General features: G+C 35.1%; 2 long non-coding RNA genes across 2 annotated transcripts; one reads left to right on the top strand and one right to left on the bottom strand.

Annotated features, from left to right (window-relative positions):
• Positions 1-244,029: 244,029 nt before the first annotated feature.
• On the top strand, positions 244,030-479,372 carry LOC117203929 (uncharacterized). The gene is made up of 5 exons (XR_007469990.1): positions 244,030-244,140; positions 287,791-287,883; positions 349,570-349,722; positions 441,742-441,826; positions 479,206-479,372. It is a non-coding gene; the product is annotated as an uncharacterized LOC117203929 (long non-coding RNA).
• Positions 479,373-501,030: 21,658 nt separating this feature from the next.
• Positions 501,031-534,196, bottom strand: LOC125960398 (uncharacterized). The gene is made up of 3 exons (XR_007469993.1): positions 534,178-534,196; positions 509,379-509,458; positions 501,031-501,087 (listed from the first exon to the last, which is right to left on the bottom strand). It is a non-coding gene; the product is annotated as an uncharacterized LOC125960398 (long non-coding RNA).
• Between the last annotated feature and the right edge of the window lie 42,520 nt (positions 534,197-576,716).

Here is a 576,716-nt window from a genome sequence, read left to right as displayed (position 1 = left end):
ACCCTAGAAAGATGCTTTAGAAGTAGGACATCTCTAACTCTTAAGTGAGGAATAGTCTGGATCCTGCCTGATACCTGAAACTAACGTTTGACAGGATCAAGCTGATTTGCTTGTTTGCCAGAATAAAACTCAATAAGATTTAGATGGATGCAACAAAATAAAAATACAGAATCTAACTTGCTCAGAATAGAATTAAAATGACCAGACACTGCACCTTATGAAAATAGATGCCAAAATAGACACTCAAGGATACCCAACGGAAGTTTCTGTGGCAAACAGAGAAGATGTATGAAGAATGTATCAAGCACCTATAGGAGGATCACAGTACAGACCTGTCTCTCCAGCTGCTCGCTCTCCCTGTCTCTCTCTTTCTAGATAAACAGATAGATAAAAATAGATAAGTTAGACAGATATAGGTATACAAATTGTTGGAATATTTCTTGTCAATTACCCTGACGGTTTTGTAGTGATTTTTTTCTTAACATCTTTATTGGAGTGTAATTGCTTTACAATGGTGTGTTAGTTTCTGCTTTATAACAAAGTGAATTAGTTATACATATACATATGTTCCCATATCTCCTCCCTCTTGCATCTCCCTCCCTCCAACCCTCCCTATCCCACCCCTCTTGGTGGTCACAAAGCACCGAGCTGATCTCCCTGTGCTATGCGGCTGCTTCCCACTACCTATCTATTTTACGTTTGGTAGTGTATATATGTCCATGCCACTCTCTCACTTTGTCACAGCTTACCCTTCCCCCTCTCCATATCCTCAAGCCCATTTCTAGTAGGTCTGTGTCTTTATTCCCGTCATACCCCTAGGTTCTTCATGACCTTTTTTTTTTTCCTTAGAATCCATATATATGTGTTAGCATACGGTATTTGTTTTTCTCTTTCTGACTTACTTCACTCTGTATGACACATTCTAGGTTCATCCACCTCACTACAAATAACTCAATTTAGTTTCTTTTTATGGCTGAGTAATATTCCATTGTATATATGTGCCACATCTTCTTTATCCATTCATCCGACGATGGACACTTAGGTTGCTTCCATGTCCTGGCTATTGTAAATAGAGCTGCAATGAACATTTTGGTACATGACTCTTTTTGAATTATGGTTTTCTCAGAGTATATGCCCAGTAGTGGGATTTCTGGGTTGTATGGTAGTTCTATTTTTAGTTTTTTAAGGAACCTCCGTATTGCTCTCCATAGTGGCTGTACCAATTTACATTCCCACCAGCAGTGCAAGAGTGTTCCCTTTTCTCCACACCCTCTCCAGCATTTGTTTCTAGATTTTTTGATGATGGCCATTCTGAGAGGTGTGAGATGATATTGTATTTTTGAATTGCATTTCTCTAATGATTAGTGATGTTGAGCATCCTTTCATGTGTTTGTTGGCAATCTGTATATCTTCTTTGGAGAAATGTCTATTTAGGTTTTCTGCCCATTTTGGATTGGGTTGTTTGTTTTTTTTGATATTGAGCTGCATGAGCTGCTTGTAAATTTTGGAGATTAATTCATTGTCAGTTGCTTCATTTGCAAATATTTTCTCCCATTCTGAGGGTTGTCTTTTGGTATTGTTTATGGTTTCCTTTGCTGTGCAAAAGTTTTGAAGTTTCATTAGGTCCCATTTGTTTATTTTTGTTTTTATTTCCATTTCTCTGGGAGATGGGTCAAAAAGGATCTTGCTGTGATTTATGTCATAGAGTGTTCTGCCTATGTTTTCCTCTAAGAGTTTGATAGTTTCTGGCCTTACATTTAGATCATTAATCCATTCTGAGCTTATTTTTATGTATGGTGTTAGGGAGTGATCTAATCTCATATTTTTACATGTAGCTGTCCAGTTTTCCCAGCACCACTTATTGAAGAGGCTGTCTTTGCTCCACTATATATGCTTGCCTCCTGTATCAAAGCTAAGATTACCATATGTGTGTGGGATTATCTCTGGGCTTTCTATCGTGTTCCATTGATCTTTATTTTTGTTTTTGTGCCAGTACCATACTGTCTTGATTACTGTAGCTTTGTAGTATAGTCTAAAGTCAGGGAGCCTGATTCCTCTAGATCCATTTTTTGTTCTCAAGATTGCTTTGGCTATTCGGGGTGTTTTGTGTTTCCATACAAATTGTGAAAGTTTTTGTTCTAGGTCAGTGAAAAATGCCAGTGGTAGCCTGATAGGGATTGCATTGAATTTGTAGATTGCTTTGGGTAGTAGAGTCATTTTCACAATATTGATTCTTCCAATCCAAGAACATGGTATATCTCTCCATCTATTTGTATCATCTTTAATTTCTTTCATCAGTGTCTTATAATTTTCTGCATACAGATCTTTTGTCACCTTAGGCAGGTTTATTCCTGGATATTTTATTCTTTTTTTTGCAGTGGTAAATGGGAGTGTTTTCTTAATTTCACTTTCAGATTTTTCATCACTAATGTATAAGAATGCCAGATATTTCTGTGCATTAATTTTGTATCCTGCTACTTTACCAAATTCATTGATCAGCTCTAGTAGTTTTCTGGTAGCATCTTTGGGATTGTCTGTGTATAGTAATGTACCATCTGCAAACAGTGACAGCTTTACTTCTTTTCCGATTTGGATTCCTTTTATTTTTTCTTCTTCTCTGATTGCTGTGGCTAAAACTTTCAAAACTATGTTGAATAAGAGTGGTGAGAGTGGGCAACCTTGTCTTGTTCCTGATCATAGTGGAAATGCTTTAAGTTTTTCACCATTGAGGACAATGTTGACTGTGGGTTTGTCATATATGGCCTTTATTATGTTGAGGAAAGTTCCCTCTATGCCTACTTTCTGCAGGGTTTTTATCATAAATGGGTGTAGAATTTTGTCAAAAGCTTCCTCTGCATCTACTGAGATGATCATATGGTTTTTCTCCTTCAGTTTGTTAATATGGTGTATCATGTTGATTGATTTGCGTATATTGAAGAATCCTTGCATTCCTGGAATAAACCCCACTTGATCATGCTGTAAGATCTGTATAATGTGCTGTTGGATTCTGTTTGCTAGTATTTTGTTGAGGATTTTTGCATCTATGTTCATCAGTGATATTGTCCTGTAGTTTTCTTTCTTTCTGACATCTTTGTCTGGTTTTGGTATCGGGGTGATGGTGGCCTCATAGAATGAGTTTGGGAGTGTTCCTCTCTCTGCTATATTTTGGAAGAGTTTGAGAAGGATAGGTGTTAGCTCTTCTCTAAATGTTTGATAGAATTTTCCTGTGAAGCCATCTGGTCCTGGGCTTTTGTTTGTTGGAAGATTTTTAATCACAGTCTCAATTTCAGTGCTTGTGATTGGTCTGTTCATATTTTCTATTTCTCCTGATTCAGTCTTGGCAGGTTGTGCATTTCTAAGTATTTGTCCATTTCTTCCAGGTTGTCCATTTTATTGGCATAGAGTTGCTTGTAGTAATCTCTTATGATCTTTGTATTTCTGCAGTGTCAGTTGTTACTTCTTTTTCCTTTCTAATTCTATTGATATGAGTCTTCTCCCTTTTTTTCTTGATGAGTTTGGCTAATGGTTTATCAATTTTTTTATCATCTCAAAGAACCAGCTTTTAGTTTTATTGATCTTTGCAATCGTTTCCTTCATTTCTTTTTCATTTATTTCTGATCTAATCTTTATGATTTCTTTCCTTCTGCTACCTTTGGGGTTTTTTTGTTCTTTGTCTAAAAGGTTAGGTTGTTTCTTTGAGATGTTTCCTGTTACTCTTTTTTTTTTTTTTTTTTTTGCAGTAGGCATGCCTCCCACTGTTGTGGCCTCTTCCGTTGAGGAGCACAGGCTCCGGACTCACAGGCTCAGTGGCCATAGATCACGGGCCCAGCCGCTCCGCAGCATGTGGGATCTTCCTGGACCGGGGTACAAACCCATGTCCCCTGCATCGGCTGGCAAATTCTCAACCACTGCACCACCAGGTAAGCCCGAGATGTTTCCTGTTTATTAAGGTAGGATTGTATTACTTTTAAACGTCCATCTTAGAACTGCTTTTGCTGTATCCCGTAGATTTTGGGTCGTCGTGTCTCCATTGTCATTTGTTTCTAGGTATTTTTTGATTTCCTCTTTGATTTCTTCAGTGATCACTTCGTTATTAAGTAGTGTATTATTTAGCCTCCATGTGTTTGTATTTTTTACAGATCTTTTCCTGTAATTGATATCTAGTCTCATAGCATTGTGGTCGGAAAAGATACTTGATACAATTTCAATTTTCTTAAATTTAGCAAGGCTTGATTTGTGACCCAAGATATGATCTATCCTGCAGAATGTTCTGTGAGCACTTGACAAAATGTGTATTCTGTTGTTTTTGGATGGAATGTCCTACAAATATCAATTAAGTCCATCTTATTTAATGTATCATTTAAAGCTTTTGTTTCCTTATTTATTTTCATTTTGGAGGATCTGTCCATTGGTGAAAGTGGGGTGTTAAAGTCCCCTACTATGAATGTGTTACTGTTGATTTCCCCTTTTATGGCTGTTAGTATTTGCCTTATGTATTCAGGTGCTCCTATGTTGGGTGCATAAATATTTACAATTGTTATATCTTCTTCTTGGATCGATCCCTTAATCATTATGTAGTGTCCTTCTTTGTCTCTTGTAATACTCTTTATTTTAAAGTCTATTTTGTCTGATATGAGAATTGCTACTCCAGCTTTCTTTTGATTTCCATTTGCATGGAATATGTTTTTCAATCCCCTCATTTTCAGTCTGTATGTGTCCCTAGGTCTGAAGTGGGTCTCTTGTAGACAGCATATATATGGGTCTTGTTTTTGTATCCATTCAGCCAGTCTATGTCTTTTGGTGGGAGCATTTAATCCATTTACATTTAAGGTAAATATCGATATGTATGTTCCTATTCCCATTTTCTAAATTGTTTTCAGTTCATTATTGTAGGTCTTTTCCTTCTCTTGTGTTTCTTGTCTAGAGAAGATCCTTTAGCATTTTTTGTAAAGCTGGTTTGGTGGTGCTGAACTCTCTCAGCTTTTGCTTGTCTGTAAAGTTTTTAATTTCTTCATCAAATCTGAATGAGATCCTTTCTGGGTAGAGTAATCTTGGTTGTAGGTTTTTCTCCTTCATCACTTTAAATATATCCTGCCACTCCCTTCTGGCTTGCAGAGTTTCTGCTGGAAGATCAGCTTTATCCCCTTATGGGGACTCCCTTGTGTGTTATTTGTTGTTTTTCCCTTGCTGCTTTTAATATGTTTTCTTTGTATTTAATTTTTGACAGTTTGATTAATATGTGTCTTGGCGTGTTTCTCTTTGGATTTATCCTGTATGGGACTCTCTGTGCTTCCTGGACTTGATTAACTATTTCCTTTTCCATATTAGGGAAGTTTTCAACTATCATCTCTTCAAATATTTTCTCAGTTCCTTTCTTTTTCTCTTCTTCTTCTGGGACCCCTATAATTCGAATGTTGGTGCGTTTAATGTTGTCCCAGAGGTCTCTGAGACTGTCCTCAGTTCTTTTCATTCTTTTTTCTTTATTCTGCTCTGTAGTAGTTATTTCCACTATTTTGTCCACCAGGTCACTTATCCGTTCTTCTGCCTCAGTTATTCTTCTATTGATCCCATCTGGAGTATTGTTCATTTCATTTATTGTGTTGTTCATCATTGCTTGTTTCATCTTTAGTTCCTCTAGGTCCTTGTTAAATGTTTCTTACATTTTGTCTATTCTATTTCCAAGATTTTGGATCATCTTTACTATCATTATTCTGAATTGTTTTTCAGGTAGACTGCCTATTTCCTCTTCATTTGTTAGGTCTGGTGGGTTTTTATCTTGCTCCTTCATCTGCTGTGTATTTTTCTGTCTTCTCATTTTGCTTATCTTACTGTGTTTGGGGTCTCCTTTTTCAGGCTGCAGGTTCGTAGTTCCCGTTGTTTTTGGTGTCTGTCCCAGTGGCTAAAGTTGGTTCAGTGGGTTGTGTAGGCTTCCTGGTGGAGGGGACTAGTGCCTGTGTTCTGGTGGATGAGGCTGGATCTTGTCTTTCTGGTGGGCAGGTCCACGTCTGGTGGTGTGTTTTGGTGTGTCTGTGGCCTTATTATGATTTTAGGCAGCCTCTCTGCTAATGGGTGGGGTTGTGTTTTTGCCTTGCTAGTTGTTTGGCATAGGATGTCCAGCACTGTATCTTGCTGGTTGTTGAGTGAAGCTGGGTCTTGGTGTTGAGATGTAGATCTTTGGGAGATTTTTGCTGTTTGATATTATGTGGAGCTGGGAGGTCTCTTGTGGACCAGTGTCCTGAATTTGGCTCTCCCACCTCAGAGGCACAGCACTGACTCCTGGCTGGAGCACCAAGAGCCTTTCATCTGCACAGCTCAGAATAAAAGGGAGAAAGAGTAGAATGAAAGAAAGAGGATAAAATAAAATAAAGTAATATAAAATAAAATAAAAAGTAATTATTAAGGAAAAAAAATTTAATTAAAAAAAAAAACGGACAGCACCCTAGGACAAATGGTGTAAGCAAAGCTATACAGACAAAATGTCACACAGAAGCATACACATACACAACCACAAAAAGAGGAAAAGGGAAAAATAATATATCTTGGTCTCAAAGTCCACCTCCTCAATTTGGGATGATTCGTTGTCTATTCATGTATTCCACCAGTGCAGGGTACATCAAGGTGACTGTGGAGATTTAATCCACTTCTCCTGAGGCTGCTAGGGGAGATTTCCCTTTCTCTTCTTTGTTTGCACAACTCCCGGGGTTCAGTTTTGGATTTGGCCCCGCCTCTGTGTGTAGGTCGCCGGAGGGCGTCTGTTCTTCGCTCAGACAGGACGGGGTTAAAGGAGCAGCTGATTCGGGGGCTCTGGGTCACTCAGGCCGGGGGGAGGGAGGGGCACGGAGTGCAGGGCGAGCCTGCGGCGGCAGAGGCCAGCATGACATTGCACCAACCAGGGCGTGCCGTGCGTTCTCCCGGGGAAGTTGTCCCTGGATCCCTGGACCCTGCCAGTGGCGGGCTGCAGAAGCTCCCGGGAGGGGAGGTGGGGATAGTGACCTGTGCTCGCACACAGGCTTCTTGGTGGCGGCAGCAGCAGCCTTAGCGTCTCATGCCCGTCTCTGGGATCCGCGCTGTTAGCCGCAGCTCGCGCCCACCTCTGGAGCTCCTTTAAGCAGCGCTCTTAATCCCCTCTCCTCGCGCACCAGGAAACAAAGAGGGAAGAAAAAGTCTCTTGCCTCTTCGGCAGGTCCAGACTTTTTCCAGGAGTCCCTCCCGGCTAGCCGTGGCACACTAACCCCTTCAGGCTGTGTTCACGCCACCAACCCCAGTCCTCTCCCTACACTCCGACCAAAGCCCGAGCCTCAGCTCCCAGCCCCACCCGCCCCGGCGGGTGAGCAGACGAGCCTCTCAGGCTGGTTAGTGCTGGTCGGTACTGATCCTCTGTTCGGGAATCTCTCTGCTTTGCCCTCCGCACCCGTGTGTCTGCGCTCTCCTCCACGGATCCGAAGCTACCCCCCTCCGCCGCCCGCAGTCTTCACCCGCGAAGGGGCTTCTAGTTTGTGGAAACCTTTCCCCCTTCACGGCTCCCTCCCACTGGTGCAGGTTCCGTCCCTATCCTTTTGTCTCTGTTTTTTCTTTTTTCTTTTGCCCTACCCAGATACGTGGGGAGTTTCTTGCCTTTTGGGAGGTCTGAGGTCTTCTGCCAGCGTTCAGTAGGTGTTCTGTAGGAGCTGTTCCACGTGTACTTGTATTTCTGATGTATCTGTGGGGAGGAAGGTGATCTCCACCTCTTACTCTTCCACCATCTTCCCCCTCTCCTCTGTAGTGATTTTTATAACTGGCTATTCAAAATAAACAAACAACATCTGTCTTTGTTGTTCTAAGACCTAAATTCATAAATGACCTCCGATATAGAAGACTCTTGACTTTTCTTATTTAAATCATTCCCTTTTTGAAATACTTAGAGAGCTGCACAATAAATAGCAATTTACCAAAAACCTAATAGTACTTTTTTTTTTAATTGGTCCTTTTTGGGTCTGTCTGCTTCTCTTGCCATAATATTTTGTGATAAAATTTAAAGCCACCTTATTATGTATTTTTATTTTCTCAGGTTATAGTCCACATTGACAATTAAATATAAATATGCAATTATACAGATTTATCTAATATAGATATGTTTCCTGGGAACTTTGACATATAGATGAGAGGTACTGTGGAGAAAGAATATATGGCCCTGTCTGATTATGAAATGACTGGACTCGCACCTGTGCTCCTTAACTGATCATTTTGAAGATCAGAGGAAAGCAACATTTTTAAATAAAGATATGGATTTAAATATATCTGTCAGAAGATAAATATTGAAATTTATTCTATATAGTACCTTATTTGTTTTTGTGGGATGTGTGCTATATATGCTAATGGACTGATTGGGTTAGACACTGAAGAAAGAATCAACATATATGTGGTAGCCCCTTGAATACATCATTGTAAATGTTCTTTCTTTGAGCTGAACCTGAGATGATGAGGTTTAAATAGAATTGTCAAAGTTACTGTGAACCAAACTTTTCTTTATCTGTACTCTACCGCTCCTGAAACCTAGGGAGGATAAAATGATGCATGAATATGTGTGAGTGTTGAGTCTGTATATGTATGTGTGCATATATGTATTTGTAGTCAAAAGGTTAGGGAAACAAAGGAAGACTGTAAATTAGTACTGGGAAGCACTATTCAATATATGAAACAGGCAAACATTTCTTACCAAGATATCAGATTATTCTCTTTGTTTAAAATAGAAGGGGTTAAACATTCAGAGGATTCATTAACTGAAGAATCCTAGTGAAGTCTGATTACTTGTTACACGTGCTTTGTTTAAACACATTTAGAAATCCATCAAGTGCAAAAAAGACATATCTTGAAGTATTGTGGGCTTGTGACCATAAAATATATTCTGAAGGTCAAAGACTTTATTTCCTGTGGGGTTCATTTGGGAAGTGCATGTCTCCTTCCCTACTCTTGCCAATAACTCTCCTGCAGGGATGTCCCCAAGTAAAAACAACAAGGAAGGGAGCAAATGCAGGAAGAATTGGAAGAGTAAAATCTTCACTGAGGCCTCCATTGTGCATTTGAAATAAAAACAGCAGCTCGGTGACTCCTTCATACTTGTATTAAACCTAAATTACTTTGGACTTAGTAAACAGGGCATTCCACCAGGTTAGGTGAAATAAAAAGGCTTTCTGCTTTTATTTTCAACTTCGAAATAAATGCTTTCACTTGTTAACACAGATTTGTATTCCCTTAAGTTCTATGTGGGTTTGAGTACTGAACATTTTTTATTTCACTGTAGTTGGAAATAAAATATGCAATATCTAACACTGCTGAACTACCATGGAAAATACATCCAACAACAATATAACTGAAAATTTTTATAGCTGTAAGTAAATCATCTTTAAAATACACCAAATTGCCTTTCCAATATTTTATGATTTAAAATTTATTCAACTATATAAATACATATATAGTATAAATATAGCGCTTTTCATGCAGAGGACTAAAGACATTTGAATTGAAGAATATTAATATATTTTAATTCATTGCTAACTTTAGCTTATAATGTTTTAAAGTGGCAGGTAAAAGTACAACATACTTATTTTTGAGACCTGAGAAGTGATAAATAGATATAGAGTGTTTTTACTATACTGTCTTACTAATACGAGATAGAATTATTTGATGGCTACCCATACCTTTAGAAAGATGGACTTTGACCTAATTTTTTAGCCAATGGTTCATTTAAACATTGCTCTTTTTCTGACTTTGTCCTAATTAAAGCTGCTTCTTCTAGTTCTGTCCTAATTAGTTAGAGGCAATATCATTTTCCAAACAAACAAATGGGTAGATTAGAAGTATAGACCAACCATGGGGGAATAAAGGAGAAAATATAGGCTAGGTAAATCTATGAAAATTTAGTAAATTGAGTTACTTTGATATTAATCATTCATACTTAACCTAACTTGCTTGTTTGCCACATGCCAGAAGTAACTCAGAAGTGCCCCAAATTACCTTTGATCAATAGTTTGAAATTACAGCATTTGAACTTTAACCTTTAAGTCTGCTGTGTTATCCTCTGTGTTCCATCATTAGATTTTGTGGAAGTATTCATTCGAGAAGTAGACCAATATTGTTCAGACTCTTGGAACTTTTAAAAGTGAACCGTTTTTATTTACAGGGATCTTAAAAACGGAAGGAAATTGTATTTTGGGTTGCAGTAAGCAGACGCCCCTTTATATGCAGTGAGGGGCACTGAGGGAACTGGCAAAATTATAGAGTGTGGAATATTCGTATCCTTGGATATTTAATACTTCATTATGATGAAATAGGACAGAAGCCAAACTAAGACTCTGCAGCAGCTACACATCATTGGGGGCAGTCCTCTATAGTGGAAAGAGCACTGAATGTCCCATGTCAAGATTAGTGACAGTTGTGAGAGCTCCTTCACCAATTTTTTGTTTCATTTTGGTGAATCACTTAACTGATTCATACTTTAGTTTGCTTAATTATAAATTAAGAGTATTGGCCTTTCTTTAAGACACCTTTTAACTCTGAAATTCTAGACCCCTTGCTAGCAATTTATCATAGAGACATGAAACTACTGACTTGAATTATTTTTTTACCTGTATAAATAATCTTTCAAGTGCATATTACTTTGACAATTCAGTGCAAATGCATATAAGCTTCCTCTTAGTCATCCCAACAATAGCCATGTATAACCAAGTGGTAAAATAGTCCTCCTCTGCTCCTGTAGTAACACGTAGGATGTTGTATGAACATGGAATAGTTGTTTTTCTCTGTAATTTACAATGTAGAACTTGCAGTCAAATTTTTGGAACCATGTTGGGAATTCTTAAAGGGCTTATCCTTACAGTGCATGGATTATGATAAAAAATAGTTTACAGAAATATAAGATCCCTGGTGTAGTGTACTTCATAGAGACTCCAGAGATAGGCATCTTTTTAAGTAGGATGATCATAGGCTCTGGTTTACCCTGGTATGCCTCTTGCCCCAGTGTAATTCTTAATAGTGCCCCTTTTCATTCTCAAAAGTGTCCTTTTTGGTTGATAAAAATATTTCCAGTCTATCTCTGTGTAATTTGAGGGAAGCTATTTCCATCATATCTTTAATAAGCCATTTCATAATATGCAAGATAACACATATGAAAGGTATTCTCTTTTACATCATACTTATATCTCAAAGACTTCATTGAAACTCCTTCCCAGTTGCCATGTTTCTTTCTTTAGTTTTCATGTTAATTCTTTATAATTGTATTGTTACAGCATTGGTGTTTCTTTGCATTTTCCTCTCATTTTCTTTTTTTTGGCAGTAACAAAAGAAATGAAATGTTTAATCTATTCCTTGAACAGTGTTAAATCTACAAACTTGATCACAACCTACAAGATATATGAAATCAAGTTTGAGAATTTTATTAATACTTGAAACATAGCTTGCAAAAGAGATGTGTTTCTGCCTAAATTATGTTTATTGAATTTTCAATTTTTTAAAAAACTAGATGGAAAGGCCATTAACTTCATTCTGTAGGTTGTTCTCCCAACACTGTCAATTCAATATATTTTAAACAAATAAAACATATTTAGAAAAACAACTAGATAGAAAGGTCCTGAAAGGTACTTTACTTAAATATAACCTCACAGTATTTGGCAAATATATGAATTGTTAGCTAGAGTGGGTTAGAAATATTCTATGAAAAATTAAAATGACAGGCTTTCATGAAGATAGGGTGCTCCTGATAGGTTAAAAGCTATTAATTATCAAATACCCTGTGTCTTCTAACTTTGAATGCTATGACAACTGCTGTGACATCAGATTTGTCCCCCACTACCTTGACAAAATAAATGTCTCTAGTGTGATTTGGCATAGAAGTAGGTATAGTGGCTAAAAGCTTAATACTGGAGTAGAGATAATTAATTCACATCTTGCCTCAGTCATTTTTAAGCTATTTGGTTTTGTGCATGTTATAAAAAAAATCTTCATATGGCTTGGTTTACTCATTTTTAAAATTTAAGTGATAAAGATGACGATAATAGTAATTAGCCTCACAGAGATATAGTAAAAAAAATGAGATACTACATGTAATTCACTGAGCATATTACCTGAGACAAATTATTAGCTAATAAATAACAGTCATATTGTTAATAACTAGGACATTCTGGGCTCGGGGGGGGGAAAAAACATTTTAAAAGGCAGACCCTTGGGGAGTGGGGATGAATAGGTAGAGCACAGAGGATTTTGGGGGCAGAGAAATACTCTGTATGATACCATAATGATGGATACATGACACTATACATTTGTCCATACCCACAGAATGTCAATACCAAGAGTGAACCCTAATGTAAACTATGGATTTTGGGTGATTATGTTGGGTCTATGTAGGTTCATTAAAGTTACCACTTTCGTGGGGGGATGTTGATAATGGGAAGGCAATGCATGTGTAGGGGCAGGGGTTATATGGGAAATCTCTACCTCTCTCTCAGTTTGGTTTTAAACCTAAAAGCTCTTAAAAAGTAAAGTCTTGATTTTAAAAAAAGGCAGGCATTAAATAAAAAATACATATTAATATGTTTTAGTCAAGTAGCAAGCAAAGTGCAGTTGGAAAGTGAATTTATGGGGTGGTTTTATAAAGAAAGAAGGTACATAAATTTTATTTTTTAAAAGTACCTTTTAAAATAATTGTGGCTATTTATATAAATCTAATGATACTTCTTTTACTATATTGGAAAGAATGTGATCCATATGAATGGCCACCCAACAAAATATTTAGAACATAATTGTGTATCTTTAACTTTTTTGTTTCTGTTGCTGAATGAATAATTTAGGTATGTGTATCATGTTTACATTTAAATTTTAAGTATTTTTACAGACATGCATTTAAACATGTATGAGTATATTTATTATATATTTAGTATATTGAATTGGTATACATTTAATACTATTCCTACTAATGTAGACATTTTTATAAATATTGGCCTTGAGGTTTACAGTCTGTTGGAAGTAGGTAATGTGACATTGCTTGAAATATCAAAGTTTTAAAAAATAGAAATAATATAATTTTCTGTGTATATTCACCCAAAGTATGTATATGAAAATCAACTATATCAATATATACTTTGATATGTCAGGTAGTAGATATACTATTTACCTTCCTTAACATATTTGGTTATTTTATAAAAATCTACTTTATATTGAAAGCCTCTACACATCTCTCTATATATCTATCTGTTTGTAAAATTTGAAATAGATTTATTATTGGACTTCTTCACATGAGACTTGAAACCCTATTTGAAAATGTAATATTGAATTTCTAGCCAACAAATGCTATAGGGAAACTATTCTGATTAGTACTGCGCTTTTGAACTCAACTGATTTCTTCTGTATAGGGCACTGTAAAGGAAGAAAAATATGCAGTACAAAGTAGTGTCATGGTAGTCTGAATGAAAATCAGAGTGGAAGTTATTAATGGTGCCAATCACATGAGCCATTAGTTTAGTTCTTCCTGGCCTGCAGCCTCAAAGTATCCATATTTCATATAAGTTAACATGCTTCTGAAATAACATGATTGAGAAAATGTTTACCCCTGAAGAGAAGATATTTCCTTTTATTCTACAAAATTTTATTTATCAAATATTATGGTGGAAGCAAAAATAGGTAGACCTAGCTGGTTTAAAAGTGAAATTGTCCAAACATATTCAACAACATATAATAAATAAAAAACTAGGGCTATGTCAAGCAAATTAGAAAACTCAAAAATTCTATGTGTATTTGCATTACAGTATTTACATTATTGAAATAAAATACCAGTTCTAAGCATGTTAAATCTTGGTTACATTTGCTAGGCAATCATAGATGTCTAGAAACACCCTGGTGAGAGTAGGTATAACAATTACCTTATAGTATTGTTGTAAGAATTAGGTGACAAACACAGGGTTAATATATAGTGACATAATATTTTTATTTGATTTTAAATATCATTTATTTTATATTATAGTCTCATGTTCTGAGATATGAGCTATTCCTATTCCTCAGTACACAGTAATTGTTGTGTTTAGTCCTCTTTCTTATTTTATTTTATGCTTCTGTTTTATTTATTTATTTACTTTTTACTTCTTTCCATGCTCTTTTACATAAGGGCTTACTTGAATAGATTTGGTATATGTCCCTGAAAAAGTAAATATATTTGTAACATATATGTGCTGCTTATCTCTGTGTTTTCCATTTAACTATTATCAAGGTATAGAGTACCTTTGGTTTCTAAATTTGATTCACTCAACACTGTCTTTAGCATCGCTCCAGGCTTTGGTGTGCATATTTAATTATTCTCCTCTAACTACTTCTTAAGTACATGCCTTCTACATTCTATCTACTCTTCCTCATGGTAGATGGGTGATTTTCAGCTTCCCACTACCATCCTCTTATACACTTCATCACCCTTACATAAGAATTATTCTGGGTTACATACTGAGGGATGGAATGCTAAATCAGAGGGTATAAACATGTTTAACATCACTGAGAACAAATGGATTGTTTGACAGGCAGATGGCAAGTTTAAACGTTTATCAGTATTATATGAGGGTTTAATCCAGCTGTGTTCCCATCAGTACATCGTATTGGGTATACTGCTTCATTTTCTAAGTTGTCTATTTCTCTGATTTTGTTTCTACCAAACCTACTGATATTTCTTGACAAGTCAAGAAGTTTGTGCACTGATTCTGATATAGTTAGTATTAGATGACCTACTAATAGTAAATATTGACAATTTATCTCTTCTCTTGCAGTATTTGAATTTCTTATTTTCCTAATTATCATTTGTGTAGACTCTCAAATAGTCCCTATAATAGTGACACAACTTGCTTTATTTCCAATTTTAAAGAACATATATCTTAGTTAAGTATGATTTTGATCTTGTGGTTTGTTTTCATTGTAGAGGAACAGTCTATTAAGTTATGAAAGTGCTCACAGATTGTAATTAATTTGAGGTTTTTATCATGGAAAAACATTTAACATTCAACATTTAACTTAATTTTTATTCATTTCATTGAGCTAATTTCATCCTTCATATTCTTTTATTTTTTATATGTTGTTATATAAATTATACTGATGGATTATTTGAAGTTAAGCAATTCTTTTATTCTTGGGATGAAAGTCTGCTTAAATTCCCCATTTGGTGCAGTGTACTCCTGCTTTATTTAAGATATCTGTAACTATCTTTATGAGAGAAATAGTTCTGTAACTTTTCCTTTTTATACTATTCTTATTAGATTTTGGAATAAATATTGTTAATCATATTAAATTGGGAATCATTCTTCTGTTTCTCATTTTTATACATAAAAGTGCATAAAATTGGGTAGTATGGCAAAATTTACTTGAAATTCATCTAGATCTAAGTTTCTTTTGAGCTAATAGATTATCAAGTTTTCTTTTTCTTTTATTTATTAAATATATTTTATGGTGAAGGAAAGAAAGTACAGGGTTTATTGTGAGGCCAAACAAGGAGAGTGGGTGGCTACTGCTCAAAAAAGTCCCCATAGGGCTTCCCTGGTGGCCCAGTGGTTGAGAGTCCGCCTGCCGATGCAGGGGACACGGGTTCGTGCCCCAGTCCGGGAAGATCCCACATGCCGCGGAGCGGCTGGGCCCGTAAGCCATGGCCGCTGAGCCTGCGCATCCGGAGCCTGTGCTCCTCAAAGGCGGAGGCCACAACAGTGAGAGGCCTGCATACCGCAAAAAAAAAAAAAAAAAAAAAAAAAAAAAGTCCCCATGGCTCTCAGGGGATGGTTTTTAAAGGCAAGATCAAGGAGAGGGTTGCAGGGTGCCTGCTCACCTCATGGACGTTCATTTTTTTAAATTGAAGTATAGTTGATTTACAATGTTGTGTTAGTTTCTGTTGTACAGGAAAGTAATTTGGTTTTATATATATATTTTTTTCTTTTTCACATTCTTTTCCATTATAGGTTATTACAAGATATTGAATATAGTTCCCTTTGCTATACACTAGGACCTTGTTGTTTATCTATTTTATATATAGTAGTTTGTAGCTGGTAATCCCAAACCCCTAAATTTATCCCCCCCTCCCCTTTGCTAACCATAAGAGTCTGCTTGTGAGTCTGTTTCTGTTCTGTAAATAAGTTCATTTGTACCATATTTTAGATTCCACATATAAGTAATATCATATGAAATTTTTTTAAGGAACCTCAATACTGTTTTCCATAGGGGTTGTACCAATTTACATTCCCATCAACAGTGTAGGAAAGTTCCCACTTCTCCACATCCTCTCCAGCATTTATTGTTTGTGGACTTTTTGATTATGGCCATTCTGACTGGAGTGCAGTGATACCTCATTGTAGTTTTGATTTGCATTTCTCTGATGATTAACAATGTTGAGCATATTTTCATGTGCCTGTTGGCCATCTGTGTACCTTCTTTGGAGAAATGTCTACTTAGGTCTTCTGCCTATTTTTTAATTGGGTTGTTTTTTAGATATTGAGCTGTATAAGCTGTTTATATATTTTGGACATTAATTCCTTTCTGGTCACATCATTTGCAAGTATTTTCTCCCATTTTGTAGGTTTTCTTTTTGTTTTGTTTATGGTTTCATTTGCTGTGAAAAAGCTTATACGTTTGATTAGGTCCCATTTGTTTATTTTTGTTTTTATTTCTATTGTCTTGGGAGATTTACCTAAGAAAACATCACTGTGATTTATGTCAGAGAATGTTTTGCCTATGTTCTCTTCTGGGAGTTTTATGGTGTCCTATCTTATATTTAAGTTTTTAAGCCATTTTGAGTTTATTTTTTGTGTATAGTGTGAGGGAGTGTTCTAACTTCATTGATTTATATGTGGCTGTCCGGCTTTCCCAGCACCACTTGCCAAAGAGACTGTCTTTTCTCCATTGTATATTCTTGCCTCATTTGTCGAAGATTGACTGTAGGTGTTCAAGTTTTCTGAATGGATTTCAAGTTATATTTTCTCATATCAATTATGATGCTTTATATTTTTCTAGAATATATGTTTCATAAAGGTTTCAAGGTACCCCTTTTCATTCTGTATTTTTGTTCTGTGCTGTATTCATCACTCTCACAAAAAACGTTGCCAAACTTCTTCATCTTCTCAAAGTCCCAATCCCCTCCATTTTTACTTTATCATTATTGATTACTGATCATAATTATTCATATTTTGTAACTGACTCTATTATTCTACTGAATACTAGATCATTTGTGTTGAAATAAATCCAAACTTTGTGCTCAAATAAAATTTAAAGCTATAGGGTTTCCCTGGTGGCACAGTGGTTAAGAATCCGCCTGCCAATGCAGGAGACATGGGTTCAAGCCCTGCTCTGGGAAGATTCCCACATGTCGTGGAGCAACTAAGCCCACGCGCCACAACTACTAAGTCTGTGCTCTAGAGCCCACGAGCCACAACTACTGAAGCCCATGCACCTAGAGCCGGTGCTCCGCAACAAGAGAGGCCACTGCAATGAGAAGCCCGTGCACTGCAACAAAGAGTAGCCCCTGCTCTCTGCAACTAAAGAAAGCCCACGGGCAACAACAAAGACCCAGTACAGCCAAAAATAAATAAATTAATTAATTTAAAAAAATTTAAAGCTATAAACTTTCTTCTAAGTTCTGCTTTAAGTTTCACAAAATTTAACATGCATTGACTTGTTACTTATGATTTCTCTTATGAATTCCTCTTTAAATCACTATTTTATTTCGAGACTAATAGGATTTTTAAGATAGAGTTTTGTTAGGCTTTCTAATTTTATTATATTGTGATTAGAAAATGTATTCTGTTAACATTGCAGACCTCAAAGTCATTTAAGAAATTTAATTTTGGAAACTTCAGTTTACAATATACTACTACAAGAGAATTTAAATATATAATGACAAAATATACACACACTCATATATGCTTGGAAAATTAATACTAAAATATACTGCAATATATTAATGACTACATTTCTAAATAACTTTTTAGTACCTTAAACATTATAACATATTTTAGTATATTTAGTAAATTTCAACTATCCATCATAACTCTAAAACTTGTTCAGTCCGTGTCTTTATTACACTGAAAAGACCATAATGCTCTTCAGTAAGCCATGTTTTTTTTGTTTGTTTTGTTTTGGCTTAAGATGATGTATCTAATATAGAAAAAGTGAATTAATTTATATACAGTTTTGAGAACAGTTATGAGGTGGAGCAATTATGAGATGGAGCAATTATGAAACTCACAAATAAGTCACACTCTACTTTTTTTCCTAGTAGTTTTTTGGTTGGAGAAGTTAGTATTAATGCTTTTTGTTTTTCTTTTTCTATATTCTTTTTAAACATCAAAACTTCGTGCAGCCTCAGAGAGTTTTAATCTCTGAAAATTTCAAAGACATTATGTTCATTAAATATTTAGTTCTTCATTTTACTTCTTATATTAATATCTAAAACAGCATGTCAAATAAAACTAAGAAATAAATGTAAAACTGGATACTTTTAAAGTATATAGTTTGTGTTCTAGATTCCATATCTTTAATCATTTCACCACCAATGTATCTTTTGAAATGCATACTTCCCCTAGTCATATTATTAACTACAACATAGCATCGACTCTTTTTTTCTTTTTATGCTTTTTTTAAAAAAAATTCATTTATTTATTTATTTTTGGCTGTACTGGGTCTTCTTTTCTGTGCGTGGGCTTTCTCTAGTTGCGGCGAGCGGGGGCCACTCTTCATCGCGGTGCGCAGGCCTCTCACTGTCGCGCCCTCTTGTTGTGGAGCACAAGCTCCAGACGTGCAGGCTCAGTAGTTGTGGCTCACGGGCCTAGTTGCTCCGCGGCATGTGGGATCTTCCCAGACCAGGGCTCGAACCCGTGTCCCCTGCATTAGCAGGCAGATTCTCAACCACTGTACCACCAGGGAAGCTCTTTTATTTATTTTTTTTGCGGTACGCGGGCCTCTCACTGTTGTGGCCTCTCCCGTTGCAAAGCACAGGCTCCGGACGCGCAGGCTCAGCGGCCATGGCTCACGGGCCCAGCCGCTCCGCGGCATGTGGGATCTTCCCGGACCGGGGCACGAACCCGTGTCCCCTGCATCGGCAGGCGGACTCTCAACCACTGTGCCACCAGGGAAGCCCCATCTTCTTTTTTTTTAAGATTTTTTTTTTTTGATGTGGACCATTTTTTTTTTTTTTAAGTCTTTATTGAATTTGTCACAATATTGCTTCTGTTTATATTTTGGTTTTTTGGCCACAAGGCATGTGGGATCTTAGCTCCCTGACCAGGGATTGAACCTACACCCCCTGCATTGGAAGGCAAAGTCTTAACCACTGGACTGCCAGGAAGTCCCTACTCATCTTTTGATTTAGATGTTTTTAAGACTATTATGATACAATAATGTTTGTTTTGCATGGATATATGAGTTACTGTATACTGATCATGTATTTATAGTGGCCATGGAGCATAAAATACTGTGCATTCATTAATAGCAATGTGTTATACTTCCTTCTTTGTATCTATCTATCTATCTATATCTATCTATTTTCAGTAGCCTTAATAAAGCTTTGCATCTGTTAGAACCCCAGAGAAGCAATCTTTACATAATTCCAATTTTCATAAACATTTCTTCAGTTACTTCAGAAACTTTTTGTTGGACATTTGCATAACTGTGCTTTCTGCAGCTATAGCACCAGTACACAGTCAGGAAATTTGTTCCAACATTGCCCTTTTTAATAATGATATAGAATGTATAGTTTGTGTGATATGCAAATGACTCAACTAGTTTTACAAACAGTTGAACCATTTCAGAAAAATTCACGATATTTCTTTTTTTAAAACCATTTTACTGAGGTATGATTAACTTGTAAAAATCTCTTAATATTTAATGTATACAACTTGAGTTTGGAGACACAATGCTTCTTTAAACCAGGATTTTTACTTCATTCAGGTTATCTAACTTCTTCTGTAAATAGTAAGAAGTCAAATTCATTACAGTCCATAGATAGTCACACTGGAGTTTTTTTCTAGTCCATTTGTTTAGACCATTGTGCAAATAAAGTCAAGGACGTGGGCTTTTACTCACTGTGTATAAAGTGCTATTATTCTGTTATATTTCCTTTGACAACACTTCTGAGCAAACTTCTCACAAATACATGCCGGAGTTCCATAATAGTAATAAAATAGATTAATTCATTATTAATTTTTTCTTTCAAACAATATTGCTTCTCTTCTGTATATCTAGAAGCAGTTAAGACACCTGGTGTAGTACAAATATGAATGAGATTGAATCCCTGACTCGCCTTCAAAAAATTATTTCAAGTAAAGACAGACTTTCTTATACATAACTGCAATTCAATTATAAGCTTTCTATAATGAGTATAAATGTACCTCATAGTTTGACTAAGTAAATAACATTTGTGTATACTGGACTTCTAATTTTTAAACAAGTATTTTTAGTAAATTAAAATAGGTTGAACTTGGTAGACATCTACTACATTTATAGCTTCAACTAGAGTCATATTCAGTAATATGATACACAGAGAATTTTCCTTTTCACATTTGTTTAAAACTGAAAGTTGACTGACACGCTTTTTTCCTTTTCACAAATCTTTCCAAATAAGACATCACTGAAACCTTCCTTTTCAAGGACAGCATGCAGAATATTCACAGATTAAAAAAAAAAAAACAATAAAAACCCTGGAAAACTGGGCACAAGAAACTTTAGGCATCTCTTTTTTATTAAGAAAAATTGAAGTATAGTTTATTTACAATACTGTGTTAGTTTCAGGTGTAAAGAGAAGTGATCCAGTGGGACCTTGTTGTTTATCTGTTTTATATATGATAGTGTGTATCTGTTATTCCCATATTCATAGTTTATCCCTCCCTCCCCCTTCCCCTTTGGTTACCACAAATTTATTTTCTATGTCTATGAGTCTTTCTGCTTTGTGAATACAATAATTTGTATTATGTTTTAGATTCCACATATAAGTGATATCATATTTGTCTTTCTCTGACTTAAGTCCCTTAGTATGATAACCTCTAGGTCCATCCATATTGTTGCAAATGGCAGTATTTCATTCTTTTTTATGGCTGTGTAGTATTAATATATATTAAATATATATACCATGTCTTCTTTAGTCATTCGTCAGTGGACATTTAGGTTGCTTCCATGTCATGAGTATTGCAAATAGTGCTATGAACAGTGGGGTGCATGTATCTTTTCAAATTATTATTTTTGTCTTTTCCAGATATATGCCCAGGAGTGGGATTGCTGGATCATACGGTAACTCTATTTTTAGTTTTTTAAGGAACCTCCATACTGTTTTCCATAATGGCAGAACCAATTTACATTCTCACCAACAGTGTAGGAGGGTTCCCTTTTCACCACACCCTCTCCAGTATTTATTATTTGTAGACTTTTTAATGATGGCCATTCTGACCAGTGTGAGGTGGTACGTCATTGTAGTTTTGATTTGCATTATCTAATAATTAGTGATGTTGAGCATCTTTTCATGTGTGTGTTGGCCATCTGTATGTCTTCTCTGGAGAAATGTCTATTTAGGTTTTCTGCTCATTTTCTGATTGGCTTTTTTTTCTTTTTGATATTGAGTTGTATGAGCTGTTTGTGTATTTTAGAAATTAGCCCCTTGTCAGTCCCATCTTTGCAAATATTTTCTCCCATTCTGTAAGTTGTCTTTTTGATTTGTTGATGGTTTCCTTTGCTGTGCAAAAGCTTGTAAGGTTATGTTCCTTTTTTTACTTTTGCTTTTATTTCTTTTGCCTTGGGAGACTGACCTAAGAAAATATTGCTACAATTTATGTCAGAGAATGTTTTGCCTGTGTTCTCTTAGAACTAGGAGTTTTATGGCCCCATGTTTTATATGTAAGTCTTTAACCCATTTTGAGTTTATTTTTGTGTGTGGTGTGAGGGAGTGTTCTAACTTCATTGATTTATATGTGGCTGTTCAGCTTTCCCAATGCCACTTGCTGAAGAGATTGTCTTTGTGCCATTCTGTATTCTTGCCCCCTTTGTCGAAGATTAATTGACCATAGAGTGTGGGTTTATTTCTGTCCTTGCTATTCTGTTCCATTAATCTGTATGTCTGTTTTTGCATCCCCTCCCTCTTGCACCTGCCTCCCCACCATCCCACCCAGTGAGGCCATCACAGAGCACTGAGCTGAGCTCCATGTGCTATACAGCAGGTTCCCACTAGCTATCCATTTTACACATGGTAGTGTATTTATGTCAAATCTAATCTCCCAGTTCATCCCATCCTCCCCTTCAGCCTGTGTCCACACGTCCATTCTCTATATTTGCCTTCCTATTCCTGCCATGAAAATAGGTTCATCTGTACGATTTTTCTAGATTCCACATACATGTGTTAATATACAATATTTTTTTTTCTCTTTCTGACTTACTTCACTCTGTATGACAGATTCTAGGTCCATCCACATCTCTACAAATGATGCAATTTCATTTCTTTTAATGGCTGAGTAATATTCCATTATATGTGGAATGTACCACATCTTCTATATCCATTCATCTGTTGTACAATATTTAAAGTAATTATTGAAAAGTATGTATTTATTGCCATTTTAAAACTTTTTCTCCAGTTGATTTTGTATTCTTTTTTTGTTGCTGTTGTTTTTGGGGTTTTTTTTGGTTTTGTTTTGTATTTCTTCTTAATTCATTTCTTCTTTTTGTTTCTCCTTTTCTGGTTTGATTGCTTTCTTTTGTGTTATGTTTAAGTTTCTTTGTTTTTTTTTTTTGGTAAATCTGTATGTTTGGGGTGTTTTTAATAAATTTATATATTATTTTTGGCTGCTTTGGGTCTTCATTGCCGCGCATGGGCTTTCTCTAGTTGCAGCACGTGGGGACTACTCTTCATTGAAGTGCACAGGCTTCTCATTGCGGTGGCTTCTCTTATCACGGAGCATGGGCTCTAGGCGTGCAGGCTTCAGTAGTTGTGGCATGAGTGCTTCAGTAGTTGTGGCTTGCAGGCTCTAGAGCACAGGCTCAGTAGTTGTGGTGCATGGGCTTAGCAGCTCCGCGGCATGTGGGATCTTCCTGGACCAGGGCTCGAACCTGTGTCTCCTTCATTGGCAGGCGGATTCTTTTTTTTTTTTTTTTTTTTTTTGTGGTATGCAAGCCTCTCACTGTTGTGGCCTCTCACTGTTGTGGCCTCCGGACCGGGGCACGAACCTGCGTCCCCTGCATCAGCAGGTGGGCTCTCAACCACTGCGCCACCAGGGAAGCCCTGGCAGGCAGATTCTTAACCACTGCATCAACAGGGAAATCCCTGTATGTTTTGATTTGTGGTTAATCTGGTTTTCAAGTATTTTATCCCAAAACTATGTGTACTTACTTTAGTCATGTAAGCTCAAACACATTCTAAAAGATCTACATTTTCTTACTCCCCTTCCCCCACATTTCGTGATTTTGATGTCCTATTTTACATCTTCATGTTTATCTTTTGTTGTTCATTGTAGTTACAATTGCTTTCACAGAATTTTTTTTTATTTTGTATTTTTTTTTTTGTACTGGCTTAAGTGATCATCAATTTATATATATATTTGCCTTTCCTATTGTGATTTTCCTTTTCCTATAGATTCTTGCTTCTCTTTTCTTTAGAGAAGACATTTCAATATTTCTTATAGTACAGGTTTAGTATTGTTGTATTCTTTCAGTTTGTACTTGTCTGAGAAATATTTTTCTCTCTCCTTCTACTCTAAATGATAATCTTACTGGATAAGAGTACAAGTTTTTCCCTTTGGGAACTTTGGATACATCTTGCCACTCCCTTCTGACCTGCAAAGTTTCTGTAGTGAAAGTAGCTGATAGCCTATCAGTGACAGACTTATGAGGATTCCCTTGTAACTGACTCTGCTTTTCTCCTGCTGCCTTTAGAATCCATTTTTTTAAATTAATTAATTAATTTATTATTTATTTTTGGTTGCATTGCGTCTTTGTTGCTGTGTGTAGGCTTTCTCTAGTTGCGGCGAGTGGGGGCTACTCTTCATTGTGGTGTGCAGGCTTCTCATTGCGGTGGCTCCTCTTGTTGTGGAACACAGGCTTTAGGTGCGCAGGTTTCAGTAGTTGTGGTACATCGGCTTAGTTGCTCCACAGCATGTGTGATCTTCCTGGACCAGGGCTCGAACCCGTATCCCCTGCATTGGCAGGCAGGTTCTTAACCACCATGCCACCAGGGAAGCCCTAGAATACTTTTTTTTTTGGCGGTACACGGGCCTCTCACTGCCGTGGCCTCCCCCGTTGCGGAGCACAGGCTCCGGACGCGCAGGCCCAGCGGCCACCGCCCACGGGCCCAGCCGCTCCGCGGCATGTGGGATCCTCCTGGACCGGGGCACGAACCCATGTCCCCCGCATCAGCAGGCCGACTCCCAACCACTGCGCCACCAAGGAAGCCCGAATACTCTTTAACTTTTGTCATTTTGATTATGTCTTGGAGTAGCTATTTTTGTGGGGTTCATCTTGTTTGGAACCCTCTGTGCTTTCTGTAGCTGGATATCTGTTTCCTTTTTTAGGTTTGGGGATTTTACAGCCATAATTTATCCAAATACATTTTCAATCCCCCTTTTCTCTTTCATCTCCTGGGATTCCTATTGTGCATAGATTGTCACACTTTATATTATCCTGTAGATCTCATATGTTGCTTTCTTTTTTCTTTCATTTGTCTTTCTGTCTGCTGTTCTGATTGGGTGATTTCTGTTATTATATTTTCTAGAAAAATTATTTGTTGTTCTGCATTATTTAGTTTGCTATTTATTTCCTTTAGCTCAGTTTCCATATCAGCAATTGAGTTGTCTAATTTTGATTGGTTTCTCTTTATAGTTTCTAGTTCCTTGTTAGTGATCTGCATTTATATCAATAGTCTTTCTTTCTCAAATCCTTCAGCATTTTTATTATCTCCTTTTTGAACTCAGGGTCTAGCTGACCAGAGAGGTTTGTTTAATTGTTTGTTCTTCCAGGGGAGTTCTCTTATTCTTTTAATTGGCAGTGGTTTCTCTGCTTTCTTATTTTCCTTATATTTCTCTGACTCTGTGAATTTAGGATAAACAGTTATCTGCTGTGGTCTTGAAGGGCTGTTTTCATGTGGGAGCAACCCTCTGTAGACTGTGAGAGTTCAGTATTTTTGGTGTGTGGGGTTTTTTTTTGGTATGGATGCTTGCCATGTCTTTCCTCATAGTGTGCTGGCCCTGTTCCCTTGATAAGGGATGTGTTGGTGTTGTGGTGACCAGAGCCTTCACTGCATGTTTGGCATGGCCTCCTTTTTGCTCTGTAGTTGTCACAGCCTGGTGACAGGCAGACAGTTTATTTCAGGTCAACCAAGTATTGGGTCAGCCAAAAAGTTCGTTCAGGTTTTCCTGTAAGATGTTACGGAAAAACGCAAATGAACTTTTTGGCCAACTCAATATTTCATAATATGCTTTCCTTCTGGTTGTATGGGGTACAGCTCATGCTACAATCTGTGAGAGACATGGAGCAGCTTTAGCCATCTGTCAGTGGGGTCAGTGGAAAAAATGTGGAAGTATATGTATGGTAAAATATGCCCCATATTTTGTATTCTGCAAAAATAAACTCACAAAGAAGCAAGCAAACAAAGAAGCCAAAATAAGAGAAAATGTAAAATACATTAGGAAGCTATTTCCCAACCTCCAGTTAATCAACTCAGAAAACTCACAAATTCACTCCTCTATTGAAAATAGGGAGAAAATATAAACTTCATATCTTGTAGGTTATTTCCTCTACGCCCACAAACTGAGGAGTATGCTTACAAAGAGTCAGTTTTATCCGTACTCAAACCAATTTATGGTAGTAGTACTTACTTATGAAAAATTATTAAAGTTATTAAGAAATATGGATTTAATAATAGCAGTTCTTTATGTCAACAATGAATGAAATAACTGTAAAGAGTAATGACATGTTATGAAAAAAATGTTAATAAATGTATCACACCAAGAAAAATTTAAAAACCAGAGAAAATGATCATAAAAATATAAAGTTCATGAGTCTAAATTTTCACTCCATTAAAAAAATGAAAAGAAAAATAATAACCAATATGTTATGTGAGTAGTATATGCAAGAAAGAATACAAAATTATAGGTACCTAAAACATTTTCAAGGAAGGGCCTTCAGTCAAAAGTCTTCAAATGTAGGTACAGTGCTTAATTACATCATTTATTCTTCCAGCACTTTAAAGACAATGTCCCAAAGGCTACATCAAACTAAAAAGCTCTGCACATCATAAGAAGAAATCAACAAAATGAAAAGGCAGCCTGTGCTTATCAAAAAGCAATAAATTAATCATACACATTTGAATGTATTCACATTTCAAAAATTCAGTTATAAAAACATTAGTATTTTTTGTTTCCATTCCCTCCTGTAGCCATCCATCCTCATTGCATGCTATTTTCCATATTACTAGACAGAATAAGCCTAATCACCAGTTTATAGGATTTTTTACTCAATAGTCTATTATAATGATATTTACTGCAAGAAAACAATAATTTTAAAAATTATAATAGAAGAAAAAGAAATCTGTGTTGCTTTACTCTAATCTATACCTGAATTTTCATAAGATTTCTATTACAATTTTAGAATAGTGTTTTTCACACTTCAGTGTATATATAATAAGAGATCTTGCTCACGTGCAGATTCTAATACACTAAGTCTGAGGTGAGTCTGAGATTCTGCATTTCTCATAAAAGCTCCCAAGGAGATGCTGATGCTATTGATCTGAGAACTACATCTCAAGTAGCAAGGTACAGGTCCTAAAATGGCCATGTATTTTTCATTTTAACATATGATATTTTGAATTGTTTTTACAACTGTATATGTCAAATAGAAGCTATCAGAAGAGTAATGTGCCAATATAAATAATCAATAATAAGCAAACATGAGAAAAATGCATACTTGGAATATGAAAAGCCACTATTTTATGATAAAATGAACATGTCATATAGAGGGAATTTTTACAGATGTTATTGTCAGGTATTTTAGTTTCCTAAATTTCCTTGGCTTAGGGAGGGCATCAAAGTAAGGGCATAGATGAAGCTTGAAGAAAATACTTAATAACTAGGCAGTCTTCCTGGATTTTTTAGGCCACATTCTCACAATGTCTTGAAAATCATAGCTATATGAGTTATCCTATTCTTTGCTGATAGAGACCTCTGTGGAAAATTAAAATAAATCAGAAATTGTAATAAAAACTCTAAAAAGGCCTGAGTACAAGGGGATTATCTGTATGGAGAGAAGAATTCATTCTAGGTGTGACTTCAGCGCTAGAGCCTTGATAGTTTGAGTAATATTTCTCAAATACTGGTGACAGGTGATATATACTAGGAGATGATGTAAGTTTCAAAGAGCAGCCTCTTCCACAGAAATGCAAGACTATGAAGGATGAGAGAACTATTAGCACATTCAATGTGTGAAGTTTTCTGCCTGAAGCTTTAGGTAGGTTACTTCATACAATGTCACCAGTATTTATACCTAACTTAAAATGATACATAATCTCTTATTATGTTGTGTTTCCTAGAAAAAACACCATGGATATAATTTATGCTGCCTGTAGTGGAATATTTCTTCAGAAAATAATAATATCATTTAAGTAGCCAGTAAATTCATCACCAGATGCAAAAAAGGAATGCAGTTCGCTTTTTTTTTTTTTTTAACATCTTTATTGGGGTATAATTGCTTTACAATGGTGTGTTACTTTCTACTTTATAACAAAGTGAATCAGTTACACATATACATATGTTCCCATATCTCTTCCCTCTTGTGTCTCCCTCCCTCCCACCCTCCCTATCCCACCCATCCAGGCAGTCACAAAGCACCGAGCTGATATCCCTGTGCTATGCGGCTGCTTCCCACTAGCTATCTACTTTACGTTTGGTGGTGTATATCTGTCCATGCCTCTCTCTCGCTTTGTCACAGCTCACCCTTCCCCCTCCCCATATCCTCAAGTCCGTACTCTAGTAGGTTTGTGTCTTTATTCCTGTCTTACCCCTAGGTTCTTAATGATATTCTTTTTTCTTAAATTCTATATGTATGTGTTAACATACGGTATTTGTCTTTCTCTTTCTAACTTACTTCACTCTGTATGACAGATTCTAGGTCTATCCACCTCATTACAAATAGCTCAATTTCATTTCTTTTTATGGCTGAGTAATATTCCATTGTATATATGTGCCACATCTTCTTTATCCATTCATCTGATGATGGGCACTTAGGTTGTTTCCATGTCATGGCTATTGTAAATAGAGCTGCAATGAACATTTTGGTACATGACTCTTTTTGAATTATGGTTTTCTCAGGGTATATGCCCAGTAGTGGGATTGCTGGGTCATATAGTAGTTCTATTTGTAGTTTTTTTTTTTTTTTTTTTTTGGTGTACGCGGGCTTCTCACTGCTGGGGCCTCTCCCGTTGTGGAGCACAGGCTCCAGACACACAGGCCCAGCGGCCATGGCTCACGGGCCAGCTGCTCCGTGGCATGTGGGATCTTCCAAGACCGAGGAACGAACCTGTGTCCCCCGCATCGGCAGGCGGACTCTCAACCACTGTGCTACCAGGGAAGCCCTATTTGTAGTTTTTAAAGAAACCTCCATACTGGTCTCCATAGTGGCTGTACCAATTCACATTCCCACCAGCAGTGCAAGAGTGTTCCCTTTTCTCCACACCCTCTCCAGCATTTATTGTTTCTAGATTTTTTGATGATAGCCATTCTGACTGGCGTGAGATGATATCTCATTGTAGTTTTTTTTTATTTTTTTTATTTTTTTTATTTTTTTTCTCATTGTAGTTTTGATTTGCATTTCTCTAATGATTAATGACGTTGAACATTCTTCCATGTGTTTGTTGGCAGTCTGTATATCTTATTTGGAGAAATGTCTATTTAGCTCTTCTGCCCATTTTTGGATTGGGTTCTTTGTTTTTCTGTTATTGAGCTGCATGAGCTGCTTGTAAATTTTGGAAATTAATCCTTTGTCAGTTGCTTCACTTGCAAATATTTTCTCCCATTCTGAGGGTTGTCTTTCGGTCTTGTTTATGGTTTCCTTTGCTGCGCAAAAGCTTTGACATTTCATTAGGTCCCATTTGTTTATTTCTGTTTTTATTTCCATTTCTCTAGGAGGTGGGTCAAAAAGGATCTTGCTGTGATTGATGTCATAGAGTGTTCTGCCTATGTTTTCCTCTAAGAGTTTGATAGTTTCTGGCCTTACATTTAGGTCTTTAATCCATTTTGAGCTTATTTTTGTGTATGGTGTTAGGGAGTGATCTAATCTCACAGTTTTACATGTACCTGTCCAGTTTTCCCAGCACCACTTATTGCAGAGGCTGTCCTTTCTCCACTGTACATTCCGGCCTCCTTTATCAAAGATAAGGTGACCATATGTGCGTGGGTTTATCTCTGGGCTTTCTATCCTGTTCCATTGATCTTTCTGTTTTGTGCCAGTACCATACTGTCTTGATGACTGTAGCTTTGTAGTATAGTTTGAAGTTAGGGAGCCTGATTCCTCCAGCTCTGTTTTTCGTTCTCAAGATTGCTTTGGCTATTCAGGGTCTTTTGTGTTTCCATACAAATTGTGAAATTTTTTGTTCTACTTCTGTGAAAAATGCCTGTGGTAGTTTGATAGGGATTGCATTGAATCTGTAGATTGCTTTGGGTAGTAGAGTCATTTTCACAATATTGATTCTTCCAATCCAAGAACGTGGTATATCTCTCCATCTATTTGTATCATCTTTAATTTCTTTGATCAGTGTCTTATAATTTTCTGCATACAGGTCTTTTGTCTCCTTAGGTAGGTTTATTCCTAGATATTTTTTTCTTTTTGTTGCAATGGTAAATGGGAGGGCTTTCTTGATTTCACTTTCAGATTTTTCATTAGTGTATAGGAATGCCAGAGATTTCTGTGCATTTTGTATCCTGCAACTTTACCAAATTCATTGATTAGCTCTAGTAGTTTTCTGGTAGCATCTTTAGGGTTCTCTATGTATAGTATCATGTCATCTGCAAACAGTGACAGCTTTACTTCTTCTTTTCTAATTTGGATTCCTTTTATTTCCTTTTCTTCTTTGATTGCTGTGGCCAAAACTTCCAAAACTATGTTGAATAAGAGTGGTGAGAGTGGGCAACCTTGTTTTGTTCCTGATCTTAGTAGAAATGCTTTCAGTTTTTCACCATTGAGGATGATGTTGGCTGTGGGTTTGTCATATATGCCCTTCATTATGTTGAGGAAAATTCCCTCTATGCCTACTTTCTGCAGGGTTTTTATCATAAATGGGTGTTGAATTTTGTCAAAAGCTTTCTGTGCATCTATTGAGATGATCATATGTTTTTTCTCCTTCAATTTGTTAATATGGTGTATCACATTGATTGATTTGCGTATATTGAAGAATCCTTGCATTCCTGGAATAAACCCCATTTCATCATAAACCCCACTTGATCATGGTGTATGATCCTTTTAATGTGCTGTTGGATTTTGTTGAGGATTTTTGCATCTATGTTCATCAGTGATATTGGCCTGTAGTTTTCTTTCTTTGTGACTTCCTTGTCTGGTTTTGGTATCAAGGTGATGGTGGCCTCGTAGAATGAATTAGGGAGTGTTCCTCCCTTGCTATATTTTGGAAGAGTTTGAGAAGGATAGGTGTTAGATCTTCTCTAAATGTTTGGTAGAATTCGCCTGTGAAGCCATCTGGTCCTGAGCTTTTCTTTGTTGGAAGACTTGTAATCACAGTTTCAATTTCAGTGCTTGTGATTGTTCTGCTCATATTTTCTATTTCTTCCTGATTCAGTCTTGGCAGGTTGTGCATTTCTAAGAATTTGTCCATTTCTTCCAGGTTGTCCATTTTATTGGCATAGAGTTGCTTGTAGTAATCTCTCATGATCTTTGTATTTCTGCAGTGTCAGTTGTTACTTCTTTTTCCTTTCTAATTCTATTGAGTCTTCTCCCTTTTTTTCTTGATGAGTCTGGCTAATGGTTTATCAATTTTGTTTATCTTCTCAAAGAACCAGCTTTTAGTTTTATTGATCTTTGCTATCGTTTTCTTCATCTTTTTCCCACTTATTTCTGATCTGATATTTATGATTTCTTTCCTTCTACTAACTTTGGGGATTTTTGTTCTTCTTTCTCTAATTGCTTTAGGTGCAAGGTTAGGTTCTTTATTCGAGATGCTTCCTGTTTCTTAAGCTGGGCTTGTATTGCTATAAACTTCCCTCTTAGAACTGCTTTTGCTTCATCCCATAGGTTTTGGGTTGTCATGTCTCCATTGTCATTTGTTTCTAGGTATTTTTTTTATTTCCTCTTTGATTTCTTCAGTGATAACTTCTTTATTAAGTAGTGTATTGTTTAGCCTCCATGTGTTTGTATGTTTTACACATCTTTTCCTGTAATTGATACCTAGTCTCATAGCGTTGTGGTCGGAAAAGATACTTGATAAGATTTCAATTTTCTTAAGTTTACCAAGGCTTGATTTGTGACCCAAGATATGATCTATCCTGGAGAATGTTCCAGAAGCACTTGAGAAAAATGTGTATTTTTTTTTTTTGGATGGAGTGTCCTATAAATATCAATTAAGTCCATCTTGTTTAATGTATCATTTAAAGCTTGTGTTTCCTTAGTTATTTTCATTTTGGAGGATCTGTCCATTGGTGAAAGTGGGGTGTTAAAGTCCCCTACTATGAATGTGTTACTGTCGATTTCCCCTTTTACGGCTGTTACTATTTCCCTTATGTATTGAGGTGCTCCTATGTTAGGTGCATAAATATTTACAATTGTTATATCTTCTTCTTGGATTGATCCCTTGATCATTATGTAGTGTCCTTCTCTGTCTCTTCTAATAGTCTTTATTTTAAAGTCTATTTTGTCTGATATGAGAATTGCTACTCCAGTTTTCTTTTGGTTTCCAATTTGCATGGAATATCTTTTTCCATCCCCTTACTTTCAGTGTGTATGTGTCTCTAGGTCTGAAGTGAGTCTCTTGTAGACAGCATATATATGGGTCTTGTTTTTGTATCCATTCAGCCAATCTGTGTCTTTTGGTGGGAGCATTTAGTCCATTTACATTTAAGGTAATTATCGATATGTATGTTCCTATTCCCATTTTCTAAATAGTTTTCGGTTCATTATTGTAGGTCTTTTCCTCCTCTTGTGTTTCTTGCCTAAAGAAGTTACTTTAGCATTTGTTGTAAAGCTGCTTTGGTGGTGCTGAACTCTCTCAACTTTGCTTGTCTGTAAAGGTTTTAATTTCTCCGTCAAATCTGAATGAGATCCTTGCTGGGTAGAGTAATCTTGGTTGCAGGTTTCTCTCCATCATCACTTTAAATATGTCCTGCCACTCACTTCTAGCTTGCAGAGTTTTTGCTGAAAGATCAGCCGTTAACCTTATGGGGATTCCCTTGTGTGTTATTTGTTGTTTTTCCCTTGCTGCTTTTAATATGCTTTCTTTGTATTTAATGTTTGACAGTTTGATTAATATGTTTCTTGGCGTATTTCTCCTTGGATTTATCCGTATGGGACTCTCTGTGCTTCCTGGACTTGATTAACTATTTCCTTTTCCATATTAGGGAAGTTTTCAACTATCATCGCTTCAAATATTTTCTCAGTCCCTTTCTTTTTCTCTTCTTCTTCTGGAACCCGTATAATTCGAATGTTGGTGCGTTTAATGTTGTCCCAGAGGTCTCTGAGACTGTCCTCAGTTCTTTTCATTCTTTTTTCTTTATTCTGCTCTGCAGTAGTTATTTCTGCTATTTTATCTTCCAGGTCACTTATCCGTTCTTCTGCCTCAGTTATTCTTCTATTGATCCCATCTGGAGTATTGTTCATTTCATTTATTGTGTTGTTCATCGTTATTTGTTTCATCTTTAGTTCTTCTAGGTTCTTGTTAAATGTTTCTTGCATTTTGTCTATTCTGTTTCCAAGATTTTGGATCATCTTTACTATCATTATTCTGAATCCTTTTTCAGGTAGACTGCATATTTCCTCTTCATTTGTTAGGTCTGGTGGGTTTTTATCTTGCTCCATCTGCGGTGTGTTTTTCTGTCTCCTCATTTTGCTTATCTTACTGTATTTGGGGTCTCCTTTTTGCAGGCTGCAGGTTCGTAGTTCCCGTTGTTTTTGGTGTCTGTCCCCAGTGGCTAAAGTTGGTTCAGTGGGTTGTGTAGGCTTCCTGGTGGAGGGGACTAGTGCCTGTGTTCTGGTGGATGAGGCTGGATCTTGTCTTTCTGGTGGGCAGGTCCACGTCTGTTGGTGTGTTTTGGGGTGTCTGTTCACTTATTATGATTTTAGGCAGCCTCTCTGCTAATGGGTGGGGTTGTGTTCCTGTTTTTCTAGTTGTTTGGCATAGGGTGTCCAGCACTGTAGGTTGCTGGTCGTTGAGTGAACCAGACGAAAATGTCACAAAGAAAGAAAACTCCAGGCCAATATCATTGATGAACATAGATCAAAAATCCTCAACAAAATAATAGCAAACAGAAGCCAACAGTACATTAAAAGGATCATACACCATGAACAAGTGGGGTTTATCCCAGGAATGCAAGGATTCTTCAATATATGCAAATCAATTAACGTGATACACCATATTAACAAATTGAAGGAGAAAAACCATATGATCATCTCAATAGATGCAGAGAAAGCTTTTGACAAAATTGAACACCCATTTATGATAAAAACCTTCCAGAAAGTAGGCATAGAGGGAACTTACCTCAACATAATAAAGGCCATACAGGACAAACCCTCAGCCAGCATTGTTCTCAATGGTGAAAAACTGAAAACATTTCCACTAAGATAAGGAAGAAGACAAGGTGTCACACTCTCACCACTACTATTCAACATAGTTTTGGAAGTTTTAGCCCAGCAATCAGAGAAGAAAAAAATAAAAGGAATCCAAATCGGAAAAGAAGAAGTAAAGTTGTTACTGTGCAGATGGCATGATACTATACATAGAGAACCCTAAAGAAGCTACCAGAAAACTACTAGAGCTAATCAATGAATTTGGTAAAGTATCAGGATACAAAATTAATGCACAGGAGTCTCTTGCATTCCTATACACTAATGATGAGAAATCTGAGAGAGAAATTAAGGAAACACTGCCATATACCATTGCAATAAGAAGAATAAAATACCTAGGAATATCCTACATAAGGAGACAAATGACCTGTATGCAGAAAACTATAAGACACTGATGAAAGAAATTAAAGATGATACAAACAGATGGAGATATATACCATATTCTTGGATTGGAAGAATCAACATTGTGAAAATGACTATACTACCCAAAGCAATCTATGGATTCAATGCAATTTCTATCAAACTACGAATGGAATTTTTCACAGAAGTAGAACAAAAAAATGTTATAATTTGTACGGAAACACAAAAGACCCTGAATAGCCAAAGCAATCTTTAGGAAGAAAAACGGAGCTGGAGGAATCAGGCTCCCTGACTTCAAACTATCCTACAAAACTACAGTAATCAAGACAGTCTTGTACTGGCACAGAAACAGAAATACAGATCAATGGAACAGGAGAGAAAGCCCAGAGATAATCCCATGCACATATGGTCACCTTATTTTTGATAAAGGAGGCAAGAATATACAATGGAGAAAAGACAGCCTCTTCAATAAGTGGTGCTGGGAATACTGGACAGCTACATGTAAAAGAATGAAATTAGAACACTCCCTAACACCAAACACAAAAATAAACTCAAAATGGATTAAAGACTTAAATGTAAGCCCAGACACTGTAAAACTCTTAGAGGAAAACACAGAACACTCTATGACATAAATCACATCAAGATCCTTTTTGACCCACCTCCTAGAGAAATGGAAATAAAAACAAAAGTAAACAAATGGAACCTAATGAAACTTCAAAGCTTTTGCACAGCAAAGGAAACCATAAGCAAAACCAAAAGACAACCCTCAGAATGGGAGAAAATATTTGCAAATGAAGCAACTGACAAAGGATTAATCTCCAAAATATACAAGCAGCTCATGCAGCTCAATATCAAAAAACCAAACAACCCAATCCAAAAATGGGCAGAAGACCTAAATAGACATTTTTCCAAAGAAGATATACAGATTGCCAAGAAACACATGAAAGGATGTTCAACATCACTAATCATTAGACAAATGCAAATCAAAACTACAATGAGGTATCACCTCACAACAGTCAGAATGGCCATCATGAAAAAATCTACAAACAATAAATGCCTCAGAGGGTGTGGAGAAAAGGGAACCCTCTTGCACTGTTGGTGGGAGTGTAAACTGATACAGCCACTATGGAGAGCAATACGGGGAGGTTCCTTAAAAAACTAAAAATAGAACTACCATACAACCCAGCAATCCCACTATTGGGCAAATACCCTGAGCACACCATAATTCAAAAAGAGTCATGTACCACAATGTTCATTGCAGCTCTATTTACAATAGCTAGGACATGGAAGCAACCTAAGTGTCCATCGACAGTTGAATGGATAAAGAAGATGTGGCACATATATACAATGGAATATTACTCAGCCATAAAAAGAAACAAAATTGAGTTATTTGTAGTGAGGTGGATGGATCTAGAGTCTGTCACATAGAGTGAAGTAACTTAGAAAAAGAAAAAGAAATACCATATTCTAACACATATATATGGAATCTAAAAAAGAAAAAAAAATCATTCTGAAGAACCTAGGGGCAGGGCAGGAATAAAGATACAGACGTAGAGAATGGACTTGAGCACACCGGGAGGGAGAAGGATAAGCTGGGATGAAGTGAGAGAGTGGCATAGACATATACACTACCAAATGTAAAATACATAGCTAGTGGAAAGCAGCTGCATAGCACAGGGAGATCAGCTCGGTGCTTTGTGACCACCTGGAGGCATGGGATAGGGAGAGTGGGAGGGAGACGCAAGAGGGAGGGGATATCAGGAGATATGTATACATATAGCTGATTCACTTCGTTATCCAGCAGAAAGTAACACAACATTGTAAAGCAATTATACTCCAATAAAGATGTTAAAAAAGAAAAATTATGGCCAAACATATGCCTCCCCCCCAAAAAAAGGAAAAAAAAATCAAATATTTGTTTCTACCAGAGTAGTAAAAATAACTTAGATTTCAAAATAAACGTACAGAATGAATAAGAATTGGTATAAGAATTGAAAAAGGCACTCGGTTACTAGTTCCCCTCTGCTTTCCAATTTTTTCTTCTTTTCTTTACCTCAGTGATTGGAGGACACCAGGCTAGACTCTTTTAATCAGTCTGCACCTTAGCACTGATCCACCACCAACCTTGATATAATGCCTAAGTGTCTTTTTCAACTTTTACTCAACATACATCGAATGACAGAAATGTCCATTGTGTCTGGCAATCCCACAGTGCAAAATATTGAGTTTATTGCTGCTTTCCATTTATTGCTGTTCACCCATTCTAGGTGGCCCATTGCCCTAAGTACTAACTATAAAAACTGAGAAGCATAATGCTTTTATACATGGAACAACTAATGAATACAATTATTTTTATGAATATATGGTGCTTTATCACAGATTTCCTTGTATGTAAGATTGTTCCATTTTTTCTTTCCTTGTCTACTTCTCAAATGAGATTCTGAAACCTGAAGAGATCACACATAGCCTTACCAAATCCAACTGGAATATGAATACAAAATATGAGACATATTTTGTACCTGGAAATGACAGAGCAGGGAGAAAACAGTTCTAAGTAACATAAAAATTGCTACTTATTTTATAGTTCATTATTCTTAAGGACAAATTCATATTAGGAATTATAATTCACTTTTAATTTGATAGTTTTGTGAAAGCAGTATAAGGAAGATCTATAAAACAAAAAGAGTGTAAGATTTATGGGGACAATAGTGTACAAAAAGTTTAGTAAATGCCAATAAGAGAGAAAGGCATATATTTTGATGAGAAACAAAACTTAATTTCAAGTAAATAATACAAGAAATGCTTAGTTTCTTTAAATATATTCTGAAATAGAGATTTTACTTAATAAAAAAGCTGTATTTGCTTCTGCTAATAATGATTATACAACATAGAGAAATGTAAAGTAACTCATAATAATAAAAAAGGAAATAGATTTGATTAACATAGGATCAAAAGAAGATATACACAAGATAAGTGAATCAGAGAAATAGATCACATAGCAAATAAAATTAAATAATGGCATGCTTTGAAAATATAGACCCATAATCTCCATTCAGTCACAGTTCATACATTATTCTTTAATTTGCAATACTGTCAAACTAAGAATAAAAATACTAATTTGTAAAAGAATCTACAGCATCCCATTTACCTTGCTTCAGCTGCTTGAAAACACAAATATGTAAGAGATGGAAATTGAATGATAATACAGAAGTTTAATCTATAAACACTATCAAGGAGTCAGAGAAAAGCTATGAAGTTATCAGATTAAAATTAAAATTAATGAAAAGAAACAGCAGGTTAAAAAAAAAAAACACAGCAACACAGAATCCAAGTGGCATGTAATTCAAATCAAGTCATAAGAAACATTTAAAAATTCTTATATGTACATAAAAAGGAAGCTTAGCTAGAATTAAAAATCAAACAATTTTAGTGAACTTTGTCAATATAGACATATATATATAACCCTACAGACTGAAATAGTGAAATTTATTTGTTCTTATTTATTTCACTCTTTTTTTACCCCAAAAGATGAAATTGACCTTGCCATGAGCCAAACATTAAAAATACTAAAAAGTACTCACTGTTTGCTAAGTAGGGAAGAAACATTACTAGCACTTTCAATGACATTTTGAATATTGTTTTATTATGTTTAATCATATTATTACAAGACACTGAATATAATTATCTGTGCTATACAGTAAATCTTTATTGCTTACCTATTTTATGTATAGTAGTTTGTATCTGTTAATCCCATACTCCTAGTTTATCCCTCCCTCCCCTTCCCCCTTTGGTAAGCATAAGTTTGTTTTCTATGTCTGTGAGTCTGTTTATCTTTTGTATATAGATTCATTTGTACTACTTTTAGATTCCACATATAAGGGACAACATATAGTATTTGACTTTTCTCTGACTTACTTCACTAAGTATAATAATCTCTAGGTCCATCCATGTTGCTGCAAATAGCAATATTTCATTCTTTTTTATAGTTGAGTAATATTCCATTGTATATGTCTGTATATATATAGGTGTATGTATATATACCACATCTTCTTAAGCCAACTGTCTGTTGATGGGCACTTGGGTTGTTTTCATATCTGGGCTGTTGTAAAAAGTGCTGTGAACATTGGGGTGGATGTATCTTTTCAAATTAGAGTTTTCATTTTTTTCCAGATATATACCCAGGAGTGGGATTGCTGGATCATATGGTAACCCTATTTATAGTTTTTCAAGGAACCTCCATATTGCTTTCCATAGGGCTACACCAATTTACTTTCCACCAACAGTGTATAATTGTTCCCTTTTCTCCACATGCTCTCTAGAATTTATTATTTGTAGACTTTTTTGATGATAGCCATTCTGACCAGTGTGAGGTGATACCTCACTGTAGTTCTTAATTGCATTTGTCTAATAATCAGCAGTGTTGAGCATCTTTTCATTTGCTCATTGGCCATCTGTATGTCTTCTTTGGTGAAATGCCCATTTAGGCAATCTTCCCATTTTTTGATTGGGTTCTTTGTTTATTTCTTATTGAGTTGTGTGAGCTATTTTTATATTTTGGAAATTAAGCCCTTGTCTGTTGCAGTGTTTGCAAATATTTTCTCCCATTCTGTAGGTTGTCTTTTCATTTGGTTGATGGTTTCCTTTGCTATGCAAAAGCTTATAAGTTTCATTAGTTTCCATTTGTTTATTTTTGCTTGGGACAATGCCTTGGGATACTGACCTAAGAAAACATTGCTATAATTTATGTCAGAGAATGTTTTGCAACCTGGTCACTGGTGGAGAAACATATTTAAAGAAGAGTGCTTGATGTCTCTGAAATCAGAAACAGTCTAATGAATTGGAAAATCACATTTGAGAACTGTGTAGCACTGGAGCAGGTGATTTTGTTGTTTAATTCTCAACATTTTTGCAGCAGTATTTTTACAATGCCCTTGTTTTTTTTGTTGACTCCTCTATTTTCTATTTCTAAAAAAACTCCTATTTTTTCTATTAATAAGAATACTAAAAATTCAGTAAAAGATTTAATTACTGTTTGAAAATCTTCCTTACTAGATCTCACAAGTAAACATTTTCAGTATAGTCTGTTCTTATACTGTTTTTGAAAGAAAACAGAGTGTGTTTGGTTACCTTGAAAAATAGTCTTTGGACTTTCCTGGTGGCACAGTGGCTAAGAATCCACCCACTAGTGTAAGGGACATTGGTTTGATCCCTGGTTCAGGAAGATCCCACATGCCATGAAGCAGCTAAGCCCATGTGTTACAACTACTGAGCCTGTGCTCTAGAGCCTGTGAGCCACAACTACTGAGCCCATGCACCACAACTACTGAAGCCCACGCACCTAGGGCCTGTACTCCGCAACAAGAAGCCACCGCATTGAGAAGCCCGTGCACCACAACGAAGAGTAGCCCCTGCTCATCGCAACTAGAGAAAGCCCACGCACAGCAACAAAGACCCAATGCAACCAAAAATAAAAAAAATAAAGAAAAATAGTCCTTCATACATAGGAAATGGGATAATAGCTAATTGTAGACTAATGTAGTATCATGTGGAATAAATTGTCAGTGTTTAATGTATATGATCCTTAATGGTTAGAGATTTGTTCAATATTTTTTATTGAATATACATAGTCACACACACAAGGCAAAATGCATTTCCTTGGACCTAAATATTAATACATTTTACATACAAACTACTGCAGGGTAGTTATGCCCCTCAGATTCATTTGCAACCATAAAAATATTTTTTAAACAGTAATTACTGCCTGAGAATGTTGCTGTTTACATTGTTAACTAAAATTTTAAATACTCCAGTCAAAGCTGTGAATAAAGCATATTCACATTCAATCTGATGACTTGGAGCCATTTTTTTTTTTAAACATGATGCAGTTTGAAGCAAATTTAATACAGCAGGATTTTCTTCCAAGTACAGAACATTAGAAAATTGCTCACAGTGCCCATAAAACAGCTGGCAAGCCTGTCAAATGAATTTGTTTTTTTTAAGTAGTTCAATATATTTCTAAAGACAAAACAAAACAGAGGGAAGCAACAGCCACACCATAATACAAGTCATTGATTCAATTTATCAAAATATTTACTAGCACACCAAAAACACAATAATGAATCTAAGCCATGAATATTTAATGTAGGTTCCAAATTATGAACTGAGTTTTCACATTCATTTTGTATGATACCTTTTACTCTATTTTGTGTGAACATTCTGCTCTATTCTCTTACCTCACTGGCCTACTTCTTATCACATGACTAATTAACATGTCATAAGTGTACTTTTAATTTTTTATCTTATACCCTGTTACTCTCTGTAACTCAGCATTGGTTGAATGGGCCTAGCAATCAGAAATCATGATTTTACAGTCTAAAATCTTCTTAAAAAGTATTATTTCATGTGTAAATTCTCATTCAAAAAGTTTGCTACATAAGCCTTGTTCTCATTCTTGAGTTTTTGTATTAAAAACTCTGACTTATTAGATGCTCTGAATGACATGTCATGAATAATTGATTTATTTAATGCTAAACATGAAAATTCCAGTATAAATTGAAATACTGTTCCAAGAACCACCATTTGACACCCCTTCTAACTAAAGGTAGACCTTATGAATTCTATCTGTCAAGTGTTATAAGAAGTGATTTGCTGAACCATTACATTTGTATATTATTTTCTTAACTGCCTCAATCAGTATTTTCTGAGCATAGTATTACTATAAGCTACAAATCTGAAATACTGTTATTTTCATTCAATAGTTATCCTTTTTTTTTTTTCAGTACGCGGGTCTCTCACTGTTGTGGCCTCTCCCGTTGCGGAGCACAGGCTCCGGATGCGCAGGCTCAGTGGCCATGGCTCATGGGCCCAGCTGCTCCGCGGCCTGTGGGATCCTCCCGGACCGGGGCATGAACCCGTGTCCCCTGCATCGGCAGGCGGACTCTCAACCACTGCACCACCGGGGAAGCCCAATAATTATCCTTCTTAATAATCTTATTAAAATTTTATTTCAAAGGAATTCATTTTAGAATTTTTTTAGAAAATACTTTAAAAATATGTGTATACAGTAATCAAGAATCTTTAAAAATGGGGCCAAAGAACGTATAGATGACTTGCACAGCCTGTCTTGGTCACTGATATATGTGTGTATAGCAAATGTAGTAAAAGTAAATGTGATATTCCACTAGTAATTAAGAAAGAAAAGCATACTGATCATTTGTATGGGGAATAGATTATATTGCCTGAGAAATCTTACCAAAGTTTCTGATTTCAGAGACCTGGGGAACAGTGTATGATGGTGTGAGATTTGATGCACATTTGATACTACAACACGATTACCAAATATTCACAGATTGAATAAAGTTCTCCCATAGGTACATTCTTTCGGAAGTAAAACATCTCTGAAGAGTGCAAGACTGTTTCAAAGCTAGTTTGTTTCAGAAAAGTGACCAAATTTTTCAACAGCAAAGAATATCTAAAGCAAAAGTCTGCTAATTTTAAAGCAAGTTCCATCACCATAAAAACTTTAGAAAAAGACTTGTAGGGGTGCAAATCATATATGTAAACAACAGTACATTTTAAAGGTATACAAGGCAAAAGGAAAAGTTTTGCTTCATATATACAAAAGTAAATTTATTAATTTTAACCAATAAGGAAATAGTGCAGTGCAGTACTAATTTGAAATTCTAAATTTTCCTGCAGAAAAATGAATTAGTTTTTACAGCTGTTGAAGGAAAAGAACTTTTTAAGTTCCAACTTCAGGTCAGTATTTTTAGTCAATCTATTTTGAGTTTAGTTTTCAAAATCTATTTTGATATTTTTCGAATCAAAACCACAATGAGCTATCACCTCACATCTATTAGGATGGGATGACTGTTAAAAGATAATAGTTGCTGGAGATGATGTAGAGAAATTGAGCATGTGTACACTGTGAGAATGTAAAATAGTACAGCCACTATGGAAAATAATATGAAAGTTCCTCAAAAAATTAAAAACAGAACTGTCATATGATCCAGCAATTCCACTTCTGGGTATATCCAGAAGGACTGAAATAAGGATCTTGATGAGATATCTGCATTATATTCACTGCAGTGTTATTTATAATTGAAGACATGGAAGCAACATAAATGTCTATCAACAGATGAATGGATAAAGAAGGAAATCCTGTCATCTGCAACAACATAGAGGACATTATGCTAAGTAAAATAAGCCAGTCACAAAAGGACATATATTACATGATTCCACTTGTATGAGATATCTAAAATAATTAAACTCATAAAATCAAAGATTGGAATGGTGGTTGGCAAGGGCTGGGGGAAGGGGAAATGGGAAGTTATTGACCAATAGGTATAAAGTTCCAGTTATGAAAGATAAGTTCTGCAGATTTGCTGTACAGCATACTGCCTATGTTTAAAGATACTGAATTGTACACTTAAAAATTTAACAGAATAGATCTCATTTTAGTGTTCTTACAAGAATAAAAAAAACACCATATCTGAAAAACATATTTACCACAAATCCCCGAAGGTTTTCTAGAAATAGTTTGATTACTAAATACAATATTGTAATTTTCAGAGTTGTCATTCTTTTCAATTTCTTGACCCATTTAAATCCCAAGAGTTATAGGAGAACACTGACATGAGCTAGGACATCATAGAAATTTTACTGGAACTTGTAATTTTTATTAGGGGAGCACTTTTGGAGTAAAAGTTGCCTCAGCACTTTCATTTACATCTTCATTTTAAAAATTAAGACCTCTACTTTGCCATTTGAAGTCTTAAGCCTGAAACAAATTTCATGTCATATCTTACCTCTGGTTTTATATTACCTACAGTAGGAAGAAAAAAGTGGCCCCTGAATAGGCCTTTGATTTTTTATATAAATCACTATGTATCTGTATTAAATCATGTAATACAGCATGCAGCTAATCATTGCTTTTTTCCTAATACCTTTGCAAATGTTTATTTTCTATGCAGTTGAGAAATTCACATTAAAAAGTTGACTGACATGATGTATAATATAGCTTGACACTTCACATTCTAAAAACATAATAGTTCAAAATTGTTCCATCTTTCACTACATACACTGTAATTTGTAAAAGTCTGAGAAATTGGATTCTGTATGGATAGAGTACAGACATGCAAGTCCAGTTTAAAATAATGTGCAAAGAGATAATAATTCTCATGAAAATTCAAAAAAACTTTGCAGTTAAAAATATAATACCAATACCAACAACTTTTTTTTTTTCTATTTAGAGTAGTAAATGTTGCAAAAATATTGCTTTCCTAGGGTGAGGTGTTGTGTATACAAGTCTGTGCATACTGTTTTATGTTCAGGGCTGCCTACTACAGGAAAAAATGTTTTCCCCTTTGAAATTATATAATTTTGCATGGTAGATAAATTATCTACCACAGCTAAATGGTAGATAATTATAAATACATTAAATGAATGTTGGAAAGCACACTAAAGCAAAAGGTTCAATATAGTTTTACACTCTTAAAAAAATACAAACGAGAATGTTAATTTTACCAATGTTAAAATTTCACTGGTAGTTCTACCTAGTTAATTGCCTCCCACTGATCTGAGTTTTTTACAGACTGTGTGACTATCAAAGCTTCACCCTCTGGGATTACAGAAAATGTCTGGATTATCCTACTTAGTCTCTCCAGTTCTTCCTATTCCAATTACGATTGTTATAATTTGGTATCATGTCTAGTTAGAATTTCTTCAAGAGAAGAAACAAGAAAAGAGATTAGAGAAAAGCAAGCAAAGCTCAGGAATGCTAAATTCACTACTATAGGCCAAAAGGAAGATTAGAAGTCATGTGCTATTTAGTGTTACTATTGAAATATTTTGAGAGCAGAGATTAGAACAGCTATATTACCTTGATATAAGAAGATAAAATGTATTCAATTAGAGAGGAAAATGATTTATACAAGTAATTCAAATTAAAAAAAAATACTGACTAGAAACATGTTATTTCCCAACATTATTAAAAATACCCTTTACATCAATAAATCTGGAATTCAAAAACATCTGGTTGACATATTTTGCATTGAAATTACTTAGGAAATTATTTGCTCTGTGAAGATCACCACCTGCCTTCATGAAGGAATATGATTATGATGATCATACAGCCATCATTATCCTTATTATCTTCATTTTTATAACTGTTATTATGGTTATTATATCTTTAGATAACATTACATTGTTTTCAAAGTGCAATTACAGGTATTATGTTACATATATTATTAATTATACTAAAATTGAGTTTTGAATGGGATATATAAGATATAGATAAATGGATAAATCATATTTATCATTAGAAAAGGCAAAAAATATGTAACCTAATTTTTAAATTTAAACCTAAGAGTTGATCTGGTTACATTATTCATCGAAACTTCATACCAGTGAGGACAAGATGGGGGAGTAGAAGAACCTTGACCTCACCTCCTCTCACTAGCACACCAAATCACAACTAAACTCTGAACAACCATTGATAAAAAAGACTGGAACCCACCAAAAAGGAGATTCCACATCCAAACACATAAAGAAGAAACCCAATGAGATGGTAAGAGGGGTGCACTTGCGATATAATCAAATCCCATACCCCCTGGGTGGGTGACCCACAAACTGGGGAACAATTACATCACAGAAGTTCTCCCACAGGAGTGAGAGTTCTGAGCCTCATGTAAGGTCCCCAGCCTGGGGGTCTGGCATTGGGAGGACGAACCCCCAGGGCATTTGGCTTTGAAGGCCAGGAAGGCTTGACTGTGGGAATTCCACAGGACTGTGGGAAACAGAGACTCCACTCTAGCAGGGTACACACAACTTGTGCACACCAGGACCCACGGCAAAATTAGTGACTTCACTGGAGCCTGGGCCAGACCTACCTGCTAGTCTAGGAGGCTCTCCTGAGGAGGCAAGGGGACAGCTGTGGCTCACTGTGGGGACAAGAACACTGGTGGCAGAGGCACCAGGGAATATTTATCAGCATGAACTCTCCTGGAGGCTGCCATTTTGGCACCAAGTCTTGGCCCTACACAAGAGCCTATAGGATTCTGTGCTGGGATGCCTCAGTCCAAACCATCAACAGGGTGAGAACACAGCCCAACACGTCAGCAGACAGGCTGCCCACGGCCACCTTTAGACATACCCCATGACATGGCCCCACACACCAGAGGGCCAAGACCCAGCTCCACCCACAGTGGGCAGGCACCAGAAGCAAGACAACTACATTCCAGCAGCCTGTGGAATCAAGTCCAAAATTGCAGATCAGAACCTACCCTGGGACCAGCTGGTCCCTGACCGTTAGGTGATAAGAGGGGATTGTTCTGCTGGGACACAGAGGAGATCTCTACAAAAAGCCACTTCTCCAAAGTCGAGAAACATAACCTTCCACATACATTAAAAAAAAAGGAAATCTAGAGAAAATGAGACAGCAAAAGGAATATGTTCCAGATGAAGGAACAAGATAAAACCCAGAAGAAAAACTAAGTGACGTGGAGATAGGCAATCTACATGAGAAAGAGTTCAGAGTAATGATTGTAAAGATGATGCAAGAACTCAGGGAAAAAAATGCGGATATGGATCGAGAAAATACAACAAATGTTTAACAAAGACCTAGAACTAAAGACTAAACAAACAGACATGAACAGTATTTGAAATAAATACACTAGAAGGAATCAATAGCAGAAAAAGTGAGGCAGAAGAACGGATAAGTGAGCTGGAAGACAGAATGGTGGAAATCACTGCCATGAAACAGAGTAAAGAAAAAAGAATGAAAATAAATAAAGATGGTATATGAGACCTCTGGGACAATGTCAAATACACCAACATTTGCATTATAGGGTTCCCAGAAGGAGAAGAGAGAGACAGGACCTGAGAAAATATTGGAAGAGATAACAGCTGGAAACTTCCCTAACATGGAAAAGGAAATAGTCACCCAGGTCCAGGAAGCACAGAGAGTCCCAGGCAGGATAAACCCAAGGAGGAACATGCCAAGACACATAGTAATCAAAGTGACAAAATTAAAGACAAAAAATATTAAAAGCAGCAAGGGAAAAGCAAGAAATAACATACAAGGGAATCCCCATAAGGTTATCAGCTAATTTTTTCAGCAGAAACTCTTCAGGCCAAAAGGGAGTGGCACAATATATTTAAAGTCATGAAAGGGAAAAACCTACAACCAAGAATACTCTACCCAGCAAGGCTCTCATTCAGATTCGAAGGAGAAATCAAAAGCTTTGCAGACAAGCAAAAGCTAAGAGAATTCAGCACCACCAAACCAGCTTTACAACAAATGCTAAAGAACTTCTCTATGCAGAAAAGAGATCAGCAACTTAAAACAACCTTGTATGTATATAGACTGCTAAATCAAAACCTCACAGGAACAGCAAACCTAAAACCCAAACACAAGAAAAAGCAACCCAAACACAACACTAAAGATGGTCATCAAACCACAAGAGAAGAGAACAAAAGAGGAAGGGAAGAAAAAGGACCTACAAAAACAAACCCCCCAAAATTAAGAAAATGGCAATAGGAACATATATATCTGAAAAATTACCTTAAATGTAAATGGATTAAATGCTCCAACCCAAAAGACACAGACTGGCTGAATGGATACAAAAACAAGACCCATATATATATGCTGTCTACAAGAGACCCAATTCAGACCTAGCGACACATACAGACTGAAAGTGAGGGGATGGAAAAAGATATTCCATGCAAATGAAAATCAGAAGAAAGCTGGAGTAGCAATACTCATATGAGACAAAATAGACTTTAAAATAAAAACTGTTAAAAGAGACAAGGAAGGACACTACATAATGATCAAGGGATCAATCCAAGAAGAACATATAACAGTAGTAAGTATATAAGCACCCAACACAGGAGCACCTCAATATATAAGGCAAATGTTAACAGACATAAAAGGAGAAATCAATAGTAATGTAATTGTAGTGGGGGACTTTAACACCCCACTTAAATCAATGGGCAGATAATCCATACAGAAAACCAAGAAGGAAACACAGTCGTTAAATGACACATAAGATCAGATGGACTTACTTAATTGATATTTATAGAGCATTCCATCTGATAACAGCAGAATACACATTCTTTTCAAGTGCACATGAACATTCTCCAGGATAGATCACATGCTGGGCCAGAAAGCAAGCCTCAGTGAATTTAAGGAAATTTAAATCATATCAAGCATCTTTTCCGACCACAATGCTATGAGATTAGAAATCAACTACAAGAGAAAAACTTCAAAAACCAAAAACATGTGGAGGCTAAACAATATGCTACTAAACAACCAATGGATCATTGATGAAATCAAAGAGAAATCAAAAAATATCTAGAGACAAATGAAAACAAAAATGCAACAATCTAGACCATATGGGATGCAGCACAAGCAGTTCTAAGAGGGAAGTTTACAGCGATGCAAGCTTACCTCACGAAACAAGAAAAAATGTCAAATAAACAAACTAACCTTACACCTTAAGCAACTAGAGAAAGAACAAACAAAACCCAAAGTTAGTAGTAAGAAAGAAAGAAAAAATATCAGAGCAGAAATAAATAGAACAGAGACTAAGAAAACAGTAGAAAATATCAATGAAACTAAAAGCTGGTTCTTTGAAATGATCAACAAAATTGATAACCCTTTATCCAGACTCACCAAGAAAAAAAGGGAGAGGACCCAAATGAATAAAATTAGAAATGAAAAAGGAGAAATTACAATGGACACCACAAAAATATAAATGATCATGAGAGACTACTGCAAGCAACTATATGCCAACAAAATGGACAACCTAGAAGAAACGGACAAATTCTTAGAAAGGTACACTCACCCAAGACTGAACCAGGAAGAGAGAGAAAATATGACCAGACCAATTACAAATGCTTAAATTGAATCTGTGATTTAAAAACTCCCAACAAACAAAAGTCCAGGACCAGACGGCTTCACAGGCGAATTCTACCAAACATTTAGAGAAGAGTTAACACCTATCCTTCTGAAACTCTTCTAAAAAAGTGCAGAGGAAGGAACGCTTGTGAACCCATTCTATGAGGTCACCATTACCCTGATACCATACCCAGACAAAGATACCACAAAAAAAGAAAATTACAGGCCAATATCAATGATGAACATGGAGGCAAAAACCCTCAACAAAACCAAATCCAAAAATACATTAAAAGGATCATACACCATGAAAAAGTGGGATTTATCCAAGGAATGCAAGTGTTTTTCAATATCCACAAATCAATCGATGTGATACACTATATTAACAAACTGAAGGAGAAGAACCACATGATCATCTTAACAGATTCAGAAAAAGATTTCAACAAAATTCAACATCTATTTATGATTAAAAAAAAAACCTCTAGAAAGTGAACATACAGAGAATATACCTCAACATAATAAAGGCTATATATGACAAACCCACAGCTAGCATCATACTCAATGGTGAAAAGCTGTAAGCATTTCCTTTAAGATCAGGAACAAGACAAGAATGCCCACTCTCACCACTTTTATTCAACATAGTTTTGGAAGTCCTAGCCACAACAATCAAAGAAAAATAAACAAAAGGAATCCCAATTGGAAAACAAGAAGTAAAACTGTCACTGTTTGTAGATGACATGATACTATAGATAGAAATCCTAAAGATGCTACCAGAAAACTACTAGAGCTCATCAGTGAATTCGGTAAAGTCATAGAATTCAAAATTAATACACAGAAATCTCTTCTATTCCTATATACTAACAATGAAAGATCAGAAAGAGAGAAATTAAGGAAACAATCCCATTTACCATCACATCAAACAGAATAAAATACCTAGGTATAAACCTACCTAAGTAGGCAAAAGACCTGTACTCTGAAAACTGTAAAATGCTGATGAAAGAAACTGAAGATGACGCAAACAGATGGAAAGATATACCATGTTCTTGAAATGGAAGAATCCATCTTGTCAAAATGACTATGCTGCCCAAAGCAATCTACAGATTCAATGCAATCCCTATCAAATTACCGATGGTATTTTTACAGAACTAGAAAAAAAAAGTTTAAATCTGTATAGAAACACAAAAGACTCTGAATAGCCAAAGAGCAATCTTGAGAAATAAAAACAGAGCTGTAGAAATTATGACTGACTTCAGACTATGCTACAACGCTACAGTAATCAAAACTGTATGGTACTGGCACAAAAACAAATACAGATCAATGGAACAGGATAGTAAGCCCAGAAATAAACCGACACACCTATGGTCAATTAATCTATGACAAAGGAGGCAATATACAATGGAGAAAAGACAGTTTCTTCAATAAGTGGTGCTGGGAAAACTGGACAGGTACATGTAAAATAATGAAATTAGAACATTCTTTAACCCTATACACAAAAATAAACTCAAAATGGATTAATGACCTAAATGTAAGACTGGATACCAAAAAACTCCTAGATGAAAACATAGGCAGTACACTCTGACATAAATCGCAGCAATACCTTTTAGGATCCCTATCCTAGAGTAATGGAAATAAAAACGAAAATAAACAAATGGGACCTAATTAAACTTCAAAGCTTTTGCACAGCAAAGGAAACCAAAAACAAAATGAAAAGACAACCTACAGAATGGGAAAAATATTTTCAAATGTTGCAACTGACAAGCAATTAATCTCCAAAATATACAAGGAGCTCATACAACTCAATATCAAAAAAAATTCTTTTTAATGGACAGAATATCAAAATAGACAGTTTTCCAAAGAAGACACACAGATGGGCAAAAGGCACATGAAAAGGTGTTCGGCATTGCTAATTATAAAAGAAATGCAAATCAAAACTACAATGAGTTATGACCCCACACCAGTCAGAATGGCCATCATCAAAAAGTCTACAAATAATAAATGTTGGCTACAAATGTTCACAGCAGCTTTATTTGTAATAACCAAAATCTGGAAACAACTAAAATGTTCTATGTTAATGATTAAATAAACTGCCATACATCCATACCATGGAATATTATGCAATAAAAGGAACTAACTGTTGATATATGCAGTGATCTCAAAATTCATATACTAAATGATTCCATTTATATAAACATTCTCAAAACGACAAAATTAGAAAGATGGAGAACAAATTGTTTGTTGTTTGTTGCCAGGGGTCAGGGATGCTAAGGAAGTAGGGGGTTGAGTGTTACTATAAAGGGCAGCACAAGGAATATCTTTGTGGTGATTGAATAGTTTTGTATATTGATTGCTTACACTAATAAACACCTGTGAAAAAATGACACTGAATATTCATATATACTGTACCAATGTCAGTTTTCTTGTTTTGATACTGTATACTACAGTTATTCAAAATGTAACATTTGGGAAAACTGTGTAAAGTGTACACAGAATTTCTTTACTATTTTTGCAACTTCCTGTTAATCTATAATAATTCCAAAATGAAAAGTTAATAAAATTTTAAAAATGCTGGAGAGGGTGTGGAGAAGAAGGAACCTTCCTCCACTATTGGTGAGAATATAAATTGGTACAGCCACTATGGAGAACAGTATGGAGGTTCCTTAAATAAGTAAAAATAGCGCTACCATATGATCCTGCAATCCCACTCCTGGGCATATATCCAGAGAAAACATAGAAAGAAAAAATATCAAAGGTCCATGATTTAAAAAAAAGCACTCCTGGGCATATATCTGGAGAAAAGTATAATTTGGAAAGGCAGATGCACCCCAGTGTTTGTGGCATCACTACTGACAATAGCCAAGACATTGTACCTAATGTACATTGACAGATGAATGGATAAAGATGTGGTATATATATACAATGGAATATTACTCAGCCATACGAGAGAATGAAATAATGACATTTGCAGCAATATGGATAGGACCGAGAGATAATCATACTAAGTAAAGTAAGCCAGACAGAGAAAAGACAAATCATATGATATCACTTATATGGAATCTAAAAAAAAAAAATGATACAAATGAACATATATACAAATCAGTAATAGACTGATATAGAAAACAAACGTATGGTTACCAAAGGAGAAAGGGGGCAGAGAGGGATAAATTAGGATTTGGGGATTGACATATACACATTACTACATACACAAAAGATAAGCAACAAGGACCTACTGTATAGCACAGGGAACTACACTCAATATTTTGTAATAACCTATAATGGAAAAGAATCTGAAAAAATAAATATATATGTATGTATAACTGAATCACTTTGCTGTACACCTGAAACTAACACAACATTATAAATCAACTACACTTCAATAAAATAAATATAAAAAAAAACCGAAAAAACTTCATACCAGTCTCCTTAATTCTTGATAAGCCACATATAGTTGAAGACTTCAGAAAAAATTATTCAACTAATCAAAGATATTCACTAGTTAAACTCAGTTGAAACTGAGATGCTCCAAAAGGGCTGTGGAAATCAAGTAAAGAATTCATGCACCTATAGAAATGACTTTCATGAAGATTATCTGGCACAATTAAATAACTAGTTGGGCTGTTTTAGTCTCGAAAACTGACTTTAAATCTACATTCAAGACTCATTTCTAACTCCTGGTTACTCCTTGAGAAATGAAGCATATTGCTTGCCATATGTTTAAATATTCTGAGGAGAAAATAGAAAAATTTTTTATGAGTTACTTGACTTACTCTAGTGAACTTCTAAGCAAGTATGCATCAGAAAGAGCAAGTATTTCTCATCTTTCACTTGAATATCCCCTACTCCCATTTTTACTTCTCCAGTCTGGTTCATAAGGGAATGAATTTTCCACTTTACTAACCTAACTACAAGCTTTTGCTTTCCTTCATTTTTAAATATAAAAATAAAATAAAAGTAAATCATCATCTTTGTCTATATATACCCTACAATGAAATTTGATTTCCTCAAACATTTCCTACAGTTTCAGGTCGATATTTTTCCACATTGAGTGGGATATTTCTCTCTGTTTCTCCAACTGGCATAAAAGTATGAATCTTTTAGATATCAACCCAAGATATTTCTTCCTACAAAGTCCTTACCCCTAGTAATGCTACCCCTGCTAATGCTAGCATAAGTACAGCACTGTTGAAAAGTCTTTGGTACTTAGAACATTATACAAGGAGTCACCCATGACTCTCTTGTTTCATATCTATCATATTCAGGCAATAGGAAAATCTTTGTGGCCTGGTCTCTGAAATATGTATAGATTGTGACAACTCATGACTATTTCCAAGCTCGCCAATCTAATGCAAGCAGCCATAATTTCACATGAACATTGCAGTAGTTTGCTTTCACCTGTGTTCTTCAAGCCACACCTATCAATTTTGAAACCAGTAGCCAAGGTGACCTTTTAAAAACATAAATTGGATTATATCACTCCTCTGCTCAAAACACTCCAATAATTCCCACCTCCATATGAAACTACAGAGTTTGGTGCTCGTTGTATTTCTGAACTTGTCTATTCGTTCTCATTCCATTCCAGTCACACTGGATCCCTTGCTGTTTTTCAAATATGTCAAGATATATATATATATATATATATATATATATATATATAAAGTTTGTATCTATTAATCCCAAACTCCTAATTTATCCCTCCCCCACCCCCTTTCCCCTTTGGTAACCATAAGTTTGTTTTCTATGTCCGTGAATCTGTTTCTGTTTCATAAATAAGTTCATTTGTGTCATATTTTGGATTCTACATATAAGTGATATATGGTTAAAAAAAAAAAAAGAATGCTACCTTTTCAAGATCCTTGCATTTGCTGGTTCCTTTTACTGGAACATTCCTTAATTAAACCAGGTGTCAGCAAATAATAGACCATAGGCCAAAGTCAGCCCACTGCCTGATTTTGTGAATAAGGTTTGGGGAACACAGCTACACTCATTTCCTTATGTATTATCTATGGCTAGTTTTGCACTACATTGGCAGAGTTGAGTGGCTGTGGCAGAATATATGGCCCACTAATCCTAAAATATTTACTATCTGGCTTAGTATTGAAAAATTTACCAAACTCTGCTGTAGATAAAGGCATGGTTCGTGACCAGTTGCCACCCTGTAAACCATACCCCGAGTACAAACACATACACACTCCTTCATGACTTTGCTTAATGTTATTTATCCAAGAAGCTTTTCCTGACCACTCTCAATCAAATACTAGTCACTTTCACCTGCATCGTCATTTACTGTCTCCTTACCAAGTCCAACTTTTAAAAATAGATTATATTTATCATCAGCCTAAATATCAAATATTTGTTAGAGTTTATTTCTTTCCACTAAGTAGTAAAATGAAGAAAGCAGGAACTTGTCCTGTTTTGTTCAATGCTGTATCTGTAGGGTCTAGAACAGAGTAAATGACTATATCTGTTACATCACATTCAAAGTCACGATTGAACACAACACTTTAAGTCAGGCAGATTCACAGAGACTGTGCAGGTGGATAAACTATAGCCCATATAATTCAATTACACACTACTGGGAACTATGAAAAATAATCCCATACATGAATAATTACACCATGACTTAACTAGGAATCAAATAATTATCAATGTATGTAACAAATATTAAATAGCATTGTTTGTGTACCCTGTGATAAATTCTGAACAATACAGACATGAGTCCTTCTTACATGCTTATAGATTATAAATGGAGGTAAGCAAAAATCTAAATCAATCAATGCAGTCAGGGAAGCAGATACTGAAAATAGAGAATAAAGGGGTGGTGTCTACTATAGCAATAGTAGTTGCAGTTGGCTCTTTTTTTAAAGGAGATTGTTAATAACTAGAATAGTTTAAAGGGGAAAATATTAGTAACTAGAGATCAAAATTATGTGAAGAACCCAGCCATGTTGGGGAAAGAGCATTGTAAGCATATAAAATAGCACATAAAAAGGTCCTAATGTGGCAGAAAACTTGGAATATTCAAAAGTCTTTATAGGGCTTCCCTGGTGGCGCAGTGGTTGAGAGTCCGCCTGCCGACGCAGGGGACATGGGTTCGTGCCCTGGTTCGGGAACATCCCACATGCTGCGGAGCGGCTGGGCCCGTGAGCCATGGCCGCTGGGCCTGCACATCCGGAGCCTGTGCTCCGCAACGGGAGAGGCCGCAGCAGTAACGGGAGAGGCTGCAGCAGTGAGAGGCCCACATACCGCAAAAAAAAAAAAAAAAAAAAAAAAAAAAAGTCTTTATAAAGGCATTGCAACTGGAAAGTAAGAAGCAAGAGACAAAGAGGGAAAGTAGATTTGGGAAGTGTATAGTGTCAGCTCATATAGGGGCCTTCTATGATATAGTAGGGTGATTGATTTTATTTTATATACAGTTGAAGCCCACCAAAAGTTTATAAAAAAATATATGAAGGGCTTCCCTGGTGGTGCAGTGGTTCAGAGTCTGCCTGCCGATGCAGGGGACACGGGTTCGTGCCCTGGTCCAGGAAGATCCCACATGCCGCGGAGTGGCTGGGCCCGTGAGCCATGGCCGCTGAGCCTGCGCATCCGGAGCCTGTGCTCCGCAATGGGAGAGGCCACAATAGTGAGAGGCCCGCGTACCGCAAAAAAAAAAAAAAAAAAAAAAAAATGAAGCCATGTTTTAAAAAGTTGATGGTAGTTTCCATATATAAAAAGGACTGAATGGGAAAGATGGATGTAGAGATAATTTACGATGCTGTTAGGAAAGTCCAAGAGAAAAATAATGGTGGCCTGGCCCAGGATGGTGACCAGATAGTAAAAAGTGGATAGACTTGTTGGGATACAGTTCTCCATGGATCTCTCACATTTCTATGCATTTTGAGTTGTCTTTTGTTCTGCATTTTCTTTTCAAATATGTTGCAGGATAGACTTACAAAGAAAGAAGTGTGCAAAGAGAAAAATCCAGAGATCTTCAAAGAGTCCATTTCAAGTATTCAGTTGAATACTGTTCAGGTTCATGGATTTGAAGAAAATATTAGAGGTCAGAGAAAAGAACTTCATGAAAAAATTGGAAAAAACAGTATCTGGAGCTCACAGTATCTGGAATATTACCAATTTCCATCAGTCAGACTGGAAAACTTCATAATTCCATAATGAGGAGAAACAACAATCAATTGAAACTAACCATGAAATGAAACAGATGACAGAATTTGTGGACAGAGACACTATACAACAGTTTGATAACTAGTCTACATTTTTAAGAAGTTAGAGTACATTTTGAACATGTAAAGACATAGAAGATAGCTTAAAAAATCCAAATCTAATTTCTATAATTTAAAACTACAATGTGTAATGAAAATATACTGTATAAAGTTGAGAGATTAGACATCACAGAATAAAAGGTTAGCAGTGATTCTGAATACATAGTGATAAACACTACCCAAAATGATACAGAGAGAAAGAGAACTTTTTAGAAAAAAATGCAAAGAGCTTCAGTGGTGTGTGGGATAACAGTAAGTGGCCAATTCCCAAAATGAGGAGACAGTGAAAAAAATTAAAGAAATAATGACCATTTTTTTCCAGAATTGATGGAAACCTACAGATGCAAGAAGCCCATCAAACCAAAGAAAGGAAATCATGAAGAAAACTATAGGCACTGAATAGCAACTTCCCATTTCCTCCTCTCCCCAGCACCTGGAAACCACCATTCTATTCTCTGCTTCTATGAGTTTGACTGTTGCAAATACCTGATGTAAGTGGAATCATGCAGTATTTGTCCTTCTGTGCCTGGCTTATTTTGCTTAGCATAATGTCCTCCAGGTTCATCCATGTTGTTGCAAATGACAGAATTCTCTTCTTTTTTAAAGCTGAGTAATATTCCATTGTATGTATATACCACATTCTCTTTATCCATTCATCTATCAATAGACATTTAGATTATTTTCATATCTTTGCTATTGTGAACACTGCTGCAATGAACACCAAAATGCAAACATCTCTTCAAGATTCTGATTTCTCTTATTTTGGATATACCCAGAAGTGGTATTTCTGGGTCATATGGTAGTTCTATTTTTAATATTTTGAGGAACCTCTGCTGTTTTCCATTTTATATTCCCATAAATTGTGTATATGTGTTCCAATTTCTCCATGTCTTCACCAACACTTGTTATCTGTTTTTTTAATAGCCATTCTAACAGAGGTGAGGTAATATATTATTGTGGTTTTGATTTGCATTTCCCTGATGAATAGCGAGGTTAAGCATCTTTTCATATACTTTTTGACTATTTGTATATTTTTTTTGGAGAAATGTCTATTCAAGTTTATTTAGTCTATTTCTTTTCTCAAATACCATAAGACTCTGACTCCAGCACTTTTAGAGCATGTATCATATTAAATCACAGGAATGTGATGACATGTATCTTTTTCCTTCCATGAGTTCCTCAAGATTAGATGCCATATCATAGGAAACTTTGTATTTCTGGTCCCTCACTCATTGCCTGACACAAAGCAATTGGTTAATAAAAACTTACTAAATGAATGAATAAAACTGCTTATGGGTGTGATTTATATTTACCTAAGAGTAACTTGATATTATGTATTAGCTTAACAATATCATTCCCTGAATACTCAGTAACACCTTAAAAATTACCAGTAAAAACTTTATTTCCTCACATGCTGCACAAAATAACACACTATCTGACATTATTTGTTATTGTGCTTAAAAATATTTTTTTATTTGACAGTATTATTTTAAATATTCATATAAGTTGCCTTCAGGGTTAGTTTTATTTAACCAGCAGCATTAACTTTGATGCCAGTTATCCTAAATTATGTAATAAGTTAATTTTAAACACAGGACTGCCAATCTTTCTAAATTAAGTTTAGGATCAAGGAGTGTGGTAAGGGTCAATCCAGTGGATTTATCTTGAGGTAGAGGAACTGCCTGTGGGGAACTAATTAAACAAGAGATTTCCAATCTATTTCCCCCATTCTCCGCCCCACCCTGTGTTAGGCCTAGGACATCCTCATGTCTTTTATGGATAGTGTAATGAGCAGGGCTTTCAGATATATGCCCTGTTCCAGCATTTACTTATGTGTGAACTTAAATAAAGTACTGAGCCCTTCCAAACTGCAGATATCCACTTTTAAAAAGAAATAACTTTCTCATATTATTTTTGAGATAAAGAAATCAAATAGTGCATATAACATACATAGCATAAAGTGGCATTTAAAAAACAGAAATGTAGTTTCTTAATTTTGTTTGACTTCATTTTAAAATAGTTAAATATTCCTGAAGTGGATAAATCATTGATAAAAGATAAGAGCTATAAAAATCTGTAACTAAAATATTGATATAAAAGGCAAATTATTCAAATCTACCATAGAGAGCTAGAGAAAGTCTTTGGTTTAAATTAACTCAAAATTTTTTCAAAAAATATAATGTACATCTTGAGAATCATTTCATCAAGCATTTCTTGAAAAGGTTAAAAAAAGAACTTTCTCTGAGGATAATTCAGATACTGTATTAAAAATCTTAAAGTCAGAAAACTCAAGTTCTCACCTTTAGTTCTCACTGCAATCTATGTGTTTGAATGAGGCAGTTTCCTATTTTTACCATCTTTGTGCAGGTTAGAACTAGAAAATCAAAAGGAAAATAACTGCTTGTCTTTTCCTCAGAGAAATCTTTAACAATCTACCCTAGAGCCTTCAAATAGCTGCCTGGAAGATGTCCCAGATGATATGCATATATGTGTATCTGTATGTAATTATATACACATGAATACATGTGTGCATGCATATATTTATGTAAATATTATATATACACTATTTCATATACAATATTTTAATCATTTACTTATGTTTACTTTAGAACACTAATAGAATGAGCTGGGCATAACAAATCATATCATATGTTTAAAATGTCTTTCATGGTAGATACAGAAATAGTTGATAAAATATCATTTTTGACTTTGCTGGGGAATTCTGGCTTTAAAAACTTCCAGGCAAAATTAAAAGCCTAGGTTTTCTTTAATGCACACAACCCGGCTAATTGTTTAAGAATGAGTTTTCTTAGTCAATGCTAACTGACTTCCTATCAAGTAATAATATTTGAAAACCTTGCAAATGATTACTAGAGCTCAACGTTTTTCCCAGTGATTTTAATGTGTGGAAAACTGGTTGGTAATCAGTCTGATAGAGCTTTCAATTAAGGTTGGTGGTATAGGCTGCCCTGATTAGTATTATGCTATTCTTGTTGTTTAAAAATAGTTTATGCTCAAACATTCATTTTTGAATGAGGACTATGACAATTTAATTAAAGTTTAAACTCTAGTAGCTGTTGAAGATCATACATAATCCAATTACTTTTTATTCAGTTAATTTAATAGCAAACCACTTTGCCATAATCCCCTGATTTTTTTCTTCTCAGCTGTTTATCAATGGCCTGTGAAATATCTTAGAGGAAATCATATTGCAGCATAATTATCAGCAGTCCCAGCTGGAATTAATGACTAAATAATATTTAATTACCACATATTCTCTATCTCTACAATAGTTTAAAAAAGAGATAGTAGTGATATACTTGCATTTAGTCTAAAGATTTGGAATTCCTTGATTTAACACCACTAGCTCGACTTCAAAACCAGTGAAAATAGAATTAAAATCGCATGTCAAGGTGTTGATTCATTTCTTTCCAGTTTCTGTGTACATGTTTATTATCATTTAAAATAATTAGGGTAATGCATTATTTACAGTTCTGTTTTGCTTTTGCTCTTTATCAAAAACCTTTATGTCATTAAATATTCCTCCATAATATTATTTTAATGGCTGCATAATATTTCAGTTTACAGGTGATGATTTTACCAATCTTCTACTTTTGAATATTAGATTGTTTCAAAACGTTTTATTCTTATTAAAAATGACTATTCCTCTGCTTATATTTTGCATATTTTTTTTCTGAAGTAGGATTACTTATCAGATTGTATTTTAATATTTTAAACATATATTGAAAATTACCCTTTAGAAATATTGTACCAATTTATACTCCCATAGCACTGTATGAAAGGGCCAAATCTCTAAATACTAGTCATTAATTTTATGTATAACAGTTAAGTTCTGTTACTATACTACATGACATTAGAAGTAACACAAGATTTTTGTATTTGCTGTATCCATCACACCTTTGTGCTTGTATAACAGAAACAACTGAATTACATCTTTGTATTATATTATTTTGAGAAACATTTCTCTATAAATCTTAGGCTAAGTTATGCTATGGTGGAAAAAACATTAAGCCCTGAATCTTGATGGCTTATACAATAATAGATGTTTACCTCTGCTAAGTTTCTGTTCAATATCCACTTTACTCCAGAACTAGGCTGAAAGAGCAGCCCTTATCTGGAATATTTCCAGGCCCATAACTGAGGGAAAAGGGAGATGGTGGTATCATGCAATGACTCCTAAAATTTCTGCCTTGAATTTCTACATGACACTTGTCCACACATTCATGCCCAAAGCTAATAAGGTGTCTATGCCTGATATCCATGAGATAGTAAATATAATTCTCCCATAGTGAGGGCCAAAAAAGAAAGAACAGTAAATATTTTGACAGTACTATAATCTAGCACATATAGTTCATGAAAGTTAATAAAAAATTAATTTAACATTATTTACTTCAATGCCTAGACCATTTAAATAGGTGGAGTTTTGATCCAGAGGTTGACAGCTTATCATACAGGTCAACTGAATAGAACTGGTAATTAAGAGAATCCAGCTACAGTTTATTCTCTGATTTGCGGATCTAAATTAGGAATTTTCACAACAATATACTGTAATTATATTTCAATGGAAAAAGAAATGAAAATCAAATTAACTATGTTATCATATGGAATGCCTGCTTCAATTAAATAAATTATTTTTTAAGTAATTAACCAAACCTAGACCCACACGTACATTCTCAGACACCCCATAGATGTATGTATATAATTATATATTTTATACACTTAAATTTCCTAATACTAGTACATCTCGCTTCCAAAGTCAGTCATTTGAACCAATGACTCCTTTAATCTTAAGTCTTAGTAGAAAGTGAATATCAAGGAGTAAGTACCTCTCTCTTCTGATGGAAGAAACTTAGGAGAGGAAGAAAGTAAGAGATAGCCCTACTTCCGATGCACAGAGGCAAGGCTATTGAAAAAAGAATTACAAGAGGATTAAGCACCATAAACTGAGTCTAAGGTGTACTGAGTCTCAGTACATTCTACTTATTCAGAGGATGTCCTGATACCGAATACAACTTCCTCAGTTCTCCCTAAACAGAAGCCTTGACGAAACTTCTTCCCAGCTAAATCAGAATCCATGACCACTATTATCAGTTTTCAGCTCTCACTACCCTAAACAAATCTAATAAGGTTAGTATTCAGCACCCTGGTGTAGCAGTGATTTTTCCCCACACGGGGTTCTGAGCCACACATTTTCACATGACAATCATGTTCCTGACAAGAAAAGTCTATGTCTGATTGAGCTGACAAATTCTAATGCATGATAAACCACCTAAGAGAAAGAAGCTGACAACTGGAAGATTCAGAAGCTGTATCATATTAGAATAAAGAAACATATAATCTGGACATTATAGCAAACTAGTCAGTGTATCTGTTATTCCACTGATAAAATAATTTGACTGATCTGCTTAGGTAATGTGCCATGGTTACCTTTCCTAAGCTTTCTAGGAAGATAAATACCATATTTAGGCACGGATATGTGAATTTCTTTTATGTATGACCCAAGACTTGGACTAGCTGCTCAGTACCAGGTTTGGGCTAACTGGTTGATCAATGATCTAATTTAGATTCTATTTTGCTAGTCACTGTTCTCTTATGACATTCAGTCCTAATATCTGTATTTTTTTTCCTAGACTACCAAATTTCTATCTTCAGAATTCTCTATGTCCACATCTTGATAACCTTAGAAACTTCATAGGGGGAGAAGAATATACCACACCAGAATGTACCACTTTGGCATATGGATTATTTCAAGATTGAAGACAACTGGGGCCCAACAGAACCAAGAAGACCTTTTTACCTCCAACTTAACTGCTTAAAAGGATTTAGGTAGGGAGTCTGTACCAGGAAGCCCTACTTTGATGGACAGAAGTAAGGCTGTTAGAAAAAAGGAATTACAAGAGGATTAAGCACCATGTATTGGGTCTAAGGAGTTGTCTCACTGCTTTCTGCTAATTCAGAGGATATTTACTTATTCAGAGTTCACTACATTCTGCTTATACAGAGGATATCTATTTATTCAGAGCTCTTACCAGAGATACTTTTTATATCAAAAAGACTTACCTGCATGGCATGGCAAACATCTGTCTACCAAACATTTGCTTTTCTCACCTTCCTGTGAATTGTCTTTTGCCCTATTTGAAGCCCCATACTCCTAACCCCCTCTTAGCTCAGAATGGTATATAAGCCTCAGTATCCTGACTGCCAGGGAGTCTCATACACAGTTTTTCTCCTGTTAATCTGTCTTCTGTCAATTTAACTATTAGACTAGCCAAAGAACCTAGAAGGAAAGAAGGGAAGTTTTCTGGCCCTACACCTTGGAAACTTTGGAAACTTTGGGGGAAATTTCCTGAACTTACTATTGTTCTTTGAAGGATTATTTCAATCCATATTAATGTCACCACTGTAGATGAATGAATTCATGGCCCCTCATCTACGTCATTATTTATGAAACCTACATCTTCAAATTTTATACTAAGTCTAACCAGAAACCTTTACCTGCAATATTATCATGTATCATTATTCTTAATTTTTAACAGCAATGTTATTCGGGGAAATATGCATGCAACACTAACCTTAATCACCATATGACTCTTGATAGAATTAGCATCATCACCCTTCTTCCTAGGTGGTTTCTAATGTCCGATGGTCAGGTAAAAATCAGTATAAAATAATAGTGCCTACAGGTCATTTTCTGTATTACTAAAGCTAAGGTTCTAGCAATGAAATACTATTGTTTACTTTTTATTATATCAGTTCCAAAGACTCAGATTTGGGAATGGTGGATGTCACAGTATGTTCAGGCTGCTATAACAATATACCACAGAACAGGTGGCTTATAAACAACCAAAATTTTTCACAGTTCTTGAGGCTGGAAATCCAAGATTAGGGTACGAGCGTGATCTGATGAGGACCCTCTTCTGGTTTTGCAGACTTCTAGCTGTAGCCTCACATGGTGGAAGGGGCAAGGGATCTCTCTACGGCATGTTTTATAAGTGTACTGATCCATTCATGAGAGCTTGCCCTCTTGACCTAATCACTTACGTCCCACCTCCTAACACCATCACATTGGGCATTAGAATTTCAACACATGAATTTGGGGGAAAACAGTCAGACAATAGCAGTCGGTGTAAGAGATATATTATATATATATTATATATAAGTATATAATATATAAGTATATATTATATAAGTATATATTATATACACACACACACATATATATATATATAGTCATCATATTATATGGTCAGTTGAGATTTCAGAATTATCTTAGAAAGAGGGGTGATGGACATTCCAAGAAGAGAAAACCAAACTGCTATTCTCAGAAAGCTAAAGTGAAACAAAACAATTACATAGTAATCATGCCAGGGAAATGAGTTGTGAAAAATGTCATAAATGTATTATTGTCCCCTAATTTCAGTGCCACTTCCTCAGGGAAAATTATTTGTATTTGTCCCAATGACTTCAGACTTCACAAAATGACTTTCTTCGTCCACTGAAATAGGAATGGAAGTGACATGTATCTTGAGCAGAAGATTTAAAAGCCAGATCATATTTCATCACATTTTAGATATTCTCTGCAATGACAACCAATAAAGTTCCAGAAAGAGGCTATTCATTTAATCTAAGTCCTGCAGTAAAGATGATGTGGAACAGAGCCTAAGCCAACCAATGACAGACATGTGGCTGGAAATAAGTATTTGTTGTTGTAGTCCTTTAATATTGTAGGTTGCTGCTTAATACAGAACAATCTAGCCTATTATAACTGATACAGGGATGTGATAATTAATATAAAATATGAAATTTGTATAAAACATGAAATAGTTTTAAAGAACTGAAATTTAGATACTATTAAATATTTATCAGAGATGTCTACTAAAGTAGATCAAGTTGTATAGTAGAGGACCTTGAAAGTATCTGTTTAAATAAATAAATAATACTATATATTTAGGTTGTGAATTTTTAATAATAAGTATTTCTAAAGTACTTGAGGCTAACTGAAACCTACTATTCCAAGTAGTATAAATGCAACTGTTAGAATCATGCACTACTTAATTAATTAACCATTTACTATCGGATAATTCAATGACTGGTTCCTCAACATTTGGTATGAATTACCAAAACTGAATAAATGAAGGCTACATGTATTACAGATAAAATATGTATGTTTGTTGATTTCTCCCAAATATCTGGAGCTTTACAAACAACAGATACACTTGAATAGGAGTCTTAGTTCTGCACTTGGTTATCAGTTGTATAATACTGTGGAATTTATTTCATTATCTACCTCAATTTCCTTAACAAAACCTATTTATCCAATAGAATTTGTGATACTTTTAAGCTTTTGGCATCGTGTCTGCTAGGTTCTTGATAATCAATAGTAAATAAGTAAAACTCATGTGTTGACCTCACAGGATTTAGATTGTAGTAGAATAGACAGATAAAAAACAATTAAATAAATAGATAATTAAAACTGTATAAAATGATAGTAAGAGATAAAACAGAGACTGACAGAGAGATCCTATTTAGATAAGGTGTCAGGACGGACGTTTCTGAGAAGATGACTTTTTAAGTTAAGACATGAAGGGTGAGGGGCATGGAAAGAAAAGGGTGGAATATCCTTTCAGGAAGACACAATAACATTTGAGAAGGGCCTAAGAAGGAAAAGTCCTTGGCATGTTCTAGGAAAAGGAAAAAGGCCCAGATGATCTGTGTACAGAAAAATATGATATCTGAGAGGTAGTTAAAATCCTCATAAGCTATGACCAGGAACTTGATTTTAGTCTAATTGTGATGGCGCCTTTGAAAGGTGCTAAGCGGGGGAAATGATAGTATTACATGTATGTTTTTTAAAAACTACTTTGAGTAATACACAGAAGAGCCTGATGAGGGGAAGTCTTTACCACATTATAAGGCACACGTGCAATCTCAGTGGCAAACGGTATGCATTGATTACTCACTAACACATCTGTGTGTCGGCTGGACAGCTCCAGTGGCTCTGCTTCTTCCTACATATTAAGTTCATACCTACTCTACCTCACATCCTTGAGGCCTGTATGTAGGGCCATCAGGTATATGGGGCATGTACTTCCCAGGGTGGAGACAGGAATCTCCCAGAGAGGTAATGGAAACAAGTGATTTTACTTAAGGTGGAGGCTTGCAACTTACACCAGATCATTTCATACTATATTCCATTAGCCAAAGAACATCACATGGACAAGGCCATGTGTGTGGAAAAACACACATGGTATGGGGAAATACAGTCTTTCCATAGAGAAAATGGGTAGGAAAGGAGAGAGTCCATATGCTGGGCTTACCTAGGTGAGGCTAAGGTTTGTTCCTTATGAATATTTACTGAACAAAAAAACCAAACTCCACAAAAGAGCAAAAAATGAACAGTAATAAATCTACCTGTTCCAGTTAGAGGTAATAATGGTAAAAATGGGTATATTTGAAAACAAAGCCATCGTATATTTAATAACTTACTATACTCCAGGCAATATTTATGTACTTTACTTTCATTAATTCATCTAAGACTCATAACTACCTATGAGTAGATTTGAAAACTGAGATTCAGACAGGCTAAGTGGTTTTTCCATTATAGCTTGTAAGTGGAAGAGCTAAATTTTAAAGTCAAGCAGTCTCTGCAGAACTTGAAATCTTAACAAGTGGCTAGGAATATTACAAAAATTAAATGAGTGAAGTATGTAAAGTGGTTAATAGAGTGCCTACCATACAGTAAACACTAAATAAATGTTATCATTACTAATATTTAGGAAAGAAAAACGATGATTTGAAAAGCATAATCCCTGATCTCAGTAAATGTTCAGATTTAAATGAGGCAAGGTGGTATCATATGGAGCATATTTAAAACAAATGGAAAACTAAAAGACTCATCTAATCTTGATCAAACAGGTTGTATTAACTCTATGTTAGGAATGAAAACTTGAGGTTTATAAAGCTTATGTAATATGCTAGGATCACACAGTTTATAAATATGACCTCTAGTATAACCTAAATTCAAGTCCAGGGTTCTTTCTCTAAGAACACTGCTGGGCAATGTTGTTTCACCACCAGCAGACAGTCACAAAAGAAGATAGAATAGACATACATACACAGAGACAAATGCACACCCACACAAACTTAATTATTCAAGCTTATCTATCTCTCTATCATACTAAGAAACTTTGAAGATTCAATATACCGTAAAAGCATCTATATGGGATATAACAGGGTGGGGTTTCTTTTGATTACTTAGCAAGTAAGCAAGGAAGCTACACTAGAAATGCATGAGTGGTCTGTGTGATGAGAATGTTCCCCGTAGTAATACTCTAACATGAAAGATACCTTCTCATCCTCCATCCCCAAATGCCTTTCCTTAGATGATGAGCCTTGGGGATCTTTGAACTCGCCAGGTAGAAAGTCCCGGTGCATTTCCAAGGTAGGTGATTTACAACCCTTGCTTCTTTAGGACAGATCTTCTCAGTTGACATGGTAGGGACTATCATGGCACCAGAGTTCTGCCAGATTTTAAGTTCTTTAAAAGTGGCACTTGCATTTGTCTTGCTCCATCTCTAGAAGAATGCCAGGCCCAGAAACGTGCTCAATAAATATTTCTTAAATGAATGAATTCAGGAATGAATGAATCCATAGGTTCTCAATCTACAGATGTAAGATCAGTTGATGTGAGTACAGGCTACGGATATATATGCTTTAGATAGAAAGATGTGGTGTGTACAGGTAGAAAGCAGAGTGGTGTAGCTGAATGTGAGCAGCTTTGATGCCTCAAAGGGTCTGAAGAAGGTGTTTTCCTGCTTTTAACTCAGATAAGACATTTCTGATTTTTTGAGTTGACTTACATACTGCAGATCAGTTCTCACCTTGTATACATTCTTGAGATACCAGAGCATCATGCACTATAGATGATTCTGTTTAGAATTTTTTTTTCTTTTTTTTTTTTTTTTGCGGTACGCGGGCCTCTCACTGTTGTGGCCTCTCCCGTTGCGGAGCACAGGCTCCGGATGCGCAGGCTCAGCGGCCATGGCTCACGGGCCCAGCTGCTCCACGGCATGCGGGGTCCTCCCGGACTGGGGCACGAACCCGTGTCCCCTGCATCGGCAGGCGGACTCTCAACCACCGCGCCACCAGGGAAGCCCCTTTGTTTAGAATTTACCTCTCATAGATAATGATCAACTGCGAAAGTTTTGGTATCATTGTGTTTATGGGTGGGTGTGAGAAACAGTGGAGTGGAAGCTATGATTGCGAGAAATAATGATGTCATTTTTTCGAGCGTAAAGAAAGTTATTAAAATAAAATTCTACTAGGATGAGTTAAAAATATATGTTGTGGGCTTCCCTGGTGGTGCAGTGGTTGAGAATCTGCCTGCTAATGCAGGGGACATGGGTTCGAGCCCTGGTCTGGGAAGATCCCACATGCCACGGAGCAACTAGGCCTGTGAGCCACAACTACTGAGCCTGCGCGTCTGGAGCCTGTGCTCCACAACAAGAGAGGCCATGACACTGAGAGGCCCGCGCACCGCGATGAAGAGTGGCCCCCGCTTGCCACAACTAGAGAAAGCCCTCGCACAGAAACAAAGACCCAACACAGCCAAAAATAAAAATAAATAAAAGAAGGCTCAACATTAAAAATATATATATATATATATGTTGTGCTCTTGCTAAAAGACATAACACTGAAATATTGTTTTCATACACGGCTGATCCTTTTCAGTTGGCACTTGGTCACTCAGGGCTTACAGAATATGAACACCCTGAATGATAGGACACATTGACCAAGGACACATCATTGACATTACGATCAGGTATCAGGCACTCCCACACTCACACAGTCAACTTGGATAATTTTATGGGTCTTGTCAATAGCTCGGGCAGACCCTGGATTTGTGGGGTCACAAGCTAATATGGTTTTGGACTCCTCTTTCAAAAAAATAAAACAAAATAATGAATATAACAGTATTTGCATCATTTAGGTTAGAAAAGCAATTGTAGAAAATTATAAATATCTTACCATTTTACAAACATATTTGAATATATGTACACATCGCTAGGGTCCTTTCCAGGGCCACGCAAAGTATCCTTCCCAGGAGAGTATGAAGTTTAAACTTCATTTGTTCATGGTAAATCCATCTCTCCCAGTAAAGGATGCCCATCAACAATGTCCAGCCACACTCTCCTATTCCTGGGATCAGAGGAGAAGTGAGACTAGATAGAGCAGAGCTTGAATCCTACAAATCTGACCAATATTCGTGAGGTCGAAAAGAATTTTCAAGTGGATATGACATGTTGACTATATAGGCTGTCCAACTAAGAGCTTGGGAAGATGTAAGAAAAGGTGAATATGTAAGCCCTGCCCAGAATATGTTTTATAAACCATGTGCTTAAACAAGCAAGAGGTATGGCATTTGAGCAGTTTTGTAAAGCTACGTTCCTGCTACTAATACAAGATTTATTCTTTCAAAACACTCTTTTTGCAGAAGTTATTGATTTGTCTATTTTATTGTCAATAAACCATACGGCTCCAGAATTCAGAGTCATGTAGAGTCATTTGCATTTGAGAGTTAGTAAAGATGTAATTGCTTTTACTTCTGATGTCACATTATTAAATATTGCTCTTCATACTTGGCATCCCCCCCATACCCTGGATGTCTAAGGAGGATAAATGTATATTTTACATTGATTTTGATCAAATGGCTTTTGCCCTGGGTAGTATTAGATGGCTAAGTCATTGCAGCAGTCATACAGCAGTATTCCCCAAGTGGACCTTTCATCTACTTGTAATATAAAATCAATAATGTCTAAACAAAGACTGAGATGGCATTTTAATGTTTTCCAGAGACCATTTAGACATCTGAGCTGCCTCAGAAGCGGTTTCAAGATCCATTTTGAAAGTGGGGACAAATAATGTTCTCTATGCCTTGTTTGTATCCTGAAAATATACCTTTCCAAGTAAAGAAACAAATTTATCTAATTGTAGGGATTATAGTCTATGCTAATAAACTTCAGGCAAACTATTGTTTGTTTTTGCTATTATACAGGAAGACATGACACTAATTTTACAAAACAGTATGCTATACACAGAGAATACATAATTAAAAATGCAGATTTTTCCGCCACTAATTTTGAAATCTATTTCACTGAGATACAGTAAACTAATAGCATATTTATTTGTTTTGCATCACACATTCAAAGTTTAAAAAATGTGGGTTTTATTCAAAATTCAGCGACAGCTTTTATAACATCCTTTCTACAAGGTTATTTATAAACCTGAATTACTCTCTGCTATGAATTGCATAAAATCAGGTTATATACGAAGTAAAAAGCTTTATTTTTTCACATAACAAAATCCTGAAGAAATCATTTGCTTTGCTATCTCTATTCCTAATTACTTAAAGAGTAATATTTTTAACAGAAACCTCTGGAAACTATTTTCTTTCATTTCATCAGAACTACAGAACATTAGACCTTAGTGATTAATGTAGGTACCATTTTCATCACTGGTGAGCAAATGTCTTGTATTGTGCACAGGAACCTAGAATGATGCCTAGGAAGTGAAGTCAAAATAAGCTCAGAATATATTTCAAGCCAGTGACCTTTCATTAGGTAGGGTGAAACTGACAAATGCTGGAAAAGGTACAAAACTGCTAGAAGCCCTTCATTTCGGCCTGTGCAATCAAATGACCCAATTAATGCTATGACTCATGCAATATTTACAGATGCTATGTAAGCAGGTCAACTTGTTAAACTAACTTACTTCTGTCAAGCACTTCATTACATCACAAACCAGTGAATAGATATGTCAGCCACCTATTGCTCTAAGGAATTAGTGAATCAACTAAATCCCTGGCATATCCCAAAGGAATCACTTCTCTCTTTTCATAAAGAAATACTATATGAAGTTTATTATAATCCTTTATCATTGCCATACTACTCTTATTTATGAGACTTTCAATGAATTACCTAAGTCCCAAATAATTTAAATTCCTAAAGCTGCTCAAAATCACCATACAGTTGGTTCTTTCATACTATAAAGGTCATCATATTTTTAAATGTTTATTCACATTTGATTTTCCTGTCTATGCAGAGATCAATGATTAAGATTCTCCCATACCTACAGGTTAGAAAATTTTGAAAATGATGTGATAATGCTAAAGATGTCACTTTTAAGCATTTAGCATTTCTAAAATGCCTTATTATAATCTCAGCCAAGAATTGTAGTAGTGAGAATATTTGTATCAGCACTATATTGGGTAAATTGAATTAATACTTTCATTATAAGCCATCAAGTTGGTTAGCATGTATCTACTATAACTCTTATTTTGTAACCATCAAACTCTGATTAAGTGATTTGACTAAGGCTATACAATGAATATGGTCTCTGAGGCCTTAATTTTCCTGCCCAAACCAAAACATGACAACTTTTGTAATCGAAAATTGCTGGAACTATTTTTTAATTGCCTTAAGAAACAGTTACCAATATATCCCTTAATATAGGGGTCCCCTATCCCTGGGCCGCGGACCGGTACCAGTCCGTGGCCTGTTAGGAAATGGGCCGCACAGCAGGAGGTGAGCGACTGGCGAGCGAGCGAAGCTTCATCTGCCGCCCCCCATCGCTCCCCATCGCTCGCGTTACCGCCTGACCCATCCCCCCACCCCCACCCCGTCTGTGAAAAAACTACCTTTCACGAAACAGGTCCCTGGTGCCAAAAAGGTTGGGGACCCCTGCCTTAATCCATCTATCCTTCGACAGGTATCTATTTACCACGTATTGATCATGCATTGTAACTGTCATATGCTGGAATAAATCAATATCTGTTTATCTTGTGGTTTTTCTCCCTGTAATCCATTATTGCCTCTTTGTACACAGCAGTCTCTTGTTCTTTGCAGGGTTCTCTTGGTTAATGAGAACTATATCTGCAATACTGTGCTTGATATAGGTACCCCAATATTTGAGAGACTTTGAAAAAATAGTCTAGAACATATAATAAAGTTCACATGTTGGAATTCACCTAATAAGCATATAATGAAATATTTCTAGGGAAGCTAAGGGTAAGAGGAGACAAAAGTTAATTTAAAAGACAGTAATTGAAAGGTTGTCATGTTAGAATGAACTTCAGTGTGGCTCAAAAACTTAATCAGAAGCTCTCCGAGTATTACAAAAAGGAAGAATGTGACTCAGTAAAAGATTAAAGGTTCAAAACTGTAACTATATAGCAATTTTTAAAGTTTCATAAGTATGTTTGAATCAGTAAGTTATTTCAAATAAGATTCAAATTTAATAATATTTAGCAGGGAGCCAAAATGCCCCAAACTCGAAAGAGATTGATCAAACTCGAAAGAGATTGATAAAACTCTGCTTAGGAACCTACAGAGAGTAAATGTTCCTTGCTTATGAAATTATTCTATGCATACCAACATTTCTACACCATAAAATGGTGTTATACCATAAGTACTCGCAATGTATTTAAAGGATCCATGGTTTTCAAGCAATACGTTTTTCACTTTCTATACTCTTTTAATTGTTGAGTATAACCGGCAAACTTCCAAAGTGTTAGCAATGCACTTGTTCACTTGCAGGTGGGTGACCAGTTACTCTCCACTTCAGGGTTCTACTATATGTCATCAATTACTATGCTATACATGGTACTCTGAAAGCTAGAAACATCAAAGCATGAAGTACATATCAAAATACACTGGAATAAAAAAAAAAACCTGGAGTAACACCGCATAATGCATAGAATTTAATCTAGACTTTAATGAATTCTTATTGCCATTAAATTTGCCCCTGTTGAAGACATGTCCTAGCTAGAAGAGATTTTAAGTAATAAGGTAGCACAAAACTGCTGGGAGAGGAGAGGTGGATCACATAAGTCAGACAAAATCCGTGCCAGTTTTCTCATGTATAAGATGAGGATGCTCATAAAATCATCCTCACACATGTGCATCACAAAGGGGCTGGGTCCACATGTTGTCCTTGAATGGAAGGATGCACATAACTGGTATAAATAATTTTCTTTCTGGAGAAATGCATGAATGAGTTGAACCAAAGACCAGTTCTAGTTGACCACTGGACTGCAGAGTTTCCTAAGCATTTCATTATGATCCAGGAGCTGCAGTTCTTGGCCAACCTAAGCACTAACTCAGAAAAGAAACAGGCAGAAACTGTTGACTTTTTTTACATTTCTGTCAAGGTATTATAATCTTTTGCCTTCTGAGTATGATCCAGGAATAAATTAAGTATTTAGGATAAAATAAATTTCTGCATCTGATTTATAAAGATGCATATGGCTGGAGTCCCATCACAACACTAGATTATATCAAGGTTTTATTTTGGGATGAAATATGCTAATGGTCTTGCAAGTATTAGAGTACCATGAAATGCTTTCTAAAGAGTCCACAGAGAGTTTTCAGATTATAAAATTATGATTTTTGACTACTTTGAGCAGGAAACTTTTCTTCCTTGTGCAGTGTTCGATTGGGATGTCAAACAGGAAAATATAATAATGTGACACCATGTAGCTACAGAATACTGACAAGATTTTTTGATACTGACAAGATATTTCATACAGTGCAAATTTTTAAGGAAACAGTGCACTGTAAATAGCCTTCCCCATGTGGTACTATTTGTTCTATCCTTGTTAAATTTGGCCTTTACACATCTTACAGTTTGGGGGATATAGAACAAAATGAGAAAGTTTGTGTTTTTGCTACATCAGGGAGCAAAGACTGAGATCTGACCTGGCTATATTCTTCCTGGATATCTGATATATCATTTCTACACTGATAGATGACTATGATATACTTTGCTTCTTGGATATAAATATATTTATGTTCCTGGCTAGCAGTTTGTGGATGCATTCTTTAGAATTTATCAGCTCCAGCTACAAGTATATGTATAGAAATATGAGCTAACAGTCATAAAAGCTCTTGTATATATCTAATGACATTTTCTCTAAAAATTTTTCTTCATAGCCTTCTCTTTTGTCCACTCTCTAAGAATATTACTATCTATTTTATTTTCACTCAGTTCATGTGAATTATGATTATGGTGCTTAACTATTGTCAGGTGTAATCTTTCCTGTCTCTCTTAGTACTTGAAATCCCTTGGGTGTGGGTGACAAGCAACATATCTTTCTCTGATGTGTACTTTGAAGTGCTTGGTGATGTTCTGTGGACATACTGCACACTGACTGAAAAATGTGAAGGTGAACAGTTGTGAAACCTGGTATTATCTAAATAGTTACCTAAATGCTGCATGGAATGTATTATGTGACAAGATAACCATAAATCCAAGTATATAAATACAGTACAAACATTTTGATAAAAAACAGAGATATTTAGCTATATACAGCTAGGAAGGCAAATTTTAGAAATTCTAGCTGTTTGATATCTTATATTCAGTTTTGAAATTCCTGTCCCATCTGGTGAGACTGACATTAAAAAAGAAAAAGGTGGAATCCTGTGATATTACTAAACTCACTGGATATGCAGGAAGCAGATCATGAAAGTGGTAAAGAGAGGCAGAAGAGTGATGTGCTATGAGAAGGACTCAGCTCACCTCTGCTAACTTTGAAGATGAAGAAGCAGGGGTATGACCCAAAGAACAGGCATATCCTTTAGATGCAGGAAAGGATGAGGAAACAAATCCTACTCAGATCCCACAGACAGGAAGCAGCCCTGGCAACACTTTGATTTAGCCCAGTAAGATCTTTGTTAGACTTCTACCTACAGAAATGCAAAAATGATAGACTGTGTTGTTTAAGCCACTAAGGTGTGGTAATTTGTAATAGCAGCCATGAAAAACTAATATACAAGTCAAAGAACTAACCTGGAATCTAAGTAGTGATAGCTAAGTACCTGCAGGGAGCAAGAGTACCCAAGCATTAGTTGACCAGGACAGATGCTACTGGAGGCCATATAAGCAAGTAAACGATCCAGCTATATATATATATATATATATATATATATATATATATATTTTTTTTTTTTATTTTTTATTTTTTTTTTTTGCGGTATGCGGGCCTCTCACTGCTGTGGCCTCTCCCTTTGCGGAGCATAGGCTCCAGACACGCAGGCTCAGTGGCCATGGCTCACGGGCCCAGCCGCTCCGTGGCATGTGGGATCTTCCCGGACCGGGGCATGAACTCGCGTCCCCTGCATCGGCAGGCGGACTCTCAACTACTGCGCCACCAGGGAAGCCCCAGCTATATTTTTAAAAAACAAATTATTAAAGACAATGTGTGATAACATGAAAATCTGAAGCCCCAGGGTACTACAAACATAGAGGGACTTGTACCATTTTGCAGGCTTTTTCCTCCACAAACTTCACCGGCAGTCATATGGAAGATGAAGAAATATACAGAGAGGGCTTCCCTGGTGGCGCAATGGTTGAGAGTCAGCCTGCCGATGCAGGGGACACGGGTTCGTGCCCCGGTCCGGGAAGATCCCACATGCCGTGGAGCGGCTGGGCCCGTGAGCCATGGCCGCTGAGCCTGCGCATCCGGAGCCTGTGCTCCGCAACGGGAGAGGCCACAACAGTGAGAGGCCCGCGTACTGCAAAAAAAAAAAAAAAAAAAAAAAATAGAGAAACTTGGTTTTGTAGTACTGGCTAAGGGAGGGGAAAAGAAACCATTCCCCCAAATTCTGCCAAAAGCCAACTCCCCTATTCTCCAATGAAAGGAAAGTTTTAATCTGCAGGAGGAAGAGCGACAAAACCTGCCACCTTCGAACACTGGTGGAAACCCCTTGGAACTATATGCTGTTTTAAAAAAATATATTTTAAATATAAAGATATATCTGAATGAAAAGTAAATAATAAGATATGGCAGACAAAACAAAAGCAGTATATATAAAACTAAGATGGAGTAGATGTCATAACAAGGAATATAATCAGAGATAAAAAGGGATGTTACATAATGATAAATAGGTAAATTCTCCAAGCAGACATGGCAACCATAAATGTGTATGTACCTTACAATAGCCACAAAATAAATGAGGCAAATTTGATAGCTCTGAAAGGAAAAAATAGACACATTCATAACTATAGTTGTAGGATTCAACACTCTCAATAATTGACAGAACTAGTAGAAAGAAAATCAGTAAGAATAGAGGTGACCTAAACAACACGATTCCCAATTTAACCTAATTTACAGTCATAGAAGACTCAACTCAGGAACATCAGAAAACATGTTGTCCACCAGGGCAAATGAAAATTCACCAAAATGGAACAAAAAAAAATCTTAACAGATTTAAAAGAATAAAACATGTCAGTTATGCTCTCAGATCGCAACAGAATTAAACTAGGAATCCATTTCAGAAGTAAGTTTGGGCAGTCAGCACAAACACTGGAAATCCAGAGATACTCTTTTTAAATAACATTCGAGTAAATGAGGGAGCTATAAGGAAACTTAAAAATATTTTTAACTAAACACAATGAAAATAAAACATTTCAAAATTGTTTGATGCAGCTGACAGAGAGAAATTTATAGCATTGAATGTCTATATTAGGAAAAAAAGAGATTATTACATTGATTACTTTAGGGTTTGCCTTTAAAAACCAGACAAAGAAGAACAATAAACCAAAGAAAACAAAAATAAAATAATGAAGAATAATATAGAAATTAATGAAATTTAGAACGAAAAACAGTAAAGAAAACCAATGAAAACAAAAGATTATTTTTGAAAGTCAAAAAATATTCATCTTTGAAAAGATGCATAAAATGGATATAACCATAGTTACACTGACCAAGAAAAAAACAAGAAGACACAAATTGGCAATATAGGAATAAAAACGGGGATATCACTACAGTCCCCACAGATATTAAAAAGAAAAGGAATATCACCACCAATTCTACATCCATAAGTTGGAGAAATTAGATGAAATGTTGTAATTCTTTGAAGTACATGAGTTACCTAAAACTAACTCAAGAAGAAGTAAATAACCAGAAAATAAATTAAAAGTGATTTAACTTTAATGTAAATTGTATGAGGGCCATACAAACTCTGTTGCAACTACTCATCTGTGACACTGCAGCAAGAAACCAGCCACAGAAAAGTAATAAATGAAAATCCAATGTAATCTATAAAAAGTTCCTTTAAGTAATAAGTGAGTTTAGCAAGGCCACAGTATACAAAGTAAACATACAAAAGTCAGTGAAACAGGTACAGTGACCAAGATGGCAGAGCAGGAAGTTCCTAAGTTCACCTCCTCCCACAGACACACCAAAATGACAACTGTTTACAGAGTAACTATCAATGAGAATGACCGAAAGACTAGCAGAAAAGATATTCTACAACTAAAGATGTAAAGAAGGAACCACAATAAGATGGGTAAGAGGAGTGGAAATGCATCATTCTGATACCAAAACCTTCAAAGATATCACACACACAAAAAAAATTACAGGCTAGTATCACAATGAACATAGATCAAAAATCCTCAACAAAATATTAGCAAACCACATTCAATAATATATTGAAAGGATCATACACCACGATCAAGTGGGATTTATTCCAAGGATGTAAGAATGGCTCGATATCCATAACAATATGGATACATTTTAAATGTACTTTCCTAAGAGAAAGAAACCAGCCTAAAATGCTCCATATTGCATGATTCCATTTATATGGTATCCTAATAAGACACAAATATAAGGATGGAAAACATATCAGTTATTACCAAGAGTTGTGGAGGAGAGAGTGGGTTACTACAAAGGGGCCATATATAAATGAATATCTGAGTGGCTGAAATTGTTCTGTATGATACATAGTAGTTGATCCATGACTATGTATTCATTAAGGCCCATAAAACCTTATACTAGGACTTGCCTGGTGGTACAGTGGTTACGAATCCTCCTGCCAATGCAGAGGACATGGGTTCGAGCCCTGGTCCAGGAAGATCCCATATGCCACCGAGCAACTGAGCCCGTGCACCACAACTACTGAAGCCTGCGTGCTCTAGGGCCTGTGTGCCGTGACTACTGAGCCCGCATGCTGCATCTACTGAAGCCCGCGTGCCTAGAGCCCGTACTCTGTGACAAGAGAAGCCACTGCAATGAGAAGCCCGTGCACCACAATGAAGGGTGGCCCCCACTCACCGCAACTAGAGGAAGCCTGCGCACAGCAACGAGGACCCAACGCAGCCAAAAATAAATTTAAAAAAATAATAATAAAAATAAATTTTAAAAAAACTGGCATTAAAAAAAAAAACCTTATACTACACTAGGTGACTTTTCCTATCACACAATAAAAATCAACCAGGATATGAGGGGAAATCAAGATGTGATCGAGATTATGAAAAATGAATTAATGTGTTACAAATGTACGACAACTTCACTGAAGGAAATGGGTAAGAAAGTAACTGACCAAAATCACTTTAAAACAGTGTTTTGTCTGGATACCATAAGATTAAAGACAAACAGTATATCCTAGTTGGTAATTTTGTTTCTCACAAGGCTGTAATTTAGCAATTCTGAAAGTAACTTACATGTATATTATGATTGAACAAATGAGTAAATAGATGGTAGACAATGAGAGCACAGTTTCTCACTCTCAGAGAAAGAAGTTACTGTATAAGTAAGTAAGGAAGAATACTAGAATGCACCCTGTAGTGTTGGGTTAGAGGTGGCGAGATCAACATGAACTAATGTTTAGTCATAGATAAAGAAATGCATATAGATATGTGTTTAGAAATGAGTTAACATACTTACTGTTTCCTTTAATACATGTCCACAAAAATCTCTGATATACTTCCTTCTAAGAATTTAATTTGCCTCCCTTTGTATACAGGCTGGACTTAGTAACTCACTTCCAAATAATAGAGAATGGAAAGGGAAAAGAGTAACCTTTCACTGGAGAAACTGGACAGACACTACCTTAACCAAATGATCAACTTTAACATCAGGTGTAATAACTCATGTTGATATCATGCACATCCTATGATGTGATGAGAAGGGCACTTCTATTATATTGTTCCCCCAAATCCATAGCCTTAGTCCAAACATGTGAAAATACTAGACAAGCTTAAATTGAGGGACATTCTACAAAATTCCTTAACACTATTCTTTAAAAGTATCATGAAATACAAGGAAAGACTGAGCTGTCACAAATTGGAAAAGATGTTACAAATAAAGAAAATACCTCCTGAAACAGAAAAAAAAAATCCAAACTTCTGAACCATCTTTACAAGTCTACTGTATATCTTGTATTATTTCAGAATAAAATTTTCAAAAAAAAGGAAAAATGGTTTCAGATAGTCTATAATGAAATACATATGTAAAGAGAAAGAGGAGCATCAAAGTAAGAAAACCAAAACAATAAATGCTTGTCCCAGGCAATTACAAGTACAATCTTATCACAATACTAGACTACCTGTTGCCACAGTAATAGCAAACATGCAGAGGATTTTAATTTAGTATAGTAAGGAAACTAATATTGTATTTTAAAAATACATGTTTCTTCAGTGTTATCAGACTATTTGGTGTAATAGATTTGACATGGTCAATTCATTTATATTCATGTGATCATCACCTCTTTAAACACACAAAAAGTAAGATTAGGTCACTGACACACAAAAAACGTGTTGGCCTGTTTTCACAGCCAAATGCTAAACTTATTAAAGTAGAATACATGGAAAGTATATTATGATATGAGATGCTCATTTTGATTTTATATGGTACTCAAAAGATAATTTTAAAACTAAAACACTATTCCTTATAAAATATTTTACTGAATAGTTTAAAACTGAGGCACAATTACTAGTATTGAAACAATGGAAAAATGTCAAATGCTTTATGTGAATGGGTTTTTAAAGGATTAGAAATATAGTTTAAAGCTTAGACATACTTTAAAACATCATAGTATATAAATACCTGTGGGATAATAATTTTTATTAAATTTTCACTGAAAATATATAAATTATATGTATAATCTAATTTTCTTTAGTAATTAATGACCTGTTTTTATTAATCAACTTGATTTTTTTATTGAAGTATAGTTGATTTACAATGTTGTATTAGTTTCGTGTGTACAGCACAGTGATTCAATTATATACATATATATATAATATATATTCTTTTTCAGATTCTTTTCCCTTATAGGTTACTATAAAATATTAAGCATAGTTCCCTGTGCTATATAGTAGGTCCTTGTTGGTTATCTATTTTATATATAGTAGTGTGTATATGTTAATCCCAAACTCCTAATTTATCCCTCACCCCCTTCCCCTTTAGTAAACATAAGTTTGTTTTCTATGTCCCCTTTAGTAACCATAAGTTTGTTTTCTATGTCTATGGGTCTGTTTTTGTTTTGTAAGTAAGTTCATTTGTATCTTTTTGTTTTTAGATTCCACATATAAGCAATATCATATAATATTTGTCTTTCTCTGTTTGGCTTACTTCACTTAATATGATAATCTCTAGGTCTACCCATGTTGCTGCAAATGGCATTGTTCTTTTTATGGCTGAGTAATATTCCACTATATATATGTGTGTGTGTGTGTGTATATATATATATATATATACACACACACACATACACACACACCCCACATCTTCTTTATCCATCTGTAGGCAGGCATTTAGGTTGTGTCCATGTCTTAGTGCTGCAATGAACATTGGGATGCATGTATCTTTTCGAATTATAGTTTTCTCTGGGTATGTGCCCAGGAGTGCTTTTTTTTTTAAATCATGTACCTTTAATATTTTTTTTCTTTCTTTGTAACTAAATTATATGTGAAAGGATTACATATTAATTTTTTAAATATTTCCAGATACCTCTGGTTGACTGTTTTAAGTAGTTCTTAAATATTTCATATTAAAGATAAACTTAAAATATTTCTATAATGTTATATTTAAGATTAAAGTAAGTGTTGAATAGAAATTGGAAAACTATGAATACACACCCAAGATTTACTTAGTGGCAAAAAACAGATCAGTTTGTCTCACAGAATGTAATCTTTCTTAACACTAGAACTGAATCAGTATTATTGACTTGAAACTCCATCATGAATATTGTTATGGGTTGAATTGTGTCTCCTCAAATTACATATGTTGAAATCCTAATTCACAGTACCTCAGAATGTGACCTTATTTGCAGATGGAGTCACTGCAGATGTATTTAGTTAAGATGAGGTCATACTGGAGCAGGGTCGGCCCCTAATGCATTATGAATGATGTCCTTATAAACGAGAAATTTGGACACAGAGATGCATATAGGAAGAATGCCATGTGATCGGGGTGATACTTCTACAAGTCAAGGAATGACAAAGACTGCCAGCAAACCACCAAAATTCTAGGAGAGAGGCATGGAAAAGATTCTCACAGCCCTCAGAAGGCAGCAACCCTGCTGACACTTGATCTCTTCCAGCCTCCAGAGCTCAAAGATAATACATTTCTGTCATTTAAGCCACTCGATTTGTGGCAGTTTATTACAGCAGCCCTAGTAAACTAATACAGACATTTTCAGCCTTGCTCTGTTCCTGTGCCAAGGCTGAACAGGGCCCAAAATAGATTAGGAGACAACATTATCAGAAAGCTTGTTTTCAAAGAACAGTTGTTCAGTAGTCCCAGTATCCCAAATACCTTGAGCATCAATATTACCACAAAATTAACCCCACCACTACACTGAAAAGTCTATATGATAGGGCTTTTTTTTTTTTTTTTAACAAGATTCTCAATAGTCATTCTGAATTTCCAAAGAAATGACATTCCCAATGGAACTCAATAATCTTAACAGAATACCAGACAGAACTCTTAGGGATATTCTTATCTCATCAAAAGGAGGGAAACACACCTCCTGAATTCTCATTTATTAGCAGAAATCTTAATGTGAAAAAATATATAAGCTTGAAACTCAAACTGTGTAATCCCATTGCTGTTTGTTTACAGTGCCTAATTCAATGTGACTACATTTGGATATAGATACTAATTATGTACTCATCTTGGAATGTAGCCCTTAGAATCAACAATACCCATCATGTAAGTAAGCGGAACTGAAAATTTGAAGAAAGGCTTCCAAAACAATCAGTGGTAGCTAATTATGACATCGGTCTGTGACTGTCTGTATAAAATAGACTTTTATGATGCTAGAAATGTATGTTGAATGAAGGAATGGTATCAAGAGGCAAGGAAAATACTCACATAGGATCTTCAATGTTACTCTTTCAATTATTTATCAAAGGCCTTGTGTATGTGTTACACAGATGCATTATGTATCAGCATTTGGGACCTGTAACCTTAGTTGTGTTAAAAAACATATTTCTGTGATGTAGAGTATAAACTCTACTGTATTTTTTTTTAAATAGAATATTTTTCTTTGTTTTCTCTTGGCAAAATAAAGCAATAACCAGCTGGGGCCATATATCAGGGATTGGCAATCTATGGACCACCACATGCTAAATTTGGGCCACTGTCTGTATGGTAATTAAAGGTTTGTTAGAATACAGCCACACCCATTTGCTTGTGTATTGTCTGTTTTCATGATACAACCACAGAGTTGCATAGTTACCACAGAGACTGTATGGCTTGAAAAGCCTAAAATATTTACTATCTGGTTCTTTACAGATAAAGTTTGCCAACCCCACTGTATGTTATAGCATCAATATTGATTCTCTTACTACACAGAGCCCATTTCTACCTCTGCTTTAAAGTCTGTGGTTAATAGAGCAGGATTTAAGTTCCATTAACTGATAAATTCTGACTAAGCAACATGTGTTGCTGTGTGACCCTGGTCAAATTACTTTTTTAAAATGTTCTTATCATTTGAAAATTGAGAAAAAAATATTTATGTATTACTTACACGGTCCTTATGAAAATTAAAATATTCATGCAAAACCATTTTGCAAGGAGTTGACACAGTAAATATTCATTAAATATTAGTTTTTATTAATCAAATATTAACTCAAATTCAATCTCCTTCATGAAGACTTCACTACCTATTTTTACCTTCTAGAGCAGTTCTGTAATCCTTTTTTTAAAATTAATTAGGTTATTTATTTTTTTTTTTTGGCTGCATTGGGTCTTTGTTGCTGCGCGTGGGCTTTCTCTAGTTGTGGCGAGCAGGGGCTACTCATCGTTGCGGTGTGCGGGCTTCTCATTGCGGTGGCTTCTCTTGCTGCGGAGCATGGGCTCTAGGCGCGCAAGCTTCCGTCATTGCGGTACGTGGGTGCTAGGCTCAGTAGTTGTGGTGCATGGGCTTAGCTGCGCTTCGGCATGTGGGATCTTCCCAGACCAGGGCTCAACCCATGTCCCCTGCATTGGCAGGGGGACTCCCAACCACTGTGCCACCAGGGAAGTCCCTGTAATCCTAACTTTTAAGCACGTAGTTTCTTTCTGATTGTTTCATTGCATTAATAATGACTTACTATGAAATTTTCTTTAAGGCATGATCCATGTTCACAAAAAATAAAAATAAAAATCCAAACTATCAAAAATAATTAATGGAAAGAAGGTCAACCAGTGGAGTTTTAACCAGGAAAAATGTAAGAGGAAGATCTATTAGTTACCTTAGCAATTAAAAAATGGTTGGTGTTATGTAACTGAAGTGACATATTTACTAACTTCTGTGATAGAACTTCCAAGGAGATTTTTTAAAAAGGCTGATAAAAAGTTAGGTTTATATGAAAAGAGAAGTTTACTGTGAAAAGTTTAGGCTATTGGTATAATTTGCATTGCAAAAATCTCCTATTTAAAAAATTCAATATTAAAAACACGCTGTGATAAAATAATATATATTTTCTAATTAAGCAGCTCAAAAAACCAAACAGGAATCTGTATGTTAAGCTAGCTTAAAAATTGGCTACTCCACAACTATTTTTTAGCCTAATATTATGATCAAATGTTGAATACAGTAATAACGATGCAGTAATTATGTAGATTCTATAATTTTAATCAAAAACTGAAATGTCAGCGATGAAAACTAATGATACATGTAAACACTGATATAATACTGAATTTCCTGATTAAAATGTTAATATATCTGAAATATAAAATGTATCATTTAGACAAAAAAGTCAGTAAGGATGAAGATTTGAAAAACACTATCAATCATCTCAATTAATTGAAATTCGTAGGCAATCTACCAATGCTTGCCAGCATATACTTTTTTTTCCAAGAACACATTAACCATTAACCAAGATAGAATATATGCTTGATTATAAAATGAGTCTCAATAAAGTTAATGTTATTTCATTATACAGAGTATGTTCTTTTACAGTGGCTGAACTAAAATTAAAATCAGTAATGTAATGTCTTCAGGTAAATCCCTGAATATCTGAAAATTAAGTAATACATTTCTAGATAAAATGTACAAATTCTTTGAAATAAAAACTTACAAAATGTATAAAGGAAGAAATAAGAAATCTAAATAGTACTATGTCTACTAAATAAATTTATTTTTCATTTAAAAAGCTTCTCACAAAGAAAACTTCAGGTCTAATGGCTTCACTGGTGAACTGTATTCAATTTGCAAAAGAGATACAATACTAAACTTATAAAACTCTTTAATATGCATAAGAAAATAAAACTTTCCTCAATTTAATTTTTTTCAAGCCAGCACAATTCTGATAATGATAACAGAGACAAGAACATTTCCAGATGAGAAAATCAGACTAAAATCTCCCATGAACATATGAAAAATATTTATCAAAATATTAGCATGAATCCATCAATATAAAAATGAATAGTAAATCATGAACAAGAAATATTTATTCCAGGAAAGCAAATTTGGTTCTATATTTGAAAATAAAGCAATATATTTCATAACATTAGCAGCATAAAGGAGAAAAATCATAAGTCATATGATTATTTCAGCAGATATAGAAATGACATTAATAATTTTAACAATCATTCAGATAAAAACAAAATCTCTCAGCAAACAGCATGAGAAGGAAACCTCCTCAATCTGGAAAACAGTATCTATAAAAAAAAAAAAAATCTATAACTATCATTGTGGTAGGCAGGACACTGCCCACTGAGATGCTCATCCTAATCCTTGGACCTTGTGAATGTTACCTAATATGGCAAAAGAGACCTTGCAAATGTAATTAAGACCAATTAAGACTTTGAGAGTCAAAGATTATCTTTGAGGGGACTTCCTTGGTGGTGCAGTGGTGAATCCGCCTGCCAGTGCAGGGGACACGGGTTCGAGCCCTGGTCCGGAAAGATCCCACATACCACGGAGCAACTAAGCCCATGTGCCACAACAACTGAGCCTGTGCTCTAGAGCCCTTGAGCCATAACTACTGAGCCTGCGTGCCACAACTACTGAAGCCCGTGCGCCTACAGCTGATGCTCCGCAACAAGAGAAGCCACCACAATGAGAAGCCTTGAGAAGACTGCACCCCACAATGATGAGTAGCTCCCACTCACCGCAACTAGAGGAAGCCTGTGTGCAGCAATGAAGACTCAATGAAGCCAAAGAGTAAAAAAAAAAGAAAGATTATCTTGGATAAACTGAGACCAATCTAGAAACATGAATCCTTAAATGTAGAATGCTTTTCCTAGCTATAGTCAGAAAAAGAACCAGAGAAATGATGGCTTGTAAAGGACTTGAGCTGCCATTGCTGACTGTGAAGATGAAGGAAAGGGGCCAACAGTCAAGGAATGTGAGTTGCCTCCAAGCAAAAAATACAGCCTGTTGACACTTTGATTTTAACCCAGTGAGATCTGTGCTAGGCTTCCAACCCTCAAAACTGCAAGATAATAAGTTTGTGTAGTTATAAGCAACAAGAGTTTGTGATCACTTGTTCTGGCAGCAATAGAAAACAACTACAATCATCATCCATAAATGTAAACTACTGCATGCTTCTTCCCTATGTTCTGAAAAAAAGCAAGGATTTGTGCTCTCACCACTTCTATGCAATATTTTACTTAGATGCCATATTCACTGCCTAAAAGCAAGGGAAAGAAGTAAAATGCCTAATGTTTGAAAAGGAAGAGGAAAAATTATCATTATTTTCCTATGACACAATTGTGTACGTAGACATTCCTCATGAATGCCCCTCAAACTACCAGGCACTATTGGAGGTAGTAAGTAAATTTAGAAAAGGTCAATATACAAACTCAATTTTATTTATATATAAACCAAACAACTGGGTAATGAACTTAAAGTAACATTCATTAACAATAGTATCACACAACTTGAAATAATTATGGATATATTTAATGAAACATATTCAAGACCTATATATTAAAAGGACAAGTTATTGTTGAGAGATATTTAAAAAGACCAAAGTAAATGGAAAGCTATAGCATATTCTCTGACTCAAAGCCTCAATATTTTTAAGATATCAATTCTTCACAAAATAATTGATAGATTCAACAAAATCCCAATCAAAACTTTAACAGGGTTTTAAAATAAATATTACCAGAAACTTTTAAAGTCTATATGGAAATGCAAAGGGCCTAACACGACATCTGATGTCTTACACTGCCTCTTTTCAAGAATTATTGTGATGCTAGAGTAATCAGATAGTGTGGCATTGATGTCAGAATTGAAAATAGGTTAATGGAACTGAATAGACAATCCAGAGATGGATCAGCATTTGTACAGTCAGTTGTGAGACAGAGCACAAAAAGCACTAACCTTAATACAAAACAGCAAAAAAATTTCAAATCAGACTATATCAAATTTTAAAACTTCTCATCATTACAGATACTGTTAAAAAAAGGCACACCTTGGGAAAATATTTGCTGTACCTCTATCAGACTATATATAGCAAAGGATGTGAATAGATACTTCCCAGAAGCAGATATATGAATACCAAGTAGGCACATGAAACAGTGCTCAATAGCATTCATCATCAGGGAAGTGTAAGTTAAAACGCAATGAGATATAATTATATACATTGTAGAATGGCTAAAATTATTTTAGAAAACAACTGACAACACTAAATGTCAGTGAGGATGTGGGGCACCCAGAACTCTCATACACTGCTGGTGAGAATGCAAAATGTTTGCATATTTTCCCACTTGGGAAAAGGTTTGGAAGATTTTTTTGTAAGTTTTAAAAATATACATAACCTAGGGCTTCCCTGGTGGCGCAGTGGTTGAGAGTCCGCCTGCCCATGCAGGGGACACGGGTTCGTGGCCCGGTCCGAGAAGATCCCACATGCCGCGGAGCGGCTGGGCCCGTGAGCCATGGCTGCTGAGCCTGCGCATCCGGAGCCTGTGCTCCGCAACGGGAGAGGCCACAACAGTGAGAGGCCCGTGTACCGCAAAAAAACAAAACAAAACAAAAAACAAACCTAAAACATAGCCATTAACTCGTAGGTATTTACCCAATAAAAATGAAAATATATGTTCCCAACATGTACAAAAGAATAAATACCATCTCTATACCTAATAGTCACAATCTGGCAACAATACAATTATCTATCAAGAGGCATGGATAAGTAGTTTTTTTTAATAAATGAAAAGGAATGAACGATGGATATATAAAGCATCATGAATGAGTCTCAAAGACACTATGTACAGAGAAAGAACACAGACACACACACACGCCCGTGCACGTAAATCTACTTTGAGAAGAATGAGAAAAATGGTTTCCTTTGGGTGAAAGGAGGTGAGAATCATCACCCGGTATCATCACGGATCTTTCTTTGTTGATAGAAATATTTGTTGATGAGGGTATGGATTATACTGGTATGTGCATTTTTCCAAACTCTGAGCTATGTATTTAAGATCTGTGCATTCCATTATTTGTAATTATACTTCATTTTTTAAATATGGAAAATTATATCACTGGAAATGATATTAATTCCTGTGGCTGACTGGAACTTCTAGGAAAGCAGTAATTTCCATTTCTCATCCAGGTTTGGTGACACTTGACAGAATACTGGGGAGGACCCATCCTATGCCTCCTTGTTTCTTGGGGTAGGCTTGGATGCTGCTCCCTGTTTGATATTTTCCTCCTTTAGGCCCCTCCGTTGATGAAGATAAGAAGGGAACCAGTAAGTAATTGATATACTTAATGTTGTTGTACCCTTTTCCCCAGTATTAATTGGGCCAATATTACTTTCACTTCTGTATCATCATACTGACATCTCTTCCAGTTGCCTTCCTGTTGTCCCTCTGCTCATATCTTTTTGACAAGAAAAAGTTAATGTTCAATTTCCATGAAAGTTCTTTATACTTTTACGATCTGCTAAGATTCCACCTCCAGCACTTTCCCTACCCCACGGTGCCACACAGACCCATTATACTTCTAGAGACATTAATCCACGGATCGTGATATACAAATATCAGGATGCTTTATAATTTACAAAGACATGTTCATACTTTACTATCTTATTTTACTTCTATAGCAACATAGGCATTGCTTTAATGAATTAAGACATAGTTTCTCACAAGTTTGTGCCAAATTCAGAAAAGTAGTAAGCACAAGATCCCAGGTTTGAATGAATCTGGGGACAATGGGAAAAGGTAAAAGATAAACCTTTACTTCTGATAGAAAAAGTGTCCTCCTCAGCAAAAAGTCAAAGAACTAGGCTTCCCTGGTGGCGCAGTGGTTGAGAGTCCGCCTGCCGATGCAGGGGACACGGGCTCGTGCCCCGGTCCGGGAAGATCCCACATGCCGCGGAGCGGCTGGGCCCGTGAGCCATGGCCGCTGAGCCTGCGCGTCCGGAGCCTGTGCTCCGCAACGGGAGAGGCCACAACAGTGAGAGGCCCGCATACCGCAAAAAAAAAAAAAAAAAAAAAAAAAAAAAGCCAAAAAACGCTCTATGCTGGCAAATACAATGAGTATTTGTGGTTATCCCCGAAGTCAGTCAATTACAAAGGATGATTAAATCCAGTTATGTAATCCCATAGCACAGGCAAATTACATTTTGATCCTAATCTCAGAGCAGACTTTAAACCTGTGTTTTCCCCTCGATCTCCTGAAATTATTCAATTTGGCTCAACAACCCGACCTTTATACCCAAAATCACATCTCATATACTCTCTCTGCCTCATCATTTATTTCTCCATTTTAAAATATTTTTTTTCACATAATACCTTTAGCTTTGGACAACAAACACCCTTACTCAAGTCAGCCCTGTCACAGTGACTTTGCAGCAAGTACATAAAACCCTCTTTCTTTCTGATGACTAGATTACTTGAAAAGTGTACTAACTTGAATTTTTAAAACAATCAGTTCCAGCTTACCAATTAAAAAATTTGTCTCATTTATTCATCATATTCTGTGATACGGAATTAAAGTTTCGTTCAGAATATTATCTCTATCTCAACTTGGGGAGTCAAGGATTGTATAGTTTTCTGTAAATTTTCATACAGAAAGCTAGGGTATGCCAAAAGATGAAATGTAGTACTGGGGTAAGAGAAGCCTAAATGTGACAAATAGGATTTGTGTTAGTTCTTAACAACAGAAAGAAGAATACAGGAAGAGTACTTTACCTGACCAATTACATTCTATGACTGATTTTATTCTTAATTTCCCTATCTGAAAAATTAGGAAGCTGAATATTTAGATGACCTGTAAAGACCATTTCAATTTAAAAAATACATATAATTCAATTTCATGTAATTCTTTACTTTCGCTCTATTGATAAGCACATGAACAAGCTACTACCCTTACTCATCTGTTACTTGGAGTTGATCTTCCTTTTCTTAGTTAAGCTAACAACTCTATTGAGAAGATGAAAGCTTGGTACAGTTATATAAATTCATGCATAAAAATGGGATTATGGGTAATACACACTCTGGGGAACCCTGAAATTATAAAATCTGTATATGTAATGTATCATGAGAGTGCATCAAATGAGACTTTAAACTTTTTCTTGAAATTGAAAATTATTAATAAGTTCCATAGTGGTTTACAGAAAAATCTATTAGAATTTCCTTTTCATTTCTATAAATTATATTTATGGCAGGTCAGTATTCTTGTCTGTTAGTTTGTCTTGGTTATTGTTGTTTTTGCTGTTTAAACATTATGTTCTTGGAGATCCAATCATGATTTGGCTATATAGTCATGTTTGTGTAATTTTGTTACTAGTGTTAAGTACAGGTTCCCCTATGAAAACTTTCATAAGCCAAATGGTGTAAAGTGAAGAAGCAGTACCTTAGCACAGACATATGTTGCTAACAGATGCACAAGATAAATCAAGATAAGGCACAGATGCTCACAAACACAGTTCAAAACTGTGGAGGCTTGATTCTGAGATGCTGAGTGTATATAACGAATATTCTCTTACTTGCCACTTGATGACATAGCTGTTTTTGAGATTTCCCATCATTTCTGCTTCATAAGCATATTTAAATTTGATACATTGTTTTCTTTCATTTCCTTTACTTCATATATATCATGTGAATTATTAAATTTCCTTTAAAAAGTTTCAAAATTTATTATGTGTGTAGCTTCTGAGTATAATGTAGGAGGCTACAATTAATGATTAATGTGTTAAATAGGAAACACAGAGTCAAAATAGGTGAAAGACAATTTCAACCGAGAACTAGATTCTATTTTTTAAAAATTAAATGAGTGAGAGTGACAAGACGGTGGAGTAGGAGACCCCTAGTCTCCATCCCTCCACAGAGAACAATAACTAGACAGCTATCCATGAACAAAACTAGCTCTGGGAAAGCTGAGTCCACTTTAAAAGTTTCAGCAATAAAATGAGCAAAAAACCTGGAAAGGACTGTACAAAATGAGTAGAAAGAACAGTTTAATTTTGCCTGCCCCAGACCAGCACTCTTGCATCAGACAAGCACTGTTCCTCATCAAGAGCTCCCCAGCCTGAAAGAGTTCCCCTCACGAAGAAAAGGAGAGCAGGATAAGTGACTAGCTTCCCAGCTTTTCGGTGCTCTACACAAAGGATCGTCTTTGGTTTTAATTCTCCCAGAGAGATTAGCAGAGCTGAGACATCTAGAGAGAGCTGGGAACAGGGAAGAAGCACAGGAGCAACCAGTGTCAGCCAGGTGGCAGGATTAACCTTGTGCCCAGTGTCCTGCTCTGCAGAGGATCCCAGCAATCTTCACCACTAAGCGCTCAACAGCCCTTGCAGACACTACATACGTCCCCAGCTTTCATCACATGACCTCTTCATGGACCCCAAACTGCTCTGCAGAGGATGCTTGCAGCTTTCTCCACTGAGGAAAGCTGTGGCCTACCCAGCCACCATGAACCCCTTGCAGATTTTTGCCACTGAAGTTTTGCCCCACAGGCTTTCCCCTTCACTAACACCAGCTGTCTGAGACCCTCCTCTTCATGTAAGTACATGCCAACATCTAGAAACCCACAGCTGCTTTTGTGCCCACAGTTGACCCTAGCCCTTGCTGCTGGTCCCAACATTTGACACTACATGTATATCTGCAGTCAGTCCCTGCCACCACAAAGGCACCTTCAATCAGCCCATGGCAGCATCCAACAGCAGCCTAATACACATTCTCCTCAAGGGCACATGGAACATTCTCCAGCATAGATCACAGGTTAGACCACAAAACAAGTCTCAGCAAATTTTAAAAGGTTGAAATCATACCAAGTACCTTTTCTGACCACAATGGTATGAAAGTAGAAATCAACAGAAGGAAAACTACAAAATTTACAAATATGTGGAAATTAAAGAACACACTCCTGAACAACCAATGGGTTAAAGATGAGATTAAAAAAAAAATCTTGAAACAAACAAAAATGGAAGCACAGCATATCAAAACTCATGGGATGCTGCAAAAGCAGTGCTAAGAAGGAATTTTATAGCAATAAACACCTACGTTAAGAAAAAAAGATCTCAAACAATGTAACTTTACACCTCAAAGAACTAGAAAAGGAGAACTAACCCCAAAGTTAGCAGAAGGAAGGAGATAACAAAGATCAGAGCAGAAATAAAGAGAGACTAGAAAATCAATGGAAAAGATCAAAGAAACTATGAGCCATAAATCAAATCAGATTAGTTGCTTTAAGCCTACTCTTTAAAACTATCTGGAAGATTTGTTACCTTAACATCAAATACTTTATATTAATTTCTATAGTCCTCAATACTTCCTTTTAAATTGGGAAACTCTAAATAGTAGTCTATAAGCTAATAATAGGTATTGAAGATTCACTTTTAATAATACATCTCTCTTTACATTATTTTAAAGTCAAGAATCAACTGGAATCATCCTTAATCAATGGGCTCACTACTTTCTGTTGCACCTGTTTCCTCAGGTTTCCCTTCTGTGTACCATACATCACACTGACTCTTAACAAGCAATTGTCTTTCAGAATCCAATTAAAGTTAGTTTTAAGCACAACTTGTTTTGTAGTTCTTCAGTAGAAAAGGCTATCAGATCAGACTCACATTTAGTTGGATAGTTCAGTATCTAAATTATACTAATACTCCGACCTCCCCTTGAAGTATTAACTTTGACAATAATTAGCAAATGTGTTAATAATGACTTCCTGAGAAGTACACACAAATCTCATTAAAACTGGATGATGAAGTAGACAAAAGAACTCTAAGTCATCCATAGCTTTGCAATGCTGATTGAAAATCTTCAATTGGAAAATATTCTGTTCAGTGACAGCAAACCATGCCATTTTTTAAAAGTACTGATAAGATTATAATTCTGAAATGAATTATTTTATGGTTCACATTTGTAATGTAGTTTTTAAAAATATCACAAGACAACAATTCTTTCTGGAAATGTATTAGAAAGATGTCAATTCCGGGATAATTTATAACAACCATCCTTCTTTCATAAACGGCCTGATGTCAAAATTCTGTCAATATATCTTTAATAGAAATATTTTTTCTGGGTTTTAGTCTCTACACTGGTAACTGAGAGAGCATGTGGACTTGAGGTACTGTTTAAGTAACAGGTAGTTTCTAATTCACAAACCACACGATGTAATAAGTCAAGATAATTTACCTTAACCTTTTGATTTTACTATTGAAGAAACTGAGACTAAGAGGGTGCATATGATTGCTCACTGTGGTTTATAATAACGTTGTTTCTAGAAAACAAGGTTTCTCATTCCAGTTCACTGTTCCTTTCCTTTGCATCATTTCCCCCACATTGAAAACTGTTTTTGTAAGTACAATTAGAAAACAGAGCTAAAAGTATTTTTCTAGAAATTTCAAGCCCAACTTAGCGTTTCAGAATCCTTATACCCTGCATTTTGACACATACGAGCATTCATCTTACATTCACATTACTGTAAAGCCACCTGTACCTGCATGTCTGTGGCTATTGTTTAGCTCTATTATACTGTTTCCAAACCATATACTGAGATTTGTTCTGCTTGTACTATCTAAATTGTCTATTAAGAAAACTTGAATTCAATGAATGATTGTAAAACTCTCTGCTTCCTTTATTTGTCTAGAAATGATTTTAACACATTCTCATTTCTATTTAGACAAGTGGAAATGTTACAACATACTGATATCTGCTTTTCTCAGATTACTTTGTCTTAGTTATCATAGGATCTTTGTTTCTATACAGGATTTCAAATGCAATTTCCACAGTATTTGTACTTAACAACTGAAAGGATGAATTCGATCATATCCTGGTTGATATTCTACTGGATTATAACCCAAGATAAAGTAATAGCTGTGCTCACTTAAAAACTGGTGGACATATATTGGGAACATTATTTTAAAAACTCAATTGGTGACTAAAGTATACAGTAATGCTTCTCATTTTATTTTTTGGAGATTCAAATCATTGCTTGAAAAGTATAAATTGATTATTTTTATTTCCTTTTCCAAGTGCCTACCACATATTAAATGTTTCTTTTTGCAAGTCCCATTTTTTCTTACATCCAAGATAGGAATAGAGAAGTTCTGAGTTAATTGGATAAGGAATTTAGTTTTATATTTTTATATAAAAAAATAATTCAGCAAAAGCTGAATCCATCTAAAAGTTAAACATCTGAAGAACATGAAGAAGGCTTAACTCTATGTTATTTTTGGACAGATAGGCCAAGGAGCATATTCAATCATCCTTTCAGTATTTACTGGATGCCTACAATGTAAAGTACCCTATGAGCTGGTAAAGAGTGTACAAAAATGAATTACAAAGAATCATTGCCTTCAAGGAAATAAGTATATATTTTAAAAAAAATGATGTATAAAAATGTCATTAACTTTATTGAGGTTCATTCTGGAGAATGAATGAGTAGGAAATAAGAACTTGTGTGATCTAGAAACTCATATTATACAACTGATTAGCTAATATGAACTGAGCACTTACGAAGTGCATCTTTAACACAAAACTTTAAAGCAAATGTTTATATCATTGTATACCTGATGAGGATGAAACTCAGAGAAGTCAAATGGTTTGTCAAAACCATAAAATCACCAGTAGGACAATTTGGGATTTAGTCTATATCTGATACACTCTAGAGATTGTTCACTTTTTACCAGAAATTACTTAATTTTATGAAATCTTCTGTAGAAACAGAATTTGTCCTAGGACTATTTTGTAGACTTAATAAATTAGCATACTTTAATGTACTGTATAGGTAATATGGGTTCAAAAAATGATGCTGCCTCATTCTTCTTCATCCTCTCTCTCTTACTGTGTTTTCCTCCTTTTTATACCCTCCTTTAAATATTTTTATAGCCAATACTTAATAAAATTTAAAAATATTTAATGTTTGTCTAAAACCAAGATGTGATGAAAACTAAGGGTACACATGATTAGAGCTGTTTAATTGTCAGTGTCCAAAACCATAAAATATACAAATATAGAAAATCTGATCTCTGGTATTTCCAGTATTATAATATTAATAATAACCATATACACATATATTCATTCAAAAAGAACACTTTTTATTCTCATTTTACTTTTTCCAAAAAGTTTATTTTTGGCTGCGTTGGGTCTTCATTGCTGCATGCAGGCTTTCTCTAGTTGCAGCGAGTTGGGGCTACTCTTCGTTGAGGTACACGGGCTTCTTGTTCTGGTGGTTTCTCTTGTTGCAGAGCACAGACTCTAGGTGTGCGGGCTTCAGTAGTTGTGGTATGTGGGCTCATCAGTTGTGGCTCGCAGGATCTAGAGCACAGGCTCAGTAGTTGTGGCGCACGGGCTTAGTCGCTCCGTGGCATCTGGGATCTTCCCGGACCAGGGAGCGAACCCGTGTTCCCTGCATTGGCAGGAGGATTCTTAACCACTGCGCCACCAGGGAAGTCCTCATTTTACTTTATTGATTGACAAAGAAACTGTGAGAATGACCCATTTCCCACTGCCAACTAAATTTTGGAGTTATAGAGTATGGACTTTATAAAACATATATTTTTAGATGCATGAACTAAACATAAAAAATATATGAACAGACTTAAGAATAGAAAAGAATATTCCATTTTGTGAAATATGATTACTGGTGCCTTCTTCCTTACTTCCCTGCTTTAAATGTTAGTTTCTCAAGTTAAAATCACTACTATAATCAAGTTTAGTAGAATTCTATTCCACTTTCTATAAAATAGCGCTTTAGAGTTAATTTTGGAAGGGTTTTTCATCTATTAAGGAGTGTTATATATATTTTTACACTATTACACAGCAAAAAAGGTTTGCACAGTAGCAAGATTTAAGACAAATATTGGTGATCTGTTTGGTTTGTCAGAATTTATTTTGCTCAAGCAATTTCTGAAATTGCTCTTGTGGATTTATATTTCATTTTAATTGGGACAAAATGGGCAGTGTCAGGTGAGATATTGATTGCTTTTTAAATATGCTGACAGGGTAATATATCTCATTAGATAGCTGCTGGGTTTACTTTTTAAATGGACTTGTGTCTTAAATAGAGCTTTTAAAATATATTGACTAAGTATTAAATATCTATCAAGAACTTTTAAAATGTGTATTTATAACATCTCATTCTAGTTAAAGTGTTTCTAATTAACTTGAGAGAACCAAAAATTTAATTGGTTTCTCTCAATATTTTTGTTTGTGTTTCATTTTTCTGTAATTGCAATAAGATGCAGCTGTTCTCATTCAATCAATCTACTCCTTGGAAAACATAAATGACTCACATAGGCAACTAAATAAGAATAAACATCTGAAATTTGCATTTTGGGCACTCTATTAAAAATGACTTCTATATTTTAACATATAACTTAGTTACCAAAAACTGATCTCTACTCATGTACTCAAGGAACTGTTTTGTTGCACTGTATAAACTATTATTTCTTTTAATTAGTTAAAACCTAGTAACAACTATGGTAACAGGATTCAAATTTCTTAAAATTTTACTTCTAAAAGAGATCATATTTACTCGATAAAGTAACTCCCTGACCAATTACTGCTGAGGGCTGCCTTTGTTCAGAAAGACTCTGAAGTAATAACTGTATCCTAATGTGCCTTCCATATCACGGATGAGATTAAAAACCAGCAATATAAAAGTTAATGTCAACAAAGATCCAGATTTTAAGTTTCACACATGATTTTACATTATTTTATTTAAAATATTTTTTAAAAAATTAACAATGAGGAATGCCTAAGACTGTCCCTCAGAAGACATTTACAGTGGTCTCCAGAAGCAGCGCCATCGGGTCTGTTGGTAGGGTGGGGAAAAGGCAGCTGCCTTTAGTTAATGATATGTTAGCTCAATTCTAACTCTATATTCATTTTGTTTGTTTGTTTTACTAGATAATTTCTTAATGATTAAGAAGGCTCTCAGCCATTCTGTTCTTGTTGATTTTCAGAGACTGACCTCCAGGAGACAAGACTGTCTTCACTGTGTTTCTGATAAGAGAATTGAAGTATTACCACCAAGGAGCTAAAGTTTTAAAGACATTATTTTGGTCAAAAAATCTTTTTCCCCCTAAAAATGCTATGCATATTAAGAAATATTGCTGAGGCCTCTACTTAACTACTGTTTATATTTTTCATCTTTCTTCTCCACCTGCATAAAATTAAAACTTCTAGCACATGTACTTTCACCCAGAAAGCAGTGGTATAACTATATAACTTTGGGGCCTACCTATACACATATAGAAGGTCATGCATGGAAAATAAAAAACTGATAACCACAAAATAGGGACAAGGTATGTCTTACTATACTTATAACTACTTCATACCTACATCCACGGTTATATTAATACCTCATAAGGAATACAGTTATGTTCAAACTCTTGTGGAGGTGGAATTATGAATTAAATGGTGCAGTTCCTTTTTTGTTTCTCATTGTATGCAATATTTATCTTCTATGACTCAACAATTGCCTAACATACTTTCCTCATTCAGGTGCCTGACTCCTTTCTACAAATGGCTTTATTTTCACAGACAGTTATTTTAAAATATGGATCACTGACTGTTTATAATGCCAGCAAGTACTGTGTCTTGGCCTGGTTGCATGCTCCTAATGAATTGCCAAACTCTCTCTGAAGTCACTAAAAGTGCCAAACTTGAAGTAGCTTAGAAAAGGTACTGAAAGAGATGATAAATTGATGCAGGGAGAATGGTTTCCTTTTGCATGTTTCAGCAGGTTGGATAATCTCTCTTTTCTAGGCACACATGGACCTCAGGAATCGTCTCTCTGTGTAAGTGAAGTATATCAGCTATAGTATTGATGCCATTAATAAATCGTAGATAACTGAGGTACCTATATCATTAAGTAGCTGAAATAAGATTTGTCCTTCTGGAGATTCAGCATATGTAAAATTGGTTGTGACTCAGACAAACTTAACTACCTAGAAAATATCTTATGCTCTCTAATTGTGTTCATCTAATTATTATTATTTTAGACCAATTCATTTTCTGAGGACTGCCTTATTCCAAAACCTCTAAACTAACTATGACTCACCTTGAGTAAAGGCATCCCCAAAATATAATATATTGTAGGTCGTTGTAGATTTGAGGACTTACAAGTATCTTGAAAAATATTCCAGATAAATCAGCAACCACCCTCCCCTTATTTGCAAAGTAAAGAAATTCTGAAATATCTTAGATTGAATAGTATTTTATGAAAAATAAATAACAGATATGTTTAATAAAGTATTGATCTATTTACCTTCTATTAACATACAAGTGCATTTACTATTTTCCTTTATTGAAGTATAGTTGATTTATATTAGTTCAGGTGTAAAACATAGTGATTCAAAATTTTTACAGATTATACTCCATTTATTTTTTATGAATTTATTTATTTATTTATTTGGCTGCATTAGGTCTTCGTTGCTTTTCTCTAGTTGCGGTGAGCGGGGGCTACTCTTCACTGCAGTGCGTGTCCCTCTCATTGTGGTGGCTTCTCTTGTTGCGAAGCATAGGCTCTAGATGCGCGGGCTTCATTAGTTGTGGCATGCAGGCTCAGTAGTCGTGGTTCGAGGGCTCTAGAGAGCAGGCTCAGGAGTTGTGGCACAGGGGTTTAGTTGCTCCGCGGCATGTGGGATCTTCCCAGACCAGGGCTTGAACCCATGTCCCCTACACTGGCAGATGGATTCTTAACCACTGAGCCACCAGGGAAGTCCCATAGATGATACTCTGTTTAAAGTTATTATAAAATATTACATTCCCTGTGCTGTAAAATATAACCTTGTAGCTTCTTTATTTTATACATAGTAGTTCATACCTCTTAATCACCTATCTCTATCTTGCCCATCCCCCTTCCCTTGCCCCAATGGTAACTGGTATCTGTGAGTCTGTTTCTGTTTTATAATATTCATTCGTTTTATTTTTTAGATTCCACATATAAGTGATAACATAGAGTATCTGTCTTTCTCTGTCTGACTTATTTCACAAGCGTAATGTCCTCCAGGTCCATCCATGTTTTTGCAAATGGCAAAATTTCATTCTTTTTTATGGCTAAGTAGCATTCCTGTGTGTGTGTGTGTGTGTGTGTGTGTGTATGTGTATAATCTTCTTAATCCATTCATCTTTTGATGGATACTTAGGTTGCTTCCATATCTTGGCTACTGTGAGTAATGCTGCTATGAACATTGGGGTATATGTATCTTTTCACATTAGTGTTTTTGTTTTCTTTGGACATATACCCAGGAGTGAAATTGCCGGATCATATGGTAGTTCTATTTTTAATTTTTTGAGGACCCTCCATACTGTTTTCTATAGTGGCTGCACAAATTACATTCCCACCAAAAGAGTACAGGGTTTTCTCTTTCTCCACATTCTTCCCTACATTTGTTATTTGTTAATTTTTTTTTTGGTGATGGCCATTCTGACAGGTGTGAGGTGATATCTCATTGTGGTTTTGATTTGTGTTTCTCTGATTATTAGTGATGCTGAACATCTTTCTATGTTCCTGCTGGCCATCTATATGTAGTCTTTGTAAAAATATCTATCCAGGTCTTCTGCTGATTTTTTAATCAGGTTGTTTGTTTTTTTCATATTGAATAAGCTGTTTACTTATTTTGAAATTAACCCCATATCAGTCATATCATTTTGCAAATATTTTCCCCAATTCACTAGGTTGTTTTTCATTTTATCAATGGTTTCCTTTTCTGTGCAAAAGCTTTTAGGTTAATTAGGTCCCATTTGTTTACTTTTGCTTCCTTTACTTTAGGAGACAGATACAAAAAAAATATTACAATGATTTATGTCAAAGAGTTTACTGCCTATGTTTTCTTCTAGGAGTTTTATGGTTTCCAGTCTTACATTTAGGTATTTAATCCATTTTGAGTTTATTTTTGTTTATGGCGTGACAAAATATTCTAATTTCATTCTTTTACATATATTGATTTTCTGTCTGGATGATCTGTCCATTGATGTAAGTGGGGTGTTAAAGATCTATCTATCTATCTATCTATCTTCCTTCCTATCTACCTACCTACCTACCTACCTATCACCCACCATCTGTGTGCTTATCTCTCCAAACTCTAGCAGAGTGCTTTGCATATTATATTTCCTGAATAAATATTTATTGAATAGAGTTGAATGAGATGTCATTGCTTTCAACTATAGGAAGCAACAGTTGATTGGGATAGAAGTTTTTAGTAACGTCCTAATCTAATAGAGGAAGTTCTTTGAGAGCAAACAGGGCATATGTATGTCCCATAAATTGCCCATTGTCAGTGGCTGCTACCTAATTCTCCTTTCAGAAAATCATAAATCTGAACATTCAGCTGGTTGCAATATAATATCAGAGTTACGAGGCTTATTTTTAAAGATGTTAAAGAGATAAACAAAAACCGTTTTTTCTGTATTTAAACAGAAACTAAACCTTAAAATGAATTTAAATATTTAGATGATACAAAAAGCGATTTCCTAATCTGCTAATTTAATCTTATTAAGGCAAAGTTTTTAGGGTGAAGTTTTATTTCATTGCAATGTGGATTTTTTAGTAGAGTTTCCTTAATTAGTTTCAGATTTACAAAATTTGTACTATTCTTCAGGAGTTTTCTTAGACTTTTAGGCTAATTTTTATCTCTATGACTGTTGGAACATATTTCTAGTATAGAGAAAGTTCTTCAATAAATTATACGTTTTGAAGAAATAATCACTGAGTCATTTTTAGAAAAAAAAACGTTATTAATTGAGTTACAACTTCATTAAATATGAATAATTCCCTGTATAGATTTTATGGTACTTAACAAAAAAGAATGCAAATAATAATGTTATACTTAAAATGTGCCAGACACTTTTAACATTTTTTTTATAATATCTTATTTAATCTTCTTAACATTTCTCTTAGACAGAATTACTCTTATTATCTCCATTTTATTGCAAGGAAACTGAGAAACAGATAAAAGGTATCTTTTTTAAAAAATTGCACAGCTAGACAGGAGTCCTTAGCCATCACAATGCAAAGAAATAAGCTTATCCTCGCCCCAAGAAATAAGTATAATACTGCACAGTATGGTTAAAACAATCATCTTAGGGCTCTTTAAATCAGAATAAGTATAGACAAGTTTGTTTTTTTTCAGGAAACAAAAGTGAATATAAAACTGCTGCAACATATTACTTAAAACCTCCATATTTCAACATTTATGAGACATACAAAGAAAGGAAGTATGACTCATGCTCAGTTTAAAAAAATGTCATTAAAAGCAATCATAAGTGGGCCCAGATGTTAAATCTGTCATGCAAAGACCTCAAAGCAGCTATTATAAATATGTTCAAGGAATTAAAGGAAACCACATTTAAATAACTGAAGAAAAATAAGATTACAATGACATTAAAAGGGGACTCAATAGAGATAGAAACTTTTAAAAAGAAACAAGTGAAAACTACGAAGTTGAAAGGACAATAAATGTAGACAGATTTGGAATGGCAGAAAAAAGGATCAATGAATTTGAGAGATTAATAGAAATTATGCCACCTTAAAATCACAGAGAAAAGGGAGTGAAGAAAAATAACAGAACCTCAAAGACTAATGGAACAACATCTAGAACACAGAGTAGAAAGGAACTTTTCCCAACTCATTTTATGAGGCCAATATTACTCTGATACCAAAGCAAGATAAAGATATCACAAGACAGAAAACTATAGATCAATAGCACTTATGAACATAAATCTGAAAATCTTTAACAAAATGTTAGCTAACCAAAATCCAGTCACATAGAAAAAAGAATTATAAATCACCAACATGTGCTATCTTATTTAAGGCTGGTTTAACAACCAGAAACCAATTAATGTAATACATTACATTAAAAGAATGAAGGACACATACCCCTTGAACATTTCAATAGATGCCCCAAAAAAAGAAAACCCCCATTTAACAAAATCCACCATCTATTCTTAATAAAAGCTCTCAACATACTAGAAATAGAAGAAAATTTTTTCAACTAGATAACAGGCAGCAATGAAATTCCAGGCCAACACCATAGGTAATGGTGAAAGACAGGATGCTTTTACTCTAATATCAGGAACAAGGCAAGTAGTACTGTGAAGGGGAAATTTCTATTCCACCTTACAGATCAGAAAACTGAGGCTTAGAGAGTTTAAGCACATTTCTCGGCTTGCAAAACTTGCAAGTATCAGAGTCATGATTCAAACTCAAATCTGATTCTAATGTTCCTGAGGTTAATCACTATGAGACACTGCTTTTCCCTTGCACCTCTGTAGTTTAGTTGTTGCACAGTTCAGTGGAATTTGAAAAGCAGTTCCATACTAAAACGTAACATCTATAATCATGTATAACTTCTGAAACCTGCAAAACACATTTCCATGAAAATGTGTATTATTATAAACTTTGGGCCTTCCATTTTAGTTTGGTCTTCAGCTGTCCCCATCTTTTCAATGACATTTCCTTTAACACTGATTTTAGACATAACAGTCTTTAAATCTCCTCCAATATCATTTCTTATTTTCAGTAGATCACTTTTATACGTGAAAGCTTTTACCTCCTTCACCACATCTATCACTTCATCTAAACCAATTCGTACTGCTCCTCTTCAAGTATTATAACACGGAATACCTTATAGATAGCCAGTTCATAAATATGTACACATAATGTCCTACCTTCTTGGCTTTTCCGGGGCTTTGCTCATTAGTCACTTCCTCTCTATCATTCTTCCTATCACATGTAGCTCCTTTCCTTCAGTCTTTAAACACAATCAAGTCTTGCCCAGTCTTAAAATCCCTCCTTTATCCCCACGTCTCTCTCTACTACTCAGTCCTTTCTATACAAAGTAAAATGGATCCTTTGCTTCCAACAGATTGATCCAAGCTCACCAGAGTGATGAAGAACAGAAGGTTTGAAAGCATCTTGTATCACTCCTCTCACCCCCTTCACAAGCCAGCTCCTTCCCTAGTTTGTCCTCATCTCATCACAGAACAGCATTATCTACCTTCCATTGCTCAGACCAAAACTCCAGGTGTCATTCTTGATCGATTTGTGTCCCTCTAGTTCAATATTCAGTTATTAGCACTCCTGCTGGTCTTACCTCCAAATAAATTTGTAATTTAGTCACATCTCACGGTTTCCTCTGTTTCATTCCTAGACCAATTACCATCATTTCTTACTCGATCTACAGTAGCCCCCATTATCCATAGGGGTTGTGTGCCAAGACCCCCAGTGGATGCCTGAAACTATGAATAGTCCAAACCCTATACTTTTTTCCATACATTCATACCTATGATAAAGTTTAATTTATATGCACAGTAAGAGATTGACAACAATAACTAATAATAAAATAGAACAGTTATAACAATATACTGTAATAAAATTTATGTGAATGTGCTCTCTTTCTCTCTCAAAATCTCTGTACAAATGTAATGTCTTTTCCATCTTAACTAAGCACTTAGCACAAACTGCAGCCATAACTTTTTCAGTTTGAGGTACAATAGCAAAAGTAGTATGAATTCCCTTCTCCTTCTTTACAATTTCATGGATAGATTTGTGCTTACCATAGAGCTTAACAACCTCAACATACGATATTTTTCTTTCCTTATTAAGTTGAGAGCTTTCACATCTTCATTTAAAGGAAGCACTTTTTGGCTTCTCTTTGTCATATCCAAATTGCTAGCATCGCTACTCTTGCACTTTGGGGCCACTATTAAGTAAAATAAGGGTTATTTGAACGTAAGCATTGCAGTACCCTGACAGCTGATCTGATAACCCAGGTGGCTACTATGTGACTAATGGGCTAGATAGGCTGGACAAAGGGATGATTCAGATCCCAGGCAGGATGGAACAGTATGGTGCGAGAACTCAGAACGACACACAATTTAACACTTATGAATTATTTACTTGTGGAACTTTCCATTTAATATTTTCAGATCTGTTGACAGTGGGTAACTAAAATTGCAGAAAGTGAAACTGCAGATGGCGGGGGGGGGGGTGGCTACTGTAGTTTCACAGTCTCCTCTCTAGCTTTCTTTGTTTTACTTTTTCTCACAACAGTTTATTTTCCACAAAAAGGCCACATTCTTTTTTCTAGAGTATGTATTAGATCATCATTTTCCTGCTTAAATCCTTTCCATGGCTTTCCATAGTATATGGAGGACAACATAAACCCCTTACTAAGGCCAACAAACATAATAATATCATACTCTGTAGTCCTAATATAATAATAAATTGTTATATCATCTTGCCTGTTTCTAAAATCAACCACTACAGTGTACCCCATATTAATTTACCTCTGGCCATTCTGTCTCCCTTACTAACTTTTCAGTAAGTCAAGTTTGATCTTTACACTTGCATTTCCTGTTGCCTATAACCGAGTCCCAAATATAAATAGGTCATGCATTCGCATCATCCACCTTCTATGCCAAATGTTAGCCATTCAAAAAAGCCTTTTCTGATTGTGCTAGATAAATTAGGATCCACTCACTTACCTACCACAACTCCCTATTGCATTTCTCTTTATTTTTTTAGAGAACTTCTCAATATCTGAAATTCTATTTCATTCGTTATTTACATCAGTGTCAATATCTTGACTCAACAGAACATGAGACACATGGAAAAAGGAAGAAATTATCTTCTACATGCTGATAAATCCTCCAACACTTAAAACAATACCTAACATTTAATAGGTTCTTTATATTTGTTGAATGAACAAATGAATACATTAAATTGTAATGATTCCTGTGTACCTATAACTATACAAGTGAAGTGAGACAACTTCATGGTAGAAGGTTCAACGTGTTTAAAATATATTTGCATTAAAAATATATACAGTGAACGATCTTTTTTTGATAATTCCGTAATTTTTTTATAATAAAATAGTAATGGGTAAATATCACATTTCTTATTCTGATTTATTTAACCTAGAAATTGTATTTAACAATGAAAATAAAACTGAAAATATATGACAATTTGTTCACTTTAAATATAGCTATTAAAGTATACTCTTCATCTTAATCGTGTTTCTGTCTTGTAGGAGACTTTATCTGGTCTTAATGACTCTGCTACTCACCCTCTACGTTATTTAATTTGAACTGCAGTGATGCATTCCCCCTAGCCTTAATTTATATTCTTTTTTGGACCCTTCATCCTTTCCCTTGATATTTGATGAGTTCCAAATTTATATCTCCAAAATTTAACTCTCTCCTGAACTCCAGGCAGTTCTGTGTTTCCAGCACCGCACTGTGCATCTTTACATGGACATCATTAAGATACTTTAAATGAAACCCATGTTACTCTTAAGGACTCTTAAGAGTCCTAAATTCAAATTTCAACTCCTCTGAATTCAAGTTTCCTTATCTGTAAAATCAAGATAACAATAGTACCAACCTCTTAGGCAGGATTAACCCTACAGTTTCATTGAGCTAAACCATGTAAATCATTAGGCAAATGGTAAGCGGTATATAACTGTTTAGTAATTGCCCATGTACGCTGGCATTGGAATTTGTATTAATTACTAATTTACTATCACATTAGTATATTTTATGAAAATATGGAAAATAAGTGACATTTAAACATCTGTTTTTTAAAAATATGTTCCTTCTTAAGTGAGTAAAGTGTAACTATGAAATGTTTGTGATGGTATTATCTCTTTTATTCTAATATTTATTTAATACTTATAATGTACCAAACATGATATAAAATTAATATCTTATTCAAAAAATTAACCAATTATTACATCTATTCTTAAAAGACTTAGTTTATAAATGGGAATTCAGAGAAGAAAATACTAATTTGCATTAGAATATGACAGTTATCTTGTAGATATATTCAAGGTAGTGGGTTTGAGTCGAAGATTGATAGATTTCCCACAAATATTTGAATTCCCAGCCTCAATTTCCGCATTTTGTAAAATGAGTGCTTGGTTATATCTAGTAACCATCCCAGTTCTAAATATTATATATTACAAATAAATGGCCCATAAATTAGTATCGTATACTTAACTGAAACAAAGAGAATAGGCTATTTACATCCACTTCCTTTAATTCTTTAAAAAATGTGGAAGGATTATTGTTTTGTTTGTTTGTGTGTTATTTTTGTCATAAAGCTGCAGGTGGAACAGATTATCCATCATGTCTTTTATTTTCACCGTAGGTCAAAATATATCAATTTTCAGTACAGCAGAGATTGTACTTATGCTTTGGTCTCTTTTCCAGGTCAAAGTATCTACCTCTTGTGAATATTTCTGCTTTGCTATGCAGGATTACAATAAGATGTCAATCTGTGAAATTTGGCAGTACACGGAATCACTATGGGGAATCTCCTAGATTAAAGAGCAGGCTTTGTTTAATATCTTTGTTCCCTTAACAGAGCTGTAGGACTAATTGGCAAGTTGAATCACACACAAAAGCCAAGAATTTTCAATATAATAACAGGAAGTAACAGATAAATTATAACCTATATCTGAAATTTTCAAGTCAGTAGCCAAGAAAACTCTGACAGCTACAGCTATTTAATTTTGGTGTCCATTCTCAATTACAATCCTAGTAGCTGGAAAAAGGCTTTGCTATTTTGAATCGATTTTTATCTGATTGCAGATTTTAGAAAGCAAAATGTTTACTAAGATTTTTTCAAGATAATAATTTTCATTTTTTTCCTGACAGAAGTGCCCTTAAAAACAGTAAATTCAATTAATGGTTTAAACTACGACTTCTTAAGAAGGTTCACAGCACTAATTGGTTATTAGATTATCTTTTAACATTGATGACTTCCTTAGACATTTAAAAAATACCTTTAGTAATTAGGTGTGGAAAAAATCCTGAAGCATATACCATTAATAGCTTTACAACTATTATTCCTTATCTTTAAGACCAAAATATAAAGTGTAAACATTTAAATGTAAAATTACCTAAATGAGAAATTTATAACACTTCCAGAATGAGTAATACTATAAAGATATTAGGCAATCAAAGCCAAATATATTTTGCCATTGCTATGGATACAGTAAGACAAATTGGTATCCAGCATGAAAGTGTCATCAGCAAAGTAACTGCTATGTTTATCATTTATATTTCCTACAGCCTGAAACCAGTTTCATGGGTAAAGCAACTAATCAATTAAATCTCATGAGTCTCAGGTCTTAAGTGTTTATACTGGTTACCAAAATGTAGTCCTAGTGACAGTTTCATAGGCTGAAAAGACTGTGAATCAGAACAACATATTTATGTACTGGCATAATAGTTCGTGGAATAGATTAATTCTGGAAGGTATACCAAGAGAATTTATGATCTCTTCCTGTTAGATTAACCTTTTTTATTACTATAAAGTATTCCTCTTTAGCTGCATTTAAGATCCCTTACTTAAAATCAACATTGTATAAGTATAGCAGTTTCTTTTGATTAATGTTTGCATGCACATTGCTTTAAATCATTCTGAGTTGTCTTACAGAAGTGTTTTGTAAGATACATGAAATTGGGTTAACTTTTCATCTGCTTTGACTTTTTAAACTTTTAGTGAATTTTCCTTTTTGATTTAATGTAATTAATAATGTTTCTGTTTAGAGCCACAATCTTACTATTTATTTTCTATTTGTCTCAGATTTTTAGTTATATTATCTTTTTTTCTGTCTTGATGATTTTTAGATGGTACAAATAGTATCATTTTCTTCTTTTCCACCTCCACCTTGTAAGTTACACATTTTAAACCATGTTTTAGTAATTACTCTAGAGATTACAATTGGCATTCTTGCCTCATTGCAGATTAATACAAATCATTTTGCTTCCATCTTACTCAACTCTGATAGAAATTTTGATAGAAATACAGTAAACTGTATTTAATTTCTCCTATGTTCTATTCTTTTGTTTTTTCATTATTTCATATATTTCTGTTTGGTTCTTTTTTATGTCTTCTCTTTGTTGAACTTCTTTTGTTCTTGTACTGTTTTCCTGATTTTGTTAAATTATTTATCTGTGTTCTACTGTAGCTCTCTGAGCATATTTGGAACAATTATTTTGAATTCTCTATTGGGCATTTCCTGTATCTCCACTTCCTTTTGATCAGTTACTAGAAGTTTACTGTGTTCCTTTGGTGAAGTCATGTTTCCCTGATTCTTCCTGATTCCTGTAGCCTTGTGCAGGTGCCTGCATATTCATAGATGCAATCACCTCTTCCATACTTTATGGAGTGACTTTCGTAAGAACAACCTTCACCTGTGGGTGTGGGCACCCTGGAGCATGCCGTGACCCTGGGTCTAGTGGTGCAGAATGCCAAGCGTGGGGCATGTGGCACCTCTGGGCCTGGCGGGTTGGGGGGGAAGGCACTGTGACTCTTTGTAGACACTGTGGTCCACAGCATCAACAACTGTGTGGTCCTTGGTGAGCACTGCAAGGGAGTGGCGGTGTCTCCAGAGGCTGCAAGGGCTACTGGGGTCCTCAGCAGCACCTACAGCACCTACTGCCAGAGACCTGACAGATGACTGTGTTTGCTAGAGCTGGTGGTATACATACACTTGTCTCCAGGGGCCAGCTGAATGTGCCTATGTAACGGCAGAGGCCGGCTGCAAACACACATGTAGTGATGGGGGCCAGGGCAAGCAGCAAAGGCCAGGGCCAACTGTGGGCTAACCGGCAGCTGTGGGAGTGGAGCTGTTCACGTGCACCACTGTGACTGCTGGTTCTCACCACAGGCATATGGTGGTGAAGGCTGGTGTTGGGAGTCAGGCCAGGGGTGTACAAGTGCACAGTTGAAGGGGCTAGATGTTGGTGAGCCCAGTGGTGTAGGCCGGTGACAGAAGAAAGGGCCAAATCTGGGCCCACAAGCAGCTGTGGAGTCCTAGCTGTGCACATGTACTCTTGTGGCTGCTGCACAGTTTCCCCACGAGCATGGGCACTGCAGCGGAGGCTGGTGATGGGCCACTGGGCACAGGGCATGCAGGGTGACAGCGGGGAGCACGGGTTGGGGGGCTAGCCTCTGGAGTGCATATGTTGGTGGGGGTCAGCTGTGGGGCTCTAGACTGGTGTTCTGCACTTGCACAGCCACAGAGGCCTGGGCTGGCTGCCAGTGTGGGTCCCAGATGTTGAATGAGGTAAGTGTGGCTGAAGTACAGGTAGTGACTATTGATAGCATCTACCTTTGGTATGTGACCTTCCTATTAAATGCTGGCTGACAACCTCTGGAATCAGAATTTCTGACTAGCACAACGCACTACTCCTAAAGTGTAGCTTAAACTAACATACATACATATGTGTTACTGTCTCTACAGGAATATTTTAAGTAATTTATAGATAATGTAACTCCTACAGCCCCACTTAAAACACTGGGATTTACTGTGACCAGTACTAGCAATAAATCTATTGCATATGTTTTATAACTATTTATCCAATATGAAGCGTTACCTAAATGTACCAGTATACACAACAGTGGAACCAGATGGCATAAAACAATTTTTCCTGCATACTTCTCTTTGGAAGAGACTTAAAACAAAGATGTCGTGATACTAATAAGTATACTTATATTCTTGTGATTGCTTCAACTGTGCCAGACATAAGTATGTAAATACATTTATTTGTTATATGATACACCTGAGTGACTTTACTTTTAATTTCTGTATTACTTTTATGACAGATGATATAGCAACAAAACTTCATGTGCAAATATTATAAAAGAAGTTTACAAAATAGTCAAAAATACATCCACTGATTCTGGGTTTGTTAGGCTTCCCATATTTTTCCCCATTACTAAATATGTCATCTTTTATTTCTCTGCCATTTTTTTCTTTAAAATTATGATTTAAAAAGCCCATTTTGATGAACTCCATTTTAGAATACTTACAGATTTACAAAATCTTGCAAAAATAGTACGGAGAGTTCCTATATATCCTACAGTTTTTCCTAATATTAGTATTGTACATCAGTTATAATTAATGACCAATAATATATCATCATTAACTAAAGTCCACACTTTCTTCAGATTTCATTATTTTTTACCTAATATCCTATTTTATGGTCCCAAATCCCATCCAGGATAGATACCACATTACATTTAGTCATCATGTCTCCTTAGGTTTTTCTTGGCTGGGACAGTTTCTCAGAATTTCACACAACAAAACTGAATTAAACCCTAGGTAAAGTAAGTAGTACCATGTAACAATTAACCAGATAACTACTATAATTAAATGGCTGTCTACCTCCAAAATCATTTGCTTTGATAGTCAGGAGAAAAAAAGAAAAATTTAAAAAATAAAAAAAAACAAAAAACAGCAGCACTTTATTTAATCTTTTATTGGACACCGATCTTTACAGATCAGATGTTCATTTCTCTTGGCCTTGTGCAGATCTCCCCTGCATTAAAGATTCTCAATGATTTCAAAGGAACTTAACTGCAAAGTAGGGAGTGAAATGAAAAACTGAACCTGTCTGATTTTTCTGCTTTTGTCAGATATTTACTTTCTACATTTGTTTTTCTCTTTCTCAGCACATCTCCAAAGGAAACACATTATGTCAAAAGGGCCCTTTCTTGCTTCACCTCTCAAATGCCTGATTTTCCAAAGGGAGTAATTTGTGCTGGGAGTAACTTAAGACAGATCTCAAGAATCTTAAGTTTCAAATAATATTTGATATTTCACGCTCATCTACAGAGTGGTAAATGGCCAGATCAGCTTGAAGAGATAAAGGAAGTGCCATCTACTTGCCCCCACTCTATTCAATCCATTCAGAACTCATGTATTCCAGTCCAGAGTTATCACTCGTCAGATTTCTTCACTGGTACACATGTGCTAGGAAAATATTTTACAGTTGTAATAGAAGTGTCTATGTGTATCTGCCATTCTGTTATTTATAGTGTCTTAGCTCCCTCCTTCTTCCACAGATATTTTAAATACAGACCTTAGCTATCCCTGCCTCAGAGGAGAAGACCCTCAGCTAAAACTCAAAGAGCAAAGAGTTTAATTATTGGTGATTTTTAAAATATATATTTGAAGAATGTCTGAATAGCAACTAACACAGCAACCTATGGGAGGAGAACTAATCATAAACATTTCTCGGATGAGTTTCTTTGTCCAAATCAGGGATCACCAAACCATGGCCACAGGAGAAATGTGGCCTAACACCTGCTTTTGTACAGCTTGTGTGCTGAGAATGGTTCTTTTATGTTTTTAGATGGTTGACAAAAAAATTCAATAATTTTTTTCTGACACATAAAAATTATGTGAAATTCAAATTTCACTATCTAAAAACAAAGTTTTTTTGGAACATAGCCAGGTGAATTCATTTATATATTATCTGTGGCTGCCTTTGTGCTTCAAGAACAGTGTTTGGCAGTTGTGACAAAGACTGTATGGCTTGCAAAGCCTAAAATATTTACTACCTGGCCCTTTACAGAAGAAGTTGGCCAGTCCCTAGCATAAACTCTTCAATCCACTCTCTCTTTTAACTCTGCCAAATATTTTCTTAATCCACTATCATGTATCATGAAAATGTGCTTGGTAGACCCCAGAGCTCCTCTCTGCCTGTATACTCAAATAAAGGTATAATAAAATACTTATATTTATTGTTCATGGGTCACTGTATATCCAGGAAGGAATGCCAGTGAAGCAACTGGGTATAAAGAGATGAAAATTCTGAAATCATAAGGAGTGGGAATAAAGGAAGACAAAACAGGTCAAAGAATTCTGGGAGATGTTAAAAATAAGTTTATCATTCTTACTCCACAGTAAATGCTATTCTAAATACGTCTTATAACTGTTGATTTGTTGAACACTTACAACAACTTATGAGTTATTTACTAGTATTGGCCCATTTTATAGATGGGGAAACTGAGACAGAGAAAACATATAGCTTGTCAATGTCACCAATAGGTGACAAATCTAGGAGTCAAATCCAGGAAGTCTGTCACTTTGCCTGATTAAGGAGAAAATCTAGAACCACATTTACTAGTTGTGTGGTCTTAAAGAAGTTAGATATGCTCTCTGAATATCATCATTATGGTTGGTATGTAAAATAAGCTATCTTGTAAGGCTGAAAGAAAGTAAGTAAGTTCTAAGAAATTAAAGTAATTAATGTACATACAGCACTTGTCCCAGGGTTTGTCAAATAGTAGATATTCAATATAATTACCATTTTCTTCATAGGTATCATCAACATCAACGACATCACATTTTAAAGACAAATATGCATGGAAGTTAAAAGGAACAAATATCAGACCTTGGGAATTATAAACAGAGACAGAAGATCAAAGACATAGGAGGATAACTATGTCTATTTGATGAGACAGATATGTACTCAATTAACTACGATAGCACACTGACAACACAGACATTTACAAAGTGCTGTGGAATGGAATAAAAAAGGTCTTATTTTTGCCTTCAAAGTGTAGAGAAACTTCTCAAAGAACTTGAAACTGAAGTGTACTGAAGTTTCAATAAATGTTTGCCAAGAGACAAGCTTGGGAAGAAAAATCTAGGTAGAAGAAATAGAATTTTCTAATTTTCCTAATTTACAAACGGAAGAGGGCAAGAGTATGTGTTTAAAAATGTGGAGCAGTCTGATATCTGCATCATAGGACTGGTGTTCAGACAAAGGAAGAAAAGCTGAGATGTTTCTTAGAATATAGGTAGGTACAGGTTTTGAAGAATCGATGCTACGCTAAATGACTTGGAATTTATGTGAGCTTTGGCAAGTTATTAAAGAAGTTTTGTCAGGAGAGTAGTATTATCAAATTTGTCATATAAGGAGCATTTTGTTGGTGGTAAGGAGGATGAATTACAGGGTGGTGGTTCTTTAAGAAAGAGATGTCAGTTAAGATGTCATTGGAATATTCCGAAGAAAGCAATGACAAACCTTACATGGTGTGTGTTAGAAAGAAGGACGTGGTGATGTCTCAAAAGATACTTAGAATCTATTTTGACTAGATGTAGTATTGCTATCACTTTCTCTTTTATGGTAAAGCCAGGGAGAGATGCTTTTCTGGTTTCAGGAATACCCAGACAGTTTGGAAAGAACTTGGGGCATGAGTACATTATGGAAAATATTCCTGATTTTAATGTCAGACCTAGGTAAGCAATTGGAAATTGTACCAGAAGTAGAAGCCAAGTTAAAAAAGGACAGACGAGTAAGAGAGGGAAGTAAATGTGAAATATCTGAATTTATCAACATTTTATAAAAATATGTGAAATACTTAACAAATGTGAATATAAGAGAAACAATTTCTAGTGGAATGCAAACTCCTTGTTATCAAAATGTATTTTATTTACCTTTGTAATTTTTCTCTTTGATAAGTACTAGGCAGGAGCGTTGGGACACTGAATAATTATGAGTGGCTTCAATATAATAGAACTAAACGTTATTTAAACTTGGAATGGGTATAGCTTTTCATTTCATTATACCTTTATTTCATTTCTCTTATTTTAGGAGAGTACCTGAGAGTTGGTATTGGCCTTTCCACTGTGGAAGACTGGATTCAAAGGGTAAGTTAAAGAAGTGATCCTGATAATCACACACCTGATATCACCAAAGGACAACTCTTTTAAAACACTGTACCACAAAAAAAATGGGTCACTATTTAAGGGAGTAAGAGCAAGGTTGTTGATCAAGGCTGTTAATCTTTTTCACCTGCTCTTTTAAACATCTTTGTTTCATGAATTCCTAACAACTATGATGCCAAATGTATATATCTATAAATAAAATAGAATATATAACTGGGTTTGACTGCCTTTATAAGCATATACTATAATTCCATATATCAAGGAAGAGAGCAGACTATTATACATGGGTTTAGGCTGCCTTTCATAAATAATATAAATTGTATCTCATTGTAGGAAACTGAAAATAATTACTGAACATGCTCATGTTAAACATTTTTTCAAGATGAACAGTAATGGTCACAAGTTACCACAGGGTGCAGTAAAGTTTAAATAATTCTATTTTGAAGGATATATTGTATGTGAGCAATGCCTGTTCACATATAATAGGATGGCAAGACAAAAGATAATAATTTAGGTGAATACACTATATTGGTCAATTGCTTGTTCAGTGGTGAATTCTAACAGGGCTTGAAAGCATATTGCGAGATTATATGTAGAAAGAACCCCTATAAAATATTTCATTCTCAATTGTATTTTCTCTGTATATGTAATAGCTTTTCATATTATAGTAAAATCATATAATGTAAAATTCATCATTTTAAAAAGTAACATTCAGTGGCATTTAGTACATTCACTATGTTGTGCAACTTTCACACCATCTTATTAAAAAACGTATCTTCCCTCCAAAAAGAAACCTATACCTATTAAGCAGTCACGCCCCATTCCTCCCTCTCCCAACACCGGGCAACCACTAATTTGTTTTCTGTCTTATGGATTTGCCTATTCTAGATATTTCATACAAGTGAAATTATAAAACATGTGACCTTTTGTGTCTGGCTTATTTTACTTGCTTCAATGTTTTCAAGGTTCATCCATGTTGTAGCGTGTATCAGTATTTCATTCATTATTTATGGATATACCATATATTGTGTTTTATTATATTATAATATATGGATTTTATTATATAGATATACCACATTTTATTATATGGTATTTTATTATATGGATATACCATATATTTTATGCTATATTTTATTATATGGAATACCATAAATTGTGGTTTTTTTAATTTTTAAAAAATTTTTATTGAAGTATAGTTGATTTACAATGTTGTGATAATTTCTGCTGTACAGCAAAGTGATTCAGTTATATATATATATATATATATATATATATATATACACACACACACACATATACGTTCTTTATTTATATGTATTCTTTTCCATTATGGTTTATCATAGAACATTGAATATAGTTGCCTGTGCTATATCGTAGGACCTTGTTTATCCATTCTATATATAATATCTTACATCTGCTAACCTCAATCCCTCACTACATCCCTCCCCCAACCCCCTTCCCCTTGGCAATCCCAAGTCTGTTCTTTATATCCATGAGTCTTTTTCTATTTCATAGATAGGTTCATTTGTATCACATTTTAGATTTCACATATAAGTGACATCATATGGTATTTGTCTTTCTCAGACTTACTTCACTTAGTATGATAATCTCTAGCTGCATCCATGTTGCTGCAAATGGCATTATTTTGTTCTTTTTTATGGCTGAGTAGTATTCCACTATATATTTGTACCATATCTTCTTTCTCCATTCATCAGTCCATGAACATTTATGTTGCTTCCATGTCTTAACTATTGTGAATAGTGCTACTATGAACATAGGGGTGCATGTATCTTTTTGTATTATGGTTTTGTCTGGATATATGCCCAGGAGTGGGATTGCTGGATCATATAGTAATTCTACTTTTAGTTTTCTGAGGAACCTTCATACTGTTTTCCATAGTGGCTGAACCAACTTACATTCCATTTTTTGCCAATTCTATGATATTTTGATTACTATAGCTTTACAATATTGTCTGAAGTCTGAGAGGGTTAGGCCTCCTGCTTTGTTATTTTTCTTCAGGACTGCTTTGGCAATTCTGAGTCTTTTATGGTTCCATATAAATTTTAGGATTATTTGTTCTAGTTCTGTGAAAAAATGTCATGGGTAATTTGATAGGGATTGCATTGAATCTGTAGAGTGCTTTGGGTTGTATGACCCTTTTAACAATAGTAATTCTTCCAACCCAAGAGCATGGGATATCTTTACATTTCCTTTGAATCATCTTCAGTTTCCTTCATTAATGTTCTATAGTTCTCAGTGTATAAGTCGTTCACCTCTTAGGTCAGGTTTATTCCTAAGTATTTTATTTTTGGAGGTGTGATTTTAAAAGGTATTGTCTTATTGTCTTTTTACATTCCCTTTCTGATTATTTCACATACAGTTCACCAAAAACTGAATCAAGAGGAAACAGATAATTTGAACAGACCAATCAACAGAAGTGAAATAGAATGTGTAATTAAAAAACTCCCTACAAACAAAAGCCCAGGACCAGATGGCTTCACAGGCAAATTCTACCAAACAGACAAAGAAGAACTTATAGGAACCTTCAATCTTTTGGAAGAGAGAAGGAGGAGGGAACACTTCCAAAGACATTCTATGAAGCCACCATCACCTTGATACCAAAACCAAACAAAGACACCACCAAAAAAAAAAAAAAAAAAAAATTACAGGCCAATATTTTTGATGAATATAGATGCAAAAATTCTCAACAAATATTAGCAAACCAAATCCAACAACACACAAAAAAGATCATACACCACAACCAAGTGGGATTCATCCCAAGTTCACAAGGATAGTTCAACATATACAAATCAATCAATGTGATACACCACATAAAGAAAACACAAAAAACACATGATCATCTCAGTAGATGCAGAAAAAGCATTTGACAAAATTCAACACCCATTCATGGTAAAAACTCTTACCAAAGTAGGTATAGAGGGAACACATCTCTGTGTAATAAAAGCTATTTATGACAAACCCACAGCCAATATAATACTCAATGGTGAAAAGCTGAAAGCCTTCCTGCTAAAATCTGGAATAAGACAAGGACGCCCACTCTCACCTCTTCTATTCAAAATAGTATCGGAAGTCCTAGCCACAGCAATCAGACAAGAAAAAGAAATAAAAGGTATCCAAATTGGAAGGAAAGAGGTAAAATTGTCATTATATGCAGATGACATGATACTATATATAGAAAACCCTAAACACGCCACACAAAAACTACTAGAATTGATAAATGAATTAGGAAAGGTAGCAGGATACAAAACTAACATACAGAAATTTGGATATACCATATATTGTGTATCCAATTATCAATTAATGAACACTTGGGTTGATTCCATCTTTTGCTATTGAAAATTGTGCTTCTACAAACATTCTTGTACAAGTTTTTGTTAAACACCTGTTTTCATGTCTTTGGGATATATACCTGGGAACAGAATTGATGGATCATATGGAAAGCCTATATTTAAGTTATACAGGAACTGCCAAACTATTTTTCAAAGTGGCTACACTATTCTACATTCCCACCAAAAATGTATAAGGTTCTAATTTCTCCAAATTCTCAACAACACTTGATATTTTCCTTTTATTTATTTATTTATTCTCATAATTATAGCCATCGGATTGGATCGGAAGTGGTTTCTCATTGTGGTTTTGATTTGCATTTCTCTAATGACTAATGATGTTGAACATATTTTCATGTACTCTTAACCATTTGTATATCTTCTTTGGAGAAATGTCTATTCAAGACCTTTGCTGATTTTTTAATTGGGTTGTCTTTTTGTTGTTGACTTGTGAAAGTTATATATTTTGGACAATAGACTCATAAAATATATGATTTGTAAATTTTTTCCCCTTCAGTGCATTGTCTTTTCATTTTATTGTCCGATGATTCACAAATATTTTAAAATTTTATGAACTCCAATTTATTTTTATTTTTTTAAGTTTTTGGTGTTGCAGCTAAGAAAACATTGCTAAATCCAAAGTCATGAAGATTTACTCCTAATTTTTTTTCTAAGTGTTATATACCTGTGGTCTTATATTTAAGTATTTGATCCATATAGAATTAAAATTTTACGTGGCGTAAGAATCCAATTGCTTTCTTCTGTTGGTGTATATCCAATTGTCCTGGTGCCATTTGTTAAAGAGACTATACTATCTCCACTGAATGACTGAATGGTCTTAACATCCTGGTCAAGAATCAATTGGCCATAGATAGTATGGGTTTATTTTTGGACTCTCAATTCTATCCCACTGATCTATATGCAAATCTTTATGCCAAAATTACACTGTTTTGATTACTGTAGTTTAGTAATAAGTTTTAAAATTGAGATGTGTGTGTCCTACAACTACGTTCTTTTTCAAAACTCTTTTGACTATTCAGGTTTCCCAGCAATTCCATATGAATATTAGGATTGGCTTTTTTTTTTTTAGTTGAGGTATAGTTGATTCACAATATTATATAAATTTCAACTATATAACAGTGATTCACAATTTTTAAAGGTTATACTCCATTTATAGTTATTATAAAATATTGGCTATATTCCCTGTGCTGTACAATATATCCATGTAGCTTATTTATTTTATACATAGTAGTTTGTACTTATGAATCCTCTACCCCTATCTTGTCCTTCCCTCTCCCCGCTGGTAAACACAAGTTTGTTCTCTGTATCTGTGAGGCTGTTTCTTTTTTTTTATATTCACCAGCTTGTTTTATTTTTTAGATTCCACATATAAGTGATAACATAAAGCATTTGTCCTTCTCTGCAGACTTATTTCACTAAGCATAATACCCTCCATGTCCATCCATGTTGTTGCAAATTCCATTCCATTTCATGGCTGAGTAGTATTCCATTGTATACATATACCACACCTTCTTTATCCATTCATTTGTTAATGGACACTTAGGTTGCTTCCATATCTTGGCAACTGTACATAATGCTGCTATGAACATTGGGGTGCATATATCTTTTCAAATTAATGTTTCTGTTTTCTTTGGATATATACCCAGGAGCTGCACCAACTGTTTTCCCCAGTGGCTGCACCGATTTATATTTCCACCAACAGTGTATAAGGGTTCCCTTTTCTCTACATCCTCAACAACATTTGTTATTTGTGGTCTTTTGATGATAGTCATTCTGGCAGTTGTGAGGTGATATCTCATTGTAGTTTTGATTTGCATTTCTCTGATGACTAGCAATGTTGATCATCTTTTCATGTACCTGTTGGCCATCTGTAAGTCTTCTTTGGAGGAATGTTTATTTAAGTCCTCTGCCCATTTTTCAATTGGGTTTTTTTTTTTGATGTTGAGTTGTATGATGTTGAGTTGTATGTATTTTTTTTTTGATGTTTATATATTTTGGATATTAATCCCTTATCAGTCATGTCATTTGCAAATATTTTCTCCCATTCAGTAGACTGTCTTTTATTGATAGTTTCCTTTGTTGAGCAAAAACTTTTAAGCCTAACTGGTCCCATTTGTTTATTTTTGCTTTTGTAAAATCAGAAATGAAAAATCAGAAGTTACAACTGACACCACAGAAATACAAAAAATTGTAAGAGACAACAATAAACAAGTATATGCCAATAAAATAGACAACCTAGGAGGAAAAAAATTTTCCTAGAAAAGTACAATCTCCTAAGACTGAACCAGAAAGGAATAAAAAGAAAAATTGAACAGACTAATTAATTACCAGTAATGAAACTGAATCAGTAATAAAAAACTCCCAACAAACAAAAGTCCAGGACCAGATGGCTTCACAGGTGAATTCTGCCAAACATTTAGAGAAGAGTTAGCACCTATACTTCCCAAACTATTCCAAAAAACTGCAGAGGAAGAATTGCTTTCAAATACATTCTAAGAGGCCAGCATCACCCTGACAGCAAAACCAGACAAAGATATTACCCCCCCCACAAAATTGCAGGCCAATATCGCTGAGGAACATATATGTAAAAATCCTCAAGAAAATATTGGCAGACCAAATTCAACAATACATTAAACTAACTACATGCCATGACTAAGTGGGATTTAACTCAGAGATGCAAAGATGGTTCAATATCAGCAATCAGTGTGATACACCACATTAACAAATCAAAGAATTAAAAACCACGTGATCATCTCAATAGAGGCAGAAAAGGCTTTTGACAAAATTCAACATCCATCTATGATAAAAACTCTCCAAAAGTGGGTATAGAGGGAACATACCTCAACATAATAAAGGCCATATATGATAAGCCCACAGCTAACATCATACTCAATGCTGAAAAGCTGAAAGCATTTCCTCTATGATCAGGAACAAGGATGCCCACAGTCACAACTTTTATTTAACATAGTATTGGAAGTCCTAGCTACAGCAATTGGACAAGTAGAAGAAATAAAATGATTAGCTTTTCATTCTGTGTAAGAAAATCGTATTTTTATAGGGATTCTATGGAATCTGTACCTCACTTTATGGAGTATTGCCATCTTTACAAAATTAACTGTTTTAATATATGTTCTTGGGATACATTATACTTTATGTAGATCTTCTATAATTTTTTTTAGGAATGTTTTGTAGTTTTCAGGGTATAAGTCTGCAAATCCATGATTAATTTATTCCCAAGTGCTATACTCTTTTTGCTTGTAAATAAAAATTTTTTCTTGATTTTCATTGAGTTTATTCATTGCCATGGTATAGAAATACAACTGGATTTTGTTTGTTGATCTTTGTATACTGCAACATGACTGAATTCATTAATTACCTCTGATACTTTTTTCCAATGACTATTTAGGATTTCCATTATACAATGTCATCCGGGAAAAGAGAGAGTTTTCTTTCTTTCTTTTTTTTTTTTTCTTTTAATTTGGATACTTTTTATTTCTTTTCCTTGCCTACTTATCTGGCTAGAACTTTTAGTACAATGCTTACTACAAGTGGCTAAAATGGGGATCCTTATCTTACTTCTGGTCTTAGGGAGAACACTTTCCCTAACACTGAGTATGATGTTATTAGATATGCGTTTTCATAAATTCCCTTTATCATTTTGAGAAAGTTCCCTTCTATTCCTAGTTTGATGAGTCATTTATCACAAAATGTTGTTGGTTTTTTCCGAATGCTTTGTCTGTATCAATTGACATGCTCATATGTGTTTTTTTTCCCCTTCATTCTATTAATATGATGTATTACACAGATTGAGTTCCATATGTAGAAACACCCTTCATTGCTGAGATAATCCCACCTGATAGTGGTATGTAATACTTTTCATGCTGTTGATTTTGGGGGTGTTTTAGTATTTTGTTGAGGTAGTAGTAGCATTACCATTGTAGTAAGATAAATTATTATTTACAATATTAAATTTTTTTTTATTCATTGTATTTCTTGCTTATTTCCCTCTTTTTCTGGTTTTAATTGCACATTTTATATAATTTCATTTTAACTCTCCTTTTAGGATAACACATAAAATTCTCTGAACTTTATTTTTTTTTACTGGTTGGCCTAAAATTTGCAACATACATGTTTAATCTAACTTCACCTTCAAATAACACTAACTGCCTCACTGGTAGTACAGTTACCTTATAAAAATATTCTCAACTCTTCCCTGATATTCCTGTGACACCACTCTCATTTCAGTTGTCCATATGTAATAGTCACCAAGATATTGTTATTACCACTGTTACTCTTATTGCTTTAAACAGTTATCTTCTAGACCTGTTAAGAATAATATTTTTATGTTACTTTCATTTGTTCCTTCTGTAATGCTCTTCCTTTCTTTATGAAGATCTGTTTTTTGCCTATATCATTTTCCTTTCTCCTGAAGAAATACTTTTAATATTTCCTGCATGGCATGTCTACCAACAATGAATTTGTTCAGTGTTTGTGTGTCTGAGAAAATCTGTATTTCCCCCTCACTTCTGAAGAATAATTTCTCTGGATGTATAATTCCAGGTGGTGGGCTTGTTCTTTGAATACTTATTTAACTCTATTCTCTTCTTGCTTGTATTGTTTCTGATGAGAAGTTCTCTATGATTCTTACCCTATTTTGCTGTCGGTAAGACATTTTGTTAATCATCTGACTTCTTTAAACATTTCCTCTTTGTCATGATTTTCTGCTGTTTGAATATAAAATGCCTAATATATATCACAGTTATTTGTAGATATATATCCTGCTTGACATTCTTTGAATTTCCCGGATCCATGGCTTTGGGTCTGCCATTAATTTTGGAAAATACCTGGCCATTATTGCTTCAAGTATGTCTTTTGGTCCATCTTCCCTTTCTTCCCCTTCTGATGTTCCAATTATGTCTATATTATACCTTATGAAATTGGCCCACAGATCTTAGATGTTCTGTTGCAGTTTTTTTTTTTTTACTCTTGGTATTTCAGTTTGGTAAGCTTTTATTGATGTCTTCAAGTTAATCAATTATTTACTTGGATGTACCCAATCTGCGAATCTCATTAAAGTTATTTCTCTTATATTACAGTGTTTTTTCTATTTGTAGAATTTCTTTTTGATTATTTCTTAGAGATTCCATCTCCTCACTTACGTTACCCATCTATTCTTGCATGTTGTGTGCTTTCTTTGAGAGCCTTAAATATATTGTCACTAATATTTTAAATTCTCTGATAATTCCAACATCTCTGTCTTTATCTGAGTATGGTTCTGATCCTTGTTGTGTCTCTTTGGGCTGCCTTTTGTTATTGTTTACATGCTTGTTTGTTTTTGCCTTTTAGTATGTTTATAAGATTTTTTTGGAACCTGGATATGATGAAGCAGGTAGTAGGAAGTAAGGTAAAAAGCCTTTATTGTGAGGTTTTATGTTAATCAGGCCATGATTTGGGCTGTGTTTAATTTCTGTGATTTTTGTAGCTGCCAGAGGCTTAAAATTCCTCTAATGTCTTTGTTTTTCTCTTCCCTTTTGACCTTGGGGTTTCCTAAGAACTCATCTGCAGATATAGTCTTGAAGCCTATTAGCTGTAACTCACTCTTTTTTAAAATTTATTTATTTATTTATTTATTTTTGGCTGTGTTGGGTCTTTGCTGCTGCGCATGGGCTTTCTCTAGTTGCGGCGAGCGGGGACTACTCTTTGTTGCGGTGTGCGGGCTCTCATTGCAGTGGCTTCTCTTTGTTGCAGAGCACAGGCTCTAGGCACACAGGCTGCAGTAGCTGTGGCACACGGGCTCAGTAGTTGTGGCTTGTGGGCTCTAGAGCACAGGGTCAGTAGTTGTGGTGCACAGGCTTAGTTGCTCCATGGCATGTGGGATCTTCCCAGGCCAGGGCTCGAACCCGTGTCCCCCTGCAATGGCAGGCAGATTCTTAACCACTGAGCCACCAGGGAAGTCCCTGTAACCCACTCTTTATACTGGAAATCTGTTGGTATGGTGATAAAGCGTAGGTAAGGAGAAGTATTCTACAATCTTCTGACTGAATATCAATTGTTTAGTGGTCCTCAGTGTATGGGCTGTGCCCTCTGCAAATGTTTCTTAGCTTTCTTTCTCTCCATTCCTTAGGTGAGATAAAAAAGCAGGAGGGTCTAGAATAGGAGAAATATCCTTCCCCAAATGGGTAATACTCTGGTAAATTATTTCCCCGAAGAGTAACCCTTGTTATGAAGGACACTCTGGGTATACTTCATAATGTCTACTTTTCCTCTTCCCTTGCCAGAGCTGTGAAGGGATCTTTATTGGCTTTCACTATGAAACCTGGTAAAATGACTACTAATTACGTGAGGAGTAAAAATGTAACCAAGCAGGACCCTATGGGGCCTTCCCAGGACAGACCCCCTCCCCCTATCCTCTGCTGTAGCTCCTCTCTGAAGTACCTAGATAATAGTATCTGATGCACACTTCCTGAGTTGTTTTACAGATGCTAAAACCATCATCAAATGGAAGAGATTACGTGATGACCAGGAGCCCCCAGAACTACTGGCACCTAAGGATTGATAACGTTAACCTCCCTGTTACCTCAACATCAACCAATGAGAATTGTGCATGAGCTGATCGCATATACTGGAACTCCCCCTCCTTCACCTTGCCTTTAAAATTGCTTTGCTGAAACCCTTTGGGAAGTTCGGGGTTTTAGAGTACGAGCCATTGTCCCGCTTGTATTGGCACCTTTACAATAAACACTGCATTTTCCTTCACCACAACCCGGTGTCAGTAGAGTGGTTTTACTGCGCATGGGCAAGCACACCCAAGTTTGGTTCGATGACAAAAATTCATGGGGCACCAATTTAAAACCCTTAAAACCAGCACTTTAGTTTAAACTTTTGCAAATGGGTAACTTCTCCCTTTATACTTGATACTGTCAGGAAGGAAGAAATTTTCCTCTACCCTTCAAAGTTCATTGGCTGGTCTAAGAATTAAGTTGACATGAGACAGTGAAACCGAGCAGGACCCTGTGGGGCTCCTGGGCACAGAAGCCTGTCTGTTCAGCCTCCATGACCTTCCCTGAGTCCCAAAGGTCAGGTTCAAACAGTTGCTAATCAGGGAAGGGAGGAGCTGCAGAGACAAGGGAGGAGCAGCCAAGAAACAATAGCACAGCCTTGGGGCAGGTCCTGGTCACACCTCAAGGGATACATATAACAGTATCTTTTGAGCTCTTTATAAAACTAAAACCCCCAATAAATAGAAGATGAAGCAATTGTCATTCCAGAGAGAAGGTCATGGTTTGACAGCCTGAAGAACCAGAGAAGCTTATCCAGAGACCACCTGAGGACAGATTAAAGGAGTACAGGGCCCTGCACACACCCTGATCTTACCAGCAACCCCACCCTTGAACCATTGCTGTAAAACTCCTCATCAAATCCTCCTGGGTTGGGACATGGTTTTTCCATGCAGGAAACCCCTGTGTCCCCCTTTGCCTGGCAAAGCAATAAAACTCTGTCTCTGAGATTCGATTTGGCACCGGTGCACAGCTTTTGGCAACAAAAGATTAACAGGAGAAAATCAAACAAATTTAAATAACATATATATACACGGGAGAGACCCCGGAACACTAACTTTACAAAATGGATGAAACCCTCACTTTAAATACCTTCTTCAGCTAATGACAAAAGAGAATGCTGGGGGTAGTGGTTTGGGACTTCAAAGAGGAGAAAAGCAATTCACATGGAAATGGAAAATCAAGTGTTTGGTAAACAAATGTTTGCTGGGCCAAGCAGAAACAATGGGACACAGTGGACTGTGATCTCCAGGCTCTGCTGAGTTTCCCCACCATACCTAGCCAATATTCTTTGCAGGTATCTCTGGTAATAGCTCTATTCTGGGAACAGGCCCTCTATCTAAATTCTTTTAGGCAGTTAAGGGGGAGGTAACACACAAAAAACTTCCTGAGTCTTCTGTTTCTTAAAAATAATCAGCATAATTTAAAGAGAAAAAAAATTAAATAAAAATGGAAAAATCCTGAGTACCAGGCACCTCACATACAGGAGAAAATGAAATTTCACCCTCATGTTAAGAAAAATAAAGAAATTTATGAATAGAATCTGACAAGTATTCTTTATGTGAATTTGAACCTGTTCTTCATAAATTGGGTAGTGTTTCCTTTCAAAATCTTTTAAAAACCATCTTTCATTAATTTTTGAAATCCTAACAACTGGATACAAAAAGCATCAAACACAAACAGTTTTTATAATGAAGACTGAAAAGACCTAAAATTTATATTTGAACATATATATATATATATATATATATAAAATCTTATATATATCTATTGTTATTACTGTGCCAATTTACTCTTTTCTATTTTGAAGGTGGGGCAGTGGCGAGGCAATATGAAAGTGGAATAGGGTAAAAAAGGGGAGACAGAATTCTACAGTCTTCATTTAATCCTTAGTCATAATAGGTGCTGGACAAAACATATCTGGAAACAGCACCCTCAAACAGTACAGATAATTTTTATCTGACTTTGCTATGGTTTAGTCAGATAAATACTTAGGTGCTATTGTGTTTCCTGTGTTCAGAGTGTTTAAACTATTTCTTCATTGTTAAATAAACTAAACTGCATAAACAAAGTGAGAAACTGATAAGGAAAAAAATCATCTCAAAGCTCTTTGGCAAGATAAGGTACATTATGACCATATCATGGCTTTAATATCTGACAGATAGCAGTACAAATCCAAGTGCCATTAAACACTGAATTTTTAAGAAATATCCATGCTGTAGCTTTTGGTGCTAATGCACTGTATAAATTCACAATCCTCCTTAATGGTCTCTGCATTTCTCATTTCCTTTACACAGTGGGGAAGCATTATTTTTGCAATTCTATTCTGAAATAGAACTTTGGATACAAGGAAAAATATGCACTTGTAATTTGCATTTTTGCTGTTATTTAAAATAGACATATAATAGTTAAACCATTTTCTTGATGTGAGGAAAAAAAAAAAACTGCTCTCCTGTTTCTATATTCTCTTCAAATGTAAGTCATGTCCCACCCAAATACAGCAGATGAAATTCTATTTTACTTGGTAGGTACCAATTCAAGTGTTCTACTTTTTTTACTCCTAACTTAAAACTTACTAAATTCTTTCATAAGTATAAATAAAATTGTCTAGACTTTTATCCAGATTCTCATGATATAGGTCCTAAATTTGAGCTAGCATTGTACTCTATCAATATCAAAATGTTATTATCCAAATAAATCAAAAAGTTATGAGTTTTCTGTGTATGAGGCTAGTGAGCCTGTGTGATTCAGTCAATAGAGGTCAGCGTCTTTGGGTAAAGCCAGACAGAGAAGGGTAGGGAGACAGTCTGTAGAAGCAAATGGAGAATATCCTTCAAGCAATGTTTGCTGATGTTGCCACAGAGATGCACAGAGCCAACTGATCAGGCTACTGACTTCCGTGCTGCAGTCAGAAAGCTTCATGTCACTCATAGATCAAAAAATATTTCTTTGTGCTTTCAAGATTTGAGAGATCTTAGTGAAATTTTCTTTTTACATATTTGTTATGACCTCTTGTTTATTGGGATCTGTCACAATCTCTAAATGAGAACAGCATTAGAGCTAGAGCATATTGTCAACAAAGTGTATCTACCAAATCTTCTTTATCTCTGACATGTAGACAGATCTGATGTGCTTTCTAGATAACCCAATAATGATCTTAAATTCTTATGCTGATATCCTGCTCCATATAGTTTTAAGAGAAAGATTTTAATTCACATAAATGTGAAGGAAGTGAACATGTCAGCTACCTTTCCACTAATACACACACACACATGCATGTACACTACACAACAGTTTAGTTTGGGCTTGAAATCTATTTTACTTTCAAATAATTTCTCAAATATTGTAATATTTAAAAATGAAATTAGGCTCATTGCACTATACTCTATATTGCGCTTGCTCTGAAACATAACATTAAAGGATTGTCATTGGATCAACTGTGATGTTCAGATTTAAGTACCTGTAAATCTGATTAGGAAACAGCTATATTCACTTCCTCCAGTGTACTGGGGAAAATATCTCTTTTTGTCTTTATTCCCTTCTGCTAGCTCTGAAAAACAAAAATTTCCAAACAAATCTGTAGCAGATGCTTTTCCTCACTTCTAATTGGTGGGGTAGGCCAATCTTGGAAATAGCATAGTTTCATACATTTTTTTTCTCCATTGGCCAAAGGTCATTTTTCTCCATTGGCCAAAGGCCATTCTCTTTCTATTGTTGAACTGGAATCCACTCTTTCCTTGAGGGCCTATTCATATCTCTAATGCCAAAGTGTGAATGGTCTATAATAAGCAAGGGCAGGGTAGTTATTCTACAGCTGTTCTCATTTATTTAGGAATACCATGCATGTAAGAAAAGGTGCCAACCTTGGACAATATCCTTGCCTCCCCCCACAGCCCCTAATCCATTATTACCAATGGATTACTGGGCAGATTCTGCTACTGTGAGCTATCTGCCCTAGTCGTAATCATGGGCATTCTTTTCAATAACAGGAATGCTATGTCCATTCCCTCCAGCAACTAGTTGTGCTATTCAGTCTAGTTATTTTTTATAATGCAATCTCCTGAAAATATTGCTTGGTTGAAACAAGAAAATAAACAGATATTTAACTTGTAGATGCTTGTTTGCAGCTGCATCGTGGATTAGAAATAAAATCAATATGCTATTATATAGAAGCATCTAGCAAAAGATATCAGAAGTGTATAAACAAATGTGAATCAACTACCAAAAGATTGCTTGAGACATGGGGAACATTACCTCATGATTATAGGATAGTTTGTTTGGATCATGATAAAATGGAAATAGAACAAAAAACTTTGTACCTTTTCAGAGGGGAGACAAAATTCCATTTTTTTTTGTTTTTAATTCAGAAGGAAGGAGCTGTAGGGGGAAAGGAAATAAAACAAACTGTTAACCATGTGCATAAAAATTGTTTTAACTTCAACAGAAGAACATTTTTAAATTATGGTTTCCCAGAGACACCAGAAAACATGCTGCTCGATAGACTGCTTTGTATTTATGCCCTGATGTACAAATGCAGTATTAAAACTGTTGTAATTATTGAAGAAGTTAAAAAGTCAGACAAGGTTCAAGGACTGGGTCAGTCTCCATGGGTCTCCTGGGTTTCTGCCTGTCTTGTGAGCAAGACATTTTGTCCTTTGTCATCTCTTTAAGAATGATGAGATAGCAAACACCTTTGGAAGACAGCGTCTCCCTCCAGAGCTGAGGACGGGCTACTTACTGCACAGTATAATAAAGACGTCTTCCTATGGAGCAAAGGGCAGGCTAGCTTACTGCCCGCTGTAAAATATTTAGGTTCCTTAAGCTTAGTGTTGCTCTGTACTGTAACACATTATAGTGTACAGGTGTCATATGGGCCTTTCTATGTCATACTGTGAGAACTGGAACTTAGGGAATCAATGCAAAATTGCTGATATTCTGGCTACTGTTATTTCTGTGAGTAATAAAGTTGACTTTATTTTTGATACAAGAGTCTTGTGTTTTCCACCAGCATCCATGAAAATGTGGTATGCTGACTTGTTAGCTTGTCAATAGGGTAACATCTCAGAACCTTCACAGTTCTTGACAGTTAATGCCCAGAAGGAGGGAAGGTTTAGGATTAGGGTTATAAAGAGGAGGTACAGTAGTGTCATATTTCGGATTTGGGAGGGGGGGGCACCATGAAGATGTTGTTGGTTTCCTTAGGGTGAGCAAGGTATGTCCAACTAAATCACATTTTTTTCACAGGAAAAGACATGTATGCTAATGATTCTTACAAACATATTTTATTACATTTTTCGTTTTTCTATGCTACCCTCTAAACAGAGTTGCTTCATACTATCTAGCCAACATGTAACCAATACAAGTTCACTTTTGCTTTAGCCCTTGAGCCTTTTAGAATTAGGGAAAAATAATTCTTAAAAATCAGAAAAAGGTTATGAAAGACAATGCTGAAGATGTATAAGGAAAGCCGGTGGTGAAGGCAGTAATAAGTTGTCTACATTTATCCAGTTTATTTACTGAGATACTACACAATACATGCACCTGACCTAAAGGAAAACTTAGCTCCCTGTAATCCTGGAGTTTAGAAAATATACAATTAAATATTTGCAGCCATATATATATATAAATCATACTGAGTCTGCATACTAATTCCACAAAGTAGACATTTCTATTTTACAGACAATCAAGTTGAGGTTCAGAAAGATTAAAGAAACAGAGTGAAGGCTTTGTTTATTTTTTTTGCAGGAAGAAGGGCAAGATGTGGTCTCAGGTTAGTCATATTTAAATTCTCATGAATTTGTCACTATTGAACACTCTTTACTATAAGAGTAAGAGAAGAGGGCAGCATTGGCTGACTCAGAAGCCCTTCTGCCAGATTCACAGCAGTGTTGCAGTGGCATAGCAGCTGTACCACAGCCTCACTGGTATATTCAACATCAATATATGCAATGTCCTGCATGTGGACATCTGGCTCCTTCAGAAACAATGGATAAGGAATAAAATGTCCCTTCAGTGTTATAACCTAAAGAACTGAGCTTGGGAGCACACATTAGCAGCCCTTGACAATTCCCTAAAATACTTCCATAAGAAACTAGCCTTTCTATAATTGTTGGAGAGATAGTGCCTTGCTACCGTCGTTATGACCCTAGTTTTATGCACAATCCTGAAGGCTGGGGAAACAATGACTTCATCTGTTTTTTCCTGTCTTCTCTAATTGATTATAAGCTTTTAAAGACAGGGTCCATGTCTTATTCATCTCTATCTTCCCAGATCTTATTTCAGTGATTGTCATATAGCAGCTGTTAAATAAATATTTAATGAACTAATGAATGAGTTAGTGAATAATGATAAATGGAGTATATAAAAATCAAAAGAAAAAGTAAACTCTGTGAGAGAACATAAGCAATTTCCTATTGAAAGTGTTTACTGACAGTAAAAGTGTGAAGTAGAAAGAACTAGGAAGCCGTTGTTTTCTAACCCCAAAGCTTAATATGCTTAATATAACCCCACAGCTAGAGTTAAAAACTCACTTCAAATAATTTAAAACTATTCAGCTTTTGGTTGAGAGAAAATACCAAGAAGATAAGGGCCAAGACAGAAAAGGAATATTAAGTTACTATATTTTCTTGCTTAATGAGTCACTGATCAGGTTTTGCACTACAAGAGATATTCTTAATGATGTGATTACATTAAGTACATGATTTAGTTTTTTCAATTAGCAAGTCTTTCAACAAGCATACATTGGGCTATGAGCTGTCTTATGAGCTGCTTTGAAGAGGCTGTGCTATGTGATTATATAAATAAAATAGTTCAAGTCATGAATTATCACATAGTCTAGTGAAGAAGAAAGGCACTCAAATAGTGATAATACCACGTCTAGGGCAATGAGCGAGATGAGCATAGAGGAAAGAAGTGGCGCCAGTACCTCCTCGTGGATCAGAAATGGTTCCCAGATGAGATGAAGCTGGGGATGAGTCACTGTCCTCACAACAGATAAGGTGACTTTTAAGCTGACCTGATTTTGTCCACCTAATGCACGTTCATACCTAAATATCTTTAGTTCTCCACTAGGGACCCTATTCACAAAAGATTACAACCCCTTTAGCCCCTCCTTATCCTTCTGTCAGAGCATGTTCAAATCTACTTTATTTTTGTAATTCTCACAACAACTTTACAAATGTGTATGTGCCGGGAGGGGGACAAGGATATAGTAGGGATTAGTACTTGAAAGAAAAGAAAGAAAAACACAGTAAGGTTAAATGACTTGTTTAAATTTGAACATGTACTAAATCCAAAAGAATTCACTTCTCTCAAAAACTGGTGCATATAAATTCTAATATGATACTTTTATGCCAGTACCATCACCAATGTATACTCTTACTATTAATGTCATGAGGGTACTTTTTTCTTTCCAGACACACCAACAGAGTGACTTGTTAAACTTCTGGATTTTTGCTAGACTTCTAGGCAATGATGTCTCAGTAGAGTTTAAATTTGCATATCTTATTACTGGTAAAGTTAAGCATGTTTTCATATAAGTAAAGGCTATTACTTTTCTGTGAACAGTCTATTTATATTCTTTGCCTATTTTCCTATTGAACTTTTGACTCCTAGGAGCTTTTTACTGTTTAGGGAAATTAATTCTTGCCTGTGGTGTGAGTTGCTAATATTTTTTTCTCAGTGTACCATTGTAATAAAGTTCTTTGACTTAATAAGCCACATTTTCCTAATCTAGAAAATGTGGAGATAATAGTACCTTTCTCTTAGGATTGTAAATTATCTAGTAGAGCTATGATTTAAAAAGAGGGAAGTAAAATATATATATATACTTCAATTGCTGCACAGTGTCTTCTGTTTACAATAGCCAGGACATGGAAGCAAACTAAGAGTCTATTGACAGATGAATGGATAAAACAGATGTGGCACAGATATACAATGGAATATTACTCAGTCGTAAAGAGAAACGAAATTGAGTTATTTGTAGTGAGGTGGATGGACCTAGAGTCTGTCATACAGAGTGAAGTAAGTCAGAAAAAGAAAAACAAATACCGTATGCTAACACATATATATGGAATCTAAAAAAAAAAATGGTTCTGATGAACCTAGGGCAGGACAGGAATAAAGACACAGACGTAGAGAATGGACTTGAGGACACAGGGAGGCTGAAGGGTAAGCTGGGACGAAGTGAGAGAGTAACACTGACATATATACACTACCAAATGTAAAATAGATAGCTAGTGGGAAGCAGCCACATAGCACAGGAAGATCAGCTCAGTGCTTTGCGACCACCTAGAGGGGTGGGATAGGGAGAGTGGGAGGGAGATGCAAGAGGGAGGGGATATGGTGATATATATGTATACACATAGCTGATTCACCTTGTTATACAGCAGAAACTAACACAACATTGTAAAGGAATTATACTCCAATAAAGATGTTTAAAAAAAAAATTCTATATGATAGGTTAGGCCACTGTTTTTCAAACTAGTCTTTGGAAGTCAAGACGGTTTATGTGTTTGCAAAGTCAGTGCTGATGGGTTTTCCCTGGTGGTCCAGCAACTAAGACCCGGTGCAGCCAAAATAAATAAATAAAATAAATAATTAATAAATATATATTTTTTTAAAGTCAGTGCTGAGAATAACAGGTGGGGAGAGCCAATAAAAACCCTGGCCTCCTCATCTTCTGTGACCTGAGCTGTCCTTCCTTTTATCTGTTCTCTGCATTGGCTTACTTTTTAAGATTCCATAAAAATACATATCAATGATACCCACAGCATAAAATCTGCTTTAGTCTACGAAACTTCCTCCATTATCACACATTCCTGAAAAATTTTCTCACCCTAACATTTTCCTGTCCTGAGCAAGGAATATGGATTTCCGATAAATTTTGTTAAGTAACTTTGAGTAATTAAGTAGTAACCACAATAAGACTTCAAATATGTGTATGTGTGTATATGATGCTATGATACCTCCAGGTTTGTTTCTGTCATATTCAAATTCTTCCAGAATATGTTGCCGCTTTATCCCTCCACATAATACACACCAGTTCTAGATCAAGTTCAATTCAATTAATTCAATTCTGACCATGTGGTACAAACTGACACTTGGTTTAGGAAGAATGAAATGCATGACAACACGAATATTTAACCTGGAAAATTTTAGAGCAACAGCAAGTCATATTAACTTGTAGGAAAAAAGTATTGTTTCCTCATTTCTGATCAATGTTATATAATTAGTATCTATTTTTTTTATTTAATAAAACTGATTATCAAAAATGTGTAACAAAAGAGGCAAAAAACCCTGCACCATTTAGTTTCCAGTGTAGTTTATTCACAGGTAAAAGAACTAGATACAATAAAGTATAAAAGTAAAATTATTTTTATTTCATGAAACATTGTTTAGGTTGAAATTTTAACTTTTCTATTCCTAGTTGGCATGCAGTATGACACTTCTAAGAATCCCAAGATTTCATCTCAAGGCAATGGATTAAAATTTTCCTTTTAATATGAAAGAAAAAATTTTGTTAAATGAAGGAATGTGTATTGGATAAACTGAGAAAATGTATCTTTTCTAAGGGGTGCTCACTGAAAATATCTGAAAGGTTATGTGTAATTTTTATTTGGGGGAGAATAGTAAAATAATTTATATTTATTCACGCACATCTCTCTTACTACTCATGTACATCCTGCTTCATAACAGAAGCTGAATATTTTATTTTATTTTTTATAAATTTATTTATTTATTTTTGGCCGCATAGGGTCTTTGTTACTGCATGGGCTCTCTCTAGTTGCAGTGAACGGGGGCTACTCTTCATTGTGGTGTGCGGGCTTCTCATTGTGGTGGCTTCTCTTGTTGCAGAGCACAGGCTTTGGCGCACAGGCTTCAATAGTTGTGGCACGCAGGCTCAGTAGTTCTGGTTCCGGGCTCTAGAGCACAGGGTCAGTAGTTGTGATGCACGGGCTTAGTTGCTTCGCGGCATGTGGGATCTTCCTGGACCAGGGAGCAAACCCGTGTCCCCTGCATGGCAGGCAGATTCTTAACCACTGTGCCACCAGGGAAGTCCCTGAATATGTTAAATTTCAGCAGGTTTATATTTCAGAGACAATATCATAGTAAGTGTTACTATTCTTCGAAACACAATATATAACTCTAACATCTTAATGATTCCTCACAGAGTCAGTCTAAGAAGACCACCAAATCTCTTCCACTTCCCTCCAAAACTGCTACATTAAAAACAAGAGAATACTGTTTATACAGATATTAAAAAGAAATAGTAAATAAAATTAGGCTTTTAACCACTCATCACTCTTTCACAATAAAAAAATTTCCAAATTACTAAATCTATAATTTTTTTATACAGCAGGTTTTTATTAGTCATCAGTTTTATACACATCAGTGTATACATGTCAATCCCAATCTCCCAGTTCATCACACCACCACAACCACCACCCCCCACCACTTTCCCCGCTTGGTGTCCATACGTTTGTTCTCTGCATCTGTGTCTCAATTTCTGCCCTGAAAACCTGTTCATCTGTACCATTTTTCTAGGTTGCACATATATGCATTAATATACGATATTTGTTTTTCTCTTTCTGACTTACTTCACTCTGTATGACAGTCTCTAGATCCATCCACGTCTCTACAAATGACCCAATTTCGTTCCTTATTATGGCTAAGTAATATTCCATTGTATATATGTACCACATCTTTATCCATTCATCTGTCGATGGGCATTTAGGTTACTTCCATGTCCTGGCTATTGTAAATACTGCTGCAATGAACACTGGGATGCATGTGTCTTTTTGAATTATGGTTTTCTCTGGCTATATGCCCAGTAGTGGGATTGCTGGGTCATATGGTAATTCTATTTTTAGTTTTTTAAGGAGCCTCCATACTGTTCTCCATAGTGGCTGTATCAATTTACACCCCCACCAACAGTGCAAGAGGGTTCCCTTTTCTCTACACCCTCTCCAGCATTTGTTGTTTGTAGATTTTCTGATGCTGCACATTCTAACTGGTGTGAGGTGATGCCTCATTGTAGTTTTGATTTGCATTTCTCTAATAATTAGTGATGCTGAGCAGCTTTTCATGTGCTTCATCTGCATGTCTTCTTTGGAGAAATGTCTATTTAGGTCTTCTGCCCATTTTTGGATTGGGTTTTTTTTTAATATTGAGCTGCAAGATCTGTTCACATATTTTGGAGAGTAATCCTTTGTCCGTTGATTTATTTGCAAATATTTTCTCCCATTCTGAGGGCTGTCTTTTCATCTTGTTTGTAGCTTCCTTTGCTGTGCAAAACCTTTTAAGTTTCATTACGTCCCATTTGTTTATTTTTGTTTTTATTTCCATTATTTTAGGAGGTGGATCAAAAAAGATCTTGCTATCATTTATGTCAAGAGTGTTCTTACTATGCCTTTCTCTAAGAGTTTTACAGTGTCCGGTCTTACATTTAGGTGTCTAATCCATTTTGAGTTTATTTTTGTGTATGGTGTTAGGGAGTGTTATAATTTCATTCTTTTGCGTGTAGTTGTCCAGTTCTCCCAGGACTGCTTATTGAAGAGACTGTCTTTTCTCCACTGTATATCCTTGCCTCCTTTGTCATAGATTAGTTGACCATAGGTGCATGGGTTTATCTCTGGGCTTTCTATCCTGTTCTATTGATCTATATTTAAGTTTTTGTGCCAGTAGCATATTGCCTTCATTACTGTAGCTTTGCACTACAGTCTGAAGTCCAGGAGCCTGATTCCTCCAGCTCCGCTTTTTTCCCTCAAGACTGCTTTGACTATTGAGGGTCTTTTGTGTCTCCATACAAATTTTAAGATATTTTGTTCTACTTCCCTAAAAAATGCCATTGGTAATTTGATAGGGATTGCATTGAATCTGTAGTTTGCTTTGGGTAGTATAGTCATTTTCACAATATTGATTATTCCAATCCAAGAACATGGTACATCTCTCCATCTGTTTGTATCATCTTTAATTTCTTTCATCAGTGTCTTATAGTTTTCTTCATACAGGTCTTTTGTCTCCCTAGGTAGGTTTATTCCTAGGTATTTTATTCTTTTTGTTGCAGTGGTAAATGGGAGTGTTTCCTTAATTTCTCTTTCAGATTTTTCATCATTAGTGTATAGGAATGCAAGCGATTTCTGTGCATTAATTTTGTATCCTGCAACTTTACCAAATTCATTGATTAGCTCTACTAGTTTTTTGATGGCATCTTTAGGATTCTCTATGTATAGTATCATGTCATCTGCAAACAGTAACAGTTTTACTTCTTCTTTTCCAATTTGTATTCCTTTTATTGCTTTTTCTTCTCTAACTGCCGTGGCTAGGACTTCCAAAACTATGTTGAATAATAGTGGTGAGAGTGGACATCCTTGTCTTGTTCTTGATTTTAGAGGAAATGCTTTCAGTTTTTCACCATTGAGAATGATGTTTGCTGTGGGTTTGTCGTATATAGCCTCTATTATGTTGAGGTAGGTTCCCTGTATGCCCACTTTCTGGAGAGCTTTTATCATAAATGGGTGTTGGATTTTGTCAAAAGCTTTTTCTGCATCTATGGAGATGATCATATGGTTTTTCTTCTTCAATTTGTTAACACAATGTATCACATTGATTGGTGTATACTGAAGAATCCTTGCATCCCTGGGATAAATCCCACTTGATCATGGTGTATGATCCTTTTAATGTTGCTGGATTCTGTTTGCTAGTATTTTGTTGAGGATTTTTGCATCTATATTCATCAGTGATATTGGTCTGTAATTTTTTTTTTTGTAGTGTCTTTATCGGGTTTTGGTATCAGGGTGATGGTGGCCTCATAGAATCAGTTTGGCAGTGTTCCTTCCTCTGCAATTTTTTGGAAGAGTTTGAGAAGAATGGGTATTAGCTCTTCTCTAAATGTTTGATAGAATTCACCTGCGAAGACTTCTGGTCCCAAACTTTTGTTTGTTGGAAGATTTTTAATCACAGTTTCAATTTCATTACTTGTGATTGTTCTGTTCATATTTTCCATTTCTTCCAGGTTCAGTCTTGGAAGATTATTCCTTTTTACAAATTTGTCCATTTCGTCCAGGTTGTCCATTTTATTGGCATAGAGTTGCTTGTAGTAGTCTCTTAGGATGCTTTGTATTTCTGCGGTGTCTGTTTAACTTCTCCTTTTTCATTTCTAGTTTTAATGATTTGAGTCCTCTCCCTCTTTTTCTTGATGAGTCTAGCTAATGGGTTATCAATTTTGTTTATCTTCTCAAAGAACGAGCTTTTAGTTTTATTGATCTTTGCTATTGTTTTCTTTGTTTCTATTTCATTTATTTCTGCTCTGATCTTTATGATTTCTTTCCTTCTACTAACTCTCGGTTTTGTTTGTTCTTCTTTCTCTAGTTCTTTTAGGTGTAAGGTTAGATTGTTTATTTGAGATGTTTGTTGTTTCTTGAGGTAGGATTGTATTGCTGTAAACTTCCCTCTTAGAACTGCTTTTGCTGCATCCCATAGGTTTTGGTTCGTCGTGTTTTCATTGTCATTTGTTTCTAGGTATTTTTTGATTTCCTCTTTAATTTCTTCAGTGATCTCTTGGTTATTTAGTAACATATTGTTTATCCTTCATGTGTTTGTGTTTTTTATGTTTTTTCCCTGTAATTGATTTCTAATCTCATAGCGGTGTGGTCAGAAAAGATGTTTGATATGATTTCAATTTTCTTAAATTTACTGAGGCTTGATTTGTGTCCCAAGATGTGATCTATCCTGGAGAATGTTCTGTGTGCACTTGAGAAGAAAGTGTAATCTGCTGTTTTTGGATGGAATGTCCTATAAATATCAATTAAATCTATCTGGTCTATTGTGTCATTTAACGCTTGTGTTTCCTTATTAATTTTCTGTTTGGATGATCTGTCCATTGGTGTAAGTGAGGTGTTATAGTCCCCCACTATTATTGTGTTACTGTCAATTTCCTCTTTTATCGCTGTTAGCAGTTGCCTTATGCATTGAGGTGGTCCTATGTTTGGTGCACATATAGTTATAATTGTTATATCTTCTTCTTGGATTGATCCCTTGATCATTATGTAGTGTCCTTCCTTGTCTCCTGTAACATTCTTTATTTTAAAGTCTATTTTATCAGATATGAGTATAGCTACTCCAGCTTTCTTTTGATTTCCATTTGCATGGAATATCTTTTTCCATTCCTTCACATTCAGTCTGTATGTGTCCCTAGGTCTGAAGTGGGTCTCTTGTAGACAGCATATATATGGGTCTTGTTTTTGTATCCATTCAGCAAGCCTGTGTCTTTTGGTTGGAGCATTTAATCCATTCATGTTTAACGTAATTATCGATATGTATTTTCCTATGACATATCCTATTTGTTTTGGGTTTGTTTTTGTAGGGCCTTTTCTTCTCTTGTGCTTCAAGAGAAGTTGAAGTTCCTTTAGCATTTGTTGTAAAGCTAGTTTGGTGGTGCTGAATTCTCTTAGCTTTTGCTTGTCTGTAAAGCTTTTGATTTCTCCATCAAATCTGAATGAGATCCTTGCCTGATAGAGTAATCTTGGTTGTAGGTTCTTCCCTTTCATAACTTCAAATATGTCATGCCACTCTCTTCTGGCTTGTTGAGTTTCTGCTGAGAAATCAGTTGTTAACCTTATGGGAGTTCCCTTGTATGTTATTTGTCATTTTTCCCTTGCTGCTTTCAATAAGTTTTCTTTGTCTTTAATTTTTGCCAATTTGATTACTATGTGTCTCAGCATTCTTCTCCTTGGGTTTATCCTGTATGGGACTCTCTGCGCTTCCTGGACTTGGGTGGCTATTTCCTTTCCCATGTTAGGGAAGTTTTCGACTCCAATCTCTTCAAATATTTTCTCAGGTCCTTTCTCTGTCTCTTCTCCTTCTGGGACCCCTATAATGCAAAAGTTGTTGTGTTTAATGTTGTCCCAGAGGTCTCTTAGGCTGTCTTCATTTCTTTTCATTCTTTTTTCTTTATTCTGTTCCTCAGCAGTGAATTCCACCATTCTGTCTTCCAGGTCACTTATCTGTTCTTCTGCCTCAGTTATTCTGCTATTGATTCTTTCTAGTGTAGTTTTCATTTCAGTTATTGTATTGTTCATCTCTTTTTGTTTGTTCTTTAATTCTTCTAGGTCTTTGTTAAACATTTCTTTCATGTCCTCGATCTTTGCCTCCATTCTTTTTCTGAGGTCCTGAATCATCTTCACTATCATTATTCTGAATTCTTTTTCTGGAAGGTTGCCTATCTCCACTTCATTTAGTTGTTTTTCTGGTGTTTTATCTTGTTCCTTCATCTGGTATATAGCCCTCTGCCTTTTCATCTTGTTCCTTCATCTGGTACATAGCCCTCTGCCTTTTCATCTAGTCTATCTTTCTGTGAATGTCATTTTTGTTCCACAGGCTGCAGGATTGCAGGTCTTCTTGCTTCTGCTGTCTGTCCTCTAAATCTATAAATTTTGAACATGGTATTACATCTTACCTGAGTTAAAGTTGTTTTTGCATTTTAATTTTGGATTTCTAGCTGTTCAGCTTTAGGATAACATTCAAAAGCTCTTCAAAGCCAATGTCTTCCATTTCTTTACTTCTTTCTAGGCAAATTGATCAGTGGTGTTTTGAAGATTGGCTGTGTGCCCAGTTTCCACAAATGCCAAAGACTTCTGTGCACCAAGTTAATTAAAAGTGACTGCTTGTTTTAGGCAGATGAAACAGGCAGAATGCCAGATGGTTCTAAAGAGTGATTGAACAACTTAAGCAAACAGAATAACCTGCCTTCAGGTAAAGAATAAAAATAGTTTATTATGTTGCCTTTGCTCAAAAAAAGAGGCTTTAGAAATGTTGGTTTTAATTGAAAAGTGTGAAATATATACCCAAATCAAACAGAAAATTCTATACTGGTCATAGAAAAACAAAAAAAATGCAAACCATCACTTCTCACAAAATCTATAAATTAGACTTTAGATGACCAATGTTTTAAGCAAAGGTTTGTTTAGATTCCAAGTATATACTAAATTTCTTTAACTACTGTCTATAGCTAGGGTATATTTTCCAATATTCATAATATTTGAAAATACATGTCATCAATTAAATCCAATTCTGGAGCTCAGGAAATCTAGAGCAAAAAATTTTAATACAGTAAATTGATATTTGAAGCTGGACTTGACTTTTAAATAACACTCTGTCTAAATGCTTATGGCAACCCTCTAGATTCTATTGTATTGAAGAAAGTTACCAGCTTAAATATTTAATGTGTGAATGTAAACATGGCTTAATGAGCTGAGACTTGACTCCATAACCACAGTTTGGTCAATTTTTAGGCAGGAAATAGAAAGCTCCTAACATGTACTGAGAGTCTACTAACTGGCAGTAACACCATCAGATATAGCTTATTTAATGTATATTGTTTTTAATTCTCACTATAACACTATGAAATAGATATGTATATACTTATTATATAGACACACAAACTGAGAAACAGAGAGAAGAAACTTTCTTAATGTAAGAAGACCATTAGGATTAATTAATTTGAATTAATTAATTTAATTATTTCATTTATTGTGAGTTTTGATGAGCCCCTGTGCCTTTCAAATTGTTTAACTGTTAGATATCTAGAATGAATTCTTATTTGGAACTCTGTCAAGATCCAAGGTGTTTAAAAATGAGCTTGAATCAAAACTGCAAAATCACACATTGATACTCATGCATTTTTCACAGAGAAAGTTACCTCAGCAAACACTCAGCTTATGTACATGTCGACCAAACCTGATTTGGTTGACAAACCTGATTTGATTCCCAAGAGAAGATAAATTTAAACCCTACATATTATGAAAGGAAGACTCAAAATAATTGGGTTCCTAAAAGTGATAGTATCACAGGAAAGTCTTATATCAATAGAAGAAAAATAATATTTGAAAAAGAAGTCAATAATCTCAAAAGGCATGTGAGGTTCAGGTCCTTCTGACTGAAAGTTAACTGTCTAACACATCTCAACAGGGCATACCTCAATTAGCAATCTCTAATCTCTATATTATATTCTTACTCCACACAACCAGATTTTTGAGATGGAGTGGGTGCAGTTAGCATATGGACAGTTGTGGGCCTGGATCCAATCTTGATTATCTTTCCCTCTTTTCTCCTCTGGTTGCATTTCAGCCCACTGCAGTTTGATTTGCCTTTCCACTAATGAAATTGGCCTATTTGAAGCCAAGTGCTTCCTAACTGACCATTGCTTTTTTCACTTATTCATCAAATATTTTTGAGCATTTTCTGATGCAAAGTGTTATGTTAGGTAAAGGGCATATATTGTTGAATAATAATGATAGTAATTATGATAATATTGATGTTCACTAGCCAAAATCTTTAGAAACACACTTGTAGTGCAATAAATTCAGTTTTAATTAACTTGCTGCAATAAGACAGAACTTAATCCAAGGAAATGTGGGGGTTTCTCAACAAGGCAGAGTTTGGAGCAACTTCTTACAGGGTTTGAAATTTTCTAGGATGGTTGTAAATAGAAATTAAGGAATTGGAGGCCTGGATTAGATCTGTTAAGAAGTGGGGTCAATTTGGATTTTTAATATCTCCATTATTATCTAGGAGGTGGGAGAACTAAAAAGGGACTAGAGTTATCTGTAGTAAACAAGAAGTAATCACCCATTTTGGTCAGAGGAAGACTTGTTATTCAATATTTTTATAGACATTGAGGGCCTTGTCCTTGTCTTTTTCCTATCAAGGTCACAGAGTGACCTTGTCTATGTCTTATTCTGAGAAGGGTTTATGTTCTGAAGTTATCACTTGACAATTTCACAATAACAATTAATGCATTTTTTCAACTGTTTACTATATGCCTAGCATTGTTCTGAGCACTTTACCTGTGTTAAGTAATTTTGATTTTCATAAAAACTTAAAAGATTAATATAGCTATTTTTTAATTTTGAAAATAGGGAAAGTGAGATAAAGAAAGAATAAGCAGTTTGCCCAAGGTCACACAGCAAGTAAGTGACAGAGCTAGACCTGAAGTTTTAATTTTTGAATGCTACAAACACCAAGACTACCATTGTGAAAACATCATGACCTGTGGCACATCGCATTATACTCTTTAAAGAAGTTGACTTTGCTTACTACTTCTTGAAATTCCTTTCCTTGGCTTTTGTGACATCATTCTCTTTTGGTTCTTCCCTCATATAACACTCCTGTTTACTCTCCTTGGCTGGCTTTTCTTTTACAGACTTTTATTTTTTTTTTAATACATATCCTACTATGACCAATTTCTTGGTTTTTGTCTCTCTTACTCTATTATTCTCCACAAACAAAAGTATACACACAGAATTTCAACTACTCTGTGAATGCCAATGATATCCAAAGCTATATATTCACTTATGTTGTCTCTGCTAATTCCAAACCATAATTTTAATTATCTAGATATTTCATAAGCATTTCAACATGCTGACACTAAAATCAATTTAACTCTACTTCTATTACTACAAGTGTAACAGAGGCCATAATAATCTCTCACTTAGAATATTACAAGATTCTTATTATTGTTCTTCCCACTTCTAGTTTTCCTCATTCCCTTCCTGTCCTTTTCCTTATGTCTTCTTTACACTGTATACAATAGAAACTATCTAAAATGTAAAGTCAAAAATATCCTTTCACATAACATCATTTATAATAACTTAAAGGAAATGAAATATGTGATATAAATCCACCAAAACATGTACAGAATCTGTATGCTAGAAGCTATAAAATACTATGAAAGAAATTCAAGAAGATTAAGAGACATATCCTGTACATATATTGGAAATGCAATGCACTAAAGATATCAACTCTCCCCAAGTTGATTTATTGGTTTAATGCAACTCCCATAAAAGTCTTCAGCAAGGTTTTTTGGTAGAGATAGCAAAGTTTATTCTAAAATTTATATGGAAAAGCAAAGGACTTAGAACAGCTAAAACAATTTTGAAAAAGAAGAGTAAAGTGGGAGGAATCATTCTTACTGATGTTAAGGCTTATTATATAGCTAATCAAGAAGGTGTGATATTGGCAGAGGGATAGACATAGATCAATGAAACTGATTAGAGAACCTAGAAATAGACCCACAGACATAAGCCCAACTTATTTTTGATAAAGTTGCAAAAGCAATTCAGTGAAGGAAGGAGAGCCTTTTCAACAAATGATGATGCCGGAGCAATTAGACACATATAAATTTAAAAAAAAAAAAATCTCAGGCTAAATGTCACATTTTATAAAATAAGTAATTCAACATGTATTGTAGACTTTAATGTAAAACATAAAGCTATAAGATTTTAGAAACAAAAAGAGAAGATAATCTTTGGGACCTGGAGCTAAGTGAAGAGTCCTTAGACTTGGCATCCAAAACATTATTCCATAGAAGGAAAAAAACTTATAACTTGAAATTCACCAAAAATTAAAAACTGTTTTTTCTGTCAAAGCTTATATAAAGAGGATTAGCAGAAAAGTTATAGCTGAAGAAAATATTTGCAAACCATGTATCTGACAAAAGACTAGAATCTCAAATATATAAAAGACTCTCAAAGATCAATAGTGAATATATAACATATCAATTAGAAAATGGGCAAAACACATAAACAACAGATATTTCACCAAAAAAGTATACAAATAGAATACAAGCACATTTAAAGATATTCAACATCATTAGCCATTAGAATAATGCTAATTAAACTCACACTGATATATCAGTACACAACTATCAGAAACTTTTAAATCTTCTCAGTTTATGAGCAAATATAGTTCTAGTTTTAGGATTGAGAATAACATAGAATATGTGGTCAACATTCTATGTTAATATCTCATTGTTCAAATGAAGACTGTCTCAGTATTATGTTTTTGAGGGAAATATTTTGCCAAAACACTGAAAAAAAAAAAGTGGATATATCTTACAAAGTCTATGAAATGGACTGGAACTTTGAAATCTTCAAATACAGACTTTATTCTAACATGAGAATATGAGGTTGGAGACAAGACGGCAGAGATGGACTTAAGCTCACCTCCTCTCACAAAAACACCAAAGCCACAATTAAGTGCTGAACAACAATCTACAAAAAAAGACGGGAACCTACCAAAAAGATAGTCTACATCCAAAGACAAAGAGGAAGCCACAGCGAGATGGTAGGAGGGGTGTATTTGTGATAAAATCAAATCCCATACCCGCTAGGTAGGCGATCCACAAACTGGAAAATAATTACACAGCAGAGGCTCTCCCACAGGAGTGAGAGTTCTGAGCTGCAACGTGTCCCCTAGAACTCAACACACGGTCAATCATCTAAGTCCTTAACATCTTTTTGAATATTTCTTTTACTTCCTCATTTTTATTGAAATTTTGGCTTTGATGGCATCGCATCTCTTGCAACCCTCTCTGGAGTGGCTCTCCCAACTCAAGTCCCAACTACTTTGAATCACATTCCCTCTTATTTTATCATCTTCTATTTCTCCTTGTTTTAGTCATCTATACGTCTTTATGGAACATATTTATGATCACTGCTTTAAAATACTTTGCTACTAGTTCCATAATTCTCCTGATTATGGATTATAATTTCCTGTTTTGTATACCTGGTGTGTGTGTGTGTGTGTGTGTGTGTGTTTTAATTAGAAGCAGACCTTTGTGAATTTTACTTTTTGGGGTACTGGATTCTGTTCTGGCATGCTGCTAAGTTCCATGAAGTCTGATTTTTTTGATACTTGCTTTTTAAAATTTGTTATGGTGAGTCCAGAGCAGTCATTAGTCTAGAGCTAATTTAAACCACTACCAACATAACACTCTCCTGAGAATTCTCTCTCATGCCCCAATTATTACAGTAGTTTTCCTTCTGGTTCACTGGAATAAAATCTATTCCTAGATTCCTGTGAATTCCTGGAATTATTCTACTTCTACTTACAGGTGAGTTTATGTTCCTTCACCAGCTTTGTGTAGTTTCCTCACATGCATGTGGATATCAGTGCTCAGCCAAAGACTAAAAAGGCTTTGTTTATGAATTCTCATGAGAATTTTTTGGGAGAGGCTATCTTCCTATGCTTATATTCTGATTTCATATTTTATTTTTACAGAGGCTGTCACTCTTTAAGAGTCACATCATTATACAGCAGTCCCAGTTCTGACTCCCCAATCTATGTAGTTCCAAACCCGATTTTCTAAAAAAGTAAAAACAAATCACTAGTTCCAACACTCCAACAAAAATAAAGTAGAGGGGCTTCCCTGGTGGCTCAGTGGTTGAGAGTCCGCCTGCCGACGCAGGGGACACGGGTTCGTGCCCTGGTCCGGGAAGATCCCACATGCCGCGGAGCGGCTGGGCCCGTGAGCCATGGCTGCTGAGCCTGCGCGTCCGGAGCCTGTGCTCCACAATGGGAGAGGCCACAACAGTGAGAGGCCCACGTGCCGCAAAAATGAAATAAAATAGTAGAAACAAACATTTAGTGCTAGCTAAAGCTGAATATATGATTGCTTTGGGGGCATTTACTGATCTTTATAATCTGAGAATCTAGGGCTTTTAATAACAGTGTTGGAAACACTTATGTAGGTTCAAACCTGAGATTCTGTTGTAAACAGAGACTTCAATTTCTTTCATTGGTGGTTTGCTTTTTAGTGTCATGTGGGGCCTGATGTGCTGAAAGCTTTTCTGCTCCACTCTAGGCTTTCAGCTATCCCTGACCATCGACACCAAGGAGGCAGTCTCTCTCCATGCTCTTGCAGACCCCCCCACCCAACCCCAGTGACTGCTATTGCTAGTTTCTCGGTGGTAGGCTCATGGCAGGGCAATGGGATTATTTAGTTCTAATCCAGTTTCAGTTTTAGGCAGGCTCTGTGTGCCTGAGCCTTTTAAACTTTCTCTTATATCAGAGACTCTTGGACAAAAGAGTTTCCTGCTCCCTCCCAGCAGTAACAAACCTTTTCTTGCAGGATCCTGGGCTCAAGTGGATTATCTGGTTATCTCCTAGGGGCAGCTGATTACTGCTTCTGTTTCTTCCTCAGATGGTTTGGAGCAAGAATGGGCCTGAGAGGTGGAAGTCTCTTTGTCCCTCTTCTAACAGTTCAAGAATTTTTTTGTTTGTACGAAAGAAGGGTCCAGGGAAGTGGGCCAGGTTTTTCTTTGTCGCTAGCAACCATTCCTCATCTGCATGCCTCCTCCACTCTGGGGAACTCTCTCTGGTCTCCTGCCCTGACTCCAATCTTTCTCAGGACTACCTGGTGCTGGTCTGTGGAAATGAATTAGAAAGTGAATGAACCCTCTCTCTTTCATTTGGACTAAATGAGGTTTTAACATTTGGGGTAAGATCCTCTTCTATTGAACTTGCTCATTTAAAAAAATGCTTATTTTTAATGGATAAGGAATTCTAGATAGGTTTCCTCTCAACAAATAAAAATAATCTGTGACACATAAACATTAATTATTAAGAAACATTAAAGAACATATTTCTTTGAAAAAAAAGTCTCTTCATAATATTCAATGGAAATAAAAATCTTCCTGGGGCAAAGGTAATTTTAAATTTAATTTGTGAAATATTTCTTATCCATCTGTTTCTGCAGGATGTTCATCAGAGATGAGCCACAAGTCTACCAGCAACTGCACTTAAAAACAGGCATACCTCAGATATCATGGGCTCAGTTCCAGACCATCAATATTGCAATAAAGTGAGTCACATGAAATTTTATATTGCCAGTGCATATAAAAGTTATGTTTACACTATACTGTAGTCTATTAAATGTGCAATAGCATTATGTCTAAAAAATGTACATATATTAATTTAAAAAACACTTTAGTGCTAAAAAATACTAAGTGTCATCTGAGCCTTCAGTGAGTCATAATCTTTTTGCTGGTGGAGGGTCTTGCATTGATGTTGATGGCTGCTGACTGATCAAGGTGGTGGTTGATGAAGGTTAGGCTGGCTGTGGCAATTCATTAAAATAAGATAAGATAAATAAGATTGCTGCATTGATTCACTCTTCTTTCACAAAAATCTTCTCTGTACCATGCAATACCATATGATAGCCTTTTACCCACAGAACTTCTTTCAGAATTGAAGTCAATCCTCTCAAACTCTGCTGCTGCTTTATCAACTAAGTTTATGTCATATTCTAAATCCTTTGTTGTCACTTCAACAATCTTCACAGCATCTTCACCAGCAGTAGATTCATTCTCAAGAAACAACTTTCTTTGCTCATCCATAAGAAGCAGCTCCTCATCCATTCATGTGTTATCATGAAACTGCAGAAATTCAGTCCCATCTTCAGGCTCTACTTCTAATTCTAGTTTTTCTGCTAGTTCCACCACATGTGCCATTACTTTCTCCTTCAGTTCCACTGAAGTCCTGGACCCCTCAAATTCATCCATGAGGGTTGCAATCAACTTCTTCCAAACTCCTGTTAATGTTGATATTTTGACCTCTTCCCATGAATCATGAATGTTCTTAATGGCCTCTAAAATGATAAATCCTTTCCCGAAGTTTTTCAGTTGACTTTGTCCAGATCCATCAGAGGAATCACTATGGCAGCTATACCCTTAAAATGTATTTCTTCAATAATAAGACTTGAAACGTTGAAATTATTCCTTGATCCATGGACTGCAGAATGGATGTTGTGTTAGCAGGCATGAAGACAAGCTTAAAATACTCAGAAAACTATGTCATAAACAGGTGTACTTCATCCAGGCTTTGTTCTTCTATTTAGTGAGCACAGGCAGAGTAGATCAAGGATAATTCTTAAGGGCCCTAGGATTTTCATAATGGTAAATGAGCAATGAGTTCAACTTAAAGTCACCAGCTGCATTAACCCCAAACAAGAGAGTCATCCCATCCTTTGACACTTTGAAGTCAAGCATTGACTTCTCCTCTTTAGCTATGAGAGTCCTAGATGGCATCTTGTTCCAATATAATGCTGTTTTGGCTACACTGAAAATCTGTTGTTTAGTGTAGCCACCTTCATTATCTTAGCTAGATCTTCTGGATAACTTGCTGCAGCTTCTACATGAGCATTTGCTGCTTCACCTTGCAGTTTTATGTTATGGAGATGGCTTCTTTCCTTAAACCTCATGAACCAACCTCTGCTATGTTTAAACTATTCTTCTGCAGCTTTCTCACCTCTCTCAGCCTTCAAAGAATTGAAGAGAATTAGAGCCTTACTCTGGATAAGGCTTTTGCTTAAGGGAATATTGTGGCTGGTTTGATCTTCCATCCAGACCACTAAAACCTTCTCCTTATCAGCCATAAGGCTGTTTTGCTTTCTTATCATTCATGTGTTCACTGGAGTAGCACTTTCAATTTCCTTCAATAACTTTTCCTTTGCATTCACGACTTGGCTAACTGGTGCAAGAGGCAAGCTTTTGTCCTATCGGTTTTCAACATGCCTTCCTCCCTAAACTTAATCATGTATAGCTTTTGATTTAAAGTGAGAAATGTGAGACTCTTCCTTTCACTTGAACAGAGGCCACTGGAGGGTTATTAATTGGCCTAATTTTAATGCTGTTGTGTCTCAGGAAATAAGGAGACCCAAGGAGCAGGAGAACAAGAGACAGGGTCAGTGGAGCAATCAGAACACACACATTAAATAAGTCCGCCATCTTACATGCACGTGGTTTGTGGCACCCCAAAACAACGCCAATCGTGACATCAAAGATCAGAGATTACAAAACCAAAACTCTTAGAAGGATGAGATTGCATTTAGGATAAGAAATAATAAAACCAACTACTCTCTATATTTTCTCTAGGAATATTCTCTTATAGTGTTCTGTTTTCCTCCCTCAGAATGCATGAAGAGGTTTGCAGATGAAATGTCCTTTCCTCACTTAGACTAAGACTTAACTCTGTCCTGGACAAGTCAGAGAAATGTCTTTGCAATTCAGGATATCATTTTAAGAGGAAACATTCTTCAAGGAATGCGATACTGGCTTTTTATAGAGCACCACTGCTTTCTGTCCACAGTAGTAAGTAGAACTCTATATTTCCCAAGCCTATGATATCAGAAGGAGGGGGAGGAATGAATTAGGGATGATATTTACTTATACCTAATTACCTTATTTCCTCATGTGGCCCATTCAGAGAAGGAAGAAACTTGTTCTTCGCCTGATTGCACTGTTTTCCTTCTGGTAAAAAATTTTGTAATGCTAAGAAATAAAGATGATGCTTTATCAAGGTGTCTTTGGTATTAGCAAGCTGTCTATTGTTCACATTCTTTTCTAGTACTAGCTTTTATCTATTTTTTAACACACTTTTATTTTTATTTTTTATCGCAAGTGTTTTTTTAATTGAGTTATATTTGACATACAATATTGTGTAAGTTTAAGGTGTACAACATATCTATTTGATACATTTATATTGCAATATGATTGCCATAAGAGTGTTAGCTAACACCTCTATCACACCACGTGATTATCATTTCTTTTAGTGCTGGGAACACTTAAAATCTAGCCTCTTAGCAAGTTTAATGTTTCTAATACAGTGTTGTTGCTTATAATCACTGTACTGTGTATTAGATCTCCAGAACTTATTTATCTAGTAGTGGCAAGTATCTACCCTTAAACACCATCTCTCCCATTTCCCTCAGCCCCCAGCTTTTATGATTTCAGTTTTTGTAGCATCTGTCTTTTAAAGAATTCTTCTATCATCACTGAAATCAAGCTAAATAAAAATTATTTTGGGAATCAAAGGTTTAAGTTCTAACCTCGTTGACTCCTTTAGGAATATTTTTTCATGCTATCATGTTACACAATGTCTACTGTGTAGTATAATGAGTTTACAGTTCTTTACCAAAAAAAATCAATCCTGGCACAAGGCTGGCCTGCTTATTTAGTGCTATCCTAAATATACCCATTCTGTTACTAAATCTAAGATTATTTGTTTAATATAACACTGACTAATGTAAGGTTTATAAAATCAACACAGCGGTAGAGTACAAGAGCATTTTAAATTTGAAATAACTTCTAAGTTAACTAATCAGAAAACAGAACAAAACAAAATTAGTCAACGCAGGCAGATAAAAGCCACTGTTATATATGAACATATGCTAATGAAGGCCTCCGTTAGCCTAAATTCTTTACTGAAATATGTTTCTAGTATGCTGAATTATCACCACCCTAGGGCATAAATGAGGCCACCCTTACATTAAGATTCTGAACCCCCATCCAAATTATTAGCAAGAAGACTCTTCTCAGAACTACCTCCTTTGACATTTCCCTAAATCCCAAAGTGTGCTTGCTGATATTGCAGTTACCAGCCCTGGTTTCCCTCAGTGTTTGACAGTAGAGCAGGAACACAGATATACCTTCAGAGCTGAAAGACTGTTGAGCTTGATGACAGTTGCCCTGAAAGTTTCATGACATACATTGCCACGATTACCATTCCCACTTTCAATACTGCTGTTGCAGTCAATGTAGACAAAAATTATGAAATGATGGGAGACTATGAATACTGCTAGCGCACATGGGTACATGATGCATGCCACTGTCACAGAGAGGAAAGACCTTCCTCTGTGATACTCCTTTAAAAAGAAGAGGATAAATTATTTGAAGAAGTTGGTGGTCCCAAGGTACCTGGGGCTTAAAGAGTACGTTCTTATATACAGTGCTTACGCTCACTATTGTGGTATCCTTGGCCAAACACCTGGGCTTCCCAGAGCATTTGAGGCTCTGACAAAGTCACTTATTCTTGATGCTTTTGGCACCTCTATCATGGAAGTTGGAGGCACAAGGGTCACTCTTTGCTGAAGGCTGGTGAATTCACTTGATTAAGATGACTGGCCCACAGCCATCATCTGGTGCGTATCTCTGGTGGAACCACCAGGAAGGATATCAACAGTATAATAAATATACGGTGAATGAATGAATTCCCTGTGATACAAGTTAAAATGGTGCTTTCCTCAGAGGTATATATGCTCAATCAACAATATTACATGTGTGTGGGCCACAAAATTTACCAGGCTTTAGATTCATTCTTACTGCCAGTTGTATATGGCACAAGTTGCCACAAGGATAGCTGGATCCAAAATTTTTCCAGAATCAGCCACTGTGGACCCTGAACTAATTCTCCATCTTGACTACGTCATAGCAACTAGCCTATAAGCTCTCTACCTTCATGGTGAACAGACTTTAGAAACAATCTAGCTTTTGTCAGTGTCAATATTATTAAACCAAGAAGTTTATAGAGAAAAGACCAGTGGTTACCAAGGGTTAGAAATGGTAGAGGGAAAGGCAGTGTGGAAGGGAAGTATAGTTTTAGGAAAGGGCCGTGCAAGGGATCCTTGTGGTGACAGAGATATTCAGTATCTTAACTGTGATGGTGGGTACAAATCTACACATGAAACTGTAGAGAATTAAATACACAAACACACACACATGCACAAACAGGGAACTCTAACTAAGACTGGTGCATTGTATCAATGTCAATATCCTGGTCGCCACATTATATTGTAGTTTTTGCAAATGTTCCATTGGAGGAACCTGGGTAAAGTGTACATACGTGCTCTGTATTATTTATTAAAGCTACATAAGAATTTATAATTATATCACAAACAATATTAATTAAAAATTAATCCTCAAATAAATGTGACCCAGATCCTACCACCTTTATTTAGTGCTTTCCTCCCCCATACCTCTAGGTAAATTCTTGTATGCAAACATATAAAACACATAGCCAAATCTGTTAGCAACATCAAAACTCTAAAGGTTAAAGGTATATGTTGGAAAAGGAGTATAATCTCATTACTATATATGAGCCCAGCTCTTGGCTCAGATAAAATATTCTATTGTATATACTGAAGAAAACTATACTATAAATATCTCTAGAAAACTTAAGAGAGGGAGGTAGGGAGAGGGAGGGAAGGAGGGAGGGAGGTAGGGGGAGGGGGGAGAGAGAGAGGACACATAAGAATAGAGTGGAATAATTATAAAAGATGGAACAAATCATATTGCTTTGTACTTATATTACCTCTGTAATTTTAATCACCTTCTGACTTTGAAATTCATTAATCTTCCTGCTAATATGTCATCATATGCAAAAAAATATCTTCTTTTATAAATTTGTTGTGAAGATTAAATAAAATGTTGCATGAGAAAGCACCATGCACAATTCCTGACACACAGCAAGAAACCAATGTATGTTAGTTGGATCGGAATTGTATTGATTAAGAAAAAAAGAATCAAACAGAAAGGTAATGGAAAGAAACAGAAAGAAGGCCAATGTTAATAAATAATACAAATCAGAATCATACTGAATGCTGTTAGATAATTAAACTGGAAAGCAACCTCTAAGTAAAGCTAAAGCTAAAGAACACTTCGTGAGATTTAAAGTTTAGACATGATATATAGATTCTTGAGTGGTACTTATCTTTGTAGTTTAGGTCTGATAAATCCTGAAATAATATAGTATTAATATATCCAGTTATTATTATATTGCATGACACATAGCGGGAGTACAATAAGTTTTTTTGAGCAATTACATTACGCGTACTTACTTCATAGCAGGCTAGTGAGAAAAAAAAATGATGGGCATTAGTCACTACAAAAATGTAAAGTAAATTCAAGTAATGGAATTTCACTTTATTCCTGGAAAATATAGAGAAAATTAGAATAATCTGATATGCGTTACTTGACAAAAAGAAATTCTGGGTTGTATGAGGTAAAGAAACAATGGAGCAAAATATTACAAATCTTATAAATATTTATAAAATGTGGACCCTTAATTTTAAAAAAACACAAAAACTTTTGTTTAGTCTTTGTCATTTGACAATATGTAACATTCTTTTATATTCCTACTTCCAGAAAAGTGAAGAGGAGCATCCATCACTCTCCAGGAGAGAGAATCTAGGTTTCTAGTTATGTGGTTCCATTCATCAGGTGCTCCTTGTAGTGAAATCAAAGATCATACTTGGTCTGAGCACAGAAGATAAAAGTTCTTTTATGTTTTGAGATTTGGAGTAAGATTTTGTAGAAGTGATATTTGAGCTGGATTTAAATTCCAAATACTATGAAAGGAGAACTGTGAACAAATATAAAGGGTTTATGATATTTTTAGAGAAATCATTAGTAGTACTCTGTGGGAGCAGCCTAGTTTACATAAGCAGAAGATAAGGCTAAAAAATATTTTGGCTCCAGATAATGGAGAACGTTAAAAATCATTAAAGAAATTTAAAGCAGTAGAGTGACAACAGATCTGTGCTTCACAAACATAATTTTTTATTTGCTATGTGGAATAAAGACTGGGGAAGGGAGACACAAAAGTTAGAGATACCAGTTAATAGGGTATGGTATTACAAGGGTACAAAATAATAGGAAAGGGCAATTACAGAGGTAATTAGGAAAGAAAGTCATTCAGGAAATTGTGTTTCTTTCTGACAAACTTCCAAGAATTGTTAATTAATTAAAAAGAGAGAATAAGGGAAATGAGGGAGACAGAGAAATCTTTAACATTTGTTTTTTAAAGGTAGATAGTAATATCATTAATGAAGATAACAGTAATAATAAAAGTAGCAGTTGGTATCAGTAATGGTAATAGTAATTAAATACTATATCACGAAGACTAAACTAAATGTCACCACCATCTACAAAGTGACACTGAATAAGTTACTTAACTTCTGTGAGGTTTAATTTCTTTATCTTCAATCAGGATAAGACTACTTGCATATAAGTTAAATGAAATGAAATATCTCCATTTTAGAAGTTAAGTTCAAGATCACTTATCTGGCAAATAGAGAGTCAGGGTACAATTTCTAATTATCATATAATTATCCCATCTATCAAGTGGAACAGAAGAGCAGTGAGTGGGGAATCAGAAAGATAGCTAGAGAGAACAGTAACCATCATGATGTGATGGTGGTGGTGGCGGTGGCGGTGATGATGATGATAACAGCAACAACAAACACTTTTTGAGTACTTGTTATGAACAAGACATTGTTCTAAGTATTTTAAATAATTAATTTATTATCATTAAGAAGGTTGTAAGTCAAACACTGTTATCATAATCCCCAACAGAGAGGGCTAAATGGTGGCCCCCCAAATAGATGTCAATGTCCTAACACCAGGAACCTGCACAGAAACATGATTTTATTTGTAAAGAGATCTTTTCATATGTAGATAAGTTAAATAGTTTGAGATGAAATCATCCTGAATTACACAGGTTATCCCTAAGCATGTCCATATGAGAGCTATCAGAAGACAAAGCATATTGTAAAGCAATTACACTCCAATAAAGATGTTAAAAAATAAAAAGCAAAGAAAAAGAAAAAGGAAGCAAAAACTTGCCAACCAAAAAAAAAAAGAAGACAAAGCAATGGGAAAGCAGAGGTAGAGACTGGAGTGATGCAGTCACAGGGATGTTGACAGCCACCAGAAGCTGGAAGAGGATTCTCTCCTAGAGATTCTGGAGGGAGTACAGCCCTGCCAACATATTGATTTCATACTTCTGGTCCCAGAACTATAAAAGAATAATTTTGGCTGTTTCAAGCCACACAGTTTGTGGTAATTTGTTGCGAAATCCCTTGGAAACTAATGAACCAATTATCAATTTATTGCTCTTTACCTCCACATCCAACCATTTTTGTCTGTTTTCAGAAAATTGAGTGAGAAATATTTAAATATTTCTCTGAGTCAAATATTCAAATATTTAAATATTTGTCCTTTGCAGTTGGCTCCATGCTAAGCTTTGACAGTAGATAGCACCGGAGAGCCATTTTAGGAAGAAGGGACATCTCTTCCCAGTCCTGGTGTTTTCTTTTAAATTTTGTTTTGTTTTCTTCTTCTTCTTGCTTTGATTGCACACCCACCATGGTTTCTGTGAACATTCAGTGGAGCTCTCCCAAACTGAGTTTCAGCTGTACTCATGGGACTATTCCCAATGAGACTCCAAGGTACCTCCCAGGGCAGATTTCCCAGTCTCAAGCTGCCAGCACACCAGAGTTACTTCCTTTTTGCTGCATCTGGCTGTTGTTCTCCATCCACCAGCCTCTGCCCAGAGAATATGAATCAGTTCTGACCTGGAACCACCCAGAGAACTTCTCCATAATCTATTTAGTTATAACTAATAACTATAGCTAATGAGATCTGAATTACAACCTTGGGGAAGGGAGACACTTTCCAAGTTTATTCATTTCTCAAGTACACTCCTCAGCCCTACGGTATTTTTTGAGAGCTCTCTTTACCCTTTATAGGTAATCCACATTATAGTTCATAATTGTTTATATTAAAGGTCTCTTTTTCAAATTACCATGTGGTTCCTGTCTCCTGACTGGACTCTGACTGGAACGTCCATTTTACATATGAAGCATTGATGCACAGGAATGTTAGTTGACTTGTTCAAGTGCACATAGCTAGTAACTGGTAGAATCACTATTCAAAGTCAAGCAGTATGGTTCTAGCATCTGTAGCCACTGGATTGTAAAAAAAAAAAAAAAAATGACAGGAATGAACTAGATATTTAGTGTATTAGAGATATCTACAAAGTATCTAGATGAAAGGAAAAAACTCATGATTTTTCTATTTCCTCTACTCACCACTCTACACTCAATACTTCACTCCTGGTCACCAAATGAAAGGAAAACACTTGCTTTTCTACTTAATATTCATAGAATACTTTTTACAACAGATATGTATTTTTTTCTACATCAAGCAATTCTGCAGTTCTCTATGGATACCAACTGGGTCTTAAACTTAATTCTGACAATATCTACCTGGAGTTAGCATCAGATCTCACAAGGGCTCATTCTCACAAGACGGCAAGTTTCAAGCCCAGGTTGTTACCTGTGCTTCTGACCAACCAAGTGTAAATCAGGAGTTCCCTCCTCAGGCTCAATAATTTGCTAGAACAGCTCACAGAACTCAGGAAAAACAGTTTATTTACTCGATCTTCAGTTTATTAACAGCCAAATAAAAGAGATCCATGGGGTCAGGTATGGGGAACGTGCAAGAGAAGCATCCACATCCTTTCCAGGCTCACCCCCATCTTAGCACTTCCATGTATTCACCAAGCTAGAAGCTCTCAAAACCCCACATTTTAGGGATTTTTAGGGAAGCATGATTGATTAAATCACTCACCATTGGTGATTATTTCAACCTCCAGCACCTTGCCTCTCTCCAGGGGTCGAGGGTGGTACTGAAAGTTCCAACCCTCTAATCATATAGTTGGTTCCACTGACAACCAGCCCACATCCTATGGTTATCTAGAAGCTTTCCAAAATTCATTTCATTAACATAAACTCAGATGAGGTTGAAAGGGGCTTGTTATGAATAACAAAAGACACTCCTTTTTCTTTTATGGCTTTGGAGATATTTCAGGAACTGAGGACAAAAGACCAAATATTATAATTAAAGATACTCCTATTGCTTTTATCATTTAGGAAATTACAAGGATTTTAGGAGCTGTATGGCAGGAACAGGGACAAAGACCAAATATATATTTCTTATTATAAATCATAATATCACTCTAGGCCATATTCATATTAATCATTTGACAATTATAATGTGCAGATTAAAGAGGTAGAAAGAAACACTGTACATCTAGATAATACAAAGAAATAAATATATCATTCCAAACGAGAGTCTGGAGCAGTGGGTACAATCCAGAAAGAGACCCACAGGTCGGAGATGTTCATAGATACACTATAAACAGATAGGGTGAGGGTCCCCAGAGAAAGAGAACCAGGCTTTCTTGACATAAGAGAAGCCATTTTCGGCCTAAGCCATTTTGTGATCTAAGCCTGGCCACATTGCTTTGCCCTTGAACAGTTCTCAGGAGTTAATTATCTTAAGGGGAAAAAAAAGAATGCAGGAACAAACTTATCAGGCAAGAGAAGTCACAACAGCAAAGATAATAAATCAGTTGTAAAGACTCCGGGTTCTATCTTAATGATAAAGATTAGCACTTTCTTGAGCTGTTCTGCAGAATTCAAAGCCCTCTCTAGCCTCAACCATCAGACCAACTGGAATGTAAGGAATGATGATGTTGACCTTTTCTGACTCTCATGACTTCACTCAACTAAAGCTTGGGCTGTGTCAACTTCTGTCCCAGTTCTGTGCTGAATTCTCCTCTGCTCAAGCCCCTTCATGAATCTGCATACAACACCCAAATCCTTTCATGAATATGCATGTACCCGTAGCCTAAAACCTCCCCAATTTTGCTGTTCAGGGATACACTGCTATGGGAAACATCCCTGATGTTCTCCTTACTTGTTGCAAGTAAGAAATCCTTCCTTCTCCCAATCACTGGCTTGGTTGTGTCTTTTGGCTGGATACCCAACAACAGGCGAACTCAGCTTTCGGGTAACAATACTCCATTTAGTCTATAAAGTAGTAGCCTGTATGGTGTTTTGGAAACTGTCTAATTAGCTCCCAACATTTAAAAATCAGGATGTTTCACATAATACGCAGTTTTTTTTTTTTTAAGCTTCTCCGAAAAAAATTAGAATATCACAACTTCAGAGAGGTCTGCTCAAATACTCAATAAAATTAACATTGGTTACTCCACATCATTTAGTTAGTTCTAGGCATTTTCTGTGCTTATTTATTCATTACCTACTTCTCTCTATTGAAATGAAAATATTGTGAAAATGTATCTTCTCTATATTTGTTCCTAGTACCTAGAGCTATTCTGGATAATATCACCTCTCTCTCTCTCTCCCCCCCACCCCCATATACATATATATATACACACACACACACACACACACACACACACACACACACACACACACATAGAGAGAGAGAATTAAGGATGAGGAGGCAAAAGCCAATTTGTTGGGTTAAAACCAAGGCAGTAAAGGTAGTAAGTGTAGATTACTAAAAACAATTTAAAATGCTTTTACTTTAAAGGAAAAATAACCAAAAAATGTGTTACAAATTTATTTATGTATGAATTCTGATATATAAGGTATTTTAATATTTTAAAAGGTTAATTCACATTAACAAGTACGGAAAGATAAGTAATGAACATGGACTCGACTTTTAATAAATGTTTTGAAAGAGTATCTGAGATTTGAAGGAAATATCAGATTCTGATCATGATTATTGATATATTAGCAAAAAAACTTTGGAAAAATACAAATAATTTTAAACACTCCATTTTCGGTCAATGTTCTACCCAAATTTAATTACACACGCATACACACACATACACCCCCCAACAACAACAAAGCACATTCTTTTTTAGTTCCCGGACCAGGGCCCTTAGCAGTGAAAGCACGAAGTCCTAACTACTGGACCGCCAGGGAATTCCAGACAAAGCACATTCTAAAGTCATTACACTCATTCTCAGAATGTAAGTTGAACTTTAAGTCTTGAAAAAAAAAAAAAAAAGAAAAGAAAAGGAAAAAAAATCAAATGTTCCTTAGTGCTAAAGAACTTTTTAAAAAAGTTTCAACTCTGTTTCACTCTTGGAAAATGCTACATGACCAAGTCCTAATAATTTTCTAAGCCTGTATAATATATTAGGATACTTCCAACTCTACCATTTTAATATGCTTTTTACACTGTGGATCATATCATTCATTTAAATCTTGTAATTCCTCACCATTAAAACCTTTCTGCCCTACTCCAAAAACTTGCAACTCAATGCTTTCAAGGTAATATCTTCAAAATGAAAGAGTATGTCATATGCCTATTCTAAAAAAATTATTTGTTTTGAAAATTCAAGTTTTTTATTTAATCCCCTCTTAGTCTGTACTGCCCTGCCCATATTTATTCCCCATGGCTCATTTATTTTATATACTTCACTTTATCCTCCAATCCTTACTTAGATTTTCAACCTACATTGACCTCTTTAAAATCTAGACTCATCTAACATCAACTTGTTTGGGAACAAATATCTCCTGTGTTGTAACTAAATCAACTCTTCCTTTTATTTCACTTTTTTCACCTTCAGCATAAAGGCTGTGTTACCCTATGTTTGGGAGGAAAATACACAGTTGTGATCAACAAATGCAAAAGGCCTTAACTTCAAATAGTTTCTCAAATTTTTAATGCATTTTGAATACCTTCTGTGTGCTTTAATAATGGAATTTAATAATTCAATAACAATTATCTTTCAGCCTAAATCCATCATAAGTATAGAGATGCTGAGTGTGCTCCCAGCTCTTATTCATTAGTAAAGACAGATTTAGAAATACTATATCTAATCTTTCTCATATCATACAAACACATAAAAGTATAGACTATTGGTAATGTGTAGCTAGACATACACAAATGTCTATAATATATAATTGAATGTGTATAAATGCTTATGATGTATAGCAATATATATATCACACAGTAAAACGTGTATAATTATGGAATTATTATTAGAAAACTTCTAGAGCATTTACTTTAAACCTAGTCTTGTTTTAAGTGCTTTACATGTGTCTAGAAATTTAATTCTAGTAAAAATTCTATGAGGTAGGTACCCTTACTATTATACTTAAGTGAAAATTGAGGAAATCTAAGAATAGGGCAACTAAGTATATTGACCAAGGTCCGTCAGCAAATAACATATGGTGCTGAGATTCAAATTCAGGCAATTTGACTCCAGTATTTGTCCTCTTAAACACTATACTATACCGTGACACAATTCAGAAAACATAATTTCATTTCACTGACCAATGGAGGAAGAATCTCAGGTATGAATAACAACTATGAAAATACTAATATGTACACTGAGGAGTTACATAAAGTTTCATAAAAGTTCTATGTTCATCATCCCTAATGAACTTCAAATTCAGGGTAAATAAAGATTATTGAATAAAGTTGAACTTATGATATCAAAAACATATTACAACTTATATGGTACTTCACTATTGCTGAATAACTCAGAAAAAGTAAGAGTATATTGCCATGCAGAGAGTATTGAATGTAATTCCAAATTTGGGGAAAATTTTGCCATGGGAAAGGCCACTGCTGAGTTTTCACGCAGCTTCTATTTTGTGTTCTTGCAAAAAGATGAATGAGATGCAAGTCAATGCTACTTTCATTCATAGTTGCAAGGCAGAGATCAGTTGACCTATTTGCTCTATCATCATACAGCAGAGATGAGAATTGTGATAGAATACATGTCTTGGAGAGAGGATTATGAGCCTTCAAAGAAGGTTATTCTTTAAAATAGACAGCACTGTAGAATATGAGACAAGGTAATATTCAACCTATTCCAATTCACTGCAAATATATCTTATTCTTTTACATTGGGCTCTGTTGTAAAGTATGGTATCCAGACTATATGTGAGGTGATAGAAAACAAATGGAGAGCAGAGTACTTAGTAAACTTTCATTCTTTAGTTTTATACCTTTGTTCTTTGCCTTCCATAGGAAACAGATTTTAAATATATTTCGTTGACTCTTTAATTTCCTAGCCTTGGCTTCAAATTTATTTTATAAGCTTCGAAATTATTGTAGTTTGAACCATAAAAGTATATGTCATAGATACTTAAAGATCTCTTTAAATCACTTATGAAATCAGACAGGGTAGGTTAGGTACTGATACCTTTTCAGTACTTGTGTAAATACACATTTAAGTGATTATATATAACATTTTCCATAGTAGACCTCTCTCCCATCCTGCCATCCTCATGTTCCAGTACAACAGTTATAAGCCCTTTTTGCTATGTCTTTCATAGATCTGTAGTAGTATCCATGTATTTTTTTAAAAAATATGCAATATATTTAAAGTTAAAAGTCATATAAGCACTGACAAAAGTATTTTCCCTAAATCAAAAGAATGGTGAATGCATTATAAAGTAAATATTTACTCAACGTTTAAGAGAAGCTGTGTTTTCATTCTTGCACCATTCATTAAAAGCAAGGTAACAATCTCCTTGAGCTTGATGGAAAGAAGCCTGTGTCTAATTCTGAGATTCTCTCTGTATTTAGGATTTACGTTTTTCCTCGTAATAACCTTCACTTATTTGTACTGTAATTATAAATGTAACACGCATTGTATCTGAGTCAAAATTCCTGCTCTACCATTTACAAGTCATGATAACACTGAGAAAATTATTTAACTTTTCTGAGGATTTATTTCCCCTTCTTTTAATAAAGTTTATACTACTGACTTCACAGAATTGTTGTGAAAATAAAACAAGTTAGAATACTTAAAATATTTAGTAGAGGACTCGGCATAGATTGTGCTCACTGCACATGACAATAGGTGCTACTGTTGGTTTTGATATTATAATATCTCAAATGACTTTAATCAATAGCTAGCCCAATCTTAGGCAAAAAACCACACAAAAACACACGCACACAATTCTTAATTTATTACAACCATACTTGTTTTGAATTGGTTAGCTAAGGTCTTGAGAGGTAAAATCAGGAAGATATTTCCTTTTCAAAATAAGACAATCAAAGGAGTCATTTATAAATATGAAACCAATGATAGTTATAAAATTTAAAGCTAATCTAGAATAGTTTTTCTTATTTTTAATAACAATTGGGGGAGGGAGTTATTAATTGTAAAGAAAAAAGGTATATTCTAAAATAAATGTCATTCACATAAGTAGTACTATAATTCTTTAATGGCTGGACATATTATTGAAGGTTAGGACAATAATTGACCTATCCACACAGATAAAATGTGACTAAGCACAGAAATTACTTTGAGATTCTAAAAATGCAATTTCCACATTAAAATATATATTTTTAAAGTTTGGTATTATGGGACCATACCTTCTTATTTATGTACTTATCAACATGTTCACTAGGTATTATCAAATATTGAATGACACCCCCCCCAAAAAAAAAAAGACAATCAGAATTTGGTATCCTGTCATTTTGCCTAGAGGAAGCTACAATAACACAGTTGAAAATCCATTTAACACAGATATCAATTACCAGAAGGAAAAAACAAACACACACACCAAGTGTAAGTAAACGATCAAGCTTAACAGAAGTGCTTAAAGAGCCATAAGCCAGGAAGAGTTTGAAAGTGAGGCAATTATTAAGGTTAACTGTTGTAAGATAAGAAGGTGAGAAGACTTGACAGAACAGCAAGATAGTTATCACTGTTTTAAGGTAAAAATCATTACTTTAGAAGGGCAATTTAATTTGTTCCTTAATAAAAGAAGATTGATTTTCGTTTTCATTTTGTAGGTTTTATTTTCCCATTGAAATTCCAAGCTGTGGATGGAGGGTGGTGGAAAGGATAGAAATACTGATGCATTAAAAAAAACTTACGATAAATTCATAAGTGTATGTTTCTTTTTGTGACTATTAAGAATTGAAAAATAAAAGTCCCCAAACAATTGGCAACCTATTTTCATTTAATCTAGCTCACTATTATGTTTTGCAACACTAGAAATTTTCATGAAATGAAGAAAATTTATAGAAGAGATATAAGCCTAGGGAATTGCCAACCTTTTGCATACAAGTTTACGTTAACTCAGTAATTTTACTAATGTAAGTAATTACTGATAATAGCAAAATGATAGAATAAGATCTTCAGATATGTTTTACATCTATCACTAAAAGAAACTGTGAGATGATTTTCAAGGTGGGGATCAGGATTCAAATAGCTCTTTCCTAATTAAGTGAGAATGGTTCTAAATTGCCTTTGGTAGACTCTAATCTTCAAAGCGTAATGAAGCTAAATTGACAGAAAAACACATATATAGAAAAATATAAATACAATGGATAAATACTGAGTCAGCAAAGTCTATGGTATAAATAGCTTTTTCTCTCTCTCTCCCTCTTTACCTTTTAAAGTGATGACTGTAACCTTGGGCAAGTTTTAGTTAAATATTTTGTTTCTTAAATTGTGCAATAAAAATAATATCCCTTCTGCACCTACTATGGGCTATATTAGGCACTGAAAGTTCAAATACAAATTAAATGTATTTTCTGCACTCAAGAAAATCAAAGTTTAAAAACATGTCAAATAACGAAGAACATTCTATAGATTGGGTGTTATAATTGAGATCGAATACTTGAATTATCCTTTAAAAATGGACATAAATAGGCAATTTCTTTTCTTCATTTCTCTACTACCACCACCACTGTCAAAGAGCTTACTACTGCAGCAGACAGTAAGAAAGTAAGCTCAATGGAAGTTAGTAGCTTTACAAAACTTCTGCAACTGTTTCCAAGTTGCATATGGAAGAGTCAATAAATCTTCCACCTTTCATAGTTGGATTATCACTTCTTTCTTATGTTAGTGCCCCCCACGCAACAACTGTTGTGTAGAGAATATTATTCTACTAAGCTTCATATTCATTTCAAAAAGTATCGTGACACACTAGAGGCTCATGCACTGTTGCTGCAGAAATGCTAGTCACTTCAACCGTTAAACATTATATGGTATTTTCATTTAAATCATGAACTATCAGGGCTTTTGCATTCATTACCAGGTTGAACTTCTTCAGAAGAATACTCCACCCAGGGTTGTAGCGAAACCCAGAAAGGGTTACCACAGAGCCTACCCTCAGTGGACTGGTGCAATTAATTTTCTTGTTTAATTTATAGCCAGTTAAATCTGATTTATCTCACATACTTGTAATCTTTAAACATTCTCCAATATGAGAGCCCTTACCGCATCATCGTATTCTACCTTGCTCCTCTCCTCTAACGTTGTTCCTCTTTTTACCCAATCCTACAATTCATGTTATCTGAGAACTCCATTCTATGGATAACAATTTTACATAAATCCTCAGGTCTTCATTCTTGTTTTTCTGTTTTTTTTTTTTTTTCCGGTACGCGGGCCTCTCACTGTTGTGGCCTCTCCCATTGCGGAGCACAGGCTCCGGATGCGCAGGCTCAGCGGCCATGGCTCACGGGCCCAGCCGCTCCGCGGCATGTGGGATCTTCCCGGACCGAGGCATGAACCCATGTCCCCTGCATCGGCAGGCGGACTCTCAACCACTGCGCCACCAGGGAAGCCCTTCATTCTTGTTTTTAATTAAAGAATTTCTTGTTGATGAGGGAACGACTTTACATGAACTCTTTTCAAGTCATATATCTAGTGAACACTAAAATTGTAACCTAGAGTCTCTCTACTTTGACTGCTTTCCAGGACGTTTCTCTTCTTTGCTCATGAGTAGGTAGTGGTTAAGTGTTGTTTCTTTGACGCTTCGTCCGCTTGACTAAAAATATTCTTTCCTCATCTTTGTCTTGAACTCTGTCACTTCTTCTAATACAATAAAGTTTTCAGAGCTTAACTTGTGGTCTTTCTTTCCACACCACGTCAACTGCCATCCTGACTTAACAGTTCCTTTTCAATAATCTCCAAATATTATTCAAATAATAATTTGAAATTATAATTTCAAACTCCTATCCTTTTAATTATCCAACTGTATTATTATCCCACTCCAATATTCCTATACTTCTTTCCTACCTAACAGATCCTTCACTTTCTTTCATTTATATATCAAATTTCATATCCTAACAGCTTACCTAATCTCTTGTCAATGTTCTTAACTCACCTTTCCAATAGCCTGCCCGTCTATCCATTTGCCAAAATCACCCATCTGTGAATTTGACTACATTCTCTTTTCCTGCCTCTAGGTTACTGTGGTAGTCAGCCTCAAATTGGCCTCCAGTGATCCATGGCTCTTGATGTGCAGCCTCCTCCTACACTGTACCAAGATTGTTTAGTGTGGAAAACAGAATATGGCAAAAGTGATAGTATGGAACTTCCAGGATTAGGTCCCAAAAGGCACTGTAACTTCTGACTCTCTCTGTCTCTGTCTCTCTCTTATCACTTACTCTAGGAAAGCCATGTTGTGACCAACTATATGAACCTCTTTTAACAGCCATGTGAGTGAGCTTGGAAGTGATCCTTCAGCCCTCATCAAGTCTTTAGAAACTATAGCTCATACAATCAATACCAAAAAAACAAACAACCTGATTAAAAAATGGACAGAAGACCTGATTAGGTAAAAAATGGACTGAAGACCTGATTAGGGCATTAACTTCAGAACACCTGCAATTGTAAATTCTTTCTCTGCCCCTTTGAGTTGTAAGTCTCCCAGCTTTTTGCCAGTTTTATAACCCAGGAATGTCTTTCTCAAGTACCTGGGAGCCATCCCTTTGAAATGTAACCATCAAGAAAGATAATGCCACTATCTTCCAGTCTCTGTTGGGGGATATGAGACTAACATCAATATGTACTTTTTATGTTTTTTAAATTAGAAAACATATATGGCCTAATTATTCTGACCAACTCAGACCCTAATGTCCTTCAGCAGTTTTCCACTAGCTTATCCCAACATTTAAAAACTCCTGCCTTTTGGTTCAGCAGAGTTTACTTCAGTGTCTCTTCTGTGTTGCAATAGTATTGAAAAAAATCATCCTTGCCTGTTTAACTTATTGGGTACAATGTTTCTGACAGCACCCCTGTGTATTTGCTGTGGTGCTCTGGGGGGCACCTCAGTACACCTTTGGGAAACTATCATGCTATGCTTACTTTAATTCCATGGATCTAAGACATAAGAAGGAGGAATAGTAAAATAAACAAAAACAAAACAACAAAAGACTATTATGTATAGAACACTTCTCCCGCCCTTTTCCTGTCTCTCATCCCAATTTCTACCCCATTTAACCTCATTTTTAAAGCAAACAGCTGTAGAGAAAAGTTAGAGAATATGATTGGGACTTTGTAATTCTAATAAAAACAAAGGAAATTTTTTCTTCTACTCATTTCTTAAATTGTACTGTGCCTCAGGATTCTCCTTGGCTCCTTTCTAATCCAACAAAGTATCTAAACAATTTCATCTATGGCCATACCTTCAATTACTATCAATCAGTTATTTTAACTGGGGTAGGAAGATGAAACTTGCACTGGGAAGGGGAAAGCTAATATCAAATCCATCAAGGGGAATTTCATAATTACATATTCCTTTCCACCACCCATTACCCAATATAATCCCCTATAGGGAATTCTTGCCTTCTGTTTGGGTATCATTTTTAATGTGAGTTACTGCCATAAAAAGAATGGTTGTAGAAAGAGTATTGGTAACTGCTGAATTCTGGCGACCCTCATCAGAATTCAATGTATTTTTATGCCTAAAACTTTTTTCCTGAGATCTGAACATGTATTTCCAATGGTGTATGGATAGCTAATGTACACTACAAAAGCAACATATCAGAAGTGAAATTATTCTTTCCTTACCCAAATTAATTCTGCAGCTTATTTCCCTAGAACAATAAATAACATGGGTCAAATTGATTCTGCCCTCTTAAATAATTGAAAATTGAATATAATTACCCTTCTTTATGTACATGATTGCCATTCAAGGTCAGGTCACCAGGCTTCCTCACTTGGATTTTTATAAGTCTGATCACTGCTATATCAGCTTTTAATATTAGATTATATTCATTGTGGTTAAAAAAAGGTAACATTCCACACAAAATCCTGCACACAGAAGTGTATAGCAGCTTTAGTCACAATTTCCAAAACTTGGAAGCACCCAAGATGCCGTTCAGTAGGTGAATGGGAAAATAAACTGTAGTGCATCCAAACCATGGAATTCCTTTCAGCACAGATATCAATGGGTTATCAAGCAATGACAAGACACGGAAGAACCTTAAATGCATATTAGTAAGTGAAAAAAGCCAATCTGAAAAGGCTACATTTTGTATGATTCCAACTATATGACACTCTTGAAAAGGCAAAACTATGATGAAAACAAAAAGATCAGTGGTTGCCAGGGTTGAGGGGGTAGGGGTAAATAAGCAGAACACAGAGGATTTTTAGGATAGTGAAAATACTTCACATGATATTATAATGATGGATACATGTCCTTACACATTTGTCCAAATTCATAAAATGTACAACACTAAGAGAGAACTGTAATGTAAACTATGGACTTTGGGTAATATGATGTGTCAGTATAGGTTCATCAACTGTATCAAGTACTCCTCTCTGGTGGGGATGCTGATAATGAAGAAGGCTATGCATGTGTGGGGACAGGGAGTATATGGGAAATCTCTCTCGCTCTCAGTTTTGCTGTAAAACTGAAAATGCTCAAAAAATAAAGTCTTAAACCACATAACATAAACTTTACCATCTTAACCATTTTTAAGTGTACAGTTCAGGGGTGTTAAGTAAAGTCACATTGTTTTGCAACAGAGCTCCAGAACTTTTTCATCTTGCAAAACTGAAGCTACTGTCTACCCATTAAACAGCTCCCTATTTCTCCCTCACCTAGGCCCTAGTAACCACCATTCTACTTCCTGTTTCTATGAAATTGACTACTTTAGATATTTCACACAATTGAAATCATACAGTATTTGTCTTTTGTGCCTTCTTTCACTTAGCATAATGTCCTCAAGGTTCATCTTATTGTTGCATGTAACTGAATTTCCTTCCTTTCTATGGTCAAACAATGTTCCATTGTATGTATATAGTACATTTCGCTTATCCTTTTATTTTATTTTCAACACAGACATGTGAATCAATTTTTTAAAATGTAAATGTAATGATATCATTCACTTCCTTAAATACTTTTCATAGCATCATTTGACATTTGGATAATCTTCAAGATAATTGGTATGCAGTTAGTTAGTAATCTGATATTTGTTTTTGTTTTAATCCATACAGTCTCATCTCTCACCATTCTCCCTGCCTTGCCTTCTTCTTGGTAACCTATAATTTATTTATGGGGAACTTATTTTAGATTCTCAAACTCCTCAGGATTATTCTCATTTCTGGGCTTTGGTTTATACTGTCCACTCTATCATGAATATTCCATTTTTGTTTGCAAATTTCAACTCATCTTTCATATTGTACATTAAATGCTAATATCTTTGTGAGAATAGTAATAGTACCTATGTTTTTCATTATCTTATTCCAAAAAGCTAACAAAATAACTACTTATTGAATGATTAATGAATAAATTAAATATAATGAATGAGAATTCAGCCCAGTCAGTAATTTTTTACAAACTGTATTTTTAAAATAATGAAAACTGCCTTGTACTAATCTATTAAGATGTGAGATATTAGAATGAATCTTTGTGATATAATCTAGGACATTGTTCAACAATGTTAGAGGCAAGTGTTTGCAATTAAACAGGAGCAGAACTCTCCAGTCCATAAGCACTGAATTTGATTAAGAATTCATCAGTAATGCAAGGTTGAGATGATGCAATAACAAATTACTGATGTCTAGTTCTAATTCCCTGGCTCCTTAGGCTATCAGAACAAATATTTCCCCAACAGGTGAATACAAGGAGTACCGGAACTCAGAAACAAGTACAAATTCATGTTTATCTGATTCTGGCTTGATGACTCATTTCACAACTGAATCCTTGATAGTTTTCATTAAGTCCAAATATACCTTCATATACTTTCAGCTACTTTACGTTACTTCTGAATTTCAGTCACTCTTACTGATCTCCTGGAAAATAAAATTCTATCCTAAATTCCAGATCCATTGCTGAAATGGCATCGTATTTTACCCAATCTCACTTATACTCACTTACTCCTTATGTACTGGAATCTTTATATATTCTCTATCTTTGACAACCCATTACAATGAGAAGCCCACTTGCCTTAAATACCACCTGCCACTATATTCTCCTGCATCCTTGCATCCACTCACCTATATAAATGCTTGCCTGCTTTGTTTATTTAACAAATCTTTCTTGAGTGCTTACCATAAACAAGGAACAAATGTAAAATTGCAACTGTGACAAGTGACATTAAAGAGTATCAGTATGAAGAATAATGAATCTCAAAGAGTACAGATTCTGGAAATGTATGGCCTACATTTGAATCCCAGATTTGCCATTTATAAGCTGTGTGCATTTGGGCACTTTACTCAAGTCTTCTCTTCTAATTCCTTATTTGATGTGGTCAGGCCACAAAGGAAAACGGCTATGTAAGCCTAAAACACCTTACAGCTAACCAGGATACTTCCCTGCAAGTTTGTAAACATCTCCATCCAAGGATCTTAAGAAACAGCAGCATGCCTGAAGATGGATTTCCCTAATATGAAAAACTTATCTATTTCTTAAGAGCAACAGATGGAGGACACAATGGGCATCCTATGTGAGTTCCAGAGAAAAAGAAGAGCTCAGGGGCCATGCAGCTTCATGAAAAAGGAGATTAGGGTAAGGTTAACATCAAAGCCTCCACATGGTTTCTGAGCTGTTTTAGTCCACCCCTCTGGTTATGCCTGGGGAAGAGGGAAGGGACTCCAACATGCCTTCTATACATACTCTGTTCATAGAATTTTCAGTGTATTCACCCCAAGCATGTGCTCTTATGTGATTGCAGCATGAAGACTCAAGAGCCTTCCAAAACGGCAGCAGCAGGTACTAGAGTAGCAACTGACACGACAGCAAACTTAAATTACCATTTCTTCAGTCCTTAGCCAAATATGGAACTAGTAAAGTTAATGAAAAAGAAATAAAAGCAAGAGCAGCTGAAGAGGTAGCAGATATAAGTCTTCCACTTAAAAATATACTGGCCACATTCCCCTGTATAGGAATCTAGGGCATCTTAATAATTGAGTAGAAACACATCTACAACTAGTTCAAGTTCTGCAAGTAACAGATTAAAAAAACAAACAAACCAGAATTGGCTTTTTTTGAAGAACTTCAACACCTGTCTCACTACAAAAACAGTGGTCCACTACATGAAAGAGATGGGCATTGTGTCTAAGACTATGGAGTCATAGCAATAGGGAGGAACATCATGGAGACAGCAGAAAGTGGAGAGCTAAAGATCACTTGCAATATCTGAGACCAATGGGACAATAACTTTGGAAGTTTATTAAACAGAAGGCAAAGCAGAAAGCTCCAATAAAGATCAAGATCATGAAAGTATCTTTATATGGCTAATTTCAGCTTGCTTTACTGCAGTTAAACAAATAGTAGAAAACTGTGCATTCTCAGAATGAAATGATGTCTTCTGATTTAATTCATGTGTTCACAGTCTTGTAGTGACCTCAAAGTGGATTCAGTGATGTAAACTACGCAGCAGCTTAAGACATGAGTCTCCAGTCATGTGGAGCACCATCTCACACCTTTGCTCATGAAGCCATTATAAGTTCTCCCCTTTGCCTTAACACCTTTATGGCTTTAATTCCTCAAGATTGTGGGTCGGGGGAAAAAAGGACACCTGACCCTTCAGGAGACATTCAAGAGAAGGAGAAAGAGTAGATCATACGGCATCAATAAAGTCGATCATCTAGACCTGCATGGTCCAATATTATAACCACTAGCCACATGTGGCTATTTAAATATCCATTAACTAAAATTATATATGGACCTTGAGGGTATTATACTTAGTGAAATATATTGGACAGAGACAAATACTGTATGTTTTCACTTATATGTGGAATCTAAAAATAAAACAAACAAATGTAACAAAACAGAAACAGACTCACAGATACAGAGAACAAACTAGTGGTTACCAGAGGGGAGATGGGTGAGGGGAGGGCCAAAATAGGTGAGGGGGATTAAGAGGTACAAACTACTACGTATAAAGTAAACAAGTTATAAGGGTGTCATGCACAGCACAGGGAATATAGCCCATAATTTATAACAGCTTTATAAAGAGCATAATCTATAAAAATATTGAATCACTATGTTATATATCTGAAATTAATATAATATTCTAAGTCAAATATACTTCAATTTAAAAAATTATATAGAATTAAATATCCAAGTCTTCATTATGAATTAGGTATATTTCAAGTACTTAAAAGCACATGCAGCTAGTGGCTACCTATTAGACATCCCAGATGTTTACAATATTATATCATGGCAGAAGGTTCTATTGCACAGCATCAATCTAGATGTAGCAATTTCATTCCTATGTATCTACCCTGGAGAAACCCTCAAACATGCTTTCTAGGAGACAACTAATAAGAATGTTTATAGCAGATGCATGTGTAATATAAAAACACTGAAAACAGCCCAAATGTCCATCAAGAAGAGAATTTATAAACTGAATCATATGCATATAGTGGGATACTATACAATATGGAAAATGAATAATAGATATACACGGTAGTGTGGATGAATATCACATAATGCTAAATTTTAAAAAAAGGTCACATAAGAATACAGGTAATACAGTTATTATATCAGCTAAAAAACAAAATCATCTTGTTATATCAGCTAAAAAACAAAATCAAACAATAAGTTGTTTAGGATAAATATTTGGTAAAACTGTAGAGAAAAAACAAGGGAATAAGAAATACAAATTTCACAGCATTGGTTTCTTCTAGGAAGGATAGTAGGAAGATACTTTTTCAGGGAAGTATGCAACAGCAACAGCAACATTGTTGGGAATTAGTCTATTTCTTAAGCAAGGTTGTGAGTAGGATTTTTTTTTTTTTTTTCACATTTCGATATTTGTAAAGTCAGGATGGTCTTTCAATCACCGTTAGCCACATAGCAGTTGTGATGTAGTTGTTGTGTTTGCCTTAGAAATAAGTTACCCAAAATGATTTCTCAATTTATGCGTAAAAATATGTCAAGAATCTGTGTAAATCTAAAGATCTCTTTTAATACATATTTAATAACCCTAAATCGCAAGAAGATAAAAATCAGAGAACAAAAAAACGACTGGATTTTAAAGATCAACACTATCTCTTGCAAAACAGAAATATTGCTCCTATGCATAGAGAAAAGTGTTAATATTTCAATGTATGAAAATGATCATTTATATCTGAACCCACTATATTGCCTAAATTTAATATAGTCTTGGGTCTTTTTTATATTTTCTAGCTCCCTGTCAAAATTCTCACTGTGCTCATCTATTCTTTTCCCTAATTCAGTTAAAATTTTTATTATCAGTGTTCTGAATTCTTATCTGGTAAATTGTTTATTTCTTTCATTTTTTCAGGGTTTTTTTCATGCTCTTTCGATAGAGAGCAGTTCCTCTGCCTTTTCATTTTGCTTAATTTTCTCTGCCTCTATGAATTTAGGTGAAACTGTTAACTATTGTGGTCTTGAAGGGGTGTTCTTATGTGGGAGCATCCCTATACAGACTGCCTGTGCCCAATGCCTTTGGTGGGAGAGCTGGATTTGGTGTGGATGCAAGTCATATCTTTCCCCAGGGTGTGCTGGCAGCTATCACCTTGGCAGGAGGTGAGGCTGTAGATAGAGGGGCTAGAGCTGAAGATAGGTGTGAGGCAGGACTTCCCCTCTGCTCAGTGGCCAATACTGCCCTTTCAGGGGTAAGGTCTAATCCCAAGTTGCTGGAGCAGAAGCCCTGAGGGTCCAGCCCAAGCTGGCTCTGTTATCTTTAAGTGTGTGTTTTCCCCTATCTGAGTACCAAGACCCTTGCCCCAGAGGAGGTAGTGCTGAAGCAAGGGGGACCCATGTGGGCTCTAAGCACATGTTGGCCACATACAGAGGTCCGAGCTGTCTATGATGCACTACCTATACAGGCACTTGCTACTGCTTCCCTCACTCTGCACAGATGCAGCCTTGAGTGAAAGTCCCCTTGGTCCCTTGTAGCTGATCATTGCCCCAGCCTCCACCACCCCTGCCCTGTTGTGGAGCCACACACAGGGCAGGTGGGACCCATACATGTATCAGGGCAAGTTGCAGTGGATCTTCTGACATGCTGCTTAAGTGCCAACAAGGGCCACCACCACCCCACCCAGGCTCCACGGGGTCACCTCTGCATCCCAAGGCCAAGTCTTCTCCTTGGCCCTGGCCACCCCAGATGCGGTGCTAAACTGTAACGGGGAGTGAGCAGGACTGGAGCTTTTGCTCAGCTCGGGTGACAAGCATGCCAAGGTGGTGGTGGGAAACCTGGCAGCTGCTAGAGCAGACCTCTCTCTGCCCTGCCTCAGGGGCTAGCCAGTGCACACACGCTCCTCACAAGCATAGTATGGGCTTCCCACAGCCCTCCCGTTAGTCCCAGGGGTCCTTCAACCAGCCAAGGGGGCTCACCTCCCCTGCGTCAGACCTCAGGTCTAGGGCATCCAACCTGTGGCTCTCCCCAGGGCAGGTCTCCACTCGTGTATTCTCCCTTTTCCTCTGAATTGCCTTCCAGGGGCACAGGTCCCAACCTGATCACTTTTCTTTCCTTTCTACTCAATTATGTGTAGATCTTTTTTATAGCTTTGGTTGTACAAGAGTCTTTCTGCCAGTTTCTAACTAGTTTTTGGTGAGAACTGTTCCACGCGTAGATGTATTTTTGATGTGTTCATGGGGAGAGGTGAGCTCCACATCTACTACATCATCTTTCTTTTTTTCTTTCTTTTTTTCTTTTTTTCTACATCATCTTGATTGATCTCCCTCCAAAATAGTCTTTAAATTGGTAGATGAGGTAAGGTGAGCATTAGCATAATGGAATGAAAGTGATCTTTTAATAATCACCTATGGACTGTCAGAAAATTGTTCTAAAACAGCAGGAAAACAAAATAGAGTATTTACACTATCTTCCTATGGGTTAAAATATCCTAGAAGTTATCAAATAAACACATGACAGTGTATCGAAAGAAAGCTGTATTTTTCTCATTCTTACAAAAAGAGATCAGTAAGTTTCATGACATATAAGTTATAGGTCTCAGGTACTCATTACAATTGTAGCTGATCTATCTCATGATTACATTTCTTTTAGAAAAATGCATGTTCCTAGTCTTTGTTAGACATCCAAATAGAGAAAATTTATTTTTTCCTTGGAGGTTTGCTTTGCACAATGCACCATTACAAAAGCTTAGAGAGATTTCTTGGAGTAAGTGAAAGTACCTAGCCCTAGTAAATGTTCATGAAGGGCAATTCATAGAATATTCCTGAGAGTGGGTGACATGAGTGTTATATCACCACAAAAGAGACAGTTTGGGGACAGAAATTTTCAAATCCCATGTCTTTAGACAAACATGATGCAATATTCAATGTACTTTTTTCAGAAACGGGGTGGGGCTTCACTAAACTAATTTAAAGGAATGAACAAAATTCAGGTTCGGCACTCTAGAAAATCAAGTGTTAAAAAAAAAGCAATTTATTCTCTATTATTTTTGTTTGAAAATAAGAACATTTTAGAGTGGGAGAACTACTCATTAATTTGTTACAAGGACCAGAAAGGGGGAAAAAGCTTGCCTTTGATTCAGCACTGGTTATCAACTAAAATCGTATTTTAGGTCCTCAGTAGTTTTATTACTACTAGTGTTTCTCCTGACACATTTTTCCCCAAATTATCTTGCTTATTTCTCCTTCCTTAAAACCCTAAAGGCTGCTTCTGGCTGGCTTTCACATGCCAAAAAGGTTAATATACTAATTAACATTAGAGATTCACACTTGGTAAGACTGAAAATACATCCCCCACCCCCAAAGGTAAATATCTCCATTCTCATTGCTAACTAAGATTTTTTTTGTTTTTGGATTGTAGACAGTTTGAAGAACCCAGCAACACAGAAACTTTCACAGCTTTCACAGAAGAGTCCCTTTAGCCACAATTCTTCAATAGTAGTTCAATAAAAGTAGTGATAAGTTCTAGGCCATCTGATACTCTGGAATCGACAGCCTCACAGAGGGTAATAAATGGTCAGGAGCAAAGAGTTCCTCCTTAAGATGACTCTGAATTTCCCTTGAGATTTAAAGATTTATTAGGGTCTAACCTTCCCTATTCCTCCAGACAGGGCACAGAAGTAGTTAAAAGTAGCTGAAAGAAAGAAGCCATGGAATGAAGGCAATAGGGTTTGCTCACAAAAATGACCTGGGACAGAATTGGACACGATTTACTAGATTTTGCGATCAGAAGCCAGCAGGATGTTTAGAGACACTAGGGGAGGAAATCCTGAAAATCAAACCAATAGTCTATGTCTCAGAGAACAGAACTGATCTAATACCTTCACAATACCTCCCACAATATCATAGAACTATATAAAGCCAGGCACTCAGAAATAAACCCAGGGAGAAGAAGAGCGAGTGGACTGGGAAGTTTTAAACCTAAAAGATCTGAAAAGAATCTTCAATTTGATTTTGTTTTCCTGGAAATGATTAAATTTTTGGCAGCAGGTTGAAATGGAAATGTAAGATAAAACATGAAGTCCACTATAAATCAAAACAGACAGTTCTGCTTTCTGAACATCAGAATGTGTGCCTTATGAAAATCATAGCCACTGAGACTTGCATGTGAGTTAGCTAGTTACCATATGACGAATCTTTTTGAACTAGAAGTTATTCTACTGAGGTACTCTCGGAGTGCATATGAAATTTCTGGTAATCTTACTGCATTTGGCTTACAGGGTTCTTAAACTAAGACCCCTTAAACTTTCTTAAAATGATTTTTAACACAAAATACTACATGCACTTGTGCATTTTTTAAAACATAATTGTGTGAGCTTAGACTTCCCTCCACTAAAATGAACAAACAAAAAATTCCTACGTGGTATGTAGTGGAAAGCACATGAGAATTACAATTCAACAAATACGATTTATATGCCAGTTGGTTACGTAAAGGAGGAAATGTATGTAAACTGTCTTGGACAAGTACGTATGAAACAAATGTTTTACTTTCTCCTTTTCATTCTTCATGCCATATTAAATTTGATTAATTATTCCCACCTATAACATATTTGAACATGCTGATTCTGCTTGAGTTCAGTCTCTGAAATCTATACATGTAATAAGGGCAGATGATCAGTGTTTTAACTGTCTACTCATTATTCATTTCCTCAGTTTTCCCTGAAAAAAGAATGCATTGTTTCAGGACAACCTCATCTTAACACTCACATTCATAGTCTCCCTTACAGCAATGAATGGCCATATGACACTGGGTAGCCTAATTAATGGAACATTAGTGTGGGTTATTTTTTTAACTTTTTATTTTACATTGGAGTACAGTTGATTAACAATGTTGTGTTAGTTTCAGGTGTACAGCAAAGTGATTCAGTTAAACATATATATGATCTATTCTTTTTCAAATTCTTTTCCCATTTAGGTTGTTACATAATATTGAGCAGAGTTCCCTGTGTTATTCAGTAGGTCCTTGTTGGTTATCTATTTTAAATATAGCAGTGTGTACATGTCAATCTAGTGTGGGGTTTTGATAAAGCTTTTGCTTTCCTGATTAAGGAAGACAAGTGGCTGTTATTACTGCTGGCTCCATTTTCACTCCTACTTCCTCTACTGAACAAAGATTTTGCATCTGAAGCTGCAGTAGCCACATTTTGACCATGACATAGGTGACAAGATAACATTTTAAGGAAATGGAGTATAAAGATAGGTAGGATCCTGGGTTCTTAGTAACACAGCTGAACAATTAAAACAACTCTAGTGCATTTTTTGTAGAAATAGAAAACTAATCCTGAAATCTGCATGGAACCACAGAAGACTCCAAATAGTCAAAGCAATCTTGAGAAAGAATAACAAAGCTCAAGCATCTCATGTCTTGATTTCAAAACATATTACAAAGTTATAGTAATCAAAACAGTATGGTCTGACATTAAAAACAGACATATAGATCAATGGAAGAGAATAAACATCCCAGAAATAAACCTGTACATATGTGGTCAATTAATTTTCAACAAAGAAGCCAAGAATATACAACAGAGAAAGGATAGCCTCTTCAATAAATGGTGTTAGGAAAACTGGATAATTACATGCAAAAGCATGAAACTGGACCCCATCTTATATCATACAGAAAAAAATAATTTTAACTGTATTAAAGATTTTCATGTAAGATCTAAAACCATAAAACTCCTAGATGAAAACAGAGGGGATAAGCTCGTGAACACTGATCTTGGAAATAATTTTTTGGATTTGACACCAAAAGCAAAGGCAACAAGAGCAAAAGTAAAACAGTGGGACTACATCAAACTAAAAAGCTTCTCCTCAGCAAAAAAACCCATCAGTATGCTCATACAGCTCAACATCAAAAATAAACAAACAGATTAAAAATGGGCAGAAGAACTGAACATTTTTTCCAATGAGGACAAGCAGATGACCAACAGGCACATGAAAAGATGCTCAACGTCACTAATCATCAGAGAAATACAAATCAAAACCACAATGAGATAGAACCTCACATCTGTCAGAATGGCTATCATCAAAAAGAACACAAATAACAAATGTTGGCGATGATATGGATTAAAGGAAACCCTAATACACTGTTGGTGGGAATGTAAATTTGTGCAGCCACTCTGGAAAACAGTATGGAGGTGTCTCACAAAACTAAAAATAGAAATACCTTGTGACCCAGCAATTCCACTCCTGGGTATATATCCAAAAAAACAAAAACACTAATTCAAAAAGACACATGCACCCCAATGTTCATAGAAGCATTGTTTGTAATCGCCAAGTTATGGAAGCAACCTACATGTCCATCAAGAAGTGAATGGATAAAGAAGATTTGGTATATATATACAATAGGATACTACTCAGCCATAAAAAAGAATGGAATTTTGACATTTGCAGCAACATAAATGGATTTGGAGGGCATTATGCTAAGTGAAATAAGTCAGAGAAAGACAAATACTGTATGATATCACTTATATGTGGCATCTTAAAAGATCCAACAAACTAGTGAATATAACAAAAAAGAAGCAGACTCATAGAGAACAAATTAGTGGCTACCAGTGGGGAGAGGGAAGGGGGGAGGGGTAGTATAGGGGTAGGGGATTAAGATATACAAACTATTAGGTATAAAATACAGCAAATATTTTATAATAACTATAAATGAAACATAACCTTTAAAAACTATGAATTAGTATATTATACACCTGTAACTTATATATTGTATATCAACTATACTTCAATAAAAAATAAAATGAAAAGACAACGTACAAAATGGCAGAAAATATTTGCAAACCGCCTAGGATTAATGTTCAAAATATATAAGGAGCTCATATAACTCAATAGTAAAAAACCAAATAACCCAATTAAAAACTGGGCAAAATACCTGAATAGATATTTTTCCAAAGAAGATATACAATGGCTAATAAATATATGAAAGAGACTCAACATCAATAATCATCAGGGAAATGCAAATCAAAACCACAATGAGATATCACATCATGTCCATTAGAATGGCTATTATAAAAAAGAAAAATAGAAAAGTGATTGCCAGGGTATTGGGGAAGTCAGGAGAGGTTGGTAAAAGGGTACATACTTTCGATTATAAGATGAGTAAGGTCTGAGTATCTTATGTATAACATGCTGACTAAAATTGAGAACACTGTATTGTACAATTGAAATTTGCTCGGAAAGTAGAACTTAAATAAGGTAAATATGTGATGGGGAATAATTCAATGGGGAATCCTTTCACAATGTAGACATATATTAAATCATGCTGTATACTTGAAATGTCTTACAATTTTATTTGTCAATTATATCTCAATAAAGCTGGAAAAAAGCCATTTCACTCCTGGGTATATATCTGAAAAAAATAAAAACACCAATTTGAAAAGACACATGCACCCCAATGTTGCATCAGTTTAATGGCAATTAGTGTTAGCGTATTATTTCAAAGACTAAAATTGCCATCCGTTTAATGGCAATTAGTATTATCATATTATTATTATTATTTTTTTTGTGTGTGTGTGTGTGGTACGCTGGCCTCTCACTGTGTGGCCTCTCCCGTTGGGGAGCACAGGCTCTGGACGCGCAGGCTCAGCGGCCATGGCTCACAGGCCCAGCCGCTCCACGGCATGTGGGATCTTCCCGGACCAGGGCACGAACCCGTGTCCCCTGCATCGACAGGCGTACTCTCAACCACTGCGCCACCAGGGAAGCCCTATTATCATATTATTTTAAAGACTAAAATTCCAAGGTTCATCCAGATTGTGTGGGGAATTAGTGACAAAAAGCACTAGAATTATGAAAATATATATTGGTCTGTGACAAAGACAGGCAGAGCTGTCAGTTTCTTCATTATATATTGCAATGTAGTTTTAAATTATACATAGAGAAGTGGATAGGGTATAGACCTGACTTTCTATGCCTATACATGGAAATGTAACTCTCCAGCTTTAGAATGAGAATAAATAGGGCATACTTTATGTCTGACAGAATGTTCAGTTGACTGAACTATGTTCTGTATAATCTCTGATTTAATATTGTTTTACCTCTGTAGGCTTAATTAGAGAATTTTTCTTTCATTGGTATGGGAATAAAGATCAATAGTTTAAACAAGAAAAAAAAACTTTACCAAATTCTTAACTCCAAATTTTTCACTACACAAGAAAAGTAAACTATTTGTTTAAGCCACACTAAAGTATGTTTTATTGCAGCTGAGCACAATCCAGACTAAGCAGTTATATGCCATCTGTGCTTTAATCCAAGTAACTATGTTATATATTAAACCACATATGAATAATAGAGCTCTATGACATGCTTGCAAAGAAAGATATTTTTAGATTGATGGGAATTTATTATTCAACACATCTTATGTACAATTGTTAAATAATTTATAAATGTATGTAACTCAAACCCACAATTTTATCATAAGGTAGTGTCACATGAAACTATTACTTATAAAAAGATTATTTGAAAATATTTAATCAAATAATAATGAAAGAATATAAAATTAAAGTTTTGAAAGAAATAAGTAGGTCCTTACACCCATTTGGTGCCTACTGTCAAAAAAACCAAAAAGTAACAAGTGTTGTTGAAGATGCGGAGAAACTGGAATGCTTGCACACTGGTAATCAGAATGTAAAATGATGCAGCTACTATGAAAAACAGTATGGAGGCCATCACATTTTTTTAAAGAATTATTATAAGATCCAGCCATTCCACTCTGGAGTATATTCCCAAAGGAATTGAAAGCAGGATCTAGAAGAAATATTTATAAAGCAATGTTCATATTAGCACTATTCACAATGGCCAAAAGGTAGGAACAATCTACATGTCCACTGGCAGCTGAATGAATAAGCAAAATGTGGTATGCACATTCAATTATTAAGCCTTAAAAAGGAAGGGAAATCTGAAGCATACCACAACATGTATAAACCTCGAGGACATAGTGTTAAGTAAAATAATCCAGTCACAAAAAGACAAATTCTTTATGATTTGACTTATATGATCTAGAGTAATCAAATTCAGAGAGAGACAATGTTTTTGTACTTCTTGGGGTTAATAACTAACTTGATTGGCACATTTTTAATTTTCTATGTCTCTATCACTAATTATTTCCAATGAAATTATAACCCTAAGTAGTTGTCTCCACTTTATGTTACACGTTAGGTACTCAGTCATTCCTTCCTTTTCACTCCGTCATGGTAAAGCCCTCATGAAACCCTATTTTCCTTCTTCAATCTGTACTGTTTACTGTCTAAATTTGACAAACAGCTATTTTCCTGAGACTCTTCTTTGCCTCAGTGTGGTTAAACCCTGGTTCCAAGATTTCTTGCTAATTTCTTTTCTGGCTGATTCTATCATTCAATGCCTCAGATTATTCAGTTTCTTAAAAAGGGAAATTACACGTTTTTGAAAAATCTATGTTTATAAATAACGTCTTTTTGCGCTCATTATTTTTCAGAGGGGGAGGGCCAGGTATAGATTTTTAGATAACATTTTTGCTCAGAATTTTAAACAGAGTTTTATGTTGTTTTCTAGTATGCAGTGTTGTTAATAAGAAATCCTTTCCAATTTGAATTCCTGATCTTTGGTAAGTAACCTATTTTCTCTCTTTGTTTTGGTTTTGGACTCTGTGACCTTTTGTGTTGAATACTTTCTCATGTCTGGCAATCTTCATTGTCCTGTCATATAATGTTTGAAAGTAGTGTGCATGGGGAAAGCCACTCACCTGCTGTGCTTCACTGTGTGGTGACTATCTGAAGACTCAATTACATTGTCAGAGAATCCCAAATATTGGAATCTACAGTTTTTAAATTTTGTTTCAGCTGAGCCTGCTCAGTTTCTCCAAAGAAAGATCCTCTCATCTCCTTCCAAAGGGATAAACACTTGGCTGGACTTCAGTATTTTTTTTTAAAAGTTTTTAAAAAAATTATTTTATTTTATTTATTTTTGGCTGCGTTGGGTGTTTGTTGCTGCATGCGGGCTTTCTCTAGTTGCAGCGAGCAGGACCTACTCTTCATTGTGGTGCACAGGCTTCTCATTGTGCAGAGCATGGGCTCTAGGCACATGGGCTTCAGTAGCTGCAGCACTCCTGGCTCAGTAGTTGTGGCTCGCGGGCTGTACAGCACAGGCTCAGTAGTTGTGGCACACGGGCTTAGTTGCTCCACAGCATGCAGGAGCAACTAAGGGCTCAAACCTGTGTCCCCTGCTTTGGCAGGTGGATTCTTAACCACTGCACCACTAGGGAAGCTGCTGGACTTAAGTATTCTTAAAGCTTAATATTGCAAGAGGGTTGGAGGAATGAGTACTTTCACTTATTCCCCTGTTTCTATGCACTGCCTTTCCCCAGCTGTTCACTCTGTCTTAATTCCCTAGGACTGCAGTCTCTTTATTCCAATTTATGAATAGAAAATATATCAATATTTGTGGGAGGGGAGGTTCTTGTGCAGGAAGGGGACCTCAGGATATCACTACTTTTATGCAAGCCCTCACCTGTTTCCCATCTTTAGCCGTTGACTCACCTTGCCTTCATCATCATGCCTGCTGGCTCCAATCCCTGAGGCTTTCTGGGAATATGTGGCTTGAACTATCTTTTTTTATCACAAGTACCCCCGTGTGCAGGCTCTTGGTGTTTATTTTTTTCAGGAATGCTAAATCCCTTTATTTATTTCCACTACTTGTTGACAGTATTTATTCACTGTTGCCTCCTTTTTTACCGCATTAATCTCTTTGCTTTTACAGGTTTATACATACACTTTTTGTTGTTCTCACGTTAACAAAGTTTCAGTATGGGAGCAAAGGTAAATACTTTTGTCTAAACTGCCACGTGACAAACATTCTTTACATCGTATACAGGGCTAGTTAGGAAGGTCTAATGAGAAAAGAATACAAAAATATTATGTAAACTTCAAAATATTATAAAATCTAATGTTATTCCTACAAATATCATGCTCACCAGTTTAAAGCTTTATTTTCCTCTTTTACAAAAACCTAAAACCGTTGTTGAAATCCTGACACAGATCTGCCAGCACCTTGATCTTACACTTCCTAGCCTTCAGAACTGTAAGAAATAGTTATTTGTTGTAAGCCACCTGGTCTGTGGTACTTTTGTTATAGTAGTCAGAAATAAGATATCTGAAAACACATATTTTATAACTTACACTAAATACAGATATATATTAAAACTACAGATTTTACATTATGAATAAGTGAACAGTATAATATTTTAAACCTCAGCCAAAAAGAAAAAAAAAAAAAAAAACTAGAATAAGCTCAGGGGTCAGTGACAGGAGATCAGGATTCTATTCCTAACTTTGCCATTTCTCTGTATAGTTTTGATGAAAAATATTTCATCATTTGTGTTTAGTTTATTAATTTTTATAATAAGAGGACTGGAGTGTATGTGTGTGTGTATATATGTATCTGTGTATATACATATATATATATGTCTGTGTATATATATGCCCTCTTAGTTTCCTTATAGGACCAACATTCCATTTATCTATCATGTCTTGAAATTTTCAGATGATTAAGGTGAGTATACATGAGGATGATAACAGTATTGAGAATACTGGATTCATCTAGAGATTTGCCTAAATTATCCAATCATAATGCTTTTATTAAATGGTAGGTAATACAACTCAGCCCAGAAATAAATTTAGCTTTATGTGCTTTATACTCATACTATAATACTGATTTCCTCCCAAAGTTCATCTCTTGAGTCTCCTGAATCCCTTGGCTTCCTCCTGTCATTTTCCTACAGCTTCTTAAGCCCTTTTATTCTAATAGATGCTCTTTGCCTTAGAGAGAAACTTGGACTGCATATTAAGGTTAGAGTAAATCTCCCACTGCTGTGCGTGAGTTAATAACTAGAATAGGAAAAAAGACATTTCAACTGAATATACTCTAGGCAACACTAAAAACCTGGATAGAGGCCTTTTACATATTAGCCCTTTTTGAGAAAGTTGAGTGGTTTTTTGGTTTGTTTGCTTGTTTGTTTTATGAAAAAGGAAAATGACATATCTACCTATCATGATGTTTCTTTAGGACGTGGATAGAGACAATCATTGGACCCATTAGTTCTCTACACTTACCTAAAATTAAGTAATGCTGAACACTTTACAGAAAATGTGAGCCATTAACTAAATGTAAAAGTAAATTTAAAATTTTCTTACCAGGTAGGAGACAGCTAAATATGCAAGTATCTCAATGGCTTCTTAAGTGATGGGGAAGATGGGATGTATGAAGGACACCAACTCAAGTCTCACAGCTCTAAAAAGGATGAAGAATCAACCAGAGTTAGAATATTTAACTCTAATTTCCAATTTTTTTTCTAAAATATTTAATGCAAACTAATACTATGTGAGTTGTCTGTTAGGGAAGAAATTAAATAAAAGTCCTGACTTTCACTAAGGTATAAGCAGGACAACAAAAATGAAATACAATATGATTCCTAAATTTAATTAATTTAGCAAAGCAGGAGCTCAGAGCCAGCAGAAACCATGAAAATGCTAGAGTCAGAGAATATGAAGCACAATCTTTGAGAGGACACTGCTCTGTAGGGATGCAAAAACACATCTTAAATATTAAGGGCCAAAGAGACCCTACCTGGCATCTGGTTATAAGTGCAAGACTTCTGTTGTAAAAGCATTTTCCAAGGTGTTTTAAGGAACTGAGAATCCTGAGATAAAGTTAAGTGTTGGATATTAGTCTGACTGTCATTTTGCTTCCAAAGGGATGCTAAAATTTAGTTATTTTTTGGTGAAAGTATTCATCTTTTCTCTAATCCAAAATACTTTTATTTGTTCAGACTCAGATGTACTTTTAGAAACAGTGGGAAAAATAGTAATGCTGAATATTTTAGAAAAATGTGAGTCATTAAAAGTGAAAAGATATTAAAATTTTATTTCAGTGGTAAGATTGTAATCTTATTAGAGGAGAATGGTAAGACTGCAGTTGATGCTGGGAATGAGGCTCATAAGTCCAAGCTATCGAGTTTGGAAATACCAGCCTGGGACAGTGCAGTCTTGGAATATTTGAAAGTAAATTGTTCCAAACATTCAAATATTTGAAAGTCATCATGAATTTTAGTGATCTGTTCTTCCTGAAAGGAAAACTCCTACTATTGGTAGAATAAAGAAACTGGTTGAAGAATAGCTCATTGCTTAGTTATACAAGTATTATCAGTTTGTTGACTATATTTCTTAAATCTGAACTTGTTTTGCATTTAATAATTATGGTCGATATAATATTAAATGTTCTCTCAGCTATATACTTACATTTTGGTAACTTGGTTTACACGGATTCACTGGAGATAATTTCGTTATGTTATCATTGTTTTATTTAGACTGAGACTGTTTATAGGTCATACCTATATTTTCCACACAACCATGTTCCTTAAATGCACTGCATAAGCAGAAGTCCATTCAAGGAAACGGAGTCTCCCTTTCCTTTAGGCACAAACAACCTCGAGGAGCTAATCTCTTGAACATCTTCACTCTCACTGAAAGGACTGCACAGTCAAAATTCCCTCCTGGTTAGGAAAAGGGAAACAAAACCACGGTGTCTCTTCCTTCCTGATCCAAAAAACCCTCTTCTTCCCCTCTCCTAGATTTATAGTAGTACGATAGAGGAGAGGGCTAGAGTGATAATTAGAGGTCACAGAACCAGCTCGTTCACCTATTAATATGCTCTCTTTTCTCAAGATTCCTTTATAATGAAGCTTTCTTGACTCCTCTCAATCTTTAACTTGCATTTCCAGGTGCCAATGCTGGGTAAACCGTAAAAGTCCACTCAACATCTTATCCCTCCTTCACAGAGGAATTGTAACTTTTTGATAGAATATGCTGCTAGTTCATTAACATTTATTTTAAATATTGCTCATAAATAGACAATATGTGAAATTCAATTACTATCATATATTAATTAAACATATGATATAGTAGATATTCCAGCGTTTTGGAAACTACAACCGTTTTAAAAGATAAAAATAGCCAAAATGTTAGGGAAACCACTGACCCAAACTGCCCACCCTGGCGAGGCACCATAGTAACCACCTGCATGAGTTACCTTACAACAGGAGGTCCTGGTAAGGAATGCGGAACTAACAAGCTGCTACAAACCAAAGAATTCGGGAATGGTCAAAAGGAGAGAGGAGACACCAGTCCATATGTCCTACCAACCTCCCAGAATTCTTCTCACTGGAATCCATCTTGGCTGAGTGATGCGCATGCCACCAGGAAGGACCCTGACTCAGAGTGACTGGCCAGAGACAACCCGGAAACTAACCCCATCACCATAAAACCCGAGACTGCGAGCCACGTGGCAGAGCAGTCCTCCTGGGTTCCCTTACCCTGGTGCTCTCCACCCAGGTGCCCCTTCCCAATAAAGTCTCTTGTTTGTCAGCATGTGTCTCCTCAGATAATTCATTTACAAGTGTTAGACGAAAGCCCCCTCTCAGGCCCTGGAATGGGTCCCCCTTCCTGCAATACAAATTCCCTTAGAGAATTCTCTTTTCTTCCTTTTTCTCCTTCTGTGCTAGCTACCCTTAATTCTTCTCACACACACAGACATACACACTTTAACCCAAATACAGGACTCCACACTGTTTTCTACTTTTTTGTTAGAAAAAAAGAAACTACTGCCAAAGGACACAAAGTAAAATATATTGTCAAAGAACTATTTCTGTAAAGACTGATTCCTCCAGAGATGTATTTTAGCAGCAGTTATACTAGGAAGAAGGCATTAGTATAAAAAAGTCACTTTTAAATTTGGAGATGTTAAAAAGAGAATATATATTCAGAAGATATTAAACTTACGTAGGTTGATTCGGGTTTCTATAAGATCTAAAACTGATGCTTTTTTGATTGGGGTCTCCATGTTTCATTAGTGTGGAGACCAATCTTATGAAGATTAACCTTAAATATTAAAGCATATTTCTTTTACTCTATTATTATATATATATTCAGGAAATTCTGACTGGAACTTCAGATTTTATGTTAAAATATTTTCTCCAATTATCTAGAGGTACTAAATCAGAACCAGCTGAAATTCACAATTTCACAAGTTTAACTCAAATTTTACTGGCTCTAAATATGATTTAAAAGTAACTATAGGGTTTCAGCTCTTTTTTATTTTGTGTAAAGAGATGCCATAAACATAACTGACACTTTTTATCTAGCAATCAAAACAACATACTTCAAACTATCCTCATGAAGAAGGACTGAGTTGAATAAGTTTTCAGGACAAAGTAATATTAAAAAATCCCATTTACCCATCTCACAATCTGTACGAGGAACTAAACAATTTACCTGCTAGATGACTCATTTTATTGATAAGTATCTCCCTACAATAGAGCATTATTATTGTAGTATTTGCTATGGAGGAAGATACTGAATATATACTTTGTTTTTTTCTCAGACATCACTAATGGAAAGAATTAAAAATTTTACATACCTAAGTATGTATAGATGTATATTTATACATATGTACATGCATGTGTATTTACACATACCTGTGTATGTGTTTACATATATATATAAATATGTATGTTTGTGTATATATATGTGTGTGTATGTATATAATCAGAAACATTCACTGATAAGCTTGCCCAATTCTGACCATATAGAGTAATACCTCTATGGATTTTATTATTATTATTTTTTTACCTCTATGTATTTTAAACCAGATGTCAGTGAACTTTTCATCCAAAGGCCCATATCATAAATATTCTAAGCTTTGCAGGCCATTTGGTTTCTGCGGCAACTATTGAACTCTGCCATTGTAGCATAAAAGCAGCCATAGACAGTACATAAATGAATGAATTAGCTGCACTGCAATAAAATGTTATTTACAAAAACCGGTGGTGGGCTGGATTTGGCCTTGTACTAGTATCCTAGAGCTACCAAAAAAATTTCCATTTGGTGGCTTAAAACAATGGGTTATGTTCTCACAGTTCTGGAGCCTAGAGGTCTGAAATCAAGGTGTCAGTCATTAGGGTTGACTCCTTCTGGGCACTCTGAAACAGAATTGGTTCCACGCCTCTCTCCTAGCTTCTAGTGATTGCTGGCAATCCTCTGGGTTTCCTTGTAGATTTCTCTCTCCAATCTCAATCTCCACTGTCACATGGTGTTCTCCCTGTGTCTCTTCTCTTCTTATAAAGATACCACTCACATTATTAGATTAGGGCCCACTCTAGTAGAAACCCTATTTCCAAACAGGATCACATTCACAAGTACCACGGGTTAGGACTCCAACACATCTTTCTGGGGAACATAATTCAACCCATAACAATTCCCTGGGCTATAGTTTCCTAACCCGTGGTTTAAATAATATATAGTTTAGGATGACTGTTAAGAGATAGATAATAGCAGAGGAAGATAAATGTATAAGATGACCTTCCAAATACATTTTCCATGAAAATATTTCATTGCACCTTTTTTTTAATCCAGAGCTAATAACTTCATGATTTGTCTGGTTACCTACTGTTGTATAAAAAATCACCCCAAAATGTAGCAGCTCAAAAAAATGACCATTTATTTATTCTTACGATTCTATGGGTTGACAAGGTAGTTCTTAAACTTCTCTTGGTTTCAGGCACTGGATATTTAAAAATGGACTCACTCACCTAGTTGGCACTTGGTGCTAGTTGCTAATTAAAAGTTCAACTTAGATAGCCAGAAGCTTCAGTTCTCTAACATGTCAGCCTCTTCATGAGGCTGCTTGGGTTTACTCAGAGGGAGATATATAGGTTCCAAGAAGGAGTGTTCCAAGATGCAAAGGCAGAACCTGTGGTTGTCTTAAAATTCAGCCTTGAAAGTTACACAGCATCCCTTCCACAATATACTATCTGTCAAAATATGTCAAAAGGTCAGCTCATAAACAAGGAAAGAAGAAACATTCTCCTTCATTTGATGGGCTATGTTATACCTCAAAATAGAATGTGGGGTGGAAAATATGCTGACCAATCTGTAGTAGATATTCCTCATATTCAGTGTTGATATATTTTGTATAAATAGAAGTACTGTTATAATCTTCCTGCAACTAGACATCTTGTGTTTGGAAGTGGTTTACTTATTTTTGATAGAATAAATTAATAAATATATATATTGTGAGCACTCTGCATATTGTTTGTATATGTACAATATTTTTAGATGCATAAGCAAAAATGTGTATTCTTCTATTATTTCCCACTACCTGCCAATCTGTCTTCTTCCACATGCAGACTTCTTTGCATATATTACAATGTTAGACTATTTAATACTTATTACATAATGAAAGAAATGCTACCATAGAAAATAGACAAAATTGACTTTTAAGTTTCAAAAGTCTTTGTCCTTAAAGGGAACTTGGAAACTTGGAGTATGAGGACATAGAACAAATTATCCCTTCAAAAAACCAATTATAACTCAGAGGAAGGTTTCCAGCTGTCAAAGCTACAAAGAGATTTCTAAGGCTGAGAGTTTAGCTTAGATGATTAAGTTATTTAATACTTTAATATTACATGGTACCCAGGGTTATATCACACACTCAATAAACATGTGATAAATTAATTAACTTTCCTCCAGGAAATTTGGAGAAATAAGAAATCTATAGTAAAATTTGCAAAGTGTAGACTCAAAGAGAGAAATGTAAAAATTAACCCAAAACACCATATGTGCCCATACTGATCTGGAAATTTTAGGCAAAAGTACAATGCATTGATTTGAATTGCATGGAACAGTGTTTCTTATATCTGTTTTTTCTTACCTCCACAAAATCCTTGAGCCTTTATATTTGTTTAATTTTTTATATTGTAATATTAATCTAAAAATTAATATAAGCACATTCTGAATCATCTGGATAATCACCCTAAAACTGAATACTCAATTTTATTTTATTGACCAAAATTTTGTGTTTTCAACTGTCATTTGACATCATTTTACTGCGCAGTGTATGAATAAAAAATTGCAGTATTTTAATAGAGATATATAAAGGAACGATTGAGAAATCATACTGCAAGTTAGTAAAGATGTGTCAAATTCAAAAGAACTTGTGTTACTGTACTCTAGACTATACTATATATATCTTCCAAGCAAACGTAGTGTATGAGCACAATGTTTCTTTGAAGTAAGTTTATTAATAAGTACAGTTGTAAATCAACAGAGAAAATTTTTCCAATTTTTTTTCAGAATTATATTTCTGGCATGTGTTAGTAAACAGATTGAAGATAATGGACCTCAATTTAAAATTATCTTTTAAAATCGAAGTAATAATTTTCTGAATTATGTATGATCCATGTCCTAAGAACAAAAGCAGCAAGTCTATAAGGGAAACACAAAATATAAAATTCATACTTTACTACTAAACTGATATAATTCTTAAGCATCTATACAATTTTAAATTATTTTAAATCTATTAAATTGATGTTTTAATTTAAACTGTATTGGTTTGTTAAAGTTTTATGTATGTTGCAAATATTATGGTTTGTATTAATATATTAAAAATCGAGGTAGAATATCTCATTCCATATTGTAAATGTTTCTATAGTATAAATTTTTTTTAACTATTTAATTCAGTACTGGTAGTCCTCATGATTTTTTTTCTTGAGAACATTTCAAGTTTGAGATAAAACCATTCTAGACGATTTCAACTATTGACATTATTTAGCCTTTGTAATTCGTTTTCTCCTCTTAATTTCAGGTACACATATTGCTACGCTCATCTCCCAAATTTGTGTAAGTAATTAGACAAGAATTGAGCTATTTGTTAAACATCTTATTACAATTATGCCAATAACTAAATTGCCACTCAAAGTTGGCAAGCTATATGCACTCGTATGTTGGGATGTTAGTATTCTGTTCTATTTGGGAAACCATATTAACAAAGAAGATACTGTTATGTGGAGACTATTAATTGCCTTGATCACATGAATGATGGATGGTTACTTTTGGATGTGTTAAAATATTGATACCTTTGTAAAAAGACCAAAGTCATTCATTTTATTTAATTGCTTATTAATTTTTATTCTCAGTAATGTTAGTCATGTAGTAAGTAAAATGTCAGATTTTCCGGAATCTTTGACTAGATACTTGACCTTTATTCATTAATGGCTTTCAAGCTTACTGGTTCAAATTACTATCATATTAAGAATCCAAAGAGCTTCACTAACTATCATTACATTGAAATTAAATGCTGTATGATTTATGTAAAGACATTCAAAAGGAGAAAATATTATATATTTTTTTCTCCTAAAAGCAATTTCTGTGAAATAGTTAATAGCATTCCAGTTGGTTTGCTGACAATACAGATACAATTACTGCTTTAAAAAAGAAAAAAAAAAAAGAATGGAATCTACATGTTCTTAAATATTTAACAAAAGCCTGTCATATTAGTGATGTTTGCTATTCAAAAATGATTGATAATTGCATACTGGCTTTAAATTGTGTTTTGGAACACCATGAAACCGTGCTCACTGCTATGTATTTGTTCCACAGAAAAATAAATCTTTCAACAAAAGAGCAGAAAAAAAGACTACTATGTGACATGATTTTTCTAAAGTCACATAAATTTTAACTATAATATTATATTCAAATTTGTGTGATAAGACATATACTTAACACCTTTTTGAAATAATCTGTACCATCTATTTGTGTATCTGGTACTATTACAATATATGATCAATGGCATATAGCAGTAAGACTCCACAGTTCCTTATGCTAGCAGTTCTAAAACATTTCGTTTTCAGGACCACTTTATACTCTTAAAAGTTGAGGGCCCCAACAAACTTTAGTTATTTAGGTATGTGTGTATCTTTTTCACATATATTCACATACATATTTTTCATATTAAAAATAAAAACAGAAATTTAAATGTATTAATATGTATTGAGTTTATTAATTACTAATTGAATAATGATAGTAAATACACTGCTGTTAATCAATTTTTAAATTTAAGAAAAATAAATGTATATGTGCAAACTACTTTTTCTATATGTCCACTATGACTGATATACAAAAGTCTTATGTATTTATCGTATGCAACTTGATGAGTTTATAGATAATATACATTTGTGAAGCCATCACCACGAAAACATATATTTCATCTCCAAAATTTTCCTCCTATCTACTTTATTTACTATTATTATCCAATGATAATTTAACAAAAGATTTACCCTCTTAGCAATTTTTAATGTGTACAATATTAACTGTAAGCACTATGTTGTACAGTAGATTTCTAAGATGTATTTTTCTTGCATAACCAAAACTTTGCACCATTTGACTAATACCTTCTCATTTCCCCTGTCCCATCCCAGCCCCTAGCAACCACCATTCCATTTTTTGCTTTTATGAGTTTGACATTTTTAGATCCTTCACATATGTGGTATCAAGCACTGTCATTCTGTTCCTGGTTTATATTACTTAGTATAATATTCTCCAGTTTCATCCATGGTGTTGCAAATGGCAGGATTTCTTTCTTTTTTAAGGCTGAATAATATTCCATTACATATATGCATATTTATGTACATTTTCTTTAACCATTCATTCACCAGTGGGCATTTAGGTTACTTCCATATCTTGACCATTGTGAATAACGCTGCAATGAGTAGGAGAGTGCAGGTGTCTCTTTGAGATCCTGATTTCAATTTCTTTGGATATATACTCAGGAGATTGCTGGATCATATAGTAGTTATCTTTTTAATATTTGGAGGATTCACCATACTGCTTCCCATAGCTGCACCGATTAACATTCCCACCAACAATGCTTGAGGGTTCCCTTTACTTCCACATCCTTGCCAACAGTTATATTTCATTTTTTTTAGGACATCCATCCTAACTGGTGTAAGATGATATCTCATTGTAATTTTGATTTGCATTTCCTTGATAATTGATGATTTTGAGCATCTTTTCATATACCTGTTGGCCATCTGTATGTCTTCTTTGTAGAAATATCTATTCAGGCCCTTGCCCATTTTTAAAGTAGGTATTTGGTTTTTGGCTGTTGGGTTGTAGAAGTTCCCTATATATTTTGGATAACTCTTTATCAGATATAAGTTTGCAAACATTTTCTACCATTCCACAGGTTGGCGTTCATTGTGGTTTCCTCTGCTATACAGAAGTTTTTTAATTTGATGTAGTCCTACTTATCTATTTTTGTTTTTGATGCCTATGTTTTTGGTTTCATATCATTACTAAAACCAATGTCAAGAACCTTTCCCATGTTTTCATCTAAAAGGTTTATGGTTTCAGGTCTTGCTTTTAAGTATTTTGAGTTGATTTTTGTGTATGGTGACCAGATAAAGGTCTAAGTTCATTTTTTTGCATGGATATGCATTCTTTTGTTGATATCCAGTTTTCTCAACACCATTTATTGAAGAGATTATTCTTTCCCTATTGTGTATTCTTGTATCAACTTTTAAAAATCTTTGTGGAACATCTGTTGACTGTATATGCATGGGTTTATTTCTGGGCTCTCTATTCTGTTCCATTGGTCTCTGTCGGTTTTTATGCCAATACCACAGTATTTTGATTACTATAGCTTTGTAATATATTTTGAAACCAGGAAGTGCGATGCCTCTAACTTTGTTCTTGCTTAAAATTATTTTGGCTCTTATGGGTCTTTTGTGGTTCCTATTAAATTTTAGAATTGTTATTTCTATGTCTGTAAAAAATGCCATTGGAATTTGATAGAAATTGCACTGAATCTGGAGATCACTTTTGTTAATATGGACATCTAGTTTTCCATGAACTAAGCAGCTAATATAGCTCACAACTCAAACAAACACACAAGTGCTTTACTAGATCCAACCATCATTTTGGGGCATGAATAATAAGTGCATTATGTGTACTTCTCATTTCATCACTCACTCAGAACATTCTTTCGTGAAGCTAGCAATTATCCTTTTGTTTTATTCTGTGTGGGTTTGGCACTGAAGAATGCAACTACTACTAAGTTGGATGCCATCTTTAAGACAGTCAGCTTTCTAATTCAAGAGCAATAATTATACTTTAATATATTTAATTATTCTTCAACAATATTTCTCTCAGCAATATATTATACTTTTGAATGTACAGATTAAGAAGATATTTTCTAAAATTTATTCCTAAGTAGTTTATGGCTTCTAGTGATGTTTAATTGGTATTTCTATGACATTTCATTTTTTACATACACAATCATTTTATCTGTAAAATATTAAAAAACTTGTTTTTAAATTTTATGTTTTTCACCTATCTTTAGCACTTTATTACAGTATCTGGGAACTCTAGCACATGATTTGATACAATTGCTGATATCAGATATATTTTTATTCCTGATTCAGGAAAAACTATCAATAAATCATATTAATATATATTCTCAAGGTTTTTGTTATAATTTAAAACATTAAGAAAATTATCCTCCATCCTTATTTTTCCATTTCTGTAAAACTTCAAATCAGTGTTAAAATTTGTCAAAAATATTTTCTGGATCTATTAAGATGTCAACTTTAATTTTTATTTTTTTCCTGTGTTAATGCAGTGAATGAGTATACTAGGTATGATTTTTGAATGCTATTCACTTCACAAAAACACTCGTCAAAGACCTATTGTTTTATACCTCTAATTTGTTTTGATAATATTTTGATTAGAAGTTTTGCATCTATGTTCATGAAAAAAATGGATTTTTAATAATTCTCTGTGGTAAAATCATTGTAAAATTTTTAAAGTTATAGTTGCTTCATATAACTAGTTGGAAAGTGTTCAGTTTCTATTCTTTGGAAAAATTATTTTAAATTGATATAAAATGTGCCTTAAATACTTAGAAGTATTCACTATTGATGGTATCTAGGCCAGTATATAGTTATTTTCAGTGAATTTTATATGTGCAGTCAAGAATGTATTCTGTCATTTTTTTTCCTAAAGTGCAATGTTCTTTGTATTTCCATTAGGTCACTTTGATCAAATGTTTTTTTCAATTCTTTTATACCTTGACTGAGGTATCATCTGCTTGCTTTGTTAACTACTGAGAGATGTTAAAGCTTCCCAATATGATTATAGATTTTTTTATTTCTCTTTTAGTTCTGTCAATTTTGCTATATATTTTTCTAGCTTCACTGAGATATGAGTTATATACAATAAACTGTACCAATTTAAAGTGTACAATTTGATATTATTTGACATGTGTATACGGCTACAAAACCATCACCAAAATCAAGATCATGAACACATAGCTCACCCCCCATATCTTCTCTTGTTCCTTTGTGATCTCTATCTCTCACCTCTCCTCATCTCCCCAGTCCAATTCTGCAAGCAACCACCCAACTGCTTTCTGTCACTATAGATTTCTTTGCAATTTACTAGAGATTTATATAAAATAAATCATATCATGATATATACTCTTTTATATAAAAGAGGTATAAACAGTTTATAATTCATTTAGTCATACAAACTTAAAATTATGCCACTGATTTTAGTTATTTGCTAGAATTCTTTTACTAATATCTTAAATATACATTTTTTTATTTTATAACTTCAAATTTAATTTAACTTGTCATAAATCATCCTACCAAAAGCTGAAAGAACTCTCCAAAATATGTGTATGTACACTTTACAGAAAATATTTTCTTTATACATGATATTCTTAGGAAATTATTACATATGGGCATAATTCATCATATCACTTATCATCGTGAGATTTAAAGACAAATTAAAACTGAAATATAAGAAAACTATGAGGGTTATTTTCCTTTAACTTTAAGCACTTTTCTAAAGAATTATTTTCTTCTCAGTAAGAAAACATTTTTTTTAAGTTCTTAATTCTTTGTGAATAAAGAATTTGTGAAGAAAAACTGGAAACAGTGATGATAACAGTACTGGAAATATAAACCCCTGTACTCTATTTTCAGCATAGATTAGACTGCAAATCCACTACTTTAGTTGCAATTTTACCTTTTATAATTGGGACTTGGAGAACACTTCACTTATCTTTAAATTAAATGCACAACAAAGGATTTTTTTCTTTTTCCAGAATTTCTTACATGGAGTGTACTTTATTATGCTTTTTAATGTCCTATCTGTCCTCTAAAGTTTTTATATCAAGGTTAAGTTGAATACTTTTGTAAAAATGTTGGTTTATGTGGTGAAACTGAATCCACACTAGTAAACAATAAAGCCAAAATAAATTTCATAAAATGAACTGGTTCAAGATATGAACATATGAGTAAAACTCTTCATCAGTAAAGAAAAGAAAATTTAAACTAACATAAAATACAAATGGTTTTTGGAAGCAGAATTTAAAGCAAACTAAGGTAATGTTTATTCAAATAATGAGTTTTTTAAATGGGTCAACTGAATACTATTGTAAATTGTACAGAAAGTTTCTAAAGTTTCACAGGAAATGTCAACTTATTGACAATCACTAAATTAATTTGTCTACTTTATGCCTGGACTTGAATTGTTCAATTAAGTAATTTGAATGAATGAGCCAGCATCTGGTCAATGAGGAACTGAAGGTTAGACGTGATGTTTAGAGGAGTGGCTTTACTTGAGCATCCTTTCCAATAACCACTGAAAATGCAGCTTTGTTTAAGTACTAGAAACTGTTCTCTGAAATCAATGGCCTAGTGATGAAACTGTCACAAGATTTAAGGGATCCATAATCATATCAGAAGTAATTATTCCACCTTAATGACTCTTCCCAACCAACTTCTCCTTCTAGTGACTGCATTTTAGGGTCATGGAAGAAAAATTATGTTCATACATGCATATTTTGCATGGGTTAATTTGTTTTATACTATATGAGGAGTAAAGTGAAGAGAAGACATTATTATTTTTTAGACATTTAGGCAATTCATAGAATGAGAAAAAATGCAACACAGGTGCTAAGACAAAACAATCACAAGTGTGTAAATGAAAATGCATTCTTTGAAACTACTAATATTCCGGCCTGTAAAACTCTTAAAAAGTTGCTTTACAAACTGTTTCTCTCTTAAATAATTTCACTGTTACCTCTCTCCAAAGGGTATTTACATTTTAAGTACCTTCTATAATTATGTAAGAATGTGTTTGCATCCTATAATCATCAAGGGGGATATGTAGAAACATAGCTATTGAGTTGCAAGAGTTTCTTAATGTAAATCTGAGCAACACAAATTGTAATAGGAGTGAGGGGAGCTTCCATGGCTCACAATAAAAGCTCATGTGTATGTAGAAAATGAATAAAATGTCCATGATGTTTTAAATATGAACTATTTCAAAACACAATGATTTCTGTTAAATATGAACTATATGACTACATCCCCAATCCTCCATTCCATCTGGGAAATCCAACAGAGATTTAAATATCATTAACACAAATTTTAATTAGGAGAAAAGTCATAAGGCTTAAGAGGTGCCCATCATATTCTGGTGTCTAACTTTGTTTCTTAATAGTTATTGACTCTTTCTATCATTATTTAGTAATGAGTTAATTTGACCTTAAAATAAATATTCTAATAAATAATTTTCAACTACTAGATCCTAGGAAAATAAATTTTAAAAATATGACAAAATCCCTGACTTCACTGAGATTTCATAAATAAGAAAACAAATATATAGTACCATTTTAAATAGTTTTATATTCAGTAGGAGAATCACAGCAGGATAAGGGGTATGGAACTGTAGATGACAAAGTATAGTACTTCAGTGATGGTAGGGACTGAATATTTGTGTTTTCCTAAATCCATATGTTGAAGTCCTAACCTCCAGTGTAGCTGTATTTGGAGATGGGGCCTCAAAGGATGTAATCAAGGTTAAATGAAGTCATTAGGGTGGGGTCTTGATTCAAAAGAATTACTGTCATTATGAGACACCAGACAATTTGTGAGTTCTCTCTCTCTCTCTCTCTCTCTCTCTCTCTGTGCAGGCACTGAGGAAAGGCCCTGTGAGGACACAGAAGGAAGGCAATGATCTACAAGTCATGAAGAGATTCCACACTAGAAATTGGATTTGCCGGTATCTTTAATCTGGACTTTCCAGACTCCAGGACTGTGAGAAAATATGTTGTTTAAATATGTTGTTCTGTTGTTTAAGCCATCCAGTCTTGTGGTATTCTGTTTTTGCAGCCTGGGCAGACTAAGACAAGTGGTAAGAAGACCTCTCTCTGAGATAAACATTATGTATATTTCTTATATGAATAAAGATATAATAATGTGAAGAAATGATCCAGTTAGGAGATGAGGAAGTTGGGCAGAATTTCATGTAAAGGAGACAATAATGGTAAGGTTTTAAAGCATGAATCAGATTGGTAGGTTTGACAGAGATTAAGAAGTGCCATGCAGCTCATCTGGAATGTACCAGGGAAACAAGGGCGGAAATTAGAAAAACTGGCAGGGATCAAATCATATAAGATCTACCTTCTAAAAACATTACAAGGATTTAGTATTTGATTCCAAGGATGATGTGAAGCTCTTGGAATGATCTGAACACAGTAGAGACATGATGAGTTTGTTTTTGGAAGATCACTATAGCAGTTGTAATTATGAATAGGCTTGTGTGGATTCAAGGAGACTGAATTCTGAAATATCAGGTTGGCCAAAAAGTTTGTTTGGGTTTTTTGTCACATCTTATGCAAAAATCCGAATGAACTTTTTGGCCAATCCAAAACTTCACATCATCTTAAATATTCCATTAGGCCAAGTGGCAGAAGAAATAATTGAAACTCATTTGAGCAGAATGTTGAGATTTATGGAGAAAGAGCAGTGGTGTCTTAAGTTAATAAGAAGTCTTTCTAGCATATTTTAAAGATAAAAACCTAATGTATCAACTTTAATGAATAATTTGTTCTGAATTCAGTGCTGTATCCAGTGTTAAGGCAGAGAACAAAGATACATATAGAGATATTTAATACATATCTATATATCTCTATAAACATATATATGTAATTTTATAATAAAATATATATGTAGTGGAGAGAGATAAATAAATCACATAATTATGTATTTATTTTATGGATACATCCATAAAAATGGTATTATGACTTGGATAACATGACTTTAGGAGATATAAGATCTTAGATTTCTGCAGTATAATGAAAGGTTTATTCCACAGAAATAGGAGAGAGAGAGAAATCCTCAATTCTAAACTTTTTAGAAATAGCATCAGGACATAAGAAAGCTATTAGCAGATAAAAAAGAAAAAGTGGATGAAAACTCTGAGTAACGAAAACTTAAAGTGAATTACTTTCTTTAATACAATGTGATTTTTAAAAATATTAATTTATCAATGAAGGGAAAAGGATAACCACCAGCTTTCTGAAATTCATTTGAACATGATGAGCTCACCACAGACCTAAGAAGATCTATATTCATTTTCAAGTGTATAAGTAATAGGAAATAGGTAATGACACAGTTAAACAATGAAAAATATCTTGTCTAATTGAATATAGATTTAATTCTTCAACGGAAAAGGAAGACAGATGGCATTATTAAAACAGATGAGGATGTATTTTAGACACAGAAATCAAAACAGAAAGTCCTTCGCAAAAGGAGGCTAGATAAACTTGTTCAGACACTACAAACAGGAATGTGTTGCAAAAACTCTTTACGTATTACAAATTCTTCAGTGTCTTATGAAGAAGACTGCTTGCACCAGTAACCTTTCTTCATACCCATTTAAGAGTTGATGACAATTTGTCCTTGAAATGTTCATATCTTTCAGAAGAGCCTAGGATATACCACAGTAACAAATTCACACTCTCATCTCAATAGCTTACATGAAAAATAATCTCACTCAGGGTTCACGCCAGTGCAAGGACTCTACATAAGCACCCAGGGATCCAGACTCATAGAATCTCCACAAACACTAACTGTACAATTTTAAATGTATGCTATTCTCCACTTAAAGTTTATCTCAGTGTTAAATAAGTAGGAATTTATAAATATTCATAGAAATGACAAATTATATGAGAGATCAGTAAATTATCCAGCTATATGATGCTCTCTGACTGCTTATTGTGTACAGTTTACTCAAGGCCTGGTCATAGACCTTTTAGACTGATGGAAGCACCAACTTGATTTTGCCTGTCTTCTTCCTTTTAGGCTGGTAATTGGCTGATAACTTAGTTTTGATTTTTCAAAAGGCATTTTTGGTACATAGGTCTTTTTACAGAGATGAATAAAAACTTGATTAATCTGAAGAATAAAAGAGGATAACTTCTATCAAAATATTTATAAATTGTTAGGAAGACTAGAGTTGTTACCCTATCATTATAAATGGCATAATGCAATAATTTCACCACACTGACCAAAAGCAAGGTTCGTATGACTCACACAGTTGGTATGGAGTAATCAAAACTACCTCGGATACAAAAAGAAAATTTATAAGTGAATCAATTATAGTATCCAATATTAAGTCAACCCCATATCATTTGCAGGATTGTTCTGAGAAAACATTTCATAAAGGAAGTGAGTGTGATGTTTTCTGACCTTGAAGGAGTTAAAAAAGAGAAACTATCCTGATGGCCTTAAGCCAACTCATCCTCAGCCCTATACTTTGGTTACAGGTAGTCCTATTTAGGGGGTACAATTATTTATTCAAGAGAGTTTAAATCCATCTATTTCTTGGGCTGATAGAAGGAATAGCTATAATTCAGGGAAAAAAAAAATCCAACCATTTTTTCTAAAAAAATTATATATATTAAGTAAATATGTTTAAAAGAAACAAATATGCATACATAGAGAAAAAAGTAATACATATATTGATTAACCATAACTTCCTTCTCAATGCTTTAAAAATACAAATTCTTAATTTATAATGTAAATCTTACACAAATATTTGAGCTGCACATTACTTGAAATATATGGGCTATAGGTTATAAGTGTTATGTATTGCTCAGAATCCTTTATAATTCTTATCACTTTGTGTATGTAAGTAAAACTTATTTATTGGAAGTTAACCCTCTTCGAGAATTGTTTCTCAGTTGTTCCTTATCTGAAAACGAATAAGTTTCTCTCAATATACTTGGAGACGGCTGGATTCAGAAAGAATCACTCACGTTAGCCAAACTTACGTAAGATGAATGAATTATTCAGAATATCAACTTCCTGAATGTAAATGAGAAACAGAACTATTAAAAAGATTGGATCATTCATACCTTTCTTAGGAGATAAGGTAGTAATGTCATATTTTGCTTTTCAGTATTCCCTAGACATAGTATATGATAGCATGTTCATATTCTAGATTCTAATAAAGGCCATTTAGCATATTTTCCTAAATTTTAGTTGATAAAAATATATTTGGGATTTTAATGTCAATTTGGAAATATAATTTAAAAATAAATTATATATATACATATAATCAATTAGACAAACGGATATTAAATTATAAATTACAATTTTTGTTTGCTTATTTGAAAATAAATATGAATATGGGTATTAAGACTGACATGTAATTGTGTCATTTCTCTTGATTATTCATCACTTAAAATTACCTTCCAACTTGCATATTTTCTCATAATATTTTAAAATATATTTAGTGTTCATCAGATTTTTTTAAGCATAAAGTAAGCTGAAGGATGTTCATTAACAAGGAATTCTATTACATCGTTACACCCACAAAACTACCAGGTATTAGTCATAATTACTGGCATGGGGTTACAATTTTGAATAAAACCAAATGTTTAATTTCAAGTAGTGCACATTCTATTGGAGAAGATGGACAATAAGCAAGAAAGTATATAAAATATCTCGACATGTAATGTTAAGTTCCATTCTCTTTACAAAGAAAATAAAGTGGGATAAGGTCACTAGAGAATGACTGATGACTGTGAAAAGGGTTGTTTTTTATCCCAGCAGTGGTCAAGAAATGTCATTCTATTAACATGACATTCAGTGGAGACAAGAAGAAAGTAAAAAAAATTAGACATGCAGCTATCTAGGGGAAAAGGTAAAAGACAATGATAATAAATGGTCTCCAATGATAGAAAAAGCACACTGTTAAATGGATGTATAATAAATTATTTGACAGTTCTGTTACACAAAAATATGGATATTTAAAGTGCTTCCATTTTCCCAGTAGGAAAGAATGGATAATGACCATCTTTGAAAAACTTATCTATGATTATTTCCTCAAACTAGATTTTGAGATGTGGAATATGAAAAGTTATTATTACCTCACCAATGGGGAATTTTTTTTTACTTTTTAAAAGGTTGTAAAGAAAAATTTTAAAATTTACCCTCCCACTATCATTGTTTGGCTCTTCATTTCACTGAATTTTAGTCAGTGTTGATTATTACTGAATGCTACTTTTTTCTGCTTTAAGTGGCATTGTTATGAAAAGCAAAAAATGGAGAACTCTACAATTTTTCTGATTTCTAATAACATTAATTAGTTTACCTCTGTGAGTTATCTGTGTTTCAAAAACTTTCAGAGTTATTATTAATATAGTAAAAAAATCAGTTAGCTCTTGCAGGAAAGTGGCCAAGATGGCAGAGTAGGAAAATCCTGAACTCACCTCCTACCACGGATACACTAAAATTAAAACTACTTTTAAAGCAACTATCTATGAGAATAACCTGAAGAGTGACAGGAAAGATTTTCCATAATTAAATACAGAAAGAAGGAACCACACCAAGATAGGTAGGAGGGGTAGAGACACAGTACATTCAGGACTAACAACTCCAGGTCAGCAACTCACAAACAGGAGGAATACTACAACTTTAGAAGTCCTCCCCAAGAAGCGAGGATTCCAAGCCACATATTGGGCTCCCCAACCTGGAAGTCTGACACCAGGAAGATGAGCAGATAGCATGCCTGGCTTTGAAAATCAGCAGGGCTTACATTCGGGAGATCCAGAGGGCTATAGGAAACACAGACCCTCTTCTTAAAGGGTGCATGCAAACTCTCATATGCTCCAAGATTCAGAACAGAGGCACTAGTTTGAAAAGAGTCTGAGTCAGATCCACTTGCTGATCTTGGAGAACCTTTCAGAGAGGCAGGAGGCAACTGGAACTCCCCCTAGCTGTAGAGATGCTGGCAGCAGCTGTTACCAGAAACTTGTTCTACAGCAATAACACTGGTGCTGGCAAGTGCCATTTTGGAATCTTCTGTTGGCCAATTAGCACCAGAGACCTGGCCCTTCCCACCCACCCAGGACCAGCTCTGAGCCCCTCGAGGCTGTACAGACAGTGCACAGGGCCCCAGCCCCAGTCTCCAGTGGGCTGACACCAACCCTGAGACTCCCAGGCTGTGAACGCAACCAGCCACATGGGGAACCAGCCTTGCCCACCCACCAGCTGAATGGTAGCAACTCCACATCTCCTGGGCCATACAGACAGCCATGTGGGGACCCAGCTCCTACCCACCAGCAGGCCAGCACCAGCCTTAGGGCCACCTGGGCCATGAGCCAACTGTGTAGGAAGCCGACCATACCCTCCAACGACCCCACAGCCACCATACAAGGCACAGCCTTACAGCCAACAGGACCAGGAGCCAGCCCTGCCTACCAGCCCAAAGTAGTCAGCCTGGCCACAACAGAAGGGTACACTCAGTCCACATAGGAGGCATCCTAGGAATACAGCTCTGGTGACCAGAGGGGAGTGTGCTACTGGGCCCCACTGGACATCAACGTAAGGCCACTTCTCCAAGACTGGGAAATGTAACTGACCTACTTAATATATAGAAATAAACACAGAATTAGGAAAAATGAGGAGATAGAGGAATATGTTCTAAATGACAACAACAAAAAAAGACAAACCTTGGAAAAAGAACTAGATGAAGTAGAGATAAGCAATATACCTCATAAGCGTTCAAAGTAATGATGATCAAGATGCTCAACAAACTCAAGGACACATGGATCAACCCAGTGAGAATATCAACAAAGACAGAATATATAAAGAAGAAACAAACAGAGCTGAAGAATACACTAACTGAAATAAAAAAAAAAAAACTAAAAGGAATCAATAGTACATCATATAATACAGAGGAACAGATCAGTAATCTGGAACACAGAGTAAATCACCCAAGCTGAACAGAAAAAAGAAAAAAGAATTTTAAAAAAATGAGGAGAGTTTAAGAACCCTCTTAGACAACATCAAGTGTAGTAACATTCATATTATAGAGGTTCCAGAAGGAGTAGAGAAAGAGAAAGGAATAGAGAACTTATTTAAAGAGATAATAGCTGAAAACTTCCCTAATCTGGGGAAGGAAACAGACATCCAAGTCCAGGAAGCCATTACATGGATAAGCAATAACATGGATGGACCTAGAGTATATTATCCTTAGTGAAGAGAGTCAGAGAAAGACAAATACTGTATAGTCCACTTATATATAGAATCTAAAAAACAAAGCAAATGAACAAACAAAAGAAAACAACAGAATCAGATACAGAGAACAAGCAGGTGGTTGCCAGAAGAGAGGGGGTTGGAAGGAGGAGAGAAGTAGTTGAGGAATTTCCAGTTACAAAATAAGTGAATCATGGGTATAAAATGTACAGTGTGGAGGATACAGTAAATAATTATGTAATATCTGTCTATAGAGACAAATGTTAACTAGACTTATGGTGGTGATAATTCTGAAATATGTAGATATAGTGAATCACTATGTTGTGCACCAAGAACTAAAATAGTGTTGTAAGTCAATTATATTTCAAAAACAAACAAACAAACTCACAGAAAAAGAGATCAGATTTGTGGTTACTAGAGGGTGGAGGAAGGGGTGATTGAATGAAGGTAGTCAAAAGGTACAAACTTCCAGTTTTAAGATAAATAAGTACCAGGGATATAATGTACATGATAAATATAATTAATCCTGCTGTATGTTATATATGAAAGTTGTTAAAAGATTAAATCCTAAGAGTTCTCACCACAAGGAAAATAAATTTTCTATTTCTTTTATTTTGTATCTTTATGAGATGTTGGATACTTACTAAACGTATTGTGGTAATCATATCATGATGTATGTAAATCAAATCATTATGCTGCACACCTTAAAGTTATACAGTGCTTTATGTCAATTATATCTCAACAAAACTGGAAGAAAAACGGAACAATTGTAATATGGGAGAAGACTAGGTGATTCTCTGATTACATAATAGTGATGATGATATTATGAAAATATCTTCCATCTGTTCATGCTACCCAAGCCTGTGTCAAGTTAAACTTGGGATTTCATCCTTAGTAAGTAAAAATACTACATAGGTAAAGAGATTTCTTTTAGTCTCCCAGGAATGAGAACAATAGTGTCAACTGATCTATCTGTTCACAGGAACTAAAAATGTTTTCAAATAACTAATACACATATTGATTTGTAACATCAGCTACCTTGGGTGGTAACAGATAAACACTTTTTGAGATGTTCACACCTTTCATTTTCTTCTGATGCTTAAATAAATACACACCTTTAATATTTACTTTTTCCAATACATTTCAATATCTTAATTCAGATTGTGTTTTTCCACTCAAAGAGCTTTAGAACTTGATCTACTTGTATCCTTTATTAATCATACCTGGAGGCACTGTCAAAAGTTACCTTGGTACTCCTCAAACTCTGCTGAACACTTTCTGGTTACTTAGCATTAGATTTAATATGATTATTTCAGTTTGATTAGAAGACTGCCTTAGGAATCATCCATATCTTTTTGCTGCTCACCATAATTAAAATTAATCAGATCCTTCCTTTTCATGGTCTTGAGATTTAACATGAAATATGTTGGAGGCTTGGGATTCTCTATGAGGAAAACTCTCATTATTACATTTTGTCCCCTTTGGGAAGATGAAATATATTTTTTGGAACAACTCAAACTTTTCAATTAATAGAAAGTATAATAGTAAACATTACGTAGTTTTGGTGTCAATCCTGGGCTTAAGTTCAGGATCCTTAGGCAAATATTAGAGAAAGAAATGTCTTACATGCTGGTAATCTATATAACAATGTAACATATATTCAAATTTACTATATAAAAATATAAATTCTTATTTATCTAAATTAGACTGCTTCAATGGATTTTTGGAATTGGAAGCCCTTGTTAGATAATATGCAATTTAAGATACAGAAACACTTTAAATCTAGTGCTAATCCTTTAAGGTAACTGAAAAGATTCTGGTCTTTGTGAAGACAACAAACTATTTATTTTTAAAAAATTAAGCTCATGCTAGGGAATGCACAACAAATTTAGCAACCAGAGAATGTTTATATATTATCATATAAAGTAGTATCGAAAACTATGCAGTACTCACCTTGGCGTGCCTCCAGCTAGTCATTTCTTATCACTGGAACACTGAAGAAACCCTTATAAATTGGATACTAAGTTTATCTTCTATTCCAATCCCTATAGCAGACTCTTTTTTTCTTGTATTATAGCTAAAATTCTTTACTCCTAAACCCAACTTTTCCCATTTTTGCTATTTGGCTTTGCTCCAGGATTGTCTATGGTATATGGAAAAAAAGCAACAAATCTAGAGTATTAGTTTGTTCACCATTTGCTAATGAGAGTAATATTGAAATCTTTCTGAAGTTATCATATCTCTAATTGTTCAAATTGAAGGTCATTAGAAAGGTCCTGAATTTGAGATCTTAAAATAAGTACCAAGAGGGTTTACTTCATTGTATAGAAATCTTTTCCTTTCAGAATGTCTGCTATATGAACTGAACTCATTCAGAGAAATAACAATGCTAAAAATAATAACTGATATTTACTGAGAGCTTCATTAGCGCTGAGCAAAGGTATCAGCTTTTTCACTTCTCACTCTTACCCTCTTAGTTGTTATTTATGACCCAATTTTACTGATGGGAAAAGTTAGATACAGAGAGATTAAGTGGCTGACCCATGTCTCTCAGATCCATGCTACTGACTTTAAAATAAAACCTGTCCAAGTGGTCATTATGCCATGATGGTAACTTTAAACAAAACCTTAAAATTAGGGACAGAAATTATACAATATATCCCCTAATTGTTTTGGTTGTTACATTTGGAAATGTCATCTCAGTACCTTGACCTTTCCTGCCGCCCATGGCTCTTGTTCTCTACTCTGCTTCAACCATTTACTAGATGCATAAACTAGAGAGGTCTGTATCCATAACTCCACCATCTTCATTGCAAGCATTCCAGTCTCCAACCAACACTTCTTAACTTTACAGATTACTCCTGCTAGTATCCTGTCTCCAAAAATCTTCTGACCTTCTAGGACTAAAAGTACATTTATTATACTAACTTGTCACTATTGCTTAAGTAATTCATATCATTACTTCCCTTCCTTCCAAGTGAAATCTCATAGTCCACTGTTAAATTATTCCCTTCACTATATCCTCAACTCCTTTGCCAGTGTCTACTTTCATCACACCTACCTGGCCTAACCTCAAAACCACTGAATTTCCACCCTCTTCCTACTCTTCACCTGCATGTATATTGCATTGGATAATGTGCCTGAATTGAGGTAACAAAACCGAAGCCCTACACTAAACAAAAAGGAACTCACAAACATGTCAACTACCCTCACTGAAAACTGATAAACACTTCAGGTTGTTCTAAGTGCTGCCCAGTAACCATTCTATATCTTCCCAGCCTACTAATTCACATGAATGTTTCACACCTTCTCATACATATCCAAACTTCAAGCATCTTTCTACTTTAAGCTGTGAACCTTGTAATTCCATGTTCACAGCACTGCCTTTGTTCTCAGTTGCATCTGTGACAATATTTTCTTCCTTCTTTCTTGTTACTGCTCCATAAAGTATGTTCACTTTTGCAATAAACATGATCCTTTCCCATTTACCAAGGAATCTCTCCTGCCCATCTATTATGTATGTGTAATTTTGCTCACTTTAATTCTTTTCTCTGGACCCACATCACTTTTTCTGCTCCCCTTCCAATTCCTCTCTTCCCACTCTTGCATCAGCTATTTGAAGCATACGCTTAACTCACAACTTCACCTAAACTGTTCCTGTCAAGGTTACCAGTGATCTCAATATTGTTAAATCTAATTGTCTATTCTCAGTCATCTTACTTGGTCAGCAGCAATTAACACAATTGATTACCTGATTTTTTTTTTTCAATTTGGCCAAGGGACATTCCACTCTGATTATATTCCTGCTTCATTAATCATTTCTCTCAGTGACTTTTTCTACTTCCTTCTTATCTCTTGATCTTTAAATGTTGGAATTCCCTGGGGCTTTAAATTTTAGACCTGTTGTCTTCTCTGACTTCACTCAATTCAGTCTTCCATAATGATATCTAGACTTATGGCTTTAAAAATCATTTAAACACAGATGACTCCCCCAAAGTAGGTCTCCAGCTGTACCTCTTCCCTATATTTTAGATAAATACATCTATGCTTTCAATATCTCCACTTGTATATCTAATTGGCATCTTAAACCCAACATACAAAAATCCAAACTCACTCTTTTTAGCCAAAATTACTCTTCTAGTCTCTTCCTTTGCAGGTAATTGAAATTCTTTGCAGTGGCATAGGCAAAAAATGTTGAGGTCTCTCTTGACTTTTCCTATCTCACATTCTACAGCCAAAAATAAAGACAAATGCAGTGAGATATTATGTCCTACATAAGCAGGACACTGGCTACCTGTCACATATTAACTACTACCACTCTCTTCCTGGCATACACTTCCCTCTCCAAACTTCCTTATAATACCAGTATAGTTAAGGCTGTTCCTACCACAGGGTCTTTGCACTTGCTGTCCTCTCAGCCTTAAGTGTTCTTTCTTCGTATATCCATGACCTCATCTTTTCTAGGTTTCTGCTTAAATGTGAGCATATTAGCAAAGCCTTTAGTACTACCTATACTCTTCATTGTTTATTTTTTCTTCACAGGACTCATTACCACCTAACATAATGTATATTTTAGTTTTCATTAGTTTTCTGTCTCCCTCATGAACATGTGTACTATAAGGGCATGGGATTTTGAAAGATTTTTATGTTATATCCTGTCACTATACAAATGCTGCCAAAATAGAAAGGCACAATATGCTTTGTTGAATTAATTAAGAACAAAATAGACAAGTGTCTTGTTAAATATCCAGATGAAACAATGCAGTATGGTAATTCCAGAGAATCATCAATAAACAAAACAAAAATGAACAAAACACCAATAAGTACAGGGAAAACCTGCACACATGAAGTGGAATAAAGAGTAAAAAAAAAAGATGGTTTAACACCACCAACTCTCAAATACACACACAAACTTGGGAGCTACTTAAGGAAAAAAGAAAACAAAAAACCCAACCAAATAAACAAACAAAAAGTAGCTATGTATTAGAAGACATGGTAGGCTATGTTCCTTAAAGATTAAATACTCATCTAGGATATAAAATATGGAAATTCTGTGAAAATAGTTCAACTCAATGTGCTATAGCTTTTCAGTTAATTGCAATTAACATTTATAAGATTCCAAGATGGGCCTGGTAGATTTCTTCTGATGTATCTTTAGAAGACAAAAATAAATAAAACTTACAATGGGAAAGTATCAAGAAGCTTTTCACAATGTGGTAGCCAATTATGCTGCTGTTAAGTACTTCCAGTTGTAATCCATTCCTGGTTTATGGTAAGATTATAAATCCTGTCCACCTTTTGGTTGAATGCAGTTACTACTGTTGCTTCTGACCAGTGAGTTGTTATCAGATACATGCCACTTCAGGGCCAAAATATTTCATTCCTAGTAAAAGACCCTCCTGAGCTGTGTTTTCTTTCTGGCATGCCAATCAGCAACATTTGAGACTGGTGGGTGCTTCATTAATAACCTTGGTTTCTTACTGAATATGACGAAAAGATATCCAATCCCCAATCTGCACTAACCTGCAGTGCAGGTAGCATGATAGAGTGAAAAAAATACATGTCTATACCTATGTCTCTTTATTTCTATATCTCTGCCTCTATCTCTACCTTTATCTCGACCTCTATACCTAGCCTATTCTGAATGATGCAAAGAGGAAGCCAAGGAAACAGCTGTGTCTTAGTATAGGTATAGCTACACTTTTTAAAATTATTGCAGGTGAAATCATTCTTTAATTATATTTATTTTTTGACAACCATTCAAAATATATTTTGAAATCAACTTGGCTTTTTCTATTGTAACATTTATATATTGCTGCATAACAAAAGGTAGCAGCTTAAAACAGCAAAATATGTTATCTTAGAGTGTCTGTGGGTCCGGAATTCAGGATTGGCTTAATTGGGTCCTCTGTCTCTAGGCTGCAATCAAGGACTGTGGTCATCTAAAGGTTTGACTTGGGGAATATCCACTTCTACTGATTATTTCTGCAGGCCTCAGATTCTTGCTGACTCTTGGCAAGAGTCATCTGTTCCTTGCCTCATGGGTCTCTCTACATGGCAGCTTACAACATGGCAACTGGCTTCCCTTCAGAGCAAGCAAAAGAGATAGTGAAAGAGGGTGAGACAAGAGACACAGACTTTATAACCTAATCTCCAATGTGACATATTTTTTCTGTATTGTATTTGTATCAATCATTAGGTCTAGTCCACACTCAAGAAGAGGAGACTCACACAAAGGGGTAAATATCAGTCAGTGAAAATCACTGGGGGCCATTTCAGAGGCTGCCCACCACATCATTACTAGATCCTTCCGTGCCTCTGACCCATTTCTTTGGTCAATCGGCGCTTAACTGGTTTTAAGAAGGTAACTTAAACCATAATATATTATACATTACCTTTGTTTTTAACCCCACTGGTTTTTAAAAAATTAAATCCAATATATTTTTTTAACATCTTTATTGGAGTATAATTGCTTTGCAATGGTGTGTCAGTTTCTGCTTTATAACAAAGTGAATCAGCTATACATACACATATATCCCCATATCTCTTCCCTCTTGCGTCTCCCTCCCTCCCACCCTCTCTATCCCACCCCTCTAGGTGGTCACAAAGCACCAAGGTGATCTCCCTGTGCTATGCAGCTGCTTCCCACTAGCTATCTATTTTACATTTGGTAGTGTATATATGTCCATGCCACTCTCTAAGTGTCCATTGACAGATGAATGGATAAAGAAGATGTGGCACATATATACAATGGAATATTACTTAGGCATAAAAAGAAATGAAACTGAGTTATCTGTAGTGAGGTGGATGGACCTAGAGTCTGTCATACAGAGTGAAGTAAGTCAGAAAAACAAATACCATATGCTAACACATATATATGGAATCTAAACCCAATATTCACATTAAAAAATGTACTCTCTTGATCTTAAGAAATTTAAGGAAATAAATGTAAACTGCCTATACCTTGAACATTCCTGATCTATAAGAATTTGCACGGTTGATGGTATTCCTCAGAGACTAACACCTGCCAATCAACCTGTGTAATTACTTATTTTTTCCCTTAAATCAAGTTATCTAACTTACAAAAGTTGAAACACTTGTTATAGGTCTACGGTTAGAAGCTCTATCACATTTGACTCAGCATTCCTTTTCTTTTACAAGCTCTGTTTTTCTATCATAATTTTAGTATAAAATCCCTCCATGTAAATTTCAATTATTTAGGGGAAAAAACTGAGGAAATTATATAAACTAAACAGAGACACAGGGAAGAGTGCAAAGAGACTGCTTTATGGCAATTAGAACTCTGAGACATAGAGCAATTATTTAAAAATTGAAAGATACACATGTATCTTTAACAATTCTAATGGTGAATTAAAAATAAAAACCTATGTCTAACTCAGTTGAGGGGTATTGCTACTACTTATACTACCCCTTGGCATCATTAATTACTCCCAGGACTCCAGATAATATTATCTCTGACTGAGTCATCCCTTCTGAGCATTGTGCCTTCATATTCAGTTTCCTATTAAATATGATTACACAGAAAATCCTTCAAAGTCTATCCTATTAAATATCATTACACAGAAAATCCTTCAAAGTCTAAGCATCAAAAATTTCAAAAAACTTTAGCTTTTTCAATTATATTTAAAAAACAAAAATCCCTAACTCTTAGACAACCTAGAAAGTTCTGCCAATCTCTCCATTCACATTTTGTAACACTGCACTCCCTATTTCTTTCTATGATAGATACACACTTGATAGGAATATAGTAGGATAATTAAATAGTTAGTTTAGAAATCCCATTAGGGGATTAAAGACAGAAAGGGAATTTTAAGGGAGTTTGGGAGACTGTTGTAAGCTAATGACCACTCAGGAAAAGAATCCATTAACCTAGCAACAATCTAATCTACCTTGAAGGAAGACCAGGTACATTCAAGTGCCAGGCACACTCAAGCCACAAATCCTGATAGTTAAAACAAAAGACAATAGATATGGGATCTGAATCTTATTACATGAAGTCAGGGAGTTAATGGTACTTGAAGAGTTGCATTTCTGCACACATAGCCAAGACAGGATATAGGTGAAAGGGGAAAGAAACTAAGTGAAAGGGGACATTATACCAAAATCTGATTTGAATTACCATATTTTAATATATGTTACCACCCTTCTGCTAATATACATATAATTTAAACAGTGCCATGACAGTCTCGGTTAGACCACATAGGGTCAAAGGAGGAACTAATAACGTAAGCCTTGACGTCTGCCCAAGAATGAGAAAGAAGGTGGTCTTCTCCCATCCCCACTTTCTCTTTGATTATAAAAATGTAGCCCTCTTTGTTCTCAGGGCTGCGCTCCCTTGCCTGTCCACTTGTACTTCTCACAAGTGTCCTATGCTAACAAACTCACTCTTTGCCTGCCACTTTGCCTCACTCTGAATTTTTTTTTTTGAAAATGCTTTTTTACTTTACCTTCAATTATTTTTCTTATTTATTCTATTTATTTATTTTTGGCTGCATTGGGTCTCCGTTGCTGCACACGGGCTTTCTCTAGCTGCAGAGAGTGGGGTCTACTCTTTGTTGCAGTGCGCAGGCTTCTCATCGTGGTGGCTTCTCTTGCTGCAGAGCATGGGCTCTAGGTGCGCGGGCTTCAGTAGTTATAACACACAGGCTCAGTAGTTGTGGCTCATGGGCTCTAGAGCACAGGCTCAGTAGTTGTGGCACACGGGCTTAGCTGCTCTGTGGCATGTGGGATCTTCCCAGACCAGGGCTCAAATCTGTGTCCCCTGCATTGGCAAGCGGATTCTTAACCACTGCGCCAGCGGGGAAGCCCTAAATTCTTTCTTCAACAAGAAAAAAAGAACCTGAGCTTCAGTAAGTCCTGGCTCCAGGTGAGCGGTTTCAATTAAAAGACAGTGTGTTTGTGCTTCCCTGGTAGTGCAGTGGTTGAGAGTCCACCTGCCGATGCAGGGGACATGGGTTCGTGCCCCGGTCCTGGAGGATCCCACACGTCATGGAGCAGCTGGGCCCGTGAGCCATGGCCACTGAGCCTGCGCATCCGGAGCCTGTGCTCCGCAATGGGTGAGGCCACAACAGTGAGAGGACTGTGTACCGCAAACAAACAAACAAACAAACAAAGACAGTGGGTTCTAGTCCCTTTCTAAGTCAGGGATCATGGGGTCAAGTCCCAGTTTGAGTTTGTGCTGGGTTCGAGTCCCATGAGAGCAGGAGTGCTGTTTCACACTGACCTTCGCCTCTGTTCTCATAGTCACTTAAGAACCCTCACAAGCACAATTATAATTATCTTGAGAAAAGAGTGAGCAAATAATTTATACTTTACATATCCACAAGACAGATGCTACAGACTGCCTTGTGATAAGGAATCTCTTAGCCATATAGTATATATTTCTAAATTAAAAGGGGTTTATAAACACATAAATACACACAAACAGGATACAAGAAAGTGTCTTTCCCTGATATAAAGCTTGAATTTTTTTAATATATACACATGTGTGTGTGTATGTACATATACATATATATATATGATGGGTATTAAAAAAATTCAAGCATAATCACGGAAAGAAGCTTTCATGTATCCTAAAAATATCAACTTGTAGTTGAAGTGAATAGAAAAGTTTTTCACTTTTTGGAGATAAGTATAGAAAATCCTCTTGGAAATTATAAGATTTATTAAAATTATTCTCTTATGAAAGTTTTTCTGCTAATTGGCATTGGATACTTCACAAGCCAGCTGTCACCTAATTACAGGACCTGAAAATATTTTAGGTTTTACTCTGAATTGAAAACTCCACATAAAAATAAATGAAATTGCTAACATTTTTAAAATCATAAAGCCTGCAGTCTCATTTCTTACTTGCTTTCATATATAACAGGGTCTAAAAATAAGAAAATACAGCGTGACACACGAGAATGAAAAAAAATTTCAATTTTGGGAGGGAGAAAAATGACCCTGAAGTTTTGAGTGAATAAACAACATTCTTAATGTTAATTTCCCACATGGTGATTACTAGTTTCGTTTAACCATGTGTAACTCTTGAATCTGGCAAGTGAAACAAAATGCTGTAGACTGCTTGAAAATAAACCACCTGTATTTGTTTATCTTTAAATGAGTTATCTCTGGAATAACAAGAATATTTCATTAAATTCTCAGTTTTGCATTTGTTTAATAAAAGTAGATTTAGAGTTTCCTCCATAATAAAAAACAGAAATATTGTATGTTGGACTAGACTAACTTGCACATTGCATCAAAACTTAGCTGTGTGCAGCCTTTACAAAGGCAAGCCATCTTATGTAAAAAATAAAAAAGAAAAGCTATTACTTAAAAAATGTTAAACTTGTAATATTGAAAATTTTAATTGTCATATCAGATATTTCAATATCCATAAAGCAATTACAGACCAAAATAGTTTCTCTTCAGTGTTGGTGCATTAAATGGGATACCACTAATTTCTCATAACAGAAAAACTAAACTATGGACTAAAATAGATAAATAACTACCAGTATAGCTTAGATATTGGCTGTATTTTTGTCTTTAAATTTGGCTGAAAATTGGAGGGATGGAAAGTGGTTCTTTACAACACCAGGAAGCAAATAATTTAACCATCTCTGCTTTTATGGTTCTTGTATCTACTGGAAACTCTGCAAATCTCTCACCCCAATACTTCTCCACAGGCCCTCTTCATCCTCAACTGTCATCTTACAGATTCACCCATGTGTTTATCTTACTCTCTCAAAATCACCCATATTGTTTTCCGTTATATTCCAAATTCTTTTATTTTCTTAAACAGAACATTTTAACCATCTCTTTGTTACCCTGCTCCCTTAGAAGTTGTGCCCTATGAGCCTTAGATTTTATAGTCAAAAACAACTACTAAGCTATTTTCAAAAATCAAATGCCATGAATTCTCAAAATAAATTACAACACTCTCTTAAGACAGATGTGGTTACATTCAAATAAATTATTTAGCAAATCCTCATATTTCTATATTTTTATAATAAACTTTATATTTTAGTATATTTTTAGATTTATAGAATTGACCAGATAGAAAATAAAATTCCACATATCCACCTCCCACTTCTGCAGTTTCCTTTATTATTAACATCTTGCATTAGTGTGGTATACTTTTTCCAAATAAAGAATCGATGTTGATACATTGTTATTAAATATAATCCATAATTTACATTAGGGCTCACTCTTTGTCTTGTATAGTTCTATAAATTTTGACAAATGCATATTGCCATGTATCCACCATTATAGTTTCATACAGGATCGTTTTACCACCCTAAAAATTCCATGTTTCACCTATTCATCCTTTCGAAGGGGAGCAAAATATACCACCCCAAAATATGGCTTTAGTATATTGATTATTTTGAGCTGGTTATTTTTAAGAAACAGCAGACATAGGAGAAGCTCTGAAAACTGAGTAGAAGTTACCCTTTTGTATGAGATATTTACATTGTAAGAGAACGCTCCATTTGTAAGAGTTTCTCCCTTTCTGTACCAGGAAGAGAAGGATGACTATAAATCTCTAGAAACTCTTATCAAGGGAGAAGGCAACAAGTTAAATTTGTATAATAACCTTACTCTTGTTTACTGTGCTTTTCCTGGTAACCTCCTATAACTGGCCACCCCTCACCCCCAACCTCTTCTTTTGTCTTTAGCTGGAAATGGTATTTAAAATGGTTGCTTGGGCCATTTAGGGGAGTTAGTTTTCCTGGGTAAATCCCATGTATACAGGAGGTATACATGTTATTAAACTTGTTTGTTTTTCTCCTATTAATCTGTCTTTTATCACAGAGAGTATCTTATCCAAGAACCTAGAAAGGTGGAGGGCAAATTATTTTTCCTCCCCTACACTTCTCTCCTTTCCAGAGAACATCTGGCAATTACTCATCTTTTTATTGTCTCTGTAGTTTTGCCTTTTCCATAATGTTATATAATTAAACCCATTCATTACTCATACTCATTCTTTCACTCCAGAATATGCATTTATATGCATTTAATGTTCCTCAGGTCTTATCATGACTTGATAGCTCATTCTTTTTTATTCCTGAATGATATTTCACTATGAACGTACACAGTTTATCCTTGCACCTACTGAAAGACACCTTGGTTGTTTCCAGTTTTGAGTAATTATGAATAAAACTGTGATAAACATCATGTACAGATTACTGTGTGGATATACGTTTTCATCTCACTTGGGTAAGTATCTTAAGCGGCCTGTTACTGTGGTAGCAAAGTTCGGTGTGTGGTGGAGGAGAGCATTTCCATAATCCTATGATTGAGTCTCAGTCTTATAGGGGAACTGTGGCCCTGGCTCATGACTTTTCAAGAGCTTCTCAACATTTCTGGTCCCTTAGTTGAGGAGGAAGTCCAGAGGGGGCTGGAGTTGGGTAATTTCCTCTCCCCCAAGTCAGATAAAGCTTTAGTGAAGTCTTTTCCTCTAATTGATGGGCATTTATTGTGGAGGTCATTGGAGGCTATTTTCAAAATACGTTTTCTCTTGGTGTTTGTCAAAATGGTGACTTTTCCCTTCCCCTTGACAAGCACAGGGGGATTCTTCTCTCATCTGCACTATGGTGGGGTTCCTAGAGGTAAACCCCACAAAACTGTGGGGGGGGTGCCTAGACTGGGTCCCCAGGAGTTTTTAACCCTCAAGCTGATCCACACTCAGCTTCCAGCAATTTACTAAAGTTACTCTGTAAGTATTCTGGCTCCAGCCACTTCTGCTTCAGGTAAACTGATCTATGTTCTCTGTATCCACATTTCTTGCCAGTTTTCGGGGTGGTGGTTTACACCGTGACCTCAGTTCTCTGAAAGATCTAAGAAATTTTGATTTTCAGTTCCTTCAGCTTTTTTCCTGCTGTGACGTTGAAAGCGATGACTTACAAGTTCTTTACATGTTGGAGTGGAAATCAGAAATCCTTCAAATGTAGTTTTAACAACAGTTCCTTACCATCTCCGCATCTCTCTCTCTCTCTCTCTCTCTCTCTCTCTCTCTCTCTGTCTCTCTCTCTCCCCTCTCCCCCGCACCCCCAGAGGAAAGAAAAGAAAAAAAAAAGCATGGGGAGAAGGAAGAGGCAGATCAATACTGTCTGCAAAATTCATGTTTGGAATACAGGTCTAGTATACTATAAGCAGTTTATGTGTTTTTTTTTTTTTTTAAAAAAAACTAGTAACCAATGGGACTTCATGTTCCCCTCAGCTTGACTAAGCTTTTGACAAGCTTCTTCCTGACTCTAGATCCCTGACCTCCCATTTCTTAGAGCTTTTACTTTAGAAAACAGATCATTGTAAATTCTTCCTCTATCCTGTGAATCTTTTTATAAACAACAACTCAGGAATATCTTTCTTAAGGACCGCGGAATATTCCCTTGAAATGTAATCTTCAAGGGAGAGAGCACCCCATCTCCCAGTTTTTGTGGGAGGGTAGGAGCCTAACTTCACTAGTGCTTTGCTCCAAGTTGCAAAACTACCTCTTGCCACAAAAATAAATTTGACTTTTCCTTTGGGTAAAGCCAGTTAGCAAACACAACCTGTGTTGTTCTTCTCACTTCTTTGCTTAAAAATCTTCCTGTCTTTTTTTTTTTTTTAATTTTTTTTTTAAGACTTTAATTAAGTTATTTATTTTTGCTGTGTTGCGTCTTCGTTTCTGTGCGAGGGCTTTCTCTAGTTGTGGCAAGTGGGGGCCTCTCTTCATCGCGGTGCGTGGGCCTCTCACAATCGCGGCCTCTCTTGTTGCAGAGCACAGGCTCCAGACGCGCAGGCTCAGTAGTTGTGGCTTACGGGCCTAGTTGCTCCGCAGCATGTGGGATCCTCCCAGACCAGGGCTTGAACCCGTGTCCCCTGCATTAGCAGGCAGATTCTCAACCACTGCACCACCAGGGAAGCCCAAAATCTTCCTATCTTTTGTTTCAGCCAAGTCAAGGTCAGACTGAGTTCTGATCTCTTTGCTATTGGCAAGCACATGCTCACATGTATGTGTGTGTGCGTGTATGAGAGAGGGAGAGGGAGAAGATGGTGACTCACTCGCAGTAAAACTTGAGAATGTAATATAATTCCCATGATTCTCTGTTTATATAAAAGGGAGACAGTAGGACTGTAAGTAGAAGATTATGTAGTATATATAAAAGACCAGTGGAATTCTACATATCTTTACAGAATCAAGTTTTCCAGGAGTTATTCAACATCTAAAAATCTAAGTGAATATTAAACTACCATGAATAAATTATATAATTACCCCCAATTGTTTTATCATCTAATGTAAAAGGTCAATTTGTTAAATTTGAGACTGCCTCAATTTCCTTATAATTAACAGACTGAACTATAAGAAATTGGTTTTTATGCAGGAAATAAAAAGGTTCAATATTGGAAATTTCATTTGGATCAACCTAAATACAATATGATTAAAATAATGGACTTTCTTGAAGAGTAATTTTGACAACCTCGTCATGATGGAGCACTGTAAAATGTAACAATAATTATTGTAAATAATAATTATGTATTATTAATTGGGCCCCGATTTCATTAGCGTTACAACTTTGTAAAGGGAATCACTTTAAAAATAATTCCTACTTATGGCCCAGCAATTCCACTCCTGGGTAGATATCCAAGAAAAATGAAAACACTAATTCGAAAATCACACCCCAATGTTCATAGCTGCATTATTTACAATAGCTACGATGGAAGCAAGTGTCCATCAACAGATGAATGGATAAAGACGATGTGGAATATATATACAACAGAATGCTACTCAACCATAAAAAAGAATGAAATTTTGCCATTTGCAACAACATGAATGGACTTGGAGGGTGTTATGCTAAGTGAAATAAGTCAAAGAAAGAAATACTACATGATATCACTTATATGTGGGATCTAAACAATAAAACTAGTGAATATAACAAAAAGGAAACAGACCCGTAGATATAGACAACAAACTGGTGGTTACCAGTGGGGAGAGGGAAGGGGGAGGGAAAAGATGGGGTAGGGGATTAAGAGGTACAAACTATTATGTATAAAGTAAATAAACTACAAGGATATATTGTACAACCCAGGGAATATAGTCAATATTTTATAACAACTATAAATGGAGTATAACCTTTAAAAATTGTGAATAACTATTCAATATGTTGTACACCTATAATTTATATAATACTGTACATCATCTTAAAATTTTTTTAAATAGTACTAAAAAAATATAATCCCTACTTTTACCCCTCCCCAAATCTATCCTCATATGTGGAGAGGAGCTTGTCTCCCAATTAGCATCTACTATTCCAGAAACAAACATATGTATGTTCAGCTGAATACTGCATATAAATATGCACTTTAAGCATTTGTCTCTTACCTACTTTTGCAGTTGTAAATTATGGTCTTTTTAAAGTAGAGTACACAACAGATGGTATAGAGTTAGTTTAAAGTGATGTTTCCTTTAATATAAACTACTGTGCCAAGTGATCTCACACTACAACAGTTTATTCATTCACTACACCAATTTATATACTGCATTAAAATATACTGGTTTAAATGGGCATTTCAGCCACATTTGCCATATCGTGAGTCTGGCTTTAAACACAACGTCACTGTAGTGTACTCACCCTATCTAAAGGAAAGAAAAAAATGACGGATGCAGAGAACCTAGTAAGAAATCACACTCTGTGAAATGACAAGATTCAGTATGATAAGAAATTCAATTTCTATCCCCACTTTCCTTTATGGGAAAAGAAATCTTACAAATCCATGATTATAATAATAATATGATTTTAACTAAAATGAGTTTCACAGAAAGCAAACTAATAGCCTGCTGAAGTGCTTTAGCTTCTTCTTGTGTATGTCATTATATTTGTAAATAATAAAAAAGACATATCATACATACAGTAGGGGATGATTATTCAGTGGGGTTTTGACCATGGATGCCAATGTATTTAAAACAGGTCATGTAGTACTTATACATACATATATATACGTGTATAATGTATGTACATGTGTACTATCTTGTTGGTGCAAGAGTGTTTGGACATTTTCTGATTATATTATTACACTTTAGGACACACTCAATAAAATCCCCCCAACTTAAAAATGTTTTGAGTTCATAAATTATGCATCCATACAAAGGACCCCAAATATTTAACAGGATGGTAGTGTTTTTTATGGTCATAAACATAATGAAGTCAATTTTATAGGAAATAAACACTAAAACACATTACAACAGCCAAAGTAATTTGATCTTTCTACACTTTTACAGATCTAGATTTCAATTACATTAACATATAGAGGCAAAAAAGGTCTGATGTGTGCAACTGGAGAGAGAATTTAAATTCAATTATTTACCTAGTCTTAGTCATTTAAGTATAACCACCCTGGATTATTTTCCAGACCATGAAAATTGTCCCAAGTCAATGGAGGTGTGTGAGGAAGCACTGAATGCATCTTACAGAAGTATCACTGTAGATATATTTATTTCCACTGAAAATATCTTTATGAGTCCTTTAGATCACTGGCTGCTGTAGCCTTTTTGAGTGAGCTGTATTCAGTGAGGGTACACACAGGAAAAAGAAATATTTAATGGGACCATCAGTTCTTTACCAAGTAGCTCTCTTCGTATTTTTCCATAGTCATATGCTCTCTAGCATCAGATGTCCCCCTTTAGGTGATGTGTGGGGAGCTGATGTGTGGATCATTCATTGGTCCTGCAGGACCCTCTGAACTGTTCGGCTTTCAGATTCTGTGATGCACTTCCTAGCTAACCTCTTTAAACCTCCTCAGCTCTTGCCTACCCCTACCCAGTGATGCACTCTGTAAACTTACTGCTGCAGTTACTCTGTTCCAACAGACCATGTTGGTTGGGTCCCCATCAAGATGGAGAACATCCAGCTCCTATTCTGGATGTACACATTGCCCATTAGAAACTCTGGATTTATTGGCATGAAAATTACAGGTAGTACAGACTTCTCTAATGCCTTCATTTCTTCATTCCAGCTTTGACAGAAAGTTCCAGCTGGCCACTACCCTCAAAATTCTCCAGTCTATTCTTTAATTTTTTTAAATACATGACATCCAATTTCAGAAAACAGATGGTGACCTTTCCAAAGAACTCTCTCACTACTTCTCTGATACACTGAAGTGGTTATACAATTTTCTATTGCTCACTCAGCAAATATCTAGCCAGGAAGAGAGACATTAGTTTTCTCTTTGTGAAAATACCTCCTTCTCTCAAGCAACTTTGTTTAAAGTGGGGCAGAAACAACTCTGGAGAGAACAATCACTCTCCAGAGATTATAGTTGATAATCCTCTAGGCTAACACACCACAGATTGATTCTATACTCGTCCTTTTCTATTTTCTTATGTAGGCTGGAAGTGGGCAATCAGGAAGTTATTATTAGGACCTTTTTTATTTCTTTACATTTTGTACATCTTTCATGAACTAGTCTAGCACTTCTCTTTAGAAAATGGAATATTTATCACACATTGTTCCAATATAACAAAGACAAAATTTAAAACCATTATCCTGGGACTTCCCTGATGGCACAGTGGTTAAAAATCCGCCCCCTATGCAGGGGACATGGGTTCGAGCCCTGGTCTGGGAAGATCCCACATGCTGCAGAGCAACTAAGCCCGTGTGCCACAACTATTGAGCCTGTGCTCTAGAGCCCACGAGCCACAACTACAGAAGCTAGCGTGCCTAGAGCCCATGCTCCGCAACAAGAGAAGCCACCACAATGAGAAGCCTGCACACCACAACAAAGACCCAACGCAGCCAAAAATAAATTAATTAATTAATTTAAAAAAATAAATAAAATAAAACCACCATCCTGTTGCACAGGTTTTTGCTGTGAATATTTTGGATACTAAGGTATGCCACTTTTTGAGCATACTGTTAGGTTGATTTTTAACATTAACCAAATGTGTTAAATTATGTTTATGAAACTTAAGACAGTAATATTTTATGTTAATCATTCCAAATCTAAAAGATGAAACTTTTATCTTTTTTTCATAATTATTACTTCTTAATGTTTTAAATGTTGATATACTTGATACTTCTAAGCCTCTGCCAGGTGAAATCAATTAAGTGGATCACGTTTTAAAATCTGAATAGAATTTATGGTAAATGTACAGTAGTTCATAACTATTAGGCCACAATGCATATCCGTACACATAAGCATTTAAATTTACCTTCCTGTCATTTTTACATCTAATCAAGTAAAAATTACATCATTAGAACTTTATGTTCTAATGAACTTAATGTAAGTTTTTTTCCACAAATGAGTTACATTTGTTACATTACATCATTAGAACTTTATGTTCTAATGAACTTTATGTAATTTTTTCCACAAATGAGTTATTTTTAAAGAAATTATAGATTAGAATACTTTGATTTTTTTTTTAAACACCTGAAAGAGGCTTAAATTATCTGTATGCCTTAGTCCATTCAGGCTGCTGTAATAAAAAAACATAGGATGGGTGGCTTATAAACACTACCTAAACTTACACCTAAACCATTTAGAGAAAGAAGAACAAACAAAACCCAAAGTTAGTAAAAGGAAAGAAATCATAAAGATGAGAGCAGAAATAAATAAGAGGAAAAGAAAACAACAGAAAAGATCAATGAAACTAAAAGCTGATTCTTGGAAAACATAAAATTGATAAACCTTTAGCCAGACTCATCAAGAAAAAAAAAAAGGAGAGGGCTCAAATAAATAAAATTAGAAATGAAAAAGGAGAAGTTACAACTGACACCACAGAAATACAAAGGATCATAAGAGACTACTATCAGAAACTCTATGCCAATAAAATGGACAACCTAGAAGAAATAGACAAATTCCTAGAAAGGTATAACCTTCCAAGACTGAACCAGGAAGAAATAGAAAATATAAACAGACCAATCACAAGTACTGAAATTGAAACTGTGATTTAAAAACTTCCAACAAACAGAAGGCCAGGACCAGATGGCTTCACAAGCAAATTCAATCATTTAGAGAAGAGTTAACACCTACCCTTCTGAAACTCTTCCCAAAAATTGCAGAGGAAGGAACACTTCTGAACTCATCTATGAAGCCAGCATCATCCTGACACTTAAACCAGACAAAGATACCACAAAAAAAGAAAATTACAGACCAATATCACTGATGAACATAGATGCAAAAATCCTTAACAAAACCGAATCCAACAACACATTAAAAAGATCATACACCATGATCAAGTGGGATTTATCCCAGGGATGCAAGGATTTTTCAATATCCACAAATCAATCAGTTTGATACACCACATCAACAAATTGAAGAATAAAAACCATATGATTATCTCAATAGATGCAGAAAAAGATTTTGACAAAATTCAACACCCATTTATGATAAAAACTCTCCAGAAAGTGAGCACAGAGGAAACCTACCTCAACATAATAAAGGTCATATTTGACAAATCCACAGCTAACATCACACTCAATGATGAAAAGGTGAAAGCATTTCCCCTAAGATCAGGAATCAGACAAGAATGTCCACTCTCGCCACTTTTACTCAGCATACTTTAGGAAGTCCTAGCCACAGTGATCAGAGAAGAAAAAAATAAATAAATGTAATCCAACTTGGAAAAGAAGAAGTAAAAATGTCATTGTTTGCAGATGACTTGATACTATACATAGAAAATCCTAGAGATGCTACCAGAAAACTGCTAGAGCTCATCAATGAATCTGGTAAAGTCACAGAATACAAAATTAATACACAGAAATTTCTTGCATTCCTATATACTTACAACAAGACATCAGAAAGAGAAATTAAGGAAAAAAATCCCATTTACCATTGCATCAAAAGGAATAAAAAACCTAGGAATAAACTTACCTAATGAGACAAAAGACCTGTACTCTGAAAACTATGACACTGATGAAAGAAATCAAAGGTGACACAAACAGATGGAAAGATATACCATGTTCTTGGATTGGAAGAACCAATATTGTCAAAATGACTATATTACCCAAAGTAATCTACAGATTCAATGCAATTTCTATCAAATTACCAATGGCATTTTTCACAGAACTAGAACAAAAAAATTTTTAATTTGTATGGAAACACAAAAGACATCAAATAGCCAAAGCAATACTGAGAAAGAAGGGACTTCTCTGGCAGTCCAGTGGTTAAAACTCCATGCTTCCAATACAGGGGGCAAGGGTTCAATCCCTGGTCAGGGAACTAAGATCCCACATGCCACGTGGCACTGCCAAAAAATAAAAATAAAATACAATAAAACAAGAACTCAAGTGTCTCAAAAATGAGGAAATCTGTTTCTGTACATCCTTACTGGAATTCATTAAAAGAGGAAAACCATCTTAAAAAAATATATATTGAGAAAGAAAAATGGGGCTGGAGGAGTCAGGCTCCCTGACTTCAGACTGTACTACAAAGCTACGGTCACCAAAACAGTATGATAATGGCACAAAAACAGAAATATAGATCAATGGAACAGGATAGAAAGCCCAGAAATAAACCTATGCACCCATGGTCAATCTACAACAAAAAAGGCCACATATACAATGGAGAAAAGACAGTCTCTTCAATAAGTGGTGCTGGGAAAACTGGACAGCTACATGTAAAAGAATGAAATTAGAACACTCCCTAATACCCTACACAAAAACAAACTCAAAATGGATTAAAGACCTAAATGTAAGACTGGATACTATAAAACTCTTAGGGGAAAACATAGGCAGAACACTCTCTGACTTAAATTGCAGCAATATCTTTTTTGATCCACCTCCTAGAGTAATGAAAATAAAAACAAAAATAAACAAATGAGACCTAATGAAACTTAAAAGCTTTTGCACAGCAAAGGAAACCGTAAACAAAAGACAACTCTTAGAATGGAAGAAAATATTTGCAAACAAAGCGACAGAAAAGCGATTAATCTCCAAAATATACAAACAGCTCATGCAGCTCTGTATCAAAAAAAAAACCAATCAAAAAATGGGCAGAAGACCTACAGACATTTCTCCAAAGAAGGCATACAGATGGCCAAAGAGCACATGAAAAGGTGGTCAACATTGCTAATTATTAAAGAAATGCAAATTAAAACAACAATGAGGTATCACCTCACACCAGTCAGAATGGCCATCATCAAAAAGTCTACAAATTATAAAGGCTGGAGAGGGTGTGGAGAAAAGGGAACCCTCCTACACTGTTGGTGGGAATGTAAATTGGTACAGCCACTATGGAGAACAGTATGGAGGTTCCTTACAAAACTAAAAATAAAGCTACATATGATCCAGCAATCCCGCTCCTGGGCATATTTCTAAAGAAAACGATAATTCGAAAAAATACACGCACCCCAATGTTCACTGCAGCATTATTTACAATAGCCAGGACATGGAAGCAACCTAAAGGTCCACTGACGGATGAATGGATAAAGAAGATGTAGTACATATATACAATGGACTATTACTCAGCCATAAAAAAGAATCAAATAATGCCATCTGCAGCAAAATGGATGGACCTAGAGATTATCATACTGAGTGAAGTAAGTCAGACAAAGACAAATATTATATGATATCACTTACATGTGGAATCTAATAAAAATGATACAAATGAACTTATTTACAAAATAGAAACAGACTCACAGACTTCGAAAACAAAGTTATGGGTACCAAAGGGGAAAGGTGGTAGGGAGGGATAAATTAGGAGGTTGGGATCAACATATACACACTACTATATATAAAACCGATAATCAACAAGGACCTATGGTATAGCACAGGGAACTCTACTCAAATATTCTGTAATAACCTATATGGGAAAAGAATCTGAAAAAGAATGAATATATGTATACGTACAACTGAATCACTTTCCTGTATACCTGAAACAAACACAACATTGTGAATCAACTATACTCCAATATAAAATAAAAATTAAATTAAATATTAAAAAATAAAAATAACAATAAACACTTATTTCTGATAGTTCTGGAGGCTGGGAAGTCCAAGATCAATGGACCAACAGATTCATTGTCTGGTGAAAGCCTGCTTCCTGGTTCTCACCTGGTGGAAGGGGTTAGGGATCTCTCTGGGGCCACTTTTACAAAAGCACAAAATTCACCCATGAGGACTCCACCCTCAAGACCTAATAACCTACTAAAGACACACCTTCTAATCCTATTACCTTGATGGTTAGGATTTCAACGTATGATTTTGTGGGGACAAAAACAATTCAGTCTAAAGCAGTCTAAAGCAGTATAGTTGTTTCACCTCTCCAGTTTACTCTAGTTTTCTTAGTTTTCTCTAGGAAAGAAAAATATAAAATGAAACATTTGACATACATAAATTTGTCAAGGTTTGAATTTGTGTGAGTTAATGTATAATATTTATGCAATTTGCATGTGTGGGTGTGTATGTGTGTGAAAATCACTGGCAAAGGGAATATGCTCTGTATGTTGCCTAAAAGTTATTGAATATTGTACGTTATTTCACCTCTTGATACTGATGTTCACTCAAGTTTATGACTCCTGTGCACTAAACACAGCTTTGAAAAAGTGTTTCTTTGTTACAGACCTCTTCAAGATCACACTACATATGATAAAAAGCCCCTTTGCTACCAATGCCATCAAAATTAAATAGAGAAGTCCAAATTTAGAATACTTTACCTTGGAAAGTAAAAGAAAGACATTAAATACGCTTTATTCCTTGTAATCAATATAAGAATAAAAAATGTGGAATAAAACAAATGGCTTTCTGAAAAAGATTTACATATATAATGTATAATATATTATATGATAGAATAGAATAAGAAAAAAGGTTTAATTAAAATGTAAATCATAAAAATAATATCTACAAAACAGCATATTTTGTTAGTATAATATTATTAACAGTAAAGTATATATCATACGTTATTAATCAATATTTATTTATTTATTTATTTGGCCATGCCACACGGCATGCGGAATCCTATTGATAGTTCCCCTACCAGGGATTGAACCAACACCCCCTGCAGTGGAAGCGCAGAGTCTTAACCACTGAACCGCCAAGGAAGTCTCAGTCAATATTTCTTTATAACCATTTTTAGGATGACCATTTATAATTTATATTTGAAAATAAATACTCTCACAATGCACAGTTTTCCCTCTAATGAAAAACACTAGAGCTTCCATAATTACTTGGAGTGTTGTTGATTTATATCATGGAGTATATAACCACATAAAAGGTATCTGCAATGTACTTAATCATGTATTATAAGAGTTAAACCAATTTTAGTTAACAGCTAACAGTTTAGCAAAAGTTGAAAATTTTAATGGTACATCACTTTCAAAACAAGCAATAAAAAAGTGATGAGAAAACAAAAATCTCTAATAGGAAATAAGTAACATTTCTCAGATTATTTCATTACTGCAGAGTGATTATAAATAAGAGTAACTGGATATACAAATATTTATTCTATGACACCATTCTCATACCTATAGTCCAATGATGGCACAGCTTTATTATAATTTCTCATTCTTATTTTCTGTGCCTCTAATGAAAATCACTAATTGTGTCATTCTCAGGCAAAGCTAACAGAAATAAAGGTTTGATGAGAATGTTATGCTCTGGAAAGAGAAACTAAACTTGAACAACACACAGGAGTAGGCTAAAATTAGGACTGTGAGTCAGAATGATAAAGACAATCCAGGCTCTTGGAACAAGAAAATGAGAAGAGGTCAGGATGAATACGAATAATGTGTCAGAAATAAGTTAGATATTCAAGAATCAGACATACACAAAACTAGAGGAAAGAGGAAGCTGAAACACTTTACGTTCAATATCAAAGCAAAACTTAGTATGATTCAAGCAAATAATTGATTTAATGCATTGCAATCAATAAAATTGCATATATATCTAAGAAAATGAGACATCATTATGACATAGACTATAAGAAGTGAAATGATTAGAGATACGACTTAAGTAGCAGTTAAAGCATATATATAAAAGGTTTTGAGGACCATGCTAAAGAAGGTGAAGTTTTATGGTAAGCACTGGGAAGCTACTTGGAGTTTGAAGAGAGTTAGGAAATTGGAAGGTAATATGGTCCATAATATGGGATCTACTGTTAAAGTACTTAGGTTGAATCCCTGTTTTGTCACTTACTAGTTCTGTGACCTTGGACCAGGCAGTTAACTTCTCTGTGCCTCAGATTTCCTTTCTGTAAATAGGGATAATAATTGTAACTACTTCATAATGTTATAAAAATTAAACAAACTAAATAATTTAATATTTGTAAAGCTTTGAAAATAGGACTTCTAGCACAGCAAGTGCTAATTGCATTTGGATAAATAAAACATAAAAGTAAATAAAATGAGCAAAGAAAATTTTATTGGCTCTTAGAAAATGGTGAACAGTTACCAACAAAGTACTAACTGAAATCTTTTATCTAAGAGACGGTGATGGCTGGATTGCTAAAGCTTCTTGTGCAATCCCTCTGGCACCTCCTGAGTCAAATGATCATACATTAGCGGTTTCTATCATACAAATTTATTTTAGTAAAAAGACAGCCTCTCATTCTCAATTTTGGGTTTGGCACAGCTACTCAAATATCAGGTAACCTCTGGTGGATTATAAATCTGTACAGATTTCTGGCAACTTACCTGATGCTAGTCAAAATTTCTGATCATTGATGGGAGGGACTCAGTGATAATCAACTGTCCTAACATTATACAGAGATGAGTGTAGGTGGAAGGGGATGCCATGCTAGACATTGAAATAAAACTGTCAGACTTCAGTGATAACACACATCTCTCTCCCTCTCCCCCAACCCCACATACACACACACACATATCACACCACGTTGCTGCTCTTATTTGCTGACACAACAAAGTAAGTCACAAATATATTACACACTAAATGTTTCAGTTGTTTTGGCATAAAGACAGACAAACAGACCAATGGAACAGAATAGAGACATACATGGTCAACTGATCTTCAACAAGGGTGCTGAGATTACACAATAAGAAAAGGATAGTCTCTTCAACAAGTAGCACTGGGAAAATTAGATATCTACAAGCAAAAGAGTGAAATTGGACCCTTATCCTGTACCATACACAAAAGCAAACTCAAAAAGGAGTAACGACTTACATGTAAGAACTGAAACCATAAAACTTCTAGAAGAAAACACAGAGGAAAACCTTGAGCACCAAAAGCACAGACAACAAAAGCAGAAATAAACACGTGGGGCTGTATCAAACTAAAAAGCTTCTGTACAGTAAAAAAAATAATCCACAGAATGAAAAGGAATAGGAGAAAATATTTGCAAACCATATATCTGATAAGGGGTTGATTTCCAAAATATCAATATATAAGGAACTGCTACAACTCAGTAGCCAAAAAACAAACAAAAAACCTAAAAGCCCAATTAAAACACGGGCTAATGATTTGGATATATTTCTAAAGAATACATACAAATGGCCAACAGGTATGATGCTCAACATCTCTAATCATCAGGAAACACAAATCAAAACCATAAAGAGACATCACCTCACACCTCTTAGGATGGCTATTATCAAAAAACAAAAGACACTTGCCAGCAAGGTTGTAGAGAGATTAAAACTCTTGTACACTACTGGTGGGAATGCAAAATGATACAGCTGCTATGGAAAACAGTATGGAGGTTCCTATAATAGAACTACGATATGGTCCAGGAATTCCACTTCTGAGTATTTATTCAAAAGAATTGAAATTAGAATCTCAAAGAGATATTATCACTACTATGTTCAGTGCAAATATTCATAATAGCCATATCAGATATCAAGGGAGATCAGATATTGAGGATGGAGGGTTCTTGCTAAACTGACAGCAAGATTCTTTCTAAAACTAGATGTTATAAGGAAGAACACAGATGGGCCTAGAAGGAGGTTCAGGAGTCTCATCAAGAAAAGAATTCTTTGCTTGAAATCTGGACTTTAAATAGTTAATGATGTCTGGTACTAGCTGTTTCTACAATTTTGACAATTGGAAGCAAGCTAAAGATAAAGCATCAATGAAGCAGTCTGGCTTTAGGTCTGAGTAAAAAAGTTGCTGCAAAATAAGATTATGCAATAGATGTAATTACTTATCTAAATAAAAATCTTGAAAAAAAACAAAAAGCCTTCCTGTACCCATAATACAGGAAATGTAAATTAATTTCCCTACGAACAAAACTCACTACAATGGAAAATCTAGTATGTGTGTTTCTTTCTGTGAGAAGAGTTAGAGCAAATGTATTTGGTCTGTGACCTCTTTCTCTCATATTACTGAACAATTGGCCTTTTTTTTTTTAATGAATGTTATTATTTCTTGGCTTCAGGACCGTTTACTGACTTCATAAAGTGAATTAGAAAGAGGTCCTTTCTTTGTTTGCTTTTGGTGGAAATGAAAGTTTGCTTTATTTTGGAGGCTGGCAAACCAGGAGGAAGGTGGGGGGTACTGATGTCGAAAGGCTGACACTGACACACACACACGGATGACCAGTGGCTAAGAGCTTTTAAAAGGCGGGTTTCAGGGGTGTATAAGTGAAGCAGGGGGCTACGTGTAGAAACAGCACAGTCAGCTCTGACAGTCATCCTGAAATTGGTCATGTGGTGGTCTGATCAACATCATCTTGATTGTTTTAAGTACACTTAGTTTTCAGTTCCAGGGTCGGTTTGTTCCCATTTCTTTGAGGCCAGTTCTCAGAATTGTGGCAGCTTACGTCATGGCCACAGTCTGGTCATCATGTTAGTCAACTTCTTCCACCTGGTGGCGGTTTCAGTATCTTCCTTTTGCTGTGGAAGGGGAAGACGAACTCGTTGGGAGTGAGGGGGGCGGGCGCGGAGGGGACTAGCACATGGCTCGGCTGGCAGGGCCGCAGCGGCCTCGTAGTCCCTCCCGGAAGGGGTTGGGGAACGCACGCTCTTCCATATCCGCGTCCCCGCCCAGCTGCAACTTCTAGAAAGAGGTCCTTTGTAAGCTTGCTTTGACTCTCTGGAAGATCTCATTTAAAATTGATGATATTATTACTTAAGTATTTCAAATAATTTACCACTGAACATACTTTTCTTTCTAGAAAAGTTTTTATTTAAATTTTAAATTTCTTTAATAATTAGAGGACCACACAGTTTTTACTCTTTTCTGCATTTGTCAAGTTATATTTCTCAAGAAATATGCTCATTCATCCAAATGTTTAAATTTATTTTCTTAGACTTGTGCAAGCTGTACATAATATATTTTATTATTTTTAATATTAAAAAATCCATAGTGGTAATCACATTTTTTTATTCCCAGAATTGGCAATTTGTATTCCTTTCTTTTATTCATAAGATGTCCTAGAGGACTAACAATTTTATTTCATTTTCAAAGAATTTAAGCTTTAGTTTGATTTTCTCTTTGTATACATTTAAATTTTTATTTCTGATTTTCTCTCAATTATTTCTTTCCTTCTACTTGTATTTATGCTTAATTTAATGTCTTTTTCCTAGATTATTAAGAAAAAAGAAAGCTCCCTCACAATCTTTATTTTTCATATTTTTTCATATTTCCATTTCTCAGTTTGGAATACTTGCAAATTTTGTTTTATTTTTCCTTTAACCTATGGGTTATTTAGAAGTATACTGCTTGCTTGCTTAATGGATTTTTTATTATTTAATTCTATCTTAATCCCACCATTGTCAAAGAATATTTTTTTCTAATTTTAGTCTGGTTTTTGAAATTTGTGGAGCCTTGCTTTTACTGACCAGTATATGATACATTTTGGTAAGTGTTTCAAATGCATTTGAAAATATCTTTCATTGTGTAGGTGTTAGTTGATGTGCTTTATATACATCATTTTGTTCAAGTTTCTTTTTCATGTTGTTCAATTAGTCTTTGTTTTGGGGTTTTTTTGGGGGTGGGGTGTCTACATGGACTATCAGTTACTAAGTTTCCTTTAAGCTTCCAAATATGGGAGTTCCCTGGCTGTCCAGTGGTTAAGATTCTGCACTTCCACTGCAGGGGGATCGGGTTCCATCCCTGGTTGGGGAACTAAGATCCCACATGCTGTGTGGCTGTGTGCCACGGATGATTTTTTTTTTTAAAAAAACTTCCAAATATGATTCTGAATTTTTTTATTTCTCCTTTTATTTCTGTCAGTTTTGCCTTATATATTTTAAACCATGTCAATGCATATAAACTCAGTGTTATTAAATATGGAAGTTTAACTTAGTGCTTTAATATTATGAAATGTCCCTCTTTAACTTCAGCAATGATTTTTTGCCTGAAACTCTACTTGTAGGATGTTGGTATTACTAAATTGGCTTTATTATTTTTACAGTTTTCCTATCCTTTTACGTTTAACATTTCTGTTTTCTAATACTGAAGATAGATCAGGAGGAAATGATGCTCCTGGATGAAATCTGACTTTTTCCCTAATCCTCCACCTCACCCATGCACTATAATATTTATATTATGGTAAGTAATACAGAAAAATAACATTTGTTTAATAATATATTTTTAGAAGGAGACTGAAAATATTATTGGCTTTTTATGTAACATTAAAAATTTACTTTACCCACATCATTGTTTCATAAACTAAACTCTGTTTCATAATATTGTCAAGAGAAATTTAATCACCCTTTCAAATAACACAAAGCTTAATACACCTGGCCATTTAAAGAATTTAAAATAGGTATATTATTTTTATTTTTTATTTTTAATTCACGTTTGAGAAGGAATGCCAATGATGAACTGGGGAAAAAAATTCATGAGGGAAGTAATATAAATTTGACAGACTCAGGAAAATAACATAATTCAGCAGTTCAGTGAATATTAAAGCTTTTAAGGGGGAATGTTTATAATTTAGACAACTTGAATACGAATGAAGTTGACAAGCATGACCTTTAAAGTTTCCTCTTTGATGCTAAGAATAAAACACTTTGCAGAAGCATGCCATGACTGACCTTACTACCTACAATATGATATGCAATATTTTGTTTGAAAAGCTGAAATAAACCAGAAGGTGTTTACTTTGTGAAAAAGAATATGAAAAATATGCTCTTCAATCCTTTTTATAAAGCAAAACACCTTTTTGTCATCTCATTATGTCTTAGATGACCTTTAGCAGCTTAAAATGCAATTGGCAGCTTAAAATGCAACTGGCACTAAATATTAAGAATTAATCAAAAAATGTATATTTCATACTTTAAAGGAAAGAAACATTAATAACACTAAACCAGTGATTTCAATTACCAAAGGAAATGCAGGATTGTTGGACTTAGAATGTTTAAGACAACCTTTATATTTTCATCCAAAATCATTTCCTCTACCTGCTTTATGACCAGAAGAGTAAGTTCTTCATAGTGGAATTCTGACTGTGTCCAGCTATTTGTTATTCAATCTCTCACACATGTGGGAAAAGGGAGACAAATGTAAATCGGAAGAAATACTGATTTGTTTCAAATATAGTTCTTAAAATATTTTTCTGTTCTTGGTTTTATAATACACTGGTTAAAACTTTGAATTTGACAGACTCCTAGAATGAAAATCTTAGCCACAAACAAGTTTAGTGAAAATAAAGATATTATATAAAATCAGTGATTCTCAGTTTTCGCATGTGTAAATGGGAATAATACCTACTTTATGAATTGCTCTACTGCAATGACTACTTTTTTTTTTTTTTGCAGTACGCAGGCCTCTCACTGTTGTGGCCTCTCCCGTTGCGGAGCACAGGCTCCGGATGCGCAGGCTCAGTGGCCATGGCTCACGGGCGCAGCCGCTACGCGGCATGTGGGATCTTCCTGGGCTGGGGCACGAACCGTGTCCCCTGCATCGGCAGGCGGACTCTCAACCACTGCGCCACCAGGGAAGCCCATGCAACGGCTACTTTTAAGTGTAAATTTGATTAGACTATTGTCCCAGAAATTTAATCAAACACTAATCTCAGTGTTCCTGTGAAGGTATTTTGTAGATATGGTTAACATTTACAATCAGTTGACTTTAAATAAAAAAGACTATTTTTGAGGTAGTGTCTTTGTCTGGTTTTGATAACAGGGTAATGATGATCTGGTAGAATGAATTTGGGAGTGTTCCCTCCTCTTCAATGTTTTGGAATAGTTTGAGAAGGATAGGTATTAGCTCTTTTTTATATGTTTGGTAGAATTCCCCCTGTGAAGTTGCCCAGTCCTAGACTTGTTTGCTGGGAGATTTTTTATTAAAAATTCAATTTCATTATTGATGACCAGTCTGTTCAGACTCTACTTCTTCCTGATTCAGACTTGAAAAATTGCATAGTTCTAGAAATTTACCCATTTCTCCTAGGTTATCTAATTTGTTGCCATATAAATGTAGTATTCTCTTATGATTATTTTTATCTCTGTGGTATCCTTTGTTATTTCTCCTCTTTCATTTCTTACGTTGTATATTTGGGTACTCTATTTTCTTCTTGATGAGTCTGGTTAAGGCTTACCTATTTGTTTCTCTTCAAAAAACTAGCTTTTGGTTTCATTAATCTTTTCCACTTTTTTTGTGTGTGTGGTTTCTATTTTATTTATTTACTCTCTGATCTTTATTATTTCCTTTCTTCTGACTTGGACTTTGTTCTTTTTTCTTTTCCCTAATTCTTTTAGATGGTACATTTATTTCTGATATAAGTTAGTTGTTCTTTCTCTTGTTTTCCTGAGGAAACTTATCAGAGATTTATCAATTTTACTAGAACTTCCAAAAAAAAACTTGAGGGTTTTATTTTTACTCATCATTGTATTTTATTTCTTCATTAATTTCTGTTTCTTCTCTTATCTCATTCTTTCTACTTTCTTTGGGTAGAATGTGCTTTTCTTCTATAGTCTTTATATTTTTAAATTAATTTTTATTGGCATATAGTTGTTTTACAATGTTGTATTAGTTTCTACTGTATAGCAAAATGAATCAGCTATACATATACATATACCCTTCCTTTTTGGTTTTCTTTCCCATTCAGGTCACCACAGTGCATTAAGTAGAGTTCCCTGTGTCTTCTATATTTTTTAGGTATAGACTTTCTCTTGCAACTACTCTCTCCCTCCCTCTTTCTCTCTCTTCCTGTTCATCATTATCTCTTTGATTGTGGGTAACAGGGTATTAAATCCATCCACTGAACTTTTTTTTTTTTTTTTTTTTTTTTTTTGTGGTACGCGGGCCTCTCACTGTTGTGGCCTTTCCCATTGCGGAGCACAGGCTCCGGATGCGCAGGCTCAGCGGCCATGGCTCACAGGCCCAGCCGCTCCGCGGCATGTGGGATCTTCCCGGACCAGGGCATGAACCTGTGTCCCCTGCATCGGCAGGCAGACTCTCAACCATTGCGCCACCAGGGAAGCCCCATCCACTGAACTTTTAACTTTGATTACTATGCATTTCAGCTGTGGAAGTTCCTAGTTCTCTAACATATGCTTAATTTTTTATATTTCTAAAATAAAAAACATAGTTATTTTATATCTAAGTCTGATGACTCTTATCTAGAGCTTCTATGAATCTATTTTATTTTCTGTAACTTTCATTGCTTTTGGTCATGTTGCTCTTTCTTCTCTTCTGGCTGGTTACTTTTTATTGTGTACCACACATCCATGAAAATTGTAGAAATAATTTAAAGTACAACATATTAATCTTTGAGGAACTTATCTTTGCCTCTGCCCTGTGTTTGGGGCACATTCAGTCTGCAATTACTTAATCCAATTTCAGGAATTGAGATTATTTGAGCAAATGGGTTCATCAGAGTTCCCTCTTGTGTTCTTGACACAATAGCCCAACAACAATGTTAAAACTTTAGCTCAGCTTCTTAACCTACTCATTCTCAAGAAAAAAAAAAAAAAAAAAAAAGATTTAGAAAACAGGGCAAAGGGGCATCAACTGCTAGTCTCATGTAATTGGAATTTCATCCTGTCCAGATCTGCTCTATATTTCTCCACTAAATTGTCAGGTATCTTTGCCCTCAAACATGTCTGTCACATACTCTTTCAAGTGAATGGTTGGCCAAAATTATGTGGTCTACCATTACCCAAAGCCTGTATATTGCCTTTGACTCTCTGAAGAGATATTTAATTATTTGAGAACATTTTTGGAAAAAGATAAGCATAAAATTTAGCATTCCATTTAAGTAACTATGGATAGTTTATCACTATCTTCTCTTTGAAACATTTTCTTCACATGCCTATCAGTTCATTTTATTTCTCTCTTGATTATCCTCCTACTTCAATGCCTTCTCCACAGGCTCCTTTGATAAGTTCTCTTTATTTCATTAACATTGCAGTTCCCCAGGGTTCTGCCTCTTGAATTCTCTTTTACATTTATAACCACTTACTTGATGAGCTCAGTCATATGCTTTTATTTACATGCTATGTTTATGTATATTTTGGCATATTTCAAATTTATATCTCCAGTCAGAATTCTCCTCTGAGTTCTGAGCAGATTAATCTATCCAATTACCTACTAGATATTTCCAAACTTACCCAATTTCCTACTTGACAGAAACTCAACATGCCCTGAACTGAACTACTGTTCTTGTTCATCCTTAAACCTGCCTTTTGCACAACTTTTTCCTTCTCAGTTAATAAAAACTCCATCTCCAAGTGAAAACCTTAGCAACATGTTCAACTCCAGTCTCTCTCTTACAGCTTACATGTGCTGTTTGAACACATCCTTTTGCCTTTGTTTTGGAAAAATTAAAACATCCAGTCTCTTACCATGTCCACTGCTATTTGCCTGGTGCAAGCCACCATTATTTCTAACCTGGATTAATTAATTAGAAGGTTTCAATGCTTCAATCTATTCTTAGCACAAAAGCCAAAGCCAAAGTAGTCTTGTCAAAACATAAACAAGATGATATCACTCCTCAATATATTCCAAAGGCTTCCTCTGACACTTAGGGTAAATGTCAAAGTCCTTTCAATCATTTACCTCTCTAATATCTTCAAGTGCTATTTTTCCTCTTTTTTCAAAGCCCCAGCTTCTTTTACTTCATCAAATATTCAAATGGTTTCTAATTCAAAAACAATAACTAATGAATGAAATTCATAAGGATTAAGTAAAACAATGCATATATAAATATCTGACACAACTGCTAGCAAGTAATGGATAATCGTTTTTTGTTGTTGCTGAACTTTTATTTTTATTATATTTAAAAGGACCATATTTAGGTCACGGAAGCACACACTATTTTAAGGATATATGTCTCCATATCCTTGAATCTGCCTTCCTAAATGCCTTATCTTCAGTGACTCCACAAAATATTGATTAACTTTCTAAAACTATGATTTTTATATGATACTATCTTTTTACCCAAATTAGTTTACAGCAAAAACAAAAAACAAAAAACTTCCTGTGATTTACAGAATAATAAGCACTTAAACTTGTTAAGCTCTTCACTGTGTCTGTTTTGGCCTCTTTCAATGTACCTATTAAAAAACTAGTAAACTAGTACAGAGATTATTGTTATAGAATTTGTAACTTCCACTAACCATCATTTTTTAAAAATCCATCTGTAAATATTAAGAGACAGTTATTCATTGATTTTTTCCTTGTACAAAGTCAATTACCTGACCATGTTTTGATCCTTAAAGAGGTTTTCTCCAAAGAACACTAGGTGCCAATTATGATTATCTCAGCAATATAACAAATAACTACCTCTGTGAACTTTTAGTCATTGACAGTGGCCTTCCATATTTTGTTCCATATTTACAAGAATTTTACAAGATTATTTGGGCATGAGTTTTACAAAAGAAACCATTGAGAGGTTTTAGGTTAAATTTCATCTAATATCTGATTATTGTGTCGTCGTATTACACAAACAACAGTAGATGAAGTACTTTCTTAGAGTAAACCTCAACTGTATCTCAGGACTATTTCTATCTGTTCTTTATAATTTATTAGTAAATGTTTTACTACCCAGAGTATTTGAAAAGCATATTAGTAAAATGCATTTTATCCTATGAATAATATATCGAAGACCTCAAAGGAAAAAATGTTTAGTATATTTTTTACTATACAGAGTCCAAAAGAATATAAAATGAAACAACTATATATTCTAAATTAGTCACATATCAATGGTAACTTTAGATAAATAATAGTCATACAACAGTAGTTTCATAGAAAAATATTAAGGACCATTTGTAAAATAAAATTCAAAAGCAAAATAGATATGAATCTTTACTTAAAATAATGAGTATTTTCTTACCTTTCTCAAGTCCCGATATCATAGAATAAATCAGAATCTGTTTCTCCTGTAATTTTTTAAACATTCTTAGCTATTCCCAGTTCTGAACTTTTTAACAAGACAATATTGAGTTCTTTTGTATTTTCCCTGACCTTTCTTGGGATATATGGACTTGGATATACTGCTGCCATTTCTTTGGGACAAAAATGATCATATTCTTGAAGATTAGGTAAACACTAAACCTGACCATATTTCTTCAAATTTAATTATTCCACAGAAGAAGGTATAGAAGAATGTAGTCTACTATTTTTATGTGCTTCAATATTTCTTGTCCACTCACTAATTATGAGTTATCCATTTATTCCTTTTTAAGGAGCTACTAGATGCTATACACCCAAGGGTAAATCAGTTGTTCTTATCTTTAACATCCCCTACAGTCTAATGGGACAACTACCACTATTGCTACTGCTCCTTCTCTGTCTGCTACTACTACAAATTATTCCTTGCATAACACTTAGCATATGCCAGACACAGTTTTAAGTTCTTTACATGTACAATTTTATATGCCATATCTCATGTTATTTATTTGTAACAACAATTGTTCTAGTTGAGGTGTCTTCCCTGTAATGGTTAAAAGTGCTCTTCATGAGTGACTGTTACGACTTTTATTTCCAGTGAATAGGAATTAGAATGCATTGATAAAGTGGATAATCTTACATAAAAATGCCCTACCGCAAATATTTTAGTAATCATTTGGTAGAGAAAATAACTGAAAAACTGAATATTCATATTTTAAAATAATTTATTTCTCACCCTAAACAAAGATGCAAAAATGGCTACTTAATTCTAGGGGAAATAATAATGCAAGGAAGAGAGTAGAAATTATTTTTTATGGTTTCTCCTATTTACTTACCCGTGACAAAGTTAAGCAGTAACCCCCTCCCCTCTGCCCAACTCAACTAACAATAATCTAATTACCTTGTTTCGTGATGTGTATAAATCTTGTGATATTGCTATTATTGCTATTTCAACTACTGCAAAGAAAAAAGTTTTGAAAGGTTGTATGTCTCATCTAGTGTTACTGAATTAGTATGTAGTTGAGTGAAAACAAACATTAGAAAGTCTAGCTCAAGATCTTGTGTGCTTAACATTGCACTATCTTGCCTTCATATCAACAGATTAATCGTGGATTTAAGATAGAAATTTCAGAGAAGCAAAGTTATCCATTCGGAATGACCGAGACAAGTAAATGAATCTACTTAAGAGTATTAGAGACATACAATCACAACAACAATTAAAAAAACAAAAAAAAAAACTGTTGCACTACTAAATTATGACAAAGAAGAAAAGTTGAGGCAATATAGTACAGATAAGTAGTGGCCTTTGAATTCTCTCTCTGCCACTTAAAAAACTGTGTGACCTTAGGCAAATCACTCAACCTCTCTGTGCATCAGTTTCTTCATTTTTAAAAGAGACAATAATAGTAACTACCTGATAATATGGTTGTAAATAAGTGAATTAATATATGTAAATTATATAATAGTGCCTGATATGTAGCATTATCTGAATTTTAATTACTGACATTACTTCACATTATTGCTCAGTAGACATTATTACTCAATGTACAAAGATTGTCTTTGTAAAAAGAAAAATATATACATAAGCCTTATATACTTAAAAACCTGTCATTTTATTTATTATAAAAGTTTGCTTGGGTTGTGGTCACTAAGTTGTACTCTGTCCTTAATAAGAGAGCCCTAAAATATTCTATTTGGTCACAGAAAAAAAAAACAATCGGGGCTTCCCTGGTGGAGCAGTGGTTGAGAGTCCGCCTGCCGATGCAGGGGACACGGGTTCATGCTCCGGTCCGGGAGGATCCCACATGCCGCGGAGCGGCTGGGCCCGTGAGCCACGGCCGCTGGGCCTCTGCGTCCGGAGCCTGTGCTCCGCCACGGGAGAGGCCACAACAGTGAGAGGACCACGTACCGCAAAAAAGAAAAAAAAACAAACAATCGTGCCTTTCATTAATGTCTTTATCTGTTCTAAAAAATGTTTTTAAATGGTATGGATATTGATAAACATGTGATGATAATGCATATTTACTTTTTAGTATCAATTGCTGGGAAACTCAGAGCCAGTTTTTATTTATCACTCAGGTAATTTTTTTAAACTAACATTTAAACTGACACAATATTTCAGTCCTCATATTTATTTTTCTGCTCATTAATTCTTTCTCTTTTTCAATTTTCAATTGCACTGTATTGTCATTTTCAAGTTTTGCTGATAATATGCATGGCAAAAAGCATTAGCTAACAGTTGCAGATTACCTCCTCTGGAACAGACTCTATGATAAATGCCATATGTATATTAATGTATTCAAACACATCAATCATTATAACCTTTGAAGTAGATTCTATTATTATTAGGATAAAACAAGAGAATTGCTCTTTGGAGAGTCTAAGCATGTCAAATAGTAACTTTTCTATAGATTCTTTAATATTTAGAAAATCAGATTGCCTGCAAATAATTTTTTTACTTCGTCCTTTTCAATTTGTATTTCTTTTATTTCATTTTTTTACATATTGCACTGTCTAAGACCTTCAGTGCAATGTTGAATAGAAGTGGTTAGAGTGGACAACCATGCTTCATCCTCCAAGTCAGATAGAAGACATTCAGTCTTGGACTATTAATTATGCTGTTAGCTGTGGGTTTTACATAGCTACCCTTCATTATGTTGAGAGTTTTTATCATAAAAGGAGATCGAATTTTGCCAAATTTTTTTAATGTTCCTACCAAGGCAATTATATGGCTTTTCTTCTTTAATCTGTGAATATAGTGAATTACATTGATTTTTGTGTTAACAGAATAATCCCTACTTGGTTATGATGTATTAATCCTTTAATATATTACTAGATTTGATATGCTAACTTTGTGTTAAGGACTTCTGTGTCTAGGTTCATAGATTTTGTTCTTTCATAGTTTTGGGTTTGTTTGGTTTTTTTGGTAACGTCTTCATCTGAATCAGTTATCAGAGTAACACCAGTCTCAAAAATACATTTTGGAGTATTCTTCCCTTTTCGATTTTCTAGAAGTATCTACATAGAATTGTTATTATTTCTTAAATATTTGGTATAATCATCCAGGCAGCAATCTAGGGGTAGTTATTTTTATGCAATTTTTTTGCTATGAAATCAATTTCTTTAATAGATATAGGACTAGTCAGTATATCTATTTCTTCTTGAGTGAGCTTTGGTAATTTTCGTCTTTCAAGGAATTTTTCCATTTTATTTAATTAACCAGACTTCTTGATGGATGTTAATAACATTCTCTTATTATTCTCATTGTGTATGTAGGATGTGCAGTAATGTCACCTCTGTCATTCCTGATATTGAAGATTTATATCTTCTCTCTTTCTTTCCTAAGCTTATTGGTCATTTCAAAGAAACTATTTGCTTCATTGTTTTTCTCTACTGTTTTCTGTATGCAAATGTTTACAGCAAATATATAAATCACCTAAACATCTAAATATATACAATCACCTAAAACAGAAAACAACTGAAACGTCCACCAACAGATAAACGAATAAACAAATTGTGGAATACCCATACAAGGAAATACTAGCCAGCAACTACTTTTGATACCTGCAAAACCATGAATGAGTCTCAAAATAATTATGCTGAATGAAAGAAGTCAAACCAAAAAGGTACATATAGCAATGATCCCACTCATTAAAAAAAATCTAGAAAAGGCAAACTATCCAGAGAGCTAGAGAGCTAAAAGGTACATATAGCAATGATCCCACTCATTAAAAAAAATCTAGAAAAGGCAAACTATCCAAATCAGTGCTTTCCAGGAGAGAGAGGTAAGGAAAAATGAATTTAAAAGGGGTATAAGGGCTTCCCTGGTGGCGCAGTGGTTGGGAGTCCACCTGCCGATGCAGGGGACACGGGTTCGTGCCCCGGTCCAGGAAGATCCCACATGCCGCAGAGCAGCTAGGCCTGTGGGCCATGGCCGCTGAGCCTGCGCTCTGCAACGGGAGAGGCCAAAACAGTGAGAGGCCCACGTACCGCAAAAAAAAAAAGGGGGTACAAGAAAACTTTTTGGAGTGACTACTATGTTTACATCTGAATTATGGCAATGGTTTCTTAGGTATATATGTATTTATGAAAACTCATCAAATTGCGTACTTTAAATGTGTGTAGTTTGTTGTAAATCAGTTACACCTAAATAAACTATAAAAGAAAACAGCCAAATGCAACAATCTATATGGTTTAGCCTAATATCTTCTCCATTTCATATAAAAATAACCAGAAAGACAGAAATATAATTTCCTAAAGTCACAAAGCTAGTAAGTTATAGAGATAGGATTCAAAGTCATAGAATATGTCTCCAGAGCCTGAACACTTACACCCTACTTAATAGTGCCTCTTTATGTGTTGAGGCACTTTAACAATAAACTTATTGAAACCATATCACACTATTTTCATTCTGCTGAATGTACATGATGGATCAAATAATTTTTCTTTATGAGTTTATTTAAGGGCATATATCTTTAAGTAAGCTCACAAATCAACATATGTATCTATGGAACAAAACTGAATTGTTATTTACAGGGAACATATCTGAGGGGAAACTGTCCTCAGATTGGTCAACACCTATTATTGTGTACTCTTTCTCACATACGTTGTTCATGAATAACAATAATGGAGATTCCGCACTGCTCCCAAGTGCTTTGCCAAGAGTTGGGGCCTATCCCTATTATAATATTTATCGTACTTTACTATAATTAGTGATGCATTAGACAATTTCTTTTACTGATTAGACAAAAGTTCTTTAAGAGTTATTATATTGACGCTTGTTTACCCAGAGTAAGAACATAAACGTTCAGTAAGAATTTGTACAATTAATTAATGTAAAAGATGCATATTTTAGAGAGAAATCATTAAGATTAAACATTACTAAGTAGATAATCCGCTACAGTTGAAACATGAAAACTATCAAAAACTGAGTTTAATTTTAGTAGATGAAAAGATCAGGTTAAGTAGCATGAGCTGCATACTGGAGAGATATCTGTCTAGTCTCTCAAGAGCAATTACAAAAAATTGAAATATTTTCAAAGAATAATCTTGTGTTGAGTTCACTATGCCACACATATATGACTATGCATATAGTGGTTCTAGAAAATGTACCTTTAAAAATCACACAGAATTTACAGGCAATAATTTGAAGGTTCCCACACATGTTCACAGCACAACTTTTACATATAAATGTAACGTGGGAAATACTGCATAACAATATTATATTTAAATTTTTTCTCTAATACAAAACAATTGATACAGAAATGATGATGATTCTGTATTTCAGAATTCCTCAGGCTAATATATACTCATATAGCATAAGATTTACCAATCTTAAATGACAGTATCATATGAAAAGAGAGAATTAAAAATCTTGAATATTATATCACTTTTATTCAAAAACAAAAGTATTATTCCAAGATACAGGAATTCGATGTTATCATGATTAACAATCTGCAATCATCCTCACCCTCTTATTTAACTATCCTTTCCTTTAAATCAACTTAATCTTATTTTCCCCTCATTTTGTCTTTCCTCTTAATTAATACCCAATCTCTATTGGGACACAACCCCCCAATACTCTACTTATAAAGCTCCCAAATTATTACATGTAATTTTAATTATGATTAACTAGCATGGGTAAAATATTCATTGCAAAGGGAATAATCCAATTACATCTAAAAAACTCTACTTGACTCTGGTATTTACCTGTCACCCTGCATTTTATTTCTAAAGCCTAGTTACCCAGCAAAATACTCCTAAGTACTTTTAGTAATTTTCTGTGAACATGAGAGAAGTAAGAAACTCCAAATACCATGTCTCCAATCTGCTGCTTATCCTTAAACTCCAAGTGAGTTTTAATCATATACAAGTAATGTAATGATGTATTTATTGTAAATGTATATAAAGAACTATGAACACAATGAATGATAAATTTGAAGATGAGAGGAAAAACCATCTCTTGGAAATTTTCAAAGGAATTATTTCAAAACTATTTTCACAACTATTAGACCCCTGAGTGTAATGCAGGTAGAAAATACGCAGATGTAGGAGAAAGATTTATTGATGAGAACTCTTGGATAAGAGCTCTTGCAATCTGTAAGCACTTCAGAGGTAGAGTCCACTTATCCCCAGAAGGGTGATGAAGTGATGTCCCTGGAGCCCTCTGAAGAGGAAAGCAAAGAGAATCTGGCCCTGTCTCAGGCTATCATCAAGCTCAAGTGTGCTGTACCAGCCTGGCAGAGATGGCTGCATGGGGGTAGGCCTGCATTCCTGGTATTCATCACACAAGGTATATGCCAGGATTTCCTATAAACTGTTTTATATATTTCTGGCAAGAAAGAAACAGTGTGTGTACAGACTGGAGGTTCCCACCACTTCCTCCTTAGGTTCGATTAATTTGCAGAGCGACTCACAGAACTCAGAGAAATATTTTACTCACTAGATCACTGGTTTATTATAAAAGGATATAACTCAAGAACAGCCAGATGCAAGACATGCACAGGGCAAGGCATGTGGGAAGGAGCACATGTGGGAAAAGCTTCCATGCTCTCTGGTAGCACCATTCCCCCAGCATCCCCTCGTGTTCACCAACCCAGAAAGTTTCTGAACCCCACCCTTTTAGTTTTTATGGGGACTTTATTACATAGGCATGATTGATTAAATCATTGACCCTTAGTGACTGATTCAAACTGCAGTCCTTCCCCCGTCCCCAGAGGGCAGGGGGTGAACTGAAAGTTCCAACCCCCTAATCACATGGTTGGTTCCCCTGGCAACCAGCCCCCTTCCTTTGGATGCCCTTTACCATCCTCAGGTGTTTTCCAAAAGTCTCCTCATTAACATGAACTCAGGTGTAGTTGAAAAGGGTTTGTTGTGAATATCAAGACTCTTTTGTTACTCTTATCTCTTAGGAAACTAATGGTTTTAGGAGCTGTGTCAGAAATGAGGATGCAGACCAGATACATATTTCTTATTATAAATCGCATTACTACAGTGTGTATCTATCAAAGGATGAAGGAATTCCAGCAGAAAAGAACTGGGGTGATGCAAGATTCCTAAAGACTGGTATAAATTGCCTCTGCCTAAGTCAAAGGAATTGTAGAACCTTTGTCGTCAGAAAAGACCTCCTTCACAAGATTAGCTTCAAGCATCCTCAGTCCCAGAGAGCGAGAAGCTAGCTGCCAGTGTAAAATCCTTTCCTGTTCCTTTCCTATTCTCTTCCATTTCTTTTTCCACATCCCCTGGATAGTAACTGACTAATGAGATTGGAGACTGGGAGAAGGAGGGAGGAAGAGAAGCAGAAAGGGGAGAAAGAGACAAAGTTCAAGCCTTAGCCCTTATTCCAATAAAGGCTTCTATTGACAGCAGGCTTGAGCTAGTTAAGAGGAGGTTTGCCATTAAAACAAGTTCAGAGTTTGGACTAATAATTTGTACTCAAAATTCCAATTCCTTAACTGAGATTATGCTTATAATTTTTGGAAAAGTCATTATGTTAGTTTGTGTACTTAAAGAAGATGATAGATATATATTTGGGCAAATCCCTATGAAGAAAAAGTACTGGGAGACAGAGAAGGGTGAGAGAGCCTTCAGACTTGAAAGCAGGCCTTATGCCTGTCTCCCTGAAGGAGACTGGGTGGAAAGCATCTCAGACAGCAGAACATCTCTAAGAAAGTTTTCTCCAGTCAGACGGGGAATCTTTGAGTCAAAGTTGCCCATTAGAGGACTTCAATATCTTGCATAAATATCCCTTTCTCATACACCTGCTGTGTATAACCATTGACTATTAGCAGTCCATGGGATCCAGTGTTAGATCCAAAAAGGCTACAGCTGGTGGCCATCAGTAAATTAAGTTGCTTGCCACAGTAAGATAACTGAACGACACATTTTTATGACCAACAAAGCCATATATTTGCTTGAATTTTCACCCAGGGCACAGGAAATGACTCACACTAAACAGATGTTAAAAAACTCTTGGGAGATAAAACAATACAGTATTTTCAGTATATCAGGATACACGTGTAATTCACATACCTGTGGCTTAGCCCATGGGCCCCTAGCACCCTGTCATCACTATTTTACTTAACAGAAAAATGAACTGACTCAAGACCCATTCCACATAATAGCTACGTTCTATTAGTTCTAATGTGTTGTCAACACCAGGGCCCCTGGCCCTCCAGTAAAGCAGTAAAGGTCAATTTCCTTGGTTAATTTGGTGAAAATGGGTTTGCTGCATGTGTGTTCCTGAGTCTTAATATCCTATATACTGCTTGATGGGGGTCTCCTGGCTTCCATTTATGGTTCTTCCTTCCTAGAGTTCCTAGGACATGATAATATACGATAATCTACTAGAGCAATTTATTTTCAAAAGTTTGAAAGAATATTTCTGGGAGTTGCTGCTTAATAAGTCAATGCATCTGCAGAAACTTCCAGTATTTCTAAATTGGTAAATTTGTTTGTAAGACATAGTCACGGCTGGATAAGCAAACACTTGTTTGCCTCAGCACAGCTGTATCTGATGGAGGAGAATGCAATATTTGCTCTTCCCTACTTCATGTCATACCATAAAATCACTAAACCTAGTCTGCAGGTTATAGGACAAAGTAGAAGAAACCAATTTTTTTTTTTTTTTTGCCTCGTGCTCCCTTTCCTTTGCTTTCCTTCTTCACTAACCTTCTTGTTTTCTTTCTCCAATCTACCATCTTCCTTTTAACTAAGAGTCAGAATGAACCTTTGATCTATGAAAATCTAACAGGCTTTGCAATTCTGACTCGTTTATTTCCAGACATCAGGGGAAAAAAAATTAAAGGATGTCATTTTCTCTAGTTTGAATTAACCTTCTGGGCTAACACCTGGGGCCTGGGCTGGATGGGTGGAATGTGGAGTTTCCCAAGGAGTCAAATAGGGCACAGCTGGAGCCCACAGGGTAAGCTTGTGGGAAGTAAGGGCAGGTCCTGTTGAAGGGACAGGAAAAGGACAGGTTCGGATGTGCTGAGCTTCAAAGGCGGCACCCCAACCACTCCTCCCAAAAGAAGCTCACGGGATATCAGGAGGGAACTCCTGGGATGAGAAAACACCTGGGTGCCCTTGGTGCCGGGATCCCCTCCTATCTCGCAAACACCAATCCTCTAGGAGGACTTCCTCCCCTTCTCCCCCCAAAATCTCATATTCAGACTCACCGTGCAGCACCTCCTCGCCCCAGAGGCCCAGTCAGGTGCGAGGGAAAGGCTGTCGCTTTCATGCCGCGCACGGAAGAAGCCCGCGAGGCTGGCGCAGAACGCTCGCGCATGACGCTCGCGCCGGACCGAACTGCGCATGCGCGGCCTGGAAATCGCGAGACTTTTAGAAGCCAGAAGTACCCCAAAGGCTTCCGGTGCGGATCAAGTCGGCCGCCAAGGGCCAAGGCCGCAGCAATCACGAGGCGCTCCATTGCTCATAGTTGGGGCCAGTTGTTCCTACTAGCAGCTGCGAGGTGAGACTGTCGCTGCCTGTTCCTTGAGCCTTTCCCCTGAAGAGCAGCCTCAGGGAATTAGTCTTTCTCTCTAACCCACCTCATCTTGCAACACCTAGACATGAGGGAACTAGCTCCTTCACCTTTTATTTATTTTTATTTTTTAGCTTTTAAAACTTTATTTCACTTCAAAACCTTTATCAGAGACATGGTTCTATTCTGGGGTAGGAGGTGGCCTTGAGCTCCAAAGCGGCTCTGATCTTGCCTCTTCCCCAGGCAGGACAAACCAGACATCTCCCTCCCCAGCAAAGGGATGCAGCCTGGAGGTCATGGCCAGTCTGTGGAGGGGGTGTCGGGTTTCCGAGTGCTCACCCGAGATGGAAAGATTTGAGTCACTCCAATGGAGGACCAAAGTTTGGTGCTAGCTTCCCCTCACCCTGGAAAAGGGGTGGGGAAGTCTCAGGGGTTTGGGTGGGGGGAGCAGAAAACAAGCACCCACCTCTCCATCTGGCTGCAGGAAGCTGGGACAGGGGCCAAGAGGGGCCCATCTGTCACCCTCCAGTCCTGCCAGGTTGCTGGGCTGGGACAGGGGGTGGGGGACAGCCATCTGGCCTGGGTCCTCTCAGGCCAGGGTGGGAATGGGGCCACTTTAAGAGGGTGGGAAGTTTGGGTGTTTTGTTTTAAAGTTTTTTAATTTTTTCTAATGCCTAAGTAAATAAAGTAACATAGATACATCTTTATAGATATGTATATACATAAATTCTTGTGGAGTGGGCGTAAGGTGGGGGCTGTGGGTGCCTGCCCTCCCAGTTTCATTCCTCATCAAAGTTCTGGGTCAGGAGAAAATTGCAGCCAAGTTCTCCAGTTTTGTTCGTAAGAAAAGTGGTTCTGGATCACCAGGTTCTCTGGGAAGCCCAGGGTTTTCAAGAATAGCTTCTTTCTCCTGCATTTTCACTTGGATGTAGTTCATCTGCCAGGCCTCCTCTCTTATGGACCCACCTCACACTCCACATCCGAGATATCCACCAGCTCCCCAGGGTGCTCATTTCAGAATCTGGATGAATTGCTCCTGTTGCTGGCTAATTTGCAGCAAAAGCTGAGAGTTCTCCTGGCCCACAATTAAATAAAGGGACGTGCATGGATTTTAACTCACTTTAAACATCCCACAGCAAAAATCAATTTCATAGGGTAGAGAGGTATAAATGAGCAATGTGCATTTCTCAGGCAGGAATGTTTTTATTTGCTCACCTACATTGGCAGATATAGGATTATCTTTATGGGTAATATTTTATTTATACATTATAAAAATATTCTGGCTGAGACTTTATGTGTAAGGGATAGGTCTGAGCACTGGAGAGGCAGCAATGAACAACAGCAAAAAAAGAAAAAAAATTCCTGCCCACTCCTTATGCTTAAATTTGTTTGGGAGTAAAAAACAAAAATTAGAATTATGAAAAACTTACTTTGCTTTAATTAAATATATATATATTCATATAATTTACACACACACCTAAATATACATATATATGTAAAATATTGACAGTTTGGGCTTTGGGAAACGAACTTCAATGTCATTGGATAGATAGATAGGTATTGGAAAAATACGAAACATTTACACAATAATTAATTAGGGAAGTAGATTTTACTATAGCTTAGGGTAGATAAAATTATTTTAATTGAGGTATAATTGACCTTCAACACTATATTCGTTCTAGGTGTACCACATAGTGATTTGATATTTCTACACATTACAAAGTGATCACTACCATAACTCTAGTAACCATTTGCACCATACAAATATGTTACAATATTATTGACTGTATTCCGCATGCTGTACATTTCATGCCTATGACTCACTTATTTTGTAACTGGAAGCTTCTACTTCTTAATCCCCCTCACCTATTTCATTCACTCCCTCACTCACCCTCTGGCAACCACCAATTCTATGAGTATCTATGAGTCTGTTTCTGTTATGTTTGTTCCTTTGTTTAGTTTTTCACTTCTCACATGTAAATGAAATCATACGGATTTGTCTTTGTCTGACTTATTTCACTTAGTATAATACCCTCCATCCATATCATCATAATTGTCAAAATTTCATTCTTTTTTATGGGTAATATCCCACTGTGTGTGTGTGTGTGTGTGTGTGTGTGTGTGTGTGTGTGTGTGTGTGTATACACACATATACATATTATATATATATATATATATATCACATCTTTACCCATTTGTCTGTTGATGGGCAGTTGAGTAGCTTCCATATCTTGGCTATTGTTAATAATGCTGCAGTGGACATAGGGGTGCATATATCTTTTCTAATTAATGTTCTTTTTTTTCTTCAGGTAAATACCTAGGAGTGGAATTAGCAGATTATATGACAGTTCTAGTTTTAATTTTTTTTAGGAATCTCCACACTGTTTTCCATAGTGGCTGCACCAATTTACATTCCCACCAACAGTACATGAGAGTTCCCTCTTCTCTACAACCAAGACAACACTTGTTATTTGTTGTCTTTTTGATAATAGCCATTCTGAGGCTTTTATCAAATAGGTCTGAGGTGATAGCTCATTTTGGTTTGATTTGCATTTACCTGCTGGTTAGTGATGCTGAGCATCTTTTCATGTTCCTGTTGGCTATCTGTATGTCTTCTTTGGAAAAATATCCTCTGCCCGTTTTTTAATCAGGTTGTTTTTTTTTCATTTGTCTGAACGATTTGTTTGTATATTTCAGATATTTTACTCCTTATCTGGTATATCATTTGCAAATATCTTGTCCCATTCAGTAGACAGCCTTTTCATTTTGTAGATAGTTTTTTTTCTTCTGTGCAAAAGCTTTTTAGTTTGATTTATTCTCATTTGTTTATTTTTGCTTTTGTTTTGCTTGCCTGAGGATAAAAAAAAAATGTTGTGAAGGCCAATGTAAAGAACTTACTATGATTTTTTCTAGAACTTTTACGGTTTCAGGTCTTACATTTAACTCTTCAATCTATTTTGAGTTTATTTTTGTATATGGTGTGAGAAACTAGTCCAGTATGATGCTTTTTTATGTAACTGTCCAGTCTTCCCAACTCCATTTATTAAAGAGGCTGTCTTTTCCCCATGATAATATACTTGCCTCCTATGTCATAGATTAATTGACCATATGAGGGTGGTTTTATTTCTGGGCTCTCTTTTCTGTCCCATTGATTTGTGTGTCTGTGTGCTAGCACCATACTGCTTTGATTACTGTAGCTTCATAGTATAGTTTGAAATCAAAGAACATGATACCTACCTCCAGCTTTGTTTTTCTTTCTCAAGAATGTTTTGGTTTTTGAGCTATTTTGTGTTTCCATACAGATTTTAGAATTATTTGTTTTAGTTCTGTGAAAAATTCCATTGTATTTTGATAGGAATTGCATTGAATCTGTAGATTACCTTCAGTAGTATGGTCATTTTAACAATATTAATTGTTCCAATCCATGAACAGGGTACGTCTTTCCATTTGTGTCATCTTCAATTTATTTCATCGGTGTCTTATAGTTTTCTGAGTACAGGTTTATCTTCTTAGATTTATTATTTTTGTTGCAGTTGTAAACGAGATTCTTTTCTTAATTTCTCTTTCTGATAATTCATTATTAGTGTATAGGAATGCAACTGATTTCTGGGTATCAATTTTGTGTCCTACAACTTTATTGAATTCATGTCTTACTTCTAATAACTTTCTGGTAGCATTTTTAGCTTTTTTATATGTAGTATCATGTCATTGGCAAATAATGACAGTTTTACTTCTTTCTTTCCAATTTGAATGCTTTTTCTTTTCTTTTTTTTTTTTTATTCTGTCTGATTGCTGTGGCTAGGATGTCTCATACTATGTTGAATAAAAGTGGTGAAGATGGGCATCCTTGTCTTTTTCCTGATCTTAGAAGAAAAGCTTTCATATATGTCTTTTATTATATTGGGATGTGTTCCCTCTATAGCCACTTTGTTGAGAGTTTTATCATTAATGGATGTTGAATTTTGTCAGAAGCTTTTTCTGCACCTTTGAGATCATCATAAGGTTTTTATTCTTCAATTTGTTAATGGGATGTATCACATTGACTGATTTTCAAATACTGAACCATCCTTGAATCCCTGGGATAAATCCCACTTGTTCATGGTGTATGATCTTCTTAATGTACTATTCAATTTGGTTCCCTAATTTTTTTTGAGGATTTTGCATCTGTATTCATCAGTGATGGCCTGTAAATTTCTTTTTTTGTGGTGTCTTTGTCTGGTTTGGTGATAAGGGTGAGGCTGGCCTTATAGAATGAGTTCACAAGCATTCCTTCCTCTTCATATTTTTGGAATAGTTTCAGAAGGCTGCATGTTAACTCTTCTTTACGTTTTTGGTAGATTTACCTGTGATGGTATCTGGTCCTGGACTTTTGTTTGTTGGGAGTTTTTAAAATTAGTGATTCAATTTCATTATTGTTAATTGGTCTGTTTATATTTTCTATTTCTTCCCGATTCAGTCTTGGGAGATTGAATGTTTCTAGGAATCTATCCATTTCTTCTAGGTTGTTCATTTTATTGACATAATTGTAGTACTCTCTTATAATCCTTTGTATTTCATTTCTGATTTTATTTCTTTGGGCCCTTTCTCCTTTGTTCTTGATGAGTCTGCTAAAGGTTTATCAATTTTGCTTATTTTTTCAAAAAAACCAGCTCTTAGTTTCATTGATGTCTTCTACTGTTTTTCTTAGTCTCTATTTAATTTATTTCTGTTCTGATCTTTATTATTTCTTTCCTTCTACTAATTTTTGGTTTTGTTTATTCTTCTATTTCTAGTTCCATCAGTTGTAAAGTTAGGTCATTTAAGATTTTTTTCTTGTTTCCTGAGGTAGGCTTGTATCTCTATACACTAACCTCTCAAAACTGCTTTTGTTGTGTCCCATAGATTTGGAATCATTGTGTTTCCATTTTCATTTGTCTCCAAGTATTTTTTTGTTTCCTCTTTGATTTTTTCAGTGATTCATTGGTTGTTTAGTAGCATATTGTTTAGCCTCCACATGTTTATGCTTTTTGCATGTTTTTTGTTTGTTTATTTGGTTTGTTTTGTCTTTCTTTCTTTTTTTTTTTCCTTGTAGTTGATTTCTGGTCTCATACTGTTGTGGTCTGAAAAGATACTTGATATGATTTCAGCCTTCTGCTTGGGTGATTTCCACTACTCTATATTCTAGTTTGCTGATCCATTCTTCTGTATCATCTAATCTACTGCTGATTCTTTCTAGTGTATTTTTTATTTTAGTTATTGTAGTTTTCAGCTCTATTTGGTTCTGTTTTATATTTTCTCTTTGTTAAACTTCTGTGTTCATCCATTTTTCTCCTGAGCTCATTGAGCATCTTTATGGTCATTAACTTGGATTCTTTTTTGGAGAGATTTCTTATCTCCACTTCAGTTAGTTCTTCTTCTGACATTTTATCTTGTTCCTTCCTTTTGAAAATATTCTTCTGTCATCTCATTCTCCGGATATCTGTTTTTATTTCTACATATTAGGCAGGTCAGTTACATTTCTTGTTTTGGAGAAGTGGCCTTATGTAGGAGACATCCTGTGTGCCCCAGCAACACTCTCCCCTCTGGTCACAGAGCTATATGCTCAAGGGGTGCTCCAAAGGTGGGCTGCATGGGCCCTTCTGTTGTTGCTGGGCTGACTATTGTGAGTACGTTGATAGGTGGAACTGTCCTTTGATCCAGTTGGCTGCCAGGCTTTACCTCATGCAGGCTTCAGGCTGCTGGTGGGTGGGGCTGTATCATGGGGCACTGCTTGTAGGGTTCAGGGGTCCTGGTGCTGGTGCCCAGCCTGCTGGTGGACAGGGCTGGGTCCTCACATGACTGGCTGCTTGGCCTGAGATGTCTCAGCGCTGGAGCTGACCAGCTGGTGGGTGGGTAAGACCTCAGTGCTGACTCCAGAATGGCACTTGCCAGCACCAGTGTCCTCATGGTAGAACAAGCTCCCAAAAATGTCTTCTGCCAGTATCTGTGTCCCCAGAGGGTTCTCAGTTTCATCCTGTTTCTTTTGGAGGCTCTCCAACATCAGCAAGTGGGTCTGGCCCAGTCTCCTTTCAAATGATTGCCTCCACACTGGATCTTGGAGCATGAGAGATTTTTCCTGAGCCCCTTAAGCATGAAGTCTCTGTTTTCTTCAGCCCTCTGGCTCTCCCATACATAAGCCCCACTGGCCTTCGAAACCAGATGTTCTGGTGGCTCGTCTTCCTAGTTCAAGTCCCTAGGACAGGGAGCCTAAAGTGGTTCTCAGACCCCTCACTCCTTGGGGAGAACCTCTTCAGTTGTAATTATCCTCCCATTTGTGGGTGTCCTACTCAGCAATGTGGGGCTTGACTATACCACTTCTCCACCCGTCCTACTGTCTCACTGTGGTTCTTTATTTATATCTTTAGTTGTGGAAAATCTTTTCCATTAGTCTTCAGTCATTCTCATCAATAGTTGCTCTGCGGATAGGTGTCATATTGGTGTGCCTATGGGAGGAATTGAGCTCTGGGTCTTCCTACTTTGCCCTCTTGGCCACATCCTTGTTCCAAAGCCTTTTTGAATTAATCAACTTCTTAACATTGTTTGAAAACATTGCATATTTTTCTTCCATGTGAAATAAGTCTTATTAAAGCAAAATTAATTGTTACTAACTATATTGCTTGATATAAAATGTAAAGGCCCTTTTAAGGTTGTTGAACATGGACATTGCTTGTATGCTGAAAAGCATTAGTCTGGATTAATGCCAGAGGAACTCACTGATTAGTGAATCAAAAGAAGTTTATATCTTAAGTTTTGAACTTGCAGAGGCTGTTTGCTCTATTTTTTAAATTAAGTCAGTTTCAACTCAGTTCTCAGAAAACAAAGAGTAGATAAAAAGTTGACTACTTCATAAGTCAGGGATAATACCTAAACTATAAGTTGCACATTTTATTTGTAGCCTTCAGGAGTTCTTAATTTGAAACTAAAATTTTTGATTCTGTTTTACTTAATATAAAATTGTATTCAAATGTATCTGTTCTAAAGTCATGAGTAATTTTTATAACATAAAAATGAGATAAATTTTATCCCTTTAGGCATTTCCTTCAAGTGTGTTCAAATTTAACTTTGGTTACCTCAGAATTAATTGAATAACAAGGTAAAGAAATTTAGATTTTCCTCACTCACCACAGATGGCTGCAACTAGAGAAAGCACATGTACAGCAACTAAGACCAATGCAGCCAAAAATAAATAAATATTTTTTTTTAAAAAAGTTACCTTTAAATTGCTCCAAAAATTAGCAATGTAATATGTGGAAGGTTTATATTTTGAAAAGTACACAAAGCTGTTAAAAGAAAGAAAAGGCATAAATAAGTGAGAGATACACCATGTTCATGGATTTGAAGACTCAGTATAAAGATGTTAATTCTCTCAAATTGTTCTATGGATTAAAGAAATCCCAATCAAATTCCAGCAGGACTTTTTGTGATATTTACATGCGGGATCGAAATTGTTTATGGAACACAAAATTATTGGGATAGCCAAAATGATTTTGAAAAGAACAAAGCTGGAAGTCTCAATATCTGGTTCTATCTATAACTGTATTAAGCTACATTAATCAAACTAGTGTTATCTTTGTGAGAGGATAGACATATAGATGTGTAAAATAGAATAGAGTGCAGAAATAGAGTCACATAAACATATTCAATTGATTTTGACAAAGATAAAAAGGTAATTTAATGGAAAAAGGATAGACTTTGCAATAAATTGTGCTATAACAACTGAATATCAATATACAAAAAAAAATTAAACATTGATCTTTGCCTTTGCAAGGGAGGAAAAACCTTTTCCTCTATCCATCTTAGGTTATCATTAGGGGCCCTGTGAAGGAGACTGGCCAAAAACACGTTAATGAGAGAAAAACAAGTTTAGTATCATGTGCATAGCACTTACAACTGGGAGTACTCAGAGATGAGTAACTCGAATTGGTAAAAACTTTGGTTTATATATCATCTTAGGCTAAAAAAAAAGGAAAAGGGATTTTGGGGTTCTGGGCAGGGGGAGCAAGTTATGGGAAGGTGACCAGGAAAAAAAATTGGTAAACAAGTGTTGTTTAGTAAGGTTTGTGTTGCAACTTTAGGTCAGTGCCTGCTCCATTAGTAAGAATTGTTAAGAGACCTCCTCTTCCTGGTAGACATTTCTAAGGAAATGGAAATTTCCTTTATAAATGTAAATTTCCTTAAAAAGGAAAATTTGTGCCCTGATTTTAGAGCTTTCCCTGTGTCTCTTGGTTCTCAGTGCCCTTTGGCTCCAAATGATTCATATGCCACAGAGGCATATTTTGGGGTTGCATAGTCTGGTACCTTTTACCTTATACTTTATATAAAAATTAATTTAAAATGAATGATGTGTCTAAATATAAGTGTAAAACTAATATTTTTAGAAGAAAAGAGAAAATTTTCAGGACCACAGATTAACTCAACTGTTCTTTGTTAAAACATCAAAAGCATGATTCATAAAAGAAAAATTTGATAATTGGGCTTCATCAAAATTAAAAGGTTTTGCTCTGAGAAAAATACTGTTAATAGAATAAAGAGGCAAGCTAAAGATGGAAGAATATATTTTCTCCATAGCTGTTGACAGATGATGTTAAAATATTTGAATAAATTTGAATATTTGAATGATAATTTACTACTGAAGATATACTGATGGCAAATATGCACAGTAAAAGATGCTCAACATCATTAGACAATGGAAAATGTAAAATAAAACCCCAATGAGATACCACTGCACACCTATTAAAGTGAATACATATTTTTAAAATGACAATAGTAAGTGTTGAGGATCTGAGCAAATGTAACTCATGCATTGCCAGAGGGAATGCAAAAGTGCATTTCTTATAAATTAAACATACTTTTACAATATGACTGAGCAATTCCATTCTTAGTTATATATTCAGAGAAATAGAAACTTGTTGACAACCTTTATATGAATGTTTATAGCAGTATAATTTATAATTATTGAAATCTAGAAACAGATGTCCTATGGATGTACATTCATACAGTGGTACACTACTCAGCAGTAAAAAGAACATGCAGCAACGTAGATGAGTCTCAAATGCTTCCTGAAAGAATCCAAAATCAAGGTTACTACCGTACTGTATGGTTTAATTTACATGACATTCTGGAAAAGTCAAAACAGTTAGCAGTAGCCATGGGTTGATATGTGAGGAGAATGTGAGTAAAACAGGAGATATTTTTATAGTAAGGAAATTCTTCTGTATTCCAATCATCATTGTGATTACATGACTATATGAATTTCTCAAAATTCACTGAATATACATATATATATTCTGTTCAGTTTTCCAATATACATATAGTCCATTCAGTGAATTTTCTTTGTGAATGCATGTACATATATATGTATGTGTTTATGCATATATATATGTGTATTCAATTATTACACATAAGTAAACCAAATTTAAACAAAATTCCAATTAGACATATTTTAGGATTTCTATTTCTCTTCTCAGTGTCTCCATCATACTCTGTATCCCTCTGTGTATTTTTGCTAATTCAACAGAATTTCATTAGAGCTATCTTTCTTTTATAATTTCTCTTTTTAGCTGCATCTGCTATACTGTGATCTATCCTCTGAGTTTTCATCACAATTATACTATTTTTCTTAGAAGTTCTGGTTGGTTATTTTTCCTATCTGTTCTGTGTTCTAGGGGTAATACCTTCTTTCTTATTCTCTTGTACTATCTTTTATTTACTAAAATATTTTACATGTCTTTTATATTCTATACAAATTCATATTATGTGTTTTGTTATTTTTTGTTTTTTTAATTGGAGTATAGTTGATTTACAATATTATATTAGTTTCAGGTACAGCATAATAATTCAGTATTTTTATAGATTATGCTTCAGTAAAAGTTATAAGATAATAGGTATAATTCCCTGTGCTATATAATATATCCTTGTTGCTCATCTATTTTATGCATAGTAATTTGTATCCCATACCCCTAACTTGTCCCACCCCCTTTCTTCTCCCCTCTGGTAACCACTAGTTTGTTTTTTTTTTTAATCTATGAGTCTGTTTCTGTTTTGCTATAAACATTTGTTATTTTTTAGATTCCACATATAAGTGATAACATGTGGTATTTGTCTTTGTCTGACTTATTTCATGAAGCATAATATTCCTTAAGTCTATCCATGTTGCTGCAAATGGCAGAATTTCATTTCTTTTTATGACTGGGTGGTAGTCCATTATGTGTGTGTGTGTGTCTGTGTGTGTGTGTGTGTGTGTGTGTCACATCTTCTATATCTCTTCCTCTGTTAATGGACCCTTAGGTTGCTTCTGTTTCTTGGCTATTGTAAGTGATGCTGCTATGAACATTGGAGTACATGTATCTTATTGAAATAGTGTTTTGTTTTTTCTGGATGTATAGCCAGGAGTGGTATTGCTGGATCATATGGTAGTTCTAGTTTTAGTTTTTTGAAGAACTTCTATACTCTTTCCATAGTGACTGCACCAATTCACATTCTCACCAACAGTATACAAAGGTTCCCTTTTCTCCACATCCTCTCCAACATTTGTTATTTGTAGACTTTTTGATGATAACCATTCTGACAAGTGAGTGATATTTCATTGTTGTTTTGCCATTTCTCTAATAACTAGTGTGTTGAGCATCTTTTCCTATGCCTGTTAGATAACTGTATGTACTCTTTGGGAAAATGTCTATTCAGGTCCTCTGCCCATTTTTTGATTGGGTTGTTTGGTTTTCAACATTGAGTTATATGAGCTGTTTATATATTTCGGATATTAACCCTTTGTCGGTGATATCATTTGCAAATATTTTCTTTCATCTGTAGGTTGTCTTTTTGTTTTGTTGATGGTTTCTTTTTTCTGTGCAAAAGGTTTTAAGCTTAAATAGGTACCATTTGGTTATTTTTGCTTTTGTTTCTTTTGCCTTAGGAGATATATCCAGAAAAATACTGCTGTGATTTATGTCAAAAAGTGTTCAGCCTATGTTCTTTTCTAGGAATTTTATGGTTTCAGATTTTACATTTAGGTCTTTAATCCATTTTGATTTTATTTTTGTGTATAGTGTGAGGAAATATTTTAATCTCATTGTTTTACATGTAGCTGCTTATTTCCTAGAACCACTTATTGAAAAGACTGTCCTTTCTCCATTGTATATTCCTGCCTCTTTTGTTTTAGATTAATTGACCAAAAGTGTGTGGGTTTGTTTCTGGGCTGTCCACTCTGTTCCATTGATCTGTGTGTCTGTTCTTGTGCCAGTACTATGTTGTTTTGATTACTGTAGCTTTGTAGTATAGTTTGAAGTCCAGAAGGTGATACTTCTAGCTTTGTTCTTTTTTCTCAAGACTGCTTTGGCAGTTCGGGGTCTTTTATGATTCCATATGAGTTTTAGAATTATTTGTTCTACTTCTGTGAAAAAATGTCATGGGTATTTTGGTAGGGATTGCATTAAATCTGTAGATTATTTTGGGTAGTATGGCCATTTTAACAACATTAATTCTTCCAATTAAATCTTTCCACTTCATTTTGTCATCTTCAATTTCCTTCATCAGTGCTTTCTAGTTTTTTAGAGTATAGGTCTTTCATCTCCTTGGTTAAGTTTATTTCTAGGTATTTTATTCCTCCTCTACAAAGCAGATATCCTTCTGCTTAGACTGGAAATATCATTTAATTTGTGTACTTTATATTGTAGCTGATGTAACTAAATGTATCCCTAGTTATTCCAAAAACTGATAATTACACTGATCAGAGTCTCGGCCAATGAGCCAGATTGGATATGTAGAGAGGGAATGAATGATCTAGAAGCATGTCCAGAAGCAAAAAAGTTATGCTTCAAGTAGGTCACACACAGATTTGGCAAACATTAAGTGATAGGTTCATCAACCTGGAACTGGCTGGTTAATGGGAGTCAATCCAGAATGGGTAAACAAACACATGGGCTTGGATTTAAATGTGAACACAGTTGACTAAAATGTTTCAAGTTGAAGAAGCCACAGAGGAGATTCCAAGAGTGAAGAATTTGGGATGACCAATGCGTAAGAAAAAGCAACATAGTAGAAAAAGAGAGGAGCAAGAGTATATTCATACGCTTCTATACAAAATTTGTTCGGGTGTGTCATTTGTGCAATTGTCTTGTATCTATAGATGCTTCACCTGTGAATCCTGAAGATTATCATCAGATCTCTAATACTCAGTATTTCTGTGCTTTCCTTATCTGGAATGTGTTGGTAGAGTGGCACTAAGAGTCTATCTTATCAACAGGAGCAATCTTAATCCTTTCCCCCATGTGCTACAAAAGTAAAATTTCAAAATGTGTAACTCTATTTCAGTTAGCACGGAAAGCAATGTCTTTGCAGATTTGTACTTCTTTTGTTTTTGTTGTTTACATAATTTGAAAACCTACGAAAAAATGGTTATGAAAGAACACTTTAAGTGTTTTTAAGTAGGATAAAATTTTTAAGCAAGATAGTGACTTGAATTTATATATTTACCTGTTTTTAACTTACCTTCTGAGATATTAAATAGTTCTCTCAGTTTAATATAATAATATTTCTTAAATATATTTAAAAATCAAACCAGGTTACAGAGGTTTTCATAAAATGTGCAATGGCAATTCTACTAAATGATGGCATGACAAAGGATACTGAATGTTTATAAAAGCATTAATTTCAAAGATATGTGTTCCCAGATTCATTAATATCAATTGATATTAATATCATTGATATCAATTTATTTAACGTATTTCTAATCTTTAAGCCAATCATTTTTCAATCACATTTAGAGTTAAAGGAAGCCATCACAAAATATAGACATATGTGAATATACTGTAGTTGATCAAGAAAAATCATTTAACTATTTACATAAATGATTAGTTTTAAATATTAAAGCATAGACTTGCAATTATCTCATTTGGTGATAAACCACATCTGGTTGTTTTCTATCTGCTTCCCACTTACTAGAGTGCTGATGATAGTGATTTTAATTAAACAGACCATTTCAAAATTTTATGTGTACAGTTATAACTCCTCTAACAAAAGTCATAAACATATGACTAAATAGTTCATACTTATGAAAAGATTTTTTAAATGTTATAATAATTTAAAAACACATACAATCTACCACTGAAAACAATAACATTTTTCTCAAGCATTTTGCAATCTACCTGATAGCACAAAGCTAGGTCTTTACTAATTTGAACAATACTGGAATGAAAACACATTTATTCAAATGAGAATAAATAAAAGAAATTCAGCATGATTATTTTAGGATGTACAGTTGCTAAGTAATAATTTACAATAGAGATATAATGCTTATGAAGCTGTTGGCTCATTATTCTTTCAGGGAATGAAAGGATAATGGCTATTGAAATTCCTTCTACATGTCATTATATTCTAACTTCAAATATTTCAAACCCTTTACAGACTATTGAATACATTGGTTCATTCATTAAATTCTCTAGCTTTTCAGCTCACAGAAGTAATTCCTTTGTATTTGCCCATGCCAACATTCTAAGTCCTTTTATGTGTTGTTCTCTTTTGTGTTTTATTGGCATTGAGCCCCACCCTTCTATTGCTAAATTCATTATTAGAGTAAGTAAGTTCTAAATAGGAAGAATAAATAGGGAACACTTTGTGGATCTTTAGAGTAGTAAAGCAAATGTCTAGAATAAAAGTAGAGAAGAGTGGGATTGAAAAGGTAAGTGTCAGTGTTATGAGGAAACTGAAGTTTACACCAGTGTGATTTTGCTGGTTTGTAGACAACCACAGTTTTAAATCAAAATATGTATTAAAGAAACACACTTTGAGAATAACTCTGTAAACTACATGTAAAACTAGTCATCTTTAAGCCAGACTTTTCTGTAGTCATGTTCCAATACAAATGAAAGTAAATGCCTTTCTAGATTACTCTTCATTAGCAGAGCCCCATTGCTCTCTATAATCTTATATCCTTTCACTTCACACATTTTATGTTAGTGTCTATTCTCTGTAAGGATATGAATTTGAAACCCCTGCCAAATATACCAGTTGATTGAAAAGAACAAGACCATGCATGTGCTGTGAGAAAAGTAATTTTCTTCCTTTATCTTAGAGCTTGTTCATAGTTACAATGACAAATAATTTTACTTACCTTGTAATTAATATTTGGCATTACTTAATCCTCTCATTTATTTTTTCTAACAGCATTGTACATAAGGTGTTATAAATGCTCCTTTTCCAGATTAAGTGGAAAAGGATCAGAGGGGTTACATGGCATTTCCAAGGTCACACAGCTATATTTCAGGGACTCTGGCTTTCTAAGACTGAACAATAGAGTGAAGAATCTATATTCAAAATGATAAACACTAGATAAAATATGATCTCTCTATAGCTGTGTTAAAAATTATTCTTTTCTATGACTATATAATATATAATTCACCCTTTATGGGACAGTTTTAATCATTGTCAAGACCCTGTCTTTGTGGCATAAGATATAAGCATTATATCATCAAAGTGCTGAGGAAAACTAACTGAAAATCTAGAATTCTATATTCTGCTAAAGTATCTTTTAAGAATTAGAGCAAAATTAGGTCATTTTCAGACATTAAAGAAAGCAAATACATTAAGTCCCCTACATACAAACCTTCAAGTTGCAAACTTTCAAACATGTGAACATGTGTACAGAGTAGTACAGTATTTATTTCAAGCCCAGGATATCCAGAAGCAAGTGTAAAAGCAGCTGTGATGTAGCTGGTACTGCTAAGAAGTGCCAAGAGATAACAATGGAAACAAAAGTGAAAATAATTGAGAGAGTGGAGTGACAAGAGGAAGAAGAAGTAACTGAAGAACCGAAGAGATTCGTGACACAGGAAATGGCCAGGGGATTTTCTTTATTTGTGGCGGCACTGTTAGTTTTTGAGGCACGGGACCCAAACGTAGAACGGTACACGAAGGTTGCAGCAGCCGTTCAGGATGCAATCCAGTGCTACCGTGTCATCTATGATGAGAAAAACAGCTACTACCCAGACATCACTGGATAGTTTTTTCAAAGGGGTAGATAGAATTGAATCCAGCGAGGAACCAGAACCTGTGCCATCAATGTCAGGCGCAGTGAAATTGCAGCTTGACCTCCATCTCCTATTGCTGACGATCCTTCAGCTCTGCTATCTCCCACCTCCTCTCCCTCCTCCAGTCAGTAACTCTTCTTGCCTGTTCACTCAGTGCCAGCCCCTGTATGCCGGCTGTTGTACTGTACTACTGTACTTTTCAAGGTACTGTGCTGTAAGATTTAAAATGTTTTCTTTATTTTTTACATTTGTTTTTTTTTTATGTATTATTTGTGTGAAAAGTATTATAAACCTATGACAGTACAGTACTATGTAGCTGATTGTGTTAGTTGGGTACCTAACTTTGTTAGACTTAATGAACAGATTGGACTTACAAATGCGCTCTCGGGACAGGACTTGTTGATATGTAGGGGACTTACTGTACTTTTTATACCCAGAAACTTCCAGTGGCACTTCTGAAATTGTAATATGTATGTGATAACACATTGAGAGAGTTTCAGTGTTGTGCTCATTAGTTTATTCATTTTCAATTATTTCATTTAGAATATAGCTACAACTTCCAAAATAACTCAAAAATGCATTACTCTTCATTTTTCATTCGTTCCCTAAACTTTGAATAATGAATATTGGGTAAAAATATATTTTCTTCATACATATTCTCTTTATTATTCTTTCTCTTTTTCTCTGATATATATATATATATACATATATATATACACACACATATACATGTGTATATATATATATACAAATATATATAATTGTTCATATATTGGCTTTATATACATTTATTTTAATATATATTTCCCCTGAGCTATCCAAATTTCTTTATTCCTTCTTAAGTAAATTCTTCAATGCCATCATTTGTTCTGTTAGTAGTAAATAATTGTAAAATGCACAAATGCAAACAATTCAGGACACATAGCATTTATGAGTGCAGTTGTTGAAATAGTTCTTGTGAAGCTCTATTAAAAGGTCAAAACTCTTTCCTCTACTAAATCATTTTTCTCTGGTCTGGCGTGTCTTCTCTCTTGATCCATTATTCTCACTATTTTTTCGACAAGGATTCACCAGTGCCTCTAGATATATTTCCTAGGTATTAAATTCATTTTCATTAGATCAGTAGATTTAAGAATATAACAGAAATGGAATTTAAAAGATAACCATCACATTCTGTAGCATATGACTGAAATCTGTTTGTGGTATTAAAGTTCTTCCTTGCAATGGACATTGGGGAACGTCAGGTTGTATTTACTTCACCAACAGCACTTGCTTTTCAAAGATCCAGTAATTATAAATGTCACTGCTGGTACTTTTAAAATAATTCCTCCTAGGTGTACTCAAGCAACACAACAATTTTCTGAGTTTCTTGAAACAGCTAACAGTAAAATGTTAAATACAATTAACTGGCCAACTAAGCTGACAAGATTAATTTTAATGCTAAATAAACCTCATCCTTTGGGAGAACAATAGAGCAAGCAAACTTTTTTTTTTCTGACCCCAAAATAAATGCATAATACAGTAAATTTATATAGAAAAGCCCCAAGTAAATAAAATTTGGTAAAACTAACTGAAATATACAAACATGCATTTATGTTTAAGCTGATTATAAATTAAGCAATTAAATTTAATAAATTAAAATGAATGAGAGGAGCCACCTTTACTTCATTAGGCAAATGCTCACAATATATTACCATAATCTAAAGAAACCCATTGAGTGACAGAGAAAGTTAGATCATGGGTAGAATAAACCAGAGAAATTTCTAGAACATCCACACACTAGAGTCTCCTCCACTATAAACTCTAACAGGTATAGAAAGCCAATTCACACAGTGTCCAAAGATGAATACAGATTGAGTTTCAGAAGGAATTAATCTCCATGGAGATCTAACTTGGTGTGAGGAGACATGATAAAAAGAATCCTAGGGGAAAGTAATAGTTAAACCCAGATGGATTGGTAATCTGTTTAAAGCCCATTTGTATAAGTTAAAATTGCTTAGCAGGAAGTTAAATTGTTTCTGGACACATAGCTATCTATGTTTCCCTATAGTCTAGTAGAAAAAAATTTCAGATACTCCAGATAAAATGAATCTCAGTGTTAAGATAAATCTAGGACTCACTAATTTTGAGGGTGATGCAAGACTAAACTCAGATTGGCTGAGCTTCATATCAGGAACAAAGTTTCTAGGTGGGAAGCACTAGAGAAGTGAAACACTGAAATAATATATGTATAATTTCATGATATCATTTATAAATCTCACTTTCCACTTTCATTGATTTTGTATCACGATTTTCATGCTATTAATAAAATATTTCATCTGATGTATCTTTCCATGAAATTATAAATTGACTGCAGTGAAATAATATGTTCCTACATTTCTATATAGTTATCACATTCTTAGGTAAAGTAATCAATGAACTGATGATTAAATACCACCTAGTGATGATTATAATCAGGATGATGATGGTGATGGTGACAATCATTCAGGAAGCAATGAAAAATATAATAAAGTAACAAACTTCTTTTTAACATCTTTATTGGAGTATAATTGCTTTACAGTGGTGTGTTAGTTTCTGCTTTATAACAAAGTGAATCAGCTATACATAAACATATATCCCCATATCCCCTCCCTCTTGCATCTACCGCCCACCCTCCCTATCCCACCCCTCTAGGTGGTCACAAAGCACAGAGCTGATCTCCCAGTGCTATGCGGCTGCTTCCCACTAGCTATTTTACGTTTGGTAGTGTATATATGTCCATGCGACTCCCTCACTTCGTCCCAGCTTACCCTTCCCCCTCCCCGTGTCCTCAAGTCCATTCTCTACATCTGTGTCTTTATTCCTCACCTGCCCCTAGGTTCTTCAGAACCTTTGTTTTTAAATTCCATATATATGTGTCAGCATAGGGTATTTGTTTTTCTCTTTCTGACTTACTTCACTCTGTATGACAGTCTCTAGGTCCATCGACCTCAATACAAGTAACTCAACTTTATTTCTTTTTATGGCTGAGTAATATTGCATTTTATGTATGTGCCACATCTTCTTTATCCATTCATCTGTCGATGGATACATAGGTTGCTTCCATGTCCTGCCTATTGTAAATAGAGCTGCAATGAACATTGTGGTACATGAGTCTTTGAATTGTGGTTTTCTCAGGGTATATGCCCAGTAGGGTGATTACTGGGTCATATGTTAGTTCTATTTTTAGTTTTTTAAGGGACCTTGATACTGTTCTCCATAGTGGCTGTATCAATTTACATTTCCACCAACAGTGCAAGAGTGTTCCCTTTTCTCCACACACTCTCCAACATTTATTGTTTGTAGATATTTTGATGATGGCCCTTCTGACCAGTGTGAGCTGATACCTCATTGTACTTTTGACTTGCATTTCTCTAATGATGAGTGATGTTGAACATCCTTTCATATGTTTCCTGGCAATCTGTATACCTTCTTTGGAGAAATGCCTATTTAGATCTTCTGCCCATTTTTGGATTGGGTTGTTTATTTTTTTGATATTGAGCTGCATGAGCTGCTTGTAAATTTTGGAGATTAATCCTTTGTCAGTTGCTTCATTTGCAAATATTTTCTCCCATTCTGAGGGTTGTCTTTTCATCTTGTTTATGGTTTCCTTTGCTGTGCAAAAGCTTTTAAGTTTCATTAGGTCCCATTTGTTTATTTTTGTTTTTATTTCCATTTCTCTAGGAGGTGGGTCAAAAAGGATCTTGCTGTGATTTATGTCATAGAGTGTTCTGCCTATGTTTGCTTCTAAGAGTTTTATAGTGTCTGGCCTTATGTTTAGGACTTTAATCCATTTTGAGTTTATTTTTGTGTATGGTGTTAGGGAGTGTTCTAATTTTATTCTTTTACATGTAGCTGTCCAGTTTTCCCAGCACCACTTATTGGAGAGGCTGTCTTTTCTCCACTGTATATTCTTGCCTCCCTTATCAAAGATAAGGGGACCATAGGTGAGTGGGTTTATCTTTAGGCTTTCTATCCTATTCCATTGATCTGTATTTCTGTTTTTGTGCCAGTACCATACTGTCTTGATTATTGTAGCTTTGTAGTATAGTCTGAAGTCTGGGAGCCTGTTTCCTCCAGCTCTTGTTTTTCTTTCCCAAGATTGCTTTGGCTATTCAGGGTCTTCTGTGTTTACGTACAAATGGTGAAACTTTTTGTTCTAGTTATGTGAAAAATGCCATTGGTAGTTTGATAGGGATAGCATTGAATCTGTACATTGCTTTGGGTAGTATAGTCATTTTCACAATGTTGATTCTTCCAATCCAAGAACATGGTATATCTCTCCATCTGTTTGTATCATCTTTAATTTCTTTCATCACTGTCTTACAGTTTTCTTCATACAGGTCTTTTGTCTCCTTAGGTAGGTTTATTCCTAGGTATTTTATTCTTTTTGTTGCAATGGTGAAGGGGAGTGTTGCCTTAATTGCTCTTTCAGAATTTTCAACATTAGTATATAGGAATGTAAGAGATTTCTGTGCATTAATTTTGTATCCTGCTACTTTACCAAATTAATTGATTAGCTGTAGTAGTTTTCTGGTAGCATCTTTGGGATTCTCTATGTATAGTATCATGTCATCTGCAAACAGTGAGTTTTACTTCTTCTTTTCCGATTTGCATTCCTTTTATTTCTTTTTCTTCTCTGATTGCTGTGGCTAAAACTTGCAAAACTATGTTTAAAAATAGTGGTGAATGTGGGACACCTTGTCTTGTTCCTGATCTTAGTAGAAATGTTTTCAGTTTTTCACCGTTGAGAACGATGTTGGCTGTGGGTTTTTCATATATGGCCTTTATTATGTTGAGGTAAGTTACCTCTAAGCCTACTTTCTGGAGGGTTTTTATCATAAATGGGTGTTGAATTATGATGAAAGCTTTTTCTGCATCTACTGAGATGATCATATGGTTTTTCTTCTTCAACTTGTTAATATGGTTGATCACATTGATTGATTTGCATATATTGAAGAATCCTTGCATTCCTGGAATAAACCCCACTTGATCATGGTGTATGATCCTTTTAATGTGCTGTTGGATTCTCTTTGCTAGTATTTTGTTGAGGAGTTTTGCATCTATGTTGATCAGTGATATTGGCCTGTAGTTTTCTTTCTTTGTGACATCTTTGTCTGGTTTTGGAATCAGGGTGATGGTGACCTCATAGAATGAGTTTGGGAGTGTTCCTCCCTCTGCTATATTTTGGAAGAATTTGAGAAGGATGTGTGTTAGCTCTTCTCTAAATGTTTGATAGAATTCTCCTGTGAAGCCATCTGGTCCTGGCCTTTTGTTTGTTGGAAGATATATATATATATTTTTTTAAACATTGTAGCAACTGTAATTTTTTTTTAAGTAGTTATGTATTCAGTACTTCATTTATTTATTTTTGGCTGTGTTGTGTCTTTGTTTCCGTGCGAGGGCTCTCTCCAGTTGCGGCGAGCGGGGGCCACTCCTCATCGCCTTGTGTGGGCCTCTCACCGTTGTGGCCTCTCTTGCTGCGGAGCGCAGGCTCCAGACACACAGGCTCAGCACTTGTGGCCCATGGGCCCAGCTGCTCCACGGCACGTGCGATCCTCCCAGACCAGGGCTCAAACCTGTGCCCCCTGCATTATCAGGCAGACTCCCAACTACTGCACCACCAGGGAAGCCCTGTTGGAAGATTTTTAATCACAGTCTCACTTTCAGTGCTTGTGATTGGTCTGTTTATATTTCTATTTATTACTGGTTCAGTCTCGGAAGGTTGTGCCTTTCTAAGTATTTGTCCATTTCTTCCAGGTTGTCTATTTTATTGGCATATAGTTGCTTACAGTAATCTCTCATGATCGTTTGTATTTCTGCAGTGTCAGTTGTTACTTCTCCTTTTTCATTTCTAATTCTGTTGATTTCAATTGTTTCCCTTTTTCTTGATGAGTCTGGCTAATGGTTTATCAATTTTGTTTATCTTCTCAAAAAACTAGCTTTTAGTTTTATTGACCTTTGCTATCATTTCCTTCATTTCTTTTTCATTTATTTCTGATCTGATCTTTATGATTTCTTGTGCTAACGTTGGGGTTTTTTTGTTCTTTCTCTAATTGCTTTAGGTGTAAGGTTAGGTTGTTTATTTGAGATATTTTTTTGTTTTTTTGAGGTAGGATTGTATTGCTATAAACTTCCCTCTTAGAATTGCTTTTGCTGCATCCCATAGGTTTTGGGTTGTCATGTTTTCATTGTCTCTTGTTTCTAGGTATTTTTTGATTTCCCCTTTGATTTCTTCAGTGATCTCTTGGTTATTTAGTAGAGTACTCTTTAGCCTCCAACAATTGTTTTGTAGATTTTTTCCTGTAATTGATATCTAGTCTTATAGCATTGTGGTCAGAAAAGATACTTGATATGATTTCAATTTTCTTAAATTTACCAAGGCTTGATTTGTGACCCAAGATATGATGTATCCTGGAGAATGTTCCATGAGCACTTGAGAAGAAAGTGTGTTCTGTTGTTTGGGGATGGAATGTCTTATAAATATCAATTAAGTGCATCTTGTTTAATGTATCATTTAAAGCTTGTGTTTCCTTACTTATTTTCATTTTGGATGATCTGTCCATTGGTGAAAGCGGGGTGTTAAAGTCCCCTTATATTATTGTGTTACTGTCAATTTCCCCTTTTATGGCTGTTAGCATTTGCCTTATGTATTGAGGTGCTCCTATGTTGGGTGCATAAATATTTACAATTGTTATATCTTCTTCTTGGATTAATCCCTTGATCATTATGCATTGTCCTTCTTTGTCTCTTGTAATAGTCTTTCTTTTAAACATTATTTTGTCTGATATGAGAATTGTTATTCCAGCTTTCTTTTGGTTTCCATTTTCATGGAATCTCTTTTTCCATCCCCTCACTTTCAGTCTGTATGTGTCCGAAGGTCTGAAGTGGGTCTCTTGTAGACAGCATATATACAGGTCATGTTTTTATATCCATTTAGCCAGCTTATGTCTTTTGGTTGGAGCATTTAATCCATTTACATTTAAGGTAGTTATTGATATGTATGTTCCTACTGCCATTTCCTTAATTGTTTGGGGTTTGTTATTGTAAGCGTTCTCTTGTGTTTCCTGCCTAGAGAAGTTCCTTTAGCGTTTGTTGTAAAGCTGGTTTGGTGGTGCTGAATTCTCTTAGCTTTCGTTTGTCTGTAAGGTTTTAATTTCTCCGTCGAATCTGAATGAGATCCTTGCTGGGCAGAGTAATCTTGGTTATTCCAAGATTACTAAAAAAATCTAGGTTTTTCCCTTTCATCACTTTAAATATGTCCTGCCACTCCCTTCTGCCTTGCTGAGTTTCTGCTGAAAGATCAGCTGTTAACCTTATGAAGATTCTCTTGTATGTTATTTGTTGCTTTTCCCTTGCTATTTTAATATTTTTTCTTTATATTTAATTTTTGATAGTTTGATCAATATGTGTCTTGGCATGTTCCTCCTTAGATTTATCCTGTATGGGGCTCTGCTCTTCCTGGACTTGATTGACTATTTCCTTTCCTATATTAGGGAAGTTTTCAACTATAATCTCTTCAAATACTTTCTCAGTCCCTTTCTTTTTCTCTTCTTCTTCTGGGACCCTTATAATTCGAATGTTGGTGCATTTAATGTTGTCCCAGAAGTCTCTGAGACTGTCCTCAATTCTTTTCATTCTTTTTTCTCTATTCTGCTTTGCGGTGGTTATTTCTACTATTTTATCTTTCAAGTCGCTTACCCGTTCTTCTGCCTCAGTTATTCTGCTATTGATTCCTTCTAGAGAATTTTTAATTTCATTTATTGTGTTGTTCATCATTGTTTGTTTGTTCTTTAGTTCTTCTAGGTCCTTGTTAAACGTTTCTTGTATTTTCTCCATTCTGTTTCCAAGATTTTGGATCATCTTTACTGTCATTACTCTGAATTCTTTTTCAGGTAGACTTCCTATTTCCTCTTCATTTGTTTGGTCTCGTGGGTTTTTACCTCGTTCCTTCATCTGCTGTGTATTTCTCTGTCTTCTCATTTTGTTTAACTTACTGTTTTGGGGTCTCCTTTTTGCAGGCTGCAGGTTCATAGTTCCCATTGTTTTTGGTGTTGCCCCCAGTGGGTAAAGTGGGTTGTGTAGGCTTTCTGGTTGAGGGGACTAGTGCCTGTGTTCTTGTGGATGAGGCTGGATCTTGTCTTTCTGCTGGGCAGGACTGCATCTGGTGGTGTGTTTCGGGTTGTCTGAGAACATATTATGATTTTAGGCAGCCTCTCTGTTAATGGGTGGTGTTGTGTTCCTGTCTTGGTAGTTGTTTGGCATACGGTATCCAGCAGTGTAGCTTGCTGGTTGTTGAGTGGTGCTGGGTCTTAGAGTTGAGATGGAGATCTCTGGGAGAGCTTTCGCCATTTGATATTACATGGAGCTTGGAGGTCTCTGGGGGACAAATGTCCTATACTTGGTTCTCCCACCTCAGAGGCTTAGGCCTGACCTCTGGCTGGAGCACCAAGACCCTGTCAGCCACATGGCTCAGAAGAAAAGGGAGAAAAAAAGAAAGAAAGAAAGAAAACAAGTAATAAAATACAATAAATAAAGGTATTAAAATAAAAAAAATTATTAAGATTATAAAAGTAATAAAAAAAAGAAAGAAGAGAGCAACTAAACCAAAAAACAAACCCACCAGTGATAACAAGTGCTAAAAACTATACAAACAACAACAACAAAAAAAGACAGACAGAACCCTAGGACAAATGATAAAAGCAAAGCTATACAGACAGAATGACACAAAGAAGCATACACATACACACTGACAAAAAGAGAAAAAGGAAAGAAAAAGTGTATATATATATTCTTTTTTTTTAAAAAAGGGAGAGCAACTAAATCAAACAAATCTACCAATACCAATGATAATAAGCTGTAAATACCAAACTAAGATAAGCATAAAAGCAGAAACAAATTAGCTTCAGAAAGTAAACCCCAAGTCCACAGTTGTTCCCAAAGTCCTCTGCCTCAATTTTGGGATGATTCGTTGTCTATTCAGGTATTCCACAGATGGCAGGGTACATCAGGTTGATTGTAGAGATTTAATCCGCTGCTCCTGAGGCTGCTTGGAGAGATTTCCCTTTCTCTTCTTTGTTCGCACAGCTCCCAGGGGCTCAGCTTTGGATTTGGCACCACCTCTTTGTGTACGTCACCTGAGGTCTCACCCAGACAGGAGGGGGTTAAAGGAGCAGCTGATTAGGGGGCTCTGGCTCACTCAGGCTGGTGGGAGGGAGGGGTATGGAATGCAGGGTGAGCCTGTGGCGGCAGAGGACAGCGTGACGTTGCAACAGCCTGAGGCGTGGCGTGTGTTCTCCCAGGGAAGTTGCCCCTGGATCACGAGACCCTGGCAGTGGCGGGCTGAACAGGCTCCCGGGAGGGAAGGTGTGGATAGTGACCCATGCTTTCACACAGGCTTCTTGGTGGCTGCAGTAGCAGCCTTAGTTTTTCACGTCTCTTGTGTCTGTGCTGATAGCCACGGCTTGCGCCTGTCTCTGGAGCTTGTTGAGTTGATGCTCTGAATCCCCTCTCCTCGAGCACCCTGAAACAATGGTCTCCTGCCTCTTAGGCAGGTCCAGACTTTTTCCGGGACTCCCTCCCGGCTAGCTGTGGTGCACTAACCCCCTGCAGGCTGTGTTCACGCAGCCAACCCCAGTCCTCTCCCTGCTCTCCGACCAAAGCCTGAGCCTCAGCTCCCAGCCCCGCCCGCCCCGGCGGGTAAGCAAACAAGCCTCTCAGGCTGGTCAGTGCTGGTCGGCACCCATCCTCTGTGCGGGAATCTCTCCACTTTGCCCTCTGCACCCCTGTTGCTGTGCTCTCCTCTGTGGCCCCGAAGCTTCCCCCCTCTGCCACCCGCAGTCTCCGCCCGCGAAGGGACTTCCTAGTGTGTGGAAACTTTTCCTCCCACAGGTCCCTCGCAGAGGTGCAGGTCCCGTCCCTGTTCTTTTGTCTCTGTTTTTTCCTTTTGCCTTACCCAGGTACATGGGGATTTTCTTGCCTTTTGGGAAGTCTGAGGTCTTCTGCCAGCATTCAGTAGGTGTTCTGTAGGAGTTGTTACACATGTAGATGTATTTTTGATGTATTTATGGGGAGGAGGGTGATTGCCACGTCTTACTCTGCCATCTTGAAGGTCCTAAAATACATTTTTTTTAAGAGGTGTAAGCACAAATAGATTTGATATTTATATATCTTTGCAAGAACCATATACACTTTGTTTTCTAAAAAGTAGTAATGCATTGCAAATAAACATATTCTGTGATCTTTGTAGTGCGTGAATAACTTTTAAAGAAAATTTAAATATATATATAAATATACAATATATATAGATAAAAACATGTTCATAACTTCCTCCATATTCCCCTTTATAGGTGTGTGAAAAGCATTATTTTCCTTACAGAGATTTAATCAAACCACAATTATCTGCCTTAAATTGAAGACAGAAGTAGCACAGATAGCCCCTTAACAAAAGAAGTGTAAAAACCACAGACACTGACTTTTGAATATATTATGAGTTATGTTTACAACATTTATAGGTTGCTATTAATGCTACTTTTAAGGCAGTGTTAAAATTAAAATCAGTTTATATACCTGAAGCACACAGTTAAGTAATGGTGAGGAAAGATGAATAAGCATCTTGGTTTGTGTTGACAGAAGCCTTCCTGACATTAAACATATGGCATAAATCATGTCCTTACTAGATAATCAATGAGAAAAATTGACTGATATTATACTGTAGTTTAGTAATTAAGACCAGACTTGGAGACAATTATTTGATCCCTAGTGTACCTACAATATAGTTGAATTCTTAGAATATTCTATGATAAAAGTGATACCATTATAGTACATTTTTCACAAAGCAATGGTAGGCATGGTGGAAAGTTGTTTCAATGTCATTATGAGACCAGTTCTTTATACTGTCAAAATTCCCATTCTTTTATGACAACTGATCTCATCCAGGCATAAAATAAACAAGATCCTTATTCAACAAATTCATATTAACACCTAAATGACTGAATATTAATGTGTCTTAAATTTGCATTTACAAGAAAAAATAAGGTAACATATATTTTATAATTAGTAGAGTTTTAATCATAGAACAAAACCGAAGTGAAGAATTTTACCCCGTGAGTAATGTTTAGAGTATGATGTGGTTAGGACATCCTTACATGGCCTCTTAAATCTGTTATTATATAAGACAACTACTCTCTCTGCACATAAAGCAAGAGTTGAAGTCATCATATTCCATTTCCATTTCACTAAAATTACACTGTAGTTTGCTATTTCTTTTTTCTTTCTTTTTTTACCCCCCTTTAAAAAAATTTTCCACACTTCAAATGCTATTTATAGGATTAACACTATCTCATTATATAGCTTTCATACTTAGGGTCTAGTGTGAATTCTATCCACTGCACATACCTGAAAGAATGCCAAGTTGCAACCACTTAATGATTAAGCAGAATTTATAAGAAAAGCAAACCTAAGGTTTTACTTCATCCAGAGGGTTTTTGAAATTTTTATTGACCTGTTTCTGAACAAGGCTAAGAAGGTTGTATTATTTATCTAGCAGTGATGTCAGCATCCCAGATAAGCAAAAGGCCTATCCATTTTTAGCTTTTACAATGAATTCACCTTGGATTTGAATACATTAAACGGCCACTACTAATGTTACATCACTGCATATATAATAAAATGCTATTGAGAGAGGAAGAATATATGCAGTTGATGTGTGAAGAATTACAGAACAGAACTAAAAGACTCTCAGGGATATTTAAACACTACAGAATCCACCAACTTTCATTTAAATGGCAAGAAAAAACACAAACACACACAGGTAAACATTTTTGTAAAGGTATCTTACACAAATTGAGAAGTTCTTTCCCTCTAATTAAAGTTCATACATTGCATCCCACCTTAGCACAGCAAGAGGGATACTGGTGATAGAAGGAGAAAGTGATCTCTTGAGATGACCTTCTCATGTGAATAGGGACTTCTGATTGGTATTCAGTGCTTTCTTTGTCAACAGTGTTTCTAGGTGACTTCCACTCTGAGTGATTTCTTACCTTAAGCAGAAAAATAGAACTTTTGAAAAAAAAGGCAGAGGTTTAGAGCAATGACTACTAGTGGATGAGATTTATTGAGGGTAAAAACTTATTCTAAACCCTTTATTTTATAGAAAAGGAAATAAAACAGAGATTGAAGTGATTTTTCTCAAGTTTGCACACAGATATTTCCTGTCAGATCTTGGAAGAGAATCATTTCTCTGTCCACTGATGAAGGCTCCAGATCTACACTGTGATTAGAACTAAAAGATGGGAGAGGTGCATAGAATTAGTGGTTTGGATACTAATTACTGACAACAAATAGCCTTCCAGGGTCCATAGTGAGTACTATTATTCAATAGAATAAGGCTACACCCTCATTCTTCCAAACCTCTTTTAAGTGATAGCACTAAGGAATAGAGGGTATTGACTAGATCCAATAATTTAAATGTGGATACTGTGAAACAGAATCTTTATGCTTTCTCTCTTAAAATTGTTGTATTTCCTAGACAATTTTTTGCCTTTTTTATTTTGCACTTTTCTTTTTATATTTTACTTTTTTTTTTTTAAAGAAGATGTTGGGGGTAGGAGTTTATTAATTTATTTTATTTTATTTTTGCTGTGTTGGGTCTTCGTTTCTGTGTGAGGGCTTTCTCTAGTTGTGGCAAGCGGGGGCCACTCTTCATCGCGGTGCATGGGCCTCTCACTATCACGGCCTCTCTTGTTGCGGAGCACAGGCTCCAGACGCGCAGGCTCAGTAGTTGTGGCTCACGGGCCTAGTTGCTCCGCGTCATGTGGGATCCTCCCAGACCAGGGCTCAAACCCGTGTCCCCTGCATTAGCAGGCAGATTCTCAACCACTGCGCCACCAGGGAAGCCCTTATATTTTACTTTTGATGACTACCGGAAAATAAGAAATGCCACTTTGTTTAAGAAATTCCCATCTTACTTGGGAGCAAAACAGTAAACAGATAAATAACAGTACAAAGCAGTAAAGAGCTCTTAGTACAGTAAGACAACTTTCTTTTAGAATACAGACAATAGCAACTCAGTTCTTCAGGGAACTGAGAAGGCTTCACAAAGGAAATGACTTGTGAGTCAGTACTTGACTGTTGAGTAGAATCTTGCCAGCGATGGAGAGCAAAATGGGCAGCAAGAGTTATGCTGTTGGTGAAGCTCAATGCTAGAACCTAATAAACCCAGCTGGTACAATAGGGGGCTATTCTTCGTTCACGTGCCTTTTGCTATCATTAGATCATAAATCACTAACAGTCAGTGTTACTCCCTGTCCTTCAAGAACAAGTAAGTAGCAAGGAAAGAGCCTTGAAGCAGAACAGAGGAAAGCATACTCTCTTTTACGTATGATGAGGCATGTTTCTTTCTTTGACGGATAGAACTTACGTCAGCAATAGAGGTCCCAAGAGGAAATGACTTCCATTCTCCACACTGAAAAGGAACATGTCTTTATTGTCCTCTGCAGCACTTAGCACACTTTGGATGTTTAATTAATGAAGGCCTCTCTCGCTGCAGTGAGTAATGTTGAATTCTAATATCCAGGCTTACGTTTCACTGTTCCTACATGGAAATTTAGAGCCTCTTCTCAAGTGCAGAGTCAAGTGACAAGTTGGTAATTTTTTTTCCTTCAAATGCAGAGTCAATAACACTTAACAAAGAGTTGTTACTTTTAAATCAGCTTGTTCAGTGGCTCCTAACCTGTTGAGTGTTTCTCCTAGTTATAAATTAAAACCTGATTGATTTATACTAGGCCAACTACAATCTATGGCTAAGTGTGGGTTTTCGGAATATTAAACACTCAATATGTTTCTTGAATGATGCAATATATTTGTCACAAGAACGTTCATGATTTGGCATTTGCTTTTAGTCAACATAGAAACATTTTCTACATTTAATAGACTTCCAAAGTTTTAACCTCAAAAGAAAACAAAGGAGTGACTGGCACCTTTACAAGTGTGTTTCTAGCATTAAATGAGGTTGGTTCTACCCCAATAATGAGTGATATTAGTGTTGAGAAGTTAAATGAGAATAATTTTTTTAAATTAATTCTATACTAGAGTACTTTTCTTATCATACTGTTGGTGTAGATATGTATGAGGTGAATCCAAGTAGCAAGTCACAGTAATCCTGGACTATAAAAAGGCCCATCAATTCCCATATAGATTTGGAAGTTTCACATATCTGACCTAGAAGTAAATGAAATTAGATTTTAGTGACCAGTAAAGAGTCATTATAAGGTAGTTATCATTAATAACTGCCAACCTAGTAAAACATATATGAACACATACCAATGAACATACACTATATTCTTCTTAGAAATGGCATGCATTATTACCAATCATAAGGTATTTAAAACATAAACGTGTTTCATCTTTGAATTCAGTTGTGGGATATTTCATAAAGAGAAAAAGGGAACAAATAAAGCAGCAAAAAACAACAAAGAAAACCAAAATAGAAATTTCCAAAGTAATATTAATATTGACCTAACATTTCTTAATATTTTTAGCAATACAGAAGCTAGTTATACTAATTGAACAAAATGAAGCCCAAGTTTCAGTTACATTGGATATTTTCAAAACTTGTGGCTGCAATAAGTTACAGTCTCTAGGAGTATTGTGAGTCTTACTTTTTTTTTTTTTTTGTGAGTCTTACTTTTTAACCCTTGATCTGATCAATGATGAGGGGGTTATTTGGAAATACCCTGTTGTAAGAACCTTACACTACTGGTAAAGTAAGACAAGATTATTTGAAAGTAGAGTCTGATTAATTAAAGATGCATAATCTGAATCCTGAAGCAGCCAATCAAAAAAAAAAATCAAGGAAAAAAAATCAAATCATAGAAAAAAGCTCAGTTAAAACCAGATAAGTCCAATAATTCACCATGAATTGTATGTTTTTCCAGCTTGGCTGGTGTGAATGCCTAGAACTGGTCTATAATTAGCACTCTACCAAATTCTCTGGGGATACCCTTTTCAGATTTCTGAAAAAGTTGTAAGAGTTTTCCAATATTTACCATATTTTTCCATTTACTTCGTTAATGGTGAGCATATGGTGTAAACTATGGAAATGTGATTTTCAAAATACTTTTTGAATCTTAGATTGGGAAAAAACATTATAAATTTTTAATTCACCTATTGCTATATATTATAGTATGCAGTGTTGAAATATTTTTGAGAAAATAATTTTCAAAACTTTAATGGGCACTGTTCTGGGAGAGAATAGATTTCTTAAGGGGACAACTTTGTTTGCAGTTTTCGATATCCATTTTTTTTTTTTTTAATTCCCAATAGCAACTGGCAGGCCTTTGCTCCTACAGTGATACATGTTTGTTGAATAAAGGAAAGAATGAATGTGTGAGTGAATGACTGACATGGAATAAGATGAGTCAATAGATGGCTACAGATATTGTTATTATTTATCTGCTTGCTTTACTTTCTCTTTGCAACATACCTTTAGAAAGGCTATATAAGTCAGGTTTGTTGTGGCAAGAAAATAATCCCCAAATCAGTGTATTTCAACAATAAAAAGTTATTTCAGACTCACAGTTCTGCAGGTCAGTTCTGTTCTGCTCTGTTCAGCTTAGCTCTATTGTGTTCAGCTCTGCTCCTCAAGTCGCCTTCCTCCATGACCTATGACCTAGGATAGCACGTAACTGGAGCAAGCTGTTCTCATGGAAGAAGAGGGGAGCAAGAAACCTAACTGAACTGTGCAAATACGCTTACATCTTCTATTCATACATGGTGTACCCATCCGTTTTCTTGGTCAAAGTAAGTCACATGACTAAGCCTCAAAATAAGAGGGAATATGTTGCAACTAAAAGGAGACTTGGCAAGAATGAGGACGTATGATACTCCTACAGGAGAGAGTGGATTATTGAGGACAATAATACAAAGACCTTGATGCATTTTTACGTTATCTGAACCTAGAGATTCTCTTGGGTCTATTTACATGAATTTCACAATCTTCTGTCATGGTGGACATGAACACCAGAATACTATTTTCCAAAAATTTTTAGAACTATCCTAGTATTGTGTGAACAAATATTTGCTGGATTTACGTATTGTTTGAATTCTAAGGATGTGTTTTAAAAACATATTTGTCTATTAAATAAGAATGCTCCTTTCACATATGTCCAATCTTCTTGGGCTATAAATATTTATCATTATTTATCCAGGTCATATTCAATTGAAGCTCAAAAGCACAAAGTTTTAGGAACATAAATATAAACATGTAAAAACTTCCTAAAATGAAATAAAAAGAGAAAACTTTCAAAATATAAAAAAGAGGTTTAATAAATAATGTCCTACTGTTAAAATAAATATGTATATTAAGTGAAATTAATAATAATAAGATATACTGGAAAGTATACCTTAAAGGCAGAAGTCAAATACCTTTAAATGTGAATGTCCTTCTTTGACTGTCCCTGGGATACCCAAGCTCATACGTTTCTATGTATCTTGCAAAATTTAAAGTATAAAATACAGTAGATAATTTACATCAGGTTGATTAAGAGAAAAGTGAGGATTCGTTACACACACCCCTGAAAATGACAGAAGTAAGAGGTAAACACCTTTATATGGCAGTATAAAATTAATTTTTAAATGAACATAGCAGTTTACCTAAATTGATTGGAGATGGAAACACCCAATCTTCTTTAATGAATGGCAGTTTAAACTCCGAATAATAATGTTAGAACCACTCAAAACCACCTTTAAGATAGAGACAGTTTCTATTTAAATAATCCTAATATTTCTGCTTAATCAAAAATTATTCATGTCAAGTTGTATCAGACTATCTGTAGAGTTCATTAGAATAATTGGCAAGAGCAGAATAAACACTGATGACTTTTTTTCCCACATAACAATATCTTTATTTAGGAAGTAGGCTGTTTAACTGGGAGCACACTTATTTAAAATCATCTGCTGCATCTTAGTTATGTGAACCCTCGTAAGTGATGACTACAAGAGCCGTGCTTTATAAATTGCAATATATATGATTTTTGCGGGGAGAACTGGAGTAAAACTAATACTGTATGTTAAGAGTATGGGAGGGCTTCCCTGGTGGCGCAGTGGTTGAGGGTCCGCCTGCCGATGCAGGGGATGCGTGTTCGTGCCCCGGTCCGGGAAGATCCCACATGCCACGGAGTGGCTGGGCCCGTGAGCCATGGCCGCTGAGCCTGCGCGTCTGGAGCCTGTGCTCCGCGATGGGAGAGGCCGCAACAGTGAGAGGCCCGCGTGCCGCAAAAAAAAAAAAAAAAAAGAGTATGGGAAAGTTGGGCAGAAGCAGGAGGGATCTAGGAGCTAGCAGGGAAAACAAGAGACTGAGAGGCAGAAGACTGATCAAGGGCAATGTTAACACCCAACCTCAACCACCACTCCTAGTTAGCAGTTAGATTTGGGAACAGAGGCATTTACAAAGTTGTATGCTCTGAGATAAGTGTATTATGTAAGATAGTGTTTAAGATATTAATAGTGTTTCCATACACTATTAATTGATTACTCACTTGATTACTATGTAATGGTTAGTTTTGGATGTCAGCAGAACCAGCGTATGAAAAAGCCCGATATCTGTTAGATGTGGATTCTAACATTCATCCATTCATCCACTTGTTTATGTAGAAATTGGTATGTGTGTTTATTCACATAGAAAATAAACATACACAATACCTATAATGAAAATAACTAATGTTCATATGCACTTTAAAATTGCAAGATATTTTCATATATTTAGTCCTCATAATAGTCTTATGGAGTAAACATTTATATTATCTCATTTTGCCAGAGTGTGATGTATTATATTCAGGAGACTGAAAAATCAGGATTGAAACACAGGTCTCTGAAAAACCAGATTCTTACAAATCACTTAATATAAAGAGCAGTATTTGAAAAATACGTAAGTGTTGATCACTGTATAAATATTTCCAATAGAGAATATTATACCGAGACATCTGTCATTCTTACCTTTAAAGAGCTGCTGGAAATGTCATGTCTAGCCTAAATAGCATACCCAATATATGCTGAAGTGTTCAACAAAATCTAAGCTGGGAACAAACAAGGACAATCTGTCAAGCCAGCTGTTCCCAGAATTTGATAACACACTCTCCTTCAGAAAAAGAAGCTTGTCTCTGATACTGTTCTCTACTCAGTGGTGATAAATGCCATTGTATCAATTCTTCACATATTAAAAGGTTTCTATGTACCAAATTTGACAACAACATGTGGGGTCTCCACTCAACAGGGCAAACACAGCACTGCTAAGACATTTGTGCTTATAATGTAATTAGAGTCTGAATTTGTAGATTACTTGATATTTTTGCTAATGGGTCAAGCAGAAAGAAAGAAGTAGGGTGAAATGCCATTAGAACTATTTCATGTTTTTTCTTTTCCCCAACTCCAAATCATTTATTAGTTCTTGAAACATTGTTCTTTCAATTTAAGCTGAACGCTCAAAATGCCAACATTACACGTAACAGGAAAATACTATTAAGTTAATCTTTATTAAGGTACCTCAAGCCACTTTCTGCCTTTTTTGTTAGAGAAAAACACTTTAAAAAATGAAAATATGAAGAAGAGTATAACTTTTTAATTATTGACTAAAAATTTAGGAGGTAATTAAATTAGAACTTCAGTTAAAATTGACTCTGGAAAATGTGTTTCATCAGATATTAATATAAAATTAGCCTAAAGAGAAAAGAAAAAGTAGTGATCAAGAATGGGGCAGCATTTAACATCTTTAAAAATCTTAATGTTCTTTAAAGCAATCGTTACAACCTGGTACTGTTCACTTTCCGACATTTCTGGATTTAATATATAAAAACTAGCAAAACAGAGGGGGAAGAGAATGGAGTTCTGTTGAATCAAAGTTGCTGTATTCCCTGGCTTGAAAAATATAGTACATTTTGGTGCCCTTTCCTGAGATAAAGAAAGCTGAGGCAAAAATAGGTTATATACAATATCTGAATCGAGTCCAAAGCATATTAAGATGCATGTGAGATATACTAAGTTGGCAGTAAAAAGGCAGGAGATTTAAATTTGAGTATTTTTAGCATGAAGATATGATTGATAGCTAAGGGGAAAAATAAAAAGATGATGCTATCAGTTAAAGTCACAGGGTAGAAAGAGAAGGGGTCTAGGTCTAAAGTAGACAACAGAAATATTTGGGAATCTTGCACGCAAAAGAATCAAAGTAAGAAAATATTTTAGTGACAAATGAATAATAAACAGTCTCTATCCTAAAGGCATTTAAAATCTAGATTGGAATCAGACCAGAAACATGATAATTTAAATAGTAAATGATGTGTTAGCACAGGGTTAGGATGTTTGTCAAGCGCTCCGGAGACCTAAAGGACAAGCAGCAAGCAAAGCAAGTTGAGACTTATCAGGCAGCAGGCGTAGGTATGGGGTCCCCAGAGCTGGAAGGAAGTGTAAGAGACAAAGAGAGAGAGTGAACATAAGCTGGGCGTGAAAGGCCCACTTTATCCTGAGGTGGAGGAGAGCCACTGAAGGGGGTTAAACCTGCAAGGGAGGGTGGGGTGGGAGGGGGTGGTAGAAGGTGATATATAATGTATTATATTGATGTGTATATATCATAGTAGAGAGAAGAATGCATCAGGTCATTAACAGTCATTAACATATATGAAGAATTTGTTCCAGGAAACAAAAGAGGGAGAGGAATTAATGTCAGAATTATATTCTTGCCCTAAAACTGTGGGAAAATAGGGCTTTAAAATCTAACCAAAATTTGTAATCTAGTTGGAAGGTCAAAATCTTTGCATACAAAAATATTAGAGAATACGTATGTTAGCTTACAGGGTGGAGATTTCAATGCAGTAGTAGTTCAGGGAAAGGCCTGCTTCAGAGAAGACGGAAGCAGCCTCAAGAGACCTTACGGGGCTTCCCTGGTGGCGCAGTGGTTAAGAATCCGCCTGTTTATAATCTGGTGGGGATGAACCACTAGAGGAGGAAGTTTGATGATGCATAATGGGGAGCAGAAAAGGAAAGGGGTGCATTTGAAAAGATAAGGGCATGGGTAGAGGGATTGGCCTTTGATAGTGAACTGTCAAGTCTTCCATTAATAAGGTGGTAAGATAGATGCATATTTAAGTAGATTTGTAGGTTTTACAGTATTCACATATGCCGATGTGTATTTTTCAAAGAGTTATGAGGCAACATATTGAACTGGAAAATCCTACTAAAAAAGTTGATATTTACACATAGTTTTCATACATATAATGAAGTACTTTCAAAGAATGAAAACTTGATAAGTAGAAACAGGGACAAAATGCACTTCAGGCATCAAGGACATTTCTGAATCATTTGTATAGGAAGATATTTTAATGCACCATTTGGTTGTATGAAGTTAATCCCAAAATCCTAATCAGAAATAGAGAGGTAATGAGACAAAGAGGAGCTAAATGCTCCGTATAATGATGTAAAAAATCATCTTTCTGAACTGCAGCCCTGAGTGTATCACTCAAGCTAGAGGCAGCTCTGAGAGAAGGGAGAACCTATTTTTGTAATCTATTTGAACCCTGGAAGAGGTTGAATACCTGATTTGGGGGTGATGAAAATAGTCATTGGGGGTGGCTAGGGAGTGAGAGAACTGGGAATTGGAGGATTGGATCCTTTCAACATTTTAGCAGACCAGGAGAGAGATTGACAAGAAACCAGCCAAGGAAAAGCAAGACCTAGAGAGTTACTCCAGAGAAAGCAGTATCAGTTGTCTCATTTTAGGAATATTTCATTGTACTTTTCATATGCTATGTCTAAGCTTTCAGACATGTTATTTACAACTTTAATAACAGATTTAAAAAGTTATTTATGACAATAAAAGTTGACCAAAGTTCACCTTAACAATGATTGGCTGAGGTACGGAAGAACAATGGATTTGTAGACCATGTAAGCTCTCCCTTAGAATTCTTAAAAATAAAATAAACCAAAACAAAAAAAGAAAGAAAAATTAAAAAAAAATACTTTGGATGGAAAGCCCAATGAAAGAATTGAAGTGCTGCAGTGTTGCTGGAGAAGACTTTGAACTTTCATCTGGCTGTTAGAGGAATGGATTACATTCTGCAAGATGGAAGATTTGAGAAGATTTGAGAAGATTTGTTTCATTATGGGATCCTCTCTACAGTTGTTTTAAACTCTGGTACCCCATTGAACTGTAGAGAGAATTCGCTTTTTTAACCAGTGGAATTATCCCTAAAAATCAATCAGTATTCCCATTTATCAGCAAAAGTGGTAGATGTCTGAAATGAAAAAAGTAAAAGGCAAAACCAGAATTATTTCTCCTATTATTTGGTTTATTAACATTATCCTTGGACTCCATTTCTATAGATTCTATAAATAGGCTTTCTAGAAGAAACTCTAATCTTTAGAGTTATCTGCTTAAAAGATTCCCAATAGATCAAATCCCAACCAAAAAAAAGATTTTAGCAGAAGCGATGACATATGAATGAGAATTATGTTGGCTCATAACTGACCACACATTATATATATAGGAGTCATACCAGTGAATGGTCCCAATGAATTAAGGAGATCAACTCAAAGACACTTTCTTCTATCAGATGTAATATTCTGTTACCTGTAAATAAAATAGTTATCCTCTACAAAATGGATATCTTGGTGGTGGCTTTCAGAATTGTTCTACTGAAATCTAGGGAGAAATAAGAAAATTGAAAGGGGGAGGACAGTTGGAGAAGGGAATATAGAGTAGTAGAACTAAACAAGGAATAGTGAATATAGTTGTATGTGTGTTTTCTAAGTAAACTTTTGATTGAAGTATGTCATATACACATAAAAGTGCACAAATCATAACTGTATAACAATAATTCTTCACAAAGTTAACACATAGACAGCATTCAAATGAAAAAAACATGACATGCACTCTAGAGGCTACATTTAAACTCTCTTTCTAGTCACCACATTCCTAGAAAGTTAACACTAAGATGATATATTATTTTTGCCTAATTTAAAATTTTACATAATGTAAATATACATTAACTACTCTTTTAGCCTGGATTTTTCTCAATGCTATGTTTGTGAGATCCATTTATGTTGATGTGTGTAGCTATAGTTTGTTCATTCTCATTATGGCACAGAACTGCACTGACTAAATATACCATAATTTATATATTCATTTTACAGTTAATGGCCATTGGGTTGTTTCTAGTTTGGGGCAATTATGAACAGTGCTGGAATCAACATTTTTGTTAAGCATCTTTTGGTACACATTTTTACACATTTTTCTTGGTTATAGACTTAGAAGTAGAACTGTTGGGTCATCAGCATGAGGATGTTCTTTGTTGGTAGATAATGACAAAAGGTTTTTCAAAGTAGTTACTCAGTTTGTACTCACAATATATGAAAGCTTCAGTTGTTCCACATACTAAATAATGTATAATATTATCCATCTTTTAAAATGTAGTCATGAGGGTAAGAGACATAAGTAATAGTAGTTCATTATAATGTTGTGCATTTTTCAGATGAAAAATGATGTTGAATATTTTTCATGGTTATTGGTCAATTTGATATCCACATTTGTAAAGTGTCTTTTTCTGTTCCTTTTGTTCATTTTTAATTGTGTTTCTTTTTTAATAAATTTGTTGAAATTTATTATATATTTTGAATAATTTTCTGATTTTTGTTTTGCCCTTTCTTTATATGTTTAAAATATTTAATTAAAACATTTTTATGGATATAAATATTAACCTTCAGTTAATTCAGAACAGAAGATGTGAATCTATGATGTGTGTTTTTCTGCCTAGCTAGCGATCTGTCTATCCAGAGAATGACCAGAATACATTAACAGCATACTTAGAAGTTTTTTGAATGCATATACATATGCATAGACATACAGATAATACTAACTGTGCACCACTGTCAGTTTCTATTTCAAATATGACCACTAGTTAGGCTATTTCATGGGTGATACAAGTACAAGGATGACAGAAAATACTCACAAAATCTTCCTCCGTGTCACACACATAAAACAGATTCAATAAACTATATCTCACTTTTATAATTAATCCCTAGATCACCTAAAACTGATTATTACATGGCAGGTGGCCAATACACATTTGCTAGTTTCATTTAATCGATAGGCCACAATTTGATTGACATATGGTTTGGAACTGAGACAAATTTTCCTTCTTCCCCTTTTAAGACTGGGTATAACTAGCAGTCTCTTGGATGTGAGAAGAGCATAGAATCTAATATGCATCTATTCCAGTTAAAATATGGAAGAAGTTTGTAAAATGATTTGTGGTTGAAACCAAAGCTTTGAGTAAGAATACATTTGATTGCTTTTCTTTTTTTCCATTAATTAATTAATTAATTTATTTATTTTTGGCTGCATTGGGTCTTTGTTGCTGCGCATGGGCTTTCTCTAGTTTTGGCAAGCAGTTGCAGTGTGTGGGCTTCTCTTGTGGAGCATGGGCTCTAGGCACATGGGCTCAGTAGTTGTGGCTCGCGGGTTCTAGAGCACAGGCTCAGCAGCTGCAGCACACAGGCTTAGTTCTCCGTGGTATGTGGGATCTTCCTGAACCAAGGCTCGAACCCATGTGCCCTGCATTGGCAGGCAGATTCTTAACCACTGCGCCACCAAGGAAGCCCTGATTGCTTTTCTTGAGAAATATATGATGTTTGTATTAATAAGCTTGTTCATAATTTGAATCTAAGGCATTCAGGTCCCTTCCAATACTGAAAACATTTAGAGAGAAGATTTATAAATGACATGTGCAGGAATTCATATCAAGGTGAAAATTATAATATTGCAAAAGTGTTTTATTCCTTACTTTCTATAACTCAGCATGAGTTACATACTTGCTTTCATATTTGATCTCTTATGAGAGTCCATTGCTAATAAAAGCCAAGGAATTTACTTCCATGTTAAATAGATTTAGTAGCCATGAGCTCACAAATTAATGAGTACTTTTTTCTAATATCTTTACTGTACTGTGTAAATTCACAAGGGTTTCTTAGAAGTTAAGTATTAAGTGAATTCGTTACAATGTAAATTCATTACAGCTGAATTTAGACATTAAATACAATTAGGTTTATTATAAGATATTAGTTACCTCATACTTATCTTCTTGATGTTTTAAAATCATTTTTATAATCTATTTTATTCATTATTTTTACTACTTTATTCATATTAAATTTAAATGCTTTTTATATCTTCCTTATGTTTTTAAATAATGTAATTTTTACTTTTTCTTTGACATTTCATAATCAACTTGTGGTTTATAATGACAAAATTGGGCCAAATTTAATACAAGGATATATATTTTGTAAAACATTTAAATGTTAAAGTTTAGGATATAATCCATCAGATGCATTTGGAATAAGGTTTGCCATTTATCTTATTTACATGAGATATAGTGATTGTTGTAAACACATTTGATTCAGGGATATGAAGATGGTGGCCTTATTATTCATGAATTGTGAATTATTTTCTTCAGCTGTATCATTACAGTAGTCATTTACATGTGCATTGGGAAGCTACTGTATTATCAATGAAATTATATGCTACTGGTTTCTATAGTTGCTTTAAGAATAATTTTTAGACTATCACTAGCATATTGTTAACAATTGTGTTAAATTCCAAAGAATATATATGACATATATATGACAACATCTATATTAAGAAAATTTAATAGCCATTTGTGATCTCTGGGATATCACTTTACATATATACGTACACATATACCTATATATACTTATGTACCTATAAATAATATACATGTATATAATATATATAAATTAAATGTATAGTGTATTTTAAAAGCATGCTAAGTATGCCATAAATTTAAATAATGAAATGTATATGTACATTGTAGCATAAAACACACTACCAATTCTCTATCAGTTCCTCATTGACATTAACCACAAAAATATGATTTTTCACAACACTATCTCAGATTTTCCAAGAGGGTTTTGTAATTTCTTTTCTGTTTTTTTTTTTTAAATCATCCTGTCCATATTCAATCTGAAATTTACTTGCTTACATAGGACAGTTTTGATTGTCTACTCGAATCTAATTATTTGTACTTTGAGGATTCAGGTTTGTCTTTGAGTTGCTGGCACTTGTTTGGGGAGATGATTTAAATCTTTGGAAATGTCAAGTTCCTTGCACTTCTGGCTTAACTAGGTGGAGATACTGAGTAGCTTATTGGAAACATGAGTTGTGGAGCTCAATAGAAATAGAGGTATTTGTTGTGTATGTAGTTACATGTGGTGGTGTGTGTGATAGAAACATTGTAATTTAATATGGAGCCATACTGAGTAAATTAGTCATTGTAATTTAATATGGAACCATACTGAGTAAATTAGTAGGGTGAAAGTAGAAAAATAGCAATATAATAAAAGTAACAAGGAATCACCAACTAGGGAAAGATTGACTAGAAAGATTGGTGATAGAAGTAGAATTTGAGAAGCATTATTCATCTACTAACAGAACAAAGAGAGGACTTCATTGTAGAAGCCATGACCCATGAGATTTCCAAAAGGAGGAGAATGTAAGAATTTCCAACTTCCCCCTTGAGGTCAAAAATATATTATCTAAGAAGAAGGTCATTAGATTTAGTAATTGGAAGATAATTAGTGATTTTAGTTACCATAGAACAAATTGGAAGCAAGATTTTGGTTGATATTAGAATGAAAGGGATTTGAAGAACTTCAGATAGTAAATTTAATCTATTATTTTTACTTGATCTGCATTGTGTCACAATTCTGTAATAATAGTCAAACTGTAAATAACTTAATATCTTTGTGCTATAAATTATATGAATTTTAATTATAATAATACGAATTTTAATGTGCTATCCCACCTTCACAAATACCTCATAAGTTAGACACTATAAATTTCATTTTATCTATATGAAAACTAAGAGGGGTTTGGGAACTTACCCAAGAATTCATAATGAGAAATGAGGGAGATAGGCTATGAATTCATGTACATAGTCCAACTCCAGTGTTTTTGCCTGTGAACGCTAAATTCAGCCTTCCTTAGTATTCTGACTCTCCTCCACTGGGCTCTCTAATATACCAGAATTCTGAGTTGTAACTGACTCCACCTTGTTATCTTTTTTTTATGAAAATAGCTCTTTATTGTGTATTTTTTCCAACAAGTCAATATCAGTGGCTTCTCTAGTTAATGGTACTTACATCCACTGAGTAGGAAGGGCTAAAAGAATAATTTTGAAAATACTTAGCTTTTCCTCAGCCACTCCACTCCCCCAAAATACAAAAATACTTGACTTTACATTATTCTGGTTCTTGCCAGCCCTCAGATGATCCGTTATCTGCCTAGAACCTTCTCAATCTGTGATTTCCATCCTTTTTCTAAATGCTCTTTGTTGTGAAAACAAAGAAAAAATATGTGTTTATTTTCTTAGTTCTGACACTGGAGCCTTTTGAATGTAACTCATTGTTTCAAGCGTCCAAACTCCTTAAATATGATGCATTGCCTTGAGATTTTGATGATCATCTATCGTTACTTTTCAAAACAGAAATATCTGTTGAGGCAGTAATTCTGAGCAATGATTGGTCTCTCCTCACTGTATATTCTAACATGAACGGAGAAAAAGCATGTGGATGCCTGTCAATGATATTTCTTGTACTTGTCTTCAGTTATTCTGAAGCTTTTGCTCATCTTTCTCCACACAAAGATACTGAGATTATTAATTTACAGAAGCAAAATCAAATTGTGTCTTTGCTAATGTTGTTCAGCCTGCTAAACAAGCCACATACCAACTGCTTCACCCAAGACTGAAAAAGAAAAATAGAATTAAAGTGTATGTAGGCATATTCCTTACATAATTATTTTATCGTATTTTAAATTATTCTTTTGCATCTTATTGGGCTATCAAGGCATAGAAGTAAGGGCAACATGGGACTTCATGAATGATGTCCAGTTGGACCTCCCATTGAGATGATAGTTTCCTGAAGTGGCCTCTACATATCATGAGATGATTGGCCTTGGACCCCAGGTCTTCAAAACAGAAAGACAACCCTGACAAGCTTTATGAGCTAAAGTTCAAAGCTCAACAAATTATAAACCATTATAAACCAATTTGCCTCCTCAGTTCTAATCAGCCTCTCTAACTTCTCATCCATAAAATCAGAGCCAACTGACACCTTCCCACAAGGCCCCCTGACCAAACAGACAGTTGTGGTATTGACACAATTAATATATCAAGCGTTCCTAAGACAGTGGGATATCTTAGTGGTGAAAGCCTACACATTTTTTACATAAAGGAATTACAGGAATTAGGAAGAAAAGTGAATTCTAATGAACATCTAGAAAAATACAGAAAGGAAATACTTCTACATATTGTTAATGACTCTCAAGAGCTTGGTGACAGCAGCCTGTCAGCTTGTTCAGAATTGCAAGTTCAACATCCTGAACACGGAAGTATCCAGCTGATTCTAGGGTGCCAGTGGAAAATGTACACCCCAGAATTTGGATCTAAAGAAACCCAACCCTTCAGAAGGCTTGCCTCATGCAGGATCATAAGAAAGAGAATGACAATGAATGAGAAATAGTCAAGAGCTAAGTATGGAAGGTGCAGGGAATGAACATCAGTATGTTGCAGACATGTGGTGTAAGGCCGAGCAACGTCATTCATAGAATTTGTGTGTGTCTGCAGGAGAGGGAAGCATTTAAAGGGAAGCATTGATTTCAACTAACTACAAAGAACTATGTACAATGGACAAAAAGATCTGCAAAACAACAACAACAACAACAACCACCAAAAAAAAAGCAAAAAACAAAACAAACCATCCGTCTTCAGGATTTTTTCCAAGCTCTCTTAAAGAGCTATACACTTTACAGAGGAAATTGTATTTGTAATTGATCATGTCAGAGTGATAGTTTTGATGGTTTTTACTGTAAAAAAAACTCTATGATCCTGTTTGATGACCCTGAATTAATGGAATTTGTAGAAGGTTTTGTTGTTTCTCACATACTCTTTTCTTATATATAGTACCGTGATTATTTATATAAATTTGTATATAAATATGAATATATTTATGTCAAAATGGAAATAGATTCCATTTGTTTTTCCAGAAGAAGAAAATGTTAATTTGATATTTTAAAAGCAAGTAATAAGGGCCTATTATTTGCATGGTGATTTTCTCAATTGAGGAAACAAAAGCCTTTGAAAAAAACTATGTAAACCATTTACCCACCTAGCATACTACATTCTAATGGGAAGATACTAATGAATACAGAAATACATATACATATAAATGTATGAGTTTAACAAAAACTATTCACAAAGGGCTTAGGAAAAGGAAGGTACAGTATCTCAAGGGTAGTGACAACAGAAAGCTGTTGACACCCCTCAGCCTAAAATTAGAAGGAGAAGCAGACTCTGAACCCAGAGACATAGCTGCAGGGATAGGGCAGCCTGTACATAGAGCTGTTGTTTACACTGGAAAGGTGAAACCTATGCACAGGAACTCAGTGAAAGGGCTCTGGGTAACAAATACCCTAATCTTATTTTCTTCCCATTTTCTTAACTTCTGTTACTTCCTTTAACAGGGAAACTAAATTGGAAGACAGAGGGCAAGAAAGCCACCCAGGACACAGATCAAAGCTGAGAAGTATGAGGAGTGGCGTTGGGAGAAAAGAAAGGTATCTAGTACATACGTAGAATGCATTTTCAATGAAAGTTGACTCTTCCATACATCACACAAGTGAGAGTGTATTAAAAAGTCTGAAAAGAACCTGTTCTAAACTATTGATAGTCCTTACTTCTTGGAAGTGAAATTGGGTAGGGAGAAGAAAGGACTTTATGTAACTTTGAGGCAAGGGAGGAGTGAAGCAGGGGGATAAAGGTAATTTTTAACTTATTTTTGATATTTTCAGTGTCTACCAAATTTCCCTCATAAACAAGCATTTAGTTTGAAATAAACGTTGAGATCTAATAAAATGTTAAAACTGTACCTAAATTGATGTTTTATAAGTTCAGTTTAGTTCCAACATAGTGGAATAAACCATCACTACATTTATCATATGGCAAATTCAATTTTTTTAACCAAGGCTTTTAAAAACCAATCATACACAAATATTTCACAGCATACATCACATTCATAGATTGAAAAGATTTAAGAGAAAAGAAGAGGAAGTCACATTAAGATCTTCTTATATGCTAAGAAACTTGTTAAATGCTATTACGTAAATTATCTTAATGTGTAAATCAATCTAGGAAGGTAGATATTTAACTTTTCCATTCATATAGATGAAAAAATTAGCTTAGAAATTAAAAAAAAATACTAACAAGGGAAATAATTAGAATTCTTTAGCTAAGTTCTATTTAATGTATATTTTTGGGAACTTACTATTTATCAAGTATGGTTCTAAACAGAGAATAATAATTCCAAAAGGAATAAGACCACATACACTGATTTTCATCCATTGTGTGCATTTTTATCTTTAATAAGCAAAATATTTGAATTGAAAAAATGCACAAAGAGTAAAATACCAGAACGTTATCATTGATGTGATATAAATAGATTTTTGGAGAAACAACATTTTGGAAAATCATCATGTTAGTCAATTGAATAATTGACAAGTTATTTTGGAAAGTAGATGCAAGAATTATGTTTTCAGGAATTTATAGATACAATGACTATAGGAGAAAAAAGTTATTTTGAAAAATTTATATGACTTTTTCATAACTTTTCTGCATAGACATCCTATAGATCATTGTATTAAAAAAGGGGGAGGAGCATTTGATCTTAAAGAATCTGTTATTTTAATATTCATTATATCTTTTTTGTTTTATTTGTGTGATTCATAGGCAACATAGAATTGAGTATATTTTATACAAAATTTTTGCAGCAGTTCTTAAGATCAGAGAATCATTATTTAAGGATGAATTTTAGGAAGACCATGAATAGTTTTAAAAAGTACAAAAACGATGTGTGTAAATATGTGTGTAGGTGTGTGTCTATGTGTAAGATTATATGCATTTTTCTAAGATGGTGATTCATAGTTTTCATGACATATTTTAGTGTGACAGTTGGTTTTTCTTTTTTGTAATGCAAGTGCTGACTTAACCTTTGATTGCCAAGGCATCCGCTTTAAGACAGCTATAGTGAATAATAACATTGCCAGTCACAGGACTAGGTAAAGAGGTAGGCTTTCCACCACCCCAGGCTCCTTAGCTAACTGACCATTTAGGCCTCTTGTTTTCTCTCTTTCTGCACTTTAAATTTCCGCTCTTAGTTTTAAATTCACTAATAAAGAATGAGCCCGTCAAACCCTAGGCCATCAATCCATGACCCCAATAAAAGGAGAACCCCAGGCCCATATGCTCTCAGTCTCTCTCTACCTGTGACCTTGATATGTGGCTCCAGGTATGTCATGTAATTTCCAGGACATGTAAGTAATAAACCTTGTCTCTTTCAAAGTTTCCTGATGGTTATTGCTGAGGATGTCTTGCAATCACGATAAGAACCACAAGGGCTAGTCCAGCCACACCATTGGATAGCAGTAGGCTAAGATTGGCACAAAACACATATTCAAATGCTTACGATGTACAAAAAATGTTTTAAAGCATGAGCTCTGAATTCTGGGAATGTTTCTTAACAACAAATAACTGATTCTGCCATATTTATATTTTAAAATATTTAGAAACAAAAGAATAAATTGGAGCAATATATCATGCTGAAGCTTGAGTCATTAAATATCATTAGATTACTGGAAGTTTGAAGCTAGAACAATCTAGGCAAACTGGGACCAAATCAACAGTATGAGACACCTCTGGGTGTACTACTTAAGCAAAGAGAATATCTGGTAAATGAATAATGCCCTAGAACAGAATTAGTTTCCTGTTATCCATAACTGATCTGCTATGTGAATTGCAAAGAGCTGGTGACAGGTTGCAGTTTGAGTTTTAAATCAGTTCATAGTGTACAGTTTCTTATAAAAATTTCAAACTTTGATTAATCAAATGTAGCCAAAAGAAATCTGGTCGTGTATTGTTTTGGGTTTCTTCCTTCTCTAATATCATAAAATACGTCATTTATTTTCTTCAATTTTTTTCCTTTTTTTGTTTCTATAGCTCTTTAAATCAGTTGGTATTTATTTTAGTGTACAGGAGGTAGGAAAACTTTGTCATCAAATTGTTCTGTAATCCATGACAACACATACAGAATCATCGCAGGTGAAGATTTTCCATGTTATTTTTGTTGTAATTTTATTCTGCTTGGCTAACGTCTTTTTTTTTTTTTGAAGGGGGAGGGAGGCAGCCTAATATCTCAAGATAATATTGGGAGGGTTAACACACATCAGAGCATCTTGCCTATACCAAGGATTAGCACAGATTTCTTTTATCAAAGAATCATACATAGAAAAATTGGGCCCAGCTTCCTTGATAACTTTTCACTTTTGCAAATTATGCACTGTGCTATTCTTTAACTAATGCATTAGTTTCCTAAGGCTGCCATAACAAATTACTGCAAAACTGGTGACTTTAATCAACAGGAATTTATTATCTGACAGTGCTGGAGGCTAAGTCTGAAATCAAGGTATCAGCAAAACTGGTTCATTCTGGAAGTTCTGAAGGAGACTATTCCGTGACCCTCTTCTAGCGTCTGGTGGTTGCCAAAAAGCTTTGGCATTCCTTTGCTTGTAGCTGGGTCACTCTAATCTCTGCTTCCATCATCACATGACCTTCTTTCCTGTGTGCATCTTTCCTCTTCTTATAAGGACATTAGTGATTGGATTTACAGCCCAGCATCCAGTCTGACCTCATGCTAACTAATTGCTTCTGCAGAGACTCTAAAAAGAAGTCAAAATCTGAGGTTTCAGGTGGACATGAGTTCTCTGAGGACACTATTCAACCCGTTATAACTGGGAATCATTTAATTTGGTCAATAATTGAATATTTATTTCTATCACTTGTGCAATTTATAGAATAAGGAACAAAAGCCCACTTATCATTTCCTTCCATTATCTAACTTTCTAATGGGATTTCAGCATGTGTATTTAAGTTGATGCCATTTTTAATTCCCTTTCAAATGTAAGAACTGTTTTCTAAACAAGCCAGTTATTGCTATCAAACTCATGCTTCAGATAAACCCTGAAGCAACATAACTGAAATATCCATGTTTCTCTTACTGAGTGAATTGAAAAAACACAGAAACTCTGAAGTCATTTGGGGGAGAGTAAGGCAATAGATTTAGATATAAATTTGTAAGGAGTATTTGAACCTGGATTATCTTTGTCATCCGTTAAAACAGCAGCAGTGTTTTGCCTAGGTCTATGCTTATTACGTGTGAATTCTTTTCGAGTGATTTCTTCAGTGATGTTACACACATAAATGAGAGTACCAGCAACATGCCTGATTCCTCATCTGTTCTCACTCTGGCTCCATGTGTCAATCTAGATGATGTTAATTTGAATATCAACACACATAAAATATAAACTAATGTGCAGTTAATTTGGGAATTTGCCGTTCATGGTGGCTGAAATTTCACTTCAGAAGGTATATCAGTGCTTTTTAATTTGAGATGAAATTCAATATGCAGGTTGCAAAATCTCCTCACTTCTCCAAAGAATTTCCACTTCGTTTAGGAATAGATGATTATTCACAAATTCTGAACATATAACTGGGAAAATATGGCTATGGTTCCAAAAGGGAAAGGAGACAGTGAATGTTTTCCCAGCTACAGAGTTTCTCATGCTCTTCTTTCCCAATGTGAAGGAGTAGCATAATGTAGTAACACCTCCAGCTGCTCTAGTTCCTCAGGACATCAGTTAAGCCGTGTACTTCTGAATCTGTCTCTGTTTGTCAATTATGTGCATTTTTTGGATATGCATTTATTGCCCTCTAAATCACATTCCAGTTATGCTGAGGAAAATGGTGAAAGCATGAAATCTAAGCCTAAGCCCCTTTGTTGGTTGGAAAATAAATGACTCTCGTACTATTCATATTGATACTTCTATAAATATTGTACTAATTTAACATTGCTCTGGACCTTCAATTTTGGCAATGACACTTGTCATGTTTCCACTTAAGTGCATTATATTCAAGAGTCCTAATATGTATTGTACCTAGAGCAAAGGCTTCCATAACATATTTATAATATAAAATATAAAGGAAGATCAAATATTAAAATGGTAATTAATTCTACACTTCAAATCTCATGAAATTATAATTGCATATTAATAAGTACAAGAGGCTTTGGGTCTGATGAAATGATTTAACTTTTATGATGGAGAAAGATTTTTTCCAGAAATAATGTTTCTTTTCACTGAGGTCAAACTAGCATAAGTACCTTAATAGTCATGGTGTTTAACCTGTCATTCTAGGCAAGTCTAATAGTTAGTTATGGCAGAGCTTATATCTTCAAATAAAGATTGCATATAAAGTCTCATGAGAACATAGGAGTTTATAATTCCAGAAAGTATTCCTTTGACAGTAGATAGCTCTTGTACAAAATATAGCTGGTGGGAATTCCCTGGCGGTCCAGTGGTTAGGACTCCACGCTTTCACTGCCAAGGGCCTGGGTTCAATCCCTGTTTGGGGAACTAAGATTCTACAAGCCATGCAGTGCGGCCTGTATATATATATATATATATATATATATATATATATATATATGTTTTTTTTCCATATACATATAGGAAAAAAGTATTAGCCTAACTTTTATCTACCACAACGACTTGATCTTTACTACTGCAATGACCTATTAAATCCAAAGGGAAACATATAAGTTCCTTTAAAAAAAAAAAAGACAGAGAGAGAGAGAGAAGAGAGAAAGGGGGAGGGGTTGGTTTAAATAAACCAAGAAGTACAATTGATAAGCTTGATTCAGACCCATTCAGATAGTTCAAAGATTGAAGCTAGGCCAAAAGAGTAAAGTTACAATGATAATGGCTTGTTTCAAGTTTCTTACAATCAAATCCCTTTGTATCTCTTCAGTGAGAGTCACTATACTACAGCATACTTGTACTCTTCCCTGGGCTCTTGGATCTACTTGGCACCTAGGAAGGCAAGCAAATTCCAGAGCTTAGGATCTTAACTTTAACTGAGGCTTATTGTCATGTAATTAATACAGACATTATCAGATCAAATAATGAAAATTTTTAATTGAGGTAGAGTGGATTCACAGTATTATGTTTTAGGTGTACAACATAGTGATTTAAAATTTTTATAAATTATATTCCATTTATGATTTTTATACAGTATTGGCTATATTCCCTGTACAGTACAATATATCTAATGTAGCTTATTTATTTTATACATAGTAGTTTGTTCTTAATACCCTACCCATATCTTGCCCCTCTCCACTGGTAACTACTCATTCTCTATATCTGTGAATCTGTTTCTTTTTTGTTATATTCACTAGTTTATTTTATTTTCAGATTCCACATATAAGTGATAACATACAGTATTTGTCTTTCTGTGCCTGACTTGTTTCACTAAGCATAATACCTCCCAGGGCCATCCAGGCTGTTGCAAATGGAAAATGTTATTCTTTTTTATGGCTGAATAGTATTCCATGTCTTCTTTATCAGTTCATCTGCTGATGGACATTTAGGTTGCTTCCATATCTTGGCTATTGTAAATACGGCTACTGTGAACATTGAGGTGCATGCATCTTTTTGAATTAGTGTTTTCATTTTCTTCAGATACATACCCAGCAGTGGAATTGCTGGATAATGGGGTAGTTCTACTTTTAGTTTTTTGAGGGACTTCCATACTGTTTTCCACAGTGGCTGCACCAATTTACATTCCCACAAACAGTGTACAGGGGTTCCTTTTTCTCAACATCCTCACCAACATTTCTTGTTTGGAGTCTTTTTGATGATAGCCATTCTGACAGATGTGAGGTGATATGTTTTTCATTTGCATTTCTCTGACAATTAGTGATGTTTAGCATCTTTTCATGTGCCTGTATGTCTTCTTTGGAAAAATCTCTATCCAGGTCTTCTGCTGGTTTTTTAATCAGGTCATTTGTTTTGTTTTTTTTTTAAATATAGAATTGTATTAGCTGTTTATATATTTTGGATATTAACCCTTTATTGGTCGTATCATTTGCAAATATTTTCTCCCATTGAGTAATTTGTCTTTTCTTTTTAATGAAGAGTTTCTTTGCTGTACAAAAGCTTTTAAATTTGATTAGGTCCCATTTGTTTAGTTTTGTTTTTGTTTCCTTTGCCTTAGGGGACAGATCCAAAAATATATTGTTTTGATATATGTCAGAGAATGTTCTGCCTATGTTCTTTCTTAGAAGTGTTATGATCTCAGGTTTACATTTAAATCTTTAATCCATTTTGAGTTCATTTTTCTATATGGTGTAAGAAAATTTTCTAATTTCATTCTTTTATGTGCAGCTGTCCAATTTTCCCGGCACCACTTATTGAAGAGACTGTCTTTTCTCCATTATATACTCTTGCCTACTTTGTCATAGACTAATTGACCATAAGTGCCTGGGTTTATCTCTGGACTCTCAATTCTGTTCCATTGACCTATGTGTCTGCTTTTGTGCCAATACCACACTGTTGTGATTACTTAGCTTTGCAGTACAGTCTGAAGTCTGGGAGTGTGATACCTCCAGCTACGTTACCCTTTCTCAAGATTGTTTTGCCTATTCAGGGTCTTTTGTGGGCCTATCATATATGGCCTTTATTATGCTGAGGTATGTTCCCTCTATGCCCACTTTCTGGAGAGTTTTATAATTAATTGATGTTGAATTTTGTCAAAAGCTTTTTCTGCATCTGGTTTTTATTCTTCAATTTGTTAATATGGTATATCGCAGTGATTGATTTGTGGATATTGAAAAATCCTTGCATCCCTGGCATAAATTCCACTTGATCATGATGTATGATCCTTTTAAACATATTGCTGAATTTGGTTTACAAATTTTTTATTGAGGATTTTTGCAACTATGGTCATCAGTGATATTGGCCTGTACTTTTACTTATTTGTAGTGTATTTATCTGGTTTTAGTATAAGGATAACACTGGCCTTGTAGAATGAGTTTGGAACTGTCCCCTCCTCTTCAATTTTTTTTGAATAGTTTGAGAAGGGATATGTGTTAACTCTTCTCTAAATGTTTTGTAGAATTCACCTGTGAAGCCATCTGGTCCTGGACTTTTGTTTGTTGGGAGGTTTTTTGTATTTTTGTTTTCTTTAACTACTGATTCAATTTCATTATTGATAATTAGTCTGTTCATATTATCTATTTCTTCCTGGTTCAGTCTTGAGAGATTGTACATTTCTAGGAATTTGTCCATTTCTTCTAGGTTGTCCATTTTATTGGTGTATAGTTGCTCTTAGTAGTCTCATGATTATTTGTATTTCTGTGGTGTCGGGCGTAACTCTCCTTTTTCAGTTCTGATTTGGGCCCTCTCTCTTTTTTTCTTGATGAGTCTGGCTAAACGTTTATCAATTTTGTTTATCTTTTCAGAGAACTAGTTCTTTTTTTTTGGCCTCTATTTCATTTATTTCTGCTCTGATCTTTGTTATTTCTTTCCTTCTACTAACTTTGGATTTTGTTTGTTCTTTTTCTAGTTCCTTTAGGTGTAAGTTTAGGTTGTTTATTTGAGATTTTTCTTATTTCCAGTGGTAAGGTTGTATTGTTATAAACGTTCCTCTTAGAACTGCTTTTGCTGCATCCCATAAATTTTGGATAATTATGTTTCTATTTTTATATATCTCCAGGAATTTTTTGATTTCCTTGATTTCTTCAGTGATCCAATAGTCATTTAGTAGCCTCCACTTGTTTGTCCATCTGGTATGATGTGTCTTTTAAGGCCAGAGTTTCCTTAATGATTTTCTGTCAGGATGATCTGTCCCCTACTATTATTGTATTGCTGTCAGTTTTTCCCTTTATATCTGTTAATATTTGCTTTATGTATTTAGGTGCTCCTCCGTTGGGGATATATACAATTGTTATATCTTCTTCTTTGGTCAATCCTTGATCATTATGTAATGTCTTTCTTTGTCTCTTATAACAGTTTCTGTTTTAAAGTGTATTTTGTCTGATATAAGGATTGATACTCGAGCTTTCTTTTGATTCCCATTTGCACAGAATACATTTTTCCAACCCCTCTCTTTCAGTATATGTGTATCTTTAGATCTGAAGTGAGTCTCTTGTAGGCAGTATATATACAAGCCCTGTTTTTGTATCCATTCAGCCACTCTGTGTCTTCTGATTGGAGCATTTAGTCCGTTTACATTTAAAGTAATTATTGATTTGTGTGTTCTTATTACCACTTTGTAAATGGTTTTGGGATTGTTTTTGTACGGGTTTTTTTGGTTGTTTGTTTTCTTTTTCTATGTTCTCTTCCCTTGTGATTTGATGATTATCTTTATGTTAAGTTTGGATTCCTTTCTCCTGTGTGTGTGTGTATCATTATAGATTTCTGGTTTTGGTTACCATGAGGTTTATATATAGTAAACCATATATATAGAGAGAGAGAGAGACGGGGGTTGGGGGGGAGAAAGAGAGAGAGGTAGGAGCCTAACTTCAGTTAGCTTCTCATTCTAGATGGTAAAACTACCTCCTGTCATGACAAAAGGAGAAAATTTAATTTTCCTTTGGGTATGGCCAGTTAGCAAACACAGGTAGCCTACAATCCCCCCACCCCAGTTCTTAAAAACTCTGCTGCTTTTGTTTCAGTGAAATTGAGTTCAGTGTCTCTTCCCTGTTGTAATACAATTGGGATAAAATTGACTTTTGTTTGTTCATCCTGTTCAGTATGTTTTTTTCTTTAACAATTGTCGGACCTGAGATGCCTATCCCTAGATTTACTGTTATTTGAAAGAAAGTTAATCTCAATCTTATTTAGTTACTGTTATTTTTGAAATTGAATCTAATCTCTAACTGATATATAATAACCCTCTAAGAGAGCCAGAAATTTTAAGGTTGAATCACAGCTTACAACCACTTGAAGTTCAATCCTCTTAGGTATGTAAATCAAGAGAGAGAGAGAGAGAGAGAGAGAAAGGAAGGAAGGAGGGAAGGGAGAGAGAAAGAAAGAAAGGAAGGAAGGAAGGAAGAAAGGGGGAGGGAGGAAGGAAAGGAGAAAGAAAGGAGGGAAAGAGGGAGGGAGGGAGGAAGGAAAGAAGGAAGGAAAGAAAGGAGACAAAGAGAACAAGAAAAATGCAATCCAAGTATTAAACTGAATGATTGAAAGTCAATTTTTATAAAATAGTTACTTAAAAAATAGTGGAGCTAAGGAAGGTTAGCTATTCTATGGTGAAACCAATTCTTACTATCTAAAATGTTTTAAGTTTATTTCTTAATAAAATTAAATAACTCTTTTATTGAAAATTTTATCTTAAATAGAGAAAAAGATAGTTATTTACCATTTATCGTAAAATCTTTCCAAAAGTAAAAATTGAAAAATAAACGAAAAAAGATCATGCAGTTAGTTTTAATTTGCCTGTTGTTTTCATATGTATATTCAGTAAAAGTACAGAGAATCTTGTGTAGGAAAAACTATTTGTCATTCAGAGTGGAAATGCAGAAAAGCAATGCCATACCTAATTAAATTAGCTAAATGTTGCTGTCTAGGTTTATCTAGCCGTTGTAATTTAATCAAAGCTAAATGAAATCATCATTTAATTAAAATTGAAACTAATTCATTGTTCCAATTGTTGTTTCTATGAGAGATACAATTTCTTAACAAAACCACTTTGATGAAGTGAAGAGATCTTTCAGAACATTGCCTGAGGACCATTGCTCTGAATTGAAGTCATTCACAATATAATCATCTTCTTACTTTGAATTAACATACAACATCGAAGAGAAAATATTTACTTTAAGTGTTGGGCCTCCTAACTGTATTTTTTAAGACAAGAAATTTATTTATTAAAATAACTTTTTTGAGGAAATATAATAGGCACTAAAACAATTACAAGAGTTGAATTAAAAAAATTTACTCACCTCTTATTCATTGTCTGACCCAAATTGATCTGATTTCCATTTCTACTACACTGCTTATAAATATTTTTCAGTTTTAATCTTACAAAATGTTTTAGTGTTAGTTGACTTGATTGATCTTTCTGTCTGACTTACCTGATTGCTGTTGCATTCTTCTCTCCTGATTTTTCTTATACTAACTCTGCTTTGGTTAGGCAGTGCTCATGCTAATCCACTGAAAGTGTGACATTTCTTATCATTTCTACTTTTCATTGATGGTTTGCACCCAGGGTGTGGACCAGAGAGGGGGTCAGTGTTCAGGTGCATTCCTGACACCTGTAGCAGTTTGAGCAAAGCCATGATGGCACTTGCTAGCATGTTTGGGAATCTCAAGTAGTTTCAGCTAGAAGAAGCCTAGATTTGGAAACAACAAAGTTAAAAGTGATAGTTTTGGGCTTCCCTGGTGGCGCAGTGGTTGAGAGTCCGCCTGCCGATGCAGGGTACACGGGTTCGTGCCCCGGTCCGGGAGGATCCCACATGCCGCGGAGCGGCTAGAACCGTGAGCCATGGCCGCTGAACCTGCGTGTCCGGAGCCTGTGCTCCGCGGCGGGAGGGGCCACAGCAGTGAGAGGCCTGCGTACCGCAAAAAAAAAAAAAAAAAAAAAAAAAAAAGATAGTTTTGTTTCTGGTGTTTTTTCCCCCCATCTAGATAAGTTGAAAGAATTGCTACTATTTCTGTAATCAGAAAGGGAAACATACATTTCTTGCTCTATTTTTCTTTACCACATCTCATTATCACTGTATTTTTCTATTGCACTCTGATCCAGTATGCCCTTCCACGTCACCATGGTGACAGACAACCAAGAGAAAGACTCAGGACAGAATTGTCTCACTCTCCGTTGCACATGAGCACTCTAATCCTGTGCACCTTGGTGGAAATGGGCTATTCTTTCTTACGTTTAGCTCACCAAAGTGTTAGCGTCCATAGTGTGGGTGAGAAAAATAGGGAGCTCTTGACTCATGAACCCTAAAGGCTTGGTGGGGCTATCTTTCTATAATCACTCTTCCCCTGGCTAAAACCAGGGGAATGTTGAAAACTACTTTTGGCTAAATGTCAGCCTGTCCAAGTGAGATAAGGTGTTTTTTTTTAACAAAAATATTCAAACATAATATAAAATGCCAACATTCTCAGGGTAGAGAATGGCTTAGGATGTAGAAATCTTTTTCCCTTATGATATATTTTCAAGCTGCTGAGTATATTCATGGCCTAAGGGGAAGGAAGAAATATACTACTGTTAGGATCCTAGGAAGGGTTTTGCCCTTAATTCATATGCAGTCTTTGGGCTCTCATAATCCTTTCAGAAACTCAGCAGCTCCTCTCTTTTGTTCAGGTTATGGCTGCCTGAGGAATAGAGGAGTTTAAAATAAAGCATACACCTAAAAGTGCACTGGATGATGACAAAATTTATAAACTGGCTAAGGGAAAACCAATCTAATCATGTTTCTGACACCAATTGGCTTTGTGCTCTTGGGAAATTATACTACCTTTTAGAGCATTTCCTCATCTCTGAGTGAAGGAGGTGATTGGGTCATTTCAAACATACCTTCCATTATTTAATATTACTTACTTTTTGTTCCAGGATGTATAGAAGGTTTGCGTGTGCTCTAACATTGCCCATACTGTGTTAGTAGCTGGTAATAAAGAGACAAATATAATTCATCCTCTGCTTCCAAAGAGTCCACATTGTAATGGCAGAAGAATAATGAATGAATAAGAAATGTCTTCCTAAAAGTTACCTTTAAACAGACTTCATGTTATATGGCTTTTATATGGAAACACATTAGGTGAAAAAAAGTGGGAATACAAAGACCATTACAAAAAGTCCCTGTCGGGCTTCCCTGGTAGCGCAGTGGTTGAGAGTCCACCTGCCGATGCAGGGGACGCGGGTTTGTGCCCCGGTCCAGGAGGATCCCACATGCCGCGGCTGGCCCCGTGGGCCATGGCCGCTGAGCCTGTGCGTCCGGAGCCTGTGCTCCGCAACGGGAGAAGCCGCAGCAGTGAGAGGCCCGCGTACCGCAAAAAAAAAAAAAAAAAAAAAAAATCCCTATCTTTAAACAAGGTATTACCCAATGGAGAATGCAAAATGTAAACAGATAAATTGAGTGTGGAATGACATTTCCTAGGATACAGGTATATACAACTTGCAGTAACGTACACCTGAGGGCTATATCACCCAAATTAGAAGGTCAGGGAAGATGTATTCTGAAGCTGTGGCTTGAGAGAAAGCATAAATTTGTAATATCAATTATTTATTAAAGAAAAATTCTCCAGAGAGCCAAAGACAACTACTAACACCCAATATATTTGCTCGACCACTGAGCCACAGCTCAATGAACTAGAGCAAAAGAATCCAGGAGAGAGACTTGTGTCTTCTCAGTAACCATCTAAATACACAGCCAAATCCATACATGTTTTTTAATTTAGATACTGAATACTATATCCTGGACACTAGGCATAGTGTACAAAAGTGGCATTGGTCTTTATTAAACTCACAGTTATGTGGGAGACTAACAAAAACCAAGTAAGCAACTAATAAATATAAAATTGCAAGTTGTGATTGTGGTCATATAGAAATTAAATAAGATGTGTTGATAGAAAATACAGAGAGGTTCTGGCAGTTTAGTTTAACTTGGTGGCCAGAAAATTCTACCTGATGAAATTAGCTAAACAAAAATTGGTGTGATACTATATGTGAATGTGTTAGATGGAAGTGAAATAGAAGGGGAGGCAAAACGCAGTTACTCAACCTGTTAGTCTACAAGAGATAAATCAAAGCACTTCATTAAGAAAGCTTTGCTAAGGAGAAAACAAAACAAATACAAAACAAACAAACAAACATCAGCTGAGCTTAGTGAAGTGTTTGATTTACATTCAAAGAACTTATCTGTTTGCTGATCTATGACATACCATTTGCGCTAACTAGTAAGTCCATTCCACTTGTCTAGAGTACACCAGATATAGAAAATAAAATGTGAAAAGACCGTTGAAGAAATTGTCATGCTCCTTGAATAGACAACGGAACACGGAGTCTAGTGTGTAGCAAGTTTGCTCGGGCAGCATATGAAATTATGAAGGGGTCAGATTTCTCAAGACTTAACTTGTTAGATCAAGAAGTCTGGATTTATTTTTATATATAACCAAAAAGCACAAATCGCTTTTCAGAGGGTAATTATATATTTCAGCTTATAGTTTTAAAAAAAATGATTATTTTGTTGGCAACTGTCTCTTCTCATAAAGAAAATTAAGGTAAATGCAAGAGTCAGAAAATGAATTAAGGAGGGGTTGTATCAAGTTATTAAAGTTTGTCATTTTACCAGATGCCCTATACTGAGAACATTTGATAGTTGCCAAATCTACCACTTACATTTGTCAGGGAGGAGGAAATTTCCCCCTCTACCCCTTCTGAGTTCTTATGGCTGGACTAATAACAAAAATGACACAAGACAGATTAACAGGAGAAAAAGAAACAAATTTTAATTCATAGAAATGGGACCTAAGAAGTGGCCAAAACAGGCAGCTTTTATACTTTTTTGAAAAATAAATGATAGATTTGTAAGAAATTGACAGTACAAAGAAACTTAGATTTTGGGTGCTCAATTAGTGAAGAATATAAACCGAGTGTGGGCTTCAGGTAGTAAATTAAAGAAATAACAAGGTTTCCATATACAAGCTTTTCGGTTCGAATTCCCTATCTCTGGCCATAAGGGTGTCCTTTTACCTCCAGATGCTGGTAGTGTACCTTCCACATGAGAGATTTATTTCCTGCTTTCATGGGACAGAAAGGAGGGTCAGAGTGTCCATTTTCCTTTGGCCATTTCTTAAGTAACTTTAGTTTTTAAATTTATTTGTTTAATTTATTTATTTTTGGCTGTGTTAGGTCTTCGTTGCTGCACACAGGCTTTCTCTAATTGCGGCAAGCAGGTGCTACTCTTTGTTGTGGTGCACGTGCTTCTCATTACGGTGGCTTCTCTTGTTGTGGAGCACGGGCTCTAGGCACGTGGGCTTCGGTAGTTGTGGCTCTAGAACGCAGGCTCAGTAGTTGTGGTACACGGGTGTAGTTGCTCTGCGGCGTGTGGGATCTTCCCGGACCAGGGCTCGAACCCGTGTCCCCTGCATTGGCATGCGGATTCTTAACCACTGCACCACCAGCGAAGTCCTTAAGTAACTTTAATTCAAAATAATATACTATTGAGGTACATTTTGTGGCAACTTACCCTGGGCCCCAACACATTTATACTTTTCTTCCTGTCTTATTAAAATATTAATCTGAGTACTTTTATATTTATGTGTTGTATCTTTAGGAATTATTTTAATTTTTAAGCATCTTCTCTAACGATGAAAAAAAATTTCATCCAATGTTAGAGGAATTCAGAACTTTACAAATAAGTGCAAAGGATTTGGGGAAGGTAGACGGTAAAATTTTTCTTTAAGTGAACTATCAAACTTTTACATAAGGTTGGCCGTCTATAGTGCTACATGTAGATAAGTACATGCTAAATGCTTTAGCTAATGAAGAAGGAATTGAATTGTCTTATAAAAGAACTTAAATACATTTCAATGAATTGGTATATATTTAGAAATTATATTTTGTTTTCTTTCATTGACAAGGTTATTGTACGTTAATGAGAAGTTGAATTACCTAAAAACACATCTCAGGTCATAGAAACTGAACACCGAAGGGAAATACTACTACTACTGGTATGACTGCTATAGAAAATAATAACAAAAAAAATCTTAATTGCCACTGTACTTCTGCTAGTCTAACAAAAACAGGAACATTTTTACAAATATAAAATATATTTAAATTATATATATTTGTACAAATGATTCTTATAACCATTTATATATTATATAAAACAGTTCTTTTTGTTATATTAGCAGAAGTCTAGTGATGGTTAAGAATATGTACCAAAATACAGTTATAACTGACGTGGTGCTATCAGTACCCCCAGTTATTGAGGACCTATTATTCTGACCTCTTGGTATGTGTCCTCTACTACAGGTATAATATCTCTATGTTAATGGATCTTTTAGTGAAGTTGTGAGTTCCTGGACTCAGGAAATATCAGTGACCATACTTATCATCTGAAGAAAAGGAACTATATTAAGAATAAGCCTAATTAAGCAGAGAGAAACAGAGATGGACGAGAAATGCGGGATACTGTTTGATCCCTTACTGCCTGTTTTCAGGTGTTTGTTTTTCTTGACACAACTATATTCCCGTAATTAAGAGGCTTGGCTGTCAACCTCTTTAGCCATTAAGCGTGCCTTGAGATGGCTTATGCTAGCCAACTGGAGGGTAAAGATGAATATTCAGGTAAGTCTGAATTAAACACACACACACACACACACCCATAATTAAAAAAGGCAAACCTTTTGCCTGCTGCTATCGTACAGGTATAATTAATTCCTGCAACTAGCTTAGGTATTGATTATTTTCCACTGAGGTTTATTCACTTCATTGCTCAACTTCATTGATACAGATAACTAAAAATTAACCAATCTTTATAAATTTGTGCCAAAAATAGATATGTAGTAAAAATATGATGTAAATACATATTATATAGTAATAATCACATATAAGGAGTAAGTTTATTAAGCATATATTAGCGTTAATACAGAAAAAAAAATCTTCCACTGTTTGTAGCCCATGTATTCAAGTTCATACAAAGAAATTGAGAAATAATAACTGGAGGAGTATAATCCGCCGCATTTGTTCTCAGAGGTAATTTCCTTATCCACTAATTTTTGTGGAAGTGTTTGCATGAGTAATCTCAGACAGAGATATGATAAGAGGAGGAAGCCAGGGAAGGCTTTGCTGTGCTTTTGCTATAAAATCTCTTTCTGAGGATTTGTCAGGTAATGCCATGTCAAGGGAGAGTTGGTCTCTCAAGGAGTATGTCAGTTGAATAATTTTAAGCAAATATCAAAGAGAATTAAATAAGCAATTAAATTAAATAGGTGAGTAAATGCCCATTTTACCATTAAAACTATCAAGGTAAAGTTTTACAAAGTGCTTAGGTTTCCAAGCTATTTGCAAGATTTGGAAGAAAGGAACAAAGGATTGGAAGGAAAACCAGCACTTAGGTTTCTGAACATTTTTGTCAAAGCATGTACTGCCACTAGAGAGTGTACTTACTGAATGTAAAGAAAGATATATGATGATTCTATACATGGACAAATACCACTTAAACAAGTAGCTAATTTTACTAAAATTTTAATTTTCTTTCAAAAGGTTTGAAGAAGCAAATGATGTAACTGCTACTGGGACATAATTATAATTAATGAGGAAAAACAAGTGAGCATTAGTGGACCTGGCAAAGAATATGTGCTAGTTAAATAAATGCTTATTAAATGATTTAATTGGTTAGAGATACAAAAGTTACCTGAATCATACACAGTGTCAAGTAGAAACTTATAACAGGATAGGAAGAAAGTACTGAAAAGTGTCAGACATAACAACTTAATTGTACAATAGATTTATTCTGAGAGTCAGACAAATGAGTACATCATCCCATGGTGAATACATTATAAAATAAACTCTACTCTTTATTATTCTTGTAACATTTAAATTCACTTAAACTTTTTGAGCCTCAGATTTTTTCACTTATAAAAAAGAATAAAATATTTAACTCACAGGACTGTTATAAATATATTTATACTATTTGCATGTGTACACACATACATACACAAACATCATGTAGACACATGTATACTGATCCTAGAAACTTGTAAGTTTCTAACAAATAAAACTACCACTTTTTAAAATTATAAATTCTAAATTGATAAATTTATTTTTTACTGTAATCAGCACTACTTTTGGCTTGAATGTGAAATTAGGTTTTGGCCATAAATCCAATATTCAATTCCAACTTCTCAGTTCATAACACATTGAAGCAGAGATTCCTGCAACCTCCACTGTGGATGGCCAGTTCCAAATGACTATTAGTCTGCCCTAGTTAGTGGTACACTTTCCTGTTCTCCACTATAATTACATTCCTGTCCTGAACACTAGCCCAGTTGATGAGAGACGAGTTAAGTCCCCTTGTACGAATAAATTCTTAGTCCTGGGACAAAATCTTATCTCTATTCCCCAGCTACAGACTATGCCCCTTCTTTAAAGCAAGATGTTGACACTTACTGGATACTGACAGAGATCCCTGATAAAACTGTACTCTAAAATTTTGTCCTCCTCTCTCATCTCTCCCTCCAGTAGGAGAGTGAATCTAAATTTTTCTTACACAGGAATATAACTTCTTACAAGTAGAGAATCCTTATATCATCTTGATAATAATCCTACGTAAATATTTAGAGATATTTATCTAGGTTATTTAAGAAGTATTTGCAGATACCATCAAATGGACAGAATTAATTGGATAATAATTGACTTTATTTAATCAACACTATTGCCAGCCTGTAAATAAGTGACCTTTTGATGGAATGACTGATTAGGATCAGGTTAATGTCAGGTTAATACAATGAAAATGGTAAAATTACTTGTGTAAACAGGTCTAATCTCAATGCTGAACATGAGGTGTTCATTCATACTCTATTTTCTACTGCTACAGAATACGTATTTCTAAATTATTGCTATGTGGAAAGAGCCAATTATGTATTTACAAGTGTATCTGTAATTTTACACTATTAAAAACATGATAGTTTTGTAAAGTCTTTGTTCCTTAGAAGTACCAATCTTTATTACGACAAAAATGCTTCAAGTTCTCTGGGGATTAGGATTCTAATTTATTTATGTCTGTATCAATAATGTCTTGTATGGCATATAGTTGATAATCCATAAATTCATGTTTTTCCCTGTTTTTCCTGCGCTGTAATACAAATGCATTTCTTACTATAGGTAATTATTTTAAAGTGTGAGAAACATGTCATAGAGACATTTATTGAGCTTACTCATTGAATGACTAAATTCCTTTGCCTTTCCATCCCTTATCTAGCATAAATTTGAAAACTTGTAAAATTTAATTGAGATGGAGATGAAGAAGCTTTATATCGTCACCATAATAACTGTTGACTTAAAAAAAATGCGCAATGTGAGAGGTGCAAGTTAAGTTTTATTTGGGGCAAAATGAGAACTGCAGCCCCGGAGACAGCATTTCAGATAGCTCTGAGAAACTGCTTCAAAGAGGTAGGGGGGAAGGTCAGTATATATATGACTTTGGTGAAGGGGGAGTACGTGCAATAGAGCACACATGTTTTTTTGCAGAAGGTCTCTGCTAGTCACGAGGAGCACTCGTCACCATGCAGGATTTTAGTGTTTTTCTAGATATGAGGAGATATGATATTTGGGCTCATAAAATCGACTCCTGAAAATATCTATCTGAAGACTTGTTCTGCCAGTTTTTCCCAGAGCACAGAGTGCCTCATTTCTGCTCTCCACTCTGAACTCCTTTCAGGGGGTGTTGAAAGTCAGCAGCTGCAGCAACACATGATTTAATTCTTGTAGAGGTAGATGGCAAGTGCCAATTTGTAGTTGACAGGGCCCCCTCATGGTCATAAATTCGACCACGCTTTGGGAGGCATTTCATGACCATTTCATCCCACAGTGCTAGGAAGGCTCTTTCCTCGGTCTGGTGAAGATTTCGCTGATAGGCCACTCAGTGTGCTATTACTGGACTAAGTCTTATAAACAATAACTAAAGGGAGCTCTGGATCACCTGTCTTGCTAATCTGTTATGGTCCAGGAAAAATTCCCTCTTGTATCTTCCCATATGCAGAGTTACACTATTACAATCATTGATCTCATATAAAACTATATATTTTTGACAGTCACACATTTGGTAATGCAAGAAGCAACAATCTTGTAAAGCAGGCAAAATACAAATAACATAGCCAGCAGTATTATTAAAGTCATAAGTAAGAATTCAGCCAAGAACTTCCATTAGATGCAACCCAGTATATCCTCAGGTCATCTGACTTAGTCTCTTGTGTACCACTCTTTATCTTTCAGGGAAATTATATATTGACACAGTCCATAAGGCTCCCTAAATTCTAGGTTTTCTAAATTCTAGATTATTGTCTAGTTAAAGTAATTGAAACTTGACTTAACATTTACAAAGTACAATTTGGTAAGGGAAAAAGATTTAATCCTTTTATGAGCTAAGAATGACATGCTATTTTTATTCTTTTTAATGTGAAGCAGATTTTCTAGCTGATTATTGAACATTGTAACATTATATAGCATATAGTGTTTATTAGGAAACTATAAAATATGTCTGATTTTGGTATTGGGATAATACTCATCTCATGAAGTAAGTTGAGAAATGTTTCTTCCTCTTCTATTGTTAGGAGAATTTGTGAAGTGTTAGCGTAAATTATTGTTTATATATTTGGTAGAATTTACCAGTAAAGTCATCTGCACCTGGAATTTTCTTTGTGGGTATTTTTTTTTCCCTGTACTTTATGTCTTTCCAGGAATTTGTCCATTTAATCTAAGCTCTCTAATTTGTTGGCATTCAACTGCTCATAGCATTCCCTCATATTCATCTTTTATTGCTGCAAGGTCAGTAGCAATGTCCCACTCTTTGTTTTCTTATTTTAATAACTTGAGTCTTTTCTCTTTTCCTCTTGGTCAGTCTACCTAAAATTTGTCAATTTTGCTGATACTTTCAAAGAACCAATTCTGGGGTTCTTGGGTTTTCTCTACTAGTTTTTTTCTTCTATAATTCACTAATCTACATTCAAATACTCACTATTTCCTTTTTTCTACTTGCTTTGGGTTTAGTTGCTCTTTTTTTTTCAGTTTCTCAAGGTGGAAGTTAGGTTATTGATATGAAATCTTTCTTCAAAATTAATGTAGATACGTATACCTATACATTGCCCTCTAAATACTGCTTTAGCTAAATTCCATAAGTTTGGTATATTATGACTTTTCATGCATTTCAAATCATTTTATAATTTCCCATGTGATTTCTTCTTGACCAATTGGTTATTTAGAAGTGTACTGTTTAATTTCCACATACTTGAAATTTCCCAAAGTTCTTTTTGTAATTAATTTATAATTTTATTGCATTGTGGTCAGAGAACATAATTTGCATGATTTTGTTCCTTTTAAATTTATTGAAACTTGTTTTAGGTCCTAACATATCATCTATCCTGGAGAATATTCCATGTACACTTGTTAAGAAGTTTGGGGTGTAGTGTTTTATAGATACCTGTTAGGTCTAATTGTTTTATAGTTATGCATTTTTAGTATAAGTTTGAAATACAAAGTTATAGAACTGCTATACCTTTTCAGTCTCTAGAAATATTATTCTGACTAATCTCTCTTTCAATTTTAATGTGTTCTTTTACTCAAGGAGTATGTTTCATTCCTTTTTGCATCTCTAGATATCATAGTAAACATATTTATTACATCTAAGGAAATTATTTTCTCTTTATGCTTCCCAAATGCTATGATTCAGTACCTCCACTGTAAGATCAAAGACCAAGATATATACATTAAAATGCAACTAAATCGTTTTATGATAGTGTGGCTATTTGGTATTAGGTTTTGAGCATTTATGATAAATGGTTCTTAAGGCTCATCTCCAAACCCCCTTATAACCTTCATGCCTACAGCACCAAATATGCTCTCATTCAATAAATTATGTTAGATAATTGAAAATATAACTATATTAATTTGCTGTTTAACATCATACAATTTAAATAGTTCATGTATTTTCAATATGTTTCTAAATTAAATAATAGGCATATACAAGACATTTTCTTATGATTTAGTTGAAACTATGACATTTAGAAGTGTATGTTTATAATCTCTGTCCATCACAGTATGCAACTCCAGGACCTAGTTTTTAAAATGAAAATACATGAGGAATATAAACAAACTACTAGAGACAGCAGAAAGTAAAAGAGCAAAGATTAAAAATTTAGTAAAATAGATTGGCAAGTCTCTGTAAAATTGCTGCATGCACAGAATTTTCCAAATTACAAGTCATGGCCTTAGGATAAAACATCTGTAATAACTGACTTATTAAAGGACATTAGTCCAGGGCTTTATGGATATTTATATCTTCTGTGAAAAATTGGAATCAAAAGTCAGTCATCAAAACATACCACAGACATACTTCCTTTTGAAAAGTGAAGACCAATTATTTAAAGCAGAATTCACTTCTTTCTTCATTCTTCTTATAAGCAAAAGAAGTCTCAGTAAAAAGGCATTTCTTAAACATATTGAAAATAACTTCTATCTGCATAAGAATATCTTTCCTAAAATATTAAAATCTTAGCAAATTAGTTTACTATGAACAGTAAATAAGAATATGTAAACTTTCATAATATTTCTGAATGACCTAGAACAAATTTTAGGTCCTGGGAACCTGGGAATTTGTCAACCTATATGGCAAAAGAAATGCAATTAAGGTTAAAGACATTGAGATAGGGAAATTATCCTGGATTATCTGAGTGGACCCAATCCAATCATATGATCTTTAAAAATAGAAGAAAGAGGCAGAGTGAGTCAGAGAGATAAGACATGAAAACCAGGACCATGAGCCAAGAAACATGGCAGCCTCTAGAGCTGGAAACAGCCCTCAACTGACAGCTGCAAGAAAAGAGAAACCTCAGTCCTGCAATTGAAAGGAACTGAATTCTGCCGACAACCTGAATGAACAAGGCAACAGACTGTCCCCTAGAGCTTCCAGAAAGAAACACAGGCTGCCAGCACCTAGCCTGGTGAGACCTGTATCAGACTTCTGACCTAGTGTAAAAACTATGAGATGATAAACTGGTGTTGTGTTAATCCGCTAAATTTGTCATAATTTATTATGGCAGCAATAGAAAAGTAATACAACACTCTATGTTTATTTGAGTAATGTGAAGCTTCTACTTAATTTTATTAGTAACCCTATCCTTGGCTTGTACGCCTGTCTTTATTCATCAAATTCATTTTATGAAAATGAAGTAGCTTTATACATATACACATCTCTTAATCTTCTGAATTATTCTAAATACTGTTTAAAATCATTGGACTGCAGGAGTTATTTACTGTGTTAATTCTACCAAGTCCTTATTTGTGAGGCATAACTGCCTTATCTGTAGGTCTTTCAGATTAATCTTACCTGCTTCGGTAAAAATTATATAGTACCAAAGGGAATTTGGTTATAAAGAACTGGCACTTATATCCTCTGTGGAAACCTATCCCAACACACAAAGGATGCAAAACATAAGTTAGAGAGGCTCTGTGAAAATATATTATGAAGTCTCTTCTACAAGTTTATTTGATGTAACTTGAGAAAACAAAATATGTGAATCCTAATTATTGTAGGATCTTACTAGAAGAGCAAAGTTTTTAAAGCTTAAATGTCTAATTTGTATATCCCATTTGTTTTATTTTTCTCTGTATTTACTTTTTTATTTAAATTTATTTATTTTATTTATTTATTTTTGGCTGCATTGGGTCTTTGTTGCTGCACACAGGCTTTCTCTAGTTGTGGCGAGCAGGGGCTACTCTTCGTTGCGGAGCACAGGCTTCTCACTGTGGTGGCTTCTCTTGTTGTGGAGCATGCAGGCTTCAGTAGTTGTGGTGCGTGGGCTCAGTAGTTGTGGCTCACAGGCTCTAGAGTGCAAGCTCGGTAGTTGTAGTGCACACGCTTACTTGCTCCACAGCATATGGGATCTTCCCGGACCAGGATTCAAACCCATGTCCCCTGCATTGGCAGGCAGATTCTTAACCACTGCACCACCAGGGAAGCCCTGTATTTACATTTATTGTCAATTTAGAGGTATATTTATAGTTCCATTAGTCTTCTAAATTTTATTAAAATGCTGCCTACTTTGAATGGTATTTAATTACTCCTCATATCATTGTGTCATGAGATCCTCATCTAACTTGTTATGAACATGCTTATGTAAAGGTAGAATATGCTTTTTTATGCAAGAGTTAGGTCAGTTTTCCATCCCAGTAGTACTTAGCTCAGATGGAAAAAAATCTTGAGGCTCACAAGGATTGAATGGCTGAAACAAAAATTCATTGCTTCAATTGTTTTCTGGTAATGCAAGATTTAAATATAAGAAATATTTAAGGTTCTTCTACAGTGAACTAATAAGTAAAAAACGTAGACATCATGCTGGTGCTGCTTTCACTTCTTTCGTTTGGAGTCTTTTTGTGTACTGCCTTCATAGAAGTTTGGAGATTTAAGCTAAATCAAAATTATGTGATAGTTTGTGGTATTTGAAGTGGGAAAGGGAGTGAAGATTTAAAAGATAATTGGTATTTGAAGTCAAAACAAAAAGAAAATTCCAAGGAACTGTATGAATGTTCAATTCTCCTCTCATTTCCTACCTTTTGTAAAGGATCTGGAAGTGTTCTTAGGGTTTATCCAGTACAGATACCAAGCCACTGGAAGACTAAGGAAGCGGTCCAATAGCATGAAACTAATTAGAAGTAGAATGGGTTCTTGTCACTCCTAGTTAAGCATTTCTCTTTATCTATAAAAGATTAGCTTTCTGTGTAGCATTTTACATCTTTCTTAAGAAGAGAGGAGGGTAACGAAGAAAAATTTTTTTTATAAAAAGTGTGTAATAGTCACTCACTGTACCTGGGAGGATATAGAAATAGAAAGATTACAAAGAGTACTTCTTTAAAATAATATTCATTCTAATAGGACTTTGACAAATGCCCTAATATTTCTTTCTCAATGTCCTCATCTAATTCAGTTTGTATAATAATCCTTTTCTAAATGCATTATCCTAAGTGGTATAACTGAAAATGGATCATAAAGTTTGTGAATTTAATAGCCATAAATTGCTGTATATGCATATTCCTTAAGACAAGTTTAGATAAAAGAAGAATCTAGAGTAAAAAAATCATGTTTTAATAGATATTTAATTGTAGCATACAGCTCGCCTTTTTAATAAGGAAACCATGCTATCCAATGGCATATTACTTGAAGCTTCTGCTGGGTAGAGACCACAGGGTTGGCAAATTGGCTTGACTAAGTATGTGATAACATGTGTGGCTTCTGATATCCCTAAAAACTCATAGTAGGAATAAACTTGAGCTTCTCATTTTGATGCTAGGCGATGTACTAGAATAAAAGCATGCAATGGATGAAATAAAAAAATACACAGGGGAAAGTTATACGTCATTTCTTGAGTTCATGCATGCTGCTACTACTAGGGAGTGTTGAACCTGAGCATAAACACTGACAAGTGAACCACTCTAAAGGTAAAATAAAGCAAGGACTATAATGTTTATATCACTAATGATTTTTCTTTTTTTTTTGATTCTGAATAGATTTTTTTTTTTTTTCCTTTGGCGGTACGCGGGCCTCTCACTGTTGTGGCCTCTCCCGTTGGGGAGCACAGGCTCCGGACGTGCAGGCTCAGCAGCCATGGCTCACGGGCCCAGCCACTCCGTGGCATGTGGGATCTTCCCAGACCGGGGCACGAACCCGTGTCCCCTGCATCGGCAGGTGGACTCTCAACCACTGAGCCACCAGGGAAGCCCCTGAATAAATTTTTATTGCAAGAACAATTGTCAGCCTCACTATAAAATAATTTTGATTAACACATGTAAAATAGAAAAAATCCTTGTCTTAGTTCAGCCTGCTATAACAAATTACCATAGGCAGAGTGGCTTAATCAACAAATATCTATTTCTCACAGCTCTGTAAATGAAGTCTGAGATCATGGTGTCAGAGTAGTCAGGTTCTGGTGAGAGCCCTCTTCCCGGGTGCAGAGGGCTGGCTTCTTGCATTTTCAAGTGGCAGAAAGAGAGCTAGCTAGCTCTCTGACCTCTTTTTTTTTTTTTTTTTTTTTTTTCGGTACGCGGGCCTCTCACTGCTGTGGCCTCTCCCGTTGCGGAGCACAGGCTCCGGACGCGCAGGCTCAGCAGCCATGGCTCATGGGCCTAGCCGCTCCGCGGCATGTGGGATCTTCCCGGACCGGGGCACAAACCCATGTCCCCTGCATCGGCAGGCAGACTCTCAACCGCTGCGCCACCAGGGAAGCCCTCTGACCTCTTTTAATAAAAACACTACTCCCACTTATGAGGACTCTACCCTCATGACCTAATCACTTCTGAAAGGCCTCATCTCAAAATACCATCACAACAGGATTAGGGTTTAAACATAGGAATTTTGAAATTTTGAGAGGAGACAAACTTTCAATCCATTGCAAAGTTTTTCTCCACAGTAACTCTTCACACTTTCCCTCAGGTTCAAGCTCTCCTATCACTGCAAGAGGAAGTGGGGAGAAGATGATCAAAGGAGGCATGGGGAGTATGTGTAGCATTGGGTTAACCTTCTCTCTCATATATTCACCCTACAAAATACGCTCATCTTTGTGAGGGCTGGTAACAACTCATAACTCTATGCCTTTAAGGCTGAAATAACCTTGTTTACTAGATCCTACAGCTCCAAAGGCATCCCTAGGACTCTCCCCAAAACCCTATTTGTTGTGACCTAGTTAAATTAACCTTTGTTTAGTAGACCTCCAGGGTGTGAATGGTGAGCCATATAGTTCTACAAAAGATCAGATCCCAAGGGAAGGTGAAATAGAGACGTTTATTACTTGCAGGTCCTGAAGGAGGTACTTAGCACCTCCAGGGGCCACAAGGGGAGGACAAGGTAGGGTACAGGTAGAGAGAGCAGGGCAGGACCTGTGGCACATGCCTTTATTAGGGTCCAAGGGGGCGAAGTCCTCCATGAACTTCAAGCAGGGAGGGTCTTTTCTAAGGTTTGCACTGGTGGAAGGCTCTGGACAGCTGAGGAGAGTGCTTTTCACAGGGTTGTTGGGGAAGTCATAGCAGGAATTTACATTTACTTGTGACTCTGCAGTCTGTGAGCTAAGGCATGAGTTCCAAGAAGGGGGCTAGTGACAGTTCAAGGCCCCTGCATCCTGTCTGGCCACACAGAATGGATGTCAAGGCAGCAATATCATGGAGTCCGTTAGCTAAGCTCTCAGCATCGTAGTAAAGAGCCATAATAACCACTTTGAACGTATCTTCTAATATTCCTGGTCTCAGTTCCCTGACCAGCCTCTATTCTGTTTCTTAAACATTCAAGTATTTTTTTACTAGGTCCATTTGCCTTACTTCATCTGCTAGGAGCACACATCTCACACATCTTCCCTTGGTTATTTATCACCCTGAAGCTCTTACCTAGTAACTGTCCTTAACAGGGTCTTTTCAGACACCACTCTAAAATAGCCCTCACCATTCTTTTTTTTTTTTGTCTTTTTTCATTGTTGTTGTTTTTCTTTTTTTAACATCTTTATTGGAGTATAATTGCTTTACAATGGTGTGTTAGTTTCTGCTTTATAACAAAGTAAATCAGCTATACATATACATATATCCCCATATCTCCTGCTTCTTGAGTCTCCCTCCCACCCTCCCTATCCCACCCCTCTAGGTGGTCACAAAGCACCGAGCTGATCTCCCTGTACTATGGGGCTGCTTCCCACTAGCTAACTATTTTACATTTGGTAGTGTTTATATGTCCATGCCACTCTCTCACTTCATCCCAGCTTACCCTTCCCCCTCCCCGTGTCCTCAAGACCATTCTCTACGTCTGTGCCTTTATTCCTGTCCTGCCCCTAGTTTCTTCAGAACCATTTTTTTTTAATTCCATGTATAAGTGTTAGCATATGGTATTTGTTTTTCTCTTTCTGACTTACTTCACTCTGTATGACAGTCTCTAGGTCGATCCACCTCACTACAAATAACTCAATTTCGTTTCTTTTTATGGCTGAGTAATATTCCATTGTACATGCGTGCCACATCTTCTTTATCCATTCATCTATCGCTGGACACTTAGGTTGATTCCGTGTCCTGGCTATTGTAAATAGAGCTGCAATGAACATTGTGGTACATGACTCTTTTTGAATTATGGTTTTCTCTGGGTATATGCCCAGGACTGGGATTGTTGGGTCATATGGTAGTTCTATTTTTAGTTTTTTAAGGAACCTCCATATTGTTCTCCATACTGGCTGTAACAATTTACATTCCCACGAACAGTGCAAGAGGGCGTCTTTTCCTGCCCAGACAGGACGGGGTTAAAGGAGCAACTGATTAGGGGGCTCTGGCTCACTCAGGCATGGGGAGGGAGGGGTACGGAATGCAGGGTGAGCCTGTGGCAGCAGAGGCCAGTGTGTCTTTGCAAAAGCCTGAGGCTCACCATATGTTCTCCCAGGGAAGTTGTCCCTGGATCACGGGACCCTGGCAGTGGCAGGCTGCTCAGGCTCCCGGGGTGCGGGGGGGCATGTATGGATAGTGACCTGTACTTGCACACAGGCTTCTTGGTGGCAGCAGCAGCAGCCTTAACGTTTCATGCCCATCTCTGGAGTTCATGCAGATAGCCACGACTTGTGCCCATCTCTGGAGCTCGTTTAGGCAGTGCTCTGAATCCCCTCTCCTTGCACACCCCAAAGCAATTGTCTCTTGCCTCTTAGTCAGGTCCAGACTTTTTCCCGGAATCCCTCCCGGCTAGCTGTGGCACACTAGCCCCCTCAGGCTGTGGTCACGCAGCCAACCCCAGTCCTGTCCCTGGGATCCGACCAAAGCCCGAGCCTCAGCTCCCAGCCCCGCCCGCCCCGGCGGGTGAGCAGACAAGCCTCTCAAGCTGGTGAGTGCTGGTCGGCACTGATCCTCTGTGCGGGAATCTCTCCACCTTGCCCTCCGCCGCTCCCTGTTGCTGTGCTCTCCTCCGTGGCTCCGACGCTTCCCCTCTCCGCCACCCGCAGTCTCCACCCGAGAAGGCGCTTCCTAGTGTGTGGAAACCTTTCCTCCTTCACAGCTCTCTCTCACTGGCACAGGTCCTGTTCCTATTCTTTTGTCTCTGTTTTTTCTTTTTTCATTTGCCCTACTCAGGTACGTGGGGAGTTTCTTGCCTTTTGGGAAGTCTGAGGTCTTCTGCCAGCGTTTAGTAGGTGTTCTGTAGGAGTTGTTCCACATGTAGATGTATTTTTGATGAATTTATTGGGAGGAAGGTGATCTCCACGTCTTACTCCTCTACCATCTTGAAGGTCCCCCCCCAACTAATGATTTTTCTAAGTTACTCAGCTATGTCCAGGGCCCTGAATTATCCAACTGAGTTATTCCACATTTCCCTAGGGTGCTCTTTTATAGCTGACAGCGGTGGAGGGAGGAACAGTGTAGATTAAAAAAGAATTTCTATTCTATATAGGAAGTCTCACCGTTTTCCACAAACTGGAGAGGAAAAGAAATTACGAGTATTAGTACCTCCCACATTGCTGAGGAAATTTCAAACTGTATTAAATACCCAAACATTTTTTTTTCAGAATTCTTATTTCTCAGGTCTTAGAGTACTAATTTGATATATAACAAAGGTTTATTTCTCACTGCACACCATACCGTAATGTGGGTTGCCTGTGGAGGTGGGAAAGCGTCTCTGCTGCATGCAGTCATTTGGGACTCAGTTTTATGCCATGTAATGGTTTGGTCATGATGTAGGGCTTGAGTATACTCCACTGGTCATTGGCATCCTACTAGCCAATGACCAAAGAGAGAAATCTTTTGGAAGACCTCCAGGGACATTTTAAGGGCCAGCCTCTGTTCAGTTTTCAGTGGCTAAAACTAGGTCACTTGGCCCCACATAGATGCAAGGACACTGGGACGTAGTCTGGAAGTTTCTTTAATAGAGGGAGTTCATTGATATTGGTAAAAACTCTCTACTACAGTAAATACCATTAAATTATTCATAGACACAAAGTTAGCTCACAAACAGATTCCACTCCCAGCAGGTACTCTTCTGTATTTTCTTGCATCCCACATGTAATTCATCACTAAAAATATTCTAAATGACACTATAATTCGCTGCTATCCACTTTCACTAAAACTCAGTATTTATACTCCTTTTAAAGCCTGTAAAATTGGCTGCAATTTTGTTGCCTAATAACTAAAACATTTGGTGACACCTTTAATCCACCTCTAGTTCAAATACTATAAGTACTTACTTCAGATATCCCTGAAGATTCAGTTGAACAATTAGCCTTGATAAGCAGGTTTTTAATCAAGGAAATAGCAGAGTTAATTATGCACATAGGCTGTGCTTTAAATGATTCTTATTAACTGAGTGCTTCACCTACTAGCACACAACCCAGGTGCAACATGGCAGCTCTTCCTTTAACTGATGCTTGCTGAGATTACAGTTAGAGACAGACTTAATCCAATTAGCAAATCAATCCTCATGTGAAAAGTGAAAAACCCGCTGACAGTTGCAAAGACTCCCATTAGTGGTTTTCTATTGCTGTGTTCTCTAATTATATTCCTCCACTACACAAAGGTATCACACAAGGCCAGAAAAGAGACAATGAAATATATTTGAATACCAAAAAGATAATTTCTGCTGGAAATAATATAATCTCACCAGGATCTATGGTACAATATTAAAGCTAGGTAATCCCTTGAAAATGTTATTTTATTTAAAAATTTCCCCCCCCAACTAGCTGCTTTTTTATTTAAGTTTAACTCTGTTGTGGAGAACAAAAGTTATAAGAAAAATCAATGGAAAAAAATTCTGAAATAGCCTGGAGTTTTCTGAATTCTACTTGAATGAATTTCAACATGAGTGCAGGATATATGTGTAATTTATTCTTAATGAGATTACTAGTGTAACTTTTTAAAGATAAGGTTATCTTATGTGATATCTTACAACAGTGGACGTTAAGCCCCATTGCTAGAGCAGAAAGGAAATTCAAAATGAAAATAGTCTGGTTCCTCGCATTATAGTGTATGTGTTTCACAATTATTATCAGCTCAAGACAGGCTGGAAAGTGAAAGTCCCTGCTTTGTATTTAATATGAAATACTACTTGTTTAACCTGATTCTGTTACAGGACCACAAGAAAACATAATCTACACTTGGTATTTTTTTAAGATCTAAAAATCTGAGTTTAACATCTAGAGAATGTGTTTGAGAGAGACTTCCAAAAAACTGAGAATGGAGATTATGGCATCATTTTTATGCTTCTATAATCCTACTCTTTTCCTTGACAATCTTTCGTGTTAAAGGAATGAAGGTCATAAAGTACATCTCTCTTCATTTAAATTGTTTTTCTCACTAAATAGTATGAGCCTCTTTGATATACTCATTTTCATATAAACTGTGTGTATTATATTCTTCTGTGCAGACAACTGTGAATTCTGCTTAGGATCTATATTACATTTTCTCAGAAGTGTCAATATCAGGGTCCAAGTAATTAAAATGATAGAAACATTGGGTGATATTTTGTGAGATGTTAAAGGCAAGAGATATAGAATGCACAGATATAGTTTTAGATCAATAGATTGTATGTAGACAGGTATCATATGCATATTAGCATACATTAATATATAAAATATATATTATATACTACATAATGCTTATTATACTTAAATATATAATAATCATTTATATACAGTCATATAATAATATATGATATCTAATAATTCATATCTATCTGTCTACATCTCAAAGCTTAAAAGGGAGACTAGCAATATCCTTGAACTCTCAGTAGATCTTATTACAACATTCAAACTGTTAAATGAGTCATTATAGCACACTAAGGATTAGTGAGTTGGAATTGATGAGTAAAGAATTGATAAATAGTTGAGATCAGAAATACAATTCAACGTGATGAAACTCACCAAAAATTATTCTGGGTGGTACAGTGCTAAGTATACAAAGAAAGTGTCTGTGAAGGCAGAAAGTTAATTGTACAAGCATAATACAGGAAATAAAAGTTTTGTCCTTTCTGGGGCTAATGAGTGTGGGTTAGTTGTTCCATGGATGTCTAACCAAATGATCCAGAACTTCACCTAAAACTATTACCTAATCAAAGTGAAAAATGCATTTTGATGTGTGGTGCAATTAAACAATACATTCTAAATGTATTCATTAAAAAGGAATTGAAAATAAATATGACTTTAGGGTCAAGTCCTTCAAAACCTGAGTCAGTACTAAAGTCAAATCCATCAAAGTTACAATAATTATCTCAGCAGTTAAAATTCTCTGAGGTTCAAAATATTAATCTGCATATCCAGTATATTCTCTTGATTGAGGAGAATACTGCAGAAGTTCTTCATCTCACTCAAAAAGCAAACACAAAACCAAAAAACACCACTCATCTATTTCCATGATATTCAATCAATTTAGTTTTACCTACACATTAAGGGTTTATGTAAGAGCTCACACTGTTTATATGGTAGAATTTCAGTTTTACTGTATATGGCAAGTTTTGTAGAGTGAAAAAGTTATGTAAATGGTAAGACTTTAAATATAATATAGCTAAGAAATTTAGCATTCTTTAATGAAAAAATTTCATGAGAAAAAAACTTAAAACATGAACATGGTAGGTTTTATTTTACTCTAGTATATTTTATTCATTGCAAAATACCATTGTATTACATGAAATAAAATAAAATAATCCAGTGAGAATCCATACATACATACAAATACTTCAATACATTAAAACAAAATTTTCTTCCCATGAACAGATGCAGGATCATTTTGACACTACAGGAGCTACTATGAGTAGAGTAATACAGATTGAAAAGTTTCTGAGACAGGTCTTAATGTGTGACTGAGAGGAAGTATAGGCCCCCAAATTGGATGGAAATACACACGTACACACATATCACATACATAGTCTTTTTCTATTTATATAAAGACTCATGCTCTTAAAATCATAAAATTTTGGTAAGGTGTTTAATCTTCCAGTGATTCTCAACTATTGTAACTAACCTTGGGGTATTTATTATTAAATTTATTAATGTATTTAAACATTTCAAATGGTATTAAACTATAAAGAAAATTTGAGAAACATTGGGTTAAGAAACATTGTATTAAAAAATGCAATTTCCATAAAGGGAAATCAATGGAGAAGTTAAAATATCTGAAAACTTCCTTGTGATAGGAACACTTTTTAATATAATTTAAAACAATATATTCAATAAAAAGTACTTTCTCTCCTATTAAAAAATTATTTTGCAAGCTAAAGTGATGAGTAATTAAACTTTTTTTTTCTGTTTTTATTGAGGTAGAAAAAAGATTAGTGTTTTTGCTTATTCTAAATATTTTTCCAACCTTAGCCATGTCTCATTTGGCTAAATACAGATCGACTCACACATTCGCAATTCTTAAGAATTTTACAGTAAAGCATAGTAAAATATGGATAACACTTTACAATGAAAGGTGAAGATACACCGAATGCTATATAAAAAGGTGAAATATGGAGATATCAGCTAGAAAGAAAGAATGCAGAAGTCACATGTCGGATGGAGGAGTGGGGGTATGTTAGGAACTAGAGTTTTCACTAAGCACCAGCTAACTAAGCACTAGTTTTCGCTAAGCACCAGCTAACTAAGCACTAGTTTTCGCTAAGCACTAGCTAACTAAGCACTAGTTTTCGCTAAGCACTAGCTAACTAAGCCCTAGTTTTCACTAAGCACCAGCTAACCTATGGATAAAGCCAGTCCTGCATTCCTGGGTCTCTACTGATGCTTTTGTGCTGGCTGGAGATGTCATGCCCTTCACTCATCTGCTGGCTAATATTTATTCATCCTGCCTTTGAAGACGCAGATCAAATAGCATTTCTCTGCCTCCCCGCCTCCCCAAGAACCATCCATCCATTTACTCCAGAGTTTATTTCCCTTTAATCTGTACTCTCATAGAACTTTGCCTGTTTATAATATTAGTCACAAAGCATTTTTATTTTTTTGTCTTTCTACTTAACTATAACTATTGTTTGAGATCCTCAAGAATAGGACACAGTTTTTGGAGATGGAGAGAATTATTCAAAATCATAGTCAACCTCTTACTAGCTAACCAACTCTGGCCTAGTATGTTAAAGAATCTATAGGTTCCTCATTTGTTAAAATTGAGATAATAAAATCAATTTCATATGGTGGTGGCAAAGACAGATTTAGATAAAACGGGTGATCTGTTTTAACACATTGCTTTTTGTAACATATATGGGCCCACGTCCCCATGCAACTCCCTTGCACTTACTTGTTCAAATTTAAATGCCCAGAACATCTATTACTTGTTAAGTGCTGAGTATATGGCATTTTCTTCCCATTTTTCATCCTACTATTTATCTTCAAGTCTAATCTGAGAATCAAAAAAGTGTTTGAGGGCTTTCCTGGTGGCGCAGTGGTTGAGAGTCTGCCTGTTGATGCAGGGGACACGGGTTTGTGCCCCGGTCCGGGAAGATCCCACATGCTGCGGAGCGGCTGGGCCCGTGAGCCATGGCCGCTGGGCCTGCGCGTCTGGAGCCTGTGCTCCGCAACGGGAGAGGCCACAACAGTGAGAGGCCCGCGTACCGCAAAAAAAAAAAAAAGTGCTTGACAAACAGGAAAAAAAATAATTGAATTATGTGTGAATGTTTTTTTGCTGGTCTAATTTTAACAACTCTTATTATAAAATAAATGCAGCCGTTAAAAACATGAAAAATAAAATAAGCAATCATCCCATTGTCCTCAGACATCACACACACACACACACACACACACACACACACACACATACATGCATACACAAAATGCCTTCTTTCTGTACTTTTACATTTTTATCATAAAAGTGTGTTTATATTATATGTATATATACATATCACTTATTATAATAATATGATACAATATATAGTATGTAGGTTATATACAGTATATTCTATATAATACAATATTATACTATGTGTGTTATCTATAAATATATATACCTATTTTAGCCTGTACTGTTCACTTTAATATTGTTTCAATCATCTTCATATGGTTAAATATAGTAAAACATGTTGTTTATAATTCCTGAACACTATTGCTTCAAGTGATGCACTATCATTTATTTAACCATCCTGTTGCCTTGGTGAGATAAATGCTTAACATTTTTAAGTTTCTGTCTCTAAAATTTAACATATTCACATTTGCTTTCAAAATTAATGTTTTCCCTTCATATAGTCATATTTTTTCTTTTTTATGTTTATTTGATGATTTGTTTGGGGGTTTTTTGAGGAAAATGTAGAGTACGCTAAAAACTTAAAGCAGGATACAATCTCTTTTGCTAAATGAAAATAATGTTGATAGAGATGCACTGAGCAGATATATATAAGAAATGTCCAAAGCATAAAAAGGTTTTTCTTTTAAATTTTGAGGACACTGCTGTAAACACAGGCAAAAGAAGAAAGCCAGTCAATGCAGTTATCAAAATGATTGGTTTACCTACTGATTATTTTATGAATTCAAAAACACTATAAAGAGATGTTACAGAAGTAATGTCACCCAGGACATAGATTTATTCTGCTATTTTATTGACAGTTTTATAATTTGTTTTAGTTTTCCTCTTTTTCTGTCATTTTTCTTCCTTTTGAATAGTCACTTTTAATACACTTTCTTTTCCTTTACTAATTCACAAAATGCTTCACTGAAGTGTTTTTATATAACAAAATTAACTGAACTGACTAATTCTATATGCATGTACCAACATCCATGGATTTTCATTTCTACTATTGGCATGATATTCTTGGCCTAATTTCCTCTTTTTTTTTTTTTTTTTTTTTTTTGCGGTACGCGGGCCTCTCACTGCTGTGGCCTCTCCCGTTGCGGAGCACAGGCTCCGGACGCGCAGGCTCAGCGACCATGGCTCACGGGCCCAGCCGCTCCGTGGCATGTGGGATCTTCCCGGACCGGGGCACGAACCCGTGTCCCCTGCATCGGCAGGCAGACTCTCAACCACTGTGCCACCAGGGAAGCCCTAATTTCCTCTTTATTCATCTATTTAAACCAACATGTTCAGTATTTTTCTAATTTGTATCTGGATAAATCAACCCTGTAAATAAGCTAGAGTGCTTGGGAACAATGACAAATCAGAGTAAGAACTCTGAAATAGAGCAGTTTACTAAAATTTTTCTTTTGTTTTTGTTGTTATAGCTGCTAATTTTATTCTAAATAATACAGATATTGGTAAGCAAAGCAGATGCTGTTGTAACAACAAAAATTAAAAATCCTAAAAACAAAAGGGTGGCATCTGTTAGAGGTTGTTCACCAGGCAGAGAGGAAACATAGTGCAGCTGGAAATTTGGAGACAGAGATTCTCATTGGTAAAAGTGCAAGAGATTCAGGTTATCGTCTGACACTAAGGCTCTATGGGAAAACATGAAGACACAGAATGTTAAAGCATGCATTTGCTGTAACTGGCTGAGTTCATCAAGGTAGTAGAGAAAAGAGATGAGCTCAGACAAGACTGGGCAAGTTTAAGAGCAAATAGTGAAAGCTAATAGAAAGAATCCAAAATCTTGGGGCCTACAGTATTTGAAAAGTCAACCGCTTCTAACCCTCAAAAGAAAAGATGTGATTGAAAAGGGATTTGGATGGGCCCATTAAGATTTACACGTGCAAGATTAGATTAAGAATAGGGGCTTCCTCATTCAAACTCATTCTTTCAGGCAGCCTCAAGATGGGTGTTAAATTGAGAGCAATAACCAACGGAGTTAAAAACAAAAACGTAAATCAGTTTTAGAAGTTTCCTCTGGAAAAGATTTTTGTATAGGTATTGGCTTATACAACTAACTAGAAATAAATGGATCTCAAGCCTACTAAGTTTTTGAGAAAATTATGTTGTCAAATTATTGATTTAAAAAACTTTGAATATTTGAGTCTTTTATTTTTTATTGAATGAAACAATAGTGCTTTACAGTTTTCAAAAGTTTCACACATGTGATTTCATATAATCCCATAATAACCCTTTTTCAATCCCCTAACCCTTTATTGCTCCTCGCCCCTTCCATCCCCACTGGTAGCCACTAGTTTGTTCTCTGTATCTGTGAGTCTGCTTCTTTTTTGTTTTACTCACTAGTTTGTTGTATTTTTTAGATTCCACATATAAATGATATCATACAGTATTTGTCTTTCTCTGTCTGACTTATTTCACTTAGCATAATGCCCTCCAAGTCCATCCAGGTTGTTGCAAATGGCAAATTTTCATTCAATTTTATGGCTGAGTAGTATTCCATAGTATATGTACCACATCTTCTTTATCCATTCAATTGTTGATGGACACTTCAGTTGCTTCCATACCTTGGCAATTGTACATAACTGCTATGATCACTGGGGTGCACGTATCTTTTCAAATTACTGTTTTTGTTTTTTTTTGGTTATATACCCAGGAGTGGAATTGCTGGGTCATATGGTAGTTCCATTTTTAGTTTTTTGAGAAATCTCCATACTGTTTTCCATAGTGACTGCACCAATTTACATTCCCATCAATAATGTAGGAGGGTTCTCTTTTCTCCACATCCTTGCCAATGTTTGTTGAATATTTGAATCTTAACCCTTGGGTCTCCACACTTAAAGAACCTAAGTCACCCCAAGAGGGTTCACCCCTGATACCCACCTTAAAAATGTCTGTGGAGGAAAATGGACAAGAAAAACCTCTCACTGTTGAGTCTGGAACATAAAGGACAATAGAGAGAGGAATTCCTCCTAGAAAGCAGAATCAAGGGTTTCACAGGGAACTTTACCACTGCCATAAAAGCAGGATCCACCCGCAAGAGTTTATCATTGCCATGAACCAGTGAGACTGTGTTTTTTCTTATTTTTTCCTGATAAAAGTGTTCGCTGCAGTTATGGTTCCCCTTTGCCACCAGTGGGCACTAGTATATGTGTGTCTGTAGTGGGAAAAGATGGAAACAAATAAATTTACTTCCCATTTATAGAGCACCAGTTTATTTGCAGCTGCATTTAAACATGGAGAGTAGTTCACATAGTTCAGATTTCTTGATCTTTGAGCTGAGTAAAATAACTAAATGGGACTGCAGCTGATTTGTCTGTGGAAGAGTGTGAGGGTGCTCTGGGTGTGGGAATATCTGTACATAAATTTTTGTTGGCCAGAGTAAGAAAATCCAGAGACAGCTTACTATCTACCAAAGAGTTATGTTCTTTCTTCCATAGTGTTATCATGCTGGGTTGCAACTTCCTAGAAAGAGATTACTTTTTTCAACATTCCTCGTGTCTTGGGGACCTACATGAATAATATATTCATTTGTTAAGAAGAGAAAACATAGGTGAGGAAAAATATTGGTGTAGAGGGTGAGTGAATCAAGATAGTTATGTTGTTTTGGACAGATTTAGTTTGAGATGGCTATTAGATATCTGGGTGGAAATTTCAATTACAAATATGCAGTTACAGATCTTGTTTTGGAGTTCTCCTTATTAAAATCCTTTTATATTGTTAATGTTTACTGAGGCATACCCCTTAGCCTGGTGTTAAAGAAGTACTTACTAAGGTCATGCTTGGCTTTTTTTTTTTTTTTTTTTTTCTTTTTTTGTGGTACGCGGGCCTCTCACTGTTGTGTCCTCTCTCATTGCGGAGCACAGGATCCAGACGCGCAGGCTCAGCGGCCATGGCTCACGGGCCCAGCCGCTCCGCGGCATGTGGGATCTTCCTGGACCAGGGCATGAACCCGTGTCCCCTGCATTGGCAGGTGGACTCTCAACCACTGCGCCACCAGGGAAGCCTCATGCTTGGCTTTTCCCCTTATTTTTAGAGCTATTAAAACTCTATCATTCTAGAAACGATTTGTCCTGATGGCAAGATCCATTTTCCAGAAAAGAAGGAAACATACAACATAGTGGTTCAAGACAATATAGTGAGTATATCTGGATTCACATTTTGTTCTCCAACTTTCTAGCTCTGTAACAATAACAAAGTTACTTCATCTCTATAAGTTTATGTTTCCGTTGATGTAAAATGACATAAACACTTGTCAACTTGATGTAAGGATTAAACGAGCTCTAACATATTTAATATGTAAACCATAGAAAATGTTTGAAATATGGTAAAAATAAAATGACAATAATTGTGGTAAGGTTGATAAATTCCCTCTCTATCGTGCAAAAATTTAGTACTAAACCACATTGCGCACCTCTGGGGCAGATGATTCCTGCTCTAAGGAATGGTAGCTTAATGCTATCATATTATAATACCGAATGAATTTTATTTTTTAGTAAAACCAAGATATCAAACTCCTAGCTCTATTATTTAATTTATAAATGATATCTCAAAGTCAATCTTTTATAAATGGGGTAAATTATTTTGAGAAATACTTTTCCTTGCCAAGAAAAGAATAAAACCTGTTATTTTCTACTTATTTACATCATGTTGTGAATATTCGTACAATTTAGGCCCGTTAATTTTGACTAAAGGAATAGTAAGGAAAGAGAGTTGCTTTAAAAAAACCTATTAACTGCCATCAGTCTCTTAGCCATGAATGCAAACTAAAACCTTTTATTCATAGTTATCTTGTAAAATATTGGCAAATTTTTATAGTTTATTCTCAGTATCTTTTCACAAAGTGAGGAGTATAATCTGGGATTCTGCCTTAAAATTTAATGTCATAACAAACATTTGGTTTTAATGAAAAGTTGAACTAAAGGAAATTCTCACTGACTTTTGTTTCTTGTTTTCTGCTCTAAGATGATCATTTTTAATGACGTAATTCTTTTTCACAGTATGTCAGAGGTTACAGTACATTTTGCATGTACTTCAGATGGCGTATCACAAGTTATTAGCCCATGAATTTAATTTTCTTACTACTAACAGAATGACTAAATGTTTTCATCTGGCAAAGTTGCCTGTAAATGGATTCTATGTGGCATGCTTCCAATGATGAGAGATTAAAAGATTATATTCAGGTGTTATTTGTCTTGCCCAGAAAGAGTACTCACCAATATATAAAAATGGCAGGATAACACATTTAGAATTAGTCCAAGTTCCAAAAGTGGATTACAAATGATCCATGTAAAAATAATACTCGTAAAGCATAATAAGTGGTGCTATTCACTGGGAACATTTTGATACTTCAACATTTGGCAAACAGAAGCAGCAGATTTTAAATCTACTTGCTCTTAGAAATAACAGTTTTGATGATTTTGTACTTGACTGAATTTTCTGAAGTCACTCAATAAACAAACTATTAAGAATGCATTTCATGCACATAATAAAAGGGCAAAATTCCAAAGCAAACAAACACATATTTTATTAGTCTGCTTATGTCCCAAACAGGATAAGTTACTGACAATGAAACAATTTGGTTTAAATATTCTAACTCATATTCCTCCAAAGACTTTCTTTCAACAGCTTGACATTCAAAATTATTGATGACTCTACTCACATATTAAAACAACTTTTATAGTTGCTTTTAATCAATTTCCTTGTGTTTTTCATTGTCCATCATATCTTCTCTCTGTTAGAAGGCCCCTTCTCTCTAGTAAGGCCCCACCTTTGACTGTTATTTTTTTAAATTTTCATGCTTTTCAGTTTGCTTCTGCATATATGTTGTCATTTACTATTCACAACATCCTGTTAGAGAATTAAGATAAATTTTTACCTTCATTCGTTTTATGTGTAGGAAACAATAAACATCGTGAAAAGTCAAGTGTCACAAGCTAGTTAATGATAGCTCCAATATTGGAAGGTAATTATAATTGTTCAAATTATGCCCCAATTTAAGGTGTATTATATCACCAAAATATTATTTGTGCTAGTGTGTTCCCCCTTTTAACCCTTTCCTCTGCTATTATTTGTATAATTTCTCACATCAAGAAGCCACAGTAAGCATGGAGACCATCTCATAGTGGTCCCACTATTTCATTAGTATACTTGCAAGCTCCTGTTATGTCACAGGATGAAAGTGTTTGGAGTTATGAGGAAAACAAGTGAAGTAAAAATATTTCAAACAGCATGACTGATATTGTAAACAATTAATAAAATTCAGTTTCTATTCATATATATCTAAAATGTAGAATACATGTATTTAAAACTTATAGAATAAAACAGTTCTCCATATAATTGTGCCATTAGTAACAACAGTCAACTTTTTTTTTTTTTTTTTTGGCGGTACACGGGCCTCTCACTGTTGTGGCCTGTCCCGTTGCGGAGCACAGGCTCCGGACATGCAGGCTCCGGACGTGCAGGCTCAGCGGCCATGGCTCACGGGCCCAGCCGCTCCGCGGCATGTGGGATCCTCCCGGACCGGGGCACGAACCCGCGTCCCCTGCATCGGCAGGCGGACTCTCAACCACTGCGCCACCAGGGAAGCCCCCAGTCAACTGTTTTTAAAAAATGTTGAGGGAATTATTGTGTGTCACATCTCTTCAAGGACAACCTGTTTCTATTCCACAAAAGATCATGGACTCAACTGCATCTTGTTTCTTTAATGACTGCTTAATTTTTTAAGAATTGTGACATGTTTCCGTTAAGTTCATGTTGCTGCAGTCTTCTGTATAGCAAGGCAAAGTTTCCAAAATCAGTACACAAAGAACTTCCATTTAAGCCTATAATCAATAGTTGCCAATGATGAATGAGCATCAGTTATTAACAGTGGATGTGGTTTAGGTTGTTTTACTTATGTCTGCTTTTAAAGCACTTGTAATGGATTGCTACTCTCAGGTGCATCCATTAAACAGAGTTCATTCCACTGAAAGCACAAAGGGTCAGAATTGTTGATAAGAGATGGTTAATCCAGGATACCTCTCTTTGATTCAAAAATTCACTCTCTGTGATATACGAAGAAAATTTGGCTCACAGATTAATTTCTGCTATATTATTTATACAAAATAAATATTAGGATTATTATTGAATACCTGTATTCAGATTGTATTGAACTTGCAACAAATTTACTACAAAATGAGAATTTGCCAAAGATTAGACATAACGAGTTTTTCCATAAAACATTCCCAGCTAAAAGTCAGTAATCTTTACTGGAATAAGTGAATAAGTTACAAACTGAGTTGAGATAAAGTCTTGGCATGTGGCAGCACATGGCAGTATTATAATGTGGCAATAAAATGCATTAAGTGATATTTTGGAAGGTGTTATATAAAGACCCAGAAGATATCAGTATGGAGCAAAAATTCAGATTGAAACTTATCTAAAGTATCAGGGTCATGTGTGGAAAACAGAACTTGGAGTAGGACTCACTTAAATTTCAAAACTAGAAACCCAGGTAGAATAAAAGGCAGGCAAATGGTAGAAAATCACTCAACATCTTGAGTTTATACTATGAGAGAAAATGGGTCAACAGTGTAAAAGCAAGCAAGAAAAATACATAGATCCAATTAGCTTTTCTACAAGAGAATGACAAGAGTTTGACCTTTCAGAGGGAAAGAAATGATGTGAGATTAGTTATCAATGGAGTATAACCTTTAAAAATTGCCAATCAGTAACTTATATAGTATTGTACATCAACTATACTTCAATAAAAATAAATAAATAAAAACTTTAAAGTACATAATCATTAATTCATCATCAGTTACATGTAATGACTATGTGCCTAGTTTCTCAAGTATAAAGTATATTTAATTCCTAAAATAAACTTGTAGAGAAATCATTATGATAATATTTATTCCACATCGAGAACTGAGGTTCAAAGGTATTTAATAACATGACCAAGACAATATAGCAAAATAAATGAAAAAGCACAGTTAATCCTTATCTAATTTATGTCTATCATTGGTGTCTTCTGTAGCAGACAGCTAAGACCAAGTATAGAACTTAAAACACAATGTTTAATATGCATTATAATTTGCACTTTTCCCAATATTCTATCTCTTGCATGCACTTAATTGCCTAAAAATATATTAATGCATTAAATTAAGGAGAACAGCACTTAGCACCATGAATTTATGGATTGGTGAGTGATATCAGAATAATATTTCTTCATTATCAAATTCTAACTCTTCTGTTTCTACTAAGAATAGAATTTCTACTAACAGTAGCAGCTGAAGGTGTAGATTATTTCCTTGACCTGAAGCATGCTTTTTTCCAAACTTTTCTGTGACAAATGTTAGGGTCTCTGACACATAGTTCTGATTCTTCAAAGCTCAGTAGACCCTGGCTGCCCTCATGTGCTTCCTAACCCTCACTCTGAAACCTACTGAATATACACAATAACTGGGGATTTCAAAAGGAAGATTTTTATCCTCCTTTCTCCAGGGAGATTTTTGTCTCTATATTCTGTCAAGAAATTAGACATTTTAAATTTTGACACATATCCTTGAAGGCTTCCCACAATACCTTTTCTCTACCAAGGTTTGTCTATTTATTGGTTTGTCTTGTAGAACCCTCCAAACTCTTGATAGTTTTTCTGAATTACATAAAGTAAATCATTCACATATAATTATTTATTGACATAGGATATCACTGAAGTATGTATTGAGACAGCTAAGAGTAAATATAACTGATAAGTAAAAATGAAACATACCTTTTTACAGTGTCATTACAATTTTTTAAAGAGTTCAGATTACAGTGATTTAAAACACTTCATTAAAATATGATTCTTTTTTATATATTTAAGTACCCATATTGCTTTTGTTTCTTATTTGTCTCAATGATAGTATTGAGTCATCTCAAGATTTTTAAATAGAAATTTACCAGCCAAATCACAGTTTAAATATCAAGTTGCTTCTGGCCTCAAAAGTATCATAAGTTTAACTCTGTAATATAGCAAGCCCAATATTTCCCTTAGACTTTATCACACCAAGTCTCAACCAGGTATCCGGGGGAAGCAGGTTAGTTTAAAAACTTAAAAATATCTGAATTTATCGTTTATGACATTCACTTACATAAGTATCTATGGAATAAAGAATAAAGGCTAACATAGATTGAAAAATCAGTTAATTTATATAGGAGAATCAATTCTTTCAAATGGTTTCACTATAAACTTTACTTATTTTATTGGCTTTTATATATAACACAGTCTCCAAACATTACAAAAAATGAAACCTAATATCTTGATAAAATAACATCAAAGGTATATTTTCAAATTCCTGGCTTATATAGAATTAGTTTGAAGGTTAAATCATTTCTCCAAGATTAGCGATCTAAAATATTTGCTTTCTGAATATAGTGAAGAAAGTGCTTTACTATTTACCTTTGCGAATACCAGACAGTTATCAGGAGAGAATATATAATAAAAAGACTGAGAGTGTGTTATCTGAACCTTTCTTTTGTGGTCAGATGCTTTTTGCCATAAACTAAAGTGGTTCTATGAGACTAAATTTCACATCCCTGTAATAGAATCAAACATGATCAGATTCCCATCTATTCCAATTCTTAAAATTAAAAGACTTATAAAACAATTTTTAAATTGATGTAAACATTTTAAATTGTTATAAATCAAATGAGAATGGAAACTATTTCCTTTGAAGCACAAGTTATAAAAATTATGTAACATTTAGGAAAGAAAATTAAATCTACCCAACCATATGATATCCTCTATGATAATTAATTAAAGTATAAAAAGATTATCATAGTATATTATATCTTATTATGCTTTTCTAGAATTAATTCATTAAACTGAAACACTGTGTAGAAAAGAGGCACAGGGGATGAAACCTGATACCCAGAGCAAAAGATAGCATTTGTTTTGATGATAAAAATATTTAAGTGAAATATTTTTAGGCTGTACATTACTAATCCCAGTTGTTATTTTACCTAATTAATGAAAAGTCATACATTACAGAAAAAAAAAAACATGATTTGTTAATTTTTCTACCAATTTATTGCAGTGTCTTTGTTCTTTTTTGGCTAGGAAAACTGCAACGAATTTAAATTGTCTCAAATTATTCATTTTCTCTCTCTCTCCCTCTCCCTCTCCCTCTCTCTTTAAACTTTTTCCCTATCTCCTGGATTTCAGGATCTTTTTCTCCACTTCAACTATATTTATTTCATACCTAATACTGTGTTGGTATTAGAGTGAGATCTTAAAACTTACAAATTAAAAAAAACAAAAGCAGATGAATCAGTACTACCTTCTTTTTCCAAACTATATAAGTATAGTCCAGAGAGGAAAAAATAATTACAAGCAACATTGAGTATAGATTCATTTCTGTCAACAATAAGAATGGAAAAATCCTCTTTAGAAGGTAATCTTTTGCATTTCAACATATTTTACATTGCCAGAAGTTTTTCAGAAATTAAAAAGAAGGTCCTCTGTACTCTGTCCTCTAGAAGGAGATGTTGGAACAAAGTGATTCTCTGATTGAGAGAGAAACATTAAAGAGAAAATTTAGGTCTGCTGGCAACACATTCTTTTAGTTTTCCTTCTGTGACAATGCCATGATTTCTTCTTCATTCCTGAATATTTTCCAGGATATAGAACTCTAGACTAATAGTTTTTTTTCTTTTAGCACTTGAGAAATGGTGTGCTAGCTCCTTCTGATTGCAGTGGTTTCTTCTGGGAAATTTGAGGTCATTTAAATTATTTCCCCTCATATGTACGGTACTGTCTCACTCTCAATACTTTAAAAAAATTTTCTTGGTCTTTAGTTTTCAGAATTTTGACAAATGATGTGTCTTGGTGTGATTTCTTTGAGTTTATTCTGTTTGGCATTTGTTCAGCTTCTTGAATCTGTAAGATTATATCTTTTGCTAAATTTTGGAAGTTTTCAGGTCAGTGTTCAAATACATTTTCACCACCACCCGTTTCTTCTATTTTTCCAGGACTCTAATGACACAAATGTCAAATATGTAAAGTCCCACATGTTTCTGAGACTCTGGGTTTTGTTTGTTTGTTTTCAGTCTGTCATCTTACTTTTGTTTAGATTGGATAATTTCTGTTCTGGTTTCTTCAAGTTCAGTAATTCTTTCCTCTGTGTACCTCATTCTGCTGTTGAGCCAATCCATCAATTAATAAAAAATTGCATTTTTTAATTTCTAAAATTTCAGTTTAGTTCTTCTTATCTTCTATTTCTTTACTAAAACTTTCTGTTTTTCATTTGTTTTAAGCATTTTAATAGTAATTCATTAAAATATCTTTATGATAGACATTTTGGCATCCTTGAAAGTATACATCTACACATAAATGAATAAAGAAAGTGTGGTATATGTATATAATGTAATATTATTTAGCCTTAAAATATGAGATCCTGCCATTCATGACAACATGGATGACCTAGAGGACATTATGCTAAGTGAAATAAGCCATATACAGAAAAATTTTTAAATCTATATGATGTCATTTATACAGGGATCTAAAAATGTCAAATACATAGTAGCAGAGATTTGAATGGTGGTGGCGTGGGGAAAATGGGAAGATATTCATCAAAGGATACAAAATTGTAGTCTATAGGATGAATAAATCTAGAGATCTAAAGTGCATGATGAATATACTTAATAATACTGTATTGAACACTAGAAATTTGCTAAGAGGGTAGATTTCAGGTAAGGAGTATACATGTGAAAATTGAGAAGCTGGCCATGGATGATGTCATCCAGAGTAAGAAGAAAATATTGTCCAGAAGAGAAGACCTACTTAAAAATTAAGTAGAGAGGAGACCTTCAAGATGGCAGAGGAGTAAGATGTGGAGATCACCTCCCTCCCGATAAATACATCAAAAATACATCTACATATGGAACAACTCCTACAGATGAGCTACTGAATGTTGGCAGAAGATCTCAGACTTCCCAAAAGGCAAGAAACTCCCCACGTACCTGGGTAGGACAAAAGAAGAAAACAGAGACAAAAGAATAGGGACGGGACCCGCACCTCTGGGAGGGAGCTGCGAAGGAGGAAAAGTTTCCACACACTAGGGAGCACATTCACTGGAGGGGAAAGAGGGTTGGTGGCGGGGAAGCTTCAGAGCCATGAAGGAAAGCACGGCAACAAGGGTGCAGAGGGCAAAGTGGAGAGATTCCCACACAGAGGATCAGTGCCGACCAGCATTCACCAGCCTGAGATGCTTGTCTACTCACCCACCAGTGCAGGTGGGGGCTGGGAGCTGAGGCTCCGGCTTCGGAGGTCAGATCCCAAGGAGAAGACTGTGGTTGGCTATGTGAAGACAGCCTGAAGCGCACAGCTAGCCAGGAGGGAGTCTGGGAAAAAGTCTGGTCTTACCAGAGAGTCAGGAGACCTTTGTTTCAGGGTGCACGAGGAGAGGGGATTCCTTCCCTGTGTGCCCACAGGCACTAAAATCTACCTAAAGTCATCCTAAGTTCACAGACACTCCAAAACACACCACCGGTCATGGCCTTGCCCAACAGAAGGACAAGGTACAGCCCCACCGCGAGAACACAAGCACCAGTCCCCTCCACCAGGAAACCTACACAAGCCACTGAACGAACCTTACCCACTGGGGGCAGACACCAAAAATAATGGGAACTACGAACCATCAGTCTACAAAAAGGAGACGCCAAACACAGTAAGTTAAACAAAATGAGAAGACAGAGAAATATGCTGCAGATGAAGGAGCAAGGTAAAAACCTACCAGAACAAACAAATGAAGAGGAAATAAGCAGTATAACTGAAAAAGAATTCAGAGTAATGAGAGTAAAGATGACCCCAAATATTGGAAATAGAATGGAGAAAATAAAGAAAACATTTAACAAGGACCTTGAAGAAATAAGAGCAAACAAACAATGGTGAACAGCACAGTAAATGAAATTAAAAATTCTCTAGAAGGAATCAACAGCAGAAAACTGAGGCAGAAGAATGGATAAGTGAAGTGCAAAATGAAATGGAAATAACTGCCACACAGCAGAATAAAGAAAAAAGAATGAAAAGAATTGAGGACAGTCTCAGAGACCTCTGGGACAACATTAAATGCACCAGCGTTCGAATTATAGGGGTCCCAGAAGAAGAGAAAAAGAAAGGGTCTGAGAAAACGTTTGAAGAGGTTATAGTTGAAAAATTCCCTAATATGGGAAAGGAAATAGTCAAGTCCAGGAAACACAGAGAGTCCCATACAGGATAAATCCAAGGAGAAACACACCAAGACACATACTAATGAAACTATCAAAAATTAAATACAAAGAAAAAACATTAAAAGCAGCAAGGCAGAAGCAACAGATAACATACAGGGGAAACCCCATAAGATTAACAGCTGATCTTTCAGTTGAAACTCTTCAAGCCAGAAGGGAGTGGCAGGACTTATTTATTTATTTATTTAAATAGATCTTTACTGGAGTATAACTGCTTCACAATACTCTGTTAGTTTCTGTTGCACAGCAAAGTGGATCAGCCATATGCATACACATGTCCCCCTATTCCCTCCCTCTTGCATCTCCTCCCCATCCTCCCTATCCCAACCCTCTAGGTCATCACAAAGCGCTGAGCTGATCTCCCTGTACTATGCTGCTGCTTCCCACCAGCCAACTTTTTACATTCAGCAGTGTATATATGTCGATGCAACTCTCACTTTGCCCCATCTTCCCCTTCTCACCACATGTCCTCAAGTCTATTCTCTATGTCATCTTCTTTATTTCTGCCCTTCAACTAGGTTCATCAGTACCATTTTGTTTTTATTTTAGATTCCATATATATGCGTTAGCATCCCGTATTTGTTTTTCTCTTTCTTACTTACTTCACTATGTATGACAGGCTCTAGTTCTGTCCAGCTCACTACAAATGACTCAATTTCGTTTCTTTTTTTGGCCAAGTAATATTCCATTGTATATATTTGCCACATCTTCTTTATCCATTCAGATGTCAATGGACATCTAGGTTGGTTCCATGCCCTGGTTACTGTAAATAGTGCTGCAATGAACATTGTGGTACATGTCTCCTTTTGAATTATGGTTTTCTCAGGGTATATGCCCAGTAGGGGGATTGCTGAGTCATACGGTAGTTCTATTTTTAGTTTGTTGAGGGACCTACATACTGTTCTCCATAGTGGCTGTATCAATTTTCATTCCCACCAACAGTGCAAGAGGGTTCCCTTTTCTCCACACCCTCCCCAGCATTTATTGTTTGTAGATTTTTTGATGATGGCCACTCTGACCAGTGTGAGGTGATACCTCATTGTAGTTTTGATTTGCATTTCTCTAATGATTGGTGATGTTGAGCATCTTTTCATGTGTTTGTTGGCAATCTATATATCTTCTTTGGAGAAATCTCTATACTACAAAGCTACAGTAATCAAGACAGTATGGTACTGGCACAAAAATAGAGATATAGATCAGTGGAACAGGATAGAAAGCCCAGAGATAAACCCATACACATATGGTCACCTTATCTTTGATAAAGGAGGCCAAAATATACAATGGATAAAAAAAAAAGACAGCCTCTTCAATAAGTGGTGCTGGGAAAACTGGACAGCTACATGTAAAAGAATGAAATTAGACCACTCCCTAACACCATATGCAAAAATAGACTCAAAATGGATTAAAGACCTAAATGTAAGGCCAGACACTATAAAACTCTTAGAGGAAAACATAGGCAGAACACTCCATGACATAAGTGACAGCAAGATCCTTTTTGACCCACCTCCTAGAGTAATGGAAATAAAAACAAAAATAAACAAATGGGACCTAATGAAACTTAAAAGATTTTGCACAGCAAAGGAAACCATAAACAAGATGAAAAGGCAACCCTCAGAATGGGAGAAAATATTTGCAAGCAAAGCAACTGACAAAGGATTAATCCTCAAAATATATAGCAGCTCATGCAGCTCAGTATCAAAAAAACAGCAACCCAATCCAAAAATGGGTAGAAGATCTAAATAGTTATTTCTGCAAAGAACATATACAGATTGCCAAGAAACACATGAAAGGATGCTCAACATCACTAATCATTGGAGAAATGCAAATCAAAATCACAATGAGGTATCACCTCACACCAGTCAGACTGGCCATCATCAAAAATTCTACAAACAATAAATGCTGAAGAGGGTGTGGAGAAGAGGGAATCCTCTTGTACTGTTGGTAGGCATGAAATTGGTACAGCCACTATGGAGAACAGTATGTAGGTCCCTTAATCTAAAAATAGAACTACCATATGACTCAGCAATCCCATTACTGGGCATATACCCTGAGAAAACCATAATTCAAAAAGAGACATGTACCACAGTGTTCATTGCAGCACTATTTACAATAGCCAGGACATGGAAGCAACCTAAATGTCCATCAACAGATGAATGGGTAAAGAAGATGTGCCACGTATATACAATGGAATATTACTCGGCAATAAAAAGAAATGAAATTAAGTTATTTGTAATGAGGTGGATGGACCTAGAGTTTGTCATACAGAGTGAAGTAAGTCAGAAAGAGAAAAACAAATACTGTATGCTAACACATATATATTTGGAATCTAAAAAAAAAAAAAAGAAAAATGGTTCTGAAGAACCTAGGGGCAGGACAGGAATAAAGATGCAGACCTAGAGAATGGACTTGAGGACATGCGGAGGGGGAAGGGTAAGCTGAGACGAAGTGAATGAGTAGCATGGACATATATACACTACCAAATATAAAATACATAGCTTGTGGGAAGCTGGTGCCTAGCACAGGGAGATCAGCTCGGTGCTTTGTGACCACCCAGAGGGTGGAATAGGGAGGGTGGGAGGGAGGTGCAAGAGGGAGGGGATATGGGGTATATGTACACATATAACTGATTCACTTTGTTATACAGCAGAAACTAACACAACATTGTAAAGCAATTATACTCCAATAAAGATGTTAAAAAGAAAATTAAGTAGAGAAAGGTGAAATAGAGGGTTATTTTTTTCAGTTAGAAACTGTACTTGAAACATTAAAGATGGTACCTGACACCTAAAGTAAATTATTTTAGTAAAATATTCCACTTTAGAACCTATTTAGGTAATATAACATTGAGGTTGTCAATACTGTCACATATCCATATTGGTTTTTTTTCTTAAAATGAGGAGTTTCTCCAGTGTTGCATTGACTCATGTATCTTGAATAAAAGCCTTTAATATACAGCTGGTTTATACAGTGCTGTCTTTGAAGAATGCCCAAAGCACAACGCTTGTAATTGCGGAGACATGACTTATGAATAATCAGTACAATACATGCATATTTGAACCGGCTCACCAGTGACCCAGAAGCTTGTTAGAGCTAAGTCCATATAACAGCGTGTTAACTTTCCTAAAGCTCTTTGGAAATGAAGTGCTGTCTGGTAGTCATTAATTTTCATTATTCCTGATTAAACAGTTCTATTGGGAGGTGCATTAAAATTATGAGCTAAAATTAGACTTTGGGAATTACTGCAGATTTTCTTTACATGCTTTTCAACACTATATTATATAGGCTAATTCAGGCTCATTCTCTTTAGAGATAAAATTATCTTTTGTTAAGTTTTGTTTTCTTTTCTGTAATTCATGCATGAAGAAAAATCAAAATGACAGTTGCCTGCATTCAATGTGAAAGAGTGTTGAATGCTTTGTGGTAGGCATTTTATCAAAGTGAAAGGCTTTTCCAGCACCACGAGTCCCTGTCATTTTTGGTTTGACAGTATGTGTCTCCCGCTTAGATTCTAGGAGGTGCAGTACCATTCAATATGCTTTGATTCTCCTTTAGACATCAAGTTTTAAGATTCAGTAAGATTTCCACCACAACATAGTGGTGCTGCCTTATAATTCTCCACTAATAAATGCATAAAACATGGAACAAATTAAGATTTATAATGCACATTATCTGTGTCCTGAATTTCATAACCATACATGTTAATCCCAGATGCTAAAATCAAGCAGATATTTTTGTGAAAGTGGAAATTGAATATATGATTCCATCTCTATTGTAAAGATTAATAATGAAATTTAAAAGAAGAAACAAAAATTCTGAAAAAACATCAGCATATGCTGTGTGTGGCATATTTATATTCTCTTGCCTTGTTAAAAAAACCCTAAAATAATATTAAATGAAGTGAACATGTTGAGTTTTTTTTAATTTTAAGGTCAGTAAATATTGAGTAAAATCTTGTCAGTGCATATGTATTAAACATATTATTTGCAGGACATTATTTATTCATTTGATAACCTCATTTGCACATATTATTAGCATTAAGTTAAAAATGTCATGGTATGAGTCTGGATCAAGATGGTGAAGTAGTAAGATCCTGAGATCACCTCCTCCCATGGGCACACCAATACTACAACTACACATAGAATAGCTGAGAATTACTTGAAGACTAGCAGAACAGATTTTCTACAACTAAGAATATAGAGAAAAGGCCACATCAAGCGGGGGTTGGGAGGCAGTGTTGTGGTCTAGTCAGAATCCACACCCCTAGCACCGCAACTCGCAAGTAGGAGGAATATCAAAATCGCAAAGGTCCCCCCCGGAGGAGCCAGGGGTCCAAGCCCCACATTGGGCTCCCCAGCCCAGGGGAGCCCCCATAATATCTGGCATTGAAAACCAGTAGGGCTTACACCCAGGAGAGTCAGAGGACTGTGGGAAACCTAAACTCCATTCTTAAAAGACCTGTACACAAACTCACTCTCTCCAGATGCCAGCACAGAGACAGCAGCTTGAAAAATGTCTGGGTCATGGAAGGAGATTCATTGATTTTAGGGCATGTGTCAGAGGGGCAGGGAACTGGTAGAACTTTCTCCAAGGACAGAAGTGATGGCGGGTGCCATTATTATTATTATTTTTTAATTCTCTTTCCACTTAACTGACCTGGTGCTGGTGAGCACCATTTATGTCTCTTTCCATCAACCTAGCTAACACAAAAAGCCCACCCATGCGTTCCACTCAGGACCCACCTGATTCAGTCAGCCCCTCCTAAGCAGCTCTTGCCCCGCACTAGCTGGTGGGCTGCCCAGTCAGCACCACCACCCCTCCAAAGTGTCCCCCGCTCCAGGGTGCCAGCCCCACACACCAGCACGCCAGCAAAAGACCCAGCTGGGCTTCGCAGCCAGCACACCCACAGCAATTGCAGCCCAATCACAACAGGAGGGTGCACACAGCACACAGGGGCTAACCTTGGAGCTCCTGGCTTTGTGACCAGGGAGGAATGCACTACTGGACCCTGCAGGACACCTTGTACATAAGGCCACACTTTCAAGACCAGGAGGCATAACTGAAATGCCTAATACATAGAAACAAACACAGAGCATTAGGCAAAATGAGGAGAGAAAAGAATACCTTCCAAACGAAAGAATAAGACAAAACCTGAGAAAATGAACAAAATGAAATGCAGATGAGCAATTTACCAGATAAAGAGTTCAAAATAACTGTTACCTTTTCACCTACCTAACATGTGCTCAGAGTCTTTCTTTAAAGACTTCTCTGAGACAGAAATTAATACACAGTGTAACTCTGAGAAGTTAATAGTGACTGTAGGCCTGTATTGAGAAGAATTCTGAGTCCCATCTATATTCAGTGCAACAGAGTTTCATAAATTTTTTTCAGTCTTTGCTCTTAATGCCTGCAGGTGGAAAAGTGTCACTTGAGGGTACATTCATAGAGACTATATGATTAAAGCTTAAGATATTATTGTCAGAGCTTTGAAATAGGATGATTTTAGTTTCTAAGCCAGGATCTGTGAATTACTAATTCTGTGTCCTTTAGGCAAGCTAGTTGGACTCCTTGTCCCTTGGTTTCCTTATCCATTAAATCCAGTAATAATGCCTGCTGAAAATGTTTAGTCTAGGCACAAATAAGAGGAGTCAGGTAAGGAAAGCTTAGTGAAGTAACTTTATATGTGGTAAAGTTACTATATATATAAATATATATACACAGTTGATGTTGTTTTTATGTCTACTGACCACTCAGCCACTATGTCTCCTTCTTCTATGCTATCAGAGCACTTGAAACATAACATATATGCATTCCACTCTGCTGTGACTATACATCAAGGCATGGATTTCTGTCCTTAAACTCTGAACTTCTTTACAGTAGAGCTTGCATCTTATTCACTAGTATATTCCCAGCATCCATCTCAGTGTCAGGCATGTAGAAACACTCAATAAATCTTGAATAATTGACTAAATAAAATAACAAAGGAACAACTTACTATATTCTTGGATCAGGCTCAAACCCTCCCTCACTCACGGGATTTTCCCCATGATGCATTTTGTCCAAATGTACCTTTCTTCCATCTTAATGGCAGTACTTATTATAGATTTCATTGTAATATAAAATCAAAGGTATATACTTTTCATTTAAAGTCAAAAATTGAGGGGACAGAAACTTCACATATTCATCTTTGTACTTGTTTTTGTCTTACATATAGCATACACTTAATGAGGGAGAAGGCACTGAAACAAGTATGAGGCTAAACAGAATTACACATGTATTATAATAATAATATAGAAACAAAGCAAAGTACTCTTAAATAACAGAAGAAGGGACTATTGATTTTCACTGGAGATCTTAGGGCAACTACACTGAATATTTAGCATTTGAAATAACTTTGAAGCAGGAGTACAGTTTTGATAGCAGAAATGAGGAGAGATAGTTCATTCTCTCATTCTCTTTGTTGAAATATATTATTGTAATTATATTATAAAACATCTTTATTTTTCAAGACATTTATTATGATTTATATTAAAAATATCTCCCTCCCATAGATACGGGTTGATATATGGATGAAGAAAGCAAGAAACGGATACATACCCTATTTCTTCTTCCAGCATCTTTCACAGAAGTAAATGTCATGGTAGGATAGTGTAGCATACAAGAACACATATTCTTGTATGGTTTTATATTTCCCAATAATAGAAATATGGCCATTATTCAAATAGCAACAATTTCCTCAAAACAATGTTAGACAAATATCTGATTAACAATATTTTATTGAAATACAGTGTGCAGAATGGAAAATATATGCATGAAATGTGTATAACTTCTTTAATTTTCACAATGTGAATACACCTGTGTAAGAACCACTCACATCAAAATATAGAAAAATCACCATGAAAATTAGAAACAATTTTTGTGCTCCTTCCATGACACTGTGCCCCTAAAGAACCATTATTCTGAATTCTGTAAGCAAAGATGAGTTTTTCTTGGTTTTGAAATTTACGTAAATGAAATCACACAGTGTGTGTGCTTGATTGTGGCTTCTTTCATTTGTGATTATAATTTGAAATTCATCTATGTTGTTGCATGTAGCAGTGATCTGTGAGATTTATCCATGCTGTTGCACATAGTAGAGATTTATTAATTTAGATTTGGTGCTGTTACAAATAAGGCTGCTTTACACAATTTTATACATGTGTTTTGATGTAAAGTTATACACAAATACTTTGGATATATATGTAGGAATGAAATTGCTATAAGATATGCATACGTTTAGCTTTACTATTTTTAAAGTGGTTGTGCAGTTTACAAACATACTAACAATAAATGTATTTTCAATCACACTATATCCTCACCAACACTTTGTATTCAGTTTTTTTTTCCTTTTAGTTTAAATAATTTGGGGGGAGTTGTATAGGTAAATAGTTGTGGTTATGAGTAGTAATGTTGAATATCTTAATATCGTCTATTGAAAAGCATTTTTAGTCATTTTCCCATTTCCTTATTACAGTCTGTCCTTTCTCAATGATTTGTAACAATCTTTTTATGCTAATGTATATGAATCTTTGGTCTGAGACATGTATTCTAAATATATTATTCTCTATTTTTTCATTTTCTTAATAGTAACATATTTTATAAACTCAAATTCTGAATTTAACTAAGATCCATTTAATTAATATTTTCCTTCATTATTAATTTTTTTCTTTTATTGTTTTTATCTTAAAGAAATAGTCATTTATCCCAAGGTAAGCAAAAGGTACTCTTCTATTATTTTTTCTGGAAAAATTATTTTATTTTTCCATTTAGGCCTACAGTTCAATCGAAATTGATTTTTTATATATGGCATAAAATAGGAGTCAGGTTCATTTTTCCCTATCTGAATATTCAGTTGATCCAGCATAAACAGTGGCAATTATTGTTATAAGTGAAGTGACTGTATAAGTAGATTTGTATCTGTACAAGTAGGTCTGACTCTTTATTCTGTCCTGTCTGCTCTTTAATTCTTATTTCAACAACACTTTTAATTGTCAAAAATTGGAAATAAGTTTCTATAACATATAGTGCAAGTCCTTCAACTTTGTTGTTCCTCACAAAAGTGTCTTCACTGTTCTTGCCATTTGCATTTCCATGTAAGTCTTAGATTCATTTTGTCAGTTTTCTCAGGTGAAAAAATAAAATAACACAAACCTCTAAGAATTTTACTTTAAATTTCTTTGGATCCACAGATCAATTTTAAAAGAATGGACATTTTTACAATATTGAGTCTTTCAATTCATAAAAAGGATAAACTTTTAATTTATTTCATTTTTTAATGCTTCTCAGAAATGTATTTTAGTTTTCTGAGAAGTTTTACACATCTTAATTAGCTAATTCCAAACATATTTGATAATTTTAATACTATTACAAATGTATTCCTTTATTTGATCTAATAACTTTTTTCTGATGTATAGAAATGCAATCTAATTTTGTATATTGGCATTGTATCCAGTGATTGTGTTAAATTTACTTAATAGTTCTAACAGTTTACATGTATACTCTTGGGACTTTTTTTATGTAAACAATAATGCCTTGTATTAAGACAGTTTTATTTCTCCTTCTCTCTTTCTCATATCTGTCTTTGTCTTCCCAGAATAACATAAAATATAAATAGTGTTAACAAATAGACTTCTCTAACTTCCTGAGCAAGATTGCACTATTCTATCTTTAGATATGGTACTTGGTATATAGTTATTAAATAAAGGATGACTCTTACTATTCTTGGCTGCTTAGACGTTTTGTATGGCTTGTTTTTATTTTGTTTTCTTGAACCATGATTGGGTGCTGAATTTTATCTAGTATATTTATGCATTAAATATAAATTTTCTCATTTAGTCTCCTAAGTAGTGAGGTACAGGATTGATTTTCAAACATTTAAATACGCTTGCATCCTGACATCAGCTGTAGTTGACTTTTATTTGAGGTGTTCGTTCAAGTCCTGGCTACCTTGGTAATTCAATGAGATTGCTACAAACTCAAGGTTTCTGCTTTCTGATGGCCAAAAGTGCCAGGAGAAAAAAAATGCCTGCAAATATACAGGTGACCTCAATATGTTTTGTTCTTAAATCTTGGTCTGAGTACTGACTGCTCTTCAGTGCCTTCAAACCCATATTTTCACTTGTTTGGGTTTGTTTTTTTTTTTCTCCCCCATCTCTTTATTTTTTCTTTCTTAAAAAATAATTATCTAGCATTTGTGGTCTGATTATATCTACACTGTCAAAGTTAGAAGCAAAATCTTCAATAATTTATTTTCATTGTGAAAATTTATAAATTCTTGAGATAAGAGAATTAAAATGTCCCAAATCTAATTTGTGACAGGCCCAGTGACAATGTAAGATATGTTTTGTTCTTATCCATCCCAGAATTTTAAATTTTCTTAAGGGCCCAATCATGTAGAAGCATGTGGCACAAAAATCTTTATACTCAGACAGAATAAAGGGAAAGATAAACTTCTCAGAGTCCAGGAAACTCTGCATTAAACCTGCATTCTATAAAATTACCTCTTTTGGAAATATTTACCATAGAAACAGATCCACATTTTAGGAGAAATATTATGTGCTGGTCTTCCTAGAAAGTGTCTATGAGTGGTTCTGAATCAAGAGAATAGCCAGCCATTGTAGAGTGTCATTATTTGCTGATTTCAGAAATAACAGCATTTACTTTAACTTATTTTGGGGTGTCCTTTTACACTTTTGGTATACTGATTATGATATAAGGCAAAGCACAAGAGTCTTTTGTGATCATGCATAAGTGCAGAATGTAAATACACTATCATATTTGCATAAGAGTTTGAGCACAAACACAGAATCTGAAACTGATAGAAATCATGTTGATCTTTAGTCCCTCACATTACATTCATATTAATAATGAATGTGACAAGAGCATCATAAATATGTAAAAGAGTAACACATCAGCCTAAACATCACCAGTAATTTGTAGACTTACACTTATAGGAAACCGCTAATGGAATATAGTGCATTTTCTTTTCTATGAATAGTCAAATGTCATGCATAATGTAACAGTGCGATTGCTAATAGCAGACTCAGGCAGGATCGTTTAAACTTGTTATTATGGGCAGTACGAACTGATCTTTGAAGTGGCCTATAATAAAATACTTCTCTGCCTTTACCCTATCCTGATTGTTCAGTTATCCTTTCCCAGAGCTTGTATTTTATAGGAAGCACAAAAATGATTACCTTGATATCGGGTTGGGGGAAGTACTTAACATTCTCTAATAAATATAGAAGAATGGTGACCAATGAATAGCAAATCAAAGTTAAACGTCGGTGAACCATCTGCTCTGCCTTTATAATGTCAGAGTATTGAAACATTCTTTCAGAATATCCATTATCACATTATACCGTCATGGTATGTATTTTCAAAACAGCCTTTGTTTATGTAAAATCCCTTACAGAAATGGTAATACTGAAGTCATCTGCAAATAAGTAGGAGCGGAGTCTTAGTTGTTGGAGCTCACAGGATAATTAACAGCACCTAAAACTAAGATTAAGTATTGGAAGCTCCAGGAAAATGCTGGCTTATAAAGGAATCCTGCTTGATATAAATATCCTGGGAATTTCTGTTTAGTCACAGGTTATATTAGGTTAGATAATAGTGGATAAACTAAATGATCCTAGTATTTTAGTTCTATTTGGACCCCCTAAGAATTCTTGAGTTCTTAGTTATAGAGTACCATTCTATATTCTCAAGGCTAAGCAGAGTATGTCTAGCATCTATTTGGTCTTGTTATAAAGGTATTATAGAAGAAGCCATTAAATTGCAGAGATTCCCCAACCTAGGATTTTTTAATACTTTGTATGAGAGATTAATAATACTTTATTATATGGTTTTATGGCACAATATAAAATGTTACTTTTAATACAGGCAATTAGTGAAAGCTCTTAATGTGTATTATCAGAAATCATTGACGAATTTGAAATTCTATAATATATATTTATAAAATAGTTTCGCAAATATTTATTAAAATATTAAATACATATATTTTAGTATTTGAAGAGATAAAGCCTCTAATGTAGCCTACTTAATTAAATTATATGAAAATATGCATCTTTGGATTATCTTTGGATTACACGTATCATTAAGATATATTCATATAATACATTGGTATTGAATCAGAAAGCCACACCCCACTCCCAGGGATTGTCTGCATGCAATGACTGACAGAAGCAAAGGTGAAACCGAGCCACCTAGTTGTAAACTGAGCATACTAGAAGAGCTGTCTCAGACTGGGAGTTCCTCATCCGTTCTGCCAGTACCTTTGTTGATACTGCCGTGCAGCCACAATTCTTCCTCTCCCCAGTTAATGCTCCCTTTATTTTTCTTGATATAGATTTCAAGAATAATATTTAATTAGCTTATTGTATGCTAATCTTCATCTTAGAGTCTGCTTCCTGGTTAACTCATTTCGTAGTAAGTCCTTTGCTGCATATTCTCTGAGAAGCAAGTATCAAGACAAACATACGAGGCTTTTTATCACATTCAGTGCTTGTGAGAACAAATGGAGAGAGATCTTGGAGAAGCTTGGATAGTCATCAGACCTTGAAGGAAGTCTTACTGTATAGTATAATGTTCAGTGTAGTCTTACTGAATAGTATAATGTTTGACAAACTCACTGGAGATTCTTAAATCAAAGTCAGCCCTCCAAGGAATCCTGTGCCTCTCAGGAATTGGCTGGCTTTAATATCCCTGCTCTAAGAGGTATACAGTGTCCCCAGTATCCTTGGGGTATTGGTTCCAGGACCTACCATGGATACTAAAACCTGCAGATGTTTTCTACATGTGTGACTCTATTTCTGTTTTGTAAATAAGTTCATTTGTACCTTTTTTTTAGATTCCACATATAAATGATATCATATGATATTTGTCTTTCTCTGTCTGACTTACTTCACTCAATATGACAATCTCTAGGTCCATCCATGTTGCTGCAAATGGCATTATTTCATTCTTTTTTATGGCCAAGTAATATTCCATTATATATATGTACCACATCTCCTTTATCCACTCCTCTGTTGATGGACATTTAGGTTGCTTACTGGGGGGGAAGAGGGAGGAGGGATAAATTGGGAGATTGGGATTGACATACACACACTACTACATAGGAAATAGATAACTAATAAGAACCTACTGTATAGCACAGTGAACTCTACTCAATACTGTGTGATAACCTGTATGGGAAAAGAATCTAAAAAAGAGTGGATATATGTATATGTATAACTGATTCACATTGCTGCACAGCAGAAACTAACACAACATTGTAAATCAACTATACTCCAATAAAAAATTTTTTGAAAAGAAAAAAATACAAAAAAATAAAACTTTTAGATGCTCAAGTCCTGTAGTCGGTCCCCCTTATCCGCAGTTCTGCATCCTCAATTCAACCCGAGGATTGTGTAGTGTGACTTACTGGAAAAAAAAATCCATGTATATGTGGACCCATGCAGTTCAAACCCATGTTGTTTGGGGGTCAACTATCTATTCCTTAACTTGGTTAATTCTCACAACAAACCTGCAAGGTAAATGTTCACACATCTCATTTTACTGATGAGAAGCTATTTCACTGGAATGTTAACTGCCTAAACTTACCCAACCTGTGAGTTACAGAGCAGTGTTAACCAAGACAATCTGGTCCCAGTGTTTGTGCTCCTAAGAACCACACTGTAATCACACTGAGCCACTCCATGGGCAGGAATTCCTTGAAGCAAATGAGACTAGGTCACCCAAAGCAGTACCCTGCTTTCCCCCCACAATTACATATTTTAAGTCTTTATTCCAGCCTTCCCATAATGAAACATAAGACCATTGTCAGAATGTACACAGACAAAAGGGAAATTCTAAAACTTTCTAGATTATTAAACACAGGCTATGAATGACTAGATAATCAAATACCATTAATGTTTCATACCAATTACCATTTTATTTCTGGATGCATGGTTGGAATAGACAAACTCAGTAATGGCAGAATTCCTACTTTAGGTCCCTGAACCATCTCATGAGGAAAATGAATTAGGAAAGGCTAAGTAGGAGCCTCTGAAATTTCTCTACTTTACCAGCATAGAGTAAATAAAGAAAAATATCACTTTGTCCCTGAGAGAACTGGAATAATTACTTCTATCATCAGAGATTTTAAATACACTGTATTTGGAAAGAAAAAAAATGAAGAGTAATTAGGAAGAGAGAGATAACCCTGAAAGTAAGTTTAAATGTTGAATCGACTGAATAATTATCCAGAAGATACTGTTTAACCTAAAAGAATGTTTTGTTGTTGTTTGTTTTAAGCCGGAAACTTCTCTTATATTTATTTGGAAAACTCAAGTATTTCATCATCCTTGCTTTGACCTTTATAATTCCCATCCCCAACCCATACCAAGTTGAAAACTGGAGCTTCTAGCTTAAGGAGCTGAGAAAAGAAAAAGAAATTTGTTGCAACACTATTTTTGCTTTAAGCAATAATTCCTCTACAGCTCCCTATCTTATCTCTCTATCTCTATCTCTAGATGTATTTATATAGAGATATAATAGAACTTTTCTAAGTACTTCTATAAGTATTAACTGATTTAATCCTCTTGATATCCCAATCGAGCAGAAACTGTTATTAATCACATTTTCACCTGAGAAAACCAAGTCCAAGGGCTACTAAGTAAATTGCCCCAAAGTTCACAGTTCATAAAGAAAATGAAACAAGGTTTTGCATTCAAGGAATTAACTCAAGAGCCTGTGCAGGCACTTAATAGGCAGTTAAGACATGTCTGTTTCAAATCTTATGGAAATATGAGTAAATTAGTCAATTTAATGAGAGCTTAGAGGCCAGTTAGTAAGAAAAATGTTTTATTAAGAACTGAGGCAGAGTTTAAGGATTTACCACATTTTTTCTTAGAAATAACAGGTCTATTTGGCATCAATATGCACAAATTGTATACACATAGATTTATATGCATTCATGTATATTTATATATTATTCAAAGACATAATTAACTTTATTGGTAAATAATTTAAGGTACTAGCTAGGTACCATTGGGCATCAATTACAGTTCTACAAGGATCTAGCACAGATTTACAGTCACAATTAATGGCATGTCAAATTGTTGGAAGAAAGTATTGATGTTCAATAATAAAGCAATCAGATTCTCAGAAGGCCAGATAGTTTGAACATCTTTCAAAAAGTGTCATTTATGTAAGATTACATTCAAAATGTTCTCATATTTCAAAAAGAAATGGTGGAAGTATCAAAGTAAGCGTATTTATCTTTGTGGCTGTGTTTTATGGCACAAGAAAAACATAGACTAAAGGTGAATATTCAAGTCTATCATCTGAATCTTTGGCTACATGTTGCCAAATATTCAGAAACATTTGGTTTGTTATTATATGGTGATACAATAGTGTAATAATAATTTTCCCCTATGTACTGTGGTGTCATTTGATACCATCTTATTGTAGCAAGCTGACTTCTAAGATTTCCCCCAGTGAACCCTGCCTCCTGAGATGTTATGCTTGTGTAATCCTCTTCTTCTGACTGTGGGTTGGACTTAGTCACTTAATTTTAACCACTATAATATGATAAAAACGATGAGATGTCACTCATGTGATTAGCTTACAAAAGATTGTGACTTCTGTTTTTCCAGTATACCCTCCCTTTCTGTCTGGCTTTGATGGAGCAATCTGCCACGTTGAAAAAGCCATGTAGCAAGGAACCGAGAGTGCCCACTAGTGAGTGAGGAACTAAGCTTCTCAATCCAACAACCCTCAACTAACTGAACCAGCCAACAACCACACACGTGAGTATGAGAGCAGATTATTATTCCCCAGTAGAACCTTCAGTGCTGCACCATACATTGATCACAGTCTTATGAAAGACTCTGAAGTAGAAGGCCCAGCTAAGCTGGGCATGTATTCCTGACCCACATAGACTGGGAGATAATAAATATGTGTTGTTTTTATTGTTTTATTGTGGCAAAATATACATAATGTTTATCATTTTGACCATTTGTAATTGTACAGTTGAGTAAGTAGCCTTATATACATTAGCAGTGTTATGCAACTATTACCACTATTTCTATTCAAAACTTTTTCATCATCATCCAGAAGAGTTTGTACCCATTAACAGTAACACCCCTTCCCCCTGAGCCCAAGTAACCACTATTCTTTCTGACTCTATGGATTTGCCTATTCTGTGCATCTCATGTAAGTATAATCATAAAAAATTTGTCCTTCTATATCTGGCTTATTTCACTAAGCACAATGATTACAAGTTCCATGTTGTAGTATACATCAAAATTTCATTCCTTTTTATGGTTGAATAATATTCCAATGAAGCATATACCACATTTTGTTTATCCATTCATCTGAAGACGGACAGTGGGTAGTTTCCATCTTTTGGCTATTGTGAATAATGCTGCTGTGAAAATTGGTGTACAAATATCTCTTTGAGTCCCTACTTTCAATTCTTTTAGATACATACCTTGGAGTAGAATTGCTGGGTCATATGGTACTTCTATGTTTAATCTTTGGAGAAACTGCCGAAATATTCTGCAGTGGCTCCACCATTTTACAATCTCTACAACAATGCATGAGTGTTCCATTTTCTCCACATCCTCACCAACACTTGTTATTTTCTGGTGCTTTTTATTTATTTATTTATTTATTTTTATTATTTAGCCATTCCATTAGGTTTGAAGTGGTATCTCATTGTGGTTTGGGTTTGCAGTTCTCTAATAACTACTGATGTTGTGTCTTTTCATGAGCAATTGGTCATTTGTATATTTTCTTTGAAGAAATATCTCTTCAAGTCCATTGTCCATTTTTTATTTGGGTTGTTTGCCTATTGTTGTTGAGCTTTAGGGGTTCTTTATATAACCTGGATATTAGTTTTATACTTAATTTGAAAATATCTTCTCTCATTCATTAGGTTGTCTTTTTGCTTTCTTGATACATAAATGTTCTTAATTTTAACAAAGTTCCCTCTATTTTTTTTCTTTTGTTGCCTATGCTTTGGTGCCGGTGTCATGTCTATGAAGTCGTTGACAAATTCAGTATCATGGAGATTTTCTCCAATGTTTTCTTCTAATGGTTTTAGTGTTTTAGCTCTTGAGTTTAGGTTTTTGATCCATCTTTAGTTAATTTTCATATATGGTATGGGTAAGGTCCAAATTTATACTTTTGCATGTAGATGTTCAGTTTTCCCAGAACCATTTCTTAAAAAGACTCTTCTTCCCCAATGAATAGTCTTGATACTCTTGTCAAAAATCAACTCATGATTTTGTGAGGATTTATTTCTGGGCTCTCTATTCTATTCCTTAGGTTTATGTGTCTGTCATGCTGGTACCACACTTTTTAAACTATTGTAGTTTTCTAATAAGTTTTGAAATTGTAAAGTGTGTTCTTCAATGTCCTTCCTCTTTTTCAAGATGGTTTTATCTAGTCAAGGCCCATGGGACTCCATATGTATTTGGGGACTGGGTTTTCCAATTTTTTTTTTTTTTTGCAAAAAAAGAATGTAAGAAGTTTGATAGAGTTTATGTTAAACCTGTAAGTTGTTTGGTGCGTTAACTCTTCCAGTCCATGAACACGGTGTCTTTCCATTTTATTAGGTCTTCTTCAACTTCTTTCAGCAGTATTTTCTAGTTGCAGCATACAAGTCTTTCACCTCCTTGGTTATATTTATTTCTAATTATTTAATTCTTTCAGACGCTAATGTAAATTTAATAATTTAAATTATTAATAATAATTACTATTATTAATTATTATTTAATTTATTATTTAATTTAATAATTTCTTTCTTAATCTCCATTTTGGATTATTTATTGCTGGTGTGAACACAAATGACTTTTGTATGTTGATCTTTTACCCTGCAACTTTGCTGAATTTGTTTATTAGCTCTATCAGCTTTCTTGTGAATTTTTTTGGGGGGGATTTTCTACATATGAAATCATGTCATCTATGAGTAGAGATAATTTTTTCATCTTCCTTTTTAATTTGGATACCATGTTTTTTTTTTTTTCTTGTCTAAAAATTCGGACTAAAACTTCTAATACAACGTTGAATTGCAGTGGTGAAATGGGCATCTGTGTTCATGACAATAGTGGAGAAGTTTTCAGTCTTTCAACATTGTATATGATGTTGGTTGTGGGTTTTTCATAAATAACTTTTATCATGTTGAGGAATTTTACCTCTATGATCAGTACTCTGAGAGTTTTTATTATGAAAGCATGTTACGTTTTCTCAAAAGCCTCTTTCTGAGTCAGTTTAAATAATCATGTAGTTTTTTCCCCTACTTTTATTAATACGATGTATTACCTTGATTTTTCTTGTGCTGAACCACTTTTGCATGTCCTAGGATAAATCCCATTTGATCATGGTTAATAATCTTATTAATATATTTTTGGATTTTATTTGCTAAATTTTGTAGAAGATTTTGCATCTATATTCATAAGGTATATTGTTCTATACTTTTATTTTCTCATGATATTTTTATCTGGTTTTGGTATCAGAGTAATGCTGGCATAGTAGAATGATTTAGTAAGTGTTGCTGCCTCTTAAATTTTTTGGAAAGTATAAGAATGACTGGTGTTAATAATTAGTTAAATGCTTAGTAGAATTCACTGGTAAAGCCATCTGCTCCAGAACTTTTCTTTGCAGGGAGAATTTTGATTACTGATTCAATCTCTTGCTATAGGTCAATTGAGATTTTCTATTTTTTTCTTGAGTGGAAAGTTAAATTATTGATTTAAGATCTTTCTTCTTTTTTAAAGTAGACATTTATAGCTATAAATTTTCCTCTGAGTTCTGCTTTCATTGCATCCATACATTTTGGTATACTGAATGTTTATTTTCATTCATCTTCATTTTCTAATTTCCCTTATGATTTTTTCTTTGAATCACTGAGTATTTAAGAGCATGTTGTTTAATTTCAACATGTTATTAATTTTTTAGTTTTCCTTTTGTTGTTGATTTCTAGCTTCATCCTGTTGTAGTCAGAGAAGATGCTATGTGTGTTGACTATATTTTTAAATCTATTGAGAATAGTTTTATGACCTACCGTGTGACCTATGCTGGAGAAGCTCCCATGAGCAATTGAGAAGAAGATGTATTCCACTGTTGTTGTGGGAGTATTTGTATATGTCTGTGAAATCTATTTGGCAATTGTTTTATTTAGGTTCTCTATTTCCTTACCTTTATTCTAAACATTTTCTTGGTAATTACTTATGTTTTTATGCCCAACTATTTCCAGGCTTCCTGTAGATAAGTATAATTTAACTTTGAATTCTAATATATCTGTTTCTTAAGCTTAGTTCATCTATGATTCCCTATGCCAAATATTAGAAGATCACTTTGGCAGCAGCCTTGTTGATATTCATATACAAGACTCAAAGCCTAGAGACTACAGCCTTGGTTCCTAGAAGGAGTCATGAAGGGATAAATTTGATAATAATTACTGGCCTTCATCAGAAATCATCAACAGTAGCCCAGTCCTCTCTAATGAGTGTCGTTAACATCAGGACAGCCTAAGAGCTCTGCTAAGATGAGGAATTAATGAATAATGCAAGAGATATTTTAGATATGATCAGAGAAGATAATCTTTGATACTTCCCCTTCCAGACCCACATGGTTGGTGTATTAGATAAAATCTTTATTTTCTCCCTATTTTTCTCTTCCAAAATAGTTTAAAATTGAAATCCTGAGCAGAGGTGTTGCTTTATAGAGGGACAACAAAGGAATAATTAACATGATTGCCTACATGGGGCTCAGGCTCTCCTACATATACCTGTAAGCACAGTCTGTGTCCAGGTCTTTGACATTTCCCCAAGATATATTACTCACAGGTAAACATGAACTCACAGGTCAGAGTAAGTAGACACCTGAGTAACACAACTACTCTAAAAGAAATGTAACAGGCTAAAATACATTTATTATATAAAGTAGAATTAGTGGAAAATATAAACTAAGCACTTAAAGTATGTTTTATAAACATAACCACAGAGGTAATAAAGTTGTTCATACTGTGAAATAAAAATAAGAAAGCCTAAAATGGGTGAATGCATATATCAAGTATAAAATATAATAGGTGAGTGCACAAAATGTATACACTAAGGAAAATAAAATAATGAATTAAAAGATCAAATTGTAAAAATATTCCAGATGTCAGCAGAAAAGGATACAGGAACAGAGAATTTAAAAAAAGAACAAAAAACCTAGATGATTTTAAAATGGGAGTAGCAGTCTGAAATCAAATATAATATTTGATTATAATAGTACAATCAAAATTGAATGAGAAGAAAAATTTAAGATGTAGGGAAAAGGTAAAGGTGAGGAAAATATTTGAAACAGTAGAGATAAAATACACGGCATTAAAGAAAATGAGAGTCCTCCATTGATATGTATGTGGGTGTGTAATATCAGGCAAAATGAAAAGCTAAAATCAAACACATTATAGAGAAATTTAAGATATTAAAAACCAAGAGAAAAGTCTAAAAGCTTCTAAAAGGAAAGTGATTACCATTTATAAAAGAACAAGATTAATTTGGCACTAAACTTCTCAAGAGCAACCCTAGATATGATAAATAAATGGAATAATTACTTTTAAGGTTAAAGATAAAGAACCTTAGACACAAGATTTTGTGTGCTTCAAAATTTTCAAAGATTTTCTTTCAAATACTAAGCATAATAAAAATACTTTTAGGAACTCAAGGTCTAATAACTTTTGTTTTACAAAAATTCATGTTGAGAAATGTATTTGGAAAAAAAAAGAGAGAAAACAAAAGAGTAATCAGAGTTAAATAATCATATACCTTGATAAAGTTTAACATTGACTTTTATAAAAGCTTAAGACAAATGAAATAAAAAGAAAAAGAGAACTCATCAGCCGAAGCAAAATCAACATTATGGAAAGGGTGGGTGTCTGAAAGTACTTGAATACTTAACTTGTAAAATATGATAAGAATTGATAAGAATAAGAAATTTTAAAATAATATTATGATTCAGAAAATCACTATAAGACCTAAATAGAATGCACAAAATTTAAAGCAGTGTAGAAACTCTGATATCTACTATCTGCTGTAAGAGAAAAAAAGAAAACTATTTTTATTAAAGAAAAAAAGGAAGTAGAGAATATTAAAAATATTAAAAATATGGCAAGAATAACTTCTAATGTTTCAAAATGCAATAAATGTAGATGAGTTATACTACATAAATGACAGTCCTTGAATTTTGTTGAAAAATACATAAAAAGCCAACAATACATTGTTTATAAGAAATAAGTTCAAGTTAATTATGAGATTTATAAATCTGTGATAATTTACTCAAAGAGGATATTTAGAATCATAGATAGAGCATCTTGAAAGAGAGTATCCCCAAGTTAAAATAAGAAAATAGAGCTCAGAATTTGAATATCGAAATAGGCAAACACATCAAGGTCAAGTAGTAGATAAATAACCAACAAAGAATATATATTCTACCTCTAAAGTGTGTTGGAAACATCACATGATACTTTAAATATGGAAGTGCTTTTAAAAGTGCTAAAGTTCAATACAAATATAGCAGTTTGTTATATTAATGAGTAAAATTTGTTTTTCTTTTTTTAAAACTGTAAGTGAATTTTCTGGTTAGAAAGAATTATAAATCACAGGAATTGTTCCTTTCCCAGCAAAAGGCAGCAAAATATTTACCTCCTAGGTGAGAATATGTGAATAACCACCCCGCTTCAAACAAGTACTGTAAAGTCCCATTGTATAATAATAAGAATGCATAGACATGTAACATTTGAAGACATAAAATCTCTTCAAGACCAGTGGTTCTCAGCTTTTGAAATGTATTAGAATGAATTAAGAAGTGGTTAAAAAAAAAAAGGGAGAGAGAAAATTAAGACACATGATCCATCTCAGTTCAAATTATTAGAACTAAAAAAGATGCTTCAAAAATTACTCTAATTTTAATAAATTAAAATAATTCTGATTTATTAATAATATTTTATTGTTTATCCTTAGTTATAAAATGGTTCCAGCTTCCATAAGGTGATCAAAATTTTCTAGTAAGAAGATCAAAAAATTATTTTTGACTAAATATTGTCATAACCGTATATAAATATCCATTCATACTATAGTATTTTTTTTTTTTTTTTTTTTTTTTTTTTTTTTTGCGGTACGCGGGCCTCTCACTGTTGTGGCCTCTCCCGTTGTGGAGCACAGGCTCCGGACGCGCAGGCTCAGCGGCCATGGCTCACGGGCCCAGCCGCTCCGCGGCACGTGGGATCCTCCCGGACCGGGGCACGAACCCGTGTCCCCTGCATCGGCAGGCGGTCTCTCAACCACTGCGCCACCAGGGAAGCCCATACTATAGTATTTTTAAAATTAGCTAAATATATATACTTAAATCACATATTATCTAATAAACCAATTTATAAATAATGCTGTTTTGCACTGATAAATTATGAAATATTTTATCCAGATTTTTTACCTGCATTTTGGCAATATCCAGAACTACTATCTGAGTCATATTGTTTTGCTTTCTGGAATACAGTATTTTCATTTATGTCTTAGTTTTTTCAAATATAGTAATATTTGAATTATGTGCATGTTGTTTTCAATGGAAATTAAATCAGAAGCCACAATTTGAATAATATTAAGGCAAGCCCATTCATCTATACTGGGACTATATTCTTGTGACCTCCATAAAAAATACTTGATGATTTTTTTTTAATGATGATTTTAAAAATGTTTAAAAGCCAATCAACATTTGTGAGCTCATAACCCAGGAATATTTATTAGATTTGTATTAGTTATCTTTTGTTCCTTTATAATTGGTTCAACCTAGTAACCTAAAAAAAACTAAAATTAGCATTAATTGAGAGAGTATCCCATTTTCCCAGTATTATATAGTTGAAAGTAAACAATTAAAAGAATGCCCTACAATATGACAGTGCAAGTAAAATCCTCAAAAATAAGGTAACTTCTTCATTTTCGAAGGATAATTTTGGGGAAAAAATGTGTTTTTATATTTGGGCATTTTTTCTCATTAAATAAGTTGAGAACTTTCCACATAGTATTAATGATAAATTAATATCCATAGAAGTTAATTTAAGAGATAACATGCTTATAATATATAATTATAGACATTAATGGCATAAACAGTTACAAATATCATGGAAATATATGCTTAGAATCCTCCTGAAAATTGATAAAATGCAACAAATTCAAACGTTGAAATATATCAAAACTGATTGTTTGAAGGAAATGAAACATAATTGTACTTTAAAATTACTAGTGAATAATTTTTGTGCTTCAATGTATATGGAAACAACAAAATTGTTTTTATAGACATCATCTACTTGTCTTGCTATATAAAGCTGGTTGTAAGGGAAATAGATAAACTGCCTAGACTTGAGTGTGTATGTAATTGTGGAAGATGATGTTAATGTTTGATGATTATTATTCTTATAATAAGAGATCTGAGTTATTACTAACAGTGTCCCAGAATTCTTCTGAAAATAGGCTAGTATATGACATTCGGTTTTTTTAAGCTGCATATTTTGGTGATTCTGTAAATTAAATATTTTAAATAAGAACTGGGTTTAATACAATGACTAAATAGGGTGACTTTTTTCCTGCAATGTAATAAAGGAGAGCTTCTTTTAAAAGTGCCTGACTGCTATGGCTGTAAATATACTTTTCTAGAAGCTGCTCTTGGTAAATCCAAATAGGCATTTTAATAATCAGTTATTGAACATTTATATTGTATTGTAAAATATTTTAGTCAATATCTATTACAGTATACAATACATCCATCTTAAAATTATTGTATGATAATTTTTATCAACTGATACAGTTACCATAGAACAATATATTAAATCACAAAAATAAGTGTATACTTCCTTTATCTTTCCCATTACTACGTACTAAAAGTGCTTTTTTCCACAATCCTTATGTCAGTCAATCAAAGATAAAGATAAGAATTTTTCCAAAACTTTCTCATCTCTTAAGAAATCTAGTTTCTGTGCTTGATTTCATCTGCTTCCCTTACTTATTGCTCTATGTCCTTTAAAGCTTTACTGCTTTATAGAAAATAATAAAGAGAAAAACTTACAAAAGAAAATATCATGATAATACGCCTACTAGAAACAAGTTAAATTTTTTTTTTGCTACCTTGTAAACAATTTCTTTATCTAGATTTTCAGAGGTCTGCCTGACATAAGGTAAAGTACTGAAGGGAATGACAATTGCCCAATAAGTTGAAGCTATGTGAATGATTAAAAATTTATGTAACTTTCTGGTTCCACATGTAAGGAGTTTGGAAGTCACCACTTCATCCTAACAAGTTAAAAACGGAACAGACTGAAAAATCAACAACGCTTCTTGGATTCCTAAGAGAAGGGAGAACATAGGACAAACTACTGCCCCCAAGACTGGAGATATAGACAGGGAAATACAGGGAGTCACAGCTTCCAAGAGCAGACACTCACAAACAGAAATCACCACAGAAACCAGTGATGGGACAGGAAAATCTGAACTATAATTGGCAAATTGCTAGAGGCTCAGTGTGGACAACTCTGTTAAAAACTCCAGGGGGACCCAGTCATAGGGAGTCCCCATAATATTGTGAGATATACTCCCAGAAGCTCAACCAGGTTCCCACAGTAAATATTAGGGGAAAAAATCCTTGTGCCTCCAGCAGGGGGATGGGCAAAGGAATCCTTTTGAAATATACCAGAGCACTCGGTTCTTTTTAAGGAGGTCTGACCTCAGGGGAAACTTGTTAACCAGAGCCTAACCTGCTAGGGTATTATCGGAGCCTAACTGACCTGAAGGAAGAGAAATACTCAACTCTAGCCCATTCTAGTCACCTAATGGGGGAGAAAAAACTGAGAAACACCTGTGAAATTTACAGTCCAAGGCATAGGCTCACTGAAAGACTGAGACCTAATCATAGGACTGTGGAATGTTTCTCCTCCTTTCACACCACGTTACTAATGCCTATTTACAGCAGTTCTACCCAGTACATCATGTCTAGCTATCAAGAAAAATTGCAAGGCATACTGTAGGCAAAAAAACCACAATTTGAAGAGGAAGAGTAAGCATCAGAGCCAGACATGTAAGGGAAGTTAGAATTATCAGACCAGAAATTTAAGACTGACTGATGTACTAAGGGCTTTAATGGATAAAATAGACAACATGCAAGTACTGAGCAATGTAAGCAAACAGATGTAAATCCTAAAATAGGACCAAAAAGAAATGTGAGAGATAAAAAGTGTGTAACAGAAATGAAGAATGTCTTTGTCAGGCTTATTAGTAGACTGGACATAGTTGAGAAAACAATCTCTGAGCTAGTGGATATATCAGTAGAATCCTCTAAAACCAAAGAGCAGTATGTGAAGGAGAGAAAAGGGAACCATATAAAATGTTCAATTAAATCCACAAAAGGGAGAAAAAGAGTAAAAGACAAAATAGGAACAAAGATAAGGGTAACAAATGGAAAATTTAATAAATATGATAGATATATATCAACATATCAGTAATCATTTTGAAAGTTAAAGTCTAAATGCACCAATTAAAAGAAAGGGATTGCCCAAGTGGATCAAAAAAAGAACAAAAAAATAGACCCAACTGTATGTTGTCTACAAGAAATTCACTTTAAATATAAAGACATATATAGATTAAAAGTAAATGGATGGATTCTGTTTCTGTTTCATAGGTAGGTTCATTTATGTCATATTTTAGATTCCACTTATAAATTGTATCTTATGGTATTTGTCTTTCTCTTTCTGACTTACTTCACTTAATATGATAATATGAATCACTTTGCTGTACAGAAGATGTTAACACAACATTGTAAATCAACTATACTTCAATTAAAAAAAAAAGTAAATGGATGGAGGAAAATATACAATGCTCACACCAACCAAAAGAAAGAAGGATTAGTTATATGAATTTCAGACAAAGCAGACTTCAAAGCAAGGAAAGTTATCAGGGATAAAGAAGGGCATTACTTAATGAAAAAGGATCAGTTCTCCAAAAAGATATAACAATCCTTAACACGTATATGCCTAACAACAGAGTGTCAAATTACCTGAGGCAAAAACCAGTAGAAATTCAACAAAAAAAAAAGGAATCCACTAATATACTTCAAGACTTCAACACCCTTTTCTCAGAAATGGAAAGTTCCAGCAGGCAGAAAGTCAGTAAAGACATAGCAGAACTCAACAACACCATTAATCAACTGTATACATAATTGACATCTATAGACTACTTCATCCAACAACAGCAGAGTTCACATTCTTCTCATGCTCACATGAAACATTCAACAAGATAGACCACATTCTGGGCCATAAAACACATCTTAACAAATTTAAAATAATAGGATATATACAGTGTCTTCTCTCATACCACCATGGAATTAAACAAAAAATCAGTAACAGAAAAACAACTGGAAAATCCCAAATACATGGAGATTAACAACATATTTCTAAGTAACACATGGGTCAAAGAAGAAATTTCAAGGAAAATTTAGAAGACTACTTTTAACTAAACGAAAATGAAAACACAACTTATCAAAATATGTCAGATGCAGTGAAAGCAGTGCTTAGAAGGAAGTTTATAGCATTGAATACATATATTAAAAAAGAAGAAAAATCTAAAATAAATAATTTATGTTTCCTCCATAGGAAACTGGAAAAAGAAGAGCAAATTAAATCCAAAGTAAGCAGAAGAAAAGAAATAATAAGATTAGGGTAGAAATCAATGAAATTGAAAACAGGAAATCAGTAGAGACAATCAACAAAACCAAAAGGTGGTTCTCTGGGAAAAAATCAATAAATTCTGTAAGCTGCTAGCCAGGCTACATAAGAAAAAAGGGTTAGGATACAAATTACTAATATCAAAAATGAAAGAGGGGACACACCTTCAGATCCCTATGGATATTAAAGGATATGAAGGAATACAATGAACCATTGTATGCCCACAAATTAGAAACCTAGATCAAATTGATCAATTCCTTGAAAGAAAATCTGCAAAACTCACACAAGAAGAAATAGAGACAATCTGAATAGCCCTTTATCTAGCAAAGAAATCAAATGAATAATAACTTTCCAAAACAGAAAACACCAGACGTGGATGTGTTCACTGGTGAATTCCACCAAACATTTAATGAAGAAATTGTACCAATTCTCTACACTCTCTTTTGGAGGACAGAAACAGACAAAATACTTTCTAACTTATTCCGAGGCCAGCATTACCCTAATACTAAAACCAGATAAAGGCATTGCAAGAAAAGAAATTACAGTCCAATATTTCTCATGAACATGGATACAAAAATTCTCAACAAAATATTAGCTATTGAGTTGAACAATGTATGAAAGGAATTACACACCATGACCAACTGGGATTTATCCCAGGTATGTAAGGCTGGTTTAACAGTCAGAAATGAATTAAGGTAATCCATCACATCAACAGACTAAAATAGAAAACTCATGATCATTGATATGATGCCAAAGAACATTTGACAAAACAACACCCATTCATGATAAAAATTCACACTAACTAGAAATTCACACTAAGTGGAAATAGAGAGAAACTTCCTCAACCTGCTTAAGAATAATTACAAAAAACCTACAGCTAACATCATACTTAATAGTGGGAAACATGAAGCTTTCCCACTGACTCAGGTACACAGCAGGATTGTACCTTCTCACCACTCGGTGTGAACATCTACTAGAATTCTAGACAGAATTCTACTAGAATTCTGGCTAATGCAATAAGGGAAGAAAAGGAAATAAAATGTGTACAAAGTGGGAAGGAAAAAATAAAACTGTCTTTGTTCACTTATGTAGAAAAGTCCAAAAGAATCAATAAAAAAACTTCAGAAACTTGTAAGTGATTACAACAAGGTTATAGAATACAAGGTTAATATACAAAAATAAATCACTTTCTTATATACCAACAATGAACAAGTAGAATTTGAAATTAAAAACAGAGGATCATTTACATTGACACCCCCTAAAATGAAATATTTATACATAAATCTAACAAAATATGTACAAAATCTATATGAGGAAAACTACAAAACTCAGATGAATTAATTTAAAAAAGAACTACATATATGCAGAGATAATCCATGTTCATCAATAGGAAGACACAATATTGTCAAGATGTCAATTTTTCCCAACTTGATCTATACATTCAATGAACTCTCCATCAGTATCACAGCAAATTATTTTATGGTTATCAGCATACTGATTCTAAAGCTTATATGGAGAGGAAGAAGACACAGAATATTCAACACAACACTGAAGGAGAAGAATAAAGTTGAGGACTGGCACTGTCCAACTTCAAGACTTGCTATAAAGAAAAAGAACTCAGGATAGTGTGGTATTGGTGAAAGATTACACAAATAGATCAATGAAACAATAGAGATTTAAGAAATAGATCAATATAAATATAGCCAACTCATCTTTGACAAAGGAGCAAAGGTAATAAAATAGATAAAATATATTTCAACAAGTGATGTTGGAACAACTGAAGATATACATACAAAAAATAAATTAGACAAAAACCTTACACTCCACAAAAATTAAGTAAAAATGGATTTGAGACCTATATGTAAAACTAAGAGGATAACATAGGAGAAAATCTAGATGACCTTACGTATGCCAGTGCCTTTTTAGGTAGAACAATAAAGGCATGATTCATGAAAGAAATAACTGATAAGCTGGATTTCATTACAATTAAAAACTTCTGCTCTGAGAAAGACACTATCCAAAAAAAATAAAAAAGAGAGAGAGAGAAAAAAGCCACACACTTGGAGAAAATATTGCAGAAGACACATCTGATAAATGACTGTTATCCAAAATATACAAAGAACTCTTAAAATTCAACAATAAGAAAATAACCTGATTTTAAAATGTGCCAAATACCTTAATAGACATCTCACCAAAGAAAATATACAGGTAGCAAATAAGCATATGAATATATGTTCCACATCGTATGTCATCAGGGAAATGCAAATGAAAACAAGATACCACTATATATATACTAGAATGGCCAAAATCCAGAACACTGACAACACCAAATGATGGTGAGGATGTGGAGCAACAGGAACTCTCATTCATTACAAATGCAAAATGGTACAAGCACTTTGGGAGACATTTTGGCAGTTTCTCACAAAATAGAACATACTTTTATGATACGATCCAGCAACTGTGCTCCTTGGTATTTATGCAAAGGTATTGAAAACCTATGTCCACACAAAAACCTGCATGTGGAGGTTTATAGCAGCTTTATTTGTACTTGCCAAAACTTGGAAGCTATGAAGATGTTCTTCAGTAGGTGAATGGGTAAGTAAACTGTAGTATACCTAGACAATGGAATATTATTCAGCACTAAAAACAAATGAGTTGTCAAGGCATGAAAAGACAAAGGGGAACCTTAAATGTATGTTGCTACATGAAAGAAGCCTATTTTTAAAGACTATATACTGTATAATTCCACCTATATGACATACTGGAAAAGGCAAAACTATGGAGACAGAAAAAAGATCAGTGTTTTCCAGGGGTTTTGGGGTACAGAGGGATGAATAGGGAAGACACAGGGGATTTTTAGGCCAGTGAAACTATTACTATATTGTTGGATACATGTCATGATACATTTGTCCAAATCCACAGAAACAGAATGCACACTACCAGGGGTGAATTCTAATGTACGTTATGGACTTTGGCTGCTTATGATATGTCGATGAAGGTTCATTAGTTGTAACAAATGTAACACCCTGGTGGGGGATGTTGATAATGGGCATGGCTATGCATATATGTGGGCAGGTGTACATTGGAAATCTCTGTACCTTCCCCTCAATTTTGCTGTGAACCTTAAACTGCTCTAAAAAACCAAATATCTCAATTTAGAAAAAGAAAATAACCCTAAAATATTTACATAAATGATTGTTTGGGTTTACTTTAATGTTATCTTATTTGTCGAGAAATCTTGGTCTGGTCACTTTCATTACCCTATAGTCAATTTTGTTATTTTAAAACTTTTCAGATTTATTTGCAACCTGCAAGCAACCCACATGCAGTACTCTTAGTCAATGCATGTGTCATCATAGTTCTTAGATATAAATTACAGAAATGAATTCCAATTACTATATTTAAAAGCTGGATTATTAGAAGCATAACATACAGCTCAGAGAATCTATGGAAAGCCTATTAAAATAAGCACCTAGAAAGTGGAAGGGAAGAGAGAAAAACTGAGAACACAGTGATATCTCCCAAAGACCTCCAGAACAGCACAGTTTATGATGGGGCACAAAAGATTGACTGACACAGCTGGATAACCACCCTCATTCGGTACTTAATGCAGCACTGATGGGCTTTTTGATTCCAGTGTCACGTCTTCAGGGTACTCCAGATTCTGATAGTCAAAGCCACGATTGGTAGAATGAATCTTAAACTGTCACTGCTGTTTTGTGTTATTAATACCAGAGTCAGAGTCGGATATTTACTATAGGCTCACCGTTCCAAGTGATACCACGTGACTGGCTTAGCTTTAGTCACATACTGGTGAATTGGATGCCAAGGTCTGAAGGAAATATAGAAAAGTTTGTCCAGTAGGACAACATCGCTAGCAAAAATTCCCAATATAGTTTACCACTTTGGCTACCCAACACCCATATATGCTTCTTTACCTAATTAAAACTGTTTATACCTAATTCAATGCAACCATTCTGCATTTTGCCCAAAACACATTCACCCATCCACAAGGTATTATAAGTTACTGCCTCTAGTTCTGTTCTATCAACTCAGTATTCTTCATATCACAAAATTAAGCATCACAGCATATCTTATATAGCAAGGTCAGTGAATATTCAGGAATAAGGCCAAAATAGTTAAACTGTATAAGTATTCACAGGCTATAGCAATAAAGAAAATTAGGTAGAGACTACAGTCTTCATTTCTACAAGTCATACACCAATAATTTCATGGTGAATTGAGTTTCTTAATTACCCTTAATTTACCCAGAGTCACAGCTAGTAAGTAGTAGGACCAGATTCCAGACCAGGTGGTCAAGTTTCAGAGTCCATGCTGTTAATCTGTAGGCATTATTACTTCTCAGTCCTACTAGCGTTCAGTCCTTTTTCTGGTTTCTATAATAAATAATTTTCAGGTGCTTATTTGTCTCAAGATCTTTAAGATGAAGTTTTCCAGTCTTCATTCTTCTTTGAAATTTTCTAATGTCTCATATTCCTTCTAATTTATCCCTTGTATTTACTGAAATTCAATGTGCAACACCATATTTGGATCTTATGTTTAGAGACTGTCCGAGCAAGTGATGTTCCCCTGCATCATTATTGTTCCTCTTAGAGCCTTCTCACCCTTTCCCATGATTTTCCCCTTTGCTTTCTCCTCAGTGAGAAATAGTCTGTGCTGTTTCTCTTACAGACTTCTTGTCCAAAGTAAGCCTGTTAGGCAGCCTAAATCAGCCACACACTTGACCCTGTGTCAACTCTCTTGTTCTTACACTGCTTTATTCTTCCTAGTGGAACCATTTCTCCCGAGCTAAGCTTCCTCAGATATAATAGAGGTAAACAATTTTGGCCTGAGATTTAGGTGTGGACATTTTTTTTTCAGTCATTTGGAATGTTGTAGTTTTTTAAGTCACTGAGTATCTCTCTTAGATACGTTTCCACATCATGTAGCCTAATTTATCATGAAGATTTATTAGATTGTAGCCCTAAATTTTTTTTTTTTTTTGCGGTACGCAGGCCTCTCACTGTTGTGGTCTCTCCCGCTGCGGAGCACAGGCTCCAGACGCGCAGGCCCAGCGGCCATGGCCCACGGGCCTAGCCGCTCCGCGGCATGTGGGATCTTCCCGGACCGGGGCACGAACCCGTGTCCCCTGCATCGGCAGGCGGACTCTCAACCACTGTGCCACCAGGGAAGCCCCAGCCCTAAATTTTTATAAAACTTAAGAATTTGTTTAAGATGTACTCCATGCACATATTTTATTGGAAGCATAAAGGAAGAGTGGAAGGAAGGCATTCAAGAATAAGTTTCAAGTTTATTAGATCCCTTGTTTTGTCCATTTAACTCTCAACTATTTCTTCATTGCTGTCCCTAATGGGTATGTGGAGGATAAGAGTACTTTGAGTTTCTCAAGAAAACATGCATACATAATAGGAGACATTACAAGAGTAACTGTTTTTGACCTGATTTAATTAGAGTGATTCTAGAATCTCATAAGTATAATGCCAATTATTACTTTTAGATGTACTTTATCATGTTGGTAATACTGTCATTCACATCTAATTTGTAATGAAATGTTTAAATAAAGAATTTTTAAAAATATTTTCTTTCAAGGAATTCCCTGGTGGTCTAGTGGTTAGGACTCCACACTTTCACTGTCAAGGGTGTTGGTTTGATCCCTGATCAGGGAACTAAGGTCCCACAAGCCTTGCAGCAGGGCCAAAAAAATTAATAATAATAATTTAAAAAATAAAAATATTTTCTTTCAAATTTCCCTTTTGGTTGATTCTATTCCCCCCCTTTCTTTTTCACCCTCAGTTCTCAAGACTTAACATTTCCTCCTTAATATTTTTCACATCTGAACTTTCTTTTAATCTGTCTTCCTAGAACAGGCCTTTATCATCTCTTGACTGTACCATTTTAGTGGTTTCCTGTGAGGTAGATTATTAATACTACGAAAATGGAAACTGTGTCTCTGGTTCTCCTTCGTATCCTATGTATACTGAGAACAATGCCTGAGTATAGTAAGGAGGCTTTTAAAATGTATCATAAACTGATGAATGAATAATGAAGATGCATTTCCTAATTCATTCTCCCCTTCTGTCCAATAAATGCCCAATGAATAATCAGACTAATCAACTGCTTGTATAACAGCACTTTTCTGCATATATAAATACACACATATATATATGTTTATATGTTATGTATTGGATCACAATTTTTCTTAGAATAAATTACTTTTGTTCGAATAGTTTGAAAACTCATTGATTAAAAAAAATTATCTAGGAAATTAATTTCACCAGACTTACTAAATTTTTCTCTTCATGGTGATAGTGGATCACAATATCAGAAAAAGTAAAGATCCCATGTGCAAAGAATACAGAAGGTGGCAAAATATGCAAATATTTAGATTAATGGTTACTACTGATGTTCAGAAAATTATCTTCAGGATATTGCAAAAATCCTGGGATATCACTATTGCTTTCATGGGTCAGATTTCCTCTCCCATGTTGTTTTCGGATTTGTCTAAATGAAAGCTTTCCTGTTTTATTTTCTTTTCTCTGTGTTCCATCATTGTTGAATGCTACATGTGAGAAAGGCGGTAGAATTCAAGTGCAGTTTTAAGGCAGCCAAGTATAGTGGTTAAGAGCATGCACTTTGGAGTCAGACCACATGAGCTTGAATTCTTGCTGGGCAACTTTGGTACTTTTCTTTTTTTTTTTTTTTAAAGAAGATGTTGGGGGTAGGAGTTTATTAATTAATTAATTAATTTTTGCTGTGTTGGGTCTTCGTTTCTGTGCGAGGGCTTTCTCTAGTTGTGGCAAACGGGGGCCACTCTTCATCGCGGTGCATGGGCCTCTGACTATCGCGGCCTCTCTTGTTGCGGAGCACAGGCTCCAGACGCGCAGGCTCAGTAGTTGTGGCTCACGGGCCTAGATGCTCCGCGGCATGTGGGATCCTCCCAGACCAGGGCTCGAACCCATGTCCCCTGCATTAGCAGGCAGATTCTCAACCACTACGCCACCAGGGAAGCCCTGGTACTTTTCTTAATCTCCATGTACCTCAGTTTCCTTATCTGTGTAATATGAATATCACAGCACTTATTTTGTGGAGATGATGTGAGGATTTAATAGGTGCTGGTCACATGGATGATTCTCACACGTTTTATCATCACTTGTTTTTTCACTTTAACCTTGGTTTCGTCTTCATATGCAGAATGAAATTAGTAATTAAATATGTAACCCACAAAATATAGTAAAATTAAAAGGAAAGATTGCACTTTTAAAAATGTTTCAACAAAAACCTTTTTTTATGTATAAAGTATCCAAATTATCACCTAAATGTGCATTGTTCTTTCTTAGCAATAACTGTACAGAACATAACTCTCTAATTCTAGTGATTCTACTTTCTTTCAATCAATTTACATTAAAAAAAACACTATTCAATATAAGTAATATTTAATTAAAGTATGAGTTTAATGTAAGTATAGAGTGCTATTACACATTCCTATATGTACACACTGCTAAAAAATACCCCAAAATCTTCAAACCATGGGTCTAGGCTTCATTAAATAAGTTCAGCAATTGCTTCTTTTTTCACTATAGTGTAGCATCACATTGTGTGACTGGGGCTTCAGTGCTTCATGATAATTGGCCTCCTGTTCCTCTGACTCACAGTTTGATGTTGTATACTGGAGATAATTGGGCAGATAGGCCTTGAAAGAATTTTCTCTCACTGCTCTTGGTCTATTTTTCACTGACCAACAATGCTAATCATATTTTGTTCTTCATATACAAAGGGAAAGGAAAAAGAGCACACAGAAATGCCAAGACCAAAATATTCCTTGCTCTTGATGTCAAAAATCTATTTGAAGGTAGTCTACAAAGAGGAAAATCTCAATAGGCAGCAACTTTATGTTTGCTTATATACTATTCAACTGGAAGTAAGTTCCAGTGAGAAAATTCAAGCATCTTGCTTGCTCTATGCATTATTCATTGTAAATCAGCAAACATCTGCCCTATGTCTTCCAAATGTAGGTTCCAGGGCCCCAGTGGACATAATGGCCCAGAATTTAGATATTCGCTTTTTCCAATATTTGATGAAATTTAAGATGACTGGGCTTTGGTCAGTGACCTTTACTTTAAAGTGAGTGTACCATGTAATGCCATGTTACTATCATTATTTTCTTCCATCTAAATCAGTTTCTTCTATGTTGTTTGAGACAAAAGTAAAAGTAGAAATATTTTTGGTAGATTAAAGCAAAATAATATAATTTTTTATGGAATTGTTCAATGCCATTCTACTCATAGAGGCAGAAAATGGGTTGATTCTATTAACTATAAATTACATTTTTATATAGTAAGTCCTAATAATGAGAATACCATATCATTCACATCTAATTTTTGTTCATAAATCATATATAGAATGCAATGCATACATTTTAATGTGTTATATTATTAGGAAAAAATTTATAGAATATTAGTGAACATACTTAGCTATCAGATTTACTTTTGATAAGTCAAAAGAAAGATCAATGAAATTTCTGCAAGTTAATACAAATCCCTATAAATAAAGTGTCAGGTAAGGGTTATGCTAGTTTACACTATTTCATGTTGGTTTTGGTAAGATATGTTAACACAGTCAAGGACTGATTACATGACACTAATTCTGTCTGGCTGGAGGAAGGCAAAACTATTCATAACAGAATAATAATTCAGTTTCTTTTTCTGAAATCCAAAGAACTATTCAAACTGAGTATAAAAATGGAACATAATCTTGAAGTTATCCTAAAAAACTAATAATGTGCATGTCATCTAAAAACTGAAAACCATAGCATGACTTAATAAATCATATCACCTACTGACTACCCAACAGTGGGCTGTGTCAGGTTAAGATGAAAAGATTACGTTTCAAACTTATAGAAGGAAAAACATAAAAATGGGAAGGGATGACCAGGGAGATTTTTTCCTAATGCTCTTATCCAACTTAACAATATTTATTAAACCACAGTTTGGGGGAAATTTTATTTATATATTTTTATCAGACAGGAAATATTTATTGAAAGCATACAAGTTACATTAAACTTTTCTTGGCTTTATATTTCTTTATTTAAAAAGTAAATTAGAAAGTTATTTTTTTACATATTCTAGAAATGCCATTCATTTGTATTACTTTCTATCATTTCTGTCTATATGGACTGGTTTTACTAATAATAGAAATAGTAGTAAAAATGGTTTACATTTATTGCAGATTTACCACTTGCCATGCTCTGTGTCAGGCACTCTACATTCACTTCATGTTATGTTTCCTTATGAGGAAGATAATATCTCCATTCTCCACATAAACACATGCCTGAATTATAGCTCTGCCTATATAGTCTTCCAGGGACACCTAAGGAAGAGGTGACATTTCTTGCAAGGCATTCTAGAGAAAGGCAATAATACTGAACTGGAGTATTGAAATATTCTCAATACCCATCTTAAAAAGCATTTTCCCAGATCATATTTGGTAATACATAGGATAAGGGTTGTCTTGGAGGATTCAGCTTTATTTTTCAACAAAATATCAGGCTGGCTTCATTAGGCAATAGCAAGTGTCTCAGCTTGTCTCCTTTAATCCTTCCTGCTGCCAATGCCCTAGTCCAGAACTTAATTCCTTATTTGAATTTTCCTTTATATATCTCTCTCCAACCTCTCCCCACTCCAATCCAATCCTTCCTTATTTGGACTGTCTAAATTGTAAAGCCCATCATGTTACACTGTGATTTAAATTTTTTACATCATACTTCACTGCTTAATATAGTTGAACACTGACCAACTGGGTAAGTATGACCCTTAGACTGTTTCATGTAGCTAAGCACATATTTGAATTTGAATGTCTTGTGGTTGAGCATATATTTTCCAGTTCCACAGCTCTTAACATTCCCCAATATCTTTTGCTATTTAGATTCATACATGTACATTCATACATGTTCCTGTACTCACACAGGGAGTAGATTTTTTTACTTTTAATTAATTAGATATAATTGAGTATACTTAGCTACCATTTATGGACCAGAAGATGGTATGGTTTCTGAAGTTATCCTGCCTGGTTTCAAATTCTGGGTTCAAAATCATGGTAAACAAAATTGCCATGTGTCTATAATAATTTTGTTGTGGCAATACAGTGGACTTAGGCAAGTAACTAAATCTGCTTTTCAATCTCTCATCAAACAAGTGGGGTAATAATTTTACTACAATGCCACAGTGTCATTGAAATTTTGCAGCCTAAGAGCTTAACACAGTCCTTGGTTCATCATAAAGTGTTCATTAGATAATAATGAAAATTATTTATTTTTATGCACTCCCAATTTCAAAGTAGTAAGACTGATCTCTATCAAAGCAATACCAGAATACTATTTCTCACACACACAGGGATATTTTTCAGCTTATGTTCATTCCAGTATCTTATCTGGAATTGTCTTTCCTGCTTTTGCTGCCCAGCTTTCACTGCCCAGCCTTCTCTTCATTCTCTAAGTTCCAGATCAAATATCACCTGTTATCTGTAGCTTTACCTGAGTCTCCTACGGAGAATAATTTATCCTGTGTTCTCAAAGTTACTTTTTGCATATCTCTGAAATGCCATTCATCACATTGAAATTTATTTATTTAGAATAATAGCTAACATTGGTTGAACACTTACTATGTGCCAAGTATTATGTTAAGTACTTTACATGCATTATTTCAATTTAAGTTTCAAAGTAATCCTCAATGGTATCTATTGTTATCCTCATTTCTCAGATTCATACACTTAATTCAAATTTTATTTTATGTAACAGAAAGAAGTAAATTGCTTAAGTATATACTCTTTGTAAGTAGCTGACCTGGGTTTTATCCGAAGACTATATGATACCAGAGCATATTTCTTTTTTTTTTTTTGCGGTACGCGGGCCTCTTACTGTTGTGGCCTCTCCCATTGCGGAGCACAGGCTCTGGATGTGCAGGCTCAGCGGCCGTGGCTCACGGGCCCAGCCGCTCCGCGGCATGTGGGATCTTCCCGGACCGGGGCACGAACCCGTGTCCCCTGCATCAGCAGGCAGACTCTCAACAACTGCGCCACCAGGGAAGCCCCAGAGCATATTTCTTAATCCCTATAATATGTGAGTAGTAAGTACCACATTCATCCCAAAACCCCAGAGCAGGGATCATGTCTCATTCATCATGTTTAAGCCTCAGCATCTAGATGAACTTCTGACCAGAGTAGGGGCTCAAATATGTTGTACATGTGTAAATCATTTGATTAACCTGTCTTTAGAGGAGGTGAGGTACCTGGAAATAGCTAACAAAAATTTAACATACAAAGGATCTTTAGCATCCCTGGAAGAAACTTGCCAGAAGACCAGAGCGTGAGCTAGGTGATTATTAGAAAGACCTAAGGATTAGCACTGAGTAATCTTTGTCTCTAATAGAAATAACTTGGACACCAAAAACAGGACATCAAGAGAAATAGTCATGAGGATATACTATGGTAACTTTCAAAACAGGTGAAATAAAACTAATTTGACTCAGAATGAATGGAGCTTACAAGGCAATCAACTGCTATAGCAGTTAACTATTATTATAAAATAAGTCATCACAAAATGTATGTTAAATCAATAATCTTTTTTTTCCCTCATTTATTTATAAATTAGCTGGATGGTTTAGCTGACCTTGTTGGGCACTGCTGATCTTGGTTGGGCTAACTTCTGTACAGTTGGACAGCCGGTGAGTTGGGTAGAAGCTGGCTTAAGATGGTCTTGGCTAAGATAAGGTTTGAAGGTACAAAGAGTTGCCTTCAAAGAAATTACCAAATAGTAGAATATATGCTATGTAAAGAATCAATTCTAATTCAATAAACTATGTGATACATGATTCAAAAGAATATATGACGCTGCTGGAGTTAGAAGAAATACTTTCGTAATGACAATTGGAGATGATTTCATGAAAGTCACATTACTACTGGGGCTTAAAAGAAGCCTTGGTTTATGGCAAATGGATACTTTTTAACAGATGGGTTGAAAGTTGTAAATATACTGAGGCTAAAATGTTCAAGACATATTCAGGTAAGGGCAGATTGTCCAAACTGAGCAGAAAATAGGCAAATAATGGAAAGAGCTCAGCTGGGGGTGGAAAGTTGGGGTCTAGTTTATGCTGAGTTATTTTGGATATGTTTCATATCCCTTATGTAGTCTCTTCCTCAGATATTTTATATTTAATTGTGGAGCAAAAAAAAAAGTTAAAGGAAGGAGCAATTACTCATTTGCTAGTAGAGAGACTGCTCATTAGCAGAATCATGCATAATAAAATGGATAGTAATTATGTGCCAAATTTTAAAGTAACAATAAAACCTTGCCTAAACTTTTTCTCAAAGTTTGGGATAAAAATGTTTGAACCAAATAGAGCTAAGACACTAACAAGAACATATAAGTGCTCTTATTTCATAGTTTTCCCTATTAGGAAACATGGGTAATAATATTATAAAAATGCCATGTAATTTCTCCTGTTCACCTTTTCCTTACTGCTGCTAAGTGATTAGTGCTGGGATGTCAGGGACAATGACTTCTTTGCTGATGTAGTGATTAAATGCTGTGGAGCCCGTTTTCACTAGCAAAGGTAGTAATCGCATGGAGGAGACTGAAAAAGCATCAGTACACGTCCATGGAACTCTCTCTAGAACAAAAACATAAGAAGCAGGATGCTTTCATAGACACTAGACTGCTCTTCATCACTGCCCCATCAGACTTCTAAAACTGATCCCTGTCATCAGCTCTAAAGAAATATAACAACAACAAAGAATAAAAGTTGTCTGGGAATTTTAGTGTAACCAAGTCCTTCCAGTTTTGCCTTATCTGGAGGCACTGAAATAAGCTGCTGGAGGCACCATTAAATTCAGCCAAAATATAAATATAAATATTTTTATTCTAAAAGTTTCAAATGAGAAGGTAGTTTCTATATTTATTTTATATTTTATGAGGTAGATTCAAGCCCACTTCAACAAATGATACATGCTAAGAACCTTATGTAATGTATTTAAAGTACATGCTACTTAAAAAAATTTTTTTCAGGCTGACTACTCTTGAACTTAAACTTTGCTCTTCATTTAAACATACAGAAGATTTAACTTAGTCGCTGGCTATTCATACATAACTATCCAAAGCAGAAACATTAACTTATCTTGTACATTTTCTTCCAACTCTTTTTAAATTTTACTTACAGAAATTAAAGAGATTCTTCTTATCCCATTCTACATATTAATATGCAGCTCAATATTAAAAAAACAAACAACCCAATCCAAAAATGGGCAGAACACTTAAATAGACATTTCTCCAAAGAAGATATACAGATGGCCAAGAGGCACAGGAAAAGATGCTCAACATCACTAATTATTAGAGAAATGCAAATCAAAACTACAATGAGGTATCACCTCACACCAGTTACAATGGGCATCATCAGAAAATCTACAAACAACAAATGCTGGAGAGGGTGTGGAGAAAAGGGAACCCTCTTGCACTCTTGTTGGGAATGTAAATTGATACAGCCACTATGGAGAACAGTATGGAGGTTCCTTAAAAAACTAAAAATAGTATTACCATATAACCCAGCAGTCCCACTACTGGTCATATACCCAGAGCAAACCATAATTCAAAAAGACACACGCACCCCAATGTTCATTGCAGCACTATTTACAATAGCCAGGTCATGGAAGCAACCTAAATGCCCATCGACAGACAAATGGATAAAGAAGATGTGGTACATATATACAATGGAATATTACTCAGCCATAAAAAGGAACGAAATTGGGTCATTTGTAGAGACGTGGATGCATCTAGAGACTGTCATACAGAGTGAAGTAAGTCAGAAAGAAAAACAAATATCGTATATTAACGCATATATGTGGAAACCCAGATGAACTGGTTTGCAGGGCAGAAATTGAGACACAGAAGTAGAGAAAACACGTATGGACACCAAGGGGGGAAAGTGGCAGGGGATGGGAGTGGTGGTGGGATGAATTGGGAGACTGGGATTGACATGTATACATTGATGTGTATAAAATGGATGACTAATAAGAACCTGCTGTATAAAAAAATAAATATAGGGCTTCCCTGGTGGCACAGTGGTTGAGAGTCTGCCTGACGATGCAGGGGACATGGGTTCGTGCCCCGGTCCGGGAAGATCCCGCATGGCGCGGAGCAGCTGGGCCCGTGAGCCATGGCCGCTGAGCCTGCGCGTCCGGAGCCTGTGCTCCGCAGTGGGAGAGGCCACAACCGTGAGGGGCCCGCGTACTGCAAATAAATAAATAAATAAATAAATAAAATTTTAAAAGACACCATTACAATATTTTTAAATATTTAATTTAATCCAGCTGACAGTATTTTGAGACCTGTAAGCTTTTGCTTACTGTTGGATTATCAATGAGCTTTGTGTGAATGACAATCACAAATTCTGAATGTCGTCACAAAAACAGTTCTATTATTTTAGTAATTTTTCCCTTCCAGGAACCATTGCCCAAGAATTACGACCTGTTTCTTCCACCAGAGTTTTGTGATTACATTTTCCTAGGCTTTGAACATTATTAACAATGTGCATGTTTAAGTACATATACATTGTTTGAGCTCTGTCATTGCAGATTTGAATACATTTAATTACTGATTTCAGTCGCTTGGAAGGTTGTTAAACAAAAACTGTTATTATCTTTTATTTTAGGTTTATCATTCTTATGCAACACACTGCTATTCAGGCATTTCTCCGATATTATACACACCTATCTATTTATATAATCATTTCCTAATTTTGTGCAAGTGAATAATGAATTCTACATCCCCAGGATGTTTAAGTAGAGTTTGAAGAACCAAATAAATACTGAAATAATCCCCCTTATTACATACTATCTATGTATACGTTTCTGACTGCTGATATCACTAAAAATTGTATCCATGCACTTATCTGTGTTTGATTCAAAACATTTCTGCCTGGTAGAAGGATATAGTTCGTCTGAGTTTTGATAGCTTAATATATTTGTCAAATAGCACTGGCAATCTCTGAATGTCTGTTGTGAATATGTTCATCTAATATGATAAAAATGATCCAGAACCTTGCAAAGGCATAAAATGAGCTACATGACAGCTATTACTGAAGATTCCAAGACCTAGAAATATTTATAATTATCATTTTTACAACTTAAGATAACCTCTTTGTGGTAGAAGAGTTAATGCCAGTTATAGAATGCCTTAAGAAAGACTTTACTTTGATTTCTGTATCAAATAAAAGCACTATTAATATCTCAGAAATAGCTTTTTCAAGTATACACATAATGCCTAAATCATGCAGTCTAATCGCAAGCATAATTCAGGAAATTCAGTTAATGCAGCCACTGCTTTGGAAGGTACAGGTCAATTAATTGTTCCTTAAATATATTGGCTAAAGTTCAGTAATCCAGAGAGAATAGCTTCCTCCCCTTAAAAATTAGCATAAATCTGTAAGCCTCAGGTATACAGAGAAATATAATAAGAATAATATATTTCTATTATAATAGGAAGTAATGCCAAGAGAGAAAGATAGAATTGCTAAAATATACATCAGTTCTCTCTCAACTCGGTTTCAAATATTTCTCTTATGACTTCTTCCTGGAGACCCAGATCCACATAGAGTCATTCACTCTCTTTGGTGGGTCTATCTCTCAAAATTCATTCTTGTAATTTGAATCCACCCTTACGTATCCCTGTCTGAACCTCCCATTTCCTCTTAGCTCAATGTTAAACCAGAAACATATACTCACATTTAAAGCAAGATTAGAATCATCAAATAAAAATCCAACATTTTGCAATAGAAAAGGGGCCTGGAAAGTTTGAGTTGCCTAAGACAGTTAAGACAAAATCAAGACTTATAGACTAGTGTTCTTTCCATTCAATCACACATGAACTTTGCTAATGGTGACTGTCAAAATGTGCTTTCCTTCAGGACCTTTGGGCTGTTTTTATCTTACAAAGGTCCTCTGGAATCTAGCACATTTTTAGCAAAAAATGTCATTCATATCACACTACATAAGGCTTTGCTTATTCCAACCACATGTCATAGCAGTTGCAGCCCCATGAAGTCTATGATAATCATTTTAAACACATAAAATGGTATATATTTGACTGCACATAAAATCAATTTTATTGAAATGCAGTTATTAAAACATAAATATGATATGGTAATACATGCTCTTATATAAACTAAGAATTTACGATATTGGCCAAGTGTGAAGTATATGGTTAGCTTGAATTAGAACATTATACTATAGAGTAGTCTTTCCCTTATCTCCTTCTACATATTGATCAAACAACAATTGAAGTTAGGGAACACTAGAAAGCAATAAGAAAATGCAACTTTATTTAAAATCACTTGAAAAAAAATGACCAGATATCTTTGAGGGTTTTTGCATATATTTTGCAGTCCTAAAATATATATATATATTTTAAATTAATTAACTTATTTATTTATTTTTGGCTGCATTGGGTCTTCGTTGCTTTGCACAGGCTTTCCCTAGTTGCAGCAAGCAGGGACTACTCTTTGTTGAGGTAAGCAGGCTTCTCATTGCAGTGGCTTCTCTTGTTGCGGAGCTTAGGCTCTCGGCACGCGGGCTTCAGTAGTTGTGGCACGTGGGCTCAGTAGTTGTGGCTCTCGGGCTCTAGAGTGCAGGCTCAGTAGTTGTGGCACACAGGCTTGCTTGCTCCGTGGCATGTGGGATCTTCCCAGACCAGGGCATGAACCCCTGTCCCCTGCATTGGCAGGTGGATTCTTAACCACTGCGTCACCAGGGAAGTCCCAAAATTATATTTAAATTTAATTAAGTTCCAATTATTTAATCAAACTTAAATTTTACTTAAATCGTTCTGTCTAATCATCAGTTTGACAAATGGCTAATTTTCCTAAAAAGAAATACCTTTTAAATGTTTTGGATTTTTAAAAAGTCATTCACTGGGATGTCTTTTAAAAAGTAAAATTTAAGTAATTAAATTTTTGACTACAAGATCATACAAATTGCACACTATAGTAGTGTGACTGAAAGCAAATAAAATTGAAAAAAATCCAAATATACAACAATCTTCACATTCATTAAATGGTAAAAAATGTGATACATATAAAAATTTAAATTATCCTCAAACGGTTTTAACAAAAGCCCAAAGGATACCTGAACAAATATTAAAACATTAAAAAGTGATTGAATATAGGTGAAATGTCATTAGATATCCTAGCCAAACACAGCATCAGGATAAATAATGGTTGAGTACACTGGTATCAAGTCACCATTTTCTGTCAGCTGGATTTGGGTGATTGTGCTACAAACAATTTATGGCCTAGGATACCTTCATTTTCTCACCAAATCTTCAACTTCTTGGTCAGAGGCATCACTTCCATACAGTGGTCCTTGATTCCACCAGACTGAAGTAATGATTTTTTCCCTCCTCTATTGTCAATTTCACTTTAGATACATAAGGTTGTCAAACATATCATGTAGGTGAGCAAAATTTGCCACCCCAAAATGTGTCTCTTTGGCATAAGGATTAATTTAGCCTCATTATTTTTAAGGCCCAAAAGATTCAGGAAGAACCTTTAACTTTCCTCTTAAATGCCTAAAAGAATATAAAAAGAGGATATGTTCCAGGAAGGAAGCTATCGCCATAGGTAACTTCAGTATAAACTAGGTGTGGTAGACCGGGAAGAACCTAGCAAAGTCTGTTAAGCCTGTTTGTTGTTCCTCTCTGCGTCACATTGTCTCTGCAAGGTGCAACAAATATTTGATTACCAAACATTTGCTTTTCTGTCTCCTTGTCAATTGCGTTCCTCCCCTTTGAAGTCCCAAACCACTACTCCCAAAACCATTTTTGTATTTAGCTGAAGACAGCATTTAAGGTGAGGGTTTCAGTCATTTTGGTGAGTTGCTCAGTTTTCGTGGGTCTCTCCAATGTATATGTTATTAAACTTCTGCTTGATTTTCCCCTGTTAGTCTGTCTCACATCAACTTAATTCCTAGACCAGTCAGAGGAACCTAGAAGAGTAGAGGAAAATCTCTTCCTTTCTGACAATCACATTGGAACAGTGAGATATCATCTAGTGTATGAATATGTAAATATGTGAATGTCACTCAATTTATGAACCAACAGATTTTAATGTTTTATAGTATATCTAACTTGAATCAAGCTATGACACAGTTACAAATCATTAACCACATTTTAGAAGGAGGAAGAGGATGATGACACTCTGAATTCCATTTTGATGATGTCCTGCATACTTTATTTCAATCCTATTCTATACCTATTACATACAGTGCATAGCATACTGCACTAAAGGGCAAAGACTGCAACAGCATTCTTTGTGATTATAGTGATTATTGCCATAGGTCAATTTACCCATTTACCATTCACAGAAAACTCAACTATATCGTTTTAAGCAATTCCTTCTGCTGGTAACATTTAAATGTACTTTGTTTATCCAAATGATAAATTCAGCTATATAAATGACTTGGGTACACCTGGATGGCACTACTAAATGATAATTAGTGCCTAAGTTTTAAGTATCTTCCTTCCCTATACACATCATCTGGTTATTGATTTGTCTGGAAATAAAATCAACGTAAATTGCTAGATTTCATCTATAAAAGAATATTGTCAACTTGCCTTACAACCTTTGTAGATATCTCTCCTCATGTGCATAGAAAGCATTAGGAACACCTGTTCGTAAGATCTGAAACTCAGGCTACTGTGGCGTTTTCATTCAAAGACCAAAGACCAACATTTCTGATCTAATAAGTCTTGAATTTATTGTCCCTTCAAGCCATTTGAAGAATGAGCCATGTTCTATTTGAAAGCCCACCCATAAGCCATTCTTTTTATTTGCTCAGTGGCTTGCATTTGTGAACTTTCTTGAAGTTTGATGGTAGGTGTAATTCTAAGACTTTAAATCTGCCACTGGCCTTTAAATAAAGATCACTGTTTAGTGAATAAATTCCTTTCACTAAAAATTGCCCAGAAAGGGGGAGGCTTTTTCTATTGCTAAATATGATCGAAAGAAAGACAGCTGAGAAAGAAAGGACATTGCCTAATAGATTGATGGATTTCAATCTCAATCACAAGTGGAGCAACCATTAAACTTTTTGAATCTTTTTTAAAAATGAGGATGTCAGCTCAAATAACCTTTAAATTTCTAGTCAAATTAACATTTTACCAGGAACTTCATGAGACAGAAGTTATATCTGTGACTAAATCTGACAGACTTTATGAGATTCAAATAAAAGAAATAATTTTATTCTTGCCTTTACAAAAACTTCTTTTCTACCCTTTTCTTCAATGAGTATCTCACTTTGTCATTGGCATCAGCAGTCCAAATATCAACATTATTAATATGTCAATTACTTTCTGTATGAATTTTGAAGGCTCATTACCTTTTGATCAAATGCTTTCTAATTTATTCTTTTGATTGATGTTCAAAGTATACCAAATATATATACAGGAATTGTGATATAAAGGCATGTCTTTTCTTTATTTGTTTCCTCTCCTTCATTGAGCAGTCATTGAACTTTGACATCTGTAACTTGCTAATAACTTCAGGCCCTAGTTACCTTGCCTGTGAAATATCTGAGAGGAAAAAGGTAAATTAGATCCCAGTAGAGACACTCGGCATACCCAGCAGCAATACACTTTTACTCAGATCTCAACTAAAACAATAGTCAGCACTTAATGAATTGATATCACATTTTATGTCTTTCCAGACATTACTTGATGTTTCCTTGTTTGCTGGTTCTTTTAGAGATTTCCCTGGTTGATAATATTTTTGTGTTGCTACCAAGCCTAATTTGGCTTTTAGCAGAGCCTTTGAATTTTTTATAATAAAGTCATTTACAGATGCCAGTAGATAAATTAGCACCACAAATGCAGCTAAATCGCATAATTGCACCAACTGATTTTGTGTTAGCTTTCAAGATATATAGATACCTGGTGGCATCTCTGTCAAGTTTATAGATGCTCAACAGAGTGATATCACCTTGCCATAGCATTTAAATATATGTGAAGCCTAACACACACACACACGCACACGCACACACACACACACACATTGATTCTTAAGGGGATATCTAACCATATGATTCTATTAGAAATAGATGCCATAATTGACCTTGCTTCTTTTTTAATTAATTAATTAATTAATTTTGGGCTGCGTTTGGGTCTTCGTTGCTGTGCATGGGGTTTCTCTAGTTGCGGCAAAGGGGGGCTACTCTTCGTTGCTGTGCATGGGTTTCTTATTGTGGTGGCTTCTCTTGTGGTGGAGCACGGGCTCTAGGTGGGTGGGCTTCAGTAGTTGTGGCCTGCGGGCTTCAGTAGTTGTGGTGCATGGGCTTAGTTGCTCTGTGGCATGTGAGATCTTCCCAGACCAGGGATCAAACCTGTGTCCCCTGTACTGGCAGGCGGATTCTTAACCACTCCTGCCACCAGGGAAGTCCTGACCTTGACTTCTTTTTCTTTGAATTATCAAGTGAAATTAACTTACATTTTCATTTCCTACACATATTTTTAATCTCCCCCAAGAGATCTATACTTCTCAGTATAAATAGAATTTTAGAGGATTAATGTGACCATTGCAGAATCTCTCCAAATTAAGCCAAAGTACACAGTGATTTTTTCATTTTATATCTTGATTCCAAACACTTGGGCAATTGTATACAATATACTCCAAGATGGTAGCACTAGAATGGTATGGCTGGTCATTGGAAATGATCACATTTGAAAACTCTTGATTGGAAATGCTCACAATTGAAATCTCTTGAGAATAAAGAAAAATTTAATTCATGGTCCCTCTTATGTAGAGAAAATCATATTATTAGTACTTCTCATACTGGCTTGCCTTTGGGTCTACCTATACTAAATAATCTTAAAGTGTTTGAATCTAGCTTCTAGAGTGCTTTTAAGTCATAGAATCACATTCCTTCAGACTGAAATAAAACTATTTAGGGAGTTAAAGTGTCATTTGTTTAGAAAAGAATAGCACAGAAAAATGAAATAGATGGAAATATACTAGAAAAATAAGCTCTATGCTTAATGTTTAAATATATGTTTTTTTGTCATGAAATTCCTCTTAAAGTTAACTTAATTTCTTACTAGTCTAGAAATAGTATATATGGCAGAAAGATGGAAACCTTAGAGTCATGTCAACTTAGGTTTGATTTCCAACTTTAATATTTTCTTGACCTTACCTTTCAGATTCTCAATTTTCTCATCAATAAGATTGTGATAAGAATACATACTCATCTTATATGATTATTGTGAAAATTAGAGTCACAAATGATGTTTGGGACAAATAAGTACATATAAGTGGTGCCATTTTCTGTTCCTGAACAAACAAGTCATGTGTAGTTGAGTCTGTGCTGTTCTCCCTAATTTCCCCTTCAGGATTGAAGGAGGTATTCTCCCAGCTACCGGAAGTGCTTCTGACTGACAGTCCTCGACTTTAGTCTTCAGCTAAAGTAAGCCAATTAGCCCAAGGTCAAGCTCCCTTCCAAATGACAGCCTACACGTAGCAATTGGTTGATGGAAACTTTATAATTCTTAGTCATCTCCCTCCGAATCAGGCAACTCTGAAGGGCTTTATCGGCTTCATTCCATGCATGGAGTTGCCTCAGCCCACATTCTAACTGTGGTGGAACCCATCTTACCTCATTCCCATACCTGCTTCCTTTATTCTCCTTACAGTTGCTCATCCTAAGAGTATTCCTCCAAAAAATTTCAGCTGATTTCCATCTGAGTTGGCTGTCCAGAGAATGTGAGATCTACATCTTGTTGCAAAGTCTACTTTTTATATTTTATATTAGATTTCTTCTGGTTAGAGTTTTTTTTTTTTTCTTTTGCGGGACGTGGGCCTCTCACTGCTGTGGCCTCTCCCATTGTGGAGCACAGGCTCTGGACGCGCAGGCTCAGCAGCCATGGATCACGGACCTAGCTGCTCCGCGGCATGTGGGATCTTCCCGGACTGGGACACGAACCCGTGTCCCCTGCATCGGCAGGCGGGCTCTCAACCACTGCGCCACCAGGGAAGCCCTGGTTAGAGTTTTTATGGGTGTCTTTCTATAATTTTATTTTTAACCTTACTACATTATAATATTTAAGAAGTGTGTCTAGTAAGCAGCATATAAATATCTTTTTATCCAGTCTGACAATCTTTATTTATCCATTAATGTATTCAGTCCATTTACATTTCAGATAATCACTGATGCATTTAGTTTGACAACTGTCTTCTTACTATTTGTTTTTATTTGTTTTACCAGGTTTTTAAAATTTGTTTTTATTATTTTTTCATTTTTCTCTTGGGTTGTTTTATTTATTATTTATTTTTCCATTCTATGAATTTGCTAATTAAATACTGTTTTCCTGTTTTGACATTCCTCACTTTTAATCAATGTAAAATAGTCTTTTTGCATCTTATACAATACAAGGCACTTAAAACACTTTTTTTTTCTAAAGGTTACTCAAATAGGCTTTACTTCAGGGATTTAAAAAATTTTTTTTCTATTAAAGTATAGTTGATTTACAATGCTGTGTTAGTTTCAGGTGTACAGCAAAGTGATTCAGTTTTATATATATGTAATATATATGTTATATATATATATATGTTCTTTTTCAGGTTCTTTTTCATTATAGGTTATTACAAGTTATAGAGTATAGTTCCCTGTGCTATACAGCAGGTCCTTGTTGTTTATCTATTTTATATATAGTAGTGTGTATCTGTTAATCCCAAACTCCTAATTTATCCCCCCCATTCCCCCTTAGTAACCATAAGTTTGTTTTCTATGTCTGTGGGAACTTACAATACTTTAAATCTAATCCTCTCCCTCTTGCTTTTGTGATCTTATTCATATATATGTTACTTCTACATACTTTTAAACCTCAAAAATAACTGTTATTCTCATTTTATAGAGTCAATTCTCCTTTGTATTTATCCATACATATATTGTTCCCTTTGTTCTTCATTCCTGCCTTCATTTACATGTTTCCATTTGGAATCAATGTTTATCTGCCTGAAGAACTCCTTATTAGGTGATTTCTCTTAACTAATCTTCTTAGTTTTTTGTTTTTGAAGGTTCTTTTTCAGCTTTTGTTTCTTGGGTTTTTTTGAACATCATTTTTGTTGGATATAGAATCAAAGATGGGCAGTTATTTCCTTTTATCCTTTAAAAATATCCATTTCATTACATTTTGGGTTCCCTCATTTCTGTTTACAAGTCAGTTACCATTCTCAATCTTGTTCCTTTAAAAATAGTCTGTCTTTCCCCTCCACCCCGCTTCTGACTGCATTTAAGATTTTCTCTTCATTGTGATTTTCAGTAATTTTACTATCAGGTGCCTCAGCATAGCCTTATTCAAATTTATCTTGATTGGGGTTCATACTTCTTTCTTCCTTCTTAAATTATGCATTATATATATACTTTTTAAATTCTCATACATTATCTCTTCAGATATTGCCTCTTCCCCATGTATTTTTCTTCTCCACCTGAGAATCTCAGCATATGTATGTTTGGCCTATTCTTTAGGTCTGGTATGTCTCTTACAGTCTCATCTGTACTTTCAATTCTTCTTTTGTCTTCTCTGTTAACCCTCCATATTTTAATCTCTTAAAATATGAATGATATTTATATTTAAGTTATTTTCTGTTAACTCCAAAACCTAGACCTCCCTCCTGTGAATCTGTTTAAGTTATGTGGATTGTTTTCTGCTTGTTTAAGTGTGTTTTTTTTGACTGTCTGATTATTTTTATTGAAGTCTGAATATTGTAAGCTGTAGAGATAATTTAAGACTCCATATATTACCTTTTTTGCGTAGAGAATTTACTTTTCCACCCAATAGGAAGTTAGTGTAAGGAACATCATTTTAATCCATTTAAGATTTAGCTAATTTGAAACTCCGTGTTAGTATTTTTCTATACCCTTTTCCTAAAGTATAGCCTTTGAGGGTCAAACTGAAAGCTTGGGGTGTTTACTCATTCTTCTTGGGTCTTGAACTGTAATTTTTTGTCTCCCTGTCCCCTTTACCATGTAAATCTCTGCTCAACTTCTTTGCTTCTCAGCCTCTAAGGTACAGCTTGGTAAAGGCAAATGCCATAAAGGAAAAAGAGGCACAGAATGTCAGGGTCATTTCTCTGAATTTCCCTTCTAGCTAGGATCTTGGTCCTTCAAGTCTTGACTAAGTTGGTAGTTTTCCAAAGTCTTCCAAGCGATTGTTTTCTTCTGTTTTGATTTCATAAAATTTTCTAAATGTTTTCAGCAGGAGGAATGAGGTGATCTACCACACAGACAGAAGTAGAAGTTTCAGACTTAACTCATTTTTACCCCCAGCACCTAGTAAAACGCTTCATGTTTCAGTGGTAATTCAGTCAATATTTGTTACATAATTTAAGGCAAGAAATAGCATTTTGCTTTAAGAGAAAAGATAGTAATTTAGTTTTATTTTTGCCTAAGTTATTAAAGATATAATGATCAGGTATATATAAGGCTGGTATGAAAATCAGAGGCTAGATTTTAAAGGGCTTTCCATGTGTTTGAACATTACTTTGAAAGTAATGGAAAGCATTGATTTTCTTTCTTCTATACATTGCAGTGGAATAATCAATTATACATTCTTCAGTCAACAATCATTTAATTTGGGCCCATGATGTACTGTGCATTATGTCAAAGTATAAGTTAGAACCATAAATAGGATGTTAGTTCTATCTTTAAGAATCTTAGAGTATATAAAATAATATAGGGGATAAGGAGTTTGATTTGCATACTAAGAAGTTCAACAATTTTGTGTATTGGAGTTCTTAATTGCTTGCATTTAGTGATAGTGATCCTGGTTGATATAAGACAATTGTGATTTATTAAAACAATATTGAATAACTCATAGATTCTCTAGTAGATCAGGGAATCAGCCTTGCTAATCAGCAAGAATTATTTTCTATGTCACACTCCATTACTGGTCTGGTAAAGACTCACATCTCTCCTGGCCTCTTTCTTACAAAGACACTTGTAATTACATTTAAGGCCCACCCGGATAATCCAAGATAATCTTCCCATCTCAAGATCCTTAATCACATCTGCAAAAACCTTTTCTCCATATATATATACATGGAAATGGTAATATTTACAGGTTCAAGATTAGTACCTCATATCTTTGGATGGCCATTATTCAGCCTACTACAAACATTGCCCCAGGATAAATGCAGAAGCAGATATCAGAATGGGACTCTCTTCTATTAAGCCACAAATTAAAGAGATAAAAAAAAATTAAAACAGTGCTGTTTTCAATATTTTTTATTTGGAAAATATAACTATTTTTAATTAAAGTATATTGTTGAGATTAATGTGTTTTATATACAGCAGCACTGTTTTCACTATTTTTTATTTGGAAAATAGAACTATTTTCTAATTAAAGTATTTTGTTGAAATTAACATGTTTTATACTTATTATTATTTTAAGTGAATTAATAAATAAATATTTTAATGGTTTAGTATTAATAGATATAACCTGCAGAAACAAAAAAGATTTTTAAGATCCTCAATAATTTAAAAGGTTAACCAAAAAAAAACACAACAAAGTGAGAACTTCTGCATTATCAGTACTTAGGTAGGAGTAAACTAAGAAAAAGTGAGTTCCTAGGAGCCAAGTTGTATGTTTTTCCATTGCTGTTTAATATGTGCTTTGGATGGTATCTGAAGTCCAAAATATTAAACCACTATCGTTTACTATGAGGCTTTTATATATAATGTTTAAATAGGAAAACTAAATGAATATTCTAAATATCCTTGAAACCGAATTCCTTGAGTAGCTTTAACAATTTCTCCAAGGATATTATGGATTTTCCTTTGAAAGCTCCCGTATTATCTACTAGGCAACTTTCAATCTCAAAGTTGTCTAGTAACATGCTTCTTAACTGCTGCGTGCCTTTTAAATCACAACATCTTTAATTCTCTACCAAGGGAGCCAGCAATACCCTCCTGAGGCTACCAATGATATCCTTGAAATTTCTTCTTAAATTCAAGAGTATTTTGTGGATTTTCTAAAGGAGTTGTAAAAATGTGTAAATGTGAGAGTTTTCTCATTCAAACCCATGTCCTTCGTGTCCTGCAGAAAAAGTTCTGAAAATTGCTGTGACATTATAGAGATCTCCTTTGTATTAGTCAGGATTTTTAGTGGGATTATACGTATCTATGTTCTTAGCCAGTGGACTATCACTTAACAAGGTGTGTGCTTAATTTATCTCTGAATAAAACACGTTAAACCAAGAGCTTAGTCTTTAGAGTTAAAGAGACCTTGATTCAAATCCTATATGAGCCATTTCCCAATTGTGAGCCCTAGTGAAATCGCTCAACTCTGCAGCTTAATTTCCTCTACCGTAAAATAGGGATAACAGCATCTATCTAAGGGGTTTGTGTAAAAATTAAGGAAGATACCATGAGTAAATCAGTTGTTCAATTAAGAAAGCCTCTCGTTACTATACTAAGAATTTTTTTTCCATTCTCTTCTTCCAGTTCCATATATGTGTCTATTTCTCAGTCCATCAATGTTTGGTCAATGTCTTAGAGAAAAAAGAAGTAACTTCTCGGTCTTTTCAGAAGTTAGTATTTCCGACCCAATTTATAGCCTGGGTTAAGACCAAAATAGGAAGGGGATACATTTTATTTCCCTGTAAGTAAATGATTTCCTTCTACCTTCTTGGTTTTCATGCTTATCTCACTCGTTAATTGCCTTGCCCATGGCTCCTGGTCTGCTGCTTCAGTTTACCCATCTTTGAACACTAAACACAAAAACCTTAGTTTAAGACACACATTCACCTAAGTATGACATGCATTTTGCCAACACTGCTGAAGAGTGAGGAGTGTTTTTTTCCCAACAGATTCATTACAACACACACACATATATATAGACCCCTAAACATTAGAGGGCAATTTGTGGGAGAGAGTACTTTGATTTTATTTTTCTGTGCTGTAGAGTACTCTTAGCTTTTGGATTGAAGAGAGGTTTCAGCCGAGGCTACCAAGGAGTAGATGCCAAAAATCTTCTCTAGACCATAAATTCATTAATAGCAGAGGATAGGCCTTCATAATTTCAGTAAACTTCAAGAAGTGATTGTTGGGTAAAAATACAGGCTTAATAGGGGATTGCTTAGCCCTAAGGATTTCCATTCATCAGGAAAATTATTAAAGATTATGTTATAATATTAAATAACTGATCAATTAATAAAAATCAGGGCCATCTCATATCACATGTAGATCTTTTCTTCCAAGGAGTGTCCTGAGCATAAGATATTCTTGTACATATTTTTCTGATGCAAACATGGGAATTCTCTGGAACTTCTGAGGTTACTGGATTCATATTCCAAGCTGATTTATGCTGTCATATATGGATGCTAATGGATACTTTTGTTAACTCTCCCAGGTTATATTCGTGTGGTAAAGGGATTTTTAATATATTAACTGAAAAAAGTGAATTATCCAGAACTTCCAGATACCTTTTCAAAAATGTAGAACAAATTGTAGGGGTAGAAGGATTTTAGAGTCTTTAAAAACATATAATATAGGTAATAACCAAATGCTAATATTGTTATTGCTAAAGGGTTCATAAATAAATGGTTTAAATAATGATTAACATTTATAAATTTAGAATATTGAAGCCAAGAAAATGAAAAGAATATTAACACTAAAAATGTAGCTAAATATCCATTTTCCTATCTATCAAACCATCTATCATCCATTCATTTACACATCCTCACATTCAGTGAACTTTGTTTCGTGTGGATAAATGTAAGAAATTAGACAAGACTTCAGCCTCCAGACAGCAAGAAACTGAAGTACTCAGCCTAACAGTCTACAATGAGCTAAATGTAGGCAACAGCTATGTGAGCTTGGAAACAAATTCTTCCTCAGTTGAGCCTTTGGATAAGAAGTCAGTCCTGACCAGTACTTTCCCACCTTTCAGGGAACAAAACTAATCTGTGATTCCTTGTCCACAGTTATTGTGAGATACAAAAGTATGTTCTTTTAAGTGTCTAAGTTTATGGTAATTTGTTACACAGTAATAGATAACTCTTAAGGATTTTGACCTATTTCAATTTTTTATAGATACACATTCTTGCAGTAATAAGAGGCCCTAGTGTTCATCAAATTTGAACCCACTAGTTCACATTTTATGTCTAGTATCTGTTCTTTAACTCAGGTTGAAATATTCTGCAGTGAATTATGTATAATTTAGAGCAAATACAACCAAATAACATTTTAACTGTTAGACATACAACCAAGGATATCACTAAGTAATTTAATGGGAAATAATATATTTATGAGAATAGTTCTACTAAATGTCACTGGCTTTTGAAAAATATTAGTTAAAAATAGTGTCCTTTAGTAGCCATGCACAATATTACCATGTACCACTGGGCTCCTTATCTTGATCAATTTATGGGGAATTCTTGTATAACATTTAAGGCAAAATGCTCTTTGTTTTCATCTGAGTATTCATTAAATTAGTCTTTCTTTCTCAGGAAATGTTTGATTTGTGTTTAAATCTGTTCTTGGATGCTGGGAAGAAAAGCAAGAGTAGTGTGACAGTGTTTTGTGAACAATATATGTTTGACAGCATGCACCATGATTCATCTAAAATGAAAGTTGTTAGAATCTTGAAGTCAGTAATCAAAGTTCAATTGCATTTTCCTTAGGAAAAATTTTCAGTAATAATAAAAATTGTTTAGAAATAAAAATATCAAAGAAATAAAATTTCTATTTCAACATGTTTTGGAAATGCAGTCCACATAATGATACCACTATTAAACTCTGAAGTTTAAGGTTTCTATTGTCCAAGCCAGTTAATATTTTCCTGTTGAGGTAATATTGTTACATTATTTTTTTCCAACTTAGGAAACTGTTATTTAAAGAATACAGCAAAGGAGGAGGAGGGTTTAAGATGACATAGGAAGATTCTGAACTCACCTCCTCCCATGGACACAACAAACCTACAGTTACCTATTCAATAATTTCCTTGGAAAGGAATTTGGAAACTGGATGAACAGAGCCTCCAAAACAAAGGGTAAAATGACAACAATGAGACAGGTAAGAGAGGCAGAGATATAGTCTCACCAGGGAACAAACTGTACCCCAGCTGTTGTGATGCACAATCAAATTCAAGCTCCACTCCAATCCCTAGATCTTGCACCAGAGAGACAGGTACCCAAAACAACCGATTTTGAAAACAAATGGGGAAAACTATAGAATTATAGGAAATGGAAAGCCCACTCTTGAAGGGCTTTCACACAGATTCACTTAACACAAAAACCAGCACACTTACTAATCTCAAAGCATTTGCCAGATGCAGGGACCGGTTGGGCTGCTCCCTGGAAACTGAGACACCGGCAGGAACCATTTTTATGACATCAGGCTACCTTGTTAATGCTCGTGCTGGTAGGCACCATTTTGGAATTCTTCCTCTAACTTCTTAATGTCAGTGAGGCATAGTAGGGGACTTTAATATACCATTGACATCAACGGATAGATCATTCAGAAAGAAAATCAACAAGGATACAGTGAACTTAAATGACATATTACACCAAACAGACAACAGATATATATTTCAGGAATTTGTATTTTCAAATACAATTCTTGTATTTCAAGAATTCCATTGAAATACATCAGAATACATATTATTCTCACGTGCACGTGAAACATTCTCTATGATAGATATATTTTAGTTACAAAGCAAGTCTTAATAAATTCAAGAAGATTAAAATCATATCAAGCAATTTTATGACCAAAATGGTATGAAACTAGAAACCAATCTCAAGGAAAAAATGGCAAAAACATTAACATTAAACAGCATGCTGCTGAACAGCAAATGGGTCATTGGAGATACCAAAGGAGAAATCAAAAAATACCTAGACAAGTGAAAAACAGAAATAAAACATTCCAAAATCTCTGGAATGTAGCAAAAGTGGTTCTAAGAGGGAAGTTCATACCAATATAGGCCTACCTGAAGACAAGAAAAATCCCAAATAAACAACCTAACTTTAATGCTAAAGGAATTAGAAAAATAAGAACAAACAAAGCCCTGTTTAGTAGAAGGAAAGAAATAATAAAGATCAGAGCAGAAATAAATGAAATGGAGATGAAAAAACAATAGGAAAGATCAATGAGATGAAGAACTTGTGCTTTGAAAAGATTAACAAAATTAGCAAACCTTTAGTTAGACTAACAAAAAGAGAGGACTCAAATAAAATCAGAATGAATGAGAAGTTACAACAGATACCACAGAAACACAAAGAATCATAAGAGACTATTATGAACAATTATACGCCAACAAATGGACAAACTATAAGAATGGATAAATTCCTAGAAACATACAATCTTCTAAGACTGAATCATGAAGAAATAGAAAATCTGAATAGACCAATACTAGTAAGGAGATTGAAACAGTAATCAATAAAATCTCCTAACAAGCAAAACTCTAGGACCAGATGGCTTCACTGGCAAATTCTATGATAAATTCAAAGAATATTTAGTATCTGTTCTTCTCAAATTGTTTCAAAGAATTGAAAAAGAGGGAAACCTTCCAAATACATTTATTAATCTAGCATTACTCTGATACCAAAACCAGGTGAAAACACCACACAAAAAAGAAAATTACAGGCCAGTATCACTAATGAACACAGATGCAGAAATCCTCAACAAAATATTAGCAAACCAAATCCAACAATACATTAAAAGGATCATACACCACGATTGAGTGCGTTTTATTCCAGAGATACAAGGATGGTTCAACAATTGCAAGTCAATCAACATGATACATCCCACTAAAAAAATCAAGGGTAAAAATTATATGATCATCTCAAAAAATGCAGAAAAAACTTTTGACAAAATTTGACATCCATTTATGATGTAAACTCTCAACAAAGTGGGTATAGAGGGAAACACCTCAACATAGTAAAGGCCATATATGACAAACCCACAGCTAATATCATATATACAGAGATCTGTGGTTTTCTGTACAGTAATACTGGGCTCTAAAAAAACAAATTAATAAAAACAATCCCATATACAATTGCATAAAAAAGAAAAAAATACCAAGGAATAATTTTAACCACAGAGGGGAAAGAACTGTACACTGAAGACTACAAGACACTGAAGGAGACACAAATAAATGGAAAGATATTCCATGTTTATTGATTGGACAAATTAACATTGTTAAAATGGCTGTACTGCACAAAACAATCTACAGATTCAATGCAATCCCTATCAAAATTCCAATAGCATATTTCACACAGCAAGAACAAATAATTCTAAAATTTGTATGGAGCCACAAACGATCCAAATAGCCAAAGCAGTCTTGAGAAAGAAGAGCAAAGCTGGAGGTATCACCCTCCCTGGTTTCAAACTACACTACAAAACTACAACAATCAAAGCAGTATGGTAATGGCACAAAACAGAAACACAGATGAATGGAGCAGAATTGAGAGCCCAGAAATAAACCCACACATGTATGGACAATTAACTTACCACAAAGGAGCTAAGAACATACACTGAAGAAAGGATAGTGTTTTCAATAAATGTTGTTGGAAAAACTGGACAGCCACATGCAAAAAAATGAAACTAGACCAGTATCTTACGTCATACACAAAATTAACTCAAAATAGATTAAGTACTTTAATGTAAAAAAAAAAAGTAAAATTCCTAGAAGAAAATTTAGGTAATAACATCATTGACATTGGTTTTAGCAATGTTTTTGTGGATTTGACTCCAAAGGCAAGGGAAACAAAAACAAAAATAAGCAAATGGGACTATATCAAACTAAAAAGTTTCTGCACAGTGAAGAAAACCATCATCAAAACAAAAAAGCAACCTCCTGAATGGGAGAAGATATTTGCAAATCATATAACCATTAAGCAATTAATATCCAAAATATATAAAGAACTCAAACAACTCAACAGTGAGAAAACAACCCTATTAAAAAATGTGCAGAAAGTTTGAATAGATATATTTCCAAAGACTTATAGATGACCAACAGGCACATGAAAAGATGTGCAACATCACTAATTATTAGGGAAATGAAAATCAAAATAGCAATGAGATGTCACCTCATACCTGTTAGAATGGCTATTATCAAAAAAGAGAAAAGGAAACCCTTTTACACTGTTAGTGGGACCATAATTCTTGCAGCCACTACGGCAAAAAAGTATGTAGATTCCTCAAAAAAATTAAGAATAGAACTACCATATGATCCAGTGCTTCCTCAACTGTGTATTTATCCAGAGAACACAAGAACACTGATTTGAAAAGATATATGCACCCCTATGTTCATTACAGCATTATTTACAATAGCCAAGATACGGAAACAACCTAAGTGCCCATCAATGGATGAATGAATAAAGAAGATGTGTACATGATGGAATACTACTCAGCCATGAAAACAAATTAAATCCTTCATTTGCAACAACATGAATGGACCTTGAAGGTATGCTAAGTGAAATATTTTAGACAGAAAAAGACAAATGCTATATGATCTCGCTCACGTGTGGAATCTAAGAAAGCCAAACAAACGAACAAAATAAAACAAAAACAAGCCGATACAGAGATCAGACTTGTGGTTACCAGAAGGGAAAGGGTTGGGGGTCTGCAAAGTGGGTGAAGAGGACCAACTCTGCAGTGATGGATGGTAACGAGGTTTGTGGCGGTGATCATTTGCAATGTATACAGATGTCCAGTTATAATGTTGAACACCTGTGATGTATATACTTTTTTTAAAACACAGCAAAGCAGATAAGGACATATTCTATTATCACACATATGTTTGTATGAAGCTAATTTTAATGGTCTCCATAGCTATCAGGGAAAACTGCTCCTCCACCCTATACTTTAGAGGCGTAATTCCAAAAGATCCAGCAGTGCTCTATTTCATCTTTTTCTTTAAAAGAATACTGTGTTCAAACCCTCAGCAATGCAAAGATATCCCTTACTGAAATAATGTTTAATTCTGAATAAACATGTTCTAGGTCTTTAATGGTAATTTATATAATTAATCCTCAAAATTAAATACTAAGTTATGGTTCAGTGCATTTTATCTTAATGAAAACATAATGATCTTAGGCCATACCTTTCTAGAAAAGTTTGAAACTTAAAATACTTTATTTTTATAACATGAATGGTCTTGGGTATCTTACTTCATGAACCTCAGCTGAGGTGTGCCCTTCTCTTTTCCCTGAATGTGGTTTACCCTTCCTAAGTTATTCAGTGCCTTCATCTCCTACCCCTAACCGCATTCCACTCCTTCTAAAACTCTGCTCTTAGAAAAAGAACTGAATTGTTTTCCCTCTCTGGAGAGAAGCTGTAAGTCTTATCCTAACTTCTCCAAACTGCTCTCTTTTCTAGTTGTGATTATCTCCAGGGCAAACTTGGTTCTAAGGCACTGAAACACAGAATTATCCTTCCCCACTTAAGAATGAATGGAAACTCCTCAAAGCAAACCTTTTCTTTCTCTTTCCTGACTATAACATCTGAGAAGCTTAAGGGTTTATCCAGTCATTCTAATTTATTGTTTGAGCAAGACTTTATACACATCACACACACACACACACACACACAGACACACACACACACACACACACAAATACCTGATTGTATTTTTTCTTAGTAAATTTCCCTAGAAATCTTTCATTTCTTTATTAGTTCACCCCTTTGATTGTATGATCATTTATGTACATAATTCCTCCCTAACCCAAACTCTTTTTCCATACACATGGAGAATATCTTACAGATTATATTTCTAGACATATAAATATGTTAGCTATCCATATTATACTTGTAATAAGAATTTTTACATGAAATGTGAAAGGAATTTTTCCTCATAAACAAAAATGATAATTTTAATATAAGCTATGGAAAATCAAATTTGAATAAAATAATATTTCTTTTTCATCTACCACCTAAAACTAAATACTGTATTCTGGTTCCCCCACTATGTTCTTCTTTCCAAGTGAAGAATAAACTAATGGTAAATGTGTACTAGTTGGAAGTTTCCACTTCTAAAACTCTAATTTTCTTGACAGAGATGTCCTATAGTCAGAAATTTGCTTGCAGTACATTTAATAAATTGAAATAGCAATTGCTTTTTCTTGATGTTCTGCCTGAAGCTCAACATGTAGATATGCATAATTCACTCCTAGCAGGAACTAAATTTTGGAACTATAAGAACAAGATGAGCAAACCTCAAATTTCTAACTGTAGTGAACAGGAAGATTGTTTTGAAAGAAAATATAGTAAGGAGGAAAAAAAATTTAAGCAAGTATGCTGCAGAAAATACATATGCTGGCTAAGTTTTGATGAATTGCTTTTTTCTCTGTGCAGTTTTTATTCTTATTGCAAATGAGGCTGTAGTTTTAAATTTCCTTATTTGTTAAGAAATGAAATTTTCTTTTCATCTTTTTCCCCTTCTTAATGTCTTTGAAATAGCTTCTCCTTTTATATACATTTACCAGCCAGGATACCTCATATGTCTCTTCTTTATACATATTAAACTTGCTGCTTCTCACTTTGGTCATTCCACTCTTCTCATATGAATATGTGCATATGCACACATGTTCACACATAGAAATGCATACGTATGCCCATAGGGAAAGTTACTAATATAACTTCTGTTGAATATGTTAAATGGTCATGAGAGGGAGGATAGAAATCCTTGAATTCATCAAAGATCTATGATCCAACAGAGTTGTTGCAATAAGAATGATAATATTGCATTTCCCAGAATTTTTGGACGGTTTCTAGCCTTGTCCTTGTATCCTAAGGACATGACCTACTGAGTTGGGTGAGTACTCAAATGCCACTAGACAATGCTACAAATTCATATAAAGGGTCATACTAGATACTTTTTTTCACTTTTATTGCTAATTTTTTAATTGAAAAACATAAAAGACAGCGAGATGTTCCAAAGGGAGCCTAGACTAAAATCTTGATGGGGGTAATAGGAAAAAGGAAGAGAACATGTATCCTATAAGTTGGAAAGCTTGCTCTTAACAGGTAACTAAGCAAATAAAGCTACACATGGTCCAGTAGAAGCTGGAAGGAAAGTGTAAATTGATCATAGCCATGGGAGCATTCTAAAGTTTTATAGCTATGCCCTCAGTGTAGTATCTCTGGCCACATGTAGCTATTTAAATCTATATTTAATAAAATAAATTAAATTAAAATTTTAGTTTTTCAATCATACAAGACAAATTTCAAGTGCTTTATAATAGTCTATGTGGCTACTGCATCTGGAGGATGCAGATGCAGAAATTTTCCATCTTTGTATAATGTTCTATTAATCAGCATTGTTTTTTAGACATAAACTCTGTGTGACTGGATGTAAGTAGTGGTGCTTTCATACATAGAGACCAAACTATCTCCCTGTGGATATGGTAGAAACTGTTAGCTGTTCCTAATATCTATTCTTCCTTTTCACACAATTTTTAGCTAGTAGTATAATTGTCCAGAATAAAGGCCATCTCCTCCTACCTCATTTACAGCTAGGTCAAAGATAGATATAAATGACAGTGTTATATGTCAAATTCCTGGCGTTTTCCGTAAAAGACAGTGTGCTCTCATTTCTGTTCTGTTTTCCTAGGCCCTTCCAATCTGCTGCCTGAATGTGGATAATGTGTTCCAAGCCCTAATTACTATATTCAATGATTAGAACAATGCTACCCACTAGGGTTAGAAGCAGTAGTAGAGAAAAGCCTGAATTCCTGGAAACCTCATGGAGCAGGGCCACCATACTGGCCTAGAACTGCCTACATCCTGACTTTTATATGAAAAAGAAATACATTTCATTTAATTTAAGCCTTTGTACATGTAGGTATCCTTACATCTAAACCTAAGAAATAACTTTTATTGCATTGCCTATGACCCACAAATTAGTTTGTTTTTGGATTTCTTTGTTTGTTTCTATTTTTGGCAAGATGAAAAATATTTTTTTGAAATGGTATGTGGCAGAGTTAATAGAAACAGGCAAAAACCACTGGATTTTCTACCTTAAATAAATTAGTCTTTCTGGATAGCATTTTAATATTTCTGTCTTTTGTATACTAGAGTAATTTATAGCAAATTCCTTTGTGTACCCTTTCTATATGTTGTACATCTTTCTATCACTGTGCTTTTTCATTTTAATGTCTTTCTCCTCTTAGCCAGTTGTAGGCTCCGAAAGGATATAACTAATATCTCTGTCTAATCTTCTACATATGTTAGCCACTTGCATGCAGGCAGGCAAGAAAGAAGAAAGGAAAGAAGGAAAGACTAGGTGGGATGAGAATAGGCCATGGTCTGCCACAAGGAAATATGATTATGAATAAATAAGAGGCTTAAAATGTCTTAAAGGAAGTAGGAATCAGACAGTAACTTAGATGGAAACTACATGAGAAATTCTTAAAATATCCTCATTCTTCAGAATCACAGCTTGATAAGGTCACATATGAGAATTTTTCATTTGGCTAATTCACATAGCTCCTAAAAAGAAGATAGTCTTGAGGAGAGGTTTTGTTTTGTTTTGTTTGTTTTTGGTTTTTTTTGCGGTATGCGGGCCTCTCACTGTTGTGGCCTGTCCCGTTGCGGAGCACAGGCTCCGGACGCACAGGCTCAGTGGCCATGGCTCACGGGCCTAGCCGCTACGCGGCATGTGGGATCTTCCCGGACCGGGGCACAAACCCGTGTCCCCTGCATCGGCAGGCGGACTCTCAACCACTGCGCCACCAGGGAAGCCCGAGGAGAGGTTTTTAAATAACGTAATGAGCATGCTTGGACCTTTGCAGTTCATGGGCAGACCTCTTTAAATACTAGTTATATGAGTTCAAAGGAAGCACAAGTCATGTGATTGACAACCTCAAATGGCTCCCATGAGGAATTGGAACAGGTACAGTAATAAGAAATAATGAGGTTAGATAGATAGACAAATAGATATAGTCATATAGTTATATAATTAGGTATATGGTTATATAATTACAGTTATATAATTAGTTTTAGAGTTATATGATTAATTACATAGTTATATAATTACAGCCCAAAATATAAAATAAATATCCGTGAATCTGTAGATAATTTTTTAAAGTAAAATATTTTGAAAAGTAATTTAAAATAGACTTTCTTTTCTGTGCTATTTTTTTAAAAAAATTTATTGGAGTATAGTTGAATTACAGTGTTTTTTTAGTTTCAGGTGAACAGCATAGTGAATCAGTTATACATATATATATATATATCCACTCTTTTTATTTAGATTCTTTTCCTATATAGGCCATTACAGAGTATTGAGTAGAGTTTCCTGTGCTGTACAGCAGGTTCTTATTAGTTATCTATTTTATATATAGAAGTGTGTTTATGTCAATGCCACAGCCACTATGGAGAAGAGTATGGAGGTTCCTTATAAAAATAGAACTACCATATGACCTAGCAATCCCACCCCTCAGCATATACCCAGAGAAAACCATAATCTGAAAAGATATGTGTACCCCATTGTTCATTGCAGCACTGTTTACAATAGTCAGGACATGGAAACAACCTAAATGTCCATCAATAGAGAAATGGATGAAGAAGATGTGATACATATATACAATGGAATATTACCTAGCCATAAAAAGAACAAAATAATGCCATTTGCAGCAACATGGATGGACCTAGAGATTGTCGTACTGAGTAAAGTAAGTCAGACACAGAAAGACAAATATCATATGATATCGCTTATATGTAGAATCTAAAAAGGTACAAATGAATTTATTTACAAAGCAAAAGTACAGTCGCGGACGTAGAAAACAAACTTATGGTTACCAGGGGATAAGGGGGAGGGATAATTTTAAATAAACTTTTTATTTAAGAACAGTTTTAGACTTACAGAAGATAGTATACAAAGTTCTCGTATACCCCCACACTCAATTTCTCTTATTATTAACATCTTATATTAGAATAGTGTGTTTGTCACAATTAATGAACCAATTGGTGAATTATTATTGGTGAATTATTGGTGAATTATTGGTGAATTATTATTGGTGAATTATTGGTGAATTATTGGTGAATTATTATTAAGGTCAATAGTTTATTCAGATCTCCTCAGGTTTTATCTAGCATCCTTTTTATTCCAGGATACCATCCAGAATATCACATTATAGTTAGGAGTTGTGTCTCTTTGTGGCTCCTCTTGGCTGTGACAGTTTTTCAGACTTTTCCTATTTTTCACGAATTTGACAGTTTTGAAGAGTACTGCTCAGGTATTTTGAGGACGCATCTTTATTGGAGTTACTATTATGTTTTTCTCATGATTGGACTGATGCTGTGTTTTGGGGGAAGAATACCGTACCATTTTCATCACATCATTATCAAGGGTACCTACTATCAACTTAACTTGTTCACTGTTAATGTTGATCTTGGTCACATGGCTGAGGCAGTGTTTGTCAGGTTTCTCTACTGTAAAGCTAAACTTTTCCCCCACTTTCCATACTGTGCTCTTTTGGAAGGAAGTCACTATGAGAAGATCACACTTAAGGAGTAAGGATTTATGCTCCCTACTCAGGACAGAGTATCTCCATAAATTGTTTGAAATTCTTCTGTGTAAGAGCTTTGTCTCTTCTCCCCCATTTGTTTATTATTTAAGCATTTATTTATATCACTATGGATTCATGGGTATTTTATATTTTAAACTATAATCTCTTACTACTTTATTATTTTGTTTAAATTTTTTCAGCTTTGGACATTGAGAGCTATTTCAGTTGGCTCCCGTGGCCCTTTGACATACCCCATTGTCGTGGCTTTTTAAAATTTTTTTTTGAGCACTTACTTTCTGGCACTGCAAGAGGCTCACCTTGTATAGTCCCTATATATTTCCTGTCCCAGTCCTAAAAACAGCAATGTCTCCTTTTATTGGTATCATAGCAAGGTATGAATGCTAAGTATATCATTGCAATAAATGTGTGTACTCACCTGTGTGTATACCTATAACTATGAATATTTCTATTAGATAAACCTCCGTATGTATATGAAACGAAACATGAGTTGGTGACCCATATCCTCATCTCTAATCCATTACCACATGGGTCATCATAGCATCCTCCCCTTGCTTATCTTAATCTCCCACTCTGACAGTAGAAACCTGGCTCTCACTGTCCACCATCAGTTTCCTAAACTGTTTAATAGCAGTATCAGAATTGTTAACCTGTACTTTCTTGGGAAGAAATTTTATCAACTAGAGTACAGTGAGTATGTGGAGTTCATTTTGCCTTTAGTATTATAGACTTCTGTCATTTCCAAAGTTAGTACTGCCACCAGCAGTAACCCCCTTGTGTCACATTAGTGAGGATAGCACATATATAGTTGACCCTAGGACAACTTGGAGTTTAGGGGTGCCGACCCTCCTTGCAGTCGAAAATCCATGTATAACTTATAGTCAGCCCTCCATATACATGGTTCCTCTGTATCTGGGGTTCTGCATTCCTGGATTCAACCAACTCTGGATCATGTAGTACTATAGCATTTGCTACTGAAAAAAAATCTCTGTATAAATGGACCCACACAGTTCAAACCCATGTTGTTCAAGGGTCAACTGTATTTGTAATACCCTTAAATTGTCACAGTCTTCTTTCCATCTTGGGATTCCCCAGACTTCTAAATATTTAAAAAATTTGTATATATTAAGGCTCACTCTGTGCTGTAAAGTTCGATGGGTTTTGACAAATGCATAATATTATGGGTACACAATTACAGTATCAAACAGAATAGTTTCATCACCCTAAAGATTCCCCTGTGCTTCAATCTACTCAATGTTCAACCTTCCCTCTGAATCCCTGGCAGCTGCGAATCAATTTACTGTAGTTATAGTTTTGCCTTTTCCAAATGTCCAGTTATTGGAATCATACAGTCTGTAGCCTTTTCACCCTCACATCTTTCACTTATCGGTATGCATTTAGCATTCACTTATTTTTGTTTTCTGACTTGATAGCTCATTTTCTTTCAGTGTTGAATAGTATTATGTTTATTTGTGTACCCACTGAAGGACTGCTTTTTGTAGTCCTTGAGAGCTATTTCAGTTGGCTCCAGTTTTTAGAGATTATAAATAAATCTGCTTTAAACATCCATGTGCAAGTTTTTATGTGGATATGATTTTCAAATCAGCTGGGTAAATATTTAGAAGTGTGATTGCTGGATCTCATGGTAAGATTACTTTTAGCTTTCTAAGAAACTCCCAAACTGTGGTCCAAAATGGCTATACCATTTTGCATTTCCACCAGCAATGAATGAGAGTTCCTAATACTGTTCAGCTACATCAGCAATTGGTATTGTCAGTTTTTTAATTTGAGACATTCTAATAGGTGTGTAGAGGTATTTAATTATTATTTTAATTTCTAATTCATTAAAAACAATGTTAAGTATCTACATTATATTTATTTTCTATCTGTACATTTTGGTGAGGTATCTGTTCACATATTTTGCTTATTTTTAGGTTGGATTGTTTGTTTTCTTATTTCTATGTTTTAAGAGGTATTTTTTAATATTTTAAACACATCCATTATTAGATACATGTTTTGAAAATATTTCTCCCAGTCTGTACTAGTTGTTTTATTCTATTAAGTTTCTTTCCAGAGCAAACTTAAAAAAAGTTTAATAAATTCAGTTTATCAATATTTTATATCTTGTGTTTTTGGTGTTATATTTGGAAACTTATCAGCAAACCAAAAATCAAATATATTTTCTCCTATATATGCTTCTAGAAATTTTACAGTGTTGCATTTATCATTTAAGTCTGTAATACACTCTGAGTTAATTTTTGCATCCAGAATATAAAGGACACATGGTCTATGTGTTTATTCTTTCATCAATAACCCACTGTCTTACTGTAGCTTTACAGTAAATCTCGGTGTATAATATTTTTTGTACATTTTATACATTGTAGGATAGATTTGCTAATATATAGTTGAAAACTTTTGCATTTATGTTCATGAGCAATATTTGTCTGCTTTTCCTTCCTTGTAATATCCTCATCTGGTGTTCATATTAGAAAAATGCTTGCCTCAAAGAATGAGTGTGGAAGTGTAGTGTTCCCTCTGCTTCTACATTCTGGAAGAGGCTATGGAGAATTGGTATCATTTCTTCCTTAAATATTTGATAAAAGTCACCAGTGAGACAAACTGAGACAGATGTTTTCTTTTTTTAGAGATTATTAATTTTTTATTTGATTTCTTTAATAGATAAACAGCTTTTTAGATTATTTATTTCTCCTGTGTGGATTTTGGTAATTTTTGTTTTTTAAGGAAATGGTCCACTTTATCAAGGATATCAAATTCTAGGGCATACAGTTTTATAGAGTTCCTTCATTATGCATTTATTGGATCAGTAGTGAAGGTCCCTACTTTATATCTGACATTGGTAATTTATTTATTTTTTTTCTACATTAGTGTGGTTATCAGTCTTACTGAGCGTTACAAATAACCAGTTTTTTATTTCATTGGTTTTCTCTATTTTCTTGTTTTCAAACTAATTTTCTACTCTAAATTTTATAATTTCTCTTCTTCTACATGCTTTAGGCGGTAATGGCTCTCTTTTCTCTAGTTTTCTAAGGTAGGAGCTTAGATTATTGATTTTAGATCTTTCTTCTTTTTTAAAATATGTATTCAGTGATATAAATTACCCTCTAAGCATGCCACAAATTTTGATAAGTTGTATTTTCACTTTAGTTTAAAATATTTTAAAATTTGCCTTGAGACTTGTTTGACCATGTGTCACTTTGAAATACATTGTTTAATCTCCAAATATTAGGATTTTTTCCCATGATTTTTTTGTTATTAATTTCTACTTTAATTTCATTGTTGTCAAACATATGTTTTCTATTCCTTTAAATTTGTTAAGATGTGTCTTTCCACCCAAATCTTAACCATTATTACTTCAAATATTTCTTTTCCTCTATTCTGTTTCCTTCTGTTGGTATTCCAATTACGCATGTTACATTGGTAGTTTGCCTGGTAACCTCAAATATTTGATGGGTCCAAGGAATATTATTGACTTTAGGTTTCATCTTTTTTCTTGTGATAAATATGAGAGTGATTACTTCCACACCGTTTACATGTCAGAGTTGAAATTGTAAGTTATCTGAAAGTTTTAGGAATCAGTAATATGGAAAGCTGCACCAACATTTGTACTCCTTTCATTGCACTTATTTAGGTGTAGAAGGCCATAATGACAGGTTAACAAAACTACCCTCTGTAGTTTGAAATTCTTTCAGTATGGTCCAATAATAGGAGATATTCAGGCAATGGAGATATGCAATCATCAGGGATAATATCCTGTGACCTGAACCTGTTTGGAAAATATTTATTGTCATGAAGAATAATATTTATGAAAGTTGGGTTAACCTCAAAAGTTACTTAAGGGCTTCCCTGGTGGCGCAGTGGTTGAGAGCCCGCCTCCCGACGGGGGACGCGGGTTCGTGCCCCGGTCCGGGAAGACCCCACATGCCGCGGAGCGGCTGGGCCCGTGAGCCATGGCCGCTGAGCCTGCGCGTCCGGAGCCTGTGCTCCGCAACGGGAGAGGCCACAACAGTGAGAGGCCCGCAGACCGCAAAAAAAGTTACTTAGATTTTCAAGAAACAAAATAATCAAGTGTCAGTACATAGGATTTGTTGTGAAAAACAAAACTGTACTTCAAAGATGTGTGGCTTTGGGAAAGCTAAGCATCCTAATTTTGGTTGAAGTTTTTTTTAATAATAAAAGAAGGAAAATAATATAGCTCTTTTTTGTAGTTTTTGAAAAGGTACATGGCATGTAGAAATCACTCAATATTAGCAATGATGATGATGGTGATGGTAAGGCGATGGTAGAGTTTCTTTGTTTCTGTAGTATTAAGCACAACTCACAGAAACCTTTAGATGTCACAGTGTCTCCTGTAATGCTCTATGGCCTATTATTAAGCATTGTACAAAATTCAGAAGTAACCTTTAGAGGAAAGGACCAACTCTCACTGGTCTCCTTTGGGAGTGATGATCTAGAGCACATCTGATTGTTAATGTAGCAAATGAGCACAAAAGACTCCAACCAATTAAGTCTGTTTTGTTGACAGAGACTCTCTTGAAGGTTTTCAGAGAGCATTTGATTGTATTTTATTCCAATACAAGTGTGTTAAATCATCTTCTGGTAAACAATGACCACTTAGTCACTAGTCTTTGAGAGGGAGTTTTCTGAAGTATGGTTCATCTAGTTGAGAGATGTTTGTTACTAGACAACTATGTTTTCTTCAGGATTAATAGTGGGTAAGATTGGGGGTTTATAATTTCAAGAATCATTGGTGTTTAAGCCTAAATGTCACTTCCTTAGACAAGCCCTCATGAAACTCTAAACTAAATCAAGACCCTGAGTTATAGTCTCCATTATACCTTTCAATTTTCATTTCTACCACTTACACAGTTTGCAATTATGTCCCCAAATTAGGTTTTAAAATCTCTTATAGACTAGATATAGTACAGACTTATGCAGCTTTAGGACCTACGCTTGTAAAATTTTAAAAAATAGTTATGCAAGGATATAACTGAGATACTAGCTATTTTGGTCAGGCCTTAGTGGGCTTATGGCTTTCTTATAAGCATAAAATTGGCAGAAATTATGCTGTGTGATTTCTGAGGCTACTTTAGAATAGGCAGCACAGTTTCCAGCTTAGTTTATGCAAACATTCACAGATGGAGCTTTACAGGTAAGCCAAGCCTCAAAGAAAAGCCACACATAGGTGCTCCAATCAGTGTACATAGTTTTTAGCCTCCAAGCCTAGGTGCCAAGCATGTAAATGGATGAGCCTTCAGATGCTTCCAGCCCTTAGTCATGAGCCACCCCAGCCTTGGAGTCTTTGCACCTGAGGTTCCAGATATTGTGGAACAGAGCCAAGCTGTCTCCACTATAACCTTTCGAAATCCTTGATCTTCAGAATTTGTGAATGTAACATGTTTGTTGTTTTAAGTCACAAAGTTTGGAGATAATTTGTTACAAAGCAGTAGTAACTGAAACATGGAAAATAATGGAAATATCACAAGGACACTTTAGAATTTGGACAAAGAACTAACTCTATATGAATTTAGGATTCAAATGATGGGCTCTGAATGCACACTCTAATTGCATATAGTAAGAACCATGTAATAAGTGCTCACTGTACCCTAAGACTATGCTAATGACCTTATATGCATAATTGCATATAATTCTCATAATAACTCTATATTTATGTACTATAACTATCTCTATTTAAAAACAAGAAACAGAAGCTCAGAGAGGTAAAGTAACTTAAGTGTCACAGATACAGTAGGCCTCACAGGTGCCAGTGGGATGCTCTGAAGCTGGAATGGCCCTTCAGAATTGTCCCAGTTGTGAGCAGGGAGAGAGTTCAGCCCTTTATAGCCTGTGTCAACCAATCACAGCATTCAGGCTTCTCCAGAGACTCCTCTTCAATCATATAGAGTTGATAAACATGACACACTATTTTACGGTGATAGACATCAGGAGAGTTTTTAATTGGTAGAAGCATTGACTGGAAGGACAGACTAAGTATGTTTCTGGGGGTGCTTATATGAGTCTGTTTATTAATCTGGCTTTGGTTATAGGAATGTATTTTGCTTTTGGATATTCACTGAGCTACACACTAAATTGTAAACATTTTTGTATGTATTTTTGGACATCAAAACTTTTTAAAATCTTCTATTTGAATCCTGATTACCCATCAAAACAAAGTAGAGTTTATTCTAAGAAAGCAAGATAGATTTAAAATTTAAAAAGAAATTACTGCCATTCACCAGACTAGCAGAATGGAGGAGAAAAAACCCATATAACCATTTCAGTAGATGTAGTTAAAGCAATTGATAAATACTGTTATTGGAAAGAAGTATTTGATAAGCATTACCTTCTCACTAACAAGAATATTTGGACCATCTCTAAGATATGTTCTTCTCTAATTGCCTTTCACTCCTATTTGTCTTCACTCAACATGCAAATTTCCCAAGAGAAAATCTGATTGGCCTTATTTTGGTTATGTCCACACTTCTCTGACAAGGGTAAGAGAGTTACTCTGGTTCCTGCTGTACAAAAAGTAGGCAAAAATAAGAGATACTCACTTCAATGTTAACTTTAATAAATTTTTACTTAAATAAATCAATGCACTACCAGGTTCAAAGGTACAGATACATACAACTAAATTTCATATATTCTGAGCTATAAATGGTTCACTGGAATTGGAAAGACAGATTAAGTGAGAAAATTACTGTATATAAAACAGCAGAGGTAGACAAGAACCAGATCTTAAATGACCTGTTAGCCCATGTAAGTAATATGGATTTAATTATGAAGAAATAGAAAATTATTGAAGCATTTAAAGTAGAATGGACATGAGCTAATGTGTGCTTTAGTTAAGAAAAACATGCTGGTATCTGTGATGAGAATAAATATGAGAAGAGTGAACTTCAAGCACAGAGATCAATTGTAACAATCCAGGTGAGAAATAAAAAGACCTGAATTAATTGGTAATGGAATGAAGAGAAAGGGACAGATTTAATTGCAGTTTATAAGGTACCATCCTTGAAGCTGAGTATCTAGCTGAGAATGCAGAAGTAAAGGAGCATGAAGAGTCAGGGTTGAAAGGCACGTCTAATTACCAATTGAGGGGATATGAGAGAAAGATCAGTGAATGGGAAAACATAGAGATAATTAATCAATTTGATCTATTTTAACGCTAAGTTTCCAGTTGCTCATCATGCTGGAGATGTCCAGGAGGAGTCTGGATATATAGGTCTGTTTTTTGGGGGGGTTTTTTGTTTTGTTTTGTTTTTGCGGTACGCGGGCATCTCACTGCTGTGGCCTCTCGCGTTGCGGAGCACAGACTCCGGACGCGCAGGCTCAGCGGCCATGGCTCGTGGGCCCAGCCGCTCCACGGCATGTGGGATCTTCCCGGAACCGGGGCACGAACCCGTGTCCCCTACCTCGGCAGGCGGACTCTCAACCACTGCGCCACCGTGCCACCAGGGAAGCCCTATAGGTCTGTTTTGAATTTAGGTATAAAGTATCAGAATGTGGTGAACAATTATTTTAAGCTTTTCCTTTAGTTTGGAACTTCTTTTTCTAATCCTCTTCTCCTTGAATATACCTATTCCCACTTAAAGAATACATTCGTGTCGCTTCTGAAAAGCTTTTCCTGTCATGATCCCCACACCATAAGAGAAAAGAGTGTTTTCTATTCTTCTGTACTCTGTTTTCCTTAGTGCATCCAGAGCTGTCCATATTTAACTCTAACATGGAACTTAGCAAAATTATTTATATTCATCTAGAGTTTAAGCTCTATAGGAGCAAGAATTTGATATATCTCCTCTAGAATATGTCTTTAAGGCATAGCACTCTTCTTTTTTTTTTTTTTTTGCGGTACGCGGGCCTCTCACTGTTGTGGCCTCTCCCGTTGCAGAGCAACAGGCTCCGGACGCGCAGGGTCAGCGGCCAGGGCTCACGGGCACAGCCACTCCGCGGCATGTGGGATCTTCCCGGGCCGGGGCACGAACCCGTGTCCCCTGCATCGGCAGGAGGACTCTCAACCACTGCGCCACCAGGGAAGCCCTACTTTTCTTTGTAGATGTTGGTTGTATGATAAATATTTGGTGAACCAAATAATGAAACAATGAATCTGCAAACAAAAACAGAGACTCAGTAGTATGTAGTCCCATTATCCCAAATAGTTCTCCCAGTGCCTGGCACATAATAGATATGCAAGAAAGAGTTTTAGTTATGAAATACCAAAGAGCTACAGAATTACTCACACTCCATAATAAATTCATAAATACAGGTGAACTGCATGCATTTTCTATTATCATCATTTCCAACATTGTCTCTCTTTTGCTAGAAACACTATATATTTATACTTTAGCTGGAAGACTACATTGAGGTTTGTGCATCGTATTTTAATAATACACATCATATTAGGAGTGTACGTTATATACTTCCTGCCTTTATGTGTAATTTGCCCACTACTTCAGGGTACGAGACTTTTGCAACAGTCTTTTGCATTCCATTGACACTCTGGCCACTAATAGATATTCTACTCTTTTCTTCATTATTTTACACTTTACATATCAATAATACTGAGAAATAATGATGAGTAAAAAGCTAAATGACATTCTAATTCACTCTGGAAATGGCTCCGTAAACACTCATTGTCTGGCTAATGCACAATAAGGGGAAATGTATTTCCTAGTCATTGGCTAGCCATTTAATCTTGCTACATTTACATGCGCAATCCTGATTTTATCTTCCTACATGCGCAATCCTGATTTTATCTTACTACATTCTGGTTGTGGTTGAAGACTGTTCACAAATGGTATTATTTGAGAGTATGTGTGTGTTTGAATGTGTAGCATTGCTGAGAAAAAATATAATGAGTGTAATGAACTTTCCAAGGAAAATGAAGCTTAGTTCTATCACCAATACTTTTGAAATGGTAATTCATGGTGCTCTTCATCAACTGCATTATAAATGTAATGGTCTTTAAAAACAGAGAACACATTGTTCACATTTTTTTTGTTTTGATGCCTCGAGTTCTATTTTGAGCATCATATTTTGTACCACGTGTTTCTTTGTGAAATTTTATTTTTTTAATTCTTCTCATGTTCTTTGTGTCAATCATTGAAAATTCAACAGTAATGCTGCTTATTTCAAATAGCCTTTATGCCTTTTCTGCTGCCTTTAATCTGTCGTTGGCTAGTAAAAAATATATCAAATCTTCTTATGAGTTATATTTAATATAAGAATCAATATAGCACAAAATGAAGACATATGAGTAGAATTCAAGACTTTGGTTGAGGAGCTTTGCAATAAAAAATTTTGTACCTAAACATTTTTTTTCTTTTCATGTATTTTCAGAATCATGTAATTTGTTCTGTGGGACTGATATTCACAGAAATCAAATCTGTGTAAAAGTGAGACACTTCTCTATTGAAAAAAAAGATTTACACAAGAATAATTATTTCCAAGTTGTTCTGTAACTGAAATTATGCTTTTTCCTTAAATAGGAGATAAAATGATCTAGTGAAATTAGTACCTGCTTTGGAGTCAGAAATATGAATTTAAATCACAGAACAGATAATTCATTAAGTATGTTAACTTATAGAACTCAATTAATTTGTGAATCTTAATTACTTATCTACAAAGTGGGGCACAATCACTTATGTCACACTGTAAGACTTCAATGATATAACATACCAAAAAACACTACCATAGTTTCTGTTATGTGCCAGGGTAGGTTCTAAACTCTTTCCATATATTATTTATGTAAATCATGTATATATATATTATATATATAATTTTTAGGATAGAATCTGACATACTTAATCAGGATAGATTCTATTAGCCTAATGATAAAACTTTATGGCACTTTGAGCATGCAAATCACATGAGAAGAAAAAATCATCAGTGCTGTTTGGAGAACAAAACACCAAATCTAATAGTTCTCTTTTTCAGTATTAGGCAGGTATATAATATGTAATTCTTGTTATTCACGATTCTTCAATCACATGAAAATTGGCAATTACTGATTCTTTGTTATAAAGCTCTTCTAGAGATCCTAAAAACTCCAGAATGGTTCAGAATGCCCAGAACTAGGCAAAAAAGATTAACACAGGATGAGGCCCTGAAGTAATTTTAAGGCAAATTTCCTGAAGACCTGTAATATTCACTCATGCATAGCCATGCGTAGCCAGGGTGTGGCTGCAAGAACACAAACAAACAAGAAACGTAGTCCTTGCTTAGAAGCTTTATGAATAATATCTGGAAAAATACAAGTTCCTATCAGCATTTCAGGATGGGATCAGTGAAGATAATGATATAATTGTGAAAAATTCAGAAGCTTGTCATATTTTTTTTTGAGAAATGGACCCCAAAAAATATGTGAAACTTGGAAAATATTACAACCAATTATTTTAAAAAACAGGCTTTGGTTATCAAAATGTCATAATTGTAGGTATTAGAAATCTTTCCTATTCCTGAGGAATTTCAAGATCTAAAGCAATACAAATTGTTCTGATATCATTTTTATAGCCTGCACCATATTATTCATTATTAGGGATTTATATCTGCCCTTGGCTCCTGTCTGAGAATTTCTTTGAATACTTGCTGAGCAATTACATTCTTTAGCAATGGGGAAGAAATAATAGGGGTGAGAGGTGTAACTCAAATTAACTCTTTCTTTTTTACTAGTTTTTAACACCTTCCACAGTTCCTGTTGCTAAATGGCCCGAGCTTATATTTAATGCTAAAAATCAGTGCTATCTAGCAGATGTTAACAGAGATGGGAACAGTTAGACTGATGTAAATACAATATTCCCATGTGCCCAGAATCTTATTCCTGAATAGGTTTTAAAGAACATAAATCGAGGGAGTTTTGTCAGTCTATTTCCAAATACAACAGAAGTGTAGACTCTCAGAAATAAAGAATAAAGATCACAGGTCAACTTGATGTGCCAGAGTTATAGAACCTGCAGGGAAGGTGGTGCCACAGAAGGATGAATTATCCACTCCTCAAACTTGAGGTGATCAATGATCACGTGCACTTTATGTGTGCACTAATCTCTTTGCAAAATGTCTTATTACTTCCAACACCGGAGAGATGTGAATTGACAGGATAAAAGCAATAATCCTAGAAAGTAATGAGAGAAAAATGTTATCCTATGTTGAATTGGAATCAAATTGTTGTCAAGAACTTTAACATGGAGGAATGTGAAAAAGAGGAAAACAAACTCTACAGTTTAGTGGTTATCCAATGGAATAAGGTTCTGACTGAGCATCAGTAAAGAAGAAGGACGTGTAACATGCAGAAAACAAAGCAAGAGAAATCTGTTACACGTCCAAGGAGGCAGAACCTCCCTGAAATTGTGAGATAGGTGAATGTTTAAGGAATACAGAGAGAGTTACACCTGAATAAACTTGGGATAATTTGTTTGGATAAGATGCTTTGGTATATACATTCTAGGTTTTTTTTTTTTTTTTTTTTTTTTTTTTTTTGGGGGGTTTTTTTTTGGGGGGGTACGCGGGTCTCTCACTGTTGTGGCCTCTCCCGTTGCGGAGCAACAGGCTCCGGACGCGCAGGCTCAGCGGCCATGGCTCACAGCACAGCTGCTCCGCGGTATGTGGGATCTTCCCGGACCGGGGCACGAACCCGTGTCCCCTGCATCGGCAGGCGGACTCTCAACCACTGCGCCACCAGGGAAGCCCTACATTCTAGGTTTTTTGAACCCGAGTTTCCTCATCTGTAAAATAGTGTAGATAACAACACATATTCTTTTCACTTTTTTGTGATAGACAACTGAGATAATGCATGAGAAACAACATGAAAAAATAGAAGGCAATAGTTATGGAGTTGGTGGCAGATGAATAATGTCAGTGTTTTAGTGAAAATGATGTAATGTAGGAGAACACAAATCCCAATACAACTAGATCTGTAATAAAATGAAATATTATTTCCCTAAGTTTGGTATTTAATTTACCAGGATTGTGAACAAAATTTAATCATTAAATCCCTACTATTTTATTGGTCTGTGAGCAAATACCATGTTTTTTTGTTTGTTTTGTTTTGGTCAGACCTCATGGCTTACGGGATCTTAGTTCCTCAAACAGGCATTGAATCTGTGGCCCCTGTAGTGGAAGCGTGGAGTCCTAACCACTGGACTGCCAGGGAATTCCCAATACCATGTTTTTATGTATCAATTTTAAACTAAAATATGGGCACATTATCACTATTTTTCTACTATTCCTTTTTTTTTTTTAAGGTACTAATGATAAAGCCAGGATCTACCATTACTAAAGGATACCATGTATTTATTTCAGTAATAAAACTAAATATGGTTGAATGAACAACTAAATTAACTGCCAATTAAACATCTAAAATCAACACAAAATTGGGGATTTTACCGATACCTTTTTTGTATTTAACAGTCTAGTATATGTGTGACAGAAAGAGAGAGGGAGAGAGAGAGAGAGAGAATAAGTAGGCGTGGCCTCCTTTTTCAGTTGTAATGGACTGTTTTCCATCTGTTATGCCCCAGATTCTGTTATCAGCTGAATCAGTCAATAAATTCATGTAACAAAATGTGTTGTCTAGCTTAGTTTTCTTCCTTACATACCCTCTTAAAAGGACTGTTGTTATACATCAATAACCCCTTTCCTGAGCAAATACCAAAATGTATACTTTTGTTTTTTACACTGGGGGGGGGGGAAAGCACATACACAGCATACACCACATACCATTATTTACTTGTGTTTGGTGTTTTGTTTGCCACAAAGCAGTTATCATAAATAACATCCAAGAGAGTACACTCAGCCTTTAATAATATTGTTTTGGGAATATATCACCTAGCACTGAAAATGTCATATAAAATTCATATCCATAACTGTTTACAGGGGGAAAAAGGACAGTTGCACTTTGCAACGGCAGCACAATTCTCCAAAACACTGAGAAAGATGCCATGTTCTCTGTCTTTTTTCACACTTATTTTTGGTGTCTGGAGCTATGTTTCAGGGTTATATTGATTTTCATTCTGGCTGTTGTTGATTAATGTTTCAGGAAGGAGTCAGGTGCATTAGTGCATAGCTGAATAGAAATATCAGTGCTTTTTCTCAAGTCAAAGTGGGGCGGGGGTGGGACAAAACCAACCCACCTACTGGTTTTAGCTGGTAATGTGTACACACAATAAAATGAATCTCTAAAATTGGCAACCACATGGACTGGTTAACAGGAAGCTCCACATTCTTTTCAACACTTGTTATTGTTATTAATGGCCTGTCAGCAACTTCTGGCAACAAATAAAATGTTAGTGTTTTGAGAGAACATTAGTGATCTTTTTATTTTTTCTTCAGATTTAATCTTTAGGTTAAGTGTGTTCACCTTATAAATTTGCTTCCCAGAAGGTACATTCTTTAGTAATTGCTTTTCCTTGATAAGGATTTCTCACTCATTACAGGGAAACTGCAAATGTAATAGTTAAGAGACACGATTCCACTGTAGTAACATTTTTCATCCTGACCCTATTCCCAAGGTTAAGAAGCTACTCATCAGTTTAATGTTTTCTATTTGCTTCTTTGCCAGCTGCATGTTTCTATTTTAATAGCTCATTTTCCACCGTCCACAATTCCCTTCTTCATATCAGCTTGGCTTTTTTTTATATGACTGTTACATGATGCTCACAGATTTCTCTGAACCTATTAAATGTCCAACATATTGTCATCCAGATAAACAATCACACCTAATTAATGTGACTTGCAAACTCCCATTCATTTCTGAGAAGGAAATAACATTTTGTAGAAATAACAGATAGCCATTTAGACCCACTGGTTATTACTGGGTTTGAAATATTACATTTTATTTAAAGAAATGTTAATGATTACCGTGAATGAAAACACATTTAATAAAACAGACTCAGTAATTCAATTTGGTTGTAATCAAAGTTTATCTTAATTTGAATTTTGGAAGAAATCAACATTTTAAAAATTTTAAGCAGTTCTCACATTTGCTAAAATTATACAGCTTAGATGGAACGTGACTAAAACTGCAGCTTAAATGTATGTTTAATACTGGCAAAGGCTAATCAACTTCAGAAAGTCCAGTAGCCATATAATGAGGAACTGATTATGAAACTCTAAATCAATAGAGAATGTCTCTATAATAAACAGAGAAAGTCCCTAGTATAAAAGTCAAATGTACTCGTTTACCATACACTTCAGTTCTTTGAAACAATGCCACATGTTAGTTTGCTCCAAATGTGAACCATGTTTTTCTGTTTTCTTGAAATTACTGAAAAGCTTTCATTTCTTACTGCTGACCAAAAAAAAAAAAAAGTAGCAAATAATGTAACTTCTTATTCAACTTATGTATATCTAGTCTTAAAATCATATTTCCTATTACATTAGGTCCATTTATTTTCTCTTCTGAAGCCCTGAAGTTTTAATCTGGACTAATTGCTTTCTTGACACATTCCAAAATTCTTTACTTGAATATCTTCTGGGTTTACTGGAATCTCAATCTTCCTCTGTGTTGTTTTTGTTTTTGTTTTGTTTTTTGCATTGTTTTGTTGTGGTTTATTGTCAGCTGTCTTCCTCTGAAAGGAATATAGGGAAGAAAATTTGTGTTCTTGTATGTCTGAAAATATACTTATTTTAACTTCATGCTTGATTGTTCTTTGGATGGGCATAGAATAATCTAAGTTTGCATGTTGCCTCTTTTGTTCCATTGGTCTTTTCTAAAATGTTATCATTTCTAAAATGTTATAATCTCAAGAATGTTATATAAACAGAATCATAACCTTTTAGATTGACTTCTCCATTAAGCATAATTCCCTGAAGATTCATCCAGGTTGTTTATGTGTCAATAGGTTGTTCTTTTATATTGCTGAATAGTATTCCATGGTAAATATGTAGCACAGTGTGTTAAACAATTCACTTGCTGAAGGATATCTGGACTGATTTCTTTTTTCCTGTTACAAATAAAGCTGTTTCTAATATTTCCATATAGATTTTTGTGTGTGAACATAAGTTTTTATTTCTCTGGGATAAATGCCCCTGGATGCAAGTGCTGGGTCATATGGTAGCTGTATGTTTAGTGTTTTCACACTCTACCAAACTATACCAAGAGTGTCTGTACTATTTTACATTCCCATCAGCAATATGTCAGCAATCTAATGTCCAAATGCTCACCAAAATTTAGTGGTGTCATTATTTTATTACTTTACCCATCCCAGTAGATGTGTGATGTCTCATCATGATTTTAATTTGTATTTCCATAATGAGCTAATGATGTGAAACATCTTTTCACATGCTAATGGTCTTCTATATTTCATCTTCAGTGACAAATATGTTCATTTATTTTGTCCATCTTTATATTGTATTTTTTATGTTGAATTTTGGGATTTTTATATATTCTAGATATTAGTTCTCTATTGGACACATGGTTTGCAAATATATTCTGTGGCTTTTGTTTTCATTGTCTTCACATGGGCATTTACAGAGCATTTAAAAAAATTTTTTTTATAAGATCCAATTTTTAATCAATTTTTCCTTTATGGATTATGCTGCTTTTGGAAGATCTAAGAACTTGTTGCCAGCCCCAGATCAAAAAGATTTTATATTTTTTAATGTTCTATATTTTTATGTATTACTATTCAATCTGTGTTCCATTTAGAGATTTTTCTTGAAGTATAATTGACTTACAATATTATATAAGTTTCAGGTGTACAACATAGTGTTTTGATGATTTTATACATTACAAAATGATCACCATGATAACTCTGTTAGACAATAGGTCTAGTCTAATAACATACAAAGTTATTACAATATTATTATTATATTCCTTATATAGTACATTACATCTCTGTGACTTATTTATTCTATAACTGGAAGTTTGTACCTCTTAATAGCCCTCACCTAATTCATTCATCCCCACACACTCCTCTCTGGCAACTACCACTTTGTTTTCTGTATCTATGAGTCTGTTTCTGTTTTACTATGTTTGTTCCTTTGGTTTTTGTTTTGTTTTAGATTCCACATATAAGTGAGATCATATTCTCTTATTCACTTTCTGTGTCTGACTTATTTCACTTAGCATAATACCTTCTAGGTCCATCCATATTGTCACAAATGGTAATATTTCATTCTTTTTGTGGCTGAGTAATATTCTGTCATATGTATATACCATATGCACTTGAAATGAAGGTGTATTCTGCTTCTCAATGGACTGTTCCATACATATCTATTAAGTTCATCTGATCTAATGTGTCATTTAATGCCATTGTTTCCTTATTGATTTTCTGTCTAAATGATCTATTCATTGATGTAAGTGGGGTGTTGAAAGTCCCCTACTATTATTGTGTTACTGTGCGTTTTTTTATGTTTGCTAATATTTGCTTTATGAATTTTTGTGCTTCTGTGTTGGGTGTAGTATCTTCTTGTTGGTTTGATCCCTTTATCATTATGTAATGTCCATCTTTGTCTCTTATTACATACAGTCTTTGTTTTAAAGTCTGTATTGTCTGATATAAGTATTGCTACCTCAGATTTCTTTTTATTCCCATATGTATGGAATAACTTTTTCCTTTGGATATAGTTTTTGTTTGAGGTTTAAGTTGAAGTTTATTCTTTTTTTTATGTATATCTAATTGTTCCTGGACTATTTGTTGAACAGGATATTTTTCCTCATTTGCATTGTTTTCCAATTTTGTCAAAAATCAACTGGGTATATTATGTGGATCTATTTCTGCTTCATAGATCTATGTTACCATCTCTCCACCAATAATATACTCTCAATTATTATAGTTATATATTTAGCTTTAATATTGTATAGAGTAATTCTTCCTACTTTATTCTTTATCCCAAGATATTTTAGCTATCTTGGGACCTGTGCTTTTCCTTTTAAATTTTAGAACAAATCTGTCCATATCTACACAAAATCTTGCTGGGATTTTGTAGGAGTTGCACTAAACCTATATGCCTACTGGGGAAGAATTGACATCTTTAGTGTGTTGACTCTTCCAATTCATGAACATCATTTATCTCTCCATTCACTTGGGTCTTCGTTGATTTCTTCTGTCATAATTTTGTGATTTTTCTGTATATGTATCTTGTACATGTTCTAAGTATATATCTAAGTATTTAATTTTCTTTGGAGTGATTGTAAGAGGTATAGTGTTTATAATTTCTGTTTCCACATATTTACTGTTAGTATATAGAAATGCAATTGATAGTTGTGTGTTTATCTTGCCTCCTGCAGCCTTGTTAAACTGATGTCTTAGTGCTAGGAATTATTTATAGACTTGTTAGAATTTTTATGTAGACAAAAATAGATTTATTTCTTAACTTAAAACTGTATGCCTTCTTTTTATTTATTGCTATCACTAGAACTTCTGGTACAATGTTGAACAAGAGTGGTGGGAGCAGACATTCTTGCCTTGTTCCCAGTCTTCAGGGAAAGCATTCAGTCTTTCACCACTAAGTATTATAATAAATGTAGAATTTTTGCAGATTATTTCTTTCCAGTTGAGGTAATTCCACTGTATTCCTAACTGGCTGAGTGTTCTTTTCATGGATAGGTATGGAATTTTGTCAAATTGCTACTGTAACACATCCATTAACTTATTTGATTACAACAACACAAATTTATTACCTTACAGTTCTAAATTTCAGAAGTCCTAAAACAATGTGTTGACAGCACCCTGTTCATTCTGAAGACTAGGAAAGAAGCTGTTGCCGCATTTCCATCTTCTATAGGCCTCCTGCATTTCTTAGCTCACAGCTATTTCTGTATGTTCAGCATAGCATCTTCAGATCTTCCCTCACATTCACTGCTTCTCCCACCTTTGCTTCCATTATCACATCTCATTTTCCAATTCTGACCTTCCTGCCTCTATTGCTTAAGAACTCATGTGATTACATTGGTTCTACTCAATAATCTAGGATTGTCTTTCCAACTCAAAATCCCTAACTTAATCACATCTTCAAAATCCCTTTTGCCATATAAATGAACATATTCACAAGTTTGGGAATTAGGACATGGATATCTTTGGGGGAGGAGACATTATTTTGTCTACTGCAGATCTTATGATTTCTCTCCCTTACCATGTTGATATAGTGGATTATACTGATTGATTTTGAAATGTTGAAACGGACTTGTATACCTAGGATAAATCTCATTTGGTCAATCTGTATAATTCTTTTTAGATATGATTGGATTCTACTTGCTAATATTTTGTTGAGCATTTTAAGTCTAAGGTCATGAGAAATGTTGGACTGTAGTTTTTGTTTGTGTGTGTGTGTGTGTGTGTGTGTGTGTTGTGTGTGTGTATGTGTGTGTGTATTGTCTTGGTCTGGTTTTGATATCAGGATAATAATGCCTCATAAAATGTATTTGGAAGTGTTCCCTCCTTTCCTATTTTTTAAGTTATTGTGTAAAATTTGTATTCATTATTTGAAGTTTGTTAGAATTCTCCAGTGATACAAAACTCAAAGTACAAATTCCTTTGTTGGTACAGGCTGCTCAGATCTCTAATTAGTCTTGCTTGAGGTTTGGTAGTTTGTGGTTTTTGAGGAATTGTATGATATTGGGGAAGAGAGAGTTTTTAAATTATGAATTCAATTTACTTAATGGTTTTAGGGTCATCCAAAAATATTTATTTAACATTAGGTGAGTGTGGTAGTTTCTGGGGTGTTTTTCAAGAATTAATCAATTTCATCTATGTTTTCAAATTTATGTATTTAGAACTGTTTTTATTATTCCCTGGTCATCCTTTTTATGACTGCAGGTTCTCTAGAGATATCCTTCATTTTATTCCTAATACTAGTAATTTGTGTTTTCTTTCTTTTTTTTCCACGAGAAGTTTGTCAATTTTATTGGTCTTTTCAAAGAATCAGTCTTTGTTTCATTGATTTTATCTATTAATTTAATGTTTTCTATTTCATTGATTTCCATTCCTCATTATTTCCTTCCTTCTGCTTCCAATCCTTCTCAAACTCTTCCAAAAATTGAAGAGGAGGGGCACTTCTAAATTTACTTTTCAAGGTCAACATTACCTTGATACCAACGAGGACACTGTAAGAAAAAAAAAGTTACAGACTAATGTCTCTATAGACATAGATGCAAAAATTCTCAACAAAATACTTTCAGACTGAATTAAACAGCATATAAGAAGGATCACACATAATGATCAAGTGGGACTTATCCCTGGAATGCAATGACGTTTCAATGTATGCAAATCAATAAATGTGATATACCACATTAACAGAATGAAGGGTGAAAACCATATGAACATCTTGAGAGATGCAGAAAAAGCATTTGACAAAATTTAACATCCTTTCATGATAAAAACTCCCAACAAATTGGGAGGAACATATCTCAACATCACAAAGTCTTATATATGTCCACAGGTAACATCATACTCAATGATAAAAAGCTAAAAACTTTTCCTCTCAAATCAGGAACAAGACAAAGATGCCTACTCTTGCCACTTCTCTTCAGCATAGTACTGAAAATCCTAGCCAGATAAATCAGGTAAGAAAAAAAGAAGTCAAAGGCATCCAAATGGGAAAAGAAAAAGTAAAATTGTTTCTCTTGAGATCCTAGACTATTTCTGTGGGCTGTGGTTCCAATGACAGTTTGATTTTCTGGCTTTTGCAGTGTTATTTCAAACTGCCTTATTTAACTGGTGCCACCAGGGCTTCCACGGGTCTTTACTGGTGATGCCTGAGAGGACAGAAGGGTTTACTCCAGGTCAGAGTGACAGATATATCCCAGTAGGGGAGAAATGTGATTCAGTCCTCCAACCATCCAACCCCTCCCCCATTTGCCCCAGTGTCTCTGGGAAAGAGAGGAGAATCTCTGGCCTAAGAGGACAAAGAGGCTTCCTAGTCAGTAGTGAATCTACTACTGTAGTGTATCTCTCCTGTTGGCTCTGCCTACCTTCTTTGATATCTCGTAGTGGAAAAGGGAAGTCTGGAGCCTGGTGGAGGAGAGTGCTTCCCCAGGCTACTTATTTCTGGCAGAGCTCCCAACCTATCCCCCTTTCCATTGGTATTAGGTCAGCATGCTATTGTTAGGAAAACACTCATTCCATCAAGGGAAACAATGAAGCTACCTGAACAGTCTTCTGTTGCTAGGTAGGGGGTCAGTAAAAAAACAGGTCTGGGTAGTCTTCTGCTGACTAGGAGCATACATGACTCGCTGCTGCTGTGCTGTTCCTCCTGTTCTGAATCCCCAAACCAGCTCACCTTCCTAGCACCTTTCAGAGTTCTCATTTGCTTGTCTTTTGTGTCTTTTCCAGGGATAATATAGTTGTGCTTAGCAGGGAGGGTTAGAGGAAAACAGGTCTATACCATCTTTTCCAGGCTGGAAGTCTTCATTTTTTAAAAAAATTCTGTCTTCCCTTGTTACTTTGAAATTTTACTATTGTATGTCTAGGTGAAAATTTTAAAATGTATCATCATCTACACTGGGTAAACACTCAATGTGAAGGCTCATGTTTCTTTTCAGCAGTGGGAATTTTCCTTCCATCATTTCTTTGTTAACTTTGTCCCATACATTTTACCTATTCTCTTATCCTGGAACTCTTATTACTTGAATATTGGCCCACCTGTATTGATTACTTATGGCTTTTTAATATTTTTCCCTCTGAGGATTATTATATCTTTATCATTTTGCTACATGTTCTACCATTATATTCAAGCAATTGTATACATTTTATTCAATTCAGCAGCTATATTTTTAATTTCTAAGAATATACTCTTTTTCACCATTTTTCATAACATTATTAAATTATTTCTGTAAGGCAATAGCAATATCTTTTCAAAAAGCTCTGAAAACCAATTATAGGTTTTGTTTTTAAATTATTTCTTGTTCCCTGAACTATCTCTGATTTCTTGATGACTTAATTTTTTATTTTCTTTTCTCAGTCTTTCTTTTTTACTCTGTTACTGTTTTGAGTCTTCTCTGCTAAGCACGTAATACATGTCCATTTACCAAGAAGCTTGCTGATAGTTAACTTGATGTATGAGAGGGGCATTTTCTTCCATTTACAGTGAGTTAGGTTTGCGGTCTATTGCTATGGGCTCTCAAATGCTGAGATGATGAGAACAATAGCAAGTCCCCACTGGTTTGTTCAATGCCTTGTAAATTACCTCTACCATTTTTTTTTATCTTGGGGCTGAATGCTAGATTGCATGGTATTTTTCATTTAGATAGTGTATGAAAAGATACAGCTGTTTTCTTAATTAAACTTCAATCAATTTCCTTGTTTTCAGCACCCCTTCTCACCTTGGCCCTCTAACAAACTGCCAAAGAGAAGCCTGGGTCTGCATTTGGCCAGGCAATCTGCATTCATGATGTACTGACATTTCCTCTCTGCTTCATCCATTAGCATTCTCCAGAGTCCAACTACATAAAAATTTAAAAACTCTCATCCACCTGTGAAGACCCTGTTGTTTCTCTTTGTTGTTGTTGCTCCATTCTTTTTCTATTTCTCTTACTTCTACGGAGTGTTGGGTATGCAGTTTAGGGATAATGGGGTGTAAATTCTTGTGCTAAGTCTTCCATATTAAATTGCAAGTCTATTCATAACATTTAAGTACTAAATTACACTTGTTATAAATAAACATTTGCAAGCAGAGAAAATCTCTTGAGCGTGATATTTACCAATAATTTCTAGAAACGGGAGCTGTCTGTTATATTATTTCCATGACAACCAAACTGTATTCAAAGGATTAAAAAGGGAAAGTATACATTGGACTCTCTTAAGTTCCTGTAGATATTATAATATGTTTAGAAGTCTCCTTTTTGTCTACCTGGCACCCAAGAATAAAATATTCTTGAATTTCTGAATATTACTTCTTTTCCTGATTTTGTTGTGTTTACTTAAATATTTTTATAGTAAAACTGAAGCATGCAAAAGAGCATCACATTAAACAATTTAAATGATATTTGCTTGACTACCATGTCTATCTATATGTAAAGCCTAAGAAAATTATATTATTTCTTATATTTATATGTATATATTTTTAAATTAGACCCAGAATGTTTTCTATTATTTGATCTTTCATTGACTAGAAGTGTGAGTTAGAAAAGTCATTTTATTTCCCTGGGTTCAATTCTTCATGTGGGGAAAGAAGGTACTTTGCTAGACAAGTATATATTTTTCCTAGGATTTTACATTTCATAGAATACATGTTTTAGTCTGTATATACAACTTATGTTTGGAACATCAGCAGTTACACTGAGGAATTTCTAGTTTCAGTGTTCTACTTTATTTGCTAATATTTAAATATCAATGAAATATTTTGACCATTCTGGCAAAAACTTTTAAATGTTACTTAAATGTTTCATTAACTTCAATAAACATTATTAAGTCATTTCTATCAAGCCTCTGAAATTATTTTACCAACTGAGCTAAAGGCAGTTTAGAGGCCAACACAATACATAGATCAAATACACACTGGGAACATATGTATTTAAAAAGTACTTGCATGTACTGAAACCACTTTGAAATTTATATACGAAGAAATATTACAACGAATGTATTTATTTGGCATGACTGTGTGATAGACATTTAAATGTACCTATTACTTACCCATTCACAGTCTTTTTTCTCTCTAATAGAACTCTGATATTTTCAGGAGTATAATGCACTAAGAAAATCTTCTAGATTCCCCTGAGTTACTTTTGTATAACTGACCCATACATCTGATCAATTAGATATAAGCTTCAGTCTACTGGTGGCACTTCCAAAAAGCTGTTGCTATCCTAAAAAAAAGTATTGGGCTGGCCAAAAGGTTTGTTCAGGTTTTTTTGTAAGATGTTAAATATTAAACTTGGCTGGTACTATTCTTTTGCCCTTCACTTTCTCCCTACTTTTCTTCTTTCTTTCATTCTTTTTAAAATAGTTATAGCAGCCATCTTTCATAAGGCAATGAGTAACAGAGTGAGAGTACTGGGAAAGAAAGATAAAATCACCCTTGGAAACTGATTGTGTCATAGAACTATCCATACTAGCTCTTATCTCCTTTATATCTGAAGTTTTCTGCTACATGAGAAAAATAGATCCCTATTTAGATAAGTCTGTAGTCACGTATTTCCATTATGTGAAGCTGAGTATTTTAATTTCACAGTTTCTTCATTTTTCAATTGAACAGACACGTGCTGATTTAATAATATATGAACAGTATAATATAATATTGAATTGGTCTATATTTATTGAGAATAAGGGAAGTCAGATGATACATCTGTTCCTCAAATTCAAAGTAACAAAATATTTAAACCTTCTCAGAGAGGTGGTATGTGCTTGCTAGGAGGTGTCATTTATAAATGTAGGTAACAGTATTATAGAAGTGGTGAAATTTACAGAGAGTTTCAGAAAAAAAGAAAGCTAGACATCTAATCACCACACAATTTGACCTGACGGGTAAAGAGAGGTTCGTTAGTTGGTCTAAATATACAAGGACAGTTAAAGCAGAAGGATCAACATGTCCAAATGTACAGAGACAAAGAGTTACATAATATTTTTAAAGAATGTCAAATAATACAATAATTATAATTTATAAACTCTGAGGACAGTGGAGATATTGTAAATTGAGCCTATCTGTAGCACTTAGCACTGTGCCTGGTATACATAGTAAGCACCTCAAAATTTAATGAAATTAATGAATATATAAATGTATTCATGAAAAATCGCAGCAATTTGGAGTGGTAGGGGAGAAAAAGATAGGAAATATATATTCATTCTTGTCTAATGATTACTTTTTTCTTTGTTGTGTCTCTCACAACCAAATTCTTACTATTTAACATGATGAGAATAACTATCTTATGAAGGCTATCTTGCTGTGAATGATAAAACAATATGCCCATACCCATTCAACATTAATAAGTGGGTGTAATTTATAAGGGATTACTAAACATTTAATATCAGTCATGTTAGATCTTATAGAATTTTGAAAAACAAATGTCAGATAATTGCTTAATTCACTAAATTAATTACATAAGTAAGATTTCAGTATTTTATGCATTTTTAAAATAATTTGGGCATATCAGTAGTAAGACATATAAATCTGAAACATTTCAAGATGTTGCTTAATGAAGTTATATCTAAGGAATATATGTGTCTAGTACCAGGTCAGATGAGTTATTTAAAATAAATAATTTAGAGATTTGACTTTCTTAATTTATATAAATATTTCCTGCAAGATAAGATATATTCTTAAAAATTAAAATCTGTCTAGCCAATCTCCATTTCATCCTGAATTATAGTTTACTTTTACATCAAGTCATAAAAATTGCATTCTTCCAATTTCTGTTGGTAATCAACTGTGACATTAAATGGCATAAATCTTTGTTCAATTCATTTCCTGCTTCTTCGAAGAAATGAAAATAAAGTACATCTAAAAATGGTGATTATAGCAAGCACAAGAGATTCTTTTTTGCTAGTTCTTAGAAGTTTAGATTTGAATTTAAACCTTTCCTGCCAATCATCTGTAGCAATAAAAGAAAACTTGCTTTATTTTTGAACTAAAGATGATAGCTTAAAACTTAAACTTTTTTATTATTTCAGATCAATTTGAAAGGTATCACTCAAATGTAGTCCTGTGTTTTCTAACTCGAACCTCAGGCAATGTCAGTGAACATAACAGCCTAATGTAAGGGTGGCCTGGCAGCAAGAGCAGAGCAGTCCAGACCAGTATCTCTGCTGAGACTGACTCAGTCTGTCACATTGGGCACATTTCTAGACCAATCTATGTCTAAAGTTTTTCTTACCCATGAAAGTTAGATTTTTGATAATAGCTTTTGCAGAGGGATGATCTGTAGATTTGTGACTTAATTTGTAGATTACTTTTGAATTTGAAAGATATTTTAAATTACAAATTTTAAAGTAGTTTTTTTAATAAAGAAAAATTTCAAACACAGCAAAGTGGATAAAGACTACAGTCAAATCCGCAACACATATCCAATGTTCAAAAATTATCAAGATTTCTTCTTCTTTCCATTGTTATTAAAATTTCTTCACTAAAATTTTGAGAAATCTCAAAACTTATATAACCCCACTTCTATATGTTTCAGTTTGCATTTTAAAAAATATTTATTTATTTTATTATTTTTATTTTCTTTATTTTTTTTGGCTGCATCGGGTCTTAGTTGCAGCACGCAGGATCTTCACTGAGGCATGTGGGATCTTTTTTGTTGCAGTGCATGGGCTCTTCATTGCAACATGTGGGTTTTCTCTCTCTAGTTGTGGCGCTCAGGCTCTCTTGTTGAGACACGCGAGCTCAGTAGTTGTGGGCACGTGGCATGTGGGATCTGAGTTCCCCGACCAGGGATCAGACCTGAGTGCCCTGCATTGGAAGGTGGATTCTTTACCACTGGACCACTGGGGAAGTCCCTCAGTTTGTATTTTTTTAAATAGGCAGTTTGTTACTAAAATGTTCTGCTAATACGTCATGCATACAATAATAACAAAGTTTTGTAATCATCAAATACCCACTTTATTCTAGGACAACCACTAAAAATATATATATTAAAAAAAAGTAGTATAGCTGATATGTTAAGAAAGGAGATAAACTCGAATAATATTTTAAAAATCCTCAATTAAAACCACAAAAGACAGAAGAAAGGAAGATAAAATTGGAACCAAGAACAAGGGTAAAAAATAGAAAAAAGCAATGCATAGCTTAGATATTAATCCAACTATATCAATAATCACTTTGAATATGAAGGTCTAAACGCACTAGTTAGAAAAGAGATTGCCAGAGTGGACCAGAAAACAAGACACAAATATATATTCTCTTCAAGAAACCCACTTTAAAGATACATATAGATTAAAAGTAAGTAAATGGAGGAAAATATACCATGCTAACACTAATCAGAAGAAAGCAATAGTAGCTGTATTAATTTCAAAAAAACAAACTTCAAACTGTGGAAAGTTATCAGGATGAGGAAAGGCACTACCCGATGATAAAAGACTCAGTTCCCCAAGAAGACATACAATCCTTAACATGTATAATATGTACCCAACTGAGAGTCAAAATATATAAGACAAAAAACAATAGAATTGCAAGGAGAAATAGATGAATCTCTAACATATTTCAAGGCTTCAGTACCCAACTCTTAGAAGTGAACAAATCCAGCAGACAGAAAATCAGAAAATCAGTAAAGACATAGTGAAACAACACCATCAATCAACTGGATGTAATTGACATCTATAGACTACTTCATCCAACAACAGCAGAGTTCACATTGTTCTCAAGCTCACATGGAACATTCAACAAACTAGATCACATTCTGGGTCATAAAACACACCTTGACAATTTAAAAGAATAGAAAATATATAATGTCTGCTCTCAAACCACCATGGAATTAAACTAGAAATCAATAACAAAAGATAACTGGAAACCCCAAAATAATTGGAGATTAAATAACATACTTCTAAATAGTATGAGCCAAAGAAGAAATATCAAGAGAAATTTAAAATGAAAATGAAAACTAAATGAAAATGAAAACACAAATTATCAGAATGTGTGGGATGTAGTAAAAGTATGCATTAAATGCTACATTATAATGATTTTTGTTACCATTTCCATTTAAGAGAGATGGGAGTAAAAGGTACTGGTGCTATGAAGAGAGGAGACTCTGCAATGCTCTATGTACAACTAGTCAGGATGTGAATAATATTCTAATCATTCAGGATGGGACAGAAAAGCATCAGCACAAGTTGATGTTGAAGGAGAAGTAAGGAAAACCCTGACTAGGTTAAATCAACAAGCAGAAAAGGAGCCAAACACAACACCATCACAGGTGCTTTGAAGAGCTAGCCATGGTATTCATGATGAAGAGGTTCTATAAATGCTACCAGACAGAAACTCATTAAAGAGGCTAGTAAATAGAATTCAAAAGAGACATCGACCTCCAAACCAACTTTATTGCATAGAATTGAAATTCCAGAGGAATATAAAGTGACCGGAGGTTGGAGAACCATTTCTCATGCACAATTCTACTATTTCGTTGCTCAAGATAACAAAAGAATTCTTATTTTCAAAACTTAGGACAATATTCAATATTTAAGTGCCAATACCACATTATTCGGTGATGGAACCTTCAAGACAGTACCAACACAGTTCATTCAGTTATTTACTGTGCATTGTGCAGTATTGGGTTATACTATGACATTGATTTATGCACTAACAATGGAAAGGTGAGAAGACACCCAGATATATATATATATGAGAAAGTACTTGCATTTGCACAGGAAACAAATCTTGACGTTAACCCTTCTTTGTGTATGATGGATTTCAAGATTGCAAATATGAATGTGATTTGATTACTACTAACAAATGTGCAAGGAAAAAGATGCTTGTCTTACTTTTCACAATCACTGTGGTGAAAAATGTGTTCTTTGGGGCTAACACACAAGTATATGACAATGGAAAGTAACACTTGTAAGGGTGCATCCGTGTTGTTTGGATTTTAATTTGCGCCTTTGGAAGATGTAAATGAAACTTGTGAGTACATTGTGGAGAATGCAGAAGAAAATTTAGATGACCTAATGGATTATGTTGAGAGGCTGTATGTCTATGGAAGATGTGGCAGGGGCCAAAGACCAGAAGCTCCAAGATTTCCACCAGAAACTTGGTATATTTGTATATCATTACCAACAGTAAAAAGCAGAGGAAGGCTGGCGTAGCAAATTTCAAAAGCTGATGATAGTGCATCCATCATCCTTCAATTTTGAGATTTATTGAAGTGTTAAAAGATGAACAGCAAATGCAATGAACAAGTTATCACTCAGATTCTTGGTGGCCAAATTCAAACATGGCCACCAATTTCATGATGACACAGACAAAATCAAATTTTATAATTGAAATTGTTAACATACATAAAAAATGTAAAGCCAATAATTACATCGATATATATTTGAGAGCAATTCCTCACTGACTTAAGAGTAACCCTACCAAAATTCATGATGAGGAAGAACAAGAATAAGTGTGAAACCCAAAATTCATCATGAATTACAATAAAAATGATTTATTTAAACATTTAAAAGTTAAATGTTTGTATTACTTAACAAATCATGGACCAAATGTCTCAATGGACATTTTGGACAGGACCAAATTTCAAGGATCTTTTGGTGAAGTTAAATGTTTAATTATTTAATGAGTCATGGACAAAATGTTTCAATGGATGTTTTAGACCGAACCAAATATCCTGTAATGCTAACAAATGTTTAATGAAGAAATTATACCAATTCTCTACAATCTCTTTCAGAGGACAGAAACAGAAGGAATACTTAGGTATTTTCCTAATATCAAAACCAGAGAAAGACATTATAAGAATAAACTGGAGACCAATATCTCTCATGAACATAGACAAAAAATCTTCAACAAAATATTAATATTAGCAAATCAAATCCAACAATGTATAAAAAGAATTATACACTATGAACAAGTGGGATTTTTCACAGGTATGTAAGGCTGGTTCAACATTTAAAAATCAATTAATGTAATCCATCACATCAACAGGCAAAAGAAGAAAATCACATGACCATATCAATAAATGCAGAAAAATCATATGATAAAATCCAAAATCTATACATGAAAAGAACTCTCAGCAAACTAGAAGTAGAGGGGAACTTTCTCAACTTGATAAAACATACCTACAAAACACCTATAGCTAACATCATTCTTAATTGTGAGAAACTCAGTCTTGCCATTACTATTAGGAACAAGGCAAGGATATCCCCTCTCACTACTTCTTTCAACACTATATTGGAAGTCCTGCAAATGCAATAAGACAAAAAAAGAGAATAAAATGTGTATAGATTGGGAAGGAAGAAATAAAACTGGCTTTGTGTGCAACTAACCTCATCCTCTATTTGGCAAATGTGAAAGACTAGACCAAAAAACTCCTGGAACTAAGAAGTGATTATAAAAATTTTGCAGGATAAAAAGATTAAAAGATAAAAGCCAATCATTTTCATTTATACCAGCAATGTAGAAGTGGCATTTGAAATTAAAAACACAATACTGTTTACATTACCATCCTCCAAAATGAAATACTTAGGTATAAATCTAACAAAATATGTATAAGACCTATATGAGAAAAGCCACAAAATTCTGATGAACAAAATCAAATAACCAGTTCATTTAAAAATGTCCCAGATTATCTTACACATATCTCTTGGAGTTCAAAGTAAGCTTCAAAATAAAGTGTATACATTACTTTTAGTTATAATATTTTAAGTTTCTTTTAACCTAGACTAGTTGGTTATTCTTCCTGTTTTATGCATCGATTGAAGAAATATCGCACTTTCAAAAAGACCCATAGCTTTGTATATTATGATAATATTTCTCTCTCAGTCTCTAGTGGTATATTTTAAATCTAATTTCCCAGCCTACAAAATCTTTAAATGTTGATGTTATTAGCAATATGGAAGCCCAGCTTATGCCTTCTAGTTTTGAACTGCTCAAAGGACTTCAGCTTACCTATATCTCGAAGCCCACTCCAGCTCCACCCCATAATATCCTGTGCCTCATTATTTGTCAGAGACATGGGTTGGGATGGTTGAATCAGTGGAGAAGAAATCAAACAAGTTCTCAGGAACAAATCTACTCTTGTTATTTTATTCTAGCCTTTTAACCAGAAAACCTCAACACCACACTTAGAGCCAGTGCTAACTCTTTGAATATGCCATGAGAGTGATGAATCCACTCTGAGTGTCAAGCTGGGGAACTATTCCATGATTGTCTGCGACTTGGTTGCTGAGTTGGAGCAGAATGGCCTTGCTGATGACCTCATTTTGCAACGTATCACATAAACCTCAGCGTTTAGCATTTCAGTAAAATATTGGTAATTCAGCTACATAAAAAGTTCTATAAAGAAAAAATATACATGCCATTCAGTTCACAAAGAGAGTCATTTTTCATAACATATAAAGAGCTTCTATATATAAATAAGAGAAAAATCAATAATAATAGAAGAATGAACATAAGCAATAATGAGATTTTTCAAGGAATGAAATGCAAAGGAATTTTAAAGGATAAAACGTGCTTATCCTCAATCATAATAAAAAATATAAATTAAAATTACACCGATACAATTTTTTTCTCCTTTAATATTGATAAAGATCAGAAAGCTTGAGAACACATTGTATTGACAAAGTCTGGGTAAAACAGACTTTCATTTACATTATTGGGGGATGAGAAATAGCAAAAACTGGAAACAATCTAAATGTGTATCAGTAAGAGAATGGTTAATAAAAACCATTATTTTTATTACCATAAATAAGAGAATGGTTAAATAAATCATGGTCCATCAATTCATTAAAATTCTGTGTAGTTGGTCAATAAACTATAAGAAAGCTTTTCACACAATGAAATGGAGTGATTTCCAACAAATTGTTAAGTAAAGGAGTCAAGCTGTACAGTAGTATACAATAGTGTATAGTATGCTATCAGTTATGTGAAAGAAGAGGATGAGTACATGTATTTATATGCACATTTGGTTATGTAAATATAAAATACATGTGGAAAGTAACCATAGAAAATGATAATAAAAGTTGCATTCAAGGAAAGAAAGTGTATAACTGGAAATCAGGTATGACAAATGGATTTTTTCACTGTTTATTCTTTTATACCTTTTGAATTTGGACTGTGTGAATTTATTACGTCAACAAAAAATACTAATTTAAAAATTTAAAGTTTCGGGCTTCCCTGGTGGCGCAGTGGTTGAGAGTCCGCCTGCCGATGCAGGGGACACCGGTTCGTGCCCCGGTCCGGGAAGATCCCACATGCCGCGGAGCGGCTGGGCCCGTGAGCCATGGCCGCTGAGCCTGTGCGTCCGGAGCCTGTGCTCCACAATGGGAGAGGCCACAACAGTGAGAGGCCCGCGTACAGCAAAAAAAAAAAAAAAAAAAAAAAAAAAAAATTAAAGTTTCAAGTATGATGTGTGGAAGATACAATATACTAGCAGTCATAAATGTTTCATCACATTGTAAATCTATTTATTCAAGCAGGTGTATTCATTTACAATTCTGCCTCCCTCTTCAACATTTAAAGGATACCTTGTGATTACATTGAACCCACTCACATAATCCAGGATAATGTCCTGATTTTATGGTTAGCTGATTAGCACTCTTAATTTCATCAACATAAGCCTCCCTTGTCATGTAACATAACATTTTCATAGGTTCTGGGAACTAGGATATAGACCTCTTGGTGGGGCCATTATTCTACCTCCTACAATAGGCAACCTTTGGGAAATGCCTCCCCTTTTACACACTTTGCTCTTGTGTAAATGGTGATACTACAACCTCAGAAACAATATAGGCCTGAGCTCTTTCTGCTACGTGGAAGTCTCAATTGTTCTATATTAAATAGCATAAGGTTAGAGTCAAGAGAGGCATAACTACCAACCATGGGTAGGTGTCACCTTCCTAAGATGTGACCTTGAGCCATGTCCTTCAATTTTCTTAGCTTTGATTTCTTACATTCAGTATAAGAATAAAAGTATGTACCTCATGGAGCTGTGGTGAGAATTAAGTGAAATAATGTATATAAAGCTCAAAAAACACAGTGGTGAAACTATTTCTATTTAACAACATAGATGAAACTTAAATCAATGTTAAATTTTTAAAAGTTGTAGAATACATATATTGTGTCATGAATTTTATGTATTCAAAAGTCAAACAAAACTTTTAAGTTTAGAGAAACACATATATATGGCAAAACTATACAACGAAGCAAAGAAGTATAAACACAAAACAGAATCATGATTGTTGCTGGAGTTGCATGAGTGAGAGATTCATTGAGAAGAATATAGGCACTTTCATGTTACTGAAATACTCTAAGTCTTAAGTCAGTGGGTAAATTCACAGAGGATGAATTTATAATTTTATTATGATAGTTCCAAAGTTATAAATAGGCTATCACTACCTATCTATCCTTCTGTATTTACATGTTATGTACTAAAATATTTTTAATTAGTAAATTTTTTTATTAGAATGAGTAATTATAAAAATAATCTGGTAGAGCAGAAATGTCCATTTATTAGGTAAAAATAATCATCCTATCACCTTCCTAATACATAAATTAACCTATTTTTTATATATAATGAGAATAAGTTCCTCTGATATAATAGCAGTAGAAAATTGAATAAAGTCAAATATTCTTAGAAGAATGCTGATTCTATTCATTTAAATATTCTCAATTAATACATTTCATTAAATTATCATTTCTTCTCTTGATTTTAATTTCTTTTTTTGGATTAGATCCTACAGTCCAGTTCACTCCTGGTAAATTTTATCGGGTTTACCCCACAGTAAATCCTTGTGAGTGAAATCAGCATACACTTCAAATGAGGAAAAGAAAAATGAACCTAAAGAAAATTGACCTGCATCCTTCAATTGACTTTGAAACAACCACAGAGCATTTTAAAAATTAAGTCTAGAACTATTTATCCTAGTGAGAAACCTGGAAACAAAACGCTATTTACACTAAAAGAAAAAAAAAAAAAACTGGCTCCAAAGAAACATACAGATTAAAAGCTTCTTATCAATAAAAAAGATCTAATTACTATTGTCAGGATCGTCTTTTATGTAGCACCTGAACACTCAAGAGAGGATACCATCTGGGCAGATTTCAGCTAGATGGTGAAGACAGCCTAGCTGAAATGGCAGCAATAAAATCTGCTTTCCAAATCTTCCTGATTAAATACCCTTAGTGTAAATTCACTCAGAGTTGTTAGGGAAACCACTGAAGTTCATATAATCCTTAAAAATTTAATCCTGAAATCCACAAATTGTTTGAAGTCTCTTCTGTAACCTGACTCAAGTTATACATCCTTAACTGAACTATATTTGTCTGCCTTTTTCAGGGATGTAAGTAAATCAGAATGATTCAACTCTCTATGATGACTGAAGAAGCATGTGAGTTTAGTTCCTCTCTCCTTTTTAAAAGGTTGTCGGTTTGTCAATGAACTGAAATCTGTGGGGCTGGATTAAGGCAAATAAATCTGACTTCCAAAAGGAAATGTGTTGTCAAATAAACTAGTTGCTTTTGCTAAGTCTTCCTGTAGTGTAAAAATACTCTAAGATATTTCTATCATGTAAGGTTTGCTGATTTTATTACCAGTAAAAAATCCTATTCATGGAATTACTCCATCTTCTTTCCTTCCAGAATCAGAGCTTGATATGAAAGTATGCCAGTGATTTGGAAACTCAAACTGGGATCAGAATAGATTGTGAACATGTAGGAATGCCTACCAAATACCTTTAGTAATAATCTTCTAATCTAGTTCATGTGCACAGAAAAGAATGAGAGGACTCTTCCTTTTTAATCCATTTGGGAAAGGCCTATTTTCCAAACTTATACTTTCTTATTTTTCTATCACACACACACACACACACAGGAAGTTCCACCCTTCTGTCCTTATTAATATATAGTTTTTCAGAAAGATGGACTTTTCCTAAGCTGGATTATTATCTCCTCATTGAACCCATTGCCTTTGAACTTGATAATGATCCTTAAGGTGTGATTATCAAGAAGAATAATCCAAACACAGATTCTACAAATGATCTCCATACAAAATCATTTACTACTTTTCATAAACTGAAAATGCAGTGGTCTGTCTGGTTGTCTTGGCTTCCTTTACCCTCATCCAGTCATTTCTTTTCACTCTACCTTCAAGTTGAGTTTCATCATGGTCTTGAATCAGTTGCATTCTTAGTCAGTATAGGTGAGGACATCTTTCCAATATTGAGCAGCCTTCAAAAATAAAGTAAAAATCAACATGTCATGTCTTCATACCAGAAAGCAGGCTTCTGCTTTCCTCCTACATTGTACATGAAAGCCTGAGAAACAGGGTCCCCAGCTTGCCAGTTCTTCTCATGGAAGTCCAGCCCTAAAACCTCATCTGGAGCCTGAGGCCCCACTCTCTGCTCCATTCCTTCTTAGAATTCCATGCTCCTGGCGCTCTCTGTGCATCTTTTGCTCATATGGGCTGCTTAGTCCTTGTGCAGTTTTGCCTGCTGGTAACTACCTGTTCCTTCTTATTAAACTCTAACACATCCACTGCTAGTATGAATCACCAAGTCATCTGTCATATCTTTCTGGATATCAGCAGTTAAATTGAACTTCATACCTGGCTCACCCTAGTAAACATCACTATTTTCTTAATATCTGACTCCCCTAACCTGACCTATCCCATCATTGACAGAACTTTAAAACACATTTCCAAAAAAAACATTGAATCAAGTGTTTCCATTGAATTGTCTAGATAATTGACTAACTTTTCAATTTTAATATATGTCTACTGATGACAACATGGATGCTATGAACAACCTCTAGAATATGTATTAAGAGATCAGTTTCATCCAACATTTCTTCAGAAGCACTTAATAATGAGTGCTGCCCGTACTAGCTACTGGAGTTACACAAGAGATATGAAAATGTCCCCGCTTTTAAGAAACTTTGTACAGTTATACAGATAATATAATAGCAAAACAAATTATCATGATGATTTTTAAGTAGTGTTTTTTTTTTTTTTTTTTCTTTGCGGTACGCGGGCCTCTCCCGTTGCGGAGCGCAGGCTCGCTCCCGACGCGCAGGCTCCCGACGCGCAGGCTCAGCGGCCATGGCTCACGGGCCCAGCCGCTCCGCAGCATGTGGGATCCTCCCGGACCAGGGCACGAACCCGTGTACCCTGCATCGGCAGGCGGACTCTCAACCACTGCGCCACCAGGGAAGCCCTTAAGTAGTTTTTAATACTATGAAATAACAAACCAGGGAAAGATGAGAGCAACCACTAAGTATTAAGCAGTCAACAAAGGCTTGAATGATGGTAAAGCACTAGGTACAGGGCAATCCAGAAAGACTGTTCTAAGGGAGAGAACAGCAAATGCGACATTTCTGAAGGAAGGATTAAAAAAAGGTTAGATCATATATGTCATTAAAAAGTTATATTTCAAAATGAGGAAACTGACATTCAGATTGACACAAAATAATTCTAGAAAAGAGCATAAGATTCATTAATATTAAATCTCATTAATAATGTTAAATAACAAATTCCTTTAAGAAGGGCAAAGAAATTTGGAAGTTTTCAGACACACTCAGAATATTGTTCTCAGATGATATTCAGACTTCCAAAGGTCCCTAAAAAGACAGTTTATTGTTGCTATTTTTATCACCTTTTATTTGTCTTTTTTTCTTCTTCATTTTGTTCTATAATTAATTTTCTCTCCAGGAAAATGTGCACAACTACTCTGAAATATCAGAATAGGCTTCCATTTCAACAATTCCACATTAAATGTTGTAGGCTGAGGATAAGCATGAATAAAGAGAAAGAACCTGATCCAAACTGTAGGGGTCCTCTACTTTACCTGGTCTGTGTGAGCATGGAAGTTTAGAGAGCAATGACTTAGGTTTGTAATGATTAAACATTGATCATCGTCTTTCATTTCTGACCTACCACCTTGAAGCTATTGTACATTTATACTAAATGGACAAGATACTCCAGTGTTATCTTCTTTGAAAGTTCCCTGAGAGAAATGTTTAAAGCCAAACTGAACACTATGTCACAGGGGAACGTGTTTGTGAATAGTGCTGGCAGCTGGAGTATCTTTAAAATACAGGCTGCAAGCAATAAATTGCCCTTTCTGTCTGATCACAGCTAACTTAAGTTTATAAGTAGCATTAAGAGATGTTATATTAGTTTCATCACAATGGCAAACAAATCTAAGCTCAATTCCAACCTATGCCATTCCTATACATCTCTATCTATTATCTATCTATTTATCTATCGTGATCTATTCATCTACCTTTCAACCTACTGTAAATATTCAGTACTGATCATGACAATCACATTAAAAAATATCTAGTTTAAACACTTTATTTCACGAATGAGAAGAATTCAATGACATGGCCAAGGTCACAGGCCTAGCTTATTGGTGATATTCCGTAGCCCTCTTAGCCCTTCACAAATTTATCGAGCTGGTCTGATGACTGTCCCCATTAACCCATCAAAAGCATGTGAAGAAATAAATATTTTTCCATTATTTTTTTTTCTTTTTGGTGCTGTTTCCTTACATTTGCCTTACTGTAACACAAAGGGTTCTCTTTTTAGTGTTATCACTATTTTCAGGTAAATTCTTGAATTGGGATTATATAGCAATTAAGCTTTCAAAAAACCTCTAATTTGATTTCTCTCTAAATGGATGAGGCAGGTAGAAATTATGCAACATATTTAAATATATAAAAAGTTCATTTATTATCACTCAATAGGTGAACATATTGAGACTTGACAAAGTAAAATGATTCATTTCAAATTGTATGGAAAATTTCAAACGTATACAAAAGTAGAGTATAGTGACTCTCCATATACCAATAACCTTGATTCAGTGATCAGAAAATTATGGCCACTTTTTCATATTATGTCCCTCCATCCCCTCCAGATTATTTTGTAGTGTATACTAGGCATATCATCAAATATTAAATAAATATTCATATTTTCTTAATTGTATTATAGATATACATTATGTAAAACACTCACGTGTGTGTATTCATAGCTCTACAGTTTATACATAGAGTAGATACATGTGATTTGTTGACATGTTGCCTGTATCTGTAGGACTGTAGACTATAATTCTTTGCCTTATCTATTATTTTTTTACTTTCTTACAAGGTTTTGTTGAAGAAATCAGATTGTTACTACCACTACCTGAATTTTACTCGTTTAAGCCTCGTGATATCCTTTAACATTTCTCCTCTGTATTTCCCTCTTGTTAAACAGGAGACTTGGTAAGATTCAGATTTAATCATTTTAGTGAGACTATTTCTAATGTCTATCAGCCTTTCTTTTTGTAATGTTAGCACCCATAGATTATCAATGCTCAAATCCATTAATATTTAGAGGTTGAAAATGTTATACTTTAAATCTATCATTATTTCTGCATTTATTGGCTAGAATAATTTCATAAAGATTTCATCAACTATTGCATTATCCTAGTGTAAATATTATGTTAAAAAAGGAAGATTAATATCTGTTTTCTTCTGTTAATTCACCAGTTTTAAAATGATGAGTTGCTCCGTAGCATCCTCTGAGAGTAAAATTGAGTTCATTTTTTTTCCTTTTTGTTAATATGATTAACCTATGGCTTTAATGTACTTCATTCATTTTAACTTCTTGCAGTAATTATTCATATCAATTCACAGGTTTTGCTATCATACTTTATTCTCAGTGGCACCTGAGTTACTTTGCCATAATCTAGTGGTCTTTAAGAGTTTTCTTGTTTTCTAGTATTGTTACTGAAAGTGGGGGTCCGGCTGCTCACTGCTCAAAAGCCAATAAAGCGGCAAGTTGGTGGAAAGGAAAGCTTGCTTTATTTCAGAGGCCAACAACCTCGGGGTGGGGGGGGGAACTCCTATCCAAAGGCTGACTCCCCTCCCACTGATTATCAGTGGGCAAGGGCTTTTATAGGTGAAGGGAGTGAGCTACATGGAGAAACAGCACAGTCAGCTCTGATAGTCATCTTGAAATTGGTGATGCAGTGGTCTGATCAACATCATCCTGATTGTTTTAAGTACAGTTAATCTTCAGTTCCAGGTTTCGTTTGTTTCCATTTCTTTGAGACCAGTTCTCAGAATTGTGGCAGCTTATGTCATGGCTACAGTCTCTGGTCATCATGTAGTTAACCTCTTCCACCTGGTAGGGGTTTTAGTATCTAAAAGACAGCTCAAAGGATATGGCTCAGAATATTATCTATAGCCCTTGAAGAGGAACCAAATGTCCTTGACCTTGCTTAATGACTAAGCTATTATTATTTGGTCTCCTTTGACTGTTTTCCTTTGTTTCTGTATTTTTTCACTTCTCTGATGAAACTTATTCTTTGGCTAAAGTTTTTCCACAGACAAAAGGTAGGCTGAGGACATGGTGGGGGTGGGGGTGGTGAAGGACCGTAGCGTCCTGCTCCACTTCAGTATGACAAAATATTCTAAGCTCTTCCTGAATATTTCTGCCCCCAGATATTTAATCAGCTATTTCTTCAGGAAGCCTGGGTTCCTTTTGGTGAAAAATAGTATTTAAAACCACAATTTATTTGCCAAAGTGTGCTCACTGCTACTGAGTTGGTCAGTTTCCAGGCTTTTCGGTAATAAAAGCTAGGAAATGTGTGCTTTGGTTAAAATATAGTTTAAGTTCACAATCTTTCTGATTTCAAATCAAGACTTTGGGATTTTTATTTAGTGGATGTATATTTTTGGTTATATTTGGTATGATGGTTTTTTAACAATTTAAAACTCTCTATTTTCTAGAAACTGCTCAATGTTTACTTATCCTGCTTTAGTTATAGAACTCAGAACTGAGACCCATATAGTAGTTAAATACTTCCTACCACTGCATATACTATAAGAAATGGCACAAACTCCCATGTGCTCATTTCTTATTCTGGAATAGTTGGGAAATTCCCCCATGGAGTGCCCAAGAGTGCTTGTAATAAATTCTAGTAAATCTTAGTAGTTGAATCAGAGCCTGGACCTAGTCAAGCAGAATGCTTTCACTGAGGATTTTACTAAAAATCTTCTTGGAACGTCCTGGACTAAAAAGGCTGCGATTTTAGGATAGAGTACAGTATTAGTCAGAATATCTTAGTTGTACCTTGTTTCCCATTTATTCCATTGTCCATATTAAACAGCTTTTCCTGACATGATTTACCTAGTTTGCAGCTGTAGAGTCGTATGCATATGAAGAAGCTGAATATTTATAATATGTGTAGATAAAATAATATCTATCTTATGTTTCTTAGTCTTCAGTATGTAAAGAAGGTATTTATGCAAAGAAGCAAAGAGAATGGAGAAAGCTGGGAAAGATGGAGCTTTCCTAGAAAGTATGGAAAATTCAATGTGGAAGAGACTTAAATGATTGTATTGTTCAGTGTTCTAATGCCCAGTTATATGTAGAATCACATAGGGAGCTTAATAAATAAAAATATATGCCTGAGTTGTACTTTCAGAGCCTCTGGCTGATTTGGAGTAAGATATGAGTATTTTTAAAGCTCTTCAGATAAATCTAATGTGCAGCCAGAGTTGAGAACCAATAATATACTCCAAGGTATTCATAAGATAATTGAAGCCCAAAGAAGTATATATATATTGTGAAGAACACACACGTGGTTAAGCAGAGCCAGGTTAAGCAGAGCCAGTCTTATTCACAGGCCCATGTATTTCATAGGCCTGTATCACATGTTACCTCTTGATGGCTTTTTAAATTTCTCTGCTGGGTAAGCTACATTTTTTCCCTCTTTTGTATTACTGTTCATGTACAGTCATCATGTGTACCAGGTACTCATGCAGTGAGTAAGGAAACATTTCCAGTAGGAAACACTGGACTGAACTTGGTGACAGTTCTTTGGCTGATTTCCCCTGGCAGCCCTTCCTATCAGGCTCTGTGTTGGCAGCGTTGTGCCTGGAAGCAGCTTCAGAGATAACCAGCTTCTATTAATCAGGCTGTTTCCTACCCTTTACACTGTAGGTGCATCACATTGATAAAAGACTTTGTACTTCTCAGTCTTCTCTGCATCTCCTGGAAATATATTAGCTCCTGTTAACTTACAGCATGTAATAATAACCAAAAGAAATGACAATCTGTACGAAATTATGGCATTCTCAGCAAGGATTTTCACAGCTTACAAAAGAAAAACAAAAAGTCTCAACCTGCTCATTTCTTGTGGGCTCTTTTCCTCTTTTTCTATTACCTCTTGCTCTACTTAAATATTTGCATACTGAATATTATAAAGCATAGGACCCGTATTTGTCATGTTGCTAAAGCAAACTATATATGCTGCAAATATTGGAATATTTTTTGCTAAGAAATCACTTAATTTAACCAAACCTTTACCCTGACAGTTTTCCAGAATTATCTGAAGAATATTTGAACATATTATGTCTTACTGAATTCCCATGGCTTAAGTCCTTGACTAGAATTTTTATTTGATGGAAGTAAAGAGCTGGCAAGTCTCTTTTTTAAAACCAGAAATGGTCTTTTCATTAACTCTTATGATCTGGGACAAGAAAATTCAAATGTTTATGTCTAATTGCATTAAGAAAGATGATTTGAGATCATCCTGTACAATAGGCAAGAGAAAACAGTTTACTAAAACCAAGGTTGTCATTTGCACCAAACAATGGTTTATGTGTATCTTTTCTAGAAATCACTTTGTTCTAAGACAATAGTTCTTATAAACACCAAGTGACTCTAAATCACCTGAGGATCTTCTTCTGATTCAGTAGTTTCAGGGTGAGTCTTGAGATTCTGCATGTCTAGCAAGCTCCCAGATGCTCCCTGCATTGCTTGGACACAGCGCCTTCAGAAACATAGGACCTTCTTGAGTAAGAAGTTAACTTATTAGAATCCTGAGAAAAGGTCACAAAGCAAAGATAAATCACTTCCACTGTCAAAGGGAATGTAGTCAAATTTTCCAGCTTGTCTTTTATTAACACTCTTTCAAGCTACCTATACTTATTTGGAGCTTGCAAGACTTCTATTAAAATATATATATATATATATATATATATATACTATATAAATGATATCTTAAAGAAGTGGTAAAACTGGAATGACAGTTTAATAGCTATGGGTTTTTCTTTTTCTTTTTTATGGAGATACAATTGACATATAACATTCTATTAGTTTCAGGTGTACAACATAATGATTATATATATCACATATATAGTGAAATGATCACCACAATGTCTACCACCACCACCACAGTTACTACTTTTTTTCTTGTGATGAGAACTTTTAATATCCACTCTCCTAGTAGCTTTCAAATATGCAATATGGTTTTATTAACTATAGTTGCCATGCTGTACATTATTTATTTTATAAGTGGCAGTTTGTACCTTTTGTCCCTGTTTTCTGTATCTGCGAGTCCAGTTTTGTTTTGTTTTGTTTTTTTAGGTTTTATACATAAGTGAGATCATACAGTATTTGTCTTTCTCTGTCTGAAATGGGTCTTTGCTATAAGTTTTTAAAGCACAGGAAACAACCTACTGTTACCTCCTCTCTTTCACCCTTATGATTAGAATCTTCTCTATGTTATAATTATATAAATTTGCTAACTGAAAACATAGAACTTATGTCAATATTTTGCATGTATTTACTTCACAGAGCACTACTTAAAAAAAAAAGCTCAGATCATATCTATATGTATACTTCAGGTACACTGAGTCTACATTGCTTTTCCAAATAAGAAAGTGAAAATAATATTTGACACCATTTTTTTTCAAGACTATAAACCAGTGGCTCTCTAAAACAATATGAATTTTCCCAAATGCTACACTATTTTAGTGCATTTAACCCCTAAAGTTGTTTCTAGAAACAAATCCTGTTGAGGAGTGGGGAAGTAAGAGATCCAACTGATCTAGGTTTCTTTTTCTCCCCCCATACCTTCTTCTCTCCCCCCACACCTTCTTCTCTTGCTCTCTCTCTCTCTCTCTCTCTCACACACACACACACACACACACACACACACACACACACACACACACACACATATATACACACAGTTTATACATGCATGGCTTACTCCCCAGTCAAAGTTCCTGTTCACTTTAATTATATCATTTCCTAAATAATCCTTCAACATTTAGAAGGATGGATATTTGGAAATCCCTGAAATTCCCTATAGAATAAAAAATTGTACTAAATCTATCATGGATGTTGCTCTAGCTAAATAGAAAGTATTTCCAGTGAGGATGGTCTTGTGAAAACACGTGATTGTTGAATTAAAGTCTAAAAAATGGACTCAATCCATATGTCAAGGTCTTTATATAACACATAAAGTCTGCATAAGAAGTAATTAGATTGTGCTTTTTTTTTAATAAATCAAAAGAAAATTACACTTGGAGATTATGCTCCAAGAACATTTAGTTAGATCTAATTAGGGTAATGATCATCTATCAATGTGAAACTGAGAACTTTCTATTAGATTAACAGTTTTATTTTTCCAAACAAAAATGCTATGAGATTTGATGCAAACCAATATTATCAAACCAAAGTCTAAAGAAATTGATTTACCAAAACAATGTTAAATATCTTCTGATTTACTTTAAAAATAAATTATGAATATATTTGCTATAGTGAGCAAATCAAAAGAAAAAGAACAAGGAAAGTTATTTATATTTTTAATCTCTGAAAAATGTCTGCCAAGTTTTCGTAGTGTGATATACCCTGCTTGACTGAAATACAGACTCCTTACTAAATGAGCAAAATTCTAGACTTCAGACCTTAGGATCCTCTATATTGCAGAGAGTTAGAATTTATAACCTGATAATTATAATCACCAATTTAAAAGTAATTAATATATTTTGATAATCATTACTTTAGCCTATCTTAATATGTGAGGGTCTAATCTTTATCTTAAAAAGTAAATTTCTTAGACCCATGGAGTTTTCTTATCTAAGTATCCTAAAATAAGCCAATCTTTCTCTTTGTTTTTTCTTAATGACAGAAACGCTAGTTCCATTCCCTGCTCTTATGATGTGAGATGCGTACTGATTTTGCAGTGCATGGGACTTTGAAAGACTAAACACAAGGTAAATGATCAGAGATGTAGATTACTTACTTTAGTGTAAATCTTCATTTTGAATGCATATCATGGGTTTCATATTTAAAAACAGCAGATAATTGTATTCTAAACAAAAATAAATAAATATAAAGAATGAGATCACTTCCTTTAAAACATTTAACATCTGAGGGAAATCCAAAATTAATATATTTTGTCACAAAAAAATTGAATAGCAATGATAAGATACAGAAGAAAATGATAAGCATAGAAGAGTCTTGCATTTTGATTACCATTGCACTTTTTTGGTATTCATTATTCTTCATTTTTTTAAGTCAAAGGAAACTGTCACATATACTAGTAGCACAAATGCATGGATAGGAAAGAACACTATATATTTCCAAGAAAGCAGCTATGAACGAGACAAGATATTTATTTGATTTGGTAAAGCTTTTTATAAAAACACAGTGCTAAGAATTATAAAATCATAAACATAATTGAGAAGTATCTTATTTAAAAAAAACAAATATAGTTATCCATGGTACCAACTTAAATAAGATTTGTATGGAATATATTTTTGAACTAATACAATTTTATTTTTAGAATAGGTTCCAATTATAATAACAAAGCATTTGTAAAAGTACTGTGAAGTTTAACTAAAATTAAAATAAATGTCTGATCTTCATTTATTATTTGATACATAAAGTGAAATAGAAAGGATTAACTGGATATGTTATTGTGTTTGTGGATATTCAACACATGTTTTCTAGCCACAGGAGAATTGAAACTATATAGTAAGGAAAATAATTTTTAAGCTAAAACACTAGTATTATGCATCTAAATTAGTATTTCCTCCTTCAAGATAGTCATCGTGCTTGTCCAAAATATGTTTAATTATTCTATTAAAATTGTTTTCTGTGCCATAAAAACAATTCTATGAATAGACTGAAAGACAGAAAAATTTTATGCTTTGAGACTAAACTCAATTTTATGGTAATAGTTGAATATAATAAAGCTAATGCTCAAGCAGAGTATTATCACTGAGGACCAAAGATAAGGTATGACTGAAGAGATTGAGGGAATTATTAAATGTGGAATAGAAATGAGTTCAGAAATCACTTCTAAGTAGTGTTGGGAAACTTTCATCAGAGGAAGCACTGATGCTTCCCAAGCACTTAAATTGCTTCCAAAATACCTTCCTTAGTGGATATCACTTATAGGGATATAAATGTTTTAGAATTACATTTTTAAAAGTGAGAAACACTTGTATCAGAATCTCATAGAAGCATGTGCATTTATAATAATTAATATTTTATTTTTCACTGGAAAGAATAGAACTAATTTTTCATACAAATTATAGAAAAGTTTTTTTTCAAAATACTGAATGGAGATAGACAATTATGATTAGCCTTGCTGCCTATCTCCTAATAGTTCCTCTCAGGATGATATAAAACAACAGAAGAAAAAAGTAATTCTACGTGGGCCCTAATTAAACTCAAAAGCTTTTGCACAGCAAAGGAAACCATAAACAAAATGAAAACACAACCCACAGAATGGGAGAAAAAGAAAATACAACCGACAGAATGGGAGAAAATATTTGCAAATGATGTGACCTACAAGGGATTAGTCTCCAAAATTTACAAACAGCTCATGCAGCTTAATATCCTCAAAACAAACAACCCAATCATAAAATGGGCAGAAGACCTAAACAGACATTTCTCCAAAGAAGACATACAGATGGCCAAGAGACACATGAATAGATGTTCAACGTCGCTAATTATTAGAGAAATGCAAATCAAAACTACAATGAGTTATCACCTTACACCAGTCAGAATGGCTATCATCAAAAAATTCACAAACAATAAATGCTGGAGAGGGTGTGGAGAGAAGGGAACCCTCCTATGCTGTTGGTGGGAATGTAAATTGCTGTAGCCACTATGGAGAACAGTATGGAGGTTCCTTAAGAAACTGAAAATAGAGCTACCACATGATCCTGCAATCCCAGTCCTGGGCATATACCTGGAGAAAAACATGGTCCGAAAGGATACATGCACCCCAGTGTTCAGTGCAGTGCTGTTTACAATAGCCAAGACATGGAAGCAACCTAAATGTCCATCGACAGAATAATGGATAAAGAAAATGTGGTACATATATACAGTGGAATATTACTCAACCATTAAAAAGAATGAAATAATGCCATTTGCAGCAACATGGATGGACCTAGAGATTGTCATACTGAGTGAAGTAAGTCAGACACAGAAAGACAAATATCATATGATATTGCTTATGTATGGAACCTAAAAGAAAATGATACAAATGAACTTATTTACAAAACTGAAAGAGACTCACAGACTTAGAGAACGAATTTATGGTTACCAGAGGGGAAGGGTGAAGAGGAGGGATAGTTAGGGAGTTTGGGATTGATATGTACACACTGCTACATTTAAAGTGGCTAACCAACAAGGACCTACTGTATAGCACCGGGAATTCTGCTCAATATTCTGTAACAACCTAAGTGGGAAAAGAATTTGAGAAAGAATAGATACATGTATATGTATAACTGAATCACTTTTTTGTACACCTGAAACTAACACAAGGTGGCTAATCAACTGTACTCCAATATAAAATAAAAAGTTAAAAAAAATACTGAATGGAGATAGACAATTATGGCTAGCCTTGCTACCTACCTTCTAATAGTTCCTAAACAAACAGAAAAAAAAAGTAATTCTACATGGAATACAGGCCACAGGGAATAAACCTCAAAGTATAATTGACTCAAAGGGCCAGTTTTGCTTTAAGGTGAAGAACATAATTTAAAGAGCCAGATGCAATCTAAAGATTAGACTTTGAGACACATAGATTCCAGGGAAGAAAAAGACAAAAATAAAGGGTGAAGCACCCTTCTAAACTCAGGTATGAAAGGAAAAAGAAATAAGAAAAAAAATTTAAGATCTTATAAGACAAAGTCAATCCACAAAATAAGAAGATTTACAACCACACCGCCACCAAAATGAACAAGGAAAACCACGAAAGTACTTGGACTTGGTCTTCTGACAGAAAGCGTACCGTAAAACTAGAAATCTTGTAAAGTGCCTGAAAATGTTAAAAGTGAAAAGTAGGAAAGACCAGTTCATAATAATTACAGAAATTCAAGAACAGCATTTCATACAACTGAGGAATGGCACAATATCAACTGAGGAAAATCCACATCCCTCACCAAAAAACTCCACGAAACAGGGAAATTATAAGTCAAGAGTCCAAAGAGAATTATGTGTACTTGGACAAGCATTTAATGATATGAAATCACCTTGAATCAGAAATTCACAAATTTCAAACAGAAATGGACAAAAATCAAGAAGAGAAGAAAAGATTTAAATGAACTCAGCAAAGAAATATAAAAAAAGGCAAAATTATCTCAGAAATAAATAATAAATTGGGAGAAGCCCGAAGTAGGAATGGCTCGAATGATAAATTAATAAAGGGCATTAAAGAAAGGCAGAAAAATAACCAAGCAAAGACAGTGACATAAAGAAAGAAGTAAAAGTGACCGGAGTGAAGGAAGTAGAAAATGGAAGTGAGAATAATATTGGAAGTAATAAAAATGCAGGGAAGAAAAATATTTAAAGTATCAGAGTCCTTAAAGAACTAAAATAAAACAATGAAATACAGCTATTATTTAAAATTATAATCTAAGAAAACTTGCTAGTAACAAAAAAGAGCTAACACTATAAAGTTCCACTGGGTACCTAAAAAAATTAATCCAAAATGATCAACTCTGAGATTGATCAGAGTAAATCTTTTAAATTTCAAAGATAAGGAATAAATCTTCTAAGCCTGCAGACAAAATGTTTAAATAATTAACAAAGGCAAAATAATTAGAATGGCTTTAGGCTTTTCAAAGCAACTTACAGGGCTTCTTGCTTCATTGCCAACATGTAAAGAGCTTGAGGTAAGCTACCTAGTCTGTGGTACTTTGTTATAGCAGCCCTGCAAATTAATACAACTGTTAGATTAAAAAAAAATGCCATCCTTAATGTAAGAAAGAAGAGGATATAAGAAAATATACATTTATCTTTCCATCTTTGCAAAAGAAGTGCAGGAAAAATAAGTCATAAAATTTAAAGATTGGTTGCTTAGAGAGGCTGAAGGAAAAGGACAGGAAAGGAGAGTGAGATGAGAATTATTGAGTCCTGGGAACTGAGAAGGAATGACACTTCTCTTAGTATACATTTTTATATAGCCATGATTCTTAACATTAGAGTACTGCTTCACAAATACTCAAATAAATAAATAAATAAACAAAACATATAAGAATGATGGGAACAAAGTGGAATAAAAACAATAACAAATGAACTAAAGTGTATTTCAAATGAATAACATAACTACACTGATCAAGAAAAGAACTAATATTTTACTTTGAAGAATAGTGTCTTGACACTGTAAGGCTAGAGAAAAAAGGAACTACAGAAACACTGCAGTCTAGTTAGTAAATTGTTTACTAGCAATTCTGAAATGCCTTTATGTATAAACTAGAATTGAGGATGTAATATGTATATTATATATTATGAACTTAATTTTTTCATGTTTGGAGAAAGAAGTTACTAATAAAGGGAGAAGCCTAGAATAAACTTTGTGTTATTGGATAAGAAACAAAGATAAATAAATTCATGTTGTTAAGTTTATAGACAAATTGATAGAGAAGTAAATATAGATGTGTATACATGGATGGATTAATATAGATACTTATAATTCCTAGTTCTGCACTGAGAGAGCCTAGATGCAATGCTACTCCAGCAGCAATGAGCACTCATAGCAACCAGATCTTGCTTTCTAAACACAGTTCTCCAATAAAAAGAATCAGTCTCCTAATTATAACAACAATCAATAGACATTATCTGTAGCAATTATTACTATGATATTTTCCTAAAGATGATTTTCTAGTTCCTTCTTTCTTTCTGCATTTATTAATTGGAAAATTTCTGTGAGCATGCATATTCTCACCCCAGTTGTGAGAAAATAACAGACAAATCCAAAATGAGGGACATTTTACCAAATAACTAACCAGTAACCTTCAAAAGTGCCAATCTCATGAAAGGTAAGGAAAGACTGAGAAACTCTCACAGATTGGAGGAGACTAAAGAGACCTAACAAGTAAATGTAATGTGGGATCCTGAATTGGAGTCAAGAGCATAAAAAGGGAATTAGCATGTTGACCTGAAACAAATAGACTGCCAGCAAAAATAGGTTTATTTGGGATCAGCAGAGAATTGCAGTTAGGGGTCTGCAACCATGGTGAACCACATGAAAGTCCCCCCAAGGCAAGGGAAGAACACTTTTATAGAGAGGAAAAAGAAGTTGGGAGGGCTATAGTAAATAAAGAGTCCATGGCTTTTCATTGGGTGAGACCTTGCCAGGAAAGAAGAGGAATCTTTATTCTTCCTGTTGGGCTATGCTATGGTTACATGAGAGCTCCCTCTTCTGGCCTCCTAACTCTATTTAATTGAGGTTTCTGTTTATTAATTTTTATACCATGAAAAAACTGGTGAATTATGAATAAGGTCTATAGTTTAATAACATTGTGCTAATGTTAACTTTTTTGGTTTTGAGTATTTTTGTATTGTTATATAAGATGTTAATGGTAGGGGAAGCTGGTGAAAAATATGAATGAATTCTCTGTACAATTACTGCATATATTTCTGTAAGTTGAAATTATTTCAAAACAATAGAAATTTAAGATATATAAATTGAATGCCAAATTGGTCTCTGAGAACAGAAATTTAAGGTAGTAGCTCATCTTTCACATAAAGATAGAAACTCATTGAAAGTCTTAACTAGAAACAAGGAGTAAATCTTCACTAGAAACAAGGAGAGTAAAGAAATTGTGTTACATACTGTATGGGAGAAGGAATTATGATTATGTGGAGAGGTTAAAAGGCATATTATAATTATCTTTAAATATTTGAAGTGCTGACCAGTGATAATCATTTTGAACTAGTCTATACAATAATGCCTCCAAGGAAGTGTTGATGTAGTTTTAAAGTCCATAATTCCAACAAGACTCTCACTATTCATTGATATCATCAATTGGTTTTGTGAACCTTACAAGCTGTTCTAGGAATACATGGCTTCCAGTTCTCATTCAATTTGTAATGTAGGCAATGAAATTCTTTACAGAAATTCTGGAACCTACATTAACTCTAAATCCCTTTTAAGGGAAAAAGTTCATGATAAAACCTTTCATCAACAGTGTATTGCCTTGTGAATTTTTGTTGTTGCCCAAAAATATACAGGGATTCCTGAATTATGTGGGAGATTGGACTCAATGACTTATTAAATCTCCTTCCAGCCTACAATTCTGAATTGTGATTTTTCACTTTAAGTGTAACGATAATGATGTGAAGAAACATATTCATTAGAAAGCCAAACTTAGAATACAGTTTTCTCACATTTTATACGTAAGTACACTTTGCTTTTAAATTATGAAAATTTATAACACAATTCTATCCAGTAGTTATGATTCAGTGATAATACATAATCAGGGAATATTCTTGACAACAGAAAATAATAAATTGTAAGCATATTACCTTTAGTATTAGGCATTTGGTGATTTGTAAATCTTTGGCACTAGTATTCCACATAAGCTATATTGAGTATTTGTTTTTAACAGTATTTTTGACAACGTAAACTATTTTGTCTTTTAATGATAGTAGCAAGTAGAATGTTTAGCTTTTTCACTTACTTTGATCTATGGTGAAAGAATTAGACCCTGAATGCTTCAAGAACCACTATGTTCAGGCACTCTACTATAAACTACCATCTATTTCTCCTCTGGTTCAGTACTTGCCACACATAGATTTGATCAATAGCACCTTTCTTTTCCCACCCTGACAGTGTACACTCAGACTCCACCAATCTTTCATTATCCCTGTCTCTGACACACCATCCTCTAATTTCTATGGTAATAATGTAGAGATTTTGTAGGATATATAATTACTTGATTTTGTTTTTCAACCCCCATTGCCATTCTCCAAAATGGTAATAAGTCTTGGGCTAATCAGAGAAAGGCAGGTACACAAAATGTAAGCTCATTGCCCTGTCAGAATTCACAAGAGTTAATAGGCACCGGTTTCATGCCCCTTGATGTTTTTTGTATGTGTTTTCTGATTCCGCAGTTTGACCCATAACATACTATAATATTCAGATTATGTTTGAGTTATTAGTAGCTTTTCCCATTCAAGATTCTTCTTGGCCAAATCTCAACAGGCAGCCTAAACTGGTAAGATTTACTATGGCATCAAGAATATTAAATAAGGCCATGCTACACAAAGCAGAACATAATTAGTACCAAAGCCTAGTTCTGCCTGTACATTTACAGTCTATTTGAACTACTGAAAAGTGCTAGACTGGTTCAAATAATCAAGTCCTGCTTGAAATTTCAGTGACCTAATTTCATGGAACAGAATTGTGCTCCACCTATCAGTAAAATGTCTTCAGTTGATTTACAAAACATTGATATGGCAAGTGTTATAACTGTTATCAGGAATACTCTGGGACATTTTTCTGTATTTATCCATTCTTCATCTTGTCATTTGTACTCAGTGAGGACAGAAATACAAAGAGTTTCAGGGATACTGTGGAGAAATATGCAATTTCCGTGGCTAAGCTGAGTTTGAAGCATTTCATTTAAACCAAGTTTGAGTTTTTTTAGGATGGTTTAAAAAAGATTCAAAAGGCTCTTAAAAAAAATCAAAGGAAATATTTAGTTCTTATTCTGTGCCTAATGATTTTCATTATTTTAAAATTTACATAAATAATCCATGCTTATTTTATACAAATTCGGCAAATACAGATAGCAAAAAGGAAAAAAAATGGACTTATTTTCTCACTCCTAAGAGATAAAAAGTGTTAGAATTTGATATATATCCAACCAGAATTTTCTAAAAATATAGTACTTAAAAATATTAAACAGTGTGTTTCATTGGCTACACATTATTCTGTCATATACTTTATAATTATAAATAGCTTTTCATTAAGCTTCATTACAAATATTTGTCTGCTTATATGATTATTACCTTATTCATAAAATTAGAAAACTTGGACCAGAAGAAAAACATATTCTAAGGATTTTGACACAAATTAGGCCAACTTCTTAAAAATTATGTAGTGTGAATTTTTCTATTCTCAAATATTCATCATAAATATCTAAAAATCTTTTTATTAATAAATTCATTTGCTAAGATTTTTCCCATAATTCATCTGAGTGAAATGTTTTATATATATGTATTTGAGCATATGATTTAAAACAATCTATGATAAATTATTAAACATTATTTTAATGAATAAAAACATTTGGAAAAAGATATATCTCATAAAAGGAGAAAATAGTAAGGTAATGGCATTGACTGAATGACTTTTTTGAGATTGGAACAAAAATAAGTGCTTATATATATTATTCTGTTTTATTTAATTCTCACAATTCAGCATGAGAGATCCATTGCTGTCTTTTTCTTTTCTCTCTTCCAGAAGAGGACAACATGGCACAGTGATTTTAAATAATGAACCATATTAACTTAACAAATTAGTAGTAGAAAAACAATGTGAACTCATATTTCTATGCCTCCCCCAATTTCTCATTCCTTTATATTATTCCACAAATGTAATTTTAAGATGCCTTTTTTCATTATAACAATGAAGGATTTAGAAATCTTTTCATACAGGGAAATTGGAACTTGAATCCTGGAAAGTAAGAATATCTAATAAGAGTAATAAAACTCTCTCTAAATATCTAAGGGCTATTCTAAGTAAAACCGAATATTTAAGATATCATTTCTCAAAGTGTGTTGTGTAAGATGTTAAATCATATCCTAATACAAGTAAAAAAGAAAAATGGGGAAATTCTGAGTTGCACATGATAGTCACGTTTGTTTGAAGGAAGAGATTACAGAGCCTCTAAATATCCAGTATGCTCTGAAGATTTCAAAGTGAGAGAAATAATATGAAGAATTTCATGAATGTATATTTATAAGGAAGGCTGTAGGTCCTGTGCTCCAAGGGGCATACTTTGCTAAAAGCTTTGGTTGTTTAAGTGAATGGGGCTTGTCTAATATTATTAGGTCAAATGAAGGGAGATGGTGCAGAAGTCTTTACGATTATAACCACCAGGCTAAAAACAAATGATCACCCACAGATCCATGCCAACTCCTTCTAGGAATTCCTACTGTGTCTGCTGAACTTGCTGTTCTACTCTTCTGCCTCTGCATCCATGAAGAATAATTTGCCTTTAGTTAGGATATATCTGCCTGCTTCTACACAGTCCATCTTTTTTTGCTCTATCCACTTATTTATTTTAGCTTTGATACATCTGATAACATTTTGTTTACCCCTCTTTATTCTCTTTCCTGCCTTTATTTTCATCTTAATCCAGAAATCCCTCTGCCTCTATTGGTTCCTGCATTACAGTCTCAACCCACTTCTGAACCATATATAAATGTATTCCTGATCCTTCCTAGCTCTCCTACTGTCCTTCTGAATTACTTCAGAATCATGTATTCTCTCTTACTGCTTTGGCAGACAATTTGTTAAAGTTATGTCAAGTTCTACATTTTGACATCTTTACATACTTACACAGCACATTACATCCATCTAATTCGATTTTTAAAATACCCCAAATAGCATAAAAAGATTATATATAATCATTAAATTCACCTAAAATTGTTTAAAATCATTAAATGCTAAAATAATTCTACCTTTTAAAATATAGCATTACTTTTGTAAATATATATTGTCTTTTTTAGCTTTAAGGTGGCAACACCAGGTTAAAAACGAATACCACACATTGCAATTACTTTACCTACAGAAGCTGAAAGCATCAAGAAGCACTCATGATTTCCAGTCCTGGAGGAAGTAGGAATAATTCTCACACATTGTTCTTGACTGAACAGCATTATAGTTTGCCACCAGAGCAGTTTTAGAAGTGTCTGGATAAGTGGTCTCCTCGCCTCAGGGTAAGGACCAGGCACACAGCTAATTAACTGAACAGTGAGTCAGGAGCCTAAAGCAAGAAAGGACAAAGTGTAGATTGAGGGGGTGAATAAAAGTTGCATGACTTCACTTGAACAATAGGAGAAACACTAAAATTGTTCAGTATACCCCTCTGATTAGAAGTATAGATACACAATAATTTATATTTCCTTCTATGAGGAAACAGTCCACTGCTGCAGAACCAAGAATCCAAGGCATGGAAAATATCTCATTAAGACCAAGGGGACTTGAAAAGGCATGTATCTCTACTTTCTTTGAGTAGACTTTGACTGCATGTGAAGAATGTAAGTGGAAACCTTGTAGACAATAGCATTAAAATTGTATAATGTGAATTTTTATCTGGCTCTACTAGTGTTAGAGTAGTAACATAACAGAGTTTATGCTCTGATTTTTCTTTTCTTCTTTTGGCTTATTTACACTATCTTAAAAATACCGTTTAAGAACTTTTCAAGTTACATATATTAGATCCAAGTACTGCAATTTTATGTGCCCTGAGTTTACTATCCAGACATTCTGCCTTTATGTGCTATTTCTTTGCCTTTTACAAGAACATTTTATCCACTTTATGGAACTGCAGTAGTTAGTTCAGTTGTTAGACACTACATACAAGCAAATGTTTATGAACAAACAACTTCAGATTATATATATTTAATGTAAGCACTTATTTTTGTCAAATTGTACATGTAAAATAGGTGTTGATACCTTGAAAATGTAACATGTTTTGTTCTGTTTTTCTTTGTTTTAATTTAGATAGAATTGTTTATTTTTTTAGGAAAAAAAAACATTTTTTTAATTTCGAAAGTTGTTTCTGTGTTTAGAAAGATGAGATAACATCTCTTACTCATAAATCAGAAAAAAACTACATAATTTAGCCATAAGACTATGTACTTTTTCACCCAACTAAGAAATTAACCATCACAATATTATAACATAAATGTTAGCTACTTCAAAGTAGGAAATGGTGAATAGTAATATATAATGTATGAACAATATATTATACAAACATATGGCTGGAAAGTTTTCTTGATGATAAGAGATATGAAGAAATAAACTGTCTATGCTGAGAAAAAAAATTATTGAATTAAAAAAAAAAAACTCTGCACAATAAGAGTTATAGGCAACAAATCCACATTTAGGGACCTAAAGAACTGTTACTAAAGATAGACAGATAAATAAATAGTGAGGAAGTAAAGCAATTCACCTAATAGAATGTTCCCAGTTGACCTCTAAGAATTTTCAGACTTGGACTCATCCAAATTTTATGACAAACAAACTTTCCAGTGAATAAAATAATGTTTTGGTTTGACACATGAGTATAGTCTTCACATAAAATGTATTCAAATGTTAGTTTTTTGTTTTTTTTTTTTTTGTGGTATGCGGGCCTCTCACTGTTGTGGCCTCTCCCATTGCAGAGCACAGGCTCCAGACGCGCAGGCTCAGCAGCCATGGCTCATGGGCCCAGCCACTCAGCAGCATGTTGGATCCTCCCAGACTGGGGCACGAACCCGTGTCCCCTGCATCGGCAGGTGGACTCTCAACCACTGCACCACCAGGGAAGCCCCAAATGTTAGATTATTAATAAGGATATTATAAATAAATGAACTTTTAGAATTTATTGTGTAGTTGTTGGCATACACTGCTACATTCTCTTAAAAAATTGCACAAAGTATTTCAAGAAAATTAGTGTAAAAGGAAGGTTACAAATACATAGATCCTGATGCCATACTGTTGTTTTGTTTACTGTGAAAACAATATCTAAATGTCAAGGAAAATTATAACATACCACTATGGAATGAAAGTGAAGATTTCCCAAAATTATAAATAATTCGTTTTGAAAGCATATGCCACATTATATTAAAAAATCCAGTTTCAACAACAAGGTGAAATATGCAAAGATATTGGTAAATATAACCCATACAGGAAAAAAAATTGTCAATAAAAACTGTCCCTGAGGAAGCCCAGATGTTAGATTTAGTAAACAAAGACTTTAGACCAGCTATTATTAAATATGCTTAAGGGACTAAAAGAATGTCTGAGAACAATGTCTCACCAAAGATAGAATATCAGTAAAGAAAGAGATAACATTTTATAAGAATCAAATAGAAATTCTGGAGCTGAAAAGTACAATTGAAATACAAAATTATGACGGATGCTAAGTCAATTTCATCTAGCGGAAGAAAACAATCAGTGAATTGAAAATTGGGCAACAGAGATTATTCAGTCCGTACAACAGAATGAAAAGAGTAATAAAGAAAAATGTATAAATCCTCAGTAATCTGTTGGAGATCATCAAACTTACTAACATACACATAATTAGAGTTTAAGAAGAAAAGGAGAGAAAGAGACATAAAGAATACTTAAAGATATATTGTCAGAAAACATGTCAAATTTGTTGAAAAACATCAATAAACACATCCAAGAAGTTCAAAGAATTTGAGACAGGATTCTGACTCAAAGAGATCCACACTTGGACACATCATATTCAAACTGTCAGAAACAAAGGACAAAGAATATCTTGAAAACAGTAAGAAAGAAGCAACTCATCATGTACAAACAATCCCCAATAATATTAAAAGCTGATTTCTCTGCAAAACCATGGAGGTCAAGAGGCAGGGATGTTATATTCAAAATGTTGAAAGAAAAAGACTGTCAACCAATAATTCCATATTTAGAAATAGAATCTTTCAAAAATTACATTTAGAGAAAAGATTAAAACAGAATTCATCATTATCATACCTGGACTATAAGCCAATGGGCACAATAAAACAATGTTCAACATCATTAGGCACTAGAGAAATGCAAATTAAAATCACAATGAGATGTCATTAAAAACCCACTAGGATACCTATAACCAAAATGACAGATAATAAAAAGTGTTTCTGAGGATGTGGAAAAATTGGAACACTTTTACATTTCTGGTGGCAATATGAAATGGTGCAGCTGCTTTGGAAAACAGTTTGGTAATTACTCAGAAAATAAAATATAGAGTTACCATATAAACCTGCAATTCCACTCCTAGGTATATACTCAAGAGAATCAAAAGAACATATGTATACAAAACCTTATTCATAGCAGGATTATTTATGATAGCAAAAGAGTGGGAAACACCCAAATGTCCATCAGTTGACTAATGGATAAAAAACAGTGGTATGTCAACAATATATGGTAATGAAATATTAGCCAAAACAAACAAAAAAGAATGAAGTAATGATTCATGTTACAATGTGGATGAACCTTGAAAACATTATCAAGTGAAAAAAGGCATACAGGAATGGCCATGGGTTGTATGATTCTATTCATATGAAATGTCTAGAATGAGAAAATCCATTGAGAAAGAAAGTGATTAGTGGTTACCAGGGTTTGAGGGGACAGGCAATGGGCAGTGACTACTAATGGGTGTTGGATTTTTTCTAGGATAACAAAAAAATTCTGGTATTAGATAGTGGTAATGGTTGCACAACTTTGTAAATATATTAAAATCTATCTAATTAATCACTTAAAATAAAAAATAACTTATATGAAAGAAAAATTAATAATCAAGAAAATCAATCAAATCCAAAGGTTATTGGTTGGAAACATCAATAAAATAGATAAATCTCTAGTCAGACTGACCAAAAAAAAAAAAAGAAGAAGAAGAGAGAAGAATTGCCAACATTAGGAATGAAGAATGAGACATCACTATGGTCTCCACAGACATTAAATAGGATAAAGAGGGATTACTACAAACAATTATATGCCCATAAACTGGACAATTTAAATTAAAATGCATGAAATTCTTCCAACACAAGCACACAAATTAACTTTCATTTAAGAAGGAATTAAGTATAGTGGGCCTTCTTACCATAACCATGGGTTCTGTATCCCAGAATCAGTCCACACTGGTTGAATTCATGGGTGCGAACCCATGAGTATGGAGGGCAGATTGTACTAGGCTATTTTGTATAAGGGACCTGAGCATTCACAGATTTTGGTATCTGCAGGGGTCCTGGAACTAATCCCCCATGGATACCCAGGGACAATGGTAATCTAAATAGCTCTATATCTATTAGATATATTGAATTATGCCTTAGAACATCCCAAAAATATAAATCCCAGGTCTGATTTCTTTTAATGGTGAATTGTCCCAAAGTTTGGGAATTCTACTACACATCAACGAAAGAAAAATAACAATTCTACAAAATCTCTTTGAGAAAATAAAAGAGGAAGAAACACTTTGCAACTTTTTTAATAAATCCTTCACTGATAAACCAGATAAAGACATTTCCTGACAACTACTGACCAAACATCTCTCATGAATGTAGATTCAAATATTCTCAACAAAATCTTATTAAATTTAATTCAAGAATACATATAAAAAATAATGTATCACAACTAAACAGATTAATGCTAGTAATGCAAGTCTTTGTCAATAATCAAAAATAAATCAATGAAATTATATTAGTAGACTAAAACAAGAAAAAATATAATTAATAAATGCAGGAGAAAATGACACATGTCAATATCCATTCATGATTAAAAACTCTCAGTAAACCAAGAATAGGAGGGAACTTCCGTAACCTAATAAAGTGTGTTTACAGAAACATATAGCTAACTACTTAATGACAAAATACCGAATGCTTTCCCCCAAGGACATTGAACAAGGCAAAGATGTTCTCTCTCATAGGCGCTGCTTAAATTTATACTAGAATTCCTAGTGAAGGCAAGAGAGAAGTAAAAAGGAATTAAAAAATGCAGATTGTAATGGATTAAAAAATACTGTTTCTATTCACAGATAAAATATTATCTATGTAGAAAATCTTAAAATTTTACAAAATAGCTCCTAAAAATAGTAAGTTTAACAAACTGTCAGTATACAAGAATCAATTAAATTACCACGTACCAGCAATCAACAATTTGAATTGGAAATTACCAAAACATTACTATTTACAATAGCATCAAAGCAGTTAAATACTTAGGAACACATTTAACAAAATATGTACAACATTTGTATGCTGAAAACTACAAAACACTTATGAAAGAAATCAAAAAAGATGTAAATGGAAAGATATATTGTGTTTATGAATTAGAAGATTCAATATTATTAAGATGTGATTTCTCCCAAAATTAAATTTTATTTTAAAAAGCAGTAGTAATAGAACTAATAGAACAGAATAGAGAGCCCAGAAATAGATCCACACAAATATAGACACATGATTTTTTACAAAGAAACAGAAACAATTTAATAGAGAAAGGATAGTCTTTTCAGCAAATAGTGCTGGCACATTAAATACCTATATATTAAAAAAGCAAAAACAAAACCTCGGAACATACCTCATATCTTATATATAAATTAACTCAAATTGGATAATAATCCTAAATGTAAAATTAAAATTCTAGAATTTTTAGAGGAAAATACAAGAGAAGGGATATGGGAGCTTTGGTTTGGCAAAAAAGTTTTTAGATACCACAATGAAAGCATAATCCACTAAAAATATTGATAAATGGCACTTTTCAATATTAAAAACATTCACTCTTCAAGGTACATTTTTAAGAGAATAAAAAGACAAGCCACAGTTTGGGAGAAAATAACTACATATCACATTATGATAGAGGACTTCCCCCCCACACTATATATGAAGAAATCTTAAAACATAATTTTAAAAAATTTAAATAAGAAAAAATATCTGTAAAGATATTTTACCAAAGAAGTAATACGGATGGCAAATATGTGTATCAAAAAATGCTAGATATCTTTAGTCATTATGGAAATCCAAATTAAAAATATACCTACTACTACAGTACATGCCTATTTAAATGACTAACATAAAAAATACTGACAATACTAAGGACTGGTGGGAATAACTGGCACTATCATACATTTCTGGCTAATACAAAATGGTACAACCATTTTGGAAATCTATTTGGCAGTAAACGCAGTTAGCCAAATAACGTAAAATTAGCAATCTTACTTTAGGGATTCATTCAAATGGATTAAAAATGTGTATTCACACACACACACACACACACACAATCTTTATGCAAAAATTCATAGCAGTCTTATTCATATCACCAATATCTGTAGACAACCTAGTTTTTCTTCAATAGGTGAATGGATAAACAATATTTGGTCCACACATACAATGGCATACTTCTCAGCAATAAAAAGGAATGAACTATTAATCTATGCAAAAACATAGATGAAACTTACCTGCATTTTGTTATATGAGAGAAGCTAGTCCCACAAGTTTCGTACTATATTATTATTTTTTACAATAAAAAGTAAACAGACAATTTAATCCAGGGAACACACATTCAGAAGTCTGCCAGGAATGCTAACTTATATGTATGAAGTAGGCCAGGTAAGATAGTAAGTGCTGAACTGATTGTATTTATTATAACCCAATTCTTATAAGTATTAAAACACAGACTAGATGTTAACAACAACAAAACAGTATGTCTAATAAAATAACCCCATACACAAAGTGGGTATCAGGTTTAACTCCTAATCCAGCCTAGACAAGGAAAGATTTATCTATATCTCATGTATAAGAGGGGATACTAACTTCAGAACGCAGTCCTTCATTTCCACTCAGGCCAAGATAAAAATCAAAACATGAGAATAGGTATCGGAAAACATTTCTCTAAAACATTTTTGACCACCAGGATGAGTTGTCAAAGGAGATCACAGAACATTTTCCCTGAAATGTTTACAACCATTTTAACACATGGTTCCAAAACCAAACTCTGAGAAATTGCTGTATGTTTGTTTCAGCCTTCAAGTTCTATGAGTTTGACAATTAGTTGAGATGGTCTAGTCTGCATACTCTGTTAACCTAAATCAATTCTGATATTGACTTTCTCTAAATATGCAGCATGCAAGTCAGCATCAAAATCGATAGCACTGGTCACCTGACAAGAAAACGTCTGTGAAATCCAGCCCAACATGCATCCTCTCCTTCATTCACAGCACCCTGCCCAAAACACTCACCCTAACACTCTGAATAAATGTGTGCTATTCAAATAATAATTTTTCAAGTGTGAGATCAGTTTGGAATTGACAATTAAAGGAATGTGCAATCCTTCAGGAAATGAAGCCATAAGGCCAAATTTTTTTTTCTATTTGTCAACAAAATGATCATGTATTGGGGTATTTCAGATGGAGGAGCATCATTCATAAAACCTAGATTTGATCCAAACCATGAAACGTTTTTAATGCATTGCATCAAAAATGTCAAAGCAACAAGTAGTGGGCTAGGTTTCTGAAAATATTTGACTTTCAGGGAGAGCCTGAATATGTAGATTAATTATACAAACACTGTACAAATGCACTATTAATTCTCTGTTTATCCTTTCTTCGCTGTGACTCCTGAAGCAATTGGAGGTATTCACCATACAGTAATCAGATTCTTTGCATAAGGCTGAAGTAACTTAAGTCCATGGGGCCTTGTGTAGCTATTTTTGTTACAAGTTCAAATTACTTATTCTTTGAATAATGACTACCCAGAAAAGAAGTAGCCTTTAAACATCATATACATAAAACTCAGTACCTTTTCTAAATGACATTAGTCAAGCTGCAACCCTTTTGCTTTTCTTCTCAAACCTTCTATTACATTTCTTTTCCCTCTGGTTCAAGATAAGGATCAAACTTGAAAACTGACAATAATTATACTTGGTGACATTGGAGTGAATTTATCTGAGAGTAAGTTCTTTCACAAAGAAAATTCAATGAAATTCAATAAAATACAATGCAATTCCTATATTAACTTTAATGAAGCTCTCCAAGAGTTCAGATGCTTAGAAGGTTTTTAAAAGAAGGTAAGTTGGATGCCAGCTGGGGTTTTCTCAGCTCAGTCAGATTAGGCAAAGAACACTTGTGCCGCTTTATTAACACACACAATTTAGCAGAGTAACAGTGAGGCTTCTCTATTTCATGGGTTGCTTGCTTACTGGTAATATCATTCCTGAGAGACTTCAGGGCTTTTAATTATGCTGTGAATAGTTTACAGCATTGAGCTACGGCATGGCAATTAAACTGAGGACATTTTATTTGTACGCTGGTTAATTAAATAGGCAACAGCAAGCTAGACTTATAGAAACCTCAGCAGACTTGGTCTGTCGACCATGTGTGAAAATATTTTTTTCTTTTTAATTTCAATTAGCAACCCACTGTGCTAAAATGAAACTGAGTCAAAAGTGGGTTTTGAAGTTTTACCTAGGTAGATAAAATGACCCAAGCACTTTTAAACATTCAGTAGATATTCACAGCTCCCAATAAATGCACTCTACCTTTTCAAGTTTGTAGTAAATGTATAAATCATGACTCCTGAAAAGTACAACTCATTGTTAACTCACAGTATATCTAAAATAATATAAAAAGAGGGAATGTTTACATGAAGTAATACAATTTTACAGAGCTGTCGAAAAAGCTACTTCCCAGCATTAGAAAGTAATGATAAACTTCTTTAAAATTTGATTATTAACAACTGATGTAGCTCTGAATATTTTCACATACGTTCAAAGGACATTTTTGAGCCTCTGCTGTATAACTTGTGTCTTGCTAAATGCAACAGATGAGTAAAATTTGATTTTTTTTCTTAAGAATCTTTTCCAAACCAAAATTTGTGATCCTGCGTAATATCCTTCAGTCATCTCTTATTGTTAAGATAAAGATCAAAATCTTTAGCAAGGCTTACAGGGCTATGGAGGATCCTTGCCCTACCCACCTATAGAGTCTTATTTGCAACACTTTCTTTTTGTGTGCTCACATATGGCCACAATGATCTTTTTTCTGTTCCTCAAATGTGCTAGGCTCCTTCTTGATTTAGAGCCTTTGCTCAATCTTCTCCTATTCCCCTGAAGGTTCCCTGCTCCCAGATCAACTTGAAATTTTCCTTGTTTTTATTCTTCAAAATTTATTACAAATGCTGATGGAAGCCTTCACTGAACACCCTAGCTTACAATCCCATTAACTTCTCTAGTAATGGATTACGTGACCTGTTGTTGAGCAAGTAATTGGGTATATGAGTCTAGAGTTCTAGGAAGAATCCAGTTTGGAAATATAAATCTGGGGTTAACAGTATTTAAATGTTGTTTAAAGCCACAAGACTAAATGACATTACACAGTAGTGAGTACAGGCAGAAAAAAAAGAGTATTGGTATACTCCAAGCCTTTATTGCATTTGTCAGCCTTTGTCTTTTAACTGGTGACTTTAATCCATTTCTATTCATTCTTAATATCAATATATTTATATCTGCTTCAGTAACATAATGTATCTTACATTTGTCTTGATTTTTTTAATATTTTTCATCTTACCTCACTTTAAAAATATTTGGTATCCATATTTTTAGCCTAAGAATAAAATAATTGTCCACATTCTTAAAACTCTTGATCTCCACCCAAATTCATCATACTATTACATAGATTTCTAAGACTGGGTTTTGATGATTTATTGATAGATAGATGATGATAGATAGATAGACAGATAGATAGGTTGGTCTAGATAAATAGATACAGGTATACATATTTTAAGACAGTAATAAATGTTACTAAGGCATCTGTTTGTCTTTTCTTCAGATATCTCCTGAATTGGTGTCTACTATTATTTATATACTCCATACATAACTGTACTCAATGTAGTTTTTTTTTTTTTTTTTGCGGTATGCGGGCCTCTCACTGCTGTGGCCTCTCCCGTTGCGGAGCACAGGCTCCGGACGCGCAGGCTCAGCGGCCATGGCTCACGGGCCCAGCCGCTCTGCGGCATGTGGGATCTTCCCGGACCGGGGCACGAACCCGTGTCCCCTGCATCGGCAGGCGGACTCTCAACCACTGCGCCACCAGGGAAGCCCCAATGTAGTTTTTGTGTAGCAAACTCTCTAAAGCTTTGTATAGCCAAGACTGTATTATCAAGCACTCTATTTAACTGGAAATTTGTTGGAATAAAATTCTAAATCCTTTTCCTTCAAACACTAGAAATACAGTCCCATCATCTTCTCTCTTTCAATAGTTTTTTAAGCTATTGTCCATGTCCTTTGTCTTGCTCTTTTATCTGTGGTCTTCTCTTTTTTCTTATAATCATTTTGTCTTTGATATTTTAAATTTCACTTTATACGGAGGACTGAAGTTTTTCCTATCTCTTTGGTGATGCATGAGTCCTTTCAATAGCATAAGCTCTCTTATCAATTTCTTGCTTTGTTTTTATTACAATGCATTTATCTTCATTGTTTTTCAAATATTTTTTTCTCTTCATTTTTATTTTTCAATCTTTCTGAGACTCCTATGATCTGCATGTTGCATTTTATTTTTATTATTCGTATATCTTATGTTTCTCTCTTGAGGTTTATACTTCTATGAAATTTCTGATTCTGATTTCACAATTTTCTAATTGATAGAGCTCTATCAATATTTCTAATATCTCTAATAGAGATACTAGAAAATATCTCTAGCTCTATCTATTTCATCTGTTGACTTCTTGTTTCAACTCACATTTTTCATATCAAATATTTTGCTGTTTCTTTGTGATCTTTTTGATAATATATTTCTTCATACAATGTAGTATGATTTTTATTTTATTTTATTATTATTATTATTTTTTGCGGTACGTGGCCCTCTCACCTCTGTGGCCTCTCCCGCTGCGGAGCACATGCTCTGGACGCGCAGGCTCAGTGCCCATAGCTCATGGGCCTGCCGCTCCGCGGCACGTGGGATCCTCCCGGACTTGGGCACGAACCCACGTCCCCTGCATCGGCAGGCGGACTCTCAACCACTGCGCTACCAGGGAAGCCCTGTAGTATGATTTTTAAGTTACTATGAAATTCTAGGCCTTTCTTTATTGATATGTCTTCTACTGATACAATTTGTAATGCAGTGCACTTTTTTTCTTTATTTTCCCCTGAGGTATATTTGGCAAGTAGAGTTGTGTATATGTCAAGTGCACAACATAATAATTTGACGCATATATACATTGTGAAGGGATTACCTAATTAAGGTAATTAACACATGCATCTACAGATTCAGTACAGCCTCTATCATAATTCCAATGGCATTTTTGACAGAAATCTTTTTTTAAATCCTAAAATTTGTATGGAACTACAAAATACCCCAAATAGCCAAAGCAATTCTGAGGAAGAAGAACAAAGCTAGAAACATCACACTTCCTGATTTCAAACTCTATTACAAAGCTGTAGTAATCAAATAATATGTACTGGCATAAAAACAGACAGACCAGTGGAACAGAACACAGTGCCAAGAAATAAATCCATGCATACATGGTCAACTAATCTTTGACAAGGGGGCCAAGAACACACATGGGGAAAGCTAAGTCCCTTCAATAAATGGTGTTGGGAAAACTGGATATCCACATGCAAAAGAATGAAACTCCCCGGGAGAAGGCATCAGCACTTGCTTACATGATCCTAGGTCTGAAACCTTCTTACAACAAGGCCATACCCAGGCCTGACTGGGCAACTTCCACTTACCATCATGTCCCCTGGATCCCACAGGCACCTCTTTTATGCCCCCATATCCCTGATCTTTAGCATTTATCACTGTCTTTATCAAATATTTATATAAACCTTACTTTTACTATGTGCCAGTTACTGTTCTAAGTGCTTTACTTAAATCCTCAAAGCAACCTATGAGACAGGGACTACTGTTATAATTCCCACTTTACAGAAAAGAAAACTGAGCACAGAGAAGTTGTCACTTGCCCAAAATCACTGTTAAGGGGTAGAGCCAGATTCAAACCTGGGCAGTCTGGCTCCAGAGTCCTCCATGTTCTTAACTGCTGTGCTGTGTTAACTCTGTTGTATCTGCCTGTTTCCTTGTCTGGTTCCCCAGTCTGTAAACTTTGTGAGGACAGGGTCTGTGTCAAATTTTTTCACCTTTATCAGCATAGTAGTTAGCCTAGTGCCAGGCCCTCAGTAAAGAAAAAAACAAAGACAACATACAAATGGTCAACAGGTACATGAAAAGGTATTCAATATCACTAATCATCAGGGAAATGAAAATCAAAACCACAGTGAAATATCTCCTCACACCTGTTAGTATGTATATTATTAAAAAGAAAAGAGATAACAAATGCTGGCAAGAATGTGAAGAAAAAGGAACCCATTTGCACTGTTGGTGGGAGTGTAAACTGGTACAGCACTTTGGAAAACAGTATGGAAGTTCCTTGAGAAATTAAAAATAGAACTACCGTATGATCCAGCACCCCTACTTTTGGGTATTTCAAATGGAATGAAATCATTATCTCAAAGAGGTATCGGTATTTCTATGTTCATAGCAGCATTATTCACAATAGCCAAGGTATGGAAACAGCGTGTCCATCAATGGATGAATGGATAAAGAAATGTAATATATATATATTTATATTTATATATATTTAATGTAATATATTAATATATATTTAATGTAATATATTTAATGAATATGTATTTAATGTAAGTCTATTCTGCCTTAAAAAAGGAAGGAAATCCTGTCACTTGCAACAACATGGATGAAACTTGAGGGCATTATGCTAGTAAAATAAGCCAGACAGAGAAGGACGAATACTATATTATCACATATATGTGGAATCTAAAAAAAAAAAAGTCAAACTCATGGAAACAGAGAGTAGAAAAGTGATTGCTTGGGGTGGGAAATAAGGGGAGGTTGGTAAAAGGGTACAAATTTTCAGTTATAAGATGAATAAGATCTAGGTATCTAATTTTTAAAAATGAATGAAACTGGAACCCTATCTTACACCACTCACGAAAATTAACTCAAAATGAATTAGACTTAAATGTAAGACCCGAAATTGTAAAACGCCTAGAAGAAAACACAGAGAAAGATTCCTTTTTTCTTTCCTTTTGAAATAGAGATGCCCTGCAAATATCTTGTCATTGTGTTTTATGAACTCATTTGCCTCTGGGATGAATGGTTTCTCTATCAAATAATGTATATGGGGTGGAGGGGGGCGGGCAGGCACAGCTCTGGTCAGCCTTCATGAGTTTAAGAGGTAGAGGTGTATGAGTTCAGCCCAACTTGGGGGAGGGAGGCAGCAGTCTTGTGTTTTAGTGTCTTTTCCTAGGACACTGTGAGTTTTAGAGGAATGGGAGATGCAAAGAAAATACCAAATCAGACTGTTGAGGAGCAATAGAGAGTAAGAGATCAAAAGAGACAGTGATGTTCCAACTGAAGGTGGTGCTGATCAAAAAGAAGTAGAGCAGTAACTAGATAGGGAAGTAGGATACCAAGATGCTGTTTGTACATTTAGAGAAATTAAAGTACACACTCCATGTGCCAATATCAAAGTTCTTCTCTGGAATATATGAGTCAGTCATGTTAAGCTTTGTTAGTTAATCACTCTATTTTAATTTGTGTTCACAATATATTCACTATAAATTAAAATTGAAGATGTATTTTGTATTTCTAGAAAGATTATCCAATTTTTTAATTTCAAAATTTTTTAATTTTAATTTCAAAAATACACATTTAAAAAAAATAAGTGTTAAGCAAGCTCAAAGATACATTCATATTCCCTTTTGACTATAAGAATCTTTTATTATCTATATGAATTTTGTAAATATTAATACCTTTCAGATCCTTATTCTTAGCACCATTCTGACTCTCATGGTTTTTAACAAACTGTTCGAGTAATTTGAGAAGGCAAATCAGAAAATGTGTCAGTGCTTATTTAATTGCCATTCAACTTTAATACATGTTGATATATGCCTGTTTTGATTCTAGTTTAGCATGCTATTAGGAAATAATGGGCTTGTACATATTCATTGTTATAACTGTCCTGTTACAACAACTGGCTAGCAGTAATGCCAAAACAAAGATTCATTACAAGTAGGCTAATTTGTTTTAGTAAGTATCTCACTGTGTGACCCCATAATCATTCAATTTGACAGGCCAGCTAAAAAGGCCCAATAACTCTCCCACTACACTATTTAATTTTTAGCAAATAAATACCAAGTATGAGCAATCTTGCCCTCTCTGCCATTACCCCACAAATCATTGTTATGCTTATGTCTAAGTCCTTAAGTCTGTGGGCACAGCCTATGGATAAGTGGGTGTTTGTATGTCTCCAGAATGGCTCTCAAGGCATATATTAATAGAAACAATAATTAGTCAAGCATATTTCCAAAAACATAATTTGAAGTAGAGAACTTGAGCAAGCTTTTTCATGAAACTAGACATATGATTTGTAATATAGATCACCAAGTGTTGTTGTTGTCTTCCCAAAATCACATGGGCAATTCTAAACAATCAGTTCTGAGCTGAGATGTTTTGCATATTTTTTCTTTGAAATAAATAAGCAAACTTTACCAAACTAGTTTCATGCTACCAAATAAAAGAATAAAAAAAGGCAAATTTGGCAATCTAGTAAAGTTAAACTTTGTCTTGGGACTAATAAAGACTTGAGTCCAGAACTTCCCTTGCTACAATTAACTACGTGACCTTAGGCAAATTATCTATTCTCCCAGAGCCTTATTTTTTACCTCTTAAAATACAGTTGTGTAATTCAAAGAACTGTGATGATTTATGAAAAGGATTGTGATGATTTAGTCAAGAGAAAAACCTCTAGGAGAGAGCATCTAGTATAGTCCTCATCAGTTGAGAAACGTGAGTGCTTTAAAAAGTTATTATTATGTCCATGTTCAATGGGATGAATGAAAAGGGAAACAGGTAGAATTTGTAAATCTGTAGTTTATCTTTATTTCTCTTCCTCCTCCTCTTCCTTTCTCTCACTCTCCTTCTGCCTCTCTCTCTCCCCCTCCACCCCTCCTGCATGGAATCTACAAAATTTTTCCATATTTGTGGAATTCTCTTCTTTTGTTGATATCTATTGCTGCATAACAATCTCAAAATATAGCAGTTAAACAACAGTGTATAGGATCTCTCGTGGCTGTGGATTTTGTGGGCTTCCTAGGCTTAGTTGACCAGTTCTTGCTTGTGATTTCTCACCACGTTGTAGTCATGTGTCAGCTGGGACTACAGTGGTCTTAGAGTTTGACTGGGCTGGATATCTAAGAGGTCTCACTCACATGGCTGAGAGTTGAAACTGACTATCAGATGGAAGTTCAACTGAGCCTATCAATCAGGGCATCTACACATGGCTTCTTGGACTTACCACTATATGGTAGTGAGGTTTCAAAGTAAACAACAACTCAACAACAAATGTTCCAAAAAACTCAAGTGGAAGCCGTAGGTTTTTGTTGTTTTTTTTTTACCTCACCTCCATCACATCTTGTTGATCAAGAATAGGTTACAGAGTCAACCAAATTCAAGAGGAGGAATCTACAGAAGGATATATAAATGGATGGTGGGACTGGTGCCAGATCCCTTTCACCCATCTTGGGGAAAATAACTCCAAAAAGTTGAACGTGCCAAATACTTATTTTCTTGGTCACTTGCTGCTAGGACACAGACATATGCCTTAGACTCAGCTGCAGACATACAGTTCCTCAGGACTTAGAATCTGTAGCCAGTGACACAAGAAAGATGTGTCTATGGAAAGTCATTCCAGGCAGAGGTTTTAACAGTGGCAACATCACTTAGGTTCCAAGGGCAGCAAAGCCTGCCTCAGTAACGGTGGTCTCCAAAGAACAAAAAGAAAGGTCAGGGTCATGGCACAAATAGTTGTATCTTATCTGTGGCAGAGCAGGTTCAACTTCTCTGTGTCTTGATATTAGATGCGATTTTGTCCTTATGTCTTCTGAGTCTCATCCAGTACGCTTTTTAGTGATTATTTTTCCCACCAACGATGTTTTAATGTAGTTATTTTTTGCTTGCTTCAGTCAAGCTAATTTTTTACTTCCTGTATTTAAATATTTTGATTGATACAAAAATAATTATGTTAATGAGTTTTTTATTAAGTGAGGCACTTCCATAAGGTCTAATACTAAACTATGTCATCTGGTCATACTTGAACAATCTATAGAGTCAGACATGAATACCTATAACATTCTAAGATTTAAGGACTTAACAATATAACACTGAATAGTTTTATATTTCACTGAATAGCTAATAACTATTTGTATGATAGTTAACTTTAGCTTTTCCAGTTTTGCCTTCAAATTTTTTGTTTTTATTTTTAAATGTTAGAAGAACCCTGTGAGAAAAACCTGAGGCAGTGCAACTGTTCAGTAAAGTTCTGATAGAATTGAGTCATCTAACCCACCTGCTGAAAGCCAGAACACAAAAATTCATAGGACTTGTGTTACCAGGAGCAAGGAGTGAGGGCACAAACAGACCAATGGGATTATAATAAGTAAAGCAAATAGAAATTTTCCAGAAAAGATTCATCTTAAAAATATCTGTGGCAGGTTACTTATTGGGTACATCAGATTTTTCTCACAGAACTAAAGATGTTAAAATAAACATAAAGCAGAGTACCAATAACAATGGCATATTGTAATTTTAACTCTTATTCTGATAGTCAAAGAAAAATTAGCAATAATATAAAACCAACCTGGAAAGCACAATTGGATGTAAAATAAAAAGGGGAAAATGTATTAACAAATACTACCTGGGTTACATAATCAATTGCAACTAATTCTTAACAAATATCATACAAGAACTGAATATGCCTCATGTCTAAAATTCTAGAGTGCTGAATTTTCCTGACCTTATATTCTTACATGGTTCATTTCTCAATGAATAGACTACTTAGAGCCTCTGTTGAGAATACTTCGTATCAGATGAGTATGTGTGTGTGTGTGTATGTGTGTGTGCGTTAAAGAGGGAGAGGAAGAGAGAGATCTGAAAGAGTTGAGTGTAAAATATTATGAAGAACCAAAATAAATAATGTAAATTTTACTTATATCAATCCTTTTCTAGTTAGCTCAGTAGCAGGCCATTTACCAAAACATGAATATCAAGGTATCAATCAAACTTCCAATGAGAGCATAATATATCTCCCAAGAAAACACTTCTAAATGGGTGGTTTTCCCCAAGGAGGTTGTCACTAAGTTTCATGAAGGAGTTCTTCAGTTTTGTTAAAACACCTGAAAATTCATTAGTAAGTGAGAAGAAATATCATAGAATATAACATTCATAATACTAACTGAATTAACCTACACCTGACTTCTGAAAAATAAATTATATTCTGAATATTTTTCTATCCCTTAGGGGACAATGAATATGTCATAAACATTTTTTATGTCCTCTATCACTCCCTTCCCAGCACTTCTCTCCTTATTAGGATGAAGTATGGTTAGTAAATATCTACAATGGTCACGTTATTAAACAGGTTAAAGAGTAGTTAAAGAAGGCAAGAATGTCTTAGCATCAGCAGAATATGGATGACTCATGACTCACATCCGTAGTCTTTAAATATTGACTCAGCGATGCTCATGTAGATATTTATTTTAATGAACTTGATTACCATTATATAGCAATGTTTCAAATGAACTGGCTAACATAAATGATCAGAACAATTTCATATTTCCAAAATAATTGTCAAATTCCATAAAGATAATAACAGCTATATTCAAACAAACAAACCTTGTATATGCCTATAATGAGCCAGCTTTTCTACTGAGTTAATTCTTGAGACAACCTCAATGTCTGGGTATTATTATTAATACCCGTCTTATTTATAAGGAGATTAAAAGGAGAGGAGTTAAGAAACTTGCCAAAGATTACGGCATCTCTCCTGACATGGCCTCTGAATGGATTTCTGAGGATTTACTGACTTGAAGTTATCTTTATTTTCAGTCATCATTAAAAGTTGTTCAGTTACTTAAAATATAAGCACTGAAGTATACTTTAGTGATTGAAACAGGGATTCTATCTAGGAAATGGAGCGAAAACAGCATACTTAGAAACAAAAGCCCTATTTTGATTTGAGAATGTGGTGAATCAATGGAATAATGTTTATAATTGTTTTTCCATACTTGAGATTCTCTGATTATGATACTATTATTTCTTACAGAAAGTCAAGAGGGCTCTTTAGTCTAAAAGGGTAGTCTTAAAGGCTTTGCCGTTTATGACATATTTCCTCAGAGAGAAATACTACATGTTCTATTCTAAAGAAAGACCACAAAATATGAATATTTAAGAGTAGCCCTTTGGGCATTAGCATTTATTCAGTTTGTCTGCCCAGCTCACACAATTTAACTAGATGACAAAATAAGAAATCTTGTTGTAGTGACATAAATCAAATTATAATTATCTTATCTTTTAATTCAGGGAATATCTGATCATCAGATAATGAGAACAGTACTTAGATTAAGATTTAAGTCAGGTAAGATGTTATTTTCCTCTTTATTTCTAAATCCACTCATTGTCTTTAAAATGGGAACAAAATTATTCTTCAGTTTTTAGAGAAGTTTTTTATTTTTTTTATTTTTTGGTGCGCGGGCCTCTCACTGTTGTGGCCTCTCCCGTTGCGGAGCACAAGCTCCAGACGCGCAGGCTCAGCAGCCATGGCTCACGGGCACAGCCGCTCCGCGTTATATGGGATCTTCCCAGACCGGGGCATGAACCTGTGTCCCCTGCATCGGCAGGCGGACTCTCAACCACTGCGCCACCAGGGAAGCCCTATTTTTATTTTTTTACTTTGGTGCTTACCTCACCCCCACCCCATTGCTCCATAATTCACTGATGATGTCCAGCTCAATTCTCCCTTAGGAATAGCCTGTAAATATTTGAAAGTGCCATTAATAGTACAGCAACTTTTTTTTTTTTTTACATCTTTATTGGGGTATAATTGCTTTACAATGGTGTGTTAGTTTCTGCTTTATAACAAAGTGAATCAGTTATACATACACATATGTTCCCATATCTCTTCCCTCTTGCGTCTCCCTCCTTCCCACCCTCCCTATCCCACCCCTCCAGGCGGTCACAAAGCACCGAGCTGATATCCCTGTGCTATGCGGCTGCTTCCCACTAGCTATCTACCTTACGTTTGGTGGTGTATATATGTCCATGCCTCTCTCTCGCTTTGTCACAGCTTACCCTTCCCCCTCCCCATATCCTCAAGTCCGTTCTCCAGTAGGTCTGTGTCTTTATTCCTGTCTTACCCCTAGGTTCTTCATGACATTTTTTTTTCTTAAATTCCATATATATGTGTTAGCATACGGTATTTGTCTTTCTCTTTCTGACTTACTTCACTCTGTATGACAGACTCTAGGTCTATCCACCTCATTACAAATAGCTCAATTTCATTTCTTTTTATGGCTGAGTAATATTCCATTTTATATATGTGAGCAACTTTTTAAAGTAAATATGTTGAGCTGAAATTACCTATCAACACAGTTTACCTAGTTACAATTACCAAGTTTCAAGATTGTTTGAAAAGAAATTTTATCTGATTTTAAATAAAATTTGTCAGTCATGTCCATTCAGCCATTTAATATGTATTAATTGACTACTCTTATTTTCTAGAGGCAAGTGATATAAGAGTGAACAAATGAAGCTCATGCTTCAGTAAACTTACATTCTAGTAGGGGAAGACAAAAAAATCATAATTAAATAGATACAATATATATTTATGATAAAAGCTATGTTGAAAAATTAACAAATTATACAATATAGAGTGATGGGAGGGTTATGCTATTTTAATGCATGTGGTTACTAGAAGCCTCTCTAATGTGGTGGCATTTAAGCGGATTTGAATGTAATGAGGACACTGGCCCTCTCGCAAGCCAGGCAGTGTGGGGAAAGTGGGGAAAGTCCTGCCATAGGAGAAGCTTAATGTGCTCAAAAGAGAGCCCTGAGGCCCAGGTAGCTGAGTAGCGTGAGGTGAGGGGACAAGTTGTAAAAGATAAGCAGAGTGACTTGAAATTTCATGACTTATATATATAACTATAATGGAAAGCAGCGTTTCCAGTGACAGGTAAGAGGGTAACTTTGTAGTCGTAGAATCTCTAAATTGTGGATTGATATCTCTTCCCATCAAGAGACACATAAGACACCACAAAAACCTCATTATTAGAACATCATGATATGATATGCAGACATCATAATTAAAGTATGACAGGGAGCAAAAGACCAAATGATAATAGATGGATGCTTTGATGTCTGTATAATTCACAGACAGAAGTAAGATGTGACTGAATATTCTAATATGACCTCATTCCAGTACTGCTTGTATATTTTTAACCAGTCACCATACCTTCATTTTCCTCCCTCTCAAATGTCACCTTGCACACACCAATTCATTTTTTTAAAGTTTACTTTTTGTAACATCTTTCCTTTGCAGAGCATATGGATAAAGGTTAAGATTTGGAGTGATAAATGCAAACATATTGTTATAAAATATCACTTTAATACTAGGAACCATCAAAATAGCAATAGCAAGCTCTTAATATGGTCTAAACACAATTTTAAACATTCTAGTTGGGACAACATCATTTAAATCTCACAACAATTCTATGTAAATAGTTTTTAAAAACTGTTTTCCTATCCATTTTCCAGATAAGGGAACTGAGACACATTATTCCTTTTTGAAACTGACATAGCTGCTGAGTGACTGGCTTAGAATCTGAACCTGAGCAATCAGGCTTCAGAATCTGCACTTTAACATAATTTATTTTATATTATTATTATATATTATATACATTATTGACCATATGTTATATATTATATCATATCATATTATATCATATATAATACACATATTAATAATCCTTACCAGAGAGCTCACTCTTTTCTATTTCAAAACTCATGAGAAATGTCAATGTTAATATCATTTTCAAAATGATTATTTCAATATTTCTATACCACACTGAGTAGTATACTGGTATTAATTATTTGGGATGATTACAGCATTGCAAAAATCATCTTTTTTACATGAAGGTATCATTATGATTCAGGGTAGTATCTTGAGGAGAGATTCTAGACAATGGGATTAGAGTGTCTAAAGAGACAAACACATTTAATGCTCTTGATGCATGTGCTGTTTACAGTTTTGTTTTTTTTTTCTGGCATCTAAATGGCTGTAAAGCCAGATGATAATTAATAACCACATCTCCTAAGAATTCCAAAAATATATTCTGTATGCTAAGGCTCATTATCTGAAGCTGGGCCAGTGTGAGTATTTTGCCATAAGAAAGCAGCAGTGCAGCTGGTAAACATGAAGTCAGCATTTAAGGATGAGTAAAACACTTAAGAGCTTGGAGGAGAGGAGTAAATAATATTCCAAATTGAGAACTTGGTACCTCTCTTCTGATTGTTTTCACTTTAGAAAACATTCACAGGTATACTGTCCGTTACTGGACTATTTTCAAGCCAGCTAGATAAAAATTTAAAGATCAGTGTAATTCTAAATTACAATATTTTAAACAACCTTGTTTTTCTTGGAATGATCACTGTAACAACTAGCTGGGGATACTTGATATATTGCCAGAATTATTTTGCATCACTCCGACTAAAGATGGTGGTCTGCATATCCTGGCATATATGTGACAAAAACACGTGCCTTTCCAAAATGTCAATGTAAGTTATTGCTCTTTCCATAATTTTCGATATTTAATGTCTAGTGACTCATGTTGACTAATTTTTGTCATGATATATTATTATATGTGTTAAAAATTAATAGTGGTGCTGTCAGGAAACTTCATGAGGCATTTAACCTATGAGCTAATGTTTTCCATAAATATTTCCATGCATTCATATTCACATCTTTACTTATCTCAGATGAAAGCCTATGAAAAGGACTTCATTAAAGCATTATGAAAAAGGTATTTACTGAGAGAATGATAAAATGATTAATACATAGCAGTCATGGAACACATTTGAACTGATGGTCTTGCCATTAAAAGGAACTATAAACACTGCTTGAAATGGTGATCTTCATTAATGTAACAGCACCCTCTATGTTCAAGGGTCTACAATAGAGAGGAGAGTAATAATCTTTGAACAGTTAATGAAACCTGACTTTTCCATATCAAGTTTTTATACATAATGGTGAAATTAACTTTTTAACTTGTTTGTCAGTTTTATAGTCCACTTCCATAAAGCCAAAAGGATACCCATTAAGATTTCATAAGCGAAAAAAATAAAATAGAATTTTAAATCCACAGTTGCTCATTTCTTTGGAGAATAGCCACTCACCTATTGTGCTTGAATATCAAAAGCAGAGACGATTTTGAGTGGGAAAATAATACAATTTTAATACCGACAAGTAACATTTGAAAGTCTTCAAAGTAATAGAAGAATATTTGAATTTGACAGAAACCATAGCACAAATTATAGGTTTCATTTATAAGGCAACTTCTTGCAAATTATAATGAAAGCCTGCCTGAATTATACAGAAACCTTCTACAAGGGAGATTTATCATAGAACTAATACCACAGGAACGGATGAAATTTACTGTTTTAGAAACTACTGTCCAGAAGGAAGGCTTTACTTCTTCCTCATCCTATAGTATTTATAATGTATCCATAAATTTCCCAATGTAAAGCTTTGGATTATTTTACAAACCTTGCCTTTAAAGGGTTAAAGGCAAGGTAAAAATTAGACTAGAGAAGCCCAGCTTTATTGAGTGCTTACTTAAATAGGACTAGTTCTAAGCGTTTTTATTTCTTTTTATTAGTAATTTAAAATGTTTGATCTTTTAAGGTATCTGTTAGCTTACATTAATTGTTGCAGGTTATAAACATTTATAAATATTGAATTTTATGATATCAAATGAAATTCATAAAATGGAGGTTTTGATTGAGAATTTTTATTTTAACTTTTTCATTTATGCAACTGTGATACTAAGTGTATTGCTAAAAATAAGAAGAAAAAGAAGGAAAAAAGTGGACTAAACATATAAAGCTGGAATTTTTTGTAAAGAAAGTGTATCAAATTAGAAATGGGAGTGACCCTAGGATGTCTAAGAAATATTTAACGTTTCTGTTATACACTTCAATTTTTACACAGTTCAAGACATTAAAGTACTATGACAATTTGAAGAAATAATTCTATACTTTTTTTTCCAAGTGTCAAACTTATTCTTCATGATTTATAATATGATGCTACTGAAGTTTGAATGTATAACACTCGAGAGCAAAGATTAGACAGTCCAAGTAAAACAAATAAACATTAACAGAAGAAAAGTTAAACACAAATATATTCAAATCCAACCCTGTAGCTTCCATTAAATGTACTGATCAGCCATAATACAACTAATAAACAATTAAGCATAGACATGTTAAAAATTGTCAGGGGGCTTAAAAATAGAATTTATTCTGAAATTTCTTCCTGTCAGATCTAAATATAAACTTGGAACTTTTCAAATCTCCAAATATCTTTTTTTTTTTTGCAAGAAAATGAGAGCCTGAAAACAGGGAGTATGAATGCTTATGTTTTTGTTTCAAGAATGTGGTGGAAGAATGAACTGTTTTGCAAATTATAATTATATTCTACCTTTAATATTTAAAAAGTAATTAAATAAATTGTTGAATATATTTATTTTTCTAAAAAACAAAAATGTAATTTTAAAAGCATGCACTTTATAAACTTAATATCAATTTAAAAACTAAAAAACACACTAAAACCAGAAAATGACTGAATTTACTTTTTAAGGGTAGGGAAGAAAAATTAAACAACTATTTGAACACTTTTGTTTTAAATACCGTGAAGGAGAAGAGACATTTACATATGAAATATTATAGAGCAAACCTATCTATACAAGAACCAATTGCACAGCACAGAAAAATCAATGAACAAATAGTTACTAAAATAGGTCATCAATTTGGGTAGTTACCATCTTGTAACTTTTTGACTAGATTAGTAGATATTTTGGGGAAAGAGAGATTCACTAACCACTCATCACCATGCTACTCTCTATTTACTTGAATGTGACTCTATCCCAGTAATGCTGAAAAGAAAAATGTCCAAAGAGTCAAGGTTTTCATTAGCCAGAATATAGTAATTGTGAATTTAATGGCAAAGGACCAGAAACCACCAAATTCAGTCCCAATTAATAGGTTAGGCAGATGTTGGACACACTTTAAAATCAAGAATGCTTGGATGCAATGACGTGGCAAAGATTATGATTCAGAGTCAAGGTTAAATTAGGAAAAAAGGGCTGGAAATACAGTGATGAGGATATATAGTACCTGCTCTCCATCTAGTCCGAACTTTACAAAAGAACCTGGGGTCTAAATGCCTCCTCCAACCCCCATCTCTGTCACCAAGACTTCCTTGTTGCTAGATCCTGTGTTCTTAGCTCAGGCAATTATCCCTGTTTGCTTCCTACTCCAACTCCCTCTATTTGGTCTTTCTTTGTGACAATTTATTATGTATATTGCAACAGATTGCCCTTTCAAAACCATCAATCCAGATAATAAGCTCTATGAGGGAAAGGACCCTGACAGTGACGAATTCACTGCAGTCTGTAGCTCCTAACCCAGGAGCCTGTGCCTGGTGCACAGTACACAGAGCAAGCCTTTAATGAATATTGTTGAATGAGTGAGTGAACCAATACAAAACCTACTCATGGCATTCCCTTCAGTGCCACCACATAAATTTCAACTTTATTAATGTGACCTAGAACACATTGCACACACAAATCTCATCCTTTTTAATCTCTCTCTCCGTTGCTCCTTTTCCCCACAATGGACTCTATTATCCAAAAGCAATGCACTGCTTTCAGTTCCTCAGAAAAAGAAAGATCTTCATTTTAAGTCCTTTTCATTCACTTTCTCTGTCTGGAATATTCCCGCATTCCTACTCTCTTTTCCCCTCTAAACTGCCCTTCTTAAGGCTAACACCCACTCATCTCTTGGCCTCAGCTGTCAGTATATCACTTCTGAACCCTCTCTCAAAGCTCCCAGAATACCAAGGGCAAATCTCATGTTGAATTTAGCCTGGAGTACAATGCCAGGCACATGGTGTATTCTCAATCAACGTGTACTGAAAGAAAGAATAAGAAATGTCAATTAATAACTGATCATTTTAAGGTCATTCAGTCATTTTGTAGATCAAAATGAACTCACATATGCACTTGTTTTGCAAATTTGATTACTGCTCTCATGACAAAATTTCAACTCTTTCTAACCAAGTTTCCAAGATAAAATTGTTGTCTAGGAAAATGATGATCATATCTGGTTCATGCATAATAAATCTCAGGTACAAATACTGCAAATATTCAGACATGTATGTAAATTTGTATATATTCATAGTAATTATGGATGCATTTAATAAACAAAAAAATCACTGATTGACAATGTAACAGAATAAGACAAACATGAAACTTGAGTTATGCAGCTACCTGTGCTGGAATCTTAAGACCTGCCAATTCAATTTTTCCTATGTTGCATTAGTTACTTCATATCTCTGAGGCTCACTTTCCTCATGCCCAAAATAGAAATAAAAGCACCGTGTGGTGTGGTTGGAAGGAATGTACAGAGGCTGAAAGGTTGTAGGTGTTCAAAAATAGGTATCATTATTTCAAAGTCCTTGTGTTGAAATCTATATCATTGAATGTTTTCAGTATTTTAATGGAAAGTTATTAACAAATAAGAGAGAGTATCACTCAAGAATACCATAGTAGATATCTTTATAAACCTGCTGTTTTCCTATTTAAGAAGATAATTAAGACTTGACCATGACTAACTACCTTAGAGATAGGTTTCCTGCCTCTATTGCAAATTAATTTGTGTCACATAAAGTGCACTAAAACATGTATTAAATTAAGTATTCAGTGTCTGCTAATCAATTCATCTTAAAAAAAGATTTAAACATTTGTAAGTGTAACATTGATGCCTTTTATAATTTTAATAAGATTAAAATTATATAATATTAGATGGTCCCTCAAACTTTTAACCCTTAATCTTTTACTTAACTGAATTTACAGTTAAAAATCTAGAGTGAGTCTACAGGATTAAAACACAGTCTCATATTATTCATAGTGTTTAGTTTAGCAGATTAATTTGGAATTATTTCTAAAATGTTTCTCATGTGTCAGGCACAATTCTAGGTGCTAAGGATATAACAGTGAACAAAATGGGGAAAACCATCTCTATTCTTATTACAGCTTAAAACAGCACCTATTTATTATCTCAGTTCTGTAGGTCAAGAGTCTGACTCGTGTTGGCTGGGTCCTCTGTTTAGTTTCTCACAAGGATTGAAAAAACCAATCAGCAGGGATAGGCTATTACCTGGCGTCTCTGAGAAAGAATCTGCTTCCAAGATCATTCACGTTGTTGGCAGAGTTCATTTCCTTGCAGTTGTAGAATTGAAGTCCTCCTTTGCTTATTGGCTCTCCGCCAAGAATCACTCTTAGCTCCTTGTGAGTGCTTCTTGTACGTGACCCATTCCATCTCCAAAACCAGCAATGGCATATCAAGTTCTCTTAATTCATGTATCTCTGTCTTTCCTTTCTGCTACCAGCCAGAGGAAACTGCTTTAAAATGGCTCGTCCGATTGAGTCAGTTCCACCTGGATGGATGGATAGTCTCTGTCATCTTAAGGTCAACAGTTTTGGGATTTTACTACATTTGCAAAATCCCTTCACAGCAGTACCTATATTAATGTTTGATTGAATAACCACCAGACGGAAATCTTGCGGTGAGGGCATCTTTAGAATTCTGCCTGCCACAACAGGCAGTGCTGATATTTAAGAAAATAAGTGAAATACAAGTTATGTTAGAGGATGATAAGTGTCATAGAAAAAATAAAGCAAGTAGGTTATAAGAAATGCTCACGTGGAAAAGTATTGTAAGCTTATAGTCTATGGTCGGAAACATAAGACATGCCCAGGGAGACCTGGGATTCTGGAGGTGACAGGCTAAAAGGAACATTGAGATTTCCCCCTGGAGTTTAAAGCAGAAAATAATGGAATAGAGCTGAATTATGTCTGAGAGGAAGAAGGAGGGCGAGATCTTGGCAGGAGCATTTAGCGTTTGGTGACTCTACTCTTAACCCCTATCAATGGCTGTCCATAGGCCAAGGGAAGAGGGGGCATCATATAAAAAATATAACCTAAGCTATTCCAATTTAAGAAAAGTACAAATAGAAGCTGCACACGTCCTCAGTTGCATCTTCTTCCCACAAACCTAAATGTGGTATTTATTATTCCAGTTTGTTATTATACTGATCCTTGAAATAGAACCCATACTTTCAAAACCGTCAAAGGACTCACAAAACAGATAAACTGTACAAAAGCATGGCATGCAAGATAATCTATCTAAGCTCAAATCCCTTTAACACCAGTTTATTCAGACCTGTGTGTTTCAAGCTAAAACACAGACCAATTGACCAAATAGTTACCCTGTAGAGACTCATGTATTTTAAAGGTATGGCACTGATCTTCCAGCAGCTCCTTATTTTACAAAATCAGTTCAGTCCCTGTGAATACCATCCTATGAGTAATTCCGGTATCCAAAATGCTATAAATAACTTTCCCAGCTTCCCCATTTTGAGACTCCTCATCGTTCTTCACAGTTTGCATTTTCCTTTGCTGTAGCAAGCTAATAAACCTACCACCAGAGAGATTTGGATGGTCTTAGCAACGGAGCCCCAGTGAGACTTGGCCACATCCCTCGCTCACCTTGACAAGGAGCTCACCTCTGTAACAGTGTGCACATCTGAGATACCTGGAGTCTTCCCCAGCTGAGCCGACCTGCTGGTGAATATGATGTAAGTTTTATGCTTAATCAGAGTTCCAATTATTTCATAGAGTCCTCAGCATTATGTTTTCTTCTCCATTCTGAGAAAAGAATCCCCCAGACTTGTTGGTCATTGGTCAACTGTGCACACATTTTTCCTTTGCGTGGATCTTCCATAGCATTAATTTACCACTAACTGCCAACTCTACCTGTCTATTGTCTGTAAGGATTTATGTCTCTAATAAGGTTCAATAAATGTTTTTCTGTAAAAGGCCAGGTAGTAAATACTTAGGTTCTCTGGGCCAGACAGTCTTTGCTGCAACTACTCGAATCGGTATTGTAGCCCGAAAACTGCAGACAATATGTAATGAATGCACAAGGCTGTGTTCCAGTAAAACTTTATTTATACAGATGTTGGTCTGAGTTTAACCTTCTGGCTGCAGTTTGCTGACCCCCGGTTTATAGGATGAAGTTCAAAGGGCAAGAGACAGATAGAGGTTGGAAAAATTGTCCTCTCAACTGGATTGAAGCTGATGCTTTCAAAATGTCATGTTGCACTTTGAAAACCTTATAAGGACATTCCTCAGTATTGTCTTCATGTTTCTGAGAATATTTTATTTAATTCCCTCTGCCAGGCCAGGGAGCTTCTCTGGGCAACTAGTCTTTGGTGACAACTAATTTTTGGCCCGGTTCTGGAGACATGTGGTTTCAAAACTGTAATCTTTACTGACTATTGCAGTTCTCATGAAGTTTCTTAAGTGTGTGTTCCTTCCAGACTAAATATCTGCTTCCTTCATAACTCTTGTTACAATCTTAACTCATATGCATATTTCTTTAATTGGCATAATTTCACCAAGGGCAATTTGGAATTGCTGTGACAGTAACAGGAACTTTTGATATGAACAAGGGTGTTCATTTGAAAGGCTCCATAAAACAAGGATTCAGTGCATCAGATTTTAAAGTCTCTTACAAGCTACTGGAGCTCAAGTTCTAATGGATACATATTTAGGATTTACATAAATTGAAAATGAAAAAATTCAAGAAATTTAAAAAAATGTTTAACTTTTAATGTATTAAAAGTTTTGACTCTTTTAAAGAAAACTCTTTTTCTCACCCAAATAGCTCTGTTACAGGTTGGACAGTAGATTTTTTTCTATAAAAAAATATTCTAAAATTCTGTGAATTAAGGTAACATCCTTGGTTGTGGTTAGAGATAAAAAGAAAAGTGTGATATTCAGAACTTTTTAACATAACTTAGAGCCTTTTAAAATATGATTTATGAACACAGAGTTTATAATTTGTATTTTTTAAAGTTAATTTAGTATATTTCTGATAAATAGAAAGATTTTTTTTTAATTAGAGTTACTAATATTGGTTTTAAAACAGCTCTTTATATCTTCTTTCTAATTCTATCACAGTACGAACAGTATTCTACCTTGTATAGGACTAAGAATCGTATGAGTTCCTTATATATTTTGGATATTAACCCCTTATCAGATAGGTGGTGTACAAATATTTTCTCCCATTCTATAAGTTGTCTTTTTATTTTGTGGATCATTTTTTTCCTATGCAAAAGCTTTTTCGTTTGATGTAGTCCTGCTTATTTAGCATTGCTTTTGTTGCCTGTGCTTTTGTTTTCATATCCATAAAATTATTGCAAAGACCAATGTCAAGGAGCTTGTTACTTTTGCTTTCTTCTAGAAGTTTTGTGGTTTCAGGTCTTAGATTTAAGTCTTTAACCCATTTCAAGGTAATTTTTGTGAGTGGTGTGAGATATGGGTTCATTTTCATTCTTTTGCATGTGAATATTCAGTTTTCCCAGCACCATTTATTGAAGACTATATTTTCTCCATTGAGTATTAGTCAAAGATCAGTTGACCATATATACATGAGTTTATTTCTGGGCTCTCAATTCTTTTCCATTGGTCTATGTGTCTGTTTTTATGTGAGTACCATACTTTTTGATTACTATAGCTTTGTAATATAGTTTGAAATCCAGACGTGTGATGCTTCCAGCTTCATTCTTTCTCAGGACTGCTGAGTTATTTGGGGTCTTTTTTGTTACAATACAAATTTTAGAGTCATTTTTTTCTATTTCTATAAAAAAAAGCCATTACATTCAATATCAAAAAATCAAATAACTCAATTTAAAAATAGGCAAATGACTGGAATAGACATTTTTCTTAAGATATTCCAATGGCCAACAGATACATCAAAAGGTGCTCAACATTACTAATCATGAAGGAAATGCAAATCAAAACTACAATGAGATATCACCTCACACCTATAAAAATGGCTGTTATCAAAAAGACAAGAGATAAGAAGTGCTGGTGATGATGTGAAGAACAGGAAACACTTGCACACTGTTGGTGAGAATACAAATTGGTACAGCCACTACAGAAACCACTATAGAGGTTCCTCAAAAAGCTAAAAATAGAACTACCACATGATCCAGCAATCTCACTTCTGGGTATATATCTGAAGGTAGTTAAATCAGTATCTCAAAGAGGTAACTGCACTCCTATTTTCACTGCAACATTATTTGCAATAGCCAAGACATAAAAACAGCCTAAGTGTCCATCAGTGGATGAATGAGTTGTTTATCTAGGAAGAGAAAAGAGATAAAAGCAAAATATTTTGTTTAAAAGAAAGAAAGGTCTGGTTGTACCAAAATATGAAAGAAAATAATGAAATATACTTGAAGATATGTAATAAGTGTAGAGTGTATGAACAAAATGTACTTTGTGCACCTGAGCTATAATAAGTGCAAATAACAATTTAAATAGAAGCAACAAAATGTACTTAAAATTTAACAAAATTGGCTAAATATGATAGGTTTATTCACAAGGAAACAAAAAGGCTTGTGATTCCTTTACTGCAAATTTTTAAATTTATAATATGCAAATAAAAAAGGAGTAACTAGAATTTGAGTTTTCTCTCTGATAAATACTGGTTATTCTGTGCCCAAATAACAGAGTTTCCTTTTATCACAAATATATTTACCCATGATGGAAATGTAAATTTTGAGAAAGCTTTTAGTTTCATCTTATACATATTTGAACTTATTGGACTTACACTTAAAATCTGTACATTTCACTGTATCTGTTAAACCTTAATGAAACAAATCAATCAATCGATAGATTATATAAACACCTGTGACATAATGCCCTACTTCTTGCCTCATCCTTACCCTGCCTCTGAACTCCAGCCAGTTGTCCTGGCATCTTCTATTCCTGTGACCTTACCCTGAAGAGGTTCTTTGGTACACAGAAGTTCTAGAAACCCTCTACCCTTATCCATTCTGCATGTTCCTTTTTAGTACATATTCTTTTTTTTTCTGACAATGAATAAGCAGTTAGAAAAGACAATTAACTCTTATCTCCCACAATTTACTCTCTTTCCTTAATACATTTTGCTTGGAAACAATTGCTAGATAAAAATGTGTTCTGGGCTATCAATTCGTATATTTACAAAAAGATAAGTATAAGTATATACATATTTCCTATGTGGAACATTTATTTTTGTCTCCCTATTTACATGTTTACTTGAACTATATGTATGAAGTAGTTTTAATTTCTCAGTCATCATTTTTCAGGCAAACTTATGAGAGTTTCTGTTCTTCCTTATGTCTTGAATTGCTTTGACTAGTGCATATAAATTTCCTTTTTCCCTACCTTCCTTCTTCCCTCGCTTCGTCCTTTCTTTGCTTTGTCCTTCTCCTTCTGCTCTTTCTCCTTCCCCTTGTTCTTTCCTTCTCCCTCCCCCACTTCTCTCTCCCTCTTCCTTCCTTTCCTCTTTATTTTTCCATTGAGGAAACTGTTTTTTAAATGAAATATATTGCCAACAAATCCAATATATTTCATAAATAAAGTAATACTTGTATTAATTAGTGGAGGGAGGGTGGCTGGAGCTTTCTCCTGCAGTGCCCCTGCTCCTTGTGCATCACCCCAGGTCATCTGACTCCATAGGCATAATTCGAAAACCACTATTCTAGATGATTGGCTAAAACAATCAGTGGACAATCTACATAAATATCATAATCAGACCTTGAAGCATTTCACAGGTACTCATATTTTGGTGTCTCGGTAATTAATAATTTGGTAGAAAAATACGTCTCTTAAATGGTTCTGCTCTCTTCACCAAGTTATCAGGAGGATCGAGCTGTAGAATTTCAGGGGAGATGCCTTAGAAGTCAATCCAGTTCTCCACCTGGTGATTGGATTATCTATGCACAACATTTTATTTCTTTTAATTTTGGCAAGACATAATTTTATCCTTTAAAATGATGTACACTGACCTTTTTAATGATAGGAAAATACATAGGCTATAATTCTGAGTAATAAAGCAGGATTCTGAATTACAAATATGTTATGATATCAAATACATGTATAAAAAAATGCATGGGGGCTTCCCTGGTGGCGCAGTGGTTGGAAGTCCGCCTGCCGATGCAGGGGACACCGGTTCGTGCCCCGGTCCGGGAAGATCCCACATGCCGCGGAGCGGCTGGGCCCGTGAGCCATGGCTGCTGAGCCTGCGCGTCCGGAGCCTGTGCTCTGCAACGGGAGAGGCCACAAAAGTGGGAGGCCCGCGTACCGCAAAAAAAAAAAAAAAAAAAAAAATGCATGGAAGGAAATACGTTTCAGTTAATAATGTTTCACTGGGTAGTGAGATTTTGCATGGCTACTGTTATCTTCTTTTTTTAAATTTAAAAAATTTTTAATTTATTTATTTTTGGCTGCCTTGAGTCTTCGTTGCTGCGCAACACAAAGACAAAGATTATATATTCTCACCACTTCTCCCTGAGATTCTAAATTATTACAGTCTACTGCGGTGGGAAGGATAATAGGCCCATAAAATTAATAAAATAAATAACTCTGGGAGGAGAAAGAGACACGAGCAACAGAACTAGTACTGCACTAGTAGAAAAAAAGATGGTTATTCTGGGTCAGAGACCTCACCTAATCCAGTTAGTGGACAAACTTTACTCTGAAAATGTGGCAGTCTGAGTAAATCCAAAGTTTGGTTTTTTTTGCGGTACGAGGGCCTCTCACTGCTGTGGCCTCTCCCGTTGCAGAGCACAGGCTCCAGCTGCGCAGGCTCAGCGGCCATGTCTCACGGGCCTAGCCACTCCCTGGCATGTGGGATCTTCCCGGACTGGGGCACGAACCCGTGTCCCCTGCATCGGCAGGCGGACTCTCAACCACTGCGCCACCAGGGAAGCCCCAGAGTTTGTTTTTAATATTAGGAATTTAAGTCAGTTTGGGTATGGGGTGCCACTTGGCTGAGCATCACCCTGAAGTGGGGGAAATCATTTTATTTCACATCTTGAAACACTCCTGTCATCTTAGCATCATTTCACAATAGAGAGGGAGGAAATGGCCTGTACTGGAAGACTGCCTGCCTGAGGACTTCATCTTGCAACATGGTTGTAGTTCCAACAGATGCTGCAATGTAAGAGCATGGCTAATGGTCCTGCAGCAAACAAATGCCTTAAATCTGTATGGGTTTCAGCTGTCTAAACTTGGCTGTAGTACAAGAGATTCAGTGACTCTTCAGAGGGGCTCATTCTAGGACAAGCTGCTTCTGGGAAAAAACTGAGGAAGCCTCTTAGTTCATGTGAGTTCCTTTCTCAGCATGGTGAGGCAAAAAACAGCAAGACTATCTTTTGGGACACTCTTAAGCATCCACACATTCCTGGACATACTAGGGGAAGAAATACATAACTGGAAAATAGTACTGATCGCTGCACTTTGAGACTCCTTGGGTGGAGGTGGGGCATTATTCTTATCCTGATCTGTGAATCAAAACGTTCTAGTAGCTGATAAAACGTGGTTTTTAATCGTACAGCCTTCATGGTTTCATTGTATTTTCTCCATTGTTAAAAGTAAATTTCATTTGACTTTTTTTCCTCTTCTTTTTTGCTATCAAGTTCCCATGGGTACCAGTTGATTAGTGATTAATTGGTAGATGGAAATGGTTCTAAAGATAGACATGCAAATGATATGCATGTAAGTAATTCTAAGGGTCAGAAATTTATTAATAGAAGTGATTGTTGTGCAAGTATCATATTTGCACTCATTACAATAATTGGAAAGAAAAAACTGAATGCTTCCAAATTTTTTTATAATGCACTTAGAACCGAAGTAAGAAATAAAATAAAAACCAACGACTTTAATAATGTAGAACAGGACACCAGCAAACTGTTTTTTCTCTTCCAAGCATATTTTTTGTGGTTCTAGGCAATACCACAAAGGCAATAACACTCTGTCGTTGTTGTTGTTAAACATCCTATTTTATCCCTTCGGGTAGAAATACTCATCTATAATAACAATCAGTGCTTTAGTAATGTGGGAATCTTTGTAATTGTTATGATGATCAGGTAACCACTGTGGTTTCTGCCTTAAATAATTTTGAGGACGCTGATTTTTTTTTCTTTGCACTCTCTAATAGAAAGACATTTGATGCACAATGTTTCTATTGTAACCACTCCATAAAAGTAGGATAGATCAACCTAATCAAAATTTGGTTCAGATGTCAAGATGAAAACAGACACCACATATTCACCTATAAGGCATAAAAAGCATGATTAATCACAACACTGTAAATCAACTATACTTCAAGAAATCTTTTTAAAGCATTATTAATGAATTAAGTCTTTCTGGGAAGAACAAAGTGGCATTCAAAGTTGGCCTGAAAATGACTTCAGATAGTAGGGAAAGGAGACCAGTTCATCTTTTATGATGATTAGGGTGGGCCCAGTGTGAGGTTTCCCACAAATCTTGCATGACTTGTGTGGCTTGAACTTGCTGCTGGTGCCAAAAGAGAGAGCAGCCAGGATATCTTATAAAGATTGCTCAGATGGGGAGCAAAAGGTGAAGGGGGAGTGGTAAAGGTTGAAATCTGTCAGCCGTCAAACATCAAAAATGGAAATTAGACTCTATTTCAATACATCTTGATATCTGATGACTAAAATGTGCCAGGTTTAATTTTTTTTTTTTTTTTTTTTTAATTTTGCCGGTACGCGGGCCTCTCACTGCTGTGGCCTCTCCCGTTGTGGAGCACAGGCTCTGGATGCGCAGGCTCAGCGGCCATGGCTCACGGGCCTAACCGCTCCGCGGCATGTGGGATCTTCCCGGACCGGGTCACGAACCCGTGTCCCCTGCATCAGCAGGCGGACTCTCAACCACTGCACCACCAGGGAAGGGAAGCCCCTGCCAGGTTTAATTGAATTTGAACCTGAGACATTTTGTTGCTCTGTGAGACCTGTAGCCCAATGCTGACAAGGGAGGTGAAAAGTCCTTAGCATCTCTTACTTAAGAGCCCAACAGTATATATTTTAAGAAGTAAAATGAGTGCCCTGGTCACTCTCAATAATATCTAAACTCAGAAAGGATTGAGGAGTATATTGATGAGGTCTTGCATAGTGGTTTTTGTATTAGTAGAGATATATGTGCTCTGGAATTATATTTTGAGTATCTGTGAGGCAAGAGTTTCCAAAAACTCTATCCCAAAGGCAGCAATATTGGCTAAAGAATTGTTGCTGGCATTGACTGGACAAGATAGCCAGCCCATTGACAATGGCCAAAGAGTCTATAAAAACATACAGATGGGGCGCGGGCCTATCCAGTGCTAGGATCACTGACTGAAGTTCAGCCAATTGTACTAGCCCTTGGGTTTCATGGTTGATCAGAGATATTATGGTTAAGGGGTAAGAAGCAGCAGCTCTCCAGCAAGCTGTATCACATATGAGGATATTGCTGCCATACTTAAAATATAAAACTCCCTTTGCTATTCACTCAATTCATTCCATAAGTCTATCCAAATAGAGGGGTGGGAGAGAGAGTAACCACATACAGCACCACGTACCTGACAAAGGAGGCCATTCCCCCTGCAGCCAGGATATGTCAGAGAACCCAGATTTAGCACTATCTTGTGGGTATCCTTTTTATCTTATCAAGGAGACCTTGGTGGGTGCTGTTTTCATGACCAAAGGCATAATGAGCAGCTGGATATGGAGCTTCATAGGTTTAGAGCCTATGTGAGCTCAGTACACAGCCAGAACTGATGTTCTAATGGTGAGTAGTGCAGAAGTCCATAGACACTTTATGCTTCAGAAGTCCAAGGGAAATTCATTGACGTCATGGTTGATCCAGTTACTCCAGGAGATATGAGAGGAGGTTACTAAAGCTTCTACAGTAAAGGAGTGTCTGGGAGGCATTAAAGGGAGTGCCTATTGTATTACAATTTGGATGTATTCTAGAGCCTTTTCTAGTAAAGTACTCCATTCAAAGTGGGCTGATTTGCAAGTAGCTTCATAAATGGATTTATGTAAAATTTATAAATTGAGAAGGTATTACCTTCAGAACACAAAAAGGCCTAAAAGATGTCCAGCTTATGTTAACATCACTGGTACTAAGCAGGTCAATATTTGTTTCTTGATTGTGTCAGTGACAGAGCAACACTTGACTGACCAAATAATTTTTGGAAATTTAACCAAGATGTGGGGGCTTGTTCTTTGGGTGGGTCAATGACCCATCCCCTTTTGGTAAAGCTCCTTTGTGAGTTTTTGTATGTCCTGAATGAGTTCGTCAAATGAATCTCCTTGGAGAATGATGTCATTGATGTGGTATTATAACTATACTCCTGGAGAAAGTTGAATGGGGTTAAATTCTTTTCTATAAAGATTGTATGAGATGGCAGGGATGTTGAGGTACTCCAAGGTGCATTATATTCCCAAAAGTGCATTATATTTCTTTGAACTTAAAGCAAAATGCAGCTGAGAGTCTGTTGAAATAGACACTGAACAGAATATATTAGCCAAATCTATGACTGCAGAGTATTTATTAGTTTCTGCTTGGATGGAGTCAAGAATTTCAATAATATTTAATATAAGTGACTTAATGGGGGAAACCACAGTATAAAGATTGCTGAAATCCACAAGGAGACTCCATTCATTCTTTCCAAGTTTAAAACCAGGCCAAATTCTGCTGTTAAATGGAGAAATGGTGGGGAAAATCACTCCTTATCAAAATAAGTTTTTATAATGGGTTTTAATCCTTGAAGGCCTGTTTTAATTTATATTGAATCATATTGACTATTTTAATTGGGTAGGGACAGGGGGAGGTCTATGGCAGATCCCATTTTTGTCAAGCTGATTGTTAAGTGCCAAGACTTAAAAATTTAAATATATTACTCATTGGATCAGAATGTCATGCTCACTATGGGATATTTTAGGGTAATAGGTGCTATGACCATGGGGTATTTTAGGCAAGGCAATAGCTACAGTAGTTAAGGTGAGACTTTTAAATTTGGCAACTCCCCCAAGAGAATAGGGGTAGCTTATTTAAATTTAGTGGTATCCCAGGTATGAATGTAACTTGAGCTTCAGTATCAGTTAAGGCTATTAAGGTTTGCCATTTGGTGCATTTCAGCCGACGTTAAAGAAGTTAATTCAGAACCTACGTTGTAGTGGCATAAAAGCCAAATCAGTGCTGTTTTATCCTTTTTTTTGTATAAATTATTTTAGTAAATTTTGGATTTTCAAATGGGTCAAATTTGGGGCCTCTTTTATTTTCTTTGTTTCCTTCCTCTATGTCTAGGCAATGACTACTACTTCATCTCCTTTCTTCCCCTCCCCTTCCTTCTTCTTCGTCTTCGCTACTAGCTCTACTCCAGTGGGGGGATTCTTTCTACCCTGGGTACATTTATAAGTTTCTTCCATCAGAGAACCTTAACTCAATATCATGAGGGTTAGGGGGTTCCCTTGTGGCAGTGTTTGCTTTATATGGTTTAAGGACCCCCAGTTTGAATTAACCCTGTGATTGTGCCATAGGGGTGCCATGGGTATTTTTCCCCAACACCCCAAGGAATAGTATCTTTTCTTTGACCACAGAAGCATAAGCATCAGCAACAGCAGAAGCATTTTGTAGCCATCTGCTTTTAGGAATGTGACCTCAACATACCACATGGTGACTATTCTTCCTTCACACAAGCGAACACCCAATGGAGCAATGTGTTGCAAAGAATATCAGTTTTCCCTCTACGTACTCTATAGAATGGGGGTTTAGACACTTAACAGTGGTCACAGGGCAAGAGTTGTTCTCCTGAGCCTAGCATCAGTCATGGCTTATACTGGAACTGGGATACTTGATTCAATCTAAGACACAAAGATAGTCTGGGCCAAGACACTCAAGTCAGGGTCACTTTAAGGAGGGCCAGGTCTCATACTCCTGCCCTTAAATGTCAATTATTGAAACTTCAAGCATAGTTTTTTAATCTGTGCTCAGTAGGACTCACAAATCCAGCACAGAGAAGCACAGCTCAAAGAAAATGGTTGCCGGAAGGCAGCAAAACAAAGCAAAAAATAATGACGACTAGTGATCATTACCTAGACAAACTGCTTAGAGTGCCAACTGTTGTAACCAACACACAAAGATGGGATGGACACCCCACTCGGCATTTGGTTCAGGTCTTGAGACTGGTGGTGCTAAACACACACACACACACACACACACACACACACAAACACCAAGAGGGTATAAAAAAGTTTCTTACTTATATAATGAAGCTTTCTGGGGTGAGAGCAGGATAACGTCCCAAGATGGTCTAAATGAAGACAGGCTCTGCTTTATGGTCAGGGAGTGGAACTGAGTGAGGGTTGTTATACATGGGCCAGAGATTACATACTTTGAATATCCTATAAGCACAAAAAGAGAGAGCACCCAGGTTTACTTTACCAGCTTCACCAAATGTGGAGGAAAAATGGTGGGGCTTGAAAGCTGTCAGGAATCAAACATCAAAAATGAAGTCAATCTTTATTATAGTTCCAAATGATCCCTGTGGTCTCTGATTATTATTCAATATCTTTGTGAAAGAACATTATGGTAATATTAAATATCTTTTGGGAATAAGGTAGATAAAAATACATGCATGCCTATATAACATTAATACTAATATATGACAAAGACCCAAATTTAAAATTGAAGAACATTAAGAAGTGAATGTGGGACACATTAAATGAGACCAAAGCTAAATTAGAATTGTATGTAAAGGAGAGTATAACAATTTAGATAATAATATAAAATGATATACACGTGTAATTAAAGTTTCAGTTCCTTCATAAAGAATTATTTTATAGATTGTACCAAGCTGCATACATTACCTTTCAATGTTCATGTAATCAGATTTCATCCTGAGTAGCCTAATTTATCTGCTTAAATTATCACACATTAAAATTTAATTTAAATAATTTAGTATTGAATATGTATAAACAGTAAGAGAGGAAAGAGTAGCTATTTATTTCACCACCCAAAAATTAAAGCCAGCTGAAATTCTAAATACCCAGCAAATACTACAATGACCAAAATGACAATATTCAAGATAGAAATAGAAATGTATTTTTTAAACTCACTAAGATTTAGAAAACAGTTTACAAACAGCCTGTTAAGCCCCTCTAAACATCTCAGATATACATGAGTCATGTTTTTCACTAAGTACCTTAAATAATATGATCATACATATTACCATCAAACTTACGTTTTAAATGACATTTATTGCAGATAATATTCTCTGAAAAATGCATTACAGATTTCCCTCTTTTTAAAGAGGACAGTAAGTATTAAGGTTAACTAAATATCTGTATGCCTGAGTCTTTGAGGGCAGTAGAAGGAAAAACTCATATTTTGCATAAATTCTGTGTGTCTTTCCTGTCAGTCACACTGACTTCCATATATAATTTTAAATAAATATAAATTAATTATTTTCCCTTTTTATTAATTACAACCATATTTTCGACTATATTGCAATTTTTTTTTTTTTTTTTTTTTTTTTTTTTTTTTTTGCGGTACACGGGCCTCTCACTGTTGTGGCCTCTCCCGTTGCGGAGCACAGGCTCCGGACGCGCCGGCTCAGCGGCCATGACTCACGGGCCCAGCCGCTCCGCGGCATGTGGGATCTTCCCGGACCGGGGGCACGAACCCGCGTCCCCTGCATCGGCAGGCGGACTCTGAACCACTGCGCCACCAGGGAAGCCCTGCAATTTTTAAAATTTTAGTAGATACTCTTTTAAATGTTTTTCTTGCCTCTAAAGAGAAAATTATGGAGTCAAGAGTTTAAAAATCTATGAGAAACAAAAAATATTGTAAACTATTTATTGAAATAGGGTGCTTTTATTTTGAGGGAAACCTAGGATATTGCAATGCTAGAGAAGCTTCAGTATATGCCTAAAAATTTAAATATCCAAGATGTAATTTAAGACATGGACTTATAAAGCTCTAGTTAAATAACTTGCTTAGGATTAACAGCTAATTAATTGCAAAATCAGACTTCAACCCTCAAAGGAGTAACTGTAAGATGCCATTGTAATCAAGAGACTAATGAACATCAACTCTTGAATATAAAAGATATGATGTCTACTAATAAAAGTAAACAATTTAATTAGAAATGTGAATTTTTCCATGCAGTTGGTGACCAGCATAAAATAATGGAAAATAAGCTTACATAGACAAAAGCCACAGTACATTAAATACTGTCTGCACAAGAAACACACTGGAAATAAAACTATAGGAGCAATTTTATCTCTAAAGAAATATCCTCAATTTTGTGTGATAGGATTATTTCACTGGGATTTCTAAAGTTTATACTAAATAATCCCTTCTAATAAAATAATAAATATTTTATTATCTTTTGTATGATATCATGTTTACTCTGTGTCAGGGGAATGCTTTGGTTTCAATTAACAAAATATATGACTAATGGTCACATGAAATATAAAGACATTTATTGTTAAATTAATACATCATAAAACTAGATGTTATTTACCCAGCTGTTAAACAATGTATTCAAGGAACTGGGATCTTTCTATGTTAGTGCCTTACTATCTTAAACATGTTGGTTTTTCTTCTTCATGCTATCCTTCCGCTTTATAAAATGGTAGCCACAGCTCCACATGTGCATTACCAGCAATAATAAAAGGAAAGGAAAGGGGACCTTCAAGGTGGCAGAGGAGTAAGACATGGAAATCACCTTCCTCCCCACAAATACATCAAAAATATATCTATGTGTGGAACAACTTCTACAGAACACCTACTGAATGCTGGCAGAAGACCTCAGACTTCCCAAAAGGCAAGAGTCCGGGAAAAAGTCTGGACCTGACTAAGAGGCAAGAGACCATTATTTCAGGGTCCGCAAGGAGATGGGATTCCTTCCCTGTCTGCCCACAGAAGGCAGAGCACAGCCTAGATGAGCTCCAGAGATTGGGCGTGAGCCACGACTCTCAGCTCAGACCCCAGAGATAGGCATGAAATGCTAACGCTGCTTCTGCAGCCACTAAGAATCTTGTGTGCAAGCACAGGTGGCTATCCACACCCCCCTGGGAGCCTGCGCAGCATGCCACTGCCAGGCTCCCGTGATCTAGGGACAAGTTCCCCGGGAAAACACATGGTGCTCCTAAGGCTGTTGCAACATCATGCTGGCCTCTGCCACCACAGGCTCGCCCCACATTCCAATTATGATTACCATACCCCTCCGTCCCCCTGGCTTGAATGAGCAAGAGATCCCTAATCAGCTGCTGCTTTAACCCCATCCTGTCTGGGCGGGAACAGATGCCTGAGGGTGACCTAAACACAGAGGTGGGGCCAAAACCAAAGCTGAGCCCCAGGAGCTGTGCAAACAAAGAAGAGAAAGGAAATTTCTCTGTGCAGCCTCAGGAGCAACAAATAAAATCCTCACAATCAACTTGGTGTATGCTGCATCTGTGGAATACCTGAATAGACAACGAATCATCCCAGAATTGAGGTGGTGGTCTTTGGGAGCAACTGTAGGCTTGGGATTTGCTGTCTGCTACTGATTAGTTTCTGATTTTTATTTCTATCTTAGTATAGTTTTTAGGGCTTGTTATCATTGGTGGATTTGTTTCTTGGTTTTGTTGCTCTCTTCTTTTTTTTAATTACTATTATTTTTTATTTTTTTATTTTAATAATTTGTTTTATTTACTGTTTTTGAATTTTTTTTCTTTCTTTTTTCTCCCTTTTCTTCTTTTTTTTTTTTTAAACATCTTTATTGGAGTATAATTGCTTTACAGTGGTGTGTCAGTTTCTGCTTTATAACAAAGTGAATCAGTTATACATATGTCCCCACATCTCTTCCCTCTTGCATCTCCCTCCTACCCTCCCTATCCCATCCCTCTAGGTGGTCACAAAGCACAGAGCTGATCTCCCTGTGCTATGCAGCTGCTTCCCACTAGCTAGCTATTTTACGTTTGGTAGTGTATATATGTCCATGCCACTCTCACTTTGTCCCAGTTTACCCTTCCACATCCCCGTATCCTCAAGTCCATTCTCTAGTAGGTCTGCATCTTTATTCCTGTCTTGCCCCTAGGTTCTCTACTCCCTTTTCTTCTGAGCCATGTGGCTGACAGGGTCTTGATTATCCAGCCTGTTGTCAGGCCTGAGCCTCTGAGGTGGGAGAGTTGAGTTCAGGACATTGGACCACCAGAAACCTCCCAGCTCCACATAATATCAATTGGCAACAGCTCTCCCAGACATCTCCATCTCAACTCTAAGACCCAGCTCCACCCAACGGCCAGCAAGCTCCAGTGCTGGATGCCCCATGCCAAACAACTAGCAAGACAGGAACACAACCCCACCCATTAGCAGAGAGGCTGCCAAAAATCATGCTAAGTTCACAGACACCCCAAAACACACTGCCAGAAGTGGCCCTACCCACCAGAAAGACAAGATCCAGAGCCACCCACCAGAACACAGGCACCAGTCCTCTCCACCAGGAAGCCTACACAAGCCACTAAACCAACCTCACCCACTGGGGACAGACACCAAAAACAACAGGAACTACGAACCTGCAGCCTGTGAAAACGAGACCCCAAACACAGTAAGTTAAAAAAAAAATTAGAAGACAGAGAAATATGCAGTAGATGAAGGAGTAAGGTAAAACCCACCAGACCAAATAAATGAATAGGAAATAGGCAGTCTACCTGAAAAAGAATTCAGAGTAATGATAGTAAGGATAATCCAAAATCTTGGGAACAGAATGGACAAAATACAAGAAACGTTTAACAAGGGCCTAGAAGAACTAAAGAACGAACAAATAATGATGAACAGCACAGTAAATGAAATTGAAAATTCTCTAGAAGGGATCAATCACAGAATAACTGTGGCAGAAGAACGGATAAGTGACCTGGAAGATAAAATAGTGGAAATAACTACTGCAGAGGAGAATAAAGAAAAAAGAATGAAAAGAAGTGAGGACAGTCTCAGAGACATCTGGGACAACATTAAACAGGGGTCCCAGAAGAAGAACAGAAAAAGAAAGGATCATACACCATGATCAAGGGGGGTTTATCCCAGGAATGTGAGGATTCTTCAATATATGCAAAGCAATCAATGTGATACACCCTATTAACAAATTGAATGATGAAAACCATATGATAATCTGGTTATCTTTGATACACCTTATCTTTGATAAAGGAGGCCAGAATATACAATGGAGAAAAGACAGTCTCTTCAATAAGTGGTCCTGGGAAAACTGGACAGCTACCTGTAAAAGAATGAAATTAGAACACTCCCTAACACCATACACAAAAATAAACTCAAAAGGGATTAAAGACCTAATGTAAGGCCAGACACTATAAAACTCTTAGAGGAAAACATAGGCAGAACACTCTATGACATAAATCACAGCAAGATCCTTTTTGACCCACCTCCTAGAGTAATGGAAATAAAAACAAAAATAAACAAATGGGACCTAATGAAACTTAAAAGCTTTTGCACAGTAAAGGAAACCATAAACAAGACGAGAAGGCAACCCTCAGAATGGGAGAAAATATTTGCAAGCAAAGCAACTGACAAAGGATTAATCTCCCAAATATACAAGCAGCTCATGCAGCTCAGTATCAAAAAAAACAACAACCCAATCCAAACATGGGCAGAAGATCTAAATAGACATTTCTCTAAAGAAGATTTACAGATTGCCAAGAAACACATGAAAGGATGTTCAACATCACTAATCATTAGAGAAATGCAAATCAAAACTACAATGAGGTATCACCTCAAACCAGTCAGAATGGCCATCATCAAAAATCCTACAAACAATAAATGCTGAAGAGGGTGTGGAGAAGAGGGAATCCTCTTGCACTGTTGGTGGGCATGAAATTGGTATAGCCACTATGGAGAACACTATGAAGGTTCCTTAAAAAACTGAAAATAGAATTACCATATGACCCAGCAATCCCAATACTAGCCATATACCCTGAGAAAACCATAATTCAAAAAGAGTCATGTACCACAATGTTCACTGCAGCACTATTTACAATAGCCAGGACATGGAAACAACCTAAGTGTCCATCGACAGATTAATGTATAAAGAAGATGTGCCACATATATACAATGGAATATTACTCAGCCATAAAAAGAATCGAAATTGAGTTATTTATAGTGATGTAGATGGACCTAGAGTCTGTCGTACAGAGTGAAGTAAGTCAGAAAGAGAAAAACAAATACCGTATGCTGACACATATATATGGAATCTAAAAAAAAAAAAAGGTTCTAATGAACCTAAGGGCAGGACAGGAATAAAGAAACAGACATAGAAAATGGACTTGAGGACATGGGAAGGGGGAAGTGTAAGCTGGGACGAAGTGAGAGAGTAGCATTGACATATATACATTACCAAATGTAAAATAGATAGCTAGTGGGAAGCAGCTGCATCTCACAGGGAGATCAGCTTGGTTCTTTGTGACCACCTAGCAGGGTGGGATAGGGAGGGTGGGAGGGAGACGCAAGAGGGAGGGGATATGGGGGTATAAGTATACATATAGCTGATTCAGTTTGTTATACAGCAGAAACTAACACAACATTGTAATGCAATTATACTCCAATAAAGATGTTAAAAAAAAAATGCAGAAATGCCAGCCAGATCGTGAAGTCTTTTATCAATAAAGCAAAAGCTTTCTCAGGATCCCATGAACCCCATACTTTCAATGATAACTTATTGGTTATATCTGGGACAAATGGCCATTTTTAACTCAAGAGAAGGTAAGGATGCCACTATAGTTGGAATTAACAAGAGAGAACCGGTTTGCAAATGGAAGTTGTGCTACCCAACCAGTGGGATCAGCCACATCAAGGAACTTTTGATCACCAGTTTTTCCGTAAGGAACTGTGGGAACTGTGACTAGAGAGAACACACCGATTCTTAGAAAGGAATATCTTTCAGTTAATACATTGGGATTTTATATATATATATGTATATATATGTATATATATGTATATATATATACATATATATATAATGTATTTTATACATGTATATACATAGGGTAAATTTTATTTACGTGAAACTTTGATAAAAGTAAACATATATGGAAAACAGGGAAAATCCAATTTCTGCACTACAAGGCCATATGCTACCGTATGGGATAGCAACTCTAATGAGGGGCTGCTTCTGTATATCTTTTCCTGAGTTAAAAGCCAAAACGCTTTGACTTCCTTGTTCAAGCAATAAGTGTATTGGGTTTTGAGGTGTGCTAATTATCATCACTCTTCCCTTCATATAGATTCTGCATAAAGTGAGAAATAGATATAGGTTTCAAAGTAAGGTATTGGTATCAGCTTCGTTAATGGTAAATCTGGACTGAATAATGCAACTTTCATCAGGGGCTGAATGTTGGACTTCCTCCTACTTCCCCAGTTATATAATCCACTCATATTCATGGAGGATCATAGTGTTATTAAAACTCATTGTAATTAAAAGAGTTAGAGAGAAAGAGGAAAGGCTCAGGGAGACAGAGAGACAGAGACAGAAGGAGAGGGAACTCAATCTGCCTTAATTAAGATATTTGCTTTCTTGGAGGTTCTGATGTGTGTGAAGAGATTGCCCTTTGTTATTTGAGCAATTCCTCAGTATGCATGTTGATGAGAAGAGTCTTCTCCTACCACAAAACCTGAAAAAACCCAGATATTTGCTTTACAAATAACCCTGTGTCTGAGGCAAAGGTACTAGTCCTAGACTCCACTAAGCAGATGCCTCTCTCCCAGACACTGAATTGGGGACTAAAGAAACATGGACTGTGTAAAATCCCTGATGGTGGTGGCTGTGGAAACAACAATTCTTTTCTGGGACAATGATGGTGGTGGCATCAGGATTGGGATTCAGTGTTGAATAGCAGTGGTGACAGCAGTACCACCATTCAAGCACATTTTTCCATGTAGGAAGAATCAGTATTCTCACTGAACTGACAGTCACATCATTTTGGATATGGTCAGTGGACCTAGCATACTAAATTCCATTCAACACAAATACACAGAAAATGGAAAGGAAGGAAACTCACTGCCATTAGGGGCACATGTGACAGTTCTTTTTGCAGTTCAGCAACGGAATTTGGAATGAATAGCTTTAGGAGGTAATGGAGAAAGGCTGATGGTAGTCAACACTTACAATTCCTAAATAGGAAAACTTCTGCTGATTGCATTTTTTAAAAAAGAAAATGAAATGAAATAACTACATGAAAGAGAAGTACTGTAAATCTGTTTCCATTTTTCTCCACCTTCACTGGAAAAAAAATTTTGTGTTATCCAGGAAACGGGGAAAAGCTAATGATAATTTAGATCGTTTAAAATTTGAAGTTGCAGAAATATGAGAAGTACGAATGTAATAATTTTATTCAAACACAGCACATAGCTATTACTATAAATTATTAGCTAGACAGTTAAATGAATTGTGGATTATGCAGTAGTGTAACTTTAGGAAAGTAATATTATGAGAAATAACATTTGCATTTTTTCTGACTTCTTATTTGGAAATTTCAGCTATTCTTGTAAATTAGTTTTTTTGAATTAGCTTCTTAGGTTTTAAGAGAAAGAAGAAAAAGATGACAAAGCAGAGAAAACATGTATATTTTGGATAGTCACAAATCTGTAATTATATTGCATTAGTATATTTTATTATAAAAACTCAAATGTTTAAAAACCAGTCTTTAAATCATGCTGACTTTCCAGGGGACTATATTTATGCAAATAGCCCAGCACAAATTGTCTTTGACAGCAAAGAGGCAGCCATGACAACACAGCTTTTAGAGGTCAAAGAGCATATATGACATGCTGTATATTGTTAATAGGTACATGGAAGGAAAAAAGTTCTCTGACTGGTTTGAAATATTCATAAAATGCAAGTCTTTTTCAATTAAAAATTAAAGACATGGAATATTTGATGGAAAATATAAATAACAAGAAAGAAAGGGGATGGGAAAGTGAATTATCTATTGATTAAATTAAAATCGATAAGGCATACTGCTAGATGCTCTAAATGTGTTGTATCATCCACACAGAATTCCTATGAAAGGAGTAAAGAACCCTATTTTTGCAGTTTGGAGAGCTCATGTTCAGAGAGATAAAGTAATTTTCCCAATGCCACATGGTTGGCAAAGGGCAAAGCTAGACTAGAATCATTCAACATTTGTACATCGGACTAGGACTTTAAAACCAATGACAAAATCTAGAGATACAGACATTATGGAAGAAGAAAAACGATACCAAATAAACTAGATATTCCACAGATATCTGCTCTAAATAAAAAAAAAAAAGGAAAAGCAAGTAGTCACGTGAACTTGAAGTTCCTCCAAAAAAACCTGCAACCTCATTACATGCATGCAGCCCAGTTGTGTGGTAAATGTCAGTCATCACAGTTCATTCATTTTGAACATGTAACATCTATACATATATGGCTACACTTAAAAGTTAGAAAAGGCGTACTTCCCTGGTGGTGCAGTGGTTAAGAATATGCCTGCCAGTGCAGGGGACATGGGTTTGAGCCCTGGTGCAGGAAGATCCCACATGCGGCGGAGCAACTAAGCCTGCGCACTGACCCTGACCCTGTGCTCTAGAGCCCGTGAGCCACAACTACTGAACCCGCATGCCACAGCTACTGAAGCCCGCACGCCTAGAGCCCGTGCTCCGCAACAAGAGAAGCCACTGCAATGAGAAGCCCACGCACCACAAGAAAGAGTAGCCCCTGCTCGCTGCAACTAGAGAAAGCCTGCGTGCAACAACGAAGACCCAACACAGACATAGATAAATAAATTTATTTTTTTAAAAAGTTAGAAACGGCAAAGAAGATTAATGACAGCATGTTTTATATTTCAAAATGCATTTAAATATAACAGCTTTATTGAAGTATAATTGATATAAAAAGAACTGTACATATTTAACACATACAATTTGATGAGTTTGGTCATATGTAAACACGATACCATCACCATAATCAAGGTAATAGATATATCCAACACCTCTGAAAGTTTCCTTGGAGAGGGTAGGCGGTAAGAACACTTAACATGAGATCTATCCTCTTAGCAAATTTTGAAAGGCACAATACCATATTGTTAATTATAGGCACTATGTTGTACAAGCAGATCTCTAGAACTTATTCATCTAGCATAACTGAAACTATATTCTTTCTAATAGTTCTCTGTTGCCTATGGGACACTGGAGGACATATTGAAATTCAAGGCTCTGCATTATCTGGTCTTTAACTGTCTCACATTATTTCTTATTCTTCATTCCCTCTTGACTCAACAATGAATTTTGCACTCCAGCTAGGCTTACAACTTGACTCTACTTGGACTAGTCACTTGCATTTTCAACTCTAAGATCTAGAGCAAAGAGATTGAAGCAACATATCATTAATGTTAAGACTCAGACTTTATATTAAAGGCAATGAGGGGATACTGAGGAGTTCACCTTGCCTCATCAAGAAGAGGAAGATAAATCTTTAAAGGCTTTATATGGTGTTTTATATTTCTTTTGATTCTCTTTTATTTTATTTATTAATTAAAATTTTTTTTTTTCCAGATAAACCTAGTCAACTTTATTTTTCAGGCATTTCAAGATAAACATAGTCAAAACGAGCATGCTTACCCTCCTGCTCCTTCTCCCCAGTGTAGCAGCTAAGTTCCCAGGGGCTTTTGGGCTTCATGGTATTGGTGAAGGGCCACTTGGTCCATGATTGTCCTCTGTCCCCCTGTTGGGGCCCACAAAGATGTGTCTCATCTTGGTCATTTGCTCATTGATTCTCTTTTAGCAGTCAGTGAATAAAACACAAATAGCTAATTAAATAGGATATGCTCAATAGTTAACAATGTCAAAAAAATTTATTTTTATTAAATATCTGAATTCCAAGCCAGAAAAGATAAAATAAAACAGAGACTTCTGAATGTTTTTCTCAGCATATTCTTCTTTCTGGGCCTCTGCATTTCAGTTATAAAAATGAGATTGTAGTCTATAATTTATTGAATGGTAGCATAATATAGGAAAAAAAAAATTCATTGACAATAATGGAAGCTGAAGTTTTCTTAATCCCAATTTAATATGTGTGAACATATTCAATAATTTTCTTAGTTTTTTTATATTGAACATTCTAACAATATAGATAGAAAATAGGATACAATAACTTATTCAGATTAATTAAATTTTAATGTGTCTTAATATTCATGTGTGTATAATGGATTTGCTTTATACTATTAGAATCCTGGTTTAAATGAATTATGTCGAGTAATGCCTCTGCGTGCACATTAAATGCTGTCTAAATGTCTGGGAAAATCTCGTATTTATATTTTATTTTACTGAGAATTGAAGTATATATTTTGTTTTCTACTCCTACCTTTCTATTATGGCAATCATTTGGGGTTCTAAATTTGGTTTAATCTCCATGACACCTCCAAATGAAATTTGAAGCTGAAAAAAATAGAAATTTTGACACATGTGAGTAATTTTTAATAGAAACTTACTTAGAGTTAATTACATTGAGAGGACTAAAAACAGGATTTGGAGAAAAGTGAAAATTACAGCCAAGACTATGACAATAAGGTAAGTATATAAAATACATAGATGATTAAATCCACTAAATTTTCCCTGTGGTCATGTACATGATCATGAGAAGAAAAATGTCAAATTACTTTCCAAGTCGATTCTTAACTCTTCATAAAATAACATTAAAAATCAGATATAATATCAATAAGTTACAGCTTATGAACTTGTGTTTATATGTTCCCTTGACTGCATTTGAAGATTGAACTCCCTGAGCGCTGCCCTTGAACCCTTTCTCAACAGCTGGTTCTCTGTTGCCCAGGGGAAAACTACTCAACTTCTGACCATTCTGACTTTGAACACTGAGTTTCCTGTATATTACTTTTGCTGCTTGATTAACAACAAGCATAAGAGATATTTATATAAACTAAGTAATGAGATCATTGTCTCCACAATTCTGGATGTCACCTACCTATATATTTTCCTAATTGAATACTTGAAATTGCTAAACCTTGACACTGCATCTTGTCTCTCCCCATCTGAACCGTGGTTCCTCTGTGGACATATCTCCCTGTTTTGTTTTGTTTTTTTAATTCTTGAATGTGGTCTAATGTCAGAACCCACTCCCTCTCACTATTTGCTTGTCATCAGAAATCTCAAGATGTGGGATTATATTTTCTTCAAAGCTAGGTAATATATTTTAAATCACTTTCTTTAACACACCTATGAAAGAGACACCTTTTGTCTCAGGGTATAAGAAAATGAATATTCAGTAGTTATTTAGAAATGATATTGCTATAGTCTCCAAAGAGTAAAAAGATCATGCTTAGAATCTATGATGAAGCTACTTCTGAATTTTCTAAATTTTCAGACATGACTCATAACTTAGGAGTTTCACTCTTAGATGTTTCTCCATTCTGTTAAGTTATTTATCTGAACTAAGATAATATGACCATGAGAAGATATTGAGTATGTCAAAAATAATGTTAATTCTTATTACTTATAGTTTATTATTTGAATCATTTATTTATAGCAATGCTCTATGTTTAGAAAAAACCATAGGACAAAGTTTTTGTCAACAAGTGTCTGCCAGTCTAGAATGGAGAGGCAAACATAAAAGTAAATAACTTTATAAAGAATTGTGTTCCTTTCTTTATAATAAGTGATTTTACAATGTATTACAATTAAAAATATAGTAATATCAGCTTTGGGATATACATATATTACAAAAGGCTATATATGTTTCCCTTATTCTTCTCCTTAAATTTATTATTTAATTGGAATTGCACTAAATATATAAGTAAATTTGAAAAAAAAATCACCTCTTGTGCAAAAAGTTTTCTTCACAATTATCTAAATCTACTTTTGATCTCAATCAGATATGAACACAGCATAGATATCTTCAATATTCACAGAATCAAGTTTACCTTCCATTCTTCTTTGCTGAAGAAATCACTTGAAGGTAAACTCTACCAAAATAAGTGTGTTGGACAAGTCATTACCATGGAAATTATGGGAGGATTCACATTAGAGAGGCATGTGAGCCAAGCGGGGTTAGGTATTGAAGATTAGCCTTCGAACAATTGAGGGGTGAGATGTGTACATTCTAGGCCAAGAGACTAGTGTGTAAGGAACTGCAAGATTATAGCTTCAGCTGACACATAGAGTATGAGATGAAATCAAAGGAGAGGAGGCTCTGGACAGCAATTTCAGTCAAATGGTGAAGGACTTTACATGCTGTACTAAGGAGTTTCAGTTTTATCCTGTGGATACTGAAATCGGTCAGCAAATAAAAGCACACATTTAATAAGAATGTAGTATGTACTAGAGATGAGACAAGGAAATCTAAGTAGGGAATTGGGTAGCTATATAAGTTAAACAATACAAATAACAGGTACCTAGTCCAACATAAGATACAGGAATCATGGAGAAATACAGCTTGGTTGATCACATGGCTTGATACTAAGGCACTCAGAGACATAAGGAACTAGTGTGACTGGCAATGTATATTACACAGACCTTTGAGGATCTGAATAGATTAGTTCTCCTCCCTTGAGCTGGATGTGATAGAAGAAAAGAAATGAATGTCTTAAGGGTCTGAGAAATTAAATCACTCAAATAGTATAAAACTGGAAGACTAGTAGTTATAAAAGACAATATTATTCTCTCACAATTTTAGTCAAACCAAGAAAATATGTATGGTGTCATTAACATTAAAATTTTTCTCCTTTCTTTTTTGCTAAATTACATGTAAAAATCAAAATTACTTCCTCTCTCTCTGATTGGTTATTAAAAATTAGATGTTAAAAATAAGAACCATAGTGAAATATTACCTAATAAATAGCTCACTAACATCAAAAGTATGATTTTAATGCATAAAAATAGATGAATTTCAAACTAGAATTAATGCATAGTGTTTTCCCACCAAACAAATAGTTTCTCAGTCATGAAGATAACTATCTACAAAAACATGAACAATAAGCATGAGAGAGGCAAGGTTACTCATCCTTTGATTTTCAATAACCCTGATGCAAATATTGTTTTGTGTTCATTCACCTATTCTCAGTATTCAGTTTATCTTTCTTATTCAAAGCAGAAGGTTAACAAAAATGACAGCACAGATGGTGTCATTTTCTTCTTTACAAGTCAAAGTGATGAGCCTTATAAAAGACTGTCACATGCATCCTCTCACCTGTCTGGTCCCTTCTGTGCCCCCATCTGCACAGCGCTAATCTGATGACTTGTACTTCCTTGACCTCTTCAAAACCAGACTTTCAGGATTAGTTCAGAGAGGAAACTAGTTATATTTAGGTTATATTTTTAATTGTATAGATATTATATTATCAAATCAGTTTTATGACATAAGATCATGGTATGATACATAATTTTTTAAACTTAAATTTAAAATATCTTTAACTTTCATGATTAGTAGCTACTGGAAGTTTATATACTCTGACCAAAATCTCCCCCATACTCCCACCCCCCAGCACTTGGTTACCATCATTCTACTCTGCTTCTATGAGTTTGGCTGTTTTAAATTCTACATATAAAAGTGATATCACACAGTTTCTCTCTTTCCCTTTCATAGATAGATAGGTAGGTATGTAGATAGATAGATACATAGATAGATACATAGATAGATATACACACCACATCTTCTTTACCATCAAGCTAAGAAAATAAGAACCAAACCAAGGTACTATTTGAACTGAAAACAATCTTCTTTTTCCCTATCCTGTTGAATAAATGCAGATACTACTACATCAATGTCAATTCTATCCTTCCAGATGAGCACTGTTCATGTGTCATATTTCTTCAAAAATTTGCTATAATACAATATTTCTGGAGATTTCAGAGTTGTGCATTTTCTCCCAGCTCTGTAATCTGTTATCATTTACACTTGAAATAGGCTGACATTCTACTCTGTTCCTAACTCCGAATGGATCACACAGTCCCTCCTTTCCCAAAAGTGCCAATCTTTTCCCTGTATCCTTCAAGTCATAGCTTCAAATATATGCAGGTCTGCCTTGGTTCTGATGGTAAAAACAAAAGTAAATAAATAAAACAACCTTCACTGGAACCCTAATAACTCTTTTTATTTTCTTTCCTCCATTCTTTCAAATAATGGATTTATTTCAGAATGTTTGTCTGCTGATGGTAGCTCCCAAATATTTCTAATTCATTGTCTTTCTCTTGTCTTTCATTCTGACGGCTATATTTACTATATGGCTTAAATCATTTGCTTCAGGATATATTGGGCATGTCATTCAGGGCACCTGGCAGGTCCAAATTATAATAGATATAGTTACCCATACACAGCCTCTGTTAAGCCAGAGTTCTCAACTGTGTTTTATCACGCTTGGCAGACGATTGGATTGTGATCAGGAAACTAACCCAACTGAAGATTATTACTAACGTCTACCAACGCATGAGGTTGCTAGAAGCAAAGAGCCAGGCTGTCCATGAATTTATCAACAGGAATTAGGCTAATTTGCAGAATTCTCATGACTGATTATCTCTACAACATATGAAGACAGTGGGTCCATTTTATGATTAAAGAATGAAAAAGACACTCAGAAAGAAGCAGAAAATTATGTGAGCAATATACAGACCCCTAGAAAGATTCAAAGGATTGTTGCCAGAGTTTCCTTATGTCTTGGTGATGTTCAAGTGTGATCAATATGTATCCTCAGGAAGCAATGTGACCATAGACAATACTGAATAATCCCATCTTAAAGAAGAAGCAAATATGATATTTTTATAATTATAATTGTGATTGGGGCTACAGGAAAGAACACAAAGTAGCAGATATAGTGGAAATTGATATTGCCATCATTTGCCTCAGGAGAGTTCTATCTTGCAGCAGCAACTGACAGTCCCTAAACTCAAAGAATGAGGGAATTTAGATAAATTTTAATAACATTACTAAGTTTTTATATTGATTATTTTTATAGTTACCATCTATTTATGGTAACTTAATTTAGTGTTCTATTTATAGTGAGAATGTCATTTCTTTAAAACTCATTTAAGAACCAGACTTTCAGGCTTGGAAGGGTTAAAATTATTGTAAGAATAGAAATAAGATCCTTCTGGCAATATGGAACTAGGTCAGGAAGGAGCCCAACTCAGTACGTATGCTTATTCCCAGCTGCAGCAAATTTAATCATAGCAAGGTGGCCAGGTTCTTTAGGAGCTGTAACCAGGACACTGGTAATGGATGTCAAATGATAACAACAGACCATTTCAATTTACAGATTCACTTACAAAGAGGGAATATAATCAGCAATGGCCATCTAGATATTGGAGGTGGGGTCCCTTCCCCATTCCCTCAAGGTTGGATTGGTTTCACCAACTGCATTCACCAACCAAGACTCTGCTCCAAGCAAGGTGGTAATGTTATCAATGTGGGGGACACAGAATAAGCGAGAAGGCTGGATAACAAGGATCTATGGATTCATTCTTAAGTGCAGTTGAGGCACTATGCTGGGAAAATCTAAGGTGGAAGTTTGTTTATTTATTCTTTTTTATTATGGAAGCATACACATAAAAGAAGAAAGAATTTTGTAATATCATAAAATCCCATGTACCCATCAGCCAGCATCAACAGTTAACACTTTAAAATTTTTCTTTGTGTGTGTGAAAGGTTTAAACTACCTAGCTTTGTTAATTTTTTTTTTTATTTGTGACTTTACTTTTTTAGAGCAGTTGTAGGTTCACAGCAAAATTGAGGGGTGGTAGAGAGATTTCTCATATATTCTCAGCTGCTCCCACACATGCATTGCCTCTGCCATTATCAACATCCCCCACCGGAATGATACATTTGTTACCACTGATGCACTGCCATACACATCATAATTCCCCAAAGTCCATAGTTTACATTACAGTTCACTCATGGTGTTGTACATCCTACGGGTTTGGACAAATGTATAATGACATGAATCCATTATTATGGTATCATACAGAGTATTTACACTGGCCCCCAAACCTTCTGTGCTGCACCTATTCATCCTCCTGCAGCCCTAATCCCTAGCAACCAGTTATGTTTTTACTTTGATATCCTGTAGTTTGAAAATAATGATGTAGGAGTTTTTTGTTTTAGGTTTTTGTTTTTGTTTTGCTTTTATCCTGCTTGGTGTTCTCTAAGCTTCCTGGATCTGTGGTTTGGTGCCTGACATTAATTTGGGGAAATTCTTAGTCATTATTGTTTCAAATATTCCTTCTGTTCCTTTCTTTTCTTTCTGGTATTCCTATTATGTGTATGTTACATCTTTTGTAGTTGACCCACATTCCATAGACATTCCATTCTTTTTTCCTCAGTCTTTGTTCTCTACTCCTTTTGGTTTTTGAAGTTTCTATTGATATATCCTCTAGCTTAGAGATTCTTTCTTCACTGTTCTCTTTTACTAATGAGCCCACCAAAGGCATTCTTCATTCCTCTTACAGTGTTTTTCATCTCTGGCATTTCTTTTTGGTTCTTTCTTAGGATTGCCATCTCTCTGCTTACATTGCCCATCTTTTTTTACATGTTCTGTTAACCATAACAGCCCTTAGCATGTTAATCATAGTTGTTCCAAATTACCATCTGATAATTCCTACATTCCTACTATGTCTGGTTCTGGTGCCTTCTCTGTCTCTTCAAATTGTGTTTTTTTTACCCTTTGGAATGCCTTGTAATTTTTTCTTGATAACCAAACATGATGTACTGGGTAAAAGAAACTACTGTAAATAGATCTTTAAGCTTTAGGAGGAGAGGAAGCATTCTACAGTACTGTGTTTAGGTCTCAGTCTTCTAATGAGCCTAAGCCTCTACACTGCAAACTTTACAAGTGCTTCTCAGTATTTTTTCTCCCCCTTAGGTGGGGGAGGATGCCTAGAATGGGTTGTATTTAGTATTTCTCTTCTTTGTGGTAGGCGAAATATGGCTAGAGTTGGGTTTTTCCCGACCCCAGATCAGTTTAGCTCTGATAATAGTTTCAGGCTCAGGCTAACTAGTTTCCCCTGAGGTCAGGCCATGTTAAGAAGAGTGCTCTGGTGTATTTCAAAATGGTTCCTTTTGCTTCCCCCTGCTGAAAGCAGGAAGGGATATTCTTTGATATTTACTGAGAATTTAGTAGAGCTCCTATAGGTAAACCTCACAATTTTGTGGGCACCCACTGCCCCCACACCCCTGACCATCAATGGGTTCTCCTGGAATTTTTAACTCTCAGACTTGTCCACACTGAGCCTTCAGCAATTATCAATTACAGTTCAGGTTTTCCTACCCCGGCACTGGTTCCTGAGGCAGTTTCTGCTTGTGAATCTGCCCTTCTAAACCTCGACTCCCTGTATTCACCTGTCTCTCCAATCCTGGGGGCCAGTGGTTTGCCCTATGTCCTCTCCTCTCTCATGAATTCAAGAAGAGTTGTTGATTTTTCAGTCTTTTCAGCTTTCTGTTTGTTGTTAAGTTGAAATGGTGACTTCCAAGGTCCTTACATACAGAACTGAAAACTCAACCTCTACTTGTTTTTTTTTTACCAAAGCTACAGTTGGATTTGATTGAGATTGATTGGTAGTTTCAAGTATTTTCAGCTGTGGTAGGCAGACTTTTAGCCCACCCAAGTTCCTGGCCTTGGTTAGTCAATCAAATACTAACCTAGGTACTGCTGTGAAGGGACTTCAGAGATCTAATTACGAGAAAGAGATTATCTTAGATTAAGTGGGTGGATCCAGTCTAATCACCTGAGCCCTTAAAAGCAGAAAGGTTTCTCAGTCTGGGGTCAGAGAGAAGAGGTAACAGGAGAGATGAGGCAGAAGGGGAAGTCAGTGATTTCATAACACGAAAAGGAGTAAAACTGTTGTTGCTGACTATGGCCTCTAAAGCTGGGAATGACCCCAGGCAAAAGCCAGCAAGTAAATGGGACCTCAGTCCTAGAACCACATGGAACTGAACGCTGCCAAAAACCTAGATGAGCTGAGAAGTAGATTCATCCCCAGACCCTCCAGGAAGAAGGAAGCCCTGCTGGCAACTGGGTTTCTGACTTGTGAAATCCAGGTAAGAGAACTGAGTCACACTGTACTTGGACATCTAATATGTAGAATTGTGAAATAATATGTTTTCTCTTAAGCCACTAAATTTGTCATAATTTATTATGACCACAATAGAAATTTAATACATCAGATTTATTCCTTTTATAATTTCCCTATCAGCCTTTTACCATTTCCCCATCAGTCTTTCACCAAATGCTTTTAGCATTCACTATTGATCATTGACTAGATCCATTATTTCATTAGAGACTGCAAAATAGTAGTATAACAATTTTATCATTCCTCCCACATTTATTACCTTTAATTTTTTTATGAAGGAGACTTTCTCTTATTAACTATTGGTTATCCAACAATATAAGGGTATAAAACCTTTACTTTACCACTTTTCAGAATAATGAGTTAGTGTTCTAGTTGCTGCCTAAAATTCATTTGAATATCATTATGAATTCTAGATTTCTATGTATTTGATCTGTTTTGGTTTGATGAATTCAAAATTTTCCCATCTTTGTCAACCTGCAGACTGTCTTGTTTCCTCTGACATGACTCATTTGTTTTATATATCATCTTTTCTTTCTGGTACAGCAATATAATCACAAGTTAACTTTGCATATTTTCTTCCCTGGACCTGGAATCAACCATGTTTCCCCCAAAGAACTCTCATCTTTTTGTAGAAAGTGGTATTTAGAGAGTATCACCTGGGTAGTAGGTGAGCTCACTGCAACTGAGTTATTATTGCTTCTTGGACTTAAAGTTGCACAGAGCAAAAAATGTTATTCTGTTGGAAAAAAAATATGAGATCCTACTTATATTTTCATTTCAAGTGTAAGATTACAAATGTTTTACTTGTTTTTTAACTTATTTTGATATATATATATAGAGAGAGACAGAGAGAGACAGACACAGAGAGAAGGACAGAGAGAGAAAGAGGGAGAGTCAGTCATATACACAGATATCATAAAAGTATAAACCCAGGAAAGTTAACCAGATGGTAAGATTCTTATATATTAATTACCTAAAAACCCCATTCTCAACTCATAACTTTATTCTTTACCAGAAAAATGGAAAAGGAATTTCCCATAAGCTAATAATGAAATGTGTCTCTTGTTTGTTAATAAGCATGAGTTTACTTATAATATTCTCTTCATTTGAATCTCTAAATTAGGAAGAACCCAGATTAGAGATGCTACATATGTGTAAATTAGTAATTCATTCTTACTCAGCAGTGATCAATAAACTTCTTAGCAGATGTCTGTAAATCATCTTGGAGCCAAATACCAAAAGTTCTCTCCTGGTGATTGTAATATATAACCCTTAATGTATAAGCTGTTCTTCCTTGTCTCAAATAAGGAACAAAAATTGGATGAGAGAAACCATTCTCTCTTCTCTGTGTTCAGTAGATATATTGCAGGTGCACTTTCAAACGAACTAAGCAAAAATATGAATAACTGAAGATGGTTCCATTTGCCTAGACATTAAGTACAAGTTTTACTAGGAAAAGAACACACAGAATGGATATTATACAAAGGTCACCTACAAACACACAACTGTAAATTATAAAATAAGAAGATGGGCTTAATCTTGGGGTTATTTTATGGAATAACGTGATACTTTGCTTCAGTGAGTAACAAGCTTTCAGGCTTTTCCATGATACACACAAAATAAGTAAAACTAGGAAAGCATCTAAATGTCAAGACGCTTTGTTACTCTGCTTTCCATGTTGAAAAGGGAAGTCATAATATTAAATACCACTCTCCATCATGCCACAGAACCTCAGATACAAAGACTTTTTGTGAGATAGATATAAAGCAGAAAAATTGGATGCATAAGAGCTGGCAGTGAGAAAGGTTTTCTTCAACTGAATGCTTATAAATATCTTCAGAAATAGACTGTAAAGGCAGAAGTTAAAAGTTATCTTTTAAAAACATTTGTGTTGAGTGAAGTAAGTTAATCTAAGCTTTTCTTTTACTCAGAGAATTATTTTCCATAATTTTACTATGTGTAAAATGGAACAAATTACCTAACAACATAAAGATAAAAATACATCTCAAGATGTCAATAATAAGATTGGGAGAGTGGTAAGAGGGGAGAATAATAAAGTTATGTTCTGGAGGAAGATGAAGATATTTACTAATTTTTGTCAGAAAAATTTATGTTGAAATATAGATTGAAATGTAAACATAACAACTGAATACTAAAATACAATCCATAGATTTCAAACTAATAGAGAAACAAATGGTAATTATCAGCATATATATCAATTAACAGAAGGCAAGAAAGGGAGATAAGAGGAAGAAGCAAAGAAGAGGGGCTAGGAACAGATAACACAAAATACAAAGTAAGCACATCCGAAACAAAAGCAAAAGGAACAGTTAAATAATAAAGATATGAAAAATATGTACTACTAAACATAAAAATTGTTAGCAATATTAACGTTAGATAAAATGGAATCTAGGTAGAAGGCATTAATAGAGATGAGTATTAGCATCGTGTAATAAAAGAAACAAATGGATAAGAATATATTAAAATGTTGACATCTTGAAGAAATATATGAAGCAAAACCTGTTGAGATTTATATGGAGATAGTAACAAACTCACTAATCATAGTGGGAAATCTTTATAATACTCCGTCAGGAACTTGTGATCAAGTAGATCAGAAATTTAGCCAGGATATAGAAGATTTTGAAAACAAAACAATCTTTCTGGGTACTGTAATCAAGTAGAGATGGTACATTATTATCAAGCACACATTAAACTATTATAAAAATTGATTATATGCTAGGTCACTCCTAAGACTCAACACATTTCAAAGAACTGATATCATATAGTCCATGTTGTTTCACCACACAAAAAAGTTAAAAGTAAAATCAGCCACAACATTTTGTATGTAAGAAAGAATAGAGAGAGTATTAAGCCATCATTTCTGAAAGCTGAAAAAGTTAGTCTGAATTCACACTGCTGGAAAGGCAATAGAAACAATAAATTGTGCTGCCAAGGGAAAATCAAACATTTTCTAAAAGAAACTAAGATTTAGGTTGCAAATGCCTTTGTGGTTTGCAGTATCAACACTGGGTAATCATAGTGAAGAATTGTATAAAGTATTTTATCCCCAGGTTGAAACTGTTGCTGAGTAGAGCTGTTTAAAGAGGGAGGGAATAAATGGTTTTCTCTGTTGGTTGCATTAGTCTTTCTATACCATGATTAAGAAATTAGAACCTTGTTTGAACAGTGGATTAAAAATCCTAGGAGGATTCTGATTCTCTTCGCAATTGATGTTGTCTTTAATCTTTTCTCCCCCATTAAAAATGGTTTTGCTTTTTTAGCATTGGAAAATACTTCTGCTTATACAGCATAGGAATAACTTTGAAATCCCATGGCATAAATGCTTTCTCCATACTAGAAGAAAGTATGAAATACCAGGAGGAATACAATATCATGAAAAACTGAGAAGAGACATGAGAAGGAAACAAGAGGAAATCTGATTCTCTCTTTGATAGGTAATAGAAAAAGTTGAAAAGTGCATCCTCACACTCAAACAGATAAATGGCAATCAGAGAATGCATATTAGGAGAACTTTTGTCCTCGGGGTAGAAAAAAAAAATCCTGAAGGTTTGAAAAGCCGAAGTCTTCCTACTGCTAATTATGTATATGGTACTTTCTTAGTTAGAAGTGACAGCACACTTACACACATAAATGACTGGGAGCTGCTTTTCTGACTGTGAATAGAAGAGCTTATTTTCTGTTCCCTCCACTGAACCAATTATGCTTTTAACATCAACTCCCCACAGAGACAGTTAATACATGACAACCTTTCTTGGTCAAGCATGCCTTATTTAAACAGAAGTTTCTCTGGAGAGTGTAAATGGTTTGGCATGGAAATAAGTTAACCAGTGACAGCTCTGTTCCATTTTATAGAATAGCATTAAGAAATGAAAGGAGCATGCATCCAGCTTGAATTTAATAGTTAATTCCTCCAAAAAAAAAAGTCATTTTAAGCTCCCATTGGAAATGTAACGAAGAGACATATTAATAAAAATGATGGATAATTGAACACTAATAATCAGTTATTATACACTTGTGGGGTAAATTAGATAACTGCTTGGTCTTGAAAAACATAACTCTTAGACCAAGGACTGAAGTTTTAGTTCTCAATGAAATAATATTATGTGCTACATATTAGTCTAACAATAAAAAGTTTATTTCCCATTTCTCATTACCAGAAGCAATTTAGGAATGATCTCGCTTAATATTTGAAAAGAAATATGGCATCATAGAATTGAAATGATTGAAAGAGTAACATTAACTCTTCTATGAAGAATGTCTAATCATCTGGGGGAGTATTTCCTAAACGAATCCCATAATACATTAACAAGTATTGAGTAATAAAAATAGTTGTTGTGGACAAATCAGTTTGGGGGAAAAATATGTATTCCTGCTTATAGATTCACAATGCTCAGGATCATATTAATGGCATTAAGAAATTCTGTGAAATAAACTTTGCCTGAAGAAGCCCAAGCTTGTTTAAAATGAAACAAGCAACTCTTTCTCTCTTTCTTTGTTTTCTTTCTCTGTTTGTCTCTTTATTTCTTTCTTCCTTGGCTCCCTCCCTCTTTCTTTCTTTTTAGAGAAGAGGTTCTTAGAGATCTAGTGTTTTCAGAGTACAGTTTAGAAAAACTGATTTGAGGACTTGGGATTCTTGTCTAGACAGACATTTAATTAGTTACTTGGCTATACATCCCCTGGGCAATTTTGTTTTGGTTCATGTAAATATATATTTAGAATTTTTTTTAAATCTCTGTTTTACATATTTCCCTTTTTTAATCAATTCTCAGTACTTAAAAAAGTTATACCTGTACTTGGAAATGAAGTTAATAATAAAGCCGTCTTAGTAAGAATTTGAGTGGAACTTAGGAATTATCTAGTCCCAATTTTCATTCATGGATGTGGCAAATGGGTTCCCATTCTACATGGCACCTAGTTATGAATGTTTATAATTCCACATAATTTTTGGATATTATAATGCCTCCATCTTCAATATTCTTGTGTTCTTAAAGTTTTCTTCATATGCTTCTAGGAAAACATATCATAACCCATTAACAGATGATAAATCTTTCAAACATGCTATTAACACAGAGAAATCAATCTATAATTTTACTGCAGGGGAATATTTGTAACTCTTGATTATTAGAAGACAGCAACTGATTCATCCTGTGTAAATCTATGAATAGTATACTTAGTATCTTTATGTCACCATATTTTATAAGTCAATGGAAGATGGGATAGAAAGATACAAGGTCAAGAAAAAAACAAAGTGGGAATCTGGAAGAAGTAAAGTAAAAATAAGGAAAGGAAACAGGTGCTGCGTTTTGCTCATTTGATTTTTTTAAATAGTTTTTGACAGCTGGCTTCACTTACATGGGGTTTTTGGCCCAGGGCTAGAATCGATTAACAGGTAAGATTGGGTGCACTGAGGACTGGCTGCCAGTGGATCTAGAGTGAAGTTAAGCTGTGTCCCAAGATATTGAGTGGCATGGTTCTCATATGTCATATTCCCTTAGGACGCCTCTTTTGATATCGGCTCACACCTGTCACAATGGCTATCATCAAAAAGACAAGAAATGTGTCAGAGAGGATGGGTAGAAAAGGGAACCCTTGTGCACTGTTGGTGAGGATATAAATTGGTGCAGCCACTATGGAGAACAGTAAGGAGTTTCCTCAAAAAATTAAAAATAGAACTACCATACGATCCAGCAGTGCCACTCCTGTGTGTTTATCTGAAGTAAACAGAAACACTAATTTCAAAAGATATGTACACACCAATGTTCATTGCAGCATTATTTATAACAGCCGAGATATGAAAGGAATCAAAGTGCCCATGGGCAGATGAATGAATAAAGAAAATGTGATATAGAGAGAGGTAGAGATAGAGACACAGACAGAAATATTACTCAGCTGTAAAAATGAATGAAATCTTGCCATTTGCAACAACATGGATGGACCTGAAGGGTATTATGTTCAGTGAAATAAGTCAGATAGAGAAAAAACAAATACTGTACATTTTCACTTATATGTGGAATCTAAAAAACACATGAACAAGTATGACAAAACAGAAACAGACTTGCAGATAGAGAAAACAAACTAGTGGTTGCCAGAGGGGAGAGGGATAGGAGGAGGGGCAAAAGAGGGGATTAAGAAGTACAAACCTCTAGTTATAAAATAGGCAAGTCACAGGGATTCAATGCACAGCACAAGCAATATAGCCAATACTTTATAATAACTGTATGGTTTGTGAGCTATAAAAATATTGAATTCACTGTGTGGTACACCTGAAACTAACATAATATTGTAAGTCAATAATAAATAAATAAATGTTGGGTCTATTTATGACCACAGGAAGGTTGAAGATCTGTTGAATCTTCAATTATTAAAACTCAGAGGAACTTTTCCTAATAGAAACAGTTAAAGATACACTACATAGCATATTTGTTATACTATTTGATACTAAACTTCAGTATCAAATATATAGTGTATTTAAAACCAAGTAAGAGGACTTGATTACTTACTGAACTACCAAGATATCAATTAGCAGATATTTATTAAGATTCTCTTTTTTATGCTCAGCAAAAACCTAAACATGATGAGTCAATAGAAAAGTATACAACATTTAGAATTGCTTTTGTGACATCCCTCTCACTCCTAAAAAATAATAATGATGACTCATTGGATGCTTTATTTTAATTATATTAAGCTTGAAAATTACTTTGGGGAAAAACAGACATCTTTAAAATATTGGAAATGTTTTGACATTCAGGAACATGGTATCTCTCTTCCTTTATTCATTCTTCCCCAAGGTCCCTTAGGTATTTCTTGCAGCTATTTTTAAAACATTTTTGTTCAGTTTACTTCTAGCACATAGTTATTTCTATTGTGAATAAAATCCTTATTTATGACTTTTAAATTTAGATATTAATGGATAGTGCTTTCAAACATGACTGCATTCTCAAACCCAGCTGCACATTAAAAACTCTGAAATGTGGCACATTTGAACTCCTGCCATACAAATTATTTGTTGCTCACAACTAAATTTGTAATTACTTTTTCTCTAGTTGGGGGATGGTCTAAATTCTTCATTTATTTTCTTGTTTTCAGTAAACAGACCTGCATCTGTAAATAAAAGCCGGCACACAAGTTTGTCTTTTAATTTCTAAAATGTAAAAATATAAACAAACAGAAAACCTCCATAAAATCAGACGATGAAATTTGCATTGTCAATGGTAGCAACATTGGAAATAAAGCAAATATTTGCTCATTTTTATGTAAAGTCCATTCTCATATTTCATTTGGAAATATGAACACATTTTGTTTCTTTCATTTTATTTCCCCTTCTGTTTTTGAAAAGCAGATTGTGTCTTTCCCAATACAAGGATATCTGACTGTTTAGAAGTAAGGGATTGTTGTAATCTCCGGATGTTGGTAATATACTTTTGTGGTCATCCTTTATTCTCCCAGAATGAGGAAAATACTATTCAGTCTTTCTGTGATTTCATAATAAATGTTGGCCAAATACAGAACCATTAAATCAAAACTTTTAGGAGGGGGGCAACAGACATCGATATTTTTTTTTTCCAAGTTCTTTAGGTGATATTAACATGCAGTGAGAGAGCAACTGTTGTCAGGTTACTAACCAGTTATATATATAATACCATGGAGTGTTTTTAAAAACAAACACAAAACCTCATATTCTGTTGAGATTTTTAAAAGTGATTGACTTAATTCTCATGTCCTCATCTTCTAACTTTTAGGAGCAAATGATACTAAACACCCACTGTCATCAAAATAAGCATTCCTTACTGTAAGTTAACATTCTCTCCATCTACCATCCTCTTTTTGCATAGGGAAGAGCCCCAGTGTCCAATCGCCTGGCAAAGAATAGGAAATCAATATATGTGTTGTATTACTTTGCTGTATGTTTTCACTTTTTAAATTCAGACATATATTTTCTTATTTAGTTGCCCCTGTGACCAGAAACACAGGTTTATGAGATGATTTATTAGGGTAAAGAATATACTCAGTATTCATCAGGCAAAATAAAGTTAATTGGTCCCTAGAGAAGTTATTTTCCAATAGCACTGTTCTCATAAGCACAAGATTTTAACCTACTGACTTACTAACGAAGGACTTATGATTCCATGTCACATATATAACACCTTTGCACACAATGTCTTTGTAGAGGGAGGTGGGGCTATTGCTATGGGGATGAGATAAATTTGAGGAGTACACTGATACTGAATTTTGACACAAGATTATCTAGTTTCTCTAGCTCTGCTTGGAACAGTATTAGAAAGAACATGTTAAACATACATGGCAGGACAAATTTTCAGGTATTGATAACTGCTGAGCTGAGCTGCTGTAGAATGTCAGAGCTATGTTGGGAAATCAGGAAATCAACAAGGGATCTCTTCCATTTCCAGGACATCCCTCTGGAATACCAAGAAAATCACTGAAATGCTAATATCAGAGTAAAATAAACATTTGTTTCCTTCAACAAACAATCAATGAGTAATAGTTCTATCTCAGTGGCTATATGTGATGTTAAAAAAAATAGCAGAATAAGTCCATGATTTATATCCTCAGAGTGCTTACATTTTAATGTACAAAACAGACAAATTATGACAATATGGCATGTATGTGCCATAATAAGGGACATGCACTCCAAGAGCTATGGGAACACAGCAGAGGAAACCACTAACTGCTAGAAGAAGTTGCCACGGAGATTATTTTGTGAATTAAATAGCCATTAAACTCTTTTAAGTCCCCTTCAATTTCTTCTTTGCTATAGCATTCATCTGTGTTGATCATTTCTCTCTCTTAATGGTTATAGTGATTCTTAATATCTGTACAGACCCCATAAGACTCCTTGGCTTAGACCCTTCACTCTTCCAGATCTTCTGCCATCTTAGACCACTTACTGTGATTTGCATATTTTCCTCCTCAGTCTATTCCTTAAATTCCTTAAGATTAGGCACATTGAACACTCTGTCCTTGGATTGCTTTCTACTCCCTATTTTTTCTTTATAATCCCTTGGTTACTTATGCCTTCTACTCTACCAAGTTATCTCACTCCACTCCTCTCTTCAGGTACCAGATAATACTAAATCTGTCTCAGGATATGTTTTATAAGATATAAAGTTTCTTTTGATGGTAGAACACAACACACTGACACTCTAATGGATGAAAGGCAGAATTTTGTTACTTATAGCTCCAAGAGAGAAGGCTGCCAGGCAGGGCCCCTCAGGGAGTTCCACCTGGGGGCTGAGTAGCAGCAAGCCAGAGCTGTAGGGGGCAGCTTGTGAACAGCAAGAAGGGTAGGGCTAACTGGGTTCCATGAGCTCCCTGAGGATTGCCTAATTAAAATAAATTCTTGGGCTCAGGGACTCAGTGGCTTTCCTAGTCGTCTGACCTGGCTCCAGGGTGATTAGGGCAGGTGCACAGTGGCACAGTGTGTGAGAACCTGATAAGGGAAGTGGTTGAGGCGTAAACTTCCTCAGCTGCTCAACAAGGGGAACTGATCAGTCTCTAGCTTGGGCCTCAAGACTGTGTCCGGAGGAAGAATTTAGGAGACAGCGATGTCAGCAAGATGGTGGAAAAGGAGGCCCCAGGTCTTGTCTGCTCCCACCCTCCCATCCAGGGCCAAAACCAATGATTTACCAACTATCCATAGATGAATGTAGCTCTGGGAGAACTCCAGAGTGCAGATGACAAGCTGCAGCAACCCAGTGGAGCATAGGGACCGGAGATGACAGCAGAGGAAAAGGTAGGAGCCATTTTAGCTGTGTCACCCCATCCCCCAGACCAGCACAGCCTAGTACCAAGAAGAATCCTCTCTGCTGCCAGTTCCTCCATGGGGAAAAAGGTTAGAGCAGGCTGACCCCTACAGCTCTCACCCTTGCTGCAGCCTCAGACCCCTACCACAGCCTTCTCCACCAAGGACCCTGCAGTCTTAGCCAATGCAGACACCAGGGACTGGAACTTCCCATAACCAATAACTTTGTGCTCTCCCAGAACCCCAGAACTGGTGCTGGCCCCGGCACAGCCATGCCCACCAGACCCAGTGCATCTCAAGCAAAAGTTATTTCTCTACTGAGCTATTCTTTAATATTATTCTAACAAACTCTTAGGTTCAGTCTTTCCTGACACCAGTACCCCCCGACATAGGGTTATGAGAATCATAATTTTAAAGTACAGATCCTATCACATAAAACTTAAATTCAAACTCTAAAGCCTTGTGTTCAGGGTTCTAGGGTATATTCTAGTTAAGTACCATCCATTCTGTATCTTTTCCTTCTATTATCATCAAACCTCTAGTTCCTGAACTTGCTCCCTTTCTTTACTTCAATATCCATGAGTGTGTTCCATTCTCTGCACAAAATAATTTTTCCCATAACCCCCTCCTCATGTAACAAGATTCCTACTCAATCTGAATCCAGTAGAATTCTTTATCTTCTAAAAATGTCGTCAGATTCTCCCATCTAAAAGGAATCTTTTCATTTTGGTCTTCCCTGACAACATATTTGAACTTCTGATATAGCATTCATTTACTTATTTACGTATTCAAAAAATATAGGCAATGAGGATAAAATGATGAAGACAGAGGAGTTTTGGTTTCTTAAGAATGCATAACAGCCTTCAAACAAATGGGCCTGGTATTACTATAATTATGGCTTCACACGCTCTGAAAACTAATGGCCTAGATTCTTGTCTTTGCACCTTGATTTCTTTTTAACTATGTGATCTCACCCACTCTAAATCTTATTTATTATATTTGTAGAGGGCCTAAGAATACATTTATTAAATAGGGCTATCTTAGTTTTCCGAAGAAAACAAATAGAATGTGAATGTTTTATATTCATCTCTGTTCACATAGTGGGAATATGATACATTTATCAAATGGAAATGGAAGGAAAAACATCTAGATCCTATAACAGGGCAAAGAGGTGTTAATTTTCCCATTTCCCATGCATGTCTTTAAATATTTTAATCTGTTTCTAAAAATCACACACTCACACATAGCTTTACCAGTCTACATTGTAATTTAGTGGCACCTGATTTTGACACCCAGATACAAATTGGTTTCCTGAACTATTTCAACCATAGCATATTTAAAATGATGAGAGAAAAGTTACATATGACATATGAGTTCAATGGCAAATACAAGTATAGGAATTACTGTTGTCAGCCTCTACTTCTGCCTTCAGACAACTTATAAGTGAATAGTTCATCTTCCACGTGCCAGGCACGAGGGGTAAGTTGGTAAATGATATGTCCTTTTCTTTAGGACTTCACATAAAATTTTGCACAAAACTAAAGAATCCCTCATCAGAACACATTCACAAACATTAATATTTTTCAATCTGACAAACACTGTTTTTGGAGAAGCTGTTCATTCAACAAATATATTGAGTATTTATTCCGTACCAGGCCCTATTCTGGATACTTGGGATACAACAGTGATCAAAACAGACAAATATCCCACAGGGGCCTTAAATTTTGTTAGAATTATCACCCACATTCTATATGAGGGGAAAGAGATTCAGGGAGATATTAAATTATTTGCTCATAGCCAAACACCTAGGAAATAGCAAAATTGAGACCTAGATCTTTTGATTCAGAACACCATGCTTTTTCTACTGTTGTACAATGTGCTTCTCCAACTACCTACTCCCAATGCAAAACAAAATAAAACAAAAATTCTCTTAAACTTACAAAACTACTATGCACAATGGAAACTATACAATATAACATTTAGCACTTTACTGTAAAATGTTACTTTCACTTATTTCAACACTTGTGGGAGGGACAATTTTAAAAATGAGAAAGTTTAAGGATGAGCTTAATAATCATAAATTTAAGTATACTTAAATTTATATTGATATGAGGCCAGCCCGCCTGCACATAGTTGAAAACTTAGTATGTGCAAGGCAAAATTTTGAGCACTGTGGGACATAATTAATAATCTAATTGAGAAGGAACTTTATTTATTTTTTTTGCGGTACACTGGCCTCTCACTGTTGTGGCCTCTCCCGTTGCGCAGCACAGGCTCCGGACGCGCAGGCTCAGCGGCCATGGCTCACAGGCCCAGCCGCTCCGCGGCATGTGGGATCTTCCCGGACTGGGACACGAACCCGTGTACCCTGCATCGGCAGGCGGACTCTCAACCACTGTGCCACCAGGGAAGCCCTACATTTACAATAAAACTTAAAATTTATATCATATCTGACAAAGCCCTGAAGATCAGGCATGTGACCACATTTCTTGTCTAATCTCCTGACTCTCTCTCTCTCTTATTCAGCCTTTTTTAGTTACCTTGGCTGCCTTTTGTTCCTTGAAGACAGGAAGATGTTTACAACCTTAGGGCCTTCTCACAGTTCTCTCTACCTAGAATATGTGTGAATATGTCAGCTCTTTGTCTCTTTCTTATCATTCAAGTCTTATCCTTCTGTAAGAAATGTCACCCCTGCCCACCCAATGTAAAGCACTCCCTAACCCTGGCAATTGATCAAATCAAATTACTTTATTTCTCTCTTGGGAATATTCACTATCTGACTACATCATGGTTATTTTATTTACTTGCTTGTTTTATTTCTGAGATCATGCTCTCCTCCATCCTACTCTCACAAATATACACTAGGACATAAATTTCCTAAGAATCAAGAACTCTGTATTTTTCACTAATGTCTCCCCAATATATGGAGAAGACAAATCCCTGAGCAGGTAGTGCATTATCAATAAATATTTGTTAAATGAATGTAAGACAATGAATAAATGCTAAAGGTTTTATTATGTCCAATTTATGGTGATTAGAGGGAAGATAATATTTTACTGAGAATTCCCTTACTAGAAAAAGAACTTTCAAATAATAAAAGATGAAGAGGCCAATACTAAGAATTTTAGAACAGATTAAGGGTAAACAATGAAAAGTGATTGTATTAAAATAATATAAATCAGGAATTCAAGCACAATTTAAAGATTTTTATACCAATTTAAATATAGCAGAGCAAATGCATGAAATCAATAAACTAACATTTAAAATATTAAAATAAGGGGAAATATGATAAAAGGATACAATGCAAAAGGTAAAGATTATAAACATGACAGTAGGATTAGATATTGAGGAAAGAATTAAGATTTAAGAGGTTAATATAAAAGGATTAAAACATCTGCATATTTAAGAAAACAGCAGGTAAACTACAAGGTTAAAGAGAAAATAGGAAACAAGTAATGACTACATAAGTATAAATCAGGGAAATTAAGATGCATCAAAAACAATATTATGGTCCTGAGTTTCCTATATTTTGTGTTTTGGTGTGTCATTAATTTTCAAAACTTTTTGGCCATTCTTTGTTCAGATATTTCTTCTGCTCTATTCTCTTTTCTCCTTCTGGTATTCCAGTCATGTTTATGCTAACCCTTTTGAAATTGTCTCATAATTCTTTATTAAAAAAATTTTTTTTATTAAAATTTTTTTTTTTTTTATTTGTCTGAGTTCTCTACTTCAAAGTCTTTTCTAGGCTGTATTTCTACTCTGGTACTTTTTTCCTTTCTCCTGCTTCCCCCTCTCCCAGTAGCTTTCAAATTCTTTGCTTTCTCATGTTCTGGGGACCATAAATTACCCTTCTATTATGCAGATTAATCCAACTCTGCCCCAGCTCTTGCCTCACATGCACATACATTCAAACTAGCCTGGCTCTTGAGTAGTAAGTAAATTTAACATCACAACCTTGTACACACACACACACATACACACACACGACACACAAGAGGATGTAATAAATTAACTGTCTCTAGGCAGTAGGATTATTGGTGTATTTTCTTCCTTCACATATTCCAGTAATTTCTAAGTTTCCTGCACTGAGCATGTGTTACTTCTGTAAAAGGAAATGTAAACAGTAAAAAAAAAAAAAAAAAAAAAAAGCTCAGTTCATGTTTTGCCTCTTTTAGGAAACCTTTCTTGTCCTATAATCCTTTGATGTCCTCTTCTCGATTTTGTTTTGGTTTTTTTTAAAATTATTTTTTCTTTTTGCATTTCAGTTAGAGAAATTTCTATTGTTTCTTCAAGCTCAAAGATAATTAACTCCACCATGCCAAATGTGTTGATGAGCCCATAAAAGGCACTCTGTAATTTATGTTACATTGTTTTTGACTTCTAGAACTTGCTTTTGATTCATTCTGAGTGTCCACATTTTTGCTTACATTACCCATCTATTCTTGCATGTTGTCTATTTCTCCATTAGAGCCCTTAACATAATCAATGTTATTTTAAATTCTCTATCCGATAATTCCAGCATCTGTGCAGTATCTGGATCTGTTTGATTTTGTCTCTTCAAACTGTGTTTTTTCTTGCCTCCTAGAATAACTTGTAATCTTTTGTTGAAAACCAGACATAATGTATCAAGGTAGTAGAAACTGAGGTAAATAGGCCATTAGCGTGAGGTTTTATCTGGCTAATAGTTGGGCTGTGTTTAATGTTTGCTGTATCTCTTAGTGCCATAGTTTCAATTTCTTCCATTGTCCTTGTCAATATACTCTCTGTTGTTTTTGGGTTTTCCTAAGAGCCCCTCCTCAGGTAGTATCTGTGTCTTGCTGTCTCTTAGCTGCATATTAAGAGTTAAGCTGAGCTGCTATGCTAGGTGTCAGAGTAGTCACTTAAGACAATAAGCCAAAACAAAGTTAAGTCTTTACTCCCTTACTGCAATAGTATAAAAAAGAGGCTAAACGACGTACACTTCAGTGTACAACTCTTTGCACCTCCTTTAAATTTATCCTATTTTATTCTTTTCAATGTTATCAGAAATGGATATTTTTCTTAATTTCCTTTCAGATTGTTCATTGCTAGCATACAAAACTACAAATGATTTTTATGTTTAGATTTTGTATCCTTACCAAATTTATTACTTCTAACAATTTTTCTATGGGTGGATTCTTTAGAATTTCTCATATATAAGATCATGTCATCTGCAAATAGAGATAGGTTTACTTCTTCCTTTCCAATTTGGAAGTTTTTTTTTTATTTCTTTGTCTTCCCTAATTTCTCTGTCTATCATTTCTAGTACAATGTTGAGTAGAACACGCAAAAGTGGGTATTCTTATCTTATTCCTGTTTTTAGGGAGAAACCTTTCAGTCTTTCGCCACTGAGTATGATGCTGGCTGTGGTATGCTCATAAATGCTCTTTTTTTAGTTTGAGGAAGTTCCCTTCTATTTCTAGTTTTTTAAGTGTTTTTATCAGGAAAATGTTGGATTTTATCAAATGCTTCTCTGTATCCGTTAAGATGATCATGGGTTTTTTGTTGTTGTTTTATAACCTTCAATTATATTAATGCTGTGTATTACATTGATTTTCGTATTTTGTACCACCTTGCATTCCTGGGGTAAATCCCACTAGGTTAAGGGGTATAATTATTTTAATATGCACTGTATTTGGTTTGCTAGTATTTTGTTAAGGATTTTTGCTTAAATGCATAAGGGGTGTTGGTCTGTAGTTTTGTTGTTGTTGTTGTCTGCTTATTTTCCTGTTATATCTTTGTCTGGATTTGGTATCAGAGCAATGAGTTGAGATGTATTCCCTCCTTTCATGTTTTATGGAAGAGTCTGAGCAGATTTATTGTTAACTCTTTAAATGATTGACAGAATTCAACAATGAAGCCATCTGTTCCTGCGCTTTTCTTTATTGGAAGATTTGATAATTGTTAGTTCAATCTAATTACCTGCTAAAAGTCTTTTTATATTTCCTATTTCATCTTTAATCTATTTTGGTACTTTGTCCATTTCTAAAATATTTCCTTTTCATTAAGATCATCTAATTTGTTGGTATGCCATTATTCATAGTACTTTCTTATAATTCTTTTTATTTCTGAAAGATAGTAATAATATTCCCACTTTCATTTCTGATTCTGGTAATCTGAGTCTTGTCTCTTTATTCCTTAGTCAGTATACCTAAAGGTTTGTCAACTTTGTTGATCTCTTCAAAGTATCAATTTTTGGGGCTTCCCTGGTGGCGCAGTGGTTGAGAGTCCGCTTGCCAATGCAGGGGACATGGGTTTGTGCCCCAGTCCGGGAAGATCCCACATGCCGTGGAGCGGCTGGGCCCGTGAGCCATGGCTGCTGAGCCTGCGTGTCTGGAGCCTGCGCTCCGCGGTGAGAGGGGCCACAACAGTGAGAGGCCCGCGTAATGTAAAATAAATAAATAAATAAATAAAAATAAAAAAATATATACAAAGTATCAATTTTTGGATTCATTATTTTTATCTATTGTTTTACTTTTCTTTTTTTTATCACTACTCTAAACTTTATTATTTCCTTCATTCTGCTAAAACTTTCCCTCTAAGCACTGCTTTTACTACATTCCATACATTTGGTATGTTGTAGTGTTGCTTACATTCATCTCAAAGTATTTTCTAATTTCCCTTATGATTTATTATTTGCCCCATTGGATGTTTAAGGGGATGTTGTTTAATTTCCACATATTTGTGATTTTCCCACTTTTCCTTCTGTTTTTGATTGCCAGTTTTATTGCATTGTGGTTAGAGAAGAGCTTTGGATAATTTCAATCTGTTTAAATTTGTTGAGACTTGTTTTATGACCTAACATATGGTCTATACTGGAGAATGTTTCATGTGCACTTGAGAAAAATTTTTATGCTGCTTTACTAGAGTAGAAAGTTTCATGTAAGTCGGTTAACCTAATTGATGTAGTGTTATCCAAGTACTCTGTTTCCTTACTGACATTCTGTCTGGATGTTCTATCCATTACTGAAAGTGGGATATTGAAGTCTCCAAATATTGTAGGGGTGCCTATTTTCCCTTTGGTTTGTTAATGTTTACATTATATATTTTGGAATTCTATTTTTGGTGCATTTTTTAAATCTTCTTGATGAATTGATCATATTATCAGTAGAGAATGTCCTTATCTCTCCCTTGTAAAATTTTATTCTTGTAGAATTTTGTTTTTTAATTAATTAATTAATTTTGGCTGCATTGGGTCTTTGTTGCTGCGTGCGGGCTTTCTCTAGTTGCGGCAAGCAGGGGCTACTCTTCATTGTTGTGGTGCATGGGCTTCTCATCCTGGTGGCTTCTCTTCTTGTGGAGCATGGGCTCTAGGTGCGTGGCTTCAGTAGTTGTGGCATGTGGGCTCTACAGAGCAGGCTCAGTAGTTGTGGCACATGGGATTAGTGCTCGGCTGCATGTGGGATCTTCCCAGACCAGGGCTCGAACCCGTGTCCCCTGCATTGGCAGGTGGACTCATAACCACTGCGCCACCAGAGAAGTCTTTGGCTGTTAAGTATGTCTGTGCTTCTTAAGTGAAAATTCATGTTAATATCTCCTATGAATGGCCCATACTTTCTTTTTCTTTACATGCTTCATGGATTTTTGTCATGGAAACTTTGAATATTATATGTGGAAACTCTGAAAATTAGATTCCTCCCTCCTTCTCAGGTTTTGTTTTATTGTTTGCTGTGGGTTGTAGTTGTTTGTTATTTAATTGACTTTTCTAAATATTATTAAATCTGTATTCCTTGTTGTGTGTAGTCTCTAAAGTCTCTGTTCCTTTAGTTTGTGGTCAGCTAATGTTTTGACAGAGATTTCCTTATATAATATGGGGGAAGGAAGGAAGGAAAGGAAGGAAGGAAGGAAGGAAAGAAGGAACAAAGGAAGAAAGAAAGGAAAGGAAAGGAAAAAAACTTTCCTAGTTTTGGGAGATTGACTCTATGTTGAGGTACTAAACACTTACCCAGGCTGTTTAAACTTTGCCTTAGCTTCACTTCTGGCTTGTGCTGAGCCTAAAGATCAAGAAGAGGTGAAAACTTCAGTGTAAGAGGAAGTAAAATGCCCAAGTTAATATGCCTCAAAGATTTCCTACCATTTTTAGGTTGCTTTTTCTTGATTCTATGTTCACTGGGTTTCTGTAAGCCTTTGACTTTTTCCAGAATTCTGCCAAAGTTGATTCCAATAGTTTTTGTTTGTTTTTTCTGTGTCAGTGAAGGGACAAGCCCTTGGGTCTACCTATTTTGTCATTTCACTGATGTTACCACCCTGTTTATTTACTATTAAACAGAAACTCAGAAAGGTATTCTAGAGATGATCAAATACATTTATAGATTTTTCCCCTGTGGGCAGAGTCTTGTTATAGATGCTGTTTAGAAGAGGAGACAGAGGTAGAAAATTAATTTACATGGTACGATTTTATTTATTTTCTGTTCCTGTGTAAGAAAGGAACATTAGCGTCTCCATCTGTGTGTGTCCGTTTACCCTTTCAGCTGTATTTAAGTTTTTGCCTCATTATTTTGAAGCTCTGTTTTTATATACATACACATTTAAGAATGGTATACTTTCTTTGAGAATTTTCCCTTTGGCATTATGTAATACTTATCATTATCCCTGGTAATATTCCTTGTTGTTAATTCTTAAATTAACTGTGCCTAGACTTAACTATAACCACTCTAGCTTGTTTGGGATAGAGTTTGCATGGTTTATCTTCTTCTACCCTTTTTCTTTTAACCTATGTATGTCTTTATATTGAAACTGTTTTTTTATTTTATTTTATTTTTTGTAGATGGCATATAGTTGGGTCTTAATTTTTAATCCAGTTTGAAATTTTCTGTCTTTTAACTGGTGTGTATAGACCATGGACACTAATATCATTATTGGTATGGTGATATCTACCGTATTGCTAGCTATTTTCCATATATTTTTTCTTTATAGTCTACCTTCTCTTGGATGCTTAAGACTTTTTATAATTTTATTTTAGCTTCTCCATTGACCTAGTATTTATATATTTCAAAATTCTTCTGTGGTCATCTATATTTTTTAATATATAGTTTAATTAATATGAATCTACCTTAAATCAACAGTATACTGCTTTACTTGCTTAACCCAATTATGACAGTGTTTCCCATTCCTTCCTCTCATTCTATGGGCTATTATTGGCATATATTTTACTTTTACACATGCTACAAACACAAAATATATTGCAATAATTTTGCTTTAGAGAGGCAATAATCTTTTAGATCAATAAAATTTTTTTAAAATGTTTACCTTAATTTATTCCATATCTGTATTCTTATCACCTCCCCAGTACTCATCTGAGCCTAGAACTTATTCCTACCCTTCGTCCAGGTGGTGTAACATTTTCTTCACCTTTTTCCTTCCTGTAACTGCAATGCATTTTCATCAGTGCCTAAATGTGACTATATTTTTGCCATCTATCCACAAATTAAGGCTTTGGTTCTATAGAGAAAGTAGGACATGGGGTCCAGGTAGAGTTTTCTGCTTCTTCCACAATGCTGCCATTTTCCTTTTTCCAGTTCTGCATAATGAGGAGACATTTTTTGAACTCTCCTGATATTTTTAGTGAGCAACTGGTGGAGCACATTAAAAAAAAAAAAGCCCACAGGAGGCTGTAGACTTCAACTATTTTTATGGTCCCTGGGGCTTGCCATCTCTCATCAGTGCACACTAAGCTGGACTTCACCAGTTCACCTATCACACCCTAGCTTAACATTCCTTATCCATGTCCAGATGTGCCTTGCCCAAGTAAGCACATCTTCACACTTTGTCTCTATTTTAAGGAACCTATCTCTTTTTAGATTATAGCATCAGTTTCCCTGTAATTTTAGCACTTCAGTGGGTTCAAAAAAAGTCACGAACTTGATGTTTTATAGTTAGCAGTAGCCTTCTTTCAAGCTATGCCCCAGAATGACACCAAAATACTATTTTTAAAGCAAAAGTTACTCAAATAGTTTTTACTAACAAATCTCCTTATACACTACCATTGACTATTCCATGTTTTGACCTCCTTTGTGACCTCCATCAAAACAGATATGGTAATTTTATTTTTATATGTTTATATGTTTGTCTTCACTGTATGTCCATCAATATTAAGAAACACAAGTTCTATGGCCCCTTAGCACCTGGAAAAGCAACTGAAATATAGTAGAAACTTAAATATTTATTGACTGAATAAACAAACTAGAATTGTAATAAATACTTGGTGGCACAATGTATATGTATATTAAAACATCATGAGGTACACCTTAAAAAAGTGTACAGTTAAGTATATTTTAGTATATCAATAGAATTGTGCAACTATGGCCACTGTCTAATTTTAGAACATTTTCAGCACCCCAGTAGTTTCTCATTTCCCTCTCTTCCAGACTCTGCAAACCCTAAATCTACCTTCTGTCTCTATGGATTTACCCATTCTGGAAATTTTATATAATGGAATCATACAATATGTGGTCTTTTGTGACTGACTTCTTTCAATAATCATGTTTTCAAGATTTGTGCATGTTGTAGCATATATCAGTGCTTCATCTTTTTACTGCCAAATAATATTCTATGGTATGGACATACCACTTTTGTTTAAAAAAAAAAACTTGGTGGCAGAGAACTCAAAATTGTAAACTCTGAAAAAATCTTGGAGCACAGATTTTCTGTCTAGTTAATTAGGAAAGATGAGATAGCCAAAATATCAGAGTAGATGATTAAGATAGAACTTGGAAATATTAACAATTATATATAAATATAGGGCTGAATTGATGCTTATCACTTCTATCACATTTTTTATCCTTTTGTGAATAATCATTCTTAGTGAAAATTTTGTTATGGATTCCAAGAGAGAGTGAGAATATTAGAATAATTTATTGCAAACTAAATTAACAGAGTAGAAGTGGGGAATATAGCACAGGTAGAAAGCAGCAAGCACTGGCTGGTGATTCAAAAATATAGTCAAACATTATTGTTTTAATTACCATCTACTGATTGTGACATCATCCCATATTATCAAACATCAGTATATAAAGAAAAATTAAACTGAGATTTGCAAAGAGTTTTGTGTTGACAGCCATAAGAGGCAGCGACTGTGAACCCATGCTCTGCATTGCCGTTGTGCTTCCTCACAATGATCAACAACTCACTGGGGACAGTGCTCAGGAATTTTTACCTCTTTTTGAAGTGTTTCAAGATATAGTTCAGGGCTTCCCTGGTGACGCAGTGGTTGAGAGTCCGCCTGCCAATGCAGGGGACGCGGGTTCGTGCCCCGGTCCAGGAAGATCCCACATGCCGCGGAGCGGCTGGGCCCGTGAACCATGGCCGCTGAGCCTGCGTGTCCGGAGCCTGTGCTCCGCAAAGGGAGAGGCCACAACAGTGAGAAGCCCGCGTACAACATTAAAAAAAAAAAAAAAAGATATAGTTCAATAGGAATATTGTTCATGTTCGTCTCCTCTGAACAGAGCTAGTTTTTTTTTTGTTTTGTTTTGTCTGTAGTTAGTGACAACTTCTACAATTGATTAAGAGTGATTCTGGCACTTTGTCTGTTTTAAAGTAACAGCATGGGAACAACCATGATAGACATTATACTATCATCTTATTTCTATGACAAGTATAAGTAGCTTGAGAATATTTATATATATTTGCAGTATGTGTCCTAAACAAAGAAAAAATGAAACTAACTCTGAGGGATTCCAGATAAATGCATTTATTCTCACATACATATATGAATAAATATGTACCTATGCTCTTCTTGCAAATAATGAAGAAAACTTTGTTTTCCAGAAAAACTTTTTGTAAGAAAACTAAATGATATAGAGAATAACTGAGAAGCTACTTGAGATGAATGTTCTCAGATTTCCAAAGGGGATCGCTATACTGCTACGTATAAGGGAAGAAATTTTTCTTTTGTTCTCAAAAGAATAGGAGAAGAAAAGAGAAAAGGCAAATATTAAAGAGATAAAAGTCAGAGTAATATAAATGTCATAGAGTAATACATTCAAAGATGTTAACCCATAAGCCCAGATTTCTAAATCTTTGGTGTACACGGCTTAAGGGTATATAGAAACCTGTCAGCCGCTGATTTCACATTCATATTGACATCAAATAAAGAGAATTACACTGAATATGTGAATGTAAAAACCAGAGGCAGGGAGGCTGATGAGCAATTGAGTTTCACAGACATCCTTGGAAGGAATTTAGATTCTTTAGGTCATGGGATTGGAGTTTTTAGCTGAATTTATCCATATATCCAAAGAATGAAAGAGCACAGCTGGCATCAAGGTTAATGACCAACCAATCAAACAGTTAGATATTATATGAAATAGATAGCAACCACTCATAATTAACTTCCCCTGAACAACTAGTTCACAAGAATACTGATGTGTCAACACAAATAGAAGCCTGGTTTTATCTACTTTAATTGGAGGAAGAAATAAATATGGCTTTTGTCTGTACATTTCTTTATTTTTCTCAAATTCCTTAGAATTTAGAGAGGCAAATTGGAAAATGAGAAAATGAAATAATGATCAATGCATTGGTTTGTCTATTATTTATCTTGTCTATTATTTATATTATTAATATAAATAATAAATATTATTTATATTTATTATGAGGGCTTAAACAAGAATCAAATAAACACATTTAGTCAAAGTTATATTTTTGGTATTTATAAAAGCAAAGTAACTGGGATTCAGGTAGTTATTACACAGATGAGCCAAAGATGGCCTCTGTGTATTGACCCCTAGGTTATTTCTTTACTGTAGGCTAATAAATGTTAGGTCAAAAGCTCACCAGTGTCAAAATCAAATTTTTACACATCCAATCATTCTTTAAAAAGCCCAAGCAAGCAGATTTTAAGCCATTTAGAGCCTGCTTGCTTTGCATACCCTGTGAAATGCCATCCCATATATGCTATCTTTTTGAAGACAGAGGCTTGTGGTTATAAGCCTGACCCACAGTCTCCCTACCATACTTCCGAGTGTCGTCGCCTAAATATGTAATCCCCTTGTCTGATTGTCCTCACTCCCCAGGGGTTCCTTTGCCCTCCTCACCTTCTAGATGGTGGCCTCCTTGCTATAAGCCTCTGGACAGTCTCATGCTGTGATAGACTTCCCTTGCATGCAACCCTGTCCAAGCACCACCCAGTAAAGTTAATTGTGTGTTATTGCCTCCTGTGGTCATATCTTTTTCCTTGATCATCCCCCAATCCCTTAAGTACCATATATAGTTATAGAGGAAATCACAAAACTCATTTTGGCAATGCAGTGCACTAGACAGGATGAAAAAAAAAAAGTGAAGATGTAAAATACTAAAAAGATTGAGAAAATATAACAAAATCGTCCAAAGCCAAAAAAAAAAAAAAAAAAAAAAAAGATTTGGAACCTAGAAACAAGCCAATGTTGAAATCCCTGGAAGTGTTTGTCAATATTAGTATCCAAGAAACCTGGGTTATAAGAACTGCATAGAGGATCAAATATAAGAACCTGAACTTATATGTGGAAGAGGGTTAGAATAGAGAACTTCAAAAACTCCTTGACTATTTGGACAATTAAAAAAATATACCTTCCATCAACGCCAGGTATCAAAATACCTTACCTATCTAGACTTGGGCATTGTGTAAGAAAGAAAATTCCCTTGAGAGTCTGTAATTACATCTCTCCCCTTATTTGTGTTAGAGTTTCAAATTATAATTTTGCATGCTTCAAAAATCCTCAAGATGAGAAATTAAAGTTTCCTAAGGTAGGTAGCACTCTGGTACCCTCAGCTTCTGCAGTGTTTGATGGTCCCTGGAGAGATGCAGCCCCAATCTCCATAGAAATCTCAAAGATAAAACCCTTCCTGGGCTTCCCTGGTGGCGCAGTGGTTGAGAGTCTGCCTGCTGATGCAGGGGACACGGGTTCATGCCCCAGTCCGGGAAGATCCCACATGCCGTGTAGCGGCTAGGCCTGTGAGCCATGGCTGCTGAGCCGGCACGTCCGGAGCCTGTACTCCGCAACAGGAGAGGCCACAACAGTGAAAGGCCCATGTACCGCAAAAAAAAAAAAAAAAAATCCAACAAAAAAAAAACCCTTCCTAACATCAGAGAAATAGAAGGGAAAGCCACCCTGGACAAAATGCAGCAAAAACAAACAAAACCCTGAATAATAGGACCTGAATGGAATTATAAGACACAGAATAAAAAAGAGATATTTAGAATTCTTAAAGAACCAATAATTAAAAGAAATTATAGATATAATAAATTATAATCTTTAAAATATAAACTTCATTAAACAAGTTAAACAGTAGATCACATGTAGCTAAAGATAGAATAAATGATTAAGGAGAGAGATGCAAAGAAATTGCACAGAGCAACAAAAAATTTGAAAAATTGAGGCAAAAGTTAAGATGGGGAAAGAGTAAAGATTTAAAATAAGCTAACTGAATTCTAGAAGAAAAATATAGAAAAAGAAGAAGAGTTACTCTACAAATAAATAATGGCTGAGAATTTACAAAACTGATGAAAAGTGAATTTTCAAATTTATGTCTCAACAAGTCTGAAGCAGAAAAGCAGAAGACTAAAATGGTGGCCACAACTTAACCATATCCTTGAGAAAACACAGAGTTAAAAAAACAAAACAAAACAAAAACAAAAAAAACTTTAAAAGCACCCAGAGGAAAAAGATACATAACCAAAATTGACAGTAGACTTCTCAATAATGGTAATTAAAGCAAGGAAAATGGAAATTTATTTCAAATGGAAGAGAGAAAACTATAACCATCTTAGGATTTTATGTCAAATTAATTAAAAATACAAGAATAAGAAGGGGAGATGCCACTATTTTCACACACCCACACAGACGCACCCCTATACACAAGAGGTAATCCCCAACATTCCCCACTAAAAAAATTCTAGAGACTATATTTCAGGAAGAGAAAACTGAACTCAAAGCCAAAAACATAAGAAGAAGAACAAATTTTGAGCAGTTAAGTTGTTAAGTGAGTGGAAAGCTAAAGAAAAAATTCTTAATAAAAATAATGTTTGCTTTTGTAGAACTAAAATGCTGGACCAAATAGCATGTAAATGAGGGAAGGCAAATTAAAATATTTAAAATGTACTAAGTGAAAGCAACCTACATATGTTGATTAACTTGTTTTTATTAAGTGTGCATTTTTTAATATTAAGCTTATTAAAAAAGAAAAGAGATTGTATAAATTCTAAACCAATGTAAAAGGAAGATGAAATTTAAAATAAATTCAATGGATTATAAAAGAAGAGGAAAAAATCTAACAAAAGCAGAAGGAATGGAAAAACTATATAATATATTACTTAAAATCTATCCATAAATTAATTAGATTCACCTACTACACATAGAAAATATCATTGATAAAGAAAACAAAATTCATCTGTATTATATGACTACTAATCCAAGAATGCTTTTACCACAGCACATTGGCTCTTCAAATCTTTTTGACAAAATAATCAAAATTCATCTGTAGAACACAAAGGTTCTACAGTGACGCTTTAATACATCAATCAATTTCCCAATAGTGTGAGTGGTGTCTTTTATCAATCAGCTGTTGCCACAATATCCTACGTATCAACAATGAAAAAAATCTCAAAATCTCAATAACTAACAAAACAAATATTTACTTTCATGCTCGAGGGTCTCCAGGTTGACAGTGGTTCAACTAACCTGAGCTGGATTGACTGGGCGAGTATGGACTCCAGGAGTCCAACTAAATTCAAATCTGTTCCACATTTCTTCATTCCACAGTCCAGGCTGAGGGGGTGGTGTTTACCTAGGGTATGTTCTTCTAAAGGCAGGTTATAAGAGTGTCAGAAAGCAAAACAAATCCTTAAACTAAGATAAAGTTACTTGTATCAAATATTCTAATATTCCATTGGCTGAAAAAGTCACATGGCCAAGCAAAAGACCAATAGGGTAGAGAAATAAATGCTGTCTCCTTTGTCAGGATAAATCATTTTCTAACAGGAAGAGAATAAAGAATTTGGAATAATAATCTAATCTCCCACTGTTCTTTTACAAGCTTGTCTTCACACTTTTCATTCCAACATTATCCTTAGTTCCCATACAATTTATTGAATTTAGTCTATGAGGCCAAAGTAAATAGATTTATAGATAAACTAAATTTTTCCATGGGATAGATCTCTACATAATGGCAGGAGAGCAGTAGATCCTACAAACTCATTTATTCTACTTCTACTTTTATTTATTTATTTTGGGGAGTACACAAAACTATCTGAGCCACTTGGTTTTGCTAAGTAAATCCAGAATTAAGCAACAGTCAAAGTATAATAAATATATCATTTGAAAATTGCTTATAAACTACAGGGTAAAAGAGGCTCTGTTGTATATTTTAAAAATAGCCCCAGCTTCTCCATTGTTTCAGAAGTTCCTCCAAATAATATAGTTTCCTCTCTTCCTTTCTAATCACATCAATTTTTTTTTTTTTTTACCATGAAGGCCCAGTTAGCTTTCTAATAAAAGTCCCAGCAAAATTCTATTCCTACTCCAAATGTAACATATAATTTCTGATCTCTCCACCGTTGCCTCAGTTTGAGACTATCCTTCAACCCTAAACTTTTTTCTTTTTTAAAAACCATTTTATTATCTTTTTTTCAAATTTATTAAGGTATAAATGACAAAATTGTAAGATATTTAAAGTATATGAAGTGATGATTTCATATATTTACACATTGTGAAAGGATTACTCCATTAATTAACATATCCATCACTTCATATATTTACCTGTTTTGGCGGGGAGGGGGCATGAGAAAATTTAAGTTCTACTCTCTTGGCAAATTTTATTTATTTATTTAGGCACGCCTCGCATCTTGTGGAATCTCAGTTCCCCCATCAATGATTTAACCCTCGGCAGTGAGAGCATGGAGTCTTAACCACTGGACAACCAGGGAATTCCCCTTGGCAAATTTTAATTACTCAATACAGTGTTATTGATTATTCCTCTCAATTGATCCTTCCTCAGTGATAATATCTTGAATGGTCTCTCTGCCCTTCTCTGATCAGTATCTTAGCTATTTGCTCCACTCCACACTCTTCTCTGTACTGTGCATAGAGTTAGAAGAAAGCTCTTCAGAATCAATACTCTCATTTCCTATTGGAATGGGTATATAAGCACTATTCATGTTACGAGTAGCAGTTTGATTCAAACTAGTTCCAATAATAAAAGTAGTTCATAATCTCACATAACTAAAGATCTCAATAGCATGTCAGTTTTCACACATAATTTGAATCCTGGGTTCACAGTAGCACCAAGGTCCCTGGTCCACCTGTCTGAAAATATCTTGACTACCCTCCTCTTTAATTTGCTTCATCTCCTGTGTGTCTGCTTCCTTGCCAAAGTTATGGTTAAACAAATGACTCTCAGAATTCCAGGATAAAGTCCATATAGCATACTACCCAGAGGAAAAGAAAAAGTCTTGGCCCAGTGTTCCAAACAAGTGTATGTAGATTTTCTTTAATTAGATCGTTTTAGAGGCAAATGCCCATTCTCTGAACCAATCATTATGGTCAAGAAGATAGAATGGAACAACATATTTAGACTAGGTTTTGGGTCCCAACCCTGGAACTATGAAGTCAGTTTACCAAAAACTAAATGGATTCTCAAATGGAAATTAGAAGATATTGAGAACAATTGATTTAAAAAAATGTATCCTGATTTGGTAACAACTGTGTACAAAACTGCTCTTTTCTAACAAGAATTCAGGGGAAAGAGCTAATTGGGACTTGCTTAGCAGCTTTAGCTAAACGTTAGAAGTACACATTCTGATTTCTTGACTAGTATCTCCCAATATATGTTCTACTCAGCCCCAATTCCTCAAGAAATATATAGTTACTCTATGAAAAAATGAGAAAAGTTGTTTGATGTTTAAATAATATTAGGATATTCATTTAATAAAACTGAGTCCTTGTAAATCTCCCTAAAATCAGTATAAAATTAATACTAACTTTAAATAATTACTGATAATATTTTATATAGCATAGCTCACAATGTTTAATTAAGGAAGCCTTTTTCTAGAATGATATCACTAGATTAATTTCTGAGAAAAATACCTAGATTGTTGCGTTTCTAAACCCATGTGCTAGCTTGGCTAGGTAAGCCAGCTGAGCGCTTTTCTCTCCCCTTTCTGACTTCTTTCGTCCAGGAACCAGCCCAGTGCACACTCCCTAGGTACCTCCACAAAATGCACTCTGAATAACAGACCATGCATTTGTCATTTTTCTGATACTGAATACATTTGATTTTTCTAATCATGATTAATTATGTCAGGGAGTCCTTCATGTGCACAAACTTCAATTTACCCTCCTCACTGAAATTATTGAATTTGCATCCAAGATCAAGGTGCCAGCGTTTGTTTCTAGTGAGGCCTCTCTTCCCGGCTTACAGAGGGCTGACTTCTCACTGTGTTCTCACATGGCTTTCCTCTGTATGGAGATAGAGAGAGAGGAAGAAAGAGAGAGACAGAGACAGAGACAAGAGAGAAAGATTTCTGATGTCTCTTCCTCTTCTTATGATGACACCAGTCCTTTCAGGTTAAGGTCCCACCATTATGACCTCACTTAACCTTTATTACCTCCTTATAGGTCTTATCTCCAAGTACAATCACAATGAGGATTTAGGCTTCAACACATGAAATTTGGGAGGACACAACTTAATTAATAACAAATTATACATGAGAGCCAAAATAGCATGGCTAAAGTAAGATCATTCAATTTCCCAAGCATAATGCATGTCTGCAAAATAATAATTGATCCAGGTTTTTTCTTCTTATTCCTCCAATAGCTATAGGATATATTGACTAGGTTGGTGATACTGTGAGACACTATCTACATTTCACCCAGCATGAAGAGAAGGGGAAGGGACCAGAACATTACTTCCCTTTAAGAGTTTTACCCAGAATTTCATATATTAGTTTTGCTTATGTTCCATTAGCCAAGACTGTTTTATTTAAAAGTTGGAAGAAGCATTTCCTACTGAACAATCTCACATAAAAATTAGAGCCCCAAATCAAAAATGTTTAAGAAAAAAAAAGAATTCCCGTCTTCCTGGTTAAATGACAGTGAACTACAAGGGCCTCCAAACTTTCCATTATGAATATCTATGAAGACACAGAATTATAGGGTCATCATATAAGAACTCTATAAACTATGTGGAAAAAAATGTCATAAGCTAATATTCAAATTGACCTTCTACCAACTGGACCATTATTGGGAAAGAAGATTCAGACTCTAGCACACAGTAACACGTGCTCTACTTTCTACTGGGAAATTATGTCCTAATAGTTAGTGTAGATCCAGCTCTGGCAGAGATTCAGGCACTAGGCCAGAACCAAGTAATAAGTGCTAAGGGGAAAAATTGAGCAAGAAGGGAAGATTGATGTGTGTGTGTGTGTGTGATTTACTATTTCTGCTTTCCAGTCGCAAAATGTCATTGCCGTCTTTGTCACTTCTATTTGTCCTTAACATTTTATGCCTATTTAAAGTCTCTTTATTTACATTTTCGTGTAGTTTCAGGAGAGTGGAAGTAAACATATGTGTTCAATCCTACAGGTTGAAACCAGTTTGTATTACATTTGGATAAATTATTTATATAAAGGAAATAACTGTACTTATCACTAGAAAGTGAATATTACATGACTGCCAACTTTTGCATTGACCATTTGTTTTCAGCTCCTTCTCTGTCAAATCAAATTACAAAATACAGGTATGCACAAGAATAAACTTGAATGGGGGATCTAAACAATAATGGTTCAAAAAAATGGGGAATCCAATGTATGTAAAAGAAGCCATGTAATATCTGTTCTGATTCACTCTCTCTAGCAACACTAGAAACAAAGTAACTTATAGCAGAGCTTCGGAATTTGCATATTGAATAAACAAAAATATTATTGAAGAAAGCAGTAGAATCATGTTAAAAATCTATTTTCGTGGACTAGCAATTACTATATGAGAAAATAAATGCTCAGGAGTGGAAGTACATGAAAGTAAATGTGGGTTACTTTGGCTTCTTGCAAATTTTAGGCAACCTACACATTAAGAAACAGAAAATGTGTTTTTGAGGAGACTGCAAGGAACACATCAGTGATTGAAATGAGCTTCATTGGACAGATTGAAATGGGCATGTACTTTATTCTAAGTTATCGTTTCTATGTATTAATACAAAGATTTTTTTGTAATTTTACTGGAATAATATAATTACAGCTGGAATGTTAGGTTTCTAAACAAAAAAACCCAAAAACATTGCTTTTAGGGAAAAAAAAAATGAATGTGAGCAGTTAGTTTTTCCACATCAAAACTGGTGAGGTTAAAGGAATCACTGCTATTTATAAAACAGAGAACATCTGTTTTGGTCTACCCTTCTTGTAGATCAGTTGATTGTCAGATTATCTGCTTGACCCTAGCCACATCCTCAACAGAATCAGCAGAAACTTTGTTCTGCAAAGGGAGTTGCAAGCCAAATAAAAGTCAGTTTCCATATCCATTTTCTCAACATGGATACAATTTATGTTTTTCCTTTTGCTTAGCAAGCAGTTGTGCTACGAATTTTATCTTGAGAGTTTTGGTGGTAATGAAACTTTACTGTAATTTAAAATGAGCCGAGCATGTATAAAAATGAGAAGAAATCTGTCTTTCTTGGCTCACTGAGACATTTTTTTAAAATCCAGTTGAAATATGTATGACTTCCCTGAGCTCTGGCATAATTCATCATTTAAAAAAGTCAATATAGAAGATTTTATTTTCAATTAGTAAACATTTATCTGCCAAAGAGCTAGACATTCTTGATTTCTCTATTACGTTTTAGAATATTTTACCATATAAGAATATGCAACCGTCTGTCTTTATATAACAATACATTAAATAAATTGTCAGCTAATACCCTGACATACAGATTTTTAGATCATTATATCAGGCAAATAGTAGATGCTCAGTAAATGCTGTTTTATTTTTATTGCTCAAGGTTTTTTTCCAGTCATACTCCACATGAAGTATCTGATAAGAAAATATGAACTGTTTCCATTTTAAAATTAATATTTATATATCTTAAAAGGATATAGAGAAATATTGCCTGAATGAAAATAGCATCACAAAAAGCAAATTGCTTCCTATGCTAACTATGTGTTTCAATTCATCCAGCAATATATTGATCTCAAAGAGAAAGTGTGGGAAATGGTAGTCAATAACATAAATCTATAAAAACTTTCCAGAGAAAACAATATGAAGAAAATCTAAATTTTTTAATTTGTTTTATCTGATTATTTTATATAGATAATAGACCATTCTCATAACACTAATAACTTTAATCAAAAGTTTTACCGGAGATTACATGAAAGCAATTATTAGCGACATGTTCCATCAACATTCTCCTAAATATTTTGTAGTTTTAACATAGGCTTAAAGCTCTTATTCTATCGATATATAAGAATAAAGATAAAATAATAAAAACAAAACTGTAGAGGAAATGTATATAATAAATCTGAAAACAAACACTAGATCATAAACGTATGGGGTTTATTTCTTCAAGGGCAGCTTTCATAGGAAGATTTCAAAAGTTCATAAAGCTTTTAGAGGTTCTGAGGCAGTGTTTTCAGCAAAATGTTTGTTCAAAGAGAATTAATGCCACTGGTCATTTCATAATGCCCTGGCCTGTCCAGAAGACTGTGGAATAGCTCACTGTAGAAGCTGTCAAAATATAATGAAATACTGTATATTCCACCAAGTCAAGAATCACACCGGCCCTTCTCTATTATGTACACAGCATGACAAAAATGCGTAATAGCCACACAAGAAGCAAGAATGTGGGAAAAGTGAGCACACGCATACTGGTGGTTAGAATTTAAATCCATAAAGTTTTTTGAAAGGTACTTTTGCAGTACCTAACAGATTTTAAAACTTTGTACATTTGAGAGGGAAATTTGACATCTAGAAATCTAAACCCCAGAAATACAAGTTCACAAATGTTCTAAAGAATGTTCATTGCCGATTTGTTTTTAAATGCTAAATATTGCAAATGACCCAATTGTTGATTAAGAGATGTATAGTTACATAATATATGGTATATCCATACTGTGGGAGGCTATGGAGCCATTCAGAAAAATGAAGTAGGCCTGTATGCACAGACATGGAAATACCACCAAAACTTAGTGATTGAAATATGAGTTGCCAAAAAGTACATATACTGTGATCTCATGTAGGTCAAAAAAAAAAGCTATGTATGTTGTCTGCTTACATGTAAATGTATATAAATGCACAGCAAAAGAATATATACCAAGCTCTTGAGTGGTAACACTAAGGATGAAAGCAGGCCTGGGGAGAGGAAGAAAAGACTTGCACAATTTACTCTTTATATTTGTGCACTTTATATCTTTTATAGAAAGAATATATTTATTTATTAGTTGTATAATAAGCAAGGACCATATTTTAAAGCCAAATATGAATAATATTTGGAGTTTACCTTGTTTTTATAGTATTGACATAAGCAATAAGAAGCTACCATTTAACAGAAGGCTGAATCTCTACTAGCTAATTCCTTTCCCATTGGATAATTAAAAATAATTTATTTTCTCTAGCTGTTTCTACCTTTCTGCCTGCTACTTATCCATTTAACTCAAATTAAGAACAGCCAATATATATACATCACTTTTAAGAGTTAGAATCCTCATACACAGCCTCAAAGATTTTATAAATTACCTTGACTACTCCCTTTAATAATATATTCACCAGCAGTCAGATAATTTTTTTAAATTTATTTAATACAGATCATTTAGGAAAACATTCATACTAAAGGAATTATCCAAAACTGGTTATTTTTCTTTTACCTACAAACCACGTTGAACAGGCACAGTGTGAAAAATGTAGTTGTCACCTCCTGACTGAGGCATTACACTCCTGACCACTTCATTTCAGTATCTAAAATCCGGGAATATTTTCTTCCCATTATGATCTAATTATGTAGCTTAAGCCCTGTCATTACATACACAGTAAAGATGGAAAAATAATATTCTTGTCCCATCCACATTAATTTGTCTTAAAGCCAAAATCGATGGTGTCACGTGAGGCATCTTGAAATTAATTTCCTAGGTTGCATTTGAATTGTACTGGAAGATGCACTCTGCCTTTGGCTCCATTAGAACAATATTCTGTTCAGCTCCCGTTTTATTACTGATATCTATATACGATACTTAAAAAGAAATGGAAAGGCAAATTTACCAATAAGAAGCAACAAAAGGATGCTTATGGCAAGGAGGTTGATTAGGTTTGCATCCATATCATGCCACTTTGTTCTTTTGTTTCATTATGAAATGCCCTATTTAATCCGCAGTCTCAGAAAAGTCTTTAAACCATTTTGTGACCATGCATAAGACGTTTCTAAGATAGAATAATTTGAATGAGATGTTCTGCACAATAGGCTGAATCCCTACTAGCTAATTCCCACTGGAGAACTGAAAATAGCTTGTTTTCTCTAGGTAATTCTGCCTGCTAATTACCCATTCAATTCAACTTAAGAGCAGTCAAGACCTATATAAAAAGGGGTCACTCAAAGTGACTTGTTTCTCTAGAATGGTAGTAAGAACTACTCTTCCTTAACATATAAGATTAGAATTTTCTTCATACACACATTTGGTCAGAGTCAATATATAATTATAGGACACATGGGAAAATCACATCTTAAAGTATCGGATAAAATGTAATATTCATTACTATATGGTCAAAGTAAAATTTTAACAATTAAGAGGTGCTTGTTACTAACAACCATCTCAGCCATGTGTTGAATATTTATTTTGTGTTATGTGCCAGTGTTTCTTCCATCTTTACTTTTGTACTTTTCTTGTCCATAATTACGTAAGAAATGCTTTTAAATCAAGTGCTTAGCAACTCTCCAGACAGATTTAAACCATATGTACTTCCTGCCATTTGATGCAATATTCCAGAATTTAGGGGAAGGGCCAAAGTCCTACAGATAATCCTGTGACTCTGGACCATCTCATTTTTCTTTTGTTTTCTTCCTCATCTGTAAAATAATAGGGAGAACCTGACATTATCTAAGACTGCACTTTAACGATATATGTTTCTAATTTCCTTTCCTCTTTATATCCTTTCAGACTTCCACAGAGTAGACAATATGTCAATCCAAGGAATATTTGTTAAAACCAAGTGGTTGTGTATGTTGTATATGTGATAACTCAGAGCCTTTGGCAAGATTTTAGACAAATTCCAATTATCTGTCCAACAATTATCATCTTGTAAATATCAGAAATATCACGATCACCAATTAGTATAAAAATATGTGATTATGGCTATTCAAGTTTAGAGAATATCCTGTATACCCTGTTTCTTCATGTTACTTAAGGGTAATTTATAAATTGTGTGCCCTTAATAGCTAAGCCAAGAAACATTTTCATAGATATTTTTATAATAAAAATCTGAAAATCAATACCCATTGCCTCCAAATTCTGGAATATAGGGACTACTTTGTCTCTCCTATCAGTAACTGGGATGAGCCAATGCAATCTAAGACTAGAAAACAGGTCTCAATAGAAGAAAACTATGCATGTGATCAGGGCAGTCATACCCTTTCCCACAGCTTGACCAAATTTTAGGCAGGCTTCTTCTTGTCTCTAGGCCCCTGACCTCCTTTTCCTTAGAGTTTTACTTTAAAAAACTTGTCAGTGCAAACTCTTTCTCTGCTTCTTTGAAATGTATGTAAATCTTCTCCAAGCTTCTTGCCAGTTTACAACCCAGGAATGTTTTTCTTAAGGTTCAGAGTCATCCTTTTTTATTATTATTTTTTTTTTATTAAAGTACAGTTGATTTATGTTTCAGGTGTACAACATAGTGATTCAATATTTTTGTAGATTATCCTCTGTTTAAATTTATTACAAAATAATGGCTATATTCCCCTGTACTGTACAATATATCCTTGTTGCTTATTTATTTCATACATAGTAGTTGGTATCTCTTAATCCCCTACCCTTATTATGCCCCTCCTTTCTTCCCTCTCCCCACTAGTAACCACTAGTTTGTTTTCTATATCTGTGAGTCTGTTTGTGTTTTGTTATATTTATTCATTTATTTTATTTTTTAGATTTCACATATGTGACAACACAGAGTATTTGTCTTTCTCAGTCTGACTTATTTCACTAAGCATAATACCCTCCAAGTCCATTCACATTGTCGCAAATGGCAGAATTTCTTTTTTTTCATGGATGAGTAATACTTCATTGTGTGTGTGTGTGTGTGTATATATATATATATAAAACATCCTCTTTATCCACTCATCTGTTGATGGACACTTAGGTTGCTTCCATGTCTTGCCTATTGTAAATAATGAGATAACACCTCACACCTATCAGAATGGCTGTCATAAAAAAGTCTACAAATAACAAGTGTTGGTGAGGGTGTGGAGAAAAGGGAACCCTCTTGCACTGTTGGTGGGAATGTAAATTTGTGCAGCCACTATGGAGAACAGTATGGAGGTTCCTCAAAAAACTGAAAATAGAACTACCATATGATCCAGCAATTCCACTCCTGGATATATAACCAAAGAAAAGGAAAACACTAATTTGAAAGGATACATGCACCCCAATGTTCTGAGAGCAATCCTTTGAAATGTAAGCATGGAGGAAGACAGCACCCCTATCTCTCAGTTTCTGTGGAAGGTTGTAGCCTAACATCTGTGAGTACCTTACTCCAATTTGTAAAACTACTTCCTGTCATGAGGATACAAGAAAGTTTACTTTTCCTTTGAGTAAAGCAAATTAGCAAACACAGATGGCCGAGGATCATCCCTCCACTCCAGCTCTTAAAATCGCTCCAGACTTTTGTTTCAAGAAGTCGAGCTCAGTCTCTCTTGCCTGTTTAACTTTGGTGCAATTTTTGCTTTGATGCATGAAAACCATGGTGAGTTAAGGAAAAATGTATCAAATTTGTTCAATTTGGGTACTTATAAAAAAAACTCCAAAAAATCATAATCATAATATTGAGGATGCATTGTAACCTATTTCAATCATGTCCTTATAAAGTTGTTCAGGTAGGCTTACCTTAAAACAAATATTTTAAATAATTTTGAATTAACATCTGTTGGAGACAAATTTCACATTGCAGTTAAATTATTTTTCTTTATATCGACATCTCACACATTAGAATTAACACAATTCTGAGCTTATATTCTGTTGATTTAGGATGCACAGTAAATGGTTTCTTGCTTGTAAGAGCTTGTATTTCAAGAGAAAGGACAAATATTGATTTAGAGAGAATTACTAAAATCCCATACGAGAAAAGTGAGACAAGACTGAAGGTGAAGCTGAATGTTGCTTACATGCAGGCTTGGTGCATTATGTATATAACAAAGAATAGGAGAATATGTCCATAAAATAGCGAAAGAACATTAATGGAAAATTCATAATACATGATCTTAAGTACAATTCAATAAATGTAATGCTCTTTAGTGCTTTTTTCACCTCAGATTACTTGTTCTTTAAACAATGGCTAGAATTATCTTTTAACAGCTAAAGATGAAAGAAGCTACCATGCAAAAGAGAAAAGACTGAAAGAACAAGGAAACAGACAATAGCACTTCAGATGAGGAGTGATGTGATTGCAGTGTTCATATATATTATCGAGTAGACAAATGAGGATGAAGAATAAAAGGACACTGTGGATTTCTTTTTAAATTTGTTTTTAAAATCTCACATGGTTTCACCTCCATGTATATCATAGAACTAGCAGGCATCTTTTTATCTCTTACCTTCTCAGGTCTCTTTACAACTTTTCTTTTAAGAGAGAGAGACAGGGCTTCCCTGGTGGCGCAGTGGTTGAGAGTCCGCCTGCCGATGCAAGGGACATGGGTTCGTGCCCCGGTCCGGGAGGATCCCACATGCCGCGGAGTGGCTGGGCCCGTGAGCCATGGCCGCTGAGCCTGTGGGTCCGGAGCCTGTGCTCCGCAACAAAAAGAGAGCGAGAGAAAGAGAGTTAACAAAAAACATATTTATTATTCTAGATCAAAGTATATTTACACAACATCAAAAGTTAGCATGAATTAAATGGTTGTTTAGGTATCACATAAATTTCACCTGAGATAAAGGTTCATTAAAACAATTAAGAAACTTGTCACCTATTCAGTATGTCACTCTTTAATTCATGTCTAGTTGTTCCAACTCTTTTTGAATTGATGCACTAGTTCCATTGTCCACTTGAAAACTGAAAAAAAAAAAAATCAACAAAGCAGAAAGTGATCATGGTAACTAGACAAATGAAGCAGAATTCATAAAAATTAACTAGCTCTGGCACTAAGCAAAATTATGAATAACTTGCTTCTGTTTTAGCACACTACCATGGGCAGCTTTTATCATTATTTAGGATAATCAGATTGTGTTTGGATAAATGCTTTAGCCAAATAAGCTACCAATAGAATTTCTTTCCATAAGTGATTGGTCTGTAGGAATCTGCGGAACTGGGGTTTAAAACAACAAAACAGCTCTGAAGAATTAATTTGACAAATATTTTCTTATAATTTTTTTGTGTGTCCCATACTGTTTTACATTTGGTGCAATCTAATAAATAAAAAAATCGTAGTCTCAACACCTGAAGAAAATTTAAGAGTAATTTTGTCCAACAACTTCTCCACACTTAAGCCTACTCTGTAGCATTGATGATTTTCCTGCCTTGGCTCAATTCCTAAAAATGTATCACTTACCAAAAACAGTCTCACCGTCTGAGACAGCCAGTGATGCTTAAAGAAGTCATGTTTAGCTGCCTCTTAATATATCTGATTGTCATTTATGCTTACTGGTTTAATTCTACCCACAGAAACCAAACATAGAACACATCTAATTCCTATTTTATTTAACAGCTGTCTAAACACTTAGAGACCTTTATATGATGACCAAGTAACAATTACAAGAGATAAATTATATACCATTTAAAATGTATGCTTCCTTTTCTTGGATATTTTTAGGGTTTAATAATCTAATCATTCTTAGAACAAGTGTGATCCAAAACCACTGGGTCCCAGAGAGGAGCCTGTGAGATCAAAGCTATTTTTATAACAATACTAAAATATCTTTTCTCCTTTTGTACCGATGGTGCAGAAACAATGGTGGATAATACTGCTAACACCTAAGCAGTGTTAGCTTAGGTGAATCGAGACAGTGGCACCAAACTTACCAGTAGTCATTGATTTATTCATCGTCATACATTCTCTGTTAAAAAAAAAAACAAACCTAAATGGGAAAAGAATTTGAAAAAGAATAGATACATGTATATGTATAACTGAATCACTTTGTTGTACACCTGAAAGTAACACAGCATTGTTAATCAATTATACTCCAATATAAAATAAAAAGTTAAAAATAATCCACTTCACTTAAAAATAATCTTAATGAAGAAGTAAGATTCATAGTGTTGCCATACCTCAGCTTTTGTGAATGAGTCTTTTTCCATAATCTGTGTGACAAAATGGGAAGCATGCATAAAATGCTTTGGAAGCACGTGGCAACTGCTTGATTTGCGGGTGGAACTAGCCACTTTCTTGATTCAATACCATTTTTACTTGAGTGAACAACTGACAGACAAAAGATGATTATTTGGAATTGGGTATTTGCCCAATTTTCTCAAAACTGATGAAGTGAAGCTGTTCAAAAATATGTGATATTTGTTGCCAATAATACAACTTTAGCCTTCAATTGCAAATTAAAAACTTGTATCTGCTACCATGAACTTGTTATCCTCCCAATACTTAAATGATGTTTCTGGAAAGGCCAGTATGGGATAACACAGTGAACCAATATTTTCCAAATGACCAGTGGCTGATGATGCAAAATTATACCTGAGAAAAAGATTCACCAAAGTGCAAAATAGACAAATGAATCATAATGTAACTGTGTATGACAACTTCATTGATATGGGATCAGATCTCACACTGTACCTAACTTTTAAGAAACTACTCCTTGTTGATTTTTGGTAGAGCATCAAAAGGGAGACTATCCACAATTACCTGCAAATACTCCTTCCATTTTCCTACTTCATATCTATGTGAGACTGTATTTGCTTTACAAATGTTAACAAAAGTAACATATCACAAAAGCTTAAATTCAGAAGAAGACATAAAAATCCAGCTATCTTCTGTTCAGACAGACTTTATTTTTTTAAATTTTATTTTGGCTGCGTTGGGTCTTTGTTGCTGCGCACAGGCTTTTCTTTGGTTGCAGTGAGCGGGCGCTACTCTTCATTGTGGTGCGGTGGCTTCTCTTGTTGTGGAGCATGGGCTCTAGGCACGTGGGCTTCAGTAGTTGTGGCTCGCAGGCTCTAGAGTGCAGGCTCAGTAGTTGTGGTACACAGGCTTAGTTGCTCCGTGGCATGTGGGATCTTCCCGGACCAGGGCTCGAACCTGTGTCCCCTGCATTGGCAGGTGGATTCTTAACCACTGCGCCACCAGGGTAGCCCCAGACAGACTTTAAGGACAAGATTTGCAAAATGAAAAAAAATGCCACTCTTCCACAATTTTTTTGTTCGTTTTGGAAAATATATTTATCACAAAAATGTTATTTACATAACACATAATGGGCTTGTTTTTGGTATTTTTAAATGAATTAATAGATAAATATTTTAAATCTTTTGTTTTAATTTCTAATGTGGTAAATATTGAATGACATAACCTACACAAACTAAATCCCTTTGAGGTTCTTGGTAATTTTTAAGAGCAGCTAGAGGTCCAAAATGTTCGAGAGCCACTGATCTAAGCTCACTTACTCTTTCCATGTTTATCTCTTGTTGCAAACTTCCATCATACTACCTATTCAGCTACAATTAAGTTATATTAGTTCCTTGAAATTGCCGTGCTCTTTCATTATCTGGCCTTTTCTTTTGTTCTGTAGTACTATCATTCTTTTATTTTTGCCTGTTTTCTCTTTTTCTTCAGATTCTAACTTTAACATTACCTTCTTCCAGAAGCCTGTTCTCTTCTATCTTATGACCGCCTCCTCTATTTCACTTATAAGAGTACTTATCCTACTGTATTTAATTACATGTTACATTGGCTGTCTCCATGCTAAATGTCTCACTGTTTATGCCTAAATCCCTAGAGTTTAAGAATAACTAACATTCATTGAGCCCTTTGCCCAGGCACTGCTTGACATTTTACATACAGTATTTCATTTAATTCTGACATCAAGCTTATTAGACAAATATCCATATTCTCCTTTGTTAATGATAAATTAGCAGAGAAGTCAATAATAAGTAGTTCAAATCACGTTGTCAGCAAATATCAAAGCTGAGACTCAAACTGCATTTGCTCACCCATTATAATAATCTCTTCTCAGTATCTGGCACTTACTGAGCATTCAACAAACATTTGTTGCATAGGTTTTCTATCAAAGATATTTTCTGTCCTTTGATTAATTTCCTGGCTAGCACAATATTATATATTTGCTTACAATGTCATTATTTAAATAAATATTTTTGCTATTAAATAAGAAAAATGAAACCCATGGACTAATAAAATTTTAAATATTTATATAAGTACTTTATTTCTTGGAATCAGTAAAATATTATTAAGCTTTAAGACTGACAAGAAAAAATAGAAATTATTGTACTACTGAAGAAGTCTTCCTGGGGTGGTATCTAGAAAAGAATATTCATAAACATACTCAATTTTATTGTCCTCAGAGTCACCTAATACTATGAGTAGAACTGTGAAACACCTCATAAATTCCTTTTATTCTAATTCTGAAGAACAGTTTTCAAATAAAGGAGTGTAAAGTCCACTGACCATAAACCATGCTCAAGAATAATTAAGTTGAAATTTTGGTACGCTATTATAGAAGGAATAAAATTGCCAGGTTTAAATTAAATAGTTACTCATTTGATATCCCTTGATTCAGCCTTATTTGGTAGTCCAAACATTATTTAACATTTCAAATTGAGACTGAAAACTAACCATAGACAGATGTACATTCTTTTCCATACTCCCTGGTGTCAGTTCATTTTGCCAGAGCATCTATTACATTTTCAGCAACACCATGATCTGGAGATGAAAGGGATGAAATTTAAGTTACATAAAAGTAACCAAATCTAAAGGCAATTTATAGGACAATGAAAAATTTGTGATCTGGATATGAAGACAATACTGAAATGCAGACACGTCCTGGAGTAGAGAAATTGGGATTCTATGTAGAACTGATAGTCAATGGACCACTTGGACCAAAGTCAGATTAAATGAAATGTGTTAAGTAAATATTCTCGTGGAACACCATTCAACTCCACATTTGCATGTGGACACATACAGAATAATGAGGCTGTGAAAATAACCTAAAGAATCTCCCTTTAGTTCTTGCATACTTTATATTGTGACAACTCTTAAAATGTATATAGAAGAAAGAATGTAAGATGTGGAAGACAGAAAAGCCAATAAAGTGTGTGTTAATTAATTAGTTACCTCTGTAGAAAACTAAGGCTCGGTCTCACTCAGGAAACTATGAGGAAACTACATAGAACACAACTCAGAATTGACCCTTCTTCCCTGGGGATAAAAAGGCTGGCTGAACTATATACCAACTTTTGTTCCATATTTGTTCAGGAATGACCCAGGGGGCTTTAACTACCTTGAATCTCAGGTTGCAGCAGTGCAATGCCAAGCAGCCTTCTGCAGCTAAGGAGAAGGCCACAAGGCAGCAAGGCATAGAGGCTGCACTATGTATATTTAACATGGCACTCAGACCAGGTGAATGAACAGTATACCATAGCTGTGCTGAATTCAGGTGGGACAATGAAATTTAGCATGGTGCATCCAGGCATAGATCATCAGTTTTATCATTTGAATCTGCTTGCATCTTATATTAAGTTCACTCTATTGCTGACTCTTCTAAGTGGTACTGTTTGCAACCTCTAAAAATAAGATTTGTTTATATTAGAGTTAAGAAAACAAGCTATAGTTCCTATTTGCTGCTAGTATAGAGGTTATAATTGATATTCATCATCTTTTTCATCTACCCACTCTAGATTTCCTTCACTCTTGGCCAGCATGTCAGCTGGAGAAAGTTGCTTATCTGGTTGGTTCACCATACTTTGGGCATCAGAGTCCTTGGTGCCCTTTGCCTTGTCAGGTTAGGTTTCAGCAATTGTCCATGCACTATTGTCAAAAGTCATTAAAGTTCCAAGAGATGCCCAGTGGAACTCTTACAGTGTACCCTGATGGAGGTACCCCACCTGGTGACCAGGACCTGCAATCCAGGAGAGCCTAGGGTTGCATGGGCACAAAGTTCAAATCTGCAAAGTCACTGAGAGTGATGATGATAGGAGCCAATCCTACTTCCACAACCTGGTTTGGGATTAATTTATTCTGACTGTTGGGCAAGTGTGCCATTTATATGTTTTCGTCCAGTGTCTGTACTCCTTCATGAAAAACAGCAACCCAGCCCTACGTGTTGTCATCCCCAGGCTTGTTGTTGGATCAAAAAAAAAGCCTGTTTTTTTTGCAGGATCCTTTGTCAGTAAGTCAAATTTTCTGTAAAGAATCACAGTTATGCTAGTCAAAGTAATGTATGCAGGAAGGTTTGCCTTCCTGTATTGAGTGGATGAATATCCCAGCAAGATCAAAACTTTGTCACCTTGACAGTGAAAGGGTTCAGAAATAATCTGTGGGGTTCCAATTACCTGGCTAGATCATTGAAAGATGTTACCATATCTGAAACTCAGCATTTGCCTGTTTTTTTATGGTTCAGGAATTCAGGAGCAGCTAGATCAGCCTTAGTGAGAGGGAACCCATGTTGTGATGTTTGTGCATAACTTCCATTTATGCTTCCGTAGCTGCTCCATAAAACGCAACATTTAAACTTTTCTTAACACTTAAAACAATCACAGAAAGAATGAAACTTTGAAAGTCATAATATTCCTTCCAAATGTTACCTTTTAGTTTTAGAAATTAAAATATATATGAATAAAAAGGTCATCGTAAATAAAAGGCAATGAAATGGGATTTACTCAAGATTTATTTGACCTTTCAGTTGAAAAGATAATTTCTGAAAGCAGGTATATTTTCATCTACTTTCTAAATATTTTAAATTAAAATTACTCTTTTTACCTTAGCCAGAATTGCAGTGAAAACCAAAGAGTTCTACTCAAGAAAAGATTTAAGTTCATCTGTACTTTAAAAGTTCAGTTACAGACTAAAATCAGGATTATTCTTCAGGAAGCAGTCTGGAAGTTTCATCACACATCAAGGCTGTATTTATACATATCAGATATTCTACAGTATTTTAAGCAAAAGGTTTTTTTAAATGCTTATTATCAACCAATATCATCTGCCGGAGGGATGATTTGTTATGTACCAAAATTCAAAATATTTTATCACATGCATTGGAAATTTGTCAAAGATGTTATCTGTACATTTTTCATCACTCTCTCTTGAAAATATGAAGTAAAATGATATTATAGAAATGGAAAATTACTATCATCAATAGATAATGAAAATACATATTGGAATTAGATGCATGGATACCAAATGAAGATGCAGAGAAGTGTTCCCCTTATTGAATTAAAAGCCTCTACTTTTCTTCCTATTTGGTTTTTTTAAGACTTTATTTTTTAGAGGAACAAACTTGAGAGGGAAATACAGAGATTTCTCATATACTCCTGGCTCCACACATGCATAGCCTCCCCCACCATCAACAATAGAATGTTACATTTTTATACCAAGGATGAACCTACATTGACACAACATAATCACCCAAAGTCCATAGTTTACCTTCACATTCACCCTTTGTGTTGTACATTTTATAAGTTTCGGCAAATGTATAATGACATATATCCATCATTATAATATCACACAGAATATTTTCACTTACCTAAAAATCCTCTGTGCTTTGCTTATCCATCTTTACCCACTCCTCCACCCCTCATCCACCCTGATCTTTTTACTGTCTCCATAGTTTTGTCTTTTCCAGAATAACATATAACAGAGTATAGCCTTTTCAGATTGATTTCTTTGACTTAGTAAAATGCATTTAAGATTCCTCCATGTCTTTTCACAGCTTGCTAGGAAGAGCTTCTACTTTTAAAATCTTTGTCAGATTCACAAAACACCATATAGCTTCATCCATGTACAAGCTCAAGTTAACACTGGAGACATATAGGTACCCAATTATAAATTATTGAAGTCAGGATGTATATTGATCTGGTCCATCACTGTATATCCAGGGGTTAGCAATGCCTGATCCAGAGAAAGTTATTTATATACACACATGTTGAATGAATGCATCTAAATTGAAAATGTGATTGCCTCAGTTAACTGTGGGTCATTTATACAACTCAAATCCAATATGTGAACCAAGCAGAGGGAATCTGCTTTAAACACAGAAATGTTTGGGTTTATGGGAGACTTCTGCATTCTCTTTCCTCCTCAGTAGTGCTTTCACCAGCATGAGAATACCCCTCATCATGTGTTCAGCACACCCTGGGACCAAGAACTAGACATATTTTTCTAAAACCATTGCAGTGGTCTTGAGGAAGTGGATCTTGCACTTCTAAAACTCATTGTTCTTTACTCCATATTTTGCCACAGGTAGGAACCCAAGTGGACTAGACCTAGCATTCTGACAAGATTTTCACATCTTCCTTATCCAACTTTGAAGAACTGATAAAATCACAGCTATGTTGTCTGTGGCCTGCTGTAGTCAATAAAGTGCTCTCCCATAAAGCATCTCAATTTCTTCTCATGACAGTCTCGCTGTTGTGGCCTCTCCCGTTGTGGAGCACAGGCTCCGGATGTGCAGGCTCAGCGGCCATGGCTCACGGGCCCAACCGCTCCACAGCATGTGGGATCCTCCCGGACCGGGGCACGAACCCGTGTCCCCTGCATCGGCAGGCGGACTCTCAACCACTGCACCACCAGGGAAGCCCTCATGACAGTCTTTTGAAATGGGCACAGAGGAGAATACTACGCGCAATTTCTAGTGAAATTAAAGCTTTGAGAGATAAATTCACATTTACAAGTTTGTACATTTACCAAGTGGAATAGTATTCTTCCTTCAGGGTACATATGCCACTATGTGACTTAAATAAACTTGTTTATTTCTTCTTTATTAAAACAATGAAGAAAAAGTTTTATATGGAGAAAAGTTCCTTGGATGAGAATGGATTTTTGGGTAGGAGGAAAAGGAACTATGACATTTTAAAAGAACACTTAATCTAAAGCAAACTTTTGCTATTTCTACCAGCAAGAGCAGCTTTGAGTTAAAGTAAATAAAGACAACATTTTACTTAGAGTAAGAACAAAAAGTATAGATTTTGGATTTCTCTGTGGACAGAAGTTTGTAGCTCTTGCAGAGATGACAGCTTGTCTTGGTAAAATGATACCTTTTGGCTAAGACAATGCACATCTATTTTCATGAAAAATTTAGCATAAAAATGTATGTCTCCCCAAATTTGAAACCACTTAAAAAATTGAGGAGGCAACAGGAATAGTAAGGAATTGTGGAAATAAAACTACATCAAAAATCTGACTGGTAACTGGCTTAAATACATACTCAGTCACTAGTAACTGTTCTTATGTGACTCAAAGCCAATTACTTCACCTCCAGGAATGTGAAATAAGTAACGCTGATTAGATGACCCCTAAGCTTTCAACCAATGCGCACATTCTATGGTTTTAACTCATGGAAAGTATTTATTGGGTCACTGAGAAAACATAGTTTGAATGTTCTTATTTGTTTTGCACTATCATTATTCTGAAGAAAAGTTTGTAATGAATCTTAATGCTTTCCAATTTGATGATTTCAAGCCTGTCTTTTAGAGAATTTTAGAAATCAAAGGATATGGGTATGACTTCCTTTTACATGAAAACTTTAGAATTTGATTAGAACAATTTGGAGATGATTATATTCTAATATTCACAGTTATGAAGCTTGGATATCTTCACTACAATTCCTTAGAAAGATATATGAAAATAAAGAAATATAATGATAGATATTAGGACTTAAACTAACAGAGAATTTAGCTTCAATACAGTTGCTACACCACTGAATCTTATTTAGCCACATATTCATCCTGAGTCGATAAAAAAGAGTGGGTACTTGCCTTGATGGAACACAACAAGCTGTCATGGAGGATATGAGATATCAGTGTAATTCCCATTGAGGACACACATAGCTATAGCTTCTCTTGGACAGTTTTTCAGTATTTTGCTCTGACTTCCTCAGCTGAACAGCTATATGCTAAAAACACAAGGATTCTAGAGGTGGTAGAGTTGTAGATGAATATTCTGAGCAGCTTTATTTCATGAAAAACTAGAAAGAGTATGAATGTCCATTAAGAAATGAATAGATAAACAAATTGTGATATATCTCCACAATGGCATACCACTCAAGAAGGAAAAAAAAAAAAGCAATGAACTATGATACACACAAGTCAAAATAATTATGCTGAATGAAAAAAACCTAGGCAAAAAAAAAAAAGACTACATATTATTTGATACCATTTATGTAAAACCACAAAATGTAAACTAGTCTAAATTTACAGAATTCAGATCAGTGAAAGCTTGGGTGTGGAGGGCTAGAGCAAGCGGGAGAAATTACAAAGAGGCAGGAGATAACTTTTAAGAGTAATACATATATATATTAATTTTGGTGATGGTTTCATGGATGTATAGAGATGTCGAAAGTTATCAAAGTACACTGTAAATATTGATACATGCTGTTTACTGTGTCAGTTATATCTCAATAAATCTGTTTTTAAAAACTCTGTGGGGCTTCCCTGGAGGTGCAGTGGTTGAGAGTCTGCCTGCCGATGCAGGGGACATGGGTTTGTGCCCCGGTCCGGGAAGATCCCACATACCGCGGAGCGGCTAGGCCCGTGGGCCATGGCCGCTGAGCCTGCGCGTCCGGAGCCTGTGCTCCGCAACGGGAGAGGCCACAACAGTGAGAGGCCCGCGTACCACAAAACAAAACAAAACAAAACAAACAAAAAACAGAACTCTGTGGAAGAATATGTTACCAAATAAGTTCCAAATATGTTCATGTAATCAATAGTTAAGGATATATATAGGGTTCACCCCTTTGGGGGAAAAATTTAGGGCAGAATTCCAATTTTTGCATTTATTTTTAGCATATACATTGCATGATACATTCAAGGTTTTAAATACACTCCTAAGTACAAACCAAAGAGCTGCATGCTATATGTAATATTCATTTTAATATTTGAACTTATTTTTATTGCGTTGAGATACACCATTCAAATTATTCAAACTGGTGCTACTGAGTAAGGATTTCAATACTACCATGTCCCATCTGGGGGGATTTAATAGACTATTAGGGAGCAAGTTGAGTGTTTCTTCTTAATTTAGGCTTCTCCACAGGCTCGTAGTTTGTACCCCATTTTTGCTCATTTTTATGCTCTGAATAAACCCTCATTTTTATCCCAGTCCCAGTAACTAGTGCCTTATTTTTGTGTTCTGTAATAAAGTACTCCCTTCTTTTATTACAAAAGCCACATCTTGCAGAAGACCAGACCATCTGACACTTTTAAGAGGATAGCTTCCTTTCTCTGAACCACCACACACTAACCAGCTACCTCCCCCCAGCTTTATTGAAATATAATTGACAAATAAAATTGTATAAATTCAACATGTACAAATGATGATTTAATGTATAATTGTGAAATGATTACCATGGTAAAGTTAGTTAACACATCCATCACCTCACATAGTTACCCTTTTTGTATGTGTTTGGTGAGAGCATTTAAGATCTACTCTCTTAGTAAATTTCAAATATAAAATACAGTATCGTTAACTATAGTCACCATACATTATATTAGATCCTGAAAATTTATGCACCTTATAACTGAAGATTTATATCCTTTGGCCAACATCTCCCATTTCCTCCCACTCTCAGCCCTTGGCAACCACCATTCTACTCTCTGTCTCTATGAGTTCAACTTTTTTAGATTCCACATGTAAATGAGATCATACAGTGTTTGTCTTTTCTTTGTCTGACATGTCATATAGCATAATGCTCTCAAGGTTCATCCATATTGTTGCAAATGGCAGAATTTACTTCTTTTCTATGAATAAATTATAGATGATAGATAGATGATAGAAAGAAACATGGATATCTATATCTATATCTGTATCTATATATATATCCCCACATTTTCTTTATCCGTTCATGTGCTGATGGATACTTAAGTTGTTTCCATATCTTGGCTATTGTGAATAATGCTGCAATGAACATGAGGGTACAAATATCTGCTTGAGATACTCATTTTATTTCCTTCAGATATATACCCAAAGTGGAATTACTGGATCATATACAAGTCAACTACCTTTAAGTTTGCTGTCCCTTGGTTGTTTTGGAGTCCCACATGTGTTTTCACTCTCTGCAGGGTCGGTGTCTAGTCTTTGACCATTACTGCTTCTTCTACAGAGCTTTCTGGTCTCAGGGTCTGGTCTACCACGCTGGTGATTAAGCCCCAATTTTGCTAATATAAGGAATGTAAATAATAATGTAGTATAGTTTCCTATTTGCAAAGCAGAATTTTCTAACAAGATTTTACAGGATTGTGTGGAAAAGGCAATATATCTCTTGCCAGGCATTGCCTTAATCCCAGACTAAATGACTTGAAAATATGCCTGTTCCCGATATTGATTAAGTACCATATTTTCAGAGTAACTCAGAGAGTTCCAGTGAGCATTAAATGGAACAATGTAAAAGGAGGTGATGTTTTATTTTTTCTGACTTTTTCTGATATCATATACTCCACTTAGCTTCCACTTCTTCAGAATCTTCTAACCGGAAGATTATGGAAGATATGGACTGCCTACCTGTGAGCATGACTCCTGGCTAGCAAAAAATTTAGGAAAATCTTACTGAACTAAAACTTTGATTTAGTAAGTATTCAGATCCTAAGCTTCATGGTCCCTCAAAATCCTCTGTTCCCTTCATTCACTCTTTCAGTTTCTTGAGATCTCTGGTCTTTGTCTATCTACCATGCACTGCCATCTCTCTCTGTGAAGCTGATATGCCAGCTGACATTCTGATTCACCCACAGCCAAGTGCTATCCAGGGGTGCTCCTAAAATATTGAATTGCTATGTAATTTCTTGTCTCAGAGCTATCGAATCATCGCTTTGCTTTGGAGTGCCAGTCCAAACCTCAGACCCCTGAATTTGAAATCTGTAACACCCAAAGGGTGACCTTGCAGAAAACACTACTTATCGAACACTGTAAAATAAATCTCAGAGAACTGACCCAGAAATGAACACCAAGAATACAGTTTCTAGAGTCAAACCTGAACTATGGAAATTTAGTTTCAGGACTTACTGATGTAATATAGAAACTGAGACTCAGAAGAGATGTTCTGTATCTAGATCAGTGGTTCTGAATTCTGGCGACATAGAAGAATTACACGCAGAGCATCTTTACTAGGCTGATGCCTAGGCTCTGCCCCTGACCAACTGAAACAGAATCACGAGGGATCATTACATAGTATTTGTAGTCTTAAAAATCTCCCCATTCTTCCTGAATTGAGAATGACAGATCTATAGTAAGATCCACCTACTAACATACTAATAAGGTATAAAGAAATGAAAAATGAAAGAATATTCAGTTGCCACTATTCAAGTATGAATACACTGTATCTTCAGCAATGCTTCTTTCCTGAATTCCTGATCATTCTTCCTCATGTTGAAGTAGATTGGATACCTACGAACTCCCTTCTTCATTAAAGGCTAACAATTTGTTTTCTTTCCCCTGATTTCAGTCCTTGCCTCTCTTAAGTTTACTAAAGCCAAAGAAAGTGGATTCTTTCTAATCTAAGTGAGCTTCTAATCAGAGTTCATCCTCATTCCTAAACCTCATTACTAAAATTGCCACTCTAGAAAGGGGAAGAAAGTGAGAGAGAACTAGGCAAGAGAACAAGAGAGGGAGAGGAAGAGAGAATTAAACTGAGACGGGGGGACCTGTATACCTTCTCTCTTTTCCTCAAAAGCCTGGCATATAGTCATGTACCATGTGTTCTTCATTTGTGACAGATCAACTCACTTTAGGAGATCTGAGTGAAGTGAGAGTAGGTGGCCAAAAAGAACCATCCAAATGTGAATGTATTTACCTTTTCCCAATACTTTAATTTTTAACTGACATTTATAAGGTCAAAAAAGTACTTCATATGGCATAAGATTCAATTCACTAATCTCTAAGTGGCATTTACCAGACCTATGATGACAAACATACCTGCTCTCAAGTTTCAAAGTTCCTTTGTCTCTCACTGTTGCTACATGACTTTGTGTCATTCTTTACTGGAAAGCCTAAGCCATTCAGTATGAGTTCCTCGGACTTCCTGCTTCTTCCTCTCAGGCTTATTTAGTCTCTCTTTTTTTTACTTTTTCATTCTCTTTCCAGTGTTCATATATGTTTGATTCTAGTCTTTCCCTCATCTGCCACAACCCTAATAACCTCTTCTTTCAATTTTCACTCTCTGTTGCTTTCTTATGTTTTAGTTATGAGGGCATTGAAGTTCTATTTGACCTAATTTGAATTTATTAGATCAATATGAGTGACGGTGTTATGAACACTCAACTTGTAAACACTAGGATGTTGCGACAAGCCACTAAAAGGCCTGTGTGTCCAGGATTTAGTGAACTTAATTCTCAGAATGGGACTTGAAACTGAAAATAATGTAACTGGTAGCCCTGAAAATTTGTATGATTCCCTGAGAGAAAAGACAACATAAGGTAGATTGAAAAAGCTTGCATCTCTCTAATCCCTCCACCAACTTTGAGCATTCAGATAAAATAATGGGAAAAAAAAAAAAAATAATGGGTACATTAGTTAAAGAAATAATAGTGAAATGGACAGCACACACACACCTGCCACTGTCCTGTCCCAAAGGTGTGCTGTCAGAAGCATTCAACAAAAATGGAAAAAATGGTAGAGGGATGGGAGCAGTGTCAAGCACTCATGTGGAGGGGAGGAGAGCAACCACATGGAGTAACTATAAGAACATCCTGGTAGATGTGCAGGATTAAATAAAATCATCTATGAAATGCAGGTTCCATTTGTAATAGGATATTAATGCCTAAGAGTTAGAAAATAGATTCTAGGTCAGATAAAGGAATCAGAAACAATCTATGTTCATCTTTCTCTATCTCCCCACCAGGAGTATAGCATAAGTTTAGCACCCAATACCAGACATTAAAAATGGAAAAGAAGCCTATGTCTTAGGTGTAGTGGTAGTGGTGGTAGCAGTAATTACTAAAATTTATTGAGTGCTTCCTATATGCTCAGCACTGTTCAAAATGCTTTCAATGAAATCACTCTTTGAACTCCAGCTATCTTATGAGTAGGTACCATTAACTCCACGTTACAGATAAGGAAACTGATGGACAGAGTAGTTTAATAGTTGGCCCATATTTCCACAGCTAGCAAGTAGATTTAGAATTTGGTCATAGACCATCTGCCCTAGAATGTGGGCATATAACCACTGCCCATGCCCCCATTGTTCCCAGGCCTCATTTCTGGTCAGAATTCTCTGTAGATCAGAGATGTAGACATTCTTGTGTTGGGATTACTGCAGCTGACCATGTGGGTTGTGTTAGAGGCACACATGACCATGCACATGATGTGGGAGAATCAAATGAGAGCTGGATCTCAGTGAAGACCTGAACAGTGAGGATGTTTCAACAGCAGCATCCTTACCTCAGGGCGAGGTTCACGTCTCTTCAAGGTTCTATTTGTCTGCATTAGAGGAGGGAAGCTTCTTGCTTCACTGTTTTTCCTAAAGGTATTAAAGCAGAAATGGTTGGCTTATTTCCCATTACTTATTTTTCTCTAAAGACTCAGAAAATTAGTTATTGACTTAACTACTGTAATTTGCTTAAAGTGAAAATGATTAATAAACATTTAAGATTCCACCAGATTTTATTTTCCGTCCACTGAGAAGCTTTTCTCTAAATGAGATTTCAGAATTTTAAATTCTTAACCAAATTATGCAGTGAAATAGGTATTGCTTATTCCCTTGAAAATATGCACTCACTAATAGTATTCTGGTAAAATACCTGAGATGTTAACAAACCTAGGTGGCTTATCATTATTTAAAAATTATTCTGAACATCATTAATTTCATTTTTCTTAATATATTCTCTATTATAGTAAGATACAAATATATACAGCTTCTTTCTGTTCTTACTGAGTGACAGCCATCAAAAGGATCATCCATTAAAAACAGAAGAGATGTTAAAAAAACAAAATAAAATAAAACAGCAGATATGTGATTAAACATATCTCAGAGTTATTTCACAAGCACCCACAATTACATAAACTAAAATAAGAAAAGAAGTTTTGAGTCATTCTACTGACTAATATTTTACAATCTCATTTAATCTAATCACAAATTAAATACCTTTAGTGAAATCTTATTAAATGAATTGCTCTTTTGTAAAATTATACATGTCTAATTGCTATAACCTCTAGAAAATATTTTCTGCGTTCTAAGTACATCAGATAGATATCAAGCACTTCCATCTTAGCTTCAAATTAGTTTTAAAAGGAGGAAATTAAAAATAAGTTTGTCTTATTGAAATTAAAATGAAATAGAAATACATTACCTCATTATAATTCATAATAAAATTATGAATTATGAAATTATTTATCTCACTAACAAGTTGCAGGAGTAGTAACTATGATTATTCTATTTCATGATTTAAAACATGAAATATTTTCAAGGTTTACTGAAGACTTTAAAATCTCAATCTATGAGGAGTGTAGGTGATTATATTTTGGATACATTTCTAAAAATTAATTTCTCTCTCTTAAAGGTAAGTTTTTAAACCCATTTATGTCTTTAGGTTAATTAACTCACATGATATTGCTGATATTTGACATTTTATGACCCATAAAACATCACTTTTATATGACTCAATGTAACATATATGACTGAAATGCTTACTATTATTTATGCCAATATTTTAAGGTCTAATTTTGTGATTCTTTCCTATATCCTTAATTTTCTCTTCTGCTACACTGCCTATTTTTTCCTTTGATTTTTTTTCACTTCTCTCAATTCTTCTAATAGCTACATAAAAGAGTTTTTAATACAATAGCACGTTACATTTATTGATCCATTTAAGATTCTACATAATCTTCTAATTAAGAATTATTATTATCTCCATTTAACAGATGAGAAAACTGAAGTAAGGAGGGATTAAGTATCTGCCTGATTCATACAGCCATTAAATTGTGGAGTCATGTACACCCGTAGTCTAGCTCCATAACCTGTTCATTATCATTCCACTCTGTTGATTTCCCTTTTTAAGATACTTCTCTGAACTATGATGCCGCCTCAATTTGTCATTAATATCAGGAATCTAATATTCTTTTTGCTCGGATCAATATTTTAATTTCTTCTCTGACATTTTTTCATTCATTTATTTACTCTTTTTTGGAGTCAGATTTTCACATGCAGTTTTCTATACCACCTGGCCTTGACTTTAGATATATGGTGTACATTATATCTATATGGGCCTCCTTCCTGTTTGCACTGTTTATTGCAGTAGGGAAGAAATCTGCCACATTAGGTAAACTATAAATCCATGAAATGCCATGCAAGTTTTCTTTTTTGGAATCAGCAATGTTTGTTCTTGGAGGGTCCACCTCAGCTAATTAATTTCCAAATGGTTAAAAGCATCTCTCCTGCAACTCTTTATTTCTAGAACTAACCTTTCCAAAGGTCAGTGTATAAATGAGATTCTGTCACGATTTCTTCTGATTTTTCATAGTCTACATCATTTTCTCAGGAACGGCTGTTGATGATGAACCTTGTTAAATTGCTTCAGTTTTCTAGATATCTATTGTGACTATATTTCCAAGAGTAATCAAATATTTTTTGCTATTTTTCAGATTTCTTGTGATTACTTTAGCTGTCTTCTAGAAGGAGGTGGTATGATAGTTGTCATCCTTTTGATAAATGCAGAAATAATGGCCTGAACATGTAGTATTCCCAGAACATAACCCTCTTATTTCTCTACATTTTGTAAAAGGAACTTGGATACTCCTGTTTCCAAGATTGTTTGATTTAGCCGGATGTGAACCATTAAGCTCGAAGTCACCAATTACCTTTCCATATAAATTTACCCAGACTATTTATCCCTCATGCCCCAGTAATCTCTTAATCATAGTTATTCTCATACCTATATCATTTTATTTGGATGGCACAGTTAAATTCCCTAGGGGTTTTTGGGGTTGTTGTATAAAAAAAAAATGCTCATAGACCTTTACTATATAAAGGTTAGAATAATGTCAGTGACAACTATTTAGGTAAGCCTTCAGTTCTTAAAACATGATATACTTATCCTATTTTCCTGAAGCTAAGAGAGGTAAACAGAAATAATATGGCTGATTATCTAATACGAATTTTTGTTAACAACAATATCTGTATTTATGAAATATAAATACCTACTATACTAACTGCTTTTTAGTAGATATTTTGTAGTTAGTTTTGCATTAAACTTTCTCAACAACACTAAGACATAAGTTCCATATTTTTCCCCATTTTTCTGATGAAGTTGAATAAAGCAGTTTGGGTTTGGTAGGTGCAAACTATTACATTTAGAATGGGTAAACAACAAGGTCCTAAATGTATAGCACAGGGAACTAGATTCAGTACCCTGTGATAAACCATAATGGAAAAGAGTACAAAAAAAAGAATGTATATATGTGTATAACTGAGTCACTTTTCTGTATAGCAGAGATTGGCACAGCACTGTAAATCAACTATACTTCAATGAATGAAAAAAAAAGCTAATAGAGGAGAGGTCTTAGTAGAAGCACGTTGATCCCAGGCTCTCTGATTCCAAAGTTCATGATCATGTGTTCTCCCCATGAATCCATTTGGTTAAGAGATAACATAAGCCCAGATATTTTGTTTCATAATACATGGCTCTTCCTACTCTATCAACTGTTAAATAAATGTTGTTTACGGAAATAATAAGAAAGTGATGTTTGCCTAGGACACTAAGCATAAACATTATAGTCATTTAGATATAGGGCAAAAGGCAAGTGCTTTAGAGTAGAATTAGCCTACATTCATTTTGGCTCCAGTAATGTGCTATGCATTCTTGGGCAACCTCTCTGAGCCTCCACTACATCATGTGCACAATGGAGCATAAGGCTGCTTCTCCAAATCCTAAGTTGTTTTTTATAAATATAAAATTCCTGGCAAAATTCCTGGCACATAGTAGGTACGCAATTTAAGACAATTTAACGCACCTATTACTTAGCAGGTATAAATGTGTTAGTTATCTTAATATGAGCCCAGACTGAAAATCTCCACTCACAGTAGCACTTAGCACCCTAATTCTATTTGCATACTATTAAGAAATTATAATTTAAGTGATAATTAGTGTAAAGACAAGTAAAATTTTGCTAATGGAAATAAGTCAAGAATGGCAAAGATATTTACAACAGAAAAAAGTCCTGTAGGGAAAGTAACTAAACAAGATTTCCACTTAAGTACTTTAATTAGTTGTGTCATCGATGCAACAATTTTACTACATTACCAATATGTGTATTTATGTGTAATATTAGTATGTGTATATATAATAACTTATGAAAACTTTTTAGAAGTTTATCAGTATAGCAGATGATTGTGAACTTAAACAGGAACAGGAACTTTTTTGATCAGATATCTTCAATACATAACCTTCAGCATATACTCCTGACTGGATTCAACAATAAGCTATCTGGGAAACTTGCCTGCTTTCTCTTTTTAACATTAAAATGCAGAGAAATAGAATGAAAAGAGCACAGGCAATAGTTCTCAATCTTAGCTTTTGTTAAAACCATCTGGGCAGCTTTTAAAGCATGCATTTGGAGCTCCTACTGCAAACATATTGAATGAGTATTCCCAGGTATGTAGTCCAGCATCTTAATTTCTTTTATGTTCCAAATGTGTTTCTTATGTGTAGCCAGGAATGGGAACTCCTGAATGAAGGTGTTGAAACAGAACATTCTGTGATTCAGTCCTAGGTCTATCATTTCTATGTAGCATAGTACATTTGAAAATTAATAGTATTAACTCCTGATTCAAAGAGTTGCTATGAAAATTGGACATAAATGTACCTGGATCATATGATACAAATAAAGATATCATTCTCTCTTGATTAACAGTGGTGAAAGTACTTCTTGGTTCTGGGCCCTAAGGAAATCAGTTGGCATGTCTGACAAGATAGACCCTTTACTCTTTTTAGTCTGTCACCCAATAGAACTCTGCAATACTTTTATGTGTATTTGCTCCCAGTAAAGAATAGGCAGTTGTTGAGATTTCATCTTCCAATGCAGGGGTTGTGGGTTCAATCCCTGGTAGGGGAGCTAAGATCCCACATGCCTCATGGCCAAAAAACCAAAACATAAAACAGAAGCAGATTGGTTCAAGATGGCAGAGTAGAAGGACATGCTCTCACTCCCGCTAGCAAGAGCGCCAGAATCACAACTAACTGCTGAACAATCACTGACAGGAAGACACTGGAACTCACCAAAGAAGATACCCCACGTCCAAAGACAAAGGAGAAGCCACAATGAGACGGTAGGAGGAGTGCAATCCCAATAAAATCAAATCCCATAACCGCTGGGTGGGTGACTCACAAACTGGAGAACAATTATACCACACAAGTCCACCCACTGGAGTGAAGGTTCTGAGCCCCACATAAGGCTTCCCAACCTGGGGGTCCAGGAAAGGGAGGAGGAATTCCTAGAGAATCAGACTTTGAAGGCTAGTGGGATTTGATTGCTGGACTTTGACAGGACTGTTGGAAAAAGAGACTCCACTCTTGGAGGGCACACACAAAGTGGTGTGCGCATCGGGACCCAGGGGAAGGAGCAGTGACCCCAGGGGAGACTGAAACAGACCTACCTGCTAGTGTTAGAGGGTCTCCTGCAGAGGCAGGGGTGGCTGTGTCTCACTGAGAGGACAAGGACACTGGCAGCAGAAGTTCTGGGAAGTAATCCTTGGCGTGAGTCCTCCCAGAGCCTGCCATTAGCCCCACCAAAGAGCCCAGGAAGCCTCCAGTGTTGGGTCGCCTCAGGCCAAACAACCAACAGGGAGGGAACCCAGCCCCACCCATCAGCAAACAAGCAGATTAAAGTTTTACTGAGCTCTGCCCACAAGAGCAACAGCCAGCTCTACCCACCACTAGTCCCTCCCATCAGGAAACTTGCACAAACATCTCAGATAGCCTCATCCACCAGAAGGCATACAGCAGAAGCAAGAAGAACTACAGTCCTGCAACCTGTGGAACAAAAAACACATTCATAGAAAGATGGACAAGATGAAAAGACAGAGGGCTATGTACCAGATGAAGGAACAAGATAAAACCCCAGAAAAACAACTAAATGAAGTGAAGATAGGAAACCTTCCAGAAAAAGAATTCAGAATAATGATAGTGAAGATGATCCAGGACCTCGGAAAAAGAATGGAGGCAAACATCGAGGACATGAAAGAAATGTTTAACAAAGACCTAGAAGAATTAAAGAACAAACAAACAGAGATGAACAATACAATAACTGAAATGAAAAATACACTAGAAGGAATCAATAGCAGAATAACTGAGGCAGAAGAACAGATAAGTGACCTGGAAGACAGAATGGTGGAATTCACAGCTGAGGAACAGAATAAAGAAAAAAGAATGAAAAGAAGTGAAGACAGCCTAAGAGACCTCTGGGACAACATTAAATGCACCAACATTCGCATTATAGTGGTCCCAGAAGGAGAAGAGAGAGAGAAACAACCCAATAAAATACATGAAGAGATTATAGTCGAAAACTTCCCTAACATGGGAAAGGAAATAGCCACCCAAGTCCAGGAAGCACAGAGAATCCCATACTGGATAAACCCAAGGAAAAACACACTGAGACACATAGTAATCAAACTGGCAAAAATTAAAGACAAAGAAAACTTATTGAAAGCAGCAAGGGAAAAATGACAAATAGCATACAAGGGAACTCCCATAAGGTTAACAGCTGATTTCTCAGCAGAAACTCTACAAGGCAGAAGGGAGTGGCATGACATATTTAAAGTGATGAAAGGGAAGAACCTACAACCAAGATTAATCTATCAGCAAGGATCTCATTCAGATTCTATGGAGAAATCAAAAGCTTTAGAGACAAGCAAAAGCTAAGAGAATTCGGCACCACCAAACAAGCTCTAAAACAAATGCTAAAGGAACTTCTCTAAGTGGGAAACACAAGAGAAGAAAAGGACCTACAAACACAAACCCAAAACAATTAAAAAAATGGTCATAGGGACATACATATCAATAATTACCTTAAACGTGAATGGATTAAGTGCTCCAACCAAAAGACACAGGCTTGCTGAATGGATAGAAAAACAAGACCCATATATATGCTGTCTATAAGAGACACACTTCAGATCTAGGGACACATACAGACTGAAAGTGAGGGGATGGAAAAAGATATTCCATGTAAATGGAGATCAAAAGAAAGCTGGAGTAGCAATACTCATATCAGAGAAAATAGACTTTAAAATAAAGAATGTTGCAAAAGACAAGGAAGGACACTACATAATGATCCAGGGATCAATCCAAGAAGAAGATATAACAATTATAAATATATATGCTCCCAACATAGGAGCACCTCAATACATAAGGCAACTGCTAACAGCTATAAAAGAGGAAATTGACAGTAACACAATAATAGTGGGGGACTTTAACAACTCACACCAATGGACAGATCATCCAGACAGAAAATTAATAAGGAAACAGAAGCTTTAAATGACACAATAGACCAGATAGATTTAATTGATATTTATAGTACATTCCACCCAAAAACAGCAGATTACACTTTCTTCTGAAGTGCTCATGGAACATTCTCCAGAATAGTCACATCTTGGGTCACAAATCAAGCCTCAGTAAATTTAAGAAAATTGAAATATCAAGCATCGTTTCTGACCACTACGCTATGAGATTAGAAATCAATTACAGGGAAAAAAACATAAAAAACACAAACATATGGAGGCTAAACAATATGTTACTAAATAACCAAGAGATCACTGAAGAAATCAAAGAGGAAATCAAAAAATACCTAGAGGCAAATGACAATGAAAACACAACAATCCAACACCTACGGGATGCAGCAAAAGCAGTTCTAAGGGGGAAGTTTATAGCAATACAAGCCTACCTGAAGAAAGAAGAAAAATCTCAGATAAACAGTCTAACCTTACACCTAAAGGAACTAGAGAATGAAGAACAAACAAAACCCAAAGTTAGCAGAAGGAAAGAAATCATAAAGATCAGAGCAGAAATAAATGAAATAGAAACAAAGAAAACAATAGCAAAAATCAATAAAACTAAAACCTGGTTCTTTGAGAAGATAAACAGAATTGATAAACCATTAGCCAGACTCATCAAGAAAAAGAAGGAGGGCTTCCCTGGTGGTGCAGTGGTTGAGAGTCCACATGCTGATGCAGGGGACACGGGTTCGTGCCCCAGTCCGGGAAGATCCCACGTGCCGTGGAGCAGCTGGGCCCGTGAGCCGTGGCCACTGAGCCTGTGCATCCAGAGCCCGTGCTCTGCAATGGGAGAGGCCACAACAGTGAGAGGCCCGTGTACCGCAAAAAAAAAAAAAAAAAAAAAAAAAAAAAAAGAAAGAGGGAGAGGACTTAAATCAATTAAATTAGAAATGAAAAAGGAGAAGTTACAACAGATACCGCAGAAATACAAAACATCCTAAGAGATGACTACAAGCAACTCTATGCCAATAAAATGGACAGCCTGGAAGAAATGGACAAATTCTTAGAAAGGTATAACCTTCCAAGACTGAACCAGGAAGAAATAGAAAATATTAACAGACCAATCACAAGTAATGAAATTGAAGCTGTGATTAAAAATCTTCCAACAAAAGCCCAGGACCAGATGGCTTCACAGGTGAATTCTATTATTTAGAGAAGAGCTAACACCCATCCTTCTCAAACTCTTCCAAAAAACTGCAGAGGAAGGAACATTCCTAAATTCATTCTATGAGGCCACCATCACCTTGCTACCAAAACCAGACAAAGATACTACAAAAAAAGAAAATTACAGACCAATATCACTGATGAATATAGATGCAAAAATCCTCAACAAAATACTAGCAAACAGAATCCAACAACACATTAAAAGGATCATACACCATGATCAAGTGGGATTTATCCCAGGGATGCAAGGATTCTTCAATATACGCAAATCAGTCAATGTGATACACCATATTAACAAATTGAAGAAAAAAAACCATATGATCATCTCAATAGATGCAGAAAAAGCTTTTGACAAAATTCAACACCCATTTGTGATAAAAACTCTCCAGAAAGAGGGCATAGAGGTAACCTACCTCAACATAATAAAGGCCATATATGGCAAACCCACAGCAAACATCATTCTCAATGGTGAAAAACTGAAAGCATTTCCTCTAAGATCAGGAAGAAGACAAGGATGTCCACTCTCACAACTATTATTCAACATAGTTTTGGAAGTCCTAGCCCCAGCAATCAGAGAAGAAAAAGAAATAAAAGGAATACAAATCGGAAAAGAAGTATTCCAATGTCACTGTTTGCATTTGACATAATACTATACATAGAGAATCCTAAAGATGCCATCAGAAAACTGCTAGAGCTAATCAATGAATTTGGCAAAGTTGCAGGATACAAAATTAATGCACAGAAATCTCTTGCATTCCTATACACTAATGATGAAAAATCTGAAAGAGAAATTAAGGAAACACTCCCATTTACCACTGCAACAAAAAGAATAAAATACCTAGGAATAAACCTACCTAGGGAGACAAAAGACCTGTATGCAGAAAACTATAAGACACTGATGAAAGAAATTAAAGATGATACCAACAGTTGGAGAGATATACCATGTTCTTGGATTGGAATAATCAATATTGTGAAAATGACTATACTACCCAAAGCAATCTACATATTCAATGCAATCCCTATCAAATTACCAATGGCATTTTTTACAGAACTAGAACAAAAAAATCTTAAAATTCGTATGGAGACACAAAAGACCCTGAGTAGCCAAAGCAGTTTTGAGGGGAAAAAATGGAGCTGGAGGAATCAGACTCCCTGACTTCAGACTATACTACAAAGCTACAGTAAGCAAGACAACATGGTACTGGCATAAAAACAGAAATATAGATCAATGGAACAGGATAGAAAGCCCAGAGATAAACCCACGCACCTATGGTCAACTAATCTATGACAAAAGAGGCAAGGATATACAATGGAGAAAAGACAGTCTCTTCAATAAGTGGTGCTGGGAAAACTGGACAGCTACATGTAAAAGAATGAAATTAGAATACTTCCTTACACCATACACAAAAATAAACTCAAAATGGATTAGAGATCTAAATGTAAGACTGAACACTATAAAACTCTTAGAGGAAAACATAGGAAGAACACTCGCTGACATAAATCACAGCAAGACCTTTTTTGATCCACCTCCTCGAGTAATGGAAATAAAAACAAAAATAAACAAGTGGGACCTAATGAAACTTAAAAGCTTTTGCACAGCAAAGGAAACTGGAAACAAGATGAAAAGGCAACCCTCAGAATGGGAGAAAACATTTGCAAGCGAATCAATGGACGAAAGATTAATCTCCAAAATATATAAACAGCTCATTAAGCTCAATATTAAAAAGACAAACAACCCAATCCAAAAATGGGCAGAAGACCTAAATAGGCATTTCTCCAAAGAAGACATACAGATGGCCAAGAAGCACATGAAAAGCTACTCAACATCACTAATTATTAGAGAAATGCAAATGAAAACTACAATGAGGTATCACCTCATACCAGTTAGGATGGGCAGCATCAGAAAATCTATAAACAACCAATGCTGGAGCGGGTGTGGAGGAATGGGAACCCTGTTGCACTGTTGGTGGGAATGTATATTGATACAGCCACTATGGAGAACAGTATGGAGGTTCCTTAAAACACTGAAAATAGAGTTACCATATGACCCAGCAATCCCACTACTGGGCATATACCCTGAGAAAACCATTATACAAAAAGACACATTGCATCCCCGTGTTCGTTGCAGCAGTATTTACAATAGCCAGAACATGGAAGTAACCTAAATGCCCATTGACAGATGAATGGATAAAGAAGATGTGGTACATATATACAATGGAATGTTACTCAGCCATAAAAAGGAACAAAGTTGGGTCATTTGTAGAGACGTGGATGAATCTAGAGACTGTCATACAGAGTGAAGTAAGTCAGAAAGAGAAAAACAAATGTATATTAATGCATGTATATGGAACCTAGAAAAATGGTACAGATGAACTTTTTTGCAGGACAGAAATTGAGACACAGATGTAGAGAACAAATGTATGGACACCAAGACGGGAAAGCGGTGGGGGGGGGTGGTGGTGGTGGTGTGATTAATTGGGAGATTGGGATTGACATGTATACAGTAATATGTATAAAATGTATAACTAATAAGAACCTGCTGTATAAAAAAATAAAATTAAATTTAAAAAAACCCCAACAGAAGCAATATTGTAACAAATTCAATAAGCACTTTAAAAATGGTCCACATCAAAAAAATCTTAAAAAAAAAAGAATAGGCAGTGGTCTGATAGTGATAGAAGGTAAAAAATAATCACATTTATTGGGCACAGTTCCATAATTATTTCTTACCACAAGTTGTGGAATCATCCTGCTATAATAATTTCATGATTCCTCACCTCTGATTCCTCTCTGGCTCATTCAGCCACCAAGATTTTACTAGCCAATGAAGAAACAGCATGAACGAGATCATACCATGCTTTTTCAATTCAGAGGAAGAGTATATTGCAGAACTCTTTAGTTGCAGAATTGTTTAGTTTCAGGTTTCTAGATAGCAAATTAATTCTTGTTTGATTAAGGAGTTCAATAAATGGAGCCATGCACTGGTCTGGTTAAAGATTTTCAGAAATGAACAGATTCTGTTCTTTAGAGAATTAGTATTTATATTTTTCCCTAAGTATGGAGATTGAAATACATCAAAAGCATGTATTCCAAAGGAATATTCCAATAGAAAACTATGGCTAATGGGATGTTTATAACAATATTATGGTAAAATACTAGAAAAAATTCAACAACAGAGGATTGGTTGATTAAATCACAGTATGACTCAATGACTATTTAACTCTTTGGATGGAAATTGCTTCTTGCTAACCCCACAATGGTGACACTCTCAGAGAACCCAGGTAACACATGACACTTCACCTCTACTCCTTGCCATGCTTTATTGTGGTATATTGCCTAGATGGTCATACCATTTCTTTTAGGACTGAAGCATTCATTCCTTCGGCTGCTGGGAGTACTGGTTGCTAATTGCTCTCTGACAAGTCCCACCCCGAGGACTGTTTACCAAATGTTAGGTATGGTGGTGCCAAAGCTGGCTCTCTTGCGTCAATCCAAAACAACTCTGAAGGGTTATCTTAGCTCCAGTATTCCCTCTAGGATTCACTGAAGCCTTCTTTGCAGCCCAGATTCCCTCTCTGCCTACTCAGCTCCCCACAGATATCGTCCAAGAGCATTTCCCAAATCACATTTCCTGATTGCAAATCTCTCTCTCAGACTCTGCTACTCAGGGAACAAGATTGCCAACTTGCCTGCAGTGGACACCTCGTCAGCTGTACTGATGCAACTCTCTCTCCTCCAGTTTTGGGATTCACTTACTGGAACTTGGAAATCATAGCTTAAATATTTTTTCATATTAAAAAATATATACGTATCTCCATACTTATAGCTTTACTTGTACTTTCATTTTCTAATAAATCAAATTTGAATTTAAACTATATAGAACCAATAATTTAGGAAGATCATTAAGTAGAAACAAAAACGGGTTTATCTTAGTTTTATCCCTAGTCAAGTTGATGCCCTAAAATCAGTTTAGCTAGTCTATTTTAATGAGCTCTTAATCGGTCTTTCTGCCCCAATTATTTCTTCTCTCCAATCAATCTAATGCAGTGCTAAGATAGTAATAGTCATTTAATATACACCACAAAACTTGTCAGCTCAAAAACTGCAGTAATTCTAGTTATTATTTTAAAATGTATATCTCAGAAATAACAAAAACAAAAAACAAAAAAAGAACTTGCAGTCGTCCCAAATTGCCCCAGGAGTGAAAAATAAACTCTATATTATTCAACAATCTGGCCCCAACCTAACTTTTCTAACCTCATATACATTTTGGTCTATTTTTTTGTTTCTTGCTAATCTTCATTTTCCTCACTTCTAATTTCATGCTTTTTGTTTTTCTACAATTTCTTTTCCCTATCCCCAAAGAGGTAACCTATCTATTAGAATGCAGGTCAAATGACACTGGCTTTTGTAGTCTTACTATAACTCCCTGGCCAGAGTAAACTTTTGCTTATTTCAAGTACCACATTTTATATTTGTACCTCTTTCATCAGCTATCACGTTCTTCCTTATATCAAGACAATAGAGATAAGGAAATTCCCTGACAGTCCAGTGGTTAGGACTCTGTGCTTTCACTGCCGTGGCCTGGGGTCAGGCCCCGGTGTGGGACCTAAGATCCCACAAGCCTCGCAGCACAGCCAGAAATAAAGACAACACAGATAATGCTTATTTATCTCTGCATCTGTCACTGTGCCTTCTTATAAAAAGTGCTCAAAAATATTTTTTAAATAAATCATAGAAAATGAGAAGTTGGAAGACACCATAGCATACTTGACACACAATTTTTTTTTATATCACTGAAACACCCTTGACAAATTTAGAACTGTTTCACTGAGTCAACACTTACTGTTTATTCTTATTAACAAAAACTGCTTTTTACTTGCTGACTAAACCTTATGTCCTGGTTATAACCCATTAGTATCATGTTTGCTTCAATACACTGCAGCAATCATCTACAAGAATACAGTCCTAGCAATTCCTACTGCCCATGTCTTATACCATGTACACAGATGCAGGCCTGAGGTGTCATTTTGCTGATGGTAAAACAAATCAATCAGAATAATTTCTGTGTTTGGAGTTTACGTTGGTGTATCAACAATCCAACTGCAATTGAGCCAGATTATGAAACATCCAGTTGCTGACAGAGTATGTTATACCTTCAAAAACTCAAAGAGATTTACATCTAACAAATTATATATTTCAATTTTCTAAAGGAAATGGGAAAGATTTTTTCTCAGTTGCTGTTCCTGTAAAACTGCAGAAACAAGGAGAAAAAAGGTGAGCTTCAGCATTTTTGGCTTATTTGTCAGTTGAAAGTATCAGTATTAGTATTAGTATTAGTACTAGTATTACCTGCTTAAGGAATCTCTTAGCATCCTTCTGGCATCAACTTAGATTATTTTTCCATGATGGGGTAGCTGAGAGGGAGATAGAGTGTTTAAATTTTAAAAGGGTAATATCAGGTAAGTTTACCTTCAAATATAAAGACATTCTTTACATTAAATTTATAAATGGGAATAGTTTATTGTGAGCCAAGCATGGTCCTAACATTTTTCCATGTTTATCATACTTAAGCTTCACAGTTACCTTGTAAAATAGGATAGGTATATATGCCCAGGTTAATACTATCCACTAGCATGGAGCACAGCTAAACTTTATGCTCAGCAAATGTATTCCAGGGCACACATACTTAACCTTTATGCAATACCATCTTTTTAAAAATTTTATATAGTTGATTTACAATGTTGTGTTAGTTCAGGTGTACAGTAAAGTGATTCAGTTATACATATATATAAATACGTGTTCCTTTCTTACATTCTCTTACATTATAGGTTATTACAAGATAACGAGTTATACAGTAGGTCCTTGTTATCTATTTTATATATAGCAGTGTGTATATTTTAATCCCAAACTCCTAATTTATCCTTCTCTCCCCCTCCCCTTTGGTAACCATACTTTTGTTTCTATGTCTGTGAATAAATTTCTGTTTTATAAATAAGTTCATTTATATCCTTCTTTTTAGACTCCACATAGAAGCAATATCATATGATGTTTATCTTTCTCTGGCTTACTTCACTTAATATGATAATCTCTAGGTCCATCCATGTTGCTGCAAATGGCATTATTTCATTCTTCTTTATGGCTGAGTAATATTCCATTGTATATATATATATATATATATATATATATATATACACACACCTTCTTTATCCATTCATCTGTCGATGGACACTTAGGTTGCTTTCATGTCTTGGCTCTCGTAAACAGAGCTGCTATGGGGTGCATGTATATTTTTGAATTATGCTTTTCTCTGGATATTTGCCCAGGAGTGGGATTGCTGGATCATATGGTAACTCTTTAGTTTTTTTAAGGAAACTCCATACTGTTCACCATAGTGGCTGTACCAATTTACATTCCCATCAATAGTGCAGGAGGAAATACTGTCTTTTGAAGAATTAAAGTATTTAAGGAAAATATGATCTGTACATCTCATTTAAGAATTCTGGATGATCTAAACAACTGATGTACTATAAATTAATAAATACTACTTTGCTCTATCTTTAAATACATGAACATTATATGAAGAAGCATACTTGTTTATCTCAATAATAAATGGGTTGATACTTAAAAGAAGAATTGATTTGTTTTATACTATGTAAATAAATCAATCATATATTTTCTTGAGCAAGAAAAAAATATTTTTGAATGTGAAGCAAATCATTGTTGACATTTTATCTTGCTCCTTTATATCACTAACACTTGAAAGGAAATATTCATACAATCTTTTATGGGAATGAAGATGTACAGTAGGGAGAAGGTTAACTAAATGCTCTAAATAAATATTATACATATTTAGACTGCTGCTATAGGACAACTTAATGTTCATTATATTGAACAAAAATACTGAAAACAAAACATTCCCAAGAAAAACTAAATGTTTTGTGGTGAGTCCTATGCTTGCCATACTTTTTTTTTCACTTGAGATCATTTGCTATTTCTATTCATGAGGTGTAAAAGCCAATCAGAAAGCAACGTCCAAAAGCTGTGGCAGCCTCATTGGTCTGCAGACACAAAAACTGGATTTCAGAGCTAGCAAGGAAGTCAAGAATCATAGGTCAATATCTCAGACAATGTAGACTGCATAAAAGTGTATCCAATATTCTATGTGCTATTTCTAATTTCTGATTTCTAAGCTGCGCATGCAGGTGGTGAAAGACTTTTATATTTGTTAAAGAAATTTAATCTATTGCTAAAAGAAAAAAAACCCTGTAGAGCAAACTCTAGACCCAGATGGCTTCACTACTGAAGTAACTTTCATTGTGCTGCCCTTTCCCATGCTACAGCGATGTCACTGAGAAGTGGCTGAATGGCTAGGGAAGATATTCTGCACAACTCTTACAGTGATGTGGCCACATGCCCATGAATTCTAACCTGTGGAATGGGAGCAGGTTTACTTTACTTTGCCTTTACTTCCAGCCCAGTGCATAATGCCCTCACACCCAAGCCATTTATTATTAATGAGATAAATAAGTATTCACCTTCACATAGTGTTCATGTAATTAAAGACACATTCTATCCATTGACTTTACACTAGAAAAGATCAATCATTTGTGCATTTCGTCTTGGGAAATTACTCATGTATCAGAGACAGATTTCAGCATATTCTAAAGCAAAGGGAAGAGAGATTGAAGTGGTGGTCAGTGTTTCTGAAAGAGCAGCAGGCGCTGAGAGGCTAAAAGGCCTCTTCATAGGCAGGAGATGTAGAGGAGACAGATGCGAAAACACAGAGAAAATCAGGGGTAGGGAGAAAGGAGGTAAAGTACCTCAAACTTTGTAGTAAAGTAGGAGGCAAAGCCATTTGCTAAAGCCAGGGATAGGTTAGAAGGCTGAGACTGAGAAGACTGGTGAAGATTTGGGACAAGTGTTCCAGTAAGTAAGAGAATATTAATTAGAGATAAATAAAAGGAGTAATAAATAATGAGGTAGTCAAATGAAGCTAAGTGGCCACACCTGCTAAAACTAAAGAACAGTGATGAACCAGGAAAATGGAAAGGAAGGAAACTGGCAACACCAATTCAGTATCAGTGGTAAGAGAGGAAATGTCAAAGTTTCTGGAACACTGGCTGATAGAGCATTAGACACATGTATAACCCAGCATGAAAGAAATAGAAACAACATGTCAGGTCTTTATCAAAGAAAGACAAGGTAAAGTTTTAAAATCTAGTTAAGGACACAAGACTTACA

Source organism: Orcinus orca, chromosome 11 (assembly GCF_937001465.1).
Source record: "Orcinus orca chromosome 11, mOrcOrc1.1, whole genome shotgun sequence".
Lineage (NCBI taxonomy): Eukaryota > Metazoa > Chordata > Mammalia > Artiodactyla > Delphinidae > Orcinus > Orcinus orca.
This window is presented reverse-complemented; position numbering and strand designations above follow the sequence as displayed.